General features: G+C 41.1%; 38 protein-coding genes and 2 long non-coding RNA genes across 126 annotated transcripts in view; 20 read left to right on the top strand and 20 right to left on the bottom strand.

Moving 5' to 3' along the window:
* LOC125768480 (single-stranded DNA-binding protein 3) overlaps positions 1-61,422 on the top strand; it is a 447,182-nt gene extending 385,760 nt beyond the window's left edge. Inside the window, exon 14 of the transcript XR_007418905.1 lies at positions 61,413-61,422. The gene's annotated coding sequence lies outside the window, so the exon portion shown is untranslated. The remainder of the gene's footprint in view (positions 1-61,412) is intronic.
* LOC125768490 (tetratricopeptide repeat protein 36 homolog) lies at positions 17,047-18,302 on the bottom strand. Its single transcript, XM_049436232.1, has 3 exons — positions 18,106-18,302; positions 17,838-18,029; positions 17,047-17,331 (listed from the first exon to the last, which is right to left on the bottom strand). The coding sequence occupies exons 1-3, from the start codon at positions 18,236-18,238 to the stop codon at positions 17,093-17,095; spliced, it is 564 nt and encodes a 187-aa protein (XP_049292189.1). The 5' UTR covers positions 18,239-18,302; the 3' UTR covers positions 17,047-17,092.
* On the bottom strand, positions 38,370-55,330 carry LOC125768478 (tubulin beta-1 chain). Its single transcript, XM_049436186.1, has 2 exons — positions 54,979-55,330; positions 38,370-39,792 (listed from the first exon to the last, which is right to left on the bottom strand). The coding sequence occupies exons 1-2, from the start codon at positions 55,033-55,035 to the stop codon at positions 38,506-38,508; spliced, it is 1,344 nt and encodes a 447-aa protein (XP_049292143.1). The 5' UTR covers positions 55,036-55,330; the 3' UTR covers positions 38,370-38,505.
* On the bottom strand, positions 58,168-61,241 carry LOC125768485 (uncharacterized). Its single transcript, XM_049436224.1, has 3 exons — positions 59,493-61,241; positions 59,177-59,425; positions 58,168-59,111 (listed from the first exon to the last, which is right to left on the bottom strand). The coding sequence occupies exons 1-3, from the start codon at positions 59,827-59,829 to the stop codon at positions 58,549-58,551; spliced, it is 1,149 nt and encodes a 382-aa protein (XP_049292181.1). The 5' UTR covers positions 59,830-61,241; the 3' UTR covers positions 58,168-58,548.
* Positions 61,423-62,084: 662 nt separating the features above from the next.
* LOC125768482 (uncharacterized) lies at positions 62,085-65,305 on the bottom strand. The gene is made up of 3 exons (XM_049436206.1): positions 64,470-65,305; positions 63,620-64,357; positions 62,085-63,545 (listed from the first exon to the last, which is right to left on the bottom strand). The coding sequence occupies exons 1-3, from the start codon at positions 64,874-64,876 to the stop codon at positions 63,452-63,454; spliced, it is 1,239 nt and encodes a 412-aa protein (XP_049292163.1). The 5' UTR covers positions 64,877-65,305; the 3' UTR covers positions 62,085-63,451.
* Positions 65,306-69,752: 4,447 nt separating this feature from the next.
* LOC125768461 (oxidative stress-induced growth inhibitor 2-like) lies at positions 69,753-106,865 on the bottom strand. Of its 2 annotated transcripts, none has more exons than XM_049436157.1 (6): positions 106,359-106,865; positions 79,815-81,849; positions 76,533-76,738; positions 76,380-76,463; positions 73,396-74,057; positions 69,753-73,320 (listed from the first exon to the last, which is right to left on the bottom strand). In XM_049436157.1, exons 2-6 carry the CDS (start codon positions 79,882-79,884, stop codon positions 72,195-72,197), a joined length of 2,148 nt encoding a protein of 715 aa, XP_049292114.1. In that variant the 5' UTR covers positions 79,885-81,849; positions 106,359-106,865; the 3' UTR covers positions 69,753-72,194. The 2 variants fall into 2 exon arrangements, with proteins under 2 accessions (XP_049292114.1, XP_049292115.1); XM_049436158.1 differs by lacking the exon at positions 106,359-106,865 and adding an exon at positions 90,512-90,638.
* Positions 106,866-107,432: 567 nt separating this feature from the next.
* LOC125768460 (integrator complex subunit 7) lies at positions 107,433-110,547 on the bottom strand. Its single transcript, XM_049436156.1, has one exon. It carries the CDS (start codon positions 110,459-110,461, stop codon positions 107,507-107,509), a length of 2,955 nt encoding a protein of 984 aa, XP_049292113.1. The 5' UTR covers positions 110,462-110,547; the 3' UTR covers positions 107,433-107,506.
* A 250-nt stretch (positions 110,548-110,797) lies between these two features.
* LOC125768474 (nischarin) lies at positions 110,798-113,166 on the top strand. The gene is made up of 4 exons (XM_049436182.1): positions 110,798-111,811; positions 111,914-112,038; positions 112,100-112,502; positions 112,582-113,166. The coding sequence occupies exons 1-4, from the start codon at positions 111,061-111,063 to the stop codon at positions 112,821-112,823; spliced, it is 1,521 nt and encodes a 506-aa protein (XP_049292139.1). The 5' UTR covers positions 110,798-111,060; the 3' UTR covers positions 112,824-113,166.
* A 132-nt stretch (positions 113,167-113,298) lies between these two features.
* On the bottom strand, positions 113,299-115,348 carry LOC125768466 (uncharacterized). The gene is made up of 3 exons (XM_049436168.1): positions 115,126-115,348; positions 114,067-115,050; positions 113,299-113,999 (listed from the first exon to the last, which is right to left on the bottom strand). The coding sequence occupies exons 1-3, from the start codon at positions 115,243-115,245 to the stop codon at positions 113,325-113,327; spliced, it is 1,779 nt and encodes a 592-aa protein (XP_049292125.1). The 5' UTR covers positions 115,246-115,348; the 3' UTR covers positions 113,299-113,324.
* Positions 115,349-156,221: 40,873 nt separating this feature from the next.
* On the top strand, positions 156,222-196,215 carry LOC125768457 (protein patched). The gene is made up of 6 exons (XM_049436151.1): positions 156,222-158,664; positions 190,487-191,037; positions 191,119-193,036; positions 193,128-193,335; positions 193,410-193,681; positions 193,761-196,215. The coding sequence occupies exons 1-6, from the start codon at positions 158,527-158,529 to the stop codon at positions 194,679-194,681; spliced, it is 4,008 nt and encodes a 1,335-aa protein (XP_049292108.1). The 5' UTR covers positions 156,222-158,526; the 3' UTR covers positions 194,682-196,215.
* A 1,230-nt stretch (positions 196,216-197,445) lies between these two features.
* Positions 197,446-227,889, bottom strand: LOC125768493 (uncharacterized). 5 transcript variants are annotated; one of them, XR_007418909.1, is made up of 6 exons: positions 227,153-227,889; positions 212,963-213,152; positions 210,963-211,151; positions 203,132-204,035; positions 199,893-200,417; positions 197,446-199,177 (listed from the first exon to the last, which is right to left on the bottom strand). It is a non-coding gene; the product is annotated as an uncharacterized LOC125768493 (long non-coding RNA). The 5 variants fall into 5 exon arrangements; XR_007418911.1 differs by lacking the exons at positions 199,893-200,417; positions 210,963-211,151 and having other exon boundaries at positions 197,446-199,892; positions 203,322-204,035; positions 227,153-227,888; XR_007418913.1 differs by lacking the exons at positions 203,132-204,035; positions 210,963-211,151 and having other exon boundaries at positions 199,893-200,607; positions 227,153-227,887.
* Positions 227,890-232,037: 4,148 nt separating this feature from the next.
* On the bottom strand, positions 232,038-416,055 carry LOC125768453 (dystonin). Of its 50 annotated transcripts, none has more exons than XM_049436111.1 (34): positions 415,754-416,055; positions 401,456-402,023; positions 331,423-331,484; positions 315,031-315,090; positions 314,066-314,155; positions 313,828-313,998; positions 292,556-292,835; positions 290,907-291,615; positions 290,628-290,832; positions 290,189-290,557; positions 289,936-289,959; positions 288,646-289,561; positions 287,132-287,762; positions 286,924-287,059; positions 285,606-285,689; positions 283,606-283,827; positions 271,820-271,956; positions 261,510-271,749; positions 258,072-258,218; positions 250,511-258,009; positions 247,854-250,033; positions 247,594-247,780; positions 247,086-247,151; positions 246,681-246,725; positions 245,827-245,907; positions 245,246-245,535; positions 244,946-245,175; positions 244,735-244,852; positions 237,275-237,450; positions 236,660-236,814; positions 236,283-236,576; positions 235,866-235,925; positions 235,495-235,560; positions 232,038-234,972 (listed from the first exon to the last, which is right to left on the bottom strand). In XM_049436111.1, the coding sequence occupies exons 2-34, from the start codon at positions 401,589-401,591 to the stop codon at positions 234,819-234,821; spliced, it is 26,220 nt and encodes an 8,739-aa protein (XP_049292068.1). In that variant the 5' UTR covers positions 401,592-402,023; positions 415,754-416,055; the 3' UTR covers positions 232,038-234,818. The 50 variants fall into 50 exon arrangements, with proteins under 50 accessions (XP_049292068.1, XP_049292075.1, XP_049292072.1 ...); XM_049436118.1 differs by having other exon boundaries at positions 401,456-401,830; XM_049436115.1 differs by having other exon boundaries at positions 415,801-416,055.
* Positions 339,148-442,964, bottom strand: LOC125768481 (zinc finger Y-chromosomal protein-like). 2 transcript variants are annotated; one of them, XM_049436204.1, is made up of 4 exons: positions 442,734-442,964; positions 441,909-442,667; positions 441,685-441,836; positions 339,148-343,614 (listed from the first exon to the last, which is right to left on the bottom strand). In XM_049436204.1, the coding sequence occupies exons 1-4, from the start codon at positions 442,863-442,865 to the stop codon at positions 343,611-343,613; spliced, it is 1,047 nt and encodes a 348-aa protein (XP_049292161.1). In that variant the 5' UTR covers positions 442,866-442,964; the 3' UTR covers positions 339,148-343,610. The 2 variants fall into 2 exon arrangements, with proteins under 2 accessions (XP_049292161.1, XP_049292160.1); XM_049436203.1 differs by lacking the exon at positions 339,148-343,614 and adding an exon at positions 441,369-441,609.
* Positions 416,441-419,154, top strand: LOC125768467 (protein Cep89 homolog). 2 transcript variants are annotated; one of them, XM_049436170.1, is made up of 5 exons: positions 416,442-416,761; positions 417,095-418,205; positions 418,270-418,399; positions 418,472-418,639; positions 418,706-419,151. In XM_049436170.1, the coding sequence occupies exons 2-5, from the start codon at positions 417,134-417,136 to the stop codon at positions 419,022-419,024; spliced, it is 1,689 nt and encodes a 562-aa protein (XP_049292127.1). In that variant the 5' UTR covers positions 416,442-416,761; positions 417,095-417,133; the 3' UTR covers positions 419,025-419,151. The 2 variants fall into 2 exon arrangements, with proteins under 2 accessions (XP_049292126.1, XP_049292127.1); XM_049436169.1 differs by having other exon boundaries at positions 416,441-416,761; positions 418,270-418,639; positions 418,706-419,154.
* LOC125768458 (protein lingerer) lies at positions 419,163-426,450 on the bottom strand. The gene is made up of 3 exons (XM_049436152.1): positions 425,497-426,450; positions 420,332-423,985; positions 419,163-420,260 (listed from the first exon to the last, which is right to left on the bottom strand). Exons 1-3 carry the CDS (start codon positions 425,677-425,679, stop codon positions 420,129-420,131), a joined length of 3,969 nt encoding a protein of 1,322 aa, XP_049292109.1. The 5' UTR covers positions 425,680-426,450; the 3' UTR covers positions 419,163-420,128.
* On the bottom strand, positions 426,678-434,879 carry LOC125768456 (AF4/FMR2 family member lilli-like). Its single transcript, XM_049436150.1, has 7 exons — positions 433,027-434,879; positions 431,556-431,881; positions 430,675-431,458; positions 430,440-430,603; positions 428,268-430,369; positions 428,084-428,204; positions 426,678-428,009 (listed from the first exon to the last, which is right to left on the bottom strand). Exons 2-7 carry the CDS (start codon positions 431,727-431,729, stop codon positions 427,212-427,214), a joined length of 4,143 nt encoding a protein of 1,380 aa, XP_049292107.1. The 5' UTR covers positions 431,730-431,881; positions 433,027-434,879; the 3' UTR covers positions 426,678-427,211.
* Positions 435,209-437,039, top strand: LOC125768475 (protein angel homolog 2). The gene is made up of 3 exons (XM_049436183.1): positions 435,209-435,971; positions 436,045-436,509; positions 436,568-437,039. The coding sequence occupies exons 1-3, from the start codon at positions 435,336-435,338 to the stop codon at positions 436,985-436,987; spliced, it is 1,521 nt and encodes a 506-aa protein (XP_049292140.1). The 5' UTR covers positions 435,209-435,335; the 3' UTR covers positions 436,988-437,039.
* Positions 437,142-438,986, bottom strand: LOC125768472 (serine/threonine-protein phosphatase 2A regulatory subunit B'' subunit gamma-like). Of its 2 annotated transcripts, none has more exons than XM_049436177.1 (2): positions 438,805-438,986; positions 437,142-438,735 (listed from the first exon to the last, which is right to left on the bottom strand). In XM_049436177.1, the coding sequence occupies exons 1-2, from the start codon at positions 438,932-438,934 to the stop codon at positions 437,381-437,383; spliced, it is 1,485 nt and encodes a 494-aa protein (XP_049292134.1). In that variant the 5' UTR covers positions 438,935-438,986; the 3' UTR covers positions 437,142-437,380. The 2 variants fall into 2 exon arrangements, with proteins under 2 accessions (XP_049292134.1, XP_049292133.1); XM_049436176.1 differs by having other exon boundaries at positions 437,142-438,741; positions 438,805-438,985.
* Positions 439,374-440,645, bottom strand: LOC125768487 (sphingolipid delta(4)-desaturase DES1-like). The gene has a single exon (XM_049436226.1). It carries the CDS (start codon positions 440,643-440,645, stop codon positions 439,611-439,613), a length of 1,035 nt encoding a protein of 344 aa, XP_049292183.1. The 3' UTR covers positions 439,374-439,610.
* A 310-nt stretch (positions 442,965-443,274) lies between the features above and the next one.
* On the bottom strand, positions 443,275-446,725 carry LOC125768479 (zinc finger protein 200-like). 7 transcript variants are annotated; one of them, XR_007418904.1, is made up of 7 exons: positions 446,430-446,725; positions 445,584-446,363; positions 445,336-445,504; positions 445,196-445,279; positions 444,384-445,090; positions 443,507-444,313; positions 443,275-443,443 (listed from the first exon to the last, which is right to left on the bottom strand). XR_007418904.1 is itself a non-coding variant. In XM_049436189.1 (7 exons), exons 5-7 carry the CDS (start codon positions 444,519-444,521, stop codon positions 443,324-443,326), a joined length of 1,065 nt encoding a protein of 354 aa, XP_049292146.1. In that variant the 5' UTR covers positions 444,522-445,279; positions 445,353-445,504; positions 445,584-445,706; positions 445,787-446,363; positions 446,430-446,725; the 3' UTR covers positions 443,275-443,323. The 7 variants fall into 6 exon arrangements, 2 of the variants coding, with proteins under 2 accessions (XP_049292146.1, XP_049292145.1); XR_007418901.1 differs by having other exon boundaries at positions 445,353-445,504; XR_007418902.1 differs by having other exon boundaries at positions 445,200-445,279; positions 445,353-445,504.
* A 19-nt stretch (positions 446,726-446,744) lies between these two features.
* LOC125768483 (zinc finger protein 846-like) lies at positions 446,745-457,498 on the bottom strand. 15 transcript variants are annotated; one of them, XM_049436216.1, is made up of 8 exons: positions 452,950-453,310; positions 452,068-452,880; positions 451,855-452,003; positions 451,643-451,768; positions 451,127-451,559; positions 450,307-451,068; positions 450,101-450,249; positions 449,546-450,011 (listed from the first exon to the last, which is right to left on the bottom strand). In XM_049436216.1, the coding sequence occupies exons 5-8, from the start codon at positions 451,241-451,243 to the stop codon at positions 449,963-449,965; spliced, it is 1,077 nt and encodes a 358-aa protein (XP_049292173.1). In that variant the 5' UTR covers positions 451,244-451,559; positions 451,643-451,768; positions 451,855-452,003; positions 452,068-452,880; positions 452,950-453,310; the 3' UTR covers positions 449,546-449,962. The 15 variants fall into 15 exon arrangements, with proteins under 15 accessions (XP_049292169.1, XP_049292172.1, XP_049292180.1 ...); XM_049436220.1 differs by lacking the exons at positions 449,546-450,011; positions 450,101-450,249; positions 450,307-451,068; positions 451,127-451,559 and adding exons at positions 454,496-455,197; positions 455,272-456,348; positions 456,405-457,112; positions 457,179-457,498 and having other exon boundaries at positions 451,565-451,768; positions 452,950-454,434; XM_049436217.1 differs by lacking the exon at positions 452,068-452,880 and having other exon boundaries at positions 451,855-452,017; positions 452,950-453,311.
* A 256-nt stretch (positions 457,499-457,754) lies between these two features.
* Positions 457,755-462,394, top strand: LOC125772312 (ubiquitin-protein ligase E3A). Of its 2 annotated transcripts, XM_049443881.1 has the most exons (6): positions 457,755-458,230; positions 458,713-459,246; positions 459,381-460,308; positions 460,393-461,331; positions 461,409-461,874; positions 461,952-462,394. In XM_049443881.1, the coding sequence occupies exons 1-6, from the start codon at positions 458,187-458,189 to the stop codon at positions 462,146-462,148; spliced, it is 3,108 nt and encodes a 1,035-aa protein (XP_049299838.1). In that variant the 5' UTR covers positions 457,755-458,186; the 3' UTR covers positions 462,149-462,394. The 2 variants fall into 2 exon arrangements, with proteins under 2 accessions (XP_049299838.1, XP_049299839.1); XM_049443882.1 differs by lacking the exons at positions 457,755-458,230; positions 458,713-459,246 and adding an exon at positions 458,256-458,543.
* A 1,475-nt stretch (positions 462,395-463,869) lies between these two features.
* Positions 463,870-468,663, top strand: LOC125771518 (uncharacterized). Its single transcript, XM_049442209.1, has 6 exons — positions 463,870-464,155; positions 464,691-465,004; positions 465,789-465,847; positions 465,939-466,062; positions 466,355-468,305; positions 468,376-468,663. Exons 1-6 carry the CDS (start codon positions 463,875-463,877, stop codon positions 468,503-468,505), a joined length of 2,859 nt encoding a protein of 952 aa, XP_049298166.1. The 5' UTR covers positions 463,870-463,874; the 3' UTR covers positions 468,506-468,663.
* A 345-nt stretch (positions 468,664-469,008) lies between these two features.
* On the top strand, positions 469,009-470,482 carry LOC125771520 (regulator of microtubule dynamics protein 1-like). Its single transcript, XM_049442212.1, has 3 exons — positions 469,009-469,285; positions 469,470-469,670; positions 469,737-470,482. The coding sequence occupies exons 1-3, from the start codon at positions 469,136-469,138 to the stop codon at positions 470,331-470,333; spliced, it is 948 nt and encodes a 315-aa protein (XP_049298169.1). The 5' UTR covers positions 469,009-469,135; the 3' UTR covers positions 470,334-470,482.
* Positions 470,483-471,030: 548 nt separating this feature from the next.
* Positions 471,031-480,541, top strand: LOC125771517 (serine-rich adhesin for platelets). Of its 3 annotated transcripts, none has more exons than XM_049442207.1 (5): positions 471,031-471,300; positions 473,075-474,511; positions 477,781-477,905; positions 478,008-478,341; positions 478,443-480,541. In XM_049442207.1, exons 2-5 carry the CDS (start codon positions 473,704-473,706, stop codon positions 480,047-480,049), a joined length of 2,874 nt encoding a protein of 957 aa, XP_049298164.1. In that variant the 5' UTR covers positions 471,031-471,300; positions 473,075-473,703; the 3' UTR covers positions 480,050-480,541. The 3 variants fall into 3 exon arrangements, with proteins under 3 accessions (XP_049298164.1, XP_049298163.1, XP_049298165.1); XM_049442206.1 differs by having other exon boundaries at positions 471,032-471,223; XM_049442208.1 differs by having other exon boundaries at positions 471,045-471,144.
* Positions 480,542-482,386: 1,845 nt separating this feature from the next.
* On the bottom strand, positions 482,387-484,959 carry LOC125771519 (nuclear pore complex protein Nup75). The gene is made up of 4 exons (XM_049442211.1): positions 484,830-484,959; positions 484,665-484,765; positions 482,935-484,605; positions 482,387-482,858 (listed from the first exon to the last, which is right to left on the bottom strand). The coding sequence occupies exons 1-4, from the start codon at positions 484,857-484,859 to the stop codon at positions 482,504-482,506; spliced, it is 2,157 nt and encodes a 718-aa protein (XP_049298168.1). The 5' UTR covers positions 484,860-484,959; the 3' UTR covers positions 482,387-482,503.
* Positions 484,960-485,140: 181 nt separating this feature from the next.
* On the top strand, positions 485,141-486,655 carry LOC125769368 (MRG/MORF4L-binding protein). Its single transcript, XM_049438063.1, has 2 exons — positions 485,141-485,645; positions 485,704-486,655. Exons 1-2 carry the CDS (start codon positions 485,231-485,233, stop codon positions 485,964-485,966), a joined length of 678 nt encoding a protein of 225 aa, XP_049294020.1. The 5' UTR covers positions 485,141-485,230; the 3' UTR covers positions 485,967-486,655.
* A 1,197-nt stretch (positions 486,656-487,852) lies between these two features.
* On the top strand, positions 487,853-499,960 carry LOC125769355 (uncharacterized). Of its 7 annotated transcripts, none has more exons than XM_049438036.1 (6): positions 487,853-488,049; positions 494,575-494,734; positions 494,815-495,515; positions 495,852-498,470; positions 498,570-498,829; positions 498,923-499,960. In XM_049438036.1, exons 2-6 carry the CDS (start codon positions 494,580-494,582, stop codon positions 498,986-498,988), a joined length of 3,801 nt encoding a protein of 1,266 aa, XP_049293993.1. In that variant the 5' UTR covers positions 487,853-488,049; positions 494,575-494,579; the 3' UTR covers positions 498,989-499,960. The 7 variants fall into 7 exon arrangements, with proteins under 7 accessions (XP_049293993.1, XP_049293991.1, XP_049293990.1 ...); XM_049438034.1 differs by having other exon boundaries at positions 495,768-498,470; XM_049438033.1 differs by having other exon boundaries at positions 487,857-488,049; positions 494,815-495,683.
* A 66-nt stretch (positions 499,961-500,026) lies between these two features.
* On the top strand, positions 500,027-517,061 carry LOC125769356 (uncharacterized). Its single transcript, XM_049438038.1, has 5 exons — positions 500,027-501,496; positions 511,822-511,981; positions 512,043-515,149; positions 515,365-515,624; positions 515,715-517,061. The coding sequence occupies exons 2-5, from the start codon at positions 511,827-511,829 to the stop codon at positions 515,787-515,789; spliced, it is 3,597 nt and encodes a 1,198-aa protein (XP_049293995.1). The 5' UTR covers positions 500,027-501,496; positions 511,822-511,826; the 3' UTR covers positions 515,790-517,061.
* Positions 517,062-519,811: 2,750 nt separating this feature from the next.
* LOC125769363 (probable ATP-dependent RNA helicase DDX52) lies at positions 519,812-521,995 on the bottom strand. Its single transcript, XM_049438057.1, has 4 exons — positions 521,770-521,995; positions 520,936-521,705; positions 520,196-520,840; positions 519,812-520,109 (listed from the first exon to the last, which is right to left on the bottom strand). The coding sequence occupies exons 1-4, from the start codon at positions 521,848-521,850 to the stop codon at positions 519,830-519,832; spliced, it is 1,776 nt and encodes a 591-aa protein (XP_049294014.1). The 5' UTR covers positions 521,851-521,995; the 3' UTR covers positions 519,812-519,829.
* A 150-nt stretch (positions 521,996-522,145) lies between these two features.
* On the top strand, positions 522,146-522,912 carry LOC125769374 (uncharacterized). Its single transcript, XR_007419053.1, has 3 exons — positions 522,146-522,609; positions 522,677-522,777; positions 522,848-522,912. It is a non-coding gene; the product is annotated as an uncharacterized LOC125769374 (long non-coding RNA).
* Positions 522,913-524,344: 1,432 nt separating this feature from the next.
* LOC125769364 (vanin-like protein 2) lies at positions 524,345-528,767 on the bottom strand. Its single transcript, XM_049438058.1, has 4 exons — positions 528,110-528,767; positions 526,909-527,580; positions 525,186-526,366; positions 524,345-525,120 (listed from the first exon to the last, which is right to left on the bottom strand). Exons 2-4 carry the CDS (start codon positions 527,191-527,193, stop codon positions 524,862-524,864), a joined length of 1,725 nt encoding a protein of 574 aa, XP_049294015.1. The 5' UTR covers positions 527,194-527,580; positions 528,110-528,767; the 3' UTR covers positions 524,345-524,861.
* Positions 528,351-531,457, bottom strand: LOC125769554 (mantle protein-like; the record flags this gene model as incomplete). Its single annotated transcript, XM_049438286.1, has 1 exon — positions 528,351-531,457. A coding segment is annotated over one exon (612 nt), but the record flags the coding sequence as incomplete, so codon positions are not given.
* Positions 531,458-531,783: 326 nt separating this feature from the next.
* On the top strand, positions 531,784-532,832 carry LOC125769369 (mantle protein-like). The gene is made up of 2 exons (XM_049438064.1): positions 531,784-532,149; positions 532,211-532,832. The coding sequence occupies exons 1-2, from the start codon at positions 532,144-532,146 to the stop codon at positions 532,772-532,774; spliced, it is 570 nt and encodes a 189-aa protein (XP_049294021.1). The 5' UTR covers positions 531,784-532,143; the 3' UTR covers positions 532,775-532,832.
* Positions 532,833-534,386: 1,554 nt separating this feature from the next.
* Positions 534,387-538,488, top strand: LOC125769553 (titin-like). The gene is made up of 3 exons (XM_049438285.1): positions 534,387-534,731; positions 534,805-535,326; positions 537,844-538,488. The coding sequence occupies exons 1-3, from the start codon at positions 534,726-534,728 to the stop codon at positions 538,366-538,368; spliced, it is 1,053 nt and encodes a 350-aa protein (XP_049294242.1). The 5' UTR covers positions 534,387-534,725; the 3' UTR covers positions 538,369-538,488.
* Positions 538,489-540,514: 2,026 nt separating this feature from the next.
* On the top strand, positions 540,515-541,153 carry LOC125769552 (MAGE-like protein 2). Its single transcript, XM_049438284.1, has 2 exons — positions 540,515-540,520; positions 540,602-541,153. Exons 1-2 carry the CDS (start codon positions 540,515-540,517, stop codon positions 541,151-541,153), a joined length of 558 nt encoding a protein of 185 aa, XP_049294241.1.
* Positions 541,154-542,321: 1,168 nt separating this feature from the next.
* LOC125769371 (titin-like) lies at positions 542,322-543,079 on the top strand. Its single transcript, XM_049438066.1, has 2 exons — positions 542,322-542,392; positions 542,458-543,079. The coding sequence occupies exons 1-2, from the start codon at positions 542,387-542,389 to the stop codon at positions 543,007-543,009; spliced, it is 558 nt and encodes a 185-aa protein (XP_049294023.1). The 5' UTR covers positions 542,322-542,386; the 3' UTR covers positions 543,010-543,079.
* A 1,519-nt stretch (positions 543,080-544,598) lies between these two features.
* On the top strand, positions 544,599-545,397 carry LOC125769370 (titin-like). The gene is made up of 2 exons (XM_049438065.1): positions 544,599-544,710; positions 544,776-545,397. Exons 1-2 carry the CDS (start codon positions 544,705-544,707, stop codon positions 545,325-545,327), a joined length of 558 nt encoding a protein of 185 aa, XP_049294022.1. The 5' UTR covers positions 544,599-544,704; the 3' UTR covers positions 545,328-545,397.
* Positions 545,398-546,693: 1,296 nt separating this feature from the next.
* On the top strand, positions 546,694-550,778 carry LOC125769550 (titin-like). The gene is made up of 3 exons (XM_049438283.1): positions 546,694-547,019; positions 547,085-547,633; positions 550,172-550,778. Exons 1-3 carry the CDS (start codon positions 547,014-547,016, stop codon positions 550,721-550,723), a joined length of 1,107 nt encoding a protein of 368 aa, XP_049294240.1. The 5' UTR covers positions 546,694-547,013; the 3' UTR covers positions 550,724-550,778.
* Positions 550,779-550,824: 46 nt separating this feature from the next.
* LOC125769549 (mantle protein-like) lies at positions 550,825-552,372 on the top strand. The gene is made up of 2 exons (XM_049438282.1): positions 550,825-550,845; positions 551,821-552,372. Exons 1-2 carry the CDS (start codon positions 550,825-550,827, stop codon positions 552,370-552,372), a joined length of 573 nt encoding a protein of 190 aa, XP_049294239.1.
* Positions 552,373-576,716: the final 24,344 nt, after the last annotated feature.

Below are 576,716 nucleotides of genomic sequence, written 5' to 3'. Positions count from 1 at the left end.
TTCCTCCATGCTGTTGCTGGAAGGCTTCGCCATGAACGTTTTCACTTCAGGACAACTAGTCCTCTTAGTTTCTCAAGCTCTCTCACACGCTTTGGATTAAAAATATCCTATACCTTCTTACACTATCCCATCTACCTTTCACCAGACTAATAAACGATAAAATCATTTATGTAGATGGGACCCCATCTTCATCATCATCGCTATCGTCGGTGTGACAAACGCTACTGATGCAGAATATGCTTTCACTTAACAACTTAAAAAAAAGGTTTACCATTTCCTTCCACCATTCTCGAGGAAAAAATGTCAATTTTCCTAAGGCGGCAATATTTTCCATCCAATACCCCGGGTGCATCGAACGATAAGTTTTCAATTACAACTGCAAAAACCGCCCGGGGTAAGGATCGCTCCACCAGTTATCAGCAGGTTATTATTTATCAATGTTTCGTCAGCATCGTACAAGCACTTACGAACATAAATAAATACGTTTTTCTCAAAGTTGGCCCGCTTGTTGGCCATTCTCTTTCGCGACCGGTGCACAACGAGGTCAGCCGCAAAGAACCGCGTGTGTCCTGCGCAGCCCGAAAAGGCGTCACCAGGAGCCGTTCCTGGCAAATGCGCTGATTGCAGCTTGCATTGCCGATCGATGCCAGGAGAAAGCCCCGTTTTCACTGTGAACGGTCCTTTGTGGCCTGGTGTGGTGGTGATTCAGTGGTGTGCGCTTGATTGAGATGCGATCCATCGCGTACGATCATGTTGATTATGTTGATGATCGATGTCCACACACGATGTGATCGGTGCGAAGAAGTTTTGCAAGCAAGGAGGAACAAAAGAGAAAGAAAGGCCAAAGCTCAGAACGAGAAACGGAGATTATGCATAAGGGAGGAAATTAGCAAGACCAGTTAATAGTTATCTCCAAAAACCCCTCAAACGCATGGAAGGATACACATCGAAGGGTAGAACGGTTTTCGGTAGAAAATCTGATGCACATGCATTTTTGTGCACACATGAATCACGAAGCAGAACGGCAAAATGGTAGAAAGCTCTCGAAAGGTAGAAAGCACAAACCAACATTAAAGAGCACACACATACGCACCGTGTCGCAATGACAATCACGACAACGATCGGTGCGTTCTGGAACGCATGTACAGTGGTTTGCCAACCCTTTAATGATCGGACGATCGATTTCTGCCACAATTTCCTGCTCCCGTTACACTGACTGAGCTTCGAGATGAGGGTCTGTTTTGCTTTTTTTGCTCTTCAGCTTGCTGTCCCGAAATCGATCATCGCCCGGACCCGTCCCGGGGGCAGTTTCGGACGAGATTGAGTGCATTCCTCGATTTAATGACAATATAAGCATGGTAATTGTTGTGCGTGTATGCGTAGCTATCGTGTAAAAGATGGACTTTCCGCGGATGAAAGTTTGACATTGCAGTGTTTTCGGTGTCCTTGTACCTTTTTTGGGGAGGTTTTCCTTTTTTTTTTAACTTAACAGTTTTGAACCAACCGAAAGGACGCGAAATGAAAGCATCAACCTTTTCTTCGTGCACGGATTGCAGCGGCAGAAAGTTACTGAAGAATGTAGCATATAAATTATGTGCGCGTTGAGGGGTCCTTTTTTTCTTTGGTTGGTTTGGTGTATACTTTGATTGGTTTTCGATGCAAATTAAGCATTTACTTGCAAAACCGCAACCTGGACAACAACCTTAAACCCAACGCCCAAAAAGCCCAAGGCGGGTTGGGCGCTTTATGACATTCCCGTGCGTAAGGCCAACAGCCAGCCAGCCAGCCGGCACTGACCTGACGCGTTCGGTACGCAAAAGGACCGGTTTTTTTTCTGTTTTGGTCTGTTTTCCTCAAATTTACAGTATGCCCTACTAACACTTAAATTCGGTGTGATGGTAGCGCAAACTAAAAATACCCTACAATTAGTTACTGTTATGACAATGTTGTCCCTTTTATGCTCGCACAAGCATCGCCTGGTAAAAAAACCTCTAACGGAGCACACCAGCGCAGTGGAACGTGATTTAAATACAGCTTCAATACTGCGGCTAGCGATCAAACAGCCAGTACCATATATGCCTGCTGCTTCCTTGAATGTATCAAATTTATGATTATCACAAACACTGCTTACTTTGGGTTGGTTGGACGAAAATTGGACACAAAATGCACTTCGACTGGGAGGTTTTACTTCTTGCATTATATGACTCCACCACACGTACCACGCGAAGGATTGCTTTTGCCGAGCGCTCCGGTAAACGGTTTGAACCGCGGTGAAAGAACAATTTCGCGCACAAGGCTGTACGGCGTACCAAAATGGAAAATGGCTAGTCAACACAACACGTCCAGATGGGCCAGACCTTACCGCTCAACGGTGAGACGCCAGTGCACCCTTTGTTAATATCATTTAATGAATATTAATGTTGCATTATGACATACGGTTCGGAGATTCTGAACCTTTCTTTCCCTCCCAAGAGCGCTCGATGGTAGGTCTCGGGGTGTGTGTGTGTGTGTGTGTGTCGGTAAAAACGATCCTGTCCTGGTGGCTGTTGTGGCTGCATACTGCCCTGCTAGCGATAATAATGAGATGAAATTGATATTAATTTGTGTGTTTTGAAACATAGAACGTTTGATTTATCATTTCAACTAACCAATGGGTGCTGACTGTGCTGCCTCCTTTGGGTGAGTTGTGGCCATTGTGAGGTACCAGAACGTTGCTGCTGTGACCCGACCCCCATCGTATGCAAAGTAATGACTTTGTGGTTGAAAAAAAAGTTGCTGATCTTAATACTGAAGCTTCTTGTGATTGTAGCGAATCGTTCGTAGTACGCGTAGTTCGTGTATGGCTTTTCCTTCCACCATTTGTTGCTGATTGAAACGGCACATTGTTACGCAATGGAAGGGAGATTTTTCATCGCTTAAATAGCATATGACTCACATCCGTATGTTAGATGAAAGGAGTATATTTTTGGTGTTGTTGTACACTGATTGGAATTGTGATCTCGGATATACGGGTTAGCCAAAGCGATATCAGATTATCTTTAACCTACAAAATGTCATAAACTAAATTTATTTTTAATTTTATAAAATTTTATAAAATAGTTTTATAAATAATTTTACATTTTTTTATTTTATTCTTCATCTTTAATAAACATTTAACAACATCATTTTTAAAACATATAATCATTCTTTTTTAATCATTTCTTTTTTTGAGAAGGAGAAATATTCCTAAAATCAATTATCAGATAAACATATTATTACATATATATTTTTATAGAATTTTATAATTAAATTAAATTCAAAATATCCTATATTTATAAAAATTAACTTTTATTGTCGATTAGAAACCGCCGAAATAAAAATGGAAAACATATTTTGTAGTAACTTTTACATATGTTGGAAAATATTTTTTTAGTTTTACAACCTTTTCTTCATTGCTTATATTTTTGAGAGAAAAAAGGACTTTAATAGGTATGACCGATTTTAAGATCCCAATCTAACCTATTTCCTTATGCAGAAAAGAAAAAAAGAAAATGGGGCGGCCCGGTGGTGCATGTGAAAAACGGCGCCCGTCCACACGGCAGGGACCGGGTTCAAATCCCATCCGGACCGTCTCCCCGTAGCATGGACTGACTATCCTGCTACGTGGTAAAATAAGTCTTGATACGGCCAGGCCGTTCTAACCGAGCAAAAAAAAAAAAAAAAAAAAAAAAAAAAAAGAAAAAAAATCAAACCTTGTAGTCCTATCCCAATTCTATCATTATAATTCCGTCACCACACTGCTACCAATTTTGGAACGATTAATATCTCCCCGACCGAACCGAAAAAAAATCGAAACAATGTGAGGAAAGACCTGCATAAAAAAGCAATCGAGAACGAAGCAAATGTGAAAAAAGCAAAACCCCAACACAACGGCGAACGAAACGACGGCAATGAAAAAACAAAAGATTTTAAGCGACGAACCCGAAACCCCGCATAGCCTTCGCAGCCGACCCACGGAGCCAGCGGGTAGAAATCACGGAGGCAAATCAGCTGCTCCTTCGGCACGGTTGGCAATACGTATGCCAGAAGGCCCGGGCGCACACGCCGCCCAACACATTGGCGCAGTGCGTGCGAACGAGAGGCCCGATTATGATGCCGCTGCCGTTTGCCGCTGTTGATGATAGGGCAACGATGCATGTGGCGGCGGCGGCTGATCGCGAGAGTCCGCCAAGGACCTCCGCGCACGGACGATCGTCGCCCAACACTGAGCCAGGGCAGGTGTATCCATAAATCGACCACAGCCGGCTACAGCCGGTTGTCTCCGCACGATTACTGCCCGATGCGTCTCTCCTTTTCGGTGCCGATGCCTACGAATCGTAACGCATACCAAGCAATGCGCACGCATACAAGATCCCTCAAGTCGTTGCTGCTGCTGCCGGATTCGATAAAGATGTCCGCACGGGAGGACGAGCGCGCCGAAAGAGGGCACGAAAAAGATAGCCCATATAAACGGTTTCAATAACCGACCCGATCAAAAGGCAAAACCGGGGACCACAAAATACAAGTACCAAACGAAGCGGGGCGAAAGAGCAACAGCAACAACAAACTCTTTCCATCAAGTGGCATCAAGATCGCGCACGAGTGGGGACCGGCAACAAACGGACAACAGCAATTGGCAATACAACACGCTTGAACGGCTGCCCGTTTGCGAATGAAAGTTAAATCAGTTTTATCGTTGATTTGGTTCGGCTTCTGCATTTTATCGCTTAATGTCCCTGTGGTAAGTGCTCATGGATATTGTCGGTTTCGGTTAGGCAAGGGATACCCAACACTAAACACAATCGTTTTCCGGCACATCGTAGTTGAATGGGTGATTCCGATTTATACGAAACTGCTGAGATCTCTAATCGATGTAAAGAATAGTAAATCGTTTTTAATTTTTGAAAATTGTCCTGCACAACTGTAACTATAACCCAAAACGTTCACAATTTTTGTCGTTTCGTGGATTTATTGTATTAGTTAAAGGTATTAATATGATGGAGTAAAATAAAGCTCTTGATAACAATAATAAAAAAATACGAAATTGTACACGAAAATCAATTAACTACTAAAATAATAAAAGCTAAGACACAAATATTTTCTGTACAAAAGCTAAATGGAATAAATAAAGCTAAAATAAAAGTAAAGCATCAAGCAATTAAATAATGACATAAAAGTACGAGGAATCTCAACAAAAAGTAATGATTATTGTTAAAAAATAAATCATAAAAACAAAAAAACGTTATTTATGAAAAAATACGATAAATAATTGATTGTTACGAGGACTATTTACAAAAAAAGCAGTTTTAAGATTACAACAAATACTAACAACTACAAAGAAAATATGCAACAACAAAATATTGAAATTAAAATATACAACACTTAAAAAAATTATATCAACATAATAAAACAAAAAACCCAACAAAATATTAAATATAAAGTGAAAGTAATTTAATAGAAAAAAAATAATATTTGCACAACTAAACGGAAAAATAATAAAACCACTGTGTTGGGAATATGTATTTTTATTGTATTATGTATTTCATCATATGTATTTTAAATGTATTTTATTTATTTTATAATTAATAATTACGGTTAGACCCTTTTAAATGTATTCATTTATTTTATTGCTAAATTATTGCTAGTGCTAGTGCTTTGTTTCGTTTTAATACATTTTTATTTTCTAGATCTACTTTATCTTTCTTTCTTCAATTTCATCCAATACAACTTTATGTCTCTAATTATTATTTGTCCACAGGGTGATCCTCCGATCGTCTAACGGTACAAACCGCCCTTAGGCACGCAGGCAAAAAAAATCCCCCATGATCGCCACCAAATAAAGAGACTCTAATTATTAGAAGAATCCTGGACGATTCAACAGAAACGGTACTTAGCATATGGTTTTTATTTATTTCCCCTTTTTGTTACCAAAATTATCCTTCCACTCCATTGGTAGTTGTGTCGAAAATTTGCCAGGCTTCCCGAGCCCACTCACCCCAAAATAACGTATTCTGGTATTTCTGATCCGATTTGCGTCCAACCCCAAACTGTGAAGCACCCGGGGTTAAGGATATGAAGGTAAAAAATGAACGCAGTGTCCTGATGCGATTCACCCCTGATTCGTTGCGCCCGGACGACAAATAGGAAGAGGATCGAAACATCGCACTTCTGTGATGCACTTCGATTTGGTTTCACCGTTTCATGTAGCAGGTGATTTTCCCAAACCTTTTTCACTTCAACGGAAACCCAAGAGCAAACTGTCTACCGACTGGCTTTGTGTATGCAACGAAGTAACGAAAGATCTCAACAACGTTCTTCCCTACTTCTTACTAATGCTCCCTCGGTCGGTAGGTCTCCTTCGAGGTCAATTTACTTCCTCTATCCTCGACGGTTAAGGTTAATGTATCGTTATCGTCGCGTGTATGTGTGCGCCTTTCCTTCCTACCTTTTCTCTACCTGGTGGCGTCTTTTTACGAGACGGCGTTGTCGAACTGAGTGTCCGAATGTCCTGACGCAAATGGGACATTGGATGAAACATGAAACACCGAAACCCCTGAAGAACACTGACCCTTTGTGAAAGAAAGGTCCGTTAAATCGCTGGGGACCCTCGACCTTCGCTCGATTGAGAGACTGGTTGTACCGGCGTTTGCCTCTAATATCGCATTGGAAGGATATAAATTAAGGATTTTGATACTGATATGAATCAGGTGCATCGGGAGCAACATTCGGAAAAGGGAACTAAACATTTTGAAGCTAGAATTAAAAAAAAAACAGGTAAACGGAAAAATGTCTTGTGTGTAATGTTCTGTATTAAAAAAAAATCGTTTTTGGAATGATAAAAGAACAATGAAACATTTCAACGTCAGCCATGCACTTTCTAAAATTATCCACAGCGATATAAAAGGATTACCTTTAGAGCTAGTGAAATTGAAAAATTAAGCCGATATTTTATGTTTAAATCAGCGTAAGAATGTTTTGTGTTCAACAGGAAAAAGGATTGGATTAAAATAAATTAAAGAAATAAACGTAAAAGGTAGAAAGGGGTCACTAAAACGGAATTGGTAAGTATTTTTTTTTAAGAAATATTGTTTTTCAATCAAAAATACAGAAACCAAAGGGTTTCAAGTACTTCTATGTCACACATACCATGGTCTAAATTATGGTTTAATAAACGTCAGACAAAACTCAATCGTTTCTCGTTGGGCATTAAAGGACATTTAGTGCCAAATATCAATTAATCAGGAATCACTGAGCAAGCCAATCTGAGATCCCAATGTATTAGCTTTAAGAAGGAAATGGAAAGGATGCTCAGGCCATTTTGGTACTCAAACTTTGAACTGGACTCATTGATGGCCCTGATTTGTTATCTTCGTTACACATTTGTGCTCCTCGCAGCGTTTTAAAGTCTCGTCAATTCTTAACTACCTTAATAATTACTAACTATTCTTAATTCATCTTAATATCAATCACTTCTTTATTGCTTTATTGCAGTGCTAGTGATAAAATGATGCTAATGACCAAAACATTTAATGCCTGTTTCCATGTTGTCGATCTGTGTTTAGTTGAATCAAATTGATTCGTATTTGAAGATAGCATCACATTGATTTTAGATCGATTTAATATTCTTCTTCTTCTTGGCTTAACGACCTTACAGGTCACGCCGGCCATTTCTGGCTTACTAGACTTATTTTACCACGTAGCCGGATAGTCAGTCCTTGCTACGGGGGGACGGTCCGGATGGGATTTGAACCCGGTCCGGCCGTGTGGACTGGCGCCGTTTATCACATGCACCACCGGGCCGCCCCGACCGATTTAATATAAACTATATTATTGTAAGGTTTGTATTACTAGCTTTATACGCTTTGTATGTCGGCTACGGAAGCCTAATTCAATGGATAATTTCGTTCTATGAATTAGTAATGATCATCGAATACAAGCACTACTCAAATGCTCAAACGTCTTATGTTTCAAACGTTAGAAATGTTGCTGACAAAACGTAAATTTAATTACGAATCGTCGGTAACTAATTTTGTCGAAGCTGGAAAGTTTATCCGTTCACCCAGTAACAATGTTTCCCGCAACAACATAAGACAGTTTCCTTAACAAGCTTTCATAAAAAGCTTATTATTATTGAATATTAAACGGTTGAGTTTGTCTGGTAAACATTATTAGTGTGATCTGGAAGGCCATTACGATACTCCTGTACTGAGCTGATTTGTTAGGATCACCTGTTCTCGGAAGGCGTTCCTTATCCTGATCTCACATATTGATTATCTGTTCATATCCAAGGAGCAGTGAAGCCCTGACATTTAGTGGACCAATATCCTTCAGAAAAACAAATATTCTATAATCTATTGGCGTTTAATTAGCCAACCCTGGTGTTGTTAGCTTTTCTTGGAAATATCAAAAATATTCCCATTACTTGAAGGTGCTTTCAAACCTCAAACATAATAGCTTCAGTCTCAAAATCAATGTCGCTGTACGAGAATACTTCCCAACACTTCAGAATGTCCAAAACCAGTAAGTACAAAGGAAAAAATCGTTTTTGAAAACTCTTACAGAGATTATATTGAAAAGGATTAAAAACTTGCTGAAATGAAATGAAAAGGTATTTTTTTCTTTGATTGTTTTAACACTTGTCTGTAAAAATCAATTCGGCAAAAGCTTCTGCTAAAGAGAAAGGCATTTATAACACCAACATTTACTTTCCGTTTTTTACGTTTGACAAATGTTCGTTTTAAGACCATAATGTTAAACAACCATGATTACAGCCCAATCATGTATGAATAAACGTATTCAGATGGCTTATTGCCAACCGTTTTGCAAAACTACAACCGAGACCCCCTTTTTTCCTGGACGATAAATTAGCCTTGAAAACAAACAAAGCTGCTGGCTGGGTTGCTGCTTGGCCTGACAAATGCCAACCATTTGTCTTGAAGTCCTTGTTGCTGCTGCTGTTGCTCCGATCATGATGAGGGTAGTAGACCCCCATACAAACTTCTAACCGTCAAAAACACAACAAGTTCAAGTTCAGTTTAACGTCGCCAACGGTTAAGACACGTAGCGGCAGAAGATGCTGGTATCAATGCAACTCCACCAGCAGGAAATCGACTCACTGGGCAGGAGGTTGTTCTTGAGTGACTCTTTGCTTACCTCCCCCCAACAACAAAAAAAAGCTGCCAAGAAAGAAAGTGAAATGCGTAACGTCGTTATCATGGCTCACCTACCGCATCCTTCCCACCGGGTCCACTACCCCATCACTCATTTCCGGCAAGGATGCACACATTAACGGAAGATGAAGCGGTGGTGATTGGGTGCGTTCGAGGATTCACCTTCCCTAGGTCCGACCGCATTGCACAGTTCACGTTTACCATCCGTTTACAAGTCAAATGCGGCCTTTTGCAGCCTGCGTTCGACAGGTGTGCGTGGTGTTCGCGCGCGTCATCTTGTAACGCGCAACGGACAAAGTGAGTGTGATGAAGCGAGACAGGGTCTTTCCGTCCCCAGCTGGACACGAAGCGTTGGGTGTACTCGATGGAATTCGTTCGCACAACGAACGAAGCGAGACAGGAAGGACCCGCGGGAAAGAATCCGTACTGCAATGTGGTGAAGTCGAGGATGTTGGGGGGAGGGGAGAAACGACATCAGACATCAGGGAGTTAAGATGGAAAAACTGAGGAAACGAATGAAGGAACCAAAAAAAAAAGAAAAGGAAAATATCCAAAAACAAAACAAAAGCAAAACATAACTCGCCCCGAAAGCCAAACGTAGGAAGGACAAAAACACCTTCAATGTCGATCGAAGTGAGGAGGAAGCGGATCGTACCGGTGGAGGGGTGTAGCTTAAATTAATGATTTTAATAATATTCACGATCGCGGGCGAGCGAGAAGAGTGGAATAAAAAAAACATACAGAAAGCTTTTGTAAGGAAATTGGAGGCTAAAGGGAGTCGGGAGAGAGAGAGAGAGAGAGAGAGAGAGAGAGAGAGAGAAACGCATACACACACACGCACGCACAAAGCGAAAGAAACAGATGAAGACAACCGCTGACACATGGCGCACAGTCCGGATGGCACGAGCTGAACATCAGTCATCGGTTTAGTTTCACCCCTGTTCGTAAGTGATATTCGAAGATTCGGACACTAGAACCAGGGCCCAGGGGAAGGTAGGAAATAAAAGTAAAAAAAAAAACAAAACCCAGACGCAAAACACTGAGTCCCTTGTTTTTTTTTTTTGGGTAGCGATTCCAGCAGCCGATTCCGGGCTGATTGAGAGCTGACGGATAGGAACAGGAACAGAAAATTACTTTACCTCGCCGAAGGTGGAAATGATGTACGCACGCGGAACGTTCCATTCGGGAAAGCTGCGTTCGGCCCATGCGTATGGAAAGTGATGCAGATGGGAATAATTTATTGAAACTGATGCGTGCATTTCCTTGACCATGCTTAGCCATTCCGATTAAAGCTCTGCTCTCGTACCAGCTGACTCCAAAGCGTAACGGGCAGGTTGTTGCATAGTTTAGTAGGCCATCATGCATATGATGTCAGGCTTTTGGGCGTTCTGTGGGGAAAAAGGCTTCGCGGGAGAAATTTCTCCCAGGACACAGGACACAATCTGATTGTCTTTTTTTGTTGCTGTAATTAAATGAGTTCTCCTTGAGCAGGTGAGTTGAGTCCACTATCATGCAATCCAGGGAGTTTTTTTGTTGGCTATTGCACCTTCTTTCCTTTCCTTGATAAATAATTATTTGAAGATAAACTTATAACATCACATAACTGGAATAAAAAAAAATTTACTTGAAGATATTTGTGTGAAAAAAACAACAAAGACCCTTCTTGTAAAAACGTATCCTTTTGTAAAGTTAAGTCCATTTCAAATCGATAATAATCTCATTTTTTGTTTTTATTACTCCGAGGCTTATCAAACTGTTTAACAGACTAGCTTATAACACATGTTTCCCCTATTATTTGACTAATTTTAGTACATCGACTAAGAAAATTATTGAGCTTTTTTTTCTTCAATTTTTTCTTTAAGTTTAATAGAAATCTACAAATATTTATTTTAAAAAAAGGTTCTCAAAAGCAAGGTTAACCAGTCTACTAGGAGGATCTACAATTTAGGAAAAAAGATGTTCACTAATCAAATTCATATTCACTGATCCTGAAAGTAGAAAGATTGTTGTTGCACGTAGTAACCGAGATACACTATCGCCCCCAAAAATGTACTTCGGATCCCAGACAACACAATTAGCCTTCAAGGTATCGTATCATAGCGGACCAAGGAGATCCTCAAAAATTCGCGTATGTCTAATCTCTGTGCAATTTCAGTACAAACTTACAGTTCTAGAATTAACTACTTTCTCTGGTCGTTATTCTCTGACTTACTTCTAAACAAACAATTAGCTAGAACTAGTAAAAAAATATAGAAGATATAAGAGACAGATATCCTGACGGTTGTCAAAGCCGGAAGGATACGATAGCTGAGCACGTGATGAGGATGCCGGACTCATGCCCCACTAGGAAAGTACTAGTCAGCCACCCCTTTCCGCAGGAGACTTAGAGGAGCACAGCGAGTTCTTTGGCTGGATCAGGTGTGGTCGAACCTGACGGAGATCGGATGCAGCCGTGGATGGATAACTGCAGCACTAGACCGAGTTTCCTGTAAACGGATTGACGACCTGGCAATGTCTTCACGACGTGCTCGACCCTGAACAGACCAAGTAGAAGTTCTATATCTGTTTTCATTGCAAATCTTAACTTGAAGTTCAAATGTTCACTTAAGTTTTAAAACGATCATTTTATGAGAGTTAAATTTATTTTACATTAATATCTACTTGCACGATTAAAGTTGCACATTGTACTTCTCGCCATAATTATAAGAAAAAAGTATTTAAACAATCTAAAGCTTGCTACTCTTTGATGGAACAGATATCCTAACGATTGTAAAGGCGAGAAGGATACGATGATTCAGGCACGTGATGAGAATGCCAGATTCATGCCCTGTTCAAAAAGATGCTCGGTGGCTTGTTCAATACGTGGCAAACAGAAGCACAGAGAGATTGTTGGCTAGATCAAGCGGAGATGCAGCTGTCGGAGATCAGATTCACGTGTGGATAGAGTACTACAATAATTTATTTCCTTTTTTTTAATTTCCATGCCACTTTGAATATTTTTTGTTGTTTTTATCTCGCATCACATCACAAGTATTAATCCACTGCAAACAATCATACCTTATTCTTCTCTGGTAAGCATCGCCATCAGATCTATCTCATAGGGATTTCGCAAAAGAATCTTACGAAAATGTTCTGACAATTAATTTTACTTTTAATTTGAGTTGTTGATGCAAGTCTTGCCCTTTTCAGTAACTCATAATAAACAATCTCAAGATTATTCAAACGAGCGTATGCCGCATTACTTAAGGATCATGAACATCGGGACGTTTGTATGAGAGGGACATTCCCAATATCTCTTTCAAGGGAATTTTTAACAACACTAGACATTTATCTCACAGTTACTTCATTACAAAAGTTTATCTAAAATGTCTAATATCATTCCGAATAACCCACACACTCAAGATCATGTTGCATAGAGACCTAAAAGTGCCACAATCTAATGCAGCGTGTATCGATTCATCCAAATAAAGAAACCACTCATATTTAAAACAACCGATAAGAATCAACTACTTCCAGCTTGCAGGGCAATGAAACAGTTTAACAGTTGCTAGCCTGATGAAAATGGCAATTAGTAAACAAAGCTCTACCTCTCCGAACGTATGCAGCTTGACTTGGCAACCTCCCCATTTATCGATCGATAGGCGAAATGGTTCGTGAAATGCAATATTCCAATAGGGCCGACCAGTTTGCAGCAGCTAAACATTACATTATGTCGTCCACCTCACCACGTTTCCACCCGATCAATGCATTCTGATAAGCCGGTATCAAAAACCGGGAAAGCCCTATCGAGTGCTGTTTTCCTTCCCTTCGTAAGGGCTTCTCGGAGAGGAACAAACAAACCAACAACACACACGCCTGTACGAGATCTTGCCACCATGGTCGCCATCTCTTTATCAATGAAGACGGGTAAATCTGGCTTTAGCCTCCACGTTACCGTACGGTATGTGGCATCAATAAATGATTTCAATTCAATTATAATTATGCTTAATAAAATGATTTTGAACAGGCCCCGGACCGCTCCATTCACAAAACCCCTCACCCCGCCGGGATGGACGGGAAGTGAGCTTAAACCAGGCACAACAGAAAAGGGGAAAACAGACTCCTGCCGGGAAACGCAAATCTTCCAAACAAAGCGACAACAAGAACAACGTAAAACAAAAACCCCGACCCAAGCCGCCGCACAAACCAAATGGAGGAAAAGCGGCTGAAAATATTGATATTCCAATGAAACAATAAGCGACTTTTACAAACAGCTCGGCTTTTTCAATTGGGTTTTCTGTGTTTGTGTTGTCCCCGGCCCAGTCCACCGTCGATCCGACCCTTTTCATACCGAGAGCAATTCGACATTGCTCGCTTCTAATTCTTGTGTTGCACAATGTTTGGTGCATATGTTTAGCGGTAGCTTTGTTCCACACGGGATGCAGCCATTGAGCTGAGCAGTTTCATAGCCATTTCTGTCAGCTCACCGTAACAGAGTGTGGAGTGCTTCGACTCCTCACCACGGGGGGAACTCCCGGCGTTTCGCTTTCTCCACCGTAATGTCAACCCGGCTCTACTGCTAACACTGCTATGGCTAATGATGCTAAATCTTGTACCGGATCGAAAGCTCATGAAAGTCGGGAGCAATAATACAGAAATGAAATTTGTACAAATCTGGCTATCAAATCGTACAATCTCGCGTTCGCGTCCGATCGTTTGGAATTCATTTTCCTGGCATCGTACCCTTCCACGGAGTTCCTCACCGGGCGAAAGGGAACAATGAAAGATAAATAGAGCGAGTGTGGCTGGAGGCGAAATGGTTTCAGGATGTGAAAACGCCATAGAGAGAAGGTAAGAAATATGTACAACCGTTGACTACTGTTGAAGCTCAATTGAAACATGCTGTAATAAAGTGAGGGAAATGGATTTGAAGTTTTCCGATTACGTTTACATTGGTTGTCGCATGGAGTTGTAATTAAAAACAAACATTTAATTCTCAAAGAAAGTATTATCATAACTGAAGGGACTGCTGCCGTTTTATAAATAAGAATCAGAATAGTACAGTAACTGGTGTAGTAATTAAATCCGCGTTAGTAATCCATAATTTCCATACATACCATAAAAATCTAATTATTTTATTTTATAGCGTAATTTACTAGGCTTTGTTTAGTGATTAATTTCAAGCGATTGAAACCGCCTTAAAGACTTATGAGACCTTAGAACTGAAAATCAAATTTAGGTAAACATTACAGATATTAAAGTTGTGAACCTAAATGAGTATCCAGCAGCAAAATTAGACTTCTTCCTAATGGGAAATACTCTACGGGAAACCACTAGAATACATGAAAACGTTTTACAGTGTTTTATAGCTCATTTGAAGCTCACCATTTATAGCTCACCTGTCAATTGAATTTCTTTATTTCTTTAAAACTATCATCAACAACATGTTGAACACTTTTAGCGAAATAACGAAATTTATTGACAGTTTAAAACATAATTCCTTGTACGCAAGAAGAGAATAAGTCACTGATAAGTCGAAGGATAAGTAATATTTAATCAAAAATATTAAACCATTGATTGGGACCGATATCGAAATACTGTCAGTGCTGCCTATTTCAACTACTAATCATGTTCCCTAGCCAGCCAAATCTGATAAATTAACCATTAAATAAAGATTAGTTTACAAGGTAATTTAAGGATGATCTGTTTGTCTATTTATACAGTTTATCATGGTAACATAAATTTTATGGATTTATACAAATTTTCCCTTAATTTTCCTGTTAATTTATTAGTAAACTCAATGCTTATTTAAGAGAAAACTTTTCACTTAGGCCTGCATCAGGCCACGAGTTGATATTCGAATGTATATTGTCTAAGATCTATAGAGTGATAGTTTTATGATAAGGTTTTCAAGTGGCTCATAATAGAACGCTTCGAACTGATCCCATCACGCGAAATAAACCTTTTGTTCTGCATTTTTTTACACTTTATATTTTGACAGAACCGTTTGCTCTAATTTTACTATAATTCTCACCATACTAACTAAGCCCGTTAGTAAGCAATTCCATATTTACCATAACTGACTATCTTAATACAGCTCACGGCATGGAATATGGCATGTGTCCCCCAAAAAAGCCTCCTTTATGTAGTCACTCAAACAAACCGGGGTTAGAGACAATGTTGCTTTTGGCTGTGATAGCACCACACTCACTACAGTTAACGATCCGCAAGGTGGAATTATCTTGTAAAATGTAAACTCACTTTATCTGCTGACAATTTCATACCGGCTTCAGGTTTTATTGCCACCCGGGGTTTGGTTGCAGCAGAACAGAATCTGAAAAGGGAATGATGCAAAAAGATGCAAACCCGGGGTTGGTGTTTTCGTTTTCGGTGAAATGGCTCTTTTTTTCTTCTCCCCTTTCTTTGGAAGTTGTTACAGCCTTCCATTGTAGAAACAGTTGCCCCACCGCTCGGGAGTTGTTAATGTAGTGAAATTAAATTTAAATTTACAGATTGATATGATCAAATAATAACGTAAGCAACTGGATTGTTGCAACAGTTTTCGTCGACACGCGCGATGCACATTTTGCGCACTTTGCGGAAGAAAAGCCGCGCGCACACACGACGGTGCAGATGATGGAGCGCTTTATTTCCGTCTGCCAGGACACGGATTAACGGTTGTTCTTTTGGGTGTTTTTTTGTTTTCGTTTTTTTCGTTCCATTCTGTTCGCAGCATAATCTTACGCACCTTGCCCGAAGGATATGAATGCGCTCGGTTGCCTTCGCGTACTGCGGCAGATTGATTTATGGAAGATCAGTGCAAGATCATCGCCGTAATCCGTAATCGTCCTTAATTTTACACCCTTGCCACTTCCTTTCACCTCCCTCCAGGTGAAACCCACACAAGGGATTCCTTTTGCGTACATTCGGGTGCGCGGAAATAAAACGACAAAAAAAACCTTTCGAAACCTTCGACTCTCCATGCGTGTTGTAGAGAGAAAGGGTTCGGCGCTTTGCACAACTGTAACCGGCCACTTTACAGTCGTAAAGTTTAACGGCTCATCATCATTGTTGGATGGTGCGGCAAACAAGAAAAAAAACGTAACAACAGTGAGAACAAAAAAAAACCTAACGAAGGAAAACATTCCAAAATCTCTAGGACGAGGCCATTCACTTATGCTGCAGTCCCGGTCGTTAGGTGATTTTGTTACGTGGAAAGAAAAAGCCACCCAATAATAATAATAATAATAAGTCATATGTATTTGGCATGCTACTTCTGTGGCATTCAAGGCTGTTAACAAACTAGAATTAACAGCGTATCCTGCTAATGAAACATCATTTACCAACCAAATGTGGTGTTTGTGTGTATCCTTGCCCTTGCATTACGTTAAAGATTTGTTTGTGTTTTTAAGCACGTAGTTTACACAGCAAATGAGCTTGTTTGCGGAATGTTGATTTTTCGTCAGTTACGCAACCACACATTAAGATGAAAATTTCACAAAACAAAATGAGAGCGAAAGGAGAATGTTTTTGTTTGTTTGTTTGACAATAAACTTTGTTTTTGTTTGTTTTACGTTGTTTTGGGGATTACTTTTTGTTTTTTACTTTTTTTATAAAGTATTAAGTAATGTTCAATTAATTACTTTTTTATAAATTTTTGTTAATCTTCTTATTTCCTGTTTGATCTCGTTCTTTATTCTTTTTTATTTTTTTTTAAATTAAATTATCATTTATTTTAAGAATATATTACCTTATAACAGAATTTGATTTATTTTTTTTGTGATGTTTTTATACTAAATCTCCATCGTTATTCTAATTTATCTCAGTTTTTTTTATTTTTTGATAAATTTTTCAATTTTTAAGTAAAAACAAACAAGTATTTGGAAAATAAACTATCAAAACACCCTTTAATAACAAACAAAACTTTACATTTTCATGACCTCGCGCAACATCTGATTGCACAGTGCGGCAAATGGGTTCAGCTCAATCAGCTGTGTGCGTGCAAACTTGCTGCCCAGCTTAGCGGCCACATCAAAGTCTTCCCGTGCACCATCAATGTCGTTATTTTTCCGCTTCAATATGCCACGCTGACAAAGTGCTCTGCATCCCGTTCGACCCGTGCCGTTCGAGAGCTTCAACGCTTGATCGATGTCCTTCAGTGCTTCTGCAATAGAGGAATGAAACAGGAAAATGATTGCTTTACTATTGTAATATCGCTCATTTAACTGGTTACAATGCTTAGAAATCTAATTTTTCAGTTTTTCTATGTATTTTCTACAAATTTATACTCAACAGACGCGATCAACTACTTGATATTTGGTTCCTTTACCTCTTTGTCACGTGTTTAGCTACATATATAAAAGCAGTATAGCTATGCCAAACTTTGAACAGAAAATCATTTTCTGACGCTGGTTTGAGTGTTGCTGTAATAAATCGTATCCAGTAGCATCATACGTCTTACAGTAAGACGTTTAAAATAGACGTTTGATACATTTGTATGAAAGACGATATTTACGATTTGATCACTTTAGCAAAAGCTTGTCTACGCCAATTGGCTTTACCCCTGATTCCTGTTTTACAAACATGATTTGTCCTTATATTTGAAATAAATATTTAACTTATCATTCTAGAAAACCATTCCACTTCATTGACTCAACTAGTATTGCTTACCATCTTCTTTCCCGAGCAGAATATACACCTGTGCACGATTGTTCCACGGTGCCGGCCGTTCTGGAGCCGTTTCGATGGATTTACTGAGCAATTCCAGTGCATCCGCAAGCTTCCCCTCTCCAGCAAGTGCAATCGCTTCCAATTCCATTCGTTGGGATTCCTTTATACGTGGATCACCACCAGCATTTACATCTGAAAGCGGTTAAATACTTTATATCTTGCACACAACAGTTATCAGCAGACATTTGTCTCCTTTTCCTCTAAATACCTTGAGGATCGTCCAAATGCTTTTCCTCTTCCTGTAGCAAATATTCTTCACCACCGATTTGTGAAGGATTTAAGATCGATTCTAACACTTGTCGATCATGCTCCGAAAGACAGTCTTTGGTAAGCGTGCTCATGATTCGAAAGAACGTTCTGTTTACACTCACTTCTGTAGTTAGACTGAATACAGGTTCCAACTGCGGAACAGATTCTGTGTATCAACGGCGCAATGTTACCATCCCAAAACCGGAATCTGATTAGATGCAAGGATTGAATACGAACTGGTTTCTAACAAGGTTTCTAACGCTTGTCAACAAAAATGTTCAAGCTTACAGTCGAAGAATGTTTCTAACTATTCGGGAGTTCGGAGCAGATATTTGTATTATTGTAAAATTTGTACTCGTACTGTTAAAACGAAAATATCTACCGAAACTTTTATCTAAATCAATAACAGTTTATTGATTCTTAGTACATTTCAAGCATCCACAAATATAAATATTAGAACGTATCACTTGTCATAACGCATTAACTACATGTAAAAATATCACAATAACTTTTTATTTTAAATAAAATGTACATGATAAGTACATAAGCAAAATAACTTTAAATTTAACGAATAAATACACATTAGCTTCACGAATGTGTTCTAAATGAATCTACATTGCATACCATCAGGCGTATACAACCAACAGTCATTGCATACGCTTCGAAACATAAGCATTGCAAATTGCATACTTTCAGGGTTCATCGCTATGTTTCGGAAATATTCCCGAACAAATGAAGTCGCTAGCGTCATCTAGTGGTCAGAGTATGAAACCTTACAGCGCCATCTCGTGTTGGGGCTCTAATGCAAATTTGAAAACATGGTTTGCTCCTTCAGATAAAAACATATTTATGTTTTGTTCCTTCACTATTTTTTTTATAAACATACATGTGGAAACCGAATGAAAAAACCAAACAAATGAAGTGGAAAAAATGACCAATTGAAGCCATTTTCTTTTAATATTTTTGTAAACTGGTCATTTTTTAAATCAAGTTTATCTTAAATTATTTAAATACATACGCATATTAATCAATCAATGTAACATATGTACAACATATTAATATTATTTATGAATTACGATACATATCATTGCGTAGGCGTGTAACAACTCTTTTGATTCTGGTAAGAAGCAATTCAAATCAATTGCACTATTAATAAATAACGATAATGGTATAAATCTCTTAATTCGCGTTGAATGACCTGAATGTGATTGCGAAAAAGGAAGCCAAACTATATTAATAACCAAAAACCGTCACACACCAAAAGGAAGCAAACAAAAATACTATGCGTCGCACAGCGACAAAAGTTTGCATTAGCATTAGCAGAACCCACCCCATTCATGGACGTGCAAATGAGCTCACCGAGTGGATTCGCGACAAAACTCGCCTCCACACAGCAAAAAAAAACCAACTCAGCCAACTCTATCCACACCCCCGGTCGAAAGCCGACGGCGGAAATGCTTCTCAGCCAGTGTACTAGAATGAGATCACCCAACACGGAGCGTAGGTGAGTGAATGAATAATTAAGGTGAACTTTTGGATTGTTTTCTATTTCACTCACCACCCCGAGGTGAAAGCATTCCTACAGGTCAAATGATGAAAAGTGTTGGCTAATGGGCTACTGGACCTAACGTGCAGTTAGGCCCATACGCAGCACGAATCGGATACATAAAAGATAACATTAATTGAGCACAAAATTGTACAACCATTTTGCCAGGAACTGGGCTTCATCGGTACGGTTCAAGAACCTTGCCATCAACTAGGTATCCTGTGTCCATCAGGTCCACTTTATTAGGGTCAATGAAATAGGGTTGGCCTGTCAACAAACGATTGGTAACGGTTTTGTAGGTCAAAAAGGACCTCATACGCTTCCTCACGTTCGAACTATTATTTATTGGTAAACACTAATCTATTATGTACAAACATTGGAGCTGTGGAGTTAAAGAGATAAAAAGTCAATTGAAACGCTCGTGTCCTCACGATAAGGAATCTTTTAAGCAGACAAATATCATACAACTAAACGAAAATCTTCGCAAAAGAAGAATCGCAGACGAAAACACATCCTCAAACCAGTATAACCTGTATTGGGTCCTAACACTGCCAATGACATCACAGCTTGGACATTGCTGCAGGTTCTGGGTTATGTTCGTTTTGCGTTACCCAAGTCCCAAAAAAGGAGTGTCATGATGTTTGAACGTGAAGATGTTGAAAGATTGAGCGGTCAACACCAAAATATCTTTCTTTTTTAATACTTTAAAATGTTCTAATGCTGATTAGGACTTTTGATTTTATTGTGACTCACTCCATACTGCCTTGCAAGACTTAAAGCTAGAAGCTCAACAAAATTCAAAACAAACGATACGTGTCTACCCCTCTAAACTCTGCTAAACAACGTGACAATTGAGCTAACTTGACACCTAAGCTTCTAATGTTCCCATCCTGACACGACACCTTCCCCCACGTAAGAACACACTTTCCATAGTGGACAACGCACGTCTGACGTAATTCGAGGTGACATTCGTCACTGTGCATAACTTTAAGTGAGTCTGATCTGTCTCTCAAACTCGGTACGGGAAGAAGCAAGAAGTTCACCAAAAGGGAAAGAGAGGAAAGAGTTTAATAAAAATAAAATCTCCCACTACTTCACCCACCATGATTTCCATTGCACTTCTTCAACGTCCGCTGCTAGACCTTAAAACTTGATTGGGTGCCTCCATCGTAGGCGATCGGCGAAGGCCAAAATGATGTCTCGGCTGTAACAGTGCCGCGTGAACTTCCAATCCCACTAACAAATGGGCCCCAACCGAACAACTTCCCCCTAAAAACGGCTTCCCCGCCACTCAGCTACCTTAGACGATCGTGATTGCCCACAAACAAACAAACAAACAAATATCTTCTCTGACGAAAGAACGGCGAAACGGTGTGCTGGTTGGGGGTTTTTTGCCAAATTTGGAGCGGTTTGCGCTTTATTTGGACAAAATGCTTACCACCGGTTGGTGTATTGCCTGTCCCTTCCCAATTTCAATCCCCGGCCAACACGTCACGCTGCATTACACACGGTTTTGAATCTTCGCCGTCCGGAGCAATCTCGTAGCGCCAACGTATGGTTCCAAATAAAACCGATGACTACATACTTGCGGCTGATGACTCGTCCACCGTGCGTACTTCACGCGACACAGATCCCCTCCACTCCCCAAAACATCGATCGGCTCAATGCTTTGATTTATGCATGATCTTCGACGATCTTCCCACTCTCCCGGCTCCCGGTTGCACCGTTTCCAACTGCCTACCCACTTTAGTCGGCTTCCGTTTTGCTTCGGTTCGGTGCGATCTTTACGACGAGTGTGTACTTACGGCGCAACTAAGTAGCCTGACAGTGATCGCCGATGCAAAATGATCACCAGCTGGGATTTAACTCCCGACCCGACAGTTTCACCTCCAACACCATCAAGCGATCGTGAATATCTCGCTAATGCGCGTATGTGTCCGTGTGTCTCCGTATGCTTGTAGAACTCACGCCATCAGGCGTGGAAAACATCATCCACACCGATCATCTAGTGCTTCAATTCTATACATGATGGGTGCGTCTCGCACAAGACCTTCACATGACAAGCGGGAATAAATGAATTTCTTGCTGTTTGCATCTTTACACAGAAGATCGTCAGGAATGGTTTGGAAAGTAACCTACTTTAAAGTGTGTAAACGAAAGGGTTTTAATGTTCGATTCTTATCTCAAAATCTGAAAGCACTTGCAACATGAAGAACATTTTCAGAACTCGTTCTTCCATAGGAGTTGTTTTATGAACACAAAACTGCAAGACATCTATCACCGGGCAACAGTTTAGTGCAAATAAATCTTCCTCCCACACTGTAAGAGATCCTAGAATGTCAGTAAAAAAGAAGTCACGTCGACTACTCTCAAGACTAGACATAGTAATAGTCATAAATCATGTCTATGGTGGATGCTAAACTCAGTTTTTGCAAGAAAGACTACAAATGTCTTGTCATAAACTCTTGACAAAACAAAATAACTCACTTGCATAAAGAAGAGCTCAAGAAAAAATTCCAATATTTTATTGGAAGCGTTGAGGTTACTTAAGAACTTTAAGACTATTTACAAGTTCATCAATAGAGAAAACTTATATTTCGAAGATCCCCTATACAAGATCTTGTCTATGTTTCTGGGCGGATTTCAACATATCTAGAAATTCTTGAAACATTTCCATATGCAAAGAAATGTCTGTTTTGCAACTCAAATTCGTTTCACACATTCAATATACCGCCCGGATAGGTTCTACTTAGAGCAACCAACTTCGATGCTGATGAAGCAGAACAACCTTCGAGCACAGCTGCACATGTCGGACAACCGCATAAGGGTGAATTTCCTCCAGCACTGAGATCGTGTTTGACGATCGTCCAGAACAGTAGCACACCACATGCCTTAACCCCGCTGGATGCTATTTTGAACCAAACCTGAAGTAAAACTCCACTTACTGCAAACAGTGTTGACTTCTGTTTGCCATTTCCAACGCCACCCGTAACGGTTGGCATAGCGGGTCGGCAGGCTATATAAAGGGAATGCGCGACTGCATACGTAACCCTTATCCTCGTATGCATAAATATATATTTTACACTCATTGTAGCCCATTTCGGGAACACACACAAACACGAACGGGACACCAACAGTGAAAGAGATTGTCTGTCACTCGTAAATCGCAATTTATTTTTGGGACAACTGCACCACCGTGTGTTGGCGCTTGCATCGCGATCGGAACGGTACGTCGTTGCAGTACACCAGTGTTTGTCAGCGTGTGGCATCGAGCCGGAATTAAGTCACTTGAGATTCCTTACGCTGGGGCTAGCAGGAATGTTTCCAATACCTTTCGTACGTAGGTGATGCTGCTGGAGGTATGCCATTACTGGAATGATGTCCGTCGCACGAGGTAAGAGTGTCGGACGAAATTGGTTAAAAATCTTAATTGATTTTTACGACCTCTACTTGATTCTGTACGACCGGTGGTACTACGAAGCGCATGAATTTATGATGCTTATTTAAGAAGTGCCTGACCGCATGCCTTTGGTGCTGAAAATTATTTCAATCAAAGCGCCTCGAGATTTAACTACCAGCCAGATGCAGTTGAGCAAAGAGACCTTGCATATTTTGAGTAGGTTTTAAAGCAATTGTTGAGAAGATGCTTAATAACTACTTTACTTTAATATTCTTTTACTCTGGAAATATTTTTCAATTTGTCTTCACAAATTATGTACAACAAAAACAAAGAATCGATTTTAAAACATATTCGACCTGCCAGTGCGAACAACAAGCGAGCTACCCATTGCTACTCGCACTGCCACATTCCTTGGAACCTTGGCCGAAAGCGCCATTTACGGAAGCTTGGCCTCAAAAACTTTCCCTTTCGATGTCGCTGTCGAAGTCGCCAAAAATCTTACACACCCGTCCCGCGCATTGATTCACCTGACCTCGTCAGCACATCTGACCATCGACCATTTGGAATCGTATTTGACTGAATCGATTATATTTGTGAGACCTTCTTACCACAGCTACGAATGCACGGAATATATCACGCATAAATCTAAAGCACACGACGATTCATCAGTTTCTTCTGGAGTAAAGTTATGCAAAGTACCCTTCAATTCTTGGGAGAGTAAAAAACCTCCACAAACGCCCAAAGAAAGTGGCTCAATGTGGGTTTTTAGTCAGGGTAAAGATTTTATATGAATGCAGCACTACAGTGAAACCCTTTTGTGTACCATGTATGGGTACGGTAATACGGCGTTGATGCCATTCGGGAATGTTGTTTTGCTGCTTCTCCTAATTAACCGATATTCATCTTGACTGACATTTTGCATTAACAGTCATGTGGCATTGTTTTGTTTCTGTTTTAAAGAAAGATTGAATAATGGTAATAATTATAGAAGAAAAAATCATACTGAAGGATATGACATTTGTGAATAAAATGGGAATAAAAATCAATTAACCATCACAGAACAGTTGGACAGTAAAGGAAAACAAATACAAAAAGGACATAAAGATGTTAAACAGAACTATTTTAAAACATAACCAATTACTAATAAATAAAGAAAAAATTATTTAATTTATCATTTCCTTTTGATTGAAGATTTGGAGTCTGTTATGCAGCTGGTCAAATAGTACAGTAGATAATATATGAACCAAAAACACGTCCCATCCTCGGTTCAATTCTCGTTTGACATGTCTCCTTGTCCATTCTTATATCACATTTTATTCAACGACCAAAATTGTGGGAAAAATTTAGGGTAAATTAGGAGTCGTCAGTAATTCGCCAAGTTTGACATATATTGGCAAGTTATTTGGATTTTTTCTTCTTTTTCTTCTTCTTTTTTCTTTTTCTTCCTCTTTTTCTTCTTCTTCTTATGTAGCAATAAAACCTCAAAAGCGGTCTTGACCTGCCATTAATATATTTCCGGTAAATTTAAGGGAAAATCATTCACTGGGCATACATCAAGTCATGAATAAAAATTGAAGTCATATAAAGACATCTTTTAAAATAAATTTTAAGGTACGCAAACTATAAAAACTATCTTTATCGAATTGTTTTCGGATACCATCACGCTCTACACATCTATAACTCAGGAGCGAATAACACATCCTGACCAAGAAAATAGTAAAAATGGATAATTCAGCAGGTAATTCGCTACCATTTTGGGATGTACACTCAATTATTGGATGGCTAGCTTGCGACTATTGAAAAGTATACAAATTTAATGAAAAATTATATTGAAGATCACCCAAATAAACCCTATATACTGTGAAAATGCAAGAGTTTACCCCGAAAACCTGATGGGATTTCGTCAAAAACATCGGAATTCAAATGCTTAAATATTTTGAAAGAGACATAAATCTATTACTGATTTATTATTATTTTTATTGGGGCCTACATTTTAAGTAGAAAATGTGAACTTCGGTCGAAAAAAATCAAAATCGATAAAATAAGTAATCTAACCATCATTTTTGTGTATTTTGCTCCAAATGTAATAAATTACCCAGCCCATGTAACGGAAATAAAAATTACTACACTCTCTTACCATTTTTCAGTACCATACTTGAATATAAAGCATGTCTGCTTGTATGTTCCTTCATTTTATATCCATCGTTAGCCTAACGTGGCATGAATTATATGCCGCTCCCTTTTAAAATATATATTACATATAGACTATGTAGGTAAGAGAAAAAAAAACCCCAGAACATAAATCCCTAGCATCAATTTTATGCAAACACGAACACGTAACCTACCCTTGACAGCTTTCGATCTCACACCCCTTAGTATCCTTCTGTGCACAATGCATTTACGTTCTGTGCTCTCGTTCCACAATTTCCCCACGGAAAGCATCATGTTCACGTGCCATTTTGGTGTAATTAAACGTCGTAAAGGTTTTGCAATGATAATAATACGTATTACCTGATTTTTTTGTTGTCGATGTCGGAGCTTTTTGCTTCGAAAAGCACACGAAGAAAAAAAACATCCCCATGAGGACGAGCCCTGTTTTAAGGTAAGTAGTGTGACTCGGTAGTCACACCAGGACACGGCATGGCTATTAGATGTCTCCCCTTGTCCACTTGGATGGTCTCGCGAGAGTATTGTGAAATCAACCATACCAGGTCGGCCGCTACGCGCATGCCACACCAACATCGCTATCGTATGACTCATCGGACTGTCGCAGGATACGTGTCTACCGGGTGGAGTGAGCGAGGACACGTACAGCATTGAAAATTCGCACTGCACTCACACGAATGTACGGCCGACCGTGTCGTCGTTCTGTCTCGCCACACGGGAACATACCCGTGTCACTGCCGGTGTGGTGCGTCGGAGTGCGAGTCCGACGCCTAGACGAACATAATTTCCACCGTCCAAAGTACCCGAGTGCTGCAAGTGGATCATAAAGGGCCCGGGGAGTGTTTTTGTGTTTCTGTACAACTGCACTCCCGATGATCGATTTCACTCGTTCCGATGAGAATAAAACTCCTTACCACTGTCGCCGCAGGGAAGTCTAAGCGACCTGCAACAAACCCTCAAATCAGGTCTCTATTACCGTACAAACACACTGAAATTCATCGCAGTAAAATACACGTCTATACCACGATATAAAAACCAGGACAAAACGATCTTACTTCCAAGCGAAAAAATACACAAAGAAAGAACAAAAAGCTGCAGCAGGCGTACTTGCATGCATTGCTGTGAGGGAAATAAAAATCATTTCCTTCCTGTTAATACACCCTGCACCGTTTTTTTTATTATTTCGCACTTCCCATTGCTTGGTGCAGTGGTGTATTTGCAGTGGAAGTAAAATTTTCAAAACCCCTTTCCAGAAAACACACCAACAAGAATTGCATAATTTTCCCGCACCGTGAAATCAATTGTGCAATTTTTACTTCAAAGAGAACGCTCCACGGTACGGTGGAAATTTTATTTTTGGAAGCATTTAAAAACATATCATTCCACCCCAATCAGGTTGAAACCGTCATAAGGGGTTTTGTGGTATAATGTACTCTTCAGCAAGAAGAACTTCATCACAACGTCAGTTCTTTCCCTGTTCCATTATCACATTATCTACTTCTAGCCAAGAACAAGAAAAAATGGTAAATTTCCAAAGCAGGGACACACAGTCTAGTTATCTTTTATTTCTATCAACAATAAGCACTACAACGGAGAGAAAAAAAACCAAACCTCTACTTAGCTCGTTACAAAGGGCTTGTTATTCCGGACATGGGTACTTTAAATCCCCCTCCCGGTTAAAGTGTTGTAACGTACCTTACTTGTTTTTTCCTTGTAACAAACTATGTCGAAGTTGTTAACAACCGTTATTGATTTGTTGATGTTACAGTCAATGAGTAAGAAACAAAATATGGGTAGGGTGTGACTAAGGTGCGAAAAAAATCAATCATTAAACTCAAAGTGCAATACAAAAAAGGTATAAAGTAAATAAAACATATAAACGATTATGTAAAAATGCAAAAAAGAACAAATAATAGAGACGATTAAACACAAAACTTAAAAACAAAAGACTAAAACAATTACAAGCAAAAAAAACATTATAAAATGAAGAAAACAATTAAATAAAAAAAACGTGGATAGTAAATAAAACGGAATAATTAAGAATTAAACAAACAAAAATATACGAATACTAGAGGTAAAACAAACAAAAAAATTACTCAATATTTAAATGTGGCAAAATACATTTTAAAATTATAATCAAAATATTATATTATAATCAAAATGTTCTTTTTCAAGCCATGTAAAGAACAAGCTTAAAAAGTGCAATAAGAATGTAATGAAAGAGTAAAGAAAACAACAAAACAAAAAACTGATATAAAAATAAAATAAAGACGAAAATTCTTTTTCAACGTCTAAAAAGAAGAATAAAACTAGAAGTAATGATCAAATTAAGGTACGAAGTAAAACTCTTCTTTTAATTAGTTATTAAAGGTTTAAAAAGGAATAAAAAGGCAAAAATGAAAGTTAAGTTAAGATATAAAATAACATCATACGATAGCTATAATGTAATATTTTTTAAACATAACTTTATTTCATTGCTTCTTCCAATGTTCCTTCACAAATCGATTAAAGAATGAGCTCACTTGCGAAATAGGAATGCAAGATTACAAAACCATTACCCAGAACCATCGTGTAAAAACAAATCACACATTCAAATCACAAGATAGATAATAAAGATTGCATATAAGTATTTCGCTTTCGCTGCCGTTCGTTCCTTGTTTTTGATTCTTTTCTTTTTCCTACGGCCGGTTAAGGCATATTAAAAATGAATATTTTATCAGAATCCTTCCCCGGTTTAGCTTCAGCCCCGGACAACCGAATTCGTTTTATTTTATTGCTATGGTTGGAGGCCGTGAGTTTGGTCGTTCGTGTTTTTGTTCTACAAAAAAATGAGATCTTGCCCCCGTACCATATCAGGCTGTAATCTGTGTATACAAATCGATTACATCAAGTTAGCATTGCCAACTGGGGAAGCAGTATCCTTCAGACACACCGTCGATTAGTTTTGCATAACCTCCATCCGTATGGGGTGTAGGCCTCACGGGCATGCGGGACTATTGCTGGACAACGCCCTTAAGCAGCATAACGTAAAGGCATCGACATCGAACGAAACCACGCGCGTACCGTAGTGCGTCATTACCATTCTAATCACGTTGCAGTCGACTCCATTCGGGTCGATACCTTCCGGAAGACATGACATCGAGGACATGAAGATCCATGGAGGCATCGTGGCGTACTGTGAAGCTCATCAGTGCCAAAGAGAAAAGCCAAGCGCAACGAAACGTGAGGCTATTTCCGACGTGTCAGACAGCTTCTGCAAATTTCATTCTTACCAGCCTATCTGGGCCCTTTTTCCGGTTTGCCAATGTCTGGTGGTTTGGTGGTGTGAAAATAAAAGGGCACCTACCCAGATTCCTCTCACACCATTGCCCCCTACCCTTTCCTATGTTGCATCCAGTGTACCGATGCCGGTGTCATAATATGATCACGCGCATGGCCCTTACGGGTGCCAGCATACACGCCAAAAAAAGCGCAACAGTTTTCGATCTCAGAACCGTGTCGGCCTGAACGAGAAAGTACAATGGCTGCATATATAGCTGGAAAACGAGACGAACAGCCACCGAAACCATATCGATCGAATCCGATAAATCTCTATCTTCTCCATCCAACTCTGGCGCTGTGGACAACTTTTCACTTTGGGAAGAGAGTCTGGGAATGAGAAGTGTTAATACCGCAAAACCCACCCGAAAAGAGGTTACAAACCTAATGACCGTAGAGACCGAAATACCTCCCAAAAAGGTAAGTCTCACGTTCTTTCACTTTCATGTTTGCCGGTTGGCTGTAGTGCAATCCTTTGGGGAGCTGAAAATTGTCAAAACCAATCGAAAAGTGCTAAATTTTTGGGCAACACAAATGTGTCATTTATTCGACCACGGGACACAATGTCCATCCCCTGCCCCCGGGGGACAAGTAAACCGATGTCGATATTTCCGATGCAACAAGAACATCCATGTGTTTTATGTTGTAAGTCCTCCTGAGTTCTTTTTCCTTCGGAAAAGGTCCACTTTTCTTACGCAATGTGCATGCCAAAGTAAGGTTTAACTGAATAATGTATGAATATATAGAAGGTATGGTGCAGAATAGATACTTGGGCCGCTTAAGCTGTAGTATCGTTAATTTTATATATAAATTCAATTCTCTGAAGTCATGGTAAGAATGTCCTTATATCTACTTTCTGCTGCACCTGTTGCGGAACTGCCAGAACTAGGCTTCTGTTTGAAGCTCTAACCTTTCTCTAAACAAAATAAAATCTTTTAAATAAGTACTATACGACAAACAGAAAGTGCATTACGATGTTCTAGCTCCGATGTGGTATTGATTATTCAAACAAGCCTTAGGGGAACAGGTTTCTTGCTGTTTTCGTAATAATTCTTGTAAGTGATCTGAAAAAAAAAACTGTGGAAAGCTAGTAGTTTTGAACCCCTCCACCCTGTGTAACAAATCGTAACGCTGGCATTAACCGCCTCTCCCCCTCTACCAGCGTTACGTAATAGTTGAATGATCCCTAAGCCACCAAAATGAACCCATACGATGAAAGGACATCGTGATAACTTGTATCCATTATACGTAACGTATCGAAGAAACATTTTAAAATGTCCTATTTCCGGACATTAAAACGACCTAACGCTCTAACGCTTTACACGCTCCATCTACTGCACATGAAGCTTGAATTCCGTTTTGGTCGGAACGTAAATACCCTAACACTTCCAAACATTAACATGCGATTACCCCGAAAGGATACACAGGCACACCATTACGAGTTCCTCAGTTTTGGATCCATTTTGTTCGGTTGCGGTAGTCATTGTCGCCCATAAACGGCGCATAATCTCTCCTTTGGCATCGGTGGGCATTGGCGCCAGTGGGGTTTGGCTAGCTTCCTGTCCATTACCCGTTCCAAGCCAAGTTTTTCAAAAGGGCAACAGAAAGAATACGATAGAGCGAGTGTGAGAGAGATACCAAAAAAGGGCAAAAAGCTCAAGCTCTTGGCTCTGGTTTCATTTTCCCAGCTCGGGATTAATCGTAATCAAGACATTAATCCCTTCTCTCTTTGCATCATGCAGATGGACAGGTTAAAGCATTAAGCTCTAAACCCACATCTCATCACCTCGTGGTTGACCTGCTCCCAGCAACACACGTTTCGTCTCTTTTGCCAAAGGACCGCAAACGAATGTTGCTGTGAAAGTTGAGTTCCAATCTCGGTAGAAATGCATCGTGTGGGATTACCCAAGCAAAAAGGTAGGAAAAAATTACGTAGGATTAAACAGATTTCGTGGTAAATTAGCTCTCGGGAATAATTTCTATTTCCAGTCCACAATCAATCATACAGCTTTATTTGCTCTTCAACTGGAAGACATCCCATCACCTTCTCCAGGAAAAAAAAAATGCGTTGGCGTACGTACCACAGCACAGCGCAACGATACGCCATAATCGGTTGCTCATTTTTCGTGGAACTCCATCTCACTACCATCTTCAGACCCTCTGCCGAAAGATCGTCCAACAAACGGTGTGGAATGTTCCAAACATTTTCGGATGATAAACATCTCCTACCGTTTATGGTCCATTGCACACGAAATCCCCGACAAACGCGATCTTATTAGGCCAATCGAGCAAGAGTTCCTAAATTTATGACCAAAAATAACATCTCCTCTATACCGCCAGTGAGCAGATAATTCGATGCGCGTTTTGGAGGACAGATAAATCGAATCGCGTTACTGCCCATTTAGCTGGAAGTTTCGATCGAAAACGATTTGTAGCGTCGTCGTCCACGTCCACTTTTGTCTAGCGCCGTAACGCCAACGCACCAACTGACGCTGGGTCTTAACTGACGTCGGTAGGATGAAGGGTATGTGGCGCCCTGACGTGTGCCATAAGTACGCACAATGATCAATAAACCTTTAAATTGGAGCAGCAACATATACGCTATTATGTGCTGTTTGCCTTTTTAGGAAAATGCCACTACATCGGTAAGAACTGGGGAATGTGATATGGCTTGGCAATGTGAGCATCTTTGGACGTAAGGAGTGTTTTCAATAAAGATCAATATTCGAAGCCTCTGGTGGAGTCAAATTACAGAAAAATGCCCTATTTGTACAATGGAGCTCTTCTGGGGAGGCCACACGAAACAAGTCAACTATATCGCTTCGACGTGCGGATGCGTAGGTCGTGCTTGGTTAACACCTCCGCACATCTTGGTTTTGTTCCCTCCTCACCTTCTTACCGACCACACCGAGCTTTTTGATCTTTCCAGTATTTGATCGGTGCTGCGGTAATGTCCGGAAACTTGTAGCACTAATCACTAGATTCGCGGATGGAGGCGTTTGAGACCAAAAAAACAAAAAGGGGAGTTACTAATAGAAGAAAAAACACCGTGAGTCACCTTCGAAAGGTTAAGTTACGTGACATTTCAGAAGATCACTCTCCAAAACTATGGAGAACTTGGAAATTGTCATTGAAAATAACAATCTTTTCCTAAGGCAATACGCACTCATAATGAAGTACGAATGGGACGCCAATGTTGATACGTCTTTGTCCATCTTCAGTGTGGACCAACGCTTACCTTTTCCCCATATAGTATTCCATCGATCAAACATCAAAATGACAACGGAGACGCACTGTGTAGTACGTTAGAAGGGATGGCAATACCCCTTGAAATCCGCTCACGGGAAATAACCATCAATCAAATTGGCAAAACATGATGATATTGTATGGAAAACGAACCAACTTTCCCAGGTTGAAGGAAGGTTCTCAACAAAAAAAAACGACCGGAAATAAAAACTTCCATGACCCTCACAGGTGCGTTACATTTGTTTCTGTAGGTCTGGCACCCCAGCATTAGCTCTAATCATGCACCAACTCAACCTATATTTGGGAACTGGTGTTTTATTTTGTTTATTCTCTTCCCTTCTAGAAGGACCCCCCAAAACAACTTCGTTCAACAAAATTCGTCCTTTACACGCGTGCCGCTTGATTTTGTCTCTCACGGAAACATGAATTAGTTTTTCAAGGTTTTTTTGTTGCTTTTTATTGAGTAACTTTTCGGTTGCTTTAACATAATGTGAGATTTTTATTTGTTTGTTGGTAAGAGAAAAAAAACTAGGAACTGCTTCATGCTTGTTGGAGAGTTTTAATACGTAGACAAAATAGGCGAAAATAAATATAAAGACAAAATCGATTAGCAGTTTTTTGAAAATTCCACTGAGATGTTTCGGATTTGATAGTAGTAATAGCTAATTAAAATGGTTATATGTAGATGAACAGATTTAATGACAAACTCACTATCGTACAGCGAAATAAACTCGCCACTTTCCGGTTAGCTGTTCATGTAACTCGAATGACACCGGACGACGCGTTCCGTAAAGTCCTTTTAGGTCATCCACATGGACAGAGAAGGCATGGTAAGCCCAAACTTACCATGATGAAGAATATTTAGGTAGTTTGCAAGATTTGTTAGAAATTTGCATAAAAAAACTAGCTAAGAGGCGATCAGCATGACCTCCTACATTTTGTAGTCGAGGATTTGAATAAATTAGAAATATTGCGGAACAAAGAACACCTCCTTTGTGAAAGCTAAAGGAAAAATTGAGCTATCACTAGTAAAACAGATGCCTTGAAGATTTCAAGAAGAGACAATCTTTGAATGCATAATATGATCCTTCCTATCATCTCATTATTGTCTGGCCTGCTTTCTTCTTCTGGAATTCTTAAGAGCGGTGGCTAAGACGTCATAACTCAAATATTCGAATCTTGAAGAATTCGTAATTTGTGGCGATAACGTCAACTATGTGGTCCAAACATTAATATCAATGACAGTTATTTAAAATGCAATCCAAAACGAAGATGTGGGAATTTATAAGGATACTTGAACCATTTGAAACATTTGAAGAACTTGTGGACATCATGTAAACTTAAAATAAACAATTTGTTCTTATATTGATTTTCCACAAATGTAGTTTCTTGAGTTTTTACAGCGTACAGATAAACTGAAGCAGAAAACAAAACATTCGATTCTCAGACGACATTAAGCTGTTCCTTTGTTCCAGAATAAGGCCTCGCGTTCAAAGAATATAATTAAATTTTAATAGATTTATAGCTTCCCAAGTACCAGCCACTTTTACCATTTCTCATTGCGGATTGTGGGATCCCTAAATGCAGTCCCGTGGAGAGTTTACAAAACAGCCAACACAATGACTGGCAGGACACTCACCAGGGAGTATCGCACAGATAATCGAATAATTTCGGCTAGAGTTTCATTTTCACACCAAAAAAAACAAACACAACTTGATCATCTCCCATTGGAGACTCCTCAACTCTTTGTATTCGGGGTGTTCTGTGTTTGATTTACGACCATCCTAGATTCAACTAACCCACCCGTACGAAGCACGTACCATCATTTGCCAACTGGCACAGCACGTTTCCAAGCCGGGATGGATTTTGTGGGATTTTCCCTTTCGTTGGCAAACAAGCTTCAAAACGTACCTTGTGCGGCGAATGGTATCTATGTAACCAACGCTACCAAACCGCCACATCTCGAATGGTGCAGCCACACACACACACGCATGTGGTCCCTTCTTTGTGTGGCATAAATCATGTAACAACTTTTCCATATACAGTAAAAACCAGGCTCGCGTTTCCTTCCCTGGTGTGTGGGTTGGAATTGGAAGGCAATTCTCGCCGAGGTGCAAAACTTCAATCCGGATGGTGCCGGTGCTGCGCACTGTCTCAATCAACGTCGAGCCACAACACAAGCACGCCTCTTTGGAGTGTGGCTCTTAGGTTATGGAAGCCTACTTTTGCCCTCGGCCCACGGGCAACACGATAGAGGCATGGCGCCAATGCCTACGATGCGGTATCCCTTTTGCGTGGTGTTTCGATCCGGTTTCTTCAAAAGATCCACACACAACCGGTGAATTGGTTCCACGAGAACTAGCCAGAGTTGGCAAACCAACCAAATGGCTATCTTTAAATCACTCCTGCCAACCATATTCAGTAGCTTGTTTTGCAAACGAGAGAGATAGAAAGAGAGAGAAGGTTTGCCCTTCTCTATGCAGTGCACGAATGCAATCGAAATGCGAACTGTTTCCGCCGATTCCATTTTATTACTAGTTTGTTTCAATAGTGTTTTCACCGTTAAAAAAAAGTACAGTTTTAATGTTGACATAATGGCCGCTACATGTTTGCTGTCCGTTGGCTTCAAGATGGATATGCTTACAGGAATTGCAACTTTCTACTGCTTCTGCACAGACAAATAATTGTACAGCATAATTGAAAAAATCTCAATTTTCTGCATTGCACGATTTGTGGTTGATGTCAGAGGTGAAATGATGCGATCACGATCACGTGCGTGATCCAATCGTGTATTGGATTCCATTCCCCTCCATTCGCATCACATTCGCGCGAACTTTATGCAGCTCGTGGTACAATAAGTCATCGATTTTGTCACGGCTTTACCACGGCATCGTGATAATCACATACAATATTCACACCATCTACGGCATGTGTCAGGTTGATTTACGGATGTGGTCAATACGGTGCAATTTTCACACGCGCATCGTATGATCTCTGTTCGATCGATAATGATTATTTGTGCACGGTAATATGGGCAGCCTCATTAAACCGAGCACACGAACCGAATCGTCTGCTGTAAATGCTGGAAAGAAATGTAGAACTACCATCAGCAAGAATGTTAAGGCGAAGAGAGTACCGCCGCAATTAAGAGAAGCAAAACGAATGCTTCAATGTAGTCACAAGACAGAAGTACAAAATCAAAGAGAAAATACTTCAACCGTGGTATGCTAAACAGATTGCCGAGAATGCGTATTCAGTGGACCTGCAACTGTCCACTGTTTTCCGTTGACGAACAGGTTCTCCTTGACCATCCATTCCAGTAGACATTCAATTCAACAAGTACCACTGGGGAGGGCTCGTAGAAGACTCCGTGGCCGTTAAAGTTGCATCAGAGTGGCGCCCTCGTTCAACAGTTGCAGAAGACGATTAATGGTTTAGTATGAGTATGGAGCTCGTTAAAAAGTAAGCAGCCACAAACCTTGGCATTTCTCCCTGAAACGAATTTCTTACTGAAGGATAGAAATAAAATAAGCTAAAAAGAAAGTTAAGAATAACTGAAAGCGTCTTCTAGAAGCGGGATGCTGGAAATAATATAAATAAATGGAAGAATTAACATATTTTGTAAGAGAAGTAAGAAAAATAAAGTCAATAAAATGTATAATAATTATAAAACCTTAAATAATAAATATTTAAGTGTATCAACAAAAATTTTCATGTGACATGGTACGATACACAAATACATAGAAAAGTTAACAGCATTTAAGAAACTCAGATTGAACGATTAAAAAGGAAAAATGAATCAGTTAACTAAATAAGAATAGACAATAACAAAAGCAAAACAGCGAAATCAAACATTGCACTGTTGAAACAATGGAACACAATAGAATAAAAAAAGGAATATTAAATGAATTCATATCACTGAACCAACATGTATTTCTCCTTCGTAGCTTAACGACCTTCTAGGTTATGTCTGCCGTATAAAGGCTTAACCGAGCACTAATGAGTCATACAGCTCTTTTTACGGATCGAATCACAGTCGAGTGTGTACAAGTAATCGGAATCCAATTCAAGCCGTCAGGTCTTCGGTACAAACAAGTCCATCTCGTCAAGCGTTGACAGCTTTACACTTGTTCTTGTAGTTACTTCAAGCCGGAGACGATACTCAAACTCGATAGACTAATGATAATGAATTAAACTTACTCACAAATTAAGTATTCTACATATATTCGGATTGTTATTCACGAATAGCTAGTTTCAAACCATGACCTCCAGAATATTCGACCGTATACCGGAACAAGAGATCACCTTGAACGGATAGCAAAGAGGAGACTTCCAATGGCGAAACAAAACCACTTCCAATTTTTCCAATTTTCTTTCACATTTCGAGACAAAAATGAAAACGCAGAAATTTTGTAATAAGTTGTTAAATAAAGGCATACTTTTTCATTTTCATTTTGCCAGATATATATATTCGCACAGGCGATTTAAATTTTCTTAGCCAATCAGGGATTTACGGGTTCATCCCGCTGCTATGCGTGGCGCCTTATTTTCACCTTAAACTTTAAAAGCACTTCCTCTAAACTGTCATTACAAAGCGGAAAGTTATTTGACTTCTGCTCTTCTCGTTTCCATGTTTCCTTCCTCGTTTTTCGTTACTCACATGGCGTTTAATTCTCTTGCTCCGAAGAGATGGGCAGAATCATTCGCATCGATATTTTTCTTTTGGAAAAATCACATCTCTCACTCTTTCATTGCCGCAAAGAAGCCAGGACACGAAAACTCCCCCCAATTAAAATTCATCCCCAAAAAAAGCCCACCCACCCCCATTCGGATTTGTTGTCGCAGCACACAAAAGCTCCCTTTCTTTTTGGGGTACCAAAGGGAGCTTTATAAATAAGCAAAACACAGATTTAGTTTTGTTTTTTTCTCTTTTTTCTTGTTCGTTTTCGTGTGAATGGTAATAGAGGAGAGGTATTATTCGTTTGTTTCCATCTGTTCTTTTCTGGTTCGATAATAGATTAAACACGCGCTTGTTGTTGTTCTGTGTTATGACATCGTTTTCCCCCCCGGCCACGCGCGCGCACACGGAACGTTAAGAAAACACACAAAGGAAAAGAAATATGTATAAAAAACGCATTACTGGTACAATGTAAAAAACACAACGCACTTTTTTTTCAGTAAACGGAAGGATAAAAATACAATTCTGGAATGAAAACAGTAACAGTTTTAAACCGTGTAACACACACACACACAGAGGACAAACGTGCGCGCTCGGGGCAGTGTTATTGTTCACGTAACGTGCGCCATTTTTATGCTTTCTCTCAACGCAATGATAACGATATGGATGAGACGAACGGGATGATAAGAGATGTTCCGGGGATGTTTGTGTGTTTGTGTGTTCCCAGAGAGGCGCGGGGGGAAATAGTGCCCAAAAATACGTGTGTGGTACACGTACGCACATATACACACACTTTCTCTCCTCTAAACGCATTTATAGCGCACACAGCCCCTCTCTTTCTCTCTCTCTCTTTCTCTCTGTGTGGCAGTGGTGATGTTTTGTGCGCACGGGAATGCTCTTAGCGGGGGGGCTGGTTGTTGTTGGCATAAGAATACTGAACTGCTCCTTCTCCTGCTCCTTTTATCCTTTTTGGAAGGAGGAAAAGCTGGTGGACCAATGTGCTACTGCTGTTCGGGTGCATGTGTGTGGGCGGTGTGGTGTGGGAAATCAAGTTAGAAGGAAAACGTTCCTTGCCGAATGGAATCTAATATATATCCCTGCCTTAAAAACTAGGACATAACACCTTCGCTCTCCTTTAAGGATTCGCTTCGATAAGAACTTACTGAATGCAACCGCGCGATCTTTTAATAAATACAAATATCTTGCCCACACCCAAACAAACACACACCCACATCACACGCCCGAAGGGGTGTGATGACCCCCACACACAACCTGTTCCTCTTGCTATAAAACGCTTCCGCGTACGATACTTTTCCTGCTTAACCTATCTTGTAGCTATCCCCGTGAAGCACACGCACTCGCGCTTCCAGAGTGACCACTTATAGGGCGATGAAGGAGGGGACACATTGCGATGATGGTGATGATGGTAAGTTTGCAATGGTGGCTATTTGATCCCCCCCTCTAACCTTGAAAGGATCTGACACAATTTGTTTGCTCTTAAATCAATCCCTCCCTTGTGTGTGTGTGTTGGATGTTCAGTGTACTTGTGAGTAGATGGCGCGTGTTGATGGTTCAATATCTCTCTCTGTGTGTGTGTATATGTGCGTGTGCGCGTGTTCGTATGAGACGAGTTGTTGTGTGGGGGGGGATGAATCTTCTCAAGCCGAGCGCGAAACATAGCAAGAAGCATATTACATTACCGGGCGCGGGGTTTTCATCTCTGTCGCCGAGAAAGAGGTGCTTGTGATTGAAACAAAAATGCAACTTTCTGTCCTCCGTTATACACAATGCTGTTGCTGAAGCTACGCTTTTCATGAGGCACCAGGGAAAGAAGGGACGCGGACGGACAGAGAGACGAAAAGACAAGGGAAAGGGGAACGAGAAAGGTTCGCGCATGTTGAGATGAGAAGGGGGAGAAGACAAGAATAGGAATGGGCGGGGGGAGGACACAACAGGAAGAAGGGGCTGGATGGTTTTATCGAAGCACGAGAAACAGAGCAAGCTCTTAATTCTCGTCAACCTCAGCCTCCTGCTCTTCGTCGAACTCGGCGTCCTCGTCGGCGGTCGCTTCCTGGTACTGCTGGTACTCAGACACCAGATCGTTCATGTTGCTCTCCGCCTCGGTGAACTCCATCTCGTCCATACCCTCGCCGGTGTACCAATGCAAGAAAGCCTTACGACGGAACATAGCGGTGAACTGTTCCGAGATGCGCTTGAACAGCTCCTGGATGGCGGTCGAGTTACCGATGAAGGTGGCCGACATCTTCAGTCCTCGTGGCGGAATATCACAGACGGCGGTCTTCACGTTGTTCGGGATCCACTCGACGAAGTAGCTGCTGTTCTTGTTCTGAATGTTGAGCATCTGCTCGTCCACCTCCTTCATCGACATGCGGCCACGGAAGACGGCGGCAACTGTCAGGTAACGGCCATGTCGTGGATCGCAAGCGGCCATCATGTTCTTGGCATCGAACATCTGTTGCGTCAGCTCCGGCACGGTCAGTGCACGGTACTGTTGCGAGCCGCGGGACGTCAGCGGTGCGAAACCGGGCATGAAGAAGTGAAGACGCGGGAACGGCACCATGTTGACGGCCAGTTTGCGCAGATCAGCGTTCAGCTGACCCGGGAATCGGAGGCAGGTGGTAACGCCGGACATGGTCAGCGAGACGAGATGGTTCAGATCGCCGTATGTCGGTGTCGTCAGCTTCAGCGTGCGGAAGCAGATGTCATAGAGAGCTTCATTGTCGATACAGTACGTCTCGTCGGTGTTTTCGACCAGCTGGTGCACGGAGAGGGTAGCGTTGTACGGTTCGACGACGGTATCCGATACCTTTGGCGATGGGACGACGGAGTATGTGTTCATGATACGGTCCGGGTATTCCTCACGGATTTTCGAGATCAGCAGCGTACCCATGCCGGAACCGGTACCGCCACCGAGCGAATGCGTCAGCTGGAAACCCTGCAGACAGTCGCACGATTCGGCCTCTTTGCGTACGACATCCAGTACGGAGTCGACCAGTTCGGCACCTTCGGTATAGTGACCCTTGGCCCAGTTGTTACCGGCACCGGACTGTCCGAACACGAAGTTGTCCGGGCGGAAGATCTGTCCGAATGGGCCCGAGCGGACCGAATCCATGGTGCCCGGTTCCAGATCGACCAGTACGGCACGGGGCACGTACTTGCCACCGGAGGCTTCATTGTAGTACACGTTGATGCGCTCTAGCTGCAGATCTGAATCGCCATGGTATCCACCGGTCGCATCAATGCCATGCTCATCGGAGATAATTTCCCAGAACTGTAGACAAAGAGAGGAACGAAGAGAAAGGACATATTAATTTTCATCTCCTAAGTACAAGGATAATAGTCACGTGTATTGAACATGTTGGCAGCAAGAGTGTGTGCAACGATTCTTGCAATGAGTCATAATATGCGCCATCCTTTTATTGGATGAGTCATCGAATATCCCCCCGGAAGGGACGAAAACTCCGGAAAAGGGACTGAACGTTTTATTTGCCATGTATCCCCCTTCTTCACACACCCATTAGAACTGGAGCTTTTTCTTTGTTCACATTCGAGAAGGGTAATATATTAAAATTGGTTGAAATCTAATAGCTCGGGCCTACTCCTCCTTTGAATGGTACGTACCCATTCCCTTTTCTCCCGTCTGGTGAATATTTTATTATACTACGGCGGCTGTTGCACACAATAAGGGAAAAGACACGCTTGGAGGGAAGTTCAATGATGTATTTCTATACGCAAACAGTGACCACCACCCTTCTAACGTCCAGTAATCAAATCCACCTCAAAGTAGGACATAAGCCGCATATACGGGGCACTTGCAGAGAAGGTTCCTTCGTGAGAATGGAAAAGTCTGCCAAAGTTGGATGGATCAATATTTCAACCACCAATTATGGGTACACTCGTGTCGTAGCTCTCTACTTCTCCCGTGATATAGAAGAGCATTGAGATTTTGAGATACCAAAGTTTGAAAGTTTTTCGTCCGATTGCCTGTGCAGTACATGGAGAGGATCTAACAGCGCATGCTCAGCAACAGAAAGGACGATTAATGCCTCAGTACAAGCACAACACAAAGCGCGTGTAAATACACGGCCGTGAGGCGAAATTCAGGACGATGAACTTCCCCTTTCTCTTTTCTTGGGGACCTTGCCACAGGGACCCAACAACAAAAAGTTGGTAAATCTGGTGAGTCATAATGTCTCGAGGACCCGTTCATTCGTCCGTCCTTATTGGCGACATTCTGTCGCAAGGTTCTTATAGGTGGGGGAAACTTTTGGACCTGTATAAAGATTATCTCAAGGAACTCTTTCGAATTTCTTAGGGTCACTGGTATTTATTTTAGAAGTAGAATAAGTAGCAAACACTCTTCCACACACACGCACGCCGCCCAAGACAATTTATTTTCTAGAAGGTAATTGAGGTTAAAAAGGAAGGTGCCACCATGTTAAGAGTATTCACCTTTTGCTTAATGAAAATGTAGACCAGCAGCACCATAACAACTGCCCACCACATATAATGATTAAGGGCTATTATTGCCAGCACCATCGACATTTGGAAATATGTAGGATCTCTTCCACGATAGTTAGATACGAATACTGTGAAAAAGATAGCCTCAATTCAAGAACGATCGCCCCCCTTTTTATGGAGCAGAAGTCTTGCCCTATCGCTAATGTACGTTACCACAGGCCCATAACACAAAGCCCGATAAATATCAAGCAAAACACCCTTCTTTCACAAGGGGAGAGTGGTGTGGTACGGTCAATTTTTTGTGTGTATTTCCTTCTTCAACACACCGTGGGTTGTGTTGTGGCAACCTGATTCGCTTCACTATGGTAGCAGCCCGCAAGCACAAATTGTAGATTCTGTTTCTTTTTTCTACTTCAAGATTATGGTTTTTACCCTTCGAAGGTGGAAGTAGAAACCCGTCCGAACAGCAAACGGAAACTTGGGAAACGCAGCAGCTGCATTATAGAGCCAAACGGATATATGTGTGCCTATAAAATGTGTGACCCGTTTTCATAACATCATCACGGTTGTGGTGGCCAGCAGCATTAGCACACAAAAACAGGCTTCCCATTTATTTATGCCATATACAAAAATATAGCTTCGAGTTTTAAAACAAATAAGCGAATTGGTACAATTTTTAAATTCACTTTTTATATGATTCTTTTCAACATTTCGGGGCCAAAGAGTTGGTGTGAATTTTTTTTAGGTAACTTCTCAGCTCTCTGTGACCCTGCTGTAAAGCGAGGGACATACCACATAACATGGACGGATGTCCATAAATGGAGAAAAAATATTCCCACCGAACGGGCATAAACACGGCAGTAGCAGGCACTGAAGCAAAACACGCAAACAAGCGTATACTACTACTGCCCAAATTTGCATATAACACACAAGCCAATATCCAGCTTACGTGGCGTGCTGGAGGAGAAAAAAATTGAAGACTTTGCCTCAGAATAGTGTTGGGAAGAGTCACTACTCCAAAACTCAACAAGCGCATGTTATCATTTGTTGATTAAATAAATATAGAAATAAGTAGAAAATATTTTAAAACAACATTGTTCATATTTAAGCTACGCACACATTAGCACAGCTACAGTAAAAAAAAGAACGATAGGAAGATGCCGGATTTCCGTCGCAACTTTATGATGATGACTGCTCCCCACTGATGGTGGTGCTGGAGGAAGCAATGCGATACCTTCTTTCTCGCGATGATGATGTCATACGCGATAATTTAGCCCTCCTCCCCTTGTGTTCTCACAAACACGCAAGACTGAATCAGCGAGGAGCTTGTCAACTCAATTGTGCGTTTAAGCGCAAATGGAATGTGCATACGCGGCGGCGCGGACTGACAACAACACACAACGCGAAAGGCGATGATGTTGGAGCTCTCCATCGCCTGTTGTCGCTGATCGTTATCATGCCACCTCCACAATCCCGTTTACTGTTCCGTATAAACATTATGCTAGTAAAATTATTTTTCTTTTTTTTTCCTTTAACGCATATGAAGACGAGTGAAAAAATCTAGAACACCAATACACGCATTACATGATGCCTGCTTTCTGAAATGATCATGAGTTTTTATACTAAACCGGCCGGCAGAGTAACAAGCGTGGTGATCTAATAGTGTACACATGATCTTGAAGACGTAGCGCGCTCCATGACACAATTCTTTGGAGGCTAAAAAAATGGGAAATTATTGAGAAAGATTTCCTCGCCTAGAACATATACATACAATCAGCAATTAAGATTCTTTTTTTTTTTCATTTATTTTACACCTACAACAGCAGATTTACGTGGGGCTGATATGCACTCAAAATTGTTTGTGTGTGCTTATCGTTCCGAAAAGAAGAAAGCAAGCAAATTAAATCCCATGTCTTGATAAGACGACACCAAGCAAAAACAGTAAATCACTTAAATAAACACACGCTGCAAAAACACACGGTTCGCGTGATAAGATGTAGATGGATGCAAGCACATATCACAGACATCTCCACAGTTCACTTCGCAACAAAGTTACCAACTGGGAGGTGTTAAACGCTTTAAAATACCTGTATTTGAAACGAGGAGATACTAGAAGATAAATAATTCATCTTTTTTATGTCGTGTAACTAAAGATAATCAATTCTTGGAAAACTTCATATCTAAGTTGTGTTATCTTTGGTGGGTTTGAAAAAATTATCGAAACTACCGAACCCACTTCATCCTCGAACATTTCCGAAACCAAACCAAGAGAGATGACGACGAGCAGGAGAAGAAATTTCATCAATAATGGCGATAACGCTCGTCTCTAATCAACTTTGATTGATAATAATGAGTAATGCGTGCGCATCGGGTGAATGTGAATTCGTTCTACAACCTTTGAGGGAGTGTTTGTCGGCAAAGAAGTGAACCTTTTTGTCAGAGGGTCGAAAGGAGTTGGTGGGATAGTCAACCATAGATTCAATTGTTAAACACACCATTTTAGACATCTAAAATATTCAATATCTTTCAAGATTTTGGAGTTGGAATTTTTACCTTCACTTCAATCGCACACTTGCTGCAGGCTTTCCAATTTTTGAAGATATTTGGGGCTGTGTGTTTTATGCTCACACACGCCCTTTCACAAATATATCATCATTACTCACGAATTTATGTTGTCTTGCCAAGGCTGGGCCACAACGCGAGAAGTGCTAGGCACGCCGGAAGTGACTGGTGAAAAATGCTTATTTATTTTTGTGTGTGCCTTCCATACATCACTGACAACCAGAAAAAAAATCCCAACCCATAAGACGTACAAGACGTAGGTAGAGGACTAGCGGCGTACATACACCTGTCACACCATGCTTTGGTGCTTTTTTTATTCCAATTTCGGAACTTAACAAACATAACCTAAAAGAGAAAAGTCCAAAAAACGAAATGAATGGCGGTGCGCTTTCTTGCTTTTCGATATATTGTAAGCCACGATGCAATCTGGGTAAGATTTCATTAACCATTTCTCACACACGAAGACAAAGATGCGTCAGTGGAGAAATGGGAAGAGCCATCATGACACATTAAAGTGCCGCAAGAAATGCAAACTTCATTTGGTTGGGCGGCTTTCTTTTCCCACACACCAGGCGCCCACCCGGCCCCCGTGCGCCGATCGTCCTCATGTCAATTACATGTTTTGGGCCTTTCGTTCTCTAGTGGAAAACGGGGAGTCTATGTTTATCAACCCTAGGTGAAAGTCCACTTTCGTTGCATTATATTTTGTGTGACCCCAGCAAAACACACGCCCTGGGGAGACAAGATGATTGCATCTGTTCAGCTGTACACAGAAGGCAGAGACGTGTCTTCTCATCCGTCCATCATGGGTCTGAGACAAGCAGAGATACCCCTCCTCTTATTCAGTTAGCGCTCCACCAGTCATCGGCATTCTAATTTTTGGTTGCATTTTTCGAAAATAGTTTTCAACAAGCATCACATTATGAAAACTTCAACTTTGCGAGATGGATGAGTTGATCATCCACTTACACCTCCTCCTTCTCGAATCTCTCTCTCTCTCTCCTCCCTTCCATCTTCCCATCGACCACTTTCGGAATCAATTAAGGGGGTTAAACACTAATAATTTTCCTACCATTTGATTACATCCTACTCCCTTTTCTTACTTCGGAAATGCACGCCGCACGTCTTCCAATTGAATGTCCGTCCGGAGAGGGGAGGCGCGCATTTATATATACCCTTTTCCTTTCCAACTCGCCTTTTCGGAAAGATGGAGCACAAAACGAAAAGAAAAGGAGAAGAAAATGCACTTCCCATATCAAATAGGAATTTCAAATACTGCAACCAAAGAGGCGCGCGCGCGCGTACACGCTTTGCCGATGCACGAGGCATCAATCAAGGCAATTAGCTCTTCGCTAGTAGTAATCACTTCTCTTATTGTAGGCTCGGAAAACCAAAACCGGAGGAAAAACTTTCGGATTTTATGCCTCAATAAAAATGGTTCCTTTTTTTTCGTTGTTCATTCACCGCATTTTTGCGCCTTGTGATTAAAGTTTTCGGGTAGAAGGCTGCTGCCCAATTCCGATAATAATTTTATTTACCTTTTTCCCTTTACAATCCCTTTTTCTTTTTTCTTTGCCAAATATGCGTGAAACATGGAGTTAACGGAAAAATGCAATCCATTCTTTTTCTTTGCCTTTTTAAAAACTACGTTCCACACCATTAACTCTCATATATTTACACCACCCCCAACACACACGCGACACGTCACGCGAGGAAATTCTTTTTCTAATTGTCATGCCCATAAACACGCTTGTGGATAATACACACCGCATATGAAAGCACTCTTCTTCTGATTCGGACTCGTGAAAGGAAATGGGGTTGGTGTATAATTGAGAAATAAAAATTATAACAAATCGGCCCGGACGCTGCAGCAAAGAAAAATAAAAAAGTTGATGAAACGGAAACGGATCTAATTAAGAGCAACAATAAAGGAGACAACACAGGGAGAAAGGCGTTTGAAAAAGAACTATACAATTTTCTTTCTCTGTTGCTTCAGGTGAAATATCGTTTCCGTAATAACAAAACCAAGGCGTAAACGAACCAAAGCCACACACATACATATATTTACTGTTTGAAAATAAATTAGAAACCATTAAACGAATATTTGCTTTTATGGGGGATGTGCTCCTCCTCCATTTGCCATAAATTTAATACGTGACCCAAAAGCGTACAATATCTACACTTACGAAAATGCAATTAAATGTTTTATACTAAATGAGTATAAAATTATTAGAAGAACAAACACGCCGCTGGTGCGTTGAGAAGGCAAGATAACGCACAACAATTCAGCCACCCTTAGAGACGAAAGAATTCCTAAGGAATCAAAGTCTCTCTAAATCATTCAAACAACAACAACAACAACAATTCAGCCACAAGTTTCATATAATTCATTGCTTGTCCATCTTTAGCGGATAACGCAACACCTTCCGCGGATGCGCTTCGTGAGCTTATTGTAACTTGGGTGTTCTAAACTCACAAATTCATGAGCACACGGACCGATATCTCGTTAACTAGCGGGCCCTAATAGTTATGCCTTTTTGGAGGTAGACATCTTCCACCTTTCCATGTGGAACACCACCGCACATGCTTCTAACACTACACGAATTCTACACGCTTCGTCGATTTTCCTCCAAAGCCGTAAGAGCAGTGAAGCAGAAGGAGTTTTTCCTCTTTTTTTTTCAACGATCGGATCAACTTGTGATCGGGGTGTGGTGTCTGTCCTTCTTTTCTTGCATGGAAATATGATCATCCATTTATGGTTTTTCGATTAATGTGTGTGAGGCAGCCTTCCAACAGTTGTAGTACTTGCAAACAGGAAATCATTTTGTCCCAAACGAGGGAAGAATACAGTTGTTTTCTTCCGGTGCTTTACTGTGTCCATATACACAATTACTTATGTGCAAGGGCTCGAAGTATTGATTACACAAACCTTTATTTCTGAACCAATCAATCTACCCCAAACAAATTTCCTGTCTGTTTGACTCGAAAGGAATCAGTCATGCTTATTCTTACCATTTTTGTTTTGTTGAATTGCTTCTTAAATCAATATTGAATATATTGCAAATTCGTAAACAAATTTTATTCATGAACATTATGAATCACAATATTCTCTGTGTTATTTGTCTTTGTGGATTTTTTTCAACCGATCAAAATGTACACACCGAGTGCGCACCCATGACAACACTAGACAAACGGCGGCAAAAACAAAAATGTTTCGGAACTTCCACTCATTCCAATGTTTGAAATGCATAAACAAAATAATACACACGATATGGGATGTTTTGTACCAATAGGGTCGACCATACGCAGCATGTATTTTATTGTGAACATGGCATTTTCTCCGATCACTGGAATACGAGGGAGACCTGTTTTCACCTTATGTCGTTTCCCTTCGAAACTTTCCCATTTTGGAGTGCTCTTGGTATTGTTTCTTCCTCTTGCACAAAATTGTACAAGGACAAAATACATCATCGAAATATTCCGGACATTTGGTTCCAATATGTTCGGTAGCTTTTTTATCCTGATTTTAACTTTCACCAAGCTCATATACATTTGTCCATGACGTGATTTCTTTTTTTTATACTCGGACTACTACTCTTCTCACAACGAGAACTTTCCGGCCCTTCCAGACGAGATTCGATCAATGATCTTCCGGTGCAGTAAACTATTCTTCAAGATACAGCGCAACGGGATTGTTGAACAATTTATGCGCTCAGGAAGCAGCTGGATTATCTCTTCTTGTTGCAACCTTTATTACTAGTTTATTACAATAGTTCTCTTTTATTTGTTGGAAATAGTTCTTTTTACAAGTCTTTTTTTGCCATTTTTTTAAGAATCTTTTTGAGCTGCTCTGTTGCGGTTTTACTGACTCGCTACATCCTGCCTTGTTGTGGTCACTGTTGTTACTATGGGGGAGAAATATGGTAAAAGGAAACCCCTTATATCCCTCTCACCATCCCCTTATCCCCTTTGTCTTCTGATGCAAATAATGCTAGCTTCTCTTAGGCAGGTTCATCATCCCGAGATTATTGAACGAAAGGAATTCATTCCGCAACGCTTCGTTGCGTGAGATAATCGGTTTATTTAAAAAGCAATATTCATCCCCTCTCATACGACCCTTCTGTAGCTCCACTCCTCATCCTTACCCATCAATTTCCTGTTTCGTGTTGTAGATTTTTGCAACTGCTTTTCGCATCGATTACTGCGCCGTGTGTACATGCCTTCCATATGAATAGCTTTTTTTGTAAAATTTACTGAGAAATGAAACTTTCAGAACAGACACATTGGGGATTATAAAGGGAAGACAGAACCTAGATCCAACCCTCGACGCATCATCAATAAAAACTGAATGAAAGAATGTGCAAGTCTTCTTTAACATATCACGTGTATGAATCAAACTCTTTCAACGAAGAAACCCCTCTTTTTTGTTGCACATGCGCCACCAAGTAACGTTGCTTTCTCCCTTCCCCTTTACCATGCGGTGGTGGGGAGCCGACTGCCGCAAAAAGCCGGTAAAACATGCGCACTTGGCTACAACACACGCCGGTAAAACGCATACTAAACGGGAAAATGATGATGTGTTAAGGGGGTTTTCCTTGTGGCTTGTCAGATAATTTGAGCTACGACGTTCCACAGACGCGTGTTTGAAATAAAACAAGCGGAAAAATATTGAAGCAATAAATGCTGTCTGCCAGTTACAGCAAAATAAATATGAAGAAGAGTCATCCATTTTTTGTTTGACGTAAGTACCCCCATGCCGCCGACCGCGAGTGAACTCGCTAGTGAGACTAGGTCAAAACGCGACACTTCTTTTCTCCGTTTTTGTTTTCCGAGTCACAGAGAAATCGAGACGAAGAAGAAAATTATGTGATACGATTTGTAAATGCAATGACGATCAGCGTTTCAGCGCTAAAAAAGACATCTGACGTAGCTCCTCCTCTCCTTCATCATTAGAAGATTACTCAGGGAACCGCTTCAAACACCGCTATTTTGGTCGGATTATTCAAGCAAAAGTTACCACAAATGAAAAAAAAAACGCATTCATCTGCACACCGGCATCATCACATCACAGATGAAACACAAACAAAATGGAGTTTTGCTTGGGCGAAAAAAAAAAAGTTTGTTGTTCCCATTCCCACGAATAAATTGAGAAAAGGGTACACAGGCGACTTAGTTCCGGGTCTGTAAAGATCGTGCCAAATCAAATTTAACTGAGGAATGCTCTGTTTTTATTTAACACCCTTTTTCCATGGAGCCATCACACCGCCATCGTCACAAGAAGGTTGGAAAATAAAATTGTCCACGATGGTCAGGGCACCTCTAGGATTCAATTCAATCACTTCTCGTTTTTGACGATTTCGTAGAAATGAGAATAGCTACATTAAATGGAAAGTTCCCATCACTTTCGATAAGAAATGGAGCTAACCAATAAAAGAGGTTAGATTTGCTCTTCGCACCACTCCACCACACAAATGTTAAAATAAGATTCAAATTGAAACCTTTTACCGAAAAGCGTATATACAAGTACAAAAGTAATCCGCGTCATGTATCTATTTGAAGATGTTTTTAGGGCAACATGCTGACCACAACAGAATGGAAATGTGCTAAGGGATGTTATGCTGGAGAGCTACTAGGGCAGGCAATCATGACATTCCAACTCTTTCTCAAGCCCACTGGTGAAACACTCACTTCAACTTTCATGGACGATATATCTTAAGTGTGAAGCACGAGAAGAAGGTCAAACGAGTGTAAAGCCCTCTTATTGTGCTGTCTTACCAATCGTGCCGACAAGAAAAACATTTCAGTCTTCCCGGAAAGGAGATGATAGTGTCCAGATGGTCATCTCTTCCGCTTTCCATCACAACTCGTACGAAGAATTCTATTTCTAAATAAAACATGTCTAAGCTGCAAGCATAACAGAATTAGACACATCGGATAGCTGTGAACAGGTATAGAGTGCCGTACGTACATATGGCTCCCCTATATTCAACCTAAGTAAGGCAAAAGATTTAAGAACAGAAAGATGAACAAGAAGATCTTTTGCAGTGCTCCATCGAACAGAGAACGAAAAGAACATCCTCAACTGCATCATCTTTTTTTTACACCAAAAAGGGGTGATGATGATCTGTTCGGCTACATACACAAAAAACACCCTGTCGGTGCGCAGGTTGAGAGAAAGTACAGTTATATCCGTGCGCGTCTTGGCTGCGCGCTGTGTGTGCGTGTGGTGTTTGCGCTTCTTTCACTCTGTCCATGAACTTCACACACAGCCACGCGATCGGTTCAGGGAAGAAAATTCCACGTTTCTTTTGTCCAATGAAACGTGGCTGAGTATACCAACTTCAGCACGCGAGAAGACGACGTGGCTTAAGGCTGGTACCTTGCTTCTTGCATCGATGACTACACTGCCCCGCGCAGGTTTGGTTTAGGCAGGAGGATCGCTACGCCTCACTGGCTAACTAGCTGCTACCGCTGCTTACGGGAATTGGACAGCGAGCCGGGAAAAACGGGATCCATGTTCCCATGCCACCACACAGCAGCAGCAGCCCACCCGACAATTCAAACTCCCCATTTTCAAAACGACATTCCAAAGCAAGTTAGGAGAGGTGGCTTCCATCGGAAAGAAAAGCGTGGGGTGGCGATCTGTGCCAAAAAGGCACCCACTTGCAGAAGGGAGGTTGTTAGGAGGTATCTCCCTCTCGCTAACCTCGCACACACACACGTGCTCAAGGTTTACACCTAACCTAGGGCCATTAAAGAAGCCGTGTGGGCAAAATGCACACATTCCATTCTCCCATTGCCGGGTGGTGGTGTGCGCTGTGGGTCGAGTGAGTGTAGAAAGATGTTAAGGCCGACAACTCTTCCCTTTTGAATTGCGATCCGTGCAACATTCTTCTTTTGGTGCCTTTTCTCTCGCGGGCTTAGCGCAGAGCAAGGCGGCATTTCTTTTTTGGGGCCAACTTCGTCGTTGCACAGCAATTGACTAGTCTCTTTGCGTTAGTATGCGCGCGCCCGCGCCCCATTTGTGACTATTTTCGAGCTCTGTTTGCCATAAGCAGAAGCTTAATCTCCTATTGTGGAAAGGGATTAACGAAATAGCGAAAATATCAACCACCGTAACACGACAGAATGAGACTACCGAATTAGAGCACGCCATTTTTTCGCCTAAAAGTGCAAGAACTCCATTAAAAAAAAACCAGAGTGAATTGTTAAAGTGTGACCATCATAAATTACTTACATTTATATGCAGGTATTTCCCTTCATCTTTCTCTCCCGGATGGAATTCAATCCCATTCTTCAATAGGTATTGCCATCGTTTCACGCGGAAAACTTCCAATTCGCCAGAGGTTTTCACGGTTATGTCCGCATTGCTTTCGACGCTCGCTCGTGTGTAACTTCTTCTTTTGAGCCTAATCGAATTGCGATTTTCATCAGCTTCCCTTCCTTTCTCTCTCTTCCTGGACCCGAGTTTTCCGTTTCGGGGAGTGAAATTTGAAATGCATTGGCTGGGCCTTTGCGTTGTGCGTGCGTGTGAAAACTGTGGTATGGTGATGATGGCCACCAAAACACATACACTCACTTTTGTGCTACAATTGCTTCTTGATCGATTTTCTTCCATACCCCCATACTATTTTCCAAATGTACCTCCACACGTGATCGTGGCTGTGAAAAAAAGGTCGCTCTCCCTCTCTCTCTCTCTTGTTGTCTCCACCACCTCGATGAGAAATAGAGCAGCAAGTTAGGATGGGCTGGTCCTCTTCCCCCGGGGGGTTATCTTGCATTCGGCTGCAATGCTATATTATGGGCTGTTTGTGGAGCTTACCATTAACACGCGCACGGTAACCAGCAAGCGGATTACGGATTAGTTCCCCCTTTCTAAAATTAGAAAACGCCACAGGGAAAAGGTTTTGCTGGATGGATTTAGAATCTTCGCCGTCAGAATTGTAGTGGAGTTAGGAACGCCGCACACACACACCCCGTGCACCTAAAGAAGCTGCACTTTGGTGGAGAAAAAGGCGTTCGAGAAATACAACACTACAACATGTTGCGCACCCAACAAAAAACAAAAGGTGATAATTTTTCGTCTTCTTAGAAAACGTGCTTGTATCAACAAATGTGGAACCGAGAAAAAAAACAAATACTCTAGTTTTAGATTGCACATCAACCACGACACAGGGGGATCCTCTAAAAAGGAAATGTTCCTGACGGCTTAAACCATTAACACCGAAACACAGGCACCACACCATCCGGGAGAGCAGGGAACCATTCTCATCTTAACACGTCCCACCGCGGCGTGTGAGTCCCGCATTCGCCAGAACGCCAGAACATGCTGCCCATGTTCGGGGTGATACTTGACAAATTGACACCATTTGGGGAGAACACGGAACACAACGCAGCGTAGCAGCAGCAGCCAACTCTTCTTAGTTGGGGTTGAGATTCGTTTTCTCCTATTTAGCGGATTGCTTTTCCTGATGATGCTCTTTTCTTCTAATTTTAGACTCGGGAAGGCTATCGATTTTCGAATGGAAAATGTTTAATTGCACCCTGGTTCGTTCTTTCCCCCTTTCTCTTCCCCCAGCCCCCTCTGATCACACACTCTTGTTGTGTTTCACGAATTAAAAATATCTGTCTTTGGTCATAAAATTTAACGCGAGGGAAATGACTACGGATCGAGTAGAGAGACCATGGAACGCAGACACAATCCATCGTACCCCGGGAGAGTGTGAGCTGAGGAGAAAAGCTAATTGTTGGATGATGCTGATGATGGTGTGTGCTGTGTGATGGAAGATAAAAAAAAACCTCGAGCGTGAAGATAAATACTCCGCGCCGTGTGTTCCTTTTCCTTCCCGTTTAACCGTAACGAACCATCAACCGGGAAAAGATCACGCTTTTCACACGCTACATTTAGATGCAAGTACAAGCGCGAGAAAACGTGAAATGTGATCTGAAAGCGATCCAAATTTATCTTCCGAAATTGATACTCTCGTATATGGGAAAAACTCTATATGCATGATAATTTGAACGAAATTTTCCTGCACAAATACAAAACGCAGCACAGCAAAAGGCAAAGTAACGCTAAACGCGTTACTGGAAACGTCAAATGTAACGCACATTCTGGTTTCGAATCATCTCAAAATGACAGTTAAGCGTTTATGGGCCATCTGCCGCTTGGATGTTTGAATTTAACGGCAATTTTTGCTTTGCTTGGCTTCGACCCGTGGTGTTTAGACATAGCACCAATACACGCGCGTATGTGTAAGGGCACGCTTGATGTCGAGACGCTTTATCGGCGAAATGTATAATTGTTTTTTTTTTTCCTACACACAAAGCCGGTTACGGTTCTCCCTTGCGTTTAGCTTCACATTCCCGCTTCAAATGACGGTTAAAGTATACGCACACACGTGCAAAAGTGGAGGGAAACGTATAGAATTCGATTTCCAGCTTGAAAAAGCAGCCGCGCGCGCGGTTCTTAATCTTGCCAAACTTGAAACACACTCCGCGACTTGATAATACGTGTTCTGAAATTATTATTCTTCAAACATGGCTGTCTTTCCCGTCCGGTTCCAGTAACAGGGGACAGTTTTTGTTTTTTCAAAAAGCGTGAAATGTATATGCTAATTCACCTGGCTCCCACATAAACGGACGATGTGAATTAATATCGTTTTTGCTTTCTATGGCGTTCTACAAAAAAAACCCGATTTCGAAGTTTCGTGGCTAATTCTAACGCATATCGGGTGTTACCAATACTAACATTTGTGTGAATTTATTTATGCTCTACGCCATCTTTTATTGCATTTTATAATTCGTTAATATAACGCATTTTTCTGGGAACGTCGCATTTTTTGATTCTAACGACGACGCCCATAACGCTATCTCCTTGGCAACAGAAGAAAAAAAACAAGCCAACTTTAAATTTTAAAAATTAACCGATCATTTTCTACACGCACACACACATATAGTATGCTTCTTCTTCTATTTCTCTCTTCCTGTTCGGAAATAACAGCTAGACATCTGTTTTTTTTTCCTTTTTTTTGTTCGCATTCTTCCACTTCCCGTTCATAGGAAATTGATGGTCACTAACACACATACGCAGGACGATTCTTAGCTCTTCCATTGTATACGGACCAAAAATCGTTAAATAAAAATGGCTTCATGGAGTGAGTGTGCTTCAAGATCTTGTGGCATTTTACTACATTTTACAATGATTATTCTACCGTTAATGTTTTTGACAATGCTCATTCAATTTGCTTGCTTTCATTCCAAAAGGTTTTTCCCCAAAAAATCACACAGAACGCCTGCGCACTTGTGCGTCTAGCGCGCGTTCGATCCTTGCTCAAATAGAAACAAGTTATACCTTTTCTCCAACAACAAAATTCCTTCAGTCGTTCTTTTTTTCCCCAATATGCTCTTTTACATCACACATTTTCAGTTCATGAAAGCTCTGAGTCACACAAAAAAATAGCTGCAACAAAAAAAGGTGAACATTTGCCAAAATGGCCGCTTCTCTTCCACACCTGGTATGTGCGGCGGGGCCGTTGCTGCCATCCGATGCACACGCAGAACAATTCGAAAGAGTAGATGGAAAATTACACGCTTCTACAGCTTTTCCATCCAATGGTGCGGCGGCGGTGGCGTTCGTGGTGTATTTGTCTGACGTGTTTCTGCAATTCCTCTTTCACCGGTACACCTAACACGGGGGGTCGACAACTTTCCGGGCTGGTGCTGGGTGGAGGCGGTGATGGAAGTACACCGGACAAGCGAAAAAAAAGGTTAACAAACGCCGCGAACCGGAAGCATTTGATTGAAACACAACCGAAACAAAAAGCAGATGAAAAAAAAACTACTTGCACAGAATAGATGCCCAGCAACACAGCACACTGTGTGTTCGCTGATGGACACGAAGAACAAAAAGAAATACTTGCAATTTAGTACCATTTTCTATCGCTCTCTCTTTTTCGCTTCTTTTCAATCATACGATCTCAGCAGCCTCAGACAAGAACTGCTGTCTTTTCACACTCTCATCAAAGAGACACACCATCATTGCATCAATTAATTTGATGGAAAAGCACAAATTTGATCAAATTCTTGCTAAAATCACGAGCAAAAAATGTCTACGCATCACACGTCAGTAAAACGAAAAATTTCACATCACTCTCATAGTTCACATGGCGCTTTCATTGCTAGGCTGCAACTCTCCAGCGAAATCACCATTTTGTTAAGTCTCTTTTCCACGTGCCCCACACACATCTGGCTAGTAGAGAGTTCATTACTTTTCACACCTGAACTTCAAGTTCCTTTTTCTTCTCCCTTAATTACGCACACGCACAAACACACACTCCATTTTTGCCAACCAAAAAAAGGCTTCCCAACACGCACAACATTATGTGGGGGGAAGAAACACACGCATCAAAAATCGTCTGCATGTCACACTTACCTTAGCTCCAATCTGGTTTCCGCACTGGCCGGCCTGAATGTGAACGATTTCTCTCATTTTGAAGGTGAAGTTTTATTTGGAACTTTAGGGACGCAAAAATTAATTTGCACTTGTAACACACCACAAACGAATCGGGGAGAACGGGCGCTTCTGTTCACCTGAATTCGGGGAACACTGAACAAATTTTCACACAAGTTACTGCACACTGGGGGGCCTTTTTTCTCACACACCACCTCTACGGGCTGCTGCTGGTTCTTTGACGGATAGACGTCTGCTCTGCTCGACGAAGACACGCGAAATAAGCTTCTCGGAATGGCAGGTATCGCTTTTTGCTCTCGACAACGCCCCTGTACGCTTTATATTAACCACGGCTGTACCGCTTTCACGACGCTGCAGCGCTCACGCACACCACTGCACGGGCTACGCGAATGGCTGCGTTACGGTGTGCGTGGCTGCACCGAACATCGTTTGACGTGTAGAATTATTATCGATTTTTATCGTACGAACAGTTGCATTTTTCTCAAGCAAATATCATTTCGAGATTATTTTCGATTCGTTCTTTTCCGTGGACAATGGTTCTCGGTCTGTTAAGAAGGATTTGTTGATTAAAATCGATTAAATTGATTCATTCGGATCTCGCTCCAACGGGTCTGGTGGTGTGCGTGAACGCAACAAGGGAAGAAACGCACACCATGAAAACTGTACCGGCAAAGAAGGTGTAGGTGTGCGTGAAGCAGTGTGCCGATTCAGTTACAGTTGTGTGCATAGTTTTATAATTCGGCAAATAAACAAAACAACAACAAAAAACGAACGTTATTTCGCAAGGCTATTTTGCAGTTTGTATTTTTTATGTTTTTTTTGCATAATTATTTGCTCATTGGTTATTTTTTTCTGTGTATTCTATTCAACTACTTTTTTTAACATTCGTTCACGTATGTTGTATCTATATAAGTCTTTATTTTAAATATTTTTATCTCTATTTATTCGTGTCTATTATATGAACCAAACAAAAATTAATGTTTTTACATAATAGCTAAAAGTAAAATGTGCTTATATTTTCTATATAAGCCATCCGCACTCAGTAGTGATAAAATGCATCATAATACAGGTTCGTACTAGTCTTCTTAACATATCATCAACCTCCTACCGAGTCATACCGTACTGCAGAAAAGCTAGACCCAACAAAAAAAAATAACCGCCACAAACGCAACCGGTCTTGCCCCTCAAAATAAGGAGGCCTACTGGAACTGAGTTTGCGTACGAGATGATTTAGGATATTTAGAGATCCTGCATTCAGCTCCAATAAAGAGAGAGAGAGAGTCAAAGGTGAAAAACATATTGTACCATCCTCCCACCTGCAGGGGGAGTTGAACCGAGCCACCGAGCCATACCGATATTTGGTAGCAGATATTTGCCTTTTATGGAAACCAGGTCAAAGGATTGCAGGATATTCATGCGCCCAGCGACGTTGGTCAGCAATGCTCCTCTCTCTCTCTTTCTCTCTCTCTATTGCCATACGATTTCATGAGGTCATAGCCGTCGCAGTGGAGTCTGGACTTGGGCTTTCGGCCCCGGTCGTAGGTGGCAGATTGGATCGGAACTTGCTTCCCTTCTTGCGGGGGTGTTTAAAGTCGTCAACATCGCTAGGGCTGCATAAGGGAGATGACAATAGGAATAGTCCTCTCGGCATTGTGGATATGTCCGTGAGCGGACCGGTTTGTTGGACACTATGGGAATGATGATGACTAATCTGTCCAATTTCATATAATTGGAGCTCTTTCCTTATGGTCTTGCTCCATCGAATATCTTAGGAAATAGATTCTTAGTTTGGTTTTATGTCTATAGCTTAGTTTGAATACAAAAATCTAAGGAAACCCCAAAATGATTAGGAATAATCTTGTCTTTCTACTTTAGATCATCTAAGTTAAGTAATCAAATGATCTTAATTGACTTGTTTTCCCCCATTTTGTCTTAAAAGCTTTAATTTCATCTGCATTCTGCATCTCAACTTTTTTCCAATTCCAACATCCACAGTGCATGTGGCGACCTGCCACATCGAACGTGTGTGTGGGTCGTATTATATATGCACATCATTCGCCAGCGGACCTTGTTTGGTGTAAGCGCAAATGCGAGAGAACGAAACAAAACCATAAGAAGTGGATAAAGATGAAATCAAAACCACCTAACATTAGGTATAAGACGGCGAAGTCACGGCAAATGAGCCTAATACGACAAAAACGGCAAATCGGAAACAGCCTACAGAGTGCGATGTTGGGGCAACGGGCCCACGACACAATTTGCCCAGCGAGCGACGACATCATCAGCGAATGAGTCAGACTCGTCTCGACACGGATCCAAAATCGGCTTTGACTTCGCACCGCCACTGTCCACTGGGAGCTTCGAAGGTGTCCGTGGCTCATACGAGAGCACACAACAGCCATGCGTGTGCCTGTCTGAATCGATTTATTTTTCTTGCCATTTTTTATTATTGCTGTTTGGGTCGCGTAATCGCTTAAAAAATGACGAATAAATTCACTCGAGGCGTATTGCCTTGCTGCGGCAAACCGGAGTATGATATGTGCAGCTCATTAGTGCTTAAGACCATATGCGGCATGCCGGACATGCAATCCTGCACACGGGGCTTCTTGTAGCTCGATGAGGGAAGATTAAGGATGTACGAACAAAGTGCATGTAAATGGTGATAATTTCATCATGCTTATGTGATAATGGTGATAATGATACTCTTTACAATGTTTCAATAGTAAATTTTAACACAAATATAGTGTAAAAAGGACATTAAATAAAATTATTCGTCAGGTGTAATTCTTATGACGTGATCAACCTCGTGACTCCTCTTGGCTATACCACCTTAGAGATCTCTCCGGCCATTACAGGGTTATTAGACTTATTTTACTACGTAGCTGAATAGTAAGTCCTTGCTACTTGTGGACGGTCCGGATGGGATTTGATACCCGGTCCTGTGGAACCGGCGCCGTTCATCAACCAGACGCTAACTACGGAATGAATAAGTTTGAGAGCCTGGTCTTCCTCCGATAAGATTTGAACCTCAACATTTGGTATACAAAAACGAATGCAGAGACACAAGAGTTCTATATAGAGTAGATCAAACTTTTACTTAAACATCAAAGATTTGCACTGGTATACATTGTTTTTTCTTGAACTTACGGCCTTTAAGTTTTAATAATTTTATTTTTATTTCTATTTTCGAACTAAATTTCTATACCTCTATTCTACATGTTTTCTTTTTTGCAAATACTGGTTGATGGTTCCAAGAACCACATTCGGCATTTAGGTAGTAATAAAAATCAACCAAATGATCTCAACCACAACTAATCAATGAACACCCAACTACCGCACCGGACGCCACGTAATCGGAAGGAGAGAAGGGACGGTAAAAATCAAATCAAATTATCCACCCTGTGCTCCACATCCAACTTGCCAGTCCTCCTAGCCAGCAGTCACTTCAATGGGGCTTGCGGTACTTGCGACAAAATCGTGGAATGCATTCGTTTTTCGGTTCGTTAAACGTTTGCGCACCCAAGTTCGACATTAGCGCTGTTGGCCATCTGTGCCCGAATCGACCGTATCATCCACTTCCTCGAGCAGCAATTCGTTCGTAGCAGAACGGAATCCGAAGCCGGGAAACTGCTCCACATCGTTCGCACTGGCCGGTGGTCTGGTCGTTGCCGCCGTCGTATTGGAGCTTTCCGTCACATTGATGTTGAACGGGAAATTGGCGAACGTGGGCGCAAACAGCTGACCCCGCACGGTGGCCTTGCGTTGCTCGTTATAGCCCATCTTGAAGCCTTCGGGCCACGAACGAACCTCAGACTCACCGGTGCAGTTGGAGGGTTTGGCACTAGCGAGGAACTCATGCTCGAACGCACTGTTGTAGAGCAGTGTGCAGACACCGTGCGAACCCCACGGGGACAATGGTGCCGCCAGTTGATTGGTCCCGCAGTCACCCATAATCCAGTCCTGATGACAGCTGGTTCTATGCCGCGTACCATAGTTCCGGCTGGTGTGAATGCACTGCACATTCTTAGCAGCCGTCCGATGATTCGGTGCATTAATGTCCGTTGTATCGAAGCCGGTACCAACGATATCGCACACTGTAAGAAAGTTCCGGTCAATTGTTAGGCTGCAGCTCAACGTTATGTGTTCCACAGTTCCTTACCATCTATCTCCTTCAGTTTGCGCGTACCGTACTCTTTAGCTGCGGCCAGAACCATCTGAGCTCCGAAGCTAAATCCGTAGAGATATCCATCGTCCGGACTGAAGCCTTCCTGTTCCAAATATTCCAACTTCTGGCGTAGCACACCGTGGATGTCTTTAAAGTTACGGCGCAGTCGTGCGTACGTTGGCAGCTGAGCAAAGCGATCATAGTTCATGCACATCACACAGCCTCCACGGTATTTGGTTAGATCTAGAAGCAATAAGAGTTGGAATAATTACGTCTAACGTGAAACACTTTTAAACTTTCCACAGCTCACTTCTTATGAGATCCTGCACGAAGTACTTGTCACAGTCAATCTTCCACCCGAACACGACTACGGCAAACTTTGTTCCCGGGTGACACTCCTTATCGTACTCGTACGTGTTGTTCTCGGCCAGATTGTATACGTGCACCAAATCACCGGACGAGTTGTAGTAGTTGAAGAAGATATTGTCCTGAAACCGATCGGCACTAGCGGGACGTACGATCAGCACCAATACCATGGTCACTGCAACGGGCAGTGCCAGCTTCACGCACCATCTTACAAACATCGTACTAACAAGCAAGTCCGGCACCTTAGTTCCGGAGTGCCTAAAGAAACTAAAACACACCATTGCCCCAACCTGCTGCTTTATACATTTTAGGTTGACCTAAATTCTTGATACTGACACGCTGAACCCTCGCTTTCGAAAGACCGATAGCCTTTTCCTGACCGACCAGGAACAAGACATTAGTTGACAGTGTGCTCAGTGTGCATGGGAGAAACAAATAAAACCTTTTTCCCTGTGGGACACACCCGCCACCGAAACGCAACCTGGGGGAATGATGGATCTTGTGATCTTCAGCTGGGGATGCGGTCTTCATAGTGATCGTGTTGTTTGTTTTTCTTAAGGTACTTGCGTCAGGTCGGTTTGGAGCGACAGAAAAAAAAAGTTCTGGTAGATACGGGTAGATATGGTGCCCCATGTCGCCATTAGCTTATCGTGCTGTGTCGATCGTGAAAGCTTTCTCCCGGTGGAGAGGTTTCACCCATTCTTTTAGACAGTACGTTTTCAGTAAACGAAGACAACAACAAAATCTCAAACAACTAAAAACCGGTAACTGGTGATATGGAGTTGTGCGTTAAGATTTTATCCATACCCAAAACAAACGTTAGCCAAAACGAAGCCCAAGCTTTGGATCGTGTTTTTCACTGTCAATACTAATCAAACCGGTTTGCTGTGAGATATGCAATAACGTTTATTTGTTTTGACATGATTGTTCGTTTGCATGATGTCACAATAGGAAGGTTTCGTTTGCGCCAACCTTGCCATCAGGCACGTGATGGTGCTGCTTTCCAGGGGGGAAAGTCAGCAGGCCGCAGACTCTAGGTGCGTAGTTTAGAGATCGTCTTATCAGAGGAGTCCATATAGGGGGATCTCCATATCTATTCCTCTATTTTAATCTTTTTCTCTCTTTTAATATTTTAAGTCTACAAAAGTTCAGTTAAGTTTGGTTCGGTTACCTTACGAAGGAGCTACTCATTTCAAGCCCTGTTTAAATGCATATGTAAAGCTTCGCTACTTCATCATTGACCCCAACAGTAACGAATATTGCAAGAGCCGATCTAAAATTTCCCCATCATCACGCTAAACATCAAATTATCTCGTAATAAAGTCTCATCATTTATGTGAACATAAATCAATAAAAGCTTGCGTAAGAGAAGGGGAACGAACTGTGCCACACATTACGGATGATACATGCTCATTGCATGCTTCATTCGCAGCATAACCTTTTGGGTTCAGTCGCTTAGAACATGCAGCCACGCACGTGTCACCACATTCGGCACTTTCTCTTTCCCTTTTGCGGAAAACTGTTTCTACTCCTCCATCCAAAGAAGTCTACGAAAGTGAACATTCTTGGTCACGCTCGGAACACAAATCAAAAACCCAGAACCAGAAGGAGTGAAAAGCTTCTGCCAGCAGCTTGCTGCTGTACCGGTTAGTACGCTGGAAGCGCGATCGATATACACGGAAGGAGCAAAAGCATCAGCCCAAAAATGGCGACGAAAAGTTGAAGCGAAAAATACGCCAAAAATACTCTTCTCTTCCCTGCTCTCTCTCTCCACACTCTGTATTTCTTCACTTTCCACCGACCTTTGGGGCCGTCGTCGTATGTGCGCGTGTCTTGGGGCCATATTTTCGCCGCAACCAAGGAGTTTTGGGACCAAAAAATTTATTATCATTCTCCAAAAACCTACTTCTCAAGCACGGCAAAGGCAATCGGTGCCGGTCGCAAAAATCGCACTTGAGACCGGGCCCGAAGTTGCCCACTGCCTTTCCCCATCGCGAAAGGCAGCAAAAACGATAAGAAATTGGGCAGGATTGGGTTTGCGTTTTGGAACGCGCGATTTTATCGACCAAACGGTTCAAACGAACTCTCTCTTTTTTTGTAAGGGGTGGGAACCCGGGGGTTTTCGTGCATGGTTTGATCCGTACATGCACCATGACCTCCTTCCCCTTTTTACCCTTCCGTCCCTTCAGAAAGCTGCTGTAAAGGCGGAAGAAATTTTTAGTACATCACACTATATTTAAAACCAATTCCTTTTCCTTTTTTGTGTATCGCTTCTGGTGTGGTGCGTCATGGTGTATACTGGACGGAGATGCATAGCTGGATTGGCTGAAGTTTTTTGTGACATTTCTTAACCTTTTCGAGCAATAAATTACTTCTAATTAGAAGGGGATATTTTAAAAACTGACCACAAAATTAATAATACTTGTGCAGGAGGAAACTGAATAGCTATAAAAAAACATTTTGAACAAATTTCCGAAAGGAAAGAAAAATTCTTCAACATTAGTTTGCATGTTTCTCTTCAACTTTTAAACAATACAGAAATAACTTCAACTTTCTCCCTTTGGCTCGAAAATCCTATCATGGTGAGCTTATTAACATTGAGACATTAGTATGAGTTATTAATTATGTTATTAACACACACCATAAGTCATTTACTGTATCTTCTTCTTTTTATTTTGCCACTAAAGACGGCCTTGCTCTTCTAATCTGTGTGTGCCATCTATTATTCATGACCGAAAGATTAGAGGAGTAGAAAATCGTGCGTAGTTGAGATTTGAACCCGGCCGCGAGCGTATTGCCGAGTCGTGCGTTTGCCAGCTGCACTATTGAACCCACCCGTCTTCATCAGCGTTAATGTGTCATTTTATATTTAAAACAGATCATCGTTTAATTATACTTTCCCCCGGTGTTGGTTATACGACACACGTTTAACGATCATTTTCCAAGCGCATAATCAAGGAAAGTAAAACAGTAAAACAAAAGAAAGCAACCAATTAGAAGTAACTTTTTGCACTACCAAAAACCGGTGCATTTGGCAGGTATCTTTCCCTTGGCTAATTTGAACTACTTTTCCAGCTCGCGATTACCATCTAATGTTTACTGATCGTTACCGGTGCGAGGTGCCACACGAGCGTTTTATTTTTTTCTTTCATAATTTTACCATCTTTGCCCTTCTTGTGACAGTGGTTGACGTTAAAATGTTCCCCACCGCCCCGAGCGACAAGAGGTACAATGGAAATAAGGTTTTCTAAACGTATTTCGAGAGTGAACGAAACATAAAGCGATAACAAAAGACTACAACAACAACGACAAAAAAATGGTTCCATAAAATTACTCCAAGTCCGGTGGCTCACTAACCTTACCACTAGTGATCGTGTTATCGAACAAGCAAACCGAATGACGTCGGGCAAAAAACACACTAGCGTAACCAATTTAGAAGACTAAACTAGCTGAACGAAGGGAGAAGAAAAACATGAAACCGATACTAAAAGTCATCGTAACAGGCGAAAGGGACTCACATCACACCACACCAGACAAATAGACCAGGTGAATCAGTTACCGTACTAAATATGAAGTAAAACGTTTATTTCATCGATACTTACAGCGAACAAAAATAAAACATGAACAATCAAACTGAAACAGTCTGCAAAAAAAACCACAAAACCTGTAACTCCCTCGAAGTCGTAGGTTTGGTACGGGTCGTTCGAACAGGTTCAGCCGCAACTCCAAAAAAACCCGTCGTCGGAAGGTTTGGAAGGTAAAAGGAAACTCCTACACGCCGAGGTGTGTGTATGTAGATCATTAAAACGCTTGGCACTGGGTCCTTAAATTGGCACCTGGGTTGGGTTTTGGATGCTTTTTCAATCTTGTCTTTGGGGTAGATCTATCCGCCTCCACCAGAAGTTAGAAGCCATATTCGAATATGTTGTACGGGTTGGTAAATACCGTGTATGGGTATACGTCAGAAGTTTGGGCGAAGAGTTCTCCACGTACCTCACTGTCAAACAAAAAAAATACAAAAAATTACACTACATCCGGACACTGCTCTAGACAACTTGAGGTCACCACTACCTTTTTCTCTCTTCCATATAACCCATTCGATAGTTGCGCGGGTAGGTGGCCATCTCACTGAGCGATAGACATTCGGGTGGTTTCGGCTGGGCTAGGAACTGGTACTTAAACGCAAGGTTGTAAAACACTGGACAGAGCCCGTGTGATCCGAGTGGTGGTGGACCGGCCGCTGCCTGCCGTAACCCGCACTGTCCCATCCTCCAATTTTGGTGACATTTGTTCGGGAACTTGGTACCCTTGTCGATGCTCGTGTGTACACACTGCACATTTTTGGCCGCATTACGAAAGTCCATCTGCTTAAAGGCACGATCACTGTCAAAACCGGGTCCGGCCATATCGCAGGTATCGATCGCTTCCAACTCTTGCCCACCGATCCGATTGCCGACGTCCAGGGATAGCTGAGCACCGAAGCTGAACCCAAACACGTACGTACGCTCGAACTGGATGCCCTCGTACCGGAGCTGCAGCAGGAAGTGCATCAGTACGTCGCGGATGTCTCGGAACACGCCCACCAGCCCGCCGTATCCACCGCTCGAGAAGGAAGAGTAGTCCATGCAGGCGATACAACCACCCCGATGAAGGTGCAGGTTCTCGCGTAGCTTCAACACCCACGGCACTTCGTAACAGTTCTCGCGCCATCCGTGCACGATCAGTGCGAATCGTTCGTCCGGTGAACATTCGGTACCGTTTAGCAGCCGATCGCCCTCGACTAGTGTTGTCTGTTTCGTGAGATTACCCCTAGCGAGGAGTGAGAAGGAGAGTGAGCGTGCTGTAAGCGGTTACGTCCTACACGAGCATTCACTTTAAAGCGCTCCAATAATGCCCACGCACCGACCGTGCCGTGACTTACCCATGGTAGAACCGGAATATGATCTTTCCCTCAAATATCGACCTCCGTGGGGAGGGCTTTAGTGCGTCGAGTAATGCGGTTGGTGATCTACGCACTTCCTCCACCGGGTCGCCTATATTCATCTCGTAATCCTCACCTTTGCTCCGGTTCGCCATGTCCGGGACAGTGTCATTATTCTCCGCAGCGGATCGTACCTCATCCCGGTAGTCCATGGAGTAATCGTGGTAAGCCTCATTGGAGGCGATCAGTGAACGTTGCCGCTGTTGAATCCGCTCCAAGCGTCGTTCGCGGATGTGGCCCACCAGTCGGGCACCAAACTTACCATCCCGGTAGGGTTCGGCTAGCGGCAAACCTAACAGTACTAGTGCGATCACCGACACGGTTGTGGAGCCACGACAAGAAAACATCTTCCCACCCGGCACGGTCCGGCGTTACTGAATCGAAATGTATGCACATATCAATCAATGGGGACCAGGCGACCCGCACGAGAAGCCTCCGAGACAGACGCCAAAAGCCGCTGGAACTCACACACGCACAGGCGCAAACTGGTGTGAACCTTTTTAGCTTCTTTCGGTACCTCCGATATAGTCAATTTTTGGGGAACTGATATCAGGTAACGCACTCACGGCTCGATGTGTGAGCGTATACCATGGGTGCATTTTCCACCAAGCCGATGCTGCCGGCAAAGATGTCCGGGTGTGTGTGCTGGTACGCGAGACCTAGTTTAGCGAATCAGTCAACCGGCACCGTTCGCGTACCGTTTTCTGGTGAACGGGCAGGGTGCTCTCGGCAATTCTTCACCCTTCACCTGAATTGTCTTCCCTACCAGGCAATAGCCCGAGAGTCGATGGCCTTATTGTTTTGAGTTGTGGTTTTTTGGGCATTCGAATGTTCAGTGAGGATCGCTCGACAAGTTTCTCCATTCCGACGGTTGGACGTCGAACGATATCCGAAACGGAGTCTCCCGCTCGGGAATTGCCAAAGTAAACTTTTACCTTACGTTGTTGACTAATTTATTGTTGGTACCTATCGTGGAGACATGGTGTGTGACGGTTAGGAAATATAGCCAACAAACTATATGGCTAAACGACCACTAAGAAATCACGACCCATCATATGGGGAGCACCAATTACACCAAGAACACCACCGTGTCACACCTCCCCCGGGTCCGGAAGCAACGCCCCGTCAACGGAAAACCCCCCCAGCACAGGAACATCAAGACAGATAACTGGTACACAACTATTCCTTCTCCGCTACAAAGGTGTGAGCCCTGTTTACGACTTTGCTAATTGCCTTTTCCAATAAGCGCAAAACGCAAATATTGGCTACATCAAAATCGAAATGCTGCCTTCGGTTGCGGTTGTGTAGGTTCCGTCCCCATCCGACCATGGTACAGCATGTGGGATTGCTTTACTAGTGATGCGAGTGATGTCAAGGAAAAATGGAAATGATCTGTCTGAGCATTATAAAAATTTGAATATATTAGTAAAACGGTACTCTTTGACGGGATTTTATCGAACCCAATCATATTGTGGGCCCGTCCAGTAAAACATTAGCACATCGTTAAACTGATCGCTCGTGACCGTTAAGAAGTGACTATAAAGATGCCTCTTATGATAGTATTTTCCGGTTGATTGATCAATTGTATTTTGTATTAGCATAATTTTATTTTTATATTTTTACGTGATTTTTAACGATTTGATTCAGTCGTGCCACTTTTCGACCGTAGACCGCATTATTTTTTTTAAATAGAGTGTACTCAGCTCTCTTCCATATCTTGCAAGTGGAAGATATGCTGAAGAATTTGTTAGTCATAGCGGATTAATAAAATTGATTAGTTCAATTATTCATGTGAGGATGTGAGGGTGAGGATGGAAGAAGTGAGGGTCAAGAACGTTAATAGAATATTTTAAATCTCAGCAAAAACTAAGACAAGGAAATAACTTCTTACCGTCTTAACTATTTAACTAACTATTAATACGGCAAAGACGAAGTACAGGATCTTGTCGGATCCTCGTCAAAGGGGTTAACTGCGAGGAGGAATTTTTCAGGACGACTTGGAGGAGAACCTCCTCAAACAGCCCTAAAGTAGTCCTCAAACAAGCTTCTAGCAAGGAGCTCATCAGCGATTCGATTTAGAGGAGACGATGAGGATCATAGAGATCAGTCGTAACTCTGGATGAAGGAGCTCCATTTTTAAGGCTAGCAAGAAAAATGTATATCCAGAGTCCCGGTAGCTCTGGCTGCTCCCACCAAAAATGCAGGGCATGATTTCTAATTCAATACTTTAATGCTTAAGCTTACTGTATTGCTCGTCTTGATATGATATTAGAGGTTTAAGGGTTTTGCCACTTTTTACCATGTTAACTCGAAATAATAAAAGAAAAATAAACTTAAATTCAGCTGGTCATATTTCTTTAATATTGAATCGCTTTGGTAAGTATTTAATAAAATTACAACGCACCCAGTACCATTCTAGTCTAGTTCTAGTTCGAAATAGAACCTTCGTGTCCCCTAATTACGCTAATTACAGACACGCTTAGTTTTCCTTAGTGCTCTATCATATCCACAGGCCATTCAATAAGTTACGCCGCAAAGTCAGTAAATTATTGCCTTACGGCACATACACACACACTGCTGTGGGAAGCATGAAATAAGCAGCAGCCACAAATATCCCTATTCGATTCCCTTAGCCTCGGTCGGCAAACGTATCTAGTCAACCATCAATGACCTCAATTCACGTGTGCAAACATCTGGCAATTGGACAAAACTTCGTAATCGGACAGTATCATCATGCACCGCTGTGTATACTATACGCCTCACGGAGGAGACACTGATTGGCATGGCGCCAGGGTGCGCAAAAAAAACGCTTCGCTCACAGACACACCAAACACGTGATTGGGACGTGAAGAAGCCTCCAAGAAACTTTGCACCTCACGACCCACGACCTCACGCACAAAAAGGTACCGAAAAGTGACCGAAAAAAGAACGTTACATAAATCAAGCGCGACATCCTTTGTAAGCGTTCCTACACTGTTGGTGGACAGTGGAGAATTGTGACGATGGTGTCTGAGGATGGTGGTGGTGGGTATTAAAAAAACCGTCGTACTAAATCTAAGAGACACATACGGGTCGGATTACTCCAATGCAAAACTTGGGTCCAGCACAGTAATGACCCTGACGCCCCCGAAGTGCACTGTTTGGTGCCTTTCTTGCCAACCTTAAGAGCAGTGTTTGGGTTAAGTGTATGCGTGGGCGATGCGTGTCGGCGTACACAGACTGTTTGGTTGAGAAGGGACATTGCTAGTGCACATTCGCTGTGCACTAAAAATCCTGATCCATCGTCGATAATGATCAGCATCGGTGTGTAGGAAAGGGAGGGTTATAGCGTATGATCGACAGGTTGAAATATGGCTCCGATCGGAATGTCATTCATAAGTGTAAGCAGACCATTTCATAGGTGCTGAATGGTTGGTAAGTGATCGGTACACTTAAGAGGATACAGAAAGTGTTATTCAGTAATATAATTTTTATTTCAAAATTTTACTAGAAACAAAAGTCCCTTGAAGCAAAAATGATAAATTTTAAAGGACTTTATATTTTACAAAAATTTTACTAAAAGAATTCATTTTTAGTACATTTAGTACAACTGCTATGAATAACAACTGCACTGTGGCAATTTAATACCAAACCAAGTTTCTACCACAATAGAACTAATTTTATGAACGTGAGAAACTACCTTGCGAAATCGTGCCAACCTCAGAAAGATGACTTCAGCGATGGACAATTATATCATATCCCATACGGGGTTATATCCCCCTTTTATGGCCAGAAAGCTGGAACGGAATTGTGACCAACTTTGTGTTCAAAACGGGTTGTGTGGGTGTTTCCATTACGTTTTGGCAATCGGTTCGGACGGTCCGGTGTCCCATGTTATTATAAAATCAAAAAGCGATCCAAACTTCCACAACGGTGTCTCCATTTTTCTTTTATCTTATGGGCGAAATTCACCCCCCGGCTGGAACCAAGAAACACATTGCAGATTTTTATGGTTATGAAAGTGTGAGGTACTTGGGCTGTTCTGGATCATTTCCGCCTCCACAGCGAGACTATGTGACTATGCGTGCATTTGGATGCTGCTGGTTGTGGAAGCTCTGGTGCCAGGTTTGGTAATGAGAATGATATCATAGTTGCTTCATCATTTGCTCCGAAATAGGTTTTGGAGCGGTTGTGAATGTGCTCATGGGGAAGAGTTCAACGAAGCGTTCAAACGAGTCAAATGGGTGACGATTACTCTCGATTCAGCCAGAGAGCCGAATTAAGGGGACGTTCGTTTAGTTAGAACGCACGGTGCAAGTGCTCTTGCTAACTTGAAAATAATTGTGCCGAGGGAAGGCATCTTTTGTATGGAAAGATGAAGCACTAGGAAGCGGGTTTTAATTATTATGAATGACACCTTTTGACACTACTCTGCATTTTGTGTAATTGTTTTTTTTTCTTATGTAACGACAATTGCAGTTTGTAAAGCTAGTAGTACCAGCACTCACATAAGGCCGCCAGTGGATAGAATGATGTAGTCTTATTAGTAGTGTATTACAGGAGAAGTAAACGTGTGCTAGTAGAATGGAATGACTCATACAATAATGTGTTCTATCAGCTGATAATCAGCTCAGAATGCTTTGAACATGGCACTAGTGCGGATTAGATTTGTTGAGCGCGACTACTATTTTTTGTCTAAAAAGTAGAATTAAAACATGGACATTTCTTCAAGTAGACTTAAAATGAAAACCTCTGTATTATCCAGAAAAGTTCAAAATTATATCGTTGCTGATTTTTAAATTGATTGCAAGAGAATCAAATCCGAAAAGATTGTATTCAGCTACATGTGGGAGAGCGCCCTCTATATGTGAGATTCGAAACCGGGGGTCTATTCTGAACTGAACGAGATATATTCTTGTACAGGAAGCACTCACGGCACTCAGCGCATTTATGGAACTCAAACAAATAAATAACAGAACAGAAAGTAATTTGGTATATTAATTCAAAAAATCGAAAATAATTGAAAACTATATAGTTTTAGGTAAATCAGTCAAAAAATATCGAAAATGGCTAGCCAACAACTGGAGGTTGCAGTGCCGCTTAGGAAAATTAAAACTAATTTCATTAATAAAAGTATAGTTAAATTCTCTCCAAAAGGTGGATTTTTCGGATGTTTCCACCACGCTGGACACAGAAACCGATTGTTCTTTGTGGTTTTTTGCATTATATTTTCAACTTTCCATAAAAGAAGAATAAAACGTAACAATTTTACGCAAAGACGTAATGGTTTTTGATTCGCGCAATGTTTGTTTTTTTGATTTGCGTTTCGTTTTTTTTTTAACTGTGGTGTGTGCGCCACGTGCAGTTGTGTGTTGACTTTCTACTACTTACTAGAAAATTTTGCTCTCTACAATACAATAAAAGGGATGTTGGCAAAATGAAACATCCACCGAAATCATCACCTAAAAAATAACACACACGCACGCACAATGCAATTTAAGTAACGTTATACATTATGTACAAAACTTGTTAAACTTGAGTTAATGGTAGTAGCGTAATAGTAACGATAGCTATAGTAATGGTAGTATCAGGTTTGTTTGTTGCTGCAGCTGTCGTGTATGCGTTTGACTTTAAGTCTACCCTGTTTTTTTGTGTGTGTTTTGCTTGTTTGTTTGCTTTAATTAATATTCCAAAAACACATTTTAACGAGCACACTATTACAAGCGGCTTCGAATCACTCTAATTTTGTGATGCAAGAAAAAAAAAGCCGGGATAAGCCGTCTTTAATTTCTTCACCGACGAAAAGGCAAAGGTTATATGGGAACGAAAGGTAGTAAGAAAAGCATTTGAAAGGATCACCATTACAGATCGCATTCGTGCGCGTACTCTAACCGTGTTCCTAGACTAGTTCTAAAACGTACAAAGATCAGTCTCTAGGTTTGTTTGCCTCTTGCTACTAGGTTTGTTCATATTTCTTCTTCTTTCACCCTCTCAACCTTAGCTTTTCCTCTTCCTATCTCTCCGTCTCTTAATTCGTGCCATTCGACCACTTGCAACCGTCACGCCGGTATGCACTACCTAGGATAAACGTAATTACTTTAGAATTTTCTTACATTCGTTACAATGGTTACAGTATTCGCAATCTTGTTGTATTGTGATTATACGATGTCGTGGTGGAGAAGGTTTGCTTTAGTAATAATATATACGCGTATAGTAATATTCCGCTATAGTACAACTATTAGAACGACAATTGAATGAGAGACAAATGTAAGCATTAGGTTCAAAGTGTGAATTTAACACGTACATTGGCATATTATAGTGGTGCTTTTGTACGTTTGCAAAAGGTTTCTGATGGTTCATTTGCACCACAAATTCCGAATCTATTCCGATTTAATATTCTCTGGCTGGGCCTAACAATACGAAAGTATGGGTCGCTTATAACAATTGCTTGAATAGTTCAAGACAAGCGACACATAACGACGGCTAAGGCTTAGGTTCCGTGAGTTGATTGCTACAGAAAGAAAAACTACAATGGCAGTAGATACTGTGGACGAAAAATAGATCGATTGGTTTCGTTAGGACTCCAATCAGGTCGTGACGTGAGGTCAGAAAATAGTGTACGAATGTGTGCAAATGGTGATGATACGTGTCGGGGAAGGAAAATAAATTATCTACACACAAACATTCTCGATTCACGTTAAAGCAAAACTAAATCACAGACGGGTAAGTGTAATGAACAAAGGACGAAATGGCTTCCTGCAAAGCCATGCCGTTCAAGCGGAATTGGGGGGGTGTGATGAATATAGAACCAATGGAACCCACTGGTTGGCAGGTTGGCAGGGCATCTTTTTCTTGTACATCTGCTATTATTCGGGTTGTTTTAGGAGGTACCGTACTGCTACACACTAACAATTCCTACCTCATGGAGGGGATTTCTAGTGCAATCGTAAGAGTATTTTTTAGGGCATACTTTTTGCTGTAGGAATGTTGGGGTGTTTTGTTTCCCCGTGGTACAGTGTGAGGATTAACAAAAAAAAAAACAAACATATTTTTTTAAAAAACAAAAACTGTAAAATTACATTTCTCCATCGCTAAAGTGATTTCCCCGTTCGATTTTCGATCGATAACACTAACAATCTTCTTTTGGTTGATACAAACAATAGAAAAATATTGTACAGTGCTTAGAAAAATCTTTAAAATCCTCACGAACGTTAATATCCCGAGTATGAATAAATCATTGTTCACTTTTGCGTTAGTATCTACAAAGCCAAAACGGAAAATACTAATCGCTGAAATTAACAGCACTTCAAATTGACATTTTGGTGATACATTCATCACCGAGTTTTCTTAACGTTAAACGTTCAGCTTTCGTGCCTTTCGATGGTTTACAATTCGTGTTCAACTTTGTTCATATCAATCAAAACCAACGCGTTCAGTTTAAATGATAACCAGTCTACTGGCATGAACCATTCCCATACTGAATGTCGTAAAGGTGGTGTACCGAATTGTGGGAATAATTGTCAAATTTATCTGTCAATTGTTCCACCTGTCCACCATTCCAGAACACGGGGACGACAGACACTTTCAAACAAAAGCGCCACGAAACAATTTCGGGATCGTTGAGTATAACGATTGCCCACGTCAAAACTCATCTCGTTGCTCGTTTCGCATCGTGCACCAAACCAATCAATCGTTTTCCGTATGCTTGTGCAGTGCGGCCGTAATACTGAGTGCACCGCCGGGTATGAAGCGCACAAAGTTATCCCCGACCAGTGGTCCCATCGCGTACAGTCCGGTGTGCGACGTACGCAACACTGCGTTCGTGTATTTATCCACATCGATTGGATTGTTTTTACAGTCGATTGGCTTTGTTGGATCTTCCCCGAGGCCCATACCGGAGGCAGCGCTCAGGTTCAGTACGGGTTTCTCATCCTGCTGGTGCGGACAGTGGCCACCGAGCGCGGCTGTATTTAGCACATTGTACTGCAGATGCTGCTGCTGCTGTTTGTGGCGAGGTTTATCGGTGAGGTTGATGTGTTTGCATTTGGCACACATGTTCTTCAGCCAGTAAAGCTTCCGGCCAAGACACGAGGATAGCAGTTGCTCCGTAAACATCCACATCGTTAGTGGTTGGACGGGCTGTCGGCCAAAGCAATGGTTAAGAGCCGCTTCATCTTCCGTTTCCGAATCGGGACAGGAGATTAGAACCGGTGGTGGGTTCGATGCTTCGGTGTTGGGTGCGTTCGTACACTTTGTGCCCGTGATCGAGGAGATAAATCGTAGATCGGGCCGGGAACCGATCAGTATTGCGCAATAGGAAACGTCCAGCTCGCGCCGTTCACCCGTCTTCAAATGTTGCACGGTTACGCGTCGTGAATCGGCTCCGATCGCTAGATCCACTATCGTATGCTCTGGTAAGGGAGTGTACAGTTCATGCTTGCGGTTCGAATCCTTCATCATCTTGTGCACCTCGTGATACTCGGGATAAACGTTTCCCGGTAGCATCTTATCCAGTCCAGCCGTACGATTCCGGTACACATGAACCACAGGAATACCGGACGATCGACAAATCGTGACAGCATCGGCTGCACTAAGTCCAGCACCGACGATCAACACCGGTTTTAGCTGTGTGCGAGCCTGATCGTCGTACTTTTCCAATGCACGTTCGAGATGTGGCAGTTCATACTTTACCCACGGCATCTCCAAACCTTCACCTTTCACGCCCAATCGGTTCGCAAGATCGGAAGCACCATTCGCCAGCACTAGATTATTGCAAACGATCGTAAAGCGTTTGTTTGTCGTTCGGTTGAAGCTGCAAGTTAAAAGAAGATATAAAATATAAGTTAGACAATCAACTAGCAATAATAATGCTTTCTTAAGGACTTACCCAGCAACGAGCCACCGTCCATTCCGGAAACGTTCTGGAAGCGCCGTCTCACATTTTCCATCGAGCGGCACAACCGTTGTCACAATCGTTTCGTTCATAAAGTACCGCTCCAAACCCATTTCCGTCACGTAACTTTCGTAGTACTGTGCGACACTAGATATTAGTGCACGCGTTTCGACCTCCTTCGATACTTGTCGCTTCAGCGAAAGATTCCGGCGCGGTGGGCAAAGCAACTTGACGTTTACCTTGCCACTGCGCTCGTCCAATACGGCCACTACATTGCCATCGCCATGCTGCTGCTGCTGATGTTCCCCCTGAATTCCATTTCCTTCCACAACGCTCATGTTATTGTTACCGTCCGTATGCGTTCCGCTGCGATAACATTTGCTACACTTGATTAAGGGCACTTTCTGTCCGCCTCGCTTCGCGCGCTTTGCCAGCTCGTTACACCTGGCACAACTCGGCACCGGTTCGGACGCGAACGATTTCAACGGTTGAACAGATTCGTCAACAGCTTCCACCGATGGATGGCGTGATTCCCATTCCGCGAACGGTAAACCGGGAAGAGACATCCAGGCGGCCAGCGAAAGGGTGCGCAGGTTTGGATCCATCCGATGCCAGGAACCGCCGGGTGGTCCACGTCCCAGTACGAGATGGTCGATCTAAAATGGAATGAGAAAAAAACGATCATTTTAGTTGCGTTCGATGTGTTTACACCCGTAACCGGAGTGACTGATGAACAGGTGAGAAAATATAGAATTAATGTATCCTGCGGTTTGAAATCGACGGTAGAAATGTTAGCACGAATCGATTAGTTTGTCGAATTGGCTACGTTAATGACTGCCGGGCAATGCCAATGCGTATCACCCATTTCCCTTGGTGGCGTGTGCCAATCGTTCGCTAAATTAAACAACCGAACATTAATCGGCGAAGTGTGTCAGTGTGCTTTAATATTGCTATGTATGCAGGTAAACCAATTTTATGCATCGTTTACGAAAATATGAACAAGTTCACACAACTTGTACGGCACGTGTTATTACAAGCAACATCAATAAAAAACGGAACATCAAAAAGAAAATCAAAAGTAAACAATGGAGTGCAAAATGTTCCACACATAAATTGTCATCCATTCGCAGTACGGTCAGTGAAGAATTCAGGTGGATTATTGCACGCGTTCAATTAAGCACACGTCAGTACTGCTTCTGCTGCTGCTGCTGGATTTAGCCGCTAGCCTCATTTCAATATCGATTCACGTACCGGAACCGGCGCGTTTGCATATCAAATCGAGCATAAACATTGCTCAGTGTTGTGTACATCATGATAGGGGCAACGGTACAGTAGAGATGACAAACTGTTATTACTGAGATGGGAGATGCACCAACCGGGTAAACTTTAATCTTGTTTAAATGTTGCATCTGCCATTCTGCAAGCCAGTACACGTGCTGCATAAATTGTTTCTATAAAACGTAATAAGACCTAGGCGGTCAAGTGAAGTTACACTTGCAGATATTGAGGCAGATTATGGAGAAGGTGTGTGAGCATACTACATTAGATTTCAGGTATAGAATCCAAGGATATAACGCTTGTAAAGGGTGACAATGGCCAGCGTACCGTACCAGATTTAGGATAGCCATCTCTCAAGGTTTTATCCAGACAGATGGGCTAACCTGTCTACTCTTTATATTTATGCTATAGTGCACAATTTGAGACTCGAGAATGAGAGAAACTCGACGGGGGGTCATCTTCTATTTGTAAAATCCGATCCTACAGCAACATTAGTTTACAGCTCTTCTATGTGGTAGATACTACCCAAAGGATTAACCAGGCAACAATCAATATCCAAGAATAGCGAATCCATATCTCCTGATATATACCGATATGAACAGAGATCATTCTGAGAACAACTTCACAAAATTGATGTTAATCAAGGATGTTGGTAGCCAATTTGTAATCGTATTACAACCTGAAGAAACTTCTCCACTTAAAGTACGCCTCAAGACGAACGAAGATCTTCACTGTGGACAAAGTCGAACTATATCAGTTGTATGATGACCTCAGGTTTGAGTAAGCTAGTCATGTCATTAGAATGACACCGGACGACTCAGTTCATAAAGCCTTTTTTAGACTTTCAAAAAGTCTAGGAGAAAGTACCAAGTCACTCACCAAGGACCCTCTAGAATTCCCAGGAGAAATGACTCCTTTCGCAGACCACGATCACTTAACGGTTGTAGCGCCCTGATAAGAGTGTAAATAAGATATTGCACTACTTGTTCCCTTCGCTCATTTGCAATAACAATACAATCTTCAAACGATCATTTTATGATTAATCACAATGAAATCGAACAGTAATTCACCTACCCATTGCTATCTCTTTGGAACACATTCCCGTACAACAAACACTACAGACATTGTTTAATGTGTTCTGCCATTTTATCGCTCACCGCCCTACATGCTGTACCACTCACCGGACGACTAATGGCTAATATTTGAATAGTGATTATAAATTCGGTGTCAGATAGTTAAGAACCATACAGCCCTCTCTCTGGGGGGTGGGTGCAAGCAAAAAATTCCATGACATCGATGGTTTCGATTTCAATTACGTCTCATTGTCGAGGATGATTGGTGAATGGAGAGTGGTGGTTTTTATTTTTTCCGCAATTCATCAAAAGAAGAAAAAAAAATGGCAAAGCGATAGGCAAATATTTATCCGCCTGACTGTGCACGATCGATGCGTGACGATAAGGCGGGAATAGCAGCAGCAGGCAAGTAAACAGGCGCGATTTATGATAGCGGCCGCAATCGTAGCGTTACATTCACAATCGCACACAGGTTTTTGTCATGTGCCCGATAGTGACGGGCGAGATTAAATGGTATAGAAAATCAATTTCACTTATACAAGAATTACACCGACAGCACGAAAAACAGGACAACCAAGATAAGTGCGATGACATCAATGGGTTGATGGAGACAGTCAAGCTTCTTACCTCCTTTTCCGGATGGTACCGGTACTCGACCATTGAGGGTAAATCCATTCCCAAATCGGCGCACGGATGTTGCAAGCTGTCCAGCTGTAGGAGTAGAGAACATTTTAATGATTTTTTTATCACCACCAAAGCAGACCTCCGATTTCTACTCACCAACAACGAGACAGGATTTGTGCTGCGTCCTTCCAATCCATCTGCCAAACTGAACAGATCATGCTCTACCAAACTTTTCTTTGAATCGTAATAATTTAACCGTGCCCGCAGCAGCTCATCTGGATGTTTCTGTGCCTTCTCCGGTGACCAGTAAGGCCAGTGGCCAGCCAGCATATACGACAGTGATATACCGCTTGGTCCATTGCCTGCAATAGAAAGAGAAGACATTTAATCAATATGAAGTGCGAGAACAGTGTGCTCAGCTATGTTTGCATCGAATTGAATATTCTGCGTTCGCTTGTATCTTTTGGCGTGCTGTTACTATTGCCTCACCAAGCACCGGATCGGAACACTGACCACTGGTAGTCAGCCCTAACAATCAAACGCTAAGGTCGGAAGGTTAGGCAATGCACTTCCACATTCGTTCCCGAGCGGCCCGATAACACACATCGAGCGAACGGTTGGTTTTGCTTGATTAATATTAATTACAGGCCTTCCCTACGATACGTGACCCAACAACCAGCGGCTTCAATAAAATAGCCTAAGACGCGACCGCATCAAAGTCATCTGTAATTTATTCGCTTAGCAACTCTCGTAAACTTTAGTGCAAAAGATCATTGTCAAGGTGATGATAGCATTGGAAGGCGAGTTTCGAAATCTTAAATATCTCCAGAGATCCAGAAATAGTTCTGGAGGAATTCCACAGAACATTCTAGACATGCACAGTACAATTATGCAACAGATGGCAAACGAGACTACCCAATTGGAAATTGTGCACCATCATCTTACATTGTGAGGTCATACCGAGACACGAAAAAAAGACCGACCATTAAACCCCTGCCAGAGAAAGCGTTTAATCTTATCACCAAAAACCAGACGTGACCATCGTTGGGGTCGAGATGCTTTAGAATAGCAGTATGATGTATGTGCCGGACGCGCGCACATTCTTCAACTCTTATCTTGCACATGTGCGCGTGCGCGCTCGCATTACTCATCATTCGTTTGGTGTGTGCGCTCTAACACAACGAGCCCCCCGGGAACAGCTGATCGGTGTACGGAAATAGCCGCGTCGTATCGATAACGGCGTACGCGATGGACGCGTCCGTACTGGTCCAATTGTGTCTGTCAAGCGCACGTTTTTAGTCGTGCGCACAATCGTTGACGGGCGCACGCGAGTTAATTTATCAGCCGACATACCGGTAACAGCCGGACTTTGCGTCTCGTGGATGATGACGATGTGTCAGCGAATGTGGTACGGCAGTACCTGTGTGATTCTCATCGCTTAATGTGGGGCTTTATTTAGAACAAGCATCGCTAGAATAAGAGACTGGTGACAATTCATTCCTGTATCTGCTAGTAAAGGTATACCCACACGCGGATAGCGCATGATAGTGATAAATGCTTTGCATACAGCAGTACTATCTTCTCCAGAACCACGTGGTCAAGGTTGTGTGACGCAGTGTAGATGGAGGCCTAACATACCCTAGGCTTAGTAATGTAAGTTATCTGGTACAACATTTTCACACTCGCTCTTTTTTATTGGATTGTTTGCTTGCTTTACTGGTCAGCATTTACATCTGGAACGCAAAAAGTGTACACTTGAACATTTGGTTGATAGAGTTCCAACAATATCTTCAACCACCATATCGACTTATCAGGAATTGGGATGAGTCGGCAAAAACACCAGAACCAGTGTGAAAATCAAGCTTTGAAGTACACCCCCGTATCCTCAATAGGTATTCTGATGGATGATCTTTGATAGTTGAGAGTTCTAGTGTACAAATGGGTCTTATGGGTTATCTTATCGTTTCTTCTATTCCCACTCGGCAGATCGATGATTGATCACCTTTTTGGGGAGCGAATTGCAAACGAGTTCCTGGTACTCTGCATGCAATGCAGCAAAACAGCACGTGCAAATGCTGTGATGTGCCTTCAATTGTGGCCCATTTTTATTTACAATCCCTATACGGTGCCTACATTCTAACTTTGATCGTTGTTTGTAGTCAAGGCAAAGTCATTATCCCTTGCTTTCGTCGAAAGATGATCGTCTACAAATTTCCGAACGCCGACTGGCACGTTTTACGTTACGCTCATTGACGCGACGCTGATGTGTTTAATGTTTTAAAACTTGGGAATTGTGTTGAGCTTCAGAACGATTCACAGACAGAAAGCGGGAAAGAGAGCTGTTACAACACGTGAGCGATTCAAAAATAGATCAACAGTACAACAAAACTGTAGGAAGGATCTTTAACTCCGATCGTAAATCTTACACCGAAGATCAAACCCGACAGGTTTGTAGCTTGTACGGATGATTCAATTTACAAAACATTGCAAGCAGAGGTGGTGTCTTTCATGACAATCATTTTGTACTAATAAACGGTGATAAGACGGTTTAGCATCAAGATGTGCAAACTGATACGGTTACTGGTGCGCCATCACTCCATTGAACTTCTGGTACTTGAAATGGGAGCACAAATCAATCGAAAAGAGTTCAGTTTTATTGCGCAATTGCAGCTTAACTTTGTGCTACTATGTGTAAGATCAAAAGGTACTGCCTAGGGTCCTGCAGAAATTGATTAGAATGAATGCACAAGAAATGATACCCCCCCTGGATTGGACTTTGACTGATGGATTGCAACAACATGGAAAGCCCTTTGTTCCTTTGCTTGCGTCAAAAGGAAGACATTTTCTGTGAACCTATTCGAAAGTCCATGTATCATGTTACTTTGTGGTTAAAACACTTCCTGGTTATGGTTCTAATCTTCGAGCTTATCAGAATCAGTTCTTATCAGTCCAAAACTTTCCATTTAACCGCCTGCAGAGTAATCAAAACTGATGGATTTGTTTGCGCGTAAAACAAACCAACAGAAAAATAAGTAAAGTCTTACTACAATGTTCCAAAGAGATATCAACTCTAAGAACGAATGTTGGAGAATGTGCAAGTCACCTACGTACAACCATTAAATGGTTTGGTAATAATTGATGAGCTTATATTGATTGAACGGGACGTAATAAACATACCGAGAGGACTGGTATGAGAATGAAAAAGACACCCAAGATATTCACACAATCAATACACTCCAAAGGTGTGTATTGAATTATATCTCCACTACCCTCGTCACAGTTTTGTAATGCTCCACTAGTTATCGATCAACACACGACGGATCATATCGATTAGACGTGATCATTCAATATCCGGTCGTAAAGTTTAACGACGAAACTCTTCCTTCCCCTTCTCAATCTCTTTTTTCCGTGTCTGCTCCACTAGTGTCTACCACTTACCAATAATGACCACATCCTTGTAGATGGCGTCCTTGTGCAGTAGATTTCCCTTACTATAGATATCCTTCATTTTGTGAATTTGAACAGCCGATTTTTCGCTCCACTTAACGCACGTAACTTAAGAGAACACACTTAAACGCGTCTCCCTAACAGAACCGAGCGCGTCTGGTTTTTATGATTACCAACGAAAAAAAAAACAACTTAACCAATTTTTGGATGCGATTGCTTCTCGACACCGCTAAACAAACAGCTATCTCTCCCTCTTCTGGATAGCTTTGATCGTACTGTTGTGCGATTAGTAATCACGCATTCGAACCGCGGCAAAAAAAGAAAACTTCAAGTTACACGATGTGAAACACCTGCAACAAACACAAGCACACACGCGGTCCGAGACGTGGGGTTTCTTCTACGTATCTCTGCTCTGCTTCCGAATGCCAGAGCTTCACGTCACGACTCTTCACTAATTGCACTCTAATTTGCTACACCGTACACACGACTAACTCACGGACTATGATGCCAGACGGTAAGATCTGAATTGATCGCTATTTTACGCGTATATCTGTCGCGGTATTGTAACAGTTTCACTAGCGCGAAGTGCAAGATAATCGTGGTAATTCACTCGATAAAAAAACAAACAGACACGTTTACCATTAGCCACAACTTGTTTCTCGAATAATCTTACGCACCACGTTCTCAGCTGAACGATGCCGCCAATATTGTTTAACCGATAAGTGTCTGTCGACCAATGCGTCGGAACAGTTTCGTTCGTAACTACAGATTCGGGTGCGCTGTATGCCCTTACTTATCGCTTCGCAAGCCCAACACGTACTGAATGCGAATGTTGAGAATTGATGTCGATCCCTTTATCGCTAGGAGCTATTTCCCGAGCAAAAGCGAAACGTGTGAGCAAACTACTGTCAACCACTCTCCTGGGTAATCTAGACGGTTCTGTGTGGCGCTGCGGACCGACTCGCGACCGATTTCGTACTGATGTAGCAACGCGCTACGTTCGGTAATTTTATTCGCGATGTGTGAACCACACATCGAGGGCCCTCCACTGGTCGATGCGTATCGCGCCTGTGTGTCTGTGTGTGCATTAGGGGGTTGTATGCTTCGGTTTTCCCGCGATTTCATTCACACCGAGCGGAACTACTCCGACTACAGCTAGTGAGATTGTTGAGCGAGCATATTACACATTCTCCACCTCAACTGCCAATCTCTACCGGGTGGTTAAGCGGGATGTTGATTTTGCCCTGGACCTTTTTGGTCGCATCGAAAGCTTTCTCTCTGTCTCTTTTTGCTGGCTTGTTGTAACGCTGGTGGTGCCAATGTACTTTACCGATCTACACCATCGGAACTCTCCTTCATCGGAAGAAAACGGTTCCTGTTTCTCTTTGCGCCGGTTCGACTCCGCTCTCGACGGTATCCAGCGTCGTGACACTTCGGGTTGGAGATGCCACTCGGGTATTCCGAGGTACCGGCGACAAGATTTCGGTTTACGATTTAGCGCGCCAAGTTGGCCGGCTTGCGTACACGAGGTTGCCAGCACATGCTCATCATCATCACCATCATCATGCTGCTGCCAGGCGGGATCACTTCAACCGCAACTATTAATTAATATCATTACAACCATACGTTGTTCGGCACATTGTGGACTGGGTGAACACTTCAGCGCCGTTGCCCATTTTTTTTTTGTTCACCACCCAGATCACTTTTTGGCATACAGGCGTTCTTTTTGCTCAAGGGTTTTCTTGCCGTAGCCGGCCACTGTTGATGCATTCGTTTGCTGTTTGTTCCATTGAACGCACGTTTTTCAATCGCTGGGCTGGGTCGGATGCTGGTAACTGCACCAGCTCCTGATGACGTACACGATGTCCTAATTTTTAAATCGCGCATACACTCCCCCGATGTTGTGCGTGCTTGATTGCAATCGGTTCACCTGCTATGACGTCATGCTTAGCTCACCCAAAACTGTGGGTTGGGCTTCAATCGTCCGGTTATGTTCCAGCAGTTTACCATTGTGCTGCTTGTGGTTCTACAAAGGAAAATGAGAAAGAGTTTTAATTAGTTGAGAGCTTCAATCGGGATAAGAAAACTGATTGGGTTCGGCTATCTAAGAGTGGCATAATCTAAGTAAATGTGGTCTTGGATAAATGTTTACCCGTGTCAATGAACTTTTGTGCATTAAGAATTTCTTTAATAACGTTAATAAATGATACAAAATAACAACAAAATCCAACACACATACTATAAATTAATACAGTTGTAAATTTTGATCTGGCAACAGCACAACACACAAATTAATTGCAACCACTCTGCTAAATGGTTCGGTTTGTTTTAACCCTGTGGCACGATCCGATCAATTAACGCGTTGCTGTATCGGTGCCTTCTATACACGAACATCACCAGATCACGTCACGTTAGCGATCGTTCTCTTTTCACTTTTGCCTTAGTTTTCGAACGTATGCCAATACAGGTTCATTGCCTTCTAGTGATCGCGATGAAAAAAAAAGAGCAGAAGGACCAGAAACGTATTTCTTTTTTTTTGTCATTGATACTGTTGATGCTGTTTTATGTTTATACGGGCCAGTTCTAGACGAGCGTACTATTTATGGATGGCAGTTACCGTTGCACTTCTAACGAAGAGATGACGACAATGCTGTTTCCTTCTGATCGTCTAAAGTTGCATTTCATTGCAGTCACACGAATTGATTTAGCATGATTTAGCATTAAAGATCGTGATTAATAGGATGTAAGATGCTTCACAAACTAAAACCATAAGAAAATATTCAAGACATCAAGAGTTCAAGAAAACATTCAAATAAAAAAGGAATTTATTCCACTTCGTTTTCGAAAGTATTACACCGATCGATATGCTTTGACTTAACGGTTGCAATTAATAATGTAAGGGGACAAAAACAAACATCAATCAAATGTCGACCACTAGACAATTGTTATCGACTACATGGGCTGTTTGCTTCTCACTCCAAATGGGGTTTTCTTTCTTTGCCTGAGGATAAATAAACTTAACTTGAATTGTAGTGATGATGTCATTAAAGACAACGTCACACGATTAGTGTTCCAATAATGCAACGGATAAACATAACGACTCAAACTCATCAGCGCTAATGTGCCACCGGGGCTTGGTATGTTATCAACCGAACGACACATTTATCGATATGCACGACAATCGAACAAATCATACTGGACACCTGGAGTGTAACGGGTTACCAGTTAATTGTTTAATGCGCAACCAGACACAACCAAAACGAAAATATCTAGCTGTAACGGTTCCGGTCTTATATTATTGTCAACATTATTATTGTCAACTATATTACGAGCGTTACATGTAAACTAAAAAAAATATTTTGTTTGTTGCTGTCTGATTGTGACCATCTTCTATTGCACTGCAATACCTCATTGCAGTAGTATATTAAATTTACTATCTTCAGTACGTCGAAATTGAAGTTAATTAACACAAATTTAGGTATATTTTCGATGGGCACACTAGGCACTGGGACACGAAATAAAAACGAGCGTACCGAAAAAGATGTGTTACAGAGCGTTACACTTAATATGTCAAAACGTTAGTATCACTTTCAATAATTGTGCAGTATCGTTTATAGTTGAAAGTAACAGAGTTGACTTTCACCTTTGATCGTAATGTATTCAGCATTTTAGAGAACATTAGCATAAAATTAGAAGCTATTTTCTCTTTAAATTTTTTTCTTATTTGGTTGACCTTTGTGCTATAAACTAACTAAATCTGCTTATCTGGAATTCCGGGTATTTTGTGCGAACTACTCGGTAATATACTTCTTCCAGGATACAGATACATCCCCATTCAAAAACACAACGTCCGCCTGTCTTTTTTTGACCCATTTAAAAGAGGCTCTCACTTATAGCTAACATTAAGCAAGAAGAATCGCCAACATATTAGATTTCAACGCAATCTCTAGGTCGAGGTCATCCATACCATGGTGTCTTGCCACAATCTTGCAACATTTTTTGACCTTTGGTAGAAACTCCCGAAAGCAAACTGTTTCGCTACATAGGAAATGGTATTTTTGCCAACGGTTTGTTGCTAATAGCAGATTGCATTATCAATACTGGGCCCCCCACGAGTGTCCAAAATCCATCGCTCTCGTCGGAGTTTCTTTTGAGCCGTGCGCTCAAATTAATCTTTAAACGGAACGTTACCTAATCTTGAAGTTTGGGATTTGGCATTGACGGTGGAATTTATTCTGACTGTTTACTATCTAACAGAGCAAACAGTAAGTACAAGAAAAGGAAGATCGTTGATAACGTAGGTAAGCAATATTATTTTACTAGGAAAAATGACAAAATCCGTAAAGTTTTAATTACTATACTGATTTCATATTACCTTATCTCTTCTTAGATTTTTTTTCCATTCTGCATTGGTATTTTTTATTAGTACAAAGAGCTAAATATGTAAAATATGACTTACGTCTTAATTTCGAAATACAATCGTTATCCAAATTCCTTTTATTTCGATAAATAATTCCGTGTGAAAAAGAAAGCGAACGCATTAGTATGGTTTAGACAATCAATAATACTGTTGAGTAATATATTTTTGTCGATTATTGTTTAATCTCCAAAATGTGAACCTCTTCACCTTTTCCTTTGGTCTCCCACGGCGCAGATAAGAACAAACTTTTTGTGTGGTTTCCCATCCGAATGTCGACGTTACATTTTGGTGTTATCAGTGAACAATTTGGATGAGTTGAAATAATCATTATAAGGTTTCAAATTTATATTTCAAAACAATTATGTCATGATTAAAAATATACTAAACGCAGACGGAATACTGTGAGATGACTAATGTTAATTAATGTTTGATATTTTACAAAAGCAAATAATTGCACGAACAAATCCCGAACCCATAATTTGAATGATGAAAGTTTCAACAACTATTACGTGTCCTCCGTAAAATTCTTGGGTTTTTTGCCAACTTGTATTGTTTACCGCACTTCTGCCTCGTGTCAACCTTATCACAACACACCGATGTTTAAATTCTGGAAAGTGCTATGCCATTCCACTACACTTTAATGAAACGATCGATTCCAAAACCCAAACAAGAACAAATGTTTAACAAAAAAAAATAAAGCAAAAATAAGCTTTAAATGCACGTTGCCACCATGCCACATCACGTCGAGTTTACCGGTGCTAGAAAAGCTTGCAAGCCTCAGTTTTAGTTGTTCAACACCATCGTCCTAGACTGACCGCTACTAAAGCGACCCAAATTGCATCGTAAATCGCTGTTATGCGGTTTGCATTTTTCGTGCTTGACCTACACAAACACACACACGCTAATGGCCATTTCGGTGTCGGCCAACATAAGCCAAAAACCACAATCAGAAACACCTACAATACCACGGGCAGCGCACGCCATTTCCCTACGTCTATAGTGCCCTTTTCATCGCATCATTACACATTAAAGTGATTATTTTCTCTTGCTAAAGAAAAAAGAAAATCCTTCTGGGCACCGGCGTGTGTGTGTGTGTCTAGCAGCAGCATACCGGTCTGTCATCCATTTTGGCAGCATCCGTTGGTGTAAAGCCGAGTGTGTTCGGTTTTATTTTTCTGTTGGTTTTACGCCCTTGAAACCAATTCTGTTTGCTGGGTTGATTGTTCTGTGCTACACCTCGGTCTTGATCGTTAGTTGCTCATCGTCTTCCATAAATCTTTTTTTGAAGGCAAAGGGTAATTTATCAAATCAACCACCAGCGGAACACAAAAGGGACAGCGAACAGAGAACAATCGAATGGGCAAAAATGCAAAATGTACGGTTTGAGGGTGGATAATGTGGAGAGACCCTTGGCTCTTGCAAATTCCCCACCCTCGGTAACCGGTGTGGAAGCGAAAGATTTTATAGACGATAGCGTAACGCAAAACTATCAACCAATCTATCAAGGTCCACCACATTATAGATCCATGTGGTAAGCGTCGGAATCAGCAAATGACAATTGATTGCTAGACGGTACCGGTGTTGTATGCTTATTAAGAAGCGGCAAAAGGAAGTCACGAATGCAATCCGATGGTGCAGTGGAAATAGTCGTTGCACTAATAGTGGCAAGAACGTGACTAAACAAGCACCCCAAAACCCCTATGCCAATCGCGTGTGACTAATGGACGTCCCAGATGGAAACTACAAACCACTCTGACGTAGATAATGGTCACAGAAGCCCGTGGGGACAGCAATCAGAATGTGATTAAAGCTGTTACGCTAAACAAATGGACTGTTCTGTTCTGCCCTTGGCCCTTTAGAATGGGACGTAGGTGAGCGGGTACAAAGGTTTATAGAAATAACAATATTAAACTTGGCATTGGAAAATGAATGCTCGAAGGAAAGTGAGCGTGGTTTCGTGTGGTGAAATTTATATCATTTATAGTTAAAAAGTACAAGATGCTATAATTACTTAACCTATCTTCAAATTCAGATGTCTAGAAAGGAATATTCTTGTGAACCGTTTGACATAAAAACTACCTCCACAAAAATTGGACAATGAAACGAGTAAACATAATACACAAAACCGGCAATACCGTGTCTAATCGTTTTGCAACAAGGAAATAAAAGCATTCAGCTTATTATGTCCACACTGGCTAATAATCAAGGACGGCGGTACCGTCTTATCCCGAAAGAGCAGTTGTGAGCAAACTGTGATTTTAATTGGAAAGCCTACTGTATGTGATCATCTTGACATGTACTACTACCCTACCATAGTCCTGAGAAGTCGCACTGTACTGGCAGGCAGGTAAAAGAGCACACGGCATGTGCCACACAGGCAACTTCTAGTGGAGGTTTGTTGTGCGATCTACATACACACGGGGTCGGAACATATATCCTGACCGGGGTGCAATGCATTGGCCGTATCATCAAGTGCACTTGCTCGCTTTACGTCATATGCGGCTCGACCTCAAATGTCTAGCACTTCGTTGAAGTATTTCGCACGTTTGCAAGCGTTCCGCTAGACGTGCAGAAAGATGATTCAACAGCGACAAGGACAAGCACAAGCGGGTTTCGTTCAGGTTCGATGATGCGATTGGGCGATAGGCATGGTGATGACAGGCAAAAATATAATAATGGGCGTAAGCTCTACAACAGTAATACATTTTTGATTAAACATGACTTTGGTTATTGATTGCTCGTGTTCAATATAAATACTATTTTGTGGAGGAGCTTAGTAACAGCTGTAGACCGTACACTTACAGCTGAAAGTATTTTTTTTATCAGAATTTGATGTAAGTTTATTTTTGTCTAATTCTAGATAAATAGACTCAAAGGTCGTACACTACATCACAAGATCTCAAAAGATCTCGTATAAAATTTACAGATAACATAAAAAATTACTTTTATACTTTTCCCACAACTGTTAGTAGTAATAGAGACCCGGAACGCATGTATGTGATAACGATGCCGGTTCCACACGACAGGATTGGGTATCAAATCCCATTCAGATTTTCATCCCATAGCAAGACTATCCACTTAAGTGGTAAAAATAAATCTATATACGGTTTTGGGCGTTCCTACTGGAAAAGAGTCCTGGAACGCAAAGCTCTCTAGCTACAGTATTGAGTTCAATACTTTAACCCCCTTATGTGACTATTTGTCTGCTGATGAATGTCCAAATCTAATGAAATTTGTTTCGAACTTCGTAACCTATTAAACCAGCAAATGTGATGAGTCAATCATGCTAAAAAACTAAAAACTCTTACGAAATCATCTTCACGTTTTCGTTCCACACTTCGCAGTTCCTACGTACGAAACGGGTTCGATTTGCATGTAAATTCTACTATGAGAGTAAATCTCCATATTGGAACCGCCTTCAAGCCGGTCACACATCATCGTCATCGTGCATTCACCGACCACGTGCTTTTCAAATCACGTTTTTCTTATTCTCATCCGTCGTACTATGATTTTGAATGATAAGTTATTTCAGTGCAAGAAAAAAAAAACAATCCTTCCCGTTTATTCTATGCAACCGGTTTATGCATGGTTCAAGCCCAATTTTTATTAGATAGCAACAGCCCAAAAAAAACGGCTCTCATAACCATATCGGAACCAAAAGTCTTATATTTGCTAGATACCATGGAAGTCAACTGGATAAAATTGTTAGCACAAATCTGCCGGTCTTGATGGTTGCTTTAGACGGTAAGGGTAGTATTTCCGACCGGGTTTAAAGTGAGTTAGATTATGTGCAAGATATCAGGAACAACTAAACAAAACCTCACAAAAAAAACTTTCGCCGATCGAATTATTCAAATTAAACTTCCCGAGCTAGAGCTCGCGGGTCGAAAGTTGGAGAAACAACGATAAAAACCAGCTTTCGGAACCTGTGTGCAGGCCATGAAACGAGTTTTTCTCCAATTTCAACCATTACACCAATGTGCCCACTACTTCTTCGGCCCCTGGAGGCACTACACCCGACACAGTGCTTAGTGTAGCAACGTCAGAGAGGATTCTGCAGAGTCATTGCACAGGGAGATCCAGACCGCGAATACTTGGTAGTTCGTACACACGCGTATCAGACCTTGTGGTCTGTGCTTTGGACGAATGGGGAGTCGAACCCCCTATGGTCTGGGAGATCCCCAACGATCGGCGTAACGGAGGGAAACGGTCAAATAAATATGCCTTCTCATCGTTAGCCTGCCGTAGACCTCGCAAGGTGTGGAACTAGTGTGTGGGCATGAAGGTGAACCGGTTGAACCATCATGGTTGATGGGTGCTTTTGCCGGCTGAGAATAACCAGGTTCGGGGTTGTTCTGTTTTTTTTTCTCCAATTCGCCATGCATAAAAATGCCGGGACCGGTTTTGATGAGTGAGTGATTTTTGTTTCGCACTTTTCTTCAAGGTAGTTTACGATGCAGCATATGATTATTATTCATCTGAACGTTTTTTTTTGCTTTTGTGCACAGTTCTGCAATGATTGATTTTGTTCGACAACGAACGTGGCGGTGTTGCTAGAGGATGGACGTATTGAACTTTGACCGGTTTAAGAGAGGTTTCTCTCTAGAAGAGTGATAATAATTTGTATAAGTAATAAGATCTTGAGTAGAGAGGTGTTATATGACAAGCAGAATGTGTTTCCGTCAGTTTGACATTTGGACATCAACGACCTATCAAGATTGATTGTCAACTCTTTGAAGTTAATACAAATCAAAGGATAATGTAAACAATGTGGCGGGTCTAATAGTGCTGCTTCACTCAAAAAATCATACGGTTTTGGTTCAAACCGTTCTACTTAACTATACCTCTCATACATAGCAATCCTCTTATATACGGAGAGCGATCTATTGTATGGATTAACTGTAGTCTATACGCTTATTTTCAATGCAATATATTAAAGAATGAAAATCGAACCGTAATAGTAATTCTAATCAAACTGTTTTGAACAGATATCCGTCAATATGGGAAACCAACTTTGTGTTATAAACCGTTCTGACAGTAAATAAATGTTTCGTTCTTCGTTGAAAGTATTTTCTGTCAAATATCTGTTGTGGCGATTTGAATTGAAAAAGTAAAGAACTGTCAGCGAAATAAAGGGAATGTTATAACAATTCCATATTTGAAAAAAGTAGGTATAACCAATATGTATAATATAGATTAGTAGATACACACTGTTCACGGACGATTCTATACGGAAGATATTTATAGCATAAATATGGCATAAATTTATAGCATTGATAGAGTTTTTTTATAAGTCAGGTGCAAATAACAATTAAAACAACAAGTCAACAATGATCATTTAAGCACGTATTTGTTATTTTTGTTTCTAAAACTTCTCACACTTAGCAAAACAAAACTCAGTATGAAAGATAACACCTAGAAATGGCCACTCAAAGCAATTGAGCGTTTGAAAGCGATCCGAACCAAACAATAAACATTGAGTCAAGTTGACCCGACGCGCTTTCATTTCCTACATCTTGGCACAACAAACTGAAATACGTTTTGTTCGGGATGAACCTGAAGCATAAACCTTGTCACCTTGGGGTTCGATGGTGCTACACCACCACTGTGTACTGGTACGTGAGTCACACGGCGTCGGTGAAATCTTTGCTACCCCGCAATGGCCGCAAACGCGTTCAAAAATAAACCTAACATCCCAAAATTGAGGCACACCAGAGAACAAGCGCAACGCTTCCCACACTGTTCACACTTGTTGAATTTCCAGAAATACTTTCGCCCGAGGACAGACGGCGCGAGGACGGAACCTGTACACTCCCACCCTTGTGTGCGATGTGGATTGTTCCTCTTCAACAGGAGAAGATGGGTTCTTTGGCGCCTGTGGAGTACTGACGACTGGTTCCAATGTGACATTCTCTGTTGATAAACAGGTCCCCAACGCCGGATTGTCTCGTAAAGGTGCGGTCGGAAGGAGCAGCTGTATGCCCAGAACATTTCTCTTTCGTCGTTACATTTCCACGATTAGCCGTGTGCTGTGTGGCACGTATCTCCACCAAGTGAGCATTCTCTCGTCCATCGTGGTTTGGGTAAACGCCTCTTGAACGTTGCGTTCGTTTATTGCTGTTGCTATTTAAAAATATTTTGAAATAATATGCGGACCTAAGCAACGGTTTTGTGGACAACCTTAGTCGACCTTTTGTGCGGAGGACGTGTGGATTTTGTTGAGGGAAATAGTTAGACGTTTTTTATAGTTTATAGAAGAGAAACTTACACTTAGTTTGGTACGTTTTGCTTGCAGATATAGTTCATTCGTTTGCACAAATAACAAGAATTCTACAAAGTACTGTTCTCAAACAAGATATTCTTTAACTTGTGGTGTTTTACGGTAGAACACCCATTTTCTGAATGTCTAAATTATCGAAACACTGATTAGCTGAAGTTAAACATTAATTTACACAAGGTCACGTTTTACTTGCTTCACAAAGAGAACTATTTTGCTTTCTGGGTTCTCGACGACTATTCAAACCCTAAATGACACTGCCACTGCGACGGTAACTGCAGCACCGTCAGACTTAGACGACGCTCGACAAATGACTGGTACGGACTGCCAAAAGCTGTCCAAGAAAGGGTGTGCGTGTGTGTTTTTCATGTTTTTCCTTAGTCGAACGCGCTTACCGATGCACAACAGGCAGTAGGTTTTGTGTCATCATCGGTCAGAAAAAGACATTTGTAAAATTTAATGTTTGCCCCCCCGCGCCTCAGTTGCCTTCATGTAAGTAGTGATGGTCCACATATACAAAACGGTGGAGGTATATGGTAGCAAGGTGTGACACGAATACGGAAATGTATTAATGTAAACAACGATGTGGTGGAAAAGAGTCCCAAGTTGCAAAATAAGGAAGTCAGTATGAACTGGAAAATGGAAAACTACAAAACATTCAATACGGATCTTTATATATGGAGCTAATTTTTTACTTATTCTGTGTCACTAGGACACTTAAGAAGGTCAGAAAAATTATCTCACAATCGAATCCATTAGCTTAATGCTCTGCCATCATCTTCTTCTTACGATCTAGTGGATGTACTAAACGTGACCACTAGACTCCATGCTACTGACAATGCCATCCATTCTAACTGGAGCAAATCCGTTTCGAAATCGCGTACAGTGAAAGAAATTTATTGCATCAACACTCGAACTCGAAAGCACCCCCCCGGTGCTGCAGGTGGAAAATGTGAAGCAACATTGTCGAACTAGCCTAAACCATAATCTAGGTCAATGGGAAGTTTCGTAAGGAATCGAAAATGGGATGAGCCGTTTCCATCCTGACATGTATGCACTTGACCCGAAACCGATAAAGCATCGATTTAGAGAATCGCCATAACACACGCGCACAAAGGTCACTGGTTCCGCAACTGCGGGAGCGTACATAGCTCCCTAATGGGGCGCATGAATCTTGCAAAGGTCAGCATAAATGTTTACCATCCCAAGAGGTCACACCGGGCATATCGTAACTTCGTATCGGGTTTTGACTCGCTTCACAAACAACAAATGGTGTAGCATAAACAAAACCAGAAACCGAACGGTACGATGATCTTAACCGCAATGCAGAAAGTGATGAAAGAGTCGTGTCCCTAGAGAGTCATTCGCTTCAGGATGACTGCTTCTTCACTGCATCCCCCAACTGACCCTTATTGATTTCAAAAATTTACGCACGCCATCAGAACGTGACTGTGGGTATTCTGACGAATGGGTCTTGTGTTCCTCCATTACTTCCTTGATCATTTCCTGGACCGAGATGATGTACACAAGACATCACAATCCGTCAGAGGAGTAGCATTATTGTTGGGTTCCTACGTTACAGTCACGTCAAATCCGTACTAGCTTCCGGGACGCTAGTGTCAATTACCATTCTAAAGTTCAGAATCCCCCAAACAACGAACCGGTGGTGACCGGTTTGCGTTGTTTTCCCCCAAAAACTCTGATGGGGCCCTTTGGTTGGGGAGGTAGACGAAGAGAGTTCAATGTTTACGGTACATTCGCATCGCGACCTTCAAGGATCGCTTCCGTCCCGTCAATATTATGACCGCATCTACATAACCACGCAACTAGCGGTAGTGTGTGTTATCAGTTTCGGGCTACCGTCTCACTCCATCTTCTTTGGTGGAAGTGGTCATATAATTTCGGAACTACGCTTTTGTAATGCAAACCAGAGGGTGTGAGGGAGCTAAGGGAAGAAAAAAACCCACACAAACAGACACACACTTCTAGACATGGGTATCAGCAGTAAAGTGATCGATGTTTGGGTGCGTGCAAGCAAACACGTATTACATCGTAGAACATCGGTTCTGCTATGCTTGGCCGCACGACCTTCGAGCTTAAGCCGGGTTTTTTTTATAGGATATATCAGCAATATCCCAAACGCTGCTTCCGACCGGCAACATTGCGCTTTGTGGTGATTGGTGTAACGGATTTTTGGTATAAGAAATTTACAGGATAATGTTAACGAGTTTGGAGAAGCGGATCTTTCGTGCCGTTACTTCCAGCCCCCCCCCCCCCCATCCCTTCACATCAAGAAGCCCCATAATGGTATGCTATAAAGTGGCAAGGGTAAAAGAGCTGAAGGTATAAGCTGGTTAACAGGCTATGGTTGAACGATATTCGTTGCGTTGTTCTTAGTGATATTTAGGACGCATTATACTGTTACGACCGAATGCAAACTGCCAAAGTTTACGTTTATGCAATGGGTATAGTTTATTTTGGCACCAGAGATTAATGTTTATGCATTCGAAGCGGTTTGCCGGTTTATGCAAGCAACTTGGGCGAAGAATATAGCGCATGGGAATTGGCAATTGTAAACGGGTGGCGTAATATAACTTGCGGGTGTGTTTATAGATTTAAAGTTAGCGAAGCATATAGTTTTATGTAGTTCTATTTAATTTATGAAACACAAGGAAATGCGGTAAAGTGTTATCCATTTTTAATCTCCAACTGCAAATGTCGTTAACAGTGGATCCAATTGGTTCCGTTTGATTTATGTAAATTTCCATTTCGAGGTTTATATCAAACTAACTAATTCTTAGCTTTTTTTAATAAACCAAAAGTTATTTGATTGAAAGAAAGGTGACACTCTTTAGCTCAATAGAATAATGATGAATAACAGCTTTTTTCAAATCGAGCCAGAGAGTCGAACTGATATAACTACGGCAACTCTTGTAGTCGATTCTGAATCTTCTTGGAACTCTGGACCAATTTAGAACTCCTAATTAACTTCAAGTTCTTGATTCCCGGATCAGAATCAGGAAATTTCGGATCAATTCTTAATACTATTACAGAAAAACTCTGTATTTCGCTTGTATCGCCGTATCAACCTTGAGTAAACTTCGGGGATCCAACTGATTCGCCGTTTTAGAAAGTGTTCATGTTACTCCCGTAAAAATGGTACGAAATTCGAGCAGATCGGAGAAATTCAGAACACTCCGAAACAGTTCTGTGGAGTCTGGAATATTTGGAGCAGTCCAGAATCAGTAGAGCACGTGAATACCCGGAGTCTCGATAGGGGTCGCAGACCGATGCTTAAGTTTCAAGATATCCCAGAACTAAATGAATCCTACTGGAATGCCTGCTATTACATCCACATTCTTCGCTTCGAACGCTATGGTACGAGATCATGGATCTTGAAGATCACTCAAAAAGTAAAAACAATTTGAAGGTACTAGATCTTAGAAAGGATCGCTCCTTAGTGTATGTGATCCCTTGGTGTTCTTCAGGACAAGACCGGGTATCAAATCTCATCCGGACCCTACCCCCGTAGCAAGGACTGACTATTCGGCTACGTGATTGTAGTAAGCCAGAAATGGCCGACATGACCTTAGAGATGGTAAAGCCAAGAAGAGAGAGATCTTAAAAATATGTAATGTTTAAATGAATGGATTACCGAGTTATATTAAGAAGCACATCGACTTTATTAGTCGAAATACCAACACCAATGGACGGTTCTAGTCTATTCGAAAAAGTGCTACAATTTACTTGTAATTGAAGGTACAGTAGGACTAAGTCCAAGCCTAATTCAACCGAAAATAAAACAACAAACGAATTCATTGACAAAACCTATTCCAATGACTAATGGATGTTTTCACGGCTTCGAAAGTAATAAAAAAATTCATTGACGTAGAACCACAACCGTTTGGCGATGGTAAACTGTCCAAACTAGGTCCATTAAAGAAAACCCGCTTTTCTTTAATGCTGTGAGTAATTTTTCTTCAGCATTACAGCAGACGATCAACGCACTACGTTCGCCTGGCAGATGGCCAACCTGCTGTCTGCTAATGTGCGCCATTGAACCTTTTCACCGGTTGGCGACATCGAACCGGGAGAGTTCATCCTATTGATACACTTCCGGTTTTTTTCGATTCACTTTGGACAAACTTGGATACGAAAGTCAACAAAAAAAAGAACATCAATCGGCAAACAAACAAAACCCACACGGTCCAGGCGTTGCGGTCAACATTTGGAAGTCGGGGACTTTTGGGAAAATTTTGTCAACACCTGATTTATAGCCAGACACCGAAACCATGGCCTGTAAAGCAGAAGGGATGAAACGCCGGTAATGGGCAGGGACACATCCGGGCCATACTCCTTGGAGAAATGCCAAGCCTTCCACTGATGGGTTGCCGCGGTGGGAGTTCATACGCTTGGATCGTGGGATCATATAAAGAAAATGGCAAAACTTCAACACTTCTGCGATTATGACGCGGTGACTTGGTTTTGGAAGTGCGTTTCAACACGAAAATAAACGAAATCGCTGATCACGGCTTTAACATCTCGGGGTTTTTGGGGCTAATGAAATGTGTCACCGATGTGAAATCACAAGAATGGACGCATGTGGACACATTTATCCAAGACTGTGGACTAGGCGACATGAATTAATACACGCCAGTGACGTGAGCGAGAACAGAACGACAGTTCATAATTCAAAACCATCTTTTTTGAAGGATCAAAAGGGACTAACCGAGAAGCGTGTGGACGCAGAAATAAACCAAACCTGCCTGGTGTTATATTGCTACCTGTCACTGGAAGAAAGAGTCTGCATCTGTTTCTTATTTGCCAATTTCTAAGCTTATGCTAATATTGTTCCAAAAATATGTTACCTTTAGCTTTTTGTTTTGGATTTTATCTACTTGGTGTCGGTGTTTTTTTTCTTGTGTTTTTATTCTCCGTTCAAATATGATTGTTTTTCTTTCCAACATAAACCAGACCGATGAAAACTACCCAACAAAAACACAACGGCTCGTTTATGGACAGTTTATTTTTGTACACCGAGTGGAATTTCGGCACGGAGTATTAATAAAAACCAACAAAACACTATGTAGAGCGAAGTATCAGTTTTCCTTTCGTTAGCACATGTTTTGCACTGTTACAACCCCGTAGTGCAAACTTCATTATCCCCAGTTCGCCCGGTGGATGATTAATTAGCTGATGGTGGAAAAATTAGATCAGACGGTCTGGTTGGACAGCAAAAAAAAACCTTGTACAGGGAAAAGGGGCTTGATCAAAATTCCTACCGAGTGCTGATTACAAACCACATAAAAGAAACGTAAGTAATCAAACGTTTTGAATATATGTATTTCCTATGGAAGACAGAACCCAACCCCTTGGTACAATAAATTTCAAACCGATTGATTACGGTCATCTAAATCATTTTAATGGAACCTGTTAGGTGAAATCAAAACATTTACCTCAACAAAAAATACCTTTCCCAACACACGGTACACGGTAGGTTTCTGTGATTGTCAAGGTTAGCTAATATTTATCTTAACGTTCGAGAAGGAAGACATATAAATTATCCACACCGTAGCAGGTGTGGTGTCTGTGGGCAAACGTATGGATCAAACGTTCAAGTGGAGTGGCTTTCATCGTGATAAAATGAATCATTTTTTGGAAGCTTTATATTTGGGGATTAATTGCTATACGTTAAAGCAACATCTTAAGATTTTTTTTTAATTTCATATTTTGGTTGTAGCAGCTCATAATAGAGCACATATAGCTGGTTCCACCAAGAATCTTTTTTGGTAGTTCATTTTGATTTATTTAGGAAATACATTCGACGTTTCTAGTGTCTCGATATTGTTAATACAGTTTTTTGCTACCTTTATTACCCAGCTCATAATATATTATATACCGTTGGTCCCACCGAATATGAAGAACGATACTTTTACTAATCGATATATTTGGTTAGCAAAATAAAGTTTTATTTCTGTTAATTAAGTTAAGAATGAATATCTAAGCAACTTACTGATAGACATTAATAAATAATATTTTTTCTGCAAGCAAAATCGTATAAATTTTTGGCAGATGTAAAGCTACTTATTAAAGATATTTTGCACAAAGGGTTCTAAACAAAAGGTATTGTGTGCATAAACAAATCTCGTACCGAAAATGCCATTGAAGAAATGTCAACAACTAGAGCCAACTATTACATCCCACGTGCCTGTACTAGAAAAGTTCAATGGAAGTAATAAAAAAAGAAAAAAAATCAAATTCAAAAAAGAATAAAAAAATTAAAAAAATTACTTCCGTCCGTTTTAATCAAAGTCTAAATTTGCGCTCCCATAGAAAAGTGCATCCCCCTATCATCATCATCCACCTCCATTTTGAAACGGTCGCTAACGAATTGCGTCAAACAGCCTAAGCAATGGATGCTGCAATATGAAAAATACAATGCATTCGCGAAACCGTATAAAACTGAGCGAATATTCTAGGAAGCAGTGCCAACGGGACCAACCGATTCCCAGAATTCATTGCTCACCATCCGAAAGGGTACATAACGCTTCCGGAGATGGATGAAGGTTGACAAGCCAGATGCTTGAAAGCCAAACAAACTACGCATGATGTGTTGATTTATATTCCCGCTGCACTAGTCACTTGACCATGATTTAAATAAACAATGCACTTTTTCTTGCACCAGACTAAACTAAAGCACACCCCAAAAACCGTGCACTGGCCAATGTCACAACATTCGTTTTCGTAACAATTTTTGCAAGCGTGTTCAAAGTCACACTAAAGAAGAAAAAAAATGGAAAAGGATATTCTGTTAGCGACAGCAAAATGTTACCATACAGCTTTTAAGCATGAGGAAAACAAAAATATAAAATACTGCAAACACAAATGAAACCTGCTGACAATGATATCGTGAGAATAATTCTTAAAAAGAAAAGAAAAACTAAGAAAAACACAACTAACGCGACATGAAATTAGGTTGCTTGCTGATGGGGATTTGATGCCCCCGTTGCGTTTGATGCAATTGCAGTATGCAGCTGATATATAGGGAAAGGACATGACCACCGACCGAATTTTCAATGAGCTGCTATAGATGAGACACGGGAAGCAAATGTTGCTTTTGCTGATCAACTTTTTGGCAGTGGTTCAAAGTGCCCTACCCCAGGGGGTGATGACGATGACGTGCATTTGTTGGCTGACGATTTTTTGTTTGTGGACAGTGAGTCGATTAGTTGTTAACAACAATGTGGTCAAAATAAAAAGAAAACGGTTTCTAAACATGGAACCAACTTTCGTTTGTTGTGGAACACTAAAAAATTGTTTGCTATAATGATAAATAAAAAAAGTTAACCACACGACCAATCATAAAAAATAATCAAAAAAAATAATAAAATAAAATAAAATAAATAATTAAAAAACATTTGGTAATTCATTTGGGTTCTTGCGATTCAAAATAAAATAGCATTAAAAAAAATTTCAAAAATAATATTATTATTTAGTTATTTTACTTTTCCTGGCTCCCAAGGGGATTGCAGTAACGCATACTCTAGAGTGTAGACGATACGTAGTTCGTTCAGCTGCAGTAGCTCATAATAGACTACGTACACAGGTGGTCCCACCTAAAGGGCAACTTGATCAATCTTTAACAATCCAACAATCACAAATGTAAAATTTGAGATATTTTGATCAGAAAGAAAGCTTTCAACTTGAACTTTATCTCATCCGCGTCAAAAAGGTAGCCAAAAAAAGGGTCCATAATAAAAAACTGTCGAAAGAATGGATTTTCTTTTCACTTCCATAAATCTGCTGTAAGTGACAAGAGATAAAGAAAATGGTATAGGCAACAGAATTTTGTTATTATATTATTACGATAAAAAATATCGCATCTCCCACCCACTGTTCGCAAAAGAATCCCACTTGCTGACAGTTTAGAACGCGACGCATTGCAAACGATGTGACGCCGCAAAATGCACCACTGAATGACTAATGGGCGGATTTCGGCGACGTGCCACAGAGCGTAAGAACAATCATTCTGCTGACTCTATTATTGAGAATGGCAGCGTTCCGTGCATCCTCCACTTGCGCAAGATACGCCTTGATGAAATATTAACAGGTGCTAATGCTGACCTTCGGCGCTGCTGCTGCTGCTGCTGGCGGAATTTATTGCCTAATTCGTGAATTGGTCGCTAAGAGATGCGTTTGGTGAATTTGCAAAGTGAAAGTATAAATCGAATAGATGAATGTCATTAATACAGCTTTCATTTTTATTGTGTCTCCACAATATTTTGCCGGAAATTCATACTCGAAAGCGATTTTCATTTTACAGCTCGTCAAAACTTAAAAGTGACCACAAATATTAAAAAAAAACATCAAACGAAACAATAAAAAAGCACCCATGGACATTTTATTGCAACCATATCCAATTCTGTTCCCTTTTTTCTTTGTTTTTTTTCCCGCTCGTGTAAAACGAACTAACAAACGATTTCAAAATACCATTCGAACTGTTTTATGACATGGCGGGTGAAAAGTACCTTGCGCCTCCATTGAATTCTGTTCGCTACAGAGTGTAATGCTTTTTTTCCCTTCTTATTCTCCACATAATAGTATGGGTGAAAAAAGTGTTTTGTGGGGAAATAAATCAACCAGTTTATAGCAACAAGAAAAAGGATGGAACAAGAAAAAAAAACTGATGACTGACTCTCGAAAAGAAATCACTACACTCACCATTCCAAAAAATGCTGTTTCATTCCTGACTAACGTTTTCCTCACCCCGGGTGGATAATAAAAATGAAAACCACACCCTCGCTGCAAGCCACACATTTTACGACTAGCCAGATCTGATCGACGAGCTACAAATTAATCATTTTTTCTGTACGCGAGCCGCCAAAAAAACTAATACTACTGATGGATCGGTTATGGTCAGTGGGAAAGCATCTTCTTTCCAAATCAAAACCAGACAGCCAACCCATCATGGCAGCACCATTCACACTCCCGGGCACATGTGTCATCGTAAGGTTTCCACCTTCACGCCGAAGCCGAATTCGTTGATGTTGAGCGTAAATGAGTAGTAAAAAGGAACATTCCAATATAAATTTTATATACCTTTTGCGGCAGACTGCGCTCTCCCCAAGGGGTGCGAAATACGAGTGCAACTGCGAACAAGCGAAATCTGCTGGAACAGCTGACGGTGACGGTCGGAGATTAATTAAACAAATACCGCACACTTTTCGCACGTACACGTGTCGGCGAAACCGGCAATAACTCTCATCGTACAAGGTTTACATTTTCCTCAACACCAAAGCGTGGAAAAGGTGATGTGCTAAATAAGTTTCGCTGCTCTTGGTGTCCGCGGTTATGGTGGGTCTAATATTTTTATTTCGGTGTTGTTAAAGAAGAATCACATGTAGTTTCACAGCTCACCTCATTATTAGAGATACTTAAATTCCACCCCACAACGCCCCTCTCCCCAAAAAGCCGGAATAGTTATTATAGGGTTGTTCTGTCTACTTCTTCGAGGCAAGCAAAATGTACTGCAATAATCATGTATTCCGATGAATCATCAACGAAAGGTCCATGTTCTACAGAATCGTTTGTTTATTTATCTAATTTCTAAGTAAAGTTTATTTGATTAGTGTGAAATAATTGTCCAACTGTCTACTATTGCATCGGTTAATAGAGACCGACATGCGCTAGTTTTAGGTCAAACGAAAGTCATTTTCAAGTTTCAAAATTCATGCGAAATGTTGGAAAATTGTTTCACAAAAATATAAATTTGTATTTATGTATGTATAAATACAAAAATGAAATATGTCATGTTGATTTACTAGGGAAAATTATTTAAGCCATAATGCAGGGTTTTCCATTAAGTCATTAAGTGTCTTTAAAATTAGGTTTTTAAATTAGAAAAAAAATCCAAACTGAGCAAAAGTTATTAATGAATTAATTAATTAATGAGACTTACTTTGATTTAAAATACTTTCTACTTAATTATGTATGGAATACGACACCGTTTAAAAGGTAAACTCGACTTTGCTGGGTGACGTGCATTCTGGAGGTCCAACTTTCATGGCTCTCGTGCACATATTGAGCTGGGTCTTGGCATTTGCTTAAGTATTGTTGACTTTAAAGGCATTAGTGGTTTCCGGTTTATTACCATAGATCTGACCAAAAATGACAGGCTGGAAATAAATTACACGATCTTTGTAACTGGTCACAAAGAGACAACGTCTCATTGACCATTATTTCAAACATAACTAATTTTTACAAACTCATTTTGATTTCACAATATTTATACTTATTTTTATACAATGACAGTTAAATTGACACTTCTAACTTTGTCAATATGGCCGCATCAGCTGTAGAGAAATCCTTACTGGAAACCCCTTTATTTATAGTTGAAGATCACATTTACGCCTTTATCCCTCGGTGCGAATGTTTTACGATGAACAATTGAATTATTTTATACAAATTGAACACTTCAAATTAATCTTTGTTGGATTAGAAAGCTTAAAACAAATGGTTCTAATTCAATAAGCATGGTGACCATGATGTATTATTGAAGAAGAATTTCCACAGCCATGTATTACTTATTAAGTGCTCTTCTAATTGATATTTAATTTCTCCTTTCTTTTCTGCTCCCAAAAACAAGTGATATACACTGCATTATCCAAATTACCATCGAATATGGATGCACTCAAAATGCCTCCCCAGCTGAACCATCGTTTAGAATGAGTTGAAAAAACAACTTCTACTCGTACCATCCACACAGTTGTGTTTAGCGTAATGATCCTCACAGTAGCTCTCCATGCACCTTACCGAACCATGCAAACCATGGGCAAAAGTAAATTGAAACACGATGAGTGAAATATTGGACTGTAGCAGATGATCACAGTGTTGGTTTGGGGATGATTTTGTCTATTTGTCTTAAGACATTCCACCGGTTTCGACACAAAAACAAACACACGGCGGTAAAGGATGTGAAATGCTTTGAGAATTATTACATTTAATGTGTTTTCACTACACCCAAACACACACACGTACAGGGATAAATGAGGTGTACGATTCATCCTTTGCCATGGAACACGGGAATTCCGAATGGTTTAAAATTGAAAATAATTTCTCGCCCCCCACAATCCCACATAGTGTGTCACATACTGGCGGTGGCAGGAAAGGTGAAGTGTTATCATCCCTTTTTTGCATCTGTTGCTTGCATTTCAACTACCTACAACAAGTGGTAAAGCAATTCACTCACTTCCGAATGGCACTGGTAGCGAACACGTGTGAATGAAGCTTGAGTGCTGGTTGCTGGATTTTAATTAAATTTCAGCATGATGTGTATTAATTCCTGGGACACTCAATTACTATTAGGGACCACATTTTAAAGTGGATTATGCGTAATATCATTATGCGAAAAATTGCTTTTTTATCTACATGTGGCAGCTCGAGAAAAGTTAATTTTTTAAACGAAAAAGTACCTTTAATATTAAATTGAGGTACGACATTCATGAGAAAGTATACACATTTGAGGGTACGTTAAAAAAAATGGACAAAATACTCGTACAGGGTTTTCAAGAAGAAATGGTAAAGTTGAACAGTTTTTTTTTACTATTTTACTTTGTTAAGTTACATTTGTTTCAGACAATTAATAAAAAAAAGTTAACCTTTCAATGTTGCCAAATATGTAAGAATATTTTGCATTTGATGAAAATAGAACACCATAGACGGTCAGACAACTAATAAAGATACAGAAAAACATGCATTACAACACCATTGATATGATAAAATAAAGGCCTTACATTAGATAACTTGTCTAAAAAAATAAAAATATGAAATTATTTCACAATATTGTATCAAATAAATTTCTTGAAACAGCGATGATTCAGAACACACAATGAAGCAGCAGTTTGGAAAGAAAGCTTATCAACGGGCCAGCGACCTTGAGGAGACGGAAAAGCACCTAATTAAATTTCTGTAGTATTTTTCCATTTACAAAAGTAAATACAGCGCTTCAGTGGATGTTGTGAAGTTTTTATCGAAAGGGACAGTAACACCGTCCGTCATCAGTGATAAGCTGATAAGCGTCACGATCCACCGTCACGGTTGTCATCCGCGTCTGACGTCGGGACCACGAAGATCACGGAACGATCTCGAGACGGTTGTTTATCAAAGGTGTGTTTCAAAACCCCTGTTTTTTGTGTGTATGTGTGCGCCCGTTTATGTCACGTTCGTTCTTGCATCTCTCATCCCAAAATGCCACTCTATCCTTAGAAATACATTATTTACTAGCAGTGATAAAAATGTGGAAAATATGAACAAAAAACAAAAAGACGTCCGACGAGAAAACGATGGACGAAACACGGGTAGAGAGTATTTTTAGCAGAAAAGGGAAAAGCGAAAAACCTTCACACTTTGGGCAACCTTTACACTAATGCTGACAGCCAGCAGATTGTGTGATGAAAAGAAAGTCTAGGCACAGGTTCATCACACTGCAAAAGTGGCCCTCTCTCTCTCTCTCTCTCTTTCTCTCTCTCTCTCTCGTCGGACATCTTTTCAGCCATCAGAAGGGAAAAATAATAAGACACAACGAGCAGCTTTTCTTTAGCTGAAGCTAAGCTTTACAAGTTTTAGATGTACTTTTTACTGCCGGTCAGATTGTTAGTAGTCTGTTTACTGAGCGTTGTTTACAAAAGTGAAGCAAAGCAAAACAACAAAAACACGAAATAGATAAGCTTGTTTTATCATTGTGTAAAGAAGCTGTAAAAATATTCACGTGCATGTCATACCAGGTAAAGTGAAGTTGAAATTAATTGCACCCGGGGTTTAAGTTTGATCAAACAAATCAGCTAAACGAACGTAGCAGCAACCGTTGGATAATGTTTACAACCTTTTATGCACCATTAGCTCCGTGGGTTATCTTTACGATTCATCTACGCAGAAGGGAAATTAAATTTTCGCACCAAACCTGCTGGCGCGTGTGGAATGTCTCGTGTCGCGTGTTTTAAGGATCAGACCACCAAACGCTGGGGTGTAAGTTGAGAAAAAAGACTTGCTACTGCTAACAGAAATACCATACGCATACATCCATATTCATCACGAAGCGATTGTGAACCATCTCGCGAGACAAACACGCTTCAATGTGCTTGGTAACGGTAGTAAATGTATCACACGAGATGTGTATTATTATTATCACCATCCCGATGAAACGCAGAAAGATGTATTTATGAGCAGAAGCAACGACACAAAAAAAACAACAAGAGAAATAAAAAAATCCGAGACGAGCCTCTTCGTTCTGGCCGGCACACATCGCTGATTGTCACCGATTGTGCAATGTTTAACGACGGAAATTGCCATCTATTTCGGGGCACTTCATTTGTAATTTATTTGCTGCCAGATGCACCAGATGCTATTATTGCCTGTTCGAAGCTCTAAGCTGATTTTGATTAAATGCAACCGATCACACTAAGGTTATATTCCTTTTAATAACGTACATTCGATTGGAAATGAAATATTAAGCTGTTTAATTAACAACATTGCATATCTTTAGGCGGATTACAATAGTGCGCCTAAATGTATGCAATACGTTTGATGAAAATCTTGTTTTGAATTGTGAAGAATAACTTCTTCAGAATTATAATTTAAATCTTACAATAAAAAACAACGAATATTAAGTAGATATTAGTATGAACTAAACCTTTGGGAGTTTATAATCAAATACAAAAAAATGAAACACGTGTGACATAACAACAGGACAATGCTTACGATTTACGGAAAAGAGGAATGATTTTAATATTTATCACGAAGAATCTCCTGCCAATCTTCACCTGCTTTCCCAAAACAAAGCACAAAAAACCCAAACACCCATCATCCGGAGTAGGTCAAAGGATGATGGGCAAATAGCACCAAGCATCATGAGGATCGGCCTCAACAACCAAAGTTGTTCATTCTACCCTTCCGACACATCTTTCCACCCACACTATCAATGCATTATTCATCTCGTAAAAGAGGTTTGGTAAAGAAGAAAAAAATCAAAAATGTTCTCTTTACAAAAGGGAGAAAAAAAGTACAACATTGATCCCAGCAGAGAATTGCAAATGTCAAACCCGGTCCGAGCTCGGTAAAAGTTTTGAGCCGATTTTTTTTGCTTGGTCTTCCCACCATTAAGGCTACCCTGGCTGGCCGGGGGTTTTATCTACCTGTACAATTCACTCCCGGTTTCGTTTCAATTGCAGCGTGTTTTATTGATTTTCATACATAGAACGGTCTCATGGGTGAGGCCCTGAAGTCCTTCTGATGTTGTTGGTAGGGATACGGGCAGTACAGGAACACTGTAGTCATCTACTCTTGGGTTGGTCATTGATTTAAATGGATAAGCCAACCGGATCCGGTCAGAACGAAACGAAAGGAAACCACGAGGACGGTTACCTATAACCCGCTTTGCCTTCAGTTTGAATAATCGATGAAAAGCGTAAATGGTGTTCGTCCTCGTGGTGTTTATCAGCGTAGTATACGCCGGGATATGTTTTAATAATGTAATACAACTCTGTGCCTCTGGGCATTTTAATCAGGTAGGAGGTTTCTATCCTGATCGTCCTAAAAGCAACAGGTCGCATGGTACAAGCTACAGCAAAAAACTTTATGTTTACAAAGGACACAATTACTTACTTATCTACCTGCCGAAAGTTAATACCTTATAATTCGTATTTAATATTCACGGGTCAAATTAAATCTACGCTAGCAATTAAAACAACACTACAAAGACACCTTTCAAACACGCAACACACGATAACCGCCTCGGAAAAAAAACTTTGCATCCACTATTTGCTTTATTTTTCCGATCCAAACCACCTTAGACAACTGAAAGCAACCGAACGGCAGCCTTCCCCAGGGTAGCTGGTTCTGATACCTGGATGGAAATGTAAACATCGACGCACGGGCGTCCACGGGCAAGAACAAATACACTAACCCATGTCGGATAAAGTGTACCAAAACCACCATACACACACAGCCAAGCAGGACGAGCAAAAGGATCGTTCGGTTGGAGTAATTTCACCATTTGCGCAACATTCCCGGTCTCACCGTTTTGAGCAAGCACGTGAATCCCGGCATGGAGTAAAATTTGGAGCTTTCATTAGACCCTCTTCCATCGCCTAACACTCATTCTCGGTAGGTTGAGCAAATATCGCAAGGACATCCGTTCTTCGGAAGGAAGCACAGGAAAAATCGGTCCATGTGGAATTACGCGTGCCACTTACTGAAAGGCTCATTGCTTTCAGGATCGTCTGGAGCAGAGAGGGAGAGAAAGAGAGCGTGATAAAAAAAAAAACAATGCCACCCTGTCTGTGGGTGGTGGCTGGCTGGTTGTACCGAAACATACAACCGGACATAACTGCGCATGGACACCCGGTGGTAGCGTGGTTTCGACCATGTTTGTAAGCAGTGGTTCCTCTTTTGGTCTTTCGCCCGGAAGGTAAATGTGGGCCCCTGGTAGGGCGCATTGCTTCACATTTTCTTAAACCTAGAAAGGTCGGCCGGGGGTCCAGGCAAACTGATTGTGTAATTTGCCGCATAAGTTCCGCCACATACTTTCACCGCATGAACGCAACGCCTAATGAGATTATTATTTCAGCATGATGACCAAGGCAAACATTGCTTGCGGAAGAGCGTTTTGTTTGTCTTTGTTTAGAAAAAACACTGTGTATATAAATAGCATCAATGGTCATAGCGATAAATCTTGAATAAAGCTCACCGAAAACATGCATTTAGACAATGGGTATGATAGCTGGAAAAATAGTAAACAAAAGTGTGAAACTGTAAAAAGGGAATATTTTCGTGAAACTCTTACCGGAATTTTGCAACTGCCGAAGAAGCAGAGTGAAACATGAGCCTGGCATGGCGTTTGCTGATTGATTTCTGTTTCCGCCTCCCAATTTCAATCACCCAATGTGCTGACTTTACGAACAGAACGTTGCCGGATTGTTGAGGTATTGAAGTACACGCTCACCATACACAAAATGCACCTAGCAGCACATGTTTTGCATAGCTTTTGTCCGACCCATGCGACCAATAAAAGCAGCTTGTATCGTTGCGAATAGATTGGCACCGCGTTGCGATTGCATCACATATGCACTCCGGATTGCATTGATATATCCACGACGAAAGTAGATGGAACACAAATTACTTCACTATACACTAAACACAATTAGGTAGTCTTACAGACAACTAGGCCAATATTCACAACACTTTCTTTGAGTAGAACACACGGCACGGGAAAAATGAATCGCATTGCAAGGAACACCAACAAAAATCGGACCGTTTTATTTGCAACAAAAGCAGAAAAACCACAACAATTCAACGTCAAATGTTCGAATGACAAATGGAAGGTGAAGGAAATTTAAAATATTAGCTGGTTGATATTGAACTGTTAAAGATGTTTAATATACAAATATATAAATATAAGCATTTCTTAATAATTAGTTCAGAGATATTTATTTAGTGTTTTCTAGAATAGAGAATAGAAAAGATTGTTAACGTGTCATCCAAGCGACTTGTTGTATAGCATATCTGGCATGAAAGCTGTCAAAGCATGTTTTATTTGTAAATAAACCACAAGCACAAAGCCGGGAAAAGAAAAAATATCTCCGACAGAAGGGCAACACGTTAACTGAACATTTTAAAACTAAAAACTGATATGACCGTATTATGATATGATATTAATACGGCCAGGTCGTTCTATCTGAATAAAACACTGATAAATCTGCTGGAAAGAAGTTTATCAACAAAACAATTAAAACACAGCTTAAGCTACAATAACTTTGTCGATCGTACCACGCGTAGCAATGAATTGTATCGATTTAAAGTTCCATACCTAATGGATGCATTTTATATTATCTAATAAACACAAAAAGAATAATATGTACACATTTTGATAATACTCATATTCCTATTTTATTTAACCATTTACGATCATACATATAAAATAAAAACCCACACTTAAAACCTCCGCACGGTGGATTGCATTCCCAGCACCTGTTTGTGATTATCCTCCGGAATGCGCACCAGTAGCGTACTTTTTGGACCCGTCTGCCACATTACACCATTGTCGTCGATGATGCACGTCTCCAGGTTCAGCTGCCATTGGCCACCCAAGCTAACCTGACCCCCGTTAAAAGTGTGGGCCGTATTGTTGAGCGCAATCAGGAAGCTACCACTTAGGAAATCTCTATGCGGTTTCACGACTTGCGTCAGCGTGACACTATCGGACAGCAACTTTACATCATTCGGGCGCGACGTCATCAAGGTGGAGTTCAGTGTCAGCTGGATACTGTTAATCGCTCGGAAAAGGGATGGCGTACGTCCGTAGTGCTGGATAACGCCTTCTACCTTCACCACCAGATGACTGTTCGGTTGCACAAACACCGGTTCTCCGGTGCCCCTAGGTTGCGGGGTAAGCGCCAATTTCACGGCGGTGTTTTGCAGCACCTGGAAGAAGAATCGCGGTGTACAATGGGACGATCGTACCACCGTTTCGATTTGCTTCATCATCATGTCCGTATGTTCATGGGTGAGCGTCTTGGTGCTTCCTGGGACTTCGGCCGGAATTAACTGAAGTTGTTTCGTTACCGTCCGGCAGACGGACAGCAAGTATCGTGTCTCCGGATGACTCGATTGAGGTGCAATTTTAGGTGTTTCCGACGGGTTTATGAAGGAAATCGTTTCGATCGATAGCTGCAGTGTGGCGCACAGATGCTGCACCGCTTCCAGGTGTTCCAGTGTTCCTGGGTCTGCATCGAACGAGCTTTTGTACAGACGATTGTATGCGTCTTCGCAGTTTTTCAACAGCTTCACGTGCTTCCGCAGTTGGTTCGTGATGTGGCCGTATTTCTGTAGCGGATCACGACAATTTTGCGCGAGTGTTTGAGAGATTTCCGAGGGAGGAGTAATGCACAGAGTGTTCCGTGTGATTACCACACTGTGCAGCACCTCGAGAAACATGCAACGCAGGCGAATCAGTTCCGACTGGAACCCAAGCGGATGCTGTGGAGATGAGCTCGCTTTCAGAGTGGACAATGCTATGCAGTACAGATTTATTGCTTTCTCGAGTCTATCGATTAGGGAGAGGAAACCTACGACTGGTAACTGTTCACCTGGTTCTCGCTTGATGTGCTTCTGGGCGAGGGTTTCATACTCCTGTCCATGGTTAAGAATGCATTCCGCTTTCGATATTTGACTCAGCGCCACTAGATAAAAGTGTAGATTCTCCAGAGAAATATTCTTCGACAGCTTCTCGTAAATCAAAGCGGCAAGAAAATGTTGTCCGTAACGGGAGGCCGACCGTGCGATACGATACTGCGTCCAAGGGTTCGTCGTATGCAGCAGCTGCATGAAAATTGCAATCACATTATCCGGCATAAAGGAGCCAAGCATTGCCTGCATACAAATAGCTGCCAGCAACTCCACAATATTCGTCTTCTCTTTGTCCAATTCTCCACCGTGTTTCGCGAGTGTTTCCAGCTTCCGCAGTAGGTGCTGCATAACAGCACTGAAAGGACTTGTGCCGGGCTTTTGATTTTCATAAAAATCACACGATACGATCACATTCGAACAGATCGCTCCCAGTGCCTCACAGATCAGCTTCGAGTGGCTCGCAGTCGAAGAGGAATGCTCCTCGCTTAGCATTTCAGCGATCATTTCGGCAAAGCTTTCACCTAACTCACGGCTCGTCTTGGATAGCTGTACGCCACATTTCAGATACAGCCGGAAGTCTTTCAGGGACGATTTATTCTGCAACGACGCTTGGATGAGAAACTCCAGATGCATATCCAAATACTCTAGCACGTGTACTGGCGGTGGGATGTTTTCCGTATGGCAGTACGTGATGAGACTGGTCAGGATCGTCATTGCACGGCCACCACTTTCGTTCTCCATCAGGAGACAGTTTTTACACACGTCCAGTATCTGCTGCTGCTCTTCGTTCAGCATCGTATGGCACGTGTGTGGACATTTGGTAAGCGTCAGTATAACATCCAGCGCCATGTTTTGATTGCTGCACTGCCCGGTAAGCTGCAGCAGACGGCTGATGGCCGTTTTTGGCCACAAATATGCACCCTTTTCGGCCAGTTTCTTCAACGAAAGCAAAACCGTCGACTGGACACGTTTCCTCGGATCGTGCAAGTACACCAGCAGCAAATCTACCTGATCCGGTATATCGACCAACGTGGCACAGGACAGCTGTGACAGTGAGCGTATAATCTCCACCACAAACTGCTCGGATGGATACTTCGGCAGCAGATCTCGGCACAGGGCTCGCACCAGAGCTGCCGTACTTGCGTCGTGATGCATGTGTCTCAGCACCGGTATCAGATGCAGCTTCATGTTAACCGGCGTCTGTAAACTCTCGATCATCGATGCCACCTTGGAACACATGCCTACGGCAAACGTTTTTGACTGTGCGGCAAACTGCACGCTTGCGAAAATAGCCGCTTCCACCTCGACCGTATCGTGACTATCCAGTGCCATTCGTATCGCATGGTGAACGTGTTGCTTTTCCGATATCACGAACGCAACCGCACCGAGAGTGCGCAGCGTTAGGGCACGTGCAACCGGATCATTCGAATGGATCACCATAAAGATGCGTTTGAGAAATTCATCGATGTTTATGATCTTTTCTAGGTGCTTTTCGCTTTGTTGGCATACGCGCAAGATCCACAGCCGGGACAGATTCGAACCAATGCGGAAAAACTCGGCTAGCTTCAAAAACGACGAGTTGATCAGGATGGGAAAGGGATACCTTTCGAACAGCTTGGGGAACCGGATAATTGCTTCACACTGGTCACCGATTTTGTTCGACCTGAGACCCTTGTCCAAGTCCATCAGCACCGAGTTCGAGTCGCCTTCGGTTTCATTGAGAAAGTTTTCGTTGAAATTATTTACGCGGACACTCATCATTGTAGTTTTAGGTGGAACTTTGCGGTGTTGCTAAAGTATTTTCCTTCTGTACACTGATGCCAATTGTCAACACAACTCCCAAGTATCAATTTTGGTACGATAGTTTGACAGTTAGCAAAACATTTTTCCCGGCAAAACTAAATTGTAATATTGAACAAATGCTTGGTGCTGTTCTCAAGGCAAAATTGTAAAAAAATCAACAAAATGATTATCTATAAATGCACATAAATAAAACAGTATCAACAGTCCTACAGGTTTCCCGCAAAACCATACTTCCACGAAAGGCCTTTTGGATTTGTTACTTGGGTGGCGTACAGTTGTCATTTGGGCAAAAAATTCCTCTCGAATGATTAAGAAATGTTTTTATTTTGTTTGTGAACCGTCCTGCATCTCCCTGTGTTTGTTCTTTGATTGCAACCTTTATTCGCTTAAATTGATAAATGCATTGGCTTTACAAAGGGATGGAAACGTGATCGCGCCCCAGCAGCCTGTCGAGCGGAAACGGCTAACACACGTGTTGTGCGGCAGAACTTTCGATTGAACCATATTGTGTAGACCAGATTGCCACCAACTACAGCTTCTACGCGCACGGTACAAAGATGTCCAATTATCAGCTGCATGCAAACGAAACCACCATCTCGATCCCTCGTATAATCACGGTCGACAGTGTGAATTACTACGAAATTTTAGTCAAATGTGGTCAAGTAATGTGGACGGTGAACCATCGGTTTCGCGACTTTGCCGAACTGCACGAGCGTCTCGTATCGGAACGGGGCGTCTCGAAGGATAAGCTACCACCGAAGAAGGTGATTGGCAACAAGAGTCCCACGTTTCTGAAAAAGCGCCAGGAAGCGCTCGAGCAGTACCTGAAGGAGATGCTTATCTTTCTGAAAATTACAATGCCACGGGAGTTTGTCGAGTTTCTCGATTTCCACCGGTACGACATTATCTTTCTGGTGCAGCATCTCGCCAGCTCACTGTTTCTGCGCGGTGACGCATTCTTGGCCAAGTCGAAAAAGTACGGCTTCTCGGTGCTGGAGCTGCACGCCATCAGCGAGCGGCTAAAGATACCATGCCCACCGACGGAGGCAGCCTGCAGCAACTATAATTTCTCCCACATACTGGACTTTTGTGCGCAGCTCGAGACAATCATCGTGCTGCCGACGAAGAACAGTCTGCCGACGATCCTGTACGATGACGATACGGATAAGTACATTCCACACGCGCTACATAAACCGATCGGCAGCAGCAATCTCATCCCGGTGCAGCTACGGTACGAGCTGAGCGTGTTCAAGGTGTTGCGTAATCTCATCATTTACGGCGTGCCGACGGAAAACATTCAAAATGTAGGTCAGTACGTGTGCCGATAGTGGGGAATGATGCAAGCGCCAAAGGCAGGTTTTACAAGGTTTAGGACGCGGTGCTTACTTCGTTCGTTGCATGTCGTTTTAGGTGCCTTGCGTGAAACGCTCTCGAGGATAGAGGTGTACAAAAGTGAAACGAAACAAATCTGCCAAATTGCGCTGTGTGATAATGTCCATAAAGATGCGGCGGAGGATGAGCTGGACAAATCGAAGGTAAACACAGTGGAAATAATTTTAAAGAAACGTACTTACTTGATACGCTTTTTATTTTTAGCAATGGAAAAACCTACGGCATGCCGTCTTTAAGGAAAATCAGCTCACGGCAATCGATCGAACGATACGGCTTTTTCCCAGCCTGAAGGATCTGTTCCTGGACAAGAACAAGCTGGAAAGTATTGCTCACCTTAGCCATCTGAACAATCTGCAGACACTCAGCCTGCGATGCAACCGGATAGAGCAGTGTCCGAACTGGCACGTACAGTTGGGCAATTTGGTTACACTGAATCTTTCGCAAAACCGTATCCGTTTGCTGGAGGGACTCGGCAAACTTTACTCGCTCGTGAATCTGGATTTGAGTTGCAATTTAATAGACGATATAAACGAAATCGATTACATCGGTAATTTGCCTTTGGTGGAGAATTTGCGCCTGATGGGAAATCCTGTTGCGGGTGGTGTTGGTACGATTTAAAACTTACCTCTTTTTCGTTGTGGCGTGCTGATTAACAATGTAATTTCTCTTCCTCATCTTCCGTGCAGATTATCGTGCCCGTGTGCTTTCGCGCTTCGGCGACCGGTTGCAGGAAATCTATCTCGACAATGAGAAGGGCAATCAAACCGAGTACGATATGGCGCTCGTTCATTCGGCGTTGCGTATATCGGCACAGAAATCCCATCGTAAGCTGCACAGCCTACTCGATCCAAGCAACACCTCGGAGGGAGATGCTCCAGACGCGAACGATGCCGAACGGGCGGGAACGAGCGGTGGAGAAAGCAGATGAAGTTACGTTACATTCCAGTGGAGAGTTTATCCCGAAACACAAGACAGAGCTGTTTTGTGTCCAACGACGTTTGGTGTGTTTTGTTTTGCAAGTAAAATTTGTTTGGTTCACGAGTTTGTGTCACGACACGATAGGCCGCATGTTTATATAGCGTAAAACTTTACAGCAAAGCTGAATTATCAAAGCAACCAGAGATATTTTACCTACCGTTGACCAGAACACGTACCGTTCGGAGGATTATTTTTTTAAATATCGTAACGTAAGCATTGCATACCACACCGAGGTGCGCTAGAGTATAAAACGAAGGGTCTGATGCAATATAATACAGCTATCTGTGTAAGTATTTATTTGGCATTTTATTATTAACCGTGTGAGGTATCACAACAGCATCATCTTCCACTTCTTAATGCTTGCCCAACGGCATGGAAATATTAACTTCACTTCACAAAAAAAATGCTACAAAAACTTGTTTAAAAATACTTACCTACCTCTTTAAAAAAATTATTTGCTTTTCTTCAACTTTACCATACTTATACCATCTGTTTCGATTAGATGCAAGTTCCATCGTCGTTCATCTTCCATCTTTAGCACCGTACTCACTAGCTCCGCGCTCGATGCAGGATTTACCGTCACGCAACAATCAGACAAATACTCCTTCAATCGGCGCTGCAAATGTGCCATCGGTTTTACACCGTTCGGAAGCTGTTTGTACGCGATGCGGGTAGCATCCAGCTCAAGCACCTTCAGCTTGGGAAACAGTTTTCGTATGTCCTTAAAATTACAGCGCAACAGATTACACTTGCGCAAAATTAAACGTTCAACCGCTGGCATCGGTTTGCAGAAAGCCCACGGGCGGATATTCGTTCGCATGCCATTGATGCGCAACGTACGCAGGTTCGCAAGCAGCGCAATTGAGTGAAAGTGTTCCCGGATGTGTTCGGCGACCGGTGCCATGGTGCGTAGCTTAATTTCCAAATCTTCCAGCATTATCATATTACGGCATAGTCGGGAAAGCTGTGAATCCATGCTGTATTTGAAGCGTCGTATGTGAGCAAAGCTAACATCGAGCCGGAAGCAGGTCCCACTAGCGAGTAGTTCCAGATGTTGCAACCGTGGAAAGTCCACCATTCGCAGACGGCTTCCTTCCTCCAGGATGCAGTTTTTGAGCCTTAAAAACTGGAGCAATAGAAAAATAGGAGATTTACATTCTAGTGTACGGCATTAATGGCTAGTATTCGCTTACTTCCAGGTTCTTCAGCTCTAGAATGTACAGAAACAAATCGCGCGGAAAGATGACATCACGTACCGTGAGCCTTCGCAGCATATTAGCACCGAACAGACAAATGGCACGAAATAGTCGGAATGTAACGGTGTTCGAATCGAAGTAAATATCCTCCAGCAGTGGAGCGTTTCGAACGAATCGTTCCGCCGACATATCGTCAACACGCGTGTTCGGATCGGGTGAATTGAGTTTGCCGTCGAAACGTTTCACGGTTAGCTTTTTCAGCTTCGGAAACGGCAAGGTAAGCGTCTGTTCCATCGCACGTTCGAAGTAAAACCACACCGTAAGCTCGACCAGTTGCGTGCTGTGGTTCATAATGGATTTCAGATCGCAATCGTTTGCTATTTCGAGCCGAAACTTTTCGAGTGCGGGAAGCTTGAGTTCGTACCCGTTGGTGTTTGCGTACAGTTCCCATACCAGCACAGGGAGAGTATCGTGTGCGATGTTCCAATACGGGGCTTCTTCCGCCGGTACATCTTCCAGTGCTTCGGGTAAAACGGTTAATCGAAGTTCTTGAAGATTTTTCATTGCCTGTAACCGATCTCCTAGAAAGCGACGCATTCGATCGAACGTTGCCCTTATCTCTAGCGTCTTTAACGGTAGCTTGCCGGAGAAAAGGTACTGTTCTGAGGTTAATCCACCGGTTAGCCGGGTCGATGGTCCGGGTTCGTCTTCGGCACATTGTGCCTGCCGTACCATGTCCATAATTTTCTTTTGATCCTCAAGATCGGGATATGAACCACAATCGTGAAATATACAGTGTACACAACTTTCCATATACAGCTGACGATTTATCCTCATTGGCAATCCGAAGCAATGGCTGAAGTTGAACTGTATTTGGTTTATGAATGGGTCGGAGCGTAAAATCGCATGCCACCGCAGGCACACCAGACTGCACTGTAGCTGTTCTTTGAAGTAAAGCATTTTGAATATTCTACAAAAAATCTAAAATGATTTACCGAAACAAAAACTTTATCAACAGATGTTCGTTGATGCAAGTGCAAGTGGTCCCATAGTTACCTCATATGGAAGCCGGTTAATGTGATCAATCTCAGTTTGATCCTCCACTGTAGTTGTTTCAGAATGTTCTATTTTACGTCTTTTACTGGAAGGTTCACAACTTTCATCATTTGCATCCATTTCAAATGCTTTTCAATTCTAAATACTTTGCACAATTGAGCGAGCGGGAACAGGTGATAATAAAAACAATACACAAACAAACAAAGCACTATGGTTAACGCAAAGGTCATGAGTGGATGGCATTTTTGTAAAGGAATTTAAATTTACATTCCTTTACATTGTTTCCATTGCGTAATACACATATGATTTATATTTATTGTTTATTTGCATTGTAATAAAATAATTGTTGATATTTTACGAAGTTAACAAATAATTTATTAGAATTATCCACTGTGATCTTCCGCTCGCCATTTGTAGCAAGCGTTACGAAGCGTTACAAAGACTTACCCGATAAATGATCTGTCAGATGATGGCGGGAAAATACAACAAGCATGGCTGATGCACAATTTCGTTGTTTCAATGATTAAACTTTGAATTCTCTTCATTATTAGTCGTGAAAAAAAATAATGACTTGAAATGAGAATCCTTTTCATCTCTGCAATGCTGTACGGAACATTAAACAAAGCCCTCATTTTCTATTTGATTTGTATTTATTCTTAGAGTGAACTAAAAGCAATCAAATACTTATGTAGCGATATTAAAAACCATACCAGCCAGGGTCGTTAATTTGTATTTGATTACACGTAACATTATCCGTGTAATAACGTTTATCGTTCCACCATATTGTGACACATACTAGATAGCATGATCGTTGGAAACTCTATACTCAATTAAATGGTCTTTCCCACACAGAGAGAGCAAACCGTACGGCAACCAAATGGAAAACGATTTCATTAGTTCACCGTTGACAGTTTATGATTGACATCGGGAAGCGGGTTCGAGTTTATTTCCAGCCGGGAGGGTTGAAAAACGCACCAGGAAATCACTGAAGCGGGAGGTAACAATTAATCTTCACCCGGCCGGATCTCGGGGGCCCCTATCGCGCACATAATCGTCTCTTTACAACGAGACCACCCTCTAAGCAAAACCATAAATCTTTCGCTGCTATTCCGTCCGCCCGATCGTCGTTCGGATATCGCGGGACATTCCATGGTAGAACTAGATTCCGGATGGGGGGGACCAAGATGATGGTTACGCAGAATGAAAAGGGAGCTTGAATAAAGATGACCAAAAGTGGACGTACGGGTGCGTCGATAAAGGGGTGCTAAGGCTTTCTAATGTAAATCGTTGATGTCTGAAGAAGATGTCAGAATAGCTGATGGAGAATATAATCAAATGCTGTCTAAGGGTAAATGGTGGATCGTATGCGTGAAGGAGGGAATTGAAATCAAAGCACCAACTTTTTTACGACACTCGGAGTTTTGGATCCCATTTCATCATTGCATCTATCTGAAGTGCCGAGTGATTTCCTAGATATTCGCTAGCGGATTGGTTTTTGCAGCAACTATGCGATAATTAGAATTCTTGTGCGATCTTTGTGTCGCACGTTGCGTTGATCGTCAAAGATGCGGACGCGCAGTAAAAGGCGAAATATATGGTTTCTGCGTGCTAACGATCAGCATAGGGAGTTTTCTACTTGGACGTCTAAAAAGTTATTACAATTTACAAAAAAGAGCTAATTTTGAGATTTTCCAAAGTCCTCTTATTAGAAGACAAAACTAATATTTGCTATAGCATTTAATACTGTGTCTCTGTCAATAGCCATCAACATAATGCATAATGATATTTTTAACACCCATTCCTTATATAGCTCTTAATCTGTGCAACATATTTCATCAGTTCCGAAACGAGTGCTAGGATACTTTCAAATTGTCTCTTAACACCGTATAAATCATTGAAAGTACAGTAGAACGTCGATAATCCGGGGGCGGATTAACCGTGCGCTGAAAATTGAACGCTGTTGAACCGTGGTGAACAATTGTACTGATGTCAGGTTGGTTAAAATTATTAAAATCGTCACCAAACGATATATTTGAAATGATTTTATTTTACGTTCTAAATTTTAATTGTTATTTGATAATAATTTGCTTGATTCAGAATCATTATTAGCATCAAAAGGACCACCATATAGATACTATATACGGTTTATCTAGATATATAAATCACCTTGATATTTAAGGAACTATTATCCGTGGAATTCGATTAACCGGCATTAATGCGGTCCCAAACACCCCGGATAATCGACGTTCTGCTGTAATTTAACAAATGTATAATTGCATATTTCCAGGCGCTACAAACACTTTATTCTACTCTATGAAACTCAACCTTCCTGTTTAGGCAAATTAAAATCGATTTTAAAACTTTAAAATTAGCATTAATAGTAGACGTTACCCTTTCATGCTAGAGTTCGCGACACGCATCTACCATCCCGGTGAACCATTTATTTTGCTCCAACCCAAAAACCACCACCCCAACCACTTACGCAAGATCCGTTGAAGGATATGGAATGGGGCATCTTCTCAAAACGTTCGCTTCGCACAGGTGACATTAGTCGTCGCCGGGCAAAAGGAAAAGCGTGTGCATTGCTCTTCACGGCCCCCCAAAATTTGCAACACACTGAGGAGAGCTGTACTTCACGCATCGGTGCCAACCAAACCGACGGGATAATAAGTGGCACCAAAATGGTGTAGTTACCGCGGCCTGGAGCTTGGTGTGGGTAGGGTAAGCAACGAAGGTTGGGGTTCAGTAGATCAGTTTTCTGATTGTGCCGAAGCTGTCCATCCATCCATCCATCCATCCATCGTTCACCCGGTTCCAAGCGGAACCGTAGTCGGCTATCGTCGTCTACGGTTTGCGAACGCGCCATCATCTCGCCGATGATGACACGACGTGGCATGAGTGTGGTGACCGACCGGGGCAAGGGCAGGAGCGTCCCGTCGTGTAAGTGTGCGATCAAAAATGTGCGTTTTTCGACTTGTGTGGTCCCGGAGCGAACCGTGCTGGGTGGTCTGAAGCGGATCGGTTCGGTTGCTTCGCTGTTGCTGTTAGGCTCATTGGTCTCTTCTCGGATCGACTCTCCGTCCGCTGTTGTTGTTGCTGCTGCTGCTGCTCCGGCTGTCAGAGTATGCATTGTGTGTGGTCCTTTTTTTCTGTTTCCTTTGGCCAGTTCGTTTCCTTTGGCCCTGCTGGTGGTGCCCTGCTGATCGGAGGGCTCCCTCTCTCTCTCTCTCTCTCTCTCTCTCTCTCTCTCTCTCTCTCGTTCGCTCTCGCTCGTACTCTCATCATCTGTACGTGCTCTCTTTACGGAACGTTACAGCACGTTACGGCATCGACCTAGGACAGGGAAATGAAGATATCCCAATGCCATCCACAAGTTTTTGGGATTCGTTCAGCTGTTTTCGGATTGAGCATTTGGAGCTTTATTTATTTTTTTTGCTTGCAGATAGGCGAAGGTTCGTTGACACTACTATTAGTAGCATTGCGTCACAAGGCGGGTATTGCGATGACGATCCCATCAAATACCAGAACCATTTAATTAGTGAACAGCAACGGGGTGTTCCACTGTTAGATTTTTGCCATGGGAAAGCGGTTATTTCATTGTTGGCCATTAAACAAACTCATCAAACCATAATAGATTCAACACGGTTGGTGACCACCACCGGAGACACATCTTCCAATACCACCGTGCGAAACACCCAGCATATCAACCGTTTCAGCACTAATGTGTAAAGCCACGACACTGGTTACGATGCTGTTGATGGTTGATAATTATAAGATTAGCCACACCGGTATAATCATGACCGTGGATCGTTATCGCCGATCGAAGGACACTCACTTCTGGAAAGGGGTGACGCCAACGAAGATGAAGCTGAGCAGGTGGTTAGATTGGGAGATCTGTTGCCTTCTAGTCTCATCACACTGCTGAGAGGAAGAGTCGTGGAAAAACCTGTTGACTGGTGTACCTCGGACCGGTATTGTACGCCAATGGGGCCAAACCGGTTGCATCTATTCTGCTGCACAAATCGGTTAATTAGACGTCGGGGAAAATGGTTTATTGAAAATTATCGGCACTGTGGCACAGGTAATGGGCAATGGGTAATGGAATGAAACGGTCCAACGAACTATGCTTTAATGTCATTTCAGTTATTTATTTTTCAAAACTAACGAAGTACATTTGTTTTGAGTTTATAGCGCTACTAGCGGGGACATAATTATTGGATTTTTATTATTTGAAATGAAATTTTCAATTAAAACCAATGGTTAAATCTTTCTGGTGGATGCAGGTTACTGTAACCTAGCAATAGCATGTCCAATAACTTGATCTTACATTATGAAGTCATTCGCTAATGGTTGATCTAAAATGGTATATTATACCTACTCACTGATAAGATTATCTAGAATTAGTCAATTTCTCTTCAGAAGGAATGGGTTCCCTTTTTTCTATTCTGAACAGCTACCATACACAAAACCCAAGAACAATAAAAAAAACAAATACCTCATTCCCATTAATGTGCCTAGTCCTGTCGTGTGGCTACCGTGTTACCTCGTGACATTCCGCCTGTACCGTGGGCTATCGGGTCAATTTATCAACCACTTCATTAGGCCCAAAACCAAACCTCATCTTATTGCATCTTATTCTTCAAATTTCAACTGTCCCCTTTCATCAACTGGGCCTCGGCTTCGCTTTTTTTTGTGGCTTCTTCCTTCTCGCTCTGCAATGCCACATTTGATCTAGCTACCGGCTGGGCGAATCGGATTTTTAAGGCCACAACCGCACACGAACATGGCGCGCTACCGTATGATTAGCTGCTGTGTGGCCGTCCTGTGTGGCCGCGCGTGTGTGTGGTCCAATTTTCGGCAACCCCATTTTCGGTCAAGCCACCAGACCAAACCGGGTAACTGAAATGTACGCACCAAAGCTAGAAGCTTGGTGACCGTAGATACTGTATAGGAAACGGTGTGGTCCGGTCGGTTTTTGTAAATAAATTTGGTTTATGTTTGGTAGATTTAGTCGGACATAAAGTTACAATTATAAACTAGAACTTTATCATTTGACAAATTTTGGAGAAAATGGAAAGAGAGATGAAACTTGTTGGAATAACTATGGTCTATGGACCCAGCCCAGACAATAACAGTGGATTACGGTAGAACTTAAACCTGTTGTACCTATGGTCAAACGGACAACGTAAGCTGGTTCTTCCGCAAGTTAGAATAAGTCTCTTCAACGAGTTAGTTAATTTGTTTGGTCCTCCAAACTACCCGCATGTGCAAATACCTTGGTAGACAAATCCTCAATTGTCCCAAAATCTCAATCGACTTGGATAAAGGCGTAGAACTTCGCAACAGAAATGCATCCGAACTTCACAAATGTTAGGCACTATGTCCAGCTTCGATCTTAGATCTTCTGAGATAATCTTAGACCAGATCAATTAAAGAGAACGGATCAGCTGAAAAGCATAGGCAAGATAATAAGAATCAAGATAAAAATAGTCACTCAAGCTGTCGTAACACCCCGGTAGCATTACCGGTACTACACCTCAAGACCGTGTATCAAATCCTGTATCCTCTTTCACACGACTAACTGTCTCGCTACCAGTAATTGAAGTCAAGAAAAGCCAGAAAAAGCAGGCTTCTTGATCTTGTAATGTCCCAAAAGAAGCAGCTGAGGTAATTGCTGGAATGAAGACGTAATTGTGGCACAATCATTAACAGCAAGCATTCTGTGGAGGACCAATGTAGAGAAGTTATCAAAGTAGTGCTGATTAGTGACATCCCAGGTTTAAGTTGCCAGGTCCATTAGGTGAATGTTTGTGATGACATTATTGATTAACAACTATTCTAAAATGATTACAGACATAATCTGTGGTTCTGCTAATAAATGTCAAGCTATACTGAGGTGGTATACTAATAGGTGACGTACTCTGAAGATCGTTCAAAACTTCAGTGGAGTACGTATTAAACCGGCCTGAAAATGTCACTTCTGACAAGCACTTCTGAGACATTGACTCTCCTTATTCAAAGCTGAGCTCGTGAGGAAGATCCTCAGTATTGAATAGCTATTAGTATCCGTTGACTACCAAGAGAGGGAATTAGGATCGTTAAGTAGCTCTGGCTCCGTAAAATTAAGGAACCATATTATTGGAAATATTGAATACTTAAATGCTATGTAACAGCACTGTAATTTTGACATTCCATTTGGCAACCCTGTTGTTAGGCTCTGTTTTATTTTATTCTATTATTGTAGTATTGTAAAACATTTGTAAACTTAAGCGATAACCACTTGAAAGCGTGTCCAAAAGCATAACGAAAATGGTCGCAAAAACACGCCTTACTCGCAGCCGAAGCTAATTGCGTGCATATGTTACGTTACTACATATGTATTTTTGCCGCCTTCCGTATCGTTACTGCGAAAGTTCTGATATTTGCCGGTGGCTGTGCGACATAAACAACAAAAAAAAAAACAAACAACAAACAACCACTCGCCTTTGCCGGTTGAAGCGTATAGACTGCAAGTCACATAATCATAGACCAGAACGGATCATTCCCCGGGCGCTTTACAACCGCCGCCGCTGCTGCTGCTGTTGCCGCCAAGGTTGCTCCCGGGGACTTCCATTCATTCATCATTTTTCCTCATCGCCGGAGGTCGCAACTCTCAAGCAAACCGTCCGGTTTTTTTATCTCGAAAATTTTCCCCTTCGAGAGCGAATAGGTAATGCTCGAGAGCACACTTCACTGTTTGTTACTTCAACCCGCTTCTTGCATCCTCCTTTTCTCCTCCCAACCATATTCTTGTTCTTGTTTTTTTTTTGTTGTTGTTGTTAGTATTGACGTTCTTCGCCATTCGGTCCGCACGCCCACGGTAAAAGAGGAATAATAATATTAATATCTAAACCGTTTCAAACATGACAAATTTAATTTCAATTTCAAACCATCCGAACGTCGTTGGTGGTCTCGCGCTTTCGATTCCCGCACGATCGCCCTGTTTCCACACGGTGGAGGCACACGTTTCCTCCTAATGAACGTCGCTTGTAATGTATCCCTTCAGATCATGGGTTCGCTTGGACCGTTCCCTCACCGGGCGGTGTCTGTATGTCTTTTTCCGGCCATGAAGCAATCGTTGGCCATTTGGGTTCTGGGTGGGAAGGAAGGAGGAGCAATGAGGAGAGAGTTGTAGCAAGAAAATATATAAAAAAATAAAACCTTAACTTCGACATTTCCGTTTTCCGACCACCATCGAATACGGCCAGTCGTCGCAATGTCCACTCGCGATGCTTGATCTTCCAGCGAAACGAAAAAAAAAAATACCATCTACCATCGAGACGATTGGTGAACGTCTTTGCTCTCCTTTATTTTTTTTTTTGGGTCCGGGAAGGGCAATATCTCGGGGGGATAAGGACAACTCTTGCCTTTGCTGGGTCAGACCAATGGTGACACACGCCTTGTTGGAACCCTTTTGCCCGATATCATCCCACAGTACGCTTCGTTCGCCGTTCTTTCGGCGTTGCGCCGCTGTTTTCGGACCAACTGTTCTCAAGCATGCGGATATAAATTTGTAACCGGCTGTCTGTCGACCAGGCCGGGATATGCTAATCTTGCCTGTGTCCCAATTGATTAAGAAAATCCCACTTCCAGCTCCAGGCCAGTGAAAGACTCCGGAAATATTACTTCCGCTTCGGTGACGATCTGATCAACTTTAGTGAGAAGTGTTTGATTTATGTATTACAATTTCTGGAATAACATTTTTTGCTCAATTTATTTATTTAACATTCTGAGCTTATTAAGCTATGTTGAGGTTTAATAAACTTTAAATGATTTAAACAAATATGGCACTGAAAAATCGGCATTTGATTTTTATATCAAGTGTTTGAACATATGCAACTAAAAAAATGGTATTTTGATTTATAATAAGTACGTTTAATTTGAAAAAATCACAAAAACTTGTAATGCAACAAGAAATTAATAACGAAAAGCAACTTTCCATGAAAATAAAAAAAAAATATACCAAACGATTTTCATTTGGAAAAAAAACATCAACTGTATTCAGAACTTAATTAAGTTGCAAAATAAACAAAACATAATCAAACCAAACAAAACAGATACGTGCAAACATATGGAACGAAATAGATCAACCATACCGAGTTTCCTATCACGTACGGTTTCGAGCACTGGGCCGCTTCGTTGGTGGTCACAAATAAGCAACTACCGAAAGTATTAATGGAAGTTTTTGGAGGGTTGGATCGGTGCCCGGTGGATAAGGAGCGATGCCCCCCCTCCTACCCCGGAATCCGCGATCGATTCGGGAGTATCGAGCAGGGTGGGGCCGGCTTTTCATAATCGCAAATAATTGCCCGACAAAATAACCCTCACAGCCCGTAACCAATCCCATACCACTGGGTCGACCGGACGGTTTCGTAGCGCCACCGGCAGCTACCTTTGGTTCCTAGAGTCTGTTTACGGACGGTTTCGAATGCTTGGGTGGGCCCGCAAAACAAAACCACCCGATGGCTCCCGGGTGTTGGTTGCAAACGAAGGAACAACGGCAACCGGTGGGATAGGTGGGAACGCTGTGTTCCGTAACAAATGAAGGGTAATTAGCCAAATGCACGGACGAAGACGACGGCCCCAGACCGGCAACAAACAACTCACAACGCCGGCGCCCGGCTACCGGTTGGCTACTCGCCGATCGCGATCTTTACGCGAATGTTCGCCCGACGGATCAAGCGATCCGAGTTGTGTATTTGCTGTTGCTTTCGTACCGCAGCACGGGTAGAAAGTATGTAGAAAGGCAAACGGTGAAATGGTTTGTGTTCGGGTGCGTAGTCTGCATCTTGCCGTACGGTTTGTAGCACGGTAACGGTTGTGATTCATTTTCGATCCAGAAGCTGCATGTTTGTATGTTAAATATAATTCCGATCGTTGGTTTTAATTCGATGTCTTGTGTTCTGTGGATTACAGTTTAATACATCAGCTAATTAAAGTATGAGTTTATTGGAAATGAAATAAATGACAAAAAATTATAATATGATTGTCAGAATTTATAAACTGATAAGAAATGTCTTGAAAGAACACATTTGTTGAGAAATAAGTTCTTATGAGATGACTTTTGGATAAAGATATTTTGAGGTATTTCATTACTAGAGACATTTCTTGAGTGACTGGATTCGTTCAAACTTTTTCTACATATGTCCGAGGGCTCAGGTTTAAAATTAATTGATGTACTATAATGAGATATACGACCTTTGCCTACTGCAGGAGACCTCTAAACCGCTCTCAGTCGAGGTTCCTCGCCTGCCAATCTGATATCCCGCCCTTTCTGGAGAACGTGCCAACGCCATCACTCCCAAATAGTTTGGACGTATCTCGACTCCTCCATGTGGGCAATCTGAAAGGATTTCACGGGATGGGTCATCCGGTGGCATTCGAATGACAGTAAAAGTCATAGCGATATTCCTCTCCAGCGTGGAGGTTTAACAAAGTCCATGTCTCTATGGCATATTTGAGTACTAGAACTATATAAGTTCCATATAATCCATCCACCGATCGTCGTGATAGGCTACTGATACTAGGCATTTAATTAGATTTGGCATTTTTGCTTGGCCAAATGAGTTCTGGATCTGAATACATAAATTTTCCAAGGCAATTCCTACATTCCGTTTTTTGTAGTTTGAAGTATGTATTTTTATATCGTATTTTTCTTTTAGTTATTAGATCGCTACTGCGTTTCTAGTAACTCATAATGCACATTCCCGAATCCATCCCACCAAGCGAATAACTCTTTGCAGACGTGAATGTCACAAGGAGTTACAGGGAGTTACAGCGAGTGTAACTCAACTCACTCTGTTGAGAAGTGGTGTATAAAAATTACCAGGAAAATATTCTTTTTCCAATAGAAAACACAACATTGAAACATTCTAAAACGACGGCAAATAAGATCACAGAAACGATCATCTCTGTAGAAGATGAATCATAATTTGTTGTCTATCTTTTCACACAACTCTGGTTTCGCCATCAGTTCGCATCATTTCGTTATCTAATGATACAACCCGATAATATGAGAACATTAGCGAAATTGACAATTTATGAGTTGCTTCCTTCCAATGATTTACAACATTTCCAATGAACATCGGTAAAAAAAATATGAGAATTTAACTTAATAGTAACCATGAATGCCGATTTGGTGTTCCCTCCATTCTCTTTCATCACATTTATGAAGATCGAAAAGTTGGCAATTTGCTTTTTTCCCTGCCAAAAAGAAAAAAAACTTCGAATCAAATGTGCGTGGGCCACCATCCCCGTGTACGATCAATAGGTGCCGCAACCGGCAGGAGTGTTTTATTTATCGGTGATTGACAGTTATCGTCGATTTCTGATGATTTTTGACTGCCAACTCGGGTTTTAATCGTCCCAATCGGTGATCTCACCCGGGTAAAGGCCCGAAAGGATGTTTCCCGTTTGGAATGCCCGTTACGAGCGACTTCATTCCGGGAAATATGTTTATGTTAATCGTCTTCATTTCTTCTCCATTGGAGTTCGCGTAGTATTATGAGCAAAAAAAAAAAGAAGCTTCATCGGTAGACGATTGATGACTGTATTTATGGTGTGTTGAATGATGGTGATGGTGTAGGGATTATACTTATGGGAGAAGGAAAAAAATGAAAGATTTAACGACGTTTCGAGCCTTTTGCTTCGATGCAATTGAACGGGCTTGCAAAAGATTAAAAAAAGGGTTTCTGGCATGATTTATTTTTTTAACGAAAAATAAAATAAAAACGTAAGGCTTTGCATTACATTCGACATGGAACGATGTGTTTTTGTAGAAACATTCACTCAACATGTGGCAGCCAGTGGCAAAAATGTGACAAGACAAAAGCCAACAACAAGTTGTACGGCTTTAAAAACAAAACCCAGAAAAAACACGGCAAACAAGACCACACACAGATACAGCCCAGGGCAGAAACGTGTGATGGTGGCACAGTTTTGCAAGACACTGAAAAGTCCTTGGAAAGGTCCTTGTTACGAATGCTCCACAAATGTCAAAACCGCAATAAAAACTGCACCCTACCGGGCATACTTTGTTGTTGTTGTCTAGTTTTCTTTTTTTCTGTCTAACTCCACACTTAATCCTGTCCAAGTACGTTGAGTGCACGATCGTGTACAAAAAAGAAGTGAGAGAAGAAAAAAAGCCTTCCACATCTCCATAGCATCTTAACCTCGGGGCCGTTCTGTATCAGCAAACGAAACCACGTTGAGCAATGTCCAACTGTGCCTGTGTACGCAGATTTTCCTAAGCTCCTTCCAAAAGCAGACAAAAGCCAATTGTTTTTCCCCCCTCCTGGAACCCGCAGAAGAAGAAGAATAACAAACGAAACACAACAAATATTTGTGTGTTTGTGCCAAAACAACAAAAAACCGAAAACGGCTTTTGCTTAGCAGTGCATTAAAGGACTTCTCGGTAGGTGCCAAAGACTGCAAAGAAGCTGGGAAAAGCAAAAGTGGGAAAAGGTGTGCTAGAAAAGGAATTTTCAACCAAAGCGAACAATCTTACGATGTTAGCTTTTGGCACCTTTCCTGAGAAGGACTGTGGGTATTTTGAGTGCACGCTGAACAACGTTGCTGTGCGTATGTTTGTTGTCGTCAATTTGAAAGATCATTGTGTAAGGAGGATTTCTTAAAAAGCAACACAAAAAAGGAAAAAGAACTCCATTGCATCCTTTTTGCTGGTTATTATTTTTCACCGGTACATGGGGAATCCTGTGTGCTATCATGTTTGCGCGATCGTATGGCATATTTGTCAAATGTGACAGTTTTTCGTCACAAACCGTCACCATTTACACAGATGAATGATCGTTCTCCTGATGGTGGTATTGGTTAGGTAAAGATTAAAATCAAAGCTGTTTCTTCTCTCAGGATATAATAATGATTGATTTCGATGAACCATAGATGTGATCCTTGTACAATGCTTGTGTCGGGTGATTGTGTACGATTTTGATTAATGTACTACCATATGTACATACTGTACATTAAGTTCAGTATGTAGCTATGTCATTGGGAAAATTCATGAATTTTAAACGTAATTGGAAAACTGTTTTGGAAAATTTTGCAAAAAAAAATAAATTGATTTATTTTATTGCCAATTGGTTGCAATGTGTTTCTTTTCACTCAAGTAATGCTTTAAATAAAAATAATAATAAAAAATAATAAAAAAAATTAAAAAAATCTATAAATTTGCCAATCTCCTAAGGCTCATTTTTGCATCAAGTTTTGCCTATAACTCGGTTGGTATCCAATGAATCGCCAATATTTAACCTGTGGTCAATAGATGGCACCAATGGCTACATTTTCTTCTTGGACGGCCTTGCCTTCAGCTGTCTGTGCCAGAAGTTTTTGCCAGGAACCATGTTCCATACCCTGTTTGAGAAAATGTAAAATTTTCCTCATTTTTGCACCAAGTTTTGCCTATAACTCGGTCGGTATCCAATGAATCGCCAATATTTAACCTGTGGTCAATAGATGGCACCAATGGCTACATTTTCTTCTTGGACGGCCATGCCCTTAATTGTCTGTGCCAGAAGTTATTTGAGGAACCAAGTTCCTTACCCTGTTTGAGAAAATGTATAATTTTCCTCATTTTTGAGCAATACAGCAAAATTAAAAAAATAGATATATTTTAATGCGAATTTGTTGCAATGAGTTTCTTTTCACTCAAATAATGCGTTAAATTAAAAAAAGAATAAAAAATCGGAAAAAAAATTCAAAAAAATTTTCCACTCGAAAGTTTCATAAGGCTTACCCCTTACGTTTTTTTTTGGGAAATTTTGCAAAAAAATTTAAATTGATTTATTTTAATGCCAATTGGTTGCGATAAGTTACTTTTCACTCAAATAATGCTTTAAGTAAAAAAAAGGATGAAAAATCATAAAAAAATAAAAAAATTCTAAAAATTTGAAATTTTCCTAAGGCTATAGCCTTACCTTTTTTTTGAGTAATTTTGAAAAAAAAATCAATTGGTTGCAATGTGTTTCTTTTCACTCAAGTAATGTAACGCAAGCAAGTAACGTTTATGCCGGGTTTTTTTGTGACTCCGAAATGAGTCGTTAAACGAGCTGACTCCTAATAAAGACACATTCACTCTGAGTTGACTCACTAAAAAGAGTTGTAATTCTCATCTCTATCTAGAATAGTTTCCAAACATGTTTAGCAATTAACCTTTGTGTTGTAGATATAATGACTTAGATTTGTGAATTACTTGCTGAATGTCCAAGGATTTCAGATCTATTCCTATAATTTTTCTTGAAAAAGCTTCAGAGTATGGTGCTCTTGAAATTCTCAGTTCTCTGCCAGTTTTACGAAGTTATTCAAAATATTGAATTACTGTGTGTAGTGTAAGTACCTTGGCATATGTTGTTGCAAGTGTAATTCAAGATTGGATATGCTAGCATTGAAATCTGTGTTATCGTTACGCAAAACATTGAAAGTCGACATAGTCGACATTGGATTGTTTTGCCAACAATCATTCCATGCAAAACATTCGTAATGTACGTTTAGGACTAAACTTGATACTTTTTCTATTTTCATATCCTTTTGTGACTATTTTGAAAATAAAAACTTTTTGAATATATTTATAACATCAAAAAACCACTGCACTTTGGTAAAAGGTTTATGTAAAGGTTGATTTTTCCGTATCGTAGCCCAGTGCTTGTGTGTCCAAAAATGTGACAAATGGTACATCATTAGATGTTGTCGCATCCCGTCAGCTACTGGAACTGAATACCACCAGAACGGTAGCGGTTGATCGATCGCTTGAAATTGCTTAACCAGGGGTAGTGTGTTTTGCATATGCTTACAAGTTGGAAATGGTCGATCAGTTCACATCAACGTAGGTGGTATATGGGTAAATGGGGGTGAAAACAAAAAAAAGGCGAAACGGTACACCATTTAGAGAATATTGATAGCTTACACGGGTAGATGAGCGTTTACTGGAGGACAGAGGAGAAAAAAGAACGAAAGCAATTAATGGAAGGAAGCGAAGCGAGAGTGCAATATGCAGTGGGTGAGATTTCATCGGTTAAGCCGCAATAATAATCCTCTCATAAATTGCACGTTTTTTTTGCTTTGTTCCCAGTCGTTTGCATGATGTGCGATTTCGATGTCTGTATTGCTGGACGCCTCATTGTTGATCGTGCATCGGTGCGTGGAGAGTTGCTAATTTATGAAACCAATAAATCGGTAAGTTTTGCTGGATATGTGTGTGCTTTTTTCACTCACTTTTACAACGAACGCATCAGCAGAATGAACAGGGTGAAGAATGTTGGTACGGCGCCCGACGCAGGACAAGACGGTAGCGGCCGATTCTGGCGTCTAATAAACCTGTATTGCTAATCTAATGCTAATTAATTAGCCGATTTACCCTAATCCTTTCCAAAACGAATTTCGGCCCGTACGAGTATGTTGTTTCTGTGTTGTTTTTGGCTGTTATTTGCTCTGCCGTAGTGAAGTATCGATGGATAGAGCGAAAGCAAAAATGAAAAGAAAAAACACCAGTAACACATCACAACACTAAAATGTTCGCCGAATACGTTCGAATGCCAAATTCGATGTTGATAAAACCCATTCCTCCTTGTTCGATCGTTTTTGGGGTGGGCTCCAACATTGGATGCTTGCTACTGCCGAAAGGGGCGACATGAGAGCGAGCGGAACGAATGGGAACGATCGTACCGAAATGGTAAATAATCGCTAAAGACCACACAGCACAGGCACAAATTGCCTAAATATTATGGATGAGTTCATCTGCCGCGGCTTAATCCGTCTACGAATTTCAATCGAAATGTCTGGGGCCGCTGATCTGATGGTGGCTTTTCGGGCCAAATGGGTTTGGTTTTTTTGTTGTTGGTTTTCTTTGCCAATGTTTCGTGTCTTGGTATGAAATCGTTCACGGTATTCGGTATGGGTTCAATGGGAAGCGTGGCTAAAGGATGAGTGGATCGCCCGTCCGGCGTTCGAGGGGATGAAGCGCAACAAGATGCAATAAATGGCTTACGCGACGGTGAAGATGACGATGGATAAATGAATCCTGACCGCAAGGAAGAGTAGGACATGCCAAGCCGATAGATTTTCAAACATGTAAAATGAAATCTTACAAATTAATTTGAAAAGGAAGAAAGTTTAAACTTAAACTAATATTAATATTAACTAATATTAATATACAACATTTCAAAACAATAAATCAAAACATGTTTTAATAAGAAAACAACAAATTTAATTCAAACACAACATGTAAAACATATAAAAAAAGTTGTATAATAAAAAGTAAATATAAATTAAAAGACACAAAAAATGTTGTACAGAAAAGTTAAACAACACACTCTATAAAAAAAGAAAATACATTAAAAGGAAAAAAAATATAACGAAAGAAGAATATGTATAACAAAAACAGTAATAAATCGAAAAGGTTTTATAACAATACTCCCATTTACGAAAGACTATAACGAAATACACAAAACGTGTAAAAAACGTTGTTAGATAACATAGATTGAAAATAACAGTGGATAATTTTGAAGTAAAAAAGTAATAAAATTGCAGTGATTATTTTATCAAAACAATTAATATCTTATAAAAATACAAAAGACACTTCGAAGCTGATTGCCCAAAGATGGTAGAAGAAAGAAAAGCCAAATGATGTGAAGAGAGAGAGAGAGAGAGAGAGAGAGAGAGAGAAAAAAAAAGCAACGATAACCCAATCGCAAAGCTTGCCATTGACGCAATAAATCTGTAAACTAACTGCACAATGTCATACCGAGCGCAGATGTGAGACACGAAGAAGCTACGGTAAAATTTACAACCACCCGTACGGCCTAAGTCTTATATTGCTCAATAAAAATGTTTTCTGTAGAAGGCCAATAAAAAAAGGGACTAAATTAAGCATGTCGCTTGTCGTCTATCGAAGTTTTATCATACCGATGGACCGGAGGTCCAACAATGGGCTGATCCGAACACAAAAACCACACCAACGTTTGCCAAGTCCAGGTCCGGAACTGGACGACAGTTTTTCTAGCGTGATCTGCACGTGTCGGTTAAAGAGTTTGGTACGGATTTTCCTGTGTGTCATGGCGCTGCCAGCTTATCTGCACTGGTGAGGTCTACACGATGGCGGGGGAAAATAAAAACCAAAACAAAAACGCTGAACACAAACACACGCAACTTACTAAAAAGTAACCGGCGAGAGATCGCAAATGATCGAAAAGTCTCCGACGTAACGTGTGTGAGTGTTGGGGCGGGAATGGACGAGGAAGTTGGCCTTCGAATATATGTTGCTGCTTTTTGTTGTTGTTTTGTTTTTGTTTTCCGTATTCTTTCATTTCCTTCCACATTCAGCCAACGGACCACCCAGGATGATTTTTTGACTTTTATTATAAAAGCGCACGGCATTATGCTGCATATTATTATCCCGCCAATGGGTTCGGCTTCGACACCCTGTCCTGCCCTACACTGGGTGGCTTTTTCCCCCCTTTCATCCCAGTCGATGGGTTTCTTGCAGTCATCTGTTTCAATTTTCCATTCCCCCAGCAGATCACTTGCGAGCTAACGAAGTTGCTAGAAGGAAAAAGTCTTTTATGCGTGACATGCGGTACGGTGAAGTGGAGAAGAGACTCTCTTGCGGGAGAATTAAATCAGAGTGAGTGAGTTACAAGAAGATAAGGTAACGTTTTAACTCACTCATAAAGTTTTGAATTCATGACTGAGTTGATAGTTGTCGCGAAGGAATAGATCATAAACTAACTCACTCATTAGTTCAATTGCTCATTGTAAAAGAGTTATGAAAACGCTGCTTGGAGATTTGAAGCAACTCACTCTTAGGTAAAATTCAATTCACTCATTCATTGTGAATCAGTATCCACATAACTGCAAAGAAAGAAAAACAAATGTTTTAAATTGTATATTTATTAATAAATTAAGTAAATTTGATTCAGATTCATGAATCGATCAAATGAATGAATCTGAATCGCTATTGTAAAAATTCATGAATTTCGGAAGAGCTCTAAAGGTTTATGAATTTATCTCGAAAGAATAAAATTAATCGTGATTTTCCAAAGATTATCCAAAATAAAACTTTATGTATATGTAAAATAACCCAAGAACTCTCTCAAACTATCCAGATGCAATTTTCTTGTCTAGGATAAGCGTACGATTCCATGTACAACCAAAATCTTCTTTGATGATTTTTTACCTTTTTTTGGTGATTCATAAGTTCGTCTTTAGATTTTTTAGAGATCTTAACAAATCTCTGAGATTCATGATATGAATCTGCCCATGACTCGAATTGGAACTATCACTGAAGATTTTACCGAAAACTTAAAATTAATTTATTTGAAAACTCAATTTTTTAAATAATATTTGCATGTAATGAATCATTTTGTCTTTGCCGCTTTAAGTAAAACAATATGTAAAATTAAATTTAGTAAAATAAAACAAAGTAAATAAATTGAAAGTAAACTAACGATAAAAAGAGAAATGAAAAATGAAGCGAATAAATAACACAATAATATAAATCAATTAGCTTTACCTTTCACATAATGATAAACATTAAAAGTAAAGAACGAATGGAAAACAGCAAGAAAACAAAACAGAAAATTACAATGTTTCATTCAGCGCATAGGGCGACGGTAAGCAAAACAAGAAGTTTAGTCTGGGTTCGCTTGGTGGCGTTTCGGCAATTAGTGTGTATTCTTTAGCAGGGTACCGATGGACCGCCACCACGTATGAGCAGCACCCTTTCGTATCGTTCGAACCACGCGGAAAAAGAGCAACAAACACAGCGTGGAGAAAATTAGCCAACGCGGAACCAATGCGCGCGGTAGGAAAAAGTATTAAAAAGCAACCCGGTGTGGAAGTAATGTAAACTAAACCAAACCAAGCAAGCAGAAAAAGCCCGTAAGTGAGGTTCATCAAAATGGGAAGGAAAGGTGAACGAAAAGTACACAAACCCGGCAAGAATATAATCGCCTGCCGGACAAATTAAGAATGAAGCGAAATGAATACTGACCGAAAGGGAGCAAATACAAAACAACAGGGTGAAAGGCCCCACAGCTCATGAAGGGGGTTGCGAAATTCGCGTAAGCTTTTCAGGAAGGGTAGAACATTTTTGCAGTAAGCTTTTCCCGCCTGATTGCTCATCCCGGGCCGGCTCGTGTTTTCGGAGATTTTTCTCAATCGTTTTATGTAGGTTTTGGCTGTTTGATTTGATTCTTACGCGAGAAACAAAAAATCAAGCCACGAACAACATTCACCCGGCGGCCATGGAGCAAATAATTTGTTACACTTTTTTTCCCTTTTGTTTCATGTTTTGTATTATGTACAATCTAGTGATCCCCGAAGGTCCTTTGCCGGGCAAGCAACACGGCCGGACAGGTGGTTGGTGGGAAATGGCTGATTTGGGAGGTTTGTACTTTATTGAAAAGAAACTGCCTGCCGTGCTACAGGTGAACAGAGTGCCGTGGAAGGGATGGAATGCTGCTCATTTGGGTGCATTTGTGCTAACGTAATGAGAGGGGGGGGGGTTTAAAATATGTACGCAATGTTTCGGTCAACATGATCAAATCAACCAAATTGACATAATTGCGGTAATAATTGTACGGACACGGTTTGTTTGTTTTTTCTTGGCAAAGCAATTTAGGCAACTCGCCAGATTGTTATCTTGCCTGTACGCTGTACGTTGAAAGCAGTGTGTGAGGGAAAATGGTGAATTATTTAATTCAATCATAAAGTTTTTTCGGGAAAAGGAATAGAAAATAAAAGCAGAACAAAAAAGTAGAATTAAATAATTTTTTTTAAATTTAATTGTATACAAATTATTACATTTGTTGCGATGTGCTATGGGAAAATAAAGCATTCAGAATATAAATATTATATTTTTATTTATTTATTTTATTTATAATTAATTATAATAATATATTTTTAATATATATAAATTTATAATTAAACTGTAATATACTTTAATATGGCCTGGACATTCTTAAGGAATAACATTAACAATGTTAACATGAAATAATAAAGATCATATATCCATATTTATTTTAAAAAAATAAAGTATCGATACAATTTAAATATATGAAAAAATTAAAAGCGGAAAAATATTATTTTCTAGATTCAAGTTCTAGAAGAGTTTTTAATTTCATTTTAATTTTCTTCCATCCTTTCTCCCTACTTTTAAACGCTAACGACACAACGAATTCAACTTCATTTCGCTACCACATTCTAAGTTCGGCAAATGGCAACATTTCGTTCGAATCCGTACGAAAATTCTCCGAAGTGGCGTGTCGTAATTTTTCACCTTTAAAAGCAATTTCCGCAAATTAATTACCCTTGCCCGGTGCCCGGTGATGAGACGATTCGCGACGGCACCGTTGCCCGCTTAACTGGTGGATCCCCTCTCAATATGGCAGTTGACGTAGGCCGGCTAATTAAAACACAGTACCGGTACGTCGCGGTTCGTCCCGTCTGTTCGCAACTGTGTCGCTTCTTTATTCGGTAGTTGTTTGTTTTATTTCATTCAGTTTTTTGAACGATCGAAATGTATCGTTGCGGAAATTTTACCACTTCACACCAGGGCCAAATGTGGAGATAGTTTCACAAGTCAAACATTGACTGATGTTGTGCTACTGTTTTTAGAAAATGTTCCATTTTAGTACGTCGAATGTTTCAGGACGACAAATGAACTGCACGTTTATGCTGTACTTAATGTATGAAAAATGAGAGAAAAAAATGTCAATTACACTAGTATTGTACGGCGGTGAATTACTTCTGTATGATACTTCATGCTAACTGTTCGCTTTCGCTACCATTACGATCGACCTCTGAGATACAGACAGTTCTGCTAATAACAATAGTTACTTTCAGTTCTCCGAAAAGGAATGGCAGCAATTCACTCAACTCGTTGTCCACGGAAAACCCTCTAGGGAGAAACACGACCGATTTGGACGAAACACGAAAAAACAAACGAAACGTGCTTGATACGAGTTAACGAAAGGAATCCGTACACGTTGCGTTCGGGTGCATGGAACGGTGATTTATGCAAATTTACCTCACTCTACTATTCACACTCTGGAGGTTTTGTTTTAACCTTCCACATCGATCGCTCACATCCTATCATCAGCCCGTTGACATTCCGGTACGACACAAACTGCCAATTGACCATTTATCCGGGCCACCCGGAACAAGCGCAACAAGCGGAAACAGGTCATTTTTTCACTTTTCGCAAATAAAAGGGTAATTTTGTCAACTTTCAAGTAATTTTTTGTGTAATTTAATAAAATAAAATGTCATAAAACACAATAAAACATTAATCAAAAAATCTAAAAATTCCCTCAAAAGGGGTTCGTCGCTTGCACGCCGCTTGTACATTTGACCAGCATTGAAGTCTTTTGTATGCTTAATGTTAAAGTAGAGCAGCTGTCTTAGACAAGATTTTTTATTATTTTTTATTACTTTTTTCCATGCTGGTGACGCACATCTACCTGTTTTACTGCTAGTAGTACGATCGTTTCATACAGTATTGTATGAATCGTCGCTAAATGTGAAGTTGCATACATTTCTTTCGATTTAAATTGATTATTGCTTCCTGTTGTAGTTATCTACATCGAACGTTCCCGATTGCTTGGACATTTATTCACCAACCAAGTCGAGTAACAATGGGAATCGTCGTACGAAACATAAAATCGGGTTTTCGGCCCTTTTCATATACTGTCTCTCTTGTTCAATCATTCTCCTTTGAAAATTTCACACCCTGCTAGCCCACCTGATGCGACATTTTTATCCATAATTGCTCACTATAGTCCAGTGAGGAAGTTTGCTTCGTAAAACTGGGTTCAAAAATTTGTCTGATTCCTTACAAAAAAAGCCGACAGCAGCAAATAAAGCTGTCAAAGTGTGTTAGGAAAAAAAGAACCCAAAACTTGATTTGCTAAATGTTCCCAAGCTATTAAACGATGGGAAGACAATTTCTGTAGAGAGAAAAAAACCCTCTAATTATACGGTGTCCCACTGAAGATGTGCGTAAAAAGTTACCAATGTTGTGATAGGATTACTCTCCCTTTCTATTACGCTTTGCGTGAACTTTCTTCCATTCCTTTCGGGGATTCTCCTTTTGCGCTCGGATACGATACATTTCAATTAAAAAGGTGAAATGATTGCAAAATGGGAAAATGCTTTGATCCTGTACCGACAAAAGGAAACCCAGACAAAAACGGTTACGTGCCAGAGTCAATAGGACATAGTGATCTTTGAGTGATCGAACGGTTTGACCAGACCCGTCGTAAATCAGTTGTCTGTCGGTACTGTACTTTGCGGCACAGGACACTGCTAATTATTGTGTCCAATTGATGGTCGGAGAATTTATTTTGCTGACTTTTGCTGATGACTCCATTCGGGTGTGTGGGCTTGTGTGATCTTCTTTGGAGGGATATGATCGGTTCGCAAAGCTATATTTCCTTTTCTTCGCATCCTTCTACGAAAGTGTTTTAAATGTTGTTAGCTCTGTGCGGGATAGTGGGTGGATTCATTTCTAGATTGATGAAACTGTAATTAGTGACAGGTTTTGATAATAAAAAAACTTTATTTTACCAGTGTTGTACACTTTATAATAATTTCAATTAAAAATTATTGTTTATTAAAATAATATTTGTAAAGCAATAAAATAGTTTCAAAAGATTAAGACGAAAAAAAAAAATTAGGAAAGACAAATTCGAATATGAAATTAGTGAAAGCGTTCGTAGGAAGTTTGAAGGAATTCATATTTGTTGTTCCAAAACGGCAGCATTTTACGATGATACTTTCGAAATTTATGAATTATAATTAAAATAAAAAATAAAAAAACAGATTCACAACTTCAAAACGCAAAACAAACCGTTGGAAGGCAGCATCTTTTAACGGCTTGCTAATGACGATAAACCCAACGAACAGTTGTGTTTCCTTCCATTACGATACATCCTGTGTGCGAAATGGCACAACAGTTCCGTCCATAGTCCGTCATTAATTTGCCATAAGTATTCGCCAAACTATCGCCCCATGTTTTGGTCCCAGTTGTGTGACATACTTTCCGTTCGGATTAGGTTTAGGATTTTATTGTTGTTTTAAGCGAACGATCAAGAAGGGGGAAAATTAATAAAAACCAAAAGAAACAATACAACAACATTCCGATTGTCATTTACAACATCATCTTGCGATTAACCGTCGAGATGGAGATTGATGCGTAAATACGGAATGGGAAATCAGAGAACATCATCGCATACACGCACGATTAGCTGTAAATCTATCGTTGGTTTGTCGTTAAAGGTAAAGAAGACATAAAACACGACTATTCCACCATTTTTTCCCCTTACCCCGTTCGGTATCTTAATCGGTGTCGATATCACTAGACCACCCCGTCCTTTTGCTGTTTAATAGAAGGCGCTGTCTGCAGTTCACCCTTTCGGGACCAACCGCGAGCGCCCTTTGCCGAACGGATCACGGATGGTCATTAGTCCTAGAGCGTAATAAAAGGAAAGAAATTAAAACGCCACGCCACGTGAAGCAGGAACGGATTGGTAAAGATTACGTTACGTGGCTCGTACAGTGTTGTTGTGTCCCACCCGCTCACTCGCTCACTCGCAGCTAGTGCTCGCGATACAAGTCCCCTTGATGATGGACACGTAAAGCGACGTTTCGATCCGCACAGACCACCCGGGCTGATCATTATATTATGGCGGTGGGTTCCACCAGCGAGTGAAGACGGAAGTCACCAAGTGACGGGGTACGGTGGATAGAAGAGTTCCCGCCTGGAACTAAATGACGAACAGACGCATTCATTAGCCGATACGCACATTAACGATCAAGCCGATTCGTGCCACCGGTGTGGAATCGAACGGTCCTTTTTACATCGAACTCATGGAGTAAATGTGTTCAAGAGCGATGGATTTATTTTTTTACGACAAATCAATGAGTTAAAAGTTTGGGATTAAACATTTTTATACGACCAACCATCTATCTGGTATGGATGTAAATGAAAGGCTTACTTTGTAAAGATCACAAAAGAATAATTCTGTATTTTTTTTTATCGAAATGTTGATCTCAACATTAATACAAATCATAAGGGCCTTAAGAATTTTATTGGTATTAAAATACTCCAAAAATTGAATAATGAAGAACTTTCTTTTAACGAAAAAAAAAACAAAACGGAAAAGGTTTTTTGTTTGTAGATTATTTTGCATTTTAATTGTAGTTAAAACAATTTTACCCACTATTTTTGCAAATTTCTCTCTTCTTGAAAACCTAAGTAGATAAGCAATATTAAAATTGTACTAAATGGCTTTTTTTATTTTTAACTACTCTAATTAAATTTAATTCAATAACTTCTCTGGCTTACCTTTCTCGATGTAAGGTAAATTTACAAAATTTTTTTTTTTCGTTTCTCCTTCTTGTTCCTGACAGATCCTTGCCACGCTATCCAAGCATTGGGTTGATAATTTATTCTTTTCTACTCTGTTACTTTGTTAGTATAAATAGTAAATAATAAATTTGTACTAAAGTTTTCCTTTTATTTTCCACAACGCGAATCAATATTCGAAACAAAAAAAAAACACAAACCAACTACTCAATTGGTGAGTCATGCTGCAGAGCCATCAGTAGGGAAATGGTGGAACTAAGCACGTATATCTAGTAACTGTGAGGATTAAAGTAATCATTGTTTGCATTTATAAAAGTTCTTTCTATGTAACTCCTTTGCAGAATTTTATTATGCATTTATATTGTCATCACAAAAAAATCTCAATACCATTTGATGTAACCATTGTGATTTTGTGCATCAAAACCATTCTGTTGTCCTTTAGCGAAAATGTTTCTCACGCACAGGAACATGCAGTAACGCAACGGAATACAGACTACTCATCGTGACATTCCAATATCCTTCAAGAGCTATCACATCAACAGTGATCGCTCATGCAAAACACGATCATGATGGGTCAGCAGAAAAGAAAAAAAGCATGGAAAAACTTCCAAAGGAAATTGCCAGCATACCAATGCAATGGCTGTCTCATCAACCGTAATACCAGCACGTCCTTTTTTGGCGAACATGGTTGCAGGGACGGGAAGATTGCAATCTTCTTCCGCCTTCCTTCGTTCCTGCTTTGACCATCTCTTTTTTCGGCCCTCTTGCGTTTGTAAAAACCTTTAGAATGCTTCCATTTTGAAAGATTATTTTTCACACTTTCCTGCATCTCGCCGTAAGTACCGGCAAACGGTCAGCAAACGATTGACGGGTAGATTTGAAATGGCTTGTCGATAAAGATGGAAGTTTTCGTTGCTTACACATGGTACAAATGCTTTCGGTTGTTGGTTGTGTTTTTTTTTGCATCACATAAAAATAAAACAAAAAACTTTTGACATTCTGTGAGAAAATATGCTTTTATGCTTGTTCCATTTTGTTGCGTTTGTGTGTGCGAGAGTATTTTGGTGTCTTGTTGTTAAATCATGATGCATGATGATTCGCTCTAATCCTTCGATCTCGTTTGCTGTTCGTCGTTGGTGGTCCGGCCTGTACGTTACTTTGCATTTTTATTATTTTTTGTTGCAGGTTTTTTTAGTAAGAAGAGAAGTAATTCAACTTTATTATAAGGTATTGTAAATTATGCAAAAGATTTTATTGATTTTGAATTATTTTCTTTCCTCTCAAAATAATTATTTTAATATTTTTCACCCTATTCAGCATTATTTATACACTTTAATAAATCAACCAATTACTCATAACAATAAGTATTGTAATTTAGCTAATAAAAACTTGATTATTAAAAAGCTTTTTTTAAAATGATGAATGAACAATTATCCTCACACAGAGGTGTTAAAAATGTAACTTTTCTACCAAATTCAACACCAGTAGCTGATGCTAACTGCTGGCAGTATGAATGAAATAAAAAGAAGCAAAAAAAAATACTCACATTTACCAAAAGTGGCAGCTTGATTGCTTGCTGCTCAATTCTTCTCCGTCAGTCGACTTTTATTACCGGGGCCTGATTATATACTTGGTGATGAACGTTGGTACAGTGTTTCACACTTTTAAATTCTACCATACTCGTTCTCCAGCGTTTCCTCCCCAACCTGTTTCCACCGGTTTTATTTTGTTCACAACAGTCGACTCCGTTAAAAAAAAGAAACTCGTAACCCACGAAGGCCTTCCCCAAAAATGGCAAATGATTGGCAATCGCAATTGAGCGTGTAGTGCTTCTGTCTTGCTGGGGTACCGGGAAGAAGACTGAAATCGTCCCAAAAACTATAAGATGGCGTTCGATGAGCTGTGCTGACGGGGCTGATGGGGGATAAAAACATACATTCAACACTACTACCCGTGACGATGCTACCACACAACGCACGTCACCGCAAGGATTGGGGATGATGGCGAAGATGCTGAAATGTGGCGCGATTGTCGCTGGTGCTTCATACACGGCACCGTGTCCACGCGTTCAAGTCGTTACGTTTGGTCACGGTAACGGCCATTTTGTAATGATAACGCTTTGATGTATGCCGCCTTCAGGCCCCCGGGACGCATTTGGATGGTTTCGATTGGAGTTTTTTTCTTCTCTTATTGTTGTTTAGCTTAAGGCGCTTCAATGGTGTAAAAGCGCCACACGCATTGGCACACCGTGATGAGTATGGGCCGGAAATGTGGGTTGATTTTTAAAACATGAAAAGAGCGAGAAAGAGAGCTGAGTTTCGTTCGTAGATAGATCGATGTTTTTTTTTGTTGAATCGATGGAACGATCATGCGTTTACGGAAACAGGAATAATTTAAATGTTTTCAAAGCGATCGCACACATTGAACAAGTGTGAAATAAAGTTGGTGGTTTAACCAAGTATCAATGTTTATTTACACTGTTTATTTGCTCTGAGAAATTAAGTATTTTACAAAACCTTCTCTTTGAGTTTTGATTTCTATCAATCAACGCCTAAAAGTATGCAACGTCTAAGCATTTGAGTTAATCAGGCCTCTTTCCCTCTTTGATGGCTTTAGTTCAACAAATTAAATTTACTACGCATTTATGTATTCACGTTTAATTGTCTTAATTTAGGGAGCTTTTTTTACTCCCTAGTGAAGTGAAAAAAAATATACGACACAATCACAGACCCTAACAGCTGGTGGTCTGCTGTTGTATGCAATTTTGGTGAAACATAAAATTTGCAGCCAGCAATGAAACACGATTCGACGAGACATCGATATGTCGTGTGCCATAAAATGTAACACCTTCCATCCGTGTGTCGCTTAAGTGCATAAATCCTCACCATATCTTAAGCTTGTGCAGCAGAGGATCGTAAAAAAGTACAAACCCCGGAGCTGTTGCCTCCAGGAACAATATAAAAGACAAAATCCTAAAACACACTATCGTGATGCATGGGGTCTGCTGGTGGTATCAACATAAAATGCGCATGTTTTTTAAAAGGTCGAACCCATAAGTTGCGTTCCAGCAAACCAACACCAATGGGTTCGAGTTTTAATGAACGAGCCTTCAGAATATTTATAGCAATTGTCGAATTGTTAAGCCTTGGGCAATTTGCATATCAAAATCAGGCTATATCTGACATGAGTGGTCAAACACTAATGTGCAAGCATTTCTAATTCTTGATTAATTTGTTTGAAGATTTCATTTCAATTGAGAAAAAAATAAACAAAAGTGTTTTTACCGAGAAATGTATATAAACTGAGCAGTAATTCTAGAAACCATAAGAATATTCCCACATTAACTCACGCATCCCATAATCGTTCCGTCGCGTTTGCTTAAAGTAAACAAGGGAAAGGTAAACAGCAAGAAGGAAGCTGCAAGCAAACATTTTCCTAAACCACTTGTCGGATAATTCGCTGCGTTACGCCGGGGGTGTGTTTGTGACCGATGGCAAATATTTGCTGGAAAACCCTCTCGTGAGGAGAAGTTTAATGACTGGCAAGGTAAGAAGATTGCGAACAGTTGACAGTTGAACACCAAACATTCGGTGGCATTCGAACGCGACAATGTCACGTGAATCTGAATTCCTGACTTTTCAAACCAAAGAAGGGATCATAAAAAATCTCAATTTTTGAGTAACGTAATATTTTAATGATCCCTAACGAAAAAACCTAAAAACCGAATGAAGATCAATCATTTCGGTATTAAAAACCGATCTCGTTTTATATCAAGCGATGATGACCTTCTGAAGTGAAATCGCGACTCCCCGGAACGCATTGTATCGCTGCAGGGCCGACCTTCGACGTCTACCGTCGTCTATTTATTTGCCGCCGTACCACCGGGCGAACTCATCTGCATGCCATCATAATTTCCTTTCTGCCCTGTGCTGCGTGTCGACAACGTGTGCACTGGGACGTACGCCGCACGGGGGACCCGATGCGAGTGGAAGAGTTCTTCACGTCTAGACGATGTTTCGCGACTCACGCCTAATGGATGTGCATGTCTACCTACCGCAGTGCATGCGAACGCACTGACACGGCACATTGGGTGCGGTTCGCGAACTCATATATTACTGTATCATCCACCGTGCAACTTCGTCCGTCACGTTTGCCCTTCAATTTGCCTCCTCCTGGGTGCATCCTGGGCAGATGCGCCCGCTGGCGAAGGTGAATTATAACCTACATATGGGGGCGCCCGCGCGTAGGATCCGTACGCGTACGTCTGGCGGACTGTTTTGCCTCTTCAACTTCAACTTCAACCGTACGCGGAGAGAGAGAGAAGTGGAAGAACACCCGTAGATCCCGCGGTGGCAACACGAATGACAGTTCGATCGATCTTTGGCGAAGGTAGCCTTAAAACCTGGTGGAAGCAAACACACTCAACGGCCGCAAAGTTCCAACGCGAGAGAGCGTTAGCGAGGGTCTTTATTAGCCGCTGTCAGCACGTCAGCGATCAGGGGGGAAATGGGGGTTGTATCGCTTCTTTTGGAGGCTCTCGCCACCACCGACCGGTTTTCGCCGGCCAGGCAGCTCCCGAGGGATAAATTGTGCATATTAATTAACGTAAACTAATTAATTGCGTATCCAAACGATAAATAGAGGGATTATTATTGTCTGGTTCGTACGGGGTGCGTTCGCCATTGCTGCGAAGTTCGCTCACCAGTCATCGGCCCTGGTTACAGCGGTAGAAGTTTTTGCGATGCGATAAACCGGACGTGTGTGAGGTCTGCTCACCCTGCACCCAGGTATGGTTGCACTTACCCACCCCGTACCATCTCTTTCCCGCAAAAGCTACCGAAAGGCCAAAAATCCAAACAAAAACTAAGCACTTACATAAACATCCGTTTGACGGGGTGGGGGAGAGAAATATGCCACGACTGATGAAGTACGGACATCCACGATCCGCTACATGTGTCCTGAAAGTTGGAACGTTTCGAAACGAAACAAACCACTGGAACAAAAACAATCATAATGGTGAAGTTAATCCACCCGGCACCCGGTACCCGGCGAAGCAGTGACAGGAGTGGTGCAACTGGGCGTAAATCCGGTAGGCAATTGGGCACTGTCAGCGCTCGTTTGCTCCACTCCCCGCATCAAATCCTACGGCGATCGCGAGGATTGGAATACACGGTTGTCAACGAGCTTACCCAGTTTATTCAAACGATGGAATGGACGTGTTTCTGTATTTGTGTGTGTGTGTAGAATTTCTTGTGCCACTTCCTTCTTCCTTCTATATCGTTTGTCCGTTTTTATTTCTCTCTTTCCGGTACAAGTACGGCGAACGTAAGTAGAAACTTCTCCAACCAAACTCCAACAACTTCATGGCGATCGCAAAAGTACCGAGATGACAAGTTTATTATTCTTCGTGCAAACGTGCCCGAACTGGGACAGGACGGAGAACGTTGCCGGGACAGGGAAGGTAATGTGGATTGGGTTTTTTATTGCCCTTACACACGAGCCTTTTTAGTGGTAGAAATTTATGGTAATGGGGTTTTGAGGGGATTACATTTACCAGGAGGGGCATTTTTTCAAATGCCTGATCAAATGTGCTAACTAGCTAGAAATAAATTAATTGTGTTGCAACAACACACAGCATATTAGTTTTCATAACTACAGAGACTCTCATGTGGAGTTCTATCGAAAGTCTAGAACTTCAACCTTTTTCATTTTTTTTGGATTATCACCCTACCTCTGTAGCATAAGAGAATGATTAGCCTTATTATGTTATGATATTTATTTTTGATAAGCTTAGGGCCAAGTACTCTATCGTGCTGAACTTCAAGTACAATTTACTTATTTAGTAATCGAAATCTTGAACCTCTAGGCACTTACACCAGAAGTCCTTTTAACTACTCATTGATCCAGGTTTTCCTGCTAGATTCACTATAATTTGGAATTATCACGACGTCTTTGTCCATGTGGGTTGCTTAAAAAGACTTTACGAGCTAGGTTGTTGAGTGTTAACTTCATGACAAATGGGCTGAATTTTATTCACTTCTGACTCAGAATCTAACAGGGTCTCAGCAATAAGATCTAATGACCTAGATGTCTTGGAGTATCTTAGTATCTACGACACATGACTAGAGACCAACTTTGAGCTTGTTAGTTGGACGACTCCAGACTTCTGCTCAACTAAATATAATTCATCCTCATATTTCTTGCTCGTTAGTCTTCAACTCTCAACAAGTCTCTACCCTTTAAAACGAAAGTTTTAAAAAAATGACACAAAAAAAAATAAAAGACTTCTTGTTACAGAATTCTGATAGGAGCAAAGGCTACTGAAAGTAAGGCATCCGCTTTCTTGCGACTTGTGACATTAGTCATGGTTATTCTTGTAAGCTTACCCAATATTCTAATGAAGTACTTGGCGTCCTATTCTATATAGACATTGTGGCTTTACTATCTTTTTAAGAATTTGCTGAAAAATCTGATAAACGATTTTGGAGTTCTCTCTTTTAGTTGTCACACATCGCCTACACAAATAGGACATAGTATTGAAGAAAATTTGCTTTAAAGCTATTGAGTGATTAGTATTCCATAATGGTTACTGATGTTTGGACTTCTTACTGCTATGAATCATATACATTTAATTTTAAATTTTGAATTCATGTTTCCATCATACTCAGAATCATATTTGAATCAATAACAAACGTTCAAATACAAAGACTGTCCAACAGCTCTGTTACATAAAATTGGATTGCCTAATAATCGCATGACTTACTGCGGGTTGTCTACAAATCTTCAGCCCATTAAAATGCTTCACTATTGCCAACACCCATAGAAATCAAGGTGTTCCTGACCACCGTGAATATAATGGTTCTGATCGTTAGAAACTCAGGTGTTTCAATATACGTCACGTCCGACACTAATCTTATCTCGCACGATAGTGCACTGATTGGGTCGTAAATTTACGCTCCACTCTCAGGCACAAATCAATAACCGTCAGATTATCGTTAGTGACTGCAATTCGCTTTCGTTCGATTGAGACGATCGTCAAACCGTAAAGCAAAACGGCACCGACTAGCATGCAACCACGGCACCGCAGGTTTGCAATGTAAATTAGTATTCCCGCATGCAGAGGCACAAGTGCAGAGGCGTACCGTACCACGGCGGTGTACAGTATTTGCCACCGGTTTCTGTCTCTATTTCTCACCTCTTCTCTCTAGCAGTTACACTAACTGCTCACCTGCCAGCTACCGAAATGTAACGCTGGCATGAATTTATTGTGCCCGCCAACAAAACCGAAACGCTACCCGTTTGCGTGAAGAGAAGGCCAGAAGTGGTTACTTTAGGTGGCCCTTCACCGGTGGCCGCAGGTGCAATAAAATAAACACTCGTAAAATGAAAAATCCTTCCACCGTGCGCGGTGTGGCAGGATTATTGAAGGTGGTAAAGAACCGGGACAGAGAGAAGAAAAAAACAACAACATTGAAAATAGCTTGATGGAGTTGTTTGCTTAGGTTTGCCTTTTTTACTACTACTGCGCTACCGGAGTTTTCCGTGCGCGGACTATCAGCTGCACTGCGATGGATGTTCCTTTTTTTCACTCTTGATTTTTTTATCACTTGTGTATGTGTGTGTGTGTTCCTTTCCCTTCGTATTGAATGTGCTAATGTCCTGCAAACCGGGCCACACTCGAGTTACCGGTTCTTTGCAGGTCTCAAAAACATTAGCTACCGGTCTTACCTGATCGTCGGGATGATGCAGTGTGTCTTTCATTTTTAACCCTTGAGTGGCGAAATGCACAATGCACCTATTTTGGTTGAAAAAATGTAGGATTACCAACGCCTGAAAGTATGCAATTATTGTATTTTCTAGTGTTTTAACGATGGATAAAGTAAACCAAGAAATGTCATGCAAGTCCCGGTAAGCTACTAAAATGGAATATTTATGATAACAATTGCATACTTTTAGGGGTTGAGGAGTCATCAAATGATAATAAATGAGAACAATATCGAGCAATTTAAGTTTTTTAACTTAAAATGAGATACATTTTCTAGGTTCTCCTTTCTCATTCATCTCTTGTTTCATTTTCTTATCAATATTGTAATATACATTACACAAACATTATAAACATTTACACAAGCACTATTAAATTTTTGTATTTTATTCAATATCAATAAGGCTATTGAATAAATTTGATCAGTCTTCTAATAAACGAACTTCTTTTTTTATTCAGGTAGAACGGCCTGTAAAACGATCTTCTTGAAAATCTTGAAAAGGTTATATTTCAGAAATATATTTTAGAACTTTTATTTCAATTATGAACAAATCATTTCGAACAATAACTCCAAAGGGTTAACAACTGAATGACCACTTTCAAGGATCGTTCCGTTACTGAATTTACTCAAGAAAAGGGATCCGCACCTTCACGGTTGATCGATCCTTAAAATAACAATTATATTTTTTGTCGTTAATTTAAAGTATGCATAAAAGAAACATGTAATATTTGCTTTCGTTTCTAAACCTTTCGCTGCCATATACGTGCTACCGGTTTTTACATTTGTTTTGATGATAATATCTCAAAATGAAAAGAACTAACATGAACCTGTTCAAATCATCCGTGATCTTGAGGCAAACATTCTAAAACCCATCAACAGTCGATTGTTACTAGCTCGGCTGTCGGCGACGAAGGGTTGTAGAAACGGAGTTCGCCAAGAGCGGAAACAAAATACATTAATTAATTCCCATAATCTTTCAACCATTACGAACCCAGACTCGGCCGGATTCAGAGCCTAAAAAAATCAAACAAAAAACACAAAAAAACACCCTGAACTTCGCCTTCTTCCCACCTCGTCCCATCCTTTCTAACGCTGTTTGGTTTATTTCTTTCAAAAAATGTACTTTTGTTTTCTCTCTCTACGTCCAAGATCCGAAGTCACTTTACGGCTTGCGGCCGAATCGTTCCCGTTTGTTTTATGACGATAACGATGACGACGGTCAAGACGACGATGATGATGTTGTTCTTCTTGTTGATGATGACGATTATCGAACATCGGAGCATCGGGAGATAATTTGGTTTGGAATATATTAATTAAAACCCAACAAATACCGGGAGCTCCGGTGGAGAATCTCTTTTCACATTAAAGCAAAAACCGGGGTATACGATACGAGCAAATCAACATGAAAATAAAACCGAAAAACCGCTTATACGATACCGACCGCTTTACCTACGTCCGCCTATATTGCCGAGTTTCGGGCCGTTTTTTTGTTGTTGGTTTCGTTCCGAAGCAAAACGTGCGCCTAAGAAGGTTGTTAATTTTAGTGGTTTTATGTACCTTTTATATGCTTTCTTTTTATTTGCATGCGAAGTACGCTTCCGCGAGTGGAACTTTAACCGAATCGAACGGTTAACTGAATTTGGGAAGGAGTGATGGAAGTTTTGCAAATTTTTATGCATTTTTTTTGTTGCAATATTATGAACTCCCGCGTGCAAAAAGGTTATCTGCTTCCACGTTCGCTCGAGCAAATGGTGGACGGGTTTCTTTCGGAGATTTCTTCCGAAAATTGAAATCACCAAAACAACAACAAAAAAGACGCACACCAAGTCCTGCCTTTTTCTTTTAATGACAAGTTTTACGACAAGATGGGTTTAATTTTCAGACGATCAGCGATCGCGAATCGCGTCACAAATAAAAGTCTCATTAAATTGAGATTACATTTATAAGAACGTGTTGTCGCTGTTTGGTGAAGGTCCGTTGGTACCTTCCCCCGGGGTGGGTTTGTAGCATTTGGTATATTTTATGGCCACTCGTAAAACAAAACAATCACAGGTCACCACGGAACACTTGCGCAGTTTGTTGGTGAAGTTCATGTAACTGGGGGGATAATGTGTAATAAATAATTTGAATTTAATTTTAAGTGTGATTTAAAAATTTCACCCTGATCTTTTATTCCATTTCACTTATTCCGGGCATAGATTGAACTAGTATCGATTATTCGATCGACATTCTTTTGCGTCAGGGATCGTCATCGGGTACGTGCTGCGATTCATTACACTCCGATTGCGGTGTGCCGTGCGGAGATAGAAATGCACGGGAAAGGTTTAAAATTCATTCGTCAACCATACCGGCCAACCCATTACCATTGGCCACCGGCGTCGTATTCTAATGTAAGCCTGTATCCGACCCGGTTGGTGCTGACCTAGTCGTCCGTATCGAATCAGGTGATTAACGTCGTTTCGTGATCGCACCATCAACACCCGGATCGATGTGGTACGTGGTAACGATCGACGATTTGTATCGATTTAGTTTTGCTGGAGCAGAAAAGTCGCGATTCATTGATGGATTGGTTTTGGCTGTGGTTTGAACGAAAGTTTTGTATCGAATAAGCGTACACACATGCGCGCTTGCACATTGATGGAATGTTTTACCCTTCCGGGAGGTCCCAGCAATGATGAATAGGTTGTATGATGGAATTGGTGCAAAATTGGTTGAGACTGTGAGCAATGGAAATGACTCATGAGACATCATTACTAGGTGTAATAGCATCAGTAAGTCTTGAAAGTTTATGATCAGTTATATGGCATTCCCTGAGGTAATTAACATATGAAAATTGAATGATATCTTGTATGGTCTTCGAATAAATTAGTCATGATTTAAGTAACTCTGGTCAACTCTGGATATTTGGAATAGTACTTTAACACATAGGAATACTATTCTGGTAAGAGCTAACTCAAGTCACTGACAAGCTTCTAGAAAGCTTACGATATAAGACTAAGACATAGATGACAGAGTAGCTCCAGAACTGAAAATTTAGACATGTTGAATGTCCTAAAAATTTTCTTCAATACGTTTTTAGGAATACCGATCCATGACTTCAGCTCTTCATCGACGGCTATATCTGATCCCAAACAGCTACTCCTCCACCAGGTTTATCTAATGAAGTCTTTGTGATCCTCTTCGCCTTCTCAGGTTTCGTGCGGAATTAAAATATTCCAGGTTTCGCTACCTTTCGAAAAGCTCGTCATATAGCTGGAATCATTATCATACTGCAATAGTCAAAGAGTATTAGTGTCCATCACCATAATTCCACCTCAAGATCTTTTGAGGTTACGAGTACAGGATACTTCTTGAATAGTTGAAAGATACTTTTGTGAACATCTGTACAGAACATCTTTAATAAATGTTTGGAAATATTTGAACTACATTATACAAGGATGAGTATGATACGCCATGGGAGAAATAAGAAGACATCTTCTAAATTTTGACTGGTACAATATCACTAAAACAAACAGTGGTCAACCTGGTTGCAGAATCAAGGTAGAAAAAAAAAGTTTGATGTCCCAGAGATCCCAGAGATATAAAGATGTAAAAGGTGGGTTACTTTCAATACATGCAATTAATTTTCTTTAATTAAATTAACCGCTTAAAAATGAACTCCACCGCTCTCTTCCTAATATCTTAAGGAGTTGATTCGATTTTCCCAACAAATAATCAACCAACGAACATGGCCATTCAAATTAAATACTTTTCTACAAAAAAAAACTTCTTAACGTCTAGATATAAGGTGTGGTCATTAAAAGTCATCCCAAAAAATCCCACATCCCTTCTACGAGGACAAATTTTTTCCCCCTTTTCCATGAAAACTCCAATAGAATTAAACATTGAAGAAACTTACACATGATGCGCCCACATGGCGAACCATATAATGCAGATTGGACACGGTCCAGAAGTTACATCTTTACAGCGGCCGCTGAAAGGTAACGTCAAAGAGGCCGGCCTCAAGTTTTTTTTGGGCTTTTCATAATTTGTTTCTGCGTCAGAGTGTTTTCTTTTTTAGCGTTTGCTGCCTTTTCTCATCCTACGAGCGGTTTATTTCCTTTTTTCGTTAAACTTGCCCCGATTTGTAACGGTTGGCATTGGTTTCGGGCGGTACATTGGTTACGTGTTTTTTTTTGTGTGTTATTGTTGTGAGCTTGTCTCTCGCCTGCGCCATTACACACGACAAATCGTAATTATTACATTTTATTCGATTGAGCAATCTCCCGGCAGGACGGTGAAGAGCGTAACAACTTAATTATTTTCTCCTGGCGGGGATTTTTTGTGCTTCACTTTTACGCTTTATTTTTGAGATTTTCATCAAGTTTTGAAGAAGTTAATAGTTTATTCAAGTTATCGTAAATAATTTTTAGTAATTTTATTTAATTTTATTTTTTTGTAATTTTATTATCACTATTTTTAAGCTATCTTTTATCTAACAGATTGGATTCAATTGTGTCTTCTTTCTAGTCATAAATTTATTTTAAAATGAAAAAGTGTAATACAATAAAAAAAGAAACATGTAAGAAATCGTACAATCGCTCCGAATTGTACCGTGAAATCGAAAATTGATTTATGTAACACCGTTGGGTGACAGGAAACTGTCCACATTCTGACCGAACTTCTCACCTTCCTTTACCATCCAGGGTTGGTTCTGGGTTGCGTTAATTTTCTATCATTCCAATAAATCATTTCAGGTCAGTTTTCCTTTTTTTCATAGAGTGCAACCATGGACAATTAAAATTAAGAACCCTGTGAAACCGCAACTGAGCGTGATTTAGTGTGATTAAAGTTTTATGGCACAATTTCGTTTGGAATAAAAAAAAAACACACACACACACAGACATGTGGAGCACATTGGTGAAGAAATTATCTACCTATTCCGTTCAAATGGATAAATAATTTCATCAGTAGAATATGACGCGAAGCAACGTCACGGGGTACACCCAATTCCCGTGCGCAGGCGAAAATAAACACACGGAAAATGGACATTTCCACAACGGTCATTTTGGACCGAACACACCGCCGGATAGCTTCCTTCCAATTCCTGGCCCGAGCCGGTCAGGTAAGTCAATTCGTCCCGATCGTATAAAACGGCAGCCAACAGCTAGAGGCAGCTACTACATACAACCCGCATGTTGGCCTGTCTGACATGGCGCACTCACTTTCTCGGGCTTCAAAGATCAAAGGAAATGTGCCGACCGAGTGTTGAATTGCTCTACACACACACACACACACACACGTACCGGGAGTATAAAGCGATCGGGAGTCTGCGTTTCGGTCACCAAATGGACCAACGAAAAAAAGAAACACTACGGCGGCAGAGCGTGCCAGGTTTGAAGCCTTTCCCTTCATACGTCTCTCGCCAGCTCTCTGTTACCAACGGGCCCCGATGAGAAAGAAAATTACAGCCCAATGTGAAACGCTGGGTGGGAAAACGGGTATAAAGTATAAAATACGAAACAGAAGTAGAAACGGCAAGAAAAACTATACACATAAAAAAAAACACACAAGCGAACAAGCAAACGGAACGAGATAACACAGTGTGGAAAGAGAAAGGCAACTTCAAGGTTTGGAACATGAAACTTTGGACAAACGGCAAAGTCGCTTGAAAACACGGAGAAAAAATATGAAAAAAATCACACAAAACTGCTAGAAAAGGATAGAAGGGGTGGGGGACAGTAAACAAACAAAATGATCTTACCGAAGCGCCACACCGCCACAAAACAGCTTGGGAGGTTGTATTTTTTTTTGGCGGTGCGAAAATACACAGTCAGTAGCAGAATTTATGTACCGGTGATGCTTAAACAAAAGTAAATTATGTTAATTATGTCATTATATTTTTTTGTTTGTTTTTTTTCTCAAGTTTACCAAGTTTGTTGACAAATTTATTAATCAAGCAATCATTATGCAAATTCTAAAATAGTGCTTGTTTGTATATACTTTTGAAATGCATTAACTTTCGGTGCCTTAATGTGAACAATCAAAGCTAATCAAAAAATTATTTAAAATTATTTAACTATTATAAAAAGCTGAAAAATTATTTCACTAAACGCTAGGTCGGAACTGTATCTTTATTTGCGAGGATCACTCCCAAGGACGGTTGGCGTACTTCGGTGTTTCAGGATAAAAGCGATTTCGGTGTAGCCGTGGTTTTTTTCGTCTAGAACCACTGGGCATCTTTGTGTGTCGGCAAAAAAAACCGGAATTATAATGGACTTCATATCCGAGAGGCTAGAGCCAGCAGGGGCCTTTTGGGGGTGGGGGAGATGATTGTTATTTATATCAATTAATTTGCGCTTGCTGAAGCCATCAGGGCGCTGCAAAGAGCCGCAATTAATTTGTCTATCATCAATCATTCGCTACCTTTTGCTGCGCGACGGTGGGTTGTGGAAAGGGAAGAAATGCAGATTGAAAGCTTTTATGCTATTATGAAGCCTATTATGGAGTGCTGTTGCAAAAATGATTTAAGAAGAAGGATAACAAAAAAGGCAGCAAGCAAAAAAATGCATTCAATTCCACTCCACTGGGAGTTTTTGTGAGAGTTTCCGTTGAAACATAATTATGCAATTAAGATTAAAATGGATTCTTAAAAAGGTATAGAAATTAAAGTTAAAGTTTAAATGGAAAAAATACAACAAAAAAGCGTATAAAACAAATATTCAATGGAAAATAGTTTTGAATCCTTGCATAAGCATAGCATTTTTAAAATATTATTAATAAGCATCGCATGAGTAATAAGACGCAATATATTATTTATTGCTTACTGTATAATTTATCTTATTACTTATCGCTAAACCAAGAGCCATGAAATTAACCAAACTTTAAACGATCGTAAGTAAAAAAACTCGATTTAATGTCGTTATCTTGCGCTTGTTTCGTGAGAGGCAAAAAAAGCAGGGATTAAATGCTTTATGTTGAACGACTTTTCCCCCCTCAAAAGGCCAAAAAGGATTCCTCTCGAGCACGCCAGGATACGTGATCGAAACCGTTTGAATAAATTTGCACAAAAATATCTACGGTATGAGATGGGTTTTTTTGTTGCCTTCCCAGCCCGTTCCACCATGCTCGCCCTTGAGCACGTCTCTCGAACGTGCGTTAGATAAGGTCGTGCCAGACGATTCAAGCGAGACATGTGCGTGTGGGCATATATTTATGTTGCCAGCACAGCAAAGGACGGGCACCGATCCAAATCGGACCACACACGTCGTGGAAGTTAATGGTGATGTAAGGCCGTGTGTGTGTGTGTGTGGAAGGGGGTAAGGTTGGGAAAAGGGAGCAAGGAAAAAAATAATATGAACGAAACATGGGTTCCGCAAACAATCCGGGCTTGGGTGTAGAAGAGATGACAGTCGGAGGGCATAAAAACGATCGGATTTAGTAGGAACCGAATGCATGAAGCAACTCTGGAATGGGTTGTGAAGGATGGAAACGAAGCGGGAAGGATAGCGTGAATTTCGCATAAAAATTGTATTCCAACAAATATCCCCGACCGAAAATTCTACGACGCACAGCACACTGTTTTGGATGTTTTTTGGGGTCGATACACGTACCCTGGATGGACCACTTTTTTGGTCAATTGCAAAAATTTCCACACGTCATCAAAATTGCTTGCACTGCATGAAACGCAAGGGGCTTTAAGTGCATGTGCAATGTCGCCCCTTGTGCAACCAAAATGCACCGCAGAAGTCGACACAAAAACGATCAATGAAAATGTTTCGCCAGAATAAACACACTGCACTTGAGTGATGGAGAGAGGAAGGAGTTTTTGGGGCAGGCATCAACCGGATAAGGGGTGGAAAAGTGCAACAAAGATGGAAGTTCGTAATGGAAAATAAGGAATGGGGGCAAGGGGTGGAGTGAGGGAAGGAACACGCGACAATGCAAGCATCGCTCGTTCGCATATACGTTAAACAATCGCACATTTGTGCTTCCGTTTGCCGGCTCTTGCGCACAGAAGCCATTACAGTGCGGTACAACTTTTGGCAACACATCATGATCTTAGCTAATTAGAAAAATACTCTCTATAATAAATTGTCTTTTATTATACTGATTAAACATATTGTAATTGTGTTTCTTTTTGTTTTCAACCTATTTTTGTAAGGTATAAATTATATAGTATAATATTTAAAAATTTCATTGTTTGAATATTTTTATTTAATAAGTTTTCATCTAGTTTTACAACTAGACAGTAGCAAAAGCTAAAGAGCAACTTGTCGTTTAACTTTTTCATTAAATGCGTATTAAAAAAGATCCTTAATACATGACAATCGACTATAAATAAGAAATATCCCAACATGAGTCTAATAAACCCAATACCCCAGTACTGGTAAACATTTATGCCAATAGAAACGGCAGTTGCATGCGAACTGTACGATGATCGTGCATGTGCTTGTGCCCGGCCGCACTGTATGGATGTGCGTGTGCTTGTGTGTGTATGTGCGTATGTGTGTACGTGTACGTTCATCATCATCGATCAATGACAGTGATCTTGGCGGAAGCATGCGGGTGGTCCCATATAATGTAGAAGTCAACAGTCGCTCCTTTTCGTTCGTACGTTCGCTTCTCCATTCTCTCTTTCGTTCGTCTTTTATTCTCTTCTCTACCCTGCCGTACGATTCCTTTTTGCCGCACCCACTTGCCCAGGCCCTTGCTTATGTTGATTTTTTTTCTGCTGCTTTCGGTCCGCTTGCCTTCGCTTCGTGCATCTTAATCTCGTGTCGCTCCTTTCTACCGCTCCGTTCCGCGCCGCACTCCAGCAACACACAGTCGCATACCCTGCTGGTGGGATCGCACACGACGTGCTCCAATCGGGGGTAAAGAAATGGAAACATCAACGATCCTCACCTACCGTGTGTACGCTCCGTGCCTGTTGCTGGCAAACCCACCGAAGTAATGATCCAGAAATGCGATCACACCAACACAGTTGCGCACGATGCTGGATGCTGCGCTTGCAGGTGTTGGTGCTACACACATTGAGCTTGATCTGTCAGTTTTTGTCGAGAAATATTTTTTCGGTTGGTGGGTTGATGGTATGGTTTCAAATTGTGAATTTTTTTTTGTAAAATGTGAATAAACATAACTGACAATACATTTTGTCGACATTCAACCAAATGCACTCTTATGCAAACTATTATTAATTGAACGATTGACACGATCAAGCTATCTAAGTGTCTGGAAACTAATTAAACATAATTCACATATCATACAGTGAAGTGAAGAATTATTAATCAATAGAACAGTTCATCTATATTCTTAACGCAAACCTAGATTTGCATCTGAAAAAATATTTTGTTTTTTTTTTATAAAAGTTAAACAAATATGTTTCTTAAATAAAATATAGTGCAATTATTTTCGTGAATAAAACTTCTCTTTAAAAAATATGTCATTTTTTCTCAAAGTCCTATGCTTCGTAGAGCCTTATTATAAAAAACACTTTACAATATTTTTAAGAAATAATCTTAAATTTTATAAAGAAAATAACACCAAACTTACTGAAACACCTTCCGGACCATGCTTCGCATATGCGTACGCACAGGCAACAAGTCCTACCAAAGATCGTCAACACACACACCACATTACTGCGCATTCGCACACACACTCTCTCGGATAGTTCGTCCGGATTTAGATGAGGCTACGTTCTAACAAATGGTTGTAGTACAGTTTAGTAAATATTATAATTTTAATATCTACATATTTTGTTTTCTAAACCAGTTATTAAAACAAAAGAAAATACAAAGAACAATTCTCATTTACTTTAGCGTACATTATGAATATGTATTTTCCATAATGGATCACGGTACGGTTGCAAGAGCATGGCCTAAGCGCCGCACGAGCAAGCCCACTGTTCATTCCCGGTGCGCAACGGTGTAGGTAAGATGGCCGACTTTTATTTGATCGAAAACAATCGCGCAGAGCGGACGCAAACTTGATCGCTGCTCCCGGGTGTTAAGATTGTGTGAAGACTTTGGCGACCTGCGTCGACGTACGGCAGCAAAGAAAAAGCTGTACTGTTTGCCGCAGACGGATCGGCATCGGCTGGCAGCAATTAAAACTGATTTGTTATTATCGAGCAAAATAAAAGCGAAACCCCGTACATCGTTCGCGTAGCATAATAGTGTGGTGCGATCGTGCGATAACCCCCCAAAAAATTGTAAGCGAAGTTTGTCACAGTGATATGCTGCCAAACAAAACACCCGACAAGACACGATCATCTCGGTTGTATTGTGCGTGCGCGCGCGCATTGTTTAGAAAGGAACTTGCGGGCGTTTTATTATTCGCTGTGTTTGTGTGTGCGTGAATAGAAATGTGGGATTTGATTCCATAATTAACAGGCCCGATAACACAGTCTTGAAGCATGGTGAAGATCGCGCACCGATGCTGGGAAACGTCAAAGTGAGGCTGCCTGTGTCTTGTCTTGTCATAACACTCAGTGGGCGCATTTACAAGGAAAAAGTGCGTCGGTGTAAAGCATAGCAAAACACACATCGTACGAGATTATCGTTGGTTGGCGGCGGCTGTCATAATCAAGCTTTTGTCGGCGGCAACAGTCAAAGGAGGATCGTCGTTTGAAGATAAACAAATCACGATGTGTGCGATGCATACGTCACACGAAAATCATTGATTGTTAGCAACACGTTTTTTACCGACGGTACCATTCGTTCGAACACTGGATTTTATTGGCAGGTGGTGCAAATGATGGTCCGATGTGGATGTAAACAGCGCTCTTTACTGAAGACAAGTCACGGTACATTGAATGATCAGTATTGAAGATCGAGTTGATAGAAAAACTCTTCTGCAGGTAGTGTCACAGCCTCTAGAATCAAACAGTGTGCACACGGCTATATAGATGCATGCATGGCTCACCGTGTGTGTGTGTGTACCCTTTGCGTCCTTCCGATCGTTTATGTTTATGCTTCAGGGCTTATGCACTTCCATGGCGAGCATGCGAGAGAGACAAGTAAGACATAAATAACATAACTACCGAAAACAAGTGAGCAAAAGGGAGAACTCAACTTCGACCTTACCAACAACACAAGAAGAAGAGGAAGAAGCAAACACGCGTGTGGAGTTGAAAGAAAGCCCATCGGGTTGAACAGGAGAGTGCGAGTGGAAAAGTGAAGCAACAGAGCAACAGCAAACCTCCGAACAAAACAAGCAGAAGCGAAGGAGACAAGGCACAAAATTGTGGAAAAGGAAGAACGTACCGAAGTGGGAAAAAAGGGCGAAGAGAAAGAAGAAGAAACTAACCGCCCGAAACGAAAGGCGGAAGGGCGAACATACCGAGATCTTTCCGTTTTCGAAGAAAACAAAGTGTACGGAGGTTTGTTTTTTTTCTCTCTCTTTTTTTTGGGGGTAGAAAAAATCGACCCTAAACGTGCGTCTGTGTTTGATGGTTCGTGAGTGTGTGAGTGAGTGTTTTCCTTGATCTTTTTTTGGACCACCTCGAACGCGAAGACTCAATACCCGCCACAAGATACCTCTGGGCGGCTCAGAAAGGGCCGTGTCGTCGATTCGAGTGCCGTGCCCCGTCGTTTGGCTGAAACGAAACGCATCTTGTGCGAGCCGGAAGAATCGGAAGCAACGGGTGTTGTTGCGTGTGCAGTGTGTTGTACGTGTGTGTGGTGCATTCTGTTTCTGTGTGCGGTGTGTGCTGTGCTGATGTGCAAAAGTGTCATTTATGTAAAAAAAAACGTGTTCAGTAGGTGTGTGATTAGCACCAGTAGCCTAATGCAGGTGGTTGCATTTTGTTCGGGAAAGGTGGTTTTGTAGCCTAGCAAAATCAATAGCAGTGCAGTGTCCAAACGTCCAAACAACCGAACAACCGCCTGATGGTAGTTATCTAGCATATCCATGGGAAGATGTGTCACTCAACCGTCGCGGCACGTGTGGTGATCTATGCTTTCGATTTAAATTTCTCTCTAAATCTCCGAGAGTTTGGTGCGCAGTGGTGTTAAAGCAAGTGGCGTTCACGACGACGACGGCGACGATCACGACTCCTGCTTCTGGCAGTGTGTTAAGCGATCGAGAGTGAATGGGGCAGTGAGGCCGAAGAAACGAAAGAAAATTTCGAAAGAAGGTGAACGAAAATCCTCAACAAATTATTCCTCCACTCGAGGAACTTCTTGTTTGGAAAAAAGAAAATAAGATAGTGCCCAACGGTGATAAGCGTCCAAACAAACAATGGTGGTACCAACGATGGATAGCCTACCGAGGGTGCCAGATACCCACGGTGACACCGTGGACGAGAAAGTATTTTCCGACCTGTACATCCGAACCAGCTGGTTCGATGCAACGATAGCACTCGATCAAATAGAAAAGGTAAGTGATCTCACAGTTACTTTGCTCATAAGAATCGGTTAGAATTCATCAGTAACTCTGGGGTTTGCAAGATCTAGAGCAGGGGTCTGCAAACTATAGCAAACTACGATTTCCCGAGAGATCTCGAGATTGGCCCTCAGCTGTAATTATTTCATTCAAAGCGGCCCGCCATCTGAAAAGTTTGGAGACTCCTGATCTAGAGCAAGATCATACATACATTAGTTGCTAGAACTCTGACTCACAACACTCAAGAGTTTTGCAGTTGTCACCAAAAGCTGATGAACAATGGGTCCTGAAAACTGAGCTAACTTCCAGTTGCATGGGCTCCGAAAGCTAAAGAGACCGGGACGAGGACCTTCAGTGGACAACAGTGGATATTATTCCATTAACCATTACAACTCAATCTTCGAACCGCTGCATGAACAAGGGTGGAAGAATTCAACGCATGTCTGCTGCAGTATAGGGTCGCGTTTCGACAGCGGATCCCATACACGCTACTCTTCGGTTGATACGGTCTTTCTGATCATGTTCAGGGTTGGGTCCTCCCTACTTTACCACACATACAGGCGCGCGCTCTCGCCCTGCTGTGTGCTCTTTCATTCCAACAGCTTGCTGCCTGCTGGTGGCGGTACGGTTGTCGAAACTTTGTCCGCATCCGAAGGTGGTTCTCCTCGATCTCGAGGCACCCCAGCGATGAAGGACAGCCGTGTCGAAGGGAAAAAAAGCAGGCAGCAAAAAAAGCAAAACGAACGACACAACACAAACCCACAATACGGCCGCCCGCCATCAGGAGGGAATGCGAACGGAATGAAGGGAAAAATAAGACATTAAAAGAAATAATCTATCCCAGCCTCTCGGCGTTTCCCGGCATTCATCCCGCTTCCCTTGCCTTTTTGTTTCGATCGATCCCGTAATACGTCTCTGTAACTCTGCAGACACACACACACAGAAACCCGCTCGGTGTGTGATCCGGAGCCGGAGGGAAAATAAAAGGGCCAGTGTGGGTTTTTGGGTTTTACTTTTTCGGATGCTGAAGTGAGTTGATTGTACCGACCTCAGCGTGCCGACGCCTATGAACTTTGAACGGCGTACCGGTGAAAGGCAGGAAGTTTGAGGAGGTCTCAATCATGATCGACTGCGACAGTTCCCTTAGGGCACCGGAATACCTTTCGGGAGGGAATGCCATGGACTGACATGGAGCGGTAAAGACCCGGGGGCGGACCCTCCTATCTTAGAGGATTAGAGAATTTATGACCTCCAAAATGTTTCGGATCGGACCCAAAGACCCAAAGATCTTTCTTAAAAGTTGTTTTTTCTGGTCACGAGTCGGATCACTTTGGTATGTCTGTGACACGTCACATGTGTGTAGTGTTTTGTTGTTTTTTTTCTTTGTTGGAAATTCCAGTTCCAATACGTGCGTGCACATCATCAGTACGATTACGGTCGCATTTGGCCGTGCTCAGGGACGCGCATTGGACTGGTAGAAAGTGACATAGATGTGGGGTTGGGGGTATACAAATCGGTGAATGAACAGCACAATTGAATGAAACCGACCTCGGTACACTTTGAAATCGTAATAGGTTCCTTGACTGTGAGCTGTATCTTCGCGCCCCTACCCTGGCACGCGCTTCCAAAGTCGCCTGACCGCCTGATAAGACCGTCGCGGGTAACTCACCAAAACAAGGCATTGAATTTACAAACAATTCCGTCCGATTTAGTTTGTCTAGGCGCGGACAGCTACCATATGCTGTCCACAGCGCAGTACGTGTCCGGAGTTAGTTATGAATTGGGAATAGCCCGAACAGCTCCACACCACCCCTGTTTGACATCGTACATCATCAGCTAGACATCGTCGTCTAAAGGGGAGGCGCAATGGTAAAACGTGCCGCAAATCTCCTGTCTACGATGTCCATGGTGTAGACGACGGTAGGCGGTAATTCCCAGACAATGCGCTGGTAGGATGGAAGTGGCCATTGGAATGGTTAGAGAGCACGTCGGATCTTCGATGGCGACATGATGCCCTCGTTATAAATCATTCACCATTGGTTTTTGGGAGCACTGTATCGTTGGTTGGGACCTTTGCTGCTTCTCTCGCAATGCACATTCTACCGGAGTACATGAAGTAATCAATTCTAGTCTGTACAATATGTGAAGATGTTATCCATCACCAACTTTCATGGAGTACAAAAGTCCACTCTGTGTGTTTTTTCTTTGTGACTAGTAGAAAAAAAAGACTGCAATAAACCAGAGAAGGTTAGGTAAACCACATTTGGAGAGTAGTTATTTTTTGGTTGGTCCACTTTTCTTGGCGTCAACAGTGAGGCATGATACCATATACATGCGACGGCTGACCATTGTATAGCGCACCACAACACCCTTGGACACTGGTAAACTCATGGCTAGACATAAGATTTGCATTAGGGATGATTTTTTTTTGTTCACCTCACCGGGTTGGTGATTTGTGTCTTAGTTTAGTTGTGTTTATTGCCTGATTTCTTGTTCTTACTATAACGTTTACCGGTTTGTGGGCTCGTTAGGTCGATTTACGCAACTCAAAAGCGTCACGATTAGCAGGACATGCAGGATTATTAATCGTTTTTCGTACGCATACTGTCAGGTTAGGGAATGGCGTGTGTAGCAAACGTGGCACGAATCATAGTGATCGAACCTTTCTCGCAAGGCAACGAGTCTTGTTATGAGAACTCACAAAAATGGATGCTTGTACTATTAAACATCATGACCAAACTATGTCTTGTTCATTTTTTAACTACGCACAAATCTTCATTCTTCTATTTATTTACTTAAATAAAGTTGTTCTTGTTTCCCACCAAATCCACGGAGATGACGATGACTCATTCCATCGGATTTTGTACTTTAAGATATTGGGCATGACCTCTACATACGAAGAAGATAAAGTTAGAACTTCATCAACGTGTATTTTCTTTTGGAGTTTACTTTTTCCAGAGGCAGAATGTTTCTTCTTCTTCGATTCTACTACTATATTGGGGGTAGAATAGATAGGACTTTATGTGTGATTTATTATATTAACGTTAAGATCGGTGTCTACGGGGAACTCTGTCCAGATCAAACCCTGATCGGGATGTATTGTTGAGTCGTTGACATACCAAAAACACTATTTTTACTCTGTTCAAGATGTACTATTGCAATTCCAATTCGCAAAGCAATGAAATTCCAATTCCTTATACGGATATCAGAGGTTAAAAAGAGAAGAAAAATATTCAACTCTATCGATTTGGTCGCAGCTCAGGAAATGTGAAATAAAGAAATAAACAACTGCCATTTTGCGGATATTTATGTTTACATTAGCGTGCAATGATATGTTTTGATTGTGTACTTCAGCTACCATCATCTTGACGGCATATTGCTTCCATTCCGAAGCCTCTGGCGGGAAAACACAACCAACGAATGGTTACGAGTTTGTTTTGTTCGTTTAGGGTAATTATTATATTTTAAACATTTAGCATTATTCACTACCTTACGGTCTGTGGAATGTGCTACTGTTTACAGAAGAAAAGAGAAGAAGTAAAACAAAGCAGCAAAACACACTTTTTCCTTCACCACATTTTGCCTTATCTTGATGTGTGCGGTTTGTTTCTCTGCTGTGTGATCTTCATTTAAGTTTGTTTATACGCAATTGCTGTGAGTGTACAATTTAATATCGCAGTTTTCGTAGCGTGTGATGATGGGTGAGTGAGTGCAAAAAAAAACCAACCCACTGCTGTCTGCTGTGCTGCGATCGTTCATATCCGTCATCAAAGCCAGGCAAACAAAATCTAACCAAGCTACCAAGATTTCTGATGGAAGCAATGCGATAAAAAAGTCCCCCACGGATCTGGGTACGGGGTTTTAGCAAGGGCAACAGTAAATGAGCGGAATAATTAATCGTCAGCATTGTGCTCGCAAAATTAAACCTCAAGTGCAGCGTAACCGCCTGATGGTGGTAGTCCATGGTGAAGGAGCGGATCGCAATTAAAAGGCAAACCAAAATTTGTAACGCGCGCTCGTGCTCAAAGATGCAGTTTGGCGTAATTCCATCCTTTACAGGTTTGGATGCTGCCATTTTTTTGTTTCTTTTCTTTTGAACTACTTAAAGTTTCGTGAAACATCAAAAGCAATTAGTCTGTAAATATGCCTTTAGGTGCTTCAGATGAAGATCAACGGGTACAAATTAGTGTCAAGTTTTTTTGTAATTTCTGTGTCGAAGACTTTCTCTTCCTGTTTGGCTTTTCGGCAGCACTGAATGGTAATATACAATAAAGAGCTTATGAAGAAACATCTCCATTTTAAGGTAGTTTGCGAGCCGAATATGTTGAGTAAACGTCTTAATATCGACTTATTTTCTGGAACTAAAAGCTCAAGAAATTAGCAATTTAATCAAGAGGTAGCAGCCCTTTAAGCAGCGGATTTAAGATTACTCCGGAGTTAACTCCGAATTATTCCGGAGAACCCCCCTTTAATTAATGACAGAGATACTCCGGTGTTGCTAGACCCAACACCCCACTTTTCGGATAATATTGCCGGAGTTACTCCTAAGTGGAAACCATCCCCTTCGTTAATATTGTTGGAGTTCCTGTGGAGTATACTCCAGAATGTCACAGGCTCGCATTACTCCGACTCCAGGAAAATTGAGGATTTACCCATCACTAGTTGGAAAGACATTAACATTGGTTTTTGATAGGATAGTTGGAGTTTCTAGACAGACGATAATAACGAAGAGTAACTCATTGCTATAACTCAAATAGTTTATTTTAATTAAAACCCCCGATCCTCGAAAGTTATTGGCCAAACATTAACAGCAATGACAAGGGACGTATTTTACCTATCAAATGTACTTCGTGTAGTGAACCAAGCCAAGTCGAAATACTTCACCACAGTTTTCGTACGGTACGTGTCAGCAGGATGGGAATGGTTGTCGTTTTATTTTATTTGCTAATCCATGTGTCATACGTTAGGGCAACGGAGTATCTAAAGTAGAGAAGGCGACAGTTATGCTCGCAGTCAGATAATGATGGCGCCCCTTGATTGCGCGATTGCGAAGTGAGAAGAAAATTTCCATTTTCCATAGATAATTTGCGCTGCTTAATGTAGCTTGGAATTACTGTTCAAATGGTGGACTCACGGATGAAAGAGAAGCAGCCGGGCTTTAGTCGGTACCGCTGGCAGGTGATGGAATTTTAAATCTTTTTAAACGAACCATACATCCGGGAGTTTATTTGTGGTGTATGTAAGATCTAAGCTTGGGAGCGTGAGTTCCTTTTTGGTGGAAGATCATTCAAGAATATATTTAAAGAAAGGGAAAAATCTCTACATTATACGTGATGATAATATTGTTTTTATAAATAGAAGCAACTCAACTTGCTCAAAGTGCACTTGATAGCGGCTGAGGATGAGGGCAGTGATTATGTTCGAGGTTTACGATTACCGCGTACCAAACTTCAAACACTCCCGTAGGTCAGTTACGAGCTAACAGTGACGCTAGTTGAACGAAGCGAAAGACACACAGAGAAAGCAGAAACGAATCCAAACAGACGACAGTGCGCAATGCTCTGGCGCGAGTAATCAAGCGAGAAATGGTGATGAAGGGTTTGCGATTTCCCCTTTCATTTCGGTCTGGCTTTTATATTCCTACCAAGCAGTAGGCGAAGGTTTTGAATGTGAAATAATGAATCCTTAATTCGCGTGTCAGGCAAATCAGGAAAAGAAGGCCTCTGATTCGGAGCTGGGGAACCAAGCTTTGTTTGTGTACGTCATTTCATCCATGCGGTGCATTTGCATCGCGGATGCAGTTGCTGAGACACTCCCATCCTTGCACGGATGGGACGAAAAGATCAAGGTGAAAAAGAGAGCACGCCGTTAAAGAAAAAAAAAGCCCAAGATATCAACCGATTTTTGATGACGACGTTTCAAAACATGCGTGACGGTTTTTGGAGGGAGGGAGTCCCTGTACGGAAAGTATGGAATTCGGCGCAACGTTTTGGAACCATATTTGGCGCATGGTGCTGGTGGCGGTGGTACTCAACCCCTCATCCTCTCCTACCCCCTCCCATCCAGAAGCCGGCTCTCCCTGACCCTGTGTCTCAACTTGTTGTTGGATGCTGTTAGTATTGCTGTTGGTGATATTATTGTGTGTGATGGCGGGGCGTGCGAGACCACCCGGTACGATGCCACCTTGTACTACGTAGCGTGGATGAAACGGGCACAATCGGATCGTTCGGTCCTGCTTGTGCCACTTATATAAATATGTAGCTTTTTTTTTTGCTTTATTTCGCTCCCTTTTGCTAACCAACACACAACCAGTGGCGACCCGCGGGCAAATTCGATCGTTGTTCCGATGTGTTCGATGTGCACTGTGGGGTGTGCATTTGCTGGAGCACTCCGTGTTTTTTTGCGCCGAGTACGTGTCCCGGTGTTTTGATTGTCAATTTTCTCTTACCCCTTAGACTCCCCTAACCAACACCGAAGAACAAGGCGAAGAATAAGGTCTCTTTCTTTTTGCTGCAGTTGTTTTATGTCCAGTGTGAATCGTCACTCAGTTGCCTTTTTTCTTGAAAAATGGAGCAATACGGTAGTTAATGGTGATTTTATTAGCCGTCATTTGATTTTTCATTCTTGGGGACTTGGGATTAGAGATGGGAGTAATCACTCTTTTCGGAGAGTCGTGAAACGGAAATTGAATCTTTTATTAACTCTTTTAGGATTCTTTAAAAATACTGCTTTAAACAAACTCCTTTCACCTCTCATTTGCGTTTTCAATTCACTCACTCTTTTGCGTTTTCATCCACTCACTCTTTGCGCTGATTAGTGACTCACTTTTTTGCATTTTCGCTCACTCACTCTTTGCGCTGACTAGCGACTTTTACGTTTCAAATCACTCACTCTTTGCACCGATTAGCGACTCACTCTTTTACGTTTTCGCTCACTCACTTTTTGCGCTGATTAGCGACTCACTCTTTTGCGTTTTCGCTCACTCACTCTTTGCGCCGATTAGCGACTCACTCTTTTGCGTTTTCACTCACTCACTCTTTTGTATTTTCACTCACTTACTCTTTGAGGCGATTCATATTCATTCTCCCATATGAGTGAGTAAGTGTTTTGTTACCCTACTTGGATTTTAATCACTCAGAGTGAGTAAAAGATTCACAAAAACTCTTCATGGTGAGTTGAACTACTAAGTCACTCACTCTTACTACGTGTGCACATCTTTAATTGAGATCTTTAGTTGAACTCATTTTCTTACTTGACACTTATAGTTGTTATTAAATTTTTCTTTTATTTTTGCTTCTTCTAAATGTTTTTTTAAAAACACATTGCAGAATAAGATCGCTTAACATATTTAACATATTTTTTAGAAGTCGCAAGAATTCAGTAAATTTGCTACTCTCAAGAATCGACAGCTGCAGTTGTGTCGACGTATTTGTCTGATGTAATACACGCATCTCGAGCATCTTCGTCGTCGCCACTACGGCACGATCAATTAACTGACGTTTCCTTGTAGCAGAGGCACAGTCCGGGTGGGGGAAGAAAAAGGAAACGCAAGACTTGTGCGTGCGAGTGAGGCAAAGTGTGATAAAGAAAGAGAGCACAAAACCTTCTCGCGAGTTGTGCGTTGCGTATGTTTTCATTTCAGTTTCTTGCCCCAAACGTTCACCCCGCACAACCCCCCACCAACGGTCGTCACCAGTGATGATCGCGACCTTTCCACGGATGCTTGCGTCTCACTGTGCGTGTGTGTGCGTGCGTTGTTGTTGTGTATCGTAAAGATAGAGAGCCGGCAGTAGACAGGAACAGGATGGTGTGTACAATGAGTGGCGGTACGCGACGGGGACGACCGATGCGGTAGGTCCAAATATCAGATTAAACAATTCCACTTCTCCTCCACTCCTCGTGCCTCGTGCTTCGCCTTCCGCTGTACATCTTGGAAGTCCCCTGGCACGACGGCAGCGAGGGGTAGGCCTAAGGTCGGGGGAAGGGGAAAAGAAGACGCGAGTTGCTTTCTTGAAAGCGATGGACCGCATTTTTCGAATCGCGCGTACCATGTTTTTGTCGTCATCGTCGACAACCGTCGTGTTGTCGTGCGATCGGTACCACTATGGTCCCGGTTCTCGGTGCGTGTATTTTTCTTCCGCTTCAACCCGCCCGTTTTTCCCTTTTTCCACCATGCGTGTGCCATCTTCGAGCGCGATTTCATTCAACGTTTAATTTGTGTAGTTTTTTTTGGTCGTTCGTGCTTCTTTCCATGCTGTTTTCTTGATCGTGGCGAAATCAAGCGGAAATTAAGTGGAATGAGGGGAGAAAAAAAATCGCCCCTGATGGGGTTGGGGTTGGCGAAGTTTTATACCATTTTTCGCTTGGTTCCGGTTCCGGAAATGATACCGTTTGGTTTTTTTTGGCGATGGTATGTGAACTCGCTGTCGTTAAAATCGATCATTAAAGTGTGGTTTTATTTTGTTTTAATTTTTAAACAACTACGTACTCTAGATTGTTCGTTACACGTATCAAGCTAGGTCATATAAAATTCTTCCTGTTCACACGTTTTAGAGGACGATGCACAAAACAACGGTTGTGTGGATTGGACTGACCAAGGTCCTTCCATTGTCCTTCCGTGCCGCTCCATTCCTTTAGCACGTTTGTCGCTAAAGCTCACCAAAAGGTAGCACAAATTGGAAAGGAATGTTGTTGACACTAGTGGCACTCAGTGACCACCAAATTCCATCACACATCGGGAAAGGAGAAAATGGTGAAGTTTCGTTCCCGTGCTCTCACGGTTCATTCTTCAATTAACGACCAATTTACAGTTCTGCTCAATTTATCGCCACCGGGAAAGTGTGAAATGTAAATAGCACCAAGCGGCGCTGTCCGTGTGGGTTGTAACAGTGTTTTTTCTAGTTTTGAATCTATTAAACAAAAAGACGTTGAAAGGAATGGGTATAAAAATGCTTTAGAACAGCCATGTCGTTGGGTGACTTTTACAAAATAAAATTTACTTTTTGTTTCTTTTTTTAAATTGATACTGAAAAAAGTTCTTTAGTTTTTTTCTTTCATTTTAATTAATGTTTTAACTAAGAATAAATTTAAATTTTAAATTTTAACTAAATTACTTTCTGAGTCTTGATATCGATATAAGTTTTTTGAACAATTGCTACCTTAATAATGGAAAAGTTTAAATAAATATAAACACAAAAAAATCCTAAGTATAGTACGATACGGATAGGAAAAACAACAACCTGTCAAAATGCCACAATTAGCCACCAGGAAAGGCTACTACGGTCACGAATTGATGGGAAATATAGCGAGCGCGAAAGCAAAATGGTAAAAATAAAATATGAAAAGCAGAGAAAAAAAACCACTCCTCCCAACACTTATCTCCGCCGGTGGTTGGTAAATAGCGAGCAATTCCGTACGGACTATTACTATGCCCGCGGTGTGTGATGGCTTCATCTTGCCGGCGTGCGACTCCACACTGCGTGGACTCCACCGTCGCCGTCGCCATCGTCGTCGTCGTTGGTGTTGTTGTTGTTCTACTAAATAAGTCATTACCGATTCACCGTTTCGTAGTGGCTTGCGGATATCGCAAGCCGGGCGAGTGGGTGAAGTGTCCGTGGAGGACGCTCAAACGAAACGTTGTGATTTCGTTGCCCGGGTCCTCCTCCCAGCCTCTCAGAGGGGCAAAACGGAACAAGCATCAAAATAAAGCGATACCACACCGCGAACCGGTGTGCTGGTTGCGTGTGAGTCGTGAAGCCACTCGTTCCGTTTCGTGGAATGAAGGATGCAAAGAGCCGCTGCTTTCTTAATGCAAGTGAACAAATCTCCCTATTGGTTGTGCTTTTTTTTTCGATTTTTTCTGTTTAAAGTTTCACAGTGGAAAAAGATGGAAAAAATGAGCTTTCATTCTTCACGCTCCCGGTTTGTCCTGGTCTGGATGGCTTTTGTGCAAGGCGCCCCCTGCCTGGGATCTCTTCATATAAAGGCCCGCAGGGTACGACAACGACGATCACGATGATGATGTTTTCTCCATCCATTCAGTCGCAGCATCGCACTGTGTCTGTTCTCATCCCCAGCAGAACGATTTTCGTGCGGGGATCTCACTAGTGAACTCTTTCCGCTCACCGTCTCTCACTAGCGGGCATCCCGTTTTGCTCCTTGGGCGGTCGAGCGCCAGCAGTAGTAGTAACACAGCCACATTTATTGTTATTCATTCTTGTAAGAGCGAGCGTGTTTGTGTGTGTGTGTATTTTTTACATTTTTTTTCTCCTGATTTCATCTCTTGCATGACTACTATTCATACCACACTACCGTAATTATCCCTTCGGTTACGGTGGTGTAATGATGGCCCTTACCCAAGCGGGATGGATTAAGGTTCCCCCCTTCTCGCCGGCCCAGTACAATCGTTAAGTGTGCACGAGAAAGAGAACGATAGAAAAACGGAATCCTCGAAATGCCACCAGTGTCGAAGTGTTTGGGAGCCGAAACCGAAAAAGGGGCCAGCCGGGGTCCCCTCACCCAGAAGGGATGATGAAGGCGCAGAATAAACGTCTTAATTATATTTTATTTCTTCATCGACCGGAACCGTTCGATCGCGGGCAGAAGGGAATGAGTTTGTTGCTTGTTTTTTTCTTAACTCTATTTCTTTTTATGCCTCCCAAGATTGAGCGGTAATAGGCAAGCAAATAAGAAAAGGTAGAGTGAAAAACAAAATCACACACATACATCGAGTCCCCATTTATGCATCCCCCAAAAGGGGTAAAACAAACGACAAAAAAACGAACGCAATGAAAGAGAATGAACGTAATTTTTTGTTGTTGTGTTGTGTGTTGTAACCTCCCGCTTTACTATATGTACCGGTGTGTGGCGCTTCGTTGGAATACGTTGAACGGAAGAGATCAAGCTCAATTTCTGATCAATTGGCCGCCATCAACCACTCTTCTGGTAGTTGCCGCGCACGCTCGATCGACGCCACCGTGTCGCTGGTTGCCGGTTTGTGGCTGTGAGTGTGAGTTGCTTTTTTTTACATATATTCACCCTGAGTTTTGGGGTGGATTCGTCATCGTTTTCCGTCTCGGAGCAGCTGCACGGAATTTGTAACGCTTGACGATCGTGGAGCCCCACGATCAGAAAATGCTCTCTCACATGTACGTGGAATTTACAAAATCAAAAATCGATTAATGTTTACGATCGATTTATTCGGGTTGGTTTTCATGTTGTTGTTTTATGGGGACTTTTCTTTTTGTACATGGGTAATGTTGTTAAGTTTTGTTTTTTTTTCCTTTCAACTTTCATAAACACAAATTTTCTTCTCTTTTGTGTTTTTTTTACAATTATCGTTCATTAAATCTTTTTTTAATTTTAGTTACTTATGGGCAAAGTTTTACATGATTTCATTTCAAAAATCTTGCTAATTTATGTTTATTTTGAACTTGATCATCTGATTAATTCATTTATTTGAATGTGACATTTATGACATTTTTCTTCTTCTTCTTTGTGTAACGACTAGAGATGACAATAATGATGTCTTAAACTAGACTTTTTTAATACCACATTTAGCTGCCATTAAATATTAAGTTTACTGTAATGAGAGAGACGAGATTCGTTCCATGGCCTTCGGTGCATTGGACCCAACGCAGAGACACAGGGCTATGGAGTCGCCCCAACAATCATGACTTTATAATAGCTATAAAAGCTACAAGATCATTCCCGATCGCTATAAAATATTTGTTTTATACAATACACGGAAGAATACATTATTTTTCTTATCCTCTAAAAAAAAAGAACTTACTCAACCGTCTGGGGTAGATTGCAGATACTCATTGTAATATCCCAATTTACGATCCGGCTTTGCTGTCGACGGGGACGCTTGAACAATCGATGAAAATACCGCGAATCGCTCGTTACGGCTCGCTGGCACATTATGGTGGTCGGTAATGGTTTCATTTAGCTTTTGAAAGGCCGCTGGGTGGCCGCGAGAAGGAGAATACTGGAAAAAACGATGCCTGGGATGTCTGACGGATAGTTTATGCTTTTCGATTGAGACATTGGGTTCCGGTGCCGGTCAGCTGGTACGAAACTTTAACTGGCATGTCGGCTTTGAAGGAACAGAAAGAGAACGAGAGAAAGAATGAGATTGTTTGGATGCTGCACGATCTCACGAAACGAGCAGAAAGCAGAGGTAAACGAAAAGTTAACCTTTAAGTGTATAAAATGAATTTCATTTAGTGATATTTGTCTTCAAATATACAAAACTTTGTTTTCGATTGTTATCTTTTTTATAACGAAAACCAATTCTTGCTATGGAGTGATCGTGGGTATTAAAATTTAAATTAAATTAATACCCAAGCAACATTTTGTTTATCTTTTTTACTTTACAATTTTATTATAAAAGAAGATTATAGAAATTGTCCTCAATAATTCTTACTAATTATTTAATCCTTTCCATTGAGATACACAACACCAATGCACATGCAACGGTTCAATATCATCCACGAGCCCAGAAGCGTTCGTCGCTCTTCCAATGAAAAAAAGTCACTGGGCAAACGATCAGTCGGTCAAAGGAGCAATAATTTCAGTCGTTGTTGTTTTGTTTGGGCTTCTTCTCGTGTGTGTGGGGGGGGGGGGGGGTTTTAAGTTTCCGCATATCTTTCGCACCCACCTCATCGCGGGAAAAAGGGACGAACACACCACCGTATCGTATTTCCAACTCTACTCCACTTGGGAATCTGAAAGAAACAGCAATTGCGCTAAAGCGCGGGTTTGGCAGAAAAAATAAAACCATCCCTCCTAGTGGTTGGTGGACTGACGGTTTTCTTATCTTCGCCTCAAGTATCTCCTTTCTTCCGCTAGAGGACGCAGGAATGTGCAACACTGCAGGAACTGTACCCGATTGCATGCTTCTTCTTCCAGCATTGCTCGTGATCCGCGTTCCGTCATTCTGCTTCGTGGAATGCACTGGCAAAACTGTCCGGTACGCGATCGGTTAGGATCTGTGGGGTACTTGGGTGGTTTGGGACTTTCGTTATTTACGCCATTTCCCGTTGTCTGGCGGTCGTCATCGTAGTTGATCGTCTGCGAGGTGAGATTGCCTTATAGACCTCCATCATTGTGGTGGTTTTTTTTGTAATGCAAACGGCTGATGGGTCGCGTACGGTAAGTCATGAAGACGAATCGAATTAAGGAGAGCTGCAATATAGATAGCTACAGAGTATCTCATCAAATAAAAAAACACAAGAATCAATTAGACTTACGAATATCTAAATTCTCTAAAGTCTCAGGAATCCACAAATGTTTTCGAATTTTAATATCCAAGCATCGCCGAATCTGTGAAACTCAAATACCTCAGGAACTTGGATAAAGACTTTCCTATTGGATTCAATTTCTCGTGAAAATACAACCTATTACATATTTCAGGGATTTTCTCTACATCTCTTATTGAGAAGATGAAATATTGGGGACATTTGGCCATTATCGGTAGAGTTATGTATATTGTTGTTGATCAATTTGTCGAAGTCGAAAAGGCAAAGAAGTTGTGTTTTGATGTCAGTGGGGATGACATTAACGAACTTACTTTTTCTCATTACAAAACGACTACCGAAATGTTATACATTTAAAACTGTCATTAGTGTCAAAACAGAAAATTAACCATTTCTTGATCTCGTTGCAACTCCCATTCCCAATTACTGCTACCATCGGGAGATTTGGGCTTCTCCAAACCTCACACGTTGCTATCCGTTCAGCTGCTCTACAGAGTATGGGGCGATTTGTTTGCCTCTTTTCTCTTTCATTTCGCCTTGTACCGAAGTGTCCCGTCGAAAAGGGGGAGAACCCACGTCGACTCGAGTGCAATCAACGCTGCACGCGAGCGCGTGTGTTTGTGAACCCGGTGATTCCCGCTTTTGGATGGCCATAACCCAACGTGGGGACGGAGTTTGGTATTTATGCAAACACTGGGTGGGAGACTATCCCTTTTGGGTGGTGGTTCACCCAACCTTCTTCTCCAGCAACCGTACTGCGAGGCTCGAAGCAAAAGAAGGCAATGTTGAAACACCCAAGCCCAACCAACCCTTAGCAGCCACCATTATCTACGGGGATGGGGAAGAAAAAGAGTTTAAAATTGGAAAAGGCAAAAAAAAGGGTCACCCACTGTTGGAGCACACGGTACGGCGGCACCGGTTCGCTACCTTTCGCCGCTTCTCGTGCTGGTCGTAATTTTTCTTTCGCTTTTCCGGGCGGGCTTGGTGGACGGCGTGGACCACCGACCGACTTTGTGTGGCGTGTTGCGGGCTGTGATTGCCCTTTTTGCCGTTTGCTTTGCTGTTGCAAGCCCGGCTCCAGCCGCGATTTTAATGTCTCAATTCAATCCGCGGCAAACTGTGACCACGTTCCTTTCTTACTTTTTCTTTTCTTTTCCTCGCTCCCCACCCCCTTTCAGGGGTTGTTGCGAGCGAGTTGATGAAGTTGTTTTTATTTTCCGCAGTCGCAGACACCAACAGCTGCCCCGTATAAAGACGGTGGTGGTGTGTTGTATAGCGACGCAGCGACGGCGGCCAACACAGGGTTGGACGATTTTTCATCGTCGCGCCACAGTTGCGCCTTGTCGTTAAAGAAAGTAAGCAAGAAAAACCGTGCAAGATCATTACGTTACGATCTTGTCGTGTGTTTGTGTGTGTGTGTGTGTTCCCCCCCTTTTTCTCACCCTCTTGTTTTTTCCCCCTTTATTTGTATTTGCTGTATTCGTTTGAAGTTGGTTGCTACCGTGGCTAAAAAGGAACTGAGCGGTGCCAGCAAATCAAATCAGCTTGCGAGTTTGGACGTTTGGCCTTCATCCCTCGATCCCGAAGCGTCGCAGTACCGCCGCCGGATGCTGGGTGGCGTCAGCTGGCCGGGGACTCTCTCTCTCTCTCTCTCTCTCTTTCTGGGTGCGCGGGAATCCGGCACAAATTGTACGCAAGCTTCAATCAATCGACCGGTCAGCCATCTGCTGCATGAGAATACCGTGAGATAGCGGCCGTGACAGTGTGTGGTCAAGACAGTGCGCCGTTTTGATTGCTTTTCTTTTTGCTGCTTCCACAATTTCCACAATACACATTGAACGGGTTTGGAGGGGGTTGAGGGTGAGTGAGAAGTATCTTCTGCGCTTGGAGGAAAATGGAAAATAAAATGAGTTCTGTTTTGTTGGATTGAGGGATTTTTTGTTGCTGTTGCTTCTATTCGAAGTTTCGCTTCAATCTTGCGCATTTCAACACAACTCGTATCGAATGTTTCACTGGTGATTTAGATTGGATCGGTTTCTGGTGTGAGGGGGAAGGTTCGTCTCACTTGCGACTTGAGAGAATGACAACTCAATCAGTTGAAAAGACACCCACGGGTTGTCTTGACGGGGGTTTTACAGGGATTCTACAGGGGTCTTACAGGGGTTTTTCAAGCTCAAGTGAGAAAGTTTCATCCATTACTGGATTCTTTGTAAGTTGAAGTGGAATTTCTTGAAATATAAAATGAAGTATAAATCATAGTACTAATAAATTAAAAAAATATTACATAAAAGTTTCTATATATAATGTCTAAAATCACTCTTATAAAAGTTATATTCCACTTCAACTTGAAAAATATCAAGAATTGGTTAAAACTTCATCTTCACCATTTCATCTCAAAAAACCCTGTAATGATGAACAACTGTTGTCAACATCTTTTTGATGCTTTGTTCCATCGCAGAACTACGATAAAAAAGTGATTCGATCACGTAACTCCCCCTTGGCAGAAGGTGAATAAAAAGCCGATCATCTCACAAACAACGGTGGCACGAACTTATGCCCGAAATAACGTTCAATTCGAATAGAGTTTATTTTGTTTTATATATTTCATTCGTAACATGTCAACTGTTCGTACTTCCCACACACACACGCGCCTCCCACCAGGACGGGGGTCTTCAGGGCGCATTCCGTCAAAAGCGCACTCATTAGCGATTCATAAATTATAAAACTGTGACAGCGTGGCGGTGCGAAGTTACGAAAGTTGTCCCCGTGTGACAGTGGGACAAAATAAAAAAAGAATTGTAAATCGTTGTGGCAAACACACCACGTTGAAGATCGAAATGGAAGAAGGATGGCGCTACGCGCTTAAAGATTTGCATATATTTTGCATTAAACAAAAAAGTAAAAACAAATCTCGCTCTCAAATATGAGAAAAAAGGGAAGAGTTGCTTTCAATGACCACAGCCACCAACCAATCTTCAACCCCGTTTTTTTTCCTCATAATAAGTGACCATCACCACCATCATCATCAGACTTCATCATCGGGCACCGGCATTTAGCAGTCGTTTCAGAGCCGTTGTTGACAGACCGACAATCACCGATTCGATTGGCTTTTATTTGCAAAAACAAAAAAATAACAAAAACTCCCGTGGAGACATCTTCACGCTGATGTCTTCACTCCAATCAACTGTGGGACTGCCGATTCCCCGAGTTGTTGTTCTTTGCTCATCAAAACTGTCACACAAACTGTCAGAAATGGGAACGGAAAGACAACAGCTTTTGGGACGAGAGTATGGCACAGACCGGCGCATCTTCGGATGGTGGACAAAATAAATAATTCCCTCACTCTGGTCAGGAGGAGAATAAGCCGAAGCGTAACAGCATGCCGGTTGTAAAGATAGGGTGGGAGTGTGTGTTTTTTACGCTGAGAAGGATTTGATCGTTTATTGTACGAATTTATTGCATTATTTGCGCTCGTTTTGTGCCTTTAAACACAAAGCCGTCTGTCTGGCGCCCGACACACTGGTGGTAAATGATGTGTAAAAAAAATGTAAATTCCAATCTTTATGGAATAATTCAATTAGCAACAACTGCACGAAAAGATCGTGCCATGAGCGATCGATGATTGGTGGTCGTTCGATTTGTTTGCCCTGGCGTCGATCGCCCAGAGGGTAAGTTGTTAATTAAAAATGCACTTAAAAACAACATTCAAATAGTATTGTCTATTTAGCATTTGCTAGATATTGAACCGACCACCTTCCACGATGAAACGTTTAGTCGTTTAATCTGTGAGCCGGCTTAGCAATAAATTATCGTCTATCGTAGTTGTGATAGAGCACATCGTAAAGGGCCATCAGGGTTAAATATGTTCCTTCTTGCTTACTCGCTGTTCGTGCGTTACTGCGCCGTTCGGCATGAAGAACGTGGACCCTCCACGATTGTAGGGGTCCCTCCCCAATAAATAACTGCTCACCGATGGGTAAAAGATTAAATGTGTCATAATTTATGAGCACGCTCTTGTGTGCGCGATTGAGGAGACATTTCCTGGTTAGCTTTCCAGCACCAACACCCTTCTGTGATTACCTTTTGCCCGTCCGACTGGACCGGAAATTGGAATGAAAATTCTTCATTGCCGCGTGTACGATAATCCGCACCCCAGCAGACGAGAGCGGAAGGGGTTGCGTTGTTCCGGAGCTTCTATCGTCCATTCGTGTGGGCCGTAAATGGGTGAGCTTCGATGTTCATTTCGATACTGACGAAACTTTATACCTACCGCACGGTTGTGTTTTTTCCTCCACATTCCTTATTCTGTCTCCATCCACCGGGCATCACACATTTAACCGTTGTCATCCGATCGTGGAAGATCGATCGGGTTCATCGGGGTGGTGACCGTAAAGTATGGTTCTGCCGTTGGGGAGGGTGTGTGTGCGTGGTTTTTCTTTTTTTTCTGCTGTCCTTTCTAAGATCATAATACAATGTATAGCAAACGGGTCGCAACATTTTTGTGACCGTGTTTCATGCTTATTTCTTGTTTTGCTTTTTTTTTCTCCCTCAACTCCCAACCGTTCCTGTCCAATTGTGCTTGATATATTCCGGTTTCGTGGGTTTCAATGTTTTTTTTTCTTCGATCTAATAAAATGTATATTCCAATTTTCTAATCCCACGACTTACGTTGGCTTGGTGTGGTTGCAACAGAAAAAAACACCAACAACAACCTAACTTCCAAACTAAAATAAATTGAAGTAAGTCATCGCGCATAGACGACACCTAAATCTGAGGCACAGAGAGGTGGAAGAGTGAGACAAGGAAGGGTTTTTCTTGTTGTGCGCCCCCATCTTGCCTGTTGGTCGATAAATCTTTCCAAAAAAAGAGAGATTGGAAGGAAAGAAAAATGATCCCGAAAAAAAACATAATCCCACCATTCACCCCTTTTCGCGGGCTGGACCAAGGGTGTGTTGTGGGGGGGAGGGGGAGATGTGAGGGACGATAGGGAAGGCACACAGGGTAAAGGGAATGGAAATGTATGCTAACATTGTCGTGTGGCGCATGTTTGGCAGCCCACACGCACGCGATCTTCCAGATATATTGGATATATTTATATAGACACCCGGGTTTATCATAGGCATTTGGTTTTCTCTCGCTTTTCGCTTGATCTCGACTTACTTGTTGCTGGGCAGTGGGTTCTCTCTCCGGGCGACAAGCCGGAGACCCTGTTCTAGATGCCCATTTGCCATGATCGTATGGGCGATGTGTTTGCAGGACTGGTTCTATGGTGGTTCGCGCATATTCGCCAAACCCTTTTTAACGGGTTATCCTCCATCGCCGCTAAAGAAGGCAAATAAAAAACCATGAAGGTTTGACTGACGGCACACTGACGGGGTTGGAAGCCTCGAGCGACGGTCATCATTTACATTGGTGGTTGTTAGTGGTTTCGAAGCACGATCGCGTTACATTGTAACAAATCGCATGCTCATCCTTTAATGATGAAACAAGCCCCAAAAAGCGGGTTCTTACCAGGAGAAGGAGGGAACTCCCGTTTTTTTCATCATGCTGCTGCAGCATAATTACTGTGTTCGGCAAAGGAAGTAGCTCTAGAAACAGAAACGCGTAACAGTGTGCCCGCATGTGAAATCAACACGCAGCCGCACATCTTTACCACGTGTTCATTGTAAGGCCATCTTCATGCTTTGCTTTGCTGCAAACCCACACAGGAAGGAAGCGAGACGATCACGGTTGCAACTATTGATTTCACCATTTCACTTCACCACGAGAAATGTGAGAATCTTCATCATTCTCGATGACACATTAATTACACTGGCGGGGTTTTTTTTTGTCTCCCGCCTTACACCCAAAAACCCATCTATTTTTATACCGCTAGCGGAAATAGGAAACGATCTTTCACGATGTTTTCACGTGTTTTCGTACACTTGCAAGCGGAAGGAGTGTGTTTTTGTTATTTAAAACAAAAAACAACGTGTGCCAATTGATGTAGGAAATTGTGCTGTAAAAACATCATTAACATACCAGTCCAGTGTTGAGCCTGAGGATGTATGGACTTTGATCGATATTTACCTTCATAAACACGTCCGGCTATGGGGTGACAGATATTGAGGGAAACCCAAGCATTCATAATAAAACATTTCCGAATTGGATTTGTTTTCCGCGAGCTTAAAAATACATTCCAGTAGGCGGTGACAACGTTTGACAGATAACATGCATCAGAATGTCAAACAGTTCGTCCTCTATGTTGTCGTATATTTTAAACCGCTTGTTTGTGTCATAAATCTGTGGAAAAGAGTCCAATTTCATCAACGCATGTGTATCGTTACATCCACCCACGTGGAGTTGTAGCCAGTTAAAGACAGGAAGCAGGAAACAGATCTACTAATTTCTTCTCTCACCCCAACGAGTGTGCGTTCCTCAGCTGGTCTTCATAAAACATTTGGGGAAAATTAGGTGAATGTATTCCCGGTGCGATCAGTCCATCAGCTGGTTCAGAAAGACGCCAACACACCAACCATAAATAAACTTCCTGCCCCCATGGTACTCATTAGAGCATCAGCTGAGTTTTATGCCTTGGTCTATTAGAATGTTCTGAGAACACGTTGTTTGACGGCAACAAACTGTGAGATCTATTAAATGGGAACTGCAGAAATCAACAAAGTTTCTCTCAATTTCCGGAAATGCTGCTCAAACTTTGTCCAATACACCAAGAAGTGATCGTGTTCTCCAGGAAATACCGCGTCTATGTTTGGGAGATCGAATGTTTGGAACACCTCCAAGAAATTCAAATCAATTTCAATTGACGTTTGATATATAGTACTTACAACCCAAGTTCATCACGTGTTACAAAATTTGAAAGATATCTCGCACTAGTAGACTACAAGTCATTGCCATCAACATTCTAATAGCCCAACGCCTTATATGATCTTTATAATGTGCAGATCAACGGTAACGAAAAAAAACGAACGAAAAAAGTTGAAGTTTATTCTACATTGAGCTAATTAGTGTCTCATCCTCATCCTTTCTCCAGTGCCGCGTGCAAGAATCTTATTATATGTATTTACATTTAAAAAGTGTAAGAGTATGTTCCAGCTTTGTTAATCATAGTATTTAAACTCCAACATCATTACCGCAAAGAATGTGTATAATCAAAATAATTGAAATCATTTGGAGCACCATTTAGTACCTAGGATTGCTGCAAATGAACAATAATTCTAAATGAGCATGCAAGCCAAAGACTTTATTTGCCATAACACGAGCCCCAGGAAAGTCCTAATAGAGACATTCGTTTCTTCAAACCGGCGGATGTTTGTGGTTTGGTTGGGTTTTTTTTACTCTCGTTGGTTGTTCTACAATTCTTAACCACACTTCTAACAGAGCACAACTTCAGCAAACCCCAAAATTTTAACGGCCGCATAATTATCGTGGTCCGAAAATTATGAGACGCCAGGATGAATGATGTCCGTCTGGTGGAGCGTTGGCTGCTGTAGCACTGTGCTGGGTGGTTCAGTTATTTTGCGTCCGTTTTTTCCACCGAGCACGACGGCACGCACACGCAAACCGGCCACGCACACCGGTCCGCACTGGGATGCACGTTTGGTTCAGTCAAATGCCAAAGTTATGATGCGTACCTACGGTTTGAGGTTTCTCCGAACCGTAAGTAAAAAAAAAAAAACTAACAAAACTATCCCAACAGGACCAACCGCAAGGTCCGAAACCAAGCATGGCATGGTAGGGAATGAGAAAATTATATTAAGAAATTATCGGAACATAATTTAAAGGCGGCCGAATGCGGCTCAACGGCAAACCAGCAGACCCACCCCTGTGTCCGGGTTCTGGTTGATGCCGCGACCGCAAAGGCGCCAAAGGAAGATGAAGTCGGTAGAAGCAGCAAAAAAAAAACAACATAATACACCTCTCAGTGTCTTCCCTTTTGCTGTGCGGCTTCAACGTTTTCCCATGCGCATTAGTTATGACGAGCGCTCCGTCTCGCTGAGATGCGAACGCGGTGCTGTGTGTGTGCACAATAGAACAGGAAAGATCAGAGGAAGATCGCCCGCACGGCGCGGCGGTTAAGACATCAGATCTTGGCGGATCCTGAATGAGACCAGGGCACTCTGTGGGCGGAGAGAGTAACCCCGATCGATTAGGGCGTCGCCGGGGCGTATTGAGTCGCAACAGCTTCTAATGTCTATGTTGAAGTTTTATCTGGGTGGCTTCAGGATTACATCATCAAACCTTCTCCTCAACATCATCATCATCATCATCACCATCATTCTCATCTTGTTCGTGCGATCAGATATTGGTAAATGGTGTAGACATCATTCGAGCAAAACGATTAACGGCAATCCATTTTGAATGTAGATGTTAGAGCATCGGGATTTTTTTGAAGGCTTCCGATTCCTTTTGGAAGCAGCAGCAGCTGTCCGAGCCAGTCATGTATTTCATCTGGGGTTGTTTTTTGGTTAAGAATTAGATCAAAGCAGGATGTGTTTTGCTTCATTTTGTGACTTTGCTGGCGGTCTTCTTAGAAGGAGAAGGACGCTGCAACATGTGCGTGTTTGGAATTAAGGACGAAAACACATACATCCACAGACCCTGAAGTGATGGTACCAAGAATAGCAAATGTATTCAGCACTGGATATCGTATTCGTTTAGCTACTTCTCGGTGGGTTTTCTGGAAATCCCTAGAAGGACATTGGGATGTCGGATTTTCTTTTTGTTTTCATCAGAATTCTTCGTAAAGTTTTTAACCCCCGTAGGGAGAAGGTCCCTTTTTGGACGAATCGTCCCGACCTTGTCTATATGGCAGGTTCGTGCGTAAAGGTCCTTTCCTTCTTTGTTCTTAGAATATTGGTTGACGGTCAATTTTCAATAACTTGAAGGTCTTCATTATTTTTTGGCCGAAGTGTTCTATTGTCAACTTAGGCATCAGGAGATCCTCTTTTGTTGTGATCTTAAAAGCGAGATGCTAAAATTTTTGTTGATGAGTAGGTGTTTTAAGAAAAAATTCACATGAATGTTATGTTCATGTCTCAAGCAGTCACATGTAAGATGCATAATTTGAAGATAGATAAGCTCAGAAAAACATATGGCATAAGCTTTAGAAACAAAAACCTCAAGTTCGTGCGATTGCCTGACGCAGTGAACACCGAACTGAGATAAGATCGATACGTGCCCGGCAAGATAAACTATGTAGAGAAACTGATTTCTTCTCGAAACCTCTGCCCTGATGGGGAAACTCCACGAGGAAAAGGTAGAACAAGTGGATGGTAAAAGGATTGCCCCGGGATGGCTAATTGCTAGGTAAGAAGCATAAATTTCCTTAATTTCCTAGAATTTGACACAATTTCCAGGAACAGGGTGGCAGACAGGTTATCCTCTGCGTAGCTCGCCTTCTATGGAGCAATTGATTCCCGTAAGGGATGAAAGAATGCTGAAAAGATGCAGTAAAGAAGTGAACTCAAAAAAAAAAACGAGACCACAAACCCACTGCCACACGCCGGGCACGCACGTACGCGAGAGAAGGAAATAATAAAAAAAAACCACGACCCACCCATCACCGAGAGAGCTCGCCGTTGTTGTCCGGTATGTGGATGGCGACTACGCCAAAGACCAAAGACGACGGCACACCTGACGACGTCTTATTTACCTCACTCGGATACCACCGTGCTGGACGCCTAGCGGGCACACAAAGCGCAGAGAATAATGAAGAGGAATGAGAAAAGCGAAGGCGGACGGGGGAAGGGAAGGTATAGGAGGGCTTAACAACCGGTTCGCTATAATTTTCCCAAACCAAATCAACTTTCCTTCACAAACCTCGACCGCCACCGGCGAAGATGACGGGCGAAAGATGAACCAACGAAAGGCCACCGAGCGATGGGAGTGTGTCGAGTGGATGGGAGCGCATGATGTGCGGAGTTGATGGTTGATGAAGTTGTCCAGACTTTTGTTGAAGCTACGGCGAGAGTAAGGGTACAAAGGACAGAGAAGATATATATACACATACGCACAAGCGTACACCCGCCTGTGGTCCATCTTCTGTGTTTGTTGGGTCCGATGAATGTTGGAGAATAAAAGGCAAAACAAAAAACAAGACTAAAACGATCTCAAGGTGCGTACGATCAGCAAATCGTCGCTTGTGTTCGAAACGTGCGAGAGTGAAATACATCCGTTACGCATCTCGCAACTTTGGTTGCGGGAATTTGCGTCGCTGGGCAGCCTGAGTTCCGAATTCCAAATCCCGATCTCTCTAGCCTTATCTGAATGGAGTGATCCAAGTACACGCAGACTGATCGGGGTTGCTTCGCTATCTTTGCTCGGTGGCATTCTTTCTCCTATTGTAGACGAAGGTGCTTCAGGTTGAATACTTGGAATCAGCTTTCCTGATTTAGCATGAAACGAAATAGTAAGCTCATTCCGAAGATCGTCACTATCGGAAACGCTCAGGGTGAAGGTGAATATCAGATTTACCTTCCCAGATCCGTCCCAACCGCGTTGAAATCGAGAGCTTCACGATCGTAAATATTAACATGCTTAATCAATTAACATAAAAATGTTTGTCCACGGTCTAGCGGGCGATTGGTACGGGGCATAATTTAGTATGATTCCGTGCTGGAGGGTCCCTCAATGCATAGAGATGTATTCTTAACATTGGAACACACGCACGAAAGGATTTATCCATTAATGAAGACATACTTAAGGGACTCGTTCTGATCTTTGGGGGACTTCATTAACACTTACGACCTTAAGAATGAGTTTCGAACGCGATCGTTAAGGTTAACTCATCAAGAATCGGCTACGGATTCGGTTGTTAGAATTTATAGCTCCTAATAGTTGATCTGATGGGAAAGGTTGAAAAACATCTCAAACTTTGCTACCGGAATGCTTGATCAGATGTGGTTGGAATGTGCCATTTCCATCCACCCAATAATTTTACCAAAAAATTTTACCTACCCAATCTGTATGAATAGAAACAAGAAAAACTTAAACCTCCATCGGACATAGACATCTGCTCCCTTAATTGAGCGAAATTTCGTGGAAAAAAGCTCACCACCAAACGCAGTGAAAAACGGAACGAAAAACATCTAACATCGGGTCCAATTCTAAACACACCATCCCAAAAGCATGCTCCTAACAGCAGCCATGCCCCGCGCGTGTCCAATTGTGTATTGTATGTAAAGACTCCACAAGGATCATCGAGGCCTTATTTAAGAAACCTTTTGATTATTTACCTTAGCCGAAGTCCGCAAATTTGCGCCCGGCTGTAGATTGGATTTCCACCCGGTTTTGGGTTTCCAATAATTTTGCAATAAATCATCCAAACGGACCGAAGCTTGCCCATCCAACAGTCCTCACCCGAGCTCGTACTTTTTTTTTTTGGTTGTTGTTTTCAGTGCGATCGAGCGATACCTAAATTATACGACCAAAAAGACACGGCGGAAGAAGATGATTTGTGTGAGCGCTAGCGGCAAAAACAATTTTTGGCCGTTTCGATTTATTCCGGCATTTTCATTTTTGCTTGCAAAAAGGAGCGATCCTCTTATGACGATTGCATTAATTAGCAGTAAAAGATTGGCAAAATATGTTTGGAGGGCCTTTTTCGTTTTCGTTGTGGCTGATGTTGTGAAGTCAACAGATAGAAGAATCGCCTCACCCACAGTAGCTGCTGTTGGTGCTGTGTCTCACTCTGCTAAAGGTACGAATGTTTTGAGGCTATGAAAACATTCTGCACATGCTGTAGGGTTTGTAAAAATAAGTTCCATTTTAATGATCCTGTTCCAAGGCTGAACACACATGCATATTCGAATGTACATTTGGGCTCCATTCCAGACATATTCGTTTGTGTGAATACGATTAACGTAAACACTTTTTGAGTTCTCTTTAGAGCTCCGGACGAAGGCTACCTTTCCTGGTACCAAGGATAAAGCTATAATCGGATTTATGGTGGGATTTTGGTGCACAATCATATATCCCAAGGACACTGGCCGAGGACTACATGTGACGCACCCATGTCACAAGAAACCCTCCTGTTGATTTTGTTTTCAGTCCTGTCAGCCGACAACAGGTTACCATAAGCATATTTTTGACCCCTCATCATAAACTGCTTCTTATTCATAAACAAAAGCGAGATCCCCTTTTGTAGTTTCCTTCTTCTCCACAAGGTCACACAGGAGTTTGTCCCGAATGTTGGAGAGTGTGCAATCAAAACAGTAACCATTTTATAAGTGGGTCCTCGGTGACACCCAGATGGCGAAAGTATGTCAATAAACTGTATGCCTCTACGGACCAGTAAAGCATGCTCATATAGATTCCTTTCTGGACGAAAATGACGACCATGTGCGAAACCTCACCAACAGGACAGGAATGTAACCTTCCGAATGCTCGAAGTATGTAGGACACATGTCCGATTGGTGGTTGTAAAATGAAAAGGGCAAAAGAAGAGATTTATAACACCCGTCTACCCATGATACGATGGAATTCTTCCAATTGATTAGTTTTGCAGACAAATTCTACCTCTCATTCGCTGTTGGTGGCGGTGACGGTGGTGATAGGGCTTGCAATTGCACTAGCCAATGTAAAACACAACATATACGTAGCCGTCGGTGTGGTCTCCGGTTCCTGGAAGTGAATAACAGAGAGACCTGGATGAGTGCAATAACCATAAAGTAATAGTCGCTTCAACCGGGATTGTATGTCGTTGAGGTAATGGCTAGACTATCTAATAGGGAAGTGGGAAGTGAGACGCGAGTTTGTCGGGGATATCTTACCAAACCTAGAATGGAGATGTTTCCTGTGTGGAACTCTTGTTCGAATCCAACAACACGTGCTCATTACCATTGTGGATAGACAATGACGTACAAATGGAGGGGGGAACTCAATATCTTCCCCTTTTGAGCTCGCTCAAAAGCTCTTGAAGATATTCGGGTCCGGATGTATCTATCCAGGTAAATCTCGCGTTCTAAGGGTTGGTTTTATTTCGTCGTTGGACCGAAAACCTAATGGCTTTACATGCTCACGATAGGTACCCAATGGGTTTTTGGTTTGGACAAAACCTTGTCGCTTATCTCACCCCGTGGTGGGTCTCCAGCGGAAAGGGTGAGATGTTTTAGACGGAAAGTTTGTGTCTTTCCCTCGACTGTGGTGGTCACTATAATATCCTTCACCCGACCAGATCGGTGAAGGTCGTTTGTTCGGTGTGTGCGGGGAGTTCGGAGCATTCATCGTAGTACCTACCCGTGCACCATCCACCTTGGTCTAGTTCAGTTACCCATTCCAGATACCCAGGTATCGTAGCTACTAGACCTCCCGCTGACGCTCATAAAAGAGTTGTAAGCGGTTCAATCTTATAGCTTCTCCGCTTTGGTGGCCTCGGTGAAGGAGAGGCAAAGGAAAGCACCGAGTGGACATAAAAACATTGAAGACCAGCGAGCATTATTATAGACCTAACAAGTTTCGGCTCATCGGCTCGGGGTGGTTTTATTTAGCTTTATCGTAGCTCACCGATAGCCCGTAAGTGGAGAAGAGCAAAGCTGTAGGCAGAGGTGTATCTTTTTTCTTCGGATAAAGGTTTTTAGAGGCCGCGCATAAAGATCAACATAACTAGCCTAGGCAGCTTCAGCGCTAGTAGTAACCCGAGTGCCTGGAACAAAAGACACAACCGTTTCATTCGGGTGGTCCGTGAAGCGTGGCTTTCGAATCATTTCCAACCGCCGTTCTGCGGATCATCGGTTTCAATGTCTCTATTTACTGGTGCCTTAACCGATACAAGCGCTCTAGACGATGCTGATGATGATCTTTGCGGTTATGGTGCACAAATGAATGAAAAAACAAAAATATTGCAAAGATCATTTATTATCACAGCAGGTCGCTGCCATTCTGCCGCGTTCCGTTCCCGTATAAGGAAACTTTCGCATTCAGAAGCGGCAACTGCTGTGGAATGCTGGCATTACGAAACGATGCTGAAGATCGAGTTTTGGAATTCGACAAGCTTTGAGCGGAAAATTAGAGATCCATCACATGCTGGTCACATAGCAGCAGCAGCTCAGTTACGCTAACCACGGGAGATAACGGATCGGAAAGTGCTAGAAGCGGAACGGAAAGAGTGCAACGCAGAACCGTAGTCATTTAGGAAGACACAGCTTCCTGGAAGGAAGGAAGTCATTAAAAAGGAAACGAAGAAATAACAAAAAAAACGTACATGAAAAAACCGTTCTCGGATTACACTACAAAACATAGAGCCGTGTTTTGGAGTTTGGATTAGCTATGAAGTCGTCGAAGATCCCCGTTGTTTTCCCTGTCGGCATATTCTACCCTTAAATGTACAAAGTTAAGCCGTTGTGTACGGTATCGAAGGCTTTGCCTAGCAAACATCAAAAGAAACGCTCACTCACTTCGTGCTTAGCGTTTTGCAGAAAATAAATGCACAAAACCATACCGTATGATCACACGCAAAGCGATCGAGCGAGAGAAGGGAAGATGTCTAGTTGCATCGTCAAGAGATTCCCTTCAGTGCACTAAACGAGGCAACAGATTGTATGCCATTTTATGAACCAAACGCGTCAGTGGTGTTTTATGTACGTCTGTGAAGTGGCCGCAATCAATTGTGTAGAGAGACGGACAGAGGAAAGGAGTGCCCGAGAATGAGACGTAGCCGGGCATCGTCACATCCAATCATCCGGAACGTCGTTGAAAGCGTAAAACATGGTGTAACGATACCACGATTTATGACCCACAACTCTGTCCGGGCACAAAGGGAAAGGGAGTGGTCATGCCATGGCTAGATGTAGGAAAGGTCTGCAATGAAAGCAGACGCTTTTCATGTGGAAATTGAAGCGGATGTTAGTTTTACGAATTCTTTGAATATTCACATTCAAATGAGGGAAACTTCACACGCGCTTTGCAACGGTACAATTCTAAGGCTGGTGTGCAGATGTGTGCCGGCTTGTGTAGGGTCTTGTAACACCATCCGTGGCCTTGTGCATCGGAGGACGACTACATTATACGAATGTTGGGAAGGGTATAGTGATCAGGAGATCATCGTTACTGATTCATCTGCGTGTATTAGACATCTAAAGGATTTTCGTTTTTTTGCTATATCTCCTAGGAAGCATTCGATACGAGATCTAGCGCCAATAAAATGGACACAACGAGCCAAGAGATCTTTGACATCTTGTATCGTGAAAGAATTGGATATCTGGCATAAAATGGGTGTGCGCATACGAGATTCCTAGAAATCTTCCGGACACATCCCTCAAAGTTCATGGTTGAAAACATCTGACAGCACAGCTCTGGGTGAGGGAACTGAGCGTAAAACGCATAAAAGACAATGTTAATGAGCCTTGAGTACACACTACATTGTTGGTAATTAATGTCCATTACTTCAATGGCCCAAGAGTGAACGAGCAGCCGGCAGCAGCAACTCACCAGACTCGTCCATCTTAGTGCGTGTCCTCGGGGGTTACTCTTCGGGCAGCAGACCTCCGCAGCGCGCTGGGTTTTGAGGGAAACATTTCTACAATCCGACTTAACAGCAATTATGTGTTTGCATACACAAATAAACAGCATTTACACATCCATCACTTACGGAAATGTTGTTGCTTGTTCCCCAAACGGGGCGGATAAGGGAAAAAGACCACCATTCGCCGTTGTCACACCGGTTGGGTAGCAATTTGGGTTTCGCTTTTCCTCAATCAATGGTCTGTACGCTCGTCCCCAGTGAGCATTCCATGGGAACGGAAATGAACAAATAAGAAGAAAGAAAAAGAAAACAGGAACCATTCATAGTTGCGACCGAATCGTACCAACACTCGTAAAAACCAGTACCGTTTCGCTTTTCCTGCCTTCAAGTTGCCAGGTAATGGACAAGAAATGCTAGTTCCACCCGTTCGAAGGTTTCCTGGGGCGTGATATAGCGCTGACCAAACCGGGGTGATAATCTTTGATTTATATCGAAAGTCAACTCAGTGCCCGTGAGCTTTGGGGCTATTCTGCGGAAATGCGTAAATGGTGACATCCGATCCTCGAGGAAAAAAAAATCTTAAACGACACGACCGGTTTCACACACACATACATACGCTGAAGTAGAGCCCAAATACTTCATTCATCTCACGTCTCAATCAAAACACAGAACTGGCAACAATGGGCTTGGTGTATCGGGTCACTTATATCCCGCGAGGCTTTTGCTACAAAACTACATCAGTAGGTGAGTGTGTGCGATATCGATTCCTGGAGATCTGTTTGTTGGATGTTTGGGAGGTCTAAAATGGAGCCCCACGATGTAGCTCAGTGGGCGACTCTCTGAAACTCGAAGCAAAACTTCAATAGCCCCCAGACTAGGCTTTCCATTCGTAGTGCGCCAACGATGTGTTAGATCATCGTTCCCCATTCCCTTGATCGTGCGCTTTCCTTTCGCTTGTACCAAAAATACCTTCGAGTGTACCATGTTTCCTTTCTACAAGCGATGTCTTTTTCACCTATTCCCCTTATCTATTTCGTTCCATTCACTTGCTTTCTCCTGGAAAGCGGTACGTTTCCCGAATGTGACATCTCCGCATTGGTTCGATTAATCTTCCCGGAGCCTCGGCATACGGCTATGTATAGCGCGGCCAGTACATTTTTGGCCACCAGTGTAAATCTTCAACCCATGGAATGTTACAGCGGGGTGATTCATTTCACCTTCTCGAATCAAGTTTCGCCAGTGTATTTTCCCAAGGGTTTCGGGCACGAGTAAAGCCCCGCGTCTTGATTGATCGCTCAGCGGGCGTGTTTTAGAGTTCCGGATGGCTCGCGGCGGCAAGCTCCACAGAAAACGGGCACATCCACAGCGCCGCACCGCAGAAGATTAAGACGTAAACATTTGTTTTAATTAAGATGTTCCCAGGTTTCCCGAGTCTCGCGGGACCTCATCGGCTTTTGCTCTGTGTTTGCTCTATCTGCTCTGTCTCGGTGGAGGGGAAATACAGCTAGCCAAGCCTAGCGCATCGTGGCCTAGGGAATTCGGTTTGTTGCGATTGGATTTTAATGGGCACGAAGTGGGAAAGAAGCGTAGACAACGATGGCGTAACCCTTCTGGGGCAACGTTGATGCGAAATCACTTCATTTGAAGATGCGCTTCAATTCATTAGATTGGTAAGGGAGAGCGAAAGAGAAGGTTAACCGTGTGAAACTTCGTTTTAGACGAGAGAAAAGGTATGCAAGGTATGTAGGGCAAAAAGTGGTGACATTCCACTATCCTTAGTGGTGGAGTTCCAAATTTTGTTTTCCTCTTCTTATAATTGACCTTTCCTCGTGATCCGAAATATGATCTTTTTTACCGTGCTCAAAAATCCTCATATTAGCTCCCAGCGTCCCCAATATGGTGCAGCATTATAAATCCTGTCATTCCATACTGCAAACCGAATTACGCACGGTCGACGAATAACCACGCCAACCTGCTGCTGCTGCTTCAAACTATGACTTTGCGAATCGTACAGAAGCATTGTGCACAGAATTACGGAAGCTGTTTTGCGAAAAAGGGATAATGTAGAAATCGATTGATCTCTCACCATCCATGACGGCGCATAAATCGCACGCCTTCCAGATGTTCTGTGTATCGAGGCTAGGTCCTTCCTTCCTTAGGGCTACACGTTGTCACAGCCCTGTCACAGCGTGTAGATAGTATGCTCCAGGGTGGTCGTAAAAACAAAATCCCCATTTCGTAATCCAATACGAAGATCTGCACCTTCGTGCACCTCCCCTGTTTGTTTGCCCGAGGGTGTTCAAACTTCGAACTTCATACACAACCGAAGGAAGATGATCCCCCTGCGGGTGGTACTGGTTAGAAGTCTTTTTTCCGAAGAGGAAGATTTGCTTCACCTTTAATCCTGCCATTACACAGGGAGGACGCTATCTTCAGGCACTGCTGTTGGTCTGTTTGGTGGGATTTGTTTGTTGGGAAACTTGATACTGGTACCCTGAGGGAATGGACTGCTGTAGTAGAAGATGGAAGGTGGTCAGTGTTGCGGTATGATTTTCCAGTTGAGTAACCCAAATCACGGTACGGTGATGGAACCTGAAACCGGCCAACTGACAATGGTCAACAGTCAGGAAAAAGTGGGGAAGGCGGGGATCCCAATGGCTTACAGACCTTCTTCATTCTGGTTTAGCGCATTACCATACGATGGAGCGGTCGTTTGTCGCTACTGGTACTGCGAGGTGAAGAAGTGAGGTTAAGAAATCCTCAAGCTTTTGCGGTTTACGGCTGGATCGGTGGCATATGATCACCATGTGCGGTAGTTCAGTTTTAACGCTCAATTACACTTCACTCGCTCCATGTGTGTGAGAGGAGTCAATTAACCTGCACGACCTATAGGCGCCCTTAAATGACATCCGTTTGTTTGGTGGGGTTTCCGCTGGACAATAAATTTTGGTTACATTTTTGTTGTGTGAGAAAAAAAGATGATCAAATTTGGAACTGTTTTCCTAACCGTTCTGTGATAGAATCTGCATCAGATGAGATGTCCGAATATTTTTGGAAACGTTATAACTAATTCTGTACCTTTTACTATCTTCCACAGGGTAAAGCACGGGGGAGAAGGTCTTCGGTGTACATGCGCTCCCTGTTCCAGCAATATCTATACAACCTAGGCTGTTCGATACAGAAACACGCCGGCAAGGTGTTATTCGTAGCGATACTAGTGCTCAGTACGTTCTGCGTCGGGTTGAAGTCGGCCACGGTACACTCGAAGGTGCACCAGCTATGGATACAGGAGGGTGGTTCGCTCGAGCACGAGCTCGCCTACACACAGAAATCGCTCGGCGAGATGGACTCGTCGACGCATCAGCTGCTGATACAGACACCAAAGGATATGGACGCGTCGATACTACATCCGAACGCGTTACTAACGCACCTGGACGTGGTGAAGAAAGCGATATCGGTGACGGTGCACATGTACGATATAACGTGGAGTTTGAAGGATATGTGCTACTCGCCCAGCATTCCCAGCTTCGATACGCACTTCATCGAGCAGATCTTCGAAAATATCATTCCGTGTGCGATCATAACGCCGCTCGACTGTTTCTGGGAGGGTAGCAAACTGCTCGGCCCAAAGTATCCCGTACACATACCGTAAGTTTTCTTCTCACCAGCAGTTTGTTTTTCAAAATAAGTTTCCAAATAAACAATATGGCATTTTTTTCTTCTTTTCAGTGGTCAAACTAACAAGGTGCAGTGGACGTCACTGAATCCGCAAACGTTACTAAAAGACATCAAGGCACAGAACTATCAATTTCCGTTCGAAACACTGGAACAGTACATGAAGCGGGCAGGTATCAGTACGGGCTACACGGAGAAACCTTGTCTAAACCCAAAGGATAAACAATGCCCGGATACTTCACCGAACAAAAAGTCTGGCCTGGTGCCGGATATTGGTGCAAGTCTAACTGGCGGTTGCTACGGGTTTGCGGCGAAATACATGCACTGGCCGGAAGAGTTGGTGGTTGGTGGAGCGGTTCGCAACCGAACCCATCATCTAAGGTCGGCCAAAGCATTACAGACGGTTATACAGCTGATGGGCGAACGGGAACTGTACGATTACTGGAACAACCATTACAAGGTACACCACATCGGGTGGAATCCGGAGAAAGCGGCCGAAGTGTTGAACGCTTGGCAGAAGAAATTTTCTGCTGAGGTGAACAAAATCATGCAAACGGAGGTGAAACCATTGTCGTACTATGGGGTGTATGCATTCTCGTCAGCGACACTGGACGATATATTGGGCAAGCATTCGAACCCGAACCCGATCAGTCTCGGCATTGGCGTTGCGATCATCTTGCTGTATACGGGCTGTACGCTTTTGCGCTGGCGAGATGGAATCAATGGACAGAGTGGTGTCGGTGTGGCCGGTGTACTGCTGATCACGGTTACAACTGCCGCCGGGTTGGGCTTCTGTGCATTGCTTGGTATAGCGTTCAATGCATCCACCACGCAGGTGATACCGTTCCTAGCGCTTGGGCTCGGCGTCGATCATATCTTCGTGCTGACGCATGCGTATGCCGAGCGGGACACGAGCGAACAAACCGGCCAGGTGCTGAAGAAGGCTGGCTTGAGTGTTCTGTTTGCCGGTGCCTCCACAGCTGGCTCGTTCTTTGCGGCCACTCTAATTCCGGTGCCGGCATTGCGCGTGTTCTGCTTTCAGGGCGCTATTCTGACGGTGTTTAATCTCGCTGCTGTGTTGCTTGTCTTCCCGGCGATGATCTCACTCGATCTGCGCCGCCGTCGTTCCGGACGTGCTGATGTACTGTGCTGCTGTTTGCCAGCGCTTCCCAACACAACGCATGACCTCAACAAACAACGCTACCATTATCATCAACAAACGCAACAGTCACAGTTGCAGCAGCAGCAACCATCATCGGGACAACCACAGAACAATGCTGAAGCGCAACGACAGGAGGAAGACTCATTGATAGAGTGTCAATCGAAGGCATGCCTCAGCTTTTCACTGTCCCGCTTCGCGATGAAACATTACGCACCCTTTATAACGCGCAGCTCGGTGAAGGTGTTCGCCATGCTGCTACTGTCCGGCATTCTCGGCGTGTCACTGTTCGCTTCGATGAAGCTACCGGATGGGCTGGAGCTGACGGATCTTGTACCGCAAAACACCAACGAGCATCGGTTCCTGAGCGTGCAGGGTAAGCTGTTCGGGTTCTACAGCATGTTCGCCGTCACGCAGGGTGACTTTGAGTATCCGAACAATCAGAAACTGCTGCACGAATATCACGAAGCGTTCGTGCGTGTATCGCACGTGATCAAGAACGATAATGGTGGGCTGCCCGACTTTTGGCTTAGCTTGTTCCGTGATTGGTTGCTGAATCTGCAGCGTGCATTCGATCGGGATTATCGCGAGGGTCGCATCACACAGGAACGGTGGTACTCGAATGCCAGCAATGATGCGATCTTAGCGTACAAGCTGCTCGTACAAACGGGACACGTCGATAATCCGATCGACAAGAGTCTTGTGACGCAGGTTCGGCTGGTGGATTCGGAGGGTGTGATCAATCCGGAAGCGTTCTACAATTATCTTTCTGCCTGGGCATGGAATGACGTGCTTGCTTACGGTGCATCACAGGTAAGTTTGTCGGGTTTCTTTGGGACCACCCTATCAGAGCTAAATTTCGAGTTGCTTATTATAAACTCTATGTTGTTTTTGTTTCCACCAGGGTAATTTACGACCGGAGCCACGCGAATGGTTCCACACACCGTCCGACTTTGAGCTGAAGATTCCGAAGAGTGCACCACTAACGTACACGCAGCTGCCCTTCTATCTGCACGGGCTGAGCGATACGGCCGATATCAAGACGATGATCAGCCAGATACGCGAGCTGTGCTCCAAGTTCGAATCGCGCGGTCTGCCAAACTATCCATCAGGTAGGCTTACACATACGCTGCCATTGGCTTTCTTGTACATGGTTTTAAACGGCTTTTTTCCACTTCAAACACAGGCATTCCATTCATCTTCTGGGAACAGTACATGAATTTACGACCGGGACTACTAAAAGCTATTGGATGTGCTTTGCTAGCGGTGTTTGTTTTCGTCTCACTACTGCTACTATCAGTATGGGCCGCGCTTTTGATCGTGTTCAATGTGGTGATGATGCTGATACAGCTGCTCGGTGTGATGATCCTGCTTGGCATCAAGCTGTCGGCAATACCCGCCGTCATACTGATCTCGAGCATTGGATTGGGCGTTGGAATAACCGTGCATGTGTCACTGGTGAGTAATTAGACGAAAGTTGCAGGCGACAATCCGTCATTTCTAACGATTCTTTCTCTTTTATTTTTTCGCTCATCAGGGTTTTATCACATCGATCGGTAATCGGGATAGACGCGTGAAGCTAGCACTGGAACATTCGTTCGCACCGATCGTACATGGTGTAGTAACGTCCGCACTAGCCATCTTCATGCTATCAACATCCTCGTTTGAGTTTGTCGTGCGACACTTCTTCTGGTTGCTGCTTTCGGCGAACGTTATTGCGGCATTCAACGGACTATTCTTCTTCCCCATTCTGCTCAGCCTAGTCGGACCGGGTGCGGAAATTATACCGCTACAGTATGCGAACCGTATCTCGACACCTTCACCACCGCCGAAACGTATTAACAAACTGTCCAGCGGGAAACCGATCGTGCTGAATAACAAACGTTCGTCGTGTTCGCGCAGCTGCACGAAACCGCATCACCATCACAAGCATAACAATGTAAATCTTAGTAATGAACCTTCGCTTACGACCATTACGGAAGAACCACAGTCGTGGAAAAGTTCCGCATCATCTATTCCTTCCATCCACGAGAAGACGACCGGTGGTTCGGTTGGTCATCATAGACCATCCGCTGGGCTGGTGGGTGGAGTTGGTGCTGGTGGTGTTCCTTCCGGGACATCGCTCGGAGGGAGCATTATGAGTGATGGGAATCTTAGTGGTGTGGGAGGTGTGTACAGTCACCCCCATGCGCACCATTACCATCACCATCATCATCAGCAGGCACCGGAACTGCAGAGCATTGTGTTACAGCCGGAGGTAACGGTCGAGACGCATCATCATGGAGGTGAACACCAAAACACCAAGGTGACGGCAACGGCCAACATTAAGGTGGAGCTGGTAACGCCGGGCCGTGGCACAAGGATGATGCACACAACGGCCAGCAGCACTAGCAGTAATGCGAGCAGCACCGGAAGTACTACGAGCAGTACGGGTAGTTCCGGTAGTGCTAGTAGCTAACAACTCTCAGACTGAGACTGGGTGGGTGAGTGAGTGTGAGTGCTTCGGCATTAGTGTATCGCATCAACACATACCCTCTGTAGGTTAAGATGAGCGTGTAGAAAAAAAAGCAAACAAGCAGTAGCAGTAGTAATAGCAGAAGAAGAAGAAGTAACAAGGAAACTAGACCAATCTCTACCAATCGAACGAACCAATTCACACATCAAATCAAAACCATTCGACCCCTTAGAGCATTTTCGCTTAGTATCATAGTAGATTCGCGCTAAGATTCATTATTATAGCAATTATTCCATTTTATCCCCCTACCCCCCCATTTACCTGTTCCTCCATCAATCCATTTCCTCTGCTTCTTCGCGGTGTGTAAGAAGTGTGTAAATAGCGTAAGAAGTGTTTTAAAAGAGATGAAAACAATCATTATTTATTTACCCCTCCCCTTCGGTTTTTTAACCTTGTGCACCCCCGATACACGAACCACGTATTTTAATTGTCCTAATTAAGGGGTAAAGAATTATTAGTTTTTTTTAGTTTTTTTTTTGGTGGGAGAAAACGCGTTACAGACGGACAGACAGAAAGTATTATTTTGTACACACATACATGACACACGTGACTTGTGAGTTTGTCCGAGTGTGAAGTTACAGTTACATTACTTGTAAAAGGTATAAAATTATCTACCTATGGGTAGAGAGACAAAGAGAGAGAGAGAGAGAGAGAGAGAGAGAGAGAGAGAGAGAGAGAGAAGTAGAAAAAGAAGGAAGAATAATTTTCCCATTTTGTTTCATTTCGTTGTAATGATTAAAAAGCAAATTCAAAGGTGACGAAGATCCTTCAAAGCTTACCTGATATATGTAGGTGATTCAACTACTAGATATAGGAGCTTTAGGATTCATGTTCAACTTGCTCAACTTGCTAATTAATTTCTTGATGTACTGAACTAAATGTTGGAACTGAACTGATCGCAGTAACAGTTCCAATTGTTCTTCCCTTCAGATGCGCACGAAATGGTTTCACTCAAGCTCAATTGTACATTTCTGTTCGTGTACCCTTCCCTTCTCTCTCTCTCGTGCTTCTCTTTCACACATACACTGAACTGTTCGCTCATGATAAGAATGCTGTGTAAATAGTATTCCCCGTGCTTAGACATATCGTTAGGCAAGCGTCATTTATTGTTTATAAGTGCTAAAACAAATGGTGACAGTAATACATTTTTTACTGCAACAAAACACACAAAACAAACAAATAATTGGGGGCTATTAACAATTGTAATGCAACGCTAAAAAAAGGGGGACAGAAAAATGAAACAAAACGCCGGAACAAAGTCAGAATGAAACCAATCAGTACTTAAATGTGTAGCGATTCGTGTTAGTGTAGAAGTTACTGTATAAGCTAAGGAGAAGGCGTACTGCCTGAACTGAAAATCATTTAACCAATCTTTTGTTAGATGATGATGATGATGAGGGTGCGGATGGCGCGGGCGGAATGGAGAGGCGGAAAATGATTTATCATAAAATACACAAACTCTGAAATGAAAGAAAAACCACACACGCACACGTTCATATTTAAACAAACACACATTCATGTATACCGCAAAAGTATCAAAGACACAAGCCAAACCGATTTTAAGAGAAAACGAATGGAAAGAGAAACAGAAGAAAAGTGAAACACTCCCAACGATGATGTAAAAGCAGGAAGAAAAAAGAAAACGCGAAAGAAAAAAGAAGCAAACGAACAAACGAAAAACAATAAACGAACACAAACAAAGTAACAAAGAACAACACAAAACTAAAACACACAACTAAAAGCGAGTGAAACAAATACTAGCGAGTAAATTTAAACATCCCACCTGGTTTTGATGAAATTTAAAATATGGTAAATTTAGATAAGAAAATTGTAAAATAGAAAACGAAACCGCATGGAAAAGGTTAAAACATTAAGAAAATTAAGGAAAGTTTGGTAAATTAGTAAATATGAAAAATTGAAAATACTAAATTTTTACGCAGGGTTACCATAAAGAGAAAGGTTAGAGCGATAGAGAGAAGGAGCAGCTTACGTTTTGCAATAAAAGGAACGAAAACGTGTTCATGTACGTTAAAGAAAAAGGCGTTTTCTTTCGAACAGAAATTCTTTTCCAAGTGATGTATGGTGCGTGTTTAGGCAATAGTGTCCGCAACGAATCACATGGAACAAGATTGCATTTTTCCCGCTTCATCTTCCGTTTTCTTAACACGATACGATAACGATACGAAGAGTGCTTGGGTGGTTAGTGTAAGAAGAACAGAGCAACTTATTTATTTACCTTTGCAGCAGAATGCATTTTCGTTTCAGCAGTGTGTTTTAGAACAGCAGAAACCCGTTTGAAAGTGAGAGTTTTGTTTTGCTGTTTTTAAATTATTTAGTGTTTTGTGTTTTGGTTTTTTTAAATCACTATGAAATCTAGAATTTAGGCCGTGTACACAACAGAGGATAAAAAAAGCAGCAAGTGAAACTGAAACGACAAAACGAGTCTAATAGTTGTTAATGTTTATAGAACCATAAGGTGTGGTTTATAATGAGATAAGAAAGAAGAAGAAAGCAATTGAATTAAAAAAACAAACAAAATACACACAAGACAAAGCGGGTAAGAACACAGGATAGTAGATAAATAACGTTGGAAATAAAGAGAAATATCACGCCTTCTAGTGGAGAAACGCATAGATTGAATGATTGTATAATAAATATCGAATGTAAGAATGTAGTAACAACGTCATAAATTATGTTTGCGGTGGTAGAAAGATTGATAACGATGCTTAAGAGATACGACACCAGGAGAAGAGATAAGTGAAATAGTGGAACAAGAAAAGAAAAGTTAAAAAAGCATACAAAGTAATAAATATACAAGAGAAATATCAAACATAACATATTATTGGTTTTGTTGTTTTACATTATAACCATGCGAAAGAAAAAAGGAACCTTTTCTATAAATTAAACACAATTCAATAAGACTGGTTATGTAAATTGGATGAAACGGAACTAATCGTTCATTTCATCGTTCAATCAAAAACGACTTTTCAACACCAAGAGAGCGTCCAACGAAGGAGGTTACTTCTATCCTCTAGCTTACTTCTTACTCTAGCGCTTTCGCTAGTCTCCACAATAGTACAAATAGCGCTAAAAGCATTTTTACTTAGTTGCTTCTGTTAGTCTCCACAATGGTACACATGGATCTAATTAGCTTTACCACCCTTTAGCGCCACTCATACCATTGTGGAGACTAGCAAAAGCGCTAGAGGATAGATGTTACCTCCTCGGTTGGATGTTCTCCTGGTGTTAAAAAATCGTTTTTGGTTTTCGCTTTTCTTTTGTACCGGTTGCTGCGAATTAATATTTTTACGTTTTTTTTGAGAAATTTTGCAAAAAAAATTAAATTGATTTATTTTAATGCCAATTGGTTGCAATGAGTTTCTTTTGACTCAAATAATGCTTTAAATTAAAAAAAGATTAAATAATCAGAAAAAATTAAAAAAATATAAAAATTTGAAAATTTCATAAGGCTCATTTTTGCACCAACTTTTGCCTATAACTCGGTCAGTATCCAACGAATCGCCAATCTTTAACCTGTGGTCGATAGATGGCACCAATGGCTACATTTCCTTCTTGGACGGCCATGGCCTCAGATGTCTGTGCCAGAAGTTATTCGAGGAACCAAGTTCCTTACCCTGTTTGAGAAAATGTAAAATTTTCCTCATTTTTGCACCAAATTTTGCCCATAACTCAGTCAGTATCCAACGGATCGCCAATCTTTAACCTGTGGTCGATAGATGGCACCAATGGCTACATTTCCTTCTTGGACGGCCATGCGCTCAGATGTCTGTGCCAGAAGTTATTCGAGGAATCAAGTTCCCTACCCTGTTTGAGAAAATGTAAAATTTTCTTCATTTTTGAGTAATTTAGCAAAATTTAAAAATATGATATATTTTAATGCGAATTTTGTTGCAATAAGTTACTTTTCACTGAAACAATGCTTTAAATTAAAAAAAGAATAAAAAATCAGAAAAAAATTTTAAAAAAATTTTCCACTCGAAAATTTCATAAGGGGTACCCCTTGCCATTTTTTTGAGAAATTTTGCAAAAAAAATTAAATTGATTTATTTTAATGCCAATTGGTTGCAATGAGTTTCTTTTCACTCAAATAATGCTTTAAATTAAAAAAAGAGTAAAAAATCAGAAAAAATTAAAAATATATAAAAATTTGAAAATTTCATAAGGCTCATTTTTGCACCAACTTTTGCCTATAACTCGGTCGGTATCCAACGGATCGCCAATCTTTAACCTGTGGTCGATAGATGGCACCAATGGCTACATTTCCTTCTTGGACGGCCATGGCCTCAGATGTCTGTGCCAGAAGTTATTCGAGGAACCAAGTTCCTTACCCTGTTTGAGAAAATGTAAAATTTTCCTCATTTTTGCACCAAATTTTGCCCATAACTCAGTCAGTATCCAACGGATCGCCAATCTTTAACCTGTGGTCGATAGATGGCACCAATGGCTACATTTCCTTCTTGGACGGCCATGCGCTCAGATGTCTGTGCCAGAAGTTATTCGAGGAATCAAGTTCCCTACCCTGTTTGAGAAAATGTAAAATTTTCTTCATTTTTGAGTAATTTAGCAAAATTTAAAAATATGATATATTTTAATGCGAATTTTGTTGCAATAAGTTACTTTTCACTGAAACAATGCTTTAAATTAAAAAAAGAATAAAAAATCAGAAAAAAATTTTAAAAAAATTTTCCACTCGAAAATTTCATAAGGGGTACCCCTTGCCATTTTTTTGAGAAATTTTGCAAAAAAAATTAAATTGATTTATTTTAATGCCAATTGGTTGCAATGAGTTTCTTTTCACTCAAATAATGCTTTAAATTAAAAAAAGAGTAAAAAATCAGAAAAAATTAAAAATATATATAAATTTGAAAATTTCATAAGGCTCATTTTTGCACCAACTTTTGCCTATAACTCGGTCGGTATCCAACGGATCGCCAATCTTTAACCTGTGGTCGATAGATGGCACCAATGGCTACATTTCCTTTTTGGACGGCCATGCCCTCAGATGTCTGTGCCAGAAGTTATTCGAGGAACCAAGTTCCTTACCCTGTTTGAGAAAATGTAAAATTTTCCTCATTTTTGCATCAAATTTTGTCCATAACTCAGTCAGTATCCAACGGATCGCCAATCTTTAACCTGTGGTCAATAGATGGCACCAATGGCTACATTTCCTTCTTGGACGGCCATGCCCTCAGATGTCTGTGCCAGAAGTTATTCGAGGAACCAAGTTCCTTACCCTGTTTGAGAAAATGTAAAATTTTCTTCATTTTTGAGTAATTTAGCAAAATTTAAAAATATGATATATTTTAATGCGAATTTTGTTGCAATAAGTTTCTTTTCACTTAAATAATGCTTTAAATTAAAAAAAGAATAAAAAATCAGAAAAAAATTTTAAAAAAATTTTCCACTCGAAAATTTCATAAGGGGTACCCCTTGCCATTTTTTTGAGAAATTTTGCAAAAAAAATTAAATTCATTTATTTTAATGCCAATTGGTTGCAATGAGTTTCTTTTCACTCAAATAATGCTTTAAATTAAAAAAAGAGTAAAAATTCAGAAAAAATTTAAAAAATATAAAAATTTGAAAATTTCATAAGGCTCATTTTTGCACCAACTTTTGCCCATAACTCGGTCAGTATCCAACGGATCGCCAATCTTTAACCTGTGGTCGATAGATGGCACCAATGGCTAGATTTCCTTCTTGGACGGCCATGCCCTCAGATGTCTGTGTCAGAAGTTATTCGAGGAACCAAGTTCCTTACCCTGTTTGAGAAAATGTAAAATTTTCCTCATTTTTGCACCAAATTTTGCCCATAACTCGGTCGGTATCCAACGGATCGCCAATCTTTGACCTGTGATCGATAGATGGCACCAATGGCTACATTTTCTTCTTGGACGGCCATGCCCTCAGATGTCTGTGCCAGAAGTTATTTGAGGAATCAAGTTCCCTACCCTGTTTGAGAAAATGTAAAATTTTCTTCATTTTTGAGTAATTTAGCAAAATTTAAAAATATGATATATTTTAATGCGAATTTTGTTGCAATAAGTTTCTTTTCACTTAAATAATGCTTTAAATTAAAAAAAGAATAAAAAATCAGAAAAAAATTTAAAAAAATTTTCCACTCGAAAATTTCATAAGGGGTACCCCTTGCCATTTTTTTGAGAAATTTTGCAAAAAAAATTAAATTGATTTATTTTAATGCCAATTGGTTGCAATGAGTTTCTTTTCACTCAAATAATGCTTTAAATTAAAAAAAGAGTAAAAAATCTGAAAAAATTAAAAAAATATAAAAAATAGAAAATTTCATAAGGCTCATTTTTGCACCAACTTTTGCCTATAACTCGGTCAGTATCCAACGAATCGCCAATCTTTAACCTGTGGTCGATAGATGGCACCAATGGCTACATTTCCTTCTTGGACGGCCATGCCCTCAGATGTCTGTGCCAGAAGTTATTCGAGGAACCAAGTTCCTTACCCTGTTTGACAAAATGTAAAATTTTCTTCATTTTTGAGTAATTTAGCAAAATTTAAAAATATGATATATTTTAATGCGAATTTTGTTGCAATAAGTTTCTTTTCACTGAAATAATGCTTTAAATTAAAAAAAGAATAAAAAATCAGAAAAAAAATTTAAAAAAATTTTCCACTCGAAAATTTCATAAGGGGTACCATTGCCATTTTTTTGAGAAATTTTGCAAAAAAAATTAAATTGATTTATTTTAATGCCAATTGGTTGAAATGAGTTTCTTTTCACTCAAATAATGCTTTAAATTAAAAAAAGAGTAAAAATTCAGAAAAAATTAAAAAAATATAAAAAAATGAAAATTTCATAAGGCTCATTTTTGCACCAACTTTTGCCTATAACTCGGTCAGTATCCAACGGATCGCCAATCTTTAACCTGTGGTCGATAGATGGCACCAATGGCTACATTTCCTTCTTGGACGGCCATGCCCTCAGATGTCTGTGCCAGAAGTTATTCGAGGAACCAAGTTCCTTACCCTGTTTGAGAAAATGTAAAATTTTCCTCATTTTTGCACCAAATTTTGCCTATAACTCGGTCAGTATCCAACGGATCGCCAATCTTTGACCTGTGATCGATAGATGGCACCAATGGCTACATTTCCTTCTTGGACGGCCTTGCCCTCAGATGTCTGTGCCAGAAGTTATTCGAGGAACCAAGTTCCTTACCCTGTTTGAAAAAATGTAAAATTTTCCTCATTTTTGCACCAAATTTTGCCCATAACTTGGTCGGTATCCAACGGATCGCCAATCTTTAACCTGTGGTCGATAGATGGCACCGATGGCTACATTTCCTTCTTGGACGGCCATGCCCTCAGATGTCTGTGCCAGAAGTTATTCGAGAAACCAAGTTCCTTACCCTGTTTGAGAAAATGTAAAATTTTCCTCATTTTTGCACCAAATTTTGCCCATAACTCAGTCAGTAACCAACGGATCGCCAATCTTTAACCTGTGGTCGATAGATGGCACCAATGGCTACATTTCCTTCTTGGACGGCCATGCGCTCAGATGTCTGTGCCAGAAGTTATTCGAGGAATCATGTTCCCTACCCTGTTTGAGAAAATGTAAAATTTTCCTCATTTTTGAGTAATTTAGCAAAATTTAAAAATATGATATATTTTAATGCGAATTTTGTTGCAATAAGTTTCTTTTCACTTAAACAATGCTTTAAATTAAAAAAAGAATAAAAAATCAGAAAAAAATTTTAAAAAAATTTTCCACTCGAAAATTTCATAAGGGGTACCCCTTGCCATTTTTTTGAGAAATTTTGCAAAAAAAATTAAATTGATTTATTTTAATGCCAATTGGTTGCAATGAGTTTCTTTTCACTCAAATAATGCTTTAAATTAAAAAAAGAAAAAAAAAATCAGAAAAAATTAAAAAAATATAAAAATTTGAAAATTTCATAAGGCTCATTTTTGCACCAACTTTTGCCTATAACTCGGTCAGTATCCAACGGATCGCCAATCTTTAACCTGTGGTCGATAGATGGCACCAATGGCTACATTTCCTTCTTGGACGGCCATGGCCTCAGATGTCTGTGCCAGAAGTTATTCGAGGAACCAAGTTCCTTACCCTGTTTGAGAAAATGTAAAATTTTCCTCATTTTTGCACCAAATTTTGCCCATAACTCGGTCGGTATCCAACGGATCGCCAATCTTTAACCTGTGGTCGATAGATGGCACCAATGGCTACATTTCCTTCTTGGACGGCCAAGCGCTCAGATGTCTGTGCCAGAAGTTATTCGAGGAACCAAGTTCCTTACCCTGTTTGAGAAAATGTAAAATTTTCCTCATTTTTGCACCAAATTTTGCCTATAACTCGGTCAGTATCCAACGGATCGCCAATCTTTAACCTGTGGTCGATAGATGGCACCAATGGCTACATTTCCTTCTTGGACGGCCATGGCCTCAGATGTCTGTGCCAGAAGTTATTCGAGGAACCAAGTTCCTTACCCTGTTTGAGAAAATGTAAAATTTTCCTCATTTTTGCACCAAATTTTGCCCATAACTCAGTCAGTAACCAACGGATCGCCAATCTTTAACCTGTGGTCGATAGATGGCACCAATGGCTACATTTCCTTCTTGGACGGCCATGCGCTCAGATGTCTGTGCCAGAAGTTATTCGAGGAACCAAGTTCCTTACCCTGTTTGAGAAAATGTAAAATTTTCTTCATTTTTGAGTAATTTAGCAAAATTTAAAAATATGATATATTTTAATGCGAATTTTGTTGCAATAAGTTTCTTTTCACTGAAACAATGCTTTAAATTAAAAAAAGAATAAAAAATCTGAAAAAAATTTTAAAAAAATTTTCCACTCGAAAATTTCATAAGGGGTACCCCTTGCCATTTTTTTGAGAAATTTTGCAAAAAAAATTAAATTGATTTATTTTAATGCCAATTGGTTGCAATGAGTTTCTTTTCACTCAAATAATGCTTTAAATTAAAAAAAGAGTAAAAATTCAGAAAAAATTTAAAAAATATAAAAATTTGAAAATTTCATAAGGCTCTTTTCTGCACCAACTTTTGCCTATAACTCGGTCAGTATCCAACGGATCGCCAATCTTTGAACTGTGATCGATAGATGGCACCAATGGCTACATTTCCTTCTTGGACGGCCTTGCCCTCAGATGTCTGTGCCAGAAGTTATTCGAGGAACCAAGTTCCTACCCTGTTTGAGAAAATGTAAAATTTTCCTCATTTTTGCACCAAATTTTGCCCATAACTCGGTCGGTATCCAACGGATCGCCAATCTTTGACCTGTGATCGATAGATGGCACCAATAACTACATTTCCTTCTTGGACGGCCTTGCCCTCAGATGTCTGTGCCAGAAGTTATTCGAGGAATCAAGTTCCTACCCTGTTTGAGAAAATGTAAAATTTTCCTCATTTTTGCACCAACTTTTGCCTATAACTCAGTCAGTATCCAACGGATCGCCAATCTTTAACCTGTGGTCGATAGATGGCACCAATGGCTACATTTCCTTCTTGGACGGCCATGCCCTCAGATGTCTGTGTCAGAAGTTATTCGAGGAACCAAGTTCCTTACCCTGTTTGAGAAAATGTAAAATTTTCCTCATTTTTGCACCAAATTTTGCCCATAACTTAGTCAGTATCCAACGGATCGCCAATCTTTAACCTGTGGTCGATAGATGGCACTAATGGCTACATTTCCTTCTTGGACGGCCATGCCCTCAGATGTATGTGCCAGAAGTTATTCGAGGAACCAAGTTCCTTACCCTGTTTGAGAAAATGTAAAGTTTTCCTCATTTTTGAGTAATTTAGCAAAATTTAAAAATATGATATATTTTAATGCGAATTTTGTTGCAATAAGTTTCTTTTCACTGAAACAATGCTTTAAATTAAAAGAAGAATAAAAAATCAGAAAAAAATTTTAAAAAAATTTTCCACTCGAAAATTTCATAAGGGGTACCCCTTGCCATTTTTTTGAGAAATTTTGCAAAAAAAATTAAATTGATTTATTTTAATGCCAATTGGTTACAATGAGTTTCTTTTCACTCAAATAATGCTTTAAATTCAAAAAAGAGTAAAAAATCTGAAAAAATTAAAAAAATATAAAAATTAGAAAATTTCATAAGGCTCATTTTTGCACCAAATTTTGCCTATAACTCGGTCAGTATCCAACGAATCGCCAATCTTTAACCTGTGGTCGATAGATGGCACCAATGGCTACATTTCCTTCTTGGACGGCCATGCCCTCAGATGTCTGTGCCAGAAGTTATTCGAGGAACCAAGTTCCTTACCCTGTTTGAGAAAATGTAAAATTTTCTTCATTTTTGAGTAATTTAGCAAAATTTAAAAATATGATATATTTTAATGCGAATTTTGTTGCAATAAGTTTCTTTTCACTGAAATAATGCTTTAAATTAAAAAAAGAATAAAAAATCAGAAAAAAAATTTAAAAAAATTTTCCACTCGAAAATTTCATAAGGGGTACCCATTGCCATTTTTTTGAGAAATTTTGCAAAAAAAATTAAATTGATTTATTTTAATGCCAATTGGTTGAAATGAGTTTCTTTACACTCAAATAATGCTTTAAATTAAAAAAAGAGTAAAAATTCAGAAAAAATTAAAAAAATATAAAAAAATGAAAATTTCATAAGGCTCATTTTTGCACCAACTTTTGCCTATAACTCAGTCAGACCAACGGATCGCCAATCTTTAACCTGTGGTCGATAGATGGCACCAATGGCTACATTTCCTTCTTGGACGGCCATGCCCTCAGATGTCTGTGTCAGAAGTTATTCGAGGAACCAAGTTCCTTACCCTGTTTGAGAAAATGTAAAATTTTCCTCATTTTTGCACCAAATTTTGCCCATAACTTAGTCAGTATCCAACGGATCGCCAATCTTTAACCTGTGGTCGATAGATGGCACCAATGGCTACATTTCCTTCTTGGACGGCCATGCGCTCAGATGTCTTTGCCAGAAGTTATACGAGGAATCAAGTTCCCTACCCTGTTTGAGAAAATGTAAAATTTTCTTCATTTTTGAGTAATTTAGCAAAATTTAAAAATATGATATATTTTAATGCGAATTTTGTTGCAATAAGTTTCTTTTCACTTAAATAATGCTTTAAATTAAAACAAGAATAAAAAATCAGAAAAAAATTTTAAAAAAAAATTCCACTCGAAAATTTCATAAGGGGTACCCCTTGCCATTTTTTTGAGAAATTTTGCAAAAAAAATTAAATTGATTTATTTTAATGCCAATTGGTTGCAATGAGTTTCTTTTCACTCAAATAATGCTTTAAATTAAAAAAAGAGTAAAAAATCTGAAAAAATTAAAAAAATATAAAAATTTGAAAATTTCATAAGGCTCATTTTTGCACCAACTTTTGCCTATAACTCGGTCAGTATCCAACGGATCGCCAATCTTTAACCTGTGGTCGATAGATGGCACCAATGGCTACATTTCCTTCTTGGACGGCCATGCCCTCAGATGTCTGTGCCAGAAGTTATTCGAGAAACCAAGTTCCTTACCCTGTTTGAGAAAATGTAAAATTTTCCTCATTTTTGCACCAAATTTTGCCCATAACTTAGTCAGTATCCAACGGATCGCCAATCTTTAACCTGTGGTCGATAGATGGCACCAATGGCTACATTTCCTTCTTGGACGGCCTTGCCCTCAGATGTCTGTGCCAGAAGTTATTCGAGGAACCAAGTTCCTACCCTGTTTGACAAAATGTAAAGTTTTCCTCATTTTTGCACCAACTTTTGCCTATAACTCAGTCAGTATCCAACGGATCGCCAATCTTTAACCTGTGGTCGATAGATGGCACCAATGGCTACATTTCCTTTTTGGACGGCCATGCCCTCAGATGTCTGTGTCAGAAGTTATTCGAGGAACCAAGTTCCTTACCCTGTTTGAGAAAATGTAAAATTTTCCTCATTTTTGCACCAAATTTTGCCTATAACTCGGTCGGTATCCAACGGATTGCCAATCTTTGACCTGTGATCGATAGATGGCACCAATGGCTACATTTCCTTCTTGGACGGCCTTGCCCTCAGATGTCTGTGCCAGAAGTTATTCGAGGAACCAAGTTCCTACCCTGTTTGAGAAAATGTAAAATTTTCCTCATTTTTGCACCAACTTTTGCCTATAACTCAGTCAGTATCCAACGGATCGCCAATCTTTAACCTGTGGTCGATAGATGGCACCAATGGCTACATTTCCTTCTTGGACGGCCTTGCCCTCAGATGTCTGTGCCAGAAGTTATTCGAGGAACCAAGTTCCTACCCTGTTTGAGAAAATGTAAAATTTTCCTCATTTTTGCACCAACTTTTGCCTATAACTCAGTCAGTAACCAACGGATCACCAATCTTTAACCTGTGGTCGATAGATGGCACCAATGGCTACATTTCCTTCTTGGACGGCCATGCCCTCAGATGTCTGTGCCAGAAGTTATTCGAGGAACCAAGTTCCTTACCCTGTTTGAGAAAATGTAAAGTTTTCCTCATTTTTGAGTAATTTAGCAAAATTTAAAAATATGATATATTTTAAAGCGAATTTTGTTGCATTAAGTTTCTTTTCACTGAAACAATGCTTTAAATTAAAAAAAGAATAAAAAATCAGAAAAAAATTTTCCACTCGAAAATTTCATAAGGGGTACCCCTTGCCATTTTTTTGAGAAATTTTGCAAAAAAAATTAAATTGATTTATTTTAATGCCAATTGGTTGCAATGAGTTTCTTTTCACTCAAATAATGCTTTAAATTAAAAAAAGAGTAAAAAATCTGAAAAAATTAAAAAAATATAAAAATTTGAAAATTTCATAAGGCTCATTTTTGCACCAACTTTTGCCTATAACTCGGTCAGTATCCAACGGATCGCCAATCTTTAACCTGTGGTCGATAGATGGCACCAATGGCTACATTTCCTTCTTGGACGGCCATGCCCTCAGATGTCTGTGCCAGAAGTTATTCGAGGAACCAAGTTCCTTACCCTGTTTGAGAAAATGTAAAATTTTCCTCATTTTTGCACCAAATTTTGCCCATAACTTAGTCAGTATCCAACGGATCGCCAATCTTTAACCTGTGGTCGATAGATGGCACCAATGGCTACATTTCCTTCTTGGACGGCCTTGCCCTCAGATGTCTGTGCCAGAAGTTATTCGAGGATCCAAGTTCCTACCCTGTTTGACAAAATGTAAAATTTTCCTCATTTTTGCACCAACTTTTGCCTATAACTCAGTCAGTATCCAACGGATCGCCAATCTTTAACCTGTGGTCGATAGATGGCACCAATGGCTACATTTCCTTCTTGGACGGCCATGCCCTCAGATGTCTGTGTCAGAAGTTATTCGAGGAACCAAGTTCCTTACCCTGTTTGAGAAAATGTAAAATTTTCCTCATTTTTGCACCAAATTTTGCCTATAACTCGGTCGGTATCCAACGGATTGCCAATCTTTGACCTGTGATCGATAGATGGCACCAATGGCTACATTTCCTTCTTGGACGGCCTTGCCCTCAGATGTCTGTGCCAGAAGTTATTCGAGGAACCAAGTTCCTACCCTGTTTGAGAAAATGTAAAATTTTCCTCATTTTTGCACCAACTTTTGCCTATAACTCAGTCAGTATCCAACGGATCGCCAATCTTTAACCTGTGGTCGATAGATGGCACCAATGGCTACATTTCCTTCTTGGACGGCCATGCCCTCAGATGTCTGTGTCAGAAGTTATTCGAGGAACCAAGTTCCTTACCCTGTTTGATAAAATGTAAAATTTTCCTCATTTTTGCACCAAATTTTGCCCATAACTTAGTCAGTATCCAACGGATCGCCAATCTTTAACCTGTGGTCGATAGATGGCACCAATGGCTACATTTCCTTCTTGGACAGCCATGCGCTCAGATGTCTTTGCCAGAAGTTATTCGAGGATCCAAGTTCCCTACCCTGTTTGAGAAAATGTAAAATTTTCTTCATTTTTGAGTAATTTAGCAAAATTTATAAATATGATATATTTTAATGCGAATTTTGTTGCAATAAGTTTCTTTTCACTGAAACAATGCTTTCAATTAAAAAAAGAATAAAAAATCAGAAAAAAATTTTAAAAAAATTTTCCACTCGAAAATTTCATAAGGGGTACCCCTTGCCATTTTTTTGAGAAATTTTGCAAAAAAAATTAAATTGATTTATTTTAATGCCAATTGGTTGCAATGAGTTTCTTTTCACTCAAATAATGCTTTAAATTAAAAAAAGAGTAAAAAATCAGAAAAAATTAAAAAAATATAAAAATTAGAAAATTTCATAAGGCTCATTTTTGCACCAACTTTTGCCTATAACTCGGTCAGTATCCAACGGATCGCCAATCTTTAACCTGTGGTCGATAGATGGCACCAATGGCTACATTTCTTTCTTGGACGGCCATGCCCTCAGATGTCTGTGTCAGAAGTTATTCGAGGAATCAAGTTCCTTACCCTGTTTGAGAAAATGTAAAATTTTCCTCATTTTTGCACCAACTTTTGCCTATAACTCAGTCAGTATACAACGGATCGCCAATCTTTAACCTGTGGTCGATAGATGGCACCAATGGCTACATTTCCTTCTTGGACGGCCATGCCCTCAGATGTATGTGCCAGAAGTTATTCGAGGAACCAAGTTCCTTACCCTGTTTGAGAAAATGTAAAGTTTTCCTCATTTTTGAGTAATTTAGCAAAATTTAAAAATATGATATATTTTAATGCGAATTTTGTTGCAATAAGTTTCTTTTCACTGAAACAATGCTTTAAATTAAAAAAAGAATAAAAAATCAGAAAAAAATTTTAAAAAAATTTTCCACTCGAAAATTTCATAAGGGGTACCCCTTGCCATTTTTTTGAGAAATTTTGCAAAAAAAATTAAATTGATTTATTTTAATGCCAATTGGTTGCAATGAGTTTCTTTTCACTCAAATAATGCTTTAAATTAAAAAAAGAGTAAAAAATCTGAAAAAATTAAAAAAATATAAAATTTTGAAAATTTCATAAGGCTCATTTTTGCACCAACTTTTGCCTATAACTCGGTCAGTATCCAACGGATCGCCAATCTTTAACCTGTGGTCGATAGATGGCACCAATGGCTACATTTCCTTCTTGGACGGCCATGCCCTCAGATGTCTGTGCCAGAAGTTATTCGAGGAACCAAGTTCCTTACCCTGTTTGAGAAAATGTAAAATTTTCCTCATTTTTGCACCAAATTTTGCCCATAACTTAGTCAGTATCCAACGGATCGCCAATCTTTAACCTGTGGTCGATAGATGGCACCAATGGCTACATTTCCTTCTTGGACGGCCTTGCCCTCAGATGTCTGTGCCAGAAGTTATTCGAGGAACCAAGTTCCTACCCTGTTTGACAAAATGTAAAATTTTCCTCATTTTCGCACCAACTTTTGCCTATAACTCAGTCAGTATCCAACGGATCGCCAATCTTTAACCTGTGGTCGATAGATGGCACCAATGGCTACATTTCCTTCTTGGGCGGCCATGCCCTCAGATGTCTGTGCCAGAAGTTATTCGAGGAACCAAGTTCCTTACCCTGTTTGAGAAAATGTAAAATTTTCCTCATTTTTGCACCAAATTTTGCCCATAACTTAGTCAGTATCCAACGGATCGCCAATCTTTAACCTGTGGTCGATAGATGGCACCAATGGCTACATTTCCTTCTTGGACGGCCTTGCCCTCAGATGTCTGTGCCAGAAGTTATTCGAGGAACCAAGTTCCTACCCTGTTTGACAAAATGTAAAATTTTCCTCATTTTTGCACCAACTTTTGCCTATAACTCAGTCAGTATCCAACGGATCGCCAATCTTTAACCTGTGGTCGATAGATGGCACCAATGGCTACATTTCCTTTTTGGACGGCCATGCCCTCAGATGTCTGTGTCAGAAGTTATTCGAGGAACCAAGTTCCTACCCTGTTTGACAAAATGTAAAATTTTCCTCATTTTTGCACCAACTTTTGCCTATAACTCAGTCAGTATCCAACGGATCGCCAATCTTTAACCTGTGGTCGATAGATGGCACCAATGGCTACATTTCCTTTTTGGACGGCCATGCCCTCAGATGTCTGTGTCAGAAGTTATTCGAGGAACCAAGTTCCTACCCTGTTTGAGAAAATGTAAAATTTTCCTCATGTTTGCACCAAATTTTGCCTATAACTCGGTCGGTATCCAACGGATTGCCAATCTTTGACCTGTGATCGATAGATGGCACCAATGGCTACATTTCCTTCTTGGACGGCCTTGCCCTCAGATGTCTGTGCCAGAAGTTATTCGAGGAACCAAGTTCCTACCCTGTTTGAGAAAATGTAAAATTTTCCTCATTTTTGCACCAACTTTTGCCTATAACTCAGTCAGTATCCAACGGATCGCCAATCTTTAACCTGTGGTCGATAGATGGCAGCAATGGCTACATTTCCTTCTTGGACGGCCATGCCCTCAGATGTCTGTGTCAGAAGTTATTCGAGGAACCAAGTTCCTTACCCTGTTTGATAAAATGTAAAATTTTCCTCATTTTTGCACCAAATTTTGCCCATAACTTAGTCAGTATCCAACGGATCGCCAATCTTTAACCTGTGGTCGATAGATGGCACCAATGGCTACATTTCCTTCTTGGACAGCCATGCGCTCAGATGTCTTTGCCAGAAGTTATTCGAGGATCCAAGTTCCCTACCCTGTTTGAGAAAATGTAAAATTTTCTTCATTTTTGAGTAATTTAGCAAAATTTATAAATATGATATATTTTAATGCGAATTTTGTTGCAATAAGTTTCTTTTCACTGAAACAATGCTTTCAATTAAAAAAAGAATAAAAAATCAGAAAAAAATTTTAAAAAAATTTTCCACTCGAAAATTTCATAAGGGGTACTACCCCTTGCCATTTTTTTGAGAAATTTTGCAAAAAAAATTAAATTGATTTATTTTAATGCCAATTGGTTGCAATGAGTTTCTTTTCACTCAAATAATGCTTTAAATTAAAAAAAGAGTAAAAAATCAGAAAAAATTAAAAAAATATAAAAATTAGAAAATTTCATAAGGCTCATTTTTGCACCAACTTTTGCCTATAACTCGGTCAGTATCCAACGGATCGCCAATCTTTAACCTGTGGTCGATAGATGGCACCAATGGCTACATTTCTTTCTTGGACGGCCATGCCCTCAGATGTCTGTGTCAGAAGTTATTCGAGGAATCAAGTTCCTTACCCTGTTTGAGAAAATGTAAAATTTTCCTCATTTTTGCACCAACTTTTGCCTATAACTCAGTCAGTATACAACGGATCGCCAATCTTTAACCTGTGGTCGATAGATGGCACCAATGGCTACATTTCCTTCTTGGACGGCCATGCCCTCAGATGTCTGTGCCAGAAGTTATTCGAGGAACCAAGTTCCTTACCCTGTTTGAGAAAATGTAAAGTTTTCCTCATTTTTGAGTAATTTAGCAAAATTTAAAAATATGATATATTTTAATGCGAATTTTGTTGCAATAAGTTTCTTTTCACTGAAACAATGCTTTAAATTAAAAAAAGAATAAAAAATCAGAAAAAAATTTAAAAAAATTTTCCACTCGAAAATTTCATAAGGGGTACCCCTTGCCATTTTTTTGAGAAATTTTGCAAAAAAAATTAAATTGATTTATTTTAATGCCAATTGGTTGCAATGAGTTTCTTTTCACTCAAATAATGCTTTAAATTAAAAAAAGAGTAAAAAATCTGAAAAAATTAAAAAAATATAAAATTTTGAAAATTTCATAAGGCTCATTTTTGCACCAACTTTTGCCTATAACTCGGTCAGTATCCAACGGATCGCCAATCTTTAACCTGTGGTCGATAGATGGCACCAATGGCTACATTTCCTTCTTGGACGGCCATGCCCTCAGATGTCTGTGCCAGAAGTTATTCGAGGAACCAAGTTCCTTACCCTGTTTGAGAAAATGTAAAATTTTCCTCATTTTTGCACCAAATTTTGCCCATAACTCGGTCAGTATCCAACGTATCGCCAATCTTTAACCTGTGGTCGATAGATGGCACCAATGGCTACATTTCCTTCTTGGACGGCCATGCCCTCAGATGTCTGTGCCAGAAGTTATTCGAGGAACCAAGTTCCTACCCTGTTTGACAAAATGTAAAATTTTCCTCATTTTTGCACCAACTTTTGCCTATAACTCAGTCAGTATCCAACGGATCGCCAATCTTTAACCTGTGGTCGATAGATGGCACCAATGGCTACATTTCCTTTTTGGACGGCCATGCCCTCAGATGTCTGTGTCAGAAGTTATTCGAGGAACCAAGTTCCTTACCCTGTTTGAGAAAATGTAAAATTTTCCTCATTTTTGCACCAAATTTTGCCTATAACTCGGTCGGTATCCAACGGATTGCCAATCTTTGACCTGTGATCGATAGATGGCACCAATGGCTACATTTCCTTCTTGGACGACCTTGCCCTCAGATGTCTGTGCCAGAAGTTATTCGAGGAACCAAGTTCCTACCCTGTTTGAGAAAATGTAAAATTTTCCTCATTTTTGCACCAACTTTTGCCTATAACTCAGTCAGTATCCAACGGATCGCCAATCTTTAACCTGTGGTCGATAGATGGCACCAATGGCTACATTTCCTTCTTGGACGGCCATGCCCTCAGATGTCTGTGTCAGAAGTTATTCGAGGAACCAAGTTCCTTACCCTGTTTGATAAAATGTAAAATTTTCCTCATTTTTGCACCAAATTTTGCCCATAACTTAGTCAGTATCCAACGGATCGCCAATCTTTAACCTGTGGTCGATAGATGGCACCAATGGCTACATTTCCTTCTTGGACAGCCATGCGCTCAGATGTCTTTGCCAGAAGTTATTCGAGGAACCAAGTTCCCTACCCTGTTTGAGAAAATGTAAAATTTTCTTCATTTTTGAGTAATTTAGCAAAATTTATAAATATGATATATTTTAATGCGAATTTTGTTGCAATAAGTTTCTTTTCACTGAAACAATGCTTTCAATTAAAAAAAGAATAAAAAATCAGAAAAAAATTTTAAAAAAATTTTCCACTCGAAAATTTCATAAGGGGTACTACCCCTTGCCATTTTTTTGAGAAATTTTGCAAAACAAATTAAATTGATTTATTTTAATGCCAATTGGTTGCAATGAGTTTCTTTTCACTCAAATAATGCTTTAAATTAAAAAAAGAGTAAAAAATCAGAAAAAATTAAAAAAATATAAAAATTTGAAAATTTCATAAGGCTCATTTTTGCACCAACTTTTGCCTATAACTCGGTCAGTATCCAACGGATCGCCAATCTTTAACCTGTGGTCGATAGATGGCACCAATGGCTACATTTCTTTCTTGGACGGCCATGCCCTCAGATGTCTGTGTCAGAAGTTATTCGAGGAATCAAGTTCCTTACCCTGTTTGAGAAAATGTAAAATTTTCCTCATTTTTGCACCAACTTTTGCCTATAACTCAGTCAGTATACAACGGATCGCCAATCTTTAACCTGTGGTCGATAGATGGCACCAATGGCTACATTTCCTTCTTGGACGGCCATGCCCTCAGATGTCTGTGCCAGAAGTTATTCGAGGAACCAAGTTCCTTATCCTGTTTGAGAAAATGTAAAGTTTTCCTCATTTTTGAGTAATTTTGCAAAATTTAAAAATATGATATATTTTAATGCGAATTTTGTTGCAATAAGTTTCTTTTCACTGAAACAATGCTTTAAATTAAAAAAAGAATAAAAAATCAGAAAAAAATTTTAAAAAAATTTTCCACTCGAAAATTTCATAAGGGGTACCCCTTGCCATTTTTTTGAGAAATTTTGCAAAAAAAATTAAATTGATTTATTTTAATGCCAATTGGTTGCAATGAGTTTCTTTTCACTCAAATAATGCTTTAAATTAAAAAAAGAGTAAAAAATCTGAAAAAATTAAAAAAATATAAAATTTTGAAAATTTCATAAGGCTCATTTTTGCACCAACTTTTGCCTATAACTCGGTCAGTATCCAACGGATCGCCAATCTTTAACCTGTGGTCGATAGATGGCACCAATGGCTACATTTCCTTCTTGGACGGCCTTGCCCTCAGATGTCTGTGCCAGAAGTTATTCGAGGAACCAAGTTCCTACCCTGTTTGAGAAAATGTAAAATTTTCCTCATTTTTGCACCAACTTTTGCCTATAACTCAGTCAGTATCCAACGGATCGCCAATCTTTAACCTGTGGTCGATAGATGGCATCAATGGCTACATTTCCTTCTTGGACGGCCATGCCCTCAGATGTCTGTGTCAGAAGTTATTCGAGGAACCAAGTTCCTTACCCTGTTTGATAAAATGTAAAATTTTCCTCATTTTTGCACCAAATTTTGCCCATAACTTAGTCAGTATCCAACGGATCGCCAATCTTTAACCTGTGGTCGATAGATGGCACCAATGGCTACATTTCCTTCTTGGACAGCCATGCGCTCAGATGTCTTTGCCAGAAGTTATTCGAGGATCCAAGTTCCCTACCCTGTTTGAGAAAATGTAAAATTTTCTTCATTTTTGAGTAATTTAGCAAAATTTATAAATATGATATATTTTAATGCGAATTTTATTGCAATAAGTTTCTTTTCACTTAAATAATGCTTTAAATTAAAAAAAGAATAAAAAATCAGAAAAAAATTTTAAAAAAAATTTCCACTCGAAAATTTCATAAGGGGTACCCCTTGCCATTTTTTTGAGAAATTTTGCAAAAAAAATTAAATTGATTTATTTTAATGCCAATTGGTTGCAATGAGTTTCTTTTCACTCAAATAATGCTTTAAATTAAAAAAAGAGTAAAAAATCAGAAAAAATTAAAAAAATATAAAAATTTGAAAATTTCATAAGGCTCATTTTTGCACCAACTTTTGCCTATAACTCGGTCAGTATCCAACGGATCGCCAATCTTTAACCTGTGGTCGATAGATGGCACCAATGGCTACATTTCCTTCTTGGACGGCCATGCCCTCAGATGTCTGTGTCAGAAGTTATTCGAGGAATCAAGTTCCTTACCCTGTTTGAGAAAATGTAAAATTTTCCTCATTTTTGCACCAAATTTTGCCCATAACTCGGTCGGTATCCAACGGATCGCCAATCTTTAACCTGTGGTCGATAGATGGCACCAATGGCTACATTTCCTTCTTGGACGGCCATGCCCTCAGATGTCTGTGCCAGAAGTTATTCGAGGAACCAAGTTCCTTACCCTGTTTGAGAAAATGTAAAGTTTTCCTCATTTTTGAGTAATTTAGCAAAATTTAAAAATATGATATATTTTAATGCGAATTTTGTTGCAATAAGTTTCTTTTCACTTAAATAATGCTTTAAATTAAAAAAAGAATAAAAAATCAGAAAAAAAATTTAAAAAAATTTTCCACTCGAAAATTTCATAAGGGGTACCCCTTGCCATTTTTTTGAGAAATTTTGCAAAAAAAATTAAATTGATTTATTTTAATGCCAATTGGTTGCAATGAGTTTCTTTTCACTCAAATAATGCTTTAAATTAAAAAAAGAGTAAAAAATCAGAAAAAATTAAAAAAATATAAAAATTTGAAAATTTCATAAGGCTCATTTTTGCACCAACTTTTGCCTATAACTCGGTCAGTATCCAACGGATCGCCAATCTTTAACCTGTGGTCGATAGATGGCACCAATGGCTCCATTTTCTTCTTGGACGGCCATGCCCTCAGATGTCTGTGCCAGAAGTTATTCGAGGAACCAAGTTCCTTACCCTGTTTGAGAAAATGTAAAATTTTCTTCATTTTTGAGTAATTTAGCAAAATTTAAAAATATGATATATTTTAATGCGAATTTTGTTGCAATAAGTTTCTTTTCACTTAAACAATGCTTTAAATTAAAAAAAGAATAAAAAATCAGAAAAAAATTTTAAACAAATTTTCCACTCGAAAATTTCATAAGGGGTACCCCTTGCCATTTTTTTGAGAAATTTTGCAAAAAAAATTAAATTGATTTATTTTAATGCCAATTGGTTGCAATGAGTTTCTTTTCACTCAAATAATGCTTTAAATTAAAAAAAGAGTAAAAAATCAGAAAAAATTAAAAAAATATAAAAATTAGAAAATTTCATAAGGCTCATTTTTGCACCAACTTTTGCCTATAACTCGGTCAGTATCCAACGGATCGCCAATCTTTAACCTGTGGTCGATAGATGGCACCAATGGCTACATTTCCTTCTTGGACGGCCATGGCCTCAGATGTCTGTGCCAGAAGTTATTCGAGGAACCAAGTTCCTTACCCTGTTTGAGAAAATGTAAAATTTTCCTCATTTTTGCACCAAATTTTGCCCATAACTCGGTCGGTATCCAACGGATCGCCAATCTTTAACCTGTGGTCGATAGATGGCACCAATGGCTACATTTCCTTCTTGGACGGCCATGCCCTCAGATGTCTTTGCCAGAAGTTATTCGAGGATCCAAGTTCCCTACCCTGTTTGAGAAAATGTAAAATTTTCTTCATTTTTGAGTAATTTAGCAAAATTTATAAATATGATATATTTTAATGCGAATTTTGTTGCAATAAGTTTCTTTTCACTTAAATAATGCTTTAAATTAAAAAAAGAATAAAAAATCAGAAAAAATTTTTAAAAAAAATTTCCACTCGAAAATTTCATAAGGGGTACCCCTTGCCATTTTTTTGAGAAATTTTGCAAAAAAAATTAAATTGATTTATTTTAATGCCAATTGGTTGCAATGAGTTTCTTTTCACTCAAATAATGCTTTAAATTAAAAAAAGAGTAAAAAATCAGAAAAAATTAAAAAAATATAAAAATTTGAAAATTTCATAAGGCTCATTTTTGCACCAACTTTTGCCTATAACTCGGTCAGTATCCAATGGATCGCCAATCTTTGAACTGAGGTCGATAGATGGCACCAATGGCTACATTTCCTTCTTGAACGGCCATGCCCTCAGATGTCTGTGTCAGAAGTTATTCGAGGAATCAAGTTCCTTACCCTGTTTGAGGAAATGTAAAATTTTCCTCATTTTTGCACCAAATTTTGCCCATAACTCGGTCGGTATCCAACGGATCGCCAATCTTTAACCTGTGGTCGATAGATGGCACCAATGGCTACATTTCCTTCTTGGACGGCCATGCCCTCAGATGTCTGTGCCAGAAGTTATTCGAGGAACCAAGTTCCTTACCCTGTTTGAGAAAATGTAAAGTTTTCCTCATTTTTGCACCAAATTTTGCCTATAACTCAGACAGTATCCAACGGATCGCCAATCTTTAACCTGTGGTCGATAGATGGCACCAATGGCTACATTTCCTTCTTGGACGGCCATGCCCTCAGATGTCTGTGTCAGAAGTTATTCGAGGAACCAAGTTCCTTACCCTGTTTGAGAAAATGTAAAATTTTCCTCATTTTTGCACCAACTTTTGCCTATAACTCGGTCAGTATCCAACGGATCGCCAATCTTTAACCTGTGGTCGATAGATGGCACCAATGGCTACATTTCCTTCTTGGACGGCCATGCCCTCAGATGTCTGAGCCAGAAGTTATTCGAGGAACCAAGTTCCTTACCCTGTTTGAGAAAATGTAAAGTTTTCCTCATTTTTGCACCAAATTTTGCCTATAACTCAGACAGTATCCAACGGATCGCCAATCTTTAACCTGTGGTCGATAGATGGCACCAATGGCTACATTTCCTTCTTGGACGGCCATGCCCTCAGATGTCTGTGTCAGAAGTTATTCGAGGAACCAAGTTCCTTACCCTGTTTGAGAAAATGTAAAATTTTCCTCATTTTTGCACCAAATTTTGCCCATAACTCGGTCGGTATCCAACGGATCGCCAATCTTTAACCTGTGGTCGATAGATGGCACCAATGGCTACATTTCCTTCTTGGACGGCCATGCTCTCGGAAGTCTGTGCCAGAAGTTATTCGAGAAACCAAGTTCCTTACCCTGTTTGAGAAAATGTAAAATTTTCTTCATTTTTGCACCAAATTTTGCCCATAACTTAGTCAGTATCCAACGGATCGCCAATCTTTAACCTGTGGTCGATAGATGGCACCAATGGCTACATTTCCTTCTTGGACGGCCATGCGCTCAGATGTCTGTGCCAGAAGTTATTCGAGGAATCAAGTTCCCTACCCTGTTTGAGAAAATGTAAAATTTTCTTCATTTTTGAGTAATTTAGCAAAATTTAAAAATATGATATATTTTAATGCGAATTTTGTTGCAATAAGTTTCTTTTCACTGAAACAATGCTTTAAATTAAAAAAAGAATAAAAAATCAGAAAAAAATTTTAAAAAAATTTTCCACTCGAAAATTTCATAAGGGGTACCCCTTGCCATTTTTTTGAGAAATTTTGCAAAAAAAATTAAATTGATTTATTTTAATGCCAATTGGTTGCAATGAGTTTCTTTTCACTCAAATAATGCTTTAAATTAAAAAAAGAGTAAAAAATCTGAAAAAATGAAAAAAATATAAAAATTTGAAAATTTCATAAGGCTCATTTCTGCACCAACTTTTGCCTATAACTCGGTCAGTATCCAACGGATCGCCAATCTTTGAACTGTGATCGATAGATGGCACCAATGGCTACATTTCCTTCTTGGACGGCCATGCCCTCAGATGTCTGTGTCAGAAGTTATTCGAGGAATCAAGTTCCTTACCCTGTTTGAGAAAATGTAAAGTTTTCCTCATTTTTGCACCAAATTTTGCCCATGACTCGGTCGGTATCCAACGGATCGCCAATCTTTAACCTGTGGTCGATAGATGGCACCAATGACTACATTTCCTTCTTGGACGGCCATGCCCTCAGATGTCTGTGCCAGAAGTTATTCGAGGAACCAAGTTCCTTACCCTGTTTGAGAAAATGTAAAGTTTTCCTCATTTTTGCACCAAATTTTGCCTATAACTCAGACAGTATCCAACGGATCGCCAATCTTTAACCTGTGGTCGATAGATGGCACCAATGGATACATTTCCTTCTTGGACGGCCATGCCCTCAGATGTCTGTGTCAGAAGTTATTCGAGGAACCAAGTTCCTTACCCTGTTTGAGAAAATGTAAAGTTTTCCTCATTTTTGCACCAAATTTTGCCTATAACTCAGACAGTATCCAACGGATCGCCAATCTTTAACCTGTGGTCGATAGATGGCACCAATGGCTACATTTCCTTCTTGGACGGCCATGCCCTCAGATGTCTGTGTCAGAAGTTATTCGAGGAACCAAGTTCCTTACCCTGTTTGAGAAAATGTAAAATTTTCCTCATTTTTGCACCAACTTTTGCCTATAACTCGGTCAGTATCCAACGGATCGCCAATCTTTAACCTGTGGTCGATAGATGGCACCAATGGCTACATTTCCTTCTTGGACGGCCATGCCCTCAGATGTCTGAGCCAGAAGTTATTCGAGGAACCAAGTTCCTTACCCTGTTTGAGAAAATGTAAAGTTTTCCTCATTTTTGCACCAAATTTTGCCTATAACTCAGACAGTATCCAACGGATCGCCAATCTTTAACCTGTGGTCGATAGATGGCACCAATGGCTACATTTCCTTCTTGGACGGCCATGCCCTCAGATGTCTGTGTCAGAAGTTATTCGAGGAACCAAGTTCCTTACCCTGTTTGAGAAAATGTAAAATTTTCCTCATTTTTGCACCAAATTTTGCCCATAACTCGGTCGGTATCCAACGGATCGCCAATCTTTAACCTGTGGTCGATAGATGGCACCAATGGCTACATTTCCTTCTTGGACGGCCATGCCCTCGGAAGTCTGTGCCAGAAGTTATTCGAGAAACCAAGTTCCTTACCCTGTTTGAGAAAATGTAAAATTTTCTTCATTTTTGCACCAAATTTTGCCCATAACTTAGTCAGTATCCAACGGATCGCCAATCTTTAACCTGTGGTCGATAGATGGCACCAATGGCTACATTTCCTTCTTGGACGGCCATGCGCTCAGATGTCTGTGCCAGAAGTTATTCGAGGAATCAAGTTCCCTACCCTGTTTGAGAAAATGTAAAATTTTCTTCATTTTTGAGTAATTTAGCAAAATTTAAAAATATAATATATTTTAATGCGAATTTTGTTGCAATAAGTTTCTTTTCACTGAAACAATGCTTTAAATTAAAAAAAGAATAAAAAATCAGAAAAAAATTTTAAAAAAATTTTCCACTCGAAAATTTCATAAGGGGTACCCCTTGCCATTTTTTTGAGAAATTTTGCAAAAAAAATTAAATTGATTTATTTTAATGCCAATTGGTTGCAATGAGTTTCTTTTCACTCAAATAATGCTTTAAATTAAAAAAAGAGTAAAAAATCTGAAAAAATGAAAAAAATATAAAAATTTGAAAATTTCATAAGGCTCATTTCTGCACCAACTTTTGCCTATAACTCGGTCAGTATCCAACGGATCGCCAATCTTTGAACTGTGATCGATAGATGGCACCAATGGCTACATTTCCTTCTTGGACGGCCATGCCCTCAGATGTCTGTGTCAGAAGTTATTCGAGGAATCAAGTTCCTTACCCTGTTTGAGAAAATGTAAAGTTTTCCTCATTTTTGCACCAAATTTTGCCCATAACTCGGTCGGTATCCAACGGATCGCCAATCTTTAACCTGTGGTCGATAGATGGCACCAATGGCTACATTTCCTTCTTGGACGGCCATGCCCTCAGATGTCTGTGCCAGAAGTTATTCGAGGAACCAAGTTCCTTACCCTGTTTGAGAAAATGTAAAGTTTTCCTCATTTTTGCACCAAATTTTGCCTATAACTCAGACAGTATCCAACGGATCGCCAATCTTTAACCTGTGGTCGATAGATGGCACCAATGGCTACATTTCCTTCTTGGACGGCCATGCCCTCAGATGTCTGTGTCAGAAGTTATTCGAGGAACCAAGTTCCTTACCCTGTTTGAGAAAATGTAAAATTTTCCTCATTTTTGCACCAAATTTTGCCCATAACTTAGTCAGTATCCAACGGATCGCCAATCTTTAACCTGTGGTCGATAGATGGCACCAATGGCTACATTTCCTTCTTGGACGGCCATGCCCTCAGATGTCTGTGCCAGAAGTTATTCGAGGAATCAAGTTCCCTACCCTGTTTGAGAAAATGTAAAATTTTCTTCATTTTTGAGTAATTTAGCAAAATTTAAAAATATGATATATTTTAATGCGAATTTTGTTGCAATAAGTTTCTTTTCACTGAAACAATGCTTTAAATTAAAAAAAGAATAAAAAATCAGAAAAAAATTTTAAAAAAATTTTCCACTCGAAAATTTCATAAGGGGTACCCCTTGCCATTTTTTTGAGAAATTTTGCAAAAAAAATTAAATTGATTTATTTTAATGCCAATTGGTTGCAATGAGTTTCTTTTCACTCAAATAATGCTTTAAATTAAAAAAAGAGTAAAAAATCTGAAAAAATGAAAAAAATATAAAAATTTGAAAATTTCATAAGGCTCATTTCTGCACCAACTTTTGCCTATAACTCGGTCAGTATCCAACGGATCGCCAATCTTTAACCTGTGGTCGATAGATGGCACCAATGGCTACATTTCCTTCTTGGACGGCCATGCCCTCAGATGTCTGAGCCAGAAGTTATTCGAGGAACCAAGTTCCTTACCCTGTTTGAGAAAATGTAAAGTTTTCCTCATTTTTGCACCAAATTTTGCCTATAACTCAGACAGTATCCAACGGATCGCCAATCTTTAACCTGTGGTCGATAGATGGCACCAATGGCTACATTTCCTTCTTGGACGGCCATGCCCTCAGATGTCTGTGTCAGAAGTTATTCGAGGAACCAAGTTCCTTACCCTGTTTGAGAAAATGTAAAATTTTCCTCATTTTTGCACCAAATTTTGCCCATAACTCGGTTGGTATCCAACGGATCGCCAATCTTTAACCTGTGGTCGATAGATGGCACCAATGGCTACATTTCCTTCTTGGACGGCCATGCCCTCGGAAGTCTGTGCCAGAAGTTATTCGAGAAACCAAGTTCCTTACCCTGTTTGAGAAAATGTAAAATTTTCTTCATTTTTGCACCAAATTTTGCCCATAACTTAGTCAGTATCCAACGGATCGCCAATCTTTAACCTGTGGTCGATAGATGGCACCAATGGCTACATTTCCTTCTTGGACGGCCATGCGCTCAGATGTCTGTGCCAGAAGTTATTCGAGGAATCAAGTTCCCTACCCTGTTTGAGAAAATGTAAAATTTTCTTCATTTTTGAGTAATTTAGCAAAATTTAAAAATATGATATATTTTAATGCGAATTTTGTTGCAATAAGTTTCTTTTCACTGAAACAATGCTTTAAATTAAAAAAAGAATAAAAAATCAGAAAAAAATTTTAAAAAAATTTTCCACTCGAAAATTTCATAAGGGGTACCCCTTGCCATTTTTTTGAGAAATTTTGCAAAAAAAATTAAATTGATTTATTTTAATGCCAATTGGTTGCAATGAGTTTCTTTTCACTCAAATAATGCTTTAAATTAAAAAAAGAGTAAAAAATCTGAAAAAATGAAAAAAATATAAAAATTTGAAAATTTCATAAGGCTCATTTCTGCACCAACTTTTGCCTATAACTCGGTCAGTATCCAACGGATCGCCAATCTTTGAACTGTGATCGATAGATGGCACCAATGGCTACATTTCCTTCTTGGACGGCCATGCCCTCAGATGTCTGTGTCAGAAGTTATTCGAGGAATCAAGTTCCTTACCCTGTTTGAGAAAATGTAAAGTTTTCCTCATTTTTGCACCAAATTTTGCCCATAACTCGGTCGGTATCCAACGGATCGCCAATCTTTAACCTGTGGTCGATAGATGGCACCAATGGCTACATTTCCTTCTTGGACGGCCATGCCCTCAGATGTCTGTGCCAGAAGTTATTCGAGGAACCAAGTTCCTTACCCTGTTTGAGAAAATGTAAAGTTTTCCTCATTTTTGCACCAAATTTTGCCTATAACTCAGACAGTATCCAACGGATCGCCAATCTTTAACCTGTGGTCGATAGATGGCACCAATGGCTACATTTCCTTCTTGGACGGCCATGCCCTCAGATGTCTGTGTCAGAAGTTATTCGAGGAACCAAGTTCCTTACCCTGTTTGAGAAAATGTAAAATTTTCCTCATTTTTGCACCAAATTTTGCCCATAACTCGGTCAGTATCCAACGGATCGCCAATCTTTAACCTGTGGTCGATAGATGGCACCAATGACTACATTTCCTTCTTGGACGGCCATGCCCTCAGATGTCTGTGCCAGAAGTTATTCGAGGAACCAAGTTCCTTACCCTGTTTGAGAAAATGTAAAGTTTTCCTCATTTTTGCACCAAATTTTGCCTATAACTCAGACAGTATCCAACGGATCGCCAATCTTTAACCTGTGGTCGATAGATGGCACCAATGGCTACATTTCCTTCTTGGACGGCCATGCCCTCAGATGTCTGTGTCAGAAGTTATTCGAGGAACCAAGTTCCTTACCCTATTTGAGAAAATGTAAAGTTTTCCTCATTTTTGCACCAAATTTTGCCCATAACTCGGTCGGTATCCAACGGATCGCCAATCTTTAACCTGTGGTCGATAGATGGCACCAATGGCTACATTTCCTTCTTGGACGGCCATGCCCTCAGATGTCTGTGCCAGAAGTTATTCGAGAAACCAAGTTCCTTACCCTGTTTGAGAAAATGTAAAATTTTCTTCATTTTTGAGTAATTTAGCAAAATTTAAAAATATGATATAATTTTATGCGAATTTTGTTGCAATAAGTTTCTTTTCACTGAAACAATGCTTTAAATTAAAAAAAGAATAAAAAATCTGAAAAAAAATTTAAAAAAATTTTTCACTCGAAAATTTCATAAGGGGTACCCCTTGCCATTTTTTTGAGAAATTTTGCAAAAAAAATTAAATTGATTTATTTTAATGCCAATTGGTTGCAATGAGTTTCTTTTCACTCAAATAATGCTTTAAATTAAAAAAAGAGTAGAAAATCTGAAAAAATGAAAAAAATATAAAAATTTGAAAATTTCATAAGGCTCATTTCTGCACCAACTTTTGCCTATAACTCGGTCAGTATCCAACGGATCGCCAATCTTTGAACTGTGATCGATAGATGGCACCAATGGCTATATTTCCTTCTTGGACGGCCTTGCCCTCAGATGTCTGTGCCAGAAGTTATTCGAGGAACCAAGTTCCTACCCTGTTTGAGAAAATGTAAAATTTTCCTCATTTTTGCACCAACTTTTGCCTATAACTCAGTCAGTATACAACGGATCGCCAATCTTTAACCTGTGGTCGATAGATGGCACCAATGGCTACATTTCCTTCTTGGACGGCCATGCCCTCAGATGTCTGTGCCAGAAGTTATTCGAGGAACCAAGTTCCTTACCCTGTTTGAGAAAATGTAAAGTTTTCCTTATTTTTGCACCAAATTTTGCCTATAACTCGGTCAGTATCCAACGGATCGCCAATCTTTAACCTGTGGTCGATAGATGGCACCAAAGGCTACATTTTCTTCTTGGACGGCCATGCCCTCAGATGTCTGTGCCAGAAGTTATTCGAGGAACCAAGTTCCTTACCCTGTTTGAGAAAATTTAAAGTTTTCCTCATTTTTGAGTAATTTAGCAAAATTTAAAAATATGATATATTTTAATGCGAATTTTGTTGCAATAAGTTTCTTTTCACTGAAACAATGCTTTAAATTAAAAAAAGAATAAAAAATCAGAAAAAAATTTTAAAAAAATTTTCCACTTGAAAATTTCATAAGGGGTACCCCTTGCCATTTTTTTGAGAAATTTTGCAAAAAAAATTAAATTGATTTATTTTAATGCCAATTGGTTGCAATGAGTTTCTTTTCACTCAAATAATGCTTTAAATTAAAAAAAGAGTAAAAAATCTGAAAAAATTAAAAAAATATAAAAATTAGAAAATTTCATAAGGCTCATTTTTGCACCAACTTTTGCCTATAACTCGGTCAGTATCCAACGGATCGCCAATCTTTAACCTGTGGTCGATAGATGGCACCAATGGCTACATTTCCTTCTTGGACGGCCATGCCCTCAGATGTCTGTGCCAGAAGTTATTCGAGGAACCAAGTTCCTTACCCTGTTTGAGAAAATGTAAAATTTTCTTCATTTTTGAGTAATTTAGCAAAATTTAAAAATATGATATATTTTAATGCGAATTTTGTTGCAATAAGTTTCTTTTCACTGAAACAATGCTTTAAATTAAAAAAAGAATAAAAAATCAGAAAAAAATTTTAAAAAAATTTTCCACTCGAAAATTTCATAAGGGGTACCCCTTGCCATTTTTTTGAGAAATTTTGCAAAAAAAATTAAATTGATTTATTTTAATGCCAATTGGTTGCAATGAGTTTCTTTTCACTCAAATAATGCTTTAAATTAAAAAAAGAGTAAAAAATCTGAAAAAATTAAAAAAATATAAAAATTAGAAAATTTCATAAGGCTCATTTTTGCACCAACTTTTGCCTATAACTCGGTCAGTATCCAACGGATCGCCAATCTTTAACCTGTGGTCGATAGATGGCACCAATGGCTACATTTCCTTCTTGGACGGCCATGCCCTCAGATGTCTGTGCCAGAAGTTATTCGAGGAACCAAGTTCCTTACCCTGTTTGAGAAAATGTAAAATTTTCCTCATTTTTGCACCAAATTTTGCCCATAACTTAGTCAGTATCCAACGGATCGCCAATCTTTAACCTGTGGTCGATAGATGGCACCAATGGCTACATTTCCTTCTTGGACGGCCATGCGCTCAGATGTCTGTGCCAGAAGTTATACGAGGAATCAAGTTCCCTACCCTGTTTGAGAAAATGTAAAATTTTCTTCATTTTTGAGTAATTTAGCAAAATTTAAAAATATGATATATTTTAATGCGAATTTTGTTGCAATAAGTTTCTTTTCACTTAAATAATGCTTTAAATTAAACAAAAAATAAAAAATCAGAAAAAAATTTTAAAAAAATTTTCCACTCGAAAATTTCATAAGGGGTACCCCTTGCCATTTTTTTGAGAAATTTTGCAAAAAAAATTAAATTGATTTATTTTAATGCCAATTGGTTGCAATGAGTTTCTTTTCACTCAAATAATGCTTTAAATTAAAAAAAGAGTAAAAAATCTGAAAAAATTAAAAAAATATAAAAATTAGAAAATTTCATAAGGCTCATTTTTGCACCAACTTTTGCCTATAACTCGGTCAGTATCCAACGGATCGCCAATCTTTAACCTGTGGTCGATAGATGGCACCAATGGCTACATTTCCTTCTTGGACGGCCATGCCGTCAGATGTCTGTGTCAGAAGTTATTCGAGGAACCAAGTTCCTTACCCTGTTTGAGAAAATGTAAAATTTTCCTCATTTTTGCACCAAATTTTGCCCATAACTCGGTCAGTATCCAACGGATCGCCAATCTTTGACCTGTGATCGATAGATGGCACCAATGGCTACATTTCCTTCTTGGACGGCCTTGCCCTCAGATGTCTGTGCCAGAAGTTATTCGAGGAACCAAGTTCCTTACCCTGTTTGAGAAAATGTAAAATTTTCCTCATTTTTGCACCAACTTTTGCCTATAACTCGGTCAGTATCCAACGGATCGCCAATCTTTAACCTGTGGTCGATAGATGGCACCAATGGCTACATTTTCTTCTTGGACGGCCATGCCCTCAGATGTCTGTGCCAGAAGTTATTCGAGGAACCAAGTTCCTTACCCTGTTTGAGAAAATGTAAAATTTTCCTCATTTTTGCACCAAATTTTGCCCATAACTCAGTCAGTATCCAACGGATCGCCAATCTTTAACCTGTGGTCGATAGATGGCACCAATGGCTACATTTCCTTCTTGGACGGCCATGCGCTCAGATGTCTGAGCCAGAAGTTATTCGAGGAACCAAGTCCCTTACTCTGTTTGAGAAAATGTAAAATTTTCCTCATTTTTGTACCAAATTTTGCCCATAACTCAGTCAGTACCCAACGGATCGCCAATCTTTAACCTGTGGTCGATAGATGGCACCAATGGCTACATTTCCTTCTTGGACGGCCATGCCCTCAGATGTCTGTGCCAGAAGTTATTCGAGAAACCAAGTTCCTTACCCTGTTTGAGAAAATGTAAAATTTTCCTCATTTTTGCACCAAATTTGGCCCATAACTCAGTCAGTAACCAACGGATCGCCAATCTTTAACCTGTGGTCGATAGATGGCACCAATGGCTACATTTCCTTCTTGGACGGCCATGCGCTCAGATGTCTGTGCCAGAAGTTATTCGAGGAATCATGTTCCCTACCCTGTTTGAGAAAATGTAAAATTTTCTTCATTTTTGAGTAATTTAGCAAAATATATAAATATGATATATTTTAATGCGAATTTTGTTGCAATAAGTTTCTTTTCACTTAAACAATGCTTTCAATTAAAAAAAGAATAAAAAATCAGAAAAAAATTTTAAAAAAATTTTCCACTCGAAAATTTCATAAGGGGTACCCCTTGCCATTTTTTTGAGAAATTTTGCAAAAAAAATTAAATTGATTTATTTTAATGCCAATTGGTTGCAATGACTTTCTTTTCACTCAAATAATGCTTTAAATTAAAAAAAGAGTAAAAAATCAGAAAAAAATTAAAAAAATATAAAAATTTGAAAATTTCATAAGGCTCATTTTTGCACCAACTTTTGCCTATAACTCGGTCAGTATCCAACGGATCGCCAATCTTTAACCTGTGGTCGATAGATGGCACCAATGGCTACATTTCCTTCTTGGACGGCCATGCCCTCAGATGTCTGTGCCAGAAGTTATTCGAGGAACCAAGTTCCTTACCCTGTTTGAGAAAATGTAAAATTTTCCTCATTTTTGCACCAAATTTTGCCCATAACTCGGTCGGTATCCAACGGATCGCCAATCTTTAACCTGTGGTCGATAGATGGCACCAATGGCTACATTTCCTTCTTGGACGGCCATGCGCTCAGATGTCTTTGCCAGAAGTTATTCGAGGAACCAAGTTTCCTACCCTGTTTGAGAAAATGTAAAATTTTCTTCATTTTTGAGTAATTTAGCAAAATTTATAAATATGATATATTTTAATGCGAATTGTGTTGCAATAAGTTTCTTTTCACTTAAACAATGCTTTAAATTAAAAAAAGAATAAAAAATCAGAAAAAAATTTTAAAAAAATTTTCCACTCGAAAATTTCATAAGGGGTACCCCTTGCCATTTTTTTGAGAAATTTTGCAAAAAAAATTAAATTGATTTATTTTAATGCCAATTGGTTGCAATGAGTTTCTTTTCACTCAAATAATGCTTTAAATTAAAAAAAGAGTAAAAAATCAGAAAAAAATTAAAAAAATATAAAAATTTGAAAATTTCATAAGGCTCATTTTTGCACCAACTTTTGCCTATAACTCGGTCAGTATCCAACGGATCGCCAATCTTTAACCTGTGGTCGATAGATGGCACCAATGGCTACATTTCCTTCTTGGACGGCCATGCCCTCAGATGTCTGTGCCAGAAGTTATTCGAGGAACCAAGTTCCTTACCCTGTTTGAGAAAATGTAAAGTTTTCCTCATTTTTGCACCAAATTTTGCCTATAACTCAGACAGTATCCAACGGATCGCCAATCTTTAACCTGTGGTCGATAGATGGCATCAATGGCTACATTTCCTTCTTGGACGGCCATGCCCTCAGATGTCTGTGCCAGAAGTTATTCGAGGAATCAAGTTCCCTACCCTGTTTCAGAAAATGTAAAATTTTCTTCATTTTTGAGTAATTTAGCAAAATTTAAAAATATGATATATTTTAATGCGAATTTTGTTGCAATAAGTTTCTTTTCACTTAAATAATGCTTTAAATTAAAAAAAGAATAAAAAATCAGAAAAAAATTTAAAAAAAAATTTCCACTCGAAAATTTCATAAGGGGTACCCCTTGCCATTTTTTTGAGAAATTTTGCAAAAAAAATTAAATTGATTTATTTTAATGCCAATTGGTTGCAATGAGTTTCTTTTCACTCAAATAATGCTTTAAATTAAAAAAAGAGTAAAAAATCTGAAAAAATTAAAAAAATATAAAAATTTGAAAATTTCATAAGGCTCATTTTTGCACCAACTTTTGCCCATAACTCGGTCGGTATCCAACGGATCGCCAATCTTTAACCTGTGGTCGATAGATGGCACCAATGGCTACATTTCCTTCTTGGACGGCTATGTCCTCAGATGTCTGTGCCAGAAGTTATTCGAGGAACCAAGTTCCTTACCCTGTTTGAGAAAATGTAAAATTTTCCTCATTTTTGCACCAAATTTTGCCCATAACTTGGTCGGTATCCAACGGATCGCCAATCTTTAACCTGTGGTCGATAGATGGCACCAATGGCTACATTTCCTTCTTGGACGGCCATGCGCTCAAATGTCTGTGCCAGAAGTTATTCGAGGAACCAAGTTCCTTACCCTGTTTGAGAAAATGTAAAGTTTTCCTCATTTTTGAGTAATTTAGCAAAATTTATAAATATGATATATTTTAATGCGAATTTTGTTGCAATGAGTTTCTTTTCACTTAAATAATGCTTTAAATTAAAACAAGAATAAAAAATCAGAAAAAAATTTTAAAAAAATTTTCCACTCGAAAATTTCATAAGGGGTACCCCTTGCCATTTTTTTGAGAAATTTTGCAAAAAAAATTAAATTGATTTATTTTAATGCCAATTGGTTGCAATGAGTTTCTTTTCACTCAAATAATGCTTTAAATTAAAAAAAGAGTAAAAAATCTGAAAAAATTAAAAAAATATAAAAATTTGAAAATTTCATAAGGCTCATTTTTGCACCAACTTTTGCCTATAACTCGGTGAGTATCCAACGGATCGCCAATCTTTAACCTGTGGTCGATAGATGGCACCAATGGCTAAATTTTCTTCTTGGACGGCCATGCCCTCAGATGTCTGTGCCAGAAGTTATTCGAGGAACCAAGTTCCATACCCTGTTTGAGAAAATGTAAAATTTTCTTCATTTTTGAGTAATTTAGCAAAATTTATAAATATGATATATTTTAATGCGAATTTTGTTGCAATAAGTTTTTCTTCACTCAAATAATGCTTTAAATTAAAAAAAGAATATAAAATCAGAAAAAAAATTTAAAAAAAAATTCCACTCGAAAATTTCATAAGGCTTACCCCTTACGTTTTTTTTGAGAAAATTTGTAAAAAAAATTAAATTAATTTATTATGTTACCAATTGGTTGAAACAAGTTTCTTTTCAGTCAAATAGTGCTTTAAATAAGAAAAAGAATTAAAAATTATAAAATAATTGAAAAATTATAAAAATTTGAAAATTTGATAATGCTATGGCCTTACCTTTTTTTGGGTAATTTAGCAAAATGTTATAAATTGATTTATTTTAATGCCAATTGGTTGGAATAAGTTCACTCAAATAATACTTTAATAAAACTTTTCACCCAAATAATACTTTAAATAAAAAAAACATTCATTAAAAAAATTAATTTCAACTCAACTTTTGTTTCCGCTCACTCGTACATTATCGTTTCAACTCACGTATTTACTCTTTTTGCAACTCGACTTACGACAGCTACATGTTTACACTCATGAGTGGGTAAGTGAAAAAAGAGTCACTAAAAACTCCTCGTGGTGAGTGAACGAAACTCGTTCAATAAAACTTTTCAACTCACTATCTCACACTTACTCACTTAGCACATCTCTAGTTGGATCTTAGTAGGGATCCTTGATTAGATCGATCTTTTCCACGGTTTGGGTAATCCATGATGTTGCAATATGAAACAACGTCTCGTTTTTAAACTGCGAATAACTTACCAGACGTTGCATTTATTAGAAAAAACAGCAAAAATACTTCCTTAACAACCAACGAAAAAAAATATGTAAACATAAGCGTTCCTTGGAAAAAAATATGTAAACATCGATGACAGCGCTGGCAGTTCGTGCTGTTGCCCCTGCAAGCGCCAATCATATCATTGTGGAGACTAGCTAAAGCGCTAGAGTAGCAGCTAGAGGATATAAGTAACCTCCTTCGTTGGATGCTCTCTTGGCGTTGAAAAGTCGTTTTTGAATTCGGGTTTTGTTGCTTGCGCAGTAATCGAACTGCGGTTCATGTTCTGTTGTTGTTTCGCATGATGAAACTGCGGGGATTTTAACGCATGGAGAAGTGAGAAAATGATAAAACCTAGCTGCTTTATAAAAGAGTTTTCAAAGTTGTTCATCACGGAAACGATAAGTGGAAAACGGATCTTCTCTTTTCCTGATTTTACTGCCAGTTAAAGTATTTCTTTCCTTTCAAAAATTTGCACACACACAAGTGAAATTTGATTAATAACTGTTGTTTCGTCTTTATTAATTTGTTTTTAGAACAGTTTGTCTTGCTGCATTCTTCTCTTCTTCTTCGGGTTCGTTCCCTAAGCTGATATTTTCCTTTCCTTGTGGTTTCTTTTACTTTCCTCTAATCGGTAATAGGATTTTTCTAGTTCATTCAGCAAATAGCTCCATACCGGTTGCTTTCAACATTTGTAAGCGTTTCTATTGGTGAGGAAACTTGGTTTTCTTTACTATTATTTCTGTGCATTTATTGTGTGTTTGTGTAGCAAAACTCAACAACGAAGAAAATGCTACTAATTCCTATAGTGCTAAAACGTCACAAGGGAAAAGGTTGTACCGGCAATAGAAAACAGGAATTGAAACCCGTCGAATGAAGCTCGTTATTGCTAGCTGCTACTTCTTCTTTCGCACATTCATTTTCTCATTTTCCCTGTTATCATTCTCACACACTGTCGTTCTTCTTTCGCTCTTTCGTTTCGTTCTCGTTCTCTTTTCCTTAACTTCTGTTATTAATTAGTTACAAGTTACAAATAAGCTAGGAGTTAATCGTTAATTAATTATCCCACCCAATATGCGGGCGGTGCGCGCGTTTTTCCTTCTATCTATCTTTCTCTTTCTTTTTTTTGTCTAACTTTTTTTCTCGTTTGTTTTATTAAAAAAACCCTACTCATCTATAACTGAACAATGCCGCAAAACTAAGAGATTATCTACGACTTTTTTTAAATGTTTAATTCTTTTGTTTGCTGATTTTCTTTTTTTTTTACTTTTGCTTTCATTCTTTACGTGTAACTTTTATATTTATAATAATTACAATGGGCAAAACTTACGGGGCCTCCCGTTCTTTTGTTTCCTCTTCACAGAAACAACGACTGTTTCTTGTTTCAAGTTTTTTTGTGTGTGTGTTTTCGGCCCCAAATTTTAGTCTAGCAGGAATTATTGTATTAGCGCAAGAGATGACAACAATACACGTGGTATGTTTAGAAATATATATAATAATAAAAAAAGAAAACATTAACATGTAGAAGAACCAAAACAAACAAAAAAAAACGAACGAATGCAAATAACGTGTTTCCCTCACTTTTCGCTAACTTCTCTTCTTATCACTGTCGTTGTTCTTTCTATGTAAAATACAATAAGCGAAAATTTATATTCGAACACGACACACGAGGGAGCTATATTAGATGTGTGTTGCAATTGTTAATTCTTGCGCCCAGAACTCATCTTTCACGCATACATCCGTGCGCAAAACAGTTTTAATTCGCTTAGATACTAAATGACTTTTTTTTTCTTCGTTTGTTTTGTTTTATTTGAAAGCGTTTTTTCCATAATTCGATTGGCAAAAAGAAAAAAAAAATGTATGCATGTCATTGCACTACACACATATTAACAACGAGCTGACAAATAAAACGTGTTCAAAAACGTAAAAGTAAACAAATTCATGTTTTGTTTTATTGTAATTGTGATATAAACGTGTCTCTTGCTGCACACTTTTGTGTGATTGTGTTTGATAACCAAACACACTGGTAAAGTGCTGTTAAAGAGGCAGTGCGAGATATCTGTCCAGCACGGTAGCCCTTTTGTCATGCGTGCTGCAAGAAGCAACCCACGGTTTGTGGGTGGAAAGAAAAACTGGCGATTTTTTCACTCCCTTCACTTCTTGTCACACCTTTAAAAAAGCTACCGGCGAAAGAGAACATCTCGTGAATACTTTTCTCTTTTCTCGTTCTTCACATACATGGTTGAACGAAGAGGAAGTAAAAGCTGGCGATCTTTTACTACAACTTCGCTTCTCCCACAGGAAACAAAAATAATTCGTACCGAGTGACGAATTTAATTAATAAGGACAAAACAAAAATGAAAATAAGAAAAAACATAAATAGCTTAACAGAAAAAAAGCTTGCTTGAAAAAGAAATGACAATAAATAATATGTTAATTATTAAGAATAATGTAGAAATAAAGAAAAAAACTCAATTGAAAAATGAAAGTTCAATTAGAATTAGAAGAGAAGATAAATTATAACAAAAGAAACATCTCTCCATTTCATAGAAAATAATTATAATAAACAACACAACAGTAAGAAACAAGAAAAGCAAATAGATGTTGTTGTGCTTTCTTTTCTTTTGTTTTGGGCTCATTTTCGACCAAACGAACGAGCGAATGTAAAAGAACTGTCATGGAAAAGGGACAAAACTGGCGATTTTTACCCCCTTTCATGCAATTCATTTTTTTGTAGTTAACACTTGGTTCATTCCAATTCATTATCTATTCGAGAGTGGTTCGATTTTCCGTGATGTTTTCCATGTTTTGCATTGAGGGGGTTTAAGCCTCTATGCTTGTTTCTCTCTTTCTCTCTTGCATATTGCATTATTGTTCACTGGAAGTACATGGTGACAATGGATGCAATTATTTTGCATTCTCTTTTTTTCACTTTTTTATCCATTCTAATTGTAGTTTAGAACGTTTTTAGCCTTACTTTCTTTATCTTACAATTCTTTTCCTCCTTTTGCTGTTGTTTGTCTACGTTTATCCAATTCTACAATCTTCTCTATCGCTGTAGTTGTTTCCTTTTCTTGTCGAAAGCGTGTTTCGTATATGTGTTTCGCTTTTTAAAAAGATGGTTCGTTTCGTTTGCTTGTAGCAGGCGTCGATTGGATAGCGAAAACTATAATACGCAATTTGTTTTGTTTCTGGTACACTTTCTGGCACTGGTTGCTGCTCGCTCACGAGATATCACACGAAGGGTGGGTCGGGCATTCATTCACTCACCGTCTACAACCGGAACGGTGCCCGCTTTTCACTCGGTGTTGTGCCACGTGAATTGCGGCTTTCCGGTCGCTGCGGAACGGTACCGGGCGTGCCGGGTTCTACCGACGTACGGCGTGGTGTCTGCATACCGGAAGGTGTGGATGCACCGCTGGTTTTTCTGTAAAAACGTACACAATTAGTAAGATGTAACGGCAAATGATAAAAAAAGCAAACTAATACACAAACACACAGTGAAAAACAAACGGTAACGGCTGTGGGTAAAGTTTGAAAAGTAAAACAAACAAATGTAAGCGGAACAGAGAAAATTTTAATCTTGTAAATGAAATAAAAGATATGCAAAAAAATGAAAAAAAAAATACGAAACAAAAATAAAGAATTTAAAAACAGAAAGTTTGTTTAAAAAATAAACAAAATTTAACAAGTTTTATAGTTAGGACGGAAAATACAGTACAAATTCAATAAACAATTAAGAAAAAACAATCCAATCAAGTTGTAAGCAACGATCAGCAAGCGACACTAATATAAAATTAACACACTATTCTATTTATACTATTTCTATCGTCTTCTAGCTTTTTTATAGCAAGCAATCGAACAGTTGAAATGTAAAATCTAGCGACGTGACGATGACGACCGCAACAGATTAAAGTAAAAAAAAAAGATTTCAGTGTGTTACAATTACCCCGTCGCTGATGAAGAGTTCGATACATTGGAAGTTTGACGGACGGGAATCCGTGAGCGAGGTTGGCTATAACAAGGTTGACCACCATTGGTTGGTTTTGCGAGTGCATATTTGTGTTTGCATTTGATATTTTACATTAGATGTAGCGCAGTTTGTTAGATTCGTGAGCGAAGGTGTATATAAAGGAAGAAAATTAAATAAATAGATTAATAGATGTTGTACAAAGGAAGTACTTTTCGAAGGTGGAAAAAAACCACCACAATGAAAGATTCTGTTGTCCCACTCCGACCTGTGTAGTCTTCCCAAATCTAAGTGGTTTGTTGTATGTTAAAAAGTACATTCAAGCATTCATTCACACCGTCGATATTTACCTGCTATTTGGTAATCCTATTAGTGTTGGTATACTGGATGATCGACTCATGCCACCGTTTCTGTTCCACAAACCAGCGGATATTGGTTAGCGGTGGATTATATTTGTTTTGTTTGGTTTGTTTTCAAGCGATGCGGGTTATTGAGGTTGCAATATCGAGAGCAAATGTTGTACGTGAACGGATGCAATTTTTTCCAAACCAATAGTAAGTGTGTAAAATATTCGATTGTTGTATAAGGGTTTAATAATGATTATTTTGCAGGCATTTTCAGTGTTGCGATTGTGTGAGAAAAAAAGAGAATAAATATAAGTATGTATTAATATGTTTCTTGCACATTATACATTAAAAGTGCACTATCGAATTAAAGTGGGAAAGCGTTTAAGTAGAATAAGGCATACAATTAGCTGAATTGTTTACCTCGTTGGGGCAGGCGATGCAGCTCCGGAAGCCGTTCGCGATGAGACACCGTTGGTGGTGGTAGTGGTGGTACCAGTACGACCGGAAACGGATCCGACCGACAGGCGAGATGGCCGCGGTGTCGATGTTTGCGTAAGCCGACGGGTAGGAATGCGCGACGGTGTTGCATCGTCCGTGCTGTCCAGTGACAGTGTAGATCCGTGCCGTGACGGAGGTTTCGACCCGGCCCGACTAGCCGGTCGTGAGCTGGGTCGTGAATTTGCCCTCGATCCGCCCGGTGTCATCTGAGATCGACTGAAATAGACCGATCGAGAGAATTATGTTTTAATCGCGAAAGAATTTCGTTATGAAGAACAGAAACAGAACACGCAACTTACCTGACTGGCACTGAAGATTTGCGGCTGGGCGTCTGGAAACGTCCTGGTGTTCCAATTCCGCTCTCATTATCGCTGAGCGAATCCGGTGTGGAAGCGGACAGGGATGAGCGCGATGGTCTCGACATGGAAATCGATTTTGCCGAACGTTCGCGTACCTAAATTAATTGATTGTATCACATTCGTATAATAAGCAGAGGAAAATATATTAGTTTTTATTTCGAATAAAATTCTTATCCAAACGGGAGATGCTTCAAAGAGGGGTTGATGATGAACGAGAAAGGATTTTCCCCATAACAGGCTTAACTTTGGGTTGAGAAAACCTTACAAATGTTTAAAACAAAATAAAATACAGTGGCGCCATCTAGCCGCCAGATTGGAGGGCGTTTTAATTCAATGCAAAAACCACAACTAAATCTCGATCACTTGCATTAATCACTTCACACATAGATGGCGCTAATTAACCATCCGAAAAACGAGAAACTCAAATAGAGAAGAACACACACACACAGACTGATTACTTGGTGTTTTTTTATGTAAAAAAGCGATTTAGATAAAAGTAACACATTACAACGATGCACACCGGAACGGAAAAACTGGAGCAAACGTTTCACTTACCCAATGCGTCGAAGGATGACAGTGAGGGGCATGCGGACTGAGCGGAGTGGAACGGGAACCGCCACGAATAAAGGCAGTTCCGCTGGAGGTAACATGCAGCGGGTAAGTGCAAGGCAGATTACCCTGCGCACGCAACTGCTCAAAAATTGGCATCAGTTCGGCCAAATGTTCGTCGGCTGGAAAATAAGGGGGCGAATAGTGGGGACGAGGATCGTTCATGAATTTTTTTTTGTAACAACGAGAAGATTTTTTTCCTGCTTGTTTGGTTCCCTGTACTTTTCTCGTGCCTTTTCCCGAGTCTTACACTGCTATGACAAGACTGTTTAACTGTTATTTAAAAACTTTTTTGTCTCATTATTTATCTGCTTTCAGGAGGTGATTTGGGGCAAAATTTTAATTCTACTGTAATACTGCCACACAGTACGCATATTTCTTTATGCTCGTCGACTGTGCTTTAGTTGAAATGCTTCTGTTTATTAACAACCCACTTTTGTTTCGTCCTCTTGGGCACTTTTAATGGGGCAGTTTTGTAGAGAAATCATAACAATAGGCGGGGACGTGCTTTCCAAAATGCAATGGAAATTACTTTTTGCGCAAATAAATTAGGTTTTAGTAGAAGAGAATGCAATCGTGTTGCGAGTTCGGTATCGATAATGAAACAGTGAAAGCGTCACACACAAACACTTCTGCGCGCAAGGGATGAATGATGCAACCTGTTTGTCAGTATCATATCTCGAAATGCACAGTGCGTTAGAATTGAGCCCAAAACTGTGGCCAGATATTTCCGCTTATTCGTGCTGTAATGAAGTACACATATACACCGAGCCAAGAGATGGGGGTTGATACCCAGGATGAAGAAACAAAAAACAAGTAAAATGTTTCCATATTACTATGAACGATGCATGACAATACACTCTTAAACTTATAGAAATAGATGGAAAACATGCGTAAAATCAAATATCAAAACAAAAGAATAAACAGAAAAAACACGCATAACAAAACATAAGATAGAAGAAAAGAACAAAAATATTCATTCTGACAGTTTCCAAAATACTACAAATAATTTAATAAATATCAAATACACACACATTCATTAAAAGAGAAAACACATACACTGTGAAACAGGCAAAACTTAAAATGATGCAAACATTATCGGCAACACATTCGCTGTAGTAGCACACGTCAATAATACGGGCTACGGAAAACACAACAGAGTAAGAAACAAATCAGAACGAAAGGATAAAACATCACAGTTCAAACTATCTGTACACATCGATCAACGGTATATTCGCTACGACAAATCATGTGTTGTGTACACGAACGATCAAGCACACATACGTACCTTTGTCGCGAAATATTTCGAAACACATGGCTTGAGATTGGGAGATGAGGATTTTGGAGACAAAAAGGGGACAATACACAAAAGGTACAACCGGAAGATGTTGATGGGAAGGAAATGTTGGAAATGTTCTAACAAATTGTTTGCTTATGGGTGAAGTTATTTCCACTCCTCAACTTCACTCAAATATCGTTTTGAATAGAATTTTTGAGAAGCGATATTGGGACCACAATGGAAAATTGAAATTTCAAAAGAAAAAGAACATATTTTAAAACAAAAACCTCAAATGATTTGCGATGATAAGTTGTTGAGACATTAAGAAATAAAATTAAGAAAGGAATCACGTATCGAAAAGAGAAATCGAAAAACAACCGTTTGCTACATCAGTTAGAAATAATAGAAAACAATAATGATATTTACACTAGCCCGGACACCCCGAAAATAAAACACTGGTACAGTAAAGTGTCGTCGTCCAGGATTTCTTATGGTACAAATGAGAAGAGCCAAAACAAAAACCAAAAAAAAAAAAAAATAAAAACCCACACCAAATTGAGATCCAGTGTTCCTGATGGTGCAGACTGTTGCTAAACGCCCTGATAAGTATTATACTATTTGCACACACACAAGTGATCGTGATCTAGAGTGGTTCTATATTGCGCACTATAATAGTTTTTCAACTACGTAAATATAAATGTACACAACGTCATGAGAGGTTGTAAACAGAAATACGTAAAAGAGTTTCCATTTCCGTGAAGAAAGGAAAGAAAAGAATGGAAAAGAGTAAACGTTTGAACAGAGTTCGGAAATAGAAGTGATTTCTTAAAAATTGGAGAAAAAATATACTGGAAGAAAACTTGTTCTATCCTATTTTTCACGTTCAATGGTTTGTTTGAGAGTGGAAAATATGGGAATTTTTTTTTGGGAAATTAAAAACACATACTAACACGATCGAAAGGTTCAAATAGAATAAGGAAATGGAAAGGATTATATAAACCAAATAATGAAAGTTGATAATGAAAAAGGTAACAAATTGAAGAGAGACAGCCTGATGGGGAGGAAACGTTTGGAAACAATAATGGGATGAGAGACAGAGAGTAGGGATGATAGAGAGATAGAGTTGGGAAATATTTACCTTCACAATAGGACCTTGTGTTGGTATCGGCGAGCTGGTTTGATTCGATCCGGAACCGGCCGAGCCAGACATACGCGGCTTAAAGGCGGCCATCGACTGCGACACACCGTCGGCCAGTATGAACTGCTCACGTAGTTCGATGTTTGTGCGTCCCTTAGCTGTTGTTTTGATTTTTCGATAGTTTTTTTTGTTTTCATTTTTTTTTTTTGGGGTTGCAATTGTTCATTTTGTTACGAGGCAGGTGAATTAATGCGTAATGCGTGAATGGTGAAGTGGGAAGATGGGGAAGGCGTAGGGAGAAAGATGTAGGATTTTATAATGAATGATGTGTGAGTGTGTGTGTTGGTTTTTATAATAAAAAAAACATCGTCATTAACATTAAACACAGCACCAAAATCACACACACATTGTTCGTGTTCGATAGAGAAATTTCAGTAAAGGGTCAGTTTTAAAACGAATGAACCATTAATTCATTAAGGTATTAAGGTCAGCGTCAAAAAAAAAACATCGGTCATAGTGTGAGGAATTGATATAAAAATGATGTGGAAGAAACAAAAAACATTTTTTTGGTGGTGATGGTAGTTGGGTAGAAAAGAAAACAAAGGAAGAAGAAGAAAAGAAATTTTGATTGTGAAAGATTTTGAGAAAGTAAAGAGTTGGGAAATTGAATTGAAAATAAATTTGAAAAATATTAACGAAACAACCAAAAACCAAAAAAAAAACAATATTTACCCATCACCAACATATTGCATTTAAATATCATAGGTGTAATATGAATGAAAAACAAAAAGGAAAACAGGGTTTTTTGTTGGAGAAGCAATGGAACAGGAAAATGATACAATGTGGTAAGGAGGAAAACGGAAATACGAAATAAAACATTTAAAAGAAAAAAAACAAACAAACAAACAAATATAAAATGTAATACTTAAACTAAATGATAATAAAAACAAACAAAATCAAACAACACTAAAATAAAACTAATACCGAAAAATAAATGTTTGATGAAAAGTATTCCACACTGCTACGTTGCCTACATTGCTGGCAGTTTTAATATACGTTTCATCAACTGTTACACGACCATAATTAAAATACCAAAACCAAACTTATACATTAATTAAAACTAATCAAAACAAATCTTTAGATGCGCAATAAATATAAAAATTATGTGCTTTCTCAATCAGTATTTGATGGACCAAACGGAAAAAAGTTGCGTGTAAATTCATAAACTTTATGAACCAAAGGCAACAAATAAGTGCAGTATGATTTGATGTTTGTCCATTCGTTTGACTGTTGAAACGTTCGTTTGATTGTTCACTATCGAATGCGAACGAACCCGTATTGTGTGTTAAAAATGTCGTAGACGAATGTTATTTTGTATGAAAGCAGGGATGAAATTTCATGTTCGCTTCTGTATAAACGGTGGAGAGCTTTCGTTCGCGTAACATATTTGTTTCTTTTTCCAATTTTGTGTACGAGCCGAAGCAACAACAAAAAATACGATAAAAAGGCTCACAGTAATGATACGTTTTTTAAAAATATAAAAATTATTTCAACGAAAACCACTTTGATTTTAACGCAACGAAGAAGTAAAAAGTAAAACAAAAGCACATAATTTCTAAGCTTTGTAAACCAAAAAAAATCAACAAATAACAAACTTAACATAATTGTGCTATACGATTGCTGTGCTAAATAAAATGCAAATTGCTAAAAAAATAAAAAAAAACTCTTAACACACTATCATAACTTAACTAAAGACTAAATAATAACTAGATAAAAAAACAACAACAGCTATATACAACCAAGATGAACATAGTAAAACATCACACAACATAAAAACAGATGCCAACAGCGAAAAACATATAATAGCAAAAGTGTTATGATTAGAGAAAAAAAGATCAATAACATAAAACAAAAATGTAATCTTACGACACATAACACAATATAAAGATTGTGACAAATTGTGGACGGGCACGTAAGGACACCTCCGCGATTGTATATTAGAGTAGTTAGTAGTAGCTGGTTTAGTGAGCTGAGTTTGAAGAAAGAAAAGCGATTGATTGATGTGCGAGTGTGAGGTTGTGATGCGTAATGTGTAACAAATGAACACAGTGTACGATAGATGAACAAATTCGGTTGAAACAGTGTATGATAAGGCGGGTGCATTATCGCCAAACGTGTATGTAAAACATGTGTGCCAGTAGTGGAAGTGTGATCGACAGTTCTGAAGAGGAAGATAGTGCGACTTAAGTTTGTCAAAAAACATTTCTAAAACATTCATCAAACACATTTAAAGTACGGATCACTTTTAACGATAACTTTACGTAGTTAAAATTATTTATATTGGATTTAACAGGAAGTTGAATTTAAATAGATATAGAAAGCAAATGTTTAAAATGCATAATCAAGATACAATTAAACCAACGAGGATACAAACATGGTACACTAAGCGTTAAGGCATACATTTTTCCAACTTTATTTGTTTAGAAGAGCTACAATAGTTTTATCGTCTTTTTCATGTACAAAATGCAATATTAATCAACATTCTCAGTACGACATTCACGAAATTGATAAGTTAAACAATTCCAAAAACTAAGGTATACGAAAAGAGCTATGAACAATTTTGAAACAACGTAAAGAATTATTTGTGAACCAAAAAAGAAACATATACCATGTTTCCACAAAACAAAACAATCATACCAAGATACAGAGAGAACAAAAAAGAAAAGGTCAGAATTGTGTAAGCCAAAATTTTAAACTATAAAACGACAATATAAGATAGATATAAGATCGTATTTAGAAGAAAAAAAACACGCACACAATAAACACACATAGAATGGTTTCAATATCCTCGGCTCGGCAAAACACAACATTGGATTGAAGAAACAAAATCTTTCCACACAACACCAGCGCTTCCATTCAGTGGCCCTTTTCGTTGAGGAAAATGTAACGCGGCCCACCACCGTGGTCGGCGAACTGAAATTTCTTCCTCTGCCACAGCAGCAACTGCCGCAGGCTAAGTAGCTCTGGTTGCTTACACAAGGGGCAGCAAGCTTCGTGCTGGCGCGGATCGTTCGGGTTCGGTAGTGGTAAAACTAAGGCCACTGTTTTACGGGTATCGATCCGAATGAGTGTAAGGAAGCACATAACAACAAAGCCAAATTATCAAATTCAATTTAACGCAAAACGTTTGATACAATGGGGTTTGAAATAAGAATGTTTGTACCAACAGTTAGATCCCAACGTTTTCGCACGATTCGAAAAAGATATTCCATCCCCCCCGGGGGAACGATATGTGTTAATGAAATGTCATCCGGATGATCCACAGACGATCGATTTGTATATATGTGTAGTGCGATGATGATGTTGCATGATGGTGATGATGATGATGATTTACCATCGATGATTGTATGTAACAACATGTGTACCGATATGAAGTTTGATGCACGATGTGTGTTGATTTTGTTAAATGTTGTTAGTAGATTATGCACAACACACGATAACGAAATGCGACAGAACGGTTTTTTATGATTTGGTTTGGGATTCATATTGTTAACGATTATCGTTTATGTTAGCGTTAAAAGAAAGAAAGAAGAAGGAAGAAATTGGTTGATTAGTTTGTTAGAATTACCATGGACAGAAGGCGCACGAAACAGCATGATGGCACGCAACGGCACAAAACACACGCAGGTCAAACGCACACAAAATGGTAGGCACGAAATGGGAGGTGGAAAAAAAAGAAAGCAGCATAGAAAAGGACCGATCGACACGATCGTATTTCCCTCGTGGTGTGAACAGAAATGCACTCCCACAGGACAACAGCAAAGCGTTTATGAACAAGGGAAATGTTGCATTGCAAAACGAAACAAAATTGCGTTAATAGTTGGATACAGAGTGTGATGATGTGCATTGGGTTTTAAAGTACATCAAGTTTGTTTTTGCAGAATTGAAGCGCTTTCTCAAATAACACAACAGGCACAGTGAAGCAATGCGCTTGCATCGAAACTATCACATCCCTTCAAAAACACCAAGCTTCTTCATTAGAAAACCATTCTAAGAACGATAGCAACTCGTTAGAAATTCGTTAGTTTTTGTAGATTTAGTGTTTTTGTAAATCAAACAGTCAAAAGTAAAAATAAGCTCTCGCCCTATATTATGTATCAAGTAGTGACGGAAACCAGTATTTGTTAGTATTTAGTAAGGCATTCAAAACGGAATCTTCATAGTTCCCAGCGGGAACGAAACGAGCATGTAGAGCATACACTCGCATTCGAGGGTATTTTTTTGGCAAAATTGTTAAGAATAAGAAAAAGGCATGCATTTGCTCTCAAATCATCGGAAAAAAGTGGAGTGGTATTGTTAATAAACAGAAGTTAGCTTCAGCTTTGAGGTACGGAATTGTTTGCGTGTTGTATATTGCTTAGTATATACCATATTAAAACTTTGCCCATTTTGCACCGCAATTAATATTCTTTGGCTGAGTAGTGTAGCGACATACTGTGGCTACACGTTATTATCACTTCCTTATGTTTTCACATCGCCATGAAAAGGGGTTATAAAAATCTGGTTTTAATAAATAAGAATTGGGGGGAAAAGCGTGAATGCGCACTCGCGCATGTATGAGTTATAACAGTTCACCATTATCAATTGCTGAGTTTAGATTTGTATTATAAAACTGTTCACCTAGCAGCAGATCGGCAGGAATAAAGTTAGATTTGAAATCATTAACAAAAAAATCATGTGAGAGCGTGAGAGTTTTGAACCTATTATTGGCATCTTGTGATGGTTGAGAAACGTTGCTATCCTAGTTCAGTTGTATATCCTATGCTTGCGCAAATGAAGAGAGCTAAGGTTCGTTGAACGGTTTGGTTTTGCTTTTACCATTTAACTTTACTAAGCTTACTATCGCTACACCTTACACTAACCTAACGAACGATAACGTAACGTATAGTAAATCGAGTTTGGAGAAATAGAAAGAAAGATAGTACATACCTCTGCAAGGATCGTTCTTGACCAGGAATTCGTCAAGTGCTACCCATCCACCTCCGACACGCACCATGACTGTGCTTCTCAAAATGCGCACCAAGCGTAGCTTCTGAGAGTCACCGAACTGTGCACGGGGGGGGAAATGATTTTATAAAGGCGTATTAAAATCAATACCAAAGCCTATTTAAGTACAATCAGCTATTAACTGTATACTTACCCGATATTTTCCTTCGCCGACCTGGAACACGCGGAACTTCTGTCGACACGTACACAGCATGACCAACCGTTTGACTTCGTCGTGTATCTTGTCCGCTTCAGTCTTCGGTTTGCGGTCCTGCCAGTCGGGCCGTAACGCTGCAATGAACTCCTGCCAATCGATCAATCCTTCACCGTTGCGATCGAACAGATCGGCTACGGCTCCCATTTCCAGTTTGGACGTGTCGAACTCTACACCGGGAGGAGAAAACCAAAACATTGAATAAAACGTTCAACCGCATGCTAGAGCAAGCTCGTGTACTTGTGCCAATAATTCCATCGATGAACACTTCGCGTGGTATCAGACCGTTGTTATCCTTGTCCATCTTGCGGAACAGATCCGTTAGGCGCGATTTCTTGTGGTTCATGAACTTCAGGAAACGCTTGCGCCACTCCTCCCAGCTAAACTGCCGGACGCGCTCCACATCTTGCAGGTAGAGCATGTGATCGTGCAGACGGCGTTGACGTTCCCATGCCATCATCCACACGTAGCGCCACTTCTCCCACAGCAGTTTGGCACGTGGTGATCGAAGTTCTGTATCCGCTTGATTGCTACAAAAGAAGAAGATGAAACAATCGCGTGTAATTACTTGTGTGCACCTGTATGATGTTTGATTGTGTGTGGGGGTGCAGTATGATACAAAATGGTTGGTGGTAATGATAGTTTTTATGGTACAAAACTCGATACTCGATCGATCGAGTTTGTTGTTTGTTTGTACTACTACTGTTGATGCACGTGATGATTGATCGATGATTGATCTTGTGTCCACATGAGCGGGTGTTAGTACCGGTACCGATACACGGTGACGTTCTAAAATGTGGTACAGGACCAAACTACAATACCTTGGTGAAAACCGTGGACCATAATGGGGCAACCGATCACGTTCCGGTGTTTGCGTTTCACGTCCAGGACTCACGCGGCTGCTGGTTGCGGTAGTAGAAGTAGTAGTGGTGCGGATACCGTACGAATGTGCGCATGAAGCAATGAAGAGGAACAACATTTCACGCAATGGAAATTTTTATATGATTTTCAAATTTCATCATTTTATCAAATTGACACATCCAATTGGCATACGCATGTAATGGTACAGACACGGCAAATGATTCGATGATTGATGGTAATGCCAGGATACGGACACAATATACACGGAAGAAAACATTTAAATATACACAGAGCCACGCACACAAACATTGCGAGCATCGTGGTATGCAGGACGGTTGAAACGAATTGATACAGATGATAGCGCAACGCAATGAACATAAATACAACCACACAGCAACAGAGACCACAGGCACAGCCGACCGGAATACATGAGAAAAAGAAAGAAAAAATAACCAAAAAACAAAGATATATATAACAAGCATGCACAAACGATCACTACATATGAACATAAATGTAACACAATCAACCCCAACGACTATTGTCCAAAAAAATGGAGAAAATAAACAAAACAAGTGCAAATAGTTATACATTTAATGCTACCATTTCCATAATGAAACCATGTAAATTGTATTTTTTTATGAATGCCACACTCATAGTCGAATGTTTTGTTTTGTATTGAAATGTGCAAACGTTTGATGATTTTAATTTACAAAATATCATGAACAAAATGTATAGTCTTTCAAATATGAAACCATTATCACAGTTGATACACGAAAGGTAGAGAAAATAATAAGAACCAATAACCAATACACACCTTGTGCGACGTGAATTCAGGCCTTGATCACGCGATCCCTTAAAGCTGCACGTATTACAAACAATGACACAATAGTAAGCAAGAAAGAAAGATAACAGACACACACACATAATGAAGCATGGGACATGAATATATAAATATAATGAAATAATGAGATAAATAATATATGCTTGTTGTAACACTCGTGAGACATGAACACTTCGTTTAGTTAGTGATGTGATAAAAGAAAACATATGGAAGTAAGTATTTCTTGCAACAAATGGTAATTATTATGTAGAGATATTTCCTTTCATATGTTTTTAATAAGAAAAAAAATATCTCTAAAACAATCATTAATGTTAAAAATCAGGAAAACAAACAAATGAAATGAAACAATAAAATTAAAAACAAAAAAAAATAACAAACCTCTGCTTGCGTCCTAATGTGCCGTAGTCGGGTGAATGCTCACGTAGATCGGCCTGAGATCCTTTACTGTTATTGGGACAATGGGGGTATGATGTGCGCGAGATGTTTGGTATTTAACGACGGCCGACACAAACGTGAAACAATAAAATGTTGGGTGTGAACAACAAAAGTATTAAACAGAAGTTAGAAATGCAATCGATATGAGAAAAAAAATAAACACACAAACATTAACTGCACCAACGTGCAGGGTAAGTTCATTATGAATGTTTTAAGTGAAACTAAGATTAACAAGTGTTGCGAAACAGAAATGAAACAATATTATTTAAAACGAAATAACACAAACTTTCGCAAAGTCGTAACTATTCTATTGTGTACAGAGTTTGGTTAAATCAATCAAACAAAACGTCTAACAAACTACTAAACACACATACGCACACAGGATTTCATCCTTTCGAAAAGCTGCTCACAAACAATTGTTGGGTGGGTTTTAAATGTTAACAATACTTACATTGGTGTCTTTAGTACACCACGGGAAGGTTTACGTGTTTCTTTGAGGCCTGGTGGTGGTTGGCGTGGTTTACAAGCACGATCAACCTCACCCTGACGGCGTGCAGTATTTTCCATGAACTCCTTATGGTCCGCAATCAGCACCTCCAGCGGTGGAATTTCATCCGGCAGTGGTTCCGTTTCGAGATCTAAAAGAGAAAGAAGATGAGTATGAATCAAAGGTAGATGAATCAAAGGTATCATCATCGCAAAATATCTTACTTAGCAGTGTTGCTTCCAATCCAGCCAACCAAGCCAGCAACTCTTCGATTGATTCGTCCAAATCTTGCAGATCCTTCAAATGTTGCTCCAGCTTGGTCTGTCGACTGATGGCCCATTGTGAGATTTCGTCCCAGCGCGATTGAATGATGGAAATCCAGTTCTTGATGATGGGTATCGCATCTGGATGGGCCTTTCCTAGGATGCTGTTAGCTAGGCCAATCGTATCCTCCTTGTCGTATTCTTTCTCGCGCAGTTCCTTCATGAACTTGGCATGGATGTCAAGCAGGTCCTTCGCCTGTGACTCATCGTCCGGTGCGGCAGCTGCAAATCGAAGCTTCTGTTCCGCCTCCGACAGCCACTCGAGCAGCATGTGCACAGACTTGTGTAGCCGTTCCGCTTCCTTCAGGGCCACATCCAACCGGCTCTTACGGCGACTACTCAAATCCTGTACGTCATCCCAGAGTCGTTGCATTTCCTTCAGATTCTTGCTAGTTTCTCGTGACTCATCGGATCGCTCCAGCTCAAGACCAGTCTTCATCACACTCTGCATCTGCGCGGAACGTTTGTCCAAATCGGATTCCAGCTGGCGATGGTGCTCAACAAGCGTAGTTACCGTGTCCAGATCGCCGTGCACCGGTCCATCCTCGGCCAGGCGCGCCTTCGTTTTGCGCAACCAATCGAGAAGGGCCTGCAGCGCGTCGGCAAACTGGCCGGATAGCAGCAGTGCTTCCTCAAACTTGCGTTGGCGCTCAACACTCTTCTGGCATACGCGCTTCCACGAATCCTTCAACTCGCTCATCATCTTCGACAACACCGGTTCGTCCGATTTCGGTGCCCGATCCATTAGACCCTTACCGTTGCGCATCGTGCTATCGTAGAAGCTTTCCTTCGACTGCAAGTTGCGCTGGATTTCGCGAAGCTTCTCAAGATGCTTCTTGATTTTCACCGCATCGTTGCTCGTTTCCTCGGCCAGCGTGTCCAGCATTTTCTCCGTCTCCTTCAACCAGCCGGTCAGCTGCACCCAAGCATCGTGGAATTCACGGGCTTCTTTGTAGCCGTGATCGAGCGCACGCGTTCGTTCGGCGGCCTTTGCCACCACACGCTCCCAGCGATGTTGTACGGAAACGAGCAGATTCTTGATCAGAATGACGTCCTGCTTCTGGCTGAAGTACTTCAGGTGCGTACCCTTCTTGTCCAACAGCAACATCGACTCACGATGAATGGATACGTCCTTCTGCAACACCTTGTGCTCTTCCATCTGCTGTTGAATCATTTCCAAAACGCGAGACACTGCTGACGCGCTCGACAGTTGCTTCTCAGCCTGCGTCAACCATTCGACGAATGCTTGCAGCGCGTCGTGGAATTCGGTTGCTTCCTTCAATGCAATTTCCAGTTTGATCTTCTTGTCGGAAGCACGCGAAACAACTGCATCCCAGCGCTGCTTCAGCGTCCGCAGCGTATGCTGCAGATTGCTGGCAGACACTTGCAGTTGCGTCTGCTTGCGTACGTACTCCTGTCCCTGGGCGATTAGCGTTTCCACCTTGGCACGGTTTTCTTCCAGCTCGTTGTAAACTTCCATGAATCGTTCGAGCTGCTCGGATGCTGTCTCCGGCAGACCACCGACAGGTTTGCTCGCACTGATCACTGCATCAACGTCACCCAGCCATCCAAGCAGATCCTGAATCTCGGCGGTAAACGCCTGTGCTTCACGCAATGATTCCTCCAGCTCGTGCTGACGGTCGGCTGCCTTTTGCAGCAAATCGCGCCATTGCTTATTCAGCTGCTGCAGCTTATCCTGCGTAGTGGACGCCTCGAGGGAACCACGATCATTCTCGATCAACTTGCGACCCGCATCGTTTAGCGTATCAACCGAGCTCTGGTGTGCATGAATGTCATTTGCCAACACCTTCAGCTTGGCAAGCTCAACTTCCAAAAGCTGCGGATCACCTGGGATAGGTTTCAGCTCGTCCAAGTTTGCGTCGGTTTTGTTGATCCACACGAGCAACTCATTCAGCGCATGCTGGAACTGTCCGAGATGTAGAAGCGCATGCTCCAACTGCTTCTGACGCTCGACCATACCGCGCAGGAGATTCTCCCATCGCCGGTTGACGGCATTCAGTGGCTCACGGATGGCACCAGCCTGTTCGGCAGAAGTACGTTCCGTAAGCTCTACCGCTTGTCTGTAAATTAATGAACAGTTGATTAATTCCATGTAGCAGAAACGTTGATTGTAACACATAAAAAGCGATACTCATGCGATCAGCTAGCTATTTTTTTGGGAGCTTTACATATTTGTTTTTTAAGATGATAAATGTTGACTTCTAAAGGTTTTGGAAATAAGACAAAAAACTAAAATAGTACTGAAGGCAACACTTTTCATCCCCATATCCGAATCTAATTGCCAATATGATCCCATTCGGTCTTCTCCTTTTCCAACATCCCGAGTGGAATAAAGCTGTAAGCTACATAGACATTGCTTCTAAAATTAGCAATTGTTAATGCTTTTTCATTCTTGCCTGTTGAGAGCTCTATACAAAACCCATCCAATATGATAGCATGAAAACGAGAGAAAAACAATGTTATATCATTTTGTTCGACTACCTTACTTTGCAAACGGTGAAGTACGTCTGTATATGAGTCTAGATTCAACCACTTACCGGTTCAATGCCTCCACTTCCACCATGTGTGGATCGACGTCGTCTTTGAAGTGCTTCAGTTGTTCGATCTGCTTCTTGACTGCTTCAATGTCCGAACCAAGCGGTCCAAGCTTCTGGAACCGATCTTCAGCGCGGGCCAAGAAGTTCAGCAGATTTTGCAGCGTTTCGTGGAACTCCATTGCCTTCTCCATGGCATCGATAAGGTTCTCCTCACGCTTAGCATATAGCGCGGTAATGTTGTCCCACGCATGGTCCAGGTCCTCGATGTGTTTCTTTACCTCTGGCTTGTCCGGTTCACCGCACAGCGACATGAGATTGCTGCCAGTACGACGCACCTGTTCGACCTCCGGCTTGGTTTGATCGATCTCCTGGCGAATTTCCTGCAGCGCAACCTGCTGCTTTTGAATGGCTTGCGGTTGTGCTGCTGGTGGTTCCTGCGTTTGCAGTGCATCCTGCAGTTCCTTCAGCGTCTCCATAACCGCTTGCATTTCCTTCCAGAACTTCTCGGCGACGGCGAGTGTGTCGTTCAATGCGGCACCTCGTTTCGACGTCGTCTTTTGCAGATCGCCCCACAGAGCGTTTAGCTTGTCCAGTTTCTTTTTGATGTCGCGCACAGCTGGATCGGACTGATTGGTAGCCTTCGAGATGACATCGCTAGCGGCCCGTTGTACGGCGGCGAATGCTTCTCCACGTTTATCGATATCCTGTACGAGAGCAACATTTTCGTCGATTTGATCGCGAATCTTGGGCGGATGAGCAGAGATCGGATCAGCCTGATTGGCTTGTTCGGCTGTGTTCTGCAGCGCGCGTAACATTCCCTCCAGTTTGTCCGAGAATTGGCTTGATTCCTGCAGTGCCTGATCAAGCGCGTTTTGTCGATCGCGTAGCTCGGTACGAAGGGCAGCATATCTAGCGTTATCAGAGTCCAGAATTTCACCGATCTTGGCCGCATCATCGTCGGCAACCAGTGCCATCAAAGCCTCTCCAGTTTTGTTCAGCTTGTCCAGCAGTGGTTTGTGCTCAGCGATCGATTGTGTTAACCGTTCGTTCTTATCCTGCTGTATAGCGATCTGGTCTGCACGCAATGCCGGCATCGATAGCATCGAGATTTGATGCTCCATGTCGTTCAACCACGTTGCGAGTCCAGTGTGCGAGTCTGCGAAGTGTTCCGATAGAGGCAATGCTTGCTCGAGCACTGAAAGACGGTTCGAGCATAAGGCTGCCACTGTTTCGACCACCTCCTTTAGATCCTCTAGTTTCTCGCGCAATGCAATCGTGTTGTCATTTGGTTGCGATTCACGCAGCACCTTCTTAGCCGCCGCAGTAACATCACGGACACGTCCCTTTTGACTGGAGATGTCGTCGTTGATCGAACGATGCTCTTGTAGCTGCGTTCGCACCAGCTTCGGTGTCATTGCAGGAGGATCTGCATCGCGCAACGTAGCATCCATGTCGCGGAACCATTCCAACAGTTCATCAATGTCTGCCGTAACCTCGTTCGAACGTTGTTTGCTCAGATGTAGACGCTCTGCTTTACGTTGAATCTGTTCGACGATTGCCTCAAAGCGACGGTTATCTCTTGTCACGATTCCTTCAATTGTCGACGCTCCCTCTCCGGGCGAAATCTGGCAAAGCTGAGGTCCGATCGAGTTCACCTGCTCCAAGAGTGGACGAATTTCGGTCAGTTCTGCTTCTAGACGAGCAATATCATTCTCGTTAGAATCACCCGTTGCGAGAGACGATTCAGCAGCCTGCATCCAGTTGACCAAACGCATATGACTGTCGTGGAACTGCTGTACCAGTGGAAGAGCATCCTGTGCATGCTTGAGCAGATCTCCACCCTTCGTTGTCAGTTCACCGTAGCGACGTTGCAGCGAATCGAGTTTATCCTTCAATTGCAATGCCTCATCGGAGGAAATATGTTTCATCAACTCCGAACCTGCCTCTACCGTCGATTCAACGTTCGGTGAGCGGCTAGCAATTTCTTCGTTCAGCACCACCAATGCATCCATCTGTTCGAGAAGCTTCTCAGTGTGAACCGGAATGATCTTGAAACGTTGCAACCTGTTCTCGGTCTTTTCCATCCATGAAACAAGATCCTGATAAGTGAGCACGAGATGACGCAGTCCCTGCCGGGATTCGTTCAGTATGTGGCCAATGTTTTCGCTAGCCACCACCAAATCCGTGTACCGGTCGGTAGTATTTTTCACCTTCTCACTCAGTGTTACGGCTTCATCGTCACCCACCAACTCCATCAACTGAGCGGCAATATCGGCCAATTCGGTAAAATCAGGCTTCTTTGACAGAATTTCATCGTGCAATTGCTCATGTTCACGAATGCGCGCCTGGATCTTCTCCTCATCTGTCGGTACAAGTTCCATTGCTTTCACGGCACGTTCCGCACCATCTAACCATTTCGTCAGCGGAATCAGTTGATCCTGGAATTGTTTCGCCACATGCATTGCCTGCTCAAGATCGTGTGTACGACGTTGGGCAGCATCAGTAAGATCGTCCAAACGACGCATCAATTCCTTCAGCTGCCGTTCGATGGCGGCCTTCTCGGAAGCATCACATCCAGCGGCTACTTCCTGTCCCAACTCGAACAATGAAGCCATCGTTTCTTGTCGATCCGACAACATCTTCATCAGGAACGGCTGGTCGGCAAGTTGTGCTTTTACAACCTTATAGTCAGCTGACGGTGGTTTCTGGTTGGCGACCATCTCTTCCGTGACCTTCAACCACTCCGATAGACCATCGAGAGCTTCTTGGAACTTGCCAGACTGCAACAGACCAACGTCGAGACGTCGTTCGCGTTCGTTTAGCTTTTCCTTCAGTTCGTTCCAGCGATCGTTGATCTTCTCGAGGTCTTTTTCAAGAGCCGTGGTTGGTACACCACCCTGAGCAGAGCGAATCAAGTCTTGTCCCAAGCGGTTCAGTTCCTCAATTTTGCCCGTTAACGGATCTACCACGCGTTGACGGAATCGACGTAAGTCGTCCTGCTGATGACGAATCTGTTCCAGCTCCGAACTGACGGGTTTCATCTTCTTCAACTGATCGCCTACTTCGCCAAGATCTTCCTGAGTGTGCTGATGCAGGTCGTAGAACTTCTCCAAAGCTTTCAGAGCGCGCTGTAGCGCGTCATCATGATCGCGTGCGCGATTCTCTAGACGACCAAGCTGTTTGCGGAGCGTTCCAATCTGATCACGAGTTTGCGCAGTATCGGGAGCAAAGCCACAGTCTACTAGCTGCTCACCGGCACGTTCCACTTCGCTGACGTGCGCCGCTACACGATCGATCTTGTTGAGGATACCAGTAACTTCGTCCAATTGATTCAACACAACCTTGATCTCGCGTGCAGGTGGATGCAACAAATCAACCTGTTGCTCTAGGTCATTCAAATCAACACCAAGTAGTTTCACCTTATCGTTGAACTGCGACACTGCAGTAGCTGCCGATTGCAACTCACCACAGCGATCGTCCAACCGTGCATGAAGATCTTCGATGCGATCCGAAATACCGTCCACTTCCGATTTTAGATGATCAGCATCGCCACCAGCGGCACGTGCTTCACCTGCAATTTCGCCGGCCAATTTGCGCACCGATTGAAGAGGTTTGCGCAGCGCAGTAGCATCATCCTTGATGGCACGTACCCGTTCCAATAGTTTCGGATCTTTAGCTGCACCGCCCAGTGCGTCGTGCGCTGCAAGACGATCCTCACAGCGACCAACAGCATGATCGAGATCGCGGAGCTCTTCGTTGAAGTCACCCAACCGTTTGGCACACGTTTCCAAGGTTTGTGCACGGGCCAGTAGCTCATTGTTCAAACGCTCCCAGCGATCCTTCATATCCTGAAGTTCTGCCTTGATTGCCTCTTTATCGACATCGCATGCACCAATGAACGTTTCACCAAGGGTGCGACATGTCTCATATTCTCCGGAACGCTTCCACACATCACTGCGGAAAGTCTGCAGATCGCGCAACTGTTGATCGAGCTGTTGCTTCTTCAGCAGACCAGGCTTGAGCATGGACAGTCTATCCTCAGCACCGCGAAGCCATGACAAGAACGCTTCCGATGCGGCAGCATGCTTTTTACAGTGCTCCATGCACGTCTGCAGGCGCGAATGACGATCGACGGCTGCCGAACGAAGTCGGTCCCACTGTTGCGCAATCTTCTCTAGATCGCGCTGCATAGCACGATCAGTTGTCTGTCCCGGCTTATCCTGTAGGTCACGTCCCTTGTTTAACAGCATGATAACTTCATGCTCTCGGCCCATCACTTCACGATACACGGGCTCGTGCGTATCGATCTGATGTTGCAGCGTTGGTCGATGTGCCGAAACAAGCAAGCGGTCAGTCAAGTTGCCCAACTCTCCCGACAACCATCCCAGCGTTTTAGCGCATGTTTCAGCAAACTGGCGTCCATCGCGTAGTGCCGCATCTGTCTCAGCCTTGCGCATATCGAGCTTCTTCTGCAAAGTTTGATACTGCTTTCCGACCGCAGACACACGCGCATTCACGTCGGCACGTGAAACCGGATCACTCAGCACACGGCACAGCGTTTCGGCAGCCGCTTCGGAATCGGCTAAAAGCGGTCGCTGACCTTCTAGCTGACGCTCGAGGTTCTCAATCTTACGCAGCGTCTCCTGATGATCACGGTCCGTCGGCAGTGAATCGAGATTGTCGCTTATCGTTTGCAATGCTTCGCGCAATCGGTTCAATCCGGCATCGAACTCCTTCGAACTGTCCGCCGCAGCACCAAGGCTTTGAGCTCGCTCGTCTAATCGAGCTACGAGGTCGTCCCATTTCTTCTGGACGTTACGCAGCTTCGTTGAGACGGCCTGTCCTTCGGGTGACGATTCGCGCAATTGCTCCAAGACGGCGCTTCCGACTTCTTGCAAGTGGTTAAGCTGAGGCTGTTGTCCACGGAACTCTTCTCGCAGCACCTGCACTTGCTGAACCTGACTCTGCACCATACGTGGATCCGAAGAGATCGGTCCAAGCACGGTCAGCATACGCTCCTTCGCAGCCAGCCAAGTGTTTAGGTTGTCATGGGTATCGAGGAAGTCGCGCAGATGCTCGGAGAATGCAATACGATCCTTGCACAAATCGTTCAGATTCTTCCAACGGTCAGCAACTGCATCCAACTCTGAACGCAGACGTTCAGCTCCCTGCACGTCCGGTTTACGCTTCAGCAAATCCTTAACTTGCGCCTTCGTCGAATCCAGCAGACTTTGCCTCTCATACATTTCTTCGAGGATTTTACGAGCCTGCTTGTTACAACGGTCGGCTTCTTCTTTGTTTCCGATAACGTCACGTGGCACCTGTCGCTGGATTTTATCGAGGAAGCTTGCCAGTGTCTTTAGGTTATCCTGGTGCTTGCGGACCTCATCGCGTACCGAATCCAGTTCGTTTTGACGATCGTTTAGTCGAGCTCCAACCAAACTGTAACGGTTGTTAATTTCCGTAAGCTGCTGTTGAATCGGAGTCAGATCGGTTAGCTGGAAACCGTCTTGCGACGATCGCCGACTACCAAATCCGCTCGATCCGCTCGCGGGTGATAGTGGTGATGGTCCACCCTTGGTTGGGCTTGGCGAGCGTGCATCTCCCGAGAGCCGACGCATCGGGCTGACATTAGAGCGCTTAATCGGACTATACACCGAGCGCTTGCGCGTTGGACTGTCTGGACGGATCAACGCATCGTACTGTGCACCAAGATCGTTTACTCGATCAATTGTTACACCGTATTCACGATGCTCCTTGACAAGCGGGCGAACCTCCTCGATCTGATATTTGATCGCATCTACATCTACAGCGACCGGTGCGAGATTGTTCGTTCGCGTTTCGATGCTCGAAAGCCACACGAGCACTTGATCCTTCAAGTTCTCGTAAGCATGCAACTGTTCGGCCTTTTGCTTTGACAACTTCAACTTCTCCTCCAGCTTCGTGTCCATTGTCTTCCAGAGGTTCTCGAGTACCTTCACCAGATCACGTACTACTCCCGTATCGGTCACATCGCGCTTAGCGATTAGATCCTTGCCAAGACGAACAGTTGCTTCGTATTGCGGACGTAGATCTTCCTTCAGACGCGATAATTCTACCATACGCTGGGCAAGTACTTCAGCCGGCAGTGATACAAGTTCACGTCCTTCTAGCGCATCGTTCAGGGCCGTCAATTCTTGCTCCAGATTAGATGAATCGTTCAAGAATTTCGCTAGCTGCGATAGAGTGTCCTCAAGGAATTCACCGCGTTTCAGTGCCTTATCGAGCAGTTTCTCGAAGCGTCCCGTTACATCGCTAAGGTTACTCTCGATGCGCTTAGCAAGGCGCGTGTTTGAAGGAGTAGCCATCAACTCTTGTGCAGACAGTGTTACACTTTCTAGACTGGTACGATGCGATTCCAAATCGTTTAACAATCCACGGTGTTCGCGCACCTGCTCGTTGAGACGATCCTTTATCAGTGATGCTGGACGATTCTGCAGCTTGAATTTCTCTTCTGATTGATTAATCCACACCGCGAGACCGTCCAACGCATCCTGTACACCTTGCGATTGCACCAAAGCGGTATCCAGCAGCTTCGAACGATCACCAAGAGCTTCCAGCAGTTGACTGTACTTATCCTTTACCTCTTCCACCGGAATCTCCAGGGCAGATACTTCGGATGGGCTCAACCGCCCGGCCAATGACTTCAGCAGCGCATCCAGACAGTGCTGAACATTATCGAGCAAACGTCCTTGCGACAGGAACTCACTCTGCAGCGCCTTTGTCTGATTCATCTGATCCTGCACGGATTGCGGGTCGGCGGCGATTGGATCCGAAAGCACACTGCTTACACGTGGTTGTACATCACGCAACCAACTGCGCACCTTTTCCAACGATTCCTGATAGTCCCGTTGACGATTGCCAAGCCCAGCCAAACGATCCAACAGAGCATTGGCACGGTTCAACAAATCGCGATACTGCGCTGTCACAAGTGAAACTTCCTGACGAATCGGGCTATCCGAGCTCGATATTTGCTCAATGTGTGGCAAACGATCTGGCAGCGTAGTGCGGAAATCATTCAGCACACCCAAATAGTCCTTGCACTCGTCGACAAACTTCTGGGCGGACATCGTGATGAATCGTAGATCGGCTTGATGTGCAATCACGTCACTGTGGAACTCCTTCACCGTGTCTGACTGCGACGGTAAGTTGTTCAAATCGGACAGAGTGCTTTCCTTATCCTCCAGCGTGCGCCTTGAAGACTGCAACCAGCTGGAGAAGGTATCCAATTCGGTGCGTAGTTTACCGAGCTCATCACGAGCAGCTCCCAAGCGACGCAACAGTTTGCCGGTACGATCCTGTGCTTTATCGACACGAGAGCGAAGTTCACGGCCGGATGTCTCGAGAGCAGCTACCTCGGGTGCACTTAGAACATCTCCACCGCTCATTACAAGCTGTCGGACTTGATCCAAACAAGACGCAACTGGACGGCTCTGCCCATCGATATCTTCCTTGATTTGCTGTCAGAAAAGATACGATCAACAACCTTTCACCAACACAGTTAATGAACTCCCATACACACCTTCAGCGAGTTGATCTGATTGCGCAGATCGTCGACACGTTCCTTCGGTCCTCCCACGGCGGCAATTGCTTGCTCGACACGTGCTATCCATTCCAGGAGCTTGGCCAGGTGGTCCTCACAGAGAGCGAATTTCTCAATCACTGCTTGCTGTAGTAGATTCGTTCGACATAAACGAAATCAAGCCGCGTAAAATGGGAGGGAAAGCAAAGACAAAGCAAACAGTTAATAGAGTTTATAAAACGAAGGCTATAAATACACCTGATTGAGATTATCTTCGTTTACAAACGAGATTACATGTTATGAATGTACACAAATGCATATTTTTGGTTTTTGTTTCATTACTTAAAAATATGATACACAAAATAGGATAACAATCATCAAACACAAGCCGATAAACAGAAAACAGTTGAAAAAAGCTGAAATATTAATGATGATGATAATTCACACGGTTCTAGAAAATAAGAAACATACACAGCGAGAGAAGATATGAAAGAGTATATAGGTAGTACATACAAACGAACCAAACAGAATAAAAAAAACAAGAAAAAAAAACATAACCAAAAGTCATAATACAAAAAACACAAGTAGCATATATAAATATAGAAGTACGAAGGTGAAAAAACAAACAAAACAAACACACCGGCGAATACAATCAAATGCTGGAAAGAGGTTTACATTAGAGTAAATGATACATATAACAACCGGATGGATTTCTTATGCACAATAAGGGTGAAAGTACCGGAAGTTCAATACACAAATGAATAGATAAATAGGGATAGGGTACAAATCACAATCACACGCAAACGAAAGGAAACAATAACAATAAAAAAAACCAAGCAAAACACAACAGAGAAGATGAAGCAATCGGAAAATCAGTCTCAAAACATATTCAGCCATGTGGTAACATCCAAGCAATTTGATCAATAGTAAGCATTCCCTTTACATCAAAATCTTCAAAAACCGGTCCGCTTTGGTACGGAGTTTTGATGTCTGATACGTCAACGATGTGACAAATAACATGGATCGAAACCCCACACCGCTAGTGTATGGTTAGTGCAACTATCTACGGTGTTGTATTACATCTAGACATTTAGTGCGTAATGTGGTTAGTGGATTTAGTGGATTCAAATATTCGTGTCAAATACGGTGAATACGGTGTGTGTTAGTACGCTTTTGCTATTATTGTTTGCTCCGCTAGGATTAAACTAATTTGCTCGCTCTAGGTAACAGACAACTATTTACAGTCCTGAAAAATAGAATAGATAAGTTTGATTGTATAACACTTAAGCTATTAAGAATAAAACTACTGTAAAGCAGTACGACAAGGTACGGTCGTTTTAGCTATAGTGTAAACGTAAACTATCTTAAACTATACAAAGTTGGAAGAAAAAGTATTGAAGATTTTTGTCGCACATCTGGCAGCGTAATTTGTTGATCCCTACACTATAAATCATACCACCTAGAAACTATTTCTTGTTTCACTAATCCCTTACCAATGTTTCTCTTGTTCTTGTTCTTATCTTGTTCTAACTTTTTTTTTTCATTGTTGCTTCCTATCGATTTGTTTATTTAATTTTCTTCCCGATTTACTTCAGATGGTAATTTTAAAGGATTTTTCTATAATTTCCTGTCTGAAATGTATTGTCCTATTGCACTAAAGCTTCATACATACAGAAGCACACGCGCGCGCACACACACACACATAGTATTGGTTTTGTAGTTGTATAGCTTAGCCCGCCCAGGCACAGCATTCGCTTTTTCCATTCCGTTGTTGAACATGCAAATGTTTATTTTTGTTTGGTGTAGTAGGTGTCATCACTCAGCGAAAACAATGCATGTGTAGTTTGATTCGATCGTATTCTATGTCATACACCACGATGTATGTAAAGCCAATTGTGTCCAATGGAAAAAAGGAAAGATTCATGACTGTAATGATCAGGCTGCTATAGAACTTGTTGACTTTCTATTCCAACAAGCTACGCAGATAGATGGTTCGTGTATTTTGGTGTATGGCTAAAATTTTGTGATAAGTGATCGCTAGAGGTACGCATAGTGATTATGGGATGATAAGTCGATGGTCGCGTATTCTATACTAAACCATACTCCACATTCTCTATGAGCAATACTAATTGTTCAACGCGCATCCCACGTCATTTGGAGGGTGCTGGCACAGTGGAAAATATTTCTAAACTCTTTCCGACAAACAATAGAACCACCAGCTTGGAGACAGGTTAAGCAAACAAATAATTTCATACGCAAAAGAATCGACTAACGAAGCCAAACATAAGGATATAGAATACAGGCTTGTGAGTATGGATTGTGGCCATGTAATAAATTATTAGTCATTACTTCATATAAAAGAAAAAGGTTAAAGTTTCTCTAATCTTCATTATGAAGGATACAACCAAACAAATAAAAAGGTTGGTTAAAATAATAAAGAATTATCAAGCATTATATTCAATATGATGAACGACATTCTATAAGACATGAACAACAATTAGGATATAGGGAATATTAGTCAGAGCAAATCTTTGAATTGTTATTTGATTTGGATAGAGTAGCGGAAATGTTGGATTTTTATGTGTTATAGGTACCAGAATTCAGAAAGTTAATGGTTCACAATTCGACAACTTTTTTTTAGCAATTTAGTGCTAGTGAGATTTTACCTATTTTGTTTGTTATGTAATTTCTAATAAGTAATACGAGGGAATCTACTAACTTGGAATGGAATTGTATTAAATTGAAGTTTAATTTAATGCGCACATTACTATTTTAGTTAAACTTAACTTTAAATTTCAATATAGTTAGTGAAATTTATTTGCTGCTTAACTCGCTGAAAACTGGTCTATCAACATATCAAGCTGAATTTATTCATTCAAACACATAATACGCCACAAACGATAAAAAAGCGACAAAATGTTTTTTTATCGTAAAAACAAACACAAAACAAATTCCACTCATAATTTTGATTTAAGCACTTCCTGAAGTGTTATAAATTACACACATGAAAATATAACACATTATAAAAAAAAATCAGTAAAAATTTGTAGTATAATTCTGTTAGAGAACAAGCGCATTTTTTTCCAATTTTTGAATTAAATTTAACAAAAAACGTAAATCAAAAACAACTCAAGCGAAATGTACTGTTAAACCATTTGTTGAAAATTCAATTCCATTATTTTAAATTCCAGTAAGAAAAGAGGGAAAGGATAAACATGGAATGAAGCGTAAAACATGAAAAACACATTAAATTCCCGTCATAAGTTGGCTTTTTTTATCGATGATAAAAGAAAACAAAACAACTAAAACAGAAACACGAAATGCCCCACAACAAGATCCTAAAGGGTCAGAGGGAGCGCACAAGAGTTTAGGAACGGGTAGACAGGTGAGATTGCGTGAGAGCAGGAAAACAGAGGTTCGTGCAGCACGGTGACTTACCCGTTGCTCCGCTAGCAATAGATATCCCTTCTCACGTGCCTGCACGAGATCGATCGTTTCGTGATCGTCCCCGTTGTAACGGCCGCGGGTGGCATCGATCAGCCCGCTAGTGATGGCGGACGTGAGCGGCACTATTGCACTACCTTTACCGACACTGTCGCGCACGACCGTTGTCGATGGATCGACCAGACCGGACTCGATGGTGGCCGTAAGTGTACGGGCCGGTGCCGTATGATGGAACGGATCGCGGAAGTTACCCTCGGCGGGCGTATACAGCTGATAGTCGAGTGCTTCGAATAGCCCGAACGAACGACGAGGTGTCGTCAGCAGGCCGGTCTCGACGGCCGTCTGCAGTGGGACCAGCTTCGAGCTGGCCGTATCGAGTACGTTCGATTTTTCCGGCTCAATAAGACCCTTCCGGAATGCTTCCGGCAGGTGCAGCAACTTGTGCTTTGCACCATCCTTCAGTAGTACGGATTCGGGATCGATAAGACCCTGCACAATGGCGTCTCGAAGTGTGATGGCTGACGGCGGGTTATCTCGTTCGAGCTGGGTGGTGGATGACGGAGACAGGAACCGACCGGTAGATAGGTCCAGCAGCTGCAACTCGACGGCACGATCGAAGCTGAGCGGTTCACGCACGTAGACCACACAATCATTGTCGAAGGTGAAGAATAGAAGTTTTGGATCGATGGTAGCACGGGCACTCTCCTGCAGGACACCATCGTGTAACGCTTGTCGCAATGGCACAAACAACCCTGTACGTGGATCACGTAACACAGACATTTCGAGCGACAGAAGATCGTGGCGCAATGCATCCTGTAAGCTCATTTCTTTAGGACCCTTGCCAATCGGTGACTCCTGAAGCAGGTTGTCGATCGATTCTTTGCGCTCCAAGATTTTGCCCGTAATTGGACGATTAATTGTCACCAGCAGACCCTTGCTGAATGCTACGTCAAAGTTATACGCCCGATCGTTCTTACGATCGAGTACCTTGCCCTTCTCCACGTCTATATCGGCGTGATCCATAGCTGCACGCAGTGGCTTATCCTGCCCAGTAACTGCATCCTTGTACACTGTCGTCTCGAAATCGAGCAGACCAGCGTCAAGAGCTTCCTGCAGATTCAACAAATCATCCGAGCTGGGTTCCACAAATCCACCAGCATCGGCCCTGTAAAGACCCATCTTGATGGCTTTCTCTAGTGACAGTAGCTTCTGATTGGTTACTATCAAACCTCTACGGCGAGCTTCCTGTAGGTCGATCTTTCCATCCGAAAGCAGATACATTCCTGCTTGGGCGTCTATAACACCTTGTTCAATTGCTTCGTCCAAACGTACGTAACGGCCCGTTTTGGCGAGCTTCACTATAGATGCTGCCGGACTAACGATATCCTCCGCGCAAGCTTCTTCCAGTGATATCTGCCGACCAGTGATCGGATGAAGAATTTGCCCAGTTTGTGGACGGTAGAAGCCCATGGCAAGTGTTTCGTACAGCCCAAAGCCTGCACTTTCAATGTCCACGATCAGTCCTAATGCGAGCGCTTCACTGAGAGGGATAAACACCTCACTGCCCGGTTCACGGAACACTCCTTCACGGCGATCGATTAACTTCGCGCGACACGCCTCGAACAGGTTGAGCATGGTTTCGTCGCGCTCGTTAAAGTAGCAAGGAAGTTGCGGGTTTATGATAAACTTGCGCGTCGCTTCCTGCAAAGTTATCTTACGACCGGTGGCCGGCTCTATAAACTTGCCCGTCTTATCGTCGTAGATACCCTGATGGATTGCACGCTGAAGGCTTACCGGTGCCTTTCGATCGTATAGCAAACCGATGTCAAAAGCGTGCTTCAGCGTTATCCAACCTTCACCGTGCTGTACTTTCGAGTTCTCTCCGTCGATAAATTGTGTTGCAATTGCTTCGTTTAGATCCAAATCCTTATAGTACCCGGTAGTCGAATCACGCACCTGTACCGAATGTGGATCGATCAATTTGCCGGCGATCGCTTGGTCTAGTGTGAGCTTTTTGCCTGTCTTGGGTTCAACAAATTTCCCATTGCCCTCCCGATAGATACCCTTGAGCACGGCTTCACTAAGCCCGATCGGTTTGCGGACCTCAACCAGTAATCCTCGATCGAATGCTTCGCGGAAATCGATTCGTACACCTTCGTCATCACGAATCGTTCCACGACGCACGTCCACTGTACCGTTCTCGATAGCAAGTTCGAATGGTACAATTTTGCCACCAACGGTAACGATAGTCGATTCGGGATCCAATAAACCACGCCGTATTGCGCGCTCCGTAGACATCCGCTCCGGTGTAGTTGTACTGCTGAACTGCCCGGACTTCGGATCGTACAGACCTCTGTACACTGCGTCTGGTAAACTGCAGCGTCGTTTCGATGCTACGATTAGTCCCCGATCCATTGCTTCTCCGAGACCCATGCTCAAGCCAGAGGCGGAGTCTACTACGGAACCCGCGCGAGGATCTACCAGCTCACTGCGAATTGCCTCGGCGAGACTGATCACTGTGCCACTCTTTGGATCGCGTACGATTAAATCGTTGGTGGAAATTTCACCCTTCGTTATCGCTTGCTCGAGTGTGACAGGAGTAGTGGCATCTTCAAGCAACAATTTTCCTGTCGCAGTATCGTAAAAACCACGCAGCAGCGCATCGGCTAGAGAGATTGGTTTCTTGTTGCTAAGCACGTAACCCTTCTGATAGGCACGGTCTAGCGTAAGCTCTGGCCGAGTCAAAACACCTCTTACGTCGTCAACTAAACCACTAGCAATAGCATCCCGACATTTCACTATACTTTCTCGCGACTCATCACGAATCAGTACACTGTCGATCTCAACCAGCTGGGTATTGATCGCATCCTTCAGATTGCTTTCATCACCATTTGCCGGGTCGAGAATTTTACCGGTAGCCGGATTGTAGAATTCGCGGCTCAGCACATCAATCAAACTGTGCGTCACATGCTTGGTGTCCATCAAGTTCTTTTCAACCGCCACATCTAGCGGTACAAGTTCATCGTTGGCAGTATCCTTCAACTTGCCCGATTCTGCATCGATCAGTTTCTTGTCCAGTGCATCCTGCAGCGGTACAAGAGTGTTCTCCTTCGTATCCTTAACGTTGGATATTTTCGGATCAACAATACCCTTATCCACGGATTGTTGTACATCGACCATCTCCTCTGTGATGGTGTCGAGTATAAGACCTGACTCGGGATTGTACAAACCCTTGAGTACGGCTGCTTCCAAGGATATTGGCTTTCGTTTACCCTCCAGCATATAACCCTTAACGTACGCTTCGTTCAGATCGATCTCTTCCTGTGTGTCTTTGTTGAACAGTACACCGAGTTTCAGATCAATGATGCCCTTTTCAATGGCTACCGCTAACGGTACGATCTGTCCATCGGTAGGATCTCTCACGGAAAGCGAATCGTTATCAATAAAACCAGCACGCAAGGCTTCTGCGATAGGTATGCTTTCATTGTTTTGTATAAACTCGCCCGTCTGCGGGTTTATCTGACCTGCGTCGATTACCTCAGCCAGTGTCGGGGAAAGATCTTCATCGCCGGCCGGTTCACGCTGTACAATCCAACCCCGGCGGCAACATTCAACAAACTTAACTTTCTTTCCCGTTTTATTGTCAAGCATGTGACCTGTATGCTTATCGATCAGATGCTTCTTCAAAGCAGCATCCAACCGCTCGAAGCGATTCCTTCCGAGATCTTTCACAAATATGGTAGTCGGATCGATTAACGCACCCGCATTATAGATAAAGTCGCGGAACGATACAGGCTCGCCGGAGGTTGGATTAAGGAAGTAACCATTCTCTACATCATACACTCCCAGCTCACCCAGACGCTGTTCCGTAAGTGATACGTCCAGCACAAGTGTATCTTCCCCTTCTTCACCTTCAACGAAGGAAATGCGATCCTTCGAAAGCACATCGACCACATCGTAAATCCGCACGTTCCCTTTATTTAAACCCTCTTCCACCGTGTATGGCATCTGCTTGTCGTCTACCATGATGCGGCAGTGTTTGGGATCAATTTTACCCTGAGAAATCGCTTCACCCAATGTCATTCGTTCTGGTCGCTCTGTTGGCCGTTCGACGAACGTGACATGACGCTCCAAAGCTTCCGCACCAGGTGCAGCTACTTCGTTTCCAGAAGTTGGTTGTTTATCAGACTTTAAGGCGTCTACTACTGCCTTTCCTGCAAGTAGAGGCGCACCTACAACAGCCATTAGACCCAACTTTGCTGCATCCATTATTTTACTACCGGCTCCACTAGCAGAAGAAGCGTCAGTAGTACTTGGAACCTGATTAGTCTGCTGGTCACTGAACGGTACCTCAGTCATTGATCGTGAAATACCTTCGCTTTCTGGTACATCTGTTGGCACTTTAGAGGAATTAGCTGTTGTTTTATTTTCAATTTCTGAACTACTCTTCGTTGGATCAGACGTAGTATTTGATCCTAGCACTATTCCCGACGAATCTGTGCTTGGTGTTGCCGCTTGGGAGCTCTGCAGATCATCTTTTACCAATGGTTGTGACAATTGGACTATTGGTCTTGTGACTATTTCATCTGCAATTTCACTGTCAGGCCTAACCGGAACGTCAGAAACAGATACAAGTTTATCCCCTTCACTTTTAGGAATAGAAGTCTCAATCTTTAAACCATCCTTTTCTATTTGTGTAACAGTTACCGTAACAGGTTGTTCCGTAGGAACTGCTTCGTCGCTATTCGGAACCTCTAGATCACTGGATTGTTTGACGATCTCGTCATACACCTGCTGTTTCTGCTTTTGTTGCGATTCTGCAAGCGAATCACCTGGAACGCTAGTTTGAGCGTGTTCAATCGATGTTGATGGTAGCGAAACATTAGCGACAGTTTCTTGTACTACCTTCGATTGTGTTTCTGCTTGATTAGCAGAATCATCAAGCGCTTGAGGCATTTGAGGAACAAGCGAAGCAGATTTTTCTGTCTCTAAAAATTGGCTCAATTTGTCTTTTTCCGGTTTCAGTTCTTTCGTTTTGACTAGCAGTTGATCTTCTGCGCTTGGAGCTACTTTGTCTAAAGTGATCTGTTTGTCATTTTTGGCAGCATATTCCTCTGTTTTAATTGGATTCGAAGCCGCCACATTATCAACAACAAATTGTTCATTGTTCTTATTGGGTGGATCGAATTCGTCTAATGTTTGTGGTGCTTTCTCCGTTACAAACTCAACGGACGGCTTCTGTACCTCATCTTTAAGCGAAGGGGCCTTAGATATTTGGCTTCCCTCAGGCTTTACAATCTCATCCGTTGCGAGATTGACAAATGGAACTGTTGGTTCCTCTATATTTCCTACAACTTCAAATCCAGCACCACTAGCAGTATCATCTTTTTCCTTTTTCTCGAAAGCTTTCTTTACCGCACCCGCTATAGCCATACCGCCAAGTACCGGTGCACCAACAACAGCCATAAGGCCTAGTTTGGCAGCATCCTTGATATTGTTACCAATATTACTTCCACTGCTTGGAGCGGTCGAACTATTTGCCACGGAAGAAGGCGCAGCAGTTCCAGTGTCTTTACGCTCTAACATCTCAGTAGCGACAAACTGTGCCACAGGCTTCGTTTCATTATGTGCCAGTTTCTTAGGCGATTCGGAAGGTGTCCTTTCGGAAACTTCCAATTTTCCAATAGCTTTGTGAGACATTTCCGGAGATCGATTGAGCGTTTCCTCGCTTGACGAATGGGATCCAATGAAACCACGATCGACAGCGACTGAAATCGACATCACTTCACCAGTAGTGGGATGGATAAAGGTACCTTTCGTTACATCTAAAAGTCCCCGGAGTAATGCTTCATTCAACCCAATTTTAACTTCTTGCTGCATGTGTTCTTCACACGTTTCTTCGGGCTTTGATATTATACCCTGCTTGTATGCCTCCTCAACAGACATGATTGCTCCGGTTTGCAAATCTTGAACCTCATTCACTGAGATCAACGCATACCCGGACTGAATTTCAACCGTCTTTGTCGTGATGGTATGGAATGCTGCCACTGTTTCCTGTACCGATGTAACGGCATGATTTGCTTGAAGGTTTTGAATTAGCTTTGGCAAAGGTTTAACTATTAGTTTACCCGAATCTATTGCTTCCCGGAGAGGTATATCTACAACCTCGGTCGTACCCTTCAGTGGTGCTTTAAACGTACACTTTGTCGTATCAATTCGGCCCTGATCGATAGCGGCTAATAGTTGCACTCCATCCACGTCCGGAGTGTAAGGAGTAGCCATGATGAAATCATTTTTCAATGCTACCTCCAATGCCATCGGAACACGTGATATAGGATGTGTAACTTCTTTCTTCTCGATATCTAGCAAACCACGCTCAACAACAACTGGGAGTGACATTCCGATCGGTGGGATCTTAGACTCGTAGTTCGTAGTGTGACACAGTCCCCGGTCGATGGCATCAGCGATCTTCATGTCATCGGCAAGTGTACACCGATCTTCATTAACCAATCCGGCACTTATCGCTTGCTCCAGAGGCATCGAATGCTCATTGATTGTTACTTCAGCTAGAGGATCGATGATTTCACACAACAACGCTTCACGGAGCGTTAGCAATTGTCCTGATTCGGGATGGTATATTCTAGAGTCGGACGGATTCAGCAGGCCCTGAGTCTCCAGTGCTGGCAAACTGAGACAACGGGCGATCGGGACAAAGATCATGTTTGTTCCGTGCAAATCAAGCATACCTCTTTGTATCGCTTGATTCAAATTCAGCACATGACCCCTTTGAGGATCGACTATTCTACCACTCTCGCCACTCAGTTGTCCATTCTTTAGCACATCCGCGAGCGTCGTTTTAGCATTCGCAAATAGTGCTGGGTCTTCTAACTTCTGTGCTGTGTCTTGATCTATTATACCCTGCTCGGCTGCATCCTTCGGCCGAAGAACACATTTGCGCATCTTTTGCAATTTTCTCGGCGAACCCTGATCGTACTCTAGGGGGCCAGTTTTCGTCACTACTGTTGTGATACCTTCCGAGGAACGTCTGCTCTCAACGCTAAGCTTTTTCTTTAGCAACGCAGCCCGCTCCGGACTTGGCAGCTGGCTTCTTGTGATTAACCCTCTTTCGTATGCCAATTCTATGGGCATTTCCTCACCGGTAATCGGATCGGTAAACAATTTTAGTGAGTCTATTGCACCTGCGGCTGCGACTAATGGTGCACCCGCTACTAACAGAATACCTTTCTGGATGGCTTCGATCATACTTAACGGACCATTGGCAGTACGAATTTCACCCGTCTGTTCATCGATAAGGCCACGCTGTATTGCATCCGCAATAGAGAGTTTCTCTCCATTCACATTGCTTGGATCGACTAACTGTACCAAATTGGGATCGATTTTACCACTTGCAACCGCACCCACTATGCTATCGGAGCGTCCCGTTTCAGCGAATATTACAAGAGCCGTGCTGGGATCGTAAATAATGCCCGGTGCGAGTTGAAGCGGTTCCGGACTCATCAGTTCTGGAGTGGGAGCAATTTTCACCTCTACTAAATTCGAGTTTTTAGCGGAGGAGGAGGAAATTTCCACCCGATCCGGTTGCCCTGATCGTTTCGTGATCTGTATCGTGCGGCTATCCGGCCCATCGGACACTGACGACGAACTGGGTAGGCACTGTTCAAAGATGATGTATTCCTGTTCTATTGCCTGCCGCATCGTTAGTGGTTCGGCATTCTTACGCATAGCATACCGTCCGACGGGATCAAGTATCTTCTTCTCTAGCGCTCTATCGATTGTAACGCGACGTTCCGGATTTTTCGGATCCGACACGAATGCCGACTGCCGGTTAATGATTTGCAACTTTATACACTCCTCGAAACTAACCATCCGATCAGTTCCGGGGATGATAAGCAATCCTGTGTCCGGATTCAACAAATGACGTTCGATTGCTTCGTTCAGTGGCCATCCGTTTGCCGGTAGCTCGAACGTTTGCATCTCAGTGTCTGCCCGTTCAAGATATTCCGTCGTAATGTTCAGACTACGACTGTTCGCTCCCTTTATCACGCGTGTTTCGAACTTTACCATCGAACTCCCACTTGTGGTGGGTACCTCCGTGCTGTTGGGCACCGCTTCCGTATCCGGAAGGAGTAAACCATGATTCAGCGCTTGCTGAATTGAGTAAAGATTACCCGTGGCCGGATCTCGATACGTGCGCGTTTGCTCGTCTATCAAACCCTGTCGTACGGCCTCAGTGAAGGAGAGCAACACCTGCGGTTGGCTTTCTGGTGTTTCCCCCGTGTGCGTTATAGTGACGTATCGCTTAATCGTCTTGGTAACGGTTTCGGTCGTGAGCGTTATATTGAGCAAACTGATCAAGAGCAACGCTCCTTCCGGTGTGATAAACTTCTTTTCGATTGCCGGTTCGAGCGGAAGCACTCGTCGGGCAGCGTCTAGCAGGTAGCCCGTTTTTGGATCGATATGATCACGGTACACCAGTTCCAGTAGCGTTAGTTCCCTTCCGGGTACCGTTTCATCCGGCACGCCTATTGCACGGTTAAACATTTCGTATACCTCTGGCCTTACCAGTCCCTGACCTACCGCTTGATCTAGCGATATTAAAACACCCTTACCACTATCTAACATAAACGCCCCATCGCGCTTGCGCAACACATTCTTCGCGAGTGCCATATTGAACGATACGAACTCTCCGCTGTGTGGATCCTTAAAACCGTGAATGTTGAAAATTGATCGTATTGAAACGGATGATATAAGACCCCGATCAACCGCTTCCGGAATGGTCATCAGTTCACCTGTTTCGTGATGTTTGTAGCGATTCTCAAACGGTAGTATTACGCCCTGATCCATGGCCTCGGCCAGCGTGAGCAGTTCCGCACCGGCCGATTTATAGATCGACCGCACATGCTCCCCATCGAGTACACCCAAACTGATCGCCCCGGGAATGTTAACGCGTTCGCGGCGCGTCGGCGACGCGATACGCTCGCTTTGATCGTACAGCTGCAGATCGCACACGTCCTTGAGCGTGAGCGGTTTGCCGATAAGTTGCCGTTGCCGGGCTTCGGCAAACGTAAGCTTCTCCTTCGTCTGCGGGTTCATGTAGCGACCCGTTCGCGCATTGATGATGCCCTGCTCCAGTGCCTGTGCTACCGTTACCTTTGTGTCGTGCTTCGTGTCCACTATTTCGCGTACATGCGGATCGATCAGCTGTCGCTCGATGGCCGAGTCCAGGCGGAACGTATCGCCAGTGTTACGGTCCGTCACCCAGCCACCGGTATCGACCAGACCCTGCGCCAGCGCATCCGCCAGACAGAGTGTGTGTGGTGCTATTTTGATCGCTTCACTCCTAACCAAATACCCGCACTCGTACGCTTCGGCCAGCGAAAGCTCCCGGCCGGACGGCGTACGGTACAGTCCACCGCCGCCGGCCGTCGCATCCACCAGGCCCTGCTTAATTGCATCGACAATACTTTTTGCTTCCTTAGTGTTATACTTTACAGCGTGCTGCTGCGACGATGAGGAGGAGAAGGAGGAGGACGCCGCCGCCGCCGCCGCAGCACCACCACTACCACCACCGCCACCATCATCGATCGCTGTTCTACTGTAACTGCTGCCGCTACTACGGTGCTGCTCGTTGATGCCTTCGGTCGTTACCTTTATGCGCTTTTCCGTACTTTCGTACGATCCACCATTCTCCGCCTCGAGAATCTCTTTCTGTATCACCTCCAGCAGGCTCATCGGGCGTCCGTCACGATCGACGGCAGCGCCGGGACGCAATAGCTTTAGTACCAGCTCCGGATCGATCAGCTTCCGCATGGCGGCTTCCTCCAGGCTGATGCGCTCACCGGTTGTGCTTACATTTAGCAGCCCGCTGCGTACGTCCAACACACGCATCCGGATCGCCTCGCCGACTGTTAGCGTCCGACCGGTGGTCGGATCGATTATGCCGGGCGTGTTCAGTATATTATCGCCGCCGATTTCATCCACATCGGGACCATTGTTCGTGCCGACCGCTTCGCTCGTGCGCTGAATTCGCTTCAGACTGCGAATCTCCGTGAACTGCACCGAGGAAGCACCGTTGGTCGGATAGCTGCCATCGGTGGGCTTTGCTTTTGTGGGCGATCCGTTTTCGCGCAGTGGTGACGCAGTCGTCGGCATGCTAACACCATTGTTATCGATGGTATCATAGATCAGCTTGTTGTTCGTGATCTTCGTTATCCTGGGAAGGGGGAACAATAAGTTTATCAATATACTTTTGTACTTTCCAATCGATGTAGCATTATACTTACTGCGATGTGCTGTATGTTGAGGTGTAAACGTCCTCTTCGACCTCCTGGTGGCCCTCTGTGCCATTGTTTGTCGGGCGACCGAGATTGAACTCGACCCGATAGGTTCGAAGCGGTTTATGAAGGCTTTCTGCGTAGCGCTGGACAAATTGAAAGGTGGATACATACAAGAAATATTATTATTAATTTAGAATATAATTCGGTAGTCAAAAAAAAAATAATTTACAGTAAAAAGTTAGTAGCAGTTTTTAAATGAAATTTTCATTTTACCCGAAATTCGTACGAGAAGTCATACTCGTAAACATATTCATCGATCTCTCGTAAGCGCTTCGTCATGGTTGACGTAGATGATGCTGACGATGTGGTGGTAGTGGTAGCGGACGTCGACGATGCATTGCTGAATATACCGGAGTCTTTCCGTTTGTTTTTGGATTTGGATTTTTTCCCCACTTTATGCTGCTGGTGGCTCATTTTCTTTGCATTTATCACAGCTCAGTGCGAAACCTGAAGCTTGCTTCTTTCTTTTTCTTCTTTGCTCTCTATCTATCCCACGGTGGGAAAATTGTATTCCACGATGTTCACGCAACGGTCTGGACAATTCATTAAATCAATCACTAAATGCTTTATTGTACAATAAAATAAAATGAAATGCTTTCGATTCAACAGGACTGTGCAATCGTTACGGGTGTAATGTTCCGCCAGAAGCTACCAAATCTACCTTGCAAAGTGGCCACAAAATCATCCATGCATGTGAATAATCACCCCACATGATATCGCGCCCACCAATCAAACACGCCAGCATCTAAATGGCATTTAAACACGCCAACGCGTATCGTTTCCCCATGAGCAATCTACGCTCCGTAACTGAAGCATTTCGTTACGTTGAAATTGAAAATGGCATAACTAATTTAAACTCCGATATCGGACACGCGGGTATAGCAAATGTTTAAAGTGTAGTTTTGTGGTAAATTAATTAATTTCTTTTGATCAATCCACGTGGTATTTAACATTGCAAATAGTAGGATAAATAATAAATTAAAGAAGAACAATAAATTACGAAAATGATAAAAGAAAACAAAAACAAAAAAACATTATCAGTGTGTTGAACACAACATTGCTAAATGCACATAAAAATACGACAAATGCCATTCAATCCGTTCGCAGTCGCATTTTCGTTTTTCTCTCTTACAAACGCGAGTTTATTTTAGGGGAGCTACGTTGCAAACGAAAGTGAAAATATACACCAAAACGCAAACACACGGCTTTATTCATCGTCTGACAAAAACGACGAGGAAGTTCCTTCCCATTTTCCTTTTCCCATTTTCCCCGCAATAGACAAACATACCGAATGATGAAGTAATGAAACCATTTTCGCAACCATTACATAATCGTGACGAAAATATTAAACGTGCGAAAGCACGCAAATAAAATAAATTCCATCCTGCAGACTACAACACATCATCACCAGCGCTGCAGTGACGTGTTTTTTTTTTGTACGCACGGTACTGCGGGATCAACTGTACGTCAACGACTGGGCGCCTCCATTCTTTATTTTCACAAGGAACGCACGCCTCAATTCCATATGTTTCCTGGTTCGTTTTTGATACACGACAGACAACGTCTCAAAAGTGCTTTACCACTTGCAACCAATGGAATGTAGCCACAGCACTTACAATATTATATCGATCCGTTTATTTGCGGACAAATAATCAATGCCTTTTTCCCTGCAGACACTTTAAACAATCTTTTCGCGTAGCTTAATGGTGCATAAATCACAAATCTGCACATGCCCAAACGGCAAGTCTGGTGCGTTCTATATAGATTTAACTGCACAACCACGGCTGCAGCAGATGCAGTCAATGCACTTAATTGAACTTTGTTACATCCGCACGCTAAGGACGTTCCACTTAAAATCGAATATCGGTTCCATGGCGCTGCTTCTCACATCGGAACCCACCCATACGATGACTTGCTCGATTTGCTCCGGTTCCGGTTTACACGAAGGCATGTGACATGTGGCGAATCGATGTCACATTCCGCCGGTAAAAACAGAGAGACCACCTTGCCATATTTTGACAGTTCGACACACGAACACCAGCAAACTGAACAGCAGTTGCAAAAATTGAGAAATTCACGAGAGGAAGAGATTTTCCACAATGGATTCTCTTTAGAAAAAATAAATGTTTCCTTTTTTTGTGACACACGGATAACAATGTCGTGAGTTCCGGATATGAGAACAGCTGTATCGGGTGACCTAAATCAGGAGTAATATTTCGATAACACTAATTTTCTCTTCATTCATAACTCTGAGAGAAGGCGATACCATCAGCTGTTAAAGTACAATCAAGTGAGTGCTGAAGACATATTTGAAATTTTTAAAAGGAAAATGCTAAACCTAACACCCCTAATATAATAAACAGTATTGAGATAAAAAATAATGGGATAGAAATTTTGTTTAACCTTTAACACATGATGCAAAAATAAGATTCATAATATTATTATGAAATATCAAAAATATATCTACACTCGATATTTTTCATCGGTCTAAGAATGACATAGACAATAGCAGTTATTTTGTGGTTGCTCATGAAGCACAATATTTATGTATATTTATGCGGAACTAATTTCTAATGCAGTTAATAAAACGAATAAATATTTTATTTATTAATTTTCTTCATTTTATATTTTTTTTATAAAGGTAAATGTATCGATCATTTGCAAATTTCTTAAAAGACAGACTCCTGCACTAAAACATTTTCCCTATTTTCTGACACGAACTTTAATCGCAACACAGTGTTACCGACATGCACTTCCTCTGTGGCGTCACCTGGTGGTTAAACCTATTTTTAACGTGAACCCAATTCGATCATCATTCCGCACCGGCCATAGTGACGATGATTTCGATCGATGTGGACTCTTTTTGGCATCAACGATCGAAAACTAGTAGCAAAGGTTGAACGTTGCGCTTGTAACATACATGGCGCCGTTATGTTGTATTTACGAAATTCGTCCTCTTTATGATCTCGCGGTAATGGCATTTGGGTGCAAAAAAAACAGTAACACACTGCTCCCCGTTTTCTCCTTGTGAATATGAACTCATAAACACTTTGCAAATGACAGAAGTACATGCAAACAAGAGCTGTGAGAAAAAAAAGAGTCACAACCTGTCGCAATCACTTGAACAGAACGACGCTACACCGCATAAGAGTAAGACGATCTCGTGAGAATGTTGAGAACGGTTTTACGGTTAGACGCGTTGGCTGACCTCGCCGAAGGGCATCCATAAACAAAACCGTGACCGATCGCAGACATTACATGGCCACCGGGACGTGAAGAGATAGAAGCACAAAACCGCCGCATGGCGAATGCGTCATCACTTACCGCGGGGAGGGGTCTCCGAGACCAAGGTCTAAAGCGATCGCACATAGCAATGGGTATCTAGAGTCGTCTTAAACGGACGTGGAAATTTACACAACCGAAACCACTCCACTACCGGACGCTCGAAATGTGATACATCGTACCAAAATGGAAGTGTACCATCCCCCTTACTGAGTCAAGCTCTGTAGGTAAGCAACACTACACGGTGTACAACCACCAAAAAAATAAAAACAACACCACTATCAAGTAAAAGCAGAGCCATAACAACCAGACGGAACTGTGCTCGCCACCGTACTTCTTTCTATTCAGCGGAAAAGAAACATTTTAGGTTCGGGTGTATGTTTCCATGATAATTGAAATAGCACACACAAGCCAAACCATGTTAGGGTCCCGTCATATATATATTTTTTTCAACGGAGTGTCGACTGCCTGGTGGAATGGTAACAAGCGAAACGGCACACAAAAAGCACAGCGCCACCAACATGAAGAGAACGCTGTTAATCCAATTTGTTCTTACGCTTCGCTGACAGTCCAAGTTGCCGAGAGTCGTGAAAACTGACTGCCAAACATGACCGGAAAGATCGGTGTAAACAAGACAAGAGCCTCTTTTTTCCTGGGGTATTTATGGTGGTCGTCTACACCGTACGTGTCCATGGCGGGGTAGAATGGTTTTAATCGACTTAAGCATACTAATGAGCGTTTTGTGTCAATCTAAAGCTGCAGCATAATTGCAACACCCGCATCTTCATGCCACTGCTGTTAGGGGATCCAATAAATAACTTCTTGACCATAACCTCAAAACGATTGAAGATTCCCTGGAACTTATGGAGTTCCTTCACAATCTCTAGACAAACAATCGATCATTGTGATGCCGACAATAGCGTGAATGTAAGGTGTAAGAAGTCATTTTAATGGTTTGTACGTTGTTTGCGTTTATTATGAATATCATTTCGCGAATATAATAAACCTTGGTGTGCTCCTGACACCATTTCAAGTAGTCGGCAATTCGCTTTATCATCTCAGACGCGACCTTTTCGTCGAAAGATCATCAGATATGTAAAAAAAAGGGAACTAGGTAACAATACTGTCACCTTTGAAGTAGCGATGCAATCATTTTTGAGATACAAACGGCAATGAGATCAGCATTAGTGAGTTATCATGGTAACAGCTTCTATTTTCCCACAAACAATCGCTCTGTGGGGCGCTCGTTAGAACGTGCTAAACAGTGTTTCCCAATCGTTATCATCATCAGTTCATTGATGCAAAAATAAACGCTCACTTCAAGTCAAGTTCCATTAGTCAGTAACTGGAACTCTCACACATCTACTTTGTAGCGTCTTTATACCGACACTCCACTACAGTTTCATGTGTTTTAATAATCACTTGCTACGGCATTAAAAATCTGGGACCCTTCTTTATCAGCACCCATATTCCGTGTACTATATGAGCTCATCTCTTGCGATAGACTTCAAAACATACGACAACACATACTCGCACACAACCGTGCGAGAGCTGCTAATGCAAGCGTAGCACAATAATTGGCATAAATGGTCAACTCGCTTGGTCCACTTTACACGATTTGTTTACATTCCGTCGATAGCATGGTTGGACGGCGGCACGGCAAATACTGTAGCAAACGCTGTCGAAATGAAATCTTATCAACGAAAGCGACAATTTTCTCTCCCCCTTCTTCGGGAAGCCAGTTTATTGGTTTCGTGACTTGGTCTGATTTAGCTTTAGTAGTGATCTTTAATATCACGAAAATATCTCATCGTAAAGGCACAATGTTGAGGGTTAAAATTAACATTGTGTAAAGATTAAAATTGCGATAAACTATAAACTTCAATACATTTTTGGTGCCAAATAAAATTGTGGACAGCGATCTGTGTGGCCGAATAAACTGACTTCTAACTGTGCTAGTCATGGAGGGCCGGAGAGTCACTTTGTCTGTTTGTTGTAGTATGAGTTATTGCCGCCTGGCCGCTTCCTTGTCAGAACAGTAAAACACTTGACTTCATATAGAAGACGATAACGACTTGAAGCAGTCGTTGAGAAATATTACTTTTTTTCAGTTTATGACTTAACTGATAGTCTGACACAGCACACGTAACGAGCTATTTTAAGCGACGGAATTCCAATTCTCCACCGTGGATAAATATGTACTTTAAGAGTGTCTAAAGTGATACATGTCCCATATAGTTTCTTCAGTTCCTACTTTAAATAATTTCGGTTGAAAAATATTCATATTTTATTCCCAAAAGTGCTTCCTTGCTTTCATGCTTAATTGATCTAACGTGAAATTTATCATCGCATCAAATTATGGTTGCTGCAAAGATTTCTCATACAGCTAGAATTTCATTTCACTGCACATTTTTCTCGTCATACCGCGTTTATTCAAGACGCATAACACAAAAAACCCGCCGCAAACCGCCCCAAAAGAAGCAGGGTTGAATTTAACTTTGTCGCCTTTAAAAATGGTTTCCCATATACAAATCGGGTGTTCTTTGTCATTTGGTTGTACTCTTTTTGTGTTTTGGGTTTTTTTTTGTGATATTAGAGACTCGGGCGTCAAGCCGGTTTAGCAGACATCCCACAATGCTCGGCGATCAGAACCGGGGGCCGGGTTTATGCAGATGTTTGATGGTTGATTAATTTATGATCATGCTGTTGACCAACGCCGTCACATTGTGTGCGAAAGGTCACCGCAAAAAGGAGACGAAGAAAGACTGATTGGATCACATAAACGCACGGATGAATGTCAAGGAAGATTTGCGATAAAAATATATCTAAACGTAATAAAAACCCAAAAATGTCGCCGCTTATGTCGATGAAGATGTCAATGTTTAGGCCGTCAAAATATTCATCTAAAAATCCTCTACTTCCGTCTACTTGGAAAGATTATGATGGAAAAGTTTTACTTTACTAAATACAAACAGTTTGTTTATCTATTCGAACACTTATTCTCAACGAGGGAATCATTTTATTCAAGGTAACTCTTGAGTCAATATTCATAGCGAAGGACCTGACGCAAATCAAACCCAATCTAAAATAATATTCTTTAACTGACTTGAGAAAAAAAAGAGAAATCATGACACTGACATTAATAAAGTGGCGAAACATTAAAAGGAGGTGCTAAAACGGGAAAAGCATCCGCAGCAAATGCAACCATCTTCTACCCCCGCACATGTGATCATCATCCCGTCATAAGGAGGATCAATGTTTCAATAGGCGGGTGGAACGGACACCAAAACGTTGCTCTTCAAACATACCTGAGCAGCGTGGGATTATATTTTATTAAGCAGTGTTAAAACGAAGCAATGTCAGCTACATTTTTTTCTGCTTCCGATCTGTCATGACCTTGCGCAAGTGTCAAACTTCGCTCTTAACAGTGTCGCTCCGTTCGTGTCTCTCGTGTTCTGTTTGGAAAAGATCCAAAACAGACGAAATGGAAACATCAGCTTACCAGGAGGATAAGACCATCTTCCGTCTTCCAATAATAGCTCGAATTTGGGACATGAACATACGTCTAGTGAGGGTGACATAGACAAATAGCACCCATCCAAAGGTCGCTAAATGATCAAATATCTGCTCTTATTATCATTAACCTTCAGCCATCTCATAACTGGCTAGACGATCTACCGTTCTAAATACTTGAGTGAAAATGAAAATTCGCCTCCAAATACTCGTAATCGCTGATAGGTCGGTCTTCCACTGTTTGTACAGCGTCGACGGTGTTTCTTCCAGCTGTAGCAGCTGCTTATCGGGAAATAAAAATGCTTGTGCATATTTGACCTTGGTCGTAAGAATATTGTACTTTTGTTTTCGATTTCAATTTCGAGCCGTAAGCGTGTTAGTTGCGATTATTGTATGCCTGATGACTTTTGTTGAGTGAAACAGGCACGTACAATCAATCTTTGATATTTTTTTCAACTTGATTAAATGAGAGAGAGAGTGGAAGTTTGGTTTTCATTTGATTTGTTTGGGCTCCGGACTCAAAATTTGATACAGGAAATATACATTGGCATTTTACTTTCTTGGAAACCTAAGGCGAAATACCTTGGAACCCTCAGAGCTTGAATTTCTAGCTTGATAATAAAATTCTAGCAGTAGAGAGTGGTCGAGGGACCTGATTGGGATTTGATATCGGGTACGGTCGTGTGAAGATCAACGCCGCTACCACTAAACCATCGAGTGGATCCAAAGCTATAGTGCTGGATGTGTAATATAACGAGAATTCTTATGCAAGATCAGAGACTTCTCGATCATATGTATAAAAGACAAATCGATATGACAAGTGTCTAATGTCGATCAGTTGCAAAAACTTCCAATGTCAGATTTACAAAAAAAAAAGACCTCTCAAATGTTTTTCTCTTACTCGAAATGCTTTAATGCACTGACAGCTAAATGCACTTACGTTTCACCACGTTCAGCGCGATAAAATTTTATTCCGAAACGCACTTATTTATCGTTGTCGGCCCCCAACCGTGCAATATACGGTTCGAACAAAACTTTGTTTACATTCACCCGTTCACGGATGCAGAAATAGTGTGTTTCTCCCCTTTTTCTATTGGCTTGTGGTGGTATTGTATCATCGCAGCTAATACGCTTAATGCACCGTACACACCAATGTCGGTGTGCCTTGTGTCGGTGCAACGTACAAAAATACGGCTTACTATCTGCTGCCGCACACCTAAGCCGCTTGATGATGCCGAATGCAGGTGAAACAAAAAGGAGAAAATGAAACTATTTTTGCCCCAATTACAACAACCATGCGTCGGTAAGGAATGATAATGTTTTAAAAAAAAGCTAGAAGTAGTGCAATGCTACCGGTCTGGAAGTATTGATTAGATTTCATGGACAAACGAGTCAAATATGTACTCGAATACATTATTTCCGCTTTGTGGTGTTTCTGTTGTACTTCTTCAGTAGCGTTTTTTCCCTATCTTCTGTGCCTGTAAAATATCTATTTGAGTCTAAATCCACTCAAAAAGGGATTAAATTAAAGAAAAAAATAAAACACCAAAAGACGTGTCAAGGGCGATTGGAATCGATTTTGTTGGCTCCACCTCTGGGGGTGGGATTTTGTTTTGTATCTGGCTTCTGACGGGAACATTCCACCGATTATATTTGATAATGTTGATCGATTTTTGCTATCCATTTTTAAAACACTGTTGATTTTAATCTTTTTTTTCGGAGGTTGTTAAACAACGTGCTAGGCGAAAATCTCCATCAACGATGCATTAAATCGTGAGCTAAACACGTGTATCACGTTATCGAATCGACTGCATTAGCAAATGACGAGCAGCACACAACACAAACACCGAAAACGTATTGCACTCAAACGAACAAACACTGCCCGTGGGTGCGCGCACTAACAATTGCGAATATTTGAAACCCCGGAGGCAAAATTCTGGCTTTTCAAACGCCTTAGAATCACACTTTTCTTATGTCGCACACTGCTCTCTAGCACTATTCTAGTGCGAGAAGCTAGGTAATTTATTTAAATTTTCTATTTTGTGCACAATACGCGAAACAAGCCGCCTCGCGCGCCACGGTTGGTGACCTTCACCGAAAATATATTCCATTTGGATGAAACGCAACGAACGACACTAAGCTGTTGGTATCCTCATCACATTACAAAAAAAAAACACGCAGGGAGAAGAAGGAAGATACACGGTGTTGGCCTGCTTCTTTTTTTGGTGACTCTAGACATTTGAATAATTTCCTTCGAGATTCGTTCTACCACCACTCTTCGTTATTGATTGCCGAGGAAAAGGATTAAGCAACATAAGACACGACACACTGTCACAAACTCATCACTGATACCTTTAGATTTTGCTTGTGATCTTCAATCACATCTACATTCACGATCTTTAATACTTTGCTGAACTTTTCTTTACGAGACGCGGTAAAAAAAAACACACACAAAAATAACGTTTATCCGTTCACCAACGAATAATATATCTTAACCACGGTTTTAATGCAGTGAAACTGTTTAATGAGCAAAACTGCACAGTAATAATATTTCGCGAGCGAGCGAGCACGCGCGCGTACGTCCAATCAGTTTCACTATCCGGTCTAAAACTGAATGAACGAACCATTTTGTCGGCCCACGGCAAGTGCTGGTCAGTGTTCGCAGCTCGTGGTGAGTGCCCGAGCGGATGTGCCGGTTAAGGGTGGTTTCGCGAGAACTCACCACGAGATACCAATCCGTGTGGATGCGTTTGTTATGTACGTGTGCACTAAGCGACAAGAGGGTGTGCAACGGCATAACAACGCTCTCTCGCTGTACTACTTTTCTCTCACTATGGGCGCTCGTCATGGTACGAGTGGACCAACAATGACATCACAGTTCGCACGAGACCGGTTACAGTGCTGCCCATAAATAAAAACCTTGAACAACAAACACCGATTGCCTTTGCGAAATTGCCTTTTCAACCGTCAGCAGTTTGAATTTGTTTTTTTCCCTCTCTCTCTCATTCTCTCTCTGTCTCACAAAACCATTAATTCAACGACAAAAAACGAGATAAAATTTTATGAATCGCAAAGCACTCAGCAGGAATGTGACGGGTAAACAAATGGTCTGCTGCTTTGCGATCGTTTGCCGGTTCCGAAGAAGCTCAGAGCGATCTTAACATCGATGGAACCAACAGACCACCTTCCTATGTGCTAGTCTGGCCGTCCTTCGGCGCAATATGATGTCATGAGGCTATAAATAAACTTTATGCTTCGGTGCGCTTTTAAGTGACTTTGGTAGGTAGGACGATAGCGACAGTGTGCTTTCGCTACGCGTTCTGCAATTATAAAACTTTCGGTTTTTTTCCGCTTCTTCCATTCATTTATGGATATTAGTTGATGGAGTTTTCCTTTTTCCTTCTTCTGATTATTTAACGGATATATTATGGAAAATTATCTTTGATATTTATTACAAACGTATTGCGTTAAGAGTTATTTAATATATCCGCTAATATATTTCATAAATTGGAAGTAACTTTCAGAAAGGCTTAACGACCTACTAGGTCATGTCAAGTAGACTGTCTAGGTAACTTAAACCTTCAAACGAGTTTACATGACTAGGTTGAGAAGTACAAGCTAATTTACATAACCCCCCACACTAAAGGCACGAAGGTTTAAACTATAAACTATTCCCACTGACAGCTAGAGGTGAACTCAGGAAGATGTTGCACTTGGTTGTCAGTGTCGTCGGGAGGGTCGTTGTTTCGAGAATTGCCAATAACGTCATATTTTGTTATAGCTCCTACAACCATCCCTTACTAACCCAATTTTGTGGTCATCAAGTGATGACGCAAAGCTCAATAAAATCCGAAACTCGGCGTAATTGACTTCCGGACAGTCATTCTCGCAATGCTCTCTGCCTTAATGCCCACCTGCGTAAACGATCTTACAGTACATGTGAACCTGTTTCTGTAGGCTTCACTACACTTTAATGGGACAAACCAATTTGAACAGATTTGTCGTTTTCATAACCAACAATAGAATAAACATCAAATTAGGCGTACTTGTGCTTACAACACACATAGCATAGGCATGATGCTAATAAGCCTAAGTAGAAATTCATTGAGCCGATATCTCCAACAGCAAAAAAACAAATTTTACAGTACTCGATCACTCCTAGAATGTTGATTTTGCTCTGGTGTTTATTGACATAAGGCAAAAAAAATCGACTCAAGTGTTACCGTGACAATTGCAAAGTCAAACATTGAAATTAAGGAACGAAGACGCCATCAACATACAATTTTAACACTTCACTGACAGAGTATGTCAAGGAAAGTGCAAAAAAAACGGTTTTCGATTGGTTTCATTTAAGAAAAGCATATCAAAACATTCGTTCGTCATCTAGCTCTTGAGCCTTTGTGTACGGTAGCCACGCGTCGAAAGACAACTGACATCGGAACAAAATGGTAATCACCTTTTAGAAATAGACGATGACGGAATATCGCTTGGACTGGGTGCAGTGATCGCTATTTCTTCGGGACGATGCGTACCAGAATCAAATCGGACAAAAAGGTGACGTGATGATGTCAGCACACTATTGCACAGCAAAAAAAAACGTACCCAATCTGGAGCTTTTTTTTTTTTGGTTGGAGTCATTCAAAACAGGAATTTAACTTGAAACTTGCACCGCATCGAACGACAGAGTCCAGCAAGGTGACATACCACACTTTATAGAAGTAGTTCCTTCTTGCTTTTCGACGAACGAATAGAGATTTCTTCACTGAGAACTGGTTTCTTAAGCATTATGTTTGAAGGAGTCAACCAATACAATTCAATAAAGAAAAATAGTATCACGTTACGTTAACCACCAACTATGACTTTTCGTACGAATTTCAGGTAGTGTTAGATATTTGTAAAATTAAATTATTTGTAATTTAAAAATTATTTCCACTTACCAATCCGTCCGCGCCATTCACCTCAATAGCCGTCTTTAGCCGCTGGGTCAGCTGTTCAAGGAGCGTCTCGAAGCGGCCATTGAGCGTGTCGAGCCGCTTCGAGTACACTTCCGTCGCACCGGGATCACCATTCGCCGGCCGGAGATCTTGCCGAGGAGGCGAAAAGCTGGGACGCACTTCGCTTAACCAATCGATATAATGGACACATTTACCATCGTAGATCTATGATATCGTAAACCCATCGTAACACAGGTGTTTGATGCATATTTCAATTGTTATCCGTTTTCGTAGTTCGTTGATTTGTTCCGTTGATAAATACCATGCGAAAATAGTGCACGTAAGATGAAGAGGATGCACAATATCCGGAATGTTTTTTTTGTTTGTTTGTTCGGAGGACGATTCGATGTTACCGATGAGAAGAAGTGACGCCATTTCGCCAACACGCCATCGTTGTATCACGGTGTACAAATGTTACATTTTTGAAGGCGCAGGTAAGGTGCGTAAGAAGGTGTTTAAATCGGTTTTGATGCGTTTTTATTGTTGTTACGTAGGCATGTTGTTTAATTGTTAAGAGCGTGTAAAGTGTGTTTTCGTGTTGTTGAAATTGGAGTTATTATATTGATTAGTATTCGCAATAAGTCGATACGCATTAAAGATCGGGAAAGGCTAGGGGGTGGTTGTTGATAAGTAGCGTACAGCTAGAGTCCAAAAAGTGTGGTTAATGTTTGAAAAATTTCCAACATGGCCAATACGACTAGTTTCGCAATATATTTTGTTTTCACTCTCACCACTTATCAACGCGTACGGCTACAGGGACTCGGTTGGGAAATCATTCAAAAATGTAAGATAGCACAAATACAATAAAGGTGTGGAAGGAATTGGAATCGCAAGGTAAGTGAATGTTTGTTCCCCTTTCGTAACGAATCTCACTCTCTGTACCACACGGGAAAAAAAGGGGGTGCTTCTCTACTAACGGTTAGTCAATTTCGAACTTAAATTTCTTATCGTGTGCGTCGAGTTGTCATTTGGTGCTACTTTGTTTTTGGGGGATTAATCACAACTACGCAATAATGTTCCAGCGTGGTTTCAGAGAGTAAAATGAATTTGTAATAGAATACTGCTGAAGAAGAGCGATCAACTTCTAGGAGCTGAGCTGGTTTCTTGCCGTGAAGCAAATCTGATTGAGCGGAGCTTTAATAGCAATCGTTTCCCTTCCAGTGCGGAAGGAAGCGAAACCCAGAAAAAAAATCGTACCAACACCAGGCGTGGTAGATAGGAAGGCAGGGAAGAAATTGAACAGTGATGCAAAATTGCACATTTTTAATGAATTAAGCTTTCCTTAAGCCTAAGGGAAAATGAAAATCAAGTAGTATAACCATTCACCACCTAGGGAGCTCTGTATGTGTATCAAAAGCTCGGTACAATCCACAAACATTCGTCAGGACACGCACTCATACACAATTTCGTAAAACACGCATTCACAGCGACGACGCATACAACAAAGAGCTATAGTAACAGCAGCAATCGATTAAGCATATCTCTGTTTTCATACGATCGATCCACTTGGGAAGCCGAGAGAGAGAGAAAAAAAATCACCACAAAACGTACAACGACAGGACACACACTTGGTTCCACACAGCGGGACAACTCAATGAAGAAAATGAAGAAAAACAAAAACTCCTTTTACCAGCCGAAACAGTAAGCTTGGAACGAAACACCGAAATAGACCAAGATAGAGACAGGAACAGACTGACAGACGTAGAACTATATTCACAAATCTTTCCAGCCAAGAAGCACCAACAGGCAATCCTCGGGGAAAATGTATTGCACAGTACGGACGCGCACACAGGAGGAAAGTTTTCTTACACTTTTGTAGATTACAACAGGATATTAGGAAGGAAATGTAAACGTTCGCGACTGATCGTTCGCGTTGGGAGCAGAAAGGCAAAAAAGAAGAAGAAAAAAAGGGACGAACCACACACACGCAATAGTTTACGTACCTTAGCTTCACGGATCAAGCGGCCACCGGTGAGATTAACCTGTTCAACCTTCGGAATGCGTTCCACCGTTTCGCCGAGCATCGACTGTTGAACGCATGTCCATCCAAAAACCAACCCGAAATATGGATACAACCGGATGGGATACAACACACAGACACGCGCAGGACGACGAAGGAAGAAGAAAGTGATCGTGGCGTGTGGATAGAGGTGGTGTATTTGGGTTGGATGTGGTAATTGTTGTTGTTGTTGTTGTTGTTGTTCGTGATGGTGGTAATTGTTGTTGTGGTGGTGGGTTCACGGAGTTTTTGTTGGTGTGTAAAAATTTTGCGCAGAAATCAAATGAAGGGGGGAAGGAGAAAGATAAATAAATTAACGCATTAGTATGTGGGTTATACACTGGAGGCTAGCAATAGGAAAATTGCTAGCCCTTCGTGGGGTGCATCAAGCTACGGTGAGATACGTCTAGAATCTACAGTATTACGTTGTGCTACGTGATCGTTACTCTACTTTCTAACCTAGTGTTCTATTATACTGTGTTTAGCTGTGATCGTGTCTTTGGATCGTACGACTCTTCTGTACCTTAACCTTTGAATTCTAACAGTAAAGGGTTGTGGATCATTATACAATGTTAAAGGCTTGTGTCAAATACTACGTCGAAATATGCCTTGTTCCAACTCATCTCCACAAAACAATTTAATACATTTTGTCTGTGACCCTTCTCCACAGGCATGCAACGTTATCATTTGTTTGTTAGTTTTTGTTTCTGAATACTAGTGTTCAATGTTTTCATTATGAAGAGTACACAGTTCTACATCTGCTAAAGTATTCTCATCACTTTGGAGTGCAGTTAGTCAATGGTTATAGTTAATTCTATCTATACTGCCTGAACCTTTTATGGTAGTTACGTTAACATGATCTATCTGGATGTGTGTGTTTGTTTGTTTTAAAAGAAACCTGATTGTCCTGTTTGGCTTTCTCTCTCTATCTTTGTGTTTGATAAAGTGTTTTTGGTTTGTTTTGTGTGTACAAGATATACACCACCATTGACTTTCGATCAGTGAGAAACGACGCTGATTTGTTTCCTGTTCCAGGGCAGAGTACCTTCCTATTAAACACGTTTGTCACAGTTTCGCTTGTATGTCTCTCTTTCATTTTGCAGCTTCATTATCATCATCATTATTACTGAAAACCGTATCACAGGTTGTCGACCCTCCTATACAATCTGCTACCAGTCGAACGATACACCTGTTTTGTTTTGCTATACAAAGCTACTAATAACAAAGCTGTAAAGAAAATTCAGCATTAGGCTGGTACTTACATCGAGCTCCCGCGCGGATGTGGCCGTCGGAAGAGCCTGCAGCTTTTCCGTCTGTTTCTCCACCCAAGTCTCCTCCACGACAATGCTGGTTTGTAGGTTTTTCATCAATCCGATTGCCGTCTCAACACTGCGCATGCTGTAATAGCCAAAAAATAACGCCTCAGATATGATTGCCGCATGGTTCAACTATAATGCTAAATATAATTACCGCTCTGCCAGTTGTCCGCAGATGTTGTTCCATCGCGAGTTCAACCGTTCCACGTTGGAATGTAGGCGTTTGAGATCACTCAGCACCTTCGTTGGAACACCCATACGGCCAAGCTGATCCGCCGAATCATTCATCTTGTCCATTTCGGGCTGTTGGCTTGAAATGGTTTCCTGAATAGCGGTCAGCCGCTTGTACACTTCGTACAGCCCTTCCTGTGTTGACGGAAGCTCTAGCTGGCGGGACAGTTTGCTCTCCAGATCGGAAATAACCTGCTCATTGTCTTCCAGTCCAGCTAGCGCACCTTCAAGAAGCTTCAACCGATCGCCATGTAGACCCGCTTGTGTGTTCAGCTCCTTCCACAGGTCCATCAGATTGTCAAGACTCTTCTTGAGCGCCGGTGTCTTCAGCGTAATGGTTCGGAACGTTTCCTGCAGATGCTTTAGGTCGGGTTCCAGTCCGCCAAGTCGACGCTTGTAATCTTCCAGTATCTGGACCGTATGTTCGAGCGAGTCGAGATCGCGTGGCATCGGAGACAGTATGATGTGGTCCAGCTCGCGGGCCATCTCCTCCAGACGTGTCTTCAGCGAAATGCATTGTTCAGTAAAGATACGGCTTGCCTGTTTACTCTCCTCTGTTGAATATATTACAAACAAAACATCATCCGAGAATTAATATTATTCCAAAATAAATCAGTTTTGTCTGAAATCACACTTGTCACTGTAGCACACCACGTGGAAAACGGCAAACCTTACCACGAAAAGAACGAAAACGAAAAACGCCTTTCATTTCCGAAAATTCTTTGTAAGAACTCAAGTCTCAACACAGGAAAAGACGAATAAAATCACTTTTCAATATCGTTAATATGTTTACAAAAAGTAATCTATTCACTTTCGTTATCGATCCGCTTCGTACCAGAGCACAACTTCAACTGATCATCTGTATGCCTGCAAGCGTCTAATCTCATAGTGTGCTCTCGCGCACTAATATCTCCGTATAATAACCAACATAAACCAAACGTAGACCAACACCTACTGCTGGTGATCTTAATAAATGTTACCTTCTTTGGTACAACAATTGGAAAATTAATATCTCGCTTGGCCAAACAATGGAAATAAGTCCAATGGCGAACATAAACTTGGTTGACTACTAACTAAAGATATTACTAAAACACCCAAAACTTTAGAAAAACATTTCAGAGGAACAGCGTAAAGCGTCTTTTGTTTTGGGCATTTGATTGTGACTTAATGCGTTACGCGAGGGCGCTAATAGCCCAATCTATTATCGTTGACCTTCACGACCATCCAAAATGGACAGTTCCAGTCGGGAATGAAGCGATCGACCAGTGATCACCCAATTATCCAATTATATCGCTGCACATGGTCGTCGTTTGGTGACGCTTCGTTATTTAATCGCTTTCAATTTATAGTGCCAAGACGCGGGGTTAAGTGAAAGATTTCGCATTTTCCATAAACGGGATTTCCCAAACAGCTCGATGCCATTGGTTGTGAACATACCTTCTGCTCTGGCACGTTTCTCGAATTCATCAAACAGCCGGTTCACTTCGTCCATCTCGCGACGCAATCGACGAAGCTGTGGATCGGCTGGGTCACCTTCCGCTAGCAACTTATCCGCATCATCGTTCAGTGCCCGCCGGATGGCCGTCCGCTGTTCAGCACCCATCGCGAGGAACTGTTCAAAGTCCCAACCCTTCACGACCTTGATCGTGGCAAAGATCATGTTCTGCCGTAGGCGGAGCTGCTTCTTCTGCCACAGGGCTACCGAACGGTCAAACAATCGCTTCAACCGTTCGGCTGCTTCGATCGCTTCCTGATCCGGCGGTGGTAACAGTAGGCACACACCATGGACGGAACCTTCAACTCCTTTAGATGTTTTCACGCGCCATTTTACGCGTCCCGATGTATCGAGCAGCGTGCAGGTTTCGTTTTTGTCCAGCGAAATGTTGCCCTGCTTGTACGAGCAGATGGATTGGACGGTGCACTGCCGGTTGACTGGTTGTTTGCGCTGCTTCAATGGCACGATCGCTGTGGCTTGATGTTGCAGCTGCGCAATCGTTTCACCGAACGCGTTCAGCTCCTCGCGGATGTCCTGCATGCCTCGCAGCAGTGATTCGCCCTGATCGAGCGTAAACTCTGACTGCGAGTACTTGCTGTTCAGAATTTCATCCCGCTTTGTTAGCCAGTTTTCTGCCTCGCGTACCTCGTCGAAGAACGAATGGTAATCGGTAGCATGCTTCAGGTGCACTTCCAGGCAGAGTGTTAGCTGCAGCAGCCATGACCACTGCGACTGGAGCGCCTGCAGATGACCCTCAATACACTTCGATGCAGGATGCGACTGGACGAGCAGAGCCTCTCCACGGTCCAGGATGGTAGCGAAATGCATTTCGCGTTTCTCTAGCTCGGACATGAGGTTCTGTGGAAAAACGTAAAACGTTAATAAATTCTCATAAACCATTATTCTTTGAGTAAATCTACACAAATGTCACTAACTAAAGACACCAACTACAAAGATAACTCATAGCTGTGAAACCTTTCATAAGCATGCCAAAAACAACTGGAAATATGAAACTAAATCAACAACACAAACATAAAAATAGACAAACAACAACTTTGGAGAAATAGATTTCAAAATCAACCAGAAGTTGACGAAATACAAAAATAACCGTAAGTCAATGCACAAAAAAGAAAAAAAAACATAAGCATATAATACCAAACAAAACAAACGTTGAAGCACAAAATATTTTTGCAACAATGAATCGAAGGAAGAATTGCATGTCGATTACTTACTTCCTCACCATTTCCATACGTACGCTTGTAAGTAGACTTTTTTGATTAGTATTGTGGCACAAAGGACAGATTAGAGTGTATTACAAGACAGCAAAAAGTACCGAAACAAATGGAAAAAGAAAACACAATAATGAGAATCGACGAAACGAAATTTGGTTTGATTAGAATAATAACGTAAAACCACTAACACGATCATGTAACGACGAGTAACGTTATCCTTTCGGTGATTTGTTCCATCTTATCGTGCACTTACCTCATAGTACCGATGGACCGCCGATAGGTCTAGGTTTTTATCTGCCCAATCGCGGCTAACTTCGATCTGCTCGCGATCATTCAACCAGCTTAGCTCAGCCGTGGCAGTCGCCAGGAAATCGACGAGCGCATCCAGATCGGACAGTCGCTTGGTGGAGGTGCTCAGCAGCTCGGCATACACCTTCTGCAGCTGACTCAAACGCTGCCGGTACAGCTGCAACTCCTCGCCGGTGAAGTTTGACGCGTGCCGTTCGCACTGTGCTATTTTAGAGTGGAACTGATCGATCACTTTGTGCTCGTGCTGATGGCGCTCTAGTTCCACTTTAGCGGACGGAAGGTCAGAACCGTAGTCGGAGGTATGCAGTTGTTTCTAAAAGCACAAGGAAAGAGAAGCAATCCGTTATAGCGTTGTAGGGACCGAGTTTACGATCAAATCTTACCAGTTTCGATTGGCACCATTCAGTGTATTCTTGCACATCCCGGAAATAAGGATTGGTACCGATCTGTCGCGTTTCCGTGACGACGCGCGTTTGCTTCGTTATCGTCGTCTCTTGCACCGGATAGCTCAGACCGGACAGTTTTTGTACTAGGCTAGTATGGAATGTTGTCCTTAGCTGGGACCAACGTTGGTGTAGCTTGGTGACTCTGGAATAAAGAAATGGACACATTAAGTAAGGGACCATTGCTTCATTTTATCTCCTGCAACACTCCAAACATACTTCTTGTGAAGATCACTGGCCTGCGGATATCGGCCATCCTTCAGATTGTGACAATCATCATTCATCTCCTGCAGCGGTTGCTCCAAATGCCGAATGTCCCCGTCGAGTCCCTCGACGATGTTCTTCGCCTCGACCGGGTGCAAACGTTCGATGCGGCGGCTTTCCTCTGAGATTCGCGTTTCGATCTTCGTGATGATCGTCTCTGTATGCTTGTACTCGCGCTGCACCTTTTCGGCAATCTTCTGAAGCCGCTCGAGCCGCTGCACCTCCTGCTGCAGTATCATGTCCCGATCGGCCAGCGCCGACATCAGCCGATGCCACGCCTTTTCGAGCGCTTCTGGACGGAGTTCCGTTTCGACGTCCACTTCGCCGATCGATTCGAAATACTTCTCGAGCTCTTTGTAGATCGAGAACAGATGCTGCTTGTCACGCTGCCGCGGTGGTACCTCTTCGGTGCGGAATCGGTTCAGATCGGTAAGCAACCGTTTCAGCTCAATCAGCGTGGTCGGGAAGGCTCGCTCCTGCAGGAGGGAGGTCTTTTCCCGGCACCAGTACAGTAGCTGCTGAGCCTGTTCACGGTACTCCTGCACGCGTCGCTGTGAGTCCATGTCGAACAGTGGATGCATCTGTGGCGGTTCCGGGAACACATCGTACAGTGAGCTCAGGTAGGTAATCATGGACTTCTCATCCGGTTCGTTTGTGTCGACGTCTGGTTGTAGAAGTAATTCAAAAATTAACGACGAAATATTAATATTGCATTGTATTATTAAGAGTACAGCTATAATACTTTACTTCATTATTTATTGAAGAATTAATTGTAGCGAAGAGAAAAAGTCTAACATAAAATGATATCTGATATCTCTCGTTATTATTTAAAAAAAATAATGCCAACAACAAAAATAATTTATAGCAAACTAAAAAAAATCAAGCGATGCCTTAGATATACTATTATAGCGAACCACGGAAATCCTTGTAGATCCACATTTCTGATCACTTCTTAGAAAAAAAACATTGATAAAAATGATAAAAACAAATACTGGATTAAATTAGAAGACATTATCAAACAAATTTTAACTGCTTTGCTTTAAATTAGTGCTATAAAATCAGTGAGCTGTCAAATTTCAAAATTCGCTTGTAACAAATATTGAGTATCTCAGGGACTACCTGTACATTAAAACGATCCTATTCGTAGCAAATGAAGGATCACATCCGTTTACAGATGGAGCGTGAAATATTGCCCCTAAGGGCACTGTAGTACAACGATGACATTTGCGCGACGACAGCGTGTCTTGAATACTGAACCTTTTCCTTTTTCGGGTTAAATCTACACCGCGTGTCATCAAGCGTGTAAGTAGCCGAGTTTGTACGCTGCCTATCGGAACGTTCAGTTTAGCTTCCCTTTGATCTTACCGCTACATTCTCTTAAAGATCGGGTCAATCGTATTTTTTTTGTCTCATAACGTTGAGAGTATCATTTCAGCAGGCTCATGTTTAATTGAAACAGAGCGTTAAAAGAGTCACCTCTTCAAGCTAAGTGTTTTTTTTTGTTGGCCTTCTCTTACAACACTTGTTTGTACGACTTAATCAATCACACGATGGGCAGAAGTCACTGACAGCTCCACACTGCGGTTGAATGGGGAAGATCTTACCTTCGGGATCCAGCAACCGTGTTACGCCGTACTCCTTTTCCACCACGTGGAAAGCAACCTCGAGCCGTTCCCTCGGACGACGCGATCGTGATTCTCGCCAGTCGATCAGATCGGGTCGATTCCGGTGGATGAGCGCAGAGAATGCTAAACCGTCGCGCCATGATGCGGTAAAGTCGTTTACCCGTACGCCCGGGTATTTGGCTGTCGAACGGCGGGCCCAACGGAGCAGTGCTTCCCGGGCGGTAAGATTGTCCTCTTGCCCAACGACAATGTCGGAAATCTGGAAAATAGCAAAAAGGAAAACGAATAAAAAATAGATCAAAAGTTTGTTAAAAAAAATTGTAATATTACTGCAAAACTTTCATTTTTCATTGCAACCGGTATGAAGTTATCATGTATCATGTAAAGACTATAAAAGATAAAAACCATTGTACGAACATATTTTATGCAGAAACAACCCATTACATTAAATCATTTATCATACATGATTTTATTTTATTTTTTGTTTTTATTGTTCAATTAAATCAACCAAACATGCACTACACACAGTGAAAGCTTGATCATGAAAGCGACAATAAAAGGCATTTAAACAACGGAATAAATTTGAAATTCTTTTCCCACGAATAGCGGAAGAAAAAAAATTGAATCTGACAGTGAGCACAAGGCGTACGCAACCAGTCGGAACAATGCTGCATAAAAATGGCACAATTTATTCAACGCAAACTTCTGCTCTTTCATACAACGACAAAAATCGGTGCACACAGAGATAGAGGTTAGCTGCAACAAAACAGCGAAAATAACATCCATGACCACGGTGTATGGTGGTGGCTGAACAATATCCGCATCCGCACAATGTCGACCTATGGTTGACGCAGGTATTGTTTCGCTAGTTGGACTATGGCGTGACATTTTACTTTTCAATGCCATCCGCACAACAACGCGCACTGCACCATAATACACCATCATCAACACAGAGGAGAGCGTACGCAAATCGTGCTCTTCGGCGAGGCGCATCATCATGTTGTTGTCGGTGTGCACAACGGCCATCAAGCGGGGTTCTCTATTAAGTTTTGCCTTCTGGTGTCACCGCAGTCTATTGATTGGCAACACAAGTGCCCCTTTTTCTATTCCGTTCAACGATCAATCAATTGAAAGATATCTATTAGCAACAGTATTACAGCCAAGCAGCAGGAAAGCGTTTTAGGGCATTCCGCTTCATTGTTGGCGCTAAACGTTCATTGAAGATTTATGTTTAAAATTGCGGCAATACAATACGCTCGAAATGGCGGCAAACTTTTAATTGAATTAGGAGAAATCTAATTAATTCATTTTACCGTCAATCATGGGGCTTTCCAACGATTTATCAAACACCATTTAGGCTCTCGTTAATCATCTCGTAAACGACGTATTTCCCTTCTTCGGGCACAACTCTCAGGTGTTCTGTCGGTAACGCTGTGATTCTGATCTTGTACTCTTTTTCCTACATTAAACACCATTTATAATGTGAGTTTGAGAGACAGGTAGGAAAATGCGCTACATCATGACATCGTTTTAATGTTGACCTCCTAACTATCAAGTGCACTGTGCATCTGTTGCCGGCAAAATGATGACTACAATTGCAAGACATCAGAAGTCAGTTTGCTATAATTATTATAGGAGTTTACATTGCAATCGTTTAAAGGGGAATATTGACTTCAAAGTATTTCAATTGAAAATTTGATTTTAATTTTTAAAAAAATTCTGTCAAATAGAATTTCTGACAATTGAAATTCAAACAACCAAAAATTATTTTTCCAAAATCGTCCTGCTGGGTTCATTAGTGTAACGAATAGCCTTGCAGACACAGACAACCTCCATTAGAGGCTTCTCTCGCTGGCGCTTCGGGGAGCTGTCGCACCAAAAAGGGCAAAACACGAACAACGAAACTTAAACAAACAAAATGATCGTGCAAAGGTGCTCTGATCTACGATTCCTTAACCTCCCAGACAGACGGGGTCAGATGTAATGCAATCAAAGATGTCAGAAGCAAAATATGATCCCTAACCCTCCCCCTATTAGGTCGGTGCGAGATTGATGAAAATCCTAAAAGGAATCGGACCTGCAGTAACGTAACCGATACAAAACGGTTAATAGTTTGTTTGTTTTTTTCGAGCTCGTTGGTCAAGGATTTACATCTAACGAAAAAGTAGCCACCGGCACGCCACGGATAAGCGAGAATATATGATTGACAACATAACTCCGTCAGATTATTAACGCCACAACCGGGTGCTTAATAAATCAATATGCATCACACCATAGTGTTTGATGGTGTTAAGTCGATTTCAGAAGTATTTGAAGGCGCCTTGCTGAAGTCACGCGAACAGCACGATACGTCGTGTTAGCGTCCGACTGTGTTTGTGATGATGGATTAGCGGTCGAAAAAGGAACGATTTTTTTTCTCAACCCAACAACTTCAAAGGTGTTTAACTTCTTCTTGGTAAGGGAGGAGGTTAAATAAACATCTTTATTTATTTTTTTAGGGAGAATCACTCACACGCTGTCATAAAGGGCTGTCTGTTCATTTATTTCAGCCCTTCAACAGTCCCGAAAAAGGTATGCTAACCACATTCACACACCCGGCCAAAAGTATCTATCACCTATTTTATGGTATGTGAAAGGGCTTTTAGGCAGCTTAGTACCGCGCGATATGGAATTGTTTATGTTGTTCATTTCCCTAAACACCCCTTTTTCGAAGTGTTACTATCAGCGATTTTAAGTTAAATAGGAAATAAAAGATTATAAAACATCGAATTAAAAAAATCATCAACTTCCAGTATGTGTTTCAGCATACAATGCTTCACACTCATCGATATTTAGCACCATTTTATGAAGTTGACTCCAAATTCGGCACACCCGGTGTGGGTGCTTGTCTTCCGATTTTGGCATTTGTTGACTGAAGCGATTAATGACGCTAGAATGGGATTGTTTGGAGAACTTTTTTAAACATTCAATTAAGAAGTTCTTTCCTTTGCAAACCCTTTCCGAACATTCCTTTCCGTCCAGTGGTATGGAAATTGCTTTAAGAAATTGATGAAATCCTGCTTGAAGACCATAAATTCAAGCAAGAATATTTGATTTTTCATCTATTTTGTTGATTGCATACAGATTGGTAGTAAAAATTTAACATTTTCAAGAAGAAAACCCACATTTTCCTAACAGCTGTTTTCGTTGAACGTCAGCCCCCAACATATGGAGTCGCACATTGTTTGTTGCCTACTACCGATTGGCAATTTTCAATTGAATCACCCTTAACACACACTAACGACACAGGCACCCAGGGGGCGGTGCGAGTACTAAGGAAGGTTTAAACGGGGAATGGAATGTGTGCAGGCATTGTTGCTAAATTATTCACCCTCATCGAGATCATATCGAAAACGTCATTCGCGTCAATGCACATTAAAAACCTACTGATCCTCGTTATACGATCTGCACAAGTAGGAGGAAATTGCTGGGACGAATGATCACTATAAATCATCCCTTCATCATCAACAACAAACAACACGGCAAGTAGTATTCCGGGCCAAACGTACAAACATAAACGCCATCAATTTGATAGAAAAATATCAACAAGCTAATGATACTTGGCCCCGAGCAATTGCGATCGGCGCGCTCTGCAGCGTCATTGGCTGTGCTACGTTTGGTGATCGGTTCATAAAGTAAATATCCTCCGATTTTGCAAGGGCCCGAAACCTACAAAACTCGCTGGTAGAGGTGGTGTATCATGCCAAAACCGACAGCCACGACAACACCAGCAACAGCCATAGATCATGTAACGCGGCTTGTAAACATTGAACGGTACAACACCATTACCAATGTGCTAACTACCTAGAGTAAGCCCGTCGATAACGTTACTGGCCACTACATGCACACACATGCTCCTGCTGGGGTTTTTTTTTTACTGTTGACACTGGTACGAGAGCAATGTGACAGAGAGAGAGAGTGTGTATGTGATGACGTTCGTCGCTTGATGACGAAACATATGGCGCACGGTGGCGTTGAAGTCTTTCGTTCAACGGATCGATCTTGCATGTATATTTTAATGATATATTTACGAAAGGACGTTATAATTTGATTTATAATATTGAAAATATACTTTTGAAATTTAACCTTGTGTGGAACAACATTCTTGAATTTGTTTCCTGCATAATAAAACAATAACCATTTAGAAACAAAATGCCTTCAACTAACTAGAAAGTTACATATTAATATTAAATTTTTTTATAGAACGACTATAAAGGTGCCATAAAACAAAGCCTTCATAACCTTAAAAAAAACGAACCGGATCCTTCGACACCTATCGCACCACCAAGTGTGCAACACTACCTTCGCCCGCTTGCTATCCATTCGCCCGGTTCGCATGTAACCGATTTCGGTCGTCTTTACGTCCCGGTTCTGACGTATCATGCTGTCCGTCTGTTCCTGCTCTTCCGCCCGCGTCAGCGTCGTTATCTTCCGGACAATGTGGGTCGTCATCCGGCGATGACCATCCGCTGCCCGTTGCGAGCTTTTCGTCGTTTCCAGCGTACTGCCGAGCACCTCGGTCGAGAGGCGCTTGTTGCGGGTCACTTCCGACACGACCGGGCCACCGCCCGGATCGGTCCGCGATGGTGTCGCCACCACCAGCTCGTTGCCGTACGCGAGCGATGACGGTAGGGCCCGCCAGTGGTCCCGGTTTATGTCATCGATCACATCCGGCAGCTCGGTGACGGTCGCTTCGATTACCTTCTCGTTGAGTATTTCGTGCCGAAAGCGTAGATTGCTATCGTCCAGATTGGTGGTAATGGCCGGACCGCGCCCAACCACACCGCCGCCCGCACTCGATCGCGAACTGGAGCGGCTGACGACAGCGTACGTACTTCCGCCCGGATTGTTTTCGCGCTGTGCCTTCATAAACACCCGCCCCCGGGGTCGAAATTCATCGTCGATTTTGTACATTTCGCACGCACTGCACGGGGAGACAAGGATTTATGGGGGGTTTTTTCACAATCACCCTGTGTCTCCGTTTCAAATTATGAATGTAATAAAAATCTTCAGCTATTTCACACTATCATACACACATCTCAAGACATACGCGATCTTCCTGGTGGAAATAAAAAGGTGAACACTTAATTTCGCTTGAAGGGATAACATCAACACACATTTCCACTACATTTTCCTAACAACGATCGAAATGCACTTTTAATATTCTTTTGGTTCGCAACACTACGCACCGTTCACCGAAGTGTTGCTGGAATGCTATTAACCTCCACATATGAAGCACGTATGGTGAAGAGCATTAAAAATCTATTTTCCAAATCACTGGAACCACGAAGAGAGAGAGAAAGAGAGAAACGACCCAACATAACAGACGAAACACAGTTCTAATCACCCTTTGAAAAACGGTTTCGATTACGGAAGAACCGTATAAGTTAAACTTCTAAAATAACAGCAAATTACGCGTCTGCAAGTGTACTTAAACCCACACAAAGCAAAAGAGAAAAGACACTAAGTTCGAAAGGCAACGACCAGCAGCACCTTCTAACCGGGGAATGGATTTTTTCTTCACTTCATCACAATGGGTAAAAGCGTTGAAATAGGACGTTTAGTTCTCGGTGCTAGCTTTTCCACCTGTTAGGTCTTCCGTGGCGTACCACACCAAGCAAATGGTTGAAATGAAGAAAACCTCGAAATTCAAAACTAAGTTCACGTACGGTCGTTTACCGTGGAAGCATAGAACACGCGTACGTATGAATCACGTTTCGATCTATCTCAGTCAGCAGTACATTGCTTCTTCCGGTAGTAACGGAACCATGACGGGACAAAACGCCGTGACGGGAAACTTTAGCCAAGAACCATTCCGACGAAAATGGTGTTCTAAAAAGGTCGTTTAGGTTATGAGAAATGTAGTTTCAAAAAATAAAAAATGAGTAATAATTAAACATTTCTTAAATTCCTCATTCATCAGCCCATTGCACCTCTTTACTAAAGCATGAAATTAATAGAAAAAGAAACCTAATATGACAATGTAATTTTTCCTGCAATTGCGATTACATCATTAATTATTTCAGCTTATACAAAAACAAATATATTTTTTTTATTTTTATTTTTTGCTTTCACACCATTTACGAATTCACTCAAGCTAGTGTATTAAGTTGCTAAAAGGTGTGCGTTAATAAAAAAAAACGATTTTCTTACTTTCTTCCAAGATAGTATCATTACATATATTTAACCAAAAAGGATTTAGCAAAAACCCCTTTGTTTTTGGTCACTAATTAATGAAACAACAATTCGCCAGCTTATTATCACGGCTGAATAACGATTAATCACAGCCAAAATTGTTGCAAGCTGTCACCAGGTAAAGCTCCACCACAAAATGCGAACAGTTGGAAAATGGATATATGCGTGATATATTTTCAAGTGAAAGGAACTTCTTTCCTTATCTACTATTAAGTCGAGTGGCAGCTGTAACAGATTACCGTGAAGAAAAAAAAACTGACAGACAACGTCAGCCGATCAAAAAGACACAAACAGCTGTATCAGCGATGCGCATTCCAGACGTATCATTAACTTCATGTACTACACACGATGTGACAATGTGCATTTTGGGGTGTCACTGCAGGAACTGAAACATAAAACTGATCAGTTTGTTATGGTTCAAAAGTATTCGATTTAATATTATCTTCGTTTTAATGTTGAATGGAACATGTCTTTAAACCATCATCAACATGTTAGCAACAGCTAATCGTTGATACGCTAACTCATTTGGACGAAAAAAAATGTGGAAAAAAAGAAATAAATTTTAGGGTATCGAAATACAAAATTCCACCACATGCTAGAAGTTTCCAATCGTTGTGCAACCTGTATATACTGACATTTTTGCCAATCGCATCGATCCACCCATATGATGTCCAATGCCTAAAATGGATCACCGCACAATTCGATATGGGGCGTAAAATTTGGCCACCATCATTCATTCATATTGGAGTTTGGTTTTTATGTTTTATTTCTATTACCGGTCACTCAAAGTGACCCCACATTGGGTAAACCCACACAAGATACGCCATCCACCGGTTCGTGTGTGTAACTTTATAGAAGCATGTAGCAAAAAAAAAACCAACTCGACCGGAACCACAGTTTGTGTTCGGGTTTACTTTTTAGGTAGCGAATCCGCACCAAGCTGCAGTGTTATAACCGATCTGAGTTAAGGTGTATTTCTGGTGTGGTGGGCGAAATAAAAAAAAATACACAACGCAACACCGGATGCGTGGTACACCCTGGTGGCGGTGCTTATCCATAAACATATTTAAATTGCTGTATTTTCGCATTTGGCAACAGGTACGCTGTTGTCATTAAATCAGTTTCCACTGCTGTCCTGCTCAATTTGTTGCGATTTAGAATGGGTTCGATAGTGACTGGCGATAAACGTGATGGCGTTCAAAATTTTGTAGTAGGTGTGGCAACATTCTAAACATGTCGATAAAAAACAAATATTTTCCTCGGGTTCGTCGCTTGATTATGGAGCCACACAGTGGGACAATGCCAAGGGGAACCAAAACAATGTAATTTATGTTTATTTTTTTCCCAAAACACACAGATGCTTCTCATCTAATATCATCTGCAAACAAATTAATATTAGAGCATGGAATATAAAAATAAACCATCCCTTTTCAGTATACTATTCCTAGGTTTATATACTCAACTCAACTTCTGGATGAATATCTTCTTTTTTTTAAATACATACGCACTCTAACCGGTCCATTTTATACATTCCCATCAACACATCCGTTCCCTATTTAGAACACATAAAGAAGCTAGAACCTACCGATGCCCAATTACGTTCCAAACGTTACTCTACCCGGTTCGTCGCTTTAAGTTCTTTAATTCAATTAGTAACCGAGTCTGAATGCGGGGTAACTGTCGTGGCCTCCTCCCTCAAAAAAAAACGCAACAAGACAACAGAAAACGTGACAACTATGCGAACGATACGAGACAAGTGTGCTTGGCACTAACACAGTAGCAAACCGGCCACAACAGGCAGATTTGTGGTGCGTCCAGAATGCCGGGACGAGAATAGCAAACGGTAATAGACGCTCCATTTATTTACCACCGATGCAGTAAGTAAAGTACAGTGTGGTCATTTAAAAAAATGACAATTCATTTTAGATAATAAAATATTTTAAGTTAATAATTTTAACTTTAATTTATTTATTAAAACATTTTTTTTTTCGAAACAAAAGTTCCATGTGAATATTTTAAAATAAAAAAAATTGTATTTTCCCCTAAATGTATGTGTGCAGCACACTCTGTTTGTTTATACAGCACTTCAAGCTGTTCAGTGAATCGCGCGCGACACAAAACAATGTCACGCAACCAACATCATCGTCGGCACATCGCGATCTCGTAGGCGCGCTACTGCTTGAATGTGGATCACCAGCACAACACGTAGGAGGATGTGCTAGGAACACCGTGTGGGTGAACTCTCTTGCTCGGGCTGTTGGGGGGGTGATGGGAAGCGAGAGTTTGTATTGCTACTACCAGCTGCTACTACACCCTCCTTTCCCCCACCGTATCACATCCGATTGATTCGATTTCAAGCACTACACACAACAATGCCTGCCACATTAGCGATGATGAAGGTGTCAATGCTGAACAAATCACCACCATCAACCCCATGGAACCCACACAATTCGTCCGCCCTACCTACGCCGCCCACTATTGTGCCGAGTTTCTTATCGATAACAAATCACCGATCGCTGTGTTGCCGATAAGAGAGATGGCACGGCCAGCGCGTCGTTGCGATATATACAGTGAAGGTACGTTTTGCACCTCTTGCAACATCAACTACGTCAACTACTACTCCATTGTCATTATAGGCTATTGTGACCAATTTCGGCCAGCATATAGGGCGAGGAAACGACTCTGCACTTTGAACCCGGCCAATCCAGTTCCCTTTAGGCAGGAGGAGAAATTTAATTAATGGTGACATCTTAACACTTTACTACAGTCAGGGTGAACGTTAATTATAGGGTCAACAGTTTTATTCCCTTATCCAATCTGGTCTGCACGCTTGTGTAGTTTCTCTCTCTTTCTCTTCTTCATTGTGGATAAAAACATTCGAAATGCGTGCTGATCTATCTCATTCTTTTTTTAAACAGCAAACACATGTTGTACCAGACACACAATGCACTTTAATTTGTTATCTTTTACACAACAAGATGCACCAGCTGCAATAATTACGATGCCACACGCAAACAAAAGCACAACGGTACACACCAAGGAGAAGATGAGGTTATTGATATCAAATTTCACCGGTACGGGTGCACTTATTCACAGCACAAATCAAGCTCTAAAGATGACACCTCAGGCTCTGGTGATGCTACCGTGCTACCAAAAAAAAAAAATACACTCACATTCACAACTTTATCGTGAAACAAATTCTTTTTCCCAAACAAAAACAAATAATGCACAATTTCGTGGTTCGTGAACGAGTTTCGCGCGATGGGAAATTTTTTGTATACAATGGGACGACAATGGAAGAAAGTTTTGACAAATCACTATGCCAAAATTGTAGTACACGTTCCGATTTTTTTTTTTCAGCAAAATATGTGTCTTCCTAGCCTTCAGTTGTTGCTTCTTTTAGTCAGTACAAATTCCGTTTAAAATAGTGACTAAATGAATAAAACAAATAACACAATTCTTCACTATATCACGAATATAAGCAAAGCGCACATAGCGAAAATACTAAAATACAAAAGAGCTGGTGTACGGCAGACGAGAAACCTTTTTTTTTACAGGTCAAATAGTTTTGTATAAAATTTAGATAATAAATACACAGAAATTTTTATAAGTAGCACAAAACTTTTATACAATGCATACTTGTAAATGCAAACGCTTATGTGTGTTGGAAACAAACAAATAAAAAAAAACAAAAAGGATAGATAAGAAAACGATCGTGTAAAAAAAACGGGACTCGCGCACACGATTCGAACCGTTCGTTGCGTTTGCTAGCGATTGACTAAAATCCAACTGTCAGACGTACGCACGGTGGACACATTGTTGCTTCCCTCCCGTAACGTGGGCACCTATCTCATCGTTCCATCTCTGTCGTTCGCTCTCCCTATAAAAGGTGTATCAAAGTTGACGCCACCGCACCCGATGTCGATGTTAAGTACGCCGCTGCTGGTAGGTCACAGCAAGCTCTCTGACACTCTGGTACGACTCTCTGGTACGGTTTGCGCACATACTTGTAGGTTAGGTTCTCTCTCTCTCTTCTCTCTTTAAAGCTAGATTGCGTTGCGTACGGTGTTCCGTACGGTTTTCCTGCTGTCCGCAGTTTTTAACTCCATCGAAAGGGAGTAAAAAGAGAAAACACTCAATGTGACACACACAGGTTTTGTGTTTCGGTTCTCTATTTTCCCCCCTTAATGATTGCTGAGTTTAAGCTTTCCACCCGCGTACTTAGAACCGGTAGAACCCTGCATCTCGCATATATGCTCGCTATAATATTCGGTTCCCCTCGACCACACAAATGTCGACAAAAGGTTCGGGTGTTCGGGGACGCGCACTCGCACGACCCTTTTTTCCCGGATGCGGGCGAACGGAAAAAGCGGTTGAAAAGTGTCTCGGACACGTACGGAGGCTAATGAAATAATAGCTAAAACTTTGTTTTTTTACAGATATTTTGAATATTTAACATTAAGCAAATAAGTATATTTAGCAGTTTACTTAAAAGGGAAGTTCTAAATATTTTTCCATCTAAAACAAATCCCCTGTGTCTCCGCTTCTGCGCATCCATGCAGAACAACCGAAGCCATACGTTTAAAAAAAAATGTTTCCAATACAGCAATGAGGGGAATCAACCACTAATGCCCAGCCGAACAGTAATGTACGACATACACACACAGTATACCATGTGGCAGCTGCTCTTTTCTTTAGGTAGGTCACCTTCCGCAAACAGTTAAAAAAAACACACACACAGCTTCTTCTGAATCGCTTCACCGTTTGTGTAGTCACTTTGCGCAGCTTGCATGCCCAATTTCGGATGCCGCCAACAGCAAGACGTCATTCTCGAACCGTAAGTAAACATTATTTTAAAGCTCATTTTCATCGCTTCTTGCCACGTTGTACACCGAGGCGAACTCAGTATGACTCCTAAATCTCTTTCTCATTGAGGTTTCATAGCATCGCATTGCTTACAGCAGGTCATGGTTTTGCCAGTGAACAATATATTCGTGCGCCCCAACCGTCTCCTTGGCGTGATGCGCTCGCGCTGCCCACCGTTTTTATCTTCACATGTGTGCAAACTCGCGAAGATTTATGATCGGTGTAAGCAGTGTTGGTTGAGACCCTTTTTTGAAAAAGGGCGCTCCATCTCTCTCGCTCTCTCTCCCCAATCCGTCCGATGTGGTATTTGGGGTACACGCGCGTTCTACAGATCCTCCGGATATGTAAGCCATCATAAGGCTCCACCTTCCTAAACCAACGTACCCCCGTGGTGGTGGGGAGGTACGTGTCTCGCGAACGTCGCAGCACGATCCTGACCAAAAATGGTACGATCAAGTTCAGCGCGTCTCAATCGGGGTTGAATTGATTACGTCACGGATTGTGCAGATTGTCTGCTTTGCGTTGTGGAAGGTGCCAACCGTTTGCTGCCCACATACACGAAGCAATACTGTACGCTTCTCTCAGAGGCTTACATACATTAACGGCTCCGCGAAGATTTCTTGTTCACCACCAATTTCATTTTTCAAACCTAAACGCGACGCACCATTCGGCGCGTAGGAGATTTCCGTCGGTTGATAATAGTCGGATGCCAGGGCGATCGTTAAGCGTGGGACACACGGTGGCATATGAAGATCACCACACACCAGTCCCTACTATGAATTAGGGCAAGGACAAGGTTGTGGTTGCGTTGGCGTAGCGGCGATTCGTAGCATTCGCTCAAGGTTATTCTCCTCGCCAACTTGTAACCCATCAGTAGGACGGGGTTTTGTTTTCTAAGAGGCGGAGAGATTGTTCCGGCCTAGCAGCGCTTGTAGGCGCTTGTTTAACTTCACCACTCACGGAGAGATAATTCTCAATCACCGTGTCGCGCCTTTTATGCCTTCCGCAAGGGCAGGAATGTTTTAAGGTAGCCCAAGCCAAGGAGATCTATTAAGCGACACGTCCTACGCTAAAAAGGGAGCGCGTGAGCTGATGATCGAGCTGCACATTTTTTGATCTATCAATTTATGAACAGGTTTCGGAGAAAGACATAAATCGCCTTTAAATATCTCTTGTAATAATACTATCTTAACTAAAATGAAATTAAAACAATTATTTCAAATAAATCGTTGACACTTTTCTTATACTCACTCGTACCGGTTGCAAACAAAAAAGTACTTAACTATCATCGTTGCGGTATTATGTCCAAAAATTGTGCTTACCTGAAATGAAACGAATTAAGAAAAGAAACGTGTTAATTTGACAGCTAACCAACGTATACGTATTGCTTCCTAAATAAACATTTAAACACATCGATTGTACATTACTTTAGGCTTAAATAGCTACTTATTTGAAGCTAACGCTCAAGAGAGCGTCAAGAGCGAGCCAAATTTGAATTAGATTTTTGTTTAGCAATAAATTAGCATCATGAAACAATTTTGGGCACGTTTTAGGGCATATGAAACATGCATGCAAAATGAATTAATAAAACATTTTATGAATTTGCCTTTTGAGAAAGACCGTTAAATAAACCCTCTTTTCTTCACCACCGAGGTGCTGCTCAATAGTAAAAGTGAGTAAATTATTCCTTCCTGCATTTAACAAAACATCCATTGAGAAACTACATTGCACCACTTCCGGTGCGGGTAAAAGGTTCAGACGGTGATCTCCATTCCTTGCAGTCTACTAACAAAATCCCCACATAGCCCCAAAGTTATGCACTTCATAAGTCACTTTGTTTATTTCTTCTTGATAGTTTGAAGATTCAGCAGAGCGCATTCACCCACTACAAAACACAATTTGCATCCATTTTTCATACCGTACCCAGGCCACGACAGCCTTTCAACCTTACCGTTGAACTTTACGCTTGGTTGAGCCGGTCCGGAGAAAGAGCAACGGAACAACGGAGAACGGTAGAAGAAAATGCCAGCCAACAATTTGGTTCCTCCGCTTTCGATGAAAATCCACCGACCGACCAAGACACAAGCCTTTTGTTTCATGGTTAGTGTGTGTGTGGTTTTTTTCCTTTAATTTTAAACCATTTAATTTCATTCAACACATAACAGGTGTGAGGTGTGGTGAGCCGATCAGGTTCCGGTCGACAGAACGCGTCACCGTAAAATCAGCTGGCAAAAAAGATGGCGTACAACAAGCCACACCGAAATATTTACATACATTCGAATCAAAACGCGCTGGGTAGAAACGAAAACGAACCTATTGTTTCGGTTCCGTACAGCTGCGCGGTTGAGATAACATTCCGAGTGAAATTATCATTCTCCAAAAATGAACAGGAATTTATACGTTTAGGGAAAAATATTTTATCGCACAACAAGGTTGCTTAAAATTTATCATCAGTCTCATGTTTGCTCTAGTACTAGCTGCCATACGTCAACTGATACTAGCATAATGTGATAGACAAAACGCAACTTAAGCTGTTGAGCTTCTTTATCAAATTATAAGCTTTGTCTTATCATTCAAGTTCAAGCCAAACAGTAAAGTTACGTTTAACGCTCAGCCTACCCTTGACGCATTTTTTTTAGCATTGAAACATAAAATTAGACAAAAAAAGAGTTCGTGAGAATTGGATTTATATCACCACCAATTTACACGAAATATAACAAACATTCTCTTACACACGATCCCGACCAATCAACAATCAACCCAGTGACCTCTATGTCTAATACGGGGCTTCTTCGGCCCTCAAGGTTTTGAGGAAAATTTGTTACATCTCCACCTAAATCAACACCCTTCCAATTCAGCGGAAAAATGGTTTATCACAAGCGCTACACAAATAAAACAACAAAAGACTACAACGCTCGCACACGCCAAAACAAGCGACGAACCTCCAAAAACCAATAGTTAGCGATGCGCTCTTTCGTCTATCTGTTTTCATCATTCGCTAAACATAATTTCCTTTTCTTTAAATTGTTCCGCTTTTAGTGAGTCCGAAAATGTGGTCATTGTCAGACGGTTTCCTACCTCTTTGTACCTAGCACCGAATTCGTGTCACGAAGTTTTGTGGGAGCCAGAAACGTTTTTTTTGTAACAACGGAAATTAGTTTTCCCCTCAGAAATAACCTCAACAAAAAACACAAAATCACACATACACAAATGCGGGAAGTAACATCTCAATCGGAAAGATACCGAACGGAACAGAAATTGGTGCAAACGAAAGTTTATACCGGCGGAACAGTCAAACGCTTCGCATAAATGCCGCAACAACAACAAAAATCGTGAAAGCCTGCCAAAAACAGTCCAATTAGTGACGATGCGAATTGGTCGAACGATACGGTGTGTGCTGCATCGTTAGAGCACATCGGGACGAGCGTGAACATCTGATGATCGTATGGGGTTTTTTTTAAAAGGAAAAGACCGTATACGAAGAAATGTCGCAAATTGACGTTAATTTTTTGTTAGTATTGTTTGATCTTCAAGCTAGCAAAAAAACAGCATGTGGCGAAGCAGTCAGCTGGAACTTTTGCCTCTCCTTATTTGCAGATTTGAATATTTGGAGTTCATTTAGCAAACACTGAACATTTACGGTTTTGTGCTTTACTACCAACATCTCAACACTTTCGAGCGATGAAAATTTAAATCTGACTTCTTAAAATGCTTCAGTAATCAAAACTTTTTTTTTCTTGAACAATTTCTTCAGCAAAAGCATTTGAAAGGAGTTGAAATTAACGATTGAGGGGTAAGGCGAGTAATTTAAATCAACTTGACATATCGTGAACAGCACCTCAATTGCCCGATTACCTTATTTTCTCGATCAACTTTAATTGGATTCATGTAAATCCTTGCCCATACGTTGCGTTAAACAACCCACCGAGCATACCACCCCAACAGCAACAGCTAATGGTAATATCGAACATCGCGGGTCGCTGCATTGCAAATGTCGTTTGCGGTAAAGTACAAAAGAGACCACCAACCACTCTCGGTGACCACAAAGCATAGAGAGTAGCATTAAGCTCTGTTAGCAGCTACAAGCAGCAGTTGCAATCAAGCATATGAGTACACTGATTTTATGCAAAATCAACGCGTTTAATACATTCTTCTCGATGCAGCGCGTTACGATCGCAACTGTGGTGGATGTTTTTTCATTCAACCTCATGCTTTGAGCTACTGTATTTAAATACCACTTAGGAATTATAAATAAAGCATTATACCATCGATTAATTAATAGCATTATGCTGGAGGTGCTTCTAACATACTTCTTCTCAGTACAAAATGATAGCGAAAAAGAATTTCTCATCCTTGGTCGCATTTGAAGTTGATGAAATATTCATTTATTTTTATTAGCAAACGAAAGAATAACATAAAATTTGTCACCACTTCAGTTAGCTATTTAGTTGATTCGCGTAAAAGTACAACGGTAGCCAACAAACTCTTGATTAAGTAATTTTAAATCATTTGAATAAAACACGATTTATCACAGCCTTGCGAGCTCTTTCATTAGCATACCTTTGAATGACAATCGGGAAAAAAAGAATGATTACATAAATAGCTGCATTTAAATAATGCACCGTAACATCTCACATATTGAAGGCGATCGGCATAACCAAACAGATCCGCTAACTTCTTTTGATAAAAATGCAAACAAAACTTTGCCATATATTTCAATAATTCTATACTTTGTTTAGATACAAACAAAACCCACAGACACCCGCAAAATATTTCAACAAAATTAATCCATTATGCATCCACGATTGTTTCCTTAAGCTTTTGAGAGGAAAATAAATATTAAACAATTCACAAGTTTGCCAATCAATCGTACCCATTAAGGACATTTACAGTGTTTGAAGTGGAATATCCGAAAAGTGTAATGAGGTGAATAGAAATGAATTTAAAGCGTGAATTGTAAATAAAGTTTAACAGAGAGTGAAGATTGCGCACATTTGATCGATGGAAAGTAATCCGCCTAAAAGTATGCAACCGCCCGAACACGATACAACTTCGTAGCACAATGGTCAACGGTGATACACACTTTCGGACAAATAAATTTCATTATTGAACAGATGGTTGCTGAAACATCTAGCTTCGCATAAAATGTAAAATATAAGCAACTTGCCTTTTTTTAAATTCAATATTAAAATAATGACACGATTTCATAGTTTTATCCTTGCGCCATTTTCAAACGTTTGGACTTCAACTCGAAGCAGATGAGCAGGTTGTTTGCTTTTCAAATGCTACTCACATTACATTCGCTAATGATATTCAACATCACGAACTAAAACTGCACGTGATCATTACGCATCAAAAGGGGGAAAAAACTAAACCACTTGCGCACAGCTGGAAACGATAAGCAATAATGATTATGATTAAAAAAATTTATTCATTACTGACCATCGGGGTTGCAGGTACCAACCAACCCCGAACTGTGACACACCGACGTCTGGCATTGCAGGAAAAAATGTGCGTAGGATGCGCTGGTGGTCACCGGCAAACCCGTGGCCCTTGCCAAGTAGGTAGCACAACACCGTGATGGTGAAGGATTTTATTTTATCCCTCGACAACCGTTGCGAAGCCATTAGCAAACACATCGAACCGGACTGCTGAGTGGGACGGAGATGCACCCGCATATGGCCAATAATCCTTTCTCGATCGTACACGGCGCGTTTGCTCGGATCCGTAACCGTGACGCCTGCATACAAATTAAATAGGTGTACACCAAAGCGGTGGGTGCGTGGACACTGTGTTCCCCTCCCTCCGGTTGTCGATTTTATGACATATCTAGCTCAATGACAACCGCATCATCATCCGCTAGTTCCCATATGCGTTGACAGAATTTGTGAATAATAATAACGATTATGCGATGTGCAATCGTGGCAGATTCTGCAGAAACTAAACTGCGTTAAATGAGTACACAAAAGCAGCTCCCACGAAAGGAAATTGAAGCTTAATATAAGGGCTCAAGTATATTGACTCGTGGTGAATGATGGAATCAATCAACGTCCAGCAGCGATGCTTTGAAAGGGAACTGTTTCTGCGTAGGAAGGAACTATTGACTCAAAGAAGCCCTTCAAGATAGCTTCTCAAATGAAATATACTCGTCTCGTAGTTGTATAGCAGGAGCTGAAATGGTAATTGTAGTCATTCAATTGCACAACACCCTAAGCTATCATAGAAAATGATTGTTGCACAACATAAAAATACAATCAATGCAAACACCTATTTATTATTTCGGGACATAAATAAGAGGCGTTTAAGGATGTGTTATGCAATATTATGAAGCACCAATTTGATTGTCTTGTGTTTATATATTCTAATCTCTACCCTGCTACCTAGCTTCGCTGTGCCATGAGGTACGAGATAAAAAGGTTTAATTGATTAACAAAGGTAATAAATCTATCGGTTGCTTCAGGTTCAAAATTCAATTGCACATATCACACCCCAATTCACTGCTCGTAGCTCGTCCATACAATGCCTCTTCATACGTTCCGAAACTATTCCGAAACGGGAAATGAATCATCTTATCGCAACACAACAACACCCGCGCGTTCGCAATCTATCACTGGTTTTATGAACCCTCTTCCGCTCCCGAAAAGATTGCCGACAATCGGCAAATGTGTAAAGCTGATTGAGTTCGATGTTGCGTGACTTTGGATTGATTTGTCAAGCTGTTAACCTCCCAATCGAAGCGATCGAATCGTTTCCGCTAAAACGCACAGTATATCGAAAACAAAAACCCTTCCATCTTGTTTCAAAAGGGTTTGGCCCGATGCGGCAATTAGTTTCCCATCTCGGAAGCGTCATAAATTAACGTAAACACATTTGCTCAAGATAAAACACTACCGATAAAAAGGTTGCAATTGATTTGCCTTTCAGAGGTTGTACCATAGGTCGTAAGGGGTAAAATACAATTTAATTATTTAATCACCGGGTTGACTAATTATGGGCACTTGGAAAGGGGGTTAGTACACTCACGGAGGGCGCTCCTTAACGGCAGATCCGTTACGGAAAAGAACAAAGAGAATCTCTGAACCCGTTGAGTACAAAATCACATAATTGATTTTTCAAATCGTTTTTTTAAAGCTAATTGTTTGCAATTGAGCAGACAAGGTTTCCCCCGGTTAGCACATCTGTAGGACAAATGGTAGACGAAAGAAAGAAAAAAAAACATCTAAAAGCATACAGCAAACACTAGTGGGCACAAGAATGTTGTGTAAAAATTGATTCTTGCACAGTGTCATAAATTATTCGTGCCTTCGCAAAACTAGATAGTTCTACAGTCCGTAAACTAACGCCTCTGCGTGAGTTGTTCTTTCTGCTACAAACCCGAGCCATTCCATTTACGAAACCGACGCTTGTTTACGATCAATAAAAAATATCGCACCCATACGCTGCAGGAAGAAGAGGAACGAAAAAAAACCTCCCGCATGTGTTTTGAATGAACGTAACATAGAAAATTCATTCATAAAACTAAAGGTGAACAAGTTTCGCGGGCACTATTTTACCTCGAAAACAATCTATACTACACACATACGTCAGCGGGTATGCAGGCACGAGAGAGAGATAAAATGGAGTGTTAAAAAAAACATTCACTATAGCTAAACGAACAGCTGGGTGGTTTTTGTGATTTTTTTTCTTTATTCTACACCCTGTGCGCTGTTAACAACCCTCGGCAATCAAGTTCAACCGATCGTGTGGGAGTGAGTGTTCTTGGAACTTTAGATTCTTGCTATTTTACAAAAAAAAACACACGTATTAAAATTGCTAAGAGTAAGCTACGGAGAAATCATCGCCAACGCATCGTGGTTCGCCCTCGCAACCGGATGTTCTGGCGACATTTTTTATCGACTGTGTGTCAGCTGCTGCTCCGATTCGATGCGGAGGTGATGTATTAATCGATACTAATTCAAATGCAACACAAAATATAATCCATTTCTGCGTTGTGAACGAAGAAAACAAATTGTTAACAATACGAAAGACTTTTGGGAGAATAAGCGACGAACCTCTCGAAAGAGAGGTTAAAAATTCTTTTTCATGTCTAATGATCATAGTAGATCGATTAGGGACAAGCTCCATAACATAAGTCTACACAATCAATCTTAGCACAGAGGGTCACTTACACGGAGACTCACTGTATGTTTAATAGGGACCAGTTTGGTTTTAAATAACCATCATTACCTTCGTTTGCAAAACGACCATTTGCCATTAGAAGTGCTTTTGATTCGCGTGCCGAGTCGATTGCAGAACAACATGATTGATATGATAATAAATAGACAGAAAATTGAACGGAACCGCTGAACACTATTCAAAACCGGTCGCTGTTTAGATTTAGCGCCAAAGTCCGAGCTCGGTTTTCTAGAGCGAAAGGAAACAATACCAGTTGTAGATACTCAACTCAACCTGATTTGCACAACAATATAAATATTTATCAAGCTTACAGTCAACCATTTATGTGGGGTCGGTTTAAACTTGGCATGGGGTTCGTAAGTGATTTTTTTTCTTCTTATCAACGACCAGACCAGACACCCTAATGGTTTGTTATAAATCTGTAACATGCAACAAAAACTGGTACTAAAACTGTCGCGTCATCGGTGCGACTGCAAATAAACAAAACTCCTATGCAAACACTAATCGCTCTTGCAGTTTCAAAACCCACCTCCAACCATTTCCTGCAACTCATGCTCAATAATATGGCACCGACATTTCAGACACCTACAGCACATAAATCTCTTCATTAGTTAATTTCCGCCGTTCGGAATATGTTGTGTCGGATTGCGTGGTTGCGCACGTCAATGACAATGGCTGCCGTTGCCAGCTAAACCAATCAACCTTAATCCCAGGCGGTCTGATTGGAATAGCCGGAATGCAAAATGCAACGAAATAATTCGTCACCATATGGATCGTGTAGGATGCAAATGTCCTACCCACGTAACGCACACGATCTGTCTGCAAAACGATTAATCGATACAGCACGATTAATCGAGCAACTGGACATTATTACTTGCCAGCAAATAATCTTTAGTAAGTTGTAAAACAACCCACCGGGCAATTTTTAACATGTTCTAATTTTTTTTCTTCCCTCCTTATGATATTCATGCATATGTAAATGATGATTTTTCTTATAATTACAATGATTGAAACATGAACAACATGATGAGGCATGAATCAAAGCGTATCAATCGGTACCATTCGGCAAACAAAACAGCACAAGCAAATTACGCACCAATGCGGAAAACGATACGTGGAAGTTTGACCGCTAGCGAAATCCTAGATGCTAAACTTACCCGCCGTGTCCACTACATAAGATCAATGGCGCAGATATTCGGGTGGGAACGGTTTTAATTTACATCGAGTTTTGAATTTTGAGAGGGGGAGGTTTTGTGACTCCCCGTTTTGTATGCGTAATGAATGCGTTAAAATAACACCAATCAGACATAACGACACGTGTCGATTCAATAGGCCGATTAGCCACGCAGCCCAATATACGAAGATGCATGAACGGTTTTAGTGGCATTGGGAAGATTGGGAAGTTTGGTTTCGTTTAGTAAACACATGCGCGATTGTGATGTTGGTTGGTTTTGGTTGAGTTGCGTCATTTGGTTTTTGTTTTTGGGAAAAGTGAAGTTGTGGCAAAGTGGGAAAAAAGAGGTGATCAGTACACGAATGCCAGGAAAAAACATCTCAAAACTGTTGATTAATATAATTAAATAATCTACAAATGTTTGTGTCTTCGAATGGCAATTTAAATTAAAACGATTATTGCGTCATTTGGTTTTTGTTTTTGGGCTGCTTATCATATACCCAATTGCTTATCATATTTTGAATATTAAGTATAAATGTTTGTGAGCAAAAAGTGAAATCGACGGAACTACCTAAAATTTTGTGTGATAAAAAAAACGTGTGAGCTACTACTTTAAAAATAAACCATAGTGTATAACAGTTCCAATGTAGAATATTATCAAATCTACGAAGAATTAAAATTTAAATAGCCTTGTGTAAATTTTCCTGCATGCTTTCGAACAATCCCTATTCGCAATTCGTATATTCTTTCGAAACGGTTTTAATATTGAAAATTTTCTTCCTAAATTCTTCTCATCACCTACCTGGAAGTGCAGAATGATCGTCCATATTAGACCGAGCGTTAGTTTCGGGTTGCCGTCTACGATGTCCTCGGCCCGTATGTTGACTAATTTGATCTTTTTGTACCGCAGAAAATCCAGCGCCATCTGAGCGTTCTGCAGCATGTGGAAGCGCATTTTTCCTTTCTCCCTTGGCTGAAAGGTAAAGACAATGAAACAATCAATCTACATTGTTTATACGATTCCTCTCAATTATACTTACAAGATGTTCGCCAGATAATACTTCCAAGAGTGAAAGAAGATTGTGTCCATCGCGCAGATCTTCGAACAGGTCATCGACACGACGGGAGGCCTGAAGGATGTCAAAAAATAAAACAATCCAAGAGATTAGTAGGATGATAAAACATAGTTTAACGCTTAATGTTATACCACTTAACAGTCCTAACACGTCTTGTTTTAATCGCAAAACACATGCAACAGTAAGATAACATATGCAATCAAGGATAAGCGAAAAGATCAAAGTGAATCTTTACGATTTTTGTCGTATCATTTCCTTCGATTAAAAACAACTCAAATATTGTATCTGGATTATGGGTTTACTATGAACATTTATGATAAAATAAATTTTAAGCCAAAAAGAATTAACAACTACTTAAGATAGCTTTAAATCAGCGCAGAAAGATAAAGTCAACTATGAGGCTTAACTAACGATTTAGAAACCAATATCTATGTGAAATAAAGTTACATTGTATCAAATTTGATAAGCGTATACAAAAGACTAAAACTCAAAGAAGTAAAATCAATTAATATAAGATTAAAAATTTTAAAGATAAAAGGTAACTTCTCTGTGTGAATCAAGTGTTTTGTAACGTTTATCAAAGAACAAAACCATTTTAATATTGAATTTTATATTTTGAATTTAACTATAAGGAAAAGAGATAAATTAATTAAAATTTGTAAAAACCTAACAAAACAGTATTGAAATGTAAATAGAAAAGATCTAACAATAATTATAAAAACGTAACACTCAAAATAAGACACCAGCACTCCAAGAAAACAGAAGAATCGAAACTATGAACGAAATCATTCACACAACAACAAACAACGAAAGTGTAACACACATCAAAAACAACCCCAAAAAACGGTCGCCGTAGTCAAAAACAACAATCAAACGACAATTTGGGTTATTTTCACGTTGCAAAACGAAAACGAATCCTTTCGACTTACAGCTGGCGGACAACAGGGTAATCCGTTGATGATTACGCAAACATGTAAATGGGTGTAGGTCTGTAATAGAGGACGGAAGAAAAATGGAAATACGAAAAATAAACTCGTTTAAGTATTTGAGCAAACTTGGCAGCAGCAGGTGGCAGTAGCAACATGTTACCATTCAATAAAAAATAAGCACACCATTTTAACGATAATTTTAAAAAAGTACTTTAAAAATATATTGTTGGTAAAACAAATTACTATTGCTACTTTTAAAAGTTTAACTAAATTGTTCAATAATAAAAACTAACAACATCCAATTGGCAGATATGGCAAAATGATAAAACCATAATTTTTCAAATGAAATTGCACAATTATAATAGCAAAAAAAATTAGGAAGGGCACACTCAATCAAACTACCACAACGATAAAGAGGATCTCAAGCATACCTTTAAATATTTCCAATGCTTTTTTTTTGCACAATGAAGGAGGAATAAAAGGGTAAAATCGATTAACATAGAGTTTTTTTTTAATTATTGAAAAATTAAACAAACGCGATATTGGGAATGACACAAGCACACACCAGCAGTGTGTTACGGGAGGCAAGGCCATGAAAGAGGTTATAACAGTACATGTAAAAAGGGATACATTGAACAACGATATGGGAGGTGAAGAAATGTTTTAAGATTACTAAAAAGATAACGAAATACCCGATGTCGCAGAATTGATTTCGCAATCAAAAATATTATAATTTATACTTAATAGTTTTTATACTCACAACCTAAACACAATAATCTATTTCATTTTTTTCTTATTCGTTTTTTTTTTCAATTTGACGGATCACACAAAAGTGATCCCGGATCATTACGGATCGCATCGCCGTATTAAGGTGATCCCAGATCATTTGATCCCTTATTATTGGATCGGATAAGATTTTTTAGCCATGGATTAGATCAAATCAACTGATCCACCTCCAATCTAAATTAGCATCATTAATTCAAAGTTCAAAGAATGACTTTCGGCCCCAAGAATTTTGAGGATTAGAGGAAGACAAATCGTTTTAAAAATAAGGATTGCTACGTAGCATTGCATTTATTCTTTGATAATTTAAGCTAGTGTACAATTCACGTTGCTTGGGAAACATTTCCTTCTTCCAACCGTAAAAGGGCCTCGTGAAATTCCTGAAGCCGTAAGACCAAAAAAACAGAACCGAACATTGTGCACAACTCACCATTTACAATTTCAAGAGAAAAAGACAAAGTCGGCGAAAATGAGTCGAAGATTATTTCCTACCACATTTGATAAGATACGCATAGATAGTGCACTACAGAGAAACCGCTTCGTACCCGTGTGTGGAGATAGCGAACTGCCATCGCGAATGACAATCCATGGACAAGGTCGTTGAAGGTAACTTGCTTGCCAGGCCGCACACGAGCGGATGGTACGCGCGTGAGGATTCCAAACTTATCTTAGACTTGTTCTCCAGCTGTATGGAACACAGTTACATTTATCAAATTGCTCTTGCTACACCACTTTTATCTGCTCAAATGTGTGCGACACAAAAACTGTTCCGCAGCTGGGTTTTGATTGTTACCTTAGTTCCGTTAGCTTCTAACATGTTGGAGCATAAGGTAAATGGGGAAGCAATTGGTCAACGATGTATGTACTTCCATTCCCAATAGTATAATAGTATCAACAATTGTTGTGCTTAAGAAATCTTTGAAAAAGAATCATTCATGTGAATCATCAGTGAGGAGTTTCAATCCTTAAAGATTCATCAATCGTGTAAAATTCATAAATGCAAAAGAATGAATTCTCAAAAATTCAAATACTAAGGTATGTAGATTGTAGCGGCACCAGTCTTCAGGCGATTGCGCCGAATCCTGGCCTAGTCGTGCTCCTTCACGACAGACTATCGAACTACGGCTAAGAACAATTGACAAAAGAAGAATATTTTCTATTTTCTAGCAAAATAATTCTAACTCAATAGACTTGACTAGACTTTTTTCATCAGTAAAAAAATGTATTGTAGAAGCTAAAATTTTAAACAGTGCGTAAAATCACGAATCTTTAGACATAGAGAAGAAACTCATTGATTTATGAAACTGTGAGAATTCATGACTTCATGAGTATAGAGTTTCAGAGTCATTTATTCAATTTAAAGATTCATTCGGGATTCATTGATTTGAATCAGTTTCAACCAACACTAGTATCAACACGTCGTCAAATGTACTACATAACTCATTCCCATCATTTCATGGCATCTGCACTTAAGACTACCTTCAAGCGGAGTTGATTGACCTCCGCGCAACTGTTTCATTTCCTCTCAATACTCGCATATAGTAAGATCGTTAGCATGATGTACACAAAACGAACACAAAACGAGCATCTTTACAATTTCGCATACTTAATTGGTTGAGCTTTCACCGAAACCGTCAGCTTCCGCTGATGGTTGGTAGAGACGGGAATGGTTGGCATGGCTTTTGGTCTCTCGTAAAGGGTTTATATTTAGGGAAAGAAATCGCTTCGCTCGCCGTACACTGTCAAAGGTTAACATGCTCGCGGCAAAACGTGCGCATAAGGGAATGCATACAAGCGCGGCCAATTGCCACTGTGGATTAGAAATCGAAGAAACAACGCTAACTGCATCAAATTGCATACCTTCAGGGGTATTGGAGTAGTAGAAGGCTTCCACACTGAATAGGTGAACATTAAATAAGTCGATGAAAATCTGAACTATTCTCATTACTTTTCTTTAAATTTAAACAATAATTTACCAAAGAAAACTAAATCAAATTTTGAAGAAACTACACTAACCTAATTTATTATTGTTCTTTAATTAACAAAATGATAATTAAATAAACATATCCAATGCTAACGATGTTACTATATCGTCTTTAAAATGTTGTTAAATAAAGACCCAACCCTAAAATCGCGTCACGGTGATTGGTACATACAGCCCACCGAAAAAGTTTCGCTTTTTCTTCCAAACATCTAAACTCAAGTTTAACCTCCCAACACGTTTAACGCGATCATTGATTGATGTGTTGAAGCAATAAAGAAAAAAAGAAGAAGAAAGAAATAGCAACAAAACCAAAACCTTCGAAAATGAGCAAACCGTACACATTGGCGGTAAAACGTTCATTAATTTCGTTTACGCAAAACGGAACGAAACCTCGATTGATTTCTGATAGGATTAACTCCCGCCGTTTGATGAAAGCGCAAGACGGAACCGGCATCATCGCTGGGAGATTAGCTTTGGCAGGTCAAACCAAGCTGTTGTTTGGCTTTTCAACAGCAAGCCTGTGCCGGTGAAATAGAGCGGAAAGGCAACGATTGAATGACGCTTCAAACATCAGAGCAAAATAGTGAGAGGGAGTGCGAATATAAAGAGGGAAGCTATTAAATTAACAGAATTTTGGGAAGTTCTTTATCAATTATAAAGATACTAAAAAAATAGGTTGCACACCTTAGTTTTGTAAACCTTAGCTTTCAGAACCCTCTAGTTTATATAAACCTCGATTTACATAAAATTTGACAGTTGATCTTCAACGATCAAGAACCGAAGACGCCGAGAAACAGATTATATGAAAATTTGGGAAAAAATGGTAAAAATTTAATTTAATTACTTTTTGTTTATAAAAGTATATTAACTCATGATTGAATAATATCTAACTTTCACCAGTATTTATTTTATTGTTTCAAAAAACATTTTTCCAAAGACCACTGTAAGCTTAAATGAAAATTATGACATTTTTCTCGTAAATAACATAGCAAATGTTCCAGCCATACATTAAATTATTACACGAATATGATGCAACCTGACACACGAAAATGTATCGGATTACGGAAGAATGTAGCCCTGATCTGAGTCTAAGCCAGGCACTTCGCAATGGTTCCACCAGAATTCGTCACATCTTTCACCCAGAGCTGTTAATGTCGTCGTTTACGTCGGAATGGGTTTTAGACGACGCTTCGCACGCGGTTGTTTATAGCGCATCCTCGTTCTTTAACGATTCAACCGTTTCCGGCGGATATCGTTCGTGATGCATTTGCCCTCATTTTTGTGCCCCATGCAAAAAAAGGGAAACGATTTTGCGATCAATGGTTGTGTTTTGTGAAAAACTGTGAGCACAGAAAAAAGCATTACAAATAGAAACAAAATACTCATAGAGAAAGAGAAGTTTTCAGCATATTTGTTAAATAAATTCCATCATTTATTGCATCTAGCGCATTATGATCTTTTCGCTTTGATCTTCCCTTTCTAAAGCATATTTCCGTCAACGGTCGGGAAACGTTTCGCTTCGCATTCCACTAAACACATTAGGGGCCGCAGGCAGCAAAACAAACGACTTTGCATATCGGTTCACATCGGTGTACAACCTTTTTCGACCGTAAGGCGATGCCAATTTCTCACTCTCCCCCTTTTACTACGTTCCATTTAAAACTACAATAATGAATGCCATACGTTTATGCGGTTGCATTCATCTTCGAACGCAAATAATGAAGGCGAAAAATAGATTTCATTTCCTGCAAAAGACGCCCATAACAGCAGTCGAGTACGGTCGACACCCGGCTTGGGCAAATGCACCCAGACTTAGCCCGAAAAATGCATAAAGCAACACTAACTGCACACACACGGTAGGCATATGGGGGGGCTAGCCATGTATCCATCATCGTCAATGTGCGCACAGTTAGACGCTCTCAGACACTGTAGACCACAGACATATGGTGCACGTTCGAGCATCTACACAACCGTGTCACGTGTAGGTCATTGTACCGCGAGATGAAACTGCCACTCTACGTCTCTACGTTTGTCTGCTGCTTCACAGCATCAGGCAGCGATGTATGCCAATTTTTCCTACCAAACAGCTTCTTTGCCAACAAAGTGAACCAAAATGTGTTGTAAGCACATTTCCGTACCATAAATTTGAAGTCTTGGAGTTCCGAGACGTACGGTTCCATACGGTTCGCTTGATACTAAAAAGGTTCATGGGGTTGCGATTTTGTGTGACGAATTGATGGTATATTTTATAATTCGCCTTCCATTTACTTTACGACGGATTCATGTTGCTTTCCATCTCATGCTAGCTCGCACATAAGTAAGAGATAGGATAGAAAAAGCGAAGAACACTGCAGATTTCGTTCATCTAATGGCAGATGTGATGGATTGCCCATCGCAGAGCAGGAAAAGGCAATCCAAAAGAGTAAAACCCAGAGAACATGTGTTTTTTTCTTGCTTTTGCCACATCCGATTCGTTAAGACACGTAAATTTTTTTAAACATTTAATATTGTTTTGAGTGCTGTTGCTATTTATTTTCCTGTCTAAACAAACAAAAACTATTTTTTTGTAGAGAAAAAAACAATAATGTCAAACATAAAAATAAATAAATGTCTTTTTTGAACTTTTTTGTGTTTGTTCACGACAAGCCTACGCTTGTGTTATTGTGTTATTGTTATTTTATATAAATAAATTAAGTCCTTCCGTGCAGCTGCTGAGACGGTCCTGTGCCTTGGCGATCGGTCTAGTATACTGATGGTCATGGTTCAATTCTCATCTAGACCGATATCCGTGATAAGCAAAAAAATATCTAATTGTCATTAATATAAAGTCAATTTATATAAGCCGATTATCCGTGCACCATGATACGATTTCAACTCCGGATAAGCGGATATCTCGGATAATAATTTCGTTTTCTTCAATATGATGTAGTATATACCCACACATTGGCGGTATAAGGGGAATTGTTATATTATAATTAGTGGTTAATAGTTGCAAAAGAAATCTGCGTATTTTTGTTCAAATTTAAGCATATTTTCTCATTCACTATCGATGCCATTTCAAAATGTCAAATCGCCATTGGAATTGTCATTTCCGAGCTACACGAATAATCGGACACGCGGTTAAATGTCACCCGAATAATCGGTGTCCCCCATACATGCATGGCCACTAAAGCCATGCACAAATAGCTTCCTCTCAACATCCGTGTAATAATTACCAATGAAAAGATCAGTCTTAATGCACGGCATAAGACAACTCGAAGTGACATCTACACCCTCTATCATAACCAAAAGAGAGGATATTAACCCTAACCTCGCACACCCAATCAAATGTCAATGAGCAGCTGTCACAAGCAATTATAAATCAAGCGTGCATTTTCTGCATCATCAGCTGCACCAGTAAAGATGATCGTCACCAATCATTACGAATGAATTAATCAACTATCAATTCTCCGGACGCCTTAATGGTCTCTCATACCATTCTGTCGTTCTTCCCAATATGTTCCTCAAGTTCCTGAGGCGGAGCTCAGCGCACTAATGGGAGATTGAAGTTATTGAAGCGAATTAAATGGTGCACTTCAACCAACTCCATTATGGGACAATTCAGTTTGGGACACCCTCGTCTGGACAACCATTTCACATTGGATATGTTTTGGATTGGAAACAAGACCTAGACCGATCCCTTGACAACCGCCGTGTCCTACTCCATCTCCCAAGCAAAGAGAGTTGGAATAGCTTCCGGCGCATCTTCAACTCCATACTTCTCAACGCATTTTTAATCACCTCCCCGAAATGGATATTAATTGTTCGCTTCACGCGTTCGGTCGAAGTTGATAGATTTGAGTGTTTACGTCGTCTTGGTCTTGATGTCCATCTCTGGACATGGGACTAATGTACTTCACGCGGTTTTTTTCTTCTATTTGCTATTTTTCATTCCACTTACAATCTTAGCGTACGCAATTTATGCACCACATTGGGGATGCACATTTCTCAACGAGTGGCACACAAACATGCACGAAAACGACCCTTTTGCTCCCGGGGTCCATAATTCATACAATCAACCTTAGTCGTCACAGGCGTCACACATATTGAGCGAAATCAAGCACACGCGGAGACATACGAAAAACCGGTCCGCCCGTTTTCTTTTTTTTTTGCCGGTTGCAGATCACGCAGGCAAAAGATTTATGTGCACTCCAATTACATACGTTTGGGGACACACATGTCGTTACGCTATTGGCGCCTTCGTATTTTAAGAGCATCTGACGCACGGCGTACACACATACGGAGGCTTCTGGGGGTGCGAGCACCCAAAAGCAGTTGATCCACCAACACAGATTCACTGTTGCAAATGCTGAATTTTATGCGAAACAAAACAACAAGGTGCATCGTATGACGATAGGTAGAAACACCAGGAAAAGATCCTGCCGCCAACATGGAGAGGGTAGAATATAAAGGCCGGCAGGATTGTCAATCATGTTTTACGAATTAAGTATTGTGGTTTTGTGCTTGTTGTCGCGCCACAACCATCGGCGACGATCGGCGGCAAACCTGCGTTCACGTCACGGGTGGGAGTGTATCGATTTCAATCCTGCCATCTACGGTGCGCTGATGATTCTGCCGCATCTAATAACACCCGTGTACGTACATGGCTTAGAATAATAGCTCCATATAGGCAAAACGGTCTCCGGTACCAGTGTAAATCTTGGTGTGAAACACTGATCGTTTAGTGTTCGGTCATACTAGCGAGTACTTCTCGCTATTGCACCCATCCAAAGGCAATCAATAACACGTGTTTGTCGTGGGTAGAGCTGTTGCAACCCGTGTAGGTACTTCGCTATGCGCTGATTTAATTAAATCCTTTCCATTCTGTAACTTGTTGTTGTGTTTTTGGTGCGCGCGACATCGATCCATCGGTGCCAAAGGGCGTAAACGAGAACCTTCCACCGTTGTTTGTTTTTGGCACGGTTTGTAAATGTCGAACATTACCCGTTCGGGATCGTTTCGGAACCATACCATGCGAGAACAGGCCCGTGGTTGACGCCTGCAGCTAATTGGGTTGTTAGCGTGGAACGCAAAACTTCCCTTCGGAAGCTCTTAGTATGTTCGACATACTCGAGACCGAGGGACTCGAGCCGACCGCATCCCTTTTAAGGAAAGTCGTGTCGAGCAGCTGATGATAGCCATCTTCGTGTCTGACCTATTTGTATGTTACCACCGGAATTTTGCTAGAAGCGCATGTAGAACATACAAAAAGAGGCCTCCATACTTCACTTTAGCCTTCTGTGCCTAGAAGTGAATGAAACGATAATGAAAGTGATTTACAGACGAGCTCTACAACATTGATTATCTGGTTTATATCACAAAATGAAGGTTTAAACATTTCTCTTTAGAAATAAAATATAACTTCAGATAAATCCTTATTAACCAACATCACTACAAATTCCAAGTGCTGCTTAGACACTTTCTTCACGACGTCGATGACCTTTACTTTCTTGTATGAATGTGAAAAATCTTTAAATTCCACAATCATTCACGTTGCATTGCAACCTCACTCTGCTCGCTACGATCTTGATGAAGCATTCCTAAGCGAAAAAAGAAATCATAAACTGTATAAAACTAGTCGCACAACGCGCTGCTTACCCCTTACAATCAATTAATCCTGCCTCTGTTGCTGAATCCAAAAGCTTAACCATCCTCCTCCCAACATCACCACCACCACCAGGGTCAGTACATTGCAAACCCGCGGGAACAAAACAATGGATCTGATTCAGTGTAAAATATATTTCGCGAAATGATACCATCTTCACCAAGTGGCGACGACTCGCGGGTTTGGAGCGGACATCGACGCCCCGTCCGTAGACGAGGAGGTTGTACACCAGACGCCGACCGGTCGGTTTTATCTTAATGCAGCCACTAACAGTACCAGTTTTGCCCTTTTTGCGAACGTGAGCGGATCGTTCCAATCGCAAATCTGTATTACACCATACACAGCATCGAACGACTTTTGGAGATGTCTAGGTCGGGAAATGTTAGGCATCGGCGCACGTAGACAACGTAGACAACTCTGTGTATTGGTTATATGTGAGAGCGAAAGGAGTAAAACCCCTCTCTTCTGCACCCCAGGAATGTGCAAACCAACTTCCGAGAGGAAAGTGGTTCAGAATGCACACGAGACTAGCCAACTAATTGGCCCGAAAGCCGGTACTGCTAAGGCACGTGTATCTACAAAGTGGTCTCTTAGGATCGTAACGCAACGCTGGTACAGCGCCAACCAGTAATAAGCGCACAAAACCAGATTGTTGCACAAATTCTCACGATTCTTCACGCACAAACAATGCAACTCGAACAACGATAATCAGCTGCTGGCATTCAGCGTTAGCCTTCAAAATATAATTTGTTAACAGACTGCAAGAGTGATGATATGATCACTTTTAGGATCTTTAGTACAACCGGTATTAAATCTTCATATCGGGTTCGTTAAATTTAGTACAATTGTACTAAAACTATTAAAATTTAAATTAAAGAACAATCGTTTTATTTATACTCCTAAACGTCACACGTGGTTTATGACGTGATAAATAAACGTATCAAAATTTACAAATACTTTTTCACCATTCATCAACACTCGCGTGTTACGCATGCAGTTCCACTAGGAAAACATTGCACCATCATGCACAGGCTACATCTGAACGACGCGAGGAGAGCAAGTTACCGGATGATTGCTGGCAAAGGTCAGTGATCATAAAACAACACAATTTACGACCAATAACTCAATTTAATAATCAATAATTGCAACTGAAACCTTGCTACTAGCTGCCGGTAGTCTTGCCCGCACAAGAGCGATAAAGCTGACAACCAGAATAGTAGATGGGCAACATATGTACCGCATCCACAAAGGGGTTTTTTGTTGAACGGTCTATAGAGATGCTGCTGCCAGCAATCAATAGGACGCACGCTCGATTCAGTGGTTGGTTTTGATAGCGAGAGCATCAATTTGCTTCACGCTGGCAGTATTAAAAGCCTGTTTTATAGCGTTGCGCCACATCGCGTCACATTCTTGTGGTTTACTTTTCTAATTGATTTTGAGGTTATTGCTTGTATACTGCTGGAAATGGATGCATGCAGTCGTTTAACCTTGCTATTATAAAGCATTTGCTACATGGCAATACATCGCTGAAACTGTTGTACTAAAATAGGATAATTAGAACACATCATCTCTTACCATCGAATTGACCTAAATCCTGCCTTTAAAATCCACTTCTAGCGGTAAGAGCTCATCTAACGTGAGCTACTTGGAAAACATCTTTTCCCACATTCCAAGGGCATCCTAACGGCTTCCCAAGCCGATCGTTAGCTGCACCAACGAAACCTGCCAGGCATCGCGAGTGGGGGGTACAGATAACAACACCGTTTCACCGAACCATTTTCTGTTTTCACCTTCGTGAGCGTGAAACATCGCATCCGTGACAGAACCATTACCGCCGGCGAATGGGTGAAACAAGGCCCGAGCCCAAAGTGATCGATCGGTCGATGATAAATAAGTGTCTAAGCTGTCGTTTCGTACGCTGCATGATATTCTTCCTACCGCAACAGCGGTGCCCACACCTCGACGGGCCAACGCGCCGTTATGAACGGCGCTCGAACTCGCGAAAGTCGAGTTACAAGCCCCAAAAAACACATAGAAGCTTGGGGAGGTAAAAGTGTCGAACACCCGCCATTTGAGGCTTCCCATCGATCCCAGGGTTTTACAATCTCCGATCCATAGATTCATATTTCACGTTTTTCGCGAACATTTCCAACACCCGACTACTAATGAATGGTTAACAACCGGATCATCGAACGTTGTGCCGCGCTCGCCGCTAATCCAACCATCAAAGAGCAAAAATACACCTCTTTTTTGGCCCAGACGAACTTCTTCGGGTGGTTATAATTGAACGGAAGACGTCTGGATGGTTTCCAACCATTGTCCATCCACGTCCATCCAACCATTGTTTTGACACCCGCTGTTTATACGGTTGTCAGTCATGCAGCGATGTGTGTAAAGGGAAGCTAGTTTTCGTTTTGATTTTGATAGATTTCTCCCGATAATTAAACTTTTCAGATTCAACCGAGAATACAGGAAATCACCGTGATTAGCGAACCTGGAACTGCATGCTAAGGTTAATTGAAAACCAAGAAAGAAGATGTAACATCAAAAAGGAAGATAAGAGAGATCTTGGATAGCAACATTAATATTTTTTAATGTCTATCGAGAGAATTATGATTTTATTTAATTTTCAAAATATTGGAGAACATCTCTCTTAAACATTATAGCTCAAATAATTTTTAGTACAACATTTCAATTTAGTACATTCATTAAAAAAATCTGTCCTATGTAGTCCCACATCTAATTGCAATGTCTGTTCCGATGACCTTGTGATTCGGCGTTCAGTATAGTACATCCAAGATCATGGATCAAATCACATTTGGACCGATTTGCTCAAGCACGAAATAAAACAAATCTAGCAAAACCTCCATTTATATAACAGACATGACTTAATACATCATTAAGCCAAAAAGAAGACGAAGCACGCTATCATTTACTTTTTCAAAATTTATTGCAATTACGATTTCTTCAGCGTAATCCACCTGAGACAATGTGAAATGAACCGGATCTCTAGTACAATGCAGTAAGCAATACGATCAACACATCACCCAACAACAACGAACCCATATGACCATCGCTCGTGAGAAAATAAACATAAAACCGATTTCTACCTTTCGGACGGATCTCAGGGACACCCGTTTTCGCACACACTCACTTAGTTACTGACTCTCACTCCGGTACGTCCCATTGTATGCAAATGGGTTTGAATTGTACCAAAAGAAGAGTTTCAAAAAAAAAACGAAAAATCCAAAAATCCAAAAAACTAAAATGATAAAATATCGAGGGCCACCGGGAATTTAAATTGATTCCCAACCATACGGGGAGGCGGCAAGAGTCAGACAGACGAACAGACAGTGAGGCGGCTTCTTCTCCTGACTCGGCTCGGCTACTTGCAATGTCTGCAGTAGCCTACGCCTTGTAAGGAAGAAATGACCAAAAAACCTTTACCGGCACACAAACAGATACCTCACACCAACACCTTATCGAATGCGCAACCAAGGATCGGTAGACGCAAAGGAGAACCCTTGACAGGCGTACACTCTTGCGCATTGTGTTTCGGTCCCGCATCATGTAACGGAGTTGGAAACGAAAGTAAATAAAAGTGAAACCATAGCAGTGACTCAGACAAGCAACTGGATAAAGCTAAAGTGATGAAATAAATCCTTGCCTTTTGTTGGACAAACGAATGTTTCATGTTAGTACCGAGAATTGGACTATGAGCATTTCATTCTTCAAGGTTTTTAAGAATTTGCCTCTCATACCAGCTTAGTATCATAGAGGTAACTATCTAAGACTTCTCTATTATCTGGTTTATTAAAAGAAACTTCAGGCTGCACTCTCTTCAATCAAAGTTCTTCAATGATGAGGGTGCGCAACTATTCTCCTCTTCACTACGATTACTAGGTACTCGAAACGTCTGACCTATGCGCCACTAAAGCACCGAAGTGTTGCAGCAAACACATCGATTCATCGGCTTCCCGAGCACTAAAAAAAACAAGTACTGCACCACCCCTTTGGCACATTACATGAGCGTGCACCAGAGCAAACTGCACGCATAACAAACTGCATTCATTAACGCGCCATCCCTTCAAGAGAGCTCGGGGGACGGGAGAATACGTTCGAGATCGCAGGAACCGAGGGTTCACAAAGAATCAGTGTGACTGGAGCGCTCTCGCTATGGTTCGCGAAATCGGGGAATGTCGTCTCGGACTCTAGTCGTCTCAATCATCTCTCCAAGTACCCTCCCCAAGGGAACACATCGAAATAAGAGGAGTTGTTTTGTTTGCAGTGACTTCTTGAACGTTGGTATGCTGGTTGGTTTATTACGCACGGTCGGCGACGCTTTCTTATAGTGACCTTCTTCTTTACACACTCCTCCCGCATGTACATCCGCACCCTTACCCTTTTTGTTCGATTAAATCTCTTTTTTTTTCTTACAAAGAGTCACTACATTACGTACGCACCCAATGACCAAGAGACACCGTAATGTATGTCAGCAGAGCTCAGTAGCTTCCGTCGCATGAGTTCGGTAGTGTGGAGGTAGGAAGATTTATATGACCAGCATGGGTGTGTGTGTGTATTGGACAAGACTTCGTGATCGTTTCAGAGAATCTGACCCAATCTGACCCAAAACCCGACAAACAGGCGCCATTTGCACGCGATCTTCTCATCATAGCTGCTCGAAACTGATCGAACAACTCGATTTTTACGGCTCGCGCAGTTGATCTTCATGATGGAAATAGAACCAAGTGTCTGGTAGGCAACTTGCAGAACTCATCCTGTCCGCTAAGTCTAAGAAACAGCCAACGCCAAAAAAACCGTCTCTTTGTGCTGTCTACCATCGTCTGCTAATGAGTTCCCACATTAATATATACTTCTTTTACATTAGCGCTCGAGTTATTTACCATTTCCAACGCGCTAGGACGACAAAAGATCAAAATTCTTCATTCTTCTTTATTTTTTGCTGCTCTTAAGTTTGCAACCAGTTGCGTGTAATCCATAATGCAAAAGACGGTGTTCCAGGGTCGGTTCACTAAAAGCAATTACATAAACATTCAAGATTCGTTTAATTAGCATACAAATTGATAATTTGACTCTACAATGATGATCACCTTCAAAAGCCTAGCAGCCAGCGCCTTATGGGCGTGATTACACCCTAATGGATGTGTTATTTTCGTTGCCCGGAGGATTGTTGTACGACAATGAGCGTTTATGAGCTTGCTAACCATTGTCAAATAAATCACGCCTCTCGGTGACAACCGTTTTAAATTAAACATGTTTTTTTCTTCTTGAAGGCACATCAACTAAAACACACCCGACTGTGACTGGATGACATAAAGTTATTGTTTGACACGTTTCGAAGCAGTTGCGGATAGACAGACACCCGTTCAAATCTCTATCAGCTTCTGTTTTCCTAAACACAGCAAGTTGTTTTTTTTTTCATACCTAAAAGTTTATTCTTGATTTGTTGGATTGCAACCTCGAGAGCAACCTGTCATTGCTATACTCGATTTACCTCGAAACTTAAAGTTTGTAGAATCGTGTATGTTTATCAACAATATCTTGGTGGAGCTTTGGAACAATATTTCAAAAAGTTTTCGGAGAGCTGTCAATTCGCAAATCAGTGTTCCTTTGCGGTGGTCACCTTCGACGACTAAATTTGTCGCCTTTCACCACAAAGCCCCGTTCTCATGGGAAGCCTCCGCGCACCATTTGGGGAAATCAGAGCACGCATAACAACGCCGACAGTGCGATCATACGCATATCAGACGTGCGTAACGTAACTCGAGCCGATCGTACCACGACCAAAGGGACCAAACCGGGCTTTCTAGAGCAGATAGGGTCCACAACAAACAGCAAAAACGAACGGACACTGCAAACGTGTTGGCGTTCCCCACGGCGAGTAACGCAAGTAGGCAACGAGTAAATCATTCACATGAGTCAGAGAGATGCATGGCTTGCATACTTAACAAGTCGCGAAACAGCCTACCAGACCTAATTCCTGTGAACTTCTCTCCCAGTGGAGGCAGAAAGAAAGCGCGATGGGGGGAATTGGGTGATATTTGCAGTATCGGATTTTTCCATACAGCCACCAACGTTTTTTTTGCTATTTCTTGTGGGTAGTTGCGTTGAGATACGTTCCGCTAAAGATTTATTGCCTCGGGCCAATGTAGTGGCCGCGGTTTGTTGTCGTGGCCCGGTGTGCTGTTTCGGCACACCACAAGCTACCGGACTTCAACACACTTTTTGCGGGCGGTTTCTTTAATCGGATCCGCTAAGGCAGGAAAGGGTTTGGTAAAAAAAAAAGTTGCGATATCATGATCGGTCCATGATCGGTAATGCTGCACACTATTGAGTGTAAATTATGTGCTGCAGGGCAGTAACCAGCACGACACAAAATTCATTCAAATGAAGCAAAAATGGTCGATGGGAAAGTCCGAGTTTCGTACTGTAGTATAACTACTCTACTATGCAGACTAACGGTGGAAGTGAAGTAAAAGTAGAGGAGAAAACTATGCTTTTCCATAAATATAAACAGTAAATTTACTTTACAATAAAAAGTGTTCAAGATTTACAAAATGTTATATCCTTCAAGAAGAAAAGATGCACCGGAAAAGATGCAACTTTATTTGGAAAAGATTACTCATCGACACAACGAATCACAATCGTGTGCAGCAAAACAAAAACAAAATCTTAAAACAAAGAGTTACATCGTTGACCTTCCTGCATGAGTGCACTCGATTGACCGGCAAAGAATAAATCTCTATTGAAGCATTGATTGAATGACACTCCCAATTAAGCAGCTTAACCGTCTGTCTACATTCAACGCTCAGCTTCACGCAGGAAGATCTACACGCTTGAGCAGCATGAGTGGTTGTGATTTTGTACCCTTCGCTTCCTGCTTTACAATGAGCGCTCGACCTACATTCTTTACCAGCCAAACGTTAGACACTTTGGAGGCAATATATCTTTCAGACGACAAGAACTTCAAGAGACAAAACACTGAGGCAACGAGCAATCGATTAATCATGAGCCCATTATGGAGAGGCGGGTACGTTTAATTGCTCCAACGCTTGGGTGTTCCAAAATATGGCCTGAGCAAGCCTTCTTTTCCGATGAGTCTCGTGAATGTCGGTCAATGTCCATTGAAAAATGCTACCAAAAAAATTAATAAATAGTTCTTTTAAAATGGAACATTTTTTCCATTTTTCCAAGCTTCTCCAAACTCGATTTTTAATCAAAAGATTTAATTTTCGAATTGTTTTGAATGTAACTAATGAGCAATACTTACAAAAATGGGTTAATCTGTACTTAAATATAATGTTTTACTATTTAAGACACTAACCTTTTTCATTCCTAATTAATCTACAATATGCTTTTGAAAGAGCAGATTAAATATTTGCAACTTTGTTCAAAAGACTTCATTGTCCAAACAAGAAACGAACGTAATGCTGAAGTAGGTTTAACATTCTATCTCAATACTAGATTACATCTCGTTGAAGGAATGCTTAAACTTCGTTTCCTTCCTCGGACATTAAAATAAAAGTGAAAATCATATGGACAATACAATGAAAACTGTAAAAGTTCTTATAGAACATGAATTATAGCAATTTAAAAATGCTATAAAATATCAAACTTGTAAAACGAATACCGAGAACTCTAAAAAAAACCTTAAAATCCTAAAAACTGCGACATCGAGTTCATATCTATCGAGGAGGAGGAAAAAAAACACGTAAACCAAAAGTTGCGAATACGAAAAGAAATGAGAGTGAAAGGCGAACTGTTCATGCGCAACGGGTCGCGGCGCCCGTATGTGTGTAGTACTCGTGTAGGTGGAACGTGTGTACCGAACGATCATGAAAACGTACAGAAATGATCGCAACGCTTCATTCGACAGCATCATTATGATGCTGATCATCATCATCATCGTCGTCTTTCGATCGTTACGAAAACAACGAAATTGGCCATGTCCGTGTCTTACCTTTTTCAGATGTTTGTTGACCCACTTTGTGAAAGTTTTCTTCTGTATGGCATCTCGCTCATCTGTGCATGGGAAGGCATGAGCACCGAGTTCGTTGACGTTGATGGGATGAGGCAGCAGCAGCCATCAGGAGACAGTTGAGTTGATCCATGTTTCAAGGCGCCACCCAGGTGAAGATCCGCACACACAGATCAACCGTTTCGTTTCCATTAGATTCACATGATTATTATGTTTTTTCATTTGAAAATTCATCAAACGGTGATGCATGGTTGGGTAAATCCGTTGTGGTGAAGAGAAGAAATGGAAAGAAATATTAGTACATTTATCTAATTATGATAAATTGCGATTTTAATCAACGAGCGCATGCTGAACGAACAACAAGAAAACGTTTATTAGGCAGATTTAGATTGATAAAATGATCGCAAAAACCGAACCACACACAAAAACATTTATGCTTTTAGTGGCGGTATCTTGTTAGGTGGTTTTCGTTACGAGCTTTTGTAACTCTCCGGTTCGTGCAAAAAAAAAACTTCGCTTCAAATTCACTTTTCTTTCTGCTTTCCTGTTCCAACAGAAATCGAAATGGTACATCTTAATCACCGCTTTAGCGAGTGTTTTATTTGATTGCAGAAGGAAATTATAATTGACGGCGATGGAAACATTTGTTTCTCGTTGACCGTTTTATTGCGAGACGACGACGCAAGAGATATGCTACACACTTTCGCCAGGAAATTGGCAGTTGACTACCGGGCAGGATTTTTTATTGGATTGTAAACGAGAATAATGTCACATTTCCGGACAGAGAAAATTGAGAAGCAAATTATGTCAAACGCATTACAACATCTCAGCTATAAATAATTAGATAAGTTTGGCTGTTAATTGCCAAATAAAATGCATATAAAATGAATTAATCTGAAAAAATGCTTCTAAAATGTTGTCCGTTTTGAAACCATAACATACTAAGCTGTCAAATTTGACAGCTGTCAGATTTGTCACGTGACATTTCTTTTTGGCGCAAATATTATCTGTAACAACGTAGAAATCATTGTTTTTCTCCTTTGCAAATTATTCATGTACGTTTTCTGTGACATTGTTAACACCTTCAAGATACATAATGAGATGCTCATTGAAATACCATTCATATTATGCCCTTGAATTATACTCAAACGTCATCTACCATCATAACCCGAATGGTATTTATACAATAACATGTTTTGACAGTTAAATTAATGCAATTATTATTTTATGCAACAGCTGACCCGGCTAGCAGTCGAAACAAATTTGCTCATAATTCAATACAACTTCTGTTAGCTACTTATTTCTATCTCTTTTTTTTTCTTCATTCACACCTTCTAACGCCCTATAAGAAAAGGGCTATTAATGCTGAGATAGCTGAAGTGGAATTCAAAAGCGTACACCACATTGAAACTGTACCTTTATGGTGCTTTATAATGAGCTATGAATTTCGCTTTATACAGTACCGGTAAGCAGATAGTAATGACGTGAGGTATCACAACTGAACACCAACAACTTCACACACACACACACTGCTTGTTCAAGGTCCAGAAAAAGTGACAAAAAAGACACGACAAGGTGTTGCCCACCATTCATTACTTTTCCATCGCTTCCCCAGCTGTGTCGGATACCGATGATAAAGCGGACAAATTTGTTTACTTCCTCCATTGTCACTTAAGGCGTAAGGGTTTTAAAACAGACAGAAGGATCTGGGAATGCGTGAGCAACACCCAGTTCGGCAATCGGCCAGGGAGGTTCCTCCCCACCATTTCGTATCGTGTCACATCGTGTGCGCGACATGTTTGACACTCATTAGCATAAGTTTCCTGCAAAACCACCTCACGCTCAATGCTTTCGATCCATTCATACGAAGAAGAAGACAAAAAAGCCTTATCACTGACTGAAATTTGTGTTTTGTTTTCTTCTCTTTTTTTTCAACGCGCCTAGACACACCGGGTCCAAAGGTAATTTCATTCGTTACCCAAAAACGGGTAACGCCGCGGCCCTAGGCATCACTTCAACTTTGGGTACAACGCTTAGGCCCTTTTTTTTCGACACGCCGATTGCCTTGAGGTTGATTGTCAAACGGCTGGATGAAAGGAAAACCGCCTCACGCGACACCTTACGAAATGGAAACATTACAAACATTTCGACACGAGCCCTTTTAAATGGCGGGCCGGGGAAAACACGTCTCGTCATCTCGTCAGCTGGCTATCAAACTTGTTTACACTCTCGTATGCTGATTATATTGAAGGTTGATATCGAATGATATGCAAAAGAAGCATATTGATATAGTTCAGCCCTAAGAAGACTACAAAGTTGATATTGGAGTATTGAAAGAAACTGCTTAGAATTAGGATTCCGTTGTTTGGTATGGGAATTATGGATCTTAAATTTTAACCAAAATTAAAAAAAAACCCTTAAAAACTTGAGCTATTTTAAATGATAAGCTTTGAAGAAAAGTATATTACCAACGAAACTTTCTAAGCTTTCTTCAACAATTTATCTCCACCATCGGAACCATGCAATCAATTTAAAAAATAAACCATTCACCTAGATTGCACGATAACGAAACTTGATCGTTGTCAATGAAGTCGAAAAGAGAAAGAACTCTCCAAGACAGGGTCCCTTGTCTGCTTTATCCTCCCTAAGCACCGTGGAATTCATATTCGCATGTGATCTTGTACCCGTGCAATAATCCACTAGTCTCCAGCGGCTAATAATCAAATCCTATCCTGATGTCAGCACTATCTCGGTAACAACCATCACACAGGAAAGATAAATCAACCGAACGGAACAATCCAAGAAGTGAGTTGCTGATTTGTTTTCTTCTTTTCCTTTGAGCACAAATTCAATTACCACCACGACGTCGTCGTCGTTGTCGTGGAGGGCTTCACCGCAGGAAGGTGAAAACCGGTTCCGGAATTCATCAAAAGCTAACCCATCAATCTGTGGGTGGCTATGAAAACGGGGTGGCGGAGATTGTATTGCTCCTTACTTCACTTGCGAACATACACACGCACATCGGCATCGATCGTAGTGGAAGAAGATGAATGGCCATCCAAACATAACACAGCAACAACATGCGAATAGCCGGAATAGCAACAAACCCGGAGAGACAGATGATCCGGGTCGGATCTCACCGATGAGAAAGATGCGAACCTTACGTCCTCAAACAGAATCATGGTCGAAAAAGGGTAGATGAGTGAGTGTAGTGAAGATCTTGCTTAGTGAGCATATCTATGTGATTCATTCATGCATCGAACTTCAAACAAACGTGTGTTATATTATTTTGAGGATTTTTTCAATGTTCTGCTAGTTCTTCAAAGTAGATATGTAAATTTTTATAACTCCAACTTGTTCAAGATTTCCATAAATTGTTCCAAAGTGAAGATGTGACCAGAATCAATATCCCAAAAACTCAATACCCCAAAAAACGACTTGACAAATAATCACATAAAGCGCAAATAAAACGACTTCTGCGGCGCCATCAGCCACTATTTTTAGCAAATAAATAACATTGCAGCCCATGTTTTAACATTCCACCGAACGATACCGATGACAATCACGAATACATGAGACAACGTAAATAAAGCGATCAATTGACAAGTGACAACTTTTTTTATAGCAACTCTTCCCACAGGTTGCGAAAGAGAGTAAGAGGAGTTTCAAGAAAAAAGCCTCCACCCTCAACATGACAGGTCTTAGATGTCAAAAATGCGACCGATCGATCAAAGGGATCGTGCGTGAGTCGAATGACCAATGGGCACGTGTATCCGTGACGATAAAAGGCTTGATATAGACGAGTTCGACGATATGCTTTCCCGAATTACTCAGACACCTCCTTGCGTCTATTGCTAAGTGACTAACGTGACACCAGCTTTCATGCTTACGTACAGCGCGATTACTCTGCGCGATATTATCGCACTCTGCCGTCGAATGATTTCCGTACAAATGGGAAGGTTTTTGGTGTTTGATTGGTAAACAGATTGATCGGTTTTTTTAGCGCAACCGGAACATGTATTAAATAATAAGGTTTCCTTTGCTAGACTAATCAATCATTTTGCAGTGATTCTTTGAAGGGAAAAGAAGGTAAGATGTTACTAAACAACTAAACTCGCTTATCACACCAAGAATAATAGTCCAATCCATGGCATTCTATATGTGAAGTACACAGTATCACCACTCCTCGTCAAAAAAAAATATATTGAAGAATTGTACTCTTGGGTTACTTGTTACTGGCAGCGGACATACGAGCACATATCCAGCCAAAATCGTGCACACGCTTTTGTCGCAGTTGAAACGGAAATACCAATATTTGAATTGCTGTCAATGTCATCCGGGGTCCCATCTTTCCATTAGCGTATGTGACACAAAACACGTATTTCCAGGCGAATTACTCATTGATGACACTGGAGGGGAAGTTGGTAACTTCTTCGTGACGTTCGCTTCACCTTCACCAAACGGAACCGGTCGGTACTGGAGAGAAATTGTTAATTCAATTATATCTCATTACGCTCGCAAGAAGTCACGGCGAGTGTATTGATCATGAACACAAGACACAGCCCGCTGTATGATGCGTATTAACGAAGACAAAATAAAAGAATAAAAGCGCAACATGGAAATCTAATCAATCACGTATATCACGATAACGGAATCAAAAGATTCATACAAGTTTTAGCTTGTTTGTAATTAGCTTTCAAATATGATTACAACATCAAACAATGCCGCACGATGTCCCCTGCAAGCATTGTAGCACAGATACTGTTTCATTTCCTTCTGCACAACAACCGAAATCCAAATCTGATCAGGATGACGTGACCATCTGACAATGACGAGCTTAACGCGCGGTCTAGATAAACAAACGTTTGTGACGTCAACGCCGAAACACAATTGCACTCTACTGACGCACGTGATTTCTATCGATAAATGCCCGCCAGTTCGCGTATAAAGATGGTACATTGCAATTAATTTCGAGATAGTCAACGGAACATTTTGCACACTATTTAGCCATAGGTTCGGTGAGTAATCGTTTCATCCACTGACCAATCCTTTCTTTGGCTTCATTAACGTGGAGAAGTAAAGCGAAAAAAAGCTATATAGAAACAGTAAACACTAAACGATTGTAGACAGAATTATCAAGGGTACGTGACTCATAGTTGCATATACCCCGTAGTAGAATCGGCATCGAATGGCACGAATCGTAATTTAAGACAGCTCTCTACACTCACCCATACAAAATAACGTTTCCGTAGACGACAAAGAAGGGAGAGGTCACAAAAAAAAAAACAATCGTACATGAGTTTGGAAACGCCGAACGGCGATAAATCAGACACTGTGTGCCATTATCGAAATGAACACTCTTGTTCATGATGAGATAACAAACACACCTCAACAGGTGTACGGTAGCAAATTTGGGTCAATTTTTTTTGGGGATCTAAGCACAAAGCGATTTTAAAATTTTATAAACCTTGAACTTATGATAAACTTTTAAAACTAATTTATAACTTTTTCTTCATCATAATATGATACTCTAGAAAACATAATTGAATGCAAATCGTAAAAAAAGAAAACCAAATAACTATGATAAGAAGCATTAAGAACATAAAAAGAGTGCGAAATTAAACGAAAACCTTGAAATTTTGTGTAGCTATGCAAAAACTGTGTTAAAATTATGATAAGAATAAGAAAAGTAATGAAAAGTAAAGTAACTAAACGAAAAAAGTAAACATCAGAATGATATAAAAGCAAACAACTTGCAATGAAAAATCTACTTTGAGCAAAAACGAATGAATGAATTTTGTTCTCCTACATTTAATGCCTTAACAAACAAGGATGCCTTTGTTTTTGTTTACTCTGTAGGACTCTCCGCAGGCCTTATGTTGTTTGCCAAACTACAGGAAAATTCCATTTTTCTCCCACGGTTTTCTGCATGTCTTTTCAAAAAAAAATCTTAAAGTTAGTACTGATCAAACATCAGTTCGGGATCAAGGACATAAAGCAAATAAAGAAAACTAACAAACAAAAAACATTCTCAAAAAGGATGCAAGAGAAGAAAACAACAAGAAGTTAGTAATATTGAGGGATTCATAGCGGACTTGGGTTTGTTAACACTGAGCAGGAAGTTCTCACATCTTTCACATTCTCGGAGCAGCTGTAGCGACACTTAAAAAAAGGACACCATCAGCTAAATGCCAAAGGGAAACTGCATGCACAGATCGAGTCACTCGCAGGTGGCCAAAAGCAGTGTCCTCCGCAACATTGAATGCACGAAAAATAAAACGGCCAACACACACAGGCACACACTGGCTTACCGACTTTGGAACGGTCCCACACCGGCAAAACATACCTATAATATCCCAAACAAAATGTTCCCATATCGTCATCAATTCAGTACCTTTAAACTGTGTCAGTGCATCCTCGTAGCCGCCCTGGCTGGTAACGTTCAGTGACGATCCGGTGGCCGGTGACGTCGCCGTAAACGATTGCCGGTGACGTTTGGCCGGTGTCGTATGGTAGTATTCACCATTGTTGTGATGATGGTGATGGCTACCGTTGTGCGGCGTACCGCTTCCACCGACCGCTACGTTACCATTGCCCGGTCCGGGACTACCACCACCACCACCATTGTTGTAGTAGTGGTGATGTTTGCCTACTATTGTTCCACCGCTGGTACCACCACTACCACCACCGATGCTGTGCCGGTGTGTAGTGGTGGTCGTGATCGTCTGATGGTACTGCTGCTGCTGCTGCTGTTGCTGCTGGTGATGGTGATTGTTGTTGATGCTGGTCGAGCTGCTGCTGGTGTGGTGCTGCTGTTGCGACACCTCACCATTATTGTTGTCGTACAGTGCTTCCCGCGGATCGAACCCGAGCCGGTCCTTATAGTATGATTGCGTTGACATGATGGCAATACACGTTCACCGACACACGGTTATGAACTACTTCAAACTTTCGTTCAGTGTTTTGTATGTTTTGCTTTCTTTTCGTTTCGTTAAATTTCGCTCCTTTGTCGTTTCGTTTCGTTTTGCCTTTTACTTTTACTTCGTTGTTATTGGTATGCGATTATAATTTTATCTTGTTTTTTTTTAAACATCGAACGTAGCGATTTGTTGATTACTATTTATCTGTTTTATATGCTTTACGCGTTTTGCTGGTAGTAGTGTTAAACGATGTAAACAAGCGGACGTACATATACTGTTTCGTGGTGTTACGTTGTAAGCTTTTATTTCGCTTTCTGCGCGTGAGTAAAATGTTGACAATTTGTTGCGATTTGTTTGTTAATGGCACTTTAGTTGAATATTAATGGTATAAAATAAAAAAAAACACACTTGTATAAAAACACTTTACACTCGCGAATCGCCTTATCGTTGAATGGTTGTTTCGGAAATTCGCATTTAATTCGCATTCGGTCGGGTTCGATGCACTCCCAAGCGGGATCGAAAGGATATCTATCTAAAGTTGAACAATTACACCTGCTGTGTGCACGAAATTACGATTGAATGAATTTATATTTCGGTGTCGAAATTATTCATCCTCTGCACACGCTTTTTTTGCTCAACTACACTTTTAAACTGCGTACTTTAGATAGCTTTTCTCACTTTTTTTTGCACACATATTGCAGCTAACTTTCTGCAATAGAAAATTGTGGGTTTTTTTGCCCCTTCACTCACAACTGTATGCTGTGTGCCGGTGCTTTTTTTTCTCTCCCTCTCTCTCTCGATCGATATGCGTTTCGTTTTTACTGGGGGCTGCTGCACAAAAGGAAAATTAAACACTTGCTTCATTAATTCACACATCCCTTTAAAACACTGTTTTAAACTGTTTTAACTCTTAATTTAACAAAGATGGTTTTAACACACATTAGCCAGTAGTGATAGAGTCTTGCAATATTCGCACCAAATTCCTTTGGATGGAATTTTATTTCATACAACAAATAAGTCTATCCCGTTCGAAAGCAAATATTATTTAATAATAACCCCTTTGCTACATACGTGCCATTTTTAACAGCAATCTTCCGGTTCAACCCAATTCCTAACACATCTTTTACTTAGGTGTTGCTAACACACATTTGCTATTCGCATGCCATTCCGAGGGACCGGAGGAAACTCAGCTCAGCACCAAACACATTCGCGACACCCCAAAGACCGGTTTGCCGAAGACCAAAGAAGCAGGCAATAGAGCAAAAACAACCAAGAAATGCCTCCGCGACCATCCAGGTCACCACTTTCGCTGCGATCGCCGTGAAACATTAACCCGTCTACTTTGGGCAGGAAGAACGCACCATGCAAAACCTTCTTGCCCAGCGGACGGCGGGGTTAACTGAGATTCGCTTGCTGAAATCGCACAACCACTCAAACTACGGGTTTCGGACGAAGTTCATGTCTTTCCGCAGGAAATCTCCCCTCAGAAAGAGGCAATCTCAAGACCCACTAGGAAACCTTCAACATACAACAATAAACCCTGGGTACTGGGATACTGTCCAAACGAAGAGGTAGAAAGAAATATGAAAGAATTCCTTCTGTCCAAGGAGTTTTTTTTTGCGAAGTGGCACTTTTCCCCCGTTGTTGTGGTATGATTCTCTCTCACACAGACGCACGCAGGGCAGACAATTCTGGAACGCAAACACACGAAATTATATCTATGGAAAGTCCCGCGATCCGGTGGGCACCAAACAGCAACAGGTACACTGCAGCATGCCTTAATGTAAGCGAGCCGAAGAGGTTTGTTAGATGTCTTGGAAGAAGGAAGAAAAAAGTTCCAACAATTCCTGGAACTGTACAGCTGGTAGAAATGTGCTCTTTGTGGTATGGAGAGCTCTTAATTTATGCTTTCAATTTATGACTTGAAATCTACAATTCTACAGCGCGGAACAACAAACGAACTTTTTTGTAGTTTTATGGACATAACATAAGTGACTCAAGCTCTCCAAAAAGGAGTTCTTTATTTAAAATATTTTTAATGATTTTTAAGTAATATAATAACCTCGTTTTGAAACATTTTTTTAAGAAAAATAATTTTAATAAAATATTAAAGCTAACTGTTACATTCCAGGTCATATCCCAATCAGTCGTATCGAGTTCTTGAATACTTCATTAATGACTTACAAATTCTTCATGGGAAAGAACTCATTAGTTAACGCACTGTATGCCGACAAAGTGGCGCACTTTACTCATTAGGACGAATGATAATGGCGCCGGTGGTAATTTAATCATACACCAATACATTCACCAACCGACTACATTTCACAACATAAACACATAAAATCAAATTATTACGGTTTCAACGAATTTTCTTCGCTTTAATTCGTACTGTCTACTACTTTATATTTAGTGACCATTTTCTTCAGTCGCTTTATGTTTTCGATTTGCATAATCCGGACTGCGAAGTTACCTATGGTTGTCGATTTAATAGAACCGGATTCTTTAATCGAACTCAACGGTTCCCATAAGGTGAAGACGTTCTCTTGCCAGGAAGAAAAACGTCAGAAAGGCAAAGGATAAGAAAACATCAATAAATATTGTCACTTTTTTCAGTTCAACGATCCGATTTTTTTCTCTTTCTCTCTCTCTCTATTTTAGAGGAAAATATGTTGCCAGGAATGCGAACCGTTTAATCTGTTATTTTTATTCTTGCTTTATTTTTAATATTATTTATCCCAAATTTCAATACCACAGCTTTGAACATCGATCGTGTGTTTCGATGTCGTGCTCACAAATTCCCTGCGATGATCGTAATTAAATGCCAATAAATGTGGCAAAGGCTATCGATTAAATTTACATTTTTATCACATTTTAAATTTCGGTGGTTGCCCACCTTCGCTTGAATGGTTGAAACACGATCGCTAACACAAGAGCATATAAACCATGTGTACGGCAGCTCGAACAACAAAATCCAACACACCTGTTTCGTGGTTGAAAATGAGAGATAAACGTTACAGTAAAGATGACCACCAGTGTAACATCATAATTACCCGCCCATGGACCAACCGATCATTGTTGAAGCTTAATCGAACGGAACCAACTTCGTTCCATTTCGCAATACCGAACTCACTCGGTAACTCTCTTTCTAATCCGAAAGCACTGCTAAACACTCGTTGAAAGACGAAAAAGTAACTCTTATTTTTCACGTTTTTGTACCTGCCGAATTCACAATAAAGCTACAAAAATTACTTTTTCCTTCCAAACCAAACGACCGGAACGCAATTATACCTTCAGCGCCCCCATCGGTTTGGGGTGAGAAAATGGATAAGATAGGACCCACCAAAAATCATCCATAATTCATCATCACCTTGCATGAAGGAGGTTGGTGGTACGAGAAGAAGTCATCCTTTTCATTTCCCGCAAAATGAAAGGGAGTTTGAAGTGGTTTTTCACGCAAAACGAAATCCCCCGCATAAAAAAAAATGCAGTTGAAAGGTAAAAGAAGAAAAACAGTTGCATAACAATTTCCACACAACAACAAAAAAAACCGATCACTTTGGGTCACTTTGAACCACACTGGAGAAAGATTGGTGTTCGAAAAACGGTTACCCAACATGAAAAGTGAACCGTCAAACCAGCAGTGGAAAACTGATGATAACCTCAATATAGCGTTTACTTCTTATTTCCAGCGCAATTGCAACCACAGAACAAGCTAGCATTGTTTTATTGCGAGCTTTGAACGATGGTTGTAAATGATTTTTTATTTGACTATTTTTTCGGAAATTCACCGACTGATTGCTTGTGTAATCGGCCTAATAAACCCAAACGCTAAGTGGGTGATTGTTTTGTTACAGTTTCCTTTTTTTTGCACTTTTGTGTACTTGATTTGGTAGTTTGTTTTTTTTTCTTTTTCAATTTTCTTGTTTATTCACAAATTGGTTTTGTTTTTTTTATAACAAATTTCAGTATTTTTTTTATTTAAAATTTGTTATTATTACATTTTTTATGTCCGTTACCATGTGTTTTATATTTTTTTAACATTTCGTGTAAACACCTCATCATTTTTATAACATTTAGCAATTTTCTAATAAATTAATGAAAGTTACAAATTATAATAAAAAGGTAATAAAACTGCACAACACAAACAAAAAGTACATTGAATGGATTATCAAATGAAGAAAAAATAGAACAACAAAACTTTTTACTTCAAGAAATGAACCGCACAAGATATTTGTGACAGGACGTAAATTAAGCAATGAAGCAAAATAGTTTCTTTTGATTTTTTCCCCTTCTTTCTCGTTCCCTTCTATACAACTCTTCTTGCTCATCGCTTTCCCAACCATGCCCATATCTTTCAACTCCCGTTAAAGAGACTTGGCGGATTGAGAAAAACCAGAATTTAAAGCCCCTCTGTGTTTTGGGCCCATGTGAATATTCCAAAAACACTATAACCACCGCCGAGCAGGAACCGTAAAGGAAAGCACTTGAAGAGAGCAAACCCCGTGTCTCGCGCTCGGATATTGCTTGCTCACTTTTCTTTTATATCGCCTCCATTACGCTGCGCTATTCACCATCATATCAAACACACAAAAAATAAAAGCGTCGCTATCGCACGAAACCGTACGTGAATCGTGCGGTGGACGGAAAAGAAGCAAGCCCAACGCGGTGTACTGGGCCAACAAACGCACCAACAACGCATCCCGCTATCGCACTCTTGCGCCCATGAATGCTTTTTCTTGGTCTTCGGGTCCGGGGGCATTTTCTTCCGGCCAGACATTTCTTAAAGCAATCGAAACGGATCATGTGGAGTAAAACCAAAAGCTGATATAGAATTGCGATTCTTTTTTTAGACTAATTCATGTCCACTAAGCACAAGTCCACAAAAGTTTGTTCGTGCACTGTTCCACAAACCCGTGTTTCGCGCACAAGCATTCCATTTCCTTTTCATTGATAGATTTATCTTTCGTTTAACATTCGGTTGCCGCTTCGTCGCACCAATCCTCGCACAAGAAAAGACTGCGGGAATTTAATTTCGTTTCATGTTGGGAAAGCTTTTCTGAACGCATCTTTCCATGATCTTGGACATGATCTTCACACTGGGCACGACACGACAGCACTCACATTCCCATTCAAAAAAACATTAAACACACATACACATACACGCACTTCTGTGCTATGCACACGGAGGAAAAACACACAAAAAAAATAAGATGACACACACACGGTACACGGGAAATTAGACAAGAAAACTCAACTAACTTTGAAAAAACGGATGGCGCAGATGACGATCATCAAACAAACGAAAAAATAAAAACAACAACACAAACACTGCTATTTGCAAAGAGGAAATGCTTCTTTACATTCGCGTACGCGTAGCGGCGCAACCGTACGCAACGAATTTCAGCTAAGTACTGAGAAATTCCAAACGTCGTGAAGTGAACGTTATGTTAAGCGACGAACCGCTCTCTTCCATACCGGGCACGATCGCTCTTTCAGTCTCTTTCTCTCTTCGCGGGATGGAGTTACTCTATATTTTCGCTCTTTCTCTTTCTCTTGTTCTCTTCGGAGAATGCGCCCCCGCGCATAAAAACCTATCACACACACAACCTGGCGTACGCATACCAAAGCATAAACCAAAAGGCTAAAAAGTAATATCTTTTCATTTTTTGTTTCTTATGCTCTCGCACCTATTCCGAGGCGCAGGTTCTTTCTGTGTTTTCTTGTGTTCTCTCGAACTCCCATTCAAAAGTCACCCACAGACGCGCACCTGACGTAAAGCATATTGTGTTGTGTTGTTGCCGTTTTGTGCGACTGTGTGTGTATACATGTCTGGAAGTGCGCGGGCGACTTTGTACTGCTGATTCTACAGTTTGGCTCGCCAGGGTGCATTTCTGTCCGAAATCTCACTCTCCGGAGCATTAGCCGTACGCTCAGATGAGTGCTCTTTTCGTACACTTAAGAAACAAAACACCATAGAGGGTAGAGCTTTCTTGGAACAGGTTTTCTTCCTTTCTTTAATGTGCGAAGATGAGGTAAACTTCTGGGGGAATTTCAGTGTAAAGGTATTAAACAAACGATTTTGAATATTCACCATTTTAACTATTCATTCACTCCGATAACTACCTGTATCACATTTATAAAAAAAAGATATGAAAAAGCTACAAACAAATAAGAATATCATTTGAAAGTAAGTCCAAATTATAAAAACTGTGAAAATATGAATGTAGAAATGTATTAAATGTTTAATACGAACCATACTGAAGATATTCATAGCCATGAACTTACAAGTAAAACAAAAATAGTTGTTTAAAGAAGTGAAAAAAATAATCTAATTTCACAAGATGAAAGTGAAGTAAAGTAAAACAAAAAGTTAAATAAATAGTATTTTTAGTAAGAAATCATCAAACATTTAGTCGATCGATGATCTCATCGGTACCACGATGAAAGAATGTTATCTTCACACCAACTCTCAACGATTCTACTGGAATGTGCGTTTGGGACAGAAACAGGAATGAACCTTCATGCAACATGAGAGGCTTCCTCTATCCAGATTTCCCTACACCATTCAATCTCCTGTTCTGCCCGTATGAAACTATACTTCCCAACCTCAACATAATACCCGCGTGCCCGTAGGAAGCAACGGGGTTCGGTTGCGCCCGTCTTCATGCACAACCGTGGCGCGGCGCTGACCCTAATGATTTGTCAGCCTGAACGTACGTACCACAAACCGTGCCAATTTATCGCGCGAACCGGTCCCGAGCACTGTGCTTTGCACTGCGGGATGAAGTCACCACACATGTACGGGGACGCATCGAATGTCGATTCGTAACGGAAGCTTTTGCAAACGCAAATCCGGTTCCGGAGGGTTCGAACCTGATGCAAGCCGGAATCACACTATCATAAAGCGATGAGTCGACGTCATTGGACGATAGGTTAGGGAGATTTGGTGACGTGTAGTGGACTAGTCGCATATGTACTCCTTTTTTTTGTTAGTCACAATTGCTGACATGACACACTCATTTTACATCTTAGTGTCTCCACGGACCTTAAAAGGAAAACATTCAAATTTCTTAATACGACGAACTAAAACAGCTTCTGTGGACGAATGGAACCTATTAAGCAATAAAAACAATAATCTCAACACCTACTATATTGGATCGCTTTTTTACCTAAAGAAATTGTTCGGCAAGATTAAATCCTGACGTCATCGAAACACGTCTTAATGTGTGGGAATGTCCTCGGAAATGAATTTTCATTTATACTAAAAATGGTGACATAATTGAAGTCTTAATTATAACATACTTAAAAAAAGGCAATAATTTTTTATGAGGCATTAGTTTTAATAGTAATTCTCAGTTGCCATTCACAGAAAATTAATCATGCAACCAAAGAAGCCTAATTGTTGAATAGTTGTCAGAATAGTAATTAATAGACTTTCACCGATGGACTGCATTCAATTTAAAAACAAGTAAACACGTCCTCCCAAAGATATTTAATGTAAAGTGAAGAACAACAGAAGGTGGATGGAAAGAAAAAACAACAAACAGTTTTCTCTGGTTTCCCATTTTTGTTTGCAGTAGCGTGAAAAAGTTTGTTCGAAAATCAAAAACCCCAAACAACCGAAGGAATGATACATAACACGCCACTCGCTGAAGTCGCGGCCGGTCGATCCGAACGGATCTCTATCGCGGATTGCGTAATCTCGACCACAGTAGCTCACCGCCGCATTCGGCCGCCGGTCATGTGCGATCGCATTTAAATGGGATATTTGTTTTAACACTCCGTTTTCTTCTTGGAGCCCCGCAATCGAAATAGATTAAATATCACCGCTGCAAACGCGATGTAAAGCCGTACATTACACCTCGCCGTAAGCTGTGTCGGTAGAAGACGTACCGAAAAAAAATCCGACCGAAGATAGAAAAAAAAACAAATGTTTACGAGTACGTTTGGTTGTTTCCACAAGTTGTCCGGGAAGCCAATTTACTAGCGACTTTCCGAAACGGAAAGCATCTTGATAAACTGAAGCCCCCCCCCCCAACACACATACGTAGTGAGCCGCGAGTCTTCTCCGCGGAATGTTTTTCACGGTGGCTAAACAATGAAAATCGAGCTACTTTCACCGTGGTTCGTGCAATTGAATGTGCCAACACCTACGCCACTTTGGAAGATCTTTTTACGACACTCCGAAGCCTCCCGATGCTGAGAGTTTGCGGCGCAAGGTAATGCTTCTTCACGCACCCGAGATAAGAAGGGATGCACTGCATCGGGTAGCTACTGTGATGGGTCTTTGGAGATGTCTGTAAGTTCCCATTCGCCATCTCCATTCCACTCGAGTGCCTTCAGGAACGACCTCTCTATCCGGTGCATAGTGATGTCTCCCCCGCGCTCACAGCTGTCAATTGAATGATGGATCACACGGTCGGATTGCATTTGTTTGTGCATTGTCTTCGATACCACGAGGTAACAAGAAGCTGCAGCAAACCCTTGTTGTCTGGACCGAGATTGGCAGCCTCCTTTCGGAAGCGTTCTGTCACCGTATAAACCCCAGGAGTAGCAAGATCTCCAAGATGAAAGTGTCCTTCTCTGGAACTCTAGAAGGTGCAAAGCGGCGTGGAAAGCAAAACCATAACCATCTATATCCAGGTCGAGGCTAATTCGGTGACTTGTTCACAATGCAACTTTCAGCTCGAAAGATGGCGCGCGTAGGAGTTTGAAGACCTCTGGCAGCTACTGCTACCAAACCACTTGAAACCCCGATCCGGTTTCCGGGGACACAATCGGTACGTGCCTGGCGCCTCTCAATTCTACAGCCAATTGAAATTGGAGGTGTTTCGTTTTTTCGTACGCAAAGACGACAATAAGGAAGATATTCGTCTAAATAGCTCAACGTTCCATCGTTCTTTTTTTTTTTGGGCGAAGAATTTTAACGACAGTTATTAACATCAATTCTTGTTTGGTTTATGCAGCCAACGCAAGTTTTTTTTTCACTTCTTTTTTATTCCAACAAGATAATGTGTTGCAAAACAATTCAGCAGTAGATCATCAGCAACAACAAACGAATTCCACGAAACATATCTCAAACCTGATTCGACCATCGGATCTAATCCGGACAGTAGTAGTTTAACACTGGACAAAAGGTTAATATATGCACACATACACACATTCTTTAAACAGCTGGTGCAACATTATAAGCGTCCCTAGCAGAAATGCGGGGAAAAGAAAACTTGTTTCAGAACGCGATTTTTCGAGGTAGATTATAACAAAGAAAACAAAAAACCCCCATTCTAGCTGGCTCCAATAAATGCTCCGATACGATGACGATGATTTTTGCATGCCATATTTATATTGTCCCCCCATTTGGGGACGAACACTCCCTTTGTTTTTATCGAAATTTATTCAAATTAGTTCAACGGATTTGGTTTTATGGAGTTCACAACTCACCATATGGGGAAAAATATTTTCATATATAGAAATATAAGATATGTAGCAAAACAACAGATGGCTCTTAATAAATATAAGTGTTTTAAAGTGGAAATAAAACAAAAAAGAAACAAGCGACGAACCGTTTTAAATAAAACAAGGGTTCGTCGCTTAAGTCTTTTGATTGAAATATTTTTTCGCTTGTGTTTCTAATCGTTTTGGGAAATAAAAAGCTAGCGTGCTGTATTTAGAAGGATTATAATAAAGGTCATTTTCACAACTAATGCATTTTAGTATATCCGCGATAAAAAAAAAAGTTTGCAAGGGTGTGTTGTTATTTATTATTCCGAATCGTAGGTCGAAATGTCACAATTGCTGTGATGCAGTAAAGTTTGTATTTCCTTGAGATGTACAGCAAAAAAAAAGTGGAAATCAAATTAAATTTCCCCCCTTTTTTTCGTTACATCGATACATTTACCCAAATTCCGTGCACACTTGAGTATGCGCACAAGACACACGGTGGGTGCCCGAAAGCACATTTTTCACCTTCATCGTCATCAGCGCGCGCGCACCACTTGTTAGCATTCGATCTAATGGTTGCGCCAAACATTTGTAGCTGTGTTCGGGGTGGAATGTAGGTGACATAATTTTACACCCACACCGTTCGATTTATAGCCTTCAAAGCCTTCGCGCTAAAACGCATAAAAGGACATATATGCAAACGCCAAGGTCTTTTCCTCGTCTTCGCCAACCTCTCCGTCGCTATCTATTGGGACAAGTGTAATTTTTAAACCGTGCGTGAAAGCTCCCACGATAATATTTGGTGGCTGGTTATAACCCCAAAACAACACTTCCGCTGTGTGGGGTTTTTTTTCTGCAGCGTCCATGTCTCGCACAACCGAAAGCAGAGATTTGTCAAAAGCGCAAAAGGTTAAAATTTAGACGCCGCAAGCACAACATAAAAACAAGACAGATGCAAATTAGGAAAGTGATGGATCACGACAGCAAGAAGACGACCACATGATGACCGAACCCTCCCGCGCGCTATGTGTGTCTGTCGCTAAAGTTGGCAGCGGCAAACCATCGTTAGCGTTTCCAGTCACGGTCACGCTAGAAACCTTGACCGACGATACCAAACGCCATCGCCGGTGGAACGATGTTTAACTTAGGCGGAAAGGAACCGGTTGCTATGGACGCACATCAGGAAAGGTAACACTAAACCTACTCGCAACGAAAAAAAAAGAACAGAGACTTCCATCGAAACGTGAAATGTTTCTCTTCCCCAGACAAAGTTTGAAAGCTCGCGAAAAATGCCATTAAAAACCAAGCCCATTACAAAAAAAACCTTTCGAACTTGCATCGGCGGTGCTGTTGTTGGGCCCGAATAGCCCGAAAGAGCGTCCCCAAAAGTAGAGAGAAAGTAAGGTTAAGGTGGTGGTCCCCCGTTTGACCTTCTGGCCCGTTGGACGCCGCCCCGTGGGACATGGGGACGACTCACTGCTGAATGGTGACTCCCGCTGAGTGGGATTGGAGTATGGTTTTTTGCCAAACTTTGCGTTGGCTGGGGAGTGTGCTTTTAGTTTCTTGGCGTTTTTTTCGATCACCTTCGATTAATTAGACACTTCGATGTGAAACCGATTCCAAGCACCTACGGACTTAAATTGCAGACACTTGCAGCAAACCGTGCCATTCTTAGCCATCTTACCGTGCCAAAGCAGTGGTGACTAATTGTACAAATAGGCATTACCAGGGTGATTCAAGGTAGACGACCGCGCGCTATAAAGAAGACGGAAGTAGAACTCGTGTCTCACAACAAAGTCACAAAAACTGGTAGCGAACAGAGATTAATCCAACCTTTTTGCTATTAAAGAAAAAAAAACTTTACGACCCTTAAAACAAAGATTAGCAAACAGAATATCGCGTATATCTAAGCATTGAAAACCAAAATATTCGCACACAATCCATAATGGTTATGTGACCTTTCTTTGTCTACACGGTTCCACAGTGACATTGACATTACGAAAACTATGTTTGTAACATTAATTAACGATAAGCGTACGGGCGGGCACGGCACAGATAAAAGAACCCATTTCAACTAGAATCTCACCTAAAGTTTAACCCAAAAATGGTCTGCAGCTATAACATTCTGTGATCGATTAGGAACGATTAAAGTTAAGCACTTCCGTGCCTGCGAGCGAAAGGAGCATTGGTTGCAGTAGTTTCGATGCAGTTTAGCAAATAATTAATTACTCTTTCTTAAGTGATTCATGGGAACTAGTAAATTGATTTTGAGACACTTTTTTTAGATACAAAACCATAAATTGAATCCGTCGTTGTCGTCGATAATTCGTTGTGCCAAAAATGGAATCTTGCCATTCATTGCTGCACGATGCGTAATAAATCTGACCGGCAAAGGACATTGGAACCTGTTCTTTTGTAGGAAAATACGAAACACATGAAATGTTAACAGTTCTTTTAGGTCACTCGAGATACATTCGCATAAAGTGATCACACAACCGTCAACCAGTAGGGAGTTCCGAGTGTCAACCTCAGAATTGACTTAAGTTGGGAATTACCTCGCGGAAGAGTATCATAAGCAAAGTGCTTGACATACCTAGAGGTGCCATACTCTCGTAAAAACCTAAATCTTTAAGATTTCCTCTCTATTGGTAGATCATACGAACCGTTACTTCTCTACAGCACTTGGCACTGCGCTCCCAAGGAACAGTGACGGCGATCGGTGTGTATCTGACCATCTTTGTTTGCTCTTCCTTGTGGACACACACATAAAACCGATCCCAAACGGGTCGTTTTTTCGTCTTCTTTCTACATTTATTCACCCATACCTACCCCCATAAGGGTGGCTAAAATTAGCCACCCGAGTCATTCATTGCCTCTTAAGCTTAGTTCTTCACAACAACAAAAGCCACGCCACCGAGGAGGGCCGTCGTGGGCATGCAGGTGTCGCGTACGCACACAAAAAACCATCAGCAGCGGAATTGTGCGTGAGTGGCGTTTTATGAATAGTGCTTTAATTTTGTCGGTTTACCCTGTTCGGACCATTTCTGCAAAATCGATCCACTTCCGATCGCGGGCGTTTTGCGCGGAGGTTGCACCACGCATGCTATTACCAAGCTGGAATGAATTCATTCGGGGTAGTGTCCCGCATCGTACAAATATGGTCAGCGGTAAGTAAAAGCGAATAATGTGCCCACATGAAAGCAGCGTAGGTTTAACTGGTATCCTTTTGGTAGCAACTGTGTGTTTGTTCGCCGGCCAGATGTTGCGAAATGTTCAAGTCATCCAAACAAATATAAGCGGCCAGCGAAATTGTGTCTCGAGATATCTCAATTTACTGCTGGTGATCCAGTTAAAAAAAAAATAATCAGAAGTAGTTTTTTTGGAAAAGAAACCCCAACAATGACAGTTTAAATGAATATCCAATAGACCCTATGGTGCTGACGATATGGTGAAAAGCCGCAATGCCCTAAATATACTAATTATAGTAAAATTCTGCTATAAAATGCTGCTTAAGTCCGCGAGATACACTATTATAGCAAAGCACGGAGTTCACCCAAAATCAAAATTTCGCGTATTCTGAATCTTGGTATTGGACAGTTATAGGATCAACTTCGTTCTCTGCTTGTAATTCATTACAAGTTTCCGGGGACAAATCATTATGTAAAATCATTAACAAACATTATGTACAAATTTACTTAGTTGAATTAGTAGACATCATTAACCCAATTTTAATTTACTTGCTTAAATTTTGTGCTATAAAATCACTGAGCTGTCAAATGATAAAATACATCGTATATCTCGGGTACTACTTGTACTCTTTACTTCATCTACTACGTGCTCCTGTTACGTGCTTATTCCATTTTATTTATACTTTTCACTCCCGCTATTTACTACCAACTAACTTTCACACTTTCGTTAGGAAAAATTTCGTCTAACCCATCCCGTACCGTAAATGCAGCTACGTAAACGATGTGCACGGTCGCAGGCACATTCACCTCTCACGTAATCTCACGCCACAGCTTTAATGCCTCTTGGCTGCCAATCGGTTTGAGATGAAAGAAAAGTGTTTGGCCACTGATCATTGCCGCTTTTCACTCGAACAACTGAGCAAAAGGCTTTGCTGTCCGAGGATGTTTCATCCGACCGAAAAAACGCGAAACTGCAGTCGAGTGGAATTAAAAAATGCACATCCTAAATCACTTACACTTCCATCCACTTTGTACGTACAGTATGTTTCTACAGCTTTGTCGAGGAAAAGAGGCGAGACACGTTTTTGGCATGTGCAAAACACACAAACACGAGTTACCAGCAAAACAGCTCAGTTTTTTAAAGGTAACTGCAACCAACCATAACCACTCGAATAATTCATACCGAGATCTCCAGATGTGACGCGTCTTTGGTGGTCGTAGACGGACCTGAATTCGCGCTTCCATTTTAAGCAAAAAGTCGATCGTTAAAAAGCCATTAATTTGAACTTGGAATTAGGAAGTTCTCTTAATCAAACCACTATTTGAGCATTAACTGCTTAAATGCTAACAGTATCTCAAAGTCATCGGTGGATTATCTGCAGACATAGACCTCCCTTTCAATGATTCTATCCTTCAAAAGAATTCACAATTCTCATCCGTAGATGACACTATCCTGATCAGGAGAAATCAGGTTTACGACGACCTTACACACCAATTTCCCGCTAGAAACCATAAAATCTTGAACGACTCATCCATAAATTTGAATCTTTTCGAGCACTGACGTCATATTCGGCGGTATCTCTGACATCATCGTTTCCGACAGGTTACGGATTAAATGAACGAAGGAGAGAGAGAAAAACCCAACTCAAGATGCAAATTCTTGGGTTTTGGTACAATGGAATGCATTCAGAGATTGTTATTTCTAGAGTTTCACACATGCAACTGCTTTCAATCATTTAAGCAGCATTTACCTACATCCCTTACCCCGGTAGCTCGATACTGGTTTGATAAATGAAACATTTGCAATCTTTACGTGCACTCGAATAAACTCGAAGTACACTCAACCTTCGCACCGTCACATTCACGGTCAGTTTCTGCAACAGGTGCTCAAGATGCCGGGACGGACGTCAGTTTGCATTTCAACAGAGTATCCACCCTCGCTAACCAAAACGATGACGCCATCGTAATCGACCATCGGCACTCCGTCGTTAATCATCCTCGACCTACGCCACGCGCCGCACCTTCAAACGTGACAAATTCTGAGCGACTGAGAAAACGGCGAGCAATGAAATCTTGGGCTTTTGCCTGGGTTTGCAAATGATCTACTCAACGTCCACGTAGGCGCCTAGACATATTCAGGTTCATTTATGCAGCATCGGCAAGCGTCAACAGAGCAATAAACTATAAAATTATACACACTATCAGCTCAGTGGATCATCTCCGCCAACTGACACGAGGCACTCCGAAACCGAACTCTCGACTCCCCTTTTAAGTGTGGGGGAGGGGTACTAATGTGGACTAATTAGCATCCAAGTTAGAACGCTAGGCGTTTGAATTACACTCGTTTGTCCAGTGTAAAATACGACTTTCGGGGCGGAACTTCCTTCCACAGTCCATAACAAACATTGGAACATTCTTTAGCACATCCAAACGCTCCATCGAAGGTTTGTCGCCCACCTGATTCGGAAGTGAGCACAGAACAGAACTTAAGCACCAAATTGGATATTTTTACAGGGACAACGTTACGGCGATGCGTGTAAGCGATGGTTTGCCGAAATTGGCTCACCGAGATACGACTCCCACGAAAGTCACGGAAAGATCCACCCGTACATGGTCAACGAGCCAGTAAATATGCGCATAGCTACAGACACAACTTCTTCAGCTTTGCAGTTAAATCATTCGCCGAAGAAAGAAATGATGTCACTGTCTTTGGATCTTCGGGAACGGTAGAGGTTAGAACTTTGCGAGATTTGTGACCAAATGTGCTTAAAGTCTCACCAAAATTACGATTTCTAAGGAATAAACAAATTCAAACCTTCAGCAAAGGTGTGACGAAATTTGAACTTTAATTGAGGAACCAATTCCAACCACTTCCGTAGACCTGCATTTCCGCCTTCTTCAAGAAACACAAAACGATGAGGTAATCGCTTTCCCGCTCGTCTCCACACTTTACGAGATGCGATAAGAAACTGTTTAAAACAAACCGACCCCGCTCGGTGCGCTATAATCAACAAACGAAATCGGGCTTTTAAAGTTTTACGATCACGTCTCCAATCATGATTGCATGTTCAATAACAGTAATACCAACTGCATGCACAAAATCATCGTCACCAGCGGCGTCTGGTCCAGCGGTTGCCATAAAAATGGATGAATTATTTCCCGATGTCAAGATGTCAAATACATTTTAAGGATGGACGAAACAAAACACTTGTGCACAGCTCTGTTTCAATCGGTGTGAGAATTTACAACTGCACCCACCACAGATGTTGTTCGCAAAGGAAAGTCGTCTGTGGACTTCCGGACATAGTCCCATGAACAAAAAAAAACCACTTCACCTAACCAAACACCTTTACTGACACTATATTAAACGCATCTTAACACATCTGGTTTCGACTTCGGTATCTACTTTTCCAATAAAAACCTCATTGGATTCCATTTGTGTGGCGTTTAAGATGTAACCACAAAGATTAGTTCCATCAAAAAAAAAAGTTGGAGTGTGAGTGACCACTCGGAATCAATCCGTTAGACGATGTAAAAACCAACTCCGTACGATGATGCAATGCACACCGTGACGAGGGTGTAAACTGTGTCTATATGTGCCTGTTGTACGTGAGATAAACAACGACAGTTTGCGATACGATTGATAAAACTTTCTCCCAACGAAACAGATTTGCATAAATCAATCGGTCTCGCGTGACGGTCCGAGTTTGCTTTAGATAAAGCGTGATCGGTCGTAAATATTGGGATAAAAACCCAACTCCATTTACAATCTCGGAGTGCAAAAACTGTGGCAGTACGTTTAATTTATGCCACGAAGCAGCAACAAAAAGAACACGCCTAATGCATGTCTAATGTAACTCACTCAGGAATCCGCAATTCCACCAGCAACTCTGTGGCGACATCTTAACCAAATCCAATTCGGCAAAAACCTAAATCCACCTTTCGCTTTTCGGTAGTAGCGGTAATAGAAAACGATGGCCAACCATAAGCCCCGATTTAGTGCTAAGAGTGTCTGCACCACCTACACACACGATCGTTGTGCTGCCGTCTAGCAGACGGCTTACCTATGACACCATCGATCATCTCACATCGAACTGACGGAGTGACTAAGTCTGTAACTGCAGCAGGCAGGCGCCAGTTAGCTCCGTCTATCTCATATTACACCTCAAACAAGACCTCTCGGCCTGTGTGTCGGTACCGTATATTTGCACACTGGTTAGACATGCCCCGGACATACCTGACATGGATCGAGAGCGCGCGTGCGTTTGCAAAAAAAAAAGCCATACCACACACTTTTGGGAGAACAGAAATGTAAATATCTTTGCCACACTGGCGCAACCAAATGATACGTTCAACTTCCCTATCATTTCCAAGGAAAACACCGAAGAAGAAAAAAAAAACATTGCCCCTTAACGTAAAGCTGACCCGCAACGGGTTGATCATCGCATTAATCAATCTCCGCACCTTTCGAAAGAAATAACCACCTTTCCTCGATGGACGTGCCACCCCGTACAAGAGTGCGACGGCTCTCGATGCACAGGAAACCAACTCAACGGGTTTTGTCTCTGTGTGTCAAGATATACGGCAGTATAAACATACACACTTCAGTGAGCGAAGGGTGTCCCTATAATTATACCACCTATGAGAGAGGGCCCCAGTTTCACAGACCGTTTTGAGGTGAGTCCCGTGGTCGCACATAACACCACCATCCCACAGCTAAGCTCCACACACTGCAGAGTGTAGGAGCCGTTCCTATAAATAATCCCCTCGTTTCTCGTATCGTTTGCACCTCAACGGGCGCAATAACTCTCCCGACCCTTTTTTTGCAGTGTCCTGAGGGCTAGAAATAAAATCCCAACGCCCAACGAGCATCGCCGTGAAACAAAAACCAAAAGACATCAACATCATCATCATCATCATCATCGACAGCGAATGTCCATGTAATAACGATTGGGACACTGTTACAGTGCACTCGGTACAGTACAAAACTTCTGGCCTGTCATCATCGTGCCAGTGACTGCCGTCCCAGTTGGGGTATGGCTTGAAGCTCTCGTCATCGATCTTTGCCGATACAAATACAATAATTACATCTCTCGAAATCAAAAAGACAAGCTGATAATGGGTTCCTCCTTACAAGGAACAAACATTACACTCCGACCACCCATACCCGTAGAGAAAGAGAATTATGTGTGTAGGCATTGCTTTACTACAAGCGCGCACTGACCTTCTGGTATTAATTGAATTAAGCCGAAATATCCAATCGTCTTTACTCGTACCAGCAGCTGATTGATTGGTTTGGTCGCGAGAAGGCGGTTTCACTACAACAGTAAGAGACAGGAACGCAATATTCCCGAGGTAATCGATAAAGTGATCCAATCAACAAAGAATGGGACGGTTTAATCGTATTTTGCCCTTAAACCGATTACTAGTGGCAAAGATAAGACCACACAGCGGTTCTCAATTGATGCTCTTTGCTTGCCGGAACTCCCCCCTCCAAGCGGAACTTCAATTAATGGCCAAACGACTTTGGTTCATCCCACTCTTACCTTGGTAAGACATTCAAGGTGTGATCCAAGTGACCCAGTCCCAGATCGTTATTACAATGAGATCAGCATCAGGTAGGTAGCATTCCTTGCCGACAGTTATGAGAGAGTGCACGAGGCGGTGGCGAGACAAATCTCAAGGTACGTGATTCTAGACATCTCCATGTATAAAAAGTCACTGAGGCTAACCGGGGCCTCCTAGAAACCTACGCAGGATTTTGGATCGTTTCAATGCCCGATCTGGTGCGATGTCGGCGTGATTTTCTAGAGCATATCCAACAAAAAGCATTCTCAGTTCAGCGCTGCTATAGTTCATGACTCGTTGCGTAGGAGACAGAGAGTTGGGGCGATAGACAAGTGGGTAGAGCAGGCAGTTAGAAATCGATCAACGATTCTAGGCTTCTCGTTTCGAACACGTGTCGCAGATAACGCCTCTTCAAAACTGCAAACGCAACCGGCTCGAACATGATAGAACCTTTAGTTGAGTCGTCAAGGGTGGTTAAAAGGCATAAGTATCAGGATTCCAGTTCGTGTGGGAAAGTCGTCTAAGTTTCAACATTTTTGACTTCCACAGATCATCCGCTATTTCTGGTTGCGATCAAAATGGGGGGCGCCATCTATGGTGGCAAAACTTCTGAACGCACACATTCCTCTATTGTTCTGGAATGTGTGGGAGACACCTCTTGCCGTCGTTGTGGAATGGTAAATATTTTGATGTACATTAGCCAACCGGGATATTTCGCCGGACGGGTATCAAGGGAGATGCAACGGAGACTGCCTCATCTAAAGCAATGTCTATAAGCTCGGTACGCCACCGTTGGAATTGGAATTATTCAAACTAACAGATCCGTGACTCCATGGCTATCCTCCAGCTCTACATTTCTGCTGCTGTTGCTGCTGCTAATGGAGCTGCGGAAATGCAAAGAGTGTTTGAGAAATGTGTTAATTGTTTGCATAAGATGGATCAACTACACTTCCACAAGATTTTAGGTTTGAGAGCTTTGCTCCAAACCAACTCAACATGCCGACAAATCGGGTGTTACGTCGGGTCAGCAAGGTGATCGGATTGAAAAGGGACCAACGTCATCGCTACTACAACGAGATTTTGCGATATCAAAACCCCTTCCACCGTAGACAGAAGACTGCTGAGATGTTCACGTGAATGAGGGCCTGTATCACCAGAAACTAGCTTCAAGTGAGCCACTCAGCAAGCGCTCGTATTGAATATTGTGATTCGAAACGGTTGCCACCGGTGTTCAAACAGCTTCCCCTTCTGTGTTAAACGAGCACTTGGGTACGTGGTGCACGCGTCAGATTGATCTTCGCAAACGCGTCAACAGGTCAGCACCCGAAGTCGCGCTGATGTCACTGTTTGCTTTAACACTACAAGATCGAATGAAGCAGAATCGAGTGTAGCTGGGATGCTGTTCTGGGCTGGGGATCGTGATCGCGATACAGTCAAACTTCCATTGACAGGCGCGTCTCAATTCGTCTTAAAATAATCGATGAGCAGTTGCGTTACTGCTCCATGTCTGGGCATAAGTAATTACGCAAATATGAAATATTTTACTACACCTCAATAAAGCTCTCTATGCAAAAAAAAACGACGAACTTAATAAAAATGATTCACAAATCATAGCATTTAATGAGCGCTTGGGTTTCAAATCGTTTGATAGAATAGTCGCCCCCCTTTGATGGATCGGAAATCCTCTCCAAAAAGGTTATCATAAAACGAGTCGCTTCTAATTGATGCTACAACACCGCCGACATTACACGCGAACGCGTATCCAGACGATGGGGGGCTGCCTAATGGTCATCATCTACGTTGTACACCGCAGCAAAAACTGGACAAACAACAACTCTATCGCGTATAATTAAAACAAAGCGCTAAAAGTGTAATTGCCCTGTGATAAGATAAAGAAAGCTGCCAACAGTGTGCTAGCATCATTTCTAATGCTTTACCCGTTGGAAGCTTAAAAAGATGACGATCATTTTAGGTGGAATTTCCAACGTAACTCCAACATGTGTTTAAGAGATATTAAAATATTAATTTTCTTGATTTTCTTTAACTATTGTCTAAGTGTCTTTTGTGACGATTTTTCTGTTTTTAAAGAAATTATTGAAAAAATGCTTACAACAAACTATTTTATCTAAGAAAAATAGCTTTCACCCAAATAGTGTTTTGTTCTACATGTTCATGATAAGAATAAATTCTTCACATTGACGCACGATATGTGTTACTGTGAAGTTGACATTATCTCAATGTTATCATTATCATTTACACCGTTTTTGATTCAATTTGTCGTCAGGGGTTGGACTCGAACAACAGAAAGATATTTCTAGCAAAAATATATATATATATTTTTTTAAAATGGCACACATTGATAATTTTTGAAGAAATAATACATTTAAGTAAATTTCACAGTATAATAATGCCTTTTGTACCAATAAGACCAGACTATTTTTAACCAGATAAATTTATGTGCCTTCGAAACCCAACCTTCAGACTTGGTACGAAAAATGTATGCATTACACAGAATTGATCTAAACAGCCAATTTCATTCAGACTAGTCAATATTTTTCCTTCAGCCACCGAGGAGTAATATTACGTTTAGTCACGCAAACATGGAGAATAAACATAAAGAATCGAAAAGAAAGAAACGGCAAGAACACTTCGTGTCTCGTTTTCTTTCCACGAGACAGGCAAAGGCGTGTAAAGAAAAACCTTTGAGAAAAAAAAACACCAAAACTAAAAACAGAGTCATTCGAGCCAGAACATAAATAATGCACCAACCGTCGATTGCGGGGCGGTTCGACAACAAAGAAGCCAAGAACCGGACTAACCGTGAGTTAAAAACATAACCACAAAACGCAAATGCACAATGCATCACCGATGCATCCACCATCCACCCGGTACCGATGGATGCACCAGCGAGTGTGTTTGTGTGTGGAAGCAGGAGAACCGTGTGCGTGTCAGCATAATGTTTCGTTCCTGGAAAACGACACAACCGGAATGCAATCGAACGGGGCATGAAACCGTCGGTCGGATGGAACAACCAGCAACACTGTGTCGGTTGAGCGTCTTGAGGTACGTTGGTATGTGTGGCATTCGATATCGCTAAACGCGGTTGTAAGTAGTAAAATTAGATGCATCAACATGCAACACTCGATTGGTGCAAGTGCAACACAGGCGCCGGTATTGCTACTCAACTGCTACCCCGTGCGCAATATCGAAAAAAGCCGAGAGTCCAACGTCCGCGGACACATTCTAATCCTTACTAAGAGCTGGGCCAAACCCCTTGCGACACTCCGGTCCAGATCGTGTGTCTGACCGGTGACAATATCTCAACGGTGACGCAATGAAAACGCACGCAATCACCCTTGCGACGATACGATCGTCGTTGTTCTTTTCTTTCTCATCACTCCCGGTATCTTGCGCGCCGGCGGTGGAAATAAACAAAACGCATACAACTTCATACAAAAACGGACGTGCGCGATAATAAAAGTTTTGCTGTTGGCACGTACACATGTACCGGATGCCCTTGCTCAGTTTTGGGGTTTTTTGTGTGGTTATTTTCTCGCTCTCCCCTTGACACAAACAATCACATGCGTTAAAAAATTATGCAAATTTATCTCTACCACGAATACGCCTCCCGCTAGTAGCACACGCAAAGCAACGTTGCGGTGTTCGTTGTATTAAAGAAAAGACAAACAAAAGAATGAAACATTCTACAACCATCATGTAGAAAGTACACATAATAATAAGAGTGCAACAACATAAAGGAAAAGATCACGAGACATAACAACACCAGCACGGTTTAACGATCGCTGACAGGGGCGGACAAGTGAAAACAACACCGAATGCGTTACGAACTAAAACACAAAACTACCGAAAAGTAAATAAAACAATGCTCCAGAAACGTCACTGACCGTCATCACACACAAACATGCGCGCACCAAAACCAATCTAATGTGGGATTATTTTTGGAAACCGACATTCCCAGTCCCGGCCTGGCAAAGAATGGTAATGGCCCGGCATGAGAACCAACCAGAGGCTAATGAGATCACAAACGGTAGACGGTAGGATATCGATGAGGACACGCAACGATGATAATATACACTTGTGCCGACCGGCCGTTTGCCATTGCAACGTGACACATTCCACAACCATGTGACAGCTAGTAGAATGATGCGTGAAGAAGGTAGGGAGAAAACAGAAGGTGCAAGAGAACTGGCAATTACAAAAAGTGCATCTCAGTTCCGTGGAACTACACGCGAAGAATGTCGAGTACCGGAGCTAGTCATAGTTATGCTCATTTGTTTACTTGTTTATTTTTCTGCTTCTGTCATTTTGACGTTTTGTTCTGACGTTTCGTGTTTACTATTGCACTAAGCATTGACATATGTAGTTGTTATTGGGTTTTAAAGGTTCTTCCTTATCAGCATGATCAACAAAATTCACTACACGACTTAAGCACACATTTTAATGATTTCATTCTAATGACACTAATTTTATCACCATCATAAACTATTTTCTTTGACAACAACGTACGAGAAAACGTTGTCATTTCGTGCCAAAATTGGCAAAACACTCGCTACCACACTGCTGCTCTGAGTCAACTATAAAAGCCGTATAATTATTAATCAATAATGAACGCGCGCGTGGGGCCGCGAATATCGTAACGTGTACAACGCGACATTGAAGAAGAAGGAAAAATACACACAAAACGAACGAACACGTGTTGCGGAGGCCGGGAGAATACGCGGGGGATGAAAAACACTGTTACAATTTGATTTTGTTTTTCTATTACTATCCCGCTCTTTTTTTTCTATTTCCCTCCTTCGCATGCTTAGTAATAGTGAAGTATAGCGAAAAGAAATAAATAAATAAAACACAAATATCAACACACGAAAAATAACGCACAAGCAGCACGGCATGGAATGCTCCCACGTTAAAACGCAAACTGAAAGTCGTGCATGTAAGCGCGACTGACTAAACCTTCCCTTTAGAGCCGCGTGCCAACAGGGAAATCTTGCCAAACGCACACACACGAATGGATGCGCTCAGAAGCTATAATAGCAAACCACGTTAGGGGTCTCTCTAACTCTCCCCTAACGTACGTATACGCACGGCCCACGATGGATAAGAGCAAGAGCCACGATGCGCGAATATGCTCACGACAATAGGGGGGATGATGTTTCTCGAATGCCACATACATACCCGAAGGTAGTGTGCGTATCAATGCGGTTCTGATATCAGCATAGAGTATGGTACAAAAAATTGTGCCAGATACGTTTTATTTTGATCATAAAATGACATAAGGATTTAAAATATGTTCAATAAATAAAAAAAAATAATTAAAAACAATTACACATAACTAAGAATGTTGAATGTTTCTGCCTTCATTACTATATTATTAATAATATCACAATAAATCTGTGTTTGATAAGAAATTGTAATAAGACAGTTATCAGTGTTGACATTTTGCTAATGACGTTACTATCGGACTGTCAAACCGTCGTTTAGAATTTTTGATAAAATAAACAAACAACACCAGATGCCACTACTACTAATGTCAATTTTCTTCCATTTCTCTAAGCTGGTGCGTGTACGCAAAACGGCTCCGTTCACTTACACCTGTCAACTGGGTTTAGTTTAGATGTGGACTGTGCCGTTTGCGATTGCGTACCTTCAAAACCCGGACATACGCTTGTCTCTATACGACCATGTACAACGAGAACAGTTGATCAGTTGCCAATCTTAACGTGGTGGAAAACCTTTAACTGCAAAAATTACTTCCATAAAGTTTTCCATCAAGATGGAACTCTTCTTTGTGCCGTTTAGTGTGTTCATGAAGGGAACTGTGTTCGTGCGTAACTGTAACAAATGAGCAAATTGCATGCCGGGAGAACGTACCCGGTTTGATGCACAGTTTCTTACGCTGAGCTCATCTACGATGAAAAATTATGGGCTCAGGAAAAATGGGGTCACACCTTCGACAAACGTCATAAAATAGAAAGGGGTATACTCTCGTTCTAAGGTACATGTTACACTAAAACTATCTCTCCGGTAATTACCGGTGCCTGCCTTTTTTAGTTTCTGCACATCATTTCCCTCCCATCTGTCATATGAAACTGCTGAGCTACATTGGGTGTGTATATCGGAAATATCGGGTGTGTATATTAGCAAGAAAAGCACACACACGAAACACGCATCACCCAACCAAGAAACGATGGTTCGGTTCGGAACATGTGCTAATTAATTTCTGATAACAAATGCCTCACGTCACGGGCCCGTCACCACCACCGCAAGGGGTAAGAAATGTCACAAAGAAAGCAGCAAATAGACATGAAGTCATCCGTGGTCGCTGTTACAGCCCCAACCGACATGACTAATTGCTATATTATTAGCAACTCAGCCAGTAACAACGGTGACACTTTTGAAATAAAAAAAAAACAGTCTAATACCACGTTTTCAGCTATAAATTCATTCTATCGTTGATTAGTGAGCACGTACGCAAGTGATAAGATGTCACTAGTCAACTGACAAAAAGGCTGCCGAATGATTGATGAAGTGTAAATTTCAATTGCAATGACATTCACAAAAAACTTTAAAAATTGCAAATAACCAGTCAATAAGAGCGTGCTTCAGTCTTAATCCTTGACACTCACTGTCATTTTCTGACAAAGAAAAAAAAATCTTCTCATCGAAATTTATAACTTTCTTTATCAAAATCTCTTGAGAGCTATTTTTAGAGTCTGAGCTACTTTAAGAGTCTAATCTGTTTCTGATGCAAAGCAAAAACAGTTAAATTAAAAAAATATAATTCAACAAAAAAAACACCACACTGGATGCTGTCATACTTGACTAACAGTGCTGATAGCGCATTAATATAGATGAGGTCAACAACACGCCCACGAAGAATGCATCATAAATCCGTCCTGCATTCCTTTTCTATCATGGAAATGGTGCTGGTATGGTGGAAAAACAGTCAGCGGAAAGAATTTCCACTCTGTACACCTATCCTCTTCTTGACCGATAACCTACTGCTGCTAAGCTGATGTCTATACTACGTCTTCACTCGCTCTCTCTTTCTCTCTGTTTCTCCCGTGTTTGTGGATCCCGGACGAATATTGATCACAAACTTTCACTGAACCATTTCACTTTCAATCGGTTCGGATCGGAATCTACACAGCGCGTACCGGTGTGCCAAGCGTAAGTTGAAGTACAAGGTGAGATAAAGCTAAAAAAAGAGCAAGAAAGCATTAAAATGTATACAACGAGATGAAAGAAAAACCATACTTCAACCAGTTTTTTTTTAATGTTGTTCCTCCTCCCGCGATAATGATCGTGGAAAGTAAGTGTTTCGCTAAATGCCATATCGAACGGAAGCATCACTAACGTTATCGATCGCGCTCTGCTTCAACGCTTCACGTCCATCCGTCCGTCGTACGTTTGACACATCTTCACCTTGGTTGTGCTTCAATGAAAACTGTCCACCATTTGATCCTCTTGTCGCTCTCTTTTCCCAGCCATCCACTTCAACCCGGTGGCGTTGAGATAAAATTGGAAAGCAACCACGTTCATTCACAATGCAAGGCGAAGACCGTTTCCCGTGATCCGGCAGTGGAAGGATGGATGTCCTCCCGTCTAATTGCCGGACGGTGTGTTTGTGTGGTGCAATACCCGCTCGGATGGTACCCGTCGAAACAAACCAACCGGGGCTTCCACGTTCCATTTTGGGGCCAGGTTTGTAGAAGATGCATTCCTTTCCTAAAGCGAAAGGAACGAATGTGTCTCGTGAGAGGTCTGCGAAACCGGACCATTCACGGGATCTGGACCTGTGATGGGTGTTCGGGTTGATTGATGCCCATAGCGAGACGTGGATGTGACTTTTATGGGATTCATTTCAGGGCTTGAGGTTTTACACAGAAGGAAATCATAATATTAATCGATTGTCTAATGAAAGATAATTAATATGCAAGCATTATGCTCATTTGTTGTTGTCTCCAAAAGGTATCTTATTTAACGTTGATCGTCTCGTAATATCTAGAAGAATCATTTCACAAATATTGAAAACATAACATAAATCGTATCACTTTTATTTAATCTAATCTACAAAGGTATTTGATGGTGATGATCGCTTAGAAATAATCTAATCCGTCTTGACGACATCGAAAATGGAGGGCATTTTTCTTGGAAAAAGGTTTTTCAACGTTTCAGTTTTAGTGATATGCTATCTAATATATAAGATAAGAATTGATAATACAGGAATTAATAATATATATACATTTTAATAGCAAATAACCTAACCCTTTCTGAGATTACAACTCAACTCTGGGTACAAAGAGACACGCTAATACCTGCTTGTCGGCACACATAACAAGGAACGGAAATAAAACGGAACTCGCGCTAACATTTAACTAGGCCGTCTTTAGCACCTACGGCTACGTCTAACTATTAATAGGCCATATTCGAAACCAAAAGAAGTGCACGCAACTAAACTCGTCCCAAAGGAGACGAGAGTTGTCGTAACAATGCAACAAATGCGATGCATTTTGGTTCACCCTCCTTATGTCTACCCTCAATGTCCGGATGGACCACATGAAAATGAAAACGATGCAGTTTGATATGTTGTGAAAATAGCATCTCAACGAAACATAAACACTGATTTGGGAAATTGTGAGATCATAAACTCAAGATCTTGTTCCCGAGTTTTGCTTTGAAAAGCGGTTAAAATAACTATGATTGCATCAAGGTGATAATCACATATTTGTGTCAATAAATTTGGGGATCACTTGCTATTGACTTGCGATGTTACCCAACCTATAACCATTTGGGTCAAACGTGAGACTCTTTGAGAATTCGAATATTTTCCGAAGATCACATTCTGATAATTTTTTTTTCGTATATAAATTCTGCTTTCCATAAATACACGCTGATCTAAAACGACAACTTAAAAAAATATCCCAATGTCAACTCATTTGCATAACATTACCTAATTCAAGGTCTTCAGCAAACTTCTATATCAGCGCCCAAAATCACCCACAAGCCACAAGCGCAGACCAAATATTTTACCAGCAATAAAAAAAAATCTCACAAAACTTCCCATTGAGACAAGGCAGCAGACTGCCGTAATGCAAACAAAGGTCCGATTTGACCATAAATGGCGCCGTCTGATGAGACAGACGGCAGCCACTTGCAGCGTATGGGCGAATGATCCGAAACTGCTTCTATCCCGATTAAAACAAAGTCACGTCCGCGGCCTCGGAAGACGATGGCAATTAAAGCATCATAAACCCATCAGCCCGCAAAAGCGATCCTCCCGACACGGCGATCCTCTTCAACACAGATGATCCACGAATTGCCGCGGCAAGATCAACAATGTTCATCAGCAGGGTGTCCTTTTGGGCGATGGAATGACCAACACTATACAGACTTCCAAGAAATTAGAAGCCATCAGTTATACGTGAAGCTGAAAACTAAAACCCTTTTGACGGTAGAACATCATGGATTATGGAATTGAAATTCGTGGCAATAAACACAGCATTGGAGATGCTGATGTATTGCAAAAAAAACAACAGTGAACTGCTTGAACTTGATAGATATGGATCTTCTTGTTTTCGCTACTCAAGAAATGTTTTATTACGTTGAAGTTAACTCCACAACGCGAACTAATTTCCTACCAGTCAGTGCTAAACGGAAAGCTGATTTGCCCCAAAGACAGGGCTAAATAACTTTCAGACGCGTAGTCAGTGGTCCACGATATTAAACTTCTTCGCAATGCAAAGGAAAAAGGCTTCCGATCCAATCATCATTAACCGTTCGCCTGTAAACGCTGTTGGTGTACATTTCTCCACACCTCATAAATTTCGACGAGTTGATCAGGGGCACTTGATAAGCGTGATGAGCATGGTGCAAATAAGCTTTCTTAATAAGGCAGCCAAGTGCAAGTTGTGCGGGGTACAGAGTTCCAAGTAATTCGTGGTCCGAATCTTCTCGCTCGGAAATCGATCATCGAGAGTAATAGACATTGTCCTGCATTATGTCTATTTGAATATATAGCATTATATAGAGTTGCAATATTCTACCTTTAAATATTATTTTAAGTGGTTTAAACAAATCACAACAATCTGTCTAGATAAATCTTCTCTAAAAATTGCAACTGTCGCGACAAGTACACCTCAAGCATGAATTACCGGGGAAAGGCGGGACGCGATCTCTACGGAGGACGTTTGTGTTGCTACGGAATATAAATTCACACGCATGGCATAAAAATAGCGCATTGCGTACATCACCCATAAGAGTCTGGCATTAAGCACACTGAAATACAAGTACACGCGGAGAGTAAACCAACCGATGCTCATAATTTTCAACTGAAGAGTGTCGCTTTATGAACGAAAATGATCATTATCGTACGGAAGATTTGCAGGGATTTCCTTGAGGATTTCTGTTGTCTTTTTTGTAACGAATGTTCTCACATAGGAGAGCTATATTTCTTCACTGGAATTAATGATCGCGACATGATAAAGTTAACTTACCGTTTCATTTCCCGAAGAAAATCCTTTAACTTGTGTTTCTTAACATTTTATATAATTACTTTATGCGCTCGTTGAATTGATTGAGTTTGTTTTACATAGAGAATGGTACGTACCTAAAAATAAAAAAATACAAAAAGGACAGATATTAGTATTTATATAAATAAATTGTATATTTAATAAAAATTAGAATAAAATCAGTAATAAATTGGAAAAACGATTAGCTGTAGATTAAACTTTAAACTTCTCGTGAGAACAATGCGAAAGTTAAGTCACTGCATTCGCTATATCATTACCGATAATCGTTCCAGCTACTGATGATGTGATTGAATACATTACGATAAATCGATGGATGATTCAAGGCTCATTAAATGCGATTAACATGTACTGCAAGTATTTACTTCGATCGATCAATTCTCGAAGTGCATTAGATGCTATTTAAAGTTACCGTTTGCCGTTTATTATTTAATCAATCAAATGATTTCTTTAACTTGATATTATGTGCTGTATTATTTCTTAACAGCTTAATTGGTTGGAATGTTGGTATAATAACAAAAATTGTAATTTTATCAGCGGAATGATTATTGGACTCCATTTTAATGTCTTACGCAGTCTAAATGGCTTTCAAATTAAGTTGTTTTACTACCCAGAACAGGTCTCCTTCACATCTAACTTCATTCACAACAAACAAGTAACAAATATTATCACACCAGGTCCCGCTGAATGACAACTGTAGAATGTGTGTAAGTGAGACACATAAAGTCACAAGCACGGATCAATAGCATTCCCTTCTCGAGACACTGCAATTGAAGCACTTTCGATTGCACGAGCCACGAAGGCGCAATAAATAATGCATTATCAACGCACCATAAAGAAAAATATGCTTCACGCAAAGGGTTGGTATATCACCCCGTCGAGGTGCATCCTACCTACGTCTGCAAAATGAAAGAAAAAAAAACGCATTACGTAATGAATGGATCGATCGACCAACAGTAGTGTAGTGTGGAAAGAGGAACAGCACAACCTATTTTATCGCCTTTTTGCAAACAGCATCGACCCCAAATGGAACCCACCACGAGGGACAAGGGCGAAAACCAACCCATCAAAAGGTGGAGCACTATTAAGGAGCAATTGAAAAGAAGTAAATAACCGATAAGCAAGTGCGCGGTACGTCTGTGAAGATTAACCCTCCAGATCGAACATGTTTGCGCTATTATATTAACTCGGCTAATGCGTGTAAAACATGAACCACTTCAACTGTTGACTGTGAGAAACTGATTTATTTGCTTTTGTTTGATTCTTTCGAACGTTGGCCTTCGTTTCAAAAACCAGTTACATTTTAAAATCAATCAATTTTAAAACCTGGTACACAATAGACGGTTAACGGAGGATTTAAATAAATTATTATTTAATTAAAAAATTATAAAAAATCAATATTCAAAATAATCCTTGAATACATCAGCTTAAAGATCATTTCGTTTAATAACTAATTCAAACTGGGCGACTTCAATGGGCTATCGTCACCAAAAGTATATCAAACCCATTTAGCCACCAGAAAAGTGGTGTTAATTTCATAAATAATTTATCAATTCAAGCCCGATTAAGAAATCATCACCTCGGCTATCGCGAGAGCAGCCCTACTCGTGAAAGCCTTCGCATTTCCCTAGTTGGTCAAAATTGTGCACGGGCTTTAATTAAAATTCAACATCAACCAATCGCCGCTCTCTCTCTCTCGCTCTCTTGCCGGTATGATGGGATGTCCATCATCAGGTGCCCAAATCTGAAGGTCCTGGTTCTTACATCACAACGATGTGCGAAGAAACTGTACGATGGTGAGAAATCCTGCAGGCGAACCACCAGTTACCCAGTCTGTCATCTCGCAAATGGTCAATTACCGAATTAAACGACTGCACGTTTTCTCTGCCAGATAGGTTTCATCTCAACGCGGATCGATGACAAGCGAAATCTGGTTAAAGTCACGCACAATTTCCTTTTCTTTTAACGTGTTATCCTCTCTCAGCAAGAATGCATGATGGGAAACGCTTTATGACTGCACCCATCGTTCAAGAAACAGTTTGTTATCTAGAAGAACCACAAAAAAGAGCTTCTGAGTGTTAACCATATTTGTTTATAAAAAAGTTATTTATTCCTAGCAGAACTCACGAAAAAGGTAAAAATGCAATAGAAAACTAAAAATGAAAATGAACTAAATGTATAAGACGGAATTCAAATAGCTGAAAACGTTCCCAAGCAAATCGACATACTAGCGCCATCTAGCGGAAAACGTAGCAACTGTTTCAGCGAAGACATAAACCAGCGGAATCGCTCTATGTTTGTGTGCGTGATCTGCAGCAAGCTATTTCCCTGCAGTAAAGCATTACAGTGTGTCACAAATGTAAATCATTGTTGCTTTGTGAAATTCGTAGAATATAAAAAACAAACACAAATATTTTAATTCTTAACTCGTGCTATAAGCTCTGTATTTTTTGTTGGCTTGATTGGATCAATTCATATCGTTTCATTTATTACTTATTTTTCACTCTTTTTTATGTTTTTGAAGGTTTTATTACTATTCCTTAATATTATTTGTTTATGTCTCACTTTCATGGTTATCCTCTTTTTTGTTCAACATATTTATTTATTTATTTGATAATTTACCTAATTATTCAGCTATGATGGCTTGTATATAATATCAGCTCCATTTGTACTACAATATTAAGAAATTATTAGAAATAAACTTTCGATGAAAGTAGGATTCGTTCTTCTTACATAAAATTATCACCATAGACCAATATTCATAAATATTTTAAACATTGCCGCGAGCAATAATACATATTATGAATAATAAGCAGACAACTAAACGAGTTTTGCAAAATAAGCCATACACCGTAGCTGCCGCCACATGTGCCATATGGTGAACGTACACGTCGTCCTCATTCAAATGCACCGTTAGGGCGAATTACTCATCCCTTGCAACCATCACCAAGAAGATCATCATCGTACGATCAACGACCGCAATAAATGGGGAAGTGTAAAGAAAAAGAAAAGAACACAACCCAACGTGAAAACTACGAGCAATCTTACAATCAAATTCAGCCCACGTAAAAAAAAGCAGTTCAGCGGAACTTAAACGATCAGCAAGTGCACGTTATCGATCGCACACCATTTCATGTCAAGCATCTTTATTGGTTATTTACCCTCAAAACCTCGTTTGCTGTTGATGCGGCACCGCATCTACGTTTGCAGTGGCTTTCAAACGAAGTGGCCGCACGAAAAATACCACAATTTGCACTCATGCCAAAACCCTTAGGAGGCTGCTCTGCATAATTAGCGCCATCGGTTGCAGCACCATCGAGTACACATAGCACTTGGTTTAGTAAAAGATTCGACGTTTGTCAAGGGTTTAAGTAGCATGGTATCGGATTTTTCACACAACCCTTCATCAAAAGCGCTACCCAATACCCACCAGTCAAGTTGTTATTCTACACATTTTCTTCCTCATTTGCACCTAAATTGGGGCTACACAAAAAAGTGCATTCTTTCTCCACTTGTCCGGTTCTTTGCCTGTGCCTCTTAATGATAGGACGTTGCTGATCTTGCTGATTACGGGGCGATGATGATTGTTTCACACCAATTCGGATTGGTACCGAGGGTGCTCGTTTACAGATGTGCTCAGGCAAGAAGACACAAACCGGTACACCTCCACGCCGACTGGCTAAAATCAGTTCTTCAACGATAATGTGTTAATTTCTTGCCATTGGGCCAACGACGACCAGTTTTCTGGAGCCCAATTTAACGGGAACTCCCCATCGTTGGGGAAAGACTCCACCACGAGGGTACGTGGAATGTTACCATTAGCAAGACAGTGATTTGAGAAGCTGTTTTCCGAGCGAATGAGTGGAAATTATCTTCAAAGAAATTCTACCGCACTAGTGAAGAACGTGCGAGTGAATTGGCTCCATCATAAATACATGATGGTAGAATCTTTTTCAAACTTGAATTGAAAAATATTGGAGAATTCCTCAGGACATTGAACTATTAACCTAGATCTCTAGTCTCGAAAATATTGGAGAAATCCCCAGGACATTGAACTATTAACCTAGTTCTTTAGTCTAAAGAGAAAATATGTCTGAAATATTTTATTAAACTATCACCAATTGTATATAGAAATTCAAAGTGCTCCATGTACAATATCTAAACAAACACATAATAATGAAAGACTATTAATTACTCCTTTTAATGTAGAATAATGAGAGCATGACAACTATTCATTAGATTTTTGACAGAACTCTTGTGCACTCTGAATGCAAACGACAGCAACATCTCAAACTCAAATATACCATTAATCATGCGGGAAGTTCCTCTTTGGTTTCAGTGATTAATACCACTGTTTCACATATCTGGTTCAATGACTTGAATGACTGTTTCGACCCATCGTTAGCGTAGTTCTTCATTTTTAGCAAAGTTCCCAACCATCTAACGACGGGACTAGCATAAGTATAACGAGACGGGAATAGAAAACATAAATCGTGGCCAATTTCAGTACCAATATATTCCTTCATCACGACGTCCTCCCCCTGAAGGAAGGATGAACTTGAGAACTTCGCTCGTCTCGAGTCATTGGTGGCTAATGGTGTGGTGTTCTGTTTTTATTTCTTTCGCACCCAAAACATCGGCCCGGTCTTTCAGATGTGGTGCTATATTATTAACGCGTCAAGTGGTATATTAGGGGGGCCGAGGGTGATGGTACGAATAAATATGTTTGACCATTCAAGGCTTCCCGTCACACCATGTTCCCGTTTCGTCGCCGCATGTGTAACGGGCCTAAAGGAGGTAGATTTGTTTTCCGTGTACAAAACGAAACAGATCTACCGCGGATCATCTTAACCGTCTGGGTGCCACATCATATAAATTGCACAACAGTTACCGTCCATCTTCGTGCGTTGTTGTCTCTTTTTTCTCAAGCCCGCATTTTGCTTTGAGTAGACACACGTTTAATAACGCCGACCTGACCTATCGCAACGAATCGACCGATTGGGGTAGGTCATATTATGAATATCATTCGATCATATGTCTGAAGAAGATGACGTGAAGTTTGGGAAATTATAGCTATTTTAAGTAATTTAGTTAATATCCAAGAAATTTATGTTAACATATTTGAAGATGATGTAAGATAATTTAAGTAAATAAAAATATATAAAATATTCAAAACTTTAGCAAATCCAAAAATTAACGAATATAAACTAATTTCAACAAAAAGTGGACCGGGATACTTTTTTATCTCAAACAAGTAGTCAACTCCTTAGCCATGATGAAGATGCAAATATGCATATGCAAGTGGGATATAATTTCATACAACTCAATAAAACTCATTCAATATTTGTTGAACCTGCCGTTGCTAGTCCTCTCGCTCACTACGTTTGTATCCATCATATGCACTCTACTCAATGAGTGCATCGACATACGGCAACTGCACCGTCATCAGTAACCAACAAACTATGTAAAACGCGTTGTTAACTAAACCACCCCGGTAAGCCGATAGATTGCCTCGTCATCGTTTGCCTTGTGAGCCATCATGCCGATTAAGCGCGGAAAACTTCTTTACCAGTACCCCAGAAGTGGATGGACAGACATGTGTCAGATTGGACATCTTCCGCATCGGTGCCGTAGACTCCGACCGACATACAGCGACACAATTCTTTCGGCTCAAGTGTTCACACCCCAACTGGCAAGACATGCCATACTACCAGGAATGGGTATGGATGGTACACGACGGGAAGACATGACAATCATGTGCAACCTCTTTCCGGCAGCTGATGTGAAAAAAGGGCATCGTTGGCATCTTCTCCTCCTGCAGGGATCACAAATGGGAAGAACACAAAATCAAACTAGAAACCCCGAAGAACAAGGTGCAAGAAAAGTCAACCAAGACATGCAAGCTGTAACTCCCCATTCGGCACCCAAGGGGAAACAAGCTAGTTGACCCGGATTCTTGAATCTTGTGCTCCCGTGTACATGTTTGCGCGTGGAGCCAAAATAGCTTTTGAGCCACAGCGTCCCATTAGAACAATCAACCGTTGGAAGCGATGTGGAAACCAAGAATCAGCCGGGAATGCATTTTCCCATGCTAGACATCAAACGATCGGCACGGGATACCACTTTCCCATGGAATTTCTACTACCGGGTATGCTGTGTGGTACAGTTGAAAGTGAGATAGTGCAACTTTTAGAACAAAAACACAACATTTACATTAATGTCCGAAAATTTCTAAATTCACTCGTAACTTCCGATTTAGTTACGAGAGTGTAGTAGGAAATCGAAACTAAAGGAAACACTAATAAACAAGCTCACAATTTTGGAATGCTTTTTTTCTTGATCTTTTCCCACTACTCCCAACTTTTAAGTAACCCAAAATAACGTAAAGCAGAGACGGATCATGTGCCTCACATCAGTCACGTGCCGATCTCATTCTCTCAGTGCATCTGCAGCAGAGGGAAGAGCGATCGAGATAAAAACCACTCAATCGAGATTAGAACATTCGGCTTCCATTTTTAGAAGTGATACATTTTACAACTTAAACACACACATTCACGACGCACTGTAACTATTCCGAACTCACACTGCATGCCCATTCGTCAAATACATGGTGACGAATGGAATAATAAGAAGGTAATAAATAAACCAGAAATCTTCCAAATATATCTCCACGCACATCAAAAGCATCATCTTCCGTGATACAATTCCTGCAGTGCTGCCGAATGACGGGCAAAACATAAACAAGCCGTTATCGTAAATCAGTAGTAGACGGATCCCGACTTAACAAATCGGATGCCATCGCAGGTTGGATCGTGTTTCGATTCCTCTTCACCAATAACAACAGAATGGTTAATTTTTAATATAAAACACATTTCTATTTTCTTATTTAATTTAATTGTGGTTCAATGAAACAATTATTTGATTTTTATTAAATGATTGAGCATTATTGTATTAAAGAATAATTTTATACAAGAAAAACACATCTACAAAGTAAAACAAGATAAAATGTATAACAATTTTCAATAAATAAAGAGCTTTAGGTTAAAATCGAAAATTAAAACCGATGTGTCTATAAATAATTTTATTTTGTTGAAAATAGTAGCAACCAAACTGGAACGATCAAATAGCCTAAGTAGATAATCCTTGACCCAATAACACTGTGCAGTCACAGTTCAAATCTCAATTCTACCCAAATAGTTTTGGCTTTTCCTCACAACAGGTCATTCAAATCATTGAGTCACCGTAATCGTTGAGACTCAAATAATTAAAAGAACTTATAACATAATTAAGCTAAATATAAACAAAATTGAGACTACAAAAATTTCCACAATTCATCCATTTGCTATAAAACGCTATAATATACGCTATTGTTGACAACCATCACAAATCCCCCCAAACAACCAAATGACCCAAAGAGCAAGATGTATTATTCCACCATCAGCTCAAATGGCAAGTCATCTCGGGCTATTATCGCGAACAAAGTATCGCTTTTGCATTATAACCTGATATCAAGCGAAATGAAGAACCTGAAATGCAGATGCTCTACCGTAGCTAATCTTCCATGAAGGTTCTAGATTACAACAACCGTTTCAGTTTAAAGCCTGAGAACTTCCAGTACTTCCGCGCGCTATATATTCCTCTTTCCCCGGTCCAACATGACCTCGCACTACACTAACTCGATGCCGGCTACCAGGCAATTCAACCGAATAAAGTACCCATTGTTACGCGGAGCTGATCGTTTCCTTGTGACAGTGGCACGATTACATTAACGCCTTCACCGTAATCCAATTTCATGTTTGTGACACCTTTTCACACCTCAGATCAGTTTTGTTTAACCCTTCATTTTTTCTCTACCGCTCTCTGCCTGGTCCCACCTTAGGTAAAATTTCAATTGAAATGCTACACTTCGCGTTCCACTTCCACGCGTTCCGATCGTCTTTGACACGCATCATCGCATCATGGTTCATGTGCGACCAGAGAGTGTTTTGGCGTCAGATCGACGTCTAACTTGCCGTTTTTTTCCTTGTTCCATTTTATTCGTCTAACGCACCTAAATATGTGAAAACCATTGGGGTTTTTTTTTCTTAGTCTGACGCCAACTTGACTCGACTTGCTTGCGTAGGAGGGAGGTACTCTTGTGTATATATGCTTCAGTGAACATCACTGATGCTCGGTGAATCTTCTCGTAACAAGGGAACTGTTGCAGGAGTGTTGGCACATGTGACGAGACTTGCATCCATCTCTTGCCGGATCGATGTAATCAACAATCATTTCTTGTCCAAAGCTATAAAATGCATCGTAGTAGATGCACGCTTCAAATCGCTCTATGTGATGGAAACCATCAATATTTACACTACTTTGGTTTTAGCTTGCATCATTTAAGTGACAGAGTGGAGTAAAAAATTGTATCAATCAATAGTTTATTCTACATTATTCGTCAATTTAAGCATATCTAAAAATGTTTTAAATATAATAAAACGATGTTTTTAATATGAAAATAAATTAAAAAATATTTTTTCTAGGATATGACATTCACGACAACTTTTAAATGTCATTTCCGAATCAGATTTTAAAAAACAACAGGAAACAATAATTCAGCAACAAAGAAATTTCGTTTGTAAAAAGATAACTATAAAACTCTCGAAGATTACCACTATATTACATCCTGCCTAATCTGTCAAACTGCACGACAAAGATGGACACAATGGAGCACGATCATCTTCATCGCGCTGGGTACGTCAGTCATACCACCCAGCTTCAACCTTGCCTACTAGCGAGGTATCTATGGGAAACAAAGTTTTATTGCCCAAGTTCTAACGGGACTATCACGGGATAATCACTTCATTTCCCAAGAAAAGACTTCAGAAAAACATGACCATTCATTACATCGTCACCCGACTCCCTACCAGCACTGGTGGTACGGCATACCGTGGAAGACAGCACAGAACCGAATTGGAACTTTCAAAATACATCATTCACGTGTGTTCCACTTTCACAGAACCATTAAACCAGGATAAAACGTTTTCGAGTGATAGATGCGATGCAATTGAATCAAATCTATATTTCTCAATTATACAGAAATGAGATAAGCTTATTAAAGCTAAATTGTAACCCTAAAATTGGAGATTCAGCAGTGTAATATTGGAAATAATAAGACACTTTCTCCGAAAATTAAACGATGTTGGGTGAGATTCAACTCAATGATCTCAGACGGAGAAATTATTACACCTAGCAAAGAACATACGCGTATAGTGAACCGACGTGTAGTATACAAAAACCTCTTTCTTAATTAAAAGTTGCCAAAATAATCTTGTTATATTGAAGATTCAAGAATATAAAACGTTGTTGTTTAGTCGTTTTATCGTTATTTCCCATGCGTTAACTTCAACAAACAGAAGGCTGCGTTTCGAAGTCTTGAGCCCCAGTGTTCGATTTGACAAATCGAAGGACGTGGACCAAATCTTATCGGGAAGAGATCCCAACAAGCTCGATAAACATGAAGATTTTTTCTCTTCAGATAAGTGATGCTCAGGTAATGGAAGTTCTAGACATTTCTATTGAACCAAAAACATTCGTCGAATGAAAAGCTACAAGTCATCAATGGGACTTTTGATACGCATTTGAATTCCATCACATCGATTTACGAACAAGAAAAGTAAAAATTTCGCCTCTATTTATACTTCCAAACTGTCTACTCGGTTTCCTGCAACAGAGAACTCATCCGTTTCCCGTAACGGAAATAACGAAAATGAATTGATGTAAAAACAAAAACCCTCTACCATCCATTTAACTTTTCAAGTAGTATTCGTCTATGTACCTCTCGGATCATGCATTTCCTGTACACTTCTGTAGAGTAAAAGGAGAAAGATGACAGACAGAATGCAACGAAACAACCGTCACTCCTTTTGGCCGTAGTCTTCAACGATGTACGATCGTTTGTCATACGAAGACCGCACCGCACATACGATTGACCGATGTAAACGGAACCAATGTCGACGAGCATTACCGGATGTGTCAGTTCAAGAAGTCATTAGTGTCGCATGTCAAGAGTGCCGCATGTGGTATGCATGAACTCTACAAATCAGCACATTTTAAAGCTTGTCAAAAGAACAATGAAAATCAGTTTACAATACATTTTGCCTTACGATGTAAAACCATAACTATTCCGATCTGAATTAGTGGACACATGTGACAAATGTCACATTGTAAACTTTGACATAAGGCTCTTATAATTCTAAAACGATTACAATTATTTTTAACTTCACTTGCAATCTCTCTCGCTAAAGCCTTGATCGCTTGAGTGCGCTAAAGAGTATTTCATGTTAAAACACATCCATTGCAGTGAATCATTTTCTAGCTATAGCCCACGTACTTTTATGGAACCCTCGTTTACAGGAACTACTTTCTATCCGTCCAACCCGCAAACATCGCTGTATGTTGAAGATTGTAAAACAAACACTCAAACGCACCAGACAAAGCGAGAGTGGAACAATCAATTGTGTAACGCTTTTTAACCCTTCTGTAGCCCTTCCATCCCTACTGGTCGATGTCAATTTGCCAATTTGTAACCGGGAACGGCTGTGCGTTTTCTCGACCATAGTCGATCGCTATTCTGTTGCTATGTTCCTGGTTAAAGTACGCGCGTGGGTTCCTCCTGTCGATGTTGAAAACGAGGAAAATCAGATTAACCCATTGGCGTCACCGTAGCACAGCTCCGTAGACAATTCCTTTCCCTTTAGACGTCTAGACGGCGAAAAGTGAGTTTTCTGTAGGCGAATTCGCAACAGTGCATTTCTGGAGCACCCAACCTACATACATTTTATTGGATAATAATTCTGAACATTTTAGCATAAAGATCAAGGAAGTTTTTGCATTATTTTATGTAGCTATGATTTTAAAGTAGAATTCTTCAATTCAAAGTTGAAGCCTCACCAATAACTAAATTCAACACAACACCTGACACCGCAACTCTCAGTGGGATGTTTCATAATAGAACCACCTCAAATTACGTCCATAAATTAAATTGATCTCACGGATCAATTTTCTACGGCACAAACCAGAACCAAAGTTTTGTGTGACCAGCATCGCAAATTCCGCATCTACGACATTCGCCACAGCGGAGTTTATGAATTTATTAGTGACCTCGTTCTGCATTATGTGAAATGCTAAATTATGCAAATCCCAACGGTGCACAACATTGGCCGAAAACTTCTGCCTTCCGTGTCGAGTTCGTTGGCGGTGCTCCATTTCGCATTATCAAACCATATTGACGTGAGTTGCACGTGCAGCTGTACTATAGAGTTGTCAATCGATATTTTATCAAACTATCTAAACGCTCTAGAATACATTAGTTGTTTACAATAAAGCTTTAAGCTGAACTATTAAACATTTCGATCTGCTCCAAAAATACTTCAAAAGGAAACAGTTTTCGAGCGTCTATTCGCAGACACAATATTTTACAACAATTTACAATCACGTCAAATTACGATCGTCTCTCGTCTGATTGCATGCAATAAAGTGACCAATATCAATGATGGGATATCTCAATCAGCTGAACAGAAAAAACCTGTCTGCCGCGCACACATTTGCACACATTTTTAATCTGCTGAATATTTTATTGATTAAAATATTGTCCAATTTCGTCAAGCTAAATGGCGCCACCGCCTCCACCGAACTGTACCAATGTTTTACCAATGTTCCATAAATGGAACCTGTTTGTAAAAAAACGTTTAAATCACTCGCTTTCCCAAAAAAAATAGCGTTGTCAGGGAGGATCTCCACCGCCGGGGGCTACATATGTGAATCGTTTTTCCTTAGTCGTTTCACAAAGCTACCGAAACGATACAAACAAACAAGGACACTTTGAAGCTATAAAGATTTTAATTAATGCAAATTATATCTATCTTTAGTCTGCTCAGACAGTCTCTCCCGAAAACAGGTACGTTTACGGTGTGCCTTTAATCAACAAACGTATGCGAATGAGAAAGGACGTAAAAGGCATCGACATCAACAATACAGATTCCCCTTTATGTTGTTATTGTGTTGTGTGTTCTTGTCCTACAGTTTTTTTTCTTTATTCCCCAAAAACAGACAAAAAACATGTTGTTTGAAATTCGCAAGCTCACCAATTCACACGAAAGCTTAAATTTTCTGAAGATATTCTCGACCGACAATCTAGGTTTCTTTGGGTGTTTCAGCACAAAGAACATACCTGAAAAGAGGCACAAAAAAAAACAAAATAAAAGGTTAATTTTATCGAACGCATAACACGAATTTCATTCAGTAAAGTTTAAGTCTTTGATACGATAATAGCGCTAATGAGTGTGAGAATCGGGAAGCAAAACAATTCTGGACTAAGGATTAGTTTGATACATACGATATAACACTTCATGAATTTAAATAAATACATAAAAAACTGTATTAAATTTTTACTTCCATTTTAAACATTTAAGACAAAATAAATAAATACAATTATCCATCCATGAGTATAGCAATTAAGAAAAATAATTAAAAACTTCTTCAGTGTTCTGTCATTCTGTACTTCAATTTTAACACCAAAGAATACTATACAGGCTTCGTTGCATCGTTCACCACCGTTCAAATAAATAATTCCATTTTTCTTCCGATCGTCAGCACAACCAAACACAGTTGCCAATGTTTGTGGTGGGAACATGAAAAGATGCCGTCAACAAAGAAGGGTGTTTACTGTGTTTTTTTTTCGGTGTCCACCTCAACATCCCCAACAGAGGTTCCTCTCATTCTTTATCTAAATATTACCCACAACAAGAACGTCCTCTTTTTACGAAGATTGCGTCGAAAGGGAGTATGCAAAATTTACCAAAAACGCATCCAAACGGAACCGACACTGACGTCGTCGCTATGGGCATTCATGTGTCTTTTCTGCTCTCGTCGAAACCGGAAATGTTTGTTTCGTTGAGTCAAAGAACACGTCTGTAGTTTTTTGTTGTTGCTTTTGTTCCTTCGGTAACGATACATCAAATAAACACTTGGAAGATTGAGCGGAGAAAAACACATCATACAATTGTTGACATTCGTTGTCTCTGTTTTATTCCAGCGTAACATTGTTCCACAGCAAGACGGTACAAACAATATAAGAAATAAAACACCCGTGACTTAAAGCACCGTTGATGGGTTAGCCTCCCTGCCAGGCTAGATCTAATCTAATGAGCCGTGACGAGGTGATCTCTAATTTGACAGAAATAATAAAAATCACTCCAACCGTGACACTAATAAAAACATTCCTTCAGCCTCAGCAGTGCCACTAATGATGATTTTAACAGGTAATTTATTTGTTTTACTTCATTGACCTCTTCATGGAAATTTTGTCCGGATGTGGTGCGTTACACACGTTACTCTTGAAACTGGGAAGAGATTTGTGTCATTTGACGTGGAAGTGAAAAACTTACTTGTTAGCGTCAGGATCATGCGATCGTATTTGTTGAAGCGCGATAGTACCGAAGGCATTGATCCCTTCTGTGCGGAACTCTTCATGTTGTATCATTATTTACGCCCGAACGTTACAATTTTCTTCATTGACTCATGTGTGACACATTGCGAAATTAAACACTTAACAATATAAAACTAATAACGGGAATGGTTTACACTATTCACTTGTTTCACCATAGAATTGGAGAAAAATTACGTCTAAGAAATTGAATTATAATTTTTAGTATTTCGTAGTAGTAGAAATAGAAATTGAAGAACTTTTATATAGCAGTGTCTAATTCATTTTTTCCCATAAATAGTGCAATAAACGTCATATAAATCACTTTCAAAATTCAGACCACAATGATGGCATTACTATCCACCGCAAAAAAAAGAAATGCAAATCGATGAGCATTTTATGCAAATTTTCAATCAACACCAGGCATTTCTGCAATTGAAACTGCAATGTAAATCTTACGCTCAACATTACGATGACCAGCACTGTCGATGTGTAGGCAGAGGAACTAATAATAGTAGCACGCGGCCATACAGACAATCATTTGCTACCGAATGCATCCACCCCGACAACCTACCTTATGGCACTAGAGTCCACTTAAAGCGAACACAACCACAAAAAAATCTGTTTTATTTTTACACGTGATCGACTTTGATAGCTAACGCCATCAAGCTGCAATTAATGCACTTCCCACGCCACCTCCAACACTGCTAAAGCACACAGGGATCATTGTGCTAATTGTGGTGTGATTGTTGCTTTATTATCGCGACCTCACTGCCGACAAATACTGCAAACAATCAAGCGGCAATCGGAGGCAAATAAAAGCAATATATTGGAGTAACGACATCTGGCGGCAACAAGTAGAGAGGTTTTCTTAAGCACGTTTCTTCTTCTTATTAGCTTTAAGTAATTTTATCTGTCGTTTAATGACTTACTACATTTTTTATATCAGCATAGATAAGCTTATTTTATAGCTTGAGAGAACTGTCAGATGAGATTCGAACTATGACCTTCAGTGTGTGAGAACGGATACAGTGGCACACGACCATGGAACCGTCCCTTCTCAAGCACGTTCCGATAGCGTATAAAAACAATTATAATGTGTTTTGCTTGTCGCTAAAAATTCTTTACGGTCATTAAAGATCTCTCTTTCAGCGCACACAAAAACCAAACCAGCTTGAATTCAATTGCACCTCTTAACCTTTACTCGTGAGCCTTTTTATACATTCGTGCGGCATCCGGTCTCTCCTGTGGAAAGAGTAATTAAGAACGCATTTGTCCTATTGTTGCGGTGCGGTTACACAAATTGCTACCCTAACCTCTGCAATGGCATTTCAGTAGCCAAACGACAACTATATATACATATAGTGGCTTGTTTCGCAATAGAGCATGGCTTTGCGAAGGTTTTGCCATCCCCATTTCCCACTAGAGCCAAGATCCAGGGTGTGACAAAATTGCATAGATTTATGGATGCCATCATTCCTGTTTGCAAAGGCTTGTTTTCTTCGCTCTTAGACAATGTTGCTTGCACGCTCGGGCGTATACAAATGAACCGCTCAATCAAGCGTACAATTTTATTTGCCCTTACCTATCATACTAGGGTCATCGAGTGTCACATTGGCAATGAGACAGAACACCGCAGGAATAAATTCAAGGCGCTTTATCGACAATCAATTCATGCTTAATATCATTGCTAGTCCACACGTCAACGTGGCAGACTGTTCTACTTGTTCAACTTGCCACTAGATAAACGAGACAAGAACATACTCACACTGATCTACTAATGCATTACTTCATGCAAATTTCGTGTTTACTCGGGCAGCTATTAGCAGAGTGCGTAAGCACTTGGTAATGATAGATAAGCTTGCCGTGCTGGGCTGAAATAAGCAAACATAAGTAATAACTGGCCCCATTTAAATACTGTTGCAGAAGCAATGACAACCAGTTACCAGTAGCCGTGGACCAACCCTCGTGGCAGTATGACATCATGGTGAATTTTTAAGACCACCAGAGATAGAATTAATCAAAAAATATTCTCTTCAAAATCTCTATTGATTTTTTTTGTTTTCTTCAATTTTAAATATTTACCATACAGAAGGGTTTTTTTTGCTGTTTTTATTTGGCAAACAAAATTAAAACAAAAAAAACACTTTTTGGCACTCAAATGTTACGCCATAAATACGTGATGACACGTACAGCTTCTGCATAGGCAAAACAAGAACGTAAAAGTTATGGAAAAAAAGGAATCAAACGTACACAGGCAATGACACCAATCATGAACTTCTTGATTGAAAGCATCTGCTACACAGCAGCTTCCTTGCCACTATGCTACATATTTTGGCCATAAAAATCAAGGGCCTAAAAAACAGCAGAAATATAATTTCATTGCTTTCTACGTCCTTTATCTTCAATCTTTCATTTCCCAACCTGAACCAACACCACAAGCTTGTGGTTGGGGTGTTTAATAAATTTGACCATTTGCTTTATTGACTAAATTTTGCCACCTTGCCACAGAGAATAATAACGGACCATTTGTTGGCACTTTATCTAAGGAGGCGTTACGGTCGCACACTGTAACGTGCCAGCCATTTTATGCTTCTGTTATGTTCTTGAGACGATTGTCCAAAAAAGTGGTCATCCGCTACGACATCGACCATCCGGCAAAGTGTTGATAACGAATTGTTATTACTTTTATACCCTTTGGCTGACATTGCGCTGCGACAGCAGAAGGGGCAAATCAAGTGAATTATTAAATGCAAATTCTATGCTCACGGCGAGAAGGCCGCTACAAGAAGTGCAACCAAAAAAAAAAACCTTGACTTAGATGAATATTCATGGTCAGTTAAAAACAGAATACAACCATCTTCTACCACTGACAAACATTCCGAACATAACCGCGCAGTTGTATGTTAGTTCATTGCCTATTAAAAAAATCAACACGATACAATCAAAGAGCAACTGCCCGTACGGGAATGTATTCATTCCTGGGGGTTGATTAGAATAATGTTCTTTTCGCACTTCTTTGACCTATAATAAAAAATTGCCGCTCTCACAGTAATCTCGCTTGCAAATCAAAGCAAAACGGCGAGATGGGGTTGGGCTTTTACTAACTAGCAAAATGACATGTACAGTGTTGCCTGTCTTCGTCGGTTTGGTCAAATTTTACGGATTAGTTGACTGTACAAGGTCGGTCATAAATGTCGTATTTTTTTTATTATGTACGACACAACCATACAGAAGCTTTCGGGTACCACAGCAAATGGATGGGTTGGTGTATTTGTAAACTGATTATCTCTAGACACGCGTGCTTGCGGTCTCAAGCACCACATTAAATGCCACTCCTTGAGAGCATTTGGGCATTTGATTAATTAATTAAAATTTGCCGGTAATTTGCACGGATTACCAGATATCGTGTTGTAAGCTGTCAACATTAATTGTTTGGTGCAAATATGTAAAAAAACATATTATTACCCAAAGACGTTAGGATCGGTCCGTGATATGGCGTATTCGAGAACCCTCGACACAAGCACCTGAACTGGCCTGAATTCAAAACTTAACATGAGCAATATAGGTTAGAGAGCAATAAAATAAGAACAAATGCATTTTAATTAAGAGGAATAATAAAAAGAAATTTTAAAATATAAGGGTGAATTTAAATTTTTGAGACGCTTTGAGACGCTTTTTGCAACACGCGCTTTTCTTTCGAGAGTTGCTGCACATTGGTAAAAAATCATAATGATAAATGGCCATAATTTTGTTCGATATAAATATCACATTACTAAACCATTACTAAAAAAACATTTCCCCGAATAAAGTAGCACATTTAGCGCATCAGCTTGCAAAACAAAATTACACTGCACAATTTTAAAATACCAGATAATATCACTTCGCTTATCTAGTAACACCATTAACTGCGGCACATGATAAGCATCTGTACATTGGAAGACGCATGGAGAACACAAGAGAACACGAAAAATCGCAACCCATTAATCACACTGCACTCAGCTTTGCATTCAACTGCACCGAGGAACATTAAAACATTATTTTCCTTCCACTATTTCCATTATTTTCCTTCCACAAAATTCACTCAAACGCACACTCACACACATACACAGGCGAAGGGCAAACGGATTCGTTACAGTTGGATGACTTTACTTCTAGCTAATAGCATCATCAAAATAAAGCCTACACCAATCTAATCAGTAACACTCGTACGGGGGAGGAGGAGGAACATTTTTTAACTATTTCATCTAATTTTTCCCTTCCGAATCTTCCATCTATCCCACGGAAGTGCTATTCTCGCACAAGGTGTAAAACCGCACGATTACAACCAAGACGGTCGGACGGTCCAATCTTGACGATTGTGCAGATATGACTGACAAGAATGCATATGCGTGGCATGCAGAAACGTTTGCACGTACCCCAGAGTCTTGGTGGAAAATTGCTCCCCTAAAGAAGCAGAAAAAAGGGGAGGAAGATAACAGATGCATGTCGGTGCGGCCACTAGAGAGACAAACAATCGACGAACGTTATAACCGGGCGGGAGTGAAATAGCGCCAACAATATATAATTTTTCCTTTTCCCCATTTTTCCCACTGACGACGGGGCACGCATACACACGCGCGCGCGCTTTTTCCTTAGGACGCTTTCTAAACACGGTCGGTAACCAATCATTTTTGCAAATAATTTTTTTTTACTACTGTTTCTCTCCATGATGTTTATGTTTTTTTTTGTTTTTCATTCCACCCCATTTGACGTAGTAAATTTGCACGCGGAATTACTATTACTTCCAAACCAAAAGCAACACAAATACACAAAACCGTACCGCGCGAAAGCTTTTCCCAGAGCTTTAACTTTTCTTTTAAGTGTGCAAGTAAAAACGAGCATAAAAAAAAGCAAACATACGCAAGTAAAAGGGCATGTGCTGGAAATTTCTTAATTAATCATATATTAATTAAACTCCGCAGGCGAAAATCATATGAATGGGTGCTCCCCCCGGATGGACGGATGTGGTTTTTATCGCGTAAAAAGATGCACAATGCTTCCCTTGTGTTGGTGTGATGATTGCAGTAAAAATTTATGCGCTACTTCAATACGCACTATCCGCACGGAGCACACGCAAACATTACCTTCGGCAGGGCGGAAAACTTAGATAGCAAAAAAAATCTAAAAACCCCCCACTGTAAACTTACAATCTGAAGTTTAAAAGAAACGTAACAAACAGTTAGAAAGAGAAAAAGAACCGTTTCAACAACAGAAGAACGGATGGAAATGAATTGTTTTGATGAAGTAGCAGCGTAGCATTCAAAACAACAGCAAAAAAATCACCCAAAGCTTTTCCACTTGTTGAAGCAATAAAACCTCCTAGTACGAAACACCTTTCCTTCCCTTTTTCGAAACAGGAAAGAATCGAATGAGCTGAGGTGTTTGGTTGTTCATCCCCTTCTCGAACGACTTGGACGAAGGTGAATATACAATGCGCAAAACAAGGCCCCCGGCACAGCTCGTTTTGCCCTAGATCCCTAGCGTGAGATAAACGGCAGGTTGGATGGATTTTCTCCAGCATCAACGCACACACAGCACAATCAATTGCTTCGCCATTTTCGCTTTTAAATTACAGGAAAAATTGGTTGTTTTTCCATTTAACTGGCACCCAGTAGTACGATTGGAACTAATATAGGAATGAACTAAAATGTATTTTACTCAGTATAAAGCACTCAGCTTATAATAATCATACGGCTGATTTTATCTGATATCCGATTAAATGTTGATAGGGTTTACGATGACCCACGATTTTGTTCATTACTGTCGATCCATCATAATAAAAACATAAATTTTAAGTAAAAATCTATTTAAGGAAAAATTGAAATTAGAAACGTGCAAAGATTTTTTACAATTTTTTTAAAAGTAAAAAATACTTCATACATTTCTAGAAAGTGTTGCCAAATAATAACATTCACATTCACAAACAGTTAAAATTTTGTTTAAATGCAAAAAAATGACATTTTTCTGACCCATCTGACAGATCTGACAGTAGAGTCTGCTGCACCCAACATGTATGTTGTTATACAAGTAGTGAAGTGGTTACATTAAACCGATGCACGATCGTTTTCGTTAAGTATAGGTTGACAATTGAGCTGCAGGGGCACTAAAATTTAGAAATAAAAAATCCTCCTACTTCTACGCGTTGCAGAAATGAAAGCGGTAACAACAGTTTTCGAAATCCGGAAAAAACTAATCCGAAATGGGAAAAGTTGAAAAAATGTCACTATGCGTTTTGTCAATAATCTTCAAAATCCAAAACGATAAAAAATCAGATAAAAAAATAGTGGATGTTTATCAGTACACCAGGATCAGTTTATTCTTTGGGCTGTAACTTCGTTGTTTTTGGATATGATTCATTGTTCAACTCCCCTTAATAAATAAAATATTTGTAGAAGTATGATATCCTAAACCCATTATTGTGGTTATTATTTTTTGTGTGTAATAATGTATCTGTTGAGGGGTGGACCTTCCTGGGTGCAGGCCTCGCGAAGGTTAGGCCTTTCCTCACCTTAGGCCCGTTTAGCACTCAACCGTTTAAGCACTAATTCCCGCACAACCCGTTAGTGGTCCTCTCTTTCGGGACTCTATACCGCAGTTTTGGGAAATTAGCGCTGATCGGATACTAACCCGTTAGTGGTCCTCTCTCTCGGGACTCTATACTGCGGTTAGTAGAACCTTTATTTCGGATCAAGCAACGACTCGAGCGATTGCTGTTTTACTACTGATTTTATTCTACATTTTTGTGTCCTTATATACTAATTCCGCTTGTCGTTTGAAATCGTTTTATGACCAAATATGGTCATAAAAATGCCACAAATTTCATCCTAATCCTAATCCTACGGGGGAGTGTCCTATCGTACGATGTTTTGTATCCGCTGCGTTACACAAATACACCTGCAGCGGGAGACGATCCGTGTACTAAGCTGCGTGCGCCTTTGGATGCTGGGCTCGGATGATCGATGACGTCATGATCTCGATGAACTCAGAATTGGTGGGCGGTGCTTACGCTGAGTTCTCCTAGTAAACCCGCGTGCGGTTTTGCGTACGCACACTTGACCGTATACGACAGTGACGCAACAGTATCCCTTTTACTAAAACTTTGCAAACCTTAAGCAATAGTTTTTGTAGGTAATGGATAACTAATTATGTCTTAGCTTTATCATAATAAGGATGACATTGAAGATTCATATACACCTTCAACCACCTTGACCGAGTGCCCTTACCTTTGTGGTAAATTCAAATTAAATCATCTAAAGTGAGAAAATGCTGATACATTTCTTCTTCCCTGGCGTTTGTCTGAGTCTGTTTTCCATTGTTTGTCAATTGCGAAATAATCTGTGAACAATTTTCACACGACATTCCACCCACACACACACGGTCGGACGTAAACTCGTCTCTCGCATCGCATCTCCTCCGGATCTCAAAGTCAATGCGTCAACTTCCCAAAGCCTTCAGTAAACATCAACGCATTAGTAAAAAAAAAACCTTCAACCAGCAACTATAATAACACCAGCAATTAATTTCACCCGCATAAAAGCGCACGTGAGATGAGGTGGATACATTCAAAAGAAACGTTGCACGCACATCTCCAATTTTGCATAGATTTTGCAAACACCCGCACAAAGTTTACGATTCGCATGTAAGTTGAGGCGAAGCATGCAAGAAAAAAAAGAGAATCAACTTCTTAATCACCGTGATGATGATTATGATTAACCTTTGATTTTGGGTAAAATTATTTTAACATTAAAATTTTTGTCTACTAATTATAAAAGACAGATGAAATCACACCTAAAATGAAACTCAATAAAAAATGATTCCTTATCACAGGAAGAACTGAATCCTACAAGCTTAGATCAGAGATAAACTTTGACCATGATTTTTCACCAGCGTCACCCGGTTCATTATCAATTAATCTTATGTCACACAGTTCAATGTCATCACACGCGGTTGGTGTTATCTTTTTTTCGGTTGAGTGCCTCAGAATATTTTTCAATATGAAGGAGACTAATCTGCATGATATCACACCCATTATATAATTTGATCAATGTCACCATGTCTGGGTTAGTATTCGCTGAATGTGAGTAGCTTTAGAAGTGGAAAATTTAACATAATGAAGCAATTAAAAGGTTAAGTATAATCATATCATCACCATGCGGTAGATCTTGAAGAAGTGGCAGACAAGAAGCTTAATTTGTGATATCTCTTAATGAAAATTTGAAACCATATCAAGTTGTTTACGTACCGGTTGCTAATCGATAGGGAGATAGAGATATTTTAAAATTCGGCATAAGCTTACTGCCAGTTTAAAGCTTATGTCAGGGTGATGGACTCGACGGTCACCTCTTCAACCTCAGGAAGATTATCGGAGGCTCGGACGTCGAAATCTTACATCTTCTCAATTCCATCTACAGTAAGTCGTGATTGTAGCATAAGCTGTACAAAATATGTCCATTCATATCACATGAACTATGTCCAAAACTGACGACAACTTCCTAACCTGTGTTTATATTATACGCTGCTGCAGCTCACGTTTTTCTGTAGGATCTGCACTATGGGCAACAAACGCACAAACAGAATGGACATTTTTTTAATAAAAAATTGCAATTTAAACTGAATTATTTTTTATTTAAAAAAGAAATATCCAGATTAACATTGACATCTCATCAAGAAACATCAAGATTGTCTGACTTTCTACTTATGGTGTAGATTAACATGTTTTCTTGGTGTTTACTAAAAATGAAATATTTATATCAAAACAAATGATAGCCATTTAATATTTTAATCTAATCCCACTGTGCAGCAGTTGATTAAATAAAAGCAAGAGCTCCAAAAACCGCCTTCCAAAACGAATCCTTTGAAGACATCTTCAGGTGGATTGTACATGGCGATAGAATGATGGCAAAAGACCCAGTCTTTGAGATCTTTTTAAGACGTCCACGCTGTAGAACTGTTCTAAAAGTCCCTTATGGTCGCATTATCATGTTCCAAGACAAATGACAGACAGAAATCCATTATTTGACAAAATATTTATCGGGGTTATGAAAACAGTAGCATAAAGTAAGCGAAGGAATTCTACGAATGAACCAGATATTTACTCTCAAAAACTAGAACAGAAACACATTTTTTAAAGCAATTAACAAGCATAAAATATTCCAACCGAAACCAATGCAGCATTGGAATGTGTGCTATTTATGTGGTAGCTACATCAGAAGAAAAAAGAATCTCTGACTCAATCTTTTCGAGATGCATCTGCTCAACTGTAGGATGATGAATGGTGCGTTTAAAGCAATCTGACGTTAAGTGGTCTTTTTTATTCTACAATGAAATGATTATGATGCTTTGAAAGGAGTGTTAGCGGAGCTAGTAATAACAGTGTATTTGGCAATGACGTCATAATTCTATCGCCGAATTGATGAGTCAAAATTGTGTTAAAAAAAAGAAGAAATTAAGACAACAATATTCGTAGATATTTAGTTGTTCAACAATTAGTAAACATTACCCTAAAGTTTTAATTCTTCTTGTTTTAGATTTTCATTTCTTCAACATTTTTCCGTTACGATTCAAAGAAGTCGACTCCACACCAATTCAGTCGACCACGGGGACGTGCGCATGGATGCAGAACAACGGCGGAAATTACAATTGAAAACTAGAGAAAGAAGCAGCAAAAATTTAATAATACACACGTGTGCTTCGTAACTTCTTCGGCCGACAGAACACAGTGAACCGCCAGAACCCATAATTTGGTGGCGGCGCATAATCTAGATTGTGGAGTAGGTACCGTTTCATGGAGCCTCATTTCTCCAGACGGTTGCCGCGTAATACTCGTGAGATCATAATGTGCGTGTAAAGATTTATTGTAATATAAATTTTATGTTTAAAATCATTTCAAGCACTTTTGAAGATGTCCAATACTTCAACTCAATTTTTTTTAAATATAATAAACACAATATTTCATAAAATAAGAAAATTCACTAGCGAAAAGAATAAACATAAACTGCGTGATTTCGTTGTGTCCACTGAAGTCCAAGAAAATGTTCCAACCTTCACCGTTGCTCATCAGACCAGAAGCGCCACAAAAGTCAACTCCGTTAGATCTTGATTTCTGTTCCAGAACCAGTAGAGCAAGTTGAGCCCTATAAAGAGGGTTCCAACTAAAAAAGGTAACATGACTATGTTTTATGCTGGCTTAACTCTCTTTACTGGAAGTTTAGTTTGAAATGTATTGCATGAAGTATATTCTTTGCTTGGCATGATCTTCAAGAATTCCTGCAAAGTTTCCATGATTAAAGAGCACCCTTAGGTATAAGAAAGCATTTAAATGTACGAAGCTTTCGATACTCCATACTCCAAAAACGCAAAACCCCGCTAACCAGAGCACAACAAGTGGATTTAATTTCTTCTCATTTAAATTGAAATTTAAATCCTATCAACGGACTCATTTTACTCTAGCAGATGCATTTTAAAATGGTGCCCCTAAAAATCAAGCCTAATAACCCACCATAACGCAGCTGGGCACAATGCATACGATTCGGTTTACTGCTATATACCTAGCGTTCCTAGTGCTCTCAACCAGAAGAAAACGGAAACCTGACTACCATTGCTTCAACTGATGAGGAGGACAAATTAACTGGACAATCTCTTCCATACGCATTAAATCGTTAAATCATCTATCTCGTGCATACTTCTCTCTTCTTCTCTCTCTCTCTTCAGATACCTTTCGCTACGAAGACGGATTTTCTTTCTCATTGCACCGGCCCCATGTGAATGAGGTACGCATAATCAAATGATAGTTTGGCCCATAAAATCAATGAATTGGATGATTATTATATGGAGCCTGGATGGTCGAATTAAAAAGTAATCAAAATCCAGCTAACCACACCGCCGGTTGTGCCACAGTCATTTGCGTTACCATTTTTAGCCACACCTAAATATGGTGTCTTGCTGTCTTATTTTTGCTCCGAATGTCTGCTTCTCGTTGCCATTTAGCATTCCTCAATGATTTCACACAAAAAAAATATTATTGATTTCTTTTTTTAAATAAATTTTTAAAATCATAAAAGATTCATACATTATATGTAAGCAAACAAGCAGTAAAATTTATAACAATCACATTGTTTGGTTTATGTCGCTGTGTAAAGAAAAATATTGATTTATGAAGTTTTAATTTTGCAATAAACCATTTTAGTAGACGGGAGCGCTGTCGATCATAAAACAATGACATGTGTTCGATTTTGCTGATAGCAAGTCTATAACTCATCCTTAATTACTTCGATACTTCAATGTTATCTTGTCAGTAGCATCATCAAGTTTTAAGGGCAACGTATCAAACATTAAAAGAATAAACTTTAATAAATTATTAATTTTCTACCTCTAAACTTGTAATTCTTTTAAGCCTCAAGGCTAATAATAAAATATCATATTCATGAAAGTTAAAATATGTTAAAATAACCAACAGATGCTATATATTCTTTTCCAACATATTAGCTATACTTTTTTACGGCGATCCGTATGAATATTTCCCCTCTAAATACACGGAAATATCTTCTAGTCAATGAACTCTTCCGATCTCTTACTTTTCTGTTCGTGCCATTCCCATTAGCAGCCTTTACCGCCACCGGCTAGAGAGCACCGGCATCATCTGTGCACAATCTAATCCATTCAACCTCCACACAAAACTACTAGCAGTTCCCCGTTTTCTAGCCACAACGCGAAGACATATACAAAACAGCGACAAAATGGGGGGAAGGCATTGCTTAAAAATAGCTAATCTCTCTTCCTCTCTCGCATTCTCTTGAAATGAATATAAAATTTACTCAAGCATTACACAACGCAGCTTTGTTTATATGCAAGCGTGTAGATGATCCCACAGCCACAAACCATGGACGAGTGAAGAAAAACTCATCAACCAAGATCATGGCCGGTGTAGCAGGGTGTAGCAGTAGAGTGGTACGACCATCCCTTTATACTACGGGTAGGGTAGAGTACAGTGCATCGCCTTCACTATCGCGGCTATTTGTGTGTCTAGTTCAAGTTCAAACCCGATGGCCGAACTGTGTTCCAAAGTCAACGAGCTGTCTTATTTAGCACAGTGGGAATTATCACGGATGAGAAAAATTGATAACGAAGTAAAGATTTGACCAAAAGACGCTTGCCTTTTATCAATTTTTGATTGATTTTTAATTAATTTAGTTATTATACATTTAAAAAAAATATTTTTTAAAGACATTTTTAATCAATCACCCGATTGTGCTTAACAACCCTGTAAAAATAGCTGATTTATTACACAGCACAAAAATACCCTAATAAACATTTTATTATTAACCTGAGGGGTGACATTCCTGACGGTCGCTTAAAATGTTCCTGACATAGGCATCATTCTTAGCGACAACCGATGGAGGTAGAGTCCCACATGTCAGCAACTACGTTTATTGACCGCTGATAAGGTGGTGTACGTGTAGAAGTAAGGCGATATCAATCAAGACATTCGAAATGTGTACTGCAAGCTCTCCATCAACATACCATTAATCTGCTCAATTAAATCAATAATGCGAGATAATTACATTACGTTCACCATCGATAGGAGCCCCGGCAACGTACTACGAAGCTCACAGAATCTGACAAACAAACGACCGGGTCCTCGTTGATTGCCGGTCCACTCTAATAGACCGTTTATAGTCCAATTGATTTAAAGAAATGCATGACGACGCATGCTGGACAAAATCAAGGTCACAATCTAATCGAAGCAATTTGATCGATTAGAGTTAGTGCTTTTTTCTCCATCTTGTCCAACTCCGGAAACAGTAAAGACACACTGTTCCGAGCTGAAAACAAACGCACAACCATCGACAACTTCCAAACATTCGAACGAATAAGATGATAATTTCCAGGAGACAAACAAAAAAAAAGTTCATCTCAATTCACACCCCACACTGGAGTGAAGCCGCCGACCAGGGAGGATTTGATTGAATTGTGCGTCCCACTGTGCAGAGGTGCGATCGAACATGCGATCAGGAAATCGTTCAATCACCCTATGTAACACGTCCACATTTCGGAAAAAGATCAACCAAGACCGTTATGGCGTGTGGGAATGCTTCAAGGAGCGTTATTTGATTTGCTGATAATCCATTACCGAACCGTAGCTGAACATATTTGCTTGCGCCCGCGTACGCGGCTGCCACAGTTAATGGCCGCTGTGTATTAACTCACCACCGTCGTCGTCGTCAATGTGGGTAAGTGTTGGACAAATATTTAAGCTGACAGATGAAATCATTCCGTTCGGGTCAGTAATGCGTTCATCCTTGGCTTTGGTGAGTAATTAATAAATTTAACGCTACTCAACCAGCTCTTAATGGACGGTGTCTTAAAATTCTTTATAAAATACAGTGATATTCATTTAAGTAAGGCTACCTATTGCTAGAAACAAATAAACTTGGAGACTGCAAGAATGAGTTTGCAGAATTTTTTTTTACAGAACTGTCAATTTTAATTGCAAATAATAGTCCAAATGAAGTTTACAGCCTTAAATATACAGGCGTCCCCCGAGTTAGGACTGTATTTGGACCGAAAACAGAGCCCGGAGCAAGGCGTAAGTCGAAATCGTCGTAAGTCGAGAAACATCGTTTATAACAATAAGTAGAGGATCGAAAACTTTATTCAAATATTCTAGAGGAAAAGATTATCTAGAAATCGTTTTGAATAGTATATTAATTAATCTTTTCTATATCTATTAAAATTTTCCTGAAAATATTTATCGAGAATATTTAAGTTTATTCCAACAACTTTATTTTTATATTCAGTGAAGACCATGATTTTTTAACGATTGCCGGTAAAAATAAAAAAAACTGACAATTTGAGCAAATTAACAACTGTCAAGATCAAAATCGTCGTATCTGCAAATCGTCGTATCTCGAGGGGTCGTAACTCGGGGGACGCCTGTACCTATTGGGATTTTGAACTGTCTAATTTGACAGATGACTAAAACAGGAGACTTGTGCAGTTTACTAATCGATTGGTTGCACTTAATATGTTTCGGCTTAAGTATCAGAAAAGCAGCATAATTTGAGTGGAAAATTGTTCAAAAATAATAAGCCACAATTTCTTCTGACAAAGTGGTAGACTCTATACACTAGAACTAAACTAATAAATCTTCTAAATGTTTGATATAAAATAAGGAGTTTTAAATTTTGGTTTTTTAGTTTCATTATCACAAAATAACTATAAAATTCGTAAGCAATAAAAACATAACTAGAGAAAGTTAAAAAAAATTGTCTTATTTCACTGACCAGCACTGTAAATCTTTGCATTTCCAATAGTAGAAGTACTGAATAAAAAGAAAAAAATGTATCGCTACAAGGAGTCAATCATAATTATTTGCATATTTTCAACGATTGTTATTCAATTTGGCTATGCCAAATACAGAGCCGTATGGTTCCATCTTTAGACTACATTAATTGATTCCAGTACCCAATTAGAAACTCGTTCTTTGTTTACACAAAAATTCTAGACAATTATTTTACAATCGATTCTCACAAACATGATACCAGAGATTGCCAACGTAGTTACACAATATAATTAAACAAAAAAGGGATTGAAAAAACACACTCTGCATATTGTGAATCGGATTGATCGTTTTCTTTTATTCCGTTTCCGTCCAAATGGTTCCAAATTTATTCAATCGCATTCTTTGGGCCTCAGGTAAACGCGTTTTCACAACATATATTGCTCCTCCATACACATACACAGTCTTGCAGAAGCGTTTCAATCGAAATTAAAATAAAGTCGATTCAGGTGCGCTTCGTTCACCTGAAACAGCGAAATGAAAAGGTTTCGCACCACTAACATTCCAAGAAGCAAAACCTGGCAGCAGCATGCGAATGTTTGCATTGGTGCGTACACACCCACACCGAAACACAGAAACTTCCACTCTTAATAAGCTAATTTCGCACAACACGAAACCCGTACCATTGCGTACCACATCGACGATGGAAGGGTTTTAGGTTCACGCAGTCGTTGTTTGTTTTAAAAACAGCAAGAAAAAACCAACAGAACCTATATTGCTATCAAGGTGTGTGTGGTTTTGAGAAAAACAACAAAACTCATTTTCCCCTGTTTTCATTCTCCTTTGCTTTTCATTTTTAAATTCCTTTTCCGAAACCATGGTTTAAACATGGTTTAATAAATGTTACTTCCAATATTTTCGACCGATTAGAATTACAAATAGATCCGACAACCGTTTGCGCGTCCGATTTGTACGGTGTGTGGGCTTTGAGTAACAACAACGAAACAAAAAAAACAATAAACACGAACAAAAATACACAACAGAGCGATTGCTTCTATTGCCACTGTTTGCAGCACAATCATAAATGTAGACTTCACTTTCGAAATCGTTCAAGCTTTGGATTGAACATTAAAGTAATAAAAAAACGTTAATGAAAATTGTAAAAAAAAGCTTTGATTTCATCATGTAACACTTTCGTAATTAAGAAAAAATGATTTACGCACATTTATAAAACAGAAGAAGCTTTATTGATTATTCAGTCATTCAGCCTTTACAAACTAGAACTTCAATAATTGAAGCCATGATGTTTTAAGTCAGAAAACTGAATACTTTAGACGACATTAGCCGGAATCGCCAAGCAGTTAACAGATTTTAACAATCGTTAAAAATTCATTTTGGATGAACCGAATTCATTTGTTAAAAATTTCTGTTAGAATTAACGACTGTTAGAACAGTTAACGACTCGACGTCAAGGCCCATAAGAGACACGGGTAAAAGTTTCGAGCAGTTGAATAAACGACTGTTAATTTGTATCGCGTACGCTCATGACGATCGTTTATTTAACTACGTGTCAGACCCAGTCGTTAAAATTAACAAATGAATTTATTGATTATTTTCTATCCAATAGAACAAATAAATGGGACGAAACGGCTATGCAAACGACATTTTCGTTAAACTTAGTTTAAAAATGTGCTTTATGTTAGAATTCTGAGGAATGTGTAAATGTAATTATAATTACAATTACATATGCGTATAAAAAAAAATTATGCGTGTAATCATCTATCGGCCTAACGACCCCTTAGAGTTATGCCGACCATTTCTGGCTTACTAAAATTACTTTACAACGTAGCCGTATAGTCAGTCCATGCTACGAAGGGACCGGTCCAGCTGGGATTTGATACTCTTTCATGGTGTCGAAAGAGGTGAATTTCATAGCCTTTCTGCAGCATGGAATATGTCCCTTCTGCACCTCTATATCGTTGTCTTTTCAGACAAATGATTAGGAGCGACTATTTCCGAAAAATACGATATAACAAGAGAGCGTAAGATTGAAATAATTTTTATTATTTTTCGCACCCATATTTCATGCTTGTACGATCCATGCGGATCCTTCATGCGCATTAGCAGTCTCGGCTGCCATGAAGAGTGGTAAAATATTCATTTTCACTTTGTTGTACGCAGCTTGTAACAGGCGCACTCACTTTGTTGACAAATAAAATAACACATAGTGGAAGTTGGGGCAAGTGTGCCACATAGGTAAGTGATCCACGAAGCATTTTTGCAGTTAAAAGTTAGGACACGCTTAAGGTGGCACACTTGCCCCATTTCCACTATATTCGTATTTGACAGTTCCAAATCTACTCGACGTAAACGATCGCTTCACAGTTAACGACTATCAGTTCATCTGTTCGCGATACAAATGGCATGCAGTTTTTAACGACTTTTGTTAAATTCTAACGACTGTTACATTTTAACGACTTTCTTTCGCGATCCCGGCTATTGTTAAAACAATAAACTCAATCGATATGAGCCAACTTCGTCCAATCCATGTGAAAGTTACGTCTTAGGTCGTCCGGTATCTTTCTCTTGACAAAACCCACGAAAGTTTGAAAAACCCCAAAAAAGTAAGGCTTTATTGTAAAAACTGTAACACATTAAAATTGCAAAAAAATATCCATCAGAAATATTTCGACATCCATATTTTTTGACAACGTATGAATTCAAAATCCAACAAATTTTTGTTTTTTTAAGTTCAAGAAGAATTTTACAAAAAGGCCGTTTATCCTTCAATGCCTACTTCTTCGTTTATTGTTACCTTTCTCTGGTAATGGTTTGACCACTTTGAAGCAGCTCGTAATATATAACCTGCTTCTGATCCCAACGTATGTGGCGATTGACTTCCAGCGAGTAAACATTACGCTTTGATGTCAGTTTAGCCTGCACATGCACTTAACACTTAACATGAGTGTTTTTTTATGGATTATTATACATCCAACCCCAAAAGATTTCTGGGGACACACCTCAGTTACATTTTATGCCATATAGGAAAAAAATATACGATATCGATAACAAATAAATCCCTAAAATAATATTGCAACAGATGTTTAATCTATACAAATACGATCGATAATCTGCACCACAAAATCATATAATGAAAAAATAAAATATATAACACCTCCCATTTTTTTATATTTAGAAAAATTTAGCTCGATACAGGTAGAGGTATTTAATTTCCATCCCCATTTGTAACTAACGAACCAAAATAAAACAGAACTATGAAGTAACCTGAACAAAAAATGTTTTCTTGCACTTTCCTACATCGATCAGATATTGGAACATTTTTGGGTGATATTTTTAATTAAAAAGTACATCAAGATACACCAAAATACAACCAACAACAAAAAAAGTGATATGCGTCAACACTTCCAAACATGTCCAGATTGCGTTTACGGCAATGGACAACATACCATTTGACACCCCTTTTTTTACAGAACGGGTACACAACGTCCACGTGGTTGATAAGACGCGCAAACACCTCTGGTGTTGCGTAAACTGTGCGACCTTAGGCTGGGGGAAAAAAACATAACGTCTCAAATTCTTCGGGCGTGATTCCTTCCGCACACACAATATTGCACACCTTAAACAAATACGCAGGAAACGGCATGTGGCAAACGACTAAACCGGCACAGCACCATTTCAATTCGGCAATAAGAGAGTTTTGCCTTCCACACATTTCCTCTAACACTTTCATTCTTTCGCTACATGCGTCCGTGACGTCACACAGCGCCATCATAATGGTTGGCGCCGCCATCGCGTCGATAGAGGTTTCTTTTATGAGTTTTGTTCGGGTTTTCTCACTGTGCTTCTCTTTATTCTTTAGGGTTTTTATTACGGAAAGAACAACGCATTGTTTGTCTGCACCGAACGGTGGCTTTTAGAGAAAGCTATACCGGCTATTCATTGATGTACTGAAACGTTGATATGCGTTAAACATGACTCAAGCACACCGCGTACTGGAACGATCCACTTGACCCGAAAGCTTAAAAAAAATTCTTTGCTGACTTATTTCAACGGTTTCGCTGACATGATACTGTCAATAGAGACTACTCACACGCCAAGCATACAAATTATATGCATTACCCTATTGTTGCTTTTGTACTATCGCTATAATCCACATCCCGCCTGTTGTTCCGATTGATGGGCAAAACAAATCAATACAATAAAAAAAACTAATATCATGTTGAAAAGAGACGGATATCCGAACATAATTAGACAACTCTGGGGAGGTTTTCTGTTTCCACGAATGCGGTTAAAACCATCGCTGAGCTGTCTGCCCACTCTCGGTCTAACATACTGGGTTCGCTTCTCCACCAGCGAAACCTTATAGAAATTATATTTTCAGCATATTTTTTTCTCCTCTCTAGACTCCCTTTCGCGTATCGATTACATGCAGCACAAAAAGCTAATGCTCCCAATCAATCGGTTTGATTGATGATTGCTTCATTCTCACACAGTTCAAACATGTTAAGTTTGATACTCCCGCCAGTGTTTCGTTACGTTATCCAAATTCATACATTTTGTGCTCGGCCATACACAGACGGGTGAGACCATCGCTAACAGACATCCAACGAAAGCACCGCTAAAACCCTCGCTCGGTACAAGAAAAAAAAAACCTGTAGGTCTGTTTATTCGGCGATACAGAGTCGATTGAATTTCATGCGCCGTACGGGTAGGGCTTCACACGATAAGACCCAAAAGTACCTTTAGCCGTCAGTAGAATTTGGGCAATTTAATACGCCTTAAATATCCTGCAGATATTGACTTTACTAAAAAGGGAGACGACGTTCGTCGGTTTGATACAAAAGTGGAGAGAGTTGCTGAGCTTTTTTTTTGAAGAAATTCAAGAAATTTTCAGATCTCAATAATTCCAGAAATTCTAAATTTCTACAGTTTTGAAATAAAACAGACATGCTGTAAACTATATGATCTAATCAACCTAATCTAGTATCAAAAGCTACCTCCAAAAGCACCTAGCAATTACTGGTGTACTAACCATAATAGCAATCAATCATGATATGGAGCTTCTTCCAATAGCTGCGCCTCAAAAATCCACACACAACCAGTGATAAAGCGCATTTTAATTGACAGTAAAATTTTACAACCTGGTCGAATTCATCGCCAAGCAAGCTGTCAATCGCACTATTGGAAGGGAGGTCATCGATGACAGCATAATCGATTGACACTGTTTATCCAGCAAGGGTAGCAATTGATAGCCGAGAAATAGACAAATGACAGTATGAACGGACACGTGCCGTGAACAACCGTTTCCAAATTGACAGATTGCCGAAGTAAAGGAATATTCCAACTCCCATGAACGATGATGCATTTGGTGTTCCAAAACAAAATGCCGTTAGGTGAGTTCACCAAAAAGGATCAGGTGTCGGTCTAGTGTGAACCCCAAATTTGATACACCGCACTGAACAAGAGGTACCGAAGCTTTGTGCGGAAGAAGTAAACAACCCAATTCGAGTGGTCCTAAAGAACCTGAAGTGGTTAGACGGTTTTCTGGTGACAATAGTGGTAGCGGAAGAAGTGGCGATACCTCCTTGGGTAACCTTCAAACGTAGCTTCGTACCCTTAACCTTGGCGCAGGTATGAAACGGTAAGAAAGAACTGCTAATTTATGTCAAGTTCGGAAATAAACAGTTCAGCCGGAATGAAGGGAAGACCGGCCGAGCTGGTAACGTCCATTTTGTCGACATTCTCGCTACCGGGTATGGTCTCATTTTTTTATGTCCATGATTCAAAGGCGGTGGCGTAACTTCCAGCACCACCTGACGCAACCATTCACCCAGACAAAACATTCGTCTGAAGTCATCGGTCGATTCACTTTATGCCTTGAGTCAGGAAAAATAGATTGTGACCTAACCGCAGGTTTTGTCCCTTACACAATTAGAAATTTCAACAAGAACGTTATGGATTGTGAAATAAAGCTAAAATGTAACGCGATATAGCGATGAGGTTCCCTTGTTAGAACTTACGAATTCTTGGGCGTTTGTCCACGACCATACATATTTATATCTTCTATAAGGTATTATCGCATTGAGCAGCTGGAATAGGAATCCTTGAATCAAAATCGATTCAGAAGCACAAGAGTTCTAGGAATGCTAATAAAACTCAGGAATTTTGATTGGTGACTTAACCGATAGAACAGACAAATTAAGAACACATCTTGCCAAAGAAATCATTCAATTATCAATCAGAAAGTCATCTCATCTCCAGAGAAAACTCATCTCCAAGGAATTCATAAGGGACATTAGATTTCCACAAAATTGATGAAGTAATGTCCAAGTCCTCCAAATCTAAATGAAACTTGGTCAAGTTTGTGCTCTTGAATTTAATTTCAGAGCTTTTGTATATTCAAACACAGATATCTTTCCATCTTCGGTTAACCGAAAATAAATTGTTTCTTCCATTCTTTAAATTTCTTGTAACACAGAGTACCCAACGTCCTCCAGATATTTCTCCAAAAACCACAAAAAAACGAACAATTCACAACATACCTGCTATTCTCAGCACAGCACGATCTGCTGGATCTAGTTGCAGTATGCTGAGGGGCTTATCCTTTGCCCATTCGGCCAAACTCTCCCGATCGACGCTAAATCCGGACACGCTGGGTTTTCGCGGTGTGCGCTTCATGATTTGCTTAGCTATTCCGTTTGGCTAGTGCTGCTGCTGATGTTACCGCTACTATGCTTCGGATGCGAGATGATGCCGTATATCCTCGCGATATGCTACACACACAGAAACACTTTACTAACATACACTATTGATCACTGGTAAAACTTCTACTTCGGCACTTTTTTTCGTATGCATCATTTTTCCACTATCGCATCGTAAACACTCAGCACGCACTATAGCACGCGGTCGTTATGATACTGGGAGGTATGGAAATGGCATTGAATAAATACATACTTCTTTTTACGCTTTAGCTTACAATGCGATAGGATTCATCATACACCACTATTATTTAATGCTTCATTTCGTTTACTTATTTACATATTTTTTTGCCACCTCTTGATGAAACTATTAACTAGATTCAAATAGTTTACACTCACTCACTTCACTCGGCTAGATCAGGCACCGGAGATCAGGAAATAATTAAAATATAAATTAAATCTAAAACATTTCTGAAATCGATTTTTTACTCATACTATTACTACACACAAACAATCTTTTCCTATAAAAAAACCCCTCGTAATAAGACATCAAGCAAAACAATCTCTAAAGTTACACTACATAAACTGTCAAAGCACATGGTTGGACGCTTTCGAATGCTTTCTATTTCACCGTTTCCGCTTGTATTTTGCGACTGATGATAGACGTGTGCGGCGTTCGGTGAACGGATCGATAATGAACGATTCATGTTCACTGTATCATAGCGAATGTGATTTTTTCAGCGAACGCCACGAAACGCCACATTAAACACACGTCGTAACCTTTGCACACCGTCGCCCATACACCGCATGATGATAAAGATGAGTGTAGTGGCGCACTATAAACTGTAACAGAGCCAATAATTCACCCGACACCACTGACAGGATGTACCGTGATATAATTGTCATCGTCCTCGATGAGGCGAAGCGAAACCGCGTCACGCACTTTCTAATTGAAGCCCTACCTTACTGTTCGTGCTCATTCACATGCAATTTATGCACAAACGCGTAACTTCTCCTAAAAAGCTAGGGTTGCTAGAGCGCCAACCTAACGCCTGTCAGCATTTCGTTTTATTTTAAAGCATTAATTTTTTACTCCTTTGCTTTCCAAGGTTTGCCGTTTCCGATGCGGTTTAACCGTGTGAGATGATAGAGGATCGAGAGCCGGAAAAACTTGTGATGCGATAATGCGTTGGTGACGATGGTGATGACGACGAAAACTTTTTTGGTCATTACTGAAAAAAACTCAACAGCAAACGAAACCTCGACACATTAGCAAATGGTTTTAATTATTTAGCTCGACGAATAGCGCGCACAATGGTGTGCGGGTGATTTTGTCGTGTTGTTTTTCCATCGACAAATGCAACACGAAACGTATCGAATTATTTCGGTGTTTTTTTGGCGTGGGGTTTTGATTTGCAGCTTCGATTCGTGTTCGTCCCCATCGGTTGCGGTAACGTGGGCAAGGACATTAGGCGGCACAGGCGGTCACTTTCTGCTACAACGATCAGCCAAAACCACTCTGGCTGGTCGATGACCACTGCCAGCAACGACGATGACCATCATGCAATGGGGCGATGTGTAATCGCGGTTCGGTTTGTTTGTGCGCGCATCGGTTGCATATGCGTGTCCTTCTCTCCTGCGCATTTACAACACACTTACAGCACACTTCATTCAATCGTTTCGTTTCATTCTGTTTTTTTTCTTTTACACCAATAGCAACGACTGGGTGTTTCGTTCTGCACAAGCTCACCGCGTCAAAATTTCCAGATGGAGAAAATTGGAAAATGTGTATCAATCCAATGGTGGAATTACTCGCTTCCTTTAGACTACGTTATCTTTACTCTGGAACATCATCTCTTCCGGTGAAAAACATTACACTCAAGTGTGCAAATACGATAAAAATTATGATGAATGTGTCTGTTGTCGTCAGAGTTCTTATTGCTCATTGCAAACATTTCCATCCGAAACCTAAAATGAAAAGAAAGCAAACAATTTATGTTAGAAGTTTTAAATTGTACATTTTAGTAAAATATATTTTAAAAGTAATTTCTCTTTGTTCTTTTCGAAATTATGTTGTAGTGCCAGATTACATTACACTCAGAAATTTCTTTCTCTGTCTGTTGAGTTGTATGTTTTTGGTCTCTTTTGTATCTTGAGTTAGCTGTTCATTACAGTTTCTATTTTCTCTAGTTTTTTTATTGTAATTTCTTCTTCCTATTCCGATTATAGTTGTGTTTCTCTATTTTAATATATTTTATTATTATTTTCAGGTTCTATCTTTATCAGAAAAAAAGTTTGTGTAATTCGTCAGTCTGTTTTTTTCCTTTCTTTTATGTTTATTTTAGTCTTGTTTTTATTATGTTTTTATTATCAAGGGCATACTTAATCAAAATTTAGTATTTGTTTTAAAACTATTGTTGCATATTCTTACTTCCTTATTTTTCATGTTTTAATTGTTTTCTATTTCGACCTTTTCTATCAAGTATTTAGTTTTGGAAACATGTTTGTATTGTTATATTTGTTTTGTTCTTCTCTTTTTCTTGATTTCATTTTCTATTTGTGTTTTTCGTGCATTTTTTGTGTATTTTTTTTCTTTTTATATATTTATGAGTCTTTTGCAGTTTTCCTATCAAACATAAAATTTTAAACATAGCAAAATCTTATTTTTTTATTTGGAAAATAAAAAAAAACATTACTCCATTAAAAGCAAAAAAAAACTTTATCTAGTATTTAACGTACATCCTCCAGCATACTCAATCCAAAAGCAATTGTTTTAAACTACTCCACTTAAGACAGCATCAACCACCGTACAAGACGCCCATTCTCAAGTAGATTGTCTGACCGTAAGAATTTCACCCGCAAATTGCAACAACCACTCTTCGATTAATTTTCCCACATACACCCGCCTCTCGCTCAACGTTTCCTTCCACCCTCGGTGCCGTAACGGTTGCTTCCTCAGACACAGAAAGGCACACAAGAATAGCACAATGGTATGCCTTCAGAACCGTAACACAAAATACGGCTCACCACAGTTTCTGGTTCGCTACGGTCGTGCCGTTCTTTTAGGCCAAGTTCGTGATGATGCTCCACTGGGAAACGAATTGCTGGAGCTGACAGCCGCCTGGGCTGTGGTGGGTTGGATAGGTGGGAAAATTTTTTACCACCCAGCTTGTTTTTTCCGTTTGCTGCATTTTTTTCCCTCACCCGCCAATGCTTTAGCATCTAGTTATGCATTTTTTTCCACCTCACATTCGTCCAAGCACCAGCTGGTGGTAAAAGTTTTTAAGTCTGATCTTTTTGCCATAGTTGGAAACGGTGCTGCAGAATGTTTTGGCGTGAAAATTCTCAACCGAAAAACGAATCTAGCTACACACCCAAAAACATAAAAAAACATTCGCACATAAAACTGCAAACTAGGCCAAATTGTGTCGCACAGACTGATAAATGAATAAACAACGAAACTGTGGCAAAGAGGCAAACTTAAGTTTCAGACATAGCGGAAAACGTAAATAAATCAAACACTCCTAGTTTTGTCTCTTGAATAGCATCGCAGGCAAGCAAATAAGACGGTGTGAAGTAAACATGACATAAAATGCTGCCATTAAAACTATCTCAACTTGAGCATGCGAGAAATCGGGAACAAACTGACCGGTAAAGATCGGCACAGATACAACATTTGTTCCACATTTAATGTGTTTTAGCTGTGTTTGGAAAATCAATTAAAATAATCAAGAAATAAACCCCACAAAACATTACAGCTCAAAAATCGATTAAGACATTTTTAATCCCATTCCGCATAGTATGATTGCAATGAATTTTTCCAAAATGATTATGCTGCATCGAAGCATTTCCCTCCGAAAACGAAGACTAGTACAGTTCACACACACACGTATCTCTCGGTGGTTCCAAAGAATTAACCCCACCTGGGGGCCTGATGGTGAAGCGGAAGACAGTTTAGAAACAGCGTTCCGAAATGCGTACCAATGTGTTTCCAACGCCATTCTCATCCCACCCTAGCTTCTTCCTCGTTTGCTGAGCTGATCCCTGAAATGCTGAGCAACGGATTTTGCTCATTAAAATTACGGTACACTACCAGGCAGCCGGCCTGCCCGCCGTAGTTTTCGTTTCATTTTGCTCACGAAAGAAACAGGAGCTGGGGCGATGGCAGCGGTTTTGGATGGATGGAGGGAAACGTAACGAAAAAAAATCTGCTTCCTACAGTGTCGAACGGTTGGCTTTATTTTGTTGTTACATTCCTGCTTTAACCGTCCAGAAAAAATGGTGAAATGAAAAACAGAAAAGCAAACCAAGGAAATGCTGTTTTCTTTTCTTTACCATAAATCAAAAATTTGTTTACGAAAAACGTCGTAAGCGAGAGGATGAACATTGTGCAACAATAATAAATATTAAAAATATTTTTAAATAAGCAAAATGAATTTACTTAAAAGGTGGTACCTTCAGCATATAAAACATACAACAAAAAACTCTCGTTAAAAAATTAAAGAGTAGAATAAAGTTTTCTTACCTTACAAGGACTCAAACATAAATCAAACTTTGTAAAATTAATGAAAAAATGTAAAAAAAGACAAAAATGAGTTAACTATAACCTGCTTGAAAAACACATAACTAAAATTATATAATAATGAAATGAATAAATCAAATAAACAAAACGACATCAAAATATCAAAACTGTATATGCTTGTTGTAATGAATGTTAAAGGTAACTTTACATGAAATTATGCATATTTTTTTAAAAAACGCAACAAGGATTGTCAAAAAATTGTCTCATCTTTCATCAATAAAAAACGATTACAAAAGAAAATAAAAAATAGCTCTAACTACAAACACGCAAATTTTATGAATAAAAGATACAAATTTTAGATAATCTAAAATGAATTATATCGCCTACTCAAACAAAGAATTGAAACACATTATCGAAACACTATAATATAAAAATAAAATGGTAAATAAGAGAAAAAAACAAACAGATAAACACCCAAATATAACAACGCGTAATGATTATTTGTAAGAAATGTTTGTACAACCGTTTGTTGTAAAGTGATATGAAATAATGGAAAAGTATTTAAAAATAAAAAACAACAACATAAACATAACACAAAAACTATTTCAAGTTTCATTAATTAAATAATAGGATTATACAAAGAGCTGAAATTAAGAAAACAAAAATTAAACTATATGAAAATTAAAAAAAAAATATATTTGAACGATAAAAAACTAGCAAAATGGAAAGGAAAAATAAAATAAACACCCTAAAAACTGACAGTTGTTTTTAAACAAAATTAATTAAAAGTGACTCCAGATTGAAACAATGTTTTTTTGCTTTTGCCAAAAAAAATCAACTTCTCCAGTTACACGATAAACAAAATGTTCTTACGAAAGTGTAAACATTGCCACACAATCTTGTAGTCGTTTTGCTTATCTTTTGGATCCTGGTTTGATCGTTTCACCCTCTTACTGTCACAAAATTTACTCGGAACATCCGAATGGGAAGAAAATTAATCACAACTCTCCATCCACACACATAACCTAACGATCGTTTGCCTCTTGGGCTAGTAGTTCCAACTGGTGCAGCATCCACTTCGGTGAGGCCCTAGCAATGCGCTTACGATGCGCAAAAACGTTTCTTGTGCTGAACATTTCAGCCAACTGAAGACGAATGTTTTTTTTTTCGTTCTTACTCCTTACAACCAGCCGAGAGACATAACCAGAGTTGCATTTAGAACGGTAGGCCAGAACCAGTTCAACGAACTTCTTGCTGCTTCCCGTTTCTTGTGTTTACCACCCTCTTCAACCCTCCACCATTCCACCAAAACCGCCCCTTGGTCTTTTCGGTGCACCGCACATAAAGGTTGATCTTTCCCGAGTAGATCTTTCGCGGGCGTTTTCGCTGCTTCGCTCTGTGTGTGTTGCGTGAGTGTTTCTCGCTTTTTTTTAAATCTCATCTCTCGCCATCTTTTCGTCGATTCTTTGCGCTGCCTTTTTTCCATCGCGATAGATTGAAATGGACGCTTATGGTAGATTTTTCTTCGCTCAGTGTAGAGAAAAGGTATTCCAAAGGGGAGAAACATTTGCTAGCAAATTAAAGCAGCTTCTCCAGCCGCTTCTGCTGCTGTGTTTGATGCTGCTGCTGGCGCAATTCGTTACCTAGTGGTGGTGGTACACACTGTTTTTCCTAGCGCTTTCCGTAACATACGACGAAAAACGAGAGAATTAGGTTGTGGCTGGTGACGCCTTTTTCCTCCCGGTCGGTTGCCCGCGTAAGCTCCGGTTGTTGCTTTACTATAACGACGATCCCGTTACGACATCCGTTTCCCTTTTTGCCTAAAATGATCAATTTCAGCTACGTTTCTCATGCTCCCATTTCCAGCTGTCGAAGCTGCTTGAAAAGCTAACCCTTGGGGTTTTTGGTTAAGAAATGTAACATAAAAAATATTGTTTTGGTTAAAGAATTGTTTTTTTTTTCTATTAAAACTTTTCTTTTAACTTTTAAATAATAAACAATTTTCTTTAAAAGTAAAACCCTCCCTTAAACCTCCCACTTCTCATAAACTAAATATTGTTCATACAAGTTGTGCATACATCATCACGCGACACACGAGGAAAGGTGACAAACGGCCCTACGTTGGGTCTGTCATTTTCCGTTACATTTTTCCACGCAAAACCCAAACCCAACGGCGAAGCGCGATACGATCACGATCACCGTCGCCGTACGAACCACGAGAGACACGGCCAATGTGTGTATATCTTTTAGACCGTTTTAACATCGTTCGCTTTCGCCCTTTCTGGACCGGGGGGGGATGCAGTTTTGCAAATCTTTACTTCACCCGACTTTAAAGATGCTGCTGCTTCTTCTATGTCGGGGATGTTGCTTCTTAGGACATATTTCCACCATCAAGGGGGATCAGTCGGACGCCGGGAATGCACGGGTTCGGGTTCGATGTAGGCCAGTAGAAAGACTAGCAAAAGAAAACCTCGTGGCCGTGTTTAGTATGGAGCCAGACAAGAAAGAAAGATGGCTCCAGGCTACGGAACTGCCCCGTGGACTGGGGAAGATAACATTGATGCAATGATGCAATTACTGTAACTTCACTGCTTCAGGGTAAGCATAAACAAAGGAATGATACTGGTTTGGAACGTTGATGAGCTAATAAATGATTTAAATGACACACCAGAACAGTTGTGCAAATGGTAGAAATTTGCTTTAAAAATAATTTTTAAATGGATTGCTATCTGAGAAGCAATTTTCTTTTCTGTTTCATAATGGATTAAATTTAATACACGTTTTCCAATTGGTTGAGAAATGGGAGAAATAAATAACAAATAATTAATAAATAAAAAATAAATTATATAAATCTTTGTAACAATTGTCCTAAAGCAAAGGTGCTCTAAAGATGCTTTTTAATGGTCTTTACAATAAATGATTCAAATGACCAGACCGACGTGTTTTATCCATGACTATAATAAGAAAAAAACTCTTTTTAAGAAATACGATCGTTAGAAAAATCTCTTTAAGAACCTTGTTTGATGCTATTGATGAAACACAATTTTTTTCCTAACTGGTTATCAAAGGGACATATTTTTAAATTACAGTGGAGCGCCGACTTTTATCCCTCTGTCCCATTATCCGTTCAGTTCGGAAATGACAGTTCCAAAAGCGGATTGACATATGCAAACCGATGATGGCAATAAATAAAAGCTGCAATAGGGAATGATATAATTTGCTCAAATTCGATCACATAAAACAGATTTACTTTGCAAAGTGTAAATAAGAAAATTAACATCTAGCTTTATAAAAAAAAGTCTACTCGTTACACACTAAACACTAATATTTATCAATAAAAAGAGTTGTGCCTATTATCCGTGATATTCGCTTATACGGCAGGGGCCTAGTCCCGATGAGCACGGATAATCGGCGTTCTACTGTATTTTTAAATTATAATATTTTAGAATAAAATTTCCTAAGTATCGAAATTCAGGTGCAATCACATGATTTTAAATTTATTTTGATGAGTTTTTAAAAGATTTAAATAACCAGTCAGAGCAGTCAACTAAAGATAAATTTTGAGTAAACAATTTTTTTTTTGCTATAAACAAAATTATTTTTTAAGATCAAAAATAGATCATAATAAACTTTATATATATTTTGATAGAATTTAAAAAATGCCTTTACCAAAAGCGGGGGGGGGTAATATTAGAAGATTTAACAAAACTTAATACAGGCTTATATAAAATAAAAAAAAACTTTTATAACAATGTTTTTTTTTTCGAAAAAAACTATTTGAGTTTTTCTTTCATGGACGAATAATCCCCAATAAATCCATGAATAACAACCGACCTGTTTTTTGTTCTAACTGTTGCACAATCGGATCGATGCGGTAAGAAAACAAGTCGTTTAGCTGGCTTTAGTTCTAGGTGAACATACACACTGAACCATATTGAGCTAAAGCATTTCTTTAACGTAAAGTATAGAAAGAAATGCTCCTTACTTTCTTGTTGCCGTACACAAAACAACCTTCGAAGGCGATGAGTTTCGTGTTTGATGAAAATCGCGTTGTTGCTAATCAAACCCCACTCTGTACTTTTTATCAGATGGCAGGAAGGGACAGCAAACAAATAACAACAACAAAAAAACGCCTCCTTGGGGCCAAGGTAATCGACCGCAGGGAAGAAACGAACCCGACCCCGGTGAAACATTTGATCGATTTTTCGACACAACAACTCGTTGCACTCGTTGGTAAAGAAAAAAAGGGAAACTTCTCGAAGGGGTATATGCACCCGGAGCGAGCTTACGACGAAGACAGTGCCACCAGCAACACTTTTAACGACGCGTAAAACTGTCGCCATACAAGCGAAAATAGGGGTTGGCGTCCATATTGGCGATTAACCTGACCTTCTCTATACCTTCCACCGCTAGACGATGTACAGTAAAAATGGTAGATGAAAACTAAAAGTATGTTTGCCACAAACTTTGCAACCCCTGGATGGAGACAACGATGCACAACAACCTTCCGATGATAAATCCCTCACAGGCTTCCACTAATCGACTTGAAGCTTGTTTTACGCAACAGCAATTTGTTTAGCACTATTGTCTACTACAACCTAACCTGTCGTGTCACTATCGGGAAGTACAACATATCAGCAAAACGATAACTTGGTTTGAGCTTCAGTACATACTAAGGTCATTTTACTTCATCCATTGTGTAGCAATTTAATTTCACCATTTCATCACATAAATTCACCACAAATTTATTTTTGTTTCCTTTTTACGTTTAGCATCGAAAATTTCTCTATTTTCTGTCTTTTTGTTTTAAAAATGAAACGGAAAAAATAGTTTATCAGACATGCAGATATAATGAGTAGCTTGTGTGGAGACACTCAGGATGAATCATTAAAGGGCAGTTTGCAACAGCGCGTGAACAATAGGCGCGAGATAATTTGCGTATAATTTCTAATTTTTATAACTCATCGTTTGTCACTTCACATGAAGTAAGTTTCTTAGATAAAAAAAAAACAAAGAAAAATGAGTCAAGGACTTTAAATTGAAAGCGGGAATTTTAATTTTTCTTTTGTTTTTATTTTAACTACAATTTGCGGCTAGTGTGTACTGGGTGTTACAAAAAAAAAAAAATAAAAATTGCAAAGAAAAATTTTATTTGCGGAAAAAACAAATAAATTCAAACTTTAAAAAAAATGGTCAAAGGGGTTGATCGTTAATTCTTCATCAAGTATGAGGTCTTTTCCGGTTTGCAATAAATTGTGCATCCCTTGCGTAAAACGGCACTACAGGACAAGGATTACGCGTGCTGATGGTTCCTATTTCCCCCTTGAATGATTCATTCACAAAACTGCTGTGACGTTAAGGGTGCACACATACACCTATAGAATGATGGTGATAGACTTCTCTTCTTAATCTTTCGTTTTTTTAATTTGATAGCGCTATGCACATATACACACAAACAATAAAAATGCATAATGCAGTTGAGTGCAATGAGTGGCGCATTATACTGTGAGAACTTTTTTTTATAAACATTATTCTAAACTATCAAAACTATCTCTTCCCTACTTAATGTTACTTGGAGCACACTTACCAATTCAACAACATTATTGCCATTACAAATATCACTAAATTTTAAGTATTTTCGCATCGTTTTCAATACTGTAAAAATTTACACTCAAAGCCATTCCTTCCTTCACTGTTCACATTCATATAGCTCTTCCACGGCACACACCACAAGAGCATCTTCGAAAAGCCACACATTTTCACACAAACCAGTACGATTTTCCTCACACCCAAGGTACACCGCAACAACTGCGCATGTGTTTTCCCTGCCCCAAAACGACTCCATTCGCAATAAAACAGTGCGAAACACCGTAAATTGTAGAGTAAATTCTTTGCTTCCAAAATGCACCACACACCAAACGGATAGAACCCGGCAGAAGAAATCAAACCACACGGTATAAACGCACCTCCATTAACTTTTGCACTTTTGCCCACATAAAACATACCACACCAAATGATACTTAAACGCGTTTTAGTACGTTTTCTTTTTGGTAATCACCGGACCGAAGTGTCGTTTCGGAACTATTATCTAACGAACATACACACACACACAGATAACCGCAACCGGTCGTTTACACCGGTCCTTGCTACTTGATTTACTGTGGCCGCTTTGCTTCGCTACACATTTCGCTCACTTGCAAATGGTGATTAGCGGGTGTACGAGCGCAGCCAGTGACACTTTCGTTCTGCGAAAGACAATGCGCGTCGTCGTCGAACGGCACGGGATCGACACGCGTGCAGCCAAACGTCAAACTCGTAGCGCGGTTCGGTCGCGATAGAGATGTGAAGATGCGAACGCGTTCACGCACGCGAATGCACGGGAAAATAATGGCATCTCACGTTCGCTCTTCGTTGCGTTTGATTTCGTTCTCTCGCTCTCTTTGTTTGTTTCTCTTTCGCTTGTGAAGGGAACGCGAGCAAACTGCAGCAGCAGTATAATTGAAGACTGTGTTCTACTAGTAGCTGCGGTTTTTTGACACTATAAAAAACATTTTGAATAGTTTAAACGATTATTTTGCATTTACACTGATTTAGTGTAAAAATTTAACTATTGAAATATTCAAACAGTTCTCTGGTTAATACGGTTGAAAACCATTGTAATACAAGAAATGAAATAAATTATTTTTTTTATTTCTTTCGTTTCGCATTGAAATCCTTATTTAAAAAAAACAGAGAACGGCTTCTTCTTATCTGGCAATAAAATCTCAAAATTTCTATTCCATTTGAATCATAAGGGAAGATGCGTCATAATCATAATATTTTTGTTAGATAATCTGACACAAAAAACTACAAACTGGGTGTCACATACATATACAGCATACAACATCTTACCAAGTAAGCAAGTTATATCTAAAAAAATACTCTTAGAAGCTAACCTTTTGAAATTATTTTTTATAGAAAATATTTCGAATTCTTTTGTATTTTTTCTTATCCGATCTATTAGTATATTTTTCACTTGTAGATAGAATACACCCTCGGTAAACCACACAGCTGACGTACACTTTCTCATCTAACAAGCATTAATATTCTCTTCCTCTTTCTCTCTGGCGCTCTCTTTTTCCATTATTGTACCGGTAAGCATGAAATAATGTTGGTAAGGGGTTGGTGGTAAAAAAAATGTAACCATTGGCATAAAGCAATATAGTAACACATCGTCATCACCGGCGCCTTATGCTGATGTGGGGCCATACTCATCGGTCCCTTTTTTCTACCGCAAAATGCCAATAAATTCACCCTAATATTTTCTCAAACATATGCTCACTAAACTCTCCGGAAAGCCGTTCAGTTGAGTTCTTCTCTTTAAGTTATTTTCATAGAATAATCTACAAAATATGAACATTTCGCAAAATGTGACAAATAATCGAATGTGTTGATAACTTCATCACTTTAGTAAAAAGAATATGAGATTTGAGCATAAACATCAAAAGTTGAAATATTTCCAAAAAATTGTCTTTTAGGTATATAAAAAATAAAATCCAAATGACAAGACAAAACCGGCAAAAGTGGAGAATTTTCCTTCTCCCCCATAACACCATAATCAGCACAGCATACAACCCATATGCTTACATACTGTTGTGCTAAAAGAGGAAACCCCAACGGATCGAGCTAAAAAGAAAGACTAACAAAAAAAAAGAACGACAAAGAGCGTTCCCCACACAAAAGACAGCCGGAAGGAATCCATGATGAATCATGCTCATTTGCTTCCTGGCTTCTCCGTTGGGTTGAAGAAAAAAAGTCTTCTTTCTTTCCCCCCCATTGGCACGCCGGTACAGCACTTTTTTACACATTCATTCATCGCATCGGATCGGGTTCCCTCTGTGCCTTTGCCGCCGCCTCCCTTCATTCATGCTTCACGAGCGAGTTCCTTCCTTGCTATAAAACCGCGGCAGCCTTTTCATATTTTTGGCCATCCATCCATCATCGTCGCCACACACTGTAGGTCAGTCACACACAGTTGCACGGGTGTAGTATGTTGTTTGTATTTGCACCATCAACAATCATGCATCGTGCACCTTTTCTCGTCCCAACCCCTGTTCTTTACCCACATCCTGCACTGATTACAAGCAAAACACACGCACACCATCCACCGAATCCGGACCAGTTCTCTCAGTTGTTTTTGCACCACATTTTACGTTGCGTGTATGCACACCGGCCGGGTTACGCGAGAGAACACGCATGCGAAGAGAATATTCTTGTAGAGTTTCCCTTGTTTGTTCTCATCATACTACTACCCCAACACACGTATGACTAAAAGGGCACTGGCACTGGGTAATTTAAAATGTGTGTCTTCTGGCTACTCGTACTGTAGGGCGAGTAAATCAAAAGGGCCAAGTACCTATTTGATTCAATTAGCAAAAGTTACACATCCTGAAAAGTGGATCGAGTACATGTTTACATGTTTTGACAGTTGTCAAAAGCGAATTCACACGCTGTCAAAAGGTAAATATTTTTGATGAGGTATTTAATTTATATTTCTCTTTGTGAGTAACATTTTTTAAACATTAAAATCTTCTTGTTCTTTTTTTTCTACTTCTTGGTAGAAAATCAATGAATGTATGAAGCCATAACCTATGTAAGGACAATATAGAACTGTACAGAAAACAATATATTACTCGCTAGATTATCGTTAATGAGGCAAGAGAAATGCCTCAACCATGTCAAAAATGATCGAGAAACCGTAAACAATAGTCAAGCTAGGGCGAAGTCCAATTCGTGTTATTTTTTATTCTGATTCCAAGAGACACTTACCCATGATCTGACAGCCAGGTAACGTTTTCGTACGATCGGCAGCAATTGTTTGCAGCAGCGGTCGTTGCCATTAGCAACGAAACATTTTCAACACTGCTTTACGCGTGAACCGTGTTGTACGCATCGAAACAATCGACACAACGTGTAACATTTCAATAAACACTAAACAGCTCTTGCCTTATCACTTATCACAATCGCTCCTCTCCCTCACCCCCAATCATTCTGTTTCATTTGACAATACGTGGAAGAAACATACGCATACGCACCACAATCCTCCTGGAGCGCATCTTCTTACCACACACCATCATTCTAGCGGATGGAACGGCATTGCGACAATTGCATTGTACCGAACCCGGTACATCCGTCCCCTTCGTTCTAAAACTTCTTTTTCATTTTGGTACCTTTCTACACTCACACAACCACCCACACTGGTGAAAAACGGTACAAAAAGCCACACACCAGGAGAGTGAGAAAATTCACAGAAAAATCAATAACCAGATCCATTTCGGGTTTTCGTTCCAGCTACTATTTCATTTTTACACACTTTTTATAGGCCGATTTTCGCCGGTTACCATCATGAGACAATGGAAATTCTTTTCACATTTCCTTTTATCACACTTCAGATATGAATTGTACGGTTTTATCTACGAATTTTGTGCTGTTCTATCACAACGATGTGTAGTTTGCATGTGCAGACACATAGAAAGAACGTTTCTAGGTAAAAACACTCAAGCACCAGACTTGCCAATAGATAAACTCTAAACTATTTTCCACGCGTTTTAACACTTTTTTTCTCGCACGCGCACACGTACCATACGGAACCATACAGCAACTCGGTGGCAAATACAGAACCTCCAACCTTATCAAAACGATTGAACTACTGTTTTCAACCTCATCACAACTGCGGCCCGGGGTTTTTTTTTCACCACACACGCATTACAAAATGATGGAATTGTGTTTTGCACTAAGTATTTCTACACACAACCCGGGGTTCAATTCCAAACTTTTCTCGGTTTATCAATTTTGGATCAAAGTGTACGGAGGCAAGAATCTACTGTGTAGATATGATACAGTTGCTCGTATCAAAATCCGTGGCATACTGGCAAACGTGGAGAGCAGGCGGTCCGTACTGCCGTTTGGTTGTGTGCGTGCGCTTCGCTCTTGTTTTGTAGAAGTGAGGTAGTGTTAGTTTCGTTCTAGAAAAAAACAACCCGCTCTCTACCCAATCAACATTTACACTGAAAGCGTGTGAAATATTTCAAACTAATGTGTTTTTGAACATGAAATTATGCAAACATTAATAAACGCATGTTTTGTATAAAATTTTACATCCGCACTTTAGCTGCAAGAATAGACGATAACAACCTCAATACAATTGCAAAATGCTCTAAACTGCAAGAAACAAATCATCCTTTGCTGTTCGAGCAGATTTCAATTCAAAATTGCGCAAACAGCACTGAAATATTTCACCCCTTTTCGCTCACGCAACTGCTCGAACCGTTCTGTGGGTCCGTTTGCTCGCACGCCCCATCGCAACCGCACACGGTGTTTGTTTGTTTATTTCCTCCTGACATTTGTAACTAACCGAATTTTACGCGACAAATTTCCACACTTTCTTCAATGAAACACGCGCCAACGCAGGTCGGAGTTAATTTTCTACCGTTCGTCAAGTTATTTCCCATCGATTTCCGTACCGTGGCGGGTGTGCAATGTGCATAGTTTATTGTGTTTTCCCGCGTACAGTTTAGTTCCGCAAATGCAAATGAAGTGATTGTTTTCCTACGCTAAATGTTTTTCGGGTGTTTCCTGGTGGTGTGGGGGTAGGTCGCAACTGCTTTTCTTGGGCGGTCGTGCAATGCAGTTCACTCACACCAAATCCGACCTACTTTCAGGTTGGGTAACATATTTAAAATAGGACATTCCCTTTATTATATTTTAACCATCGCGAAATGAGCCCCTTTCTTAAGGTTTCGAAATTTATTTGCAGTTTTAGATTAATGACAAAATCCGAATCACCCCTAACTACTCTAGTATACAGTTTATAGGTCAAGGATAACAATTTTGCATGATTGATTGCATGTTTGAATACCCACAAAACGTATTTATATCAAAGGTACATTTACTCACGCCATTTCCTTTTATTTTATTTCCAGACGTAAAACATATATCCTCAAAATGAACACAAATAGATCATGTGCTCCCGACTGCCGAAGCGTCACAACGTAGAACCCGTGTTCCATATAGTCTCCCAACTCTTTGCTGGCCAATCCGACCTATCGTCTTCCGTTACTACCGCAGAACAAATGGGTGACTTTTATCGGGTACCAGCCGACACCATCCACGATCGGGATGGGTACGTTCCCGCCAAAAAGCATCACAAGCGCAAAGTCCAACGGAAGGCACGATCAAATGGTGGAGCTCTAACGCATTCGGGAACGATCGTGAGTCGTAGTAAAAGCGTGGACGATCTAACCGCTGCCGGTGTTGCTTCCGAGTCTGATTCCGATGAGGATCCAACGTCCACCAAACTGCACCATACGATCACATCAGGGCACAATAGGGATAAACTAATGCAATTGAAGGATCAACAGATAGCAAAGTTAATTAAGAAACTAACTGCCGTCTTCGAATGCAACAATCAGTTTGCGGTGGAGCATGAAAAATTGCAAAAGGAGTACCAGCAAGCAGTTCAAAACCTACGCACACTAGAAACGATCCAAGCAAAGAGCTGCGATCGTTGCGCAGCGTTCGATGCGGAACGAAATCAGCTCGCAAAAGAAAATGGCGATCTGCGGAACGATGTAAAAATGATGAAGATTTTAGTGTACCGGTTAAATGTACAGATCGAACGGTACCAGGATGTGATACGGGACGGGAAGAATAGCATCCCGAAGCTCGATTTTGTCGACAGTACGTACGGTGGGGCGAAGGACAATCTTAACTGGGGATCGGTCAATTCACACACACTCGGTCCGTTGCTGAATGCGTACGAGGAAGCCATTGCCGAGAAAGCGGATCTTGTGCACCAGTACGAATCGGAGTTGGCCAGCTTTACCGGAAAGTTGAAGAAGGTACTGGAAGAGAATGAAGCGTTACACAAGGTTAACGAAGAAGTGCGTGCGGGACAGACGGGCTGGACGACGGAAAAGGCACGCCTGCAGGCACAGGTGGACGTGTTGCGAAGTAAGGCGGAAGTACAAGGCAAGCGTGCCGATCTGGCCAAAGAGAAGTTGGTCGAGGTTTTAAAATGTTACGAACAGAAAGGTAAACTGCGTATGTCGATTATTACAAATAAAAAAAATAATTTATGTAATATTTTATCTCTTAGTACAAGCACAAAATCTTGACATTGAGCGACTTCAAGAGGCATACTCACGCTCGAAGGGTGAGCTCACATCATTGCGAAATCTTAACCAAAACCCCGAACTGGTAGCGGACAGCTTAAAGGAATGTCAGAAGTATGAAGCGATAAAATTCTATCAAACACCCGGCACGGTTCACATTTCCATCCCGTTTTACCTTCGTTCCAGGCTACTAGAGGAACTACGACTACAGCACAGCAACGAACGCACACGATCAGCAAAGGAAACGGAAACAATCAAAGCCGACTTTCAGCAGAAGTCAACCGAACTCGAGCAACTGCGACAAGATTATCAGCAACAGCAACACATCTTCGAGCGACAGAAAGAAATCAATGAGTAACTATCCTTAGTAAAGAATTTGTAAAACATTTCCAACACGTAGAGATCGTTCATTTTTTTCAGAATTCTTATGGGGAAAAATGCCACATTGAAGCAAACGCTCGAGCGCACCAGACAATCGAAAGAAATACTCAAACAGCGCCTCAAAACTATGATCAGCTGGGGCAAAGGTTCAGAACAGCGCAAAGATCAACTGCAAGAGTGCTGGCGTAACATTCGCGCGTTACAGGAACAACTGCAGCAGCGTGATCTACAGCTGCAAACACTGCAGCAACGTTTCCAGCAGGAACAGGAGCAGCTGCAGCGTCGACTTCGCCAACGGGAAGACACACTACGTAAGATATTGGCCGATAAGGCACAGTTTAGTCACCGGCATAGTTGAGGCACAGGCCGACAGAACACACACTAGTCAAAAGCGGATCGCTTGTTTTTTTTCTTCTGAAATATAAAAAATATGTAAAAATATGTAAATATGTAGTCAATTTACACACAACGGAAAAATAAGCTAAACATAACACAATTTGGTCGCTCGGTTCGTTGTCCGTATTGCATATTGTTCGATTAATTTCGGTTCCTTTTTTATTAGTTCCATTCCTAGATAATGACTTAATATTTGTTTCGTATTGAATTACTCTGCTCTACACACTACATGCAAAATCGTCGCCGTACGATTTCGGTTGCGTTATATAAATACAGTTATTTGAAACATTCTGCCTCAACGTTAACGTTCCCATTTGCTTTTTGCTTCCCAATGAAATCGTATTGCTTGATAGAAAATGAGTCTCAAAATGAAAAATAGAGAGAGAGTGTGTGTGTGTTGTGTTAGGTTGTCGCAAGGTTGTACATACCTTGTTTGTATGCTAGAATCCTGTTCTATTAGTGACTGGTTTGGTTTGACTAACCGTTTTTTTCTATACACAATTGCTTATATTAATAGCTCGGTTCACTCATCTCATACACTACTTGTTCCAATTTTGTTGTGCTTTCTTTTAACGCTCCATTGTACCTCCAACGAAAAGAAAGCGGGAATAGAAATTATGAATGTGAATGTCACCAAACAATCCTTTCCTTGAGCGAGAAATAACTGAGTCGGCTTTCTGTGGGTACGATAAGGTTTCGTACCTTGTTTTGTTGTCAATCCCCTTGGTGAATATACAGAGTCTTTCTGTAAAGGTGCCAGCTACGGCATAGCTAAGAGTTAACGAAAAGCATGAAATTCTCATGATATGATGATAATTTTGCAAAAATTAACCAAGATTCACAATTCAATTCAATTTCGTATAGCAGTTTTAGCTGTTGATAAAACTAAATACAAAGAAATTTCCAATAGTTCAACATCTGGTGGGCAATGCTATCTCTCTATGCACTCTCACACTTACGGTTTGAGGATAATCTATAACCGATGATTTCTAGCCGGCTGTGGCAAGCAACAAATTTATGCATTGTAAGCAGCTACTCTCCACAGCAGCGCTGGTTTTTAGTATCGTCATTCAACTGGCTGTGAGGAGCTGGTGCTTGTTTCGATCAGACCACCACCACCAGCCGTCACTTCTTTGCTTTCCACCACCGCTAAGCTACCGGTAAGGGACAGCTTATCTGTATCTTGAATGGACATTTTCTGTAAGATCAATCATAAGTTAGTGATTGTGCGCTTGCCGCAGAAAACGATCACCACACCCCGATACTTACCTTGACCGATTCTCCAATATTATCCATCGATTCTTGTCCATCGACACCGGTAATACCACCATCGCTGCGCAGCTCGGAAGCACCATTTGCAGCGTCATTACCAGCAGGCTGGGATTGTTGTAACGGTTGCTGAGCCGCAACCGATGGTGCCAGTGCCGGCGAAGGACTCTTTCTCGACGGTGGCTGATATTGTGGCCGTTGAACAAACATATTGTCCAGAATATGATCAATATTTTCGCCACTATCGACCGTTGCTGTAGCGCCACTCGGCGTTGAAGTGTCCGCACTGCTCGCAACACCGGTGTTAGCATCAACCGTAGTCGATTCATTCGTATCGCCTGCCGACGCTGGACCGGTGGTGCGAGTGCTGGACGTTTTGTTTGCAGCTTGCGAGCTTGGAGTGGTCGTCGAAGTGACGGCAGGCTTACGATCTGGAGGTGCTAGAATCGGTATAGCGGCTGTTGGCCTTCGGCCCGTAGGTAGCGGCCTTGGTGTTTGTGTTTGAGTTTGGGGTGCGTAGTACGTAATACCACCGGATGGTTGGTACAAAACCGTCGGTGGGGGACCTCCGGGGCCACCGGTCGGTGGCCCGGTAACGACTGATGGAGGTGGAGGTCCACCGGGTACGGCTTGCGGTACCACACCAACCGTCGGTGCGTAACCCGGCTGGAAGCCGGTAGCATAAGCGGCCGGTCCCGGATACTGGCCTGGACTGACGCCCGGTGGTGCTGGCGCCGTTGGAGGTGGACCAAGTGCGGGCACAAAGTTCATCGGAGGTGGTGGCACCCCACCAGGTACACCGGTAGGTGGCTGCGGAACGGTTGAAACATTGGCAGGTTGTGGCGCAGGCAGATAGGCACTGGGGGCTGGCACTGGACCCTGCATGTAGGTGGCGGCTTGTGGTGGCTGCGGTGGAGGTCCCTGCGTGGCATACGGTGGCGGTGCATACTGTGCCTGGGGTGGTGGCGGTGCCTGACTTGGTTGTTGCGGTGGTTGCTGCTGCGGCTGACCACCGGCTGCAGCTGTCGTTACGTAATCGCCCGGCGATGGTCCACCGGCGGCACCGGCAGGTGTGTAGTAGAGGGCAGCCGCCTGATGATATTGGACTTGAGCGGGATTTTGTCCTCCCGGTGCGCCCGGTGCTGGTGGAGGAGGCTGCTGATGCGATTTGCTAACGGCACCATGATAATCGGCAGCCTGCAGTGTCATCGGCAGACCGCCGGGTGCTGGTCCCGGCTGTGGAAGCTGTTGCTGGGAGTAGACCTGTTTCTGCTTGCTCTGTTGCGCCAACTGTTCGTGCTGATGGCGCAACAATTGCTGATGCTGCAACATCTGCTGTTGTTCGTGCATTGAGGCTGCAGCAGCTGCAGCAGCTGCTGCCGCTGCCGCTTGCTGTTGCTGTTGCTGATGTTGTTGTTGCTGCTGTTGCTGTTGCTGCTGCTGGGCCTGCAACGCGCTAGCATTGGCTGCATTTTCCAACGCAGATCGTTGTCGCTGAGTCGAGTATCGTTTGGTATTGCGAGGAACCTCCGTTTGAAGCATCGATTGCTGTTGATGTTGCAGCTGATTGGATACCTGTTGTTGTTGCTGCTGTTGCTGCTGCTGCTGGACTGTCATCGAACGTTGCTGTCCCCCGTAACCCTGCGGCACAGCGGATCCCTGCATCGGCTGGTACTCCATTTGCACAGCCATACGCTCTGAAGCCACTTGTTCGGATGATGCTGATGGAGGTGTTTGAGCTACGATCGCTCGAGGTGAGATTTGAGATCGTTGATTCATCGGGAGATTACCAACAGGGGCCGGACCACCGCCAGCTACCACATTTGGCTGCATTCGATCCATTGTGGATGAACCAGCATACAAAGGAACTGCATACTTTGAATGGTCTTCCTCCATGTAGCCTTGTTTCAGCTTTTGCGTTGGCTGTTGCTGCGGTTGTTGCTGCTGCTGGTGCGAATGTTGCTGCATTTGTCCCAACGACGTCGCATGATGTCCGTAATGTTGCTGCGAACCGGTTACAGGTACTGATCCCAGCGATGCCGATGTAGTTACTACATTCATCATCCTACCCGGCTGCTGGTTTGATTCCGCATGATGAATCCGATCGTTGCTTACACCGCCGGCATTAGCGTTGCTGCTGCCACTGCTGTGCTGCTGCACTGGACCATGGTTGTTCATCTTGTTGCTATTGCTGCTGCCGGAAAGTGCACCGGTACTGTTGCTATGCATCATTGGAGCTCCACCAGGGTTACCGTCAGACAGGCCGGCACCTGAAGCAGATCCGGGAATAGGTCCGGTAGCAGGGGCCCCACCATTACCACCATTACCGCCCTCCATATTTTTGTTTCTTGCTTGATTTTTAAACTGCAACGAGTTAATCACCTTGTAGTCTTTCTCCTTACTGTTCCTCGCACCACTCAGCTTGTTCTCCTTGTTGTGGTAGTTATTGCGCGAACCGCGATCTTCGTTCCGATAACGAAGTGAACCACCGTACTCAGAACGATCCCCCCAATCGGCGCCACGATCCTGTTCCCTTTCGCGATCTCCACCACCGGCTCCACTACTCCAATCGCCCGACCGTACTCTCTCCGACCGACCCATCGATCGATCTTGACCGGCCGATCGCCGTACGTCAGACGATTTCGTGCGGCCACCATCCGTTCCCGCAGACTGTCTTCGCTGATCGGGACCGACGGTCCCAGAGCTGCCACTCTTCGGCCCATTGCGGCCCCTGCCCGTTGCGCGTCCACCACTCTTTCCGTTGGCACCCGCCAGCTCGGGAAACTCTTCTGGCCGCGGTACTTTTTTATGCCGCTGATGATGCTCCGCATTCGATGACTTTTGATACGCATCCTCATCCTCCCAGTTGCGCGTGTAGCGGTTCGGTCCGCGAGCATAACGACGCTTCCTGCGCGCCTTCGGTGGACCATCCTCGCTACGTATGTCGTACCCATACGCGAATACGAGCTCCGCCTGCGATTTGGGTGCTTGCTCACTCTCATCGAAACGATCGTGCGTCCACCGATCGGTAGATGCTTGCCATTTCTTTGTGCCTTTTGCACCCGCACCACTGCCACCCTTCTCCGAGCCACGCCGCTCACCACCGTACAATCCGGGTGTACCGAGCCCACCGCCTCCACCACCACCGCCGCTACCGGGGCCACCACCTCCACCACCGCCATGTGAATCGCCTAACCCATCACCGAGCCCGTCCTCATTGCGCTTCGAGCGCTGATCTCCGTCACCATCCAGCCCAGAATCGTCCAGATCGTCTTCCGCGGTACGATCGTCATGTTCGTAAAACGTTCCCTTCTTTGGGATGTACTGCGGGTTGCTGCGATCCTCATCGTCGTCCACCTTTCGGCGGCTGTCCGCATCCTGCTCCTGACCGTCACCACTCTGCCGCTCCAGCACCTCGATCACATCATCCTCATCGTCTTCCTCCTCCGTACCGTCGTCTTCCTCATCCGTTCCATCGTCATCCTCTTCATCCTCTTCCTCCTCACCGCCACTTTCTTCCTCTTCGTAATCTTCCTCCTCGTCGTCCTCTTCACCACCATCAGAAGGTGAATCGGATGCTGTATCGTACTCGGACTCAACCGTCGCTAGGCCGCTTTGCTGCGAAGTGTCCTCCTGGTTTGCCTCTTTTGTGTTCTACAAATAAGGGGAAAGAAGAGCTCTCGTTTAATTGATGCTTCTAAACTTGAACTAGGTATAAAGGAAGCCATGTTAACAAAGTTTACTATTGCACTTTTGGACCCAATAGCGATTTTGTTTTCCCCTCTGATCATCATAAAAAAGAGGTAACCTAATTGCCAGACCCATCCATTTGCCGGTCGACACCGGTTGGTTTCCCGGAATGTGCAATCGTGATTAGCGCCGGCGCAGCTCAGACGCGCTAGGTGCAGAAAAGCGAGTGAAAAAAAAACTCAAGCAACCGTAGCGTGATGATCGCGTTAGATCAACCATGCGAGCGAAGATCATGCACTCTTGGTTGCGCTTTATTATATCGGCCACATCGCGCACACACACATAAACAGCGGAACAATGCGAATGAGTGTTGATACGCGCTGCAGGTATATCTCCTGATGCCCAACCGAACTCCACACCGTCAGCAACACGCCGCCACTGTGTGTAGTCCACCATTCAACCGTGTAAACGCATCGGCGCCGGCTACTCTCTCGATTGCCTTTCACTGCGGCCAGCTGTTGTTACTACTGCTGCTGCTGCTGCCGCATATCAATTTCCACGAAAGAAAAATCGTTTGCCAATTGGCATCCAATACACGCATCGCATCTCACGGTAAATGTTGACGCTTTTTCTCCTTTCCTGCCGAGCCACATGAAAGGAGAAATTTCGGTATTTTCACCTTCCGTGCACTTCCACTCGACTGTGTGTGTGTGTGTATGCGCATTTTTTATGTATGTGTAACTGGTCCGTAGGAGATGTGGATGTATTTTTTTATATGTCTCTGATTTTTCACCACCCAAATTTATCCGGCTTGGACAGCAATCACCGGGAATCGGGTGCCGAATCGAATTAATTGCACCGTTAACAACACCCGCTCAATTCAATTCGCTTTCCAACTGACCAACTGTTTCCCTACCCCACCCCTACTTTTCGATTTCACCCTACAGGAAGAAGGGCAAATTTTCTAATTTTCCCAAACAAAAGGAACCGAGGCAGTCCACTTTATTGCAGTTCGGTTTACGATAAATGAAAATGTGGATCCTCTTCAATTTGACCTTCATTTGGAAATATGTTCATGAAATATGTAACCGAAACCAACTAAAATTAAGAAAGTGTATTAAAAAAATATTATTCATAATAACGAGAAAAGAAATGATACTGAAAATATCTTTTCATCTTTCAAGGCATCGTGTCTTTTATCTGGTCTCAGGTGTGTTTGAGAGGTCACCCCAGCAGTCTATGAAGTGACCAAGCAAAAATCTTTTTCTCAATCATAAGAATTTTGCTTGCCTACTAGCGCGCTGCATCTTGCATTTTTGTCCACGGGAAGGCGCAATACAAAAAAAAGGTCAAGTTTGTTTATACTGTTGTGCAACCTGCCCTTTGGCAGGAGCTTTCACCCCTACTTCTAATTCGCCTGGATACACGTCCATTTGTAATCCCTCGTGGTTCCCTGTGCCAACCGATGCACTTACTTCCGCTGAGTTATCCGTAAAATCATCCGATTCCGATAGCTTCTGTTGAGCTGGCGGTGTGGTTGTTGCTGCTGGTGCTGCTACTGCTGCTGCTGGTGGTGGTACTACTGTTGTTGGTGCAGGAACGGCCGCTGGCGGTAGTGCTACCGGAACGGCTGCTGTGACTGCTGCTTTCTCTGCCATTTCTCGTTCGGCAGTGAGTGTACTGCTGATGTTGATGATAAAGATGATTCGCAAAAGCTTACTTCTTACTGTGTCGCTTCTAACTGCGTAGGACGGACCGCTGCCCGTATCTCACTGCCCGGTACCGTGGAAACCGTAACCGTGCCCCGGATACGGAAAGGGATCAGCCGGTACTTTCTTCGCACTCGTAACGCACAGACCAAACTGTGATGGTGGATGTTTCACTCACCAAATAAAAAAAAACCCCCGACAGCCCTTCCCCAAACCCCCTGTATACACTTCTTCTTTCTTTCCGAGCGTATCGGCGCAACAATGCACAGTCTCACGCACTAACTCACACGCAAAACGGAACTGGATGGTTCCGTGGCGGTAACCGTTCTGGGACGGTACACGGTAGTATCCGGCTTACGGTGCCCCGTACGTTCGTTGTCGTTGTCCGTCACCGTTTGTGAACCAGCGAGTTCGTGAAGAGTTTGTGAAATCTGCGAAAAAACAGAAAAACTGTGGTGGCTGGCGGACGCAAATTTCGCTTTTGGCTGTCAAACCTAGCTGTCACGTGGTGAAAGGAAGGTGCGCACACGCATCCATCAGGATGACAGTAGGTGAACTGGCGTGAAAAATACAAACAGAAGGCAGGCAGTTACAAAAACATAGTGCGTTGATACTTTTAAATTGTTTGAATATTTATAATCTTCCTGGTTTTTTTTTAACTTACAATCACTACGGTATAAATGAGATTCGGTACTGAGTGTGGTGTGTAAAGGTCAGAGCCAGTACCACTAAACATTGATAACACTGCTAGTGTTAATGCAACTAACAGCCTTTCCTTCCATTCAGAAATCATACTTTTCATATGAAAATTGAAGTTGAAAATTAAGGCCCGGTTTATTTGATAAAGCAAGGACTCGTAGCAAGGACTGACTATCCGGCATGACTTTAGAGGTAGTTAAGCTAAGTCGAAGAATAAGAAGAAAATGTAAATTAAACCTACAACCAAGTAAAATAAAATAGTTTAGTTTGTTTATTGACAACATTAAAACACGATTCCCTAATCATCATATAAATTACAAACTGTTTCCATCTGTTAAAAATTCACTTAAAAACTGTAATCCAATGTACAATTACTGTTTTGTACGCTCTTCACATTTTCATCAACACAAAAATACATCTCGTGATCGCACGCGCGTGCAACACGTTTGGCAGTCTCTGAATTGTATGCAAAAGTTTAAAAAAAACACCGTTTCCCGTAGCTAATCATGTGATTAGCATTATACGCTCGTTACGACGTGATGGCGCGTTTAAATTATATCACAACGTTATTTTAGCCAGCACGTAACGTGATTCGTTTCCTAACCGTAGTACATACGTTCGAGGAGTAGTTTTTGTTTTAACCATTTCACCAAAAGCCTTTCGCGAATTGAAAACACTACCCAATACAGTACTTTGCACAGGTCAATAAATTAGCTACCTACGGATGTTGCAAATTTTGCAAACATTTAATATCATCAATCCACTGTTCAAACTATCCCTACCTAGAGCTTGGTTTCGTGACGTACCATACCATTCTTGGTGCCGTACATCCGGAAACGGGTTGGTCGTGCCACTCCTCCATTTCCAGCAGCACCCGGATGGAACGGTGGTAAGCCAGCTCCTACTGCTTCCACACCACTGATCAGATCGAAACTATGTACCGCTCCTGGTTTGCCGGCCAAACCTACCGAACTACCGTCACTGCCTGAGAGAAGGGCCGGCATTGCCGGACTGCTGCGATCACCACCCCCCGCTAGATTGTACCCATTTGAAAGCGGAACCGATGGATGGGGAAGCTGTTGATGGAGGTTTTGTGGAGTTGCATTTAACGTTTGCCGGCAACTGTTCACTGGTGGTATCGTTTGTCCATTTGCAAGCAGCAGCGTACCGCTCGGAGATCCTCCCGAACCACCGGCATACATTAGAGCGATCGAAGCACTGCTAATGGGTGGCTGGTTTTGAGTAACGCTTTTATTCAGATTGTTCATCCTTTGACGTGGCAGTGGCTGTTGGAGATGGTGTTGCTGCTGCTGCTGTTGCTGTTGTTGTTGCGGCTGCTGCAACACCGATCCATGATGTCCATTGGTGAGGTTTGTGCAAGGTGTAGCGTTCTTTACTCGTCGCTGCGAGCTAGACGACAGGTTGGATAGCCGCTCCGACTCGTTATCATCTCCGCTGTCCACGTCACCGTCGCTGCTGTTTGTGCTAGCGATGAAGTGTTCATTTTTCACCTTGCGACCCTTGTTTCGTCGATAGTATTTAAACTCGCGAGGCAATGTGTACGATCGGGGTAATGAGACCTGGAAAGGAAAAAACGAGTTATAATATTTGCAACAAGCCCATAAAGAAACATTTCATCGATCATGCAACCTACCTGACTATCGATGTCCGAAGGTATCCGATGATGTCCATTATGTCCATCGTCACATCCAGAGTTATCCAAATTCTCATCACCACTGCTTTCAATCGGTTGATCATGTTCCGATTCTTGTAATCTGTAAGATAGTCAATCGTTAGAATGTTTTCCCCATTTGATAACCTACAGCACACCGACTGACCTAAAGTTGGCCGCCTCCCGGGCCACCCAATCGAAGTAAATCCGCGAGTTCTCTAGATAGTGTGGGGCGAGCAATATTTCCGGCGTTTTGGCACGTTGCATATTCTGGCGCTTGGTATTGTTAAGATTATTGATCACACCTGTTGCTACACTGCTGCCAACACCAACCGTGCCGCTTGAAGATCCTACCGCACCACCAACGCTGGCCACTATGGCTGCCATTGTTGCGGTCGTCGTGGTGCGCCCGGACTTGTTGCTACTATTCGTATTGTTCGCACTTCCACTAGCAGACCCGGACTGTACTGGGGTGGTTGGTGTTCCGCGACTATCTAGCTTACTCCTCGGTGGTGGTACTACGTTGTACGGGAAAGGTAGATTTTCTGCTCCGGCATTCTCGGTACTGCTGTACGTTCCCGACACTTGCCGTGGGTGATTCGCATCGGTGTACAGTCGACCATGTGCATCGTACAGGATGGCCCGGTTCGATTGTGCAATCTCAGTGGTGCGTGGACTTATCGAGGGAGCTCGTACACCTGTCCCACCACCGTTACCGCTCGTTGCACCATTGATCAAACCAGCCGGCGTACTGGCAGCGGCATCCGCGTACAGATTCACAAAATTACCACGATAATTCTCCGCGAATGGATTGCGCGGGATGTTGTTGGGTAAAATCTTGGAACGGGGCATCACCTGGCGCGTCAGGGAGTTACTTTCGGTGGCAGAGATTTGTGACGAGATTGGTGACATGTTTCGATTCCCGGGACCTACCACCGGACCCACCGGTACCGAAGATGATTGTCCACCGGCATCAACCAATCCACCACCGGTTCCGCCAGCAGCAGCACTTTTCAAATTCACCAAAGCTGATATATTGATCCCATTCAATCCGAAGCTGTTGTAGATCGGATCGTAGTTGCTGTTAAATTTGTTCAAACTGTTCACATCGTCCAGGTTGGCAGCTAGCAGTAAATTCAAATCGTTGAACGATTTGTTCGCAACGATTTCTGCCATGTCCGGGCTGGAAGTGCGCCACTCGATTGGATCGAGATCGATGTGTTTCTTAGCCCGCGGGATCGGTTGTCTCGGTAGCGTCGTTTTACCATCGTCCCCGGAACTGAGCGTACCGGTACCGCCCGGACCACCCAGCTTACCCTGCTTGATCTCTTCCTCGATGATCTTCAACTCGGCCAGCTGCTTCTGTTTCTTCTCTTGCAGCTTTTGCTGGATGTTAACACGCGATCCCACACTGCTGCCTTCGTTCTCACTCGAACCGCCCGTATGTGACCTGGGTAAAGGCCGTCTCCAGAAGGGTATGGCCATTGGGCCCATATATTGTTGCTGCTGTTGCTGCAGCTGTTGTTGCTGTTGCTGGAGTTGTTGTTGCGCTTGTTGTTGCTGCTGCTGCTGCTGCTGCTGTTGCTGCTGCTGCTGCTGTAGTTGTTGATGTGATAACAAAGGCTGTTGCTGTAGATATTGCTGTTGTTGATGCTGCTGTAACAGCTGTTGCTGTGCATGTTGTTGCTGTGGTTGGTGCGTTTGATGGTGTAGAAACTGGCTAGTCACATTCTGATGATCATTCATACCGGTACCGGCCGTGTTTTGGGAAGCAATTGCTAAGTTCGGCGGTGGTACAAATGTTGTCGGTTTTTTCTTTTTTCTCTTCGTAGCCGCATTTACCGGGTTCGAGAAGCGACAGTTAAAGACACCCGGTATGGCATGCGGGTACTTTTGACCACCGGCACCATTCATACCACCACCACCACCGGCGAGTCCTGCGCCAATACCTACGCCTCCCTTACATCCACCTGCACCAGAAATTCCTATCCCATCGAGGCCGTTCTCATGTCCGGCCAGACAACGGCAACCATCGGTTCCACAGTGACCAGCACACTTCTCCGAAACGCGTCCACCGGCTTCGTAGCCGAGACGCCTCACGTGAAAGTAGCGATAGTACACGACCATAAAGAAAAGTCCTGCGGCAAAGCTACACAAAACCGACACCGGTACTAGGTACCATCCATCTGGTCGATTCGGCCATACACCAACCATCCAAAGACATACGAGCAGGCAGTTCTCCGCGAACATCACCACGTAGAATGTTAGCTGCAGTAAAAAATAGATTCGGTTAGCACAAGCACACAAATGTGTTAGCGATCATTAATCGATCACTTACCATTTTTTGCCGATGTCTCACTTCTTGCAGATTGATATAGGCGAAAATGTACACGAACCCGATCAATCCCCCTAGGGTTGTCTTCTTTAGACGCGAGATACGTTCTCCGTGGAACACATTCTTCGGTGAAATCAACCACAGAAACATAGAAAACCAGTGCAGTACTGCAAGCAGAAAACAAAGAAGTTTAAATTGAATCTTACTGTATAGGAAACATTTTTTCCCGCATACTTACTTATCACCAAAAACACCCAATGGCTGTACACGGATGCATAAACCGTGAGTGAGATGACACGCGATATAACCGTACCGAGTCGCCACAGAAATTGAAAGATAACCCCCAGCCAAGTCAGCACAAGCCGGTGTACGTTCTGCAGCCGAACGTTCTTGCTGAAGCTGGCCAGCGCCCAGCACACGCTAAACAGTGACAGTGTCGCCGATACCATGTTAAGATCGCGAAACGTTTTCTGCTGCTGTTCGACCAAATTTGTTTGCTGCACAAGTGCCGTGCTAACCGGTAGATGGTGATGATGGCCGAGTGTTTTCAGCTTCAGTGTTGCCGCCAGTTGCGCTTCGCTCTGTAGCGTCACGAGCACGTACAGCTGAAGCAGTAGCATTGGGGCCGCTTCGCAAAAAGCGTGCACCAGCCGCAACATACAGAGGTCGCGTACCTCGTGCTTGACATGGCGCAAATCGACCGGTACAAACAGCTTCGCATATCGCCAGAGCACACCGAGCTGGGTTACGTGCAGTGCAAGCACAATGTAGCGGCTGTACTCGGATGTGCGGGAACCAGCTCCCGTTCTGCTGATGGTACCTTCCGTTCTATGTCCGACGTCTGGTCCATTAGCCGTGGTGAGGCTGTTTGGTTTTTTCTTCTTCTTTTCCAAACTGCCGCTAGTACTACCCGGTGGGTTAGCTCCCGTTTCAGCGTCCTGTGTCGACCCGGGCGGACCGGTGGTCGATGTTGTGGCATTTCGTATTTTTCGCTTATTCAAATACCACCGGATGGATACGATCTGTGCGGATATGTGAAGATGATGGAAACAATTTTAACCGAATTTTAATTTAAAAAAAAACGCAAAACCCTCCTACTTATTTCAAATAGAAACGTACCTGAGAGATTACGAGCGAAAACGTCACGATCACAATGACCGCGGCAAAGTAAGCGAACTTTTGACGCTCGTACAGCGCGTAGCCTAACACCACATCGAACACGACGTCACAAAAGTAACCGGCCAGCGAGATCACATTAAACAGCACATCGCAGAGGGGCAAAAATTCCGTCATGGTTTATCTGTTCTTTTTCCACCTTGTCTCGATCAATCGAACCCCAACGGATTACCAATACACTGCAATACCTACGAACTTGTGATTTATTGTTTGATTGGAGGATGGAATTTGATTCATCGAATCGAATTGTACTTCGACGAATTAGGGATCTGCAAGAAAAAAAAAACAAAACAATAATAAGTAAGCTGTTAAATATTGTGCAATGCATAGTATACAAACAACATTAACAAGAATTAATAATTTTTTCTTTGTTTACAGAACATTTTGCTCGCTTGTCTCACGCTTTCTACTAATACACCCGGAAAGGCGTTAACAATTCTCTTTTCTTTTGCGGGAAATTTATACGCTCTTGTATTGCATTTAAATAGTGGATTTGTTTCGCAACTAATTGTGCATGCATTTCATGTTCAGTTGCGTACCAAGGGTGTAACGAGTTGTACAACGGGTTGAAATTCCCACGACAGTGTAGAGGGTTGCTAAATGACTATAGGAAAGCATTCCGCGTGGTGTGTGAAGAATAGCTTGAATATTTAAAATATTTTTATTTTAAATATGATTTATAACACTTTTAATTTTTAAACAACAAAAATACAAAGCAATTGCATGTAAAATACAAAAAAAGACGTTAATACAAGTTTTAAAACAGAAAAAAAACTCATCCGCATTCAAAAGACTTCAACGCGCTCAATACTAAATTTAAGCGATGAACCCGCAAGAACGAAAAATATTCCGCAGATTAAACAGTTTTCAATGGTTATCCAAGTAGTCGTGTTGGATTTAAGTGCGATTATACATTTTGACATATTCGGGCCTACTGCTAATCGTAAATAGCCCACTATCAAAGCGTACGGTAATAATTAAACAGTGTGAAGAAAGAAAGTTAGTTCACATCACTTTTCCCGGTAAGTTCCGCTCATATGATGTCGTAAAGGAGGATAGCAAAGGGGGGAAACATAAAATCCCATCGACTGTAGCGCCGTTGATGCCCGTTCGCAAACACACATCATTTACATTTCATTGAATGCAAATTAAACGATACGAATGATGTTGCATATGCAGATACGAGAAAGAAAGAAGGGAAAATTAACACGAAATTATCAAACTTTATTCAATAGTGGACGTTTCCGCGCCTAACCCACGAATCTATCGCAGTGACCGGATATAACCCATGAGACGCGAATCGATTTCCGGCAAACGAGTGATTTGTTTGGGAATGCTTTCATTTCCCCTGAATGGATTACGAATTAGGTGTGTTTGTATGTGAGTATGATTTGAATATTAAAAATGCACTTACCTTGCTATTTTCTATCCTACTGGAAGTGTGATACGCTTTTTAATCCGTTCGACGGATGGTAGACTATCCTTTACAATCGATTTTTCTTTCTCACTGGGATTTAAAAACCATTCAAAATGCTTGGTTTGTAGCCACGCTTATCACTAATTAATGAGCACTTTTATTTCGCACAGATGACACTTTCTTGTACTAAACAGTAAATTGCTCTACACTAACAACACTTAAACGAACAATTGTGTTTCCACTGTACGGGGTTGGAAATGGCACGACCCAACGTTGCTTCGTTACGTTTCGTGTGACAAACTGCGGTTGAAAGGATGATTCATTTGCACAACCAAAAAGATGCTTCATGATCAATCGATTATTTCGTCATTTTGTTGCCAGCAAACCTATCATTAGCCGTTCGAAGAAATGGTAAATTTGCTTCAATTGTACCTTAATTTGCTTCGCGATAAGTAATTATCGTAACGATCGACGACGGCGAACTGCACCGTATGATCGGATGTTGCATTCTTTGCCTTCGGAAACTATGCACGATCGATCCGAGAAATGGTCCACGGGGGAACTACTAACACACAAGTGGGAGAGAGAGAGAGAGAGAGATTGCATCCAACTTTTCCGGATCACCCTTGTGCAGCAATGTTGCAAAACATACAGAAAATTCATTTACAAAACAATCCGAACCTCCGAACACGCAACGCGAATATGGATTTTAAAGAGACATTTTTCACTGTTCCGGTTTATTTCGGTTCGGTTCCCCCTGTTCACAACTTTTTCACACACGCAGCGAACCACCAGTCCAGCGAACGCGATTCTTCGTCGTTTTCTTCGGGGACAAGCGGACGGAATTCAGGAATTCCAACAATTTCACATAAACAAACGGTTTTTCTCCACACATACCATCACGCGGGGTAGGTACGTCGAAAGCATTTCTTCATATCACGCACACGCACACATACCCAGCACGCTACATGCTAAGAAGCGATTCTGTTGCCTACACGCACACAGCCCCAAGCCCAATGGTTGGATGCTTGGCCAAAGGAAGAGGGAAAGTCTTCAGCGATCATTCTCTTCGTACCGTTTTAATTTGGAATGCTTTTTGCCTTTTTTGTACGTAATGCGACACTTCATTTACTGATCGGTAAATCGATCGACCGAGGATTATGCTGCCGAGAGGCCTTATTTTGGTGTCAGCAATGCCAGCAGCTTTCCTTAAGCGCGGGGCCTGATCACAATTGACGTGTTTCGTGTCGATGCGTCTGCGGGGCCTGCCCACGACATCCAATCCAATGGACCAATGAAAAGCGGGATGAAGTAACGAGAGTAGCGCTCCCCCGGGGCGGAAGGAATGTTAAGATGATTACACATTCGTGAACAGCGCACTAGCTTTTACACTTTAGCACCCGTTTTTTTTATTCATCACTACACTTTAAACAGCATTCCCCTTTTTAGCATGGAAATTGCTTCGTATGTGTTTTTGCACCCTACAAAATATTACACTTTCTGCCGATGGGGGTGAAGATCCAACAGTAGTGCCACCGTATGTTTGCCTGCTCGTACACTTTTCCCTACAAACACTTTGTGGGCTTAGATGGTACCGAGGGCCAGTATTCCATCCAGGATGTTGTTTTTCTTTTTGCTAACTCCTGTTGGAATGCACTTAATCTGCATCCGAGTTGTACAGGATGATCGCACGGGGCTCTTTTCAGCATCCGATCGATCTCTCATCTGTTGAGTTACGACAGGAGCAGACTGTTCGCTTCGAAATCAGACAATATTTTCGAACTTAACATTTTGAAATGGGATTGGATGGTTTCGAACAAAACGTTAGCGGATGTATGTTTTGTATCTGTTACGTTGAAAGGAAGCGCAAACATTAGTTCCATATTTTTAAAGCTAAAAACTGAATAGATATGGTGAATCTTCCATATATCACGGAATTCGCAATTTTTCATTATAAATCTTGCACTCGCTAGAGTTTCGAACATCCTTTGACAGTTTCGTACGACATTGACATTTGCTATGTTTACAAATTGGGTTACCTACCGAGAAAATAATTTTCGTTTGGTCTGTCTGCTGCTTACGCGTATAATAATACCACCAAAATAGTATTCCCAGGTTTGTAATCACGTATGGTAACTTAAAATTACCGACAAACGATGCGTATTTAATGTTGATAAACTATAAGGACTGATAATCATCATAACTATTACCTGTCCTTAGCTTTCTTCTGTACGTAGAATTAAACATAAAAAAGGAAGTATCTATTTGCTTGGAGTAAAAAGCATTACACACGGGTTGTAACGTGAATGAAACGACTGCACTCGGTGTTTATCGATCATCGACTACTAAAAAACTTTGGTCACCATATCTACGGCCGGTGGCGTACGATAGACCATGCCCCAATGGGCTCCTGGCCGATAGCGTACAGTATGGATCACTCGTCTCGGTCGGCTCCTCAAAACAATCAGTTCACGCATTGCCTTAGTCAGAACGTCAATTACGATACGTATCGTCGCTGGGAAACGGTCCCAGAGCATGGAAGTAAAGGATCAAAATATTCAAAATCAAAATCCACTGCGAATCCATGCGCCAGGGATGGGTTCGAGTTTACACTGATGAGCTACAACATTTTGGCGCAGGATTTGCTCGATTCTCACGCGACAATGTACAGTGAGCACGATCCTCAGGCGCTTCCTTGGAACCAGCGCTGCAAAAGATTGATGGCAGAGATTGACACCATCAAGCCGGACATATTATGCGTACAGGAACTGGAGGAGAACCGTGCCGATTCGTTCTGTCGTGAGTTGAACCAGGATTTCGGCATGTTGTACAAAAAGCGAACGGGTTCGGACAAAACGGACGGCTGCGCGTTGTTCTATCGGCGCGATCTGTTCGATCTTGTTACTCACCATAAACTAGAATTTTACCAACCCAATGTTAGTGTAAGTACTGTGTGCGATGCATACGACGAACCGTGCCCGACTCACGGATTAGTTTTTGTTTGTCTTTTTGCAGAAATTGAACCGAGAGAATGTGGCTATTATAGCAAAGCTTTCGCTAAAAGCGAACCCACGAGCCAAGCTCGTCGTTTCTACGACGCATCTGCTTTACAATCCCAACCGGCAGGACGTTCGGTTGGCACAGGTACAGGTGCTGTTGGCCGAACTAGATCGTCTAGCGTACAGTGGCACGATGCGGAGCGGAGTACCCCGATACGATCCCGTCATACTGTGCGGTGATTTCAACCTGCAACCATTCACAGCACCGTACGAGCTGTTGAGCAAAGGATACTTGCGCTACGACCGACTGGAGTCACGTTCGCTCCAACCACCATCCACTGAGTGGCACCGTTACGGTGCGAAGGTTGGTAAATATTTCCTTCCACCGGCACTTGGCATTACCGACAAATGTCAGCACAATGCGCTACGGGACCGGGAGCAAGATCACGGCGATCAGATTCCTTCTTCCGACATGACAAAGGTAACTGGAGCAAATACGTTGAAACGTCGGCAACTTCTATTGTCTCTGTGTTTTTTAGCTTCATCATTCAAACCATCGCAGTGATAAAAGCGTAACGAATGATTCTGAAAAGAGCTTGCAATCCCCTGAAAAGTCCGACCGTCAAAATGATTTCTCTTCCGGTTCACTTAGCCATCGTTTCGTGTTTAACTCTGCCTACCGTCACCTTGGACCCGATTCGGAAAAGCAACAATATGCAACCACGTTTCAAAGAGAATGGGTAACGGTTGACTATCTGTTCTACACACCGTACCGTTCGGTGGCGGAGTGTAATCGTACACTGCCCAACTGGAATTTAGAGTTGCTGAAGACGTACTCGTTACCAACCGTGCAGCAATGCTGTTGGGAGATTGGCTACATACCGAACAAGTTGTTCGGTTCGGATCATTTTTCGTTGGCCGGTCGCTTTTTGCTTACCATCCCCAAAGAGGACCAGTGAGGAAGCAAAAGGATGCAAATGTAATAGGCTTGAACTGACTAAATTTACGACTGGTTTGTCGTTGAATGTTAAGGAACAAATAACGTTTTATTATGCTCTCAATATCCGAATAATAGTCGTTCGCGTAACGCCGAAAAGAATTTCTACACGTGAGTAAAGAAAAGCACATAAAGGCATCGTTTATTATCAGTCCTTGTTTGTCGTTTTTTTTTATAATGCACTGGATTGGTGTAATACATGGTAACGGGACATAAGCCATCACGTTTAGAATACTGATGTGAACTGATCGCTCGCAGTTAGTAGGAATGTTTCTTTCTTGCACCGTCCCTAGAATACCGTTCGACATTCATCAGCTTCGCTTGCCCGTTCGACCTCATCCCCCTTGGCGTTGTATCATAAGTTGTGCGTATCTTCGCTAGCGGTTGAAGTTACCATTACTTCCCGGTTTTCGTACGCCCAAAATTTGTGGAACTCAATCAATATGGAAACGACCGTTTCACCGTGACCACAGCTGATCAGATCCTTGAGCGTAATGCGGGTCGGATCAACCGGTTTAACCATGTCGAAAATTTCATCCTTCACATCATCAAAGTTGATCGGTTCGGCGCGATGGGCGGATAGTTCCTCCTGTATGCCCTTGAAAAAGTAGTTCAGCGTAAACGCAGTCAGGTAGCCCTTGTGCTCAACGTCCAGGATGCGAAACAGGTAATGCAAACTTTGCGGCTCGGAACGATTTTCGAGCGCCAGCACAAAGTCCAGGTACGTCTTGTAGTCCATCTCGCCATCGTATGTAAGACATTCGGCAAATACACGCTCGAGGAAGATGGGCGTTAGCGTACCGGATCCATACCCGATCAGTTCCTTCTTACTTAGCATCCCGTTGTGATCTTTGTCGAGATTTAGGTAATGCCCATACACAGACAGTGCCGATGGTGCGGAAAACCAGTTCAACTCCTGTGCATCCTTCGGAATTTCTTCGTCACGCAGCTCGAGCAGATCGTCCAAAAAGCTGCACGTTAGCACATCCCGTATCCGAATGCGGCCCGTGCGCAATGGATCCAGAAAGAAGAAAAACTTACGCACCGTCGTGCACACGTAAAAGCTGTGGAACGACTTTTCTAGCCCTTCCAGCTGTGGGAACGTCGGTATCAGCTCCAGAATGTAAGACTCCATGTCCGACTCACTCAAGAAGCCCTGCCCAGTGTAATCGTAAAGCGAGAGACCGATACGCGTCTGTTGCAACCAAACTTTGCGCATTGTGTAGTTGAACAACGAGATAACACTGATCTTACCAGGATTGCTGCTCGATGCCAACAACCGTGAGAACGTCGTCGCTGTAAGATATCGGTGAAATTTTTCTCCTGCGATCATGCCCACTTTGCAATAGTTCTCGTAATTGATGTACTGCTCATCACCCACTATAGGCGGCGAATGGTGCTTCTCTAGCAGGCTCCACAGTAGCTTAAATTCCCCATTGTCGAGCAGCTCCTTACTACGCTTCTGAAGAAAAAGTGTCCGCGCTTCTTCGCGCAACTTTTGCGCTAACGAATCGGCACTCTTCGGCAGCTCGAAGTGAAACCGGGGAATGTAACGATACGAGTCGACTGCGGGATCATCGTTTTGCGTTTGCTTCTGTGCCTGGACTGGCGATTTACTGGATCCACTGTTGGCTAGTTCGGTACGATACTTTTGAAACAGAATATCCTCAATCTCATCGTCCGTCTTCGAAGGGTTCTGTTGGTGTAGATCTGTAGCTGAAAATGTTCCGTTTTTAACTATTACATTCACTAACTAAACCAAACCCATCTTTAACCTACCGTTCGCTTTGTTTTTATCGAGATTAGCCAGCACCTTTTCACGGAAATTACTCATTTTGTATGAAAACTTTGTGCTGGAATGTTTTTGTGTGTGGTAGCATCTTGAATTGTTTGCAAACAAAAGTCGCATAGCAACGGACGCAGCAGCAAAAACGCTTCGTTCGCTGCGTACGTGCACTGTGGGTGCGCTGTGGTTCAGCTGAAAATGACAGCACCCTTTGCAAAGGAATTTCCGCATCCCTTTTTAAAATTTTAATTTTTTTTTTTTTTCAAATAGTTATGAACTATTCATTTTTACTTGAAAACTTTTTATTTTACAACATAGCAAACCAAGAAGGCCTGTCAGTCTGTTTTCACATCAGTGTGAGTTACACGATGTGTTGATTTTAGCTAAAGTTGTTGTGTTATGTATTTTTTTATTGTGCTTCAAGTATTATTTCTATCACGAAAAATTCAACATGATTAGGTACATTTGGAATGTACAAGTCACTGATCTTCGTTAGATTAGTGCTTAGTTTGATAAGTGCAAAGTGATAATGACAGCTTTTCAGAGGTAAGTAACACACAGATTCTACATTTCACGAACGTTATACTACCGTGATACATCCGGTAGTGTTCGCATTATTATATTCATACCGTATAGTACAAGTGATCACACATCATCACGATTGCAGGCGTGTTTCTTTTCTATCACCTTCATTATCTATCACCAGTTTTTATCTTTTGTCGAATTTTTATTACAAAACTCGCCTTTTGGAACGTATTACGTACACCGATAGGATAGGCAAGAGCAGGGCGATACGGGCTTATCTTTTCTTCTGCTCTACTTCAGGTTGCCATGAATCATTGATCAGACCAATCGATTTGGTAGCTGTCGCTTTCGGCTTGTCGAGGCTTTTGCGCTTGATTCTAGCATACGGTCCCACGGCCGGATCGGTGATAAAATCGTACAGTACACGCACCCAGGAGGTGTGCTGGGGCATCGTGTCGTAGTACTCGGGTGCGATCTTCTTAAGCTCCGGCAAACGGCTGCCAGGGATGGCTGGAAAGTCATGATGTTCGTTATGGTACCCCACGTTAAAGGTGATCCAGTTGAGCGGTCCGTAGTACGAGTACGTTTCAAACCCTTTCGCAAACATGTAATGCTCGGCAATAAAGTGTCCTGCCACCGGATGCAATCCCATGGCCAATACTGAGCCGATCAGCAAGTAAGCCATCATGCGCCATCCGAACACGAGTATCACCAGCGCATTAAACGTGAGCTGTACGGCGGTGTTGATGATTTCCAGCTTCGTCACCGGTAACGGATTCACGAACAGTGGCCGAATGCCGTAGAAGAATGGTTGCAGACAAACCCAGATGAACTTACCGAAGGTGGTACAGAACAGTTTCGCCTCGAGCAGCGTGGGCACATCCGGATCGAGATCATCATCTGCTAGGTGGCGATGGTGGAGGTTGTGGTACTTTTTAAACGAAACCGACATCGGCACGCCGATCGGCAGATTGCACCACATCCCAAAGTACCGGTTGGCAAGTGGACGTGCGTACCCGAATGCCATATTGTGCGATATCTCGTGGTTGGCCAGCATTAGCGAGTGATTGATAACGCCCCCGAAACAGTATGCCACCAGCACAATCATGGGCCACGATTGGTTCTGCATCACGTACAGCATCACGATTTGCGTAAGCACCATGGCGGACACGATGTACTTAAACGTTGGATCCGGTCCGAACAGCTTCTTGATCTGGGGATACTTTTTAACCATTTCCTGCCTTCGCCAGGTATGCGGTTGGTCATCGTACACCCATTCAAAATCGGTCCGGGAAACGCGCTGTCCCATCCTTTTTTCTTATGATGCTTCCGCTCTTTCTCTCTTTTTGGCACAACCGAATTACTCTGAGACGGTACCGGTGAAGGTACGCTCCGCACAAGTCTTCTAGTTGCTCGGGTGCTAATCCGGGTTACCTTCGCATCACCTGGTGTATTCCGAACGTTTGCTCAGCTCACACTGCGTTGATAATTGGCACCGCGGGAACGTATCCATCGATATGAGAACCAAGCGTTCCATTGGGGTGGTGATAACATTATTTGCCATCGGCACTTATCTCGAGTGATCGGTATAACCGCGCGCGCGCTTGTGTACGTTCGACCTACGTATCGGTGTGTTAGATAAAAAAGACGAAACCTAACGTTCATCAATCGTATCTTGTTTGATATGTTATCGAAAACTCCAAATAGAACCAAACAAGATATGGATTAGCTTGTGGGTCAGGTTTAGTTGAACGCAAAGTTTCAACTATTACCTGAACATTTGCAGAATATTCTTATAACTGTTACTACACCTCAAAGAAGCGTTACTTTTGCATTAACCTGGCGCCCCAAGTATAGCGTGTGCCGTTCAGGAGATTCAAATTGATCGCCCATAAAACGTACTAAATATGTTTCTATTGTAGTAATCCTTACTTAAATTATGGTTTGGGACTTGTTTTTTTTTACTCTTTTTGCCGGTTACAATCATTCGCCAGGAGAAACATTTTGCAACGTGCGGGTACTCATTCATTGTTCAAGCTGATGACTGCTCCTCTGGCAGCTCTACTTGCTCGGGGTGCGTCTTTCTGATGTGCATATTAAGCAATGATTTGTAGCGGTACGTTTTCCCACAAAGTGCACACTCAAAAACTATTCCGCTGTGGGTTATTTCGTGAGTTTTCAAAGCATAGCTACTTTTAAACCGCTTCGGACATTGGCCGCACGGATACGGTTGATCTGTCGAATGGACTTTCATGTGCTCCCTCAATGCGCGGCTGCAAATGGAACGTATCAATTTGTCACAAAAATGATCACGGATTCACAATTTCAACGTTTTTCTTTGGGCTTACCTGACTTTGAACGCTTTGCCACATATATTACATACTACATTCCTAACGTTCGAATGAGTTCTTCGCATGTGATCGGACAGGCTGGATTTCTGATTAAATATTCTCGAGCACAACTTGCACGTATACCGATCGCCAATTCCGTGATGAGCAATCTGATGCAAAACAATACGAACATAGTTCAGTCGGATTATTACAACCTATGTATTAAATTACATTACACTCACCATGTGCGAAAGATAGGAATTATTGTTTGTGAAACCCTTGCCACAGACTGGGCATGTTTTAGTTATGAGTTTTAGGTGCACGGCCTTTATATGCCTGTCCAGGTTACCTTTATCGGTCATCCTTACTGGGCAGTGCGGACAAGCATGCTTCCGATGGTTTGCATGTGATTCAAGGTGAGCTCCAATGTTTGTAACTAGTTTGCCGCACAAGTTGCATAGCAGCTGAGGCAGATACGATTTTCTGGTACGCTGCGTTATAATTACACGCTCCTGTGATTCTTCATCTGGGATATTTGTTGTGGTGGGTTGTGCCAAATTTTCCGAATGTTTGTTAATATTAAATGAAGAATATTCATAACCGTGCTCATAATCATCGCTTTCCGAATTTTCCCCGAGATCGATGTAATTGGCAGAGTAGTTCTCTTCTTGGTTTTTCCATGCTTTCTGGTATGGACTGTTAGCATCATTAACATCTTCTTCATCATCATCATCATCATCATAAATCTCAACAACATCCTTTTCTACTTCCTCATCATTATCTTCGACATCAAAATGTAAATCTAACGGATCCCTTTCTTCATGCATTTTAGGTTTAACAGATTCGGTAGGGACACTTTTCATACTAGCCAGCAGTACGCCGAGTAGCTCTTGAAAGTGTGCATTATTTTTTAAACAAAACTGCCGAAAATTGGCTGAGATTCTCAATTTTTGTGTACAATTGAAACATATCGCGTACGTAAAGTTTTCGTCCGTGTTTATCTGCAAATATAGAGCGTGGCTCGGTTAACAATGCTGCGAGTGTAGTGCAGAATGTCCTCGGCTTACCTTTATGCCGGTGAAACGTTCTACATCTTTGATTGAAAGTGGTAATATTTCTTCGATTGAACGAAGTTTATTTTCGTCCTGGCACAGACAAAATCGACAAATATTTATTAAATCTCGCGGCACTGAATCCATTACGAGCTGAAAGAATTTCCCTAAACAGTACTGAAACAAACCCAAACAAACAACTGTCAAACAATGGCAGCAACGGATCACAGGGTGACTTTTTTCAATAAACAGCAGTTATGAACTTTATATAAAACGAGCTGAATTTGATTGTATAGCTAATAAAAACCATGCCCCATGCTAATAAAAACAGATCCGTACACAAAAATACGTTAATAATTAAATCGTAATTCTCGTAAATTATAACAATCCGTGTCGATTTTAAACACTTTGTCTCATAATAATGACAACAGCGCCATCTATTAGTCATGGTTCGTACTTGTAATGAATAAAAAATGAACATGGAAATTGGCGCACAAGGATGATCCTTCGCGTTCGACCCAATCCTGGATTTATCGTGATGGATTCAAAGCAAATATAAATTCAGTGCAATATCATCATTTCCCGGAAAGTTATTTATTTGTGCCTTAGTTTTTTCGTGTAATGTTATGAAGTCTATTGAAATGGTCTCTTAAGCAGACAGCGCTCACGAACGTTTTTGAACATGCCTTGCATTCGAATTTTTTCCCCTCACTTTGATGGCTCAGCTGAAAGCAAACGGAATATGAATTCAAGTGCGCACAGTCGGCATCAAACCAGATCGAACTTACCATATGATATCTGTAAGTTTTATGATGAATGAAGCCTTTACTACAGATGGTACATGTTTTTCCTATCACCTTCATGTGTACAGTTTTGATATGCGATACTAGGTTGGTTTTATGTTTAAACTTTTTCGCACAATGTGGACATGCCTCGCCGACATCCTTAAGATGATTGACCCTGTGGCTTTTTAGATGATTCGTCATTAAACCACACATCTCGCAAAGATGTTGCTTACGTTTGCCAGTCGGACGATCTTGTTCAAACCACTCATTATCCACGGTGGTCGTTGTAGAAGTATCGCTGTACTGTACAGCAGGTAACGGAATATCCCGTTTGCGTTTAACAAAATATGGTCGTTTGTTATTTTTTTCAAACCCGATTAGATCCACCATATCTGCTCCACATTCGTCATCATCGGACCATGTTTCTCCAGGTGCTATATAATTAGCTGAGTACGAAAGCTCATCTTCGTTTTCGAATTTTGCAATTGTGCTTAAATCTTGCAAATATTCCTGAATATACTCTTCCTCGTACAGGATCTCCTGGTTATTTTTTGGACTACATTTGCCGGAATATTCTACAGGTTGTTCATCAAGCGTGTCGAAACAAATCGTGTCTTCCACCTCGACATCACTTTCTAAATATTCAGCAGTCTCATCCCGTGTCAATTCAGCACTGGCAGTCAGGACAGCGCATAGCTCGTGGAAAAGAGTATCATTGCTTAGGCAGGTGTTCCGGAAGGTGGTAGAAATTTTCAATTTGTTTGTACATTCCAGACATATTGCGTATGATCCTACTCGGTCCGCACTTATCTACGAAAACAAATGCAGCGCTTTGAATGCGAGGTATTTCGATAGGTTGTTTTCAATATGTATAGCTTACCTGAATCCCGGTAAATAGCACTAAATCTTGCATGGTAATTGCAAATTCGGACAAACTTGTTATAGGTATCAAATATGCGTCGTCCTGGCACAAACAGAAGCGACAAATGGTGAACATTTCCTGCGATGTTGTTGCCATCTCGAGACGCAGAAAGATTGTTGACAAATATTGCCGCTCATACCAAATGTCAAATATCCTTCAACGGAAGATATTTCACACACACGCACGCACACTCTTGCAACATGTATTGTTTACTACGCATACATGAATGTGTTCCATAAGCACACGAAACATACGCGGATTCGCGTATTTCATAGCATAAAATTTAATTAAAAGATAAAAAAAATGGTCACAATTCCTTCAAATTCGATCCAACGATCTATTTATATATTTATTACTGTTCTCTTTCCCAAAATCGCCTGAAATGCTTAATATGTTACTAACGAGCTAACAAGGAAGTTTGCTTAAAACAAAAAGAATATGAATTCAACTGTACATACGCAGCCTCACACAGAGCCAATTCCAAAAATGGTATATGATGTCCCTACATGCGTTATGTGTATTGTTTGTGATAAGTTTTGATTGTTTTTTTTAAATTACTGATCAAATGCAGGAATCAGTCATCATCCAAGGGAAACATTTGGCCGCTGTTGTGCCCTACATATTCTTCCTCATTTTCCAGTTCCTCCTTCTCTGAGTGCATCTTTCTGATGTGCATGTTGAGCAGTGATTTGTAACGATATTTTTTCCCACACAGGACACAATCAAACAATATTCCGCTGTGGGTTAGTTCGTGAGTTTTCATAGCATACCTACTTTTAAACCGCTTTGGACATTTGCCGCACGGAAACGGTTGATCTGTCGAATGGACTCTCATGTGATTCTTCAGCTGTTGACTGCAAATGGAACGAATTAATGTGTCACAAAAATGATTGCGTATTTATAAATTTACCGTTTGTGTCGGCTTACTTGTCCTTGAATGGTTTACCGCAGATGTCACAAGGCGTATCCCGAACATTTGAATGAGCTCTTTTCATGTGTAGGGGTAATTTTGATTTGTGACAAAACGTTCTTGAACACACCATGCATGCAACCCGAGTGCCAGTGCCGTGTCGGCCTACCTGAAATAACACAATACGCACACAGAATTTAGTCGGATTATACCTAGTTTAATTTTGCATTAAAACACACTACACTTACCATATGCGTTTGGTAGGAATTATTGTTTGTGAAACCCCTGCCGCAGACTGGGCATGTTTTTACTATGATTTTCAGATGGACGGCCTTTACATGCCTGTCCAGGTTACCTTTATCGGTCATCCGCTGAGGGCAGTGTGGACAAGCATGCTTCCTTTCATTTGCATGAAATCTAAGATGGAATTCATAGTTTTTAACTAGCTTACCACACAAACTGCATAATTGCAGGCGGCGATATGATTTTTTGGTTCGTGTCGTTAAAGTTTTGCGCAACGGTGGGTGTTCATTCGGCGGGATTGCTACAGTGGGCTTGGTCCTATTTTTAGAACAGACTTGTGATGTTTTATTTCCGCTTTTTTTCGATAATGCAGAATATTCATGGTCGAAAATACAGAAAGTAGGCTCACGGTCATCACTTTCTACACATTCGCCTAGAGCGATGTAATTGGCAGAGTATTCGCTCCATGCCTTCTGATGGTGATTGTAAGCATTATTATCATTGTTTTCAAAACCAGCAGCAACATCATCTTCTAGTTTAATTTCTTTATCTTCGTTGTCGTTATCTACGACAACAAAATGTAAATCTAACGGATCCTTTTCTTCATGCATTATAGGTTGAATAGATTCGATAGGGACACTTTTCATACTAGCCAACAGTACGCCGATCAGCTCTTGAAAGTGCACATTATTTTTCAAACAAAACTGTCGGAAATTGGCTGAGATTTTCAATTTTTGTGTACAATCAAAACATATCGCGTACGTTAAGTTTTCGTCCATGTTTATCTGCAAATATCGAGCGTGGTTCGGTTAAAAAAGCTGCGACTGTAGTGCAGAATGTCCTCGGCTTACCTTTATGCCGGTGAAACGTTCTACATCTTTGATTGAAAGTGGTAATATTTCTTCGATTGAACGAAGTTTATTTTCGTCCTGGCACAGACAAAATCGACAAATATTTATTAAATCTCGCGGCACTGAATCCATTACGAGCTGAAAGTATTTCCCTAAACAATATTGAAACAAACCCAAACAAACAACTGTCAAACAATGGCAGCAACGGATCACAGGGTGACTTTTTCCAATAAACAGCAGTTATGAACTTTATATAAAACGAGCTGAATTTGATTGTATAGCTTATCTCAAGCTAATAAAACAGATATGTACACAAAAACACGTTAATAATTAGAACCTTTCGTAATAAATTCTCGTAAATTATAACAATTCGTGTCGATTTTAAACACTTCATAATAATGACAACAGCGCCATCTACTAGTCATAGTTCGTACTTGTAATGAATAAAAAATGAACATGGAAATTGGCGCACAAGGATGATCCTTCGCGTTCGACCCAATCCTGGATTTATTCCTGTTGGATTCAAAGGAAATGTGCTTTTCGTGTAATGCAATCATTTCCAGAAAGGTTATTTAGTTTGGTTTTAGGTCTGTATCACATTTGTATATTTTTTTCCATTTTCGTTATCACCGTTATTCGGTGCTGGACAGAGCTGCTTCTTTTACTAAAATGACTTATAATGTGTTTTGCATTTATTGATAATTTATTTTTTACTGGTGTCCTATTTCACTTTCATTGAAGTTTACTCGCCTTCGAATCCGTTGTTTTAAATCCCGCATATGAATTTGTTTCTCAGCATTATGAAGCCTATAAATGTGATCCCTTATGTAAATAGAATTCGAGAACGTTTTCGAACAATCCACGCTTTCAAAGGTTTTTCCTTCACCTTGATGATTAAGCTGAAACATTAAAATATTGTTGAACAAACAGCCACAACTTTATTTTCTACACACTATAAACATAGGCTGTGTGAGCGCTTCAGTTTGGGTTTCTTTTATTTGGGAGCTGATGTTAAGATCTCCTCTTAGTCTGAGTCTGTCATCTTTTCCACGACGGCGCTGCTGCATCTGCTCCGTTTTCTGAAAGTATAAATTGTTAGTTATCATCGTGTGCCTTCCATCAATGTCACTAACGAATAATTTTGTTAAATAACGAATTAAACTTACTTTTTAATCCGATTTGTAACATCAATATTTCTTATTTTTCTACCGGCATTATGAAGCCTGTTAAAGTGATCCCTCAAGTAAATAGAATTCGTGAACGTTTTGTTACAATCCTTGCATTCGAAGGTTTTTCCTTCACCTTGATGATTAAGCTGAAAGAGATTTCCTGTTTAAAGCATTCTAAAAATTAAGCTATACATGTTTAAACATACCATATGATATCTGTACGTTTTGTGGTGAATGAAACCTTTGCCGCATATGTTGCACGTCTTCATAACAGTTTTCATGTGCACAGTTTTTATGTGTACCTGCAAATTGTTTCTTTGCTTTGTTTTTGTTGGACAGTATGGACAACTGTATGTGCTTTCCTCTTTATGAATTACAACGTGAGATGGAAGGTGTCGCACTATTTTGCCACATATATCACAAAGAGGACATTTACGTTTTCCAGGCTCACGTACACATCTAACGGGTGGTGGAGCTGATGGGTTTAAGCTAGTATACCAGTCAATTTTGTGCTTATCCACATCCTCGAAAAAAACGGTTTCTCCCGGTGGGATGTAATTGGCCGAATACGAGAATACCTCTTCAGCGGTATCAATTGTTTGTGCAGTTTCCTCATTACTTGTATCCTCGAAGAACTGATCGTTTAGTGAGTTTTCCTCATTACTTTCAGGGCTTTCCACATAATTGGCGAAACATCCATCTAAAGCATCAAGGTCGTCATTCTGCGATTCATCTGAGCTATCGGCTATTTCGATTGTGTCGATAATTTTAGCACGTAGTTCTTTAACACTGGCAGCAAGAACAGCGAAAAGCTCTTGAAATAGAGATTCATTGCTTAAGCAAGCATTTCGGAAGGAGACCGAGCTTTTCAATTTGGTTGTACATTCCAAGCACATGGCGTATGATGCTATGTTTTCCTCATTTATCTGCAAACCCAACATGAATGGTTAGTGAAAGAAGTGTTTCAAAACATGTGCAACTTACCTCTACTCCTGTGACTATGCTTACATCCTCAAAGGCGAGACCGAAATCCATTATATCTTCTAATGGAATTAGTAATGATTCGTCCTGGCACGAACAAAATCGACAAATTTGGAACATTTCCGGCGTTGCGATCGCCATCCCGAAGAGCAGTATATGCAGTTGTTGGTAAATAAAGATGCCGTTGTCAAAAGCGGTGTCAAACGTCACCAGAATGAACGTCGTCACGCACACAGAGAGGATTCAAAAGCAATTCAACGGACACGTCTCGCGTTGCTAGGATACTCGAATTAAAATGTGATTGCTGCGAACAGCTTGGCACAGAGTCTCCTTAGCTGTTACGCTAGGAACAGCAGTTGGTGACGAGATATCGTAATTATGTTTCTTCCGCCAATTTTGCCCAAATGCTTGTTGCAGACATATCATAGGTTGATACGACCATTCGTTCTCCATGTTGATGTTCAAATCCTTAACGCGTATACGTATCCTTCCTTCGATTATAAAAAAAATCGCTAGTAAACAATCGTTGGCTGCGAGCTTAAACTAGGCATATTAATCACTCGAGTTTTCAACGATTAGTAGTACTATGACGACTCGATTGAAACTGTGTTGCAATGGATACAGCTATGACGACACGCAGTAAAATGTGTTTCAACAATCAGCCACAAACGGAATGAGTAATTAGTCGGGTGCTCACAAGTGACTCGATTTTAAATATAATTGCTGGGAATAATCCGCCACGGATGAACGTAATCCAAGCTTGTTTGGACTTCGGATGTCAAAAGCACAAAGTTGTCTCAAAATAACAAGAAAAATGTTCTGTTTGTTGGTGTTAAGAACCGTTCTATGTAATGTTTACTGCATTTTTAAGTTTAACCAAGAGGAAATTACACATGTACTACAGGGCTTACGTAAAAACTTGTCTATCCTAAGTACGAGTAGAATGCAAAATTAGGTTCGATTCCGTTGATGGTGTAAGATTCGAATTATTACTACTTACATATCAAACGCTACTATCACTTCGTGGACTTGCCCTGCTCCACTGATCCTCTAAAACGCTCGCGGTCGAGCGCCATCGTTCTATCTCAATTTGGACCTAGCACGCCACTTTTGTCCATGTAGACGACCTAATATGACGTTCAGGGCTGGGTATTCTGGTGCCATTCTAATGACATAACCCTCCCATTGGAGCATGGCGAGTCTAATTCGCTATATGAAAGTCATTTCGTTGTATAACTCATAGAGCTCGTCATTACAGCATCTCGCCCATTGTCTTTCCATATTAAATTAATATTTTAGCTCATAAAATTCGACTGAACACGTCTGATCTGTGTTTAGTTAGGAGTTCGGAAACGTGTCCCAAACGAAGGGCTTACTATTTTATTATTCTGAATCAATGTTTGATTTTTCACTGCCGGATCTGCTTCGTTTCCTAAAATGAAGTTTTTTATGTATATTACTCTTTATTTCTATTTCCATCCTATTCCGTTTGTTTGTTTTCGATAATTGAAAATAACTTACCTACGAACTCGTTCGCCTGTATTCTTCTTTTTGATTTGTTTGCCCGGATTGTGAATCCTGTTCATATGATCCCTTAAGTAAATAGAATTCGTGAACGTTTTCGAACAATCCTTGCATTCGAAGGTTTTTCCTGCATCTTGATGATCAAGCTGGAACATAGATAAATGTACGTTAAAAGATAAAAAAATGCTACACCGTTTTCTTACCATATGATATCTATACGTTTTGTGGTGAATGAATTCTTTACTGCATATGTTGCACGTCTTCATGACAGTTTTCTTGTGCACAGTTAGTATATGTTGGTTTAAATTGTTTTTACGTTTGATTTTTGCAGGACAATGTGGACAACTGTATGTGCATTCCTCTTCATGATTTAATAGATGGGTTTTAAGGTGTAAGACTGTTTTGCCACACAAGTAACAAAGAAATTGAAAACGTGTTCCAGTTTTACGTTTATATCTAGGACGTGGCGCAACTGGAGGATTTAAACGAAATGAATTCCAATCAATCGGTTTGTTGCTATCCTCATCATCAGTCAATGTTTCCCCCTGTTTGATGTAATTGGCCGAGTACGAGAATTCCTCATCATCTGTATCAGTTGTTTGTGCAGTTTCCTCACGATCCTCGATGGATTGTGCGTTTTGTGAGTTTTCCCCAATACTGTTTTCCTCGATGAACTGATCGTTTTGTGAGTTTTCCTCATTACTTTGAGAGCTTTCAACAGAATCGGTGAAACATCCATCTAGAGCGTCAAGGTCGATATTCTGCGAATCGTCAGAGTTATCGGATAAGTGTACCACTTGGGTACTTTGAGGACGTAGATCTTTAACACTGGCAGCTAGAACAGCGAAAAGTTCTTGAAATTGAGACTCATTGGTTATGCAGGCATTTCGGAAGGAGACCGAGCTTTTCAATTTGGTTGTACATTCCAAGCACATGGCGTATGACGCTATGTTTTCCTCATTTATCTGCAAACCAAACATGAATGGTTAGTGAAAGAAGTGTTTCAAAACATGTGCAACTTACCTCTACTCCTGTGACTATGCTTACATCTTGAAAGGCGAGACCGAAATCCAATATATCTTCTAATGGAATCAGTAATGCTTCGTCCTGGCATGAACAAAATCGACAAATTTGGAACATTTTCGGCACTGCGATCGCCTTCCCGAAGAGCAGTGGATGGCGTTGGTTGTTGGTAAATAAAGATGCCGTTGTCAAAAGCGGTGTCAAACGTCACATAGGCTGCTGTCTTCACGCACACCAACTAACCAAATCAACATGCTTTCTCGCTTTGGCAAACAAACAATCCAACCTGCCAGAGCGAGAAAGCATATTCAGGTAGGTAGTTCCGGCATCTCGCGTTGCTAGGCTACATAAATATCGTATCTCAAAACAGCACCAACAATTTACGATATGTTTAAACGGCCAAAGGAGTTTGTCGCGACTAAATACGTTTCATCTGGGTTGAATTTGAACAAACATACGAAATATTCATAGTTTTATTGCTCATGTAAAACAACCGGATCGTAATGACTAGCTTACTTTTCAACCAAGTCAGCAGAAAGCTTTGGAGCAAGGTACAACAGAGCCGAATATAAAGTAGCAAAGTAAAATGTTTGCAATCAATCTTTCACTGTTTGCACCAGAACGCCGGATCTGCTTCGTTTCCTAAAATGAAGTTTGATGTATATTTCTCTATATTTCTGTTTCAATCATATTCCGTACACCGTTTTCGACAAGTGAAAGTAACTTACCTACGAATTCGTTCGCCTGTATCCTTCTTTTTGACTTGTTTGCCAGTATTATGTATCCTGTTAAAATGATCCCTCAAGTAAATAGAATTCGTGAACGTTTTCGAACAATCTACGCATTCGAAGGTTTTTCCTGCATCTTGATGATTAAGCTGAAAGAGATTTTCTGTTTAAATCATTTCAAAAATTAAGCTATATGTACATGTTTAAACATACCATATGATATCTATACGTTTTGTGGTGAATGAAGCCTTTGCCGCATATTTCGCACGTCTTCATAACTGTTTTCAAATGAACAGTTTTTATATGTGAATTCATGCTGCCTTTATTCTTTACTTTTAGTGGACAATATGGGCAACTGTGTTTGTATTCTTCTTGATGCATGTCCATATGGCTTGGAATGTGTCCAACCATTAAGCCACATTTGTCACAAAGGTGAAATTTACGCTTCCCTTTAACACGTATGTATGCAACGGATGGTGGAGGCCGAGGATTTAGGCTGAAGCGATCCCAATCAATCGATTGGTTGCTATCCTCATCCTCAGAAAACAATATTTCTCCCGGTTTTATGAAATTGGCTGAGTACGAAAATTCGTCTTCTTCGATATTACTTTGATTGAATCCGTATAAAGATTCAACGAAAATGGTTCCAAAAACACTTAGGTCAAAATGTTGCGACTCGTCACAGCTGTTGTCTGCGTTAGGCGTTTGGGCACCAGATTCTTCAACACTGGCTCCGGCCAAATCGAAGACGTCAGGCGTTTTGGCACCAGATTCTTCAACACTGGCTCCGGCTAAATCGAAGACGTCAGGCGTTTTGGCACCAGATTCTTTAACACTAGCTCTAGCCAAATCGAAGGCTTCAGGCTTTTGGGCACAAGATTCTTGAATACTGGTAGTCGGTTGAGGACATAGTTTACGAAAAAGAAAATCGTTGCTTATGCAGGCATTTCGGAAAGTTACCGAGCTTTTTAATTTGGTTGTACATTCCAAACACATGGCGTATGATGCTATGTTTTCCTCATTTATCTGCAAACTCAATATGAATGGTTAGAAACAATGACGAGAAAGAAGTATTTCAAAACATGTGAATCTTACCTCTATTCCTGTGACTATGCTTACATCTTGAAAGGCGAGACCAAAATCCAATATATCCTCTAATGGAATCAGTAATGCTTCGTCCTGGCACGAACAAAATCGGCAAACTTGGAACATTTCCGGCGTTGCGATCGCCTTCCCGAAGAGCCGTGGATGCAGTTGTTGGTAAATAACGATCACAAAGAGGACTGTCAAATACATAGATGTCAGCAGATGTCACCAAGCGCACTGAGATGAGATTTTGATTATAAAATATTTTATATTATAAAACTTTATTATAAAAATATGATATGTTAAAAGATTTTGTATTATAAAATAGAAACTATTTCGGAAATAAAGGTAAGAGAGAACGAAAAAAGGTATTATAGCAAATCGAATTACGTTTATTCTGAAATCAGAAATTTATCAATAGGTGAAAAAAGAAGCTAGTAGGCATATTTTCCAGTTCCTCAAATCTTCAGTCGTTATGACAACGAAATTATTTGAGTATATTCTTCTCTTCAAATTGGCCTAGAATTGAGAGACTTCAAACACTTGAGTAGTGCTGGAACGCCCAATCGCTCTATTTGGTTCTCCATCGCGTCTGGTCTGAACTAATGCTTTCGTATGTGCACTTCTACATACTTTGGTTAAATACTTCTCGACAGTTTGGAGGGTCACACCGATCTCCTAATGGCTATCTTGCAAAAACTAACCTGCTTGCCTTCCGTCTTTCGTTGAACTTTTATTTAATCTTCCGTTGGCTTAAAACGGTCGGACGGACAACAACCGGGTTCGACGGACTCATCCATTTGCAGAACTATCAAAATCTTTCAGATGCTTCCGCGATCGTATCCGAGCGACATTTAAAATCCGGTTGATAATACTAACAAGCCATAGATCAAAGTCCTATCACTGTTCTGACTGTTCTATAGTTAATAAACTGATAGAGCTGTCTAATTCACAATTTTTTATTGCATGGATTTTGGTACCACGTGTTCATGCTGAAAGCATAGAAACAAATAGGTAAAGTCGCAGATCCTATACCGTCATATCCGTCTTGCTTTCTAGCATAAGTGTTGCACACAGTTTACGCGTTTGCACATGGCGTATTCGTATATACAATGAGTCAATGAAGTTGTCACACGACATTGAATTTAGGTGTCGGTAAAACTGTTCGGACCGTCCCCCGTAGCAAGGACTGACAATCCGGCTACGCGGTAAAAATAAATCTAGTACGCCAGAAATGGCCCTAGAGGTCGTAAAATAAGAATAATAAAACAGTTCAGAAAAACTTTATCAAATAAATAAAATAAAAATAGCCAACATGTTGAGAACAACGACGTACTAAGTCTTCCTTAATGTTGAACTCGAAAATACGGCTCATTTTTGTTTTCGCGCAATATTGTGAAGCCTGTTGAAGTGATCCTTTAAGGCATTCGAATGACTAAATGTTTTCGAACACGCCTTGCATTCAAATACTCCTCCTTCGTCCTGGTGAGATTTCTGTAAGAAAACGAATTTATCAGATATGTGTTTATGCGTGTCTAAAGCACTCAACCTTTACCATGTGATAGCGGTACGTTTTATGATGTACAAAGCCTTTACCGCATATTTCGCACGTTTTCCCAATCGTTTTAAGATGCACAGTTTTTATGTGTGCCACCAAGTTAGCTTTTTGTTTCATTTTTACCGGACAATGAGGGCATGCTTCCGTGATATCGTCCTCATGGTTGATAATATGTTTTGGCATGTGCTTCACGAAAATACCACATATGTTACACAGATGTAATTTCCGCTTTCCACGCACACGTATATCCATTCGTGGGTATGATGGATTCAATGCGGTATATATTAAATCCCTTGGATCAATATCCTCCTCATCCGACACTAATGTCACACCTGGTTCAATGTAATTCGCAGAATAGTCCTCTGTTGATTTTTCATCATGGACTCTTTCCATGTTTTGTGATCTGCACTTGATGTGTTCTTCTGTGTATGAAATTTCCTCCTTATATGTTCCGCTAGATACCGATTCGTTACAACTGTTTTTTGTATCATTTTCATCCAAACCGTCGAAATCCAGCATATCTATATCATCATCTGATGATTCTGCACATTCGATAGCTTCCTTTTCGGCACTTTCCACCAGCATACTGTGCAGCATTTGAAAGCGCGAATCATTGCTCATGCAGAAGGTACGAAATTCGGCTGACATTTTTAATTTGTTTATACATTCCAGACAGACCGCGTGCGACATGTTGGACAACTGGAAAACATCAAACGATTAATATCACACAGCAATCAGCTACCAGGATCTGAGCTAAAAAGTGCACATCTCACCTGAATTCCTGTAAACCGTTCAATATCTTCAATTGTTAGAAGTTTTTCCAATGTTTTTGCAATCGGTATGAGTAGTTTCACATTTTGGCACAGGCAAAATCTACAAATATCCGATAATTCGCGCAAAATGCTCGCCATTTCGATCGGACCGAATTTGTTGTTTATTGCAAAGCGACAACAAATGTCAAAACCCCTCTCATGTCAACAAACATCGTCTTCACGCACACATCTTTCATTACAGGGTGCTTCATAACGAAAACTCAACCGTTAGATTGTTTCAAACGTTTTTTTATTGCCCATTCTGAAGTCGGGATCCTTCTGGCCACCAAGGGCCTGGTTGAGATGGTTGAGGTGCTGATCTCTAAAAGAGAGGAACAAGGATCAAATCCCATCCGGGTCGTACCCTTATTCGTCGGACTGACAATCCATCTAAGGGATAAAAAAAGTCAGAGAGCCACTAGTGGCAGGGCATGACCTTTTGAGATTGTAGTACCCCAACAGGAGTCGGGATTTATGAACAATAGGAGGTGGCCATTCTAAATGAATATTAAAAAGTAGGATTTTGTGGAAGAAGTCGCTAACAGCGTAACCATTAGTTTAGTCCACACCGCTCTAATTGGGAAGAACCGTTCAATTTTAAAATACCAATCAAGTTTTTAAACGATTGCTAGTATTTAGCAGTTTTGACAAATGGGTGAATAACTTTTTATTCGTATGGTACACATTTTTTAAACACCTCTTTGTAGGAACTAGGAGATACAAAGGATACGATAGTAGAGGGAGAAAGAGAAAAGGAAAAGTAGGAACAGCGAGATAAGAGAAATAAAGCGGAAGAAAAATGAATCCTCAATTCAGGTAGAACTGTTCTCCAAAGCGCATATACCGGTGAACAACTTTCTGTAAAGTTCCGAAAAGCGCATTCTTCCACCAACCGCTACAATCATGCTCAAGCAATTATTTAATTTTTTTGCTTATGCTATGAAATCTTTTAAGATGTTGCTGGTATCCGGATGGGTGATTGAATGTCCTAGAGCATGGTTTACATTCGTAGCTGTCGCCTTCGCTTTTATGTGCACTCTAAAACAGAAAAAAACATATATTCGACGAAGTTGGATTTTTTTTCGATAAATTACCATATGATATCGATACGTTTTGTGGTGAACGAAGCCCTTGCCGCATATTTCGCACGTTTTAGTTATCATTTTGAAGTGCACAGTTTTTATGTGTGCCAATAAACTATTTTTTGTTTTTATCATAGCAGGACAATGTGGGCAGGCGAAAGTGGCTTCAGTAGCGTGAGTGAAATAATGATAGGAAATGTCGATGACCATTTTGCCACAGGCATCACAAAGGTGCAATCTCCGTTTCCCTTTTACACGCTGACACGAGCCAACACGTGGATACGATGGATTCAATGCGGTATATATTAAATCCCTTGGATCAATATCCTCCTCATCCGACACTAATGTCACACCTGGTTCAATGTAATTCGCAGAATAGTCCTCTGCTGATTTTTCATCATGGACTCTTTCCATGTTTTGTGATCTGCACTTGATGTGCTCTTCTGTGTATGAAATTTCCTCCTTATATGTTTCGCTAGATACCGATTCGTTACAACTGTTTTTTGTATCATTTTCATCCAAACCGTCGAAATCCAGCATATCTATATCATCATCTGATGATTCTGCACATTCGATAGCTTCCTTTTCGGCACTTTCCACCAGCATACTGTGCAGCATTTGAAAGCGCGAATCATTGCTCATGCAGAAGGTTCGAAATTCGGCTGACATTTTCAATTTGTTCAAGCATTCCAGACAGACTGCGTGCGACATGTTGGACAACTGGAAAACATCAAACCATGAATATCACACAGCAATCAGCTACTATGATCTGAGTGCACATCTTACCTGTATTCCTGTAAACCGTTCAATATCTGCGACTGTTAAAAGTTTGTCCAATGTTTTTGCAATCGGTATGATCTGTTTCACATTTTGGCACAGGCAAAATCTACAAATATCGGATAATTCTCGCAAAATGTTCGCCATTTCGATCGGACCGAGTGTGTTGTTTATTGCAAAGCGACAACAAATGTCAAAACCCCTCTCATGTCAACAAAAGTCGTCTTCACGCACACATCTTTCACTACAGGGTGCTTCATCCATTACACTTTCCCCGGTAGGTAAAATTATTCGACATTCTCGCTAGGTGTAGCAATTGTACCAATTGGCAAATTTGTACAGTGATTTTACGGAAACAACGGCTGTAACAAATCTATTGGGATCAAATTTCCAAATTTGTCTGTGATGTAAAGCAAAACGAAATGTTAAATTTAAAAAATATTTTAAACGTTTTTGTACGCTGAATAGAGTATGAAAAGAGTTCTCAGAAAAAACACTCTTTCCTACACTTTTGCGTAACATTAAAAATAGTTTTATAACAAGCATGATCCTTTTATTATAGGCAGTGTTCCTTTTTACAGAAAACAACAATAATCGTGCCTAAAAAAATCTTGGGTGGCTTTTAAACTGTTTGTCAAAACAATTCTAATTTGTTGAGTGGGTTATTTCGCGCTTGACAGCTATTTGGAGAACAAATAATTTTATTTGATTGGAAAACGACAGAACAATAATAAGAACGCGCCTAGTACAGCATCAGCGTTTGCTTTCTTCGGAATAGTGCTTGGCATGCAATAATTTCCTTACAAAAACAACTATCCGCGACACGGGTTTTATTTTGCTGGTACAAAATTTAACAAAGGGTTGTGAAACACGCTTTTCGGTTGTTTTGTGCAACTCGCAAGGTGTCTTTGTTGCATGCGGTGCAAGGATTCTTGCGTTATCGTAGGTTCGCTGAACACCCTCCGAACAACAACATTAGGTGCGGGCAGCTGAGACTATTGGAATCTCGCTAGTTCTATGAACACTGCACACGAACAAAACCAATCCGACGACGATTCCAGGTAGGACACAAACGCACTATCAAATTAGCAGTGCACTGATACATCGCCAAAGTCTTCCGTTGCTTTACAACTGTTTTAAAAACATTTAGTAGCGAAAAAACGCTCACTCATTCCGTGTCTGTCCCTGACCCTCTCGAAGGGTAACTTGATCATATACCTATCACTTAAAGGTTGTTCTTTGTTTTTATATGACTTGAATTCGATCTGAATGTTACGCACGGTATAATTTGCTTCCTTTGCTACAGTATCTGCCGAATGCTCTTCTAGAGCAGTCTTCCAAATTGAAGAAGTTTGTAGAATTTTAAGAATTAAGGTGAGCGATTGGATTTTACTGTTTTGGTACAAAGCATCAACTGCTTGCGCTTGCGAGTGCTGTTGTCTTTACGGTTACATTTTTGATCGGCTAAGCAGTGTTTGCAGAACGGTTATAGGGCCATACCTTTGCAGGGGAACATTCGGTAAACTTGCCAACTTCGTTACAGAGTCGATGAAGAACCGTCATCCTCAGGAAGCCAATCGTGCGGAAAGGATGAAAGCCAAACTACAGAACCTAACAAGCAAACAAACCATACGGCACCGTCCTCCTCTCCGGTCACATCTTCCTCCGGTCGGTCACGCGCAACAAGTTCTGGGATGACGAGAGAAGAGCAGGAATTGAAACGAGTTTCAGCGAAAAAGCTTATCGAGCGGTATTTCTACCAGCTGATGCAGGGCTGCGGTAATTCGAAATGTTGCAACAAAAACTGCGCCTCGAGCGGAAAGGTCGGTCGTTTGACACCGAACGCAGCCGCCGCCCGGGCAATCCATCTGTTTTCACAAGAAGCTGATTTGTGCTTCGAGGCGCAACCGGCAAAGGTAGCGAAAACGAATATTCATCATAATGCGGCATGCAGTAGCGCTACGCTTTCTTCGCCTGGACAAGAGTCTAGCTCAGCGGCAAATCAATCAAATACGCACTGTGACCAAAGCAGTAAGGAGGACAACAGTGTCGAACGAATGGATGTGGCGTATGACAAGTAAGTTTTGCTTTCTCTGCATCATGCTTTTTATATTGCTGCATAGAAGCTTACGAATTTATCCGACAGCACCTAGCCTTACGTATTTGCAAATGCACAATTACTAACATAATGTTTTTTACACTTTCCAATAGCTCCGCGTTTGATCTAGGATCGATGGAAGAGGTCCCGACGGAAACAATGGATTCTAGAAACAGTCTTACGGGCAGCAATTGCCACAGCACTGATCCTCTTACTGCGGCCGTTGTACCAGTGGCTAGCATTGAGAATAATAACGTTAGCAGTGGGAGCAGCAGCACGAAACCCAAGACAGACGAGGGCCAATATATCGATGAACGATTGTTGCAGGAATTGACTGAACGTTGTATTCGGGAAGGATCGGACGCACCGTTGATCCGCACGGTCGGTGCGGTGTTTTCATCGTATCGTGGCCTAGCGGCAAGCTTCCAGTTTTGTCCAGCCTCGTCCAGCATCGAAAAAATGTTGGCACGCGCTCCCGCAGGTGATTTGCGAAACATAAAGAAAGAGGATTTGCGTTCGCTCGAGGGCGACCCGGACAAGGATGAAGACAGTAAAGCACCAGTAAAATTGGTTCCGGATGTACCGGATCCCGCTCATACAACGGTCGATGTGGAGTCGCTTCGTCGGTCACTGAGAGCATTGTATGCCGCCCGTCCAAACGTGTTCGAAATGATTAACAACGCGCTAGAGCGGCTCGCCGAATCTCTTTCGAAGGATCTGTGTATTCGGCAACCCATTCCGGACGAACTGGAATCGTTTGTGACGGTGTTTGTAATCGCGTTTGAAACCATACTTGTTGGTGCGGTCGACTGTTTAGAGGGCTCGTTTCCAGACATTTGCGCTAATGTGATTCAGTTACCCGTATGGGCACAGTGCCGATTGGTACGCATTTGGGCCGAACACTGCAAGGATAGCATCCATCCGTTGGTGCAGCAGCTGCAGCAACTGATAACCGTGACCACGCTTTCACTGAACGCCTCGTACCAGTCCATACGAATAAATGAAATCGATATTATCTGCAATGCAACCAAGGTGATGAAGGTGAGTTCAACGGCGATGCTGGTCTGTCATCTGCTTTGAAACAGATTTTCTAATTAAAATACATCTTTATTCTCACACGAACAGCTAGTATATTATGCGAACATTCTGGCCGGTGAGCTGGAACCAAAGCATTATCGTGAATTGGACCTGCGAAACACGTCGCTACCAACGTACACATACCTCTCGCTCATTCCCGAAGACGACGACCTGCAGATGCTCGATACGGAGGGTCAGTCACGTCAGAAGAAACCGGAAGATCCTTTGCTAGCGGAACTGGACTTGAATCCGCTCGACTGCCGAAAGCCACTGGTGCCATACGAGGAGTTCTACAACGAGATGCTGTGCGATGTGATGGAAGTTGATTACGATTATATGGCGTACAAGAGTATCGCCTCGGCAGAGATCGGTGGTACGTCAACACTCGGGACGGATCCATCCAAGCTGTTTAGCTTCATACATTATCCGTTTGTTATGACGCCCACGACGAAAACACTTGCCCTCTACTTCGATTCGCGCATTCGCATGTTCTCCGAACGGAGGCTTAGCTTTCTGCAGCGGGAACGGCAGCGCCAGCTGCATCAGATTAGTAATAGTAGCGAACTACAGCCAGCAAATCCGTACCTCAGTTTAAAGATTCGTCGTGACCATATCATCGAGGACGCGCTGGTCGAGCTGGAGATCATTGCCATGTCGAACCCGAAGGACCTGAAGAAGCAGCTAGTGGTGGAGTTTACGGGCGAACAGGGAATCGATGAAGGTGGTGTATCGAAGGAATTTTTCCAGCTTATTATTGAGGAGATCTTCAACCCTGACTACGGCATGTTCATGACGAATGAAGACTCCAATACGGTATGGTTCAATCCGGTTTCGTTCGAAAATGAAGCGCAATTTACGCTGATAGGTATCGTGCTCGGATTGGCCATATACAACAACATCATCCTTGCCGTTAACTTTCCCATGGTGGTCTATCGGAAATTGATGGGAATGAAGGGATCATTTCTCGACTTAAAAGATCTCAATCCGGTAAGTTGCTTATAAGCCCGAGCAGGAAGAGTTTTCTGTTAAGGAGTGATCACACATACTTGTTCCCCCCCATTTAGGTGCTATTTAATAGTTTACAGTCGCTTCTGGATTATACGGAGAACGACATGGAGGAGGTTTTCATGCAAACATTCAACATCGGTTATCGTGATGTGTTTGGAACTGTGCTCGAGTACGAGCTAAAACCGGACGGGGACAAAATATTTGTCACACAGGACAACAAACAAGAGTTCGTCGAGTTGTACAGCGACTTTATGCTGAACAAAAGCATCGAAAAGCAATTTATCGCCTTCAGGCGTGGCTTTCAAATGGTGACTGACGAAAGCCTCTTACATCTGCTGTTTCGACCCGAAGAGGTGGAGCTGATCGTGTGTGGCAGCAAGGAGTTTGATTTTGATGAGCTCGAACAATCGACCGAGTACCAGGGTGGGTTTACTGCCGAGTCGGAAACTATCAAGGACTTTTGGTCCATCGTGCATGGGCTTTCGATGGAGATGAAAAGGAAGCTGCTACAGTTCACCACAGGTAAGCAAGCTTATCATGAAGAAAAGAGAAATGGGTTTGCGAAATGTTCAATGTGATTGCTTTTTCTTTTACTTCAGGCTCCGATCGTGTTCCCGTTGGTGGTCTTAGTCGGTTAAAGCTGGTAATTGCCCGCAATGGTTCGGACAGTGATCGGCTGCCGACGAGTCACACCTGCTACAATGTGCTGCTGCTTCCCGAGTACGATTCGAAGGAAAAGCTTGAGGAACGATTGCTGAAAGCAATTAACTATTCGAAAGGGTTCGGGATGCTGTAACCAGGCACGGTTCTGTTTCAGTTCTGTGCCTTAGCACGCCGCTCAACACAAACGCTAGATGTCCGTTCGTCTTGTTTTGATCAATCATGTAATTATAGCGAACCTATACGAAAGACCAACAGCAGCAACATTTGGGGTAATATCCAGCATGTTTCATCGGAAACTCCATTTTCAAAAGTACTGTATACCCTTTACGGGTTGTTTTGTACTTCAGAAGCTTTTTCTAAAATATATTGTTTATCTTTAGCCCCTTGTATTTCAATTCACCAATTGTTTGGTTTTGAACGAAAGTTTTAAAAGATTTAGCAAATTAACAGTATCGTATCATTCTAAGAGTGGATATTTTCCAGTATGTTTTCGAGAAAGAAATTACATCCTTTAATGTGAGGAAACGAATCAATCAATCAACGAATTTACGACTCTCGTTTATAGCAAATGTTTACCAGAGAAACAGGCAGGAGCAAAACCGTGGCTTGATGTTAAACCAGGCCAAAAACCAAACCGGGAAACTAGCTAACAAGTTTTGTTTTAAGGGAGGGGTGATGCGCGAAACAGATGGGCAATTGCTTCTTTGAACATATCCAGAATTTCCCATATTTTGCGTCAAACGGAGATGCGGAGTAGGTCTCAAGAAAGATCTCACTATCGTGCAACGATTGAAACTTGTCTGGTGGGTTGGTCACGTCATTAGAATAACACTGAACGACCGGTTAACCAAAAAGTCTTTAGGCCATTCGCATTAAATGAAGAGGTAATTCAATAAGTGATACGAGGAAATAGATCGACATCGACTTCATGCAACTCAAGCGGTTGGAAGTCATCAAATATGCGTCTCAGGAAGCATTAAGTAAAGCAAAGGAAGCTCAACAGTTTAACGGTACGTCAAGTGATGAGTAAATTGGAGTTTCTACAACTCGCTGCAGAAACGAAACGCGTTTCGATCATTATCACTATAAAACAAGCCCCTTTTACCCCGGTATTAGGCAAAAGAATTCACATCGCTGAATAATGTGTTCGAGAGAGTTGTTGAAACTTTGTTCATGCTTGTTCCACTGGTGGAGCGTAGAGTGTAGTGAAGTTCTACACATTCAAAGCATAAAAAAGGTGCCGCGTTAGTGGCCAAGTTTTGTCTTTGCGTGCCGTGTCTGGCAGCAAAGTGGCGAACATAATTTATGCACCTAGGCAGTGGCGCGTCATTTTGTGGGTCGGTTTGTGGTGTGGTCCGGTGCCAAAGCGATAGTTCGCACACGAATAGCAGGTACAACTGCAAGGGGGGAAGTTATGGCGATAAACTCCAGTATGATGTTTGTTTTATTGTTTTTGTTAAGAATTTTTACATATTCAATGGCCATGGAATACCGTAAGTGTACCTATGTATGTAGGTAAACCTCAGCGACATTTACCATGTGTCACAAATTTCAAATACTTTTGTGCGGTACACCGTTCCTGTGTGCAGACAAAATGTAGGCCATCCGTGCCACGCAAAACATGGCAAAGGACTCCGCCGTGTAACAAGTACGCCACGTGCAATTCGTGGCACGATGCCGTCTAGCCGAACGGAATGCGGAACCAACGAAAACTATTTGCTCTGGGGCTCGCACGGCTCGCGTGTCGTTACTGACGAGGTCCTTCCACGCAAAAGGCAACCAACGGTTTCGAATCTTCGTGTCAGTCGTCAGTCGTCGTCGGCTGCTTACGGTTGTGTGACCAGCCGCGGTCCAGACAAATGCTTACCGATCCGGTGTCAGTATCAACGATGGTATCCAATCATCTGTTCTACGTTAGCCGGGCAGATATATTTTCGGTGTACCCGGAGATATTGCGCGAGTTGCTCGTCCTCGAAGAGCTTCTGTTTCGCACGAAAGCGATTACGGCATTTGGACATACGATCGCAGCAAGCGATCGCGTTCCGTTGCAGCTACCGAGTGAGTTCGAGTGGCAACTGAAGCAGTACTTCCGGCTACTGGAGCAACAGAAGAAGATAAACGCTGCCACGGAGAAAGGAATGTGAGTTTTTACGAGTGAATGTACAATAAGTGTCGTTAAGATTATTGCTGCACAGAAAATAGAGCAATAGCTCAAGGGCAATGCGTTACGAATTGCAAAGCAAAAAAAAGCGGTAAAGTAAAGACAAAGTGTTAGTAACAGGAAATAGAGATCTTACTTCAAATTCTATATGCACGCGACACACCGTGTCCGCGGTGCCCTTGCCTTCCTTACTTTGCAAAACGACCCGGTTCGCTTTTGTGTGTGGTTCGTCAAATAAATAATCATCGTTTTGCATGCCCTCCACCCCAAAAAGGAGGTTTGATTGATTCTTCAAAGAACCGTTTCCCGCCAGGGGAAAAGCGAGCGACCCATCCCGACTCCTTCCCATGGGAACAGTCGCATTGCGGTGCGGAACTAGTATTCAGGTCACACGCGGAAGGGTTCGCTCAACTGTCACGATTCACACTCACACCTTTCGCGGCACGCACGGTAATTGCCTTTCAGAAAGTATAAGTACTTCATTTCATTTCAACTCGTCCCGCGCACGGTGCAGCCAGCTGAAAAGCTCCCTGGAGAAGGTCGACCACACCTACTGGGAGGTGAAGGCCAAATCCATCGATGAGGTCGTATCGCCGATGACTTCGCCCGCGAGTGGTGATTCTTCAGCCGCATCCTTTCGCCGACGACGACGCCTCTGCATACTGGACAATCCGATCGACTTCTGTGACATCGCGGCATACAACCAGTGGCGCCTGGAGGACATCGTACGGGCTGGCAAGTTGCTGCACAAACCACCATTACCGGTGCAGTTTGACGATGAGTACGAGATGCGTAAAGTGTACTCCATGATTTACGACGTTTACCGGTGTAGGTATAGCATGACACACTGTAGGGCACCTGCGCCCAATCGGATATTGATTCTGTGCTTCCAACCCTGTACCTGTACCTTCCCATATTCAAAATATCGGCATTGAAGCCGATTGCTGGTGCTTACTTGTTGCAACACGACAGAAGTGTCTAAAGATCCTACGATAAGACACACCGTGTGGAAATGGTGGCCGGTGATAGTTTTCGTATTCATAAAACTAGCTGATAAACACCCGTGCTTAGTAGAACCAAAACTCATCAACAATTCTTTACATCAGCACCTCGTCGTAGTAGTCGGCTATAAAGATGTCACGTAAATGGAGTTCTGCTCCAACCGTTTGGAGGTTTGCATGTTTAGTTTGTTTGGGAAAGTAATTTCCCTGACTACTGCTGAGGACCGTTGGCCATGAGCTGCGGAACGAGCCATCTCGTGTCTGCGACCAATTCCGTTATCATATTTGCACCGTTTCGCGTTTTTACGGCAAGTTTTTTTTTCTCCCCAAAATGTCCATGCCTTTCCGCAAATGCTGACTATCTGCATTACCATGACCTAAGCGAACGAAAGCCCTCCGGCATCGCAAATCAATCGAATGAAGGAAAGCGCATGATTGAGGACAGTTATTGGAAGCCAATAAGAAATTGTTGACATAAAATTTATGCCCTTAGCCTTTCCGTTAGATGGGGCACGTTTTGCGTTGGCGCGAAATCCGTAGGGTTCAATTTAAATACGACAGAAAACCTGGAGAATTCAGATTCTTGTTTTCGTTTTATTTTTTATTCATAGTCAAGCTAGTTCTTCAACAGGCATTGAAAAACATTGGTTTCTACGAAAGCTATCCGTTGGTAAGTGGCAATAAAATGGTAGCAAAACATAAATCGTACTGCATGTTTATGTCCCAAGGTTATTGTAACGGTTATTCCATTTTCTTCACAGCTAGCCCACGAAACTACCCGCGTTTGGTTGCTGCTTTACGATATGTATTTGCGGAAGTTTGTGAAGCGCGAACCGGACACGGTGCCGCATAAAGATCAGCTGTTCCACGAGGCACATCTATTGGGTAATTAACGATCTCAACTAAGGGGGCAATCCATATGGTCTAGCATCTTGCTGTTTAGTCTAGAGAACTTCAAAAGCTCGTGGATCGAATCTCATTTGGACGCAGGGACTGACTTATATTCTACGACTTCTTTTCCCTTTGGATTCTACTATCTTAAAAGTTCAAGTTCTTCAATTTCTTCAGATGAGGTTTGATACCCGGTAGTGTGAGACACCGGCACAGCTACCATTAAATTAACGGGGACCCCCAAATTAACAATACTTATCATTTTTCGTCTTCTCTTTGATCACAGAAATTGAACGATGTCTCGAGCTGAATAGTGTGAAAATTGCGGCAGCTCTCACGCGCATCCGGATCCAGAACAGCGCCTATAATATGCAGTGCTTGCTACCGCTACATCTGCAGGACAATAAGGTAGCCGTCGTCGTGTCAAACCCCATCCTAACTGGCTGGATCAATACGTTTCGCATTCGTACGAAGCACGAAGCAAACGAAATTCTAAAACAACTTGGGTTCGAACTTATTGAACCGCCCGCACCGGCCAGCTTTCAAAGTTTGCTTAATCTCTTCAGTCCACGGGAAAAGACGGGATATGTGCCGCTCACGATAAATCGCTACAAATGGGATCGGCTGTGTCCGCAAGTTCTTTTCATCTATCCGGAGGATCGTTCCAAATTTGTGCAATCATCCATTTTTCTCGACCATCAGTTCATCATCCAGGATCGTTCGTTTACCGTCGGTCCAACGGTTTTCTCCAACCTGCTCGACTACTTCGAGGTGCAGGGCGATGTACTACAGACCCATATCGCTTCACCCCGGTCTACCGCGTATCTGGCCACGCTGTTGGCAAACTGCAACCGAGTGCGCAACTTTGTCGCCTTCGGGTGTGGTAACAAATTGGGCGAGTATCGGCAATATATGGCCGAGCTGGGCGTGACCAATGTCAAGCTGTTCGCGGAACCATTCTCCGACGTTCCGCACGGTTCGCCGATAGTCGATAAGGTGGTGGGAATCTTGGCAAACCCGCCCAGCTCCTACAGTGCCGTGAGTGATCCGATTGATCTGATCTGCAGCCGGGGCGGTGATCTTTCTATGCTGGAAATGTTGTCCGAGTCGGAAATGACGGACGACAGTCGGCGAAGGGTGTCGAAGCTGCTCGAAAAGCAGCGGGAAACGCTCAAGTTGGCGATGTCCCGGCCTCAGGTTCAGTTCATACTCTACCAAACGCACTCGATCGTTGAGACGGAGAACGACACAATGGTACAGAGAGCGGTCGAATATACCAACCAAAAAGCGTTCGAGGTGCATTACAAGGCAATGAAGGAACGAGAATTGGCCGCAATTGCCGAAGCGGCAGGTAATACGTTGGTGAACCGACTGCTCGGTAGACAGGAGGCGGCTGCTCGGGCCAAAGCCGTAGACGTGTCCGACGGCGAACGGGACGGAGCTGACGGTGGCGCCGATGGGACGAGCACACGAAAAAACTCCGAAGAAGAGGTAAACGTGCCACCGACGGATCAGTTCGAGGTGGTAGAGCTGCCCGACTTTTGTCCCCAACAGGACGGTTGCTTGGATTTCAAGGAATGTGGAGTGTTTCTTTCGCTCGTCAAGCGCAAAGAAGTGATACGATTGGATTCAAAGTATCTCATCAAGATTGCGGAACTGCGCGGTATTTTCGGTGACGCAAACAATGAGCCACGGTTCAACGTAAAGGTTGCGAAGCGTACGGATCGAAAGTCGGAGGAACAGGAAGCGCTCGATCTGCAGAATCGCAAGAAGCGTTTGAAGCGGCGTGGTAGCAATATGGATTCGTTAATCACACGCCTCAACACACCGACCCAGGCATCCCTGAAACGTGCGCACCATCATCGGATGTCCTCGGTGGAACATAAGTTTATGTTTTTCGATGCTTACCGGGAATGGTGTCCAAAGTATGCGAACCGGAGTGAAAATAATTTGAGTGTAATGTCCGACGACCGCTCATCGACGGTCTCGATTGTTCGTGCACGCATCTGGTGGAAGACGACTATTCACTATGTGATGCAAAAACTTCGTCTCGCCCGATTAGATGGCCCGGAAGATGGGAGTATCGAGTTTCCGCCGCTGCTATTGCGTCGCTATCCAATCGGATGTCGGCATGGGGAAGAGGGAACGAAACGATTTCGTTGGAGTCATCAGAATCGTATACCTTACCCACTGCCCGTACGAATACTCGAGTTCCGGCAGTACAACTCCGAAAATAGGTATCTACTATAGCATCTGCCATATTGTTTTGCAAAAAGTTTAAATAAATTCTTCTACTCACTTTTACAGCTTGTTACACAAACCTACAGAACCGGATAAGGAATGTCCAACAAGGACGGTGAGATTAAGTCGACAGAACGCACTCACTACAAACTGTGCCGCTCCACGTGTTCGTTTGAGATCGTCCCAATCTTGCTAAGATGCTCTACGACACACTCCAGGAAAGACAATCATCATTCGCAAACAAACACTGCAATCCAAAAATGTCACAACAAAGCATCAAAGCAATCAGCTGAAACAGAATAAATCAATCAATGCTTACTATGATCAGTAGATTAAATGTGTTTCTATTTTTAGCAACTTACCTACCGTTATTTTTTAAATTTATAACGTGCATAGACGTTTCGCCCGCTTTTCGCCCGCGCCTATTTGTGCACTCGTGTGCATGGTGCTTCAGCAGCAGCAGCAGCTTCAGCATTAGCAGCGAAAGCGTATTTATTGTTGTATGTTTTCTATCGTATCTTCTGTGTTGGTACGAACAGGAGGGGTGTCTGTAGAGCAGGAAGGCGCCTATTTATGTTTATCCGAGACTTTGACCGTTATCAGACTTTAGCTGCAAATCACCCACTGATCCCAACCCAATATCGTAACCGCTATTGAACAGTGCGTTTAGTTTTTACTGAACTTACGCAACGTACGGAAGCTACATCGGAGCCTTGTTTTTTCCTTTGCCACGGATTGGAATTCGTTGCAAACAGCTGTTTCGGCTATTGTTGTTGCTGTTGTGCCAGTGGGTTCAAAGTGTCAAACAACAGTGCTATCGCGTAGCATGATTGTACGAAACGGTGGCATCCTCATTATTCAACGGTACGGCCGATTACTAATCAACGCGCTACGTATCACAAAAGAAGTGGTGATCGGACGCAGCCATCCGACGTTCTTCAAACACAGACTGCAAGCTGCTGGTTGCAAACAAAAGGTATTCTTTTACCACATCTTTGCCTATTTCTTTGAAAGAGGGCTGGTTTTTGTTTTCAAAACTGTTTATAAAGTGCACCAACCCGCTTGGCAGCATCATACAGTTTCGAGCTTCTCGATTAGCCAACAAGATCAGTAAACATACATAGTTAGTCGAGCTGCCCTAATCATCCTTCACTTTGCAGCTAACAGTTCCGGTACGTCCACTCCTATTCGTGACCTCGTATTCGTTGTTTTCGTCCAAGGAAAAAAAGAAAGAAACACCCACGATCACCAAAATGGCAGAAGAAGGTGTAAAATCGCTCAGCGAGACCATCCAGCACGCAGATCAGCTTTTCGACGAGAACAATTTCCAGGAAGCGTACGATCTTTTGCAAAAGTACCCGGTAAGAAGGTTACGGTCAATTGGATAATTGGATATGCACGCTAACTGGTGTTTCACTTTTTTGCAGGCACAAGACACGTACGACATCAAGTGGCGGCTAGCCAGAGTGACTTTCTCACTTTCCAAGCCACAACCGAGCCCCCGGAAGGAGGAGCTGGTTCGCGAAGCTTTCCGCTATGCGGAGGAAGCTCTGAAGCTGAATGATGCGGATTTTGCGTCTCACAAATGGTACTCCATCTTGCTAGACGCGAAAAGCAGTCTCGATGGCATTAAGGAGCGCGTAACGCAGCTGGAAACGGTCAAAAAGCATATGCAGCGAGCAGTGGAGCTGAATCCGAACGATCCGACCAGCTGGTACATCTTGGGCCATTTCTACTACGGATTGGCCGATCTGCCCTGGTACCAACGGAAGATTGTGTCGACAATTTTTGCGACACCGCCAACCGGTACGTACGAGCAAGCGCTGGAATGCTTCGAGAAGGCCGAATCAACTCAACCCAGCTTTTACTCCATGAATCACCTGATGCTGGCCAAAACGTACCAGGCCCTAAAGCAGGCTGAAAAGGCAAAAGAATTCATGACGCTAGCGGCCAACGTGGCCGTACTGAACGAGGACGACAAACAGTGCAAGGAGGAGGCAACGAAATTGCTGAAGAAAATGTAATCGAATGTAGATTATCACAGTTTTACGGAGTGCGCTAGTGCGGTTAAGGGAAAGGATTTATACATTTTTTATTCATTGCACTCCGAAATATTTACATCATGAAGAAAAAAGAAAAAAGAAACACACAATAAAAGGCTCATTCCAACAAAGCTAGCCTGTGTTATTAAGTTTCCGATTTACGGCGTTGATTTGATTATTTAGCATTTGCTCGCAATTATAAATGGTGATAAATGATGTACGATGTTGCCTCAATAGATTTAAACTGGTTAAGCACGTTTAAAGCCGAAACTAATGCATGGTAAATTGGAAAAAAATGTTAAGTTAAGAAAAACGAAAAATAAGTTAGCCCTTCGTTATATTGCTTGATAAAACTATTGTTTTAGAATAAATTTATCTATTTTCCTTACCACATTCGCTTTCATAGAACACACAGAAGATGGGCAAAAATTCCAGTAAACAAAAACATTCAATGGTAACATTTTACCCCATTTGGTTTGCGCTTTTAAAATGGTTTAATAATAAAGATACAATTTTCTGTATATAAACTACAAATCCATTTTCCGCACTATTTTAATTCTGCAATAAACAATCCGTTTTCAAAAAAGTGTGCAAAATTGAAATTAATCTATTTGACCATATACACGACGGGTCGTTTCCCACTGTGCACAGAAAAATAACCTCCTGTCAAATTTAGGGGTGAAAATTAAATATCCCCGCGATTCCAAATGTCCCGTTTCGTGCGCTGCGTAAGAGTGTGCGCGCGTGCGTGTGTGTGTGTGCGACCGTGTGCGAGAATTATGGCTTCGGGCTGGTGAGCATCTTTGGTGGAACTTTTCACCCCGAAAACCGATCAAAAACGGTCCGAAAACATTAACAACGTGCAGTGGAAGGTAAATGCGTCCGAGAGTGTATATTTTCCACGCGGTACGCGTGTGCTGCAGTTGGTGAAAAGTGATCCAAAAATTTGGTACGTGATGTTGGCTGCGGTAGCGCTGAATGCCGCTATCGCTGCATCGAAATAGGATGCCATTGATTCGATGCCTTTGGCATCCCAGTTCACACGAATTTGTTTTATTTGGGCAAAATGCTAAATGTTTCCCGATATTACACTCCCGGCATTGGGATTTGCCAAAGAAATGCTTAAAAAGTGGGTGCTTTGCGAGAGCCGCCTGCCCTTCCGTTCATGCGACGTGTGCCTATGTGTTGGTGTGCGTGTGCGCGCGCTTATTTGTTTGTGTATGTGTGTGCGTGTGTGTGTGTGTGTGCGCGCGTGTAAGAGCGTTTAGTGTGACACGGTATATGTGTGTATGCGCACGCAAGAGGATCAAGTGTGTCCCATGCTAAATATGCTTTCATACACCTTTTTTAATCTTTCTTGGGCGCAAATCATACACTAAACGAATCCGTGAAAAAGAAGCTTGGCACATTCGTGGTCGAAAAAGCAGAAGCATCGGCGGGAAGTGAAAATGGCCGAAAAGCATAGCACTCCAAGCGAATTTAGGCGTTGTTACGTGTTCTCGCTTGTGGGCAGTGTATGTTCACGCTGCATTTTGGTAAATACCGAATGTCGAGCGTATTAAAAACAGGCCGAATTTATAACGCAAGTACTACTAAAAATTGAACGGAAGAAAAACCTCTCCCTAGCAGTACTAGCAGCAGCAGCATACTTACAAGGCGTCGTCATCAGACGATCGTCTTGTAGTATGTATGCGTCAAAGGAGTTAAATAGGAAGTGCAGTGGGTAGGTGGAAAAGTGCCGAGCGAAGTAGGGCAGCGTGTGTGGGGTGGGGGAGTGGGGAGCGAGTAGTCGCGACGGGAGGGAAACGGCGGGAAAGTAAAGCAAAAAGCGAATGAAAATATGCGCCTGGCCGTGTAGGCGCAAGAGAGTGGGCAAATTATGAGCAAGCACTTCTGGCGGCGGAACGAGCGAGCAAGAACGAACGAGTGTATGATCCAAGCACACACAAGGAGCAACATTATGTGGAGGAGAGAAGAAAAAAAAATCGCGTACGATAAAATAAAAAACACACCATCCCAGCAAGCGAACGCCAATGGTGTAGTTGAAATCATTTCCTCCGCATACACTCACGCACACCTGCACACATTGCTAATGGTGGAGCACACGGCGAAGGAGAAAGGCAGCAGCAGCGGCCAAAGAAGAAAAACAGGGAGATAAAAAATGAAAGAAAACACAAAATGAGAAGCAACGCAAAAAGTCGCGGAAAGCACGGCATGAATTTGGCTTTTTATGCTGATTGTTGTTTGTCAACTGTTTGTGCGCGAGAGTGTTTTTGTTGCAAGTACGCGCGTTTAGCATAGAATTATGTTAACAACAACAATGTTAACTCATAGCTCATATATACATATACACACACACACACACAAACACAAACACAAATAGACAAAGCACGCATTGAAGTGAAGAATGCCGGGAAGGGAATGAAAATTGCAAGCGTACTGAAAGGCAGCGGAAGCTGATATCCGATGACAATCGGAATGAAAAGTATGTTGAAGGACATGTTTAATATCAGCAACAGCGAACCCCTTCTAATAGAAAATGAGTTGTTTTGTGCATACAAGAATAAATGTGATTTATCTGAAGTACGGTGATTGTACAATAATGATTGTTATCAAAAAGTGTCACCGCAAACTATCGCCCGATGCCCGAACGAATTCACTGATCTTCTCATACGTACCGGAACAATGTTTTATTTTTCTCTTTTACACTTTTTTACTTTCAGATCGTAAACCGGGTACGGTTCACTAATAAACGCGAAGTTTAATATTTAGACAGTGCAAGAACGGTGTAGTAACGCTGAATACAATTGTTGAATGTTGCGATAACGTACCAGAGGTACCGGGGAGCAGTGTTTCTGAATTGATGGTAGTTGAAAACATAAACGAGTGGCTTACTACGATCCGGGTGCTGCATGTGTACGTGTGTGTGTGTTTGTCTGGCACGACAGTTTGAAAACAAAATATAGGTACACAAAGTTTGCACAGTACTCAATCGAGCTTTGTTTCCGTGGCGACGGAGGAAACATCCTTCGAAAGGAAATTTCGATAAACTAAGAAAGCCCATAGGGAAGGTTCCTTCATCAGCCATTCGGCGCCTAGTGGACGAAAGAAACATATATTTCGAAGTTGTAAAAGTTTAGCTTCGACCGTACAGTAACGGTTTGCCAAGTATATATATACAGTGGGAAAGGTGTTGTGTTTTTGCGTTGGAAGTACATTTCTCGTTTCGCATTACTCTAGACACTGGACAAACGTTGTTCCGGAGTCGTTGTGTATTGCATATTTTGTAACCCAGACTAATATCGAGAGCACCAAAAAAAACGGAAACCCAGAAACAAAAAGTGCTGGAGCAATGAGTGCCCCTGAAGACACCACTGCAACCGCACAACTTGCTCCCGATCATCATCACCAGCAAAATGTTGTGTCACCGTCAGCAGTCTCCACATCCTCCACGTCTGTACCGGCAGTAACAGCAGCAGCAGCAGCAGGAACCGGCCAAGCACCGGCAGCAGCATCATTAGCATCGTCACCTCCAACACCAACGCATGCTGGATCGCCTACAGTTACCACGCTGAGTGCAGCAGCGATAGCAGGATCAGCAGACACGGGCACCGGAACCGGTGCTGGTGCGTCTGCCACACTTCCCGCCAACAACGGAAGCAATAACAACAGCCACACCGGTGACAGCAAAGAAGGTGTTGGGGCTGCTGCCGGCAACAGTAGTGCGCCGGACGGTAGTAGCAGAAGCGGAGGTAGTGGTCCTCTCGATGCTACCGATGCTGCGAGTAGTTGCGATGCTGAAAAGGTACCATCGGTACCCACTACTAGCCCACCGCGGACGGAGGAAGGAATTGTTGCCACGTCCGATAGTTTGGCTGCAACAGAATCATCCGGTGGCACCTCAACGCCCGTTGCAGGAGCATCTCCTGCATCGATCGCAGCAAGTGATGCTGTTGGTACGAAAACGTTGTCCACTGCGGCGGCAAGTGGTGAAGGTACGTCGCTAGTTGGTAGCGGCAATGTTATCCCAACGGTTACGAACGGAGGCGGTACGAATAATACAACCGTAATACCTGTATCAGCAGGTACCACGATTCCGCTACGTGGGCGCGATGTAACCGACAAACACTCATTGGAATATCACTGCCGGGTGCTGGAAGGTGAGACGAATATCTTTTAACTAGTGTTGATGTATCAATTTCAGATTATGTATTATGTATATGTAAACTGTCCATTCGCATAATGTTAAACAATTTTAGCATTTGGGTTGTCCGGTGTTTACTCTAATGACATGACTAATCCACCAGGGCCTAAGGCTTGGTTCATTTCGAAATGGGGCATATTGTTTTAATTATAGTGGCGCCTTCCGTGGACAAAAATGGAAACTTTCTTCTGTGTTTTGTTGATAACAGTAAACACTTCACTTAGTCAAAATTTCATTCAATTTGGATATTCCTGCTAGAAGATATTCGACATGCAAGAGGAGAATCGAAAACTGATTGCGCCCAATTATCTGCATAATCCATAAATGTCATCTCGGGTGCTGCCAAACAGTTAAGTTTACCTAAGCAGACTGTTGCGTGAGTGGCTAAAAAGTACAAAGAGACACAGACGGCTATTGTACGGCCAAGCCGACTCCGAGAAGGTTTACAGTGTTTTCCAGCAAGTAAACATCCCAATCGAAATTTGAAACAACAAACAATAGTCAGAAACCGGGCTCTGAAGTTGTACGATCAGGTACTGACCAAACCGTGCTGTTGCATTTTGATGGACGATGAAACCTGCATTAAAGCCGTTTTTTAACAATTTTTAACAAAATTTAAACAGCAAGGGTTTAATTTTATAAGTCTTATGCTCGCGGCAGCTTTCCCAAGATGATCAAAATTGTTTTTGCCAATAAATTCGCTTAAAATGTTATGATTTATCGAAGAATCTGCTTATGTGCAAAAAAGACGACAGTGTTCGTGATGAATAAGAACATGAATTCGCATTTGTATAAGAAGAAATGCCTTTCGAAACGATTTAACTATTTATTAGGTCTCATAATGATTCACTCATGTTTTGGCCTGGTCTAGCAACCTTCCATTATAGCAAGGACGTGCTATAAAGGTGCAACAATAATGCTGTGCAATTCATATAAAAAACATGAATCCACCAAAATGACTCCCGCTCAGGCCTGTAGAGCGATATTGGGCAGTAATGAAACAAAATTTAAAGAAAAAGGGGGCAGTAAGTAAAGACATAAGACAAATGAAGAATTGGTGGAAATTACTGGCCAGAACAGTGACTGAAGCAGCTGTGCGCCGGTTGATTGGCGGTATCAACAGAAAAGTCCGAGAATTTCTTCGTAAAAGCAATTTTTTTTTATTTAAATATATTACATCAAAACCTATGATTCATATCTATAAAGTATTTCAATTGGATTAATGGTATTAAAAATATACGCAATGCAAAATGCCCCATTTTTAAGTGAACCAAGCCTTAGAGAGAAAAATTCGTTGCACGTTAGTGATCGTAGTGCTGATCATTGTGATGGTCTTATTCTTCCACACATACGGAAGTAAAAGTTCTTCTGAGCATCTTCCTCTCGAGTGTGACTAAGAATGTTTCGTCAAAGTCGACAAAGTCAGTTTTTAGATGCCTTAGAGGTGTATGTAAATACTGGAACCATAAAGGTTTTATATAATTCCAACTTTGATTGTCGCGTCAAGTGTTTGGCTGGAGAAGATTCCGAAGAACATAGAAAGCCTGGATAGCAGCACCATAGCGCATATTTCTGCTTAAATGTTGTCGATGCTGACCTTTGACCCAAGATAGGTGCAGTTTGGAATGGCGGTCAACTGTCTGTACGTCACGTCACCGCCTATGCAAGTCAGGATTTCTTAGCACGACCGCTGGTGGTGCCAACATCAATTTGGTTTTTATATCGTCGCCTCCTCGGATCCTTTGGTAGACGTCACTAACATACAAACTGTTTGTATTATCACGATCGTACGATCACGTGGATTACTGTTGGTTTTCATTGGCTTCCATTTGCCTTGATCTACAAGCTTATGAAGCCGAAGAATTATTGCGAAACAATAGAAATAAGCTTAATAGAACCGACAAGCCCAGTAGAATAATAATAGAACCGGCAATTGATGGACCTAGGCTTCATTTTCGTGGAGGATCATTTTCTGATTTACAAATATCTAACTCTGAGTATCTCTCTGAGTTTGATTTAATGATAAAATGCAGTCGTTTTTCAAGTGGCTTACATGTTCTCCGGATCTGCATTCCATAGAAAATCTTCAAGAATCAAAATTTGCGGGACCTTCGTACTCATGAATGATTGGAGGAAATCTAACAGGATATAATTGATTGTACATGGATATATTGTGAATTAATTGCTAGCGGCATAATATATTGAAAATTCCTTTGAACCATATTTATAAGCCAATGCAGTCTGCATTAAAATTACATTCTTGTTCTTTTATTTGTACTTTGTTTTATTTGTAGTTCAATAATTCGATTCGATAATTGAAGAGAAATCAGAGAGTTGTAGAATAGTAGAGTACTGTGAACATTTCATAATAAGAATTGCTAAAGGATGGTCATATGTTTAGCCGTCTTACAACAGGAGATACTCAATTAATCTTGAAAGAAGACAGACGGTCATCTAGAGCGGATAGGAAATATATGATGTAAAAACACTTAACTAAAGCGCCGTTTTTGGCCTCTATGTTATGGTATGTGTCGTTAAAGAGAGGTTAAACATCCCAACAAACGTGAAATGAAGGTAAATTTGCGCTGGCGCACAAATAATGTAGAAATGGTAAATGCCGTTGTATTTGTGTGCACATTCTACCGGTTGGATGCTCAACACACCTCCAGTGGATTGTTTCCTTGGGTTGGTCCAATACCATTTGGCTACACAAAAAAAAACAGGACGAAAGGCGCGAGCAAGCAAAAAACCACCAAATACAAATAACGATAAAAATAGTATCGCTTAATATACCGTGTTATGGTGGAATTAGAAAGAAGAATTTTTTTTTGTTGTGAAACGGTTCCAAAACCGGAAACCAGAATTAATGACGAAACAGAGTGATGGAAAGAGTCTGGTTAGGGAGATGAAATGACACATATAAAATTTATTTTTTTTTATGCTTTACGGCAAAAGGTTCAATGAACCTGTTTTATGAGCCAGCAGTTCCTTTCGCACGGAGTAATAAATTACGTAATACAAAAATGGAAGCATGCTGGTGTGGTCGCACCGCGGAGATCAATGTCCAGTTACTTTATTTATGCTCTTCTTGCAATCTACATATTGTAATAAGAGATTTCTTTATTTTACCAGATTTGCTTTAATGTAGGGTTGATATATTTATGCAATATATTTATTTTCACTGTCCAAAAAAGTTTAAATTTTCTTTTCCTTCAACACTTTCAGAGGAACTACAGTTGATAAAGGATTCCGAAGCAAAGATCAAACAACAGTATAGTGAGTCTCAGCGCCGGGAGCGGGTCCTTGCACGTCGTGTTACGGTGCAGGAGCAGGAAATGCGCGACTATTCGGTAATGAGCCTTCAGTTTTAGAAAATCTACGAAAAAGAAGCCAAAAGAAAATCAACAAAACAACAACATATAATAAACAACATTACATTTTCTATTCTGCAGAAACAAATTGCGGAACTGAAATCTGCCCAAGCGCCCGGTCCGGCTGCACTGCGATCGGCTTTGCTAGATCCCGCGGTGAATATACTCTTTCAGAAGCTTAAAGCGGAACTGCAGGCGACCAAGGCAAAGCTAGAGGAAACACAAAACGAGCTGTCGGCATGGAAGTTTACGCCCGATTCAAACACCGGCAAGCGTTTGATGGCGAAATGTCGCTTACTGTACCAGGAAAATGAAGAGCTTGGCAAGATGACGTCCAACGGTCGGTTGGCAAAGCTGGAGAGTGAGCTTGCGCTGCAGAAGAGTTACAATGAGGAGGTGAAAAAATCACAACTAGGTACGTGTCCGTGTATATATTGGTAGGCCAGTAATAAGGGATTTGTTTTCTATTGCTGTAAAGGACTTTGTTTAATTGATTCTCTTTACATCCAATTACAGAGTTGGATGATTTTCTGCAAGAGCTGGATGAAGATGTCGAAGGTATGCAGGGTACGATCGTGTTTCTTCAGCAGGAACTAAAGCAGACGAAAGATTCGCGGGACGAAATGGAAAAGGAGCTCATACAGTTACGCGCCTACATAGCGGTCAATTTGGGTCCTTTCTCCGGTAGCGCAAACAACCCAACTAGTGGCAGCACACCGACGGACGAGCGCAGCTCATCGATGATGCTGATGATGGATGCGCAGGATAGCAATAGTAACAGCAACAGCCACGGTCACGATGCCTACCACCATCCGGACGGTGGCGGTCCGGACAGTATCGGCGGTGTAGGCAGGGTGGGTGATATGGGCGGTGGTGTTACCCCGATCTATCTAGTGAACGGTGGTGGTGGTGGTGGTGGGGTTGTTGGTAGCGACAACATTGGCGCCGGAAGCAGACTGGTGAATAAAAGTTCAAGTAGTGGTGATGATCACGATATGATGGTGTACAGCAATCGGACGCACTGTGGTGGCGCAGTTACGAATAGCAATGAGTTACGAACTACACCGCAAACCGGTGGTGGTGGATTGTCACTAGCAGCAGCAACAGCAACAGCAGCAGCATCAGCACCGTCTGGTTCTGATGCCGAACCTGGCAACAGTAGCAACAGCACCAGCATCAACAGTACGAACAGTGGTGCTGCTGCAACAGTGAACGGTAGTTCCGCTGCAGCGATCGCGTCAGATGGTGATCCGTTAGTTAATGAACTGAATGATCCACCGTTGCCTAGTAGTGTTGCTGGTAGTGATGGCAGCGGTAGAACTAGTAACAGTAATACCGATAGCAATAGTGGTGGCACCGTGACCGATGCCGACAACAGTGTGAATAGTACGAACAGCAGTGGCAACAGTGCCGCTCTGAAACAGCAACACCACCAGCATCATCATCAGCAGCAGCAGCGAACAAGTAATAATGTCGGTCGAAATGGTGGACGAACAACAGTGGCCGCTAGGAAGCGGAATTACAATGAAACCGAGATCGATTCGGCCGAGCTGCTGCAAAACGAAAGCGCCGGTAGTGTTGTTGTCAGTGGTGCCGCTTACGGAAGTGAAAGTGTTGTTGTTGACGGTGTGCTAGTGAAGGACGTTGTTGGTGGTGTTGCGGATAGTAGTGCTTGTAGTAGTGCCGGTGGTGTTGCAAATGGTAAGCTGCTGAACGCTGCCGACAGTTCACTATTGACCGAGCAGCAGCAGCAGCATCAGCAGGACATCGAAACGAACAGCAACAAACGCATGACACGATCGGGTAAGGGTAAAGCGATCGCAACCACTGCACCGGCAGCTGCGTCCGTTTTGTCCACTTCCACCATCTCCTCCACCTCTTCCTCCTCCTCCAACACCTCCTCATCATCATCATCCGTCACTGCTTCGAACGTGCTAATGACGAGTGCGGCAAAAAAGCTCCGAAGAGGTTCCATCGCACCGGATGACGAAGTGGATCCGTTGTGTGATGCACCACCTTCGTCACAGCAACATCCACAGCAGCAGCAGCAGCAGCAGCAACAGCAGCAACAGCAGCAGCAGCCACAGCAACAAACGATATCGTCCGCCAACGGTTCGAACTAGGCTCGAAAGTGTGTGTGTCTGTGGTTCTGTTTTTCTTTCGTGTTACACACGAGTTGTCCAATTTGTGGCTGATGTACGGTCCGTTTGGAGAAGTGCACTGAAGCAGACAGCCCTTGACAGAGGCGGTATTGTATGTGCGCCGTGGGTAAGGTATCCTAGAGGCTCATACAAACTTACAATATCAGTTGTTTTAGAGGGCATGTAAAGCGAAACGAAACAAAAACCCATCTTAAACTCATGAAGCATCTCGGGATTGATAAACCCCCCTCTCTCATTACAAAACCCCTCCCGAGGTACGTTATTCTTTCTGGGCAATGAGGGAGATCATTCGACGATCAATTTACGCACTCCAGGACGACGGTGCGGATTGTGTGCGTTAGGGCAAACACACACAGTAGCAAGTAAAGTACATTTAAAACGTAAACAAACAGACAAAATGAAACGAAAAAATAGAGCGAGCGAGAGAGAGAGAGAGAGAGAGAGAGAGAGAGAATGGAAAGGAGATGAAAAAAAAGTAAATACAAGAACATATTGTAGGGCAAAGTGAAACATACAAAAACGAGAAAACAAGACAAAAATGCTGCTGAATAAAGAAATTAACTAAGTATCTATAAGCCTGTAATTACTTGACTCTCTCTCACCTACACACATACACTAGTTTATGCTGCAAGTGTTGTGTGTTTGTACATTTGTCATGCTACGGAATTTCGGTGTGGATTATTTGTTACATTTTTGCAATCCTCGAGCCACGAGATATCCATACTTTATAGCATTATTGGTTTGTTCATAGAGACAACAGAAAGAAGATAAATTATCCTGTTCGGCTGAAGCTGATCAAAAGCAAAAGGGTACAGGCAAAGGTTGAGAAAGGCGATCCGTTGTACCAACGCGGAAATAAGAAGGAAATACAGAACGATTAGCTATTTATCATTTGTGTCTTCTTGTACAGCCTTTTTGTTTTATTTTTTTGTAACATTTTAATATAGAAGAGAATGGAATGCTCCGGGTTTGAAGAAACCTAAACAAAACATATGCTTTTTTGTTTTATTTGTATCCAATCGTACGGGAATCAGCCGTATATAATCGATCTTTATTAGATTGGCATTCGTTTGATATATCTATGCATAACAGAAAGAGATGCGTCTTTATATACGATTGCTGTTCCGTCCTAGAATTTTATTATGCTTCTTTGGCGTACCACGCCAAAGACACGTGGTCTTTGGTTTTTGGTAGAGACACGTGGTTTGTTTTGCTGTGCCCGCTTTAAAGCGGCTTACTAGATTTGTTCCACACACACATTAGCACGGCTCGGTGTGACTATGCAGTGTAAGCATTAGGAGTGATGAGAATTAGTAGATCTCGTGGAATTAATTTTTATTTAAATAATGCTGTCAAAATTATTGCTTTTCCTAATAGTTTTGCACGAAGGTGCGCACGACGATTCTCGAGTGGAGAATTGTCCGGAAACGTCTCGTACGTGTACGCCTCGGAACGTACCATAATATGGAGAGAACGAAATCATAGAGATTAAAGACTCGTGCGTTAGGATGTTTAGTTATAGAAGAAGTTTTCTATTTAATTTTAGCTCGATTAGTTAATGCAATTTTCTTACTGTAGCCATCGCCCCATAGCGCTGAAGATGAGACAAAAAAAAAACACACAGACTCACAGACACGCATTGCAGATGTAAAACCCAGATAGTTGTACTTGGTTGGTAGCTAGTGTGCAATGTGCGTAGGCACATTACTTCTGAAAGGTTCAAACAAACCTCCATGATATGATGTATACAGTGTAAGCGAACAATGCAGATGTATAAAAATGGTAAAAAGTTCGTACCAGCAGCACGACTCGGGTGTGTATTTTCGTTTTCCTAAATTCTTGCCACACGTGGCGGTGTCGAACGAATGCACCGTCGCTGAGCCGAGGACAATACTTAATTTGCAGCAATAGTGAAATGAAACTACACAACAACAAACTCTCAATAACGGAACAGGCATACAACAACAGCATAATTATTAAATAAAATTGACACAACAAACATGCACACTCACACACAAAACAGGGGAAAATACAGAAAAGCTAGCAAATGTAACAACGCAAAAGGGAGAAAACAGCAAAAGAACACAAAATGAGATTATGTAAGACATAGGAACGGGTAGAAGAAAAGAAAGTAACGCTCACAAAACCTGTAATTTAAATTATTTCAAAACAGAAAAACAAGAAATTTGAAAACAAAAAAAATAGATTTAAATTATTCATAAAAAAAATCACTTGTTATGTGCTTTTTACAACAGAAATATCAGGATACAGAAATTGAAAGAAACAAATAGCCGCTGATTGATGATTTCTAATACTTTAGCACGTTTGATGTCCGTCTGTATTAGTCATTTTTTAGTGATTTATTGTTTATTGTGGTATGGTTACACACGCACAAAAAGCAAAAACGGACACTTACTACGTGCTGATTGTGTTTTCAATTATGAGCGCACGTGAAAGATTACGGGCGCACGCCAGGCGCAATATTTTAATCAAATCTTCCGTACAGTTGTTAAGCAAATTGGAAGAAAACTTCGGTATCAATGCTGTTTGATCATGCTCTTCGCCGGCAGTTACACAATCAGTTTGATCATCCTCCATTTTCATACGATCCTGCTGTTTGGTGGTTTTTTTCTTCGCTCGGCGTTGTTCCAACATTGGAACAAGGTCCAACTCCAGGTGCTCAAGAATGGTGTACGTTTCCTTCGAGGGAATGATCGGTTCATTGAACTCCAGAAGTGGAATGGCGTCAGCCATCAGGCATGGCCAAAAGCTGCAATACGGATAGAAACGATAAAATTTAGCATGAACGTGTCCATACGTGGCAGAATAGTTTGTACGATACTTACTACGATGGCATGATCTTCGAGTCCATCAGACGTATAAGAAGATCGGCTGCTTTGGCGTATGACTGCTCGCGGTAAAACTTACGAAAATCATAATAAGCCCCCAGAAACACCAGTCTGGATGAGATGAATACCTTTGAGCCCAGATGAGACACCTGCTGTTCGCACAGCAGCTCACCATGGTTGCAGTAGTGTTCGAGGAAAATGTTCGCCACATCACGGACGTACGAGCTGTTCCGTGACCGTGTCGCCCAATCGAGCGCACTGCTGTAGTTCTTGTGTGCGAGGTTGCGCTTGGTCATGACCTTGCACACCTCCGCTGCAACGTCGGGATAGTTGTTTTGCCGGGCAACGGCAATTATTCGATCTGCTTGACGCTCGGTTTGGAACGGTACGCGCGCTAGTAAGATCTCCCGAGCTCCTAACCCTTCGGTTGAGGAATATTCCAGATAATCCATACCGATTTGCCAGAACGTGCTGCGAGACATTAGCAGCGAGCCAAAATCAAACAGTAACGATTCACGGACGAGTTTACCATCCGAAACATCATCATTCCGGGACTGTTTCGTCGGTGATGCGTTATCATCGTCATCGCCGGCACTCATCTCCAACAGCCCCGCATGGTACAGCAGATCGACTATGTGGACCGCAAACCAACGGTTGTCCGGGAACATTTGTACCTGCTGCAGTACGCTCACAAGATTATTTTCCATTACCGAGAGGACGAGCTTGTCCAGAAACTTGAACTGCCGTTCACCTGCCGATGCTTTGTCCGGTGCAGCTCTCCAGTTTGTTAGAAACTGCGCAATCCAATCGTTGGCGTACTGGCCCAGCTGATAGTACTTACAGCTGGAATCGGTATAGAGCAGGTAGCCGGGAAAGTATTCGTACCAACAGGTGGACGATCGGAGCTGTTCGGACCAAGCTTTACGTTCGCCGCTTACTAACCGCAACACTTCCTCCAGTTTCGGTTCTGCCGCAAAATTACCGGCCGTAATGAGCGTGCGCACATTGTCACACCAGCACTGCCATTGCGTTTTGTATCGGTGCACCGACAGCCCACTGTACACACTGTAAATCGGCATCGATTGGAGCAGCTGTTCGGCTACCTGGAAACAGTGCGTTTCGGAGCTTGTGTGCACACGCAACAGTGCCCGGGCGATGGTCGTTTGACCCTGCAGTATCAATCCTTTCACGACGGGCCAATAGTCTTCCAGCTTGTCCAGCTCGCGCCCGCTCTGCAGCATATCGGTCGCAGCACGCTCTGGTTCGGGAAAATGGAACCGTATCCACTCGAGCAGCGACGAAACGATCGCACCGGAAGAGTTACTATCGATAACCAGAAACTCCAGCAGATGCCAAGTACATTCGATCGAATAGAACAAGCTTATTAGGTTCCGATATGCCTCCAGGGATGGATCATCGTCCGGCAGTTCGCTGACTTTGTGATTCATCGTCTGCAGTGCCTTTCGCACGATGGTACGATATTTCTGGGATAGTTTCACATAATCGATCGGTTTGGCAGGAGTTTCCGTAACACCGTACCGTAACCGCTGCAATCGGTAAAACACTCGACTACCTTCCGTGATCATCGATCGTATCGTAGGTTCCTCAAAGATGAAATCGGCCCCCATCAGATTGATATCAATGGATGCAAGATCTTGAACCGGGGCGCTAAAAGAAGACCAGCAGTTAAGTACGCACGAAAGGACGCCAACCATACACGCACATACCGGTTGCGGTTCCCATTGCCGAATGCATAGCATGCGAACTGCTGATCCGTAATCCAGCCTATGTTTAGTCCCAGCTGCTGTCCCAACGTGTTGGGCACTTGCTGTAGATGGGAATGGTCGTTTATTTGGGATATGCTTCAGGGGGATGATAAAACAATTACTTACAATATTGGAAGCGTGCTCTTTTGATGCCATTATTGCAAAATGTACGATACAAAAAATAGCGGCAAGCAATTGGAGCAAAATGACAGTAATGACAATTTGCACACCAAGTCAAGGTTTCTGGAAAACACCAGGAAGAAATTTAATTTTTAGCTTAAATTATACAGTAAAAACGAATCTTTAAAAATCTAAAACAACAGATAAAAAACTCGTTATAATTACAAAAAGTTATTTCTGCTAGCAAAATCGATTCATCGTCTTCGCGCTATTCTGACAATTGTATCTTCTTCTTCTTGTTTTCGTTGTTGAAAAAACCGCTTGGCGTTTGACAGTCGACTGGACCGTATCAAACAATTGTTTCGGAGCGTTGTGTTTACGCTAAAATAGTACTAATCATTTATCTAATGTCGTCGATTTTGCGCGAAAAACAGGAAATGGAACATCTGGAGTGGACGCCAGAAGAGGAGATACAACTTTTTCTTGCTATGGAAGGCGTCCGGCCGGTCGGTATCAACAGACATTTCTTCATGGCTTGCATCGTGGAACGATTGTCGAAAGCGCTGCAGCGAGAAATCGCTAGCGACACAATCTGGTCGCACCTTCGCACGCTGTACAATTTAAAAACGCTGGACGAGCTGGAACCGGTACCTTTTGCTAATGACGAATGTGACTTCTGTCTGCCGGAATCAGATTTTAGTGCTGCTTTTGCGAAACGACGACTAGAAGACTCGGAACGTGGTGCTGCTGTTACGCTAGCTGCGGAGCACGAATCGAAAAAGATAGAAACTAAATCAGAAACTACCGGTACGAAAACGTGTGGTAAGTCGGCCAACTCTTCCGTTGTGAGTGATCGATGTGAAGTAACACTTTTCTTCAGCTTCCAGAACACCAACGCCGTCTTCGCGGCAAGATAGTAAAGATGTGGAAAAGGAAGAGAAAGACTTTAAGGAACGTGGTGAAATAGGAACCACAAAAATTAAGCTCAAAAGCTATGATAACATCGGAACACATGATAATGGTCCGAAACGGTCACAGAAACGGACCCGCGGTTCGATGTCCACCGAGCCCGGTGTTTCTAATGCATCCAGTCCAGCAAACACACCGCCAAATGGACCAAATACGAAACGTCGGCGAATTTAATTGGAAGACGGTACAAGGCAGATGTTTCAATGGAAGTTGGTAGCCGTATCATGTAAATGTCATAATCTTCAGTTGCTCGATACTAATTTCTATAGTGCGCCTTGTAACGCATGTTAAAAGAAAGTGTCAGTAGCACAAAAAGATAACATCGGAATGTAATAATGTTTCTGATAGCCAGGAACTGGAAATCTTTCCAACTACTTTAAAAACCGGTTAAATCAGATTGGATTTGTGGTGAAAAGATTATTCATTCCTTCTCAACGAGGGTACGCTCGATGTGTGAAAGGCTACCGTTTGAGCCATAATCAACAATACGAATGTTGGCATTGTTGAGTTTCCGTCGTTATCCGACGTCGCGCGTCATCCAAATATGTACAAATTCATGACATCAGAGAGATAGATCTATCATCAACACCTTAATCTAAGCCTCGAGATGCAACACCAACGGAACAGATGTCTATTATGTGAAGATCTTAGGACTTAACCACACGGGGCGCTGTAGCATTTTCTAGCATTTTCTGCTCAGGATTTCCACAAATAAGGGCAACAAAGTGGCAACAGCAAAGGCAAAATGAGTTAGTTGTAAGTGCTGAGAAATACGAAATACTATCTTTTAATTTACCTCACAATGTGTAAATAGGTTTTCGATGCTAATATGAAATACAAACAACGAATGAATAACAAAGAAATTGAATTGATTAGTAAGTTCGAGTTACACGGATTTCCCTGGAACGCATTATTCGCATAATTCGGATTGCATTGATGTGACCAGAGGGACAACGGTAGATGTGACCAGAAGGACAATAAGCATGCAACAAAACTGAAGGATAAAATGCCGTCACTGTTCGGTCGGGAGATTGAAGCAACCATTTAACAGGTGAAGAGGTACCCAGACTAAAGGACATTGTCGCCTGGAAGGAGCAACTAGAAGTGCTAGTGGGAAAAAGCTTTTCAGCGAAGTTCGTGACATGAAAAAATGATACCCATAATCCAATGGAGGATATGGGTTTTTTGGGTGAATGGGCATAACATACAGAGTATGAATAGGCTAAAGATAAACTTGCTATCATGACCGTCATCCAATGCGCGACAGACGAGATAGATGAAAATGTTTTGGACGAGAATTTTCCGAAAGGAAAATTAATTTCAATAAGTTGGAGGTGTATGTAATAAATGGCGTACCATCCGGACCGAATCCCCGTAGTAAGGATTGAGTATCTGGCTACGTGATAAAAATAAGTCAGAAATGGTCGACATGACAAGAAGAAAAAACAATAGATGTTGATTCAATAGTTTCGTTATCGCTAAAAGAATGCTTCCCAGATGTGGTTATTTTGAAAGAGTCAGCAAAACATGTTTTTTATTTTATTTTTTGCAGGTTTTATTTGATATTCAATTTCAGTCAAACATAAAAAAAGAAATACCTAGTCAATGTTGGTCTTGGTGTTGTGTTGAACACAAATCAATCGATTTTGCTGACTGTTGTTTTCTGATACGGTGCTTTTTTTTGGTTCTAGAAACGCTGTTGCTGTATCCATGATCAACCCGGTCAGTACTACGTATAGACGGTGCAGTTCAGTATAAAAGTGAACAAAGATCACTTGTGTCGTATAGTCGTCCATTGCATAACCATATTTTGTTGCCCGATGTGTATTAAATTAAGTTTTCTTGATGCAAATGTGAATATTTACATTTTTTGGCTGAGATAATATTTCTATCTACTTATTTGATTCTAGTTACCACCATCTCTATTAATTTTTGCAGATAAACTGATTACAGTATTTGAGAAATTATACTAAAAAATCACAAAAAAGTTCATTCAACCACACTTGCCATTTTTTTAAACAAGAAATACACGAAAAACAATATTATTTGAAAGTGATCAAAACTGCAATAAAAATGAAATTAAGAGAACGTCCAACTGTCAAACAGTTGGCATGGACCAACCTTTCATCAACGAACTGTCAAAAAACCGAAGCTCATTTGAGGCGCGTCAATCAAGAAGAAGAACCGATTTAACAATTTCGCTTTTTCGTACGCTTAACAAGTTTCCGGACGGAAAAGATTATTTCGAGATTTCTTTGTAAGTATTAGGGAAGCTTCCCAGTACGTTTTTTGTGTTGGGAAACAGTAAGTGCGATTACGGTGTTGGTTACAGTGCAAACCCATACGGTTTTTGCATGCGCTTCCCGACCTTGATGCGGTTTTGTAATGACGCATTAGATTTGTTGGATTGGATCGTATGATCACTTTCAACACTATTTGTTCGATTCTGCCTCTAAAAACGGGTTATTACCCAGTGCCAAACGCGGTTTTACAGTGTTGTGATAAAAGTTTTCTTGCACAGTGCTATGCAAGTGTCGTCGATTTCTGGAGGAACACCGTTCTAGTTGCCATTGGTACAAAATCCATGTACAGTGCTCGCATACAAACGTGTGAGATTGCACTGTATGTTGTACATAGCCTGCTTGCAATATGTGTAACTGCGAAACGGAGAAAATAAGCAATACAGTGGAGCACCGATTATCCGGGTATCTTTTATCCGGCTGTCCAGTCCCATTATCCGTGCAGCGCCGAAATGACAGTTCCAAAGGCGAATTGACATATCAACTGTAAAACCGATGATAATAGCCTCCATAGGGAATGAGACAATTTTCCAATCAAAAGAATTGTGCTTATTATCCGTGATATTCGCTTATCCGGCAAGGACTGAGTCACATGAGTCCCATGATGATCATGAATAATCGGCGTTCCACTGTAATTTCGAATTGAGTGTCATTGATAGCTGGTACGGTTGTTCCCATGAAATGGACCTGATAGCTGGTACGGTTGTTCGCATGAAATGGCAAAATTAGTAGCATTGAAGAAGTGCAATCAAGCTGAAGCTACTGCATATTGATGCGCATTTTCGCCATTTTGTTCCAGCAAAATGGCCGAAACTACAGAATATATTTAGTAGTGTGTGTCAGCTTGCCTTGTGCAAAAAAATGTATATAGATATGTATATTTATATAAATACATATACACATATTTTGATAATGTGGAGATATTGATGTAGGAGCAAAATAGCAAAGGGCGGTTTAGCAGATAAAAAAACGTCTTACTCGTCCGTCGTCCGATTGCATGAAAGGAAGTTCGTCCTTTCATGTAACGCTACATTTATATCGAAGTGAATTATGATCATTCATCGTGATGAACTGTTCGATTGTGATGTGACTATCAACATCATGCATCAAATCTTATGTAAGCAGGCCTTCCACTTATGAAGGAGTGTCTATTCGGTTACATGGAAAAAATAGGTTTAGTAATCAGATGTGTGTAGGGGCGGCCCGGTGGCGTATGTGATAAACAGCGCCGGTCCACACGACAGGGCCGGGTTCAAATCCCATCCGGACCGTCCCCCATAGCAAGGACTGACTATCCGGTTACGTGGTAAAAATAAATCTAGTAAGCTAGAAATGGCCGGCGTGACCTGTAAGGTCGTTAAAAGCCAAGAAGAGAGGGAGAGATCAGGTGTGTGGCAGTCACGTGCTACACGCAGAACGTCGAAGTAGGTTCAGTAGGTCCAGTAGGTGCAACGATTCCGGTATGTGCAAGCTACCAAACGACTCCGACCCGTGGGTGCAGCTAGTTCGAGTCAGACTCGATCGAAGAAGGTTCAGTAGGTCCAGTAGGTGCCACGATTCCGGTATGTGTAAGCTAACATAAGTGGGTGCAGCGAGTTCGGGTCGGATTCGGTTCGAAGTAGGTTCAGTAGGTCCAGTAGGTGCAACAACACCGGTAGGTGCAAGCTATCATAAGCGACTCCGACTCGTGGGTGCAGCTAGTTCGGGTCAGACTCGGTCGAAGTACGTTCAGTAGGTGCAAGCTACCATAAGCGACTCCGATTCGTGAGTGCAGCGAGGTCGGGGAGGAAATGCTGAACCTACCTATATTTACGGGTCGGCCTGAACCCGCTGCACTCACAGGTCGAAGTCGATTCCGATTCTGCTGCACCCGACTTCGGGTCAAGCCATGAAATGAATGGTATGACCCATCGCAAAACCGCACCGCTTAAAATTGGTAACAATTTAATTTAGTTATGTGTCTATGGGCTGCCCGGTGGTGTATGTGATAAACAGCGCCGGTGACACAGGACAGGACCAACTATCAAATCTCGAAATCAGACCGTCCTTCCGTAACAATACTACGTGGTAAAAATAAGTCTAATAAGCCAGAAATTGCCGGCATGACCTTTGAGAGATGCGCCATAATAAAGATGCGAACATTACATCATTGGATCAACAAGCTGTCGGAAGCAGAAGTTGCGTGAGCAACTCGCAAGCAACATAACGAATGTGATCGTGGTACAAAAACATGGAAACCCAGATGAAACCCTGTAAGGGAGAACATCGGATAAAAGTGAAAACGTTTAAATACAACTTAGTGAGTGAATTGTAAATGAAACTGCCAACATTTGGTAGAAAGGTGCAGTGACAGGACAGCACGGTGGTGTATGTGATAAAAGGCGTTGGTTCAACAAGACAGGAGATATCAAATCCCATCCGGACCTTCCCCCGTAGCAAGAATTGAATATCCGACAGAGTGGTAAACATAAATCCAGTAAGCCAGGTCGTTAAGCCAAGAAGAGTGAGAGAAAGAGAAAGAGAGAAAGAGTGCAGTGAATCGAAACAGCGGTGCACAGAGATATTTCTGTATTTAAAAAAGTTGTGAATCTAGTAATCGAGTTGCAATCCACAAGTGAAATATATAAGTTGAATCCTACGGACTTCTACAGGTCCCAGGCCAGAAAGAAGTAGTCGTTTACGGTATTTCTCAGTTTGCCCGGACTGGCTACGATACTTGAAAATTCCACGTCAAACTTTATCTAAAAGGTGTGCGAAATTGTGGGATGCTGTGGTTAAGGATGTTCCGGCGGAGGCCAGTAAAATGTCTAAGTTCAAGAAAATGGATGCCAAAGCCAACTCCTTGTTGGTGAGTCTGATTTCACACGAATACCACGATGCAACGAGCAAGAGGGCAGATAATGTCTAAAAGATTTCGTAGAAGAAGAACAAGAGTACAAACAATACGTTGTGGAGTATGCCTCGGATGATTTACTATGTGAAGAGGAAGAAGTCCAACCGATAGATGACTTTGAAGATGCAGTAGATACAGATGACTCCGTGTTTCCTTCGCATTTAGATCAGGACTTGCCTGCTGTTTCTCATGACAAGCAGTTCACGAGACGCAGCGAACGGGAGCGCCGTTTTCCTCACATACCTGAAACATTTAATGACATTGATGCTCGAGATGATCGTGACCTGTGGTATCAGACTGTGCATTAAGGCCAACGATGTGAGGAAATTGACCCCAAGTCCTGCTGGTGTCCAGCCCCTCGAGACAAGACGAATGTTCCGGCTTAAGGATGATGAAAAAGGACAACACGTCAAGTATGAAACGCGTTTCGTAGTTCAAAGATTTGAGCAGTTACCTACGGAGGATCACTGGATCTGTCGACAGCGACTGGGCATCCGATGATGAAGATCGAAAAATATGTAGCATTGAGTACTGCTGTATCCGCAGGGATCTAGTTGGCCGGCATAATGAAAGATTTGAACTGCAAGATGATTATCAAGATAAAATCGATTATCATCACTGAGCAACAGGATGGATGTTACCAGATCCAAACGTATTCGAACAGAAATCGGAGTTGCGATTGAGAGGAGGTGTTGTGAATCTACACCAGTCAAACGAAGTTTTTTCACCACACCAGTGACATTACCGCGGTGTTATGGTGAGTCTACATGTCAACAATCATTCAGTCAACAAAGCAAAGCGAAAGTGAAGGTGATCAGCTGTACAGTTTCATATCTAAGTGTTACGATAAAATGAGTTCTACACCATCAACTCCATCTGGCCGCAAGATGAAGAGCCGTGAACTACAGGTACAACGAAAATCCGGCGCGTTTTACCGGCGCACGGAACAGCTTCTGAAGGCCGAAGAAAAGCACCATGATGAAAAAGGTAAAAAAGGTGAGTCGAAACAGGACTGCTAACCGGCAGCAGTTTCGACTCACCATATATGGAGTTGTCAAAATTTTCGACCCGCCGAAACTGAGTCAAAATATGAGTCAAAAATTTGAATTTGACGCGTTTTGTGACACTGGTGTAGTAATCAGGTTGTTGCGAGTATGGCAATAGACTTCTAAAAAATAGACTAGTGGCATGAAAAAATTGTCTGAAGGTTGACAAGATAATGCATTCCAGCGGCATGTACGTTAAATTTTAGTACAGTAATTGTGAAAATGTGTAGAAGATCCAAAGTATCACTAATAATCGAGTCATAGCGAAGAATACATTGGAAGATCACATCAAATTATTACTGATGCATGGGATACTGCATCGACGCCACATACCCTACGTAAAAAATGGAGATAAACTGGAGTGCAGTAGTTCAATTCGACAAGTAACGATCTACCATGGAGTACTCTAGCCGATCCCTACGTGGTTAATAATCTTGATACCTTGTTCCGTAAATGTGACGAACACGGAACCGGACTGGAACGGATTTCAGAAAGTAGCTTAAAGACGCAACTGGTTAAAAAGATTGCTGATCAGAAGACACAGCTCCGCATCGATAAAGTGGCTAATTAATAGGAGTGAACAGTTGTGATACGTCGTTCAGCTAGAAGAGAAGCGGAGCACGGTTGTGGAATAGTCGACATTGATGCTTCGTAGACTGGGTCTTCTGCTACCTTCAAGAGTCCGTATAAGAATTATAGGCAATTCGCTAGTCTGGTTACGCTTCAATGCTATAGAGAGTTATCCGAGACTCAGAGGTAGAAATTCCCGATACTATCATAGTGCTTCTAGTTGTATAAATTAATCAATATCCGGATACAAGCTAGTTACTTGGGCATCATTGGTTGACGGCTCTCATGCGAAGCGAATGTTTATCAAAAGATCGAACAGGCGGCGGAAACTCTCAAATTGAAGATTATTTATTTACATATACGGAGCTACTACTTCTCAGGTATTAGCCTGTGGTCGAGTTCCTCTAAATTAGTGATGGGACATACGATTCATTTCATGGCTCGACCCAGAGTCGGGTGCAGCAGAATCTAAATCGATTCCGACCCATGGCTGCAGAGGGTTCGGGCCAACCCGTAAATATAAGTAGGTTCAGTAGCTCTGACCCGAACTCGCTGCACCCTCGCGAGTCGCTTATGATAGCTTGCTCTTACCAACGACACGCACCTACTGGACCTACTGAACCTGTTTCGACCCCTGTTTCAAACCGAACTCGCTGCCAACCGAATCTTCCTACAATCTTAGAATATTGAAGTATAGACTTTAAAACCTTTACAGTTCCTGAACTTACATGTGCCTGCCTATTATACATGAGGCGTGTCTACCACGGTAGTGAGGCAAATGCGTGCAACTTTTGTTGTCAATTGGGTACAACATCTGTCAAACTGCGGATTTGTACGAACGTTGGAACGCGGAATCGCAGAGTTATAGATCGACAATTCTACGGAAGAGTAGAATTGAGCCGCGGTAACGCAGCAGACGTGGCCCACGTCTATGGCCTGAGTGTAGACGTGGTCTCTGCGTAGTCGGCCTCTTACGAAGGACAATGGATGAATCATTAAAAAGAGGAGCCTGATGAACTCACTCTTGTACTACGAATTAGACTCCCAGGCTCCTGTGGAGTGATTATCACCAATGGAATGAAATGTTACCGTGTTTTGGCGTGGCGACATCACCTTTTGTGTTCATGATTGTGATTGGTGGGGATGATGTTATATATGGAGATTAAGATTTCTTCTTCTTGGCTTTAACGACCTTATAGGTCACGCCGGCAATTTCTGGCTTACTAGACTTATTTTTACCACGTAGCCGGATAGTTAGTCCTTGCTACGGAGGGACGGTCCGGATGGGATTTGAACCCGGTCCGGCCGTGTGGGCTGGCGCCGTCACATGCACCACCTGGAACCACATGTTCCCGGAAGATTAAGATTTATTTATGTCAATTTTTGGCCACCCAGCTTTGGTCCAGAAATACCCGGTATTTAGAACATATTTAACTTGATTAGGGTTGAAATTTAGATGATGGATAATATTGAGAAAAGTAAATATATACCGTTTTCCGGCTTAATAGGTGTTTTGAATTGATAGAGGACAATTCGTGTGTCGTGTTTTCAAAGCAATTTCTTGTTAGCTTTAGTTATAGATCCCAGTGCAATCGACAAATTTTCCAAAAAAATAACACAAATCCAAACCATAGGACAGTAAGCCCTTGCTACGGGAGGACGTTCGGGATGGGCTTCAATACCCGCTCTTGCCGCGTGAAACCGGAGCCGTTTACCTCAAACAACATTGTGCCGCCTCTCTATAATATTTATCATCTCAATTAGTCCGGGAAACGGTGTATAAATAACGTGGCGTTTAATTTCAAAGTTTTATCGGTAAAGCAAAGCTTTTTTCTTAGTAATACTGGATGACAAGAAAACAAGCTGTCAAATTTAAGATTTCATTATTTTATGGCAAATCACTTTAGGGATATGATCAGTTTTTGCGTGTGTATGGTTTGTAAGAAATATGATGTTTCTATTTTTATTTCCAGATGAAATGGATGATGCTTGCAATGAACGCTTGCGGCAGGAGGTGCAAGAATGGCTTCGAAAGGCAATGGTCCAGATAAAACTAGTGAAGGATGAAGAGTTTTGTAGACCTGTTGTAAAAAATCTCGAACAGCTCAATGATTTTATACTTAAGAACAACAGGTGTGAACAATAAGAACAACTTAAGAACAACAATTTAACATTTCTGAACAATTTTAACATTTGAAATTATTTTTAAACAGGCTTCAAACAAGTACTTTAGAAGAATGCAAGAAATTGGTACAAACGGCCTTGCGAAAGACTCTCTCCAAATTAGTGTTGGAAAATTACACTGATGATGATTCTTTTGGATTCGTCGTATCGAGCACACTTCAAAGCTTCTTGAGTTCAGATTCAACAGGACGTAAAATTTTAAATGATATTTTTGTTGCTCGTACAGAAAAGCTTCCTGTGGTATCCGAGCAAAGACTTGCGTTAAAATATCCCAGGAAAAAAATTGGCGCACCGTCCAATATCAAGCCTTGCAATATATCACATGATATTGCAGAACATTCTTCCAGCTCTTTATTTAAACGAAGACATGAAGTGTTCGACCCACCACCACAGCCTGCGACGTACGGTGAACATAAAAGGATGAAGCTGCAACTTCAAGAAGACATAAGAAAACAGGACATACCGAAAGCTGCTACAGATATCCAAATCAATCAAGAAGATTCAAAAAAACAGAACACACTAAAAGATGCAAGAAAACAGGACATACCGAAAGCTGCTACAGATATCCAAATCAATCAAGAAGATTCAAAAAAACAGAACACACTAAAAGATCCAAGAAAACAGGACATACCGAAAGCTGCTACAGATATCCAAATCAATCAAGAAGATTCAAAAAAACAGAACACACTAAAAGATGCAAGAAAACAGGACATACCGAAAGCTGCTACAGGTATCCAAATCAATCAAGACGATTCAAAAAAACAGAACACACTAAAAGATGCAAGAAAACAGGACATACCGAAAGCTGCTACAGATAACCAAATGAATCAAGAAGATTCAAAAAAACAGAACACACTAAAAGATGCAAGAAAACAGGACATACCGAAAGCCGCTACAGGTATCCAAATGAATCAAGAAGATTCAAAAAAACAGAACACACTAAAAGATGCAAGAAAACAGGACATACCGAAAGCTGCTACAGATATCCAAATGAATCAAGAAGATTCAAAAAAACAGAACACACTAAAAGATGCAAGAAAACAGGACATACCGAAAGCTGCTACAGATATCCAAATCAATCAAGAAGATTCAAAAAAACGGAACACACTAAAAGATGCAAGCAAACAGGACATACCGAAACCTGCAACGGATGTCCGAGTCACTGTAAAAAATAATGATAAACCATTAAATATACCTAAACAGTGTACAAATAATCCACCAAAATTATGCAATAGCCATGATATCGTCGGTGACAATTCGCAAATAGATAACCGAAATGATGTATGTGTATTACCGGAAACAACAAACAAAATCGCTCATCAGCAGAGTGAAAGTGAATGTTCTACGAAAGATTTTGAATCAAACGGAGAGAGTAATGATCAGATTATTGAAAATGTTCAGCAGTCCAAACCAAACCATAAAAACAAAGTGAATCATCGCGAACTACATGAGTTACTCTCATACACAGCAGAAATTTTTCCAAAGCTAAGTAGGAGAAAAAGGGTCTCGCCTGAAGAAGAACACAATAGACAGTTATTACAGAAATTTGGAATTACCAAAACAGTACAAATAGTGTTGGAACCTATTGACTATTCACTAGGTACGGGTAGAGAAATTGCTCAACGCACTCGAAGCAAATCAATTGACTCGACGAAATATCTGAAAAATCTAGAAGCAGCTAAGCCATCTGTACCAGTGCCCAGTAAAATTAGCCACCGCAGAGAATCAAGATCAATGGAACTGAATAAACAGTTAACTGAAACAACATTAACGACGCCCAATGTCGGAAAAACAAAATCCACTGCACGTAAGTCGGTTTCTAAATCACAAAATAATGTGCAACCAAAAACCAGCAGGAAAAATAGTGCAAACATAACGAAGGTGTTGCAAGATGTTACAACCGAAGAGGCACAAAAGTTGCTAGAACCGAATACTGCCTCCAAAAAAAATATAGGACAATCCCTAAGGGCACCTCGTGCAAAGAGATTTTGTTCCGACATCCGTGTAGTGCAGAATGATGTACAAAAATTGCGTGAAGATTCAGACGAAGATGAGCCGATCGTACAAGCAAATGAGGCATCGAAACGAAACCCACAACTCAACAATGATCCAAAGGTACATTGCTACAGCCAATACATGGAGAAATGTTGCCTGTGTTCCTATACCGGGGAACTAATGGTGCAACACTATGTGTACAATCATCCAAAAAAGGCTGTATACATTAGTCGTCTAGATCCCAAGCAGGCCCGGCAAATAAGAGCTGATCCATTTGTCATCAGTGGGCGAAAAGCAGTATCCAGGTACGGTGACCAGGAGATACTAGTATTTCGATGCCATTTTTGTGACTTACGGTTAAGTGAATCACAAGAGATATGGCTGGATCACATATCGAAACATACGGGTGAATATCGTTACAAATGTATGTCATGCCCAACATTTTCCCGCCATCCCACCAATAGAGTGACGCATAATTCAATTTGTACCAATCCTTCCATGCAGTTATGGCATAGATTTACCTTCGAGGAGAATCACTTGTACGCGTACATGTGCAATGAGTGCAACTTTGTTCAGGTTCTTTTCTTCAACATGCTGCGACACCTTCGGGAGGATCATTCAGAAGCAGGTCCAATTGAGGGACGATACACGAAATTTAGCATGATCAACTTCAACGTACCGGAAGAAGATACGGAACTGCCCTACGGGATGGTAAAATTAGAACCGATCTTGGATGACACTAATGCTCCCATGGAAGAAATCATCAAGCAGGAAGTAGAATTTACGCTTGCTGAGGATAGTCAGACACAAAGCACGGTGTCGTTTCAAGATATTGTGCAGGAGCAGCTTTCGCCAGATGTTATTTTTATAAAAGAGGAATTTCTCACTAATGACATTGATCAAAGCGAAACAAGCACTTCGGAAGGAATCACGGAAGAAAGATGCGAGCCACAAGAAAGTAGACGATGTTCGCGTTCTAGTAGCGTTCGTGTTAAGAGACTACCAGGTGATACCCTCTCATCAAAAGAGGACAACATAGTGGATATAGCTTCAAGAAACAGCAAACCAGTTGGTAATTCATCTTTTCTTAAAGAATATATGAATCAAATTAAATACAGTACAAGCAACACTGGTTCTACAGATACAACGAATTCAAGAAGTGTGCATTCAGGAAATAATCAACATCATGCAGCATCATCAACGGCAGCTCTGCAGCCGTGGAATGGGAAAAATAGTAACAAAATGGTGGTACACACGAGTAAATTAACAGTTCCCTTTTTGATAGCGCCATTCAAATGTACTAAATTAAACTGTGGGTTTTATACAGACACTTCACGAGAAATGGGATCCCATTTCCAAAGACACCAAAAACCGAACACGGTGCATCCGATAACACGTGATAGCTCATGGTTGGAATGTTGCTACTGTAACTATGTTTCGTTGAGTGTACACAATTTGTTGAAACATATTGAAACGGTGCACAAGTACTGTGCCTATCAATGTGATCGCTGTTGTTATCGAAGCCGGGATCCTTATAGTGTCAGAGTTCATCAACAGAATTACCACTTAGAATACGATGCCAACGCTAAGATCTTATCGATTTTGAGTCGACAGAAAGAATATTCCTCTATGGACAGAGACATCATTATGAATCATCTGAAAAGCAATGTGAAGGTGCTGCAATGTGCAAGTAAGTATGTGGATTGCGAATTTTCAACTAGAACTAGAGCAATCCCGTTGCATGGAGCACTGTACGGTAAATCATTGATTTGTTTGTTTTCAATTACAGATTGTTCGTCAAGAAAATTCAACGATCTGGAGCAATATCGGAATCATATCAAAACGCACGGCGTGACGTACATTGCGTGCCATGTTTGTGACCAACTAATTGCTGCAAACAAGATGGTAGGCCACATCAGTTCGCATAACATAAATATGATTCAATGTATATATTGCGATTATGGGATAAATGATTTAACAACGATCAAGAAGCACATTGCGGATAAACACTCGGACAAATTGTTTTGCTACCATATTAGATGTTCTAAGGTAAGTGTACGGTATTGACTATGGATGGAACAAATGTTAAGATATACATTGGTAATTTTCATCTCTCTTCTACTTCTCTTTCTGTTTCTGCAGCCGAATGTACCACCATTCATCCGAGTGCAAAGCAGAATATCACCAGAACGTTTTGTAAATTGTTAAACAAACTAAAATTACTTGTAATATCGATTAGCTCATAGTTACCTATGTATGTATATATAAAATTAAAGAAACATTGTACAGGGTTCCTCTTCTTGGCTTTAACGACCTTACAGGTCACGCCGGCCATTTCTGGCTTACTAGACTTATTTTACCACGTAGCCGGATAGTCAGTCCTTGCGACCTGGAAACGATCCGGATGGGATTTGAACCCTGTCCTGCCGTGTGGACCGGCGCCGTTTATCACATGCACCACCGGGCCGCCCCTGGTGTATTGTACAGGCTGTTCGAGCCAAATTTGACAGTTTCGTTTCTGTATTTAATTCGCGATTGACTTGATAAGCGATGCGTCAATCGAAAGCTAACGTTTTCTACTAACAGTGCAGCAAAGTGTATATAAAATGCTTAACCCATTCGAATTGTGGAAACAAATCACATGGATCATGATGATCCACGCCACTGTAAACACTGCAAACACAATCCGGAGCGAGATGGAATCATCCAACGGTGATTATGAGGAGCTGGCAAGGAGAAGGAAAACTTCTAGCAGACAAGAATGCGTTCGCACCGACGCTTCCGCAACGATAAAGAGCGCGTTGAACGAGGATCTGCGGTACTCATCGTACAAGCGAAGCACAGGTCAACTCCTCACCCTGAAAAGGTCGTGAGAGGTGTCTGTCGAACGCGAAGAAGCTGCTCAACAAGCTGAGCATACCGGCGGAACCTAGAACGATCTGGTTCTTTTCGCAAGAGAAGAATTTTTCCAGGACCAGAAATTGAGTGTCCAGAACAACCTATGGCTGACCTACTGCACTTCGGACGATCCGTGGGTGCCGCAAAAGTAATTTTCCTAGACGGTGGTGGTGTTCGGTTAAGTGTCGTCGGAAGGGCTACGGCTCAATTCTTATGGCAGAAATTTAGTGGTACAGTGTTTCTCATGTCAGTTCAAAGTTGTGAACCGCTATCTAAAATATATAAATTGCTTCTTGAAATATCAGCTTCATTTCAAGTTTGAAACATTAAATCAAACCTGATTTAGAATGCGTTTCAACCAACCTTGATTTAGAATCCGTTAAACCAATTTTCTCCTATAGAAAACGTTTTTAAAACGTTTCAGCGTGGATTATCAATTTGAATTGGCGTGAGAAAACTGTATCGCTAGCGGCACATGGTGTTCAAAGCTTTTTGTACTTTTGGTATTCTCGTCGCAACATATAGCACCATCAGGAAACAGGTGTATCTTTCGATAGCTAAAACAAGAAAGAACAGCCTACTTTTGCGACGATCATTCATTCCCGGATGCCTGACTTTTCTGATATTCAATTCAAGTTAGGAGACAAAATCGAAATCATAGTAGGCACAATTATTATCTTTATTATGAACCACTGGAGCAGTTCATTTCAATCACAGCTATCCGAAATTTGCTAAAAGAACGGGTACTAAAGATAGAAGTATTGTTATTCGTATCATGATTAAAGAAAAAAGCATTTGAGAAATAAGTAATATAACGGATGCAACCAAATCTACGGCTTACGACATCATAATTATTACTTTCTGTAATAATATTTCTTCTTCTTGGCTTTAACGACTTTACAGGTCACGCTGGCAATTTTTGGCTTACTAGATTTATTTTACCACATAGCAGGATAGTCAGTCTTTGCTACGCGGGAACGGTCCGGATGGGATTTGACCCCGGTCTGTATTCTGTAATACTAATTTTGACGAATAGAAACAAAAGGTCAATCGATCGCCAAGAACACAAAAAAAAATCGTTTTTTTATTGTTTCCAAGTGAACAGTTTCGATATCGAACAGAACGCTACTTCCCAGTTGTGGTTAATTTGCAAGAATCAGCAATATTGTTTTGTTTCTGGTTCAATTTCTGCAACGAAAGGAAAAAAGACAGGAAGATTGGGTTTGTTTTGTTTTGAACACAAAGCGACCCTATTGCTGACTGTTGTTTTCTGGTAAGCCGGCATTGTTTTTTTTTCGCTGTATCGATGATCAACCCAGTCATTCCTACGAATGCATAGGCGATACGGTTCAGTTTAAAAGTGAGCCCAGATCGCACTTGTCGTAGATCCGTGTATTGCATAAAGATATTTTATCGACCGTTGTGTATTAAAATAAGTTTTCTTGATGCCGCAAGTCAGTGAAGGTAATTGAACTTAATGCAAAATATGCATATTTCGATATTTCAAGTGATTGCAAAAAAAAAAAATCGCAACAAGCAGACTTGCCATTGCATTGGAAAAATTAAATTATAATATTACAAAAGAGATCATGCAACCACGCTTGTCAGTTTTAACAAGAAAAATATGTAAAAAAAGAAAGTAGGCCCAACTGTCAAACGCTACCAACATGAACCAGCCTTTCAGCAACAAGCTGTCAAAGAACCAAAACCCAGTTGCGGCAGTATCAATAAAGAAGCAGAGCCGATCGAACCATTTCGCTTTTAGTACGCTGAGAAGGTGCCTGTCTATTGATTGAAAGACTGATCGCAGTTTTCTTTGTAAGTATTAAGCAAGCTTCCTAGTGCGTTTTTGTATTTATTACGTTTGTGTTGGGGTGAAAGTGTTGGTTTTAGTGCAAATCGTACGGCTTTGTGCATGAGTAACCTACGGATCGTATGATCCTTTCAATCACTATGGCACGATTCTGCCTATAGAATCGGGCCATTACCAAGAAGCAAGCGAGGTTTTACAGTGGTGTGATTAAAGTTGCGGCCTGGTGGTGTATGATTTAACGGCCGGTCGTAGAACGACAGGAACGTCGGATCAAATCCCATCTGGACCGTATCCCTGCGCGCGGGACTTACTGTCCTTTTACCAGTAAATACAGTCAAGCAAAGCCATAAATTTCAGGACTAGGCTTCTCTTGTGGTTATAGCGCCACATAAGAGGAAGAAGATTAAAGTTATGATGGCCATTGCTTCTGCGAACGTCGTTGATCTTTAAATTTTGGGGGAAAAGCCGTTCTAACTGTATTTCGTAGCCATGCCGTGTATATTGCCTTCTTGCTTGTGTGTAATTGTTAAACGTAGGAAATACAGGAATGGTTTCGAAGTGAGTGCGAATAATTATTTTAAACGCTTGTTCCTGGGAAACAGACCACTTCACAAGTGCACAATACACCTGTGTGCACTACTGCGATCGAATCACAAGTACGTAGCTACCATGGATACCATGGAGAATTGGTTTTCGACAGGTATGAGAAAGGGACGGCCATGTGGTGTATATGTTAAACGTAACCGGTTCCTCACGGCAGGACCGGGTATCAAATCCCATCCGGGCCATGCCCCCACACAGCAAAGACTGGCCATCCGGCTACGTGGTAAAAATAAGTCTAGTACGTCAGTAAAGGCCTGACCTTACAGGTCGTTTTTCAGTAATTTTCGTTTCACTAGGTGTTGCTGCGGAAACAAATCCGAAATGCGATTCTGCTTTTCCTACGAGTTTTTTTGACAGTTGTTAGCACATCAAGTAGGCATATCCAATTTTGCAACACGAATAATGTTAAATGTTACCTACTGAAACATACCTACAAACCTACATCTCAAGCCCATGAAGGTCCAATCGATCTCGTCGCGCAGCCGATTCGGCTCTCTTCACGGCCCCTCCCCTTTTTTATTCATATACTTAGATTTCTTGATTTTGTTTATTTGCAAATGTTGATGAAACATGTTCCAACCTGTCTGTTCATGATTCTGCTGGTTCTATTTTATAAACTTTGAAACGCAATTGGCCTGGTTATTGAACCGATAAAAATGCTTACAATTGTCATATCGATAAAAGCCCGTTGTCGCGGAGGGCTGATGCAGTGGCTTCAGGTTGCAGTTGTTTTTGCTTCATGCAAAACTGCTTACTTAGCTTAACACAACACCTATAAGTTCTTTCGTGCCGCATACGTTTGCGTTGCCAACTATTTGAGCATAATTGTTTGCTTTTATTTCTTTTAAGGTTATGCCAAAATAATGGGTCAATGTGTTTTGATAAACTCTTATGTTGTTTTGTTTCTGAAGTTGCACTATGGTATATAGCTTGACCCTTGGTGTGGTTAAAACTTTTTTTTTCTAAATCGAAATAAAGATGTAAAGCAGGTATCCTACATCTTCCCCGTTTTAGAGTATAATATTATGATTGTGTTCAGTTTTGCGAAAGAGTAATATTATCTATCTTCTATATATATAAAATTCTCGTTTCGCGGTGTTAGTGTGCAAACTCCTTTTAAACGGCTGAACCGATTTGTATGAAATTTTCGCCAAACGTTCGTTAGGTATGAGAATAGGTTTACCGCTACTTTTCCTTTCGCTAGGTGGCCTCTGGCCAATATTATGAGTTCTTTTCTGTTTTTCCTACGGGAGTTATCAAGTAGGCATTGCCATTTTTTCAACACGAATAATGTAGAACACTACTGAAACAAAAAAGTTCTTACGAATAAATCAATCAAAGTAGGTACACATGACGATTTATTTGTGTAATTTTTTTAAAGCGTAAACATACATTGTAAAGCAAAGCCAGAAATACCCCGTGAAGTGTCAGAAAAGGAGAAGATGTGCCACAACAGAAGAAAAAGAAATTGCTTTTATTAGGAATATCATTTTGATCAAGAATGGTAATAGGTAATTTAAAAAAATCAATTGATCAACGATTTTCTCTAATCACTACATACAAGGATCAAAATTGAACATTCAAACTGTTTTCTAGAAAACTTTAATTACAAAACGCATTGTTAATGCCAAAGTTAGGTTTGGCGGGTAAGCTAGTTCGTTATATTTTTTTCTTGTGTTGGAAATGAAAAAATTGATTTGAAATTTGAGTGCTAATATATTTTTAAAGTAGCTATTTAGCAGATATGCTACACCTCCCCCGTTTAGAAGAATAATGTTATGATTAAGTGAAATTGTAATGAGCGGAAAAGTAATATTATTTTACTTTTTTTTATATTATTTTGTTACGTTTCAATCTAGTGCTACATTATAAAATTTATTATGGACGATAATATCTGATATGCACTGATTTGTTGACTAGAGATTTAAAATTGGGAAAGTTGTAAACTAATGTATGAGGTTTGAATTAGATTTTTGAGAATTTTTTACATTCACAACGAGATGTGAGGTTTTCATCATGCTTTTCTTTGTTTCTTTGTTTCATTTTAGAAATCAATATATGCAATCTTGTCCGAAGAATCTGTTTACATTTTTCTTTAACTTTGTTCATAATCGATGCTTTGCGCAATTCTTCACATACAGTGGGATAATCCATTCCATATTTTATTTTTAATGTATTTAGCCTCTCTTTTGGGGCAATGTTTATCATTTTCTTTATCATTTATTCCTTTTTTGATTTTTTAACTTTTTCATATTTGTTCTATGATTTGCATTAGATGCATCTTTTCGTTCTTTGATTGCTTTGTTGGGTACATCAATGTAAGTTTCTGTGCTATGTGTATCTTTCATGTCTCTTTCAAACTGTTCATTATATAGCTCATCATTCTTCTTCTTGGCTTTAATGACCTTACAGGTCACGCCATTTCTGGCTTACTAGACTTATTTTACCACATAGATGGATCCTTGCTACGGGGGACAGTCCGGATGGGATTTGAACCCGGTCCTGCCGTGTGGACCGGCGCCGTTTATCATATGCACCACCGACCAGTCCCGAGCTCATCATTATATACTGCATTAATTCCTTTTATCTCTTTATCGACGGTATCGTTCCCACAAGTCTTTTCATGTATAAAGTACACAACTGACGCTGTACAAGTCGTATTCATATCTTGATTCATCCTGTTGCTTTACAGAGATTTTCCTCTCTAGTGCTATCATCATTTTTATCATATTTCCTTTCAAGCTGATATTCTTTATAATAATCATTATATAATCCGTTTGCCCTCATGCCGTTATTTAAATATTTGCATGGGTTGGTCATCAGCATTTGTCTGGTTTCTTGGTTTCTTTTTTCAAAGTTAAAACTTGATTCGTACATTTCGTGATTTCTTATATGAAGAATGCTAGTTATTTTTTCTTTTTTGTCTTCATCCAATTCTATAGATTCATTTTGCAAATTTAATTTGTGTCCTTGATGTATGTTTCATTAGTATTATTTATGTTCGTATCGCGTTGTATAGGTCGATATCTGAGTGAGGTATTCATTTGATTTCTACTGTATATTGTAGTTAATTTCTACTCTATTACTCTGAATCTGTAATTCAGCCTCATTGTTTGTACCTAACTCGATAGCCTTTGCAACAGATGTACAGTTACTATGTTTGATTGTATTTTTAGTATCGATGAGTTTTTCCGGCTATTAAAGCTTTTATTCCAGCTTTCATAGTTCACTTTTTGGCTCCTACTGCTCCTATATTATCTGAGAAGTGATGCCCTTTCAAGATGTAACGTAAGATCGCTAGTTTCGTCAGTAAAACTTGAAAAATCGCCCTTTTGTCTTGTAGTATTTAATTTCATTAAAATTAAATCTGCTCGAATAATTTGTTCGCAATTATTTTTCAAAGCTTTCTAAAATTGCATTTCTTGCTTTTCCTGTCAGTTTAAATAAAATTGCCTGGATTGTAATGGGTTCATTTTCTGTAGTTTTAACTGATTTACAGGTTGTTAATGATGATAATATATGTTCCAGTTTGTCACTATTACCATTATATACTGGCACATAACTAGCAATTATGTTCAGTAATTCAGTAGCTGTAGCCTTTGTGTTAGTTGTCGTTATTTTTATTGTAGTATTCAATAACTGATTTTATCAAAAAGTCGTATTTAAATTATCTGAATTTAAATCTTTCATAATGTAACATAATGTATAGTTTTGTACCTTCTTTTTTCTTTTCCTTCTTAAACTATTATTAAACTATTGTTACTGACGGGAACAAATCGGACTACGGTCCGCCGTACTGAGTTGACTACGCGAAGAATAGTCAACTTGAAACTTCTTGCGCAAGTTTCTATTACCTTCTGGTTACAGCGGGATCGACGTTAGGCTTTTTTCCTGGATTGACCAGGATTAGTGTCTAACGTAAGATCTCATGGATTGTAACCTTTTCCGTAAATGGCCTTAGATCGGTTCCGACGAATAGGCTTTTGTATTGAATAAAGCAATATAAGTTTCTATCCGGAGGGAACCGTTCAACTGCCAAACAGAAAGACTCGTCGGTTTGAAGGTTAGATAACAAGTGAAAGTTTATTGAAAATATTCCAGCTTATATATTAACAAGGTGTATTGGTATTAGTTCTTATTCTACACGCCGTAAGTGTGTGTTAGTTTCAAGAACGTAAGGGTAAATTCCTAGTTTTACCTCCTAGTGTTAGTTTAGGATTCTGTAACGCGATCCGATTCGGGCTTTTTTTAGTTAATTGCACCGAGCGCATAGGCGCGTGTTTTCCTTGTCGCTCCTGTGCGTATGTTACCCAGATGCAAACTATTTCGGATAATCGATTGTTTAAGATATCAAGGCTCGAACAAGCCGTCCTTTGTAACGTGTTTATTATTTGCTCGCCTATCGCAATGTGGTGGTGTTAGATCGCGTTGTTCTTTTCCTATTTTCTTCTGTTTTCATCCGAAATAAACACATGGCTAGGGGTCTGTTTTGGTACCCTATCCTAAACCTTTTTAGTTTGTTGCATCCTAGTAATTGAATGCCGATACTATTGAAAGCAGGTCATTGTGCTGCACATGCATTCCTTTCCCTGGGGTTGAACGCACTTGAGTCGGTTATTCTTATTTTCCATTTTAGACCTCCTTCGCATGACCTACGCGATGCGTGATTTAATTACCGTAGAACAGACCTTTCTATTGTTCTTTGTTTAATTTGGTCTAACCCAAAACCACATGTGACATTTTTTGATGGCTTATGCCAGCTATGCATTTATCTAGTACGCCTCATGCCTTGTGAAAGTGAATCTTTTCCCTTTCTTACGATAGTTCGAATTTTCTTACGCGTACTCTGTGAACTTTGTCGCGTCCGTAACAACTATCATTCATGTCATATACGTGTCATATACGTTTATGGAATATACGTCTATAGTAACATTTTAGCTATGTACTTATCTTTCGTTGGGACTTCTGCCAGTTGACGTCTTTGTTGGAACTCCTGTTCGTAAATCATCGTGATAAGCATGTCCGTAAGCATCCTTTTTGAGGTTCCTGTTTGATATCTTCCCGTGCAAATAGACGTAGAGCGACGTTTCTCGTCAATATTCGATGAAATGCGATGAAAAGTCCATATATAAAAAAACAGCATCGAAACGTCATTTCCATAGAAACACATAGAAATATTCCAACGAAGTAGGCACAGAAATGTCTCGCCGAGCGATTTGCTTTGTTTGCAAAATTGAGCTACTTTTGAGAAATGTCGCGCGAGAAATGTCTCTCTACGTCTATTTGCACGGTTCCACGTTGCAGTCTCTCTTGGGATCCCGCAGGTCAACATTTGTGATCCGTGGTCTCGCCTTCCACTATTTCTTGAATCTCAACAGCTTTTCGAATTTCTTTTCACTTGTTAAATTGCTTCATTGTGTTATTTTCGCGATGTGCATTTGTGCTTTCGTGCGATAATTCTTTAACATCCCTAGTAATCAGTTATTAGGCGAAGATTTTCTGACACAGTATCTTCCTAATATTATACCTAAGTATAACTGATGCTTTCACTGTTCGATTCGCGAATTCATTCATAATAAATGAATTTGTTGCTTGATACTCTCATTCATAAATATAATCGAAAGCTTGATTCTCTACGATCTTGAAATTCCTTGAGCTTAAAAATATAATTCGTTGTGAATCTTCAGATTCTATATGATCGTAAAATATCGATCTCGAACTATTTCTTTGGATACTGTAGAGTACATTTATACTGTCGCAGTGTTTCATGAAATTCTGGCACATATTTTCCTGTATAACACTTTAACTACGCACTGCCAAAAACTTGCTTTATACTTTCTTGTGTAGCTAATCATCACGTAGCACATTCTGCTCAAATGTTTGTCTCTTTGTTCATCCATCGGTCACGAGAATTTTGCCACTTCAAGCATGCCTCACACGCAATAGTCCATCGGGTTGAGGTCCGGGGAGCTGGGAGGCCAAACATTAGGGGTGGTAAAGTCGTAAAAATGGCCTACCATTGGCCACTTTGGTTATCCAGGGCTTGGCGACCGTGTCCAGCAACTTCACATAGCCCTTCGCGTTCAGCTTCAGGCCCTGATCAAAGAAATGTGGTGGCATCACATCCCCTTCCGATGACACGCTCCCTAACACCATGCCCGTTTGTGGGAATTTTGTTTGCGGCACGCGGCCATGGAACGTCGGTAGCACAATAGGCAAGCCACCTATTAATTTGGACGTTCAGCTTCTGATACTGACAACAGTTCTTTTCAAAGAACCAGATCGTTTCAGGCTCTGCCGGATGTTTGATCATGTTAAGCAACTTTTTTGCGTGTGCCAAACGCTTCTTGCGGACTTTTTGAGCTAAAAGCTGACCCCTGCGGCGTTTGTACGACGCATAGCGAAGATCCTCATTCAACGCATGCTTCAAAGTGTTTGGGGTCACATCAATTTCACGCTCGAATGCTAACCCCCGGATCATGCTGCACTCGCACCTGCAATTCATGCAAGAACTCGTCGTTCCGTAAGCAATCCGACTGCCTGGTAGGATACTTATGGCTTTCTGTAGAATATCGAAGTATTCAGCTTCAATATATTCTAAACTTGTGGTTAGGATAACGGTTGGAGCTCAACTAAACTTCCTAACCATGTACAAAGGTTACTTATACATTTTCCTAACATGCCGATTGTTACACTTGTAACACCCCACCTACTAGATTCATAACACTTTCGAATGACGTATCGTTTGTTTTGATACGACTACTCAATCACGAACTATAAACGAAATGGCCAGGTGTCAAATTTATCTTGCACACTGTGTACTAGATCTCCCATCTGAAAATATCTTCTGACTGCGTCATGTTTCTTGCTGGAATCAAGAACGAAGTGATCCACGATGTAGATGCCTTGGGGTTTTTTAAGGTTTTGAAAATTGCTTCTTGCGAAAACTACCCTGCTTCTGTTGAACTGCATGGACCGGTTGTTCCAAAGTAGACTGATGCTCGAAAACAAACGTATCCATCTTCAAATTCATATATCGTTGATATTCCTCAATGGGGTATTGGACAGTAATATATCGTTCATTCGATGTATCTTCGTTCCGGGGAAGGAATTTTATGCGAATTTTATTATAGCACTGCCCTTTGAGACCACACACAAACGCATAACACTTGAACTGGTTCTTGAAATCAAGATCCTTCCCAAACACGATTCGAAATCTTCCCAGGCACGAAGATTGGTCGGCGCTGAAGCTGGTTGCGCTATCTTCTGCAATAGTTCGGCCATCGTGAAGATCGCTTGCTTAATATCTTGATCTTCCGGTATCCTGCTAGATTCTTCCCGTAGCTTCTTGTTCCTTAAATCCTCCTCACCTTAATTATTATGTCTGGGTGCTACACACACATCCTTTATTGAACTTACTTTCTTCAGTTTTACAAATAGAATGAATCCATACATGACATGCTCCAGCTTTTATACCCATTTCCCATCTCATTTATGCCTGCTTGATTTTAGGGAAAAATATAATTATAGATTGAATCATGCATGTAGCATGTGCATGTGCTTTGATATCCAACATGTTGTGATTAGCGGGATAGTGGTATATGTGGAAGCGGCGCCAATCCTACACGACACGACCTGGTAGCAAATTCTAGTCAAGGAAAGTCAGAAATGACTACATTTTTGTCACTTCTCAAGAACGGCCTGGCCGTATCAAGACTTATTTTACCACGTAGCAGGATAGTCAATCCTTGCTACCGGGAGATTGTTTTTGAATCTTTTGCTATTGTTTTCGTACAGCAATACGGCCGGGCCGTTCTACATGAATAAAAAACATATTGCTTTCATACGTGTAGTTTGCTTCTGGCCATCAACTAGTCTGTATACAAATTCTACTCGGGTGTGTTGCGTTACCGCCGGGTTTGTATATTTATTTTACCATTGAACGTTGTACAAATTGAATTTCCAATGGATTTGTGATTTATACGCTCGGTCTTCAAACCTTTCTTGTTCAATAGTTCGTTATCGTTGATATAGATAACAACATAAATTTTAAGTTTAATTCAGTCCGAAACCACCTGAAGGCGCTGAATAAATTAATTTTTGGATGATTTTTTTATGATTTTTCTTCTGTCAATAATAATTTTTCAATTGCAAGGTGATCTAGTTTTGGATTTTTAAAGCTTTATCGAATAGCAATTGTTAACGGTTTTTATTCCTTTTTGTTGTTTCCTTGTGGATTCTTGAATCCACTCCGATTCCGACGTATAAAAACCGGAGTATACTCTGAAGTAATTGCTCCGGAAGAATCCGGATTTAACTTCGGAATAACTCCGGAGTAATTACTCCGGATTATTCCGAAGTTAATCCGAAGTTTGCTCCGGAGTTACTCCGAAGTTACTCCAGAATGTCTCGGAGTCGGATTACTACGACTACGGGAAAATTGAAAATTTATCCATTACAACTTAACTTAATACTGCCGTACGCCTTCGGTTCACAGCACTGATAGAACTGGACCGCATTTAATCCGTTAAAAGAATCGTTTGTCCCATGTCTAGTGCGTGGATTCTGTAGTTGAATCCGATTTTTATGCCCCGGACTCGGAGATTTCACCACTAATACTAATGAGAAGACGCAACTCGACAGAATTCCCAGAATGATTTCTAGTCAAAGATTAAAAACATGATATTTTCCACGGGCTTTTCGCAAACATTTTCAAAGTTTAAAGTTTAATTTAACATAAATCACAAATATGATTACATATACATAAACAATATTAGATTTCCTTTCCACATCACGAAACATCACCAAAATCAGTCCAGTACTTAATTTGATTTAGTATTTTGTATTTAGATTGATTTGAAGTTGAAAAAACTGTTTTTTACATTGTTTAATAAATCTTGAATTTGACAGCTTCGCTCTCAGAAACCAGATTATATAGAGATTTGTTATTTTTATAAACATTATATATCACATCTCTAGGGCTTAATTATTTGTATATATTCAAACTTAATCGCATCATTAGAGGCCGAGGATTGCCAGATTAAGAGCGTTTTGCAAAGCTGTAGAAAGAATTGGTATACTGGAATGTTTGAAGTCGAACAGTCATAGCAACTTTAAAGAAAGGGTCATTTTGGCTAAAATGTGTGAAACGAGTAGGAATAAACAGCGGAGGTCTGTTGCGCGAGAGGGACCATAAATGGGGTCTGTAGATAAAAGCTAAGGAATGTTATGCGAAAGATGAAAACAGCAAATGGTAAATGAATCTAGTGCCTAGTTTTAACTGTGTCGAACTGTGTGAAGGTTGTTGATAAGGAAGTCAATGTGGTCCTTAAACGTCAAGGATGCGTTAAGGAACACATCTACGTATTTAATGTACGACAGACGACTCAGAGTAATGCCAAATAAGCAATAAATCCAGTCGTCCTTATGAGAAGAGTGACTGAACGAGACGACAGAACATTTAAATTTAGGACATAGATAATATTGAGAAAAGATTATGCGCAATGTTTGCAACCTATTTACACAGATAAAGAAAGCAACTTTCCACATGTTGCAAGTTCGACGGTTTTTACGGACGGACGTAAGTTTTAATATGAAAAGAAGTGTAATCAAGAAATTTTCTAATTTTGTTATTTTATTGCAAACCACTTTTAGTATAAATTGATCGTAGGACATAGAGAGTGTAATTTTCTGCGGAGTAGTACAATGTTTGAATATTTATTTTCAGATGAAATGGACGATTCTTACAATAAACGCCTGCGGCAGCAGGTGGAAGAATGTCTTCGAAACGCAATAGAGCAACTTAGGAATATCAAGGATGTACGATTTCGTGCAGAAGCCGAAGCACCACTACGAATGATAAACCAAAAGTTGCATGAAATCGACAGGTGTGAAAATTTGACATGACGCGCAATCTTGAGTTTCTAAATATTTTTTTTCCTGTTCTAGAATTAAAACAATGAAATTAGAAATCTTCAGAGAGATAATACAAAAGAGTTTGATAAAGATTTTCAAAAAATGGGCGTTGGAGAACGAGGCTGATGAAAATTTTATTCGGATGCTTGGGTCGACCTCACTATTTATGAACGCGGACTCATCCGAATTTTTAACTTCACGTGAGCATCACCGTTTACCTGTAGATCAGCTTGCTGTGGAAACCGACCAAAGACTTGCGTTAAAATATCCCAGGAAAAAAAATGGCGCGCCGCACAATTGCAATCCTTGCAATAAATCACATGATAATGCAGAACAATCTACTAGCACATTATTTAAACGAAGACATGAAGTGTTCGTTCCACAACCACAGCCTGCAACGTACGGTGAACATAAGAGGATGATGCAGCAACTTCATCTGCAAGAAGATGCAAGAAAACAGGCTATGCCGGAAGCTGCAACAGATATCCGAATCAATCAAGAAGTTTCAAAAACAAAACCGAACACAGCGAACGCTACAAGATCAATCCACTTAATCAATCAAGAAAATGCAAGCAAACAGGACATGCCGAAAGCTGTAAAAGATATCCGAAACATTGTGAAAAATAATGATAAAACATCCAATGTACCTGAACAGTGTATCAGGACTGACCAGATGTCAGTACCAGGTGTTCGCATGGAATCCAGAAAATTGTGCAATAGCATTGATTCCATTGGTGACAATGCGCAAATAGATAACAGAAATGATGTGCGTGTATTACCGGAAACAACAAACAAAATCGCTCATCAGCAGAGTGAAAGTCAGTATCCTGCGAAGAATCGTGAAAGAAATGGCGATACCAATGATCAGGTTATTGCACAGCAGTCGAAACCAACAAAACCACATCATAAAAATAAAAAAATCCATAATGAGCTGCATGATTTACTTTCATACACAGCAGAAATTTTTCCAAAGTTAAGTAAGAGAAAAAGTATCTCCGCTGAAGAAGAACACAATATGCAATTATTGAAACAATTTGGAATTACCAAAAGGTTACAAATAATTTTGCAACCTAGTGACTGCGAACAAATTGCACAACGCACTCGAAGCAAATCAATTGACTCGACAAAATATCTGGAAAATTTAGAAGCAGCTAAGCCAAATGTACCAGTACCCAGTAAAATTAGCCACCGTAGAGAATCAAGATCGATGGAACTGAAAAAACAATTACCTACTTCCACGAACAGTAGTGGCACAAAAATAAAACAAACTGCTCGTAAGTCGGTGTCTAAACCCCAAAATACTGTGAAGCCAAAAGCTAGCAGCAAAAATCATGTAAACATAAAAAATGTGTTCAAACACGTTTCCAAAGAGGAACAAAAGTTAGTAAAATCGGATACTGCCTCAAAAAAAAGAATACGACGATCCCCAAGTCCTCCTCCTGCGAAGAGACCGCGAAATATCGCAAATCTTTCAACCGATATCCATGCACTGGCGACGACTGAACAGAATTCAGCTAAAGATTCTGATGAAGATGACCAATTCGCACTGTTACCAAATGTGATATTGAAACAAAATCCACAACCTAACAATGATCTGAAGGTACATTGTCACAGCGATTACATGGAGAAATGTTGCCTCTGTTCCTATGACGGTGAACTAATGGTGCAACACTATGTGTACAATCATCCAAAGAAGGCTGTATACATTAGTCGTCTTGCTCCCGAGCAAGCACGACTAATAAGAGCTGATCCATTCGGCATCAGTGGCCGAAAAGCAGTATCCAGGTACGGTGACCAGGAGATAATAGTATTTCGATGCCATTTTTGTGACTTGCGGTTAAATGAATCACAAGATATATGGCTGGATCACATATCGAAACATACGGGTGAATATCGTTACAAATGTATGCTATGTCCAACATTTTCCCGCCATCCCACCGACAGAGTGCCGCATCATGCACTTTGTACCAATCCTGTCATGCATTTATGGCATACATACACCTTCGAGGACAATCATTTGTACGCATACATGTGCAACAAGTGCAACTTTGTTCAGGTTCTTTTGGGCAACATGATACGACATTTCCATCAGGATCATTCAGAACCTGGTTCAATTGAGGGACGATACACGAAATTTAGCTTGGTCAACTACAACCTGCAGGAAGAAGATACGGAACTGCCCTACGGGATGGTAAAATTAGAACCGATTTTTGATGACACTAATGCTCCCATGGAAGAAATCATCAAGCAGGAAGTAGAATTTACGCCTGCTGAGGATTGTCTGACACCGAGCACAGCGTCGTTGCAAGACATCGTGCAGGAGCAGCGCTCGCCAGAAGTTATAACCATAAAAAAGGAAATTCTCACTAATGACAATGATCAAGGTAAAACAAACACTTCAGAAGAAACCACTGAAGCAAGATGCGAGCCACAAGAAAGTCGAGAATTTTCGTATTCAAGTAGCGTTCTTGTTAAGAGACTACCAGGTGACACACTCTCTTTGAAAGAGGACAACAGCAAACCAGTTTGTAATTCATCTTTTCTTAAAGAGTATGACATTAAATATAGTACAAGCAACGCTGGTTCTAGGGATACAACGAACTCTACTAGTGTGTATTCAGGAACTAATCAGCATCATGCAACGTCATCAATGGTAGCTCTGCAGCCGTGGAATGGGAAAGATGGTAACAAAATGCTGCTACATACGAGTAAATTAACAGATCAGTTTTTGATAGCGCCATACAAATGTACCGCATTCAACTGTGGATTTTATACAAATACTTCGCAAACAATGGCCTCCCATTTCCAAAGACACCAAAAACTGACAACGGTGCATCCGATAACACGTGATAGCTCATGGTTGGAATGTTGCTACTGTAACTATGTTTCGTTGAGTGTACACAATTTGCTGCAACATATTGAAACGGTGCACAAGTACTGTGCCTATCAATGTGATCGTTGTTGTTATCGAAGCCGGGATCCCAACAGTGTCCGAGTTCATCAACTGAATTACCACTTAGAATACGATGCCGATGCCAAGATCGTATGGATTCCGAGTCGACAGAAAGAATATTCCTCTATGGACAGGGACATCATTATGAATCATCTGAAAATCAATGTGAATGTTCTGCAATGTACAAGTAAGTTGTTAAGTTTATGACATTAGAACAATTCTTCGTGTGTTGTATTAAAACTTCAAGACTTGTCTGTCTTGGCATTCCATTTCTGGATTTCCTTGATTTTATTTACCCGTTAATCAGTAGTCAGTCCTATGTAAGGTCCTAATGGTACTTGATAGCCCGACATAGAACACTACACGGTAGTTTATTGATTTATTTTTTTTTTTAATTTGCAGATTGTTCTTCAAGAGAGTTCAACGATATGGAAGAATATCAGAATCACATGAAAGCGCACGGCCTGATATACATTGCGTGTCATGTTTGTGATCTGATAGTTGCTGCAAACAAGATGATAGATCATATCAGTTCGCATAACATATTTATGATTCAGTGCATATATTGTGATTATGGGATAAATGATGTTAATACGATCATGAAGCATGTCGTTGATGAACACTCTGACGAATTGTTATGTTACCATGTTAGATGTTCAAAGGTAAGTGTTACGGTATTGACTCTGGCCTAAGTGATACATTGATAATTTTTTTTCGCTTTTCCATTACTTCTCTTTTTGTTTCTGCAACAGAATGTTCCACCATTTATCCGAGTGCAAAACAGAATATCACCAGAACGTTTTATCAATTGTGAACAAAATTTCTAAGAATTGCTTTAATATCGATGAACACTTACTTCTGTAGATATAAAATTAATTTAAACTATTAAATATAATAAATGTATGCATTTTACTTTATTTTAATTTCCTCTGGTTCGCTGACGGAATAGACAAACTTCGTTATTATGTATTATAAGGTATATTAATTATGACAAATTTGTGGTTATGTCTATTGTCAGTGTATGTAGCAAACCGCACTGATACGGGTATGGATCCGAAGCTTCTCGAAGTATAACGTAGGCACTCCATACCCTATACCATACCCATACCCGACTCAATATGTCCATGGCGTACAGAACGGTAACATATCTCTCCAAATATCTGAGCTTTGGTATGCGAGGAAAGCCAACCCCTTGGGAACATATGGCTTGGGTTATATGGCTAAATTGAGCGGAGGGGGACAGCCAGCATTTCTTCTGTCCAGGCATAGTACGGGGCTGTAAACAGCTAGGATGCGTGGACCCTCCCACGAGACATGGGGTTGGGACAGAGGCCTTGCAAGCCACCCCCCATACAAAAATTAAAAGGAAATTTCGAATCGGAATAAAAGATATTGGCCCACGCCCCGATACAAGGACAACGATGAGAAACTCGGGACATGGAATTGCAGATCCCTCAAGCATCTCAAGCAGAACAAGGAGAGAGCCAGCGGCTTCGAAATAGTAGTACCTCTGGAGGTGCGTTGGAAAGGAGTTAAGGAGCGCTGCTACCGCAGTGATTGCATGATCTAGTGATAGCGGTGGTGAAAAGCATGAACTCGATACAGCGGTACAATGGTACAGGATGGTGGCCAATTAACGAACTGATGTGCCGGTTGAGTGTTCGTGTAAGGTTTTTCAACCTGAGCATTATTAATGTGCATAGTCCGCCCCTGGGGGCGGCCCGGTGGTGCATGTGATAAACGGCGCCAGTCCACACGACCGGACCGGGTTCAAATCCCATCCGGACCGTCCCCCCCGTAGCAAGGACTGACTATCCGGCCACGTGGTAAAAATAAGTCTAGTAAGCCAGAAATGGCCGGCGTGACCTGTAAGGTCGTTAAAGCCAAGAAGAGAGAGAGAGTCCGCCCCTTGGAAGCACCGATGACGATAAGGAGATCTTCTATACGCAGTTGGAGAGGGATTACGACCGCTGCCCACAACACGTCGTCTAGATCGTCATTGGAGACTTTAGCGCTCAGGTTGGACGAGAGAAGGCATACAAACCCATCATAGGAAGATTCAGCGTTCACCAGCTGACGAACGACAATGGGCCTCGTCTAATAATCTTCGCCTTCTCCAACCACATAACCATTCGCTGCACTTTCATCCAGCACACATTTCGCTTCACACATTGATGGAAGGCACTTCTCGGATATTATCGACGTACGTACGTACGTGCAGAGGAGCAAACGTCGACTCAGACGATTTCCTGGTTATGGTTAAGTTACGCCAGAGACTGTGCGTAGAAAACAAGCTGCGCTATCAGCCCACCCCAAGCCTCAACATAGATCGGTTGAGACAAGCTGATGTGACGAGGGACTTCGCGACCGCGCTTTTTGAAGCGCTGCCTAAGGACATGAATTGCCACCGCCATCCTTGAACGAAGTCATCAGTGTCATCACACAGCTTAAATGCAGCAAAACAGCTGACATCGATGGTCTGGTTGCCGTTTAAGATGGGCACGGAGAGGCTTATCGCCATCCAACACCATTTGACTTGTAACGTTGATCTTTGTCATTCCGACACGTAGTAAGTTTGAACGGAACCCACTGCGTCATTTTTTTTTTCAATGAAAAAATTCTGTGAAACCTATTTGTTATAGTAGGACGGTGGTGTATGTAATAAATGGCGCCGGTTCCACATGACGGGGTATCAAATTCCATCCGGATCATCGTCAGCAACATCGTCAGTACAATCCTAAATCAATACATATTTCCGTTACGGCTAAGACCAGACGTTAAAAATAAAAAACGATGGAAAATGTCAGGTATAGTTAAAAATATCATAAAAAGGGACATGATGTTTTAGCACACTTAACCATTAAAATTTTTAAAAATACATTCTGACAAAATTCCTACACATAAAGTAATAAATTTTCAAAACACCCAAAAGCAACATCGGTTAGGAGATAAGAGTAACGGAAATACATCATAAAGGAACTAGCAAAGCGCATAGGAAAAGGGGACCAGAACGATATCAACCGATGCTCAACCGCATGAACCGGCGCTAAATTAACATAAAGATGATGTGCGATCAGCAATGCAATAAACGACAAGGGATCAACTCAAAATCAACATTAACCGATGACCCCGTTCTTAGGGAACAGGATGCGCCTTACAACGTATACATATACAAAAAGGCGCTGTGTGACAGGGAAATAAAAAAAAGGATCACCCCCGCGTTCTGTCGGTCTGGCACCAAAAACTAAAAGGAAATAAAAGGAAAGGACACTTCGGGTACGCTCAGCAATGTAAACCAATAGCAGTAAAACAAAAGGAATCCTATCTCTTTTTAATTTTTCATTTCATTCTAACATTCAAACCTTCGAATGTGTATTTTAATATATAAAAGCAGAATATTGTTAATAACTTGACTTGCATCTAAACTTAAGATCTGGTCAAGCCGTTTGGGTTTTCAATTTAGTTGAACGGAGGTTCACATATAGATCGTTGTTCTAATTATTCAGAAGAAAGGCTACTTGTCCGACCTGAACAATTCCAGGCGCTTTCACTTGAAGGAAACATATTTTGTGATACATGGTCCACCGTTAAGAACTAGACCTGGAAATCCTAGAACAAGCTTCTTCTTGTTCTTTTCTGGCCTGCACACGGTCGAGCACGTCGCGAAGACATGGCCTGGTCGCCCATTCGTTTCCAGGAAACTCGCTCCAGGGCTGCAGTCCTCCATCCTCGGCTGCATCCGATCTCCTCGTACCTGTGAGGACTGCCGGACGTATCAGTGTACGATACATCATGCATTTCGTGTGTTGCTGGAGTCTTCTGGATCGCATTAGCGCATAAATCATGCGTCGAGTGGGTCTTACGAAGGAGGGCTAAGGAATGGAAACTAAAACAACCTTTTCAAGTGCAACCAACAGCGTGGGAAAGGAATGCATGTGCAGCGCAATGAACGGCCTTCAATTATGTTAACCTTCAAGTACTCGAATGGGATAAAACAGATGTGTTTAGGAAAAGCGTAAAAGTCCTAGCCATGTGTTTATTTAGAATGAAAATAGAAAGAAAATAGGAAAAGACCAACGCGATTGAACTAACCAATTCTATACTTTGACGAATTTTAATGTGCTGTTTGAGATTTGCAATATGGTAGTTATTTGATGTTTAGCAGATATGCTACACCTCTATGATGATTAATTGAATAACCGCTTTGTCTATGGTGCAACAAATTGTTAAGTCTACACCTTGCATTTCTAAAGAAATCTATTCTGCTTGTTGGAACCTTATAAAACCAGGGGGACAATGCCCCAATGACCTTTCACAAGCAGGAGAAAAGAAGGATACAAACAAGAAGTTTGGAGACAAATAAATATGTTTTTTTCTTGCCACCTGCGAGGCCTAGCTTAGTTCAATGTTAAAAAAATGTTTAAGAAAAAAATACTCAGTGAAAAGATTGCTACACACTATAATCATAGAATTAAAAATTAGTAAATTCGTTTCATCCTGCTGCTTCTCCGCACGAATGAAATAATTCAATCCACCAAACTACCAACAAATCCGCACGCTTTCTCGTTTTATTTGTTTGAAATCACAAGTGCCAGAGCGAGAAGTTGGTCTGTATGACACACTCAACCATATTGGAAAATCTCAGCGCGAAACTTTTATGTGAGTGGCAAAGATGAACTGTTAGAACTGCTCAATCGCAGATCTACGGAAAATACGCCTATCAACGGCAAAGAAACTTACGCGAGAAAGTTTCTGGAATTAACCAACCTTCGCGCGGTCAATTCCGTCAGCGGCGGAACTCGCATTCCGAATTTGTTCCCGCATTAACAAGGACAATTGTGCAAGAGGAGATTGTAAATATTTGTTTTTATTTCTTGCAATCAGAATTCTTGGAACGTGCCAATTTTTTACTACCTTTTGTAGTTTTAACATCCGAACAGGTAGTTGCTTTGTTTTTCCCTTTGCTTTTGGCGACGAAACGCTTTTTGCGTTGTAGCTGTTGATATTCGAATGTTGGAAGCGTTCGAATTGCTGCCCGCTTCGGTGCCTTCCGTATTATTTTATCTCGTGCACGCTTACTGCTGCCGTGTAATTGAAGCATATAATCAGGCACTTCACCCCCAGCAGATTTTATCAGATGTGCAATGCTACAAATGAAACAAAACCGTTACTTTAGTCAAGGAACAGAACAGTAATAAATAAACCAAGCATACGAAACGTTCGTTCTTCGTACCTCTTCAGATTGACCGTGTCGTCTTTAGTGAAATAGGTAACGGCTTTCCCCACGCGACCAGCGCGACCCGTCCGCCCGATACGGTGCACGTAGGAAATGGTCGTTGGAGGAAAGTCGTAGTTAACCACTAAATTGACACCTTTAAAATCAATACCGCGACTCATTAGTTCCGTGCAGATGAGTATCCAGATTTTGCCCTCACGAAAAGCGCGCACAACATTGTCCCTTTCGTTCTGTGTACGATCGGAATGTATCACATCCACGTTAAGGCCATCGTAGATCAGCTCGGTAAATAGCTGCTGTGCGCGATCCTTGCTCTGTACGAACACTAGCACTGGTGGATGAAGGCCTTGTGCTACCATCTCGCGGAAGGCAAGCAACTTACCAGCTTCATTACCTGTGAACAGAAGTTTTTGCTCGACAAGCTCAACCGCGCCGTTCGTGAGACCGACAGAAAAACGGATGCGATTGGGAACATTTTTTGCAACCCACAAATTTACCTCCGGTGTTTGGGTCGCGCTAAAGAGGGCCATCGTTTTGGTCGGGTTGTTGCACGCAGTAAGCACCGTATCGAGCTGATCGCGGAACGAATTTTTGGAATCCTCGAACAGTTTGTCCGCTTCATCGATCACTACCCATTGGATGCTGGGAGAGAAAACGAAAAAAAAACAAATATGACATGTTTATAATTGAGTTAAGCTGAAAGTATCACTCAAAAAGTGTGAAATATTGCTTCTTACTTGCTCAGATCGATTTTTGGTGGACTTTGTGCCAGCAGGTAACAGATCCGATTTGGCGTCGTCACCAGTATATCGTAGTGGCGGCCACTATTGAAGCTATAATCGCTCTTCTTTGGATTGTCTACCGTTTGAATTACGTGTGTCCGAAGATTCATTTCGTCGCCCAAACGTAACGCTTCGCGCTGGATTTGCTTAGCCAGTTCGCGCGTGGGACAAATGATAAGAGCACGAAAGCCACACTTCATCGGTTTTTTCAGATGATGCAGGATCGGTATAAGAAAGGCAGCCGTTTTGCCCGAACCCGTCGGAGCGAGCGCATGCAAGGAGGTAGTTTTGAGCAAAATGGGAATGGCTTGCATTTGCACCGGTGTCGGTTTGCTGTAGCAGGACAATATGTTAGAAACAAGTCGGTTCGACACACCGTAGTCAGTGGTTAGCTGATCGAACGTTTCTATAATATTTGGCACTTCCGGACAGTTCCGGTTTTTCTTAACGTGGATTTTAAACTCATTGCGTAGCTGGTTCACTCGGTGCAGACTGTATTGCTTCAGCTTTCCCGAGTTCTTCTGTTTGATACTTGCTTGCTTTTGCTGCTCGTCTTCCGAATCGCCGGATGAAGATGCTTCGCTTTTAATTTCCTTATGGTTTGCTTCATTGTCTGCAAGAGATATGTTTCCGACAGGCCGTTTCGCAGATTGCTCATCCTCGTCCGTTTCCTCCTTAATACATGCCCGTACTTTTGCAACTGTAGCTGCACCGGCATTTTCGAGCTATCGCGTAATGTAATTTAGCATGGTAAATAGTTCAACTGCGATGTTTACACATTCAACCTACCTTTCTCTTGGGTGGAAGTTTATTTTTGCTCGTAAACTTTGCACCACACGAAAGTTTACGAAATACATCGCTGCCAATCATATTGGAACTTCTATGTTTTCAGTTTTTCTTTCGATTTTTGTTCTAATTGTTGCCACTGCCAGCCAAATATCTCACGATTGTTTACGAACTCGTATTCACGCGTTTGAATCCATGCTTGCAATTACGCGGAAGCATGCACAAACGTCAACAAGTTACCGTTTGACAGTTTGAAAAGGGGGTAGGAATGGCAGTTCAGCTGTGGATTGATATTTGTTTTTCACTGGACAATTTAAATTAATTTTTATGCCAAAGGCAACAGCAACGAAACGCTACCCAGCGGTCAAGCTTTCATGCGTTTCACCTCGTTTCATCCCCTTCCAACCCTCGTTGGCCTATCTTTTGCGTGTTAACACAAGCTATCTCTGTTTTTTCGTTCGTCAAGCATGTTCTTGTCTCGCTCTTTTCACACTTTGCCGAAGTTCGACGTGCTCCGCGTTGTGTATTTACACACCGAGCTCATGGAATATCTTTGTGTGTGTAGAAAACCATTTTGACAGCACCGTGATTCTTCGGCCATCAAATTTTGTTTTGCTTTCGAAGTGCAAGGTTTGGTTAGTTTATTGCATAGAACAGGGACATAAAATGCCTATAAAAGGGTAAAAATGGGTTCGAGTCAAAAGAGCACGCGTTTTTCAAGTGACTGGATAGTTTAGTTAGGGATATGGAGTGAAAAAACACATGGAAATAGGGAGGATGCTTGACCAGCGTGCCTCCGGAACAAAGTGGTGCTGAAACTGTTTCATGGCTGCTGAGAGTCTGGTAAGGCGTTTAATGTAACGAATTATATCAATTACATGCAATTTACATTACGCTTTTACAATTTCAGGTACATCCGAAACAATATATTGGCACGGACCGCAGGAAACCAAACAGCAAACACAGTGTACAAAGTACCATGCAGAGAGGACACAATTTTACACCACACAAGTACGTACTTTGAAATATTACAGAAAACTTATTGAAATGATTGTTAATTTCAACTATTTACTGTTTACAGACCAACACATTTGCCCACATTTTCCAGCAAGTGAAGTGTAAGCGAGAAATTTGTGAACAAAAAATGGCTAAAGTCTGAAACACGACCCCCCCCACTCACGGGCACTCATTTGAGTGACTTTTTTTCGTGCAGGGTGGTTCGAAATCGGTTGCGTGTTTTTTAATTATGTTTCGAGACACAGACACCTGAGGGCATGGCCGTCGAAGAAGAAAATGTAGCAATTGGTGCCATCTATCGACCACAGGTCACAGATTGGCGATCCGTTGGAGCTTTCGCGAATAGCTCCGGCCACAGACATGGTAGCGATTAGTGGTGCATGGACGAAATCTAGCCACAAGTGCCATCTAGCCATGGCCAGAAGAAAGTGTGGCGATATCTTGGATACCGGCGGAGCTATGGGGCAAATACGGGCCAAAAATGAGGAAAATTTTACGGTTTCACAAACAGCGTATGGAACTTGGTTCCTCGATGAATAAATCACTTTTCACTATGCGAAAACCTCCTTACAATTTAATAGTAATTGTAAAAAAAATCAAATTCAGGCCACATTGCATAGTCTCCGAACCACCCTGTACGAAAAATTGACACGCAGATGAGTGACCGTGAGTGGGGGGGGTCGTGTTTCAGACTTTAGCCCAAAAAATAGAATAATTAAACAAAAAAACATTTCATGTTTTGTCCTTTTTAATTGATGACAACTTTCCACTATGCATAGCCAATACACCGTTTCTCGAGCTAGTTGGGATCAACCTCCGCTGAATTGGGATCACCATCAAGCGATTTGGGATTTTTCGCAGCGGATTTGGGATCTCGTGCTGCCGAAATGGGATAGCTCTCATGTTGTTGGGATCATCTTCACTTGAAATGGTCACTTTCTCATTCAAAATGGGCTAGTTTGACAGCGCGTGGATTGTAAACACGTTCAATCGGTGTTTTTATGTAAACAAACCAAATTTTAATAAAAGAATTTACATAATTCACATTCATTAGATGTATTTTATAGTTCAACAAGCAGTGCATTTATAAATTCTATTACTAAAATTTTATTTGTTTACTTAAAAACATCCATTAAACGCTTGCACTCCACGTGCTGTCAAACTAGCCCATTTTGAATGAGAAAGTGACCATTTCAAGTGAAGGTGATCCCAACAACATGAGAGCTATCCCATTTCGGTAGCACGAGATCCCAAATCCGCTGCGAAAAATCCCAAATCGCTTGATGGTGATCCCAATTCAGCGGAGGTTGATCCCAACTAGCTCGAGAAACGGTGTAATATACCCATACCTACGCAGCTACCGCGCTACACACTCACACATGCGCAAAAAAGCTCTTCGTTAAGCGGGCTTCACCCGGGCTTCAGATTGACGTCGTGAAGCCCATCTGAAGCCCGCTTAACGAAGAATTTGACCGCTGGGTACAATTATTTTTTGGTAATTTTTTTTCTTCTCAATATTACTTTCAGTTAAAATGATTTCAGTTCAATATTTTCGATCAACTTACTTTGCAGTTCCTTTTCTTTAATGTTCTATGTACAATTAGTATTTATTTTGCCCGTAACATTTGAAATCAATTAAATGGCATTGTTCCAAATTGATTGTCTGAATATGGATACCTAACAAGCGAGTAAGTATCAAAGCAAATTAATCCAGCCAATAGCGATTGTTTACGAAAACAAAACACTGATGTACAATGAGATGGTCCATATCTGATATACTTATCCTAGATATTAAACATACATCTTCAACGTAGATAGTTATCACAAAAATTTCTTCCTAAAAATGGGTGCCTTTCACATTCTTATCGTACTTCTCTTCGAACAAGGTTTTTGGTACTTGCTTTACATGTAGTTTGCTTTCCGTAGTTGTACATATACTAATTACTAACGAATGCGATGGCACAGTATGTTATCATCAAGCTGAATGTGCTTGGAGTTCGAAGGCTTGGCCGAAAATACTGTACAGGAACTTTGATGTTGCAGGGGAAAATGGTTTTTGGCATACAGCCACATTGGTGTTAAACGTATACCAGCTTCTTGGATATAATCCAATGCCAGAATGTCAGTAGTGTTCCGGCTAGCAGAAGGGCAGTTACCGAGATTTCTGCACCCGTGGTAGCGCCACCGTCGTCATCTTCGTCCGGGCCATCTCCGGCCAGTGCAATCGGGTTGTAGAACTCAAACTCCTTGTGGTTGAACGCATAGATCCCAAACGTTTGCATGTCGCTGATCGGGGTGGTTAAGTTCATCGTCACTATCTGGCTGTTAGTAGAATAGCTGTGGAAACAAAAAAAAGAGGCAAATTAATTGTAGAACGAATGGATCATGCCTCGGTTACTTACTTGACATCGGCCGTAAAGCCATAGTGACTAGCATCATAGGAGTACATGCGCATGTCGAGTGTACTGGGCATTGCCAGTGTACCATTAGCAATAAACTGTCCCGAAATGGAGATGGAGTTGAATTGGACATACTCCGAGTTGCGTTCCAACATTAGTCCACAGCTCGCAATACTTTGATTCGCACATGCAATAACACCACATATTGATACGTGTGCGTCAGCAAATCCCTGGAAGGTACGTACGCCATCGAACACCGCAAACCGGTAGTAGTGTGTTTGTTCGCGCCCTTCATCCAACGTTAAGCTAACAGTAAAGTCACAGCAAAACATTCCACTGCACACGATCTGACCAATCGTTTCCTGTTCCCAGATCGGATTCAGCTGGATTGTGGTGAACTGCTCCAGAAAGTCTCGACCCAAACGGACGTTTTCATATTCATAGCCCGGTAATCGATGACTACTCGGTTCCGCTATCGGCACCTCCAGGACATCGCTTGTCAGGGAGTGATATTGTGCAGTATTGCCTGAGCTTGACTTAGGCACAGTAACCGTGTACAGTGCACGGGTAGACTGTCCCGTATAGTGCGTCAACAGTGCACCGTTGCGACCATTAAACACACCGGTCCCGGTCGCACCAGATGGACCATAGTTCGTCCCGGCAACGATGAGATTAGCATCGTTCGCATACGCCCAGCTTTCGAAGATCTGAGTCGAGGTAAGAAATGGTGGCTCTGATGTCCAAAAGGCGGGAAACACAAAGTCTCGCAAGCCGTGCTTAATGAGCTCCAGCGTTGGCTTCGCAAACAGAATGTCGAAGCAGGTGAACACACCAAAATGTACCCCAAAATCCGTCTCAAAGCTAACCAGCTCCGGAAGTGACGTTACGCTCGTACCCGGCTCCTTGAACAGATTGTACTTGCGGTACCGCGCTATAACTGTGCCGTTGCGATCGAACACGACGTCCGTGTTGTACAGCACGGTTATACCCTGCTGCTGTAGGTAAAACTGTTCCGACAGATTGATCACCAGATATTTACGGACTTCCCGTGCGAGACAGGACAGCGTGACTAGAATGGTACCGTGATCATCACATGGTGCAATATGATGCGCTGGATCGGGCACGAATACTGTGTCTGAGAGGGAGTTAAGCGTCAGCTCTGGGAACACTATAATATCGGCGGGCTAGAAATAAACACAATTATAAACAGGAAACTGATAAAACTAGTGGCGATGCTGCTTAATGGTGAATGTCAATGTAATCCTACAGCTTATGGCTAATAATTGCGACCACGCAAATCTTCGGTTTAACCTCGGTTCGGTTAGTCCCCCAAGCGAATGTTACAACTGAGCTTATTATTTATTACCCAGTGCGACCCCAGAAGCCTTTGGACTAAGAATGTGTTTGTTTAAAGCAAAAAAAAAAAACAAAACGGTAAAATTACAACCATTCATGACTCTTGTAAACGATGTGTTTTTATGTAATTGTTCACCACCTTCCATTGTGAAGGTGCTGTTCATTGACAAATTGAGACTTTGCCATAAAAAAGAAAAGAAAAATGCTAATCTAAGTCATGAATACACAAGTTCGTCACGTTCGGACACTGTAGAACGTTTTCTTGCCAACTGCCGCAGCTGATAAGAGCGCAATTAAATCCTAAAACTTACGCGATCATTAAGAATGGTTGTGGTTAGAAGCTACATGTGAAGCTTCATGCTCAACGTACCTTCGCTTCCGGTGATCGTATTAGACGGCTGTACTCTGCCAGATGAAGGTTGGTCCGCTCTGCAATTGGCATCGTCATTGGTTCGGGATGAAATTCTACAACGGACACCACGTAACTTTTGCTTTCCGGTGTGGATCGTGCGAACGGTACGATATCCTCGATGGTTCCCTCCTGCGTGTAGTCATCATATTCGTACGATGCCTCCGACCTGGGCAGCTGCGACACGGTGAGTAACAGCGTTGCAAATTGGGCCAAAACCAACCAGCGATTCTTCCTGAGCGTCATACTATCGCTTGTCTGTGCGAGAAGCAATGGTGATCGTGTACGTGAAGGTGATCGTGGCTTCAAAAACAAAAAGTCACTTGTCGGTCCCGATCGGGATCACATTCGCGGCCTGTATAGTTGGCTTTGCCCTGTTCCGGTCCAGGGCTAATGCAAGACTGAGGCACAATTGTACGCTTGATTACTACCAGGGAGTTACTTCGGGGGGGCGCGCACGTTATCGTCACCGTGGGTTCTTCGAGCTTTATTTCTTTGCCTGTTTTTCTTTTGGCAGTCAATGCTTCTCTGATCCGATAGCGGCGTGGTTCGTATGTGACCAGTGCGTTGTGACTGCCACTGGTGACTGATAGCGGAGCGCGTTGCGGCCTTACAATGGTGTATTGGTGCATTCTGCGTAAAATATTGAAAATATAAAGCGATATGTAAGCTGCATTCGATCATAAATTCGACGGTAGATGCGTGCAGGGAGATTAGTATGAAGACGCAAGGATACAGAGTGCATGAGAAAAACCTTCATTAAGGCAAGGTTTTCATTAACAATGTTATCAGAAATAAATGGGTGAACGAACAATAAGCAACAAATGGCTATGAAATTTGGGTAACAATAGAATTGAAAAATTACAAGCGATAAAGAGTGATAAAGAAGCAGTCCATCGATTTATACAATGTTGCAATTGTAGATAATTTCTTCTATTCGGAAACGATTTGTTGTCAACTCGTTACGATTTAAGAAAATGTCTTTTGTTTTATGAGGAGATCTTGCAAAAGGCATTTAGTAATGATGGATTCGACTAAAGGTAATTTACTCCACCAAGACTTTCATTAACAAGCAATTTAAGACAACTTCAGGGATTTTTCGTAAAAAACTGGTGACTCAATAGTTATTGGAATATTTACTCGTAAGGAATTGATTACTCACCGAACAAATCCAACTACATAATCGATGATAGAGGATATTGAATGTTCTGTATCGTGGCTTGAACCGGGAATTGATTTCGGTCTATTTTTAACAATCAATACACATTAAAATTTAATGTACAATAAATAACACTGAAGCCGATTTCGCTCACTATTCTATTTCTAAATCACTGTACAATTCGTACTATTTTTCAAGTTTTTTATTCTATTTTAAAAGCAACAGTAAAGTGCATCATTTAAATTTCACATTTGAAACTGTTTCTCCACACCTGTCTGTCCTCGTGCATCTACGCGTGGTACACAAACACAACAACTACCCGCCATCGAACACAGCCACAATCACATTCTTCAGGTGTGTTTTTATTCTATGTTGAGCTCACCTTTTCGGTGCTGATAACGCATGTCATAGGTATTCAATGGTCACAAATGGCGCACGCACACACATACCGTCCCTGCACCGGATCAGCTGACGCGCACCGACCACGTTGCACGTATGTTTGTTTTGTTTTTGGTTTGTTGATGCAATTGGTCACTTTTGTTCACTGTTTTTTTTTGGTACGCCAAATAACAATAACGTTACGGAACTGTGCATCCGGAATAGTGAACGCGGGATTCGGTACTGCGGCGCGTAGGAATGGAATGTTGCCGATAAAGCGGCATAACTCCCGGCTTGTGGCTGATCGCACGCAAACACACAACAGAAGCGCGAGAGCGAACAGTACCATATAGTCAGCGGACACACGATCGCGGTACGCTGATAGTGGAAGCTTCCGAAGGCAAAAGCACACACTCACGGTAGATGATGCTTCTTGACGCACTGCGGAAGTTTGTGACGAACGGGTGAACGGGGCAGTTTAACAAATTAATTACATATTTTCTTAAAATTTTAAATAATAATATTTTTTATAGTAAATTATCCAATGTGAGAGGAGTAATAAAGGAAATTAAAATTTCATCTTAAAGGAAATAAAAGTTTGTTTCATCAGCAGATTGTCCCATAGTGCAGGTGTTTGCTAGCGTTGTGACTCACCCCAAGGGGAAGATTAGCTACTCTAGCTCCTCAGACAAAGTCCTCTAACGTAGACGCCGATGATGACAAATAATAACGATGATTATGATGATGATGATGATGATGATTGGAACTAGTACAAACAACTTGTACTTAGCTAATGTGTTCGCGTAAAACACGCTGTACGTTTTTGGTTTGACCTTGCGGTGAAGTTGTGACAATTTGACTTAGAACTTAAGCCGAGATACTTTACGTACGTGTTTTTCAGGTCTGTTAGCATATTTAGCACCCTGTACAGTTAACTGATTCCGCTCACGTATTGGTTCGATTCCAAGCGAATCCGGTGTACGGTGATCGATCGTTCTTGCAGTTCAGAAACACCTTCAAGTGTGTATAATGTTTGTGTAATGTTGAATATCAGTGTGGAATTGATATAATTAAAAAAACAAAAAGTATTGCAGCTTTTGAATGTTCGGTTCAGTACATCAAAGATCGTTGATCGAGTCTCACATAGACCGGTTCCTAATAGTAATAACTGACTATATGACTATGAAGAGGTAAAAATAGATTTTGTAATCCATTAAATTCTAGGTAAAACTGCAGTAAAATCAGATTTCGTTTTAAAAGAGAGCAAGATAATGTTAATTGTGAAGACTTTTGTGTCTGTCCGCAGGACTGTCTGTCTAGATCAGGGAGACTGGGAAATTCAATGTTTTTCCTGAAGAAATCTCAAGCACCAACAAAATAAATAAATAAGCAACTATCCCTTTCTATTTCTACAAATTATGCAAAAAACCCTTGGCGTTTTTCACAGTGTGTGGCCATTGATTCGCACCGATCACGTATCGGATGGCTAAATTCACAACTGAAACGCGATTGTTTCATCCCTTTTTCGGTAACTGTCGGCTGATTGATATTCTATTTGGGGAGCACTGAGCGCAACATTGATGGTTCTAGTGTGTGTATACCGGTTGAGGATGACGACGACGAAAGGGAAGCGAAAAGGTACAAACAACGCTTCGAAAGATAAGACGCACGAAAACGAAAATTCCTAGACGGAAGGCACTTTTAATGTATGCGACGGTCGTGAACTGAACCAGAGCGTTCTATTTTTTTTTCATTTTACACGCTGATTCATTCGGAAGTGGACCGAAAATGAAATCGAAATGTTTGAGTGGTTTTTTTTATATTTATGAGATATGAGATAAGAGGATATGAGTGTCGCAGGTAAACAAAAAGCAGCTTGAAGCAAATAATTGAATTACAAAACTGCTTCTAACGAAACAGTAAGGATAAACCTTTGTTTTTTCCTCTTTCATGACCTTATCAACGTCATGCAAAGGAATAAAAGGAATGATAAGGATACCATGCGAATTTTATCGATTTATGAGAAAAGGGAAAACGTGTCAAGAATGTGAAATTTTCTAAATTGCTATGGTAAATATGGGTCAGCATAGTACCGATATGCCCATCATCAGCCCATACTTGGGACAGTTAAACATATACTACAAAATCAGACGTCATTTGATTGTAAATCCAGTTAAATTCGACCATTCGAGATTATTACTATTGACGTTTTCGTTCGTGCGTGTGTGAATAATGTAATTTGCACATACTTATCAGATTTAGGTTGTTGGGTTATGTACATAAAAATATATTCCATCCATTCGTTGCGTAGTGGTTGATAAAAGCGATCAAAACAGTTCTTTATGACCATAATTCGTGTGATTAACCCCATAGTGCTTTATGCTCGTAGGAGACCGGGCTGCTGTAAACAGTGGATTCGTGCTCGTACACAGGCGACGAAACCGTCTTGTGGACGTAATGTGGTTCCTTCACGTACACCGGATAAGCCTTCTCGACCGGCACTGGGTATGGCTTGGGAACCTCCACCACCTGCTTATGGTACACGGGAACCTTCACCGGAACCTTCACTGGCACGGGATAGGGACGGTCGACATGCACCGGAACCTTCTTCTCAATGTACACCGGGACCTTCTTCTCCACAACAACCGGGACCTGCTTTTCTACGTGCACCGGGACTGGAACCTTCACAGCGACCGGAACCCGCTTCTCGACGGCTACCGGATACGGCACGGCGACCTTCTTTGTCACTGTGACGTGGTTCGTCACCTGCTGGTGGTAATCGTTTCCGTAGTACTGATCATGTCCACCGTAATACTGCTCGTAACCATTGTTCAGCTCAACGATGCCGCGTTTATCCTTCTTGTTTGCATCTTCTGGGACGTTGCAAAGAGCGATTGCCATTATGGCGGACAGGACGATGAAAACCTGGATAAGGACACAGGAAAATGAGTGATTGTTACGTTTTCCATCTAAGTAGGAGTTTTACCTTCATGTTTAGGCTTGGTTTAGATGAAGCTTACTCGATCACTAAACGTTCACTGATGATCACTTTCGGTTCAACGGTTGGTTTATATACTGTGACGGTCACAATTCCGTTTGACCATCACCTTCACAAAGACACACCAATTTACGAAAATTACTTTTGTTACAATCGATATTTTACAATCAATAAATGAATGTTCAATATAGGTATCTAAAAAAAATTATGTTTTTACTTCATCGAAACCTTTTTAAACACTTTTTTAACTTTATAAACTTAACATTATTCTCTAAATTTGTTAGATTAAATAAATTTATTGTTCAGATTTACCAACTTTCCACATTCTTCAATTTTTATGTTAATTATATTTAATACTATTTCCTTAATCAGACTATAGTATAAGTACAGAGAAACTTCAACTATAATATAATCAATGTTGAATAAAGTGTGTTTTTGGAGCAGCCTAAGAAAAATATTTATTAACACTGACAATATCATGAGAAGTTGCTAGTAACTAAGTGTAGTTGAATGTCTATGCCTTGTTAAATTTAAGTCTCCATGAAGGTGATGGTCAAACGGAACTGTGACCGTCACAGTATATAAACCAACCGTTGAACCGAAAGTGATCATCAGTGAACGTTTAGTGATCGAGTAAGCTTCATCTAAACCAAGCCTAAACATGAAGGTAAAACTCCTACTTAGATGGAAAACGTAACAATCACTCATTTTCCTACGTCCTTATCCAGGTTTTCATCGTCCTGTCCGCCATTATGGCAATCGCCCTTTGCAACGTCCCAGAAGATGCAAACAAGAAGGATAAACGCGGCATCGTTGAGCTGAACAATGGTTACGAGCAGTATTACGGTGGACATGATCAGTACTACGGAAACGATTACCACCAGCAGGTGACGAACCACGTCACAGTGACAAAGAAGGTCGCCGTGCCGTATCCGGTAGCCGTCGAGAAGCGGGTTCCGGTCGCTGTGAAGGTTCCAGTCCCGGTGCACGTAGAAAAGCAGGTCCCGGTTGTTGTGGAGAAGAAGGTCCCGGTGTACATTGAGAAGAAGGTTCCGGTGCATGTCGATCGTCCCTATCCCGTGCCAGTGAAGGTTCCAGTGAAGGTTCCCGTGTACCATAAGCAGGTGGTGGAGGTTCCCAAGCCATACCCAGTGCCGGTCGAGAAGGCTTACCCGGTGTACGTGAAGGAACCACATTACGTCCACAAGACGGTTTCGTCGCCTGTGTACGAGCACGAATCCACTGTGTACAGCAGCCCGGTCTCCTACGAGCATAAAGCACTATGGGGTTAAATAATCGGGAGCGAGTCTGAAACTTATTGAAGAAGCTAATAATATATAATCCATTTCTGCGCTTAATACGTTGTTTCTTCTTTTTACCAAGTTATCTCATGCAAGGAATTTAGTACAATGTTTACAAGACATTTTCTCCTCATATTTAGCCGTGTTCCATACTTTGTCGCCCTTTGCTGGGAAAGAAATATACATAAGTTATGATATCAAGAAAGCAATCTGTATACGATATTAGTATTTATTGTATATTCATGTATATAGTGATTGGCAACATAGGCAGGCCTTATCACTTGACATACGAGGCTCGCTAACTTCGTAAAATTACACAAGGTAGAGGGTCGGCTTGGTTACAAATCGAAAGTTTCTAGTCAAAGTTGTCATAATTAAATGCTGTATGCTCGTCTATGTTGGCCTGCCCTAAGTAGTAGGGAGTTTCGAAAATTTCTAGGTAGCAATTTGATATTTACACTAGTTTACAGCTCTTTTGTGTCTATCTCTCAAATAAGGTGTTAACACATAAAAGAGCATTGGACAGTAAGGTACTATAAGCCAAACAGCAAACAACGAATATGATATGAGGGACGAGAGGCCATATTACGACAAGGAGTGAAACGACAAGACAAGACAAGACGTAAGATATCTTTTAAAATGTTCCTAAAGTCTTTTGCTATAAGCTATAAGTATGTTTGAGAAATCGATCTAGCACAGGGATGAGCAATCTTTTAGCGCTGCGGGCCATATTCAACAACAAAAACTGGTTGGCGGGCCACATTGATGTAAAAATGAATGTAGTAAATCTCCTTTTATTCGGTCTGTTTCGGACTAGAAGCATTGTTGGATTCTTGAAAACTGAATTAGGATTTAAAATAATTTTTTAATTATTTTTGAGTGTTCTATTAACCGCGTATTTTGCACTTTTAGTTCTTATGAATAATTTATATAATGGAGCTATTGGTTTGAAACTTTGAAACTAGATTCGCGGGCCGCATAAAACTACCTTGAGGGCCGCATTCGCCCGCGGGCCGCAGGTTGCTCATGCCTGATCTAGCAGATTTAGAAAAAATCTTTTCAAAAAATGGAATTTCTTAAAATGTTGGTGATGTTGGGTGAATTTATTGGGAATTGATTTTAACTGATCTAAGAATTTTTTAAGTGTGCTCCGATGTATTAGCAGTAAAGTAAATATAGCTTACAAAATATCCCAGAAGAGGAGGAATCGAGACATGTTTTTTGGTTTAGGATTTGTTCAGAAAAGCAATATACAAATAGTTTGCTAACAAGCTTATTTTACGCTTTGGGAAAATTATTTTCCGAATACCAGCCATGCGAGTTACAAGTTACTCATACCTTAAATAATATTAACTTCGTTTTATTTATTTAATAAATGAATGATCAGTAACAGCTAACAGAAATATAACCTTTAGCAAAAACACGTAAACATTTCCGGCCCACGTGGCGTTTGTTTTCAGCCACCGTCACAAATCTTAACCTCAACCTCATCACTTCCAACGAAATCATCATCTTCGAACCCAGGCGATGACCTTCAAAATTATCATTAGTTTTTCATATTTTACACGCCCCACAGGCTGCAAACTGTATTGCAATTTTTTCGCCGTTCGGTGTGTCCGTTGCCATTGGATCATGCGTTACATCGCTGTGAAGCACCGAGATGAAGAAGATCTGCATGATGTTTTGGTGCTATTTCGCTGACTGTACGATGCAACGTCGCGTAACGCTACCGGAGCGTGTCAGCTGAACTGGAGTATGAATGTGTGTGCGGGATTTTTGGGTGGTAAGTTGGAAAGTTTTGATCGATTGCAATGATGATGGAGAAAGAAGACACATGTCCGGGCGAAGTATAAAAGCTAGCCCGTAGCTCAGTTTCAAGCATCATCCAACAGACGATCGTTGTACGGAGCAGTTGATCAGCAGTATTTTTGGAAAGGCAAACATGAAGGTAAGTGGTGTTTTGGATCAAACCGAGAATTTGTCCGTTAATCCTACAATGTTTTTTGGTAAACTTCTTCCAGGCGTTCATTGTGTTCTCTATGGCCCTGGCCCTTGCCAGCGCGGCGGCAGTCGACGATTCGAAGAAGGAAAAGCGTGGACTTTACGAGCTGGAATCGGCACATGAATCTTACGAATCGTACGACCATCATCAGCCACTGAACTATGGATACACCAAGAAGGAGATCATCACGAAGAAGGTGCCGGTTCCGTACCCGGTGGAGGTCGAGAAGCACGTCCCAGTTCCGGTGAAGGTCCCGTACCCAGTGAAGGTCGAGAAGGAGGTCCCGTTCGTGGTTGAGAAGAAGGTCCCGGTGTACATTGAGAAGAAGGTGCCAGTTCACGTTGACCGTCCATACCCGGTGGAAGTCAAGGTCCCAGTCCATGTCCCGGTCTACAAGAAGGAATACGTCGAGGTCCCGAAGCCATACGCAGTTCATGTGGAGAAGCCTTATCCAGTGTACGTGAAGCAGCCCGTCTACGTCGAGAAGCAGGTTCCAGTGACCGTCCACATCAAGGAGCACCACAAGAAGCCGTACTTTGGTTAAAAGGACTTGTTGGGATTGGTCGATGGATACTACTGACTGTTGTTGATGATCCTAAATAAATGTTACAATAGAAACTAAAGCTTATTTGCGTTGTTTTATAGTGTATCTAACCGTGGAAATAGACGTAGAGCCACATTTCTCGCGCGACATTTCTCAAAAGTAGCTCAATTCTGCAAACAAAGCAAATCGCTCGGCGAGACATTTCTGTGGCTACTTCGTTGGAATATTTCTATGTGTTTCTATGGAAATGACGTTTCGATGCTGTTTTTTATACATGGACTTTTCATCGCATTTCATCGAATATTGACGAGAAATGTCGCGAGAGAAATGTCGCTCTACGTCTATTTCCACGGTAAGGGAATACATTGAGCATTTTTAGGACATGTAGACAATGAGATAACTTCTGGAACTAAGAGATTGAAATGTGATGTCAACAGATACTACCTCTAGTTTCTTCTTTTGTTACACCTTAAAAGAACATGTCCAAACGCCTTTAGTCTTCTGCATTTAGGCAAAAGCCAGAGCTAGAAGTGTTGAGTTTAAAAAGCATATGTAATCAAGAACTTATTTGTAGTCTACCACACCTACTCTATCCATATGAATGACCTTCTGGAACTTTGCGGACTGGGTCGTCTGGTGCCATTCGAATGACATGGCCAGCCCTCCGGAGACTGGCGAGTATAATTTGCTTCGACGATCGTACAACTCATAGAGCTCGTCAAGGGGCTGAAAATCCTTCTGAGCATTTTCCTCGCGAAGAAGTGGCTAAGTGGTTTTTGTCAATTACGGAAAAAGTCTCAGAAGCTTATGTGAGGGCGCGTCGATCGTCGCTAAAGGTGTTTTGAGTGGAGAAGTTTCCTCAGGTTGTAGAAAGACCGATTGGTAGCTCGTATCTCAACATCAATGTTGTCGTCGGTGCTGACCTTTGACTCAAGATAGACGAAGTTTAAGAAGACTTCAAAAGTGTGATCACCTATCTGTACTAGAGATGAGAATAACAACTCTTTTTAGTGAGTCAACTCAGAGTGAATGAGTCGTTATTAGGAGTCAGCTCGTTTAACGACTCATTTCGGAGTCATACAAAACCCAACATAAACGTATAAGTTAAGGATCCGTCATTTTACTCACTCTTTAGTGTTAGCATGTACAATACCCAAACTAGCCAAAGGAATATACATACTGCTCGCTCTGTATAGAAAAAAAACTATAAAATTGAAAATTTCCTTAGGCTACAGACTTACCTTTTTTTTGAGTAATTTTGCAAAAAATTATATTTTGAGTTATTTTAATGCCAATTGGTTGAAATAAGTTTCTTTTTACTCAAATAATGTTTTAAATAAAAAAAAGAATAAAAAATAATAAAAAAATAAATCGTTTCAACTCACGTATTTACTCTTTTTGCAACTCGACTCACCACGGCTCAAACATGCTTACACTCATGACTGAGTTAGTGAAAAAAGAGTCGCTAAAATTCCTCGTGGTGACTGAACGAAACTCATTGAATATAACGTTTCAACTCACTGCCTCACTCTTACTCACTTTGCACATCTCTAATCTGTACGTCACAACTGCGCAGGTCAGAATTTGTTAAAAGGGTCGCTGATGTTGGCACCTCAAATTTGGCGCCAGCTCGATCCTCTTATAATGGTTTGCCACATAGGAGAACCGTAAACAAATGATGATTATGCCATAATCTGGATGGACTTCCAGAAGATGGTCGCCAAAGTTAAATACTACCTTCGAGTCGCGGATAGCCTTCTTTAGCCCTTTACTTCTTGGAAATAATTATTGAAAGCACTAACGCGGGCTCATGTATTGTTGGCCTACTGTTTAATCCACTGAAGTATGTGGATTTTATTTATTCTGCCTGTTTCCCATTACTGATATCATTCTATTATTTTATAACAATATAAAGATACATCGAAAATACATTTTCCATTGTACAGGATGGAATCAATTATTAACCTTAGCGTGTTCAAACCAACTGTTTCAACGATTACTTTGTGTCCTTCGACAACCACCTCCATTGGATCCGAATTTATGGGTGCAGGAAGTTTTCCAATAACGAATCAATTCACATGTATTTAATCGAATCAAAAGTCACCAAGTGCTTCTTGTGTCACTACTATATCGTGATTGTGTTAAAAGAAACAGTAGCATACGTGCGAGGTCTTGATTGTTTATGGTTCGTTAAATACGTTGCTTCACGACAAAGGAAATGAGCGACAATAAAACGCGAAAACGCCTGTAAGACCTTATCAACGAAATAGTTACCCCTTGACCGATCTCTAGACTTTTGTGGGGTTTAGTTTGTGAAGGAAACATGCTTTGCTATAAATACAGTTTTTCCAGCCTCAAAAGTTATCATTCAACTGTGAGCATTCGTTGCGCTAGTGAGCAGCCGATAGAACCAAACGGTTAAAAGCAGAAAGGCAATCATGAAGGTAAGAAGTGTCAGCTTATCACAGAATGTGAAGGAATTGGTTAAGAATATTAATTGTTTATCGTTTCCAGGCATTCATCGTGTTCTCTATGGCTCTGACCATTGCTTGCGCAGCGGAAGCCGACGACTCCAAGAAAGAGAAGCGCGGACTGTTTGAAGAATCTTACGACAACTATGGCTACGATAACTACGGACTCGGTTACTCCAATTATGCTGAGAAGGAAGTGAAGCACATTGTCACCAAGAAGGTTCCGGTTCCGTACCCAGTGGAGGTCGAGAAGCATGTCCCAGTTCCGGTGAAGGTCCCATACCCAGTGGAGGTCGAGAAGAAGGTCCCGGTCGTCGTTGAGAAGAAGGTCCCGGTGTACGTTGAGAAGAAGGTACCAGTCCATGTGGATCGCCCATACCCGGTGGAAGTGAAGGTCCCAGTCCATGTCCCGGTCTACAAGAAGGAGTATGTTGAAGTTCCGAAACCGTACGCAGTTCATGTGGAGAAGCCTTATCCGGTGTACGTCAAGCAGCCAGTGTACGTCGAGAAGCAGGTCCCGGTGACGGTTCACATCAAGGAACACCACAAGAAGCCGTACTGGGGTTGAAAAGCTTTCGTAACCCATTCCCAAATGCCTGTAAGAGACGAATGATGCCAAAAATATAATTCTTTACCTGAAATATGCAATGGAAATAATGGTGGTTTTGGTTTCCAATTATGGTGCATCCTTTAGTCTATGATTGTAACGTATTCCCATTTGATAGCCAAGTTACTTGATAGTAGTCTTGATAAGATTAATAACTAACATACCTTTGTGATACTATGAAAGGTATGCGACAAGAGAGTGGTTTGTTCTACGGTGAATTTATTCTTGATTCTACACGATGTTAATGACATATTGACGTATACATCTCACAGATCACTAAGCGCTATCAATGCTATTGCTTTATGTTAGTTTAATCGTACCACTTCGTTTTTACGGGGCCCAGTGGTGTATGCATTAAGCGGCGCCAGTTCCACACGACAGGATCGGGTATCATATCCCATCCGGACCGTGTCCCCCCGTAGCAAGGACTGACTATCCGGCTATGTGGTAAAACAAGTCTAGTAAGCCAGAAATGGCCGGCATGATCTTCGTCGTTAAGCCAAGAAATAAGAAGAAGAGGTGTCCAAGAAGGAGGTCTATGATTAGTTGAGCGAATTCAATAGACTGTGTCGTTTGGTGTCATTCTAAAGACATGATCAACTGAACGATCTCTAATGATCGTTAATAATTTGTCCTATTTGTACATCTCGAAATGATCGTTATTGTAATGATCACTCCATTGTACTTCGAGTCATTTGAAGCAAACAAATTTTAATGATATTTTCCTATCGAAGGTGCTTAGTGTTCTGAGTTTAAATGATCTTTTGGTGACATGTATGAGTGCTGGAACTATAGACGTTATTTTTCAATTCCTCAAGCGCTCCTTGAGGAATTGAGAAAACCCTTTCGTAAGGATGATACATTATATTTATAACTCAAAGGAGCGATCACTGGAATCACTGGAAATATTGTAAACATTTAACCTGTAACATTTAACGTTTCACTTTGTTAGAGGGCAATTAAATCTTCACAATATAATAATTAATTGGACGAACCTTTTTACGAAAGTTATAACATTCTTTTGTGAATCACAATGTTCGGAGCGTCCAAACGACAGGGACATCGATACTCGTTTGATTTCTTTTTTAATTGATGCATTTTCATACGACAAATATCATTGATATTCTCTAACTTTACTATTTTATTAAAATTCGGACAGTATTCAAAAATTATCCTGGATTATGCTCGGATATACAACTGAGTATTGGACATCTCTGAAAGACTTTTATTGCGACGTAAAGCAACAAATGGTACTTATTTGTAGATTGAGTTTTTCAACTCTTGTATGAATGGCCAGGCCTTGCGTCTTCAATTATATTGATCTTGTCATAAAAATGATACCGAACGGTCTAGCACATTATTTTAAAATTCATTTTAGAACCTACACATTATCATCATGTAATGCGTCGTTTGAATTTGTTAGCATTGATGTGTGAAATAGAGAGAATAAATATTGCATGATAGCTGCCGTCTAAGACAGCAAAGGGTCCACTACCTCAGCACAATGAATTGATACAAGTTGAGGAAATCCTTGGAAATTATATAAACAATATTTGAGCAAATTTTTCGCAATAAACATTCAACAACAATCGGCAAATGCAATGACGTTCCAATGATAAACCATGTTAAAAGATTCCAGTATCTGATGAATGATTATTTCGTATATGACTTCAGAAAAATCAATTGTTTTCAAATACAAAAGTTTGTTTCTAAATATGAAAATAATAGCAAAAGCTTATTTGAAAATATTTGTACAAGTTTGATTTTATTTTGCTCAGGAATGATGCACTTAACTTCAGGCCTGCGTAAGTAAAGCAATCCTCCTGTAATATTGACACTTAAAAAAATCAAGTTTCATTACATAAAGCTGCGTTAAACCAAAAGACTGAAAGCCTGACCAGTACGTAAGTGGTGTAAATTTGCACAACGACTCCCAATAAACTGCACAAAGCAGCGGGAAAGAAAACGAGGAAAAAGTTTATATTTTACTTTCTGTGCTGTTTCGTGGAAAGTTCAACAAGTAGAAGATGTAGTGTATAAAACGTGTGCGAGTCGAGCTTACTCAATTAGTTACGAATCGATCGTTGAAACATCACAATCACTCACAATGAAGGTAAATGGAACCGTAACACGTGACACGAATCGTCCCAATCCTCACGACCATATCGGTTTTCTTTTTTCTTTTTTAAAATAGATTTTTATTCTACTTGTCCTAACAATCACCATTGTAAGTGGTGTAGTGCATGATAAATCGACCGAAGAACGTAAGGGATCGTATGAGGAAAAGTATTCTCAGCATCAATCGTACGAAGCTTACGACTACGGCCACCAGCAGGGTGATGGAAACTATATCGACTACGAGGATCAAAATGTACATCAGATCGAAAAGGTTCCAGTTCCGTATCAAATCGAAGTACCGAAACATGTCCCCGTGGAGGTGAAGGTCCCATACCCAGTTGAAGTTGAGAAGAAGGTCCCGGTTGTCGTCGAAAAGAAGGTCCCGGTGTACGTCGAGAAGAAGGTTCCAGTCCATGTGGATCGTCCATACCCGGTTGAAGTGAAGGTTCCTGTTGAAGTCCCAGTTTACCAGAAGGAATACGTCGAGGTCCCTAAGCCTTACACCGTACACGTGGATAAACCGTATCCAGTATACGTGAAGCAACCCATCTACATAGAAAAACCGGTACCGTTCACGGTTCTGGTAAAGAAGGAACACAAGAAAAAGCCATTCTGGTGGTTATTCTAAACAAAATGTGTAAATAACTCAATAAAATAGTGATAGAATTAACCAGCGTAAAATAAAGTTTTCGTTATTATGGGAATAGAGAAACAATAGCGATTTAGAGAGGCATGTTCTGGATTGGAAACTGTGCTTCAATTATCCTCTTCAAATATGAGTTTGTTAATGTTTTAATACGGCCCTAATTAATTTAGTAAATATAACCATTAATGAGGTTTATAAACATTTTTTTTGGTAATTTGTGCATGATAAAATAGATAAAGTGATCATTTAAATTTTACTAATAAACTTTTTCTGCTACTTAAAATTAGGAAGAAATGGATGAAAACTTGTACTATACGAGCAGAAAAAAACTAAATTAACAGTGGAAGAATATTCCAAACTGTTCGATATCATTAGCAAACATAGTAGTGAATTATGGTTAGAAATCAAACACAATAAATGTTTGCTGATACCTATTTAAAAACAAAAATGCTCTAAGAGTGTTCCTTCTACTGTACATATAAAGTATCAATTCATAACTGCTGGTAATGTCGTTAAAACGCAACATTAGCACGATGACAATAAAAATGTTTTAATTGCAATGAAATTATAAACATTTTCCTCTTCTTTTTTGGCTTCACTACTATCTTGGCCGGTATTACCTAGGCTAGGATATGAATAGCCAATTCGATATGGAATGGAGAAAGAATGGATTGAGATTTATACTGCAAGAATTTAAAAATAAATTCTAAACCGCATTTAGGTTTGGATGTATGGCCGTCATAATGTTGAGGTTTGGTGTAAAGAATTTCCCAATCTCGTACTCGTTAAGGGCATAGTATGTAAAAAATACCATCTGGAAGTTTTCAGTTGAGATGTTGCAGTAAACACACATAATATTTTATGATCTACACATTAAGTTTGTGCGTTCAACAACTAGTAAATTTTGGTACATTTATGTAACAATCAATGTACAGTAAATCATATTAATTAACATTGAACGACCTGTACCGAACAGTTATTGAAGTAATTTTATGATAAAATGTGTGTCGCATACACTTTACGTCATGCTTGATTGCATTTCTTGCGAGGTGTTGCTTCAGAAACATCTCCAAGCGAAAGAGAAGAAAACGCAGATATGTCAAAGCATACGGCATATCGACACAGAGTGGATGATATAAAAAGGTGCCGTTGATAGCAGAGCATCATTCAGTTGAGGATCTTCAATCGTGCAGTACATTCAACCAGTAGGCAGACATGAAGGTAAGGAACCAAGTAAAGATAGAACCATAGAAGAAGGAATTTAACGAAACAAACATCTATTGCAGGTGTTCATTGTGTTCTCTGTGGCCCTGGCCCTTGCCAGCGCGGCGGCAGTCGACGATTCGAAGAAGGAAAAGCGCGGACTGTTTGAGCTGGGATCCTCTCAACAGGAATCGTACGAAACCTACGGCTATGACCACCAACAATCTCACGGATACTACGGTAACGACTACGCCGAGAAGGAAGTGAAACAGATCATCACGAAGAAGGTCCCAGTACCATACCCAGTGGAGGTCGAGAAGCGCGTGCCAGTCGAGGTGAAGGTCCCATACCCAGTTGAGGTTGAGAAGAAGGTCCCAGTGTACGTCGAGAAGAAGGTCCCGGTGTACGTTGAGAAGAAGGTTCCAGTCCACGTTGATCGTCCATACCCGGTGGAAGTGAAGGTCCCAGTCCATGTCCCAGTTTACCAGAAGGAATACGTCGAGGTCCCGAAGCCATACGCAGTTCATGTCGATAAGCCCTACCCGGTGTACGTGAAGCAGCCAGTGTACGTCGAGAAGCAGGTTCCAGTGACGGTGCACATCAAGGAGCACCAGAAGAAACCCTTCTGGGGTTGATGTGATGCTTGCGAGATGTTACATACTGGTAGAATAAAGATTCAAAACTGATCTTCAAACGATTGTGTTATCAAGAGTATGATCATCAACATCGTTGAATAGGCGGTTGAAGATAATTTATAGAATAACTAGCTTACCCGGCAAACCTAGCAACCCAGAATTTATTCGAGGAACCAAGTTCCATACCCTGTTTGAGAATATGTAAAATTTTCCTCATTTTTGAACAATTTAGCAAAATTTGTAAATGTGATATATTTTAATGCGAATTTGTTGCAATATGTTTGTTTGCACTCAAATAATGCTTTAAATTAAAAAAAGAATAAAAAATCAGAAAAAAATTTCAAAAAAAATTTCCACTCGAAAATTTCATAAGGCTTACCCCTTACGTTTTTTTGGGAAATTTTGCAAAAAAATTTAAATTGATTTATTTTAATGACAATTGGTTGCAATAAGTTACTTTTCACTCAAATAATGTTTAAAATAAAAAAAAGAAAGAATAAAAAATTTAAAAAAATTGAAAAATTACAAAAATTTAAAAATTTCATAAGGCTCATTTTTGCACCAAGTTTTGGCTAAACTCGGTCGGTATCCAACGGATCGCCAATTTTTAACCTGTAGTCGATAGATGGCACCAATGGCTACATTTTCTTCTTGGACGGCCATGCCCTCAGATCTCTGTGCCAGAAGTTATTCGAGGAACCAAGTTCCATACCCTGTTTGAGAAAATGTAAAATTTTCCTCATTTTTGCACCAAGTTTTGCCTATAACTCGGTCGGTATCCAACGGATCGCCAATCTTTGACCTGTGATCGATAGATGGCACCAATGGCTACATTTTCTGCTTGGACGGCCATGCCTTCAGATCTCTGTGCCAGAAGTTATTCGAGGAACCAAGTTCCATACCCTGTTTGAGAAAATGTCAAATTTTCCTCGTTTTTGAACAATTTAGCAAAATTTGTAAATGTGATATATTTTAATGCGAATTTGTTGCAATATGTTTGTTTGCACTCAAATAATGCTTTAAATTAAAAAAAAGAATAAAAAATCAGAAAAAAAATTCAAAAAAAATTTCCACTCGAAAATTTCATAAGGCTTACCCCTTACGTTTTTTTGGGAAATTTTGCAAAAAAATTTAAATTGATTTATTTTAATGCCAATTGGTAGCAATAAGTTACTTTTCACTCAAATAATGTTTTAAACAAAAAAAAAAAAAAGAATAAAAAATTATAAAAAAATTGAAAAATTATAAAAATTTGGAAATTTCAGAAGGCTCATTTTTGCACCAAGTTTTGCCTAAACTCGGTCGGTATCCAACGGATCGCCAATCTTTAACCTGTGGTCAATAGATGGCACCAATGTCTACATTTTCTTCTTGGACGGCCAAAGACATCAAATGGCAAAGACATCAACACACAATGTTCATAAGTATAATGAAAAATGTCTTGCATCGTGCCAGCAAACGCCAATGATGCCACAAGATGAACCCAACGCCTAAAGTAACGCTCGATTGCATTTCTTGCGAGGATTTGCTTCAGAAACACCTCCAAGCGAAAGAGCGCTAAAAAGAGAACAGTCAAAGCATACGGCTGATGGGCAGTCGACACAGAGTGGATGATATAAAAAGGTGCCGGTGATAGCAGAGCATCATTCAGTTGAGGATCTTCAATCGTGCAGTACATTCAACCAGTAGGCAGACATGAAGGTAAGGAACCAAGTAAAGATAGAACCATAGAAGAAGGAATTTAACGAAACAAACATCTATTGCAGGTGTTCATTGTGTTCTCTGTGGCCCTGGCCCTTGCCAGCGCGGCGGTAGTCGACGATTCGAAGAAGGAAAAGCGCGGACTGTTTGAGCTGGGATCGTCTCAACAGGAATCGTACGAAACCTACGGCTATGACCACCAACAATCTCACGGATACTACGGTAACGACTACGCCGAGAAGGAAGTGAAACAGATCATCACGAAGAAGGTCCCAGTACCATACCCAGTGGAGGTCGAGAAGCGCGTGCCAGTCGAGGTGAAGGTCCCATACCCAGTTGAGGTTGAGAAGAAGGTCCCAGTGTACGTCGAGAAGAAGGTCCCGGTGTACGTTGAGAAGAAGGTTCCAGTCCACGTTGATCGTCCATACCCGGTGGAAGTGAAGGTCCCAGTCCATGTCCCAGTTTACCAGAAGGAATACGTCGAGGTCCCGAAGCCATACGCAGTTCATGTCGATAAGCCCTACCCGGTGTACGTGAAGCAGCCAGTGTACGTCGAGAAGCAGGTTCCAGTGACGGTGCACATCAAGGAGCACCAGAAGAAACCCTTCTGGGGTTGATGTGATGCTTGCGAGATGTTACATACTGGTAGAATAAAGATTCAAAACTGATCTTCAAACGATTGTGTTATCAAGAGTATGATCATCAACATCGTTGAATAGGCGGTTGAAGATAATTTATAGAATAACTAGCTTACCCGGCAAACCTAGCAACCCAGAATTTATTCGAGGAACCAAGTTCCATACCCTGTTTGAGAATATGTAAAATTTTCCTCATTTTTGAACAATTTAGCAAAATTTGTAAATGTGATATATTTTAATGCGAATTTGTTGCAATATGTTTGTTTGCACTCAAATAATGCTTTAAATTAAAAAAAGAATAAAAAATCAGAAAAAAATTTCAAAAAAAATTTCCACTCGAAAATTTCATAAGGCTTACCCCTTACGTTTTTTTTGGGAAATTTTGCAAAAAAATTTAAATTGATTTATTTTAATGACAATTGGTTGCAATAAGTTACTTTTCACTCAAATAATGTTTAAAATAAAAAAAAGAAAGAATAAAAAATTTAAAAATATTGAAAAATTACAAAAATTTAAAAATTTCATAAGGCTCATTTTTGCACCAAGTTTTGGCTAAACTCGGTCGGTATCCAACGGATCGCCAATTTTTAACCTGTAGTCGATAGATGGCACCAATGGCTACATTTTCTTCTTGGACGGCCATGCCCTCAGATCTCTGTGCCAGAAGTTATTCGAGGAACCAAGTTCCATACCCTGTTTGAGAAAATGTAAAATTTTCCTCATTTTTGCACCAAGTTTTGCCTATAACTCGGTCGGTATCCAACGGATCGCCAATCTTTGACCTGTGATCGATAGATGGCACCAATGGCTACATTTTCTGCTTGGACGGCCATGCCTTCAGATCTCTGTGCCAGAAGTTATTCGAGGAACCAAGTTCCATACCCTGTTTGAGAAAATGTAAAATTTTCCTCGTTTTTGAACAATTTAGCAAAATTTGTAAATGTGATATATTTTAATGCGAATTTGTTGCAATATGTTTGTTTGCACTCAAATAATGCTTTAAATTAAAAAAAGAATAAAAAATCAGAAAAAAATTTCAAAAAAAATTTCCACTCGAAAATTTCATAAGGCTTACCCCTTACGTTTTTTTGGGAAATTTTGCAAAAAAATTTAAATTGATTTATTTTAATGCCAATTGGTAGCAATAAGTTACTTTTCACTCAAATAATGTTTTAAACAAAAAAAAAAGAATAAAAAATTATAAAAAAATTGAAAAATTATAAAAATTTGAAAATTTCAGAAGGCTCATTTTTGCACCAAATTTTGCCTAAACTCGGTCGGTATCCAACGGATCGCCAATCTTTAACCTGTGGTCAATAGATGGCACCAATGTCTACATTTTCTTCTTGGACGGCCAAAGACATCAAATGGCAAAGACATCAACACACAATGTTCGTAAGTATAATGAAAAATGTCTTGCATCGTGCCAGCAAACGCCAATGATGCCACAAGATGAACCCAACGCCTAAAGTAACGCTCGATTGCATTTCTTGCGAGGATTTGCTTCAGAAACACCTCCAAGCGAAAGAGCGCTAAAAAGAGAACAGTCAAAGCATATGGCTGATAGTCAGTCAGAGTGGATGATATAAAAAGGTGCCGGTGATAGCAGAGCATCATTCAGTTGAGGATCTTCAATCGTGCAGTACATTCAACCAGTAGGCAGACATGAAGGTAAGGAACCAAGTAAAGATAGAACCATAGAAGAAGGAATTTAACGAAACAAACATCTATTGCAGGTGTTCATTGTGTTCTCTGTGGCCCTGGCCCTTGCCAGCGCGGCGGCAGTCGACGATTCGAAGAAGGAAAAGCGCGGACTGTTTGAGCTGGGATCGTCCCAACAGGAATCGTACGAAACCTACGGCTATGACCACCAACAATCTCACGGATACTACGGTAACGACTACGCCGAGAAGGAAGTGAAACAGATCATCACGAAGAAGGTCCCAGTACCATACCCAGTGGAGGTCGAGAAGCGCGTGCCAGTCGAGGTGAAGGTCCCATACCCAGTTGAGGTTGAGAAGAAGGTCCCAGTGTACGTCGAGAAGAAGGTCCCGGTGTACGTTGAGAAGAAGGTTCCAGTCCACGTTGATCGTCCATACCCGGTGGAAGTGAAGGTCCCAGTCCATGTCCCAGTTTACCAGAAGGAATACGTCGAGGTCCCGAAGCCATACACAGTTCATGTCGATAAGCCCTACCCGGTGTACGTGAAGGAGCCAGTGTACGTCGAAAAACCAGTTCAGTTCACTGTTCTTGTAAAGAAGGAGCATAAGAAGCCATTTTTCGGTTGAATGTTAAATATATTATTATAGTTTGAATGTTAATTGTTGTTGTTGTTGTTGTTGTGGTTGGTTTTGGAAACATACCTATGACGCATGGTTGACCTGTGTATACTGATATATTTATATGCTTAAGTATGGCTGGCGCATCGATGTTACTACAAAGCACCCCAACGATGAACATTGATTGGCCATTTCTTCGGCTATTTGCTAGAGTTTGTAGGATTGGAAGCTAACAACGTGATCAATATGGTGGTAGTGAGTTACGTTCGTTCCATGCTAGATAGCATGGTATAGATTATATCCCGTTTTTCCATTTTACTGAGTGACCATTTTCCAATGTCGGTCTAACAAAGGCGCAACAAAAACATTTGATACACAATGGAACATATAATTTTCTTGGTAATTTGGAATATTAAACCTAGCTTCCCATTGTACTAAATTTGTGGAAGTCCACTATTCAGGCAAGAACCCGTGTGCGCTGCTAATGTAGTTGACTAGTTAAGTTTAGTATTAGATCATATAGCATTAATTCTAACATTAGTACTTTGGCGCTGGAAAACATTGAAGTTATTCCACGATAACTCATACCTAGCTGAGAATCGCCATTCTTCAATGATCTTCATGATGTACAATTAATTAGCCTTGTTCTATGGGGAATTATTATCAGTAGGTATAATTCTGTAACGTTAAACGATTTAACATCAAAACCATTATTTGCTAAGCAGCAATAGCAGCCCAACTATGCGTACAATCCAGCTATAGCCAATTTGCATGAAATAACAAGACTTCAGAACAATGGCGGATTATCTTATAGGCGGAGTGTCCTCGTCGATATTGGGGACATCGCCGATATGGGGGGCTCGTCGATAAGGTGGTTCTCTCCGATATGAGAGACCACGCCGATATGAAGGTCTTCCTTCGACTTCCCCCTCTTCACTCATTCCAGGGGGTCTCAAAGATGTAACTGGCGCCTCGAAAATAAACGAACCCTACTTCCCCCAGTCAGCAGTTTTTAACTCAGTAATCGTAGTATTTGTTCTAAATGGGTCCCTTACCATCGCAAATGTGAGCCCCTTGTAACACTGTTGACACTTAAAAAAGCAACAGCATAATCTTAGTGCGACTCAGGGCTTCATGGGGGCTTATCCGCCACTGCTTCAGGGTACTGAAACGTTGTACGGAATTAACCTTACAAGTAAGTTAAATTCCTCGCACGGAAGAATTGGAACGAGGATCGATTGCGATACCCATCTACATTGCTGAGTTAAAGGCTGCACCAAAAATTTTACACTTTTAATACAGGTCGTTATGCGCAAACGTGTTAGAAGCAACGTGTTTTTAACCTATCCTAGGCTCTCTGCTACATCGTTTTAGTCCCATGTGCTATTGCGCTTCCATGCGCTTCAACTGTATACTTACAAGAAGTATTTATTTGACGCGATCATCCACAACTAAATGAAAAACTAAAATACCCTGAGGTTAGGTGTTTTACGCGTTACATAATATTATATTAGCTAATAATGTACTACTATGTTCTTTAAGATTTAAAACCAAATAGTATAGTTTATGTGAAATTAATGATTTGAAATTGATTGAAAACAAGTCAAATGTTGAACTCAACCGCCTAACCCCTATGACAGGAGGGACAGAAATAAAATAGAAAATAAAAACATCCAACATGATGCTCATGTGTTACACATTCGGTTGAGCATAACTTTTTGTTTGTACTTTTTGGGTCGACCTTGAATACGACAGTGTAAGACTCGTTGTCGATTCGGTTTACAAAACGGTTTTCACGATTAGCAATGCACCGGAAGGTGTAAACAGGGCTTAGCTTTGCTAACATCACCATCACCATTACCATGCCATCTGTAGGCGGAAGTTCAAAGTATGGCAAGATCCATCAACCTACTAAGAAAGTTAGCCATCGAAACAAATTGCATTCGGTGAATCGTACTATTAGGTAACGTTTAATGTCAACGCATCAGCGACCTCAATGGAAAGGTCCAATATCGGTCAATACCCTTCACCGCGCAGTGCCGCGGGAGACCGCATGAATTGGGTTCGGTCGGATGCGTTTTCCATCAAGATGCGACCCATCGTACCGCGATGGGTGCGATAAACTTTTCCTTTCTCGTCAATTTTCTCCATTCGTTGGAAATAAGACAAAACGAAAATATCAAGTTTACCCACCCTATTATTGGGAACACCAAAAATGCGGTGCACGTTTCGGGGTGGCGACTAATTGTGCAAAGGTGCAAAGGTGTGGTAACTGCTTTGCGCTTTAGAGCGTCTGCTTCTTACTGGTTTTGTGCTAACACCAGATGACGAAGAAGAGAGCTTAGCGGTTAGGTTAGGGAGGTTACTATAAAAGATGCCCACCGTTGTGGCAAACAGTATCATTCGGTTGTGATCGTTCACTGGTTTAGCACGTAGACGGTAGACACCAAATATCAGTAGGTAGACATGAAGGTAAGCATTAGATGGAAGGTGTTCAGTGGCGAGTGTGTGAGATCTGTTACTTAAACACGGTTCTTGTTGCAGGTGTTCATTGTGTTTTCTATGGCCCTGGCCCTTGCCAGCGCGTCGGCAGTCGACGATTCGAAGAAGGAAAAGCGCGGACTGTGGGAGCTGGGATCCTCTCAACAGGAATCGTACGAAACCTACGGCTATGATCAACAGCAATCTCACGGATACTACGACAATGACTACGCCGAGAAGGAAGTGAAACAGATCATCACGAAGAAGGTCCCAGTACCATACCCAGTGGAGGTCCAGAAGCATGTCCCAGTCGAGGTGAAGGTCCCATACCCAGTTGAGGTTGAGAAGAAGGTCCCAGTGTACGTCGAGAAGAAGGTCCCGGTGTACGTTGAGAAGAAGGTTCCAGTCCACGTTGATCGTCCATACCCGGTTGAGGTGAAGGTCCCAGTCCATGTCCCAGTTTACCAGAAGGAATACGTCGAGGTCCCGAAGCCATACACAGTTCATGTCGATAAGCCCTACCCGGTGTACGTGAAGGAGCCAGTGTACGTCGAGAAGCCAGTCCCATTCACGGTTCTTGTGAAGAAGGAGCACAAGAAGCCATTCTGGGGCTAACTTTGTAAGTTGCGACGAATGATGTTGGATTGTGCAATACACTAGTTGTTTTGGAAAAGTAGTTTCATTTGTTTTATTGTGTGATAAAACGATATTTCGCTATGGTTACGGTGAAATTAATGGTAAGAGATCTCATAAATCTGCTAAGCAATAGGTGACCTACTACTAACCCACTATCAAACATAGTCCCTATTTCGGATTTCAAACGTCTGATAAAAGCTTATACGTTTGACACTTTCATACTAAGAATCCTTTGTTGCTTTTCGTTTGACATCTACATAAGGTAAAAGCTTAATTCGAGAGCTTTCTTTTCAACTTGTTTTTTTTTATCAGTTTCGCTTTGATAAGGACGAAATCTGTCATATAGCTGACAAATTTAGCAAAGTGCTAAAGATAGCTTATGAATCACAACCACAAGCTTATCTCAAAATTTGTCAAAAGTTTAAAATGTGATAAAAGCTCTGTTTTGACAAATTTGTCCTATTTTCAGCTTTTAGGGTAAGAAGGAAGCTTTTACCTACGGAAACAACGTTTACCATGGTATCAATTTACTTTCCGTTTGAGTTTCATGATAGCTGTCTCTTATGTCGAGATGAACTCGTGCCATGCAAGAGTGTTGAACATAATTAATGGGTTAATTTAATTTTGGATGCTAAATTTTATAGTCCATTTGGAAATGCATCTCCATGGTCCACGTGTTGAAATTTTTTTTTACTACAGTCAAAGAGAATAGAGTTCAATTTATTCAACATGTAAGATAAACCATAAAGAAGTCCTAAAAAAAAACACGACGAGATCCGTTCTGCATTTAAAATGCATATGTGGTCTGTGGTAGTAAGCCTCTTTTGTGTGTGTATTTATTTTTTACTGATTTTATATACTGCACATGAATATCGGCCTAATTCTACAGTTGCACATCTGCACATGTTGGTGAGGTTGTGAGCCTCGATTATGATCCTTCGTTCCTGCTGCTTCCCCATCCGAACGAACACACTTTTCCACTTCGGCAGAAAAGCACAATCTTCGTAAGCATTAGATGGAAGGTGTTCAGTGGCAAGTGTCTGAGATCTGTTACTTAAACACGGTTCTTGTTGCAGGTGTTCATTGTGTTTTCTATGGCCCTGGCCATTGCCAGCGCTGCGGCAGTCGACGATTCGAAGAAGGAAAAGCGCGGACTGTGGGAGCTAGGATCGTCTCAACAGGAATCGTACGAAACCTATGGCTATGATCAACAGCAATCTCACGGATACTACGACAATGACTACGCCGAGAAGGAAGTGAAACAGATCATCACGAAGAAGGTCCCAGTACCATACCCAGTGGAGGTCCAGAAGCATGTCCCAGTCGAGGTGAAGGTCCCATACCCAGTTGAGGTTGAGAAGAAGGTCCCAGTGTACGTCGAGAAGAAGGTCCCGGTGTACGTTGAGAAGAAGGTTCCAGTCCACGTTGATCGTCCATACCCGGTTGAGGTGAAGGTCCCAGTCCATGTCCCAGTTTACCAGAAGGAATACGTCGAGGTCCCGAAGCCATACACAGTTCATGTCGATAAGCCCTACCCGGTGTACGTGAAGGAGCCAGTGTACGTCGAGAAGCCAGTCCCATTCACGGTTCTTGTGAAGAAGGAGCACAAGAAGCCATTCTGGGGCTAACTTTGTAAGTTGCGACGAATGATGTTGGATTGTGCAATACACTAGTTGTTTTGGAAAAGTAGTTTCATTTGTTTTATTGTGTGATAAAACGATATTTCGCTATGGTTACGGTGAAATTAATGGTAAGAGATCTCATAAATCTGCTAAGCAATAGGTGACCTACTACTAACCCACTATCAAACATAGTCCCTATTTCGGATTTCAAACGTCTGATAAAAGCTTATACGTTTGACACTTTCATACTAAGAATCCTTTGTTGCTTTTCGTTTGACATCTACATAAGGTAAAAGCTTAACTCGAGAGCTTTCTTTTCAACTTGTTTTTTTTTATCAGTTTCGCTTTGATAAGGACGAAATCTGTCATATAGCTGACAAATTTAGCAAAGTGCTAAAGATAGCTTATGAATCACAACCACAAGCTTATCTCAAAATTTGTCAAAAGTTTAAAATGTGATAAAAGCTCTGTTTTGACAAATTTGTCCTATTTTCAGCTTTTAGGGTAAGAAGGAAGCTTTTACCTACGGAAACAACGTTTACCATGGTATCAATTTACTTTCCGTTTGAGTTTCATGATAGCTGTCTCTTATGTCGAGATGAACTCGTGCCATGCAAGAGTGTTGAACATAATTAATGGGTTAATTTAATTTTGGATGCTAAATTTTATAGTCCATTTGGAAATGCATCTCCATGGTCCACGTGTTGAAATTTTTTTTTACTACAGTCAAAGAGAATAGAGTTCAATTTATTCAACATGTAAGATAAACCATAAAGAAGTCCTAAAAAAAACACGACGAGATCCGTTCTGCATTTAAAATGCATATGTGGTCTGTGGTAGTAAGCCTCTTTTGTGTGTGTATTTATTTTTTACTGATTTTATATACTGCACATGAATATCGGCCTAATTCTACAGTTGCACATCTGCACATGTTGGTGAGGTTGTGAGTCTCGATTATGATCCTTCGTTCCTGCTGCTTCCCCATCCGGACGTACACACTTTTCCACTTCGGCAGAAAAGCACAATCTTCGTAAGCATTAGATGGAAGGTGTTCAGTGGCAAGTGTCTGAGATCTGTTACTTAAACACGGTTCTTGTTGCAGGTGTTCATTGTGTTTTCTATGGCCCTGGCCATTGCCAGCGCTGCGGCAGTCGACGATTCGAAGAAGGAAAAGCGCGGACTGTGGGAGCTAGGATCGTCTCAACAGGAATCGTACGAAACCTATGGCTATGATCAACAGCAATCTCACGGATACTACGACAATGACTACGCCGAGAAGGAAGTGAAACAGATCATCACGAAGAAGGTCCCAGTACCATACCCAGTGGAGGTCCAGAAGCATGTCCCAGTCGAGGTGAAGGTCCCATACCCAGTTGAGGTTGAGAAGAAGGTCCCAGTGTACGTCGAGAAGAAGGTCCCGGTGTACGTTGAGAAGAAGGTACCAGTCCATGTTGATCGTCCATACCCGGTGGAAGTGAAGGTCCCAGTCCATGTCCCAGTTTACCAGAAGGAATACGTCGAGGTCCCGAAGCCATACACAGTTCATGTCGATAAGCCCTACCCTGTGTACGTGAAGGAGCCAGTGTACGTCGAGAAGCCAGTCCCATTCACGGTTCTTGTGAAGAAGGAGCACAAGAAGCCATTCTGGGGCTAACTTTGTAAGTTGCGACGAATGATGTTGGATTGTGCAATACACTAGTTGTTTTGGAAAAGTAGTTTCATTTGTTTCATTATGTGATAAAACGATACTTCGCTATGGTTACGGTGAAATTAATAGTAAGAGATCTCATAAATCTGCTAAGCAATAGGAGACCTACTACTAACCCACTATCAAACATAGTCCCTATTTCGGATTTCAAACGTCTGATAAAAGCTTATACGTTTGACACTTTCATACTAAGAATCCTTTGTTGCTTTTCGTTTGACATCTACATAAGGTAAAAGCTCGATTCGAGAGCTTTCTTTTCAACTTGTTTTTTTGTCAGTATCGCTTTGATAAGGTGTTGTGGCACGAAATCTATCATACAGGTGACAAATTTAGCAAGCGTTAAAAATAGCTCATCTCAACATTTGTCAAAAGTTAAAAAAAAGCTTTGATAAAAGCTCTGTTTTGACAAATTTGTCCTGTTTTGGTTAGCATTTAGAGTAAGGAGGAAGCTTTTACCTACGGAAACAACGTTTACCATGGTATGAATTTACTTTCCGTTTGACTTTCATGATAGCTGTCTCTTATGTCGAGATGAACTCGTGCCATGCAAGAGTGTTGAACATAATTAATGGGTTAATTTAATTTTGGATGCTAAATTTTATAGTCCATTTGGAAATGCATCTCCATGGTCCACGTGTTGAATTTTTTTTACTACAGTCAAAGAGAATAGAGTTCAATTTATTCAACATGTAAGATAAACCATAAAGAAGTCTCAAAAAAAAACACGAAAAGATCCGTTCTGCATTTAAAATGCATATGTGGTCTGTGGTAGTAAGCCTCTTTTGTGTGTGTATTTATTTTTTACTGATTTTATATACTACACATATTCATCGGCCTAATTCCACAGTTGCACATCTGCACATGTTGGTGAGGTTGTGAGCCTCGATTATGATCCTTCGTTCCTGCTGCTTCCCCATCCGGACGTACACACTTTTCCACTTCGGCAGAAAAGCACAAGCGGCAAGGATTATGTGCAAGGTTTACCCATTTTCTCCTGACGTGGTAAAGCAAATTGAAAATAACTGCTCGCTCCCGAAAAAGGGGGGGTTTTTGGCCGTGTGTCGGGAGCCAAATGTGAATGCAGACACACTGCACAGTGTTCCGGTTTCGTCTAATGAGCTGGCCGCCGCAGCAGCCTTGAGCGTACGTGATGGATGGTGCACTTCGTAGCACTACTGGTAGTTGTCACTGCAGCAGCCGCAACCACCAAAAAAAATCCCCCCAAACCCCTTCCGTTCTCCCATATCTCGTTGTGACTTAGTAGTGCATGTTAGCTGTCAACGACGTGCCCGCATGTGAATTGGGGATGAAATTATTCATAACCAACAACTTGCTCACTTTTGTGCTTTTTTTTTGTTTTGTTTTTTTGGGAGGAAAGTTTTCGGGTTTCTTGTCTCGTGTATGCTTTTGGCACTGTTTGTTTTCGGCTTTCAGCTTGGAAAAGTTTGTGATTTGTTGTGTGTGCTTTTGTGAAGAGGAAAGGGAAGATGATTGTAATCCAACCGAGTGGCATAAAGAGCGTGATCCGTGACATTTCAAAGTCGTTAGATGTCAGTTTATTAATCATGCAGCATGGAGGCTTGATGGATTTGTCGACGTTTTGCTACAAGGAGGGGTTTGTTTCCTGTTAAACATCAATAGCTATTAGTAGCTGATTGGTGTACAATTTCCCATTTGGTGTAGAATTTTTTTTTAATTCTTCATCACAAAATAAACTGGTTTTGAGTTGGGCATTTGAAAAGAAAAAATCCAATAAAACAAAGGGACATTTCCTTATCATTTTTGCTCGTTTTTATTGCTCTTCTTCAATGAATCTAAACTATTGATATATTAGGGATTTCCCTTAACTGGGAACAGAGGGAGCAATTGGCGAGATGAGCAACCATTTCAACACAAACGCGTGTACGCAGCAAATGTCCAAAACGATCCGGGAACGGGTGTCCAAAATTATTCAAAACGCTGTCGGATCCTGCCAACATCGGTGGCAGGGAATGCAGAAAACCGGAACGGAATATTGATGGTTATTGATGTGTCAGGAATTATTATGATTATCTATCATGAATATGTATTCGAATCCGGTGGGGAAATCGCCTTCAGCCAACACGTCCTGATTCCGGCTGCTTCATTTCTCACCACCACGGGAAGGTGACAAAGAGACAGGAGGATGAGTGTGGCCCAAAATGGGACGTACAGGGGGAATATGATACAACCACCAGATGGGAAAAGTGCGAATGGAAAAGAGAGCGAGAGAGAGGCGAGAGTGGGAAAGACAAAAGAATCGTACCAATAAAGGCACGGAACGATTCCATTTACCGGAACAGGAAGGACACCAGCTCGGTTTCATGTTTTTACTGAGTTTGTTCTCTTCCTTCGTTTCTGCCTCGGCATCTCCCAGAATTCCGTTCCCCAGTCACACGTTTGATATTATTTAAATCCTTCGCGTCCGCTAGAGAGCTTTTTTTCCCCCCGTTACGATCCGGTTGTGACGTTCGGGCAAGTTTCCAACTTAAAGATGAAGATAAAACACAAAATGCGCGAAAGATGGCCGCGAAAAGCCGACCGACACCAACCCAACAAAAACCTTCCCAGATGTCAATGATGGAGTTTTGGTGGGACATTTTCGGTTGTTTTCTTAATGCTCCTTCAGCGAGGGGTACATTTTTGGGGCGATTATGGAGATCCGATATCGATTCCGTTGAATCGTATTTCTCAGCACATTTATAAGGCGACGGGAAGGATCTTTGCACACAGCACGTTTGGAGGCACGTTTTGTGACCATTTTGGTGGCATTTAGGTAGCACAATCACACACGTGGATGTGAACGAATTTTCTGCAAAGCTGTACGTTTTTTGGCGGGAGTGCGAGAGCTTTCATGGATGAGATCCAGGATCCGGGAAGAAATGGACCTGTTTTGGGGCAATCGTCTTCGAAATCGAAATTTATGCAATCACTTCCGGAGTGGTGCGACAGGAATCGATTATCGATGATAAGTACGGTATTCCATGGAGTGTAGTGATGAACTTTCGAGTATAACAACACACATTTTCCATCCATCGATCGATTTTGTAATGCGTAAACGGTTATTAGGCTTTTTGTTTGTTGAGAGATATTGTGGATGTTTATTGTATATAATGTAAAGTTAAATGGTAGCAATACCAAACAGGTGATGGGATATGATTTTCGGAACATTCAAAATATATCAACATCAAATTAATAATGACAGAAGGACGAACAGAAAGCTGGAGAGGAAAATTGATAACGAATATTGAAATAAAACGCGTCCAAAGGACGAAGTAGAGGACAGAGACCTTTTCATCACATTTCAAATGGAAAAAATGTATGCAAATTTGCGTAGAGTAGAATCTCTAAAAAAACAAAAGAAAAATATTTCAAATGAAAATAAATCAATAATGCAACAAAATGTAGTATACATGCACAAACATATAATAAACAAAAGAGAAAAAAATAAAATTGTGATGTTTGTAAAAAAGTAAAATAAACAACAAAAGCTACAGTTACAATCAGAACTTTAAAAGTATAAATCAATAAAAACAAAAAAAAGAAGAAAATACAGTAAAAGAAACAAAACTAGACCAAACAAATCTAATATATGTAACTAAGTGCAATGAAAACATGAATTTTAGAGAAAAATAAATAAATAAATAAATAAATAAATTATCTTATACAAAAAAATGATAGTTATAAAGAGACAAGTAAAATTGTTGTGCAAGGATGATTTTTTTAAAATTAAATTAATAACCAGATAGCTTAACTTCAGAGAAATGGAGTATGCATCAGGGCTCGGAGTATAATAGAACTATGAACAAACCGACGAGAGGAATAGTTGACATGCTTTAAAAATCTCACATAACTTTAATCTTCTACAGAGACGAAGAATTATCTAAATATTTGCAAGCAAAAAAAAAACACAAAACAAACAAATCACAAATTGCTTGTCTAGACAAACACAATTACAATAAGATCTGCCATGGCGTGGACCGTAAATGAAGTAGTGCTCTTCTTTGGCAATATTGTTTTAATATGAAAATCCATAAAATTTAATTTCCTTGGGGACTTTTTATCGTATCATACTTCCACTGGCCACACTCTCTGGCCGTGCGGCCAGAAGCGTTGGTTCGGGGATGGTTCGTTAGCTTCATCCATCGCTTAGGCCGAAGTGAAATAGCTTGCCCGGAGGGGTGGAGGCCGAAGCGAAATGATGCCCGTATTGCAAACGTTTAGTAGCGAACGAGATGGAGGAAAAACCGATGGAAAAATGGTTCCATTCCTGGGCAAGGGAACTGTGACGGAACGTAACGAGCAATCTGTGCCAATAATGGTTCGTTGTTTTGTGATGAAACTGGAACTCGACGAATCTCGGGAGGATTTGGTGCCCACTCTGGTTGCCACACCGTACCCCCCTGGAACCCCGCTGTTCCAAGGACCAACTGTCCGTTTATCCATCTGTCGTACCGTTCCAATGCCTGAGGGAACACCGGAGCACAACACGAGCCCCGTGCCTATTGAGTGAGAAATTTTTTTCCGCTTCACATAAATACACTTGTCTCTTGAGTGAGTTTTGTTCGGACCGATGGCGCTGGCAGGAGGGGATGGGAAACGGAATCGAGAGGGAAATATAAACCTGATTTTGCAGCGGTATTCCTCGACACTGCCGGAGCTTGGAGGGGGCCTGACCTGGGAGCTAAGATACGTATTATTGTTAAATCAATTTTCCGACCAGACGAGCTCATACGCAGCTTAAATAAATCACTTTGTCCGACCGACAAGAGGTGGATGGGAGGAAGTTTTGTTGTAGATACTTTTCTACTGCTTTTCCATCAAAGACAGAGATGTGAAAATTAGCTTAAAATGATGCTACAGCGATAAGCCTGTGTGAGGCGGAAAAGCTTCGATAAAGTTCGTTTACTTTCTACCGCCGGCTATTGCTAAGTTGAAGGAATTCTAGCTACAAATAAAAACAACAAACTGTGGTGATAAAGTAAAAAGCTTCTCGGGTACAATAACAGTTGAGCGTAGAAAAAAATGTTTACGGTTAAAAGTTAGTACACAATAGCTCATGTCATTTGTCATGCCACTGTAGGAGTGGGAAATTCTTTGGCAATGAGAGACAACAGCTACTGTGGGTTTGCGGTTGGACAATTGCATCCCTTGCAATTGTGCATTGTGCAGAGATGAAGAAAACACCATAACCAACTACTCCAATTCTCGCATTCGGTTGCTGCACTGTATTGGCATCCGAGTATCGGTGGGTTTTTTTCGGGTGTTTCCATAGCTTAAACTTGGAAGTCAGACGGCTCGATACGTCGCCAGACCGCGTAACCGCGCGAGTTGGAAATGTGGAATGTTTCACTAGCGGAATCCGTCTGTAACGGGAAAGAAATGAACATTCCTTGCTCGAAACGAACGTCGTAATCGATGCTTATGTTTGCTTTTGTGTAGGATGTGTAAGTCAGCTCTGTTTGTGGTTAGGTTTAGCTGTGGTGGGAGCTAAAAGCAAGAAACAGAAACGGTTTCCATCACGAATAAAATGGATGAGTAGATATCCTGGGCCTGGGGTTGAGTTAGTGTGAAGGTTTATCGCTGTAGTAGAATGTATGGGATGAATGGCATAATAATGAATGTTTATTTGTTTGCTTTTTAAATTTAATTTATGTTTTGGTTAATATGTTCGTTAGGTTTATCCCTAATATTATTAAAAAAAGTTAATATTGATGAAAATTTACGATATTATTTGTTGATATGTCAAGTATACTGAGTAGTTCGTTAAGTAAAGTAAGCAGTAAAGTTCGTTTTTTATTCTCAATAATTTAAGCTTTATTGTAAATATTATTTCCTTTAACAATATATTTTCTGTTATCTGAAATGTTGTGTATACTTATCAAAACATAAACAATCTGCCTCGTTCATCGACATATTGCGGTTCTTGTAATGTAAAATCCTTGTTCTGGAGCTCATAATAGACAACCTCCAGCTGGTCCCACCAATTACACAGCATTACCATAACCGCATGAAATTTTGAACTGACTGTCGATATTGCAACTGTTATGTGTTTTTGTATTCAATGTAATGCTAAGTGGCCTGTTCGTACAGCTAAGTATTTATTTTAAAAAAGTTGGCAAATCATTGATTAAAACGTTGTAATGCTTTATGTTTTATCCATTAACTTTAGTGATACTTAAATGGGTACGGTTTTTTCTATTTTTAAATCAAGATTGACCTGTTCAAACTGTGCGAACCTTTCTGTGACATATATTTAGCTAGAGAGTGATAACCCTAAACATTCATAAATGGATATAAAAACGTTTACACTTCAGCGAGATGACTCATACTGTCAAGGAAAACCCAAAGATAACACTTCAAAATGACAGTGTTGACAGCTAAAAACAATCGCATACTAAACTACCAGCGACATCTGTTATCAAATCTACACAAACTTACTTATACTCCTAATCGAAAAGAAAAATCGCACACCATCGTTCACCATCGCCAGGTACCAGGTAGAGGTCCTCCAATGTGGCATGCGTAGGTTAAGCAGGCGGTGCAGGCGGATGATTCGAGTATAAAGTTTCCCAGACGTCCTTGGTGATTGATGAGTGTTTGGCTAACAGGTTCCGAGCTAACCGTCGCGTTGAAGTGTAGCTTTTGGAAAAGCTTGATTATTGCCCACACTTAACACCAACGCGCTATCACGTGCAGGTTTGTGTATCTTTTGCGCTGTGGGATTGTGTTTTTAACCCACGTTTAGTACTTTGTCCCTCCGTCTAAAATAAATAAAGATTATTGTGAAGAAAGTAAGACGATATCCCCGAATTGGGAGCGATTAGCGTTCATTGCATCTCATGAACAGCAAACGATATAATCTCGGATGCTTGCAAGTGATATTCAAATTGATAAAGAAAGCATTCACCTCCATGCTGGTCGTCATCTTTCAGCAGCGCTAAACATTTGTCTTGTCAGCCAGCCAACCATCAGCCAATTGCTTGGGTGACCTGCTCTTCAGCTTGCATACTTCGTCCTGTCTTTTCTTAATTTTTCATTACTTCATTTAAATGTGGTATTATTTATTCGTGACCCGGAGATACTGCCTGCCTGGCAGCCTTTAGTCACAGCTCTGCACAATTTAGTACTTGCATTTTTCACTTGCAGCATCCCAACATCCTCAACCAGCGCACCATCCTTACAATGACGACGATGATTCCCCGTTGCTGATGATAATGGAGGTGTCGATGACGCTCCATTGACGCAGTGCTTGAGCGAGATCTCTTTTTTGTGTGGAGTGTAGAGTGTGCTCCATTGTATCTTTCTTTTTGCTCGTCGTCTACCGCTGAGAAGAATGCGCTTTTTTTCCCTTGCATCTTCCTTTGCAGAGTGGGCGAGTGTTGCAGAAGCCGTTAAAAACCTTCCCTAATGCTGCTTCGATGCTGGTTTACGGTTGCAAAAGTGTGCTAGAACAAAGGCACCAAAGTACGTTGCCCTCTGCGGGTGGCTTTTGTGCCGGGGCATTTATCGTTGATTATTATTCCGAAGAGCGAAGAGCGATGAGCCTGGAAGGTTGTAAGGTAAGTTCATGAATTAATGTTTGCAGTTTGTCACGGTGTTTGTCTGTCTGGAAGCATTAACCCTCACTTCTGTGTAAAGTAAGCAATCATTTTTCGCGCCTTATCGTAGCTTTTTAGAATTCCGTTGCAGCTAACGAGAATTTAGTTTACTGTTAAAAGAAAGCCATCGTTTTTTGTTTTAGTTGTTCCCAGCTGAACTCCTCCACAAACGCAACGCATCTGCGTACTGTTCATTAAAACGGAACTAATAAAGCTTCATCTGATCCATTTGTACGTAAAATCCATTCATTATATCGTTTTGCCCATTCGCTCACGTGACGGTAAAAGCATTACGAAATCATAGCCAATTTTCGCCACATCACATGATTTGTCTTTTTTTTTTTTGCATCCCCACTCAAACCCAAACCCGCCATTGTTTAATCACAGCGCGTTTTTCCCTCTCTGAATGTTATTTTTCCTTTCGTTTTTTTTGTTGTACGAAGCACAGTAAAATATTGCAGCCACACGAGTGAGGGTAAAAATCAAAATAAAATATATCACCGACAGCAGCATACCACAGACGAAGAAACGGAGGTACCGGTGGCAGGTATACAGAGTGTTGGAGTTGAAGTGGATAAAACATGGTAAAAGTGTAAGCTCCATGAAATGGGGAGGAGGGTGTACCGGATATTCGTCCTATACATATTATCTCTCATGAGGGGGAGGGATTCGTGTTTTTATTTCTGCTTGCTGTTATTTTTTTTGTTCATCTATTTTCTTTTCGAACCAACCAAAAGTACACATTAACCAGAGCCCTCGTACGCACCAGTATTGGTATCATCTGCCGATACATTAATCATTGAATAAATTAAATAATGATAAAACATTCATAAAACGCCTTCCGAAGCGATCGGCGCAGACCGGGAGGAATTGCCGTTTGTTCACATCCGCACAGTTTGTAAACTTTGACAAGTTGGATGGTGCGGTGTACTACGGTGCATGGGAGCTATATGGACAGAGGGCAGTACAGTACAGTTTCACCGGTTAACATGTGTGTTTTTCGTGTTTTCGGTAAACTTTCGGAGGCCTATACAATGACGCAAAGAGAGGAACGAGAGAAAAGGTTTTACGAATGATGGAAAATAATTAAAAAAAAAGGAAATAATAAAACAGTTCCGTCCATTTGCGAATACAGATGAGTCACGTCTTATTTCGTTACATGGTGTAAGTATTTGTGCAAAGTAGAAATTAAACTATTAAAATAAAATGTTTCGTTGATTTAGCAATAGATGGCGCTGAGTGAGGAGAGATCAGTAGATGTCACAGGGTGTCATCTTCATTTAATTGCTCGTCAAATCCTACACTAACACAAACGCACTAGTAAACAGAACGTTCTACTTTTTACTACTAAAAGTATTTTCGTGCAGAAAGAGCGAGAGAGACAGAGAAAACATATCATCTGTCAAACAGTGAAGGATCGAGAACGAACGCTCGAAACAGTGCGTTAATCAATGTTACAAAAGCAAACGAAGTGAACGCTTCTCTAATTAGTCGTTTGCTTAAATTAATGATCGCGATAGTAATAAATTGGGTAAAAGATTTTTGTAGTCCCCCCCCTAAGGGTTTGCTGCAACCCTGACACATGGCACGGTAAGTTTTGGAACACTGTCGGGGGTGTTGGTCATGCGATGTGAAATATTTTTTGTAAATAAGATTTGTTTACCTTTTCAATTTTGGTAAACACGGGTGGTTTTAACATGGCTAGCCAAAAGCAACGGAACATAAAATGTGGAAATAGATTTGCAGGCATATATTTATGAGCGGAGGCATTTATTATCTCAAGTTGTATGGTCGAAAATCATAACTTTCTCTGCAAGGTAAGCAAAGTATTGAAATAAAAATAAGTGGCATGATTTTAACACATGCAATGTATTTTATTTCAGCATTTTCAGAACCCGAAGGGTGTAACACTTCGAAACAACTAGAGAGAAAATGTGTGGCCTTTTGCAGCCCGGTTCAAACTACCTCGAGGTCTGGTACATCCGAGGCGATTAGTGGTCGTGAAGTTAGGAAATATTAGATCGTTAGGTGGAGAAGAAATAGTTCGTTGCCAATTTTTGCTTGCCGTTACATTGCAATCGTACATTGCAATCAAAACGATTCCGCACAGACCAGATGCTCGGTAGTAACCCGATAATTCAATTTATCATATATTTAATAAAATATAAAGACAAAGAAAGCATCCGGTAAACTATAAGTACCTACCAATCAATTTTTGTGATGCAACCAAATGATGACACAGGCTACTGAATTTAAAAACCGGAGGGCTTACCTAGAGGCCAAAGGCTATTACTCTCTTTCAATCAGAAAAGAGTTTGTTCCTACGATCAATGCCACAAAGTGAAACGCTGATAATATGTATGTCGGTAGTGTAGCATAAATGTTAAAAAAAAATCATAGGCGAACTTATGTTTGCTCCGTATCAGTTTATGTTTTATGCTCATTTTGCACACTCACTACATTGCATTTTAAAGACTATTTTCGGACACCATGGCGTTGTGTTGCATTATAATAACGGAACTATACATTCCCTATAATGACGATCAGGTTTATGTACATTCCATTCAACGAGGGATAACGATGGAGAATGAAGTGATAAATATGATCCTTGTTAGGTTGAATAGTGTTCTTGGTGCATTCCAAGCAAGCGGCATAGTTTACAAACCAGTTATGTAATTGAAGTACACATTGAATACTTACGCTAGTAAAACGGAACATATACTGAACTGCAGAGTCAATACGTGTCGAAATCTTTTATGGGTAGAAAAAGGCTAGCGTTATGGTTAGTGCTTGTAAAAGTAATTTCGGCCGAATTGGTACTTATTTTAAAATGTAAAAGCAAGTTTTCTACAAGTGGCACTCAGTTTCAATTGTACAGTTTCATATTAACAGTAATCATTTTCTACAATTGTAAACTCGTCACAGCTATCACATGACGTCATATCGCATTCGTTACAACAGATCTCTTGAAGCTTGCCGTATCCATTTCGATCGATCAATCCGTACTTATCTCTGGTAATTATGATTCTCGGTGAACCTCAGCAGTTCCACACAGCACCGAGATTTTTTAATTTACGGATTTTGACGAAACAGCAAATTGTCATTAAAACAAACTGCGAACACTGGTCGCAAGATCATTGTACGACCAGACGTCGGGAGTATTATGTACCCAAAACCTATAGTCTAGTTTTTACTAAGTCAGCGGCAAGTGTCCCCTCACCTAACGTAAGGCGTCAATGTCTCCATCACTTCAGTAAGGGAAATCTCTTTTAGATTTCCAAATGATCGTTTGGACGATCAAGTGCCAGCCAAAAGTAAATGTAAACGCACTCCGAAAGTATGAGCATGACCCCCGATCCTATAATACACTTGCTGAAAAATGTTATAGAATGAATAATGGTACAGATGAATGATACTATGTATAAATTACATTTGCATAAGACATTCTTGCCCTGTACTGGTTTTTTACCTGTTCCATTCGAAGTGGTTTGCTCGTATGAACTCTTACAATACAATTTCATTCGATATTTTCGAGTTATCGAGTAACCCTGAGATGGAAATGATTTTCCAAACCGATATCGCTTTTTCACCCGTACCGGGACGTGCTAATTATATGTACTATTATATGTACCTGCTATATGTATGTGGTAATTATATGTACTTATATGTATGTAATTTGATGAGTGAACTTTTCCGCTGTTTGTTTCCGCTATCTCCTGAGAGAGGTCCCCTTATGAGTCGCTACCTAAAAGAGGAAAGATAAACTTAATTAATCATAATAGCTAAGTTGTAGATCGCTTGTGGTTTGTTTCGAGCCCTAGGGCTACTTATAAATATTTCAAACAAATCAGAATGAGATTCGTGCTAACTGTAAACTAATAAAACATCTTGTAACAATACTGACCTGGAATGTTTGTCAATCATTGATTGTGCGATCATCCGTGGTGTGGTTGGCTTTGGAGGCTGGATCGTACCGTATTACATCGTCATATTGTTACAGCTTTGGGTTCGCTAATCCCCTTTTCCTTAATCCGTTGTCCGTTAATCCTTCGTGAACGTTTCGAACCAGACCAAATTATATTTGCGATGTTCGGCCTGCTACTTGATTACTGTAAGGATTCTTCATTTTGTTAATAAAATAGGTTTGATTGGGCCTCATACGGTCCGGTGAATTAAAAAATATATTGTACAGTTAATGCCTTCGGGAGCAGTACCCTGCACAATGGATATAAAATAAAAGGAAAGAAATAAAAAAAATGTAATGCCCCCGATCCTGTTAGTATATGATGGTCTATAGCAGACATCATATTCCAGCCAGCACCACGTGGAGGTAGGATACGGAGTTCCAAGATAGAGGACGTTTTACATTTAAAATTTAAAAATAATTAATACATCCTCTTCTTGGCATTAGCCAGCCAGCTTGAAAGAAATTATTGAATTAAAAATGTATTTGTAAGTAAAAATGAAAAAATTCGGAAAACTTACGCTTGATCCGGACCGATCTTGATGGCGTGCATATTACCTGATGATTAAAAAGGAAAATAAATAAGTTACACAATTTTTACACTCTCATTAGTAGGTGAAAATCATTAACATATATCACAATTCGGCATGAACAACGTAAGGTGAGATAAGTTATTATACCATGATCGCTTTTAGATATTGGCTATCGAACACTTACGCAAAATCTTGAACAGCTTTGATGGCCTGCAACACACTCAGGAAGCTGTTCTGGTTCTGCCGTTTCATTTCATACTCGCGTATGTACTTAATCAGCACTCCTCGCTTTGTGCCTTTGGATCGAATAAAGGGCTTAACCCAGCGCCACAAATTTTCGATATTTTGTGTGTGCACAAAAGGATCGCTTGGGTCCACAAAATTTTGCGAGTGGTTTATGGTTTCGTGAATAAAACCGTGCTGATCAATACCATTATATGCACGCCAACCATCGGTCACGATCGTTGTACCGGGAGCCACATGCTGGTTGATGATCCGGTGTAGTGTTGCAGCATCACGTTGCTCAACCAGCTCCAAAAAAATTTCTCGCGTTTCGCGACAGATGCCGCCAACCACCCAGACTTGGTTGTTGGCTGAGACGCGACCACGATTGTATTTCCTTTTGGTGAGGACGGATTCGTCAATTTCGACGGTTAATCCATCCCCACCAATTTGCCCCTGGCTGCATTCAAAATGTTCTGCGGTTACTTCCCGCAGAATTGAAAACCACTTCGCAATGGCACTCTTGCCTGCTCCACACTCGGCTGCAGCGCTGGATCGCTTCGTATCCCGCGACCATTCATACGTTATCTCTATCAACTTAGATAGAGATAAACGGGAATTTTTGAAAATGCTGTCCGTACGGACAGTACACTCCCACCCCGTGCAGCTCGATGTAGGCTTGCAAATCCACTTGCACGAATTTGCCTTCCTAGTTGTTTTCAGTTTCATCCGGCGATTGCACTTGTTGCACAATTGAACGGATGGTAAAATTTCCGCTTCCTGCAGCAACCGAACCAAACGCTGCTCGTCCTCAGTTATCTTTTTCAGCTCGGTCAAGCTTTTCACAGCGGCCAAAACTTCCATTATTATCACTTAATTTTCTCTTCCAAAACGCATCCAATTTTAATCTGTAAAGTGTATCCAATACCGTGGTATGTTTATACTAGACAGTGCTTTCGCGCCAATTTAGGTACCTATACTATCCAACTGAATAATACAAATATATCGTACGTTTTACACAAATGTATTGAATTGGCGCGAAAGCACTGTCTAGTATAAACATACCACGGTATTGGATACACTTTACAGATTAAAATTGGATGCGTTTTGGAAGAGAAAATTAAGTGATAATAATGGAAGTTTTGGCCGCTGTGAAAAGCTTGACCGAGCTGAAAAAGATAACTGAGGACGAGCAGCGTTTGGTTCGGTTGCTGCAGGAAGCGGAAATTTTACCATCCGTTCAATTGTGCAACAAGTGCAATCGCCGGATGAAACTGAAAACAACTAGGAAGGCAAATTCGTGCAAGTGGATTTGCAAGCCTACATCGAGCTGCACGGGGTGGGAGTGTACTGTCCGTACGGACAGCATTTTCAAAAATTCCCGTTTATCTCTATCTAAGTTGATAGAGATAACGTATGAATGGTCGCGGGATACGAAGCGATCCAGCGCTGCAGCCGAGTGTGGAGCAGGCAAGAGTGCCATTGCGAAGTGGTTTTCAATTCTGCGGGAAGTAACCGCAGAACATTTTGAATGCAGCCAGGGGCAAATTGGTGGGGATGGATTAACCGTCGAAATTGACGAATCCGTCCTCACCAAAAGGAAATACAATCGTGGTCGCGTCTCAGCCAACAACCAAGTCTGGGTGGTTGGCGGCATCTGTCGCGAAACGCGAGAAATTTTTTTGGAGCTGGTTGAGCAACGTGATGCTGCAACACTACACCGGATCATCAACCAGCATGTGGCTCCCGGTACAACGATCGTGACCGATGGTTGGCGTGCATATAATGGTATTGATCAGCACGGTTTTATTCACGAAACCATAAACCACTCGCAAAATTTTGTGGACCCAAGCGATCCTTTTGTGCACACACAAAATATCGAAAATTTGTGGCGCTGGGTTAAGCCCTTTATTCGATCCAAAGGCACAAAGCGAGGAGTGCTGATTAAGTACATACGCGAGTATGAAATGAAACGGCAGAACCAGAACAGCTTCCTGAGTGTGTTGCAGGCCATCAAAGCTGTTCAAGATTTTGCGTAAGTGTTCGATAGCCAATATCTAAAAGCGATCATGGTATAATAACTTATCTCACCTTACGTTGTTCATGCCGAATTGTGATATATGTTAATGATTTTCACCTACTAATGAGAGTGTAAAAATTGTGTAACTTATTTATTTTCCTTTTTAATCATCAGGTAATATGCACGCCATCAAGATCGGTCCGGATCAAGCGTAAGTTTTCCGAATTTTTTCATTTTTACTTACAAATACATTTTTAATTCAATAATTTCTTTCAAGCTGGCTGGCTAATGCCAAGAAGAGGATGTATTAATTATTTTTAAATTTTAAATGTAAAACGTCCTCTATCTTGGAACTCCGTATCCTACCTCCACGTGGTGCTGGCTGGAATATGATGTCTGCTATAGACCATCATATACTAACAGGATCGGGGGCATTACATTTTTTTTATTTCTTTCCTTTTATTTTATATCCATTGTGCAGGGTACTGCTCCCGAAGGCATTAACTGTACAATATATTTTTTAATTCACCGGACCGTATGAGGCCCAATCAAACCTATTTTATTAACAAAATGAAGAATCCTTACAGTAATCAAGTAGCAGGCCGAACATCGCAAATATAATTTGGTCTGGTTCGAAACGTTCACGAAGGATTAACGGACAACGGATTAAGGAAAAGGGGATTAGCGAACCCAAAGCTGTAACAATATGACGATGTAATACGGTACGATCCAGCCTCCAAAGCCAACCACACCACGGATGATCGCACAATCAATGATTGACAAACATTCCAGGTCAGTATTGTTACAAGATGTTTTATTAGTTTACAGTTAGCACGAATCTCATTCTGATTTGTTTGAAATATTTATAAGTAGCCCTAGGGCTCGAAACAAACCACAAGCGATCTACAACTTAGCTATTATGATTAATTAAGTTTATCTTTCCTCTTTTAGGTAGCGACTCATAAGGGGACCTCTCTCAGGAGATAGCGGAAACAAACAGCGGAAAAGTTCACTCATCAAATTACATACATATAAGTACATATAATTACCACATACATATAGCAGGTACATATAATAGTACATATAATTAGCACGTCCCGGTACGGGTGAAAAAGCGATATCGGTTTGGAAAATCATTTCCATCTCAGGGTTACTCGATAACTCGAAAATATCGAATGAAATTGTATTGTAAGAGTTCATACGAGCAAACCACTTCGAATGGAACAGGTAAAAAACCAGTACAGGGCAAGAATGTCTTATGCAAATGTAATTTATACATAGTATCATTCATCTGTACCATTATTCATTCTATAACATTTTTCAGCAAGTGTATTATAGGATCGGGGGTCATGCTCATACTTTCGGAGTGCGTTTACATTTACTTTTGGCTGGCACTTGATCGTCCAAACGATCATTTGGAAATCTAAAAGAGATTTCCCTTACTGAAGTGATGGAGACATTGACGCCTTACGTTAGGTGAGGGGACACTTGCCGCTGACTTAGTAAAAACTAGACTATAGGTTTTGGGTACATAATACTCCCGACGTCTGGTCGTACAATGATCTTGCGACCAGTGTTCGCAGTTTGTTTTAATGACAATTTGCTGTTTCGTCAAAATCCGTAAATTAAAAAATCTCGGTGCTGTGTGGAACTGCTGAGGTTCACCGAGAATCATAATTACCAGAGATAAGTACGGATTGATCGATCGAAATGGATACGGCAAGCTTCAAGAGATCTGTTGTAACGAATGCGATATGACGTCATGTGATAGCTGTGACGAGTTTACAATTGTAGAAAATGATTACTGTTAATATGAAACTGTACAATTGAAACTGAGTGCCACTTGTAGAAAACTTGCTTTTACATTTTAAAATAAGTACCAATTCGGCCGAAATTACTTTTACAAGCACTAACCATAACGCTAGCCTTTTTCTACCCATAAAAGATTTCGACACGTATTGACTCTGCAGTTCAGTATATGTTCCGTTTTACTAGCGTAAGTATTCAATGTGTACTTCAATTACATAACTGGTTTGTAAACTATGCCGCTTGCTTGGAATGCACCAAGAACACTATTCAACCTAACAAGGATCATATTTATCACTTCATTCTCCATCGTTATCCCTCGTTGAATGGAATGTACATAAACCTGATCGTCATTATAGGGAATGTATAGTTCCGTTATTATAATGCAACACAACGCCATGGTGTCCGAAAATAGTCTTTAAAATGCAATGTAGTGAGTGTGCAAAATGAGCATAAAACATAAACTGATACGGAGCAAACATAAGTTCGCCTATGATTTTTTTTTAACATTTATGCTACACTACCGACATACATATTATCAGCGTTTCACTTTGTGGCATTGATCGTAGGAACAAACTCTTTTCTGATTGAAAGAGAGTAATAGCCTTTGGCCTCTAGGTAAGCCCTCCGGTTTTTAAATTCAGTAGCCTGTGTCATCATTTGGTTGCATCACAAAAATTGATTGGTAGGTACTTATAGTTTACCGGATGCTTTCTTTGTCTTTATATTTTATTAAATATATGATAAATTGAATTATCGGGTTACTACCGAGCATCTGGTCTGTGCGGAATCGTTTTGATTGCAATGTACGATTGCAATGTAACGGCAAGCAAAAATTGGCAACGAACTATTTCTTCTCCACCTAACGATCTAATATTTCCTAACTTCACGACCACTAATCGCCTCGGATGTACCAGACCTCGAGGTAGTTTGAACCGGGCTGCAAAAGGCCACACATTTTCTCTCTAGTTGTTTCGAAGTGTTACACCCTTCGGGTTCTGAAAATGCTGAAATAAAATACATTGCATGTGTTAAAATCATGCCACTTATTTTTATTTCAATACTTTGCTTACCTTGCAGAGAAAGTTATGATTTTCGACCATACAACTTGAGATAATAAATGCCTCCGCTCATAAATATATGCCTGCAAATCTATTTCCACATTTTATGTTCCGTTGCTTTTGGCTAGCCATGTTAAAACCACCCGTGTTTACCAAAATTGAAAAGGTAAACAAATCTTATTTACAAAAAATATTTCACATCGCATGACCAACACCCCCGACAGTGTTCCAAAACTTACCGTGCCATGTGTCAGGGTTGCAGCAAACCCTTAGGGGGGGGACTACAAAAATCTTTTACCATAAATTGTCTTAAAGATTTATTTATTTTCCTTAAAGTGCAACATTATTAATGAACTAAGAGTTTAGTGAACAAAAAATCAACAAAAAGAAATTTCCAAAATCTCTTCCCAAAACGATTAAAGAAACGAAGAAAGAAGCAAAAGTTCATTTTAGTGCTTGCGCGTGTGTTTATGATTTTTTTCTACGTTTTCCTCCACCCATTTTGATGCATTTCGTCGTAAATTGACCTAATCAAAAGTGATCCACCGAAATACCGATGTGTCATGTCAGTGTGCTTGCGTTACTGCTGGCGTAATGTGTGTGTGTGTTTTTTTTGTTTTGTTCGACACCCCAAACGGGGCCTTTTTGGGGTGGTCTATCGCGCCCAATAAAGACGAGACGAGAGAAATCGTTTAGTACCAAAGCCGTTGGCACTTCAATTGCTACAGCGATTCGTAATTAATTCAATTTCGGAACCGATTCGCTTGACCGGTGCATTTATTTATTTACATTTTGCTGTGATTTTACCGGTCGAAACAGTGACTTTCGGCGTGTGCGTGTGTTTGTGTAGTCTTGAGGGTGTTTTAAGGTTTTTTCTTTCCCTAATTCGTTAGAACGATTACCGATTTAATCAGTTATAAAAAAATATACCGTTTGGTTTATTATAATATTCGGCGTAATTATGTATTTTCTAAGTATTCTTTGTTTGGCACTCAGGTTTAATTAGAGCTATGAACCAATACGGACTGAAAAAGGCAGATAAAAACTTCTCCCCTCGGGGGCGATACACAGTACGAAATGTTTTTACAATTTAAAAACCCAAACCCTTAAATGTAATTTTCGGACAGTGATTTCCAAATTCATCTCACGGATTAAGTACAATATAGGTACACAAAAACAAACCAAAAAAACACACGATCCGACTATTCGGACGGTGGCAGTGTAGTGTGGCATAAACATTTTTTTCCCGCAAGTTCCCGGTGAAAAAAAAAACATCCATCGCCGGTACTGAGGGTAATTAAAAATAAATAATGAATGAAAAATTGAGCACCAAAATAAAAGGAAAAACGAAACAAGAGCGAGAAAGGCGACACGTTTTCCACGTGGCGTGGAAAATGGGAAGAAGGGGGATTGCGGCGGGGAAGGGGTGGAAAAAGAAAATGCAAGTACAAAACCATGCATGCACACGCTCCCTTCGTGCAGAACACTCGATCCTGTGCCGGATGGATGGTATCTACGCAATTCCCAAGCAAAAATGGAAGTTTAATTACTGACCGATCCGAAAAACTGAACACACGTATCCTACCCACTGAGTACACCGTGTGTGTGTGCTTGCGCAAAAGGTTTTGTTTGCACTCGTTTTATGTATGTTCTGCACTCCCAAATGTGTGTGTGTGTGGGAAGGTTTTTTTATGTTGTTTGTTTGTACCGGTGCACCACGTACAGGAAAATCCTTCCTCGTCCAAACAAAAAAAAAAGAAAAAAGAAAAATTGAAAAGCTTGCTCAGGAAAAGTGCAAAAAAGAAGAAAAATAAATAAAACATACACACAAAAAGCATAACATACGATGGAAGTGGTGGTCCTCACTTCAAAACAGCATAAATCATTTCCGAGGCTAAGAGATGCGCCAAATGAGCCTTTCCTCCCTTGGATTTACGGCCCGCAACCGGTTTCGTAACACAGGTGTATTTTTGTGCATAATGTTTTGTACCGTCAATGTGGGGTTGGCTCTTTTTTTTGCGGAGAATTTTTCTGTCCAAACACATGTGGCGCTTTAGGAGGCTAAAAGTTCAAAGATCACATTTGCTGGTGGAGCGCAACTGAAGTGGAATGAAATGAAGGGAGAGAGAGAAATGTTTTACAGCTACTTACAGCTAGCATTAGACTATTACGTTCGGTTTCCCCATAGAACGTGCTAGAGAAGGGTTCAAATATTTTACTCCTATTTAAAGTTTAGAAAATCATAGACTTTTTTTTCGAGAGAGAGAAAAATCTCTCTCTTCGGAGAGAGAGAGAGAAAAAAATTCGCCCCTTCTAGCACAAGAAGGGGTTTAATTTATACTAGCTAAAAGCAAAAGCACCGAATACGAAAGGTACGAAAACGGACGAAGTAAAATGGTGTCAATTTTCGATTATGGAACGGTATGGCATCAATTCCAAATCCGTCCAGCGTGTGAGACGAGATGTATTGGTTTCGTCCCCCCGAAAAGAGAGAAAACCCTTTACCTTTCCCAGGCTGCCGTGACCTTATCCACTTCCGGTCGGCCATCGATAGTAGTCGATAATGGAAATCCAATCAGCTGAAGCACCCCGGATGCAATCGAGCAGCAACGAGCACGATGTATCTCGAAATTGCGGAAGCCAAATCGCCACCCCTTCTCTGCATCGAAAAGCACTTCCCGTCCCGTTTGGGAGAAACTAGGATGCTTGCAATGCCAGCACTTTATGACAAGAAAAGTCATACCAGCAGTAGCAACAACAAACAAAGTTGCATGAATTAAATAACATCGAACAACCCGCCCCAGAGGGGGGTCGAATTATGTACGGCACCATCCGGAGGGTGTGTGTGTCTGTGTGTTGATCATCAAGTGCTCATCCTAAATGGAAATGAGAAACCGAATTGAATCGCGATAACTGAAGGGTTGAACGGCAGTACTAAAAGTATATTGTATACGTCCCATAACGCAGGGCAGAGCCTGATTCTTCATCTCCGTACAGGCCGTACACATTGGGCAACTAATCCCACCATCAAATCCTTAGCTTTCACCGTATAGCCACCGTCACCATCGAACAGGGACGCATCACACGGAGCGCCCAAATCTCTTCCTAACTGTGGTATAGAGCTTTTTCTATAGCCCAAAGTAAGCCGACCTGCAATTTTTTTTTCCTTTTTTGGGGTGGCTTTCCTTTTGTCGAATGTTGTCTTTTCTTCTCCGAAACGAAATGGTCTCATTTTTCCAAGAAACTAGACTCGAGATGAAATCGAACTTAACCTTCGAAGCCACGTCGAGCTTGATTGGTGTTGGGTAGGTTAGGCAATGGGCGAATGGCGCTTACCGAGCATTTTGGGTGATTGCGATCCGGTCTTTTAAAGCACCCCTAATCACGTTGTCGTATCGACCCGAGGCAAGATTGTAGTGTGGTGAACGTTTGTATAGGGGAAAAAGTTTTCCATCCTGCTCATCATCGGTGTACGGGGATTATTGCACGGGCTCCAACAGGTTTGATGAGATTCCCAAGTGATTTTGGTGTAATTTTCAGCCTGGTTCGGGTTTGAAGTTTCGGTTGGACGTAATAGTACCTGCACCGATAGGAAATAGATTGACGATCTAATCAACGTTATGCTTATTAACGCGCATTTCCCGTGAAACGGTCGACCTCGTGGGAAAAAGCTTTAATTCTACACTTTATGTACTATTTATAGATGAAAATGTACTTTTGAGAGGCTAGCAGGCTTAAATCGCATACATTCAAGCGTTAGTAACCCAAAAATAGATCATAGAAAAGCGTGTCATTTAATTTCTCATTTAAAATATGAAAATAAATTGTTGAAGAGTTAATAATTATGGTTTTGCAAAATACCGTCGGTTTCCAACCGACAAATTAACGTCGTAAATTAAAAGACAGTTCAAGAAGAGTCAATCTAGAATTACTAAAAATAGTAAACAATTCCACAATGGAAGCGTTTCAATTTAAAATAAGGCTTTAAATTCCCTTGCTTATCGTTTTATATACTTTGTGTGCATGGCTGCTTCAGTTTCTGCTTTGTTTCAAAAACGTTTTTACCTGCTTGTACGAAAAGCATCGCTTGAGGTGACCCGTTACGAAGTCATAAATTGATGTATTTTAATGCGAATTTTTTGAAGTAAGTTTCTTTTCACACAAATAATGATTTAAATTAAAAAAAGAATAAAAAATCATAAAAAATAAAATCATTCTAAAAATTTGAAAATTTTATAAGGCTATAGCCTTACCTTTTTTTTGAGCAATTTTGCAAAATTTTATAAATTGATTTATTTTATTGCGAATTTGTTGCAATAAGTTTCTTTTCACTCAAATAATGCTTTAAATTAAAAAAAGAATAAAAAATAAAAAAAAAAATAAAAAAATATCTGAAAATTTGAAAATTATCTAAGGCTATAGCCTTACCTTTTGTTTTGAGAAATTTGCTAAATTTATAAATTATTGTATTTTAATGCGAGTCTATTAAAATAAGTTTCTTTTCACTAAAATAATGCTTTAAATAAAAAAAAGAATGAAAAATTATAAAAAAATAAAAAAAATCTATAAATTTGCCAATCTCCTTAGGCTACAGCCTTAGCCTTTTTTGAGTAATTTAGCAAAATTTGTAAATCGATGATCTGATTGCTTAGCATGTAGTTACGGAGTAACGTCAAACATGCTATGCGTATTGCATACGTTTTGGCGTTTTCTGTTCAAAGTTGCTTTAAATCCTTTCGTAGTAGTCTTTCGTTCATAAAACGAATCAACAAAATAGATGCACAAATAAAACATAATTGTCGGCAGCATTTTAGTAACAACATCATAGCTAAATATGGCTTTAAAATTATCGAAACAAGACAAGACTTCAATTTAATGCGCGAAATGAAGCGTCACATTGACTCTAAAACCTTCTGCCCTATTATGCATTCCGATCTAACGCGTTCATTAGTTAACTTGCTCATTAGCTGTTTGATAATCAACTCGGCCAGCGTCACTGATCAATACTTTTTCTGTCCTGTGTCTGTATGGTGGATCATTGTAATTGTACAATTCAATTATGATTTAATTATGGTATGGCTGGATTGAAACATAAAATGTGCACCGAGCACAATATGGATTCGATGTAATAGAAAACCGTGGGGGAGCGGTTGGTTTGGCAAAGAAAAAATAAATGCCACAACACGTTCAGCGGTGCATTTAATTCAATAAAATATGAAATAATTAATGTGGCATAAATTAAATCCGCATACCAGCGAACATGTCCATCACGATCGGAATGATCGTTGTAAATTTACAACGAAATGTGAACAATATGGCATTTGAATAGAGTGCATCCAACTGTGAGAAATTAAAGAGCATTAAAGTTTTTCTCTTGTATTTATTTTTATGAATTCAATCACTAGAATTCTATCATT

The sequence above is a fragment of the Anopheles funestus genome, chromosome 3RL (genome assembly GCF_943734845.2).
Source record: "Anopheles funestus chromosome 3RL, idAnoFuneDA-416_04, whole genome shotgun sequence".
Classification (NCBI taxonomy): domain Eukaryota; kingdom Metazoa; phylum Arthropoda; class Insecta; order Diptera; family Culicidae; genus Anopheles; species Anopheles funestus.
Note: the sequence above shows the minus strand (reverse complement) of the source record. Positions and strands in the feature narration are given on the sequence as shown.

Bases quoted from the DNA above. Each gene is read 5' to 3' on its own strand.
- LOC125768490 (XM_049436232.1), bottom strand. From the start codon at position 18,238: ATGAGCACGCTTACCAAAGACTGTCTTTCGGAGCATGATCGACAAGTG. The intron at 18,030-18,105 runs GTATTTAGAGGA...AACCGCTTTCAG, and splicing joins GCATTTGGACGATCCTCAAG to ATGTAAATGCTGGTGGTGAT. The intron at 17,332-17,837 runs GTAAGCAATACT...CCTCTATTGCAG, and splicing joins TCTGCTCGGGAAAGAAGATG to AAGCACTGAAGGACATCGAT.
- LOC125768478 (XM_049436186.1), bottom strand. From the start codon at position 55,035: ATGAGAGAAATCGTTCACATTCAGGCCGGCCAGTGCGGAAACCAGATT. The intron at 39,793-54,978 runs GTAAGTGTGACA...CTTTGTCTACAG, and splicing joins GAAACCAGATTGGAGCTAAG to TTCTGGGAAATTATCTCCGA.
- LOC125768485 (XM_049436224.1), bottom strand. From the start codon at position 59,829: ATGGTGTGTTTTAGTTTCTTTAGGCACTCCGGAACTAAGGTGCCGGAC. The intron at 59,426-59,492 runs GTGAGCTGTGGA...TATTGCTTCTAG, and splicing joins CGTGCAGGATCTCATAAGAA to ATCTAACCAAATACCGTGGA. The intron at 59,112-59,176 runs GTAAGGAACTGT...ACTTTCTTACAG, and splicing joins CAAACTGAAGGAGATAGATG to TGTGCGATATCGTTGGTACC.
- LOC125768482 (XM_049436206.1), bottom strand. From the start codon at position 64,876: ATGTTTTCTTGTCGTGGCTCCACAACCGTGTCGGTGATCGCACTAGTA. The intron at 64,358-64,469 runs GTAAGTCACGGC...ACTCCTCGCTAG, and splicing joins ATATTCCGGTTCTACCATGG to GGGTAATCTCACGAAACAGA. The intron at 63,546-63,619 runs GTAGTGGTGACC...TTTGTTTGACAG, and splicing joins TATATGGAAGAGAGAAAAAG to TGAGGTACGTGGAGAACTCT.
- LOC125768461 (XM_049436157.1), bottom strand. From the start codon at position 79,884: ATGAAGGATATCTATAGTAAGGGAAATCTACTGCACAAGGACGCCATC. The intron at 76,739-79,814 runs GTAAGTGGTAGA...TTTCTATTGCAG, and splicing joins CAAGGATGTGGTCATTATTG to GCAATGGACCAAGCGGTATA. The intron at 74,058-76,379 runs GTAAGAAGCTTG...ATTCCATTTTAG, and splicing joins GGTACCATCCGGAAAAGGAG to ATCGACCATCTCGTACTGGG.
- LOC125768460 (XM_049436156.1), bottom strand. From the start codon at position 110,461: ATGATGAGTGTCCGCGTAAATAATTTCAACGAAAACTTTCTCAATGAA.
- LOC125768474 (XM_049436182.1), top strand. From the start codon at position 111,061: ATGTCCAATTATCAGCTGCATGCAAACGAAACCACCATCTCGATCCCT. The intron at 111,812-111,913 runs GTCAGTACGTGT...ATGTCGTTTTAG, and splicing joins GGAAAACATTCAAAATGTAG to GTGCCTTGCGTGAAACGCTC. The intron at 112,503-112,581 runs GTACGATTTAAA...TCTTCCGTGCAG, and splicing joins TCCTGTTGCGGGTGGTGTTG to ATTATCGTGCCCGTGTGCTT.
- LOC125768466 (XM_049436168.1), bottom strand. From the start codon at position 115,245: ATGGATGCAAATGATGAAAGTTGTGAACCTTCCAGTAAAAGACGTAAA. The intron at 115,051-115,125 runs GTAACTATGGGA...AAATCATTTTAG, and splicing joins TTAACCGGCTTCCATATGAG to ATTTTTTGTAGAATATTCAA. The intron at 114,000-114,066 runs GTAAGCGAATAC...CTATTGCTCCAG, and splicing joins TAGAGCTGAAGAACCTGGAA to TTTTTAAGGCTCAAAAACTG.
- LOC125768457 (XM_049436151.1), top strand. From the start codon at position 158,527: ATGGTGGTACCAACGATGGATAGCCTACCGAGGGTGCCAGATACCCAC. The intron at 191,038-191,118 runs GTAAGTTTTCTT...TCTTCTTTTCAG, and splicing joins AAGTATCCCGTACACATACC to TGGTCAAACTAACAAGGTGC. The intron at 193,037-193,127 runs GTAAGTTTGTCG...TGTTTCCACCAG, and splicing joins TTGCTTACGGTGCATCACAG to GGTAATTTACGACCGGAGCC.
- LOC125768453 (XM_049436093.1), bottom strand. From the start codon at position 338,342: ATGTCAACGCAATCATACTATAAGGACCGGCTCGGGTTCGATCCGCGG. The intron at 246,726-247,085 runs GTTTGTTATTTT...TAATACGTGCAG, and splicing joins ACATTAGGACGCAAGCAGAG to CTTTAAGGGATCGCGTGATC. The intron at 245,176-245,245 runs GTACACGAGCTT...CTCCCGGTGTAG, and splicing joins CGATGGAATTATTGGCACAA to AGTTCGACACGTCCAAACTG.
- LOC125768467 (XM_049436169.1), top strand. From the start codon at position 417,134: ATGTGCTCCCGACTGCCGAAGCGTCACAACGTAGAACCCGTGTTCCAT. The intron at 418,206-418,269 runs GTAAACTGCGTA...TTTATCTCTTAG, and splicing joins AAAATGTTACGAACAGAAAG to TACAAGCACAAAATCTTGAC. The intron at 418,640-418,705 runs GTAACTATCCTT...CATTTTTTTCAG, and splicing joins CGACAGAAAGAAATCAATGA to AATTCTTATGGGGAAAAATG.
- LOC125768458 (XM_049436152.1), bottom strand. From the start codon at position 425,679: ATGGCAGAGAAAGCAGCAGTCACAGCAGCCGTTCCGGTAGCACTACCG. The intron at 423,986-425,496 runs GTAAGTGCATCG...CCTTATTTGTAG, and splicing joins TTACGGATAACTCAGCGGAA to AACACAAAAGAGGCAAACCA. The intron at 420,261-420,331 runs GTAAGTATCGGG...TTGATCTTACAG, and splicing joins ATATTGGAGAATCGGTCAAG to AAAATGTCCATTCAAGATAC.
- LOC125768456 (XM_049436150.1), bottom strand. From the start codon at position 431,729: ATGACGGAATTTTTGCCCCTCTGCGATGTGCTGTTTAATGTGATCTCG. The intron at 430,604-430,674 runs GTAAGTATGCGG...TTCTGCTTGCAG, and splicing joins TTGGGTGTTTTTGGTGATAA to TACTGCACTGGTTTTCTATG. The intron at 428,205-428,267 runs GTCAGTCGGTGT...ACTATCTTACAG, and splicing joins CGGGAGGCGGCCAACTTTAG to ATTACAAGAATCGGAACATG.
- LOC125768475 (XM_049436183.1), top strand. From the start codon at position 435,336: ATGAAACGACTGCACTCGGTGTTTATCGATCATCGACTACTAAAAAAC. The intron at 435,972-436,044 runs GTAAGTACTGTG...GTCTTTTTGCAG, and splicing joins TTTACCAACCCAATGTTAGT to AAATTGAACCGAGAGAATGT. The intron at 436,510-436,567 runs GTAACTGGAGCA...TGTGTTTTTTAG, and splicing joins CTTCTTCCGACATGACAAAG to CTTCATCATTCAAACCATCG.
- LOC125768472 (XM_049436176.1), bottom strand. From the start codon at position 438,934: ATGCGACTTTTGTTTGCAAACAATTCAAGATGCTACCACACACAAAAA. The intron at 438,742-438,804 runs GTAGGTTAAAGA...GAACATTTTCAG, and splicing joins CGATAAAAACAAAGCGAACG to CTACAGATCTACACCAACAG.
- LOC125768487 (XM_049436226.1), bottom strand. From the start codon at position 440,645: ATGGGACAGCGCGTTTCCCGGACCGATTTTGAATGGGTGTACGATGAC.
- LOC125768481 (XM_049436203.1), bottom strand. From the start codon at position 442,865: ATGGATTCAGTGCCGCGAGATTTAATAAATATTTGTCGATTTTGTCTG. The intron at 442,668-442,733 runs GTAAGCCGAGGA...CTATATTTGCAG, and splicing joins AACGTTTCACCGGCATAAAG to ATAAACACGGACGAAAACTT. The intron at 441,837-441,908 runs GTGAGTGTAATG...GTTTTGCATCAG, and splicing joins ATTCCTATCTTTCGCACATG to ATTGCTCATCACGGAATTGG.
- LOC125768479 (XM_049436188.1), bottom strand. From the start codon at position 444,521: ATGGCAACAACATCGCAGGAAATGTTCACCATTTGTCGCTTCTGTTTG. The intron at 444,314-444,383 runs GTAAGCTATACA...TTGTTTTCGTAG, and splicing joins TGCTATTTACCGGGATTCAG to ATAAGTGCGGACCGAGTAGG. The intron at 443,444-443,506 runs GTAAGTTCGATC...GTTTGCTTTCAG, and splicing joins AAACTTACAGATATCATATG to CTGAGCCATCAAAGTGAGGG.
- LOC125768483 (XM_049436208.1), bottom strand. From the start codon at position 453,150: ATGTATTTGACAGTCCTCTTTGTGATCGTTATTTACCAACAACTGCAT. The intron at 452,881-452,949 runs GTAAGATTCACA...TTGAGTTTGCAG, and splicing joins GCATAGTCACAGGAATAGAG to ATAAATGAGGAAAACATAGC. The intron at 450,250-452,067 runs GTATGTTTAAAC...TCTATGTTCCAG, and splicing joins AAACGTATAGATATCATATG to CTTGATCATCAAGATGCAGG.
- LOC125772312 (XM_049443881.1), top strand. From the start codon at position 458,187: ATGAACACTGCACACGAACAAAACCAATCCGACGACGATTCCAG. The intron at 458,231-458,712 runs GTAGGACACAAA...ACTTCGTTACAG, and splicing joins CAATCCGACGACGATTCCAG to AGTCGATGAAGAACCGTCAT. The intron at 460,309-460,392 runs GTGAGTTCAACG...TCACACGAACAG, and splicing joins ATGCAACCAAGGTGATGAAG to CTAGTATATTATGCGAACAT.
- LOC125771518 (XM_049442209.1), top strand. From the start codon at position 463,875: ATGCTTACCGATCCGGTGTCAGTATCAACGATGGTATCCAATCATCTG. The intron at 464,156-464,690 runs GTGAGTTTTTAC...CGCACGGTGCAG, and splicing joins GCTGCCACGGAGAAAGGAAT to CCAGCTGAAAAGCTCCCTGG. The intron at 465,005-465,788 runs GTAGGTATAGCA...TTTTATTCATAG, and splicing joins GATTTACGACGTTTACCGGT to TCAAGCTAGTTCTTCAACAG.
- LOC125771520 (XM_049442212.1), top strand. From the start codon at position 469,136: ATGATTGTACGAAACGGTGGCATCCTCATTATTCAACGGTACGGCCGA. The intron at 469,286-469,469 runs GTATTCTTTTAC...TTCACTTTGCAG, and splicing joins CTGCTGGTTGCAAACAAAAG to CTAACAGTTCCGGTACGTCC. The intron at 469,671-469,736 runs GTAAGAAGGTTA...ACTTTTTTGCAG, and splicing joins ATCTTTTGCAAAAGTACCCG to GCACAAGACACGTACGACAT.
- LOC125771517 (XM_049442207.1), top strand. From the start codon at position 473,704: ATGAGTGCCCCTGAAGACACCACTGCAACCGCACAACTTGCTCCCGAT. The intron at 474,512-477,780 runs GTGAGACGAATA...CAACACTTTCAG, and splicing joins TCACTGCCGGGTGCTGGAAG to AGGAACTACAGTTGATAAAG. The intron at 478,342-478,442 runs GTACGTGTCCGT...ATCCAATTACAG, and splicing joins GGTGAAAAAATCACAACTAG to AGTTGGATGATTTTCTGCAA.
- LOC125771519 (XM_049442211.1), bottom strand. From the start codon at position 484,859: ATGGCATCAAAAGAGCACGCTTCCAATATT. The intron at 484,766-484,829 runs GTAAGTAATTGT...TCCCATCTACAG, and splicing joins AAGAGCACGCTTCCAATATT to CAAGTGCCCAACACGTTGGG. The intron at 484,606-484,664 runs GTATGTGCGTGT...GTCTTCTTTTAG, and splicing joins GGCAATGGGAACCGCAACCG to CGCCCCGGTTCAAGATCTTG.
- LOC125769368 (XM_049438063.1), top strand. From the start codon at position 485,231: ATGTCGTCGATTTTGCGCGAAAAACAGGAAATGGAACATCTGGAGTGG. The intron at 485,646-485,703 runs GTAAGTCGGCCA...ACTTTTCTTCAG, and splicing joins TACCGGTACGAAAACGTGTG to CTTCCAGAACACCAACGCCG.
- LOC125769355 (XM_049438030.1), top strand. From the start codon at position 494,580: ATGGATGATGCTTGCAATGAACGCTTGCGGCAGGAGGTGCAAGAATGG. The intron at 494,735-494,814 runs GTGTGAACAATA...ATTTTTAAACAG, and splicing joins TTTATACTTAAGAACAACAG to GCTTCAAACAAGTACTTTAG. The intron at 498,471-498,569 runs GTAAGTATGTGG...TTTCAATTACAG, and splicing joins GAAGGTGCTGCAATGTGCAA to ATTGTTCGTCAAGAAAATTC.
- LOC125769356 (XM_049438038.1), top strand. From the start codon at position 511,827: ATGGACGATTCTTACAATAAACGCCTGCGGCAGCAGGTGGAAGAATGT. The intron at 515,150-515,364 runs GTAAGTTGTTAA...TTTAATTTGCAG, and splicing joins GAATGTTCTGCAATGTACAA to ATTGTTCTTCAAGAGAGTTC. The intron at 515,625-515,714 runs GTAAGTGTTACG...TTTCTGCAACAG, and splicing joins ACCATGTTAGATGTTCAAAG to AATGTTCCACCATTTATCCG.
- LOC125769363 (XM_049438057.1), bottom strand. From the start codon at position 521,850: ATGATTGGCAGCGATGTATTTCGTAAACTTTCGTGTGGTGCAAAGTTT. The intron at 521,706-521,769 runs GTAGGTTGAATG...ATTACGCGATAG, and splicing joins AACTTCCACCCAAGAGAAAG to CTCGAAAATGCCGGTGCAGC. The intron at 520,110-520,195 runs GTACGAAGAACG...TTTCATTTGTAG, and splicing joins GACACGGTCAATCTGAAGAG to CATTGCACATCTGATAAAAT.
- LOC125769364 (XM_049438058.1), bottom strand. From the start codon at position 527,193: ATGACGCTCAGGAAGAATCGCTGGTTGGTTTTGGCCCAATTTGCAACG. The intron at 526,367-526,908 runs GTACGTTGAGCA...GTTTATTTCTAG, and splicing joins TACGATCACCGGAAGCGAAG to CCCGCCGATATTATAGTGTT. The intron at 525,121-525,185 runs GTAAGTAACCGA...TTGTTTCCACAG, and splicing joins GGCTTTACGGCCGATGTCAA to CTATTCTACTAACAGCCAGA.
- LOC125769553 (XM_049438285.1), top strand. The intron at 535,327-537,843 runs TAAAAGGACTTG...TATCGTTTCCAG, and splicing joins ACAAGAAGCCGTACTTTGGT to GCATTCATCGTGTTCTCTAT.
- LOC125769550 (XM_049438283.1), top strand. The intron at 547,634-550,171 runs TGAATGTTAAAT...TTCTTGTTGCAG, and splicing joins ATAAGAAGCCATTTTTCGGT to GTGTTCATTGTGTTTTCTAT.
- LOC125769549 (XM_049438282.1), top strand. From the start codon at position 550,825: ATGGTTACGGTGAAATTAATG. The intron at 550,846-551,820 runs GTAAGAGATCTC...TTCTTGTTGCAG, and splicing joins TGGTTACGGTGAAATTAATG to GTGTTCATTGTGTTTTCTAT.